The sequence below is a fragment of the Castor canadensis genome, chromosome 4 (assembly GCF_047511655.1).
Source record: "Castor canadensis chromosome 4, mCasCan1.hap1v2, whole genome shotgun sequence".
Classification (NCBI taxonomy): Eukaryota; Metazoa; Chordata; class Mammalia; order Rodentia; family Castoridae; genus Castor; species Castor canadensis.
In genome coordinates, this window is record NC_133389.1 from 166,239,704 (window position 1) to 166,803,546 (window position 563,843).

Genomic DNA, 563,843 nt, shown 5'->3' on the forward strand with positions numbered 1-563,843 from the left:
TTAGCTCTTAATACGTCTCCAGCTGTCCATCTTGCAGCACTTTTCCTGAATTCAGTTTACCTATAATACACTAATCTACTTGCACTTTCCAGATGTCATGTGCTGTTGCCTACAGGTCTTCATACAGACTTCTCTAACTGCCTGGCTAATTCTTATTTGAAAAAACAATCAGAGTCAGGCCATGGTGGCTCATGCCTGTTAATGCTGGCAATTTGGGAGGCTGATTGAGATTCAAGGCCAGCCTGGGCAAAAAGTTTAAGAGACCCCCATCTCAATGGAAAAAAGCTGGGCATGGAGGCACACACCTGTCACCCCAACGATAGGCTCATGGTCCAGACAGCCTGGACAAAAAGCAAGACCCTACCTCAAAACAAAACAAAAAAACAGAGCAAAAAGGGCTGGAGGCTTGGCTCAAACAGTAGAGCACCTGCCTCACAAGCACAAAACCCTGAGTTCAAACCCCAATACTGTCAAAAAAAAAAAATCAGGTGATTTTCACATCATCCATTCAAAAATCTAACACTATGAAATGCTGGCAAGGATAGGGAGCTAGGGAGTAATGAGAACACTTCCGTGCTGCTAGTGGGAGTATAAATTAGTACAACTACTTGGAGAGCAATTTGGCCACAACAAGTCTAGTTGAACATGTCTATGGCCTGTATGTCCCATATGTCAGTAGTCACAGTCCTAGTTACACACCTTATACACGGGAAATAGATACGAGAACATTCAAAGCTGCCCTGCTTCTAACAGCAAAAACACTGGAAAGACTGCCAGTGTCCCTCAACGGGGCAATGGCTAGAAACCTTTGTAATCACAATGAATGTATACTTCTATACTACAACACTACATCACAGTTAAAATTGCTGACATAGGTGACTCTCAAAAAGCACATTGTTGACTAAAAGAAATAATTTCAAACAGAGAGATACGGCATGATGTTATTAGCAAAAAGCTTAAAATCATAAGAAATATACTATACACTGTTAATGGAATAAAAGTATGGAGTAAAAAATGGCTGGAAAAGACAAACATCAAATGCAGAGGAAGAAAAGGGGGCAGAGCAAGGGATATAAATGGGTGGGGGGTCCCAGGAGTGTTCAACTACATTTCATTTTTTTTGAAAGATCTATAGCAAATTTAATTATAAATTTTAAATGTCAAGAAAGCTGGGTGGTGGGTTCAAAGATATCCGTTCTATTAATCATAAGTATAAATAGACCAGCAGCAAAGTAAGGCAAATGGGAGGGTTGCAAATTCATATCAAAGGGCTTTAGAATTCTAGGTCCCTGAGCAATCAAGTGAGTAAGTATGCCCTTTCCTTCTCCACCCATTCCATCCACACCCCTTCCTCCATCACCACTGCAGTTTAATTTTCTATAGACTGTAGCCTGGTAGAAAGCAGTGGGAAGCATAGGCTGATAACAGGAATACGTGGAAGTCAATGGGATTCAAGAAATGCTTTCCTGCACAGGGAACACTTGCAATCAAGTTTATAAGCTCCAAGGAGTTCTCTGGAGAGAACTCCCAATGCCGACATTTGATATGTGGTATTTATCTGTGTACTGCATAGTGTGCACGTCTCAAAATGTAATGTGCTATTATACACAGGTTTCTTTATTCTTTCATACGTGTGTGTGTGTGTGTGTGTGTGTGTGTGTGTGTGTGTGATACTAGGGATTGAACTCAGGGCCTCACACTTGCTAGAAAAGCACTGTACCTCTTGAGCCATACCCCCAGTCCATTTACTTTCAGTTAGTTTTTCAGATAGGGTCTCCTGTACTTTTGCCCAGGCCATCCTCCAACCTGAATTCTCCTATTTCCACCTCCAAAGTAGCTGAGATTGCAGATGTGAGCCACCATGCCCACCTTATTCTCAGATTTCTTAAATAAGTCAAAGATATACTACTGGAAGTAATACCAGCAGCATTCAATGCCTTTAACTGCTGAATGCTTGGGCTGGGGGTATGACTCAAGTGAAAGAATGCTGGCCTAGCAAATGTAAGGCCCTGAGTTCAAACCCCAGTACTACTAAAAAAAAATAAATATTATTAAAAGACAAGAAAGTGAAAAATTAATTGAAGTTTTCAGTTTTTATATCCTCTGCTTTTACATTCTTTTTAATTTATTTTATTAGCATATATTAATTGCACAAAGAGATTTCATTGTGATATTCGCATATATGCATATAATGTTCTTTGATCAAATTCACCTCCATTTTTCTTACCCTCCTCCCTCTTTTTTTTAAATAATTTTTAATGGATTTCATTATTCTATTTTCATACATGCATATAAAGTACTTTGATCATATTCTCCCTGCTTTACATTCTTTAATTAAATAATCTTGGAAAGGTTTTTCTATTTGACCATAGAGTAGAAAGTAAAATATTTCAACAATTTTAATAGAAATGTAAGCAAGTATAAAAACTGCAAAAGGACTTTTTTAGCTAAAAAAAAAATGTAACATGCATTGGAATCATCTGGTGATCTTATTCCAGTGTAGATTGTAAATCTGTACGCTAGTTGCCAAGGCTACAGCTCAATGGTAGAGTGTGTACTTAGCACGTGTGGAGCCCTGGATTCAATCCCCAGCATATGAATGAATGAATGAATGAATGACTTCTGTAGGCTATAGGGGCCTGAGATTCCACTTTCCCACTAGGCTTCCAGATAATGTCAATGTTGTTCCTTTGGAGTGGCAAAGCAGCAAGTCAACTCATTTTACCACACTCAAAAGTCCTCATTCTAGAGTCTCGTTATTAAATGTAAACAGACGTTAAAGTAACCTCATTTTTGAGGCTGGCCGTTAACATGAAAGAGAGACCCAAACAAATTAATGCTTTAAAAAGACCCAAGCCAGGCACCAATGGCTCACACCTGTAAACCTAGCTCCCTGGGAGGTTAAGATTTGGAAGATCATGGTTCAAGGCTAGCCCAGGCAAACAGTTCAAGAGACTCCATCTCCAAACTAACCAGAGCAAAATGGGGTTGGGTAACAATGTGAATGTTGCTACCAGTACTGAATTGTATACGTTGATGATATATTTTACCACAATTAAAAATAAAAATCAGAGCTGTCAAAATGGCACAAGCCTATAATCCTACTACTCAGGAGGTGAAGCAAGAAAATCAATAATTCGAGGTCAGCCTGGTCTACTTAGTTTAAGACCAGCTTGGGCTACACAGTGAGATCTATCTCAAAAATAAATAAATTAAAAATTTTAAATTAAAATATTAACAAAAAACTTAAAAGAAAATTAAAGAATCAATCCAGAAAACCTAACTTCCGAATGATAGGCATTCCAGAAAAAAAAGGAAATAAATGAGATAAATAAATAACAAAGAAAAAATTCTAATAAAACTGAAGCACCAGTTTCCACTCTGAAAAAAAATAAGAACGGGTTAGAGCAAGACACATCATTATAACACTCCCAACCAACAGGAAGAGAAAATCCTAATGCTTCCTGAGCTGGTATAACAGGTACTTCACAACTACTTTGGCTAAACAGCACTGACTCCTCACTTGAGCCCACAAGTTAACTAAAAGCAGGATAAAAGGTATCCCTGCCTTCATTCTGCATCTGACTCCTTTGTCATAAAACTTTGGGTCAGACTCCTGCTTAGCTCTGCACGTAGCTGTGTTATTCACTCAAAGAGAAACCAGTGATACATAACCCTATGTCATCTGCCTCAAGGCAGATCAGAATAACTCAGGCATCTTACTGCCAGCTTTCACAATGCCTCTGTGGTATTTCCTAAAAAAGGCACAGGAAACAGTTTTCTGACCCTGTCTGTCAAGGCTTCCATTCCAAGATTCCTACATCACCCCCTATCGGGAGAAAGCTGGTACTGAAGAAAATGATCATGAACCGTCATTACCCTGTCCTCCCAAGATATGGAATGGTAACAGTGGGATTTGAAGGAGGACACTGGTCACTGGAGTGTCTCGCTCCATTTTGTCCCTCTCTGGCTCTATTTTTGCCTCTCTAAATTTTTCCTCCTGAGTCACTCCTTCTGTAGTCACCTTGGATTTTTGGAAGGACAGAACTGATTGATAAACATCTTCATGATAAGGACCAAAGCTAATCTAAGCAACAGTGAGACTAGCAGGGCAGATCACTCCCCAAACGGTGGCAAGTATCTATGATAGTGACACTGCACCCTGCAGCAGCAGCAATCATCACATGGGAACTGCTTGTTCCCTCAAGCAATAAGGACTTCTTCAAACCACCTTGCAGAACCAGAACTGACAATGATCGCCAGACAACACTACTTACAGACTGCTTAATTATGCAGACCTCTCACCCTGTCCCAGTTCTTTCTCCATTTAAACTTAACGCTCATATTAGTACCTGAGGATGGGCTGAAATGCTTATTTTCCTTCCTCCCAACATTGCTATGTGGGTTAAATTTTCCTGCCTTTCACCATTACTTCTATTTGCTCTTTTTGTGACAGTGGCCGGACCGGACATGTTGGAGGTCTCAGAGTCACAACAAGAGAGATATAACATCCAAAGGATCAGGAAAGGCTGGGAATATAGTTCAGTGGTAGAGTCCTTGTTCTGAAGAAAATGACTGCGGACTTTCACACACACACACACACACACACACACATACACACACACACACACACACATACACACATACACACACACACATACACACACACACACATACACACACATACACACACATACACACACACACATACACACACACACACACACACATACACATACACACACACACACACACACACACACACACACACACACACACAGCAGCATGCATAAGGCCCTGGTTCAATCCTCAGCACCATAAGAAAAAAAATCATGTAATTTTTTTCCAAAGGATCAGAAATAGTGTTACAATCAAACTTTTTTCTTTTTTTTTTTTTTTTTTCGGTACTGTGGTTTGAATTCAGGGCTTTGTGCTTGCTAGACAGGCACTCTACCACTTGAGCCACACTGCTAGTCCAGGAGTCAAACTTTTTAATATAACCTTGGCAGGGGGAATATATATATATGAAATAGTATCTTCAAAATGAAAAGGGAAATTTTCAAATTTGAACATCTAGAACAATTACAAATTAAGTGTCAGAATATAATTAAGACATTTTCAAATATGCAAAGATTCTTTAGGGGGGAGTTGTTTTGTGTTGTTTTGTTTTGTTTTGTTGAGACAGGGTCTCACTGTGTAGCCCAGGTTGGCCTAGAACTCTCAATCCTCCTACTCTAACTCTTTAGTGCAAGAATTACAGGCAAGCACTGCCACACCTAGGGTTTTTTCTTTAATTTTTTTTTTGAGTCAGGGTTTTACTATGCAGCCCTAGTTTTGAACTCATGATCCTCTTGCCTCATTCTCCTGAGTGCTGAGATTACAGCAGTGAACCACCACACTCCACTAAATATGGTAAGATTCTAACAACATATCCCAGATTTTTGTTTCTTAGGAAGTTACTACAGGAGGTGCTTAAACAAAGCTGTAGCAAAATAAACCAAGAGAGAGGAAGACATGAGATCCTGGAAATGCACAAAACCAGCCCCAAACCAGTGAAGGAAAATGCCAGAATGACAATTGTATAGCAAGTCTAGAGAGCAGTCAGTCAGTCAGATTGAAACAAGAGAAAAGAAGGCTCTGGGACAAAGACTTGAGAGAAAAATATGACACATATATTTACACGTATGGAAAATATTGCTAGGCTTCTTGACAGTCGTAGAGCACATAGGAATAGAGAACCACCTGCAAATATATAGAAAATCAGATAAATAAGAGGAAAAAGCAATTGTTAACCCTAAGCAAAATGAAGAGCTGCATCAATTAGAAAGCACAATTGTTGCTCATTTTGGCTCATTAGTAAACAGTATTTGTATATATAATCAGCTAAATTCTGGTTACAGGTTGAATCAAAAATTGTTACATAATTATGTGTAAGAAGTCATAGATTCAAGTTTATATACCATGGCATGAAGGCAGCAGATAATGCTTAAGAGTAACAAATCAAGAATGAGTGATGCAAGCATTTCTTTAGAAATAAGAATGTACGTCTGGGATATAGCTCAGTGGTACAGTGTTTGCCTAGCATGTGAGAGGCCCTGGGTTGCAACCCAGCACCAAAAAAGAAAAGACCAAAAAAAAAAAAAAAAAAAGAAAGAAAGAAGACTGTAAATGTCAGGATTCATATGTAAAAGACTTGAGGATATTGCTCTGTGAAGAGAAAGCCAGGGAACCGCTTTTTTTCTCGTTACAAGTCTTTGAATGTTATATGTATACATTAACACTAATAGTTAAAAACTATTTATATGCATTATTTTAGTTCAAACACATTGATGTTAAAATGTTAGCATGTAACTTGGGAGGAATCTAAAATGTCCTAAAGGTTATCCATAGTCTGTAAGTAAAGAAATCTGTTTTCCCTGGGGCAGACAAGGAGGAGGAGCAGAGATAGGGCCAGTGGATGAAGGTCAAGGGTTCTGTCACACACACACACACACACACACACACACACACACACACAGCTTTTCTTCCAATTTCCCGTCACTTTGAAAGTAACCTCTGGAAAAACATGAAGGTATTTTTTTTATTCTAAACAATTTTGCTGTGGAATGGGATGCTTGCTTGCTGAGGTGATATATGCAAAGTTTACAGTTGTTGGGACCAAATCAGCCCTTTGCCCCTGGGACAGTAGACCAATCACTAAAATGACCATTTTGCAAAAGAATTTATTCCCTGGGCAACCCAGCATGGAGACCAGAGAACAAATCTCAAATCCATCTCCCTGAGCATAGGATCCAGGGGCATTTATGAGATGAAGAAGGTTTAAGGGGTGGGAAAAGGCAATGGGAGTAAGGAAAAGAGAATACTCAATGGTGTACACGTGCGAAACCAAACGTCATAGTTCTCCAGAACTGGACACAGGTTTGGGAAATAGTGGCATAAGTATCCTCTCAAAATGGAGTTTTGAGCACCATTGTTCACCCCTAAGTGAAAGGGGTCTGTGGCTTGCCACCTTGGGCTAGACAAAGGCTGCCTCCAAGTTCCTGAAAAACAACCTGGAAAGTCATTATCAGGACCCTTCCTCAGAGGTATCATTTGTAGCAAAGCTAGTGAAGTCTTAGTTACAAGACCTCTAAAATTGGTGGTTTTTTTTTTTTTTTTGGTGGTAGTGGGGTTTCACCTCAGGGCCTCACGCTTGCTAACATGTGCTCTACCACTTGAGCTATTCTGCCAACCTAAAATTGTGATTTTTAAAGTCAATTAAAAGTATGTAAAAGAGAGTGAGGCAGCTTAGGTTTGATGGTCATAGTCAGATTTGCTCCTGGGAGTCATATGTCAAGGCCTAGATTAATTTCTTATTGCTAAAAATTAAAGAAAGTGTACCTCACCATGATGCTGGCTTTCTTTACATAAAGCTTGTCTTATGTAAACATGTCGCAACTTAAAGAGCTGTCTAGACCTTAATGATAAGACTAGATCTTTTTTAGCAGTTCAAGTTTGAACTCAGGGCCTCATGCTTGCTAGGCAGGTGCTCTACCAATTGAGCCACACTAACAGCCCATACATTTTTTTGTTCAGTTTTCTTTTGCATATACTCCCAACACTAAGCAGAAAATAAATCATTTCATTACATACAGAAGGCACTCGACGATGTTTATTGAACTCTTTCTGGAAGAGTGGAAAAGGAAACAAGGCACACAGGCAGAAGGTGCAGGCAGGGCACAACGTGTGTCTTCAGCAGAGGTACTGGAAGGTGAGAGAGCCTCACATTCGGAAGCAGGTGAGGGAGCTCCCCAGGCACAGAAATGGAGGCAAGACAGGAATCCAGGGAGGTCCATCTAGGTTGCCTATTAATGTAGGTGACCACTCATTGTCTCAAAAAAAGGAAAAAAAAAAAAGTTAGGTGCGGTGGTAATCCCAACTCTAGGGAGGCTCGTTAGTTCAAGGGCTTAGGTTGTATAGGGAGACACTGCCTCAACCCTCCACAAAAAAAAAAAATATATAGCATAGTTATATAACAGAGAATTTATTGTGTTTCCTTCACCAGACTATAAACTCTAAGAGGGCAGGTCCTTGTCTGTTTCATTCACTACTGTATCCCCCGTTCAGAGCAAGAGCCTACTAAACATTTATTGACGAAATGAATACATGATGGTGCCGCCGGACACCATCATGAATCAGAATCCCGCTGAGGGGTGACAGGGCATGGTAACCCTAGCCAGTTACATGCTTTTAGCGGGGTCTCTGAAATGACAACACCGGAAGGGTGGAGTCCAGCCTCTGGGACAAGCGGGAAGGAGCAGCTGGACAGTGAGACAAACCTTAGGGAATGACAGGCGGATGGAGGAAGTACTTCCGGCTGCTGGAGGAGGAGTGTGGGAGGAATCTGTGGGAAAGTAGAGGCGGGGCGGTGGCAACACGCATGCGCAGGTGCGCTCTGCTCCCTCTCCCCTCGCCAGCACGCGCTTACGTGCGTGTTCACGTGAGGTCGCAGCGGAAATGGCGCCGCGGGGCCGCGCGTCCGGGCGGCGAGCGGAAGTGGGTGTGAGAGCGGAAGTGGCCGGCTAGAGCCGGGGGTTGGGCGGGGACCCGGTTTGTCGGTGAGGCGGCGGCGGCGGCGGCGGCTCGGCAGGCGGGTTCAGGCTTCAGGGGCCAGGTCGGTCGGGTGGGCGGGTGTCTCCACAGTCAGTGCGTGCTCGGGCCAGCGCTCCCGTCTTCTCCTCCCCACCCTAGTCCCTTTCCCCTTCTCCCCCAATCTCTTATCCCACCCAGCCCCCCTCGTAAGGGGGCAGCCGGGCCGCTCCCTCAGTCCTTCCCTTACCCATCCTTACCCGCCCTTGTTTCTCCTTTCCCTGCCCGGGGCAGCCGCCGCCATGATCCTGCTGGAGGTGAACAACCGCATCATCGAGGAGACGCTCGCGCTCAAGTTCGAGAACGCGGCCGCCGGGTGAGCGCGCGCCCAGGGCCGGGGGTAGTGGGGGAGGCAGAGGTGACCCCAGCTAATCCCCAGTGCAGTCCAGTCTCCTAGACCTGGGGCGGGGGGGAGGGGGGGTCTGGCAGGGTGCAGGGGCTGCCCCGGCATGGTGGACGTGGGAGGAGATTGGGCGCGGTAGGGTGAGGGGCAGAGATGCGTGGTGAGAGGCTCCGAGCAGGGATGCGGAAGCAGCGAGTGGACAGTAGCGTGCCTGCCAAAGGGCAGGAGACCTGTAGGACGTGAGGGCCGCTGAGATAGGAGCTCGCGCCCGAGGGACCACTGTTCTCTGCTCCCCGTCATTGTTCCGAACCCAGAGAGCTCCTTTTTGGGATTTGGTTGGAAGGAGTTTTTAGGGATTCCCAAGACAAGGTGGGAGGAAGATGCAGGCCTACGTTATCACCGACGTTCTCGTTCCCCACCCCCACCTCCTCTGTAAGGAGCATGAGGGAAAGACTGAAAGCAGACCCAGTCTTGCAGCCGGAAAAAAAAGCGATCTCTAGCTTCCCTTCGCCTGTGAGAGACACTGGCCATTTTGTTATAGATTTCTCAAGCAAAGCTAATATAGTCTCTCCATCCACACCCTCCTTATCTCTCTTCTGAGGTTCTAATGCTTTTTTCTATCCACTAGCCTTTATCTGATTGTCTGTCTTTTAAATTCTTACTCGAGACCCCCGGTCTGTGATTTCTTCTGTGATAATCCTGGCCCCATTACATGCTTCAGCCTCCAGAATCTATGAAGTTTTTTAGGTAGCCTTTTAAAAAAATAAATAAATAAAAACAAAACTCTGGCCTTTTTTAAAGATGGGCTTGGAACATAGTCTGTCAAACACACAAAGCAACCTTTGATCTGTTTGCCTTTCTAATTTAATATGTAAAAGATGACCAAAGGAATTGAGTTTTAGCTTTTAATGTTCATTCTCTCATTTCCCCATCCGTGAGGCTGGGGCTTCACATCTTGGTTTCACAGTTAGGAAATACGTGCATACTGTTTCTGATGAACTGGGAACTAGAAATAGAAAAGTAAGTACTTGGAGATCCACAGAAGGAAGAGGATTGGTAGAGGGGAAATTCTAACTGGTCATAATGAACTTGTGGTTTACAGACATTTTTAAAAAGTAATAGCCCACCACTTAAATTGAATATATTGTGTGTCCTGTCTCTTTTATAAGATGACAGATTTTATCTCTAAAACAAAGCACTACTTTTCTTGAAGAAATTGATGCAGTGGAAATGCACTGTTTCCTGCCAGGGGCTGCAGTTGCTTGTGTGTTTGACTGACTCTCTTACCAGTTCTTTGCATTTTAAGTATTCAAGTGAATCATCCCAGGGTCTTATTTTGGGTAATTTCTGTGTACTTTTTTTTTGAGCAGTGTAGCACATAGGAGGAAGTTGAAATACTTCTACATTTTCACAGCTGATCTTAATACACTCTCAAGTCTGGACTAGCAAAGAAAGACCTGGGTGGTTAGAAGCTGATCTACAAGATAAATGGCTGTATATTTTCAAGTAGAAGCATGCCTTTTAATGTAGGAATACTTTTGCATTTATTTGTATATTAATAACTTGTGATTCCAAAGTATGAAATATTATTCATAACTTTGTTGAGCTATTTTTCTTTTAGAAAACTTTTTTTTTTTTCGGTAATGGGGCTTGAACTTAGGGCCTTCACTTTGAGCCACTCTGCCAGCCCTTTTTGTGATTGGTAGTTTGCAGATAGGGTCTCATGAACTATTTGCCTGGGTTGGCTTCTAACCTCGATCCTCCTGATCTTTACCTCCAGAATAGCTAGGATTATAGGCCTGAGCCACCAGGGCCCAGCTAGAAAACTTATTAAAAAGAGTGCTGGGTATAGTGGCATGTGTCTGTAATTCCAGCACTTAGGAGGCTGAGGCCAGAAGATCATGAGTTCCAGGCCAGCCTGAGCTGCATAATGATAACTTTTCTCAGTCAAACAAACAAAAACGGCTAACATTTCAGAGGGATTAAAAGAAGGCTCTCAAATCTGGAAGGCATGAATTGGAATTTCCAGGACTTTTTTTTTTTTTTAAACAAAGATACAAAGAGCTGAATATAAGCAGGGTTAGTAAATACTGTCTTTTATTCTGGCCTATCTCCCCTTTGAGGTGTGGTTTTCAATTAATGGACTCAAACATTCTGAGAATTACTTTGAAAATCTTTGAAAACAGACTGTGATACCATGCTTAGTAAGTAGGACTTTCCTGGAATTGCCAATATAACTCCCAGCAGAAACATGCTTCCAGCATGCCAGTAAGGTGAGGCACTGAAGCAGTTAAGTGTTTATCCAGAAGCATACCTACACCAGAACTTCTAGCAAAAATGACTGTGTGCTAATAACATTTATGGGATTCTACCAGTGCTCAGCACCAGACATCAGTTGAAAGAAGGAGCCTTTCTGAGGGAGCCTGTTAGCAAAGTAATGCAGGAGCTAAGGAAAGAGCTGTGTTGGGGTAGGATCCAAGAAAGACTTTATTTAAAGAAAGGGTGTAGCTAGAAGGAGAAACTCTGGGATTTGACAGACGTCACCAGTGTGGGAACCTGCTGGGAGAGGTCAGCTCCACCCTGCTTTTTATACTTCTTAGAGTAACCCAATTGGGTAAATTATGGTTCATTGCAGCCTTTTCCAGAGTGCATGATCCAGCTCTTCAACGTCCAACACTACAGCTACTCCCTCCATGTGGCTGGTTAAATTTAAATAAAAATCAAACTTGAAGTAAAGCTAAAATTTATTTCCTCAGCCCACTAGATACATTTCCAGGGTTCATTGCTACATGTGGCTAGAAACTGCTCTATTTGGACAGTGCACATGTAGGACATTTCCATTATTACAGAAAGTTCTGTTGGACAGCACTGATCCAGATCCTGGAAATAAAAGCATGAGGTAGTTAGTTTTGTTTTGTTCCCCAGTGCTAGGGATTGAATCCAGGCAATCGCTCTACCATTGAGCTATATTGCCAGCTCTCATGAGATAGTCTTAAAAATAGTTTTGTGACATAGTTCAGGGTAAAGCAGTTCTGTCATCTAAATCATTTAAGGATTCATTTAGTCATAATAACCTTTTAATTTTGAGGCAGTTCTAACAAGGTTCGTTCCAAACTGCTTATTACATTTTCCTACCTTTTTTCTTAACTTTTTCAAACTATCCATGTAGGCATCCTCACAAAGGGATAATTATTAGTAAATTGTCTTCTAACAACCTGCAAAGTAAGAGCATGTGACTGAATAAAACTTAAACCCAGCACTGCAAATAACATGCACAGGTCTTACCAACACATTGCCTTTTCACTTAGGAATTCTTACCCAGTCCCATAGTTAAAGCAGAAGTAATCTGGCAAATTAATCACATTCTTTTGTTACTATATACACACCAAGAATCTTTTCAGCCTCAAAATCAAGGCCTGTCAACTTAGCTAGAGTGTGCAGTCCAGAACTGGGGAAATGCTGTCAAATGCAAATTACTGTTGATTTTAAGTGCCTGCTGGCTCCTTGCCACAGCATGTACATATTGTAGGGAGCTGTGGTTCTGTGAGAGGGAGTGAAGCTCAGTAAGCAAGCAGTGCCAGTTGGGGTGGGCGAAGACTGTGGGAGGAAAAATTTGAGAAAGGAATAAATTAAATCTTGCTGATACCTTGTTCTCATTCCCAGATACGTTGCATATGTCCTCAGAGAGACAGACTGATTTGAAGTGACTCAGAATTGGGACACAGTTTAAGCATATAGAAGTGGAATGTAGTGTCTGATTCGCTGAGATCTCACTGGTCTTTTTACATGGCATTATAGTTTACACACTACTCCCTGTCTTCTGGCCTCCTTAGGACCACTTGGTCCATGAAGCCCCAGAGCTATACTCAGCCAAACTTATTATAACCTGGGCCTGTAATTTCAATCATCTTTGTTTCCCCAGCATCCTTAGTGTATATACAGGCATCTCATTCAATGTGTTTTTAAAGGAATAAATGAAGCTAGGTAGCGTGATTTCCGGTTTCTTTAGAAGCTTTTCTGACAGTGTGAGTCAGCTATTAGAACTTTTTATTCTCCATATTTTAACATGGCTTAACAGAGAGGAGGGCACCTCTCTTACCTAATATGATCTACTTTGTAGACTTCTCTCAGAAAGAACGATGGTAGTCTTACAGAGGATTTAAAGAGAGTAATCAGAAACCTAAAGAGTAAGCAGAACTCAGTAAGTCCTCTAATTCTAACTATAGTATCCCCATTGAGGAATTGAATCCTAGTATGCATTCAGGAGTAAAAACTACAAAGTCCTTAGTGAAGAAAGACAATTATGTGATACTGCAACTGCCTGTAATCCTTTTTTGACTGATTATTGACACTCCAGAAGTTCCTTAGGAAAAGGACAGAGGAAGTTTTTTCTAAGGGATTTTAAGAGTATCTCTTGAAGCCTATCTGAGTGAATTGAGTATGTCTTAGTGTCTTGGGCTGTCCAGTCTGTAACCCTGAGGACCATCCAGCTGGCTCGTTCTGGGATTCCAAGCATTACAGCAGTCTGATGCCAATAGGAGTCCTATTTCTCCTTGTACTACTGCTAAACAGTTCCTGATTCTGAGAGCTACCACAATGCCAAAACCTCTCCTAACCACAGCTTCAAAATCTGGTCCCTTCTGACTCCATCTGGGAGGAGAGAAACTGATTTATTGATCATCTGGGAAGCAGACACTGTACTATATACTTTAATACAGTTTCATTTAGTTTCAAAATGTGCTAGATCTCATTCACTGTTGAGAAAACTAAGGGTTTTAGGGGCTAGGAAGGGTGTAGACATTGAGAAACTACTGTGTATTAGGGACTGTACTAGGCTTCCAACACTGTGACTCTTGACCTTCTTTATCATATGGCGAAAACAGAACCTGATCATATTAGTATGGCATAATCTGGGTAAGTGGTCTGACCTAAGATCCTGCTCTAAGAAATGTTGGGGTCCTTAGCATATCTGTAATTTAGTCATGAGACGCTGATTGGGAACTTTGCTATGTAGACATCATCTCAGGCTTCATGACAGCCTTGTGAGGTTCATGTTTTTATAGAAGAGAAACTTTGAGGTGCAGCCACATTAAAGTTAACTTGCCTCCAGTCACATAGACAGTAAGTGATAAAACTTGAACAGTCAATTCTAAAGGACTTGCTTTTCTATAAACTTAACCCCTGCATCTAAAGCTTTAGCAGATGGTAGAATAGTATGTATTTTATCTTTTTTTTTTTTGCCTTTTAAATAGTACCCTTTACCCCAAGACCAGCCTTATCTCTGCCTTCATGATTGTAACACAAAAGGTACAATAATACCTGGTTTTAGGATTGAGAAATGACCCTGTGATTGTATGTTTCACACTGAGCACCCTCCTTGTTGGGGCATGGAGATCTTGGACCTCTACCTCGCAGATAACTTCTTGCAAGGTCTCCTTTGGCTAAGTGTTGTCCTTAGCATCCTTTCTCCTCTAAAGCTTTTGTGCAGCCACAAATAGTAAACTAAAATATTAATGGCAGAGATTTGATAGATAGTCCCAATAGTCCCAAGTCATGCAGCAAACCACTTAGGATCGATCTTAGCAACTTTTCCCAGTGGAGGTCTGTTCTCAGGATATTTTATGCCTAGAGAAATTCAAAACTTCGGAGTCAGATGTTTATAGCTTAGAATCCTAAGGTTCTTTATAGTTGATTTTTCTCAGGTCTGTTGAGTGAGAAACGCAACCCTTCCTTGACTGAGTTAAAGCCTAAAGATTAGGAAAACAATGCACCTACCTGGTAAGTCATGCAATATGGACTTTTTTAAACTCCCTGACTGCAGCACAGCAACATTTCCCGAGGAAAATATGCTCCTGTGCTTCCTCCCCTTAGACATCTCTTCAAATGGACCATAGTTTAATGTTTCCATTTCTTTGCTGTCTGCTCTTGTTTTCTAGAGGTGATGAATGGTTGCTGCTCATTCATTGCCTTTGTTACCTGGCTACAGTTTCAAGGTGAAAGCTCAGATGCAATTTAAATTTTTATTTAGCTCTTTCCTCATATTCTGAACTCACTGCTTCTCCATAAATCTACTTGCTGTTTCCATTCATAGAGACAGACACCTTGCATGCATTTCCTAAGTCACACATGACTTGCTTAAAGAAGCAGGGAGGAACTTTGTGCATGATTCATGTAGGTTGATTTTTTTCAACATATGCTTAATTGAAGCTAGTTTCCTTAAAAGCTGTTGTTTAGCCTTTGCATCCGCTTTTTAACAGTCATAAAGCATGTTAAATATCCATTATTTCCCAGCAACGCTGGAGGGCAACTTGGTCTTGGTTGCTTTCACAAGTGAGAGTGCACAGGGATAGCGTAAAAGATAAGTACTTTGCCAGATGCAGGTGGCTCACACCTGTAACCCTATCTACCTACTCAGGAGGCAGAGATAGGAGCCTGGCAAGGCAAATAGTTTGAGAGACCCCATCTCAAAAAAACCCATCACAATAAAGGATGGTGGAGTGGCTCAAGGTGTGGGCCCTGAGTTCAAACCCCAGCACTGCAAAAAAAAAAAAGTACTTGAGAGGTCTTGAGCAAGTTGAGTAAAATAAATTGTGGGAGTGTGATCTTGCCTATTAGCCCATAAAACAAAGTAGGATCATTTGAGTTACAGGTAGCTGGCTACAGCAACACATTTGAGAAGGAGGAGGAAAGATGTAAAGCAGCTTTTCATTGGGGGTTAATTGACTATTACTACTTACAGGTAGGATGTATGTCGGGCTTTCTAGGAAATAATTTAGCAGCAGTTGTCAAACAGTACATGTGCCAGACTAAGCCAGGAATCACACGGCAACCATTTGCCTTCCAGGTCCATATGTAACAGTTCCGTGAAATTGGTAAGATCACTTGTATTTTTCCATTTTATAGATGAGGATATGAGAAAACAAAGGTGCAAGAATGTTCATTTGTTCCCAAACATAAGCCTAATGAAAAAACTAAAGTTGGAAACCAGATGTCTTGACTACTTTCAGTAATTTCATGTTTTTGGTTTATGCTACACTTTGTACCTATATAGCTACAGAGATGGGATAACAACTAAGGTAGAATCAGAGAGGGCTTGAAGGAGATTGAGGGGGTGCTTTGGTGATGTGAGGAGGAGGTAAAGATGTGTAGAAGGACTTGCAAATAGTCTTTGAAATGGAACAGAGCTTGCTGTTTTGTTTTATGTCCCAAAAGCACCCTTTCACATTAAGCAAATTAAAACCATTCTACATTATGCTTAGCCATTTTCCTGCCAAATGTGTTACCACCATCACCAAACTGTCCCTTGGGGGAGGCATTAACCAAAGATGGCATTTTGTATTTCACATATATAAATGTGTATCATGTTCTCAGGGAATTCAGAATTGAAAGTAAGCACCAGCCATGGCAGGGGATTCAACAGCAGGTAAAAAAACAAAGCTGTAGCTGTCCTTTTTCTTATCTTCCATTTTAAGCAAGTCCAAAGTCTTAGGCTCATGAGAAAATGAACTGTGTACTTTCTTCTGCAGTAAGCTTAATTTATAGAATGATCAGGTGTGTACCAGTAGCTCATGTCTATAATCCTAGCTACACAGGAGGCAGAGACCAAGAGGATTAAGGTTTGAAGCCAGCCTGGCCAAGTAGTTTCTAAGACCCTATCCTGAAAATACCCAACACTAAAAAGGGCTGGTGGAGTGGCTCAAGTGGTAGAGTGCCTAACTAGCAAGCATGAGGCACTGAGTTCAAATCCCAGTACCAAAAAAAAAAAAAGATCTAAAGTAAAGCTCAGGAGCCTTCCCAAGTCCCCTTGAAAGCAAGTGACAATGCAGTTATCTTAACTAAGGGATTTTTTTTTTTTTTTTGTGGTTTCACAGAAACAAACCAGAAGCAGTAGAAGTAACATTTGCAGGTAAGTGTCTTTATCGCACCTCTCTTAAGAATAGGCACAACATTTAAAAAAAAAAAAAGGCATGTTTTAAGTGATAGAATCCTTACTTAGCAAGCACAAAGCCCTGAGTTCGAACTCCAGTGTCACCCCCCCCCGCAAAATACAGTGTGTGTATGCATAAAATAGAAAATAAAATTTTTGATTATCAAGTCTTTTTGGGGTCTTAGATAATTATTTTGTGTATTTACTCTACTTACAACTTTGGAGTTAGGTAAACTATGTAATATTACTTGCTGGCATCTTAGAAGTTTGAGTTTCATTATACAAAGTGTAGTCTTTTTACTTTGGAAGTCCTGGAGTAGTATCTTTCTACAGCCATTGTCTTAAGTTTGTCTAGCACTAGAGTAGAAGGGGAAACAGGGATATGATAAAGCCCTGTTTGTCAAGACAGTGAGATGGTGCTGGTCTTCATTCCCTATACAGAATTGGATAGATACAGTTTAACTTGATATAAAATCTAGATTGTCTTGGAAAACTTCTAAGCTGAAGTGCCATTTTTGACTCTGAGGGCAGGCACCATCCCTTTCCTCTCCTACTAACTAGTAATGCCACAGTTCTCATGATTCCTGTGGTTCTCATGCCAGCTCCCTGTGTGATAACACTTAAGCATCTACCTTCAGGAATAAAACAGACTGAATCAGTCCACTGTATGGTGCAGGAAGAGAGAACCTGTAAAGGGTAGAGGCCTATAGATTAGAAGAGACTTAAAAGATAACTATAGGTATCATATTGATCTTGTTTGGATCCTAATTCAAATAAGACAAAGTGTTTAAAATTTTATTAAGGAAAACGTGAGTTTTGTTTTGTTTTGTTTTGTTTTAATTTAGGCATGACAGTGATACTGTGGTTGTGCTCTTTTAAAATAGTCTTCTTTATCTTCCAAAGGCAGAGTCTAAAGTGTATATGGATCAAACAGCATGATGTCTGGGATTTGCTTCAAAATAAGTCATTGGTGTGGAGTGTATAAATGAAACAAGATTGGCCACGTGTTGTTAAAGCTGCATGATGGAGATAGGAGTTCATTGATACTATTCTTTCTACTTTTGTGCAGGTTTACAATGCATTACAATAAAAGTTTTATTATAAAAGTTATTTTAACATCAAGTTGTGATAAAGATAAAAATAGCTTTGTAATTTTAGGCAAGACTAAATAGAGGGACACCGAGCAATTCTATCCCAGTATGTCTGCTGACTTCCCATGTGAATTTAAAATAGACATCATTTTATGAATATGACTTCTTAACAGAGGTCTTCCTTGTAGCCTGCTCTAGCCTAAGTGATTAATGAGATTCTTTCCTGTTCCCAAGTTAAGCAATCTTACTGCTTTCCTCACAGATTTTGATGGGGTCCTCTATCATATTTCAAATCCTAATGGAGACAAAACAAAAGTGATGGTCAGTATTTCTTTGAAATTCTACAAGGAACTTCAGGCACATGGTGCTGATGAGGTAAGTTCCCCATCATTTTCCTTAGACCTCTTGTTCTCACCTTTTGTTGGCAGCTTGCCATTCACAGAAGATCCATGGCACTAAATTACCCCCACAGGCTCCAGCCACTCAGCACAACTTTCTTACTTAACCAAGGGCTCTTCATTTCCCATAATGATGTAAAGAAATGTTTCCAAAAAAAGGTTTTGGCTCTTTGCCTGCTTGCTTTTTATCTCGAATAAATAAACCAGTTTAATAACTTAATATCTTAAAGGGATTTGCCTTTTTTCAAATTATATAGGGTTCCTAGATTTTATAAAACAATGGAAACAAAACAGCAGAGAACATTTTGTTGGCCAGGACAAAAATAGCTATAAGCTGTAAGACTAGTCAAAATTCTATTCTATGTTTAGAACATTATTGAGGCAGATATGTATGTTAGGGCCTACTTAGATTTTATAATCTTAGTTTTTCAGTCTGGAAATGTAGGCACACATAAACTGCCCTTAAAATTTTTATAAATTAATGTTCTTCACAGCTGTCCTCTTTGCATACCTCTTCCTCCTTATAACTAACTACTTTGGGGAAGTAGGGGATGCAAAGCCTTATGAAACTCTTGATGGCTGAGCCCTGTGCACTGGCTTCTTTCGATAGCTAAAGTAGCAGGTTTGGTTCCTGTTGAACTGTATTTGCTCTGGGGCGAGCCATTTATGGAAGAAAGAAAATGCTCTTACACTAGTGTGCTCACATTGTGGTTGGGTCTCAAAGCAGGAAGTATGACTCAGTTCCTGAATCAGTTTTCAAATATCTTAGTTTTTAACAAACTAGACTGTCCTTAATCTGTTGAATGAAGATACAGCCATTTCTGTTTCTTTGTAAAAAGTAGTAGTTTGAATAATTTAAAAATTATGTAATGGAAGACTGTTTATAAAGGAGTATGGTCAAAAGCTTTGATAATCTTTTGTTATAAAAACTAAAATAGGACTTAACAGGATACTGAGAGACATAGGGAATCACTTCCTCAGTTTTTGACATGTAGTTGATTTGTCCCTTAATCTCAAGGAAAGAAGAAATACTTAGAGAATTTGGATTGGGGATGTTTTTACCTGAAAAAGAAAAGCTTCAAGAGGAAGATCTAGTTTTTTTGTAAACCTTATGAAAGATTACTATATAACAATAGTTGCTGTATCTTCTCTATCAGATAAAGCACACAAGGAAACAACAGCTGTGAAGGAACTCCTGCTTTGGATTAGCTTTCAAAAACATTTCTGAAAATAAGTGGTAAACATTTGAATGTACAACTACAAAGTTGTATAATTATTCTTACTAGACAGTCATCTCTCTTTAAGATCTAGGTAACAGTGATAATCCTGGAAAGGGAAGAAAATTATATTGGACTAAGTTTCTTTCTTTTTTTTTTCCCTCTCCTTCTTGTCTCTCTCGTCTTTCTTTTTTGAGACAGATCCTCACTATTTAGCCTGCGCTGATATCAAACTCCTTCTTCTGCCTCAGTCTCCCAAGTGCTAGGATTATACACATGTACCACTACACCTGTCTTGGATTTCTTAAACCTTTCCATTCTGCGTTTAGCTTACAGTGAAACTCCAGAGCATAATACAGTTTTTATATCTACCACATAGGTCAAAGAGCTAACCTACCTCCTCAAGTGGGTGGAGTAAGTAACATTCATAGTGTAGGAGCAGAGTGTGCAGTAAATGGCTCTCTGGGTTGGTTAAATAGTGACCAGCCTGTGATAACCACAGGAAACTTATTACTTTGTCACGGGCCCTTTTTAAAGACAGAATGCCTATGCTTGCTGGAGTGGGCAGATTTAATAGTTATGAGTGCATAGACCGCCTCCACTCATCTCCTGGTGTCAGGTTAAGAGAAGTAGCATAATTTTAAAAGTGAATCATGATTAAAAGTGCAAGTGAATAGGTGGGCATGGAGAGGCTGAAGCAGAATTGTGAGTTCAAGGGTAGCTTAGTCTATATAGCAGACCTTGTCTCAGGAAAAAAAAGCAAGTAAAATAACAGAGAAGTGTAGTGTTGGCTGGTTATGCCAAGAAGAGAGAGCAGAGGAGTTGAATGTGATATAAATTTGTCTTTAAGTCCCTCATAGATCTCAAAATATTAACAGTAAACTGAGAATTAAACTAAGTTGAAGGGGCTATGGTTTCTCCCACATCTGATTTCCCTTTTTTTTCAAGTGTCAATACAGGAAGTACAGAATTGTAGCTCAGAGGTAGCATGCAAGTCAAAATTCTTGTGAATATACATGTTACTTTTTTTTTCCCCATAAAGTGTTTAGGAGGAATGGTATATGGGATACTTGAAGGTCAAATCTCTGTGTGCCACTAACTCTGTAACCTTGAACCCCTCCCTTCTGTTCCTCTTCTGTACAAGATTCTTCACAGTGGTTATATGATCACCAGCGAGGAACTACACATGGCATTACTTACTTACCTTTTGTCTCTATGTAAACAAAGTGTGATTATGGATTCACACTTTGAGGTCCATGCTATTTACCAAGTTTTGCAGATCGGGAATGTTTTCCAGCCACAGGAAAATGATTAAATAAGTACGTGGAATATTATGAATTGTTGTTCAGTGAACTATCTGCAGGCCATTACTTAAGGTGTTTCCAAAGAATATTTAAGAATGGGTGCACTGTAGCTCACCTAATATGCGCAAAGCCCTGGATTTGCCCCACAGCACTGCCAAAAAAAAAAAAAAAAAAAAATGGGTTGGGGATGAAGGACCTCACCACTTGATGATTTTCTTTCCTAAACTGAAACATAAAATGGTTTATTCCTATTCCTATTTGTTTGTTTTTAATGCTGTCTAGAGAGTTCATTGAACAAGAGATAAGAAAAACACTGATACTCCTTTGAATGGTTATTGCATCTCCCTGTATGCAGGTGTCACTCTGGCACTGAAAACACAGTGGTGAACCAAACAGGACCTGCTTGTATGGAACTGGACCCTAGAGCTGCCTTTTTCTGGCTTCTGAAATTCTTAAATTCTTTTAAATAATCATGTGTAACGCCTATGATTAAATCACGAAAAGCTTATGTTTTTCATTTTTAATTTGATAACTTGGCACAGATTAAATATTCTTTGTAATATCTCAAAATACTAAAGTATTATTTGTGGTAAGAGAGTGTTAGAGATTGCCTGGATATAGACAAAATCCTGCATGCTATTATACTACTGAGTTTTAGTATATTGACCTCAAGTTTTACCTTTTGTGGAATAATGATGTCATAAGTTTTGTGTTTTGTTTTTTTTTTTTTAATTCTACATTCAGAATAAGTCAAACTTTTTTTATATATAGGTTTTGGTGTTTGAACTCAGGGCCTACACCTTTAGCTACTCCACCAGCCCTTTTTTGTGATAGTCTCTCAAACTAGTTACCCAGGGCTGGCTTCAAACCTTGATCCTCCTGATCTCCTAAGTAGCTAGGATTATAGGTATGAGCCACCAGCACCAGCTTACATAGGTTTTTTTAATGAGTTAATAAATATGGCATGTCTGTGGTTTTTGTTTTGTTTTATTTGGGGGGAGGCTAGACAAGGTCTCGTTATGTAGCACAGACTGGACTTGTACTAGCCATCCTAAGTGATCTCCAGTGTCTGATATTATAGGCATGTCCCACCTGCACCATGCCCAGTACCATGTCTACTTTTTTGACTCTTTTTTTTCTTTGTCAGTTTTGGTTTTTGACTCCTAAACATACAAAGACTGCTAAACCTGGAAAAGCTCATTAGATTGTTAGTGACTTTAACACTTTATTTCTATCTCAAAATAACTGCCTTTCCACTGACTGTGTCCCTTACAACATTTAAGACAGATGTATGGTTTTCAGAGGAAAGTCTGTTTTGTAATTCATGTCAGTTTAACAGATCCCACCTGGTGAATCAGTGACATAGCAGAGACAAAGTAGGAAGGTATAACTGGGCTCTTGTTTTAACGTCTACTTCAAAATCTGGAAAGTAGCTAGCAGTACCAATTTGGGAAAACACTCTTAAGTAGAGTGTGCAACTTTGGTGGATCCACCAGTATCAAAAGCTGACTGAGTCAGTGCTAGTGGCTCAGAACTGTAATCCTAGTTACTCTGGAGGCATTGATTAAGAGGATTGCAGTTTGAAGTCAGCCCAGGCAAATAGTTCTTGAGACCCTATCTAGAAAAAGCCCATCACAAAAAACAACTGGAGAAGTGGCTCAAGGTGTAGGCCCTAAACACCAGCACCACAAAAAAAAAAAAAGACTTGAGAATTGTCCTTTGCCTTAAAAGTTGATTATGAGCTAATTTTTTTTTAAAACCTACAAGATTAGCAGACTAACAGAAATCCATTCCCAGCAATACTGTTTTTATTTCTTTATTCACCTGGATAAGTGGCAGAATAGCCTGTATTTAGTTGATAACTAATCTATTCTCTCACTTGCGTTTGTCATGCCTTGATTCTCTCGAAAACGAAAGATGATTGAGGATCTGAAGGAGAATAGAAAACATCTGAGGGGTGTGGTCAAGTCTTAAAAGCTCCTAACCTTTTGGAGTTTAACCCAGTTCTATGAAGGAACAGTTTAGTGACTTAAATAAGTTCACTTCCCCCTCTAGTTTCCTACCCACCAAAGAAAAGTTAAGAAAATGCTAGCCTAAGAAGAGCTTGGAGAGTATTGTGTGCTTCAAAAATAGTGAAATTAGCCAGGCACAGTAGCTCACACCTATAATTCTAGCTACTTGGAAGGCAGAAATTGAGAGAACCACAGTTCAAGGCCAGCCTGGGCAAAAAAGTTAACGAGATGCCATCTCAACTGATAGCACATAACCTGTCATCCCTCATAAGGGAAGCATATAATAGCAGGATCCTGGTCCAGGCCAGCCTGGACATAAACAAGCAACCCTATCCCCAAATTACCAAAGCAAAAAGGAGTGGGGGTGTGACTTAAGTGGTGGAACACCTGGTTAGCAGGCATGAAGCTCTGAGTTTAACCTCCAGTACTACCCCCCCAAAAAAAAAGAAAAGAAAGATATTATCATGGACTTTGGATTAACTTTTTTTTCTTTAATTTTCTAGTTATTAAAGAGGGTGTATGGAAATTTCTTGGTAAACCCAGAATCAGGTATGTAGTAATGTGGCAACTGTGAAATGACGTGGGAAGAAACATGTACTGTTCATTCTATTCCTGTTTTTTCCAAATGATTTTGTATAAGTATTACTCATTTTCCAAATAGTTCTGCAGAAGCCCAGTTCCCAGTTCACCTCCCTCTGTAAATACAGCCTTTAAGGGGCTCTGCTTTGTCTTTTGTGGTACACAGTGGGATGTACAGAATAAATGTATGTCATTATTAACCTTTACTTGATGTGGCCAGAATTATTTCCTTAAATCTTTCAGCCAGAGGTCTCCTTTGTTTGATCATGGTGATTCAAAAGCTCTTGAGAAGACTAAACAAATATTAATTCCCACCCAAAACTCATAGTAACACCTTTTTTCTGTACATTGTATATTTGGAGAAGGAATATTACAGCTCTAGTCTTACATTTTCATGTAACAAAATGTCATCTTCCTCTTTAATCCATTCTTCTAATAAATGGTCTGCATTCATGGCTAAAAGAATTGAAAGGCACTGCTGCAGCCTTGAGTAGCATAGCTATATGATGCTGCTTTAAACAGATTTAAAGCAGAAAGATTGAGTATTTTTACCCCTATGGTACAGTGGCATGTGTCAGCTCCTGGGGCATTTAACAGGACCTCAAAAGTGAGAGTGAGCTAGTAAGACCATTTGAACATAGTATTTGTTACTTAAATATTATTTCTTTGGTACCTTGACTAGCAAACTGTTCTGAAAAGGAAGGTCTCTCTTATTCTCTTACCAGAAGTTTTAACATTCACAACGTAACACTGCCTCACCACCTGCGTTAAAATTCTTCGTATCTAGGCCCTGAGTTCAAACCCCAGTACCTCCAAAAAAAAATGAATTTTTCACATCTCCATATTTCTGCTTTTTTTCTAACAAAGAAAGATGTCTTTTATTTCGCCATATTACTAGGATTATTTGTAGATGGAAGCTTTGACAACAGTTCATAAAGAATATTGAAATGAATCCCCAAATTGATGGAACAACTATATCATAAAAGTAAAATCATAGACTTTAATAGGAATCAAGGAATTTAAAGAGAGTAAAGAAACATATCTAGAACAGATGTTGGAACTCTTGTGCATACTTGTCACAGCTGAGATCCTGACATTTGGAGCTTATGTTTCTGCCCCTGGGTCTTCCTTCTTCTACCTTCTATGAAATCATGCACAAACAAGATTGCAGACTCTAAGTTCATACAGGTGTAAAGAATGACCATGTGAAAGTAGCATCTCTTCTCTTAGTTTCTGGGTTTACATACAAAGTTTGGAAAACTCAGCCAGCTATACTAGATTGCTACTTTTCTTCATCCTCAGTGTATTCTGTTCATATCAGAAGTCTTACTTAAGGTCAGCCATTAGCTGTAGTTTTACTTTACTTGGCTTCTTACACCCAGCAATCCTCAACTCTTAAGTAATTTTTTAATCTAATCTTACTGTTAACCTATTTGCCTATCTGGCTTTAGGTACCCAAAATGGAATGGTGATTATTTAATATTAGAGCACCAAAATGTGCTAATCATTAATTAGAACAAAGATTTAAACAGCCCATGTTCCCAAAGAGGGTAGGTCAGCAAAAAACATAGATCTTAAGAATGTTCATGTGGAAAAAATAAAATAGTGTAAGGATTTGAGATCATTCAGAAGTGTAAGATCATTGCAGTTCTAATAAAATTATTGTTGCCCAGAATGTGAAATAATCCTCAGGGGTGTCCCAGTATTCTAGCAAAAACATTTATAGGCTTTGGGGCATTATTAATCACTTGATTATATAATCAAATGTTCCCAGCCCTGTTTTCTGGAATTCATAGGCAGCATGCCTTAAAAGAAGCAGAGTGGTCTGGTGATAAGCAGACTTGGATTTCAGTCCCTATTCTGCCCTATTTATTGATAACCTTCTATGTTCTAGGCACTTTAAATATTGTACTTTTTTTTTGAGACAGTCTTGGTAACAGCTCACACTGGCCTGGAACTCAGGATCCTCCTGCCTCAGCCTCCCCAGTGCTGGTATTATAGGCATGTGTGAACATGCCCAGCTTAAATATTGTACTCTCTTTTAATGCCCACAACAGTCTTTCCCATCTGCCTACCCCTTTTTTTTTTTTAACAGAGAAGGGAATTGTAGAGGTTAAGCAATTTTCCACAGTTACATATAGTGAGACTAGAATTTGGACCCAGTTTTGTTCAACTCAAAATAAGAGTGTCCTCCACCTGTACATCATGCTGCATTTAGAGTCACTGCTTCTTTGACCCTCTTTTTCTCTTCTGGAATGAGGATAGCCTTATTATTTAGCCTACCTTCTTCAGAGAAAGACATAGATAACACATAAAGTAAAATGTTTTAAAAAACACTGTGAAAATTTTACAGTGTTTACAAATAAAAGCTGTTGGGAGGTTGGGGGTGTAGATCAAGTGGTAAGAGTGCCTGCCTAGCAAGTGTCAGGCCCTGAGTTCAAACCCCAGTACCACCAATACATAAAAATAATTAAAAAAAAAAAAAACTGGAAGGGTTTGTGATAGCATGTAAGGGACTTTTATCAGGAAGCTACCTAGCTGCTGACTATGTTGGTACACTAAACCATCACAGAAAAAAAAAAATGTGAGTTATAGTTTCAAGTCAGATATAAGCCTCTTTCACAAATATCTCTGAAACTAAATTTCTAATCAAAGTTCCCAGATTATGACGTCTCAGTCCACATTTGTAATTCATTGTCTTTGATATTGATTCATATTTTTGCTTACTATCATTTGATTAGCTATAGACTTTTGTAAGGACTTTATAAGAATTAAGATTTTGTTTTGTGGGCTGGCAGAGTGGCTCAAGTGGTGGAGTGCCTGCCTAGCAAGTGTGAGGCCCTGTGTTCAAACCCCAGTACCACCAACAAAGAAACAAAAAGATTTTATTTTTGCCTCATTTTGCCCTATGATACATATGGAAATGAACAGTATTCTACATGGGTAGAAACCATGGGCAGTGAAACAAAATGAAATGCCATTAGAACCTGAAAAGTTAGGGTTTTTTCTTTCTTTTTTGGGGGGGTTGGTTTTGGGCTTTTTTTAAATTGCCAATAGTCACTGTTTCCTTAAGAGAGATTACTTTTGATTTGTTTTGGATTTTGTTGTTTTTAATATATTGTGGGTGATTTCCCCCCCCCTTCCAGGATACAATGTTTCTTTGCTATATGACCTTGAAAATCTGCCTGCATCTAAGGATTCTATTGTGCATCAGGCTGGCATGTTGAAACGAAATTGTTTTGCCTCTGTCTTTGAGAAATACTTCCAATTCCAAGAAGAAGGCAAGGAAGGCGAGAATAGGGCAGTTATCCATTATAGGGATGATGAGACCATGTGAGTATGAAATGTGCTTCTAAAGCCTGAGGGTGGCTATCACACTGAGAGGGCACTTAGTCAAAGAAAGAGTGTGGTTGAACCTTCAACTCCCTGTGGGCTGGGGTTGTAGCTTTAGTGGTAGAGTGCCTGCCAAATAAGCGCGAAGCCCTAAGTTCAAACCCCGTACTACAAAAAAGAAAAAGAAATCCCTTGTGTGGATCCCTTCAGCATGTTTTTCTCATAAAAGGATGCAAACAATAGCAGTGTCTCCAGAATTGAAAAAAGATGAGAAAAAAATCCTGTACTTTAAGATACCTCTATTCACAGTCCTCTTTAAGAGAATAGTGTGGATAATCAGGCAGCAGAAGCTGAACAAATGTTCTCTGTTATTGCAACTCTTTTTTTTTTTTTTTTTTTTTTTGCCATATGGGGGCTGAACTCAAGGCCTCACACCATATTATTGCAACTCTTAAGTTATCTCCATATTATGAATCTTCATTGCATGTAAAACAGTAAAAATTTTTACACAAAACTGAGTTCAAACTCCAATACCACCAAAAAAATTATAAGTGGCATTCTTGAGAACTAACTCTAGATTCCAAGTCATACCTTAAAAAAAAATTAATAAGATCCACTTTGGGGCTTGAGACCCTAAGTTGAAACCCCCAGTACTACCAAAAAGAAAAAGGAAGAAAGAAAAATCCACTTTTGGTAATTTCCACTTCCTACTTCTTGGAGGTGTCTTATGATGCTAATTATGTTGGCTATGAATACTAGTCTTGTCTTGACACACCTTTGTATTTTGGATTCAGAAATTTAGGATTTAACCTTCTACTTCACTTGTAGATGAAGTTACTGACAAAATCCCATTCTAATTCTGTACCTACTCTCCTGGGTTTTGTTCCTTTCAGGTATGTTGAATCTAAAAAGGACAGAGTCACGGTAGTCTTCAGCACAGTGTTTAAAGATGACGACGATGTGGTCATTGGAAAGGTATTCATGCAGGTATGGAACAGATAACCTTGGGGGAAAGTCATGGTATGGTAATTCATGTCTTTGCACCAGAACACACCACAAGCATAGAAAAGAGAACTAAGCCAGGTATGGTGGTACACACCTGTAATCCCAGCAACTTGGGGGGCAGAAGAAGGAGGATCAAGAGTTCAAGGCCGGTCTCAGCTATATAATGAGACTCTTCAAAAGAAAAAGAACCAGAATAGCTGTGTTGACGTTGAAGCACCCCACTCCCCACCCACCATCACCACCACCAGACTAACTGCATGTTCTATTTTTCTTAGTGGTTCTGGCCTTTCACAGGACAGGACAAGAGGGTAAATTGGGTATTAAACATACTAAATACTGACTGAGTATTCTTTCTACTATTGGCTCTTTTGGTCGCATTTCCTGACCGCTTGTGTTTTCTCAAGTTTATGGCAAGGTTTGTTCTTGGCTTAGTTTAGTCCTGAGATCTTTTCAGAATGGTCTACGGCAAATTCTGAAGTAGGAGGTAACGCGTTCGTAGATGACAGAGGAGAGCCTTGGCCTGAGTTTGAATAGAGTCATCATAGAGTGCTTCCTTCAGAAGAAGCTCGGTTCTGAGGGAGAACAATGTCAGACATTTCATCATTGGATTTTTGGTGCAGTTGGATTCAGCTCCTCTTGTTTGCTGGCTACTTGCTGGCTCTAAGACATGAGGGCTGTTGATCAGATGGTATCTAGGGTGGTTTCTTCTAGATGAATCCGCAAAGTCTAATACATTGTTAATTTTTTTAAACTTTATTATATTCATTCTTAAATTCTTAAGTTCTGAAAGAGAATCTTTTGCCAAATAGAATTGAAAGATAACTATGCTTAACATAGCGAGGATATGTATATGCAGCCTTCTAAGTGGTTAGGGAAATTTCCAAAATGATATCCTGAATTTGATCCATCTCTAGTGGTGACTTTGTGTTTTGGCTACTTAATCAGAAACTCTATATAGAGAAAACTGAAATATTGGCACTTTACGTATGTATTCTCTCTCTCTCTCTCTCTCTCTCTCTCTCTCTCTCTCCTTCTGTCCCTCTCCTCTCCTCTCCCCTCCCCTCCCCTCCCCTCCTCAGTCCTAAAAGTAAACCTCTTAAGATAAGAATTGACAGGGGAATTAAATGCAGTAGCTCAGAAATTGGGCTAAATCCAAACTGACAAACTAATTTTAAAAGCTATGAAGTTTATATTTAGATTTGGCTGGGTTTATTGCCAATCTTGTTCCTTTTTATTCCAAAAAATCTCTTAACTTATTTTTAAATTTTAAATAGATCTTATTGTAGAGTTTACTGGAAATTTATTCCATAGAAGAATTTCTGTAGTTTTTTGCATATGAAATTTAAACTTCACTCTCATAATAAATGCTAAGGACAAAAGGGAAAACAAAGCTAGTCCCTGGTGGCTCCTGCCTAGCTACTTGGGAGGCTGAGATTGGGAGGGCCATGGTTCAAGGCCAGCCTGGGCAAATAGTTCATGTGACCCCATCACCAAAAAATAAACCAAGCAAAATGGACTGGAGGTGTGGCTCAAGTGGAAACCATGAGGTCAAACCACATTCCAACCAAAACAAAGGGGTGGGGAGACAAAGCCTCTTTTGCCTTTTTTTTTGCATTGTCAATATTTCCAGTTAGTGACTGTCCTAGCAGAGTTCTGCAAGGCATATAGTGTCTGGGAATGTAAAGAGGTCAGATAGCCATCTGCCTGCCACCCTTCCAGATCCAGAGGCTGGGTATTCGTTGGAAATGACCATAGAAATTGGGCTTTTGCTGAATTTTGCCCCAAAATAACTGATCTGAGATTTTTCTTGAGTTAGAGTTTAATGTTTCTTTCCCTTTTTTCTTTCTTTTGGAAGTACTGGGGTTTGAACTCAGGGATTTGTCCTTGCTAGGCAGGCCCTCTACCACTTAAGCCACACCTCTAGCCCCTCCAAGCTTCCTTATTGAGATAGGGTCTTGCTGTGTAGCCCAGGCCTCACAGTCCTCCCACTCCAACCTCCCCAAGTATTAAGATTACAGGTGTGCACCAACATGCCTGGCTTCAAATTTTAAGTTTCTAGGAGAAAGGAGGATAGATGCCAGCACAGGTGTGACCTGCAAGCACAGTTTAAAGTTCCTTGTAGTCACTAACCTGTTTATTGTGGAACATTTTTTTACTTTCTCCTGCCAGTTTGTACGTGCAACCTGATGAGAGCACAAGACACAGTCTAAGTAGTTTTGGTAGATAACTGCCTAACTCTTCTGCATGGACAGGCGGCTCCACTGTTTATCTGTTGTTCTCTCGCCAACAGTGAATGAGTGCCCATTCGTAAAAGTGTGCATTTCCATCCAAAAGTCTGCTGCTCTGCTGGTTAAAAATGGTGACTGTGTCTTCTTTTTGTTGAGTTCAAAACATCTTAGGTTAAAGTCTACTTGTTTTTCTTCTATGACATGTCTCTTTATGTCTGCTATCCAGTATCCTATTGAGTCATTAATCTTCTCAATTTCTTTATTCACTAAGGAGCTGAATTATTTTTCACTTACGATAAGAGCTGAAATTATTTTTTCCAGTTAGGGTATGTTTTGTGAGCTTTTTTCTCCATGTGGATGTTTATTTTTACATAAACAAATTGACCACTTTTCTCTTTCATGGATTCCAGATTTTGAGTCATAGAAACCCCTTCCTAATCCAAGGTCATAAAGAAATTGCCTGTGTTATTTTCTAGTATTTGTATAGTTTTATGTTGCACATATCAGTCTTTTTATCTATGGAGTTTCTCCTGGTATATGGTATGAAAGATGGGTCCATCTTTTTTTTGAATGGCTACGCATCTTTTTCTGAATTGAGATCTGAACTTCCTGAGGTAAATTATACTTTGGAAAAAAGAAATAGTGTTGTGATAGTTAAAAGCTTAGTGTAACAAAGACACTAATGAAGATGAGGGGCTGTTTGGGTGGACTGTTTTTTTTGTTTGGTTTTGTTTGTTTTTTTTTTTTTGCGGGGGGGTGGTTTCTTTTGGCAGTACTGGGGTTTGAACTCAGGGCCTCATGCTTCCTAGACAGGCACTCTACCACTTGTTGGGTAATTTCAAGCTAGGGTCTCACAAACTGCATGCCTGGGGTGGCTTTGAACCTCCATCCTCCTGGTCTCTGCCTCCTGAGTAGCTAGAATTAAGGCATGAACCACCAGTGTTCAATGGTGCATTGATTTTTTTTTTTTAAAGTATAATTTAAGAGAGAAAACCAAGAAGAAGCAAACACCTCAGATTATCTGAAAGATACAGTCAAACCAAAAGCATATTATGGACCAGGTTTTTTTTTTGGCGGCACTGGGGTTTGAACTCAGCCTTATGCTTATTAGGCAGGTGCTCTACCACTTGAGCCATTCTGCCAGCCCCATATACCGGTTCTTAAGTGTATTATTTTCTATATATAGACTGATGAAATGGTATTGTCACTACAGGTTTATAAATGCCCCCATCTGTTATGAATACCACATGTGCCTGTGATTGAAGATTTTGAGACACTAGACACTGAATAAACACAAGAAAATACAGGCATTTATTTGTTCTGTTGGATACCCTAAGGCTAAAGAGTAGAACCAACAGAAGTTAGAAAACCTTTCTGAAAAATGAAAGGTGTTTTCTAAAGAAGAGCAATTTTAGGACCTTTGCTGTAGGGATTTCCATTTGGGATGATCTTAACTCCTTCCCTGCCTTCCCAAACAGTTTTTCCCTTGGGGAACAAAATTTGTTCAGAAAGGAGCTAACCTGTCCAACTTACGGCCATTTCTTTTCTGCAACCCATCAGCAGCTGGGCAAGGCTGGCCCAGAAGTAGTATGTAAAACAGGTGTGATCCTACCCAGACAGAGGGACTCCTCCTACTATCCCCCTAGCATTATCTTTCCTTTGCTGAGGGCTTCTTACCTGTAAGTGGAAACATAGTCCCTGTCCTTCCTTCCAAGTGTATCAACTGTATCAGCTGGTGCAGAAGCATCTTTACTAAGCAGGCCTATGCTAGACAGGTTCTTGGAAGAACAGAGAGATACAAACAAAGGTGGATAAACTTTGGCTTAAGGAACTCAGCATACTAAGGAAGCCATATGCAATAGCAAGTAGTGAAATATCACAAAAAAGAGAGAGAGATGGTAGCTCCAACAAGAGCAGCGAACTGTCCTTGGCTCTTAGGGGTGGAATACATGAGCCGCAGACAAGTTGTGCATCTCGTACAGCTGTGTGACTATGCTTTTAAACCTAAGAGACCTAGATAAGCTTTTGGTTTCATGCTTCTGCCGTGTCTTTGAAGGCCTACTCAGTCTTTTTTTTTTTTTTTTAAGTGGTAGTGCTGGAGATTGAACCCAAGGCCTTGTACCTGCTAGGCAAGCACTCTATTGTACAGCTATACCCACTGCCCACTCAGTGAATTTGAATCATCCTGTTACTGGCATTGCTGAAACGTTTAACTCTGTTCTTAGGGGCCCACATTGAGAGAAGGGTGCCTCTTAGCATCACACTTGTCCTGTGTAAGAATGCATGGATTATGAAAACCTAAGGTCTGGGGAGTTAAAACATAGGAGGAATGGCCTGATTTTTACATCCCCAGTCATTTTTCTGTAATCTAATGAGGATAGATAGGTTTTTGTTAAAGGTGGTGAGCTCATATACAGAATGCTGGTATTTAATTGAGGGTCATTCAAGAATCAGAATTAAAAATCAGACTGTCCTGACTGACTCTCTTTATGAACACTAAGACAACTCAGCTTCTTTAACTCCATTGTCTTCTTAAACCCAAGAAGGGCTTAAATTTGCTCTAGAGTTTTTACTGATGAATTCTAAACAATAACAGAATCTAAGATATCTCAGTGAAATAAGACTTGGGCAAAGGACCAGCACCCAGAAAAGGCATGAAACTACAAGTGGTGGTGGGAGCCAGGGGAGTGATGGAAAATTGGTGAACTCGTAAGGGTCTTTCTATGCAAAAATTGGACATAAGACTTCAGCCAAAGCCTGGGTGCCATTCACCATGAGATTTTAAATATTTCCTTAAAAATAGAACCTTTTTCACATTAAATCACAAGCCAATAATAAGAAACCATGCTTATCTTAAATTTAGCCAGTGCTTTGCAATTTGTTGTCTGTTTAGTCTTAGATACAATTCTAACACCTGGATTGTCCAAAATAAGAGAAAGGAAAAAATGGTTAACAACACTTTGCATCACATTCTGAAGCTCTGACTTGTTAAGTACTCTAGTGTCTCCTTTTTGAATCTGAAATGCACTGATAGCAGCTAGCACTTAACAGTAGTTAAGGTTTGGTGTAGTTTATTTTTAGCCATATGGTGGTCCAGAGAGTTTACAAAGGTCACTGGGTACAGGACAAACCCCATAGCATAAGTTGCCACTTATCTTACATCTGCTCTTGCTTTGTCTCTACAGGAATTCAAAGAAGGACGCAGAGCCAGCCACACAGCCCCCCAGGTCCTTTTTAGCCACAGGGAACCTCCTCTGGAACTAAAAGACACAGATGCTGCTGTGGGCGACAACATTGGCTACATCACCTTTGGTGAGCAGAGTGCAGTTGCCACCCATTTGGGCTTAATGAATTCACACAGCAGAAGACCTAAATCTGAACCACCTTTGTTAATGTTTTAAAGCATGCCAGCTTCTTCCCATTGCTATTGCTGTGACTGTGGAAGGAGTGTCATAGGGTACTTAATACAGAGCAAGCCAGGTGCTATTTTTGTAGAGTAGCCATTTTCTTTTTCTTTCTTCTGTTTCTTTTAAATCTTAAGGAAAAAGGAGTAGCTTCTGATGTCAGGAATTAGGGATAGGCCGATGTCAGCACTGCTAAGCATTGTTTAGAATTCTCTCATTTGGCATTGCTTAGTGTTTTTTGGGTTGTTGTTTTTTTTTTTTTTTCTTCTTCTTCTTCTTTTGCTAATTAACCCTGAGCTCAGCCATGATTTGCTGATTCTCCTTTTCCGTTGGAGAACTGAACTACCCGCTTTTCATTTGCGTCAGCCTCATGAGCTGGCTGATCATGATAGCTGACAATTTATTCCCACCCTAAACCTAATGCTGCTGAAACATGTCCTTTTGTGAAGTTTTATATAATTCATCTTTGAGCTGAAGATATGCTTGTTTGTTGGTGATGAATAAGGTGATTTCACATATTGCATTAAAGCTATAAGCTGTATACTCTTCCCCCACTTATTATCCTTGAAGTTGAGGTACATCTTATAGTTCATGGCATGTCACAGTTTAATGAATAGAATTTCTTTATGGTACAGAAAATCATGGTTAAACTTACAATCATCTGCCTCATAGATTCTCTGAAATCTTCATCCTGACGTTAATTTCTTTTCAGGCCAGGGAAAACTAACAGAAGTTCCACCCTTTCTTACTCATTTTCATTTCAGTGAAGTTTCACAGAACTCAGGGGTCTTGCTGATAGAGCAATGAGTAGATGCAAATGATGGAGAAGACCCAAAAAAGGCCCGGGGAAAGGGAAGATGCAGGTTTGCCTCAGTGCCTAAGACTGAGCAGTGGCTGCACAGGTCTGCAGGTGGCTGGAGTACAGCCCCAGGCAAAGCAGATGTCCTGTCCAGTCTGTCAAGAGAGCTCTGATCCTTACACTGCAGTGTTTGCTTTTCACAGCAAGTATATGGAGTGTTCTCCAGAGTCTAGTTTCTCTGAAGGCTTACTCTGTACATCAGCACCAAGGACAGCTTTGTTTCCTGAGCCTAATTTCTTAAGTTCATCTATTTCCCAGATAACCAATTAGTGTCATGTTGGGTCTACAGAGCTGATAGGTGTGTGGAAAACAGGGAATAGATTTCTGCATGCCCAGCCACAGAATTCAGACCTGTAAGAGTGCCCAGAGCCATGCCCTGTATTCCTACCATTTGCTCCTCTGTCTTGCACTCACTGGCACCACCCCTGACTATGCCATCACCCCTGTCCTTGTCTCAAGTACAAAACCCTGAGAAAGACTGGGAATGCTGAAGCAAGGGTGTTATCCTTATGCAGGGAGAGAGCAGAGTTAACATAGGTGCTGTTCTTCTAGTCCTTTGGCATTCATTTCTGCCCCTGATGCCTTGTTTGTTCCCCCACCCTCAGTGCTGTTCCCTCGCCACACCAATGCCAATGCTCGAGACAACACCATCAACCTGATCCACACATTCCGGGACTATCTGCACTACCACATCAAGTGCTCTAAGGTAAGGGGACTGCCAGCATCTCCGTCCAGGCTATTGATTTACACAAATAATCCTAGAGACTTCAAGAATCATAGATCAGGACTGTAGCTCAGCGGTTAAGCACTTGCCTAGTATACTCTAGGCCCTGGGTTCAATTCCCAGCACTGAGGGAAACAAAAAAAAAATAGAAAAGTCATCTCTCCCCCCTCCTCCCACCCAACTGTCTCTAGAATTTCTCCCCTTCCTGCTTCCCTATTTGGCCTGGGTCCATCCCCAAGTATGTTCCAAAACTTGCCCAGTGGCTTTTGATGAGAACCTAGATATGACTCTGCTGTGTTTGCTCCCAGGCCTATATTCACACACGTATGCGGGCAAAAACATCGGACTTCCTTAAGGTGCTCAACCGTGCACGCCCAGATGCTGAGAGAAAAGAAATGAAAACAATCACGTAAGTAGGACAGGACCACCTTCCTCTCCTGAGCCCAGCAAGAAGAAAGTAGCAGGTGTTGGTGGTTTGGCCCTCCAGGAGTCTGGGTATTGCCACGCATGAGGCCAGCAGGACTGGGCCTGTAGCTACCAAACAGAGTGTAGATGGGATTTACGGGGTTTCGCTACTGAATGGCCCAGGAGGAGTTTCCTGTTTCTGCTTTTTGTGAACTACAAGAATGGCAGCTAGGAAAAACAAAGGGCTCTTTTTACCAAGGAATTGTTCCCTTTGGATTTGAATTGAAAAGTCAGTTCTATCCTTCTGGTATTCTTAGAGAAATGGAGTAAATCACTTAAGAATGTTAGTTGTGTAAAGAGGCCTGAAACCACCCCCTAAGTGTTCTTTCTCCTGGTCCGCTTCTCAAAAAGAAACTCGTATGGGGAGGCTGCCTTTGTCAGGAATGAAAATGCTGAGCAGAGCTGTAAGCATTGTGGCTCTGCATGCAGGAGAGACCAACATGGTGTAGGGCCTAGAAAGTTCAGTCTTTGCTGGATGTGAGCAGGGGGCTTCAAGCTCCTTAACGTAGCATATGAGGCCCCTTTTACCAAGTTAGCTTCTGTTGCTGTTTGAAAGAGAGAAATGTCTGACTGGATGCTGAGAATTAGGTAAGGTTTTCTTCTCAGTCACAGGAACGTCAAGTAGAAGTCACCCCTGACTTTGAGCAGAGACCTTTCTATATTCTGTCCTGTCACCCAGAGCCTATGGACTAGAGTGTTAAGCTTGTAGCTAGATCCTCTGCTTAGAGATAGGCATCCGTGTGCCATGCAGTGTCAACTTCATAGGATATCCTGAAATGGCAAAGATGAAGCAAGGTGGGAGTATGCCTGGGACTTACATGCTCTTGCTGCCCCTTCAAAAACCTTGTCTCTATCCTGGCATCTGCAGTTTCCTTTCCTTACTTGCTCTCCACCCAAGTGCTCTTTTCATCAGGCACCACTTGGTGACCTCCAGTGGAAGGCAGCCAATTTCATGCTGTTTTCAGGGCCCAGCAGATAAGACAGGCAGTCTAGTAATGGCCAGAAAGAGAACTGGCAGCTTGGTACAGCCAAAGAAAAGCTTGCTCTGGACAGCCTGTCAAAACCAGGCAGAGAAGCCAAGCATAGTTGCCCTCGCCTTTAGTCCAGCTACTTAGGAGGCCGAGGCAGGAGGATCACTTGATCCCATGAGTTCTAGGCCAGCCTGGGTAATATTAGGGAGACCATGTCTCAAGAAAACATAAAACCAGACAGAAGCCGGGTGCCAGTGGCTCATACCTGTCCAAGCTACTCAGGAGGCAGAGATCAAGAGGATTGTAGTTCAAAGCCAGCCTGGGCAAATAGTTCACATGACCCAATCTAAAAAAAAAAACTCTTCACAAAAAAAGGCTGGTGCAGTGGCTCGAGGTGTAGACCCCTGAGTTCAGACCCCAGTACCACAAAAAACAACAACAAAAATACAGAAAACCTGGTTGTTGAAATAGCCCCAGAACTACCTGCCTATGCCTGACAGCTGTTTGTCCATTCAGGAAGTGTGCCACTCTGTTCCATGGCCAGCACATGGTCTTGGTGGTCACTGCCAACTGAGTGCAGTTGGGAAGGAGACAGGAATAGCTCTCTGTCCTGTTGGGGATCTTAGGAAGGATGAGTCCTTGAAATGAGCAAATTGTCATAAACCTCTGTCCTGAGACTTAAAGAGCACCTTTGTCTTCTGTTCTGTGACCTCTGTGGCAGAGTTGAGCCCCAGAAAGGAAAAAAGGGAGGCAAACAACTGTATTCACCTTGAAAACCAGGCCAAGCTACTAATGATGGGTAGGAGATGCCATGGAAAAGCCAGGGGTGCCACACCAGAGCAGGAGTCTGCAGAGCTGTGGACAGGTGAAATAAGGTGGTGGGCCTGCTGTGAGAAGCACACCCCTGGATCAGAAGTTAACCAAGAATCAACACCCTCAGTACTCTGCTTTTCATCTGGGGGAAAGGTCATCACGTGGTTTTATTTGGGAGTGGGTAAGATATTGAAGGCAGGAAAAATTGAGAGCCCTTGTTTTTGCTCTCCTTTCCCATAGTTTTCAGTTCTTGCTTCCATACTGCTTTACCAAAATAAAGCTAGCAGTACCAGTACAGCAGTACTTAGGTACCAGTTATAGGCTCCGTCTTTGGGAACAAACTGGCCCTTCTGAGGAAATTCTAGGTGGATCAGGATATCACAGCTCATGAGCCCAGAACCAGGGAAGTGTTTTCTAAGCTAGAGTATAGTCACTACCTGACACCAGAAATGTCTTTCACCTTGGAAGTTTTGAAGATTTCTTTGGACCTTCTGTCTCATGGTGGAAGGTTAAAGGGTCTGCTATCTAAAAAGGGATTGGCTGGGTAGGGGAGCCTGAACTGACTAATTTTAATTAAAACTAAATTTTAGTCCCTGTGCGACATCTAGAAATTACAGAGAAGTGATTCTCCTATTCATTTGGTACACTTAATGTCCTTATGGGCTTACTAACACAGGTATTACCTGCTATCCCAAAGTACTGAATAGGAAGATACATGGTGAAAACATTTGCAAAAGTTGGGTCTTAGTTATGCCTTTTGCTTCTGGTACCTCTGCCTGAGGAATATCCCTTTCCTCCTTGTTTGTGTCCCTTTTGGGTCCCACCCCAAGTACAAGAGTGGTGGGAGGAAGAAGAGGACAGCTGGAAGCCAGCCTTCACTCTTTCTCTGCTTTTGAAGGGGGAAGACGTTTTCATCCCGCTAACTCTTGGGAACGGAGGAGGAAGTGTTGGCGATGGAAGGCTGGAACGCTTGCTACTGGATAATCGTAGCCCTTCATGTTGCACCTCTCCAGGTTCTTAAGGGAGTCTCCGTTTGGGTTCCATTTTGTACGCATTTGGAAAATAATCTGCAGAAACGAGCTGTGCTTGCAAGGACTTCATAGTTCCCAAGAATTAAAAAAAAAATCCACTTGATCAACTTAATTCCTTTTCTTTTATCTTCCCTCCCTCACTTCTCTTCCCTCCCACTCTCTTTTCCAAGCCGTTTTGCTTTGCAATATGTTACTGGTAATGAGTTGCAGGATAATGCAGTCTTAACTTGTTTTCTTCTAAGTATTTGAGTTCAAAACTCCTGTATCTAAAGAAATACGGTTGGGGTCATTAATAAAGAAAATCTTTCTATCTTAAATGAGAGTTTTCTGGGTTTTTGGACTGTGAGTCCTAAAGAAAGAAGAAGAGAAGAAGGGTGGACCTGTAGTGCCCTTGAACCTGCTGGCCTGAACTGGACAATCTGAGATTCAAGAGTCCATTGGGTCTGCCTTTTCATTCCCCTACACTAGAGAATGGCTGGCTAGTGAGCTATAAACTTTTTCCTTTCTTTACCTTTCCATTAGGTCTTGCTATATAGCCCAGGTTGTTGCGTCTACCCAGCTAGTCCTCAGTGGCCAAAAAACTCCCTGATGGTGATAGGCAGTTAAAAGTGTTTTACTCTCTTATTGTGAATAATACATGGCATTTCCCAAAGTGTATTCCATAGTGCGTGTTCTGCAAAACAATAGTGGGTATTCAGGTGTGGCTCTAATGCAAACTAACTGGCCACGGTTCCTCTTTTCTCACACAACATCCCAACAGATTATATTCCACAAAGCTCACTTTGGGAGATGACCACCTAATAAATAGTAGGGAGCCTACCAGAGCATGTTATCCCCTAACAGGACACTGATCACTGAAATAAAATTGGTTCTGAAAATTTGCTTGGTAAGATATTTATCCAGAGAATTTTAGGGTCATCTTACAGTTTCTGCCTTCCTGCTTTTCTTTGTGTCTCCATCTTGGGTGGTTTGTTCAAACTGGTTTAAAACCCACTGATGAATTATGAGATCACCCAACTATATAACAACCAACATTTTTATTTCCTAAACTTTTGATTTTTGAGATAACTATAGATTCCTTCACATGCTTGTCAGAAATACAGAGACATCCTATGTATCCTTCATTTGAGTTCCTCAGTGGGGACATCGTGACTGACTATATAGTACAGTGTCACAACCTAGAAGTGGCACTGGTGTGGTCCATCCACTTTCCACACTTTACCACCTTTACTCACACTTTATCTGTGTTGTGTCTGTGCATTTTTCTCAGATGTGTGACTCGTGACAACAGTAATAAGAGTGGAAAAGCCAGTACATCACACCTATTTAGTGTTTCCTGGAGATGGGCTTTTGTTGCAAGTACACCAGATAGGACTGGAGAACAATAGTTACAGTACAGTTTTACCGAGTCACAGTCAAGAAATTTGAAAGCCTCAGGTTTCAGGTTCAGTCATCAGACTTCATTGGAATGGATTCCTAGGGCACTCCAGGTTCTCTTGTCACTTCTGAAAGGTGGAGAACTGAACTAACTATAAGTATATTGAAAGATGGTAACTCTGAGTTGGTTACTTCAGAGAGGTTCAAGGGTATTCTTGCCTAGCAACAGCTTTTGCTTTCTTGCAGACTTCAGAGCATCACTCCGTGGTACTTTGGAACCCCCTGTGCTCTTGTCAGTAGCTGAAATCAGAGTTCTAAAAAGTACTGTAGATGACAAAACCCTGGAATATGAAGTTAGGAGGTAAAAAGGCATTAAATACTTTTTATAGTAGTAAACCCTAAGGAAATAATTTTAAGAAACATTATCAGCATCAAAAATCCATGCTGGTGCCAGGTGCTGGTGGCTCACGCCTATAATCCTAGCTACTCGAGGCAGAAATCAGGAGGATCATCACAATTGGAAGCCAGCCCGGGCAAATAGTTCATGAGACCCTATCTCAAAAAAACCCTTCACAAAAAAGGTTTGGTTGAGTGGCTCAAGGTGTAGGCCCCAAGTTCAAACCCCAGTACTACCAAAAAAAAAAAGCTGGAAGTGGCAAAGAGGCCCTGGGTTTTGGAGGGAAAAGAAAAAAAACAGATGTAAATCTCCCATACAGATTTGTCCTTCTCCTCACCTGTTTCCAGGACACACTTGACTTGCATAACTCTAGTCTCAAGACCCTCACTCCTGAGGGCAGAGGCCAGCTGTGACTCCAGTGAATGTCCATAGGTGGGTCAGCTCAATATGGGAGCCAACCACACAGACATGGGCTGGAAAAAGTGATCTAGTCTCCATTACTATCTGGCTTACGTGCCCCAAGGGTTTACACCTGGGGGAGATAGATGTCTTTGTATTTGAACTATAAGGATACAAAACGGTTTCAGAGAAATCTGGAATTGAGTCCAGGTTCTACTACTAAAGAGCTCTGTGGCAGCAGGTTGCTTTTTCTGAGCCCTAAAATAGTCTCATCTGTATTTAGACATACCACCACCTACCACAGGGTTTTTAAAAAGAATAGGACTAGTGGAATAGCTCAAGTGGTAGAGCAGCTGCCTAGCAAGCATGAGGCCCTGAATTCAAACCCCAGTTCCACAAAAAAAAAAAATCAGGGTGCCCATGGCTCACACCTCTAATCCTAACAATTTGGGAGGCAGAGATCAGGAGGATCAAGGTTTGAAGCCCGCCTGGCCAAATAGACCCTATCTCGAAAAAACCCATCACAAAAAAGGGGCTGGTGGAGTGGCTCAAATGGTAAGAGTGTCTGCCTAGCAAATGTGAGGCCCTGAGTTCAAGCCCAGTACCACCAAGAAAAAGCAAAAAGGAAAAAAAAAAAACTAAAGGCATGTTGTAGCCCACATAGACATCCATAATCCATGTGTTTATATTTGCGATGCTAGGGATGGAACCCAGGACTTTGTGCATGCTAGGCAAGGACTCTACCACTGAGCTACGTCCCCTGTCCTGTAATTTACAATGCCGTCTAATAAATCCTTAGTTTTGTTTATGTACTCTAGGGGATCTGAAGAACTATTATAGAAGCTGTATCTAATAGATGGCAAGCCTCATTCTGTCTTGGGGGGCTTTCCAAGCCTTTTCCAAGATAGTTGTATGTCCCCCTGAGTGAATGACCTTTATTGCAGGGGGGAAGACAGCAGAGCAGGAGGAATCTCCTCATCTGGTTAGGGAGGCCATGGACAAGCTAAGAACAAGGACTTTGACAGGAAAGGAAAAGAGAGATTACAACAGGATGTGGAAGGGGAAGTTTTCAGGGGGTGAGGGGAGTGTGAAGCCAGGAAAGGAAATAGCCCTAGCTTCTGCATCAGGCTTCTTGTCGGAGTTGATATATGGCAGTTGCCATCCTGTTGCCTTCAATCAAGGGTCCCTAGTGTTGGGCTTAGGTGGTGGTGAACTGGAGTTCAAGCAATGCTGCCCCCTTCTGGGGATTGCTGAAAGCACCACAATTTCTGTGGCTCCTAGGGTCAGCATTGCCCAGACAGCTGTCCCAGACCTAGAGAGTCTGGCCTTGTGGATTGTTTGCTGTGCCAGAAACCATCACCCTCACACAGGCTAGACTAGCACTGTACCACTGATCCCATTCTGGCCAATTAGACCTCATGAAAGGACAGCTCAAACAGCTGGATAGTTTCCTGGCCAGTCTCTGACTCAAGATCTGAAGGAGCTTGCCTTGGATGAGTAAAGAGAATTGAGCAGCCAGGTTCAGTGGCCTATACTTGTAATCCTAGCATGTTGGAGGTGGAGGCAGGAAGATAGCAAGTTCTAGGCCAGCCTGGGCTACATAAGACCAAAGCATGTATTAAAAAACAAACAATATTCTTGAAATACTTAATTTCAAGAAACATTATCAGCATCAAAAATCCATGCTGGAGCCGGGTGCCAGTGGCTCACACCTGTAATCCTAGATACTCAGGAGGCAGAGAACAGGAGGATTGCAGTTCAAGGCCAGCCCAGGCAAATAGTTCGTGAGACCCTATATCAAAAACTCCCTTCACAAAAAAGGGCTGGTGGAGTGGCCCAAGGTGTAGGCTCTGAGTTGAAACCCCAGTATGGGGTGGGGGGGAAAACGAACACTGAACAGCAGCAGCTTAGGGAGGTCACCAAGGGTCCAGGAAACACTACTCCCACTGCCTCCCTGGTTCCAGAGAGAATGACTTCCCTCAGATCTCAAGTACCACACCTGCCCAGGCCCAGATGCAGCAGAGAAATTTAAATACATAAGTGAATGACAGTGGACTCAGAGACTCAGAAGGCTTTTGGGCCAGAGTTCATTTCACCCCAAGACACGCTGTGTCGGGAAGAGGAAGAGAGAGCAGGTCCAGGGCACCGCCAAATGCAGCATCTGAAAACTTGCACCAGAGCCCCATGTGGGCGAAGTGGAGAGGCTGGGGATGAGTCAGTCCCAGGCTTGATAGAGGAACAGAGAGGAACCAGACGTTCTGGTAAAGAAGAAGAGGCTGAGGGGAACGGAGCCCCATCTCCCTGGCTCCCACCCTTCACACGTCATGCCACACACAGTGTTTAGACAGAACAGTGAAGAAGAAACACAGACATCCTGGATGCCTTGGGGAGGAGGCCAGGGCTGGATACAGAAGGCCGTCTGTTTATTCCTGACAGTCTGATATCCAAGAGGCCCCGCACCATTTCTGTCCAAACCCAGGCTGAACTCTCCCAGAGCCTCTGACTTCTGCCCTTCCAGATAGTGTGAGTCAGGGCTGTGTGCTGGCTCCCTGGAAGATGGGTTTGAGGTTGAGCACTCTCCTCTTCCCACTTTCTGTCCTTATTCCAGGATGCCAAATGGTATAGGACTGGCAGTGCCAGAGCCCTGAGGTTTCCAACCCTTTGGTCCAGGTCTCCCCAAGAGCACACAAGTTCCCTTGCTTTCTGTGAAGTGTTTCTCACGTCTCACGTCCAGCTTTCTTGCTGTGGCTTCAGCCTGCTTCTCCCTGCTTCAGGCATTAAGGGAATGTGGCTGGCCTCCTCCCTCACCCTAAAGCTTGCACTTGTTACATGGTGGAAATCGGGGTCCTGTACCTTGATTCCCATGCCTTGAATTTGCCCTTCCCTCTTACTGTACCTAGTTCCCTCTTTCCTTGTGGAGCAAAAGTGGCATTCCCTTGCTTTTCATAGGTCCCCATCTGCCTTTCTTAACAGTTTTTGCTTGGAGGGGGGCAGCTGCAGAAAAGGGCAGAATCTCTAATGATTCTAACAATCCTAATAGCTATCTTTCATGGAGTGCCATGTGCTGATCTAATTCATGGTACTTAGTTGCGATAGTAGCCAGTACAATTTTCAGCTCCATTTTGCAGATGAGGAAACTAAAGCAAGAGAACTGTAGCAAGTTGCCCAAGTTCACACAGCTGTCTTTCCAACACCGGAGGGAGGAGGGAGTCATTTGTTGAGATGACCTTACTTCATTAATTCCCACCACTGCAGTATCCACAGTTGCCTGTGTGTCCCATGATAGTCCCCATCATCACCACCCCAAGAGGTGGGAAAACAGACCCAACAGTATAGTAGCTAGCAAAGGTCACATCCTCAACCATTTGTACCTTGACTCAGAAACCAGTTGAGAAAAGTGCACACGACCCCCACATCCAAGGCAAGGCTGCCCTTATAAGCTGAAAGGCCCATCAGGAGAGGGATAAGACAGGGAAGATCAGTGCTCAGGTCCCCGACCCCCGACCACTGCCATCATCTTATTTTTATTTATTTATTTATTTATTTGCGGTAGTGGGATTTGAACTCAGGGCCTACACCTTGAGCCACTCCACCAGCCCTTTTTTGGTGATAGGTATTTTCGAGATAGGGTCTCTCGAACTATTTTCCAGGGCTGCCTTCAAACTGCAATCCTGATCTCTGCCTCCTGAATAACTAGGATTACAGGCATGAGCCACCAGCACACCTGGCTTTTTTTTTTTTGGTGGCACTGGGGTGTGAACTCAGGACTTCTCACTCGCTAGGCACATGCTCTACCACTCGAGCCACTCCACCAGCCCTTTTTTTGTGTTGGGTATTTTTGAGATAGGGTCTCACAAACAATTTCCCTGGACTGGCTTTGAACCTCGATCCTCCTGATCTCTGCCTCCCGAGTAGCTAGGATTATAGGCATGAGCCAGCTCACTCCAGGGTTTAAGGTTCATAAAATTTGACTGTATTAGCTGAGGTTGGAGGGGTAGAGTCAATCATTTTCATTCATTAACCAAAATGCTTTTCCCAGATTAGCTGGGCAGTGGCAGGTGAGCAGACTTCCAGAGGTAAGGGAACCATCACCTAGGTGGCTCAGTGTGGCTGGCAGCTGGGAAGGGAGTCACTAATACAGGAGGATAAGGAGGCCTTCTCAGCATCTACAGCTCAGGATGTGCCGGCCCCACCCCCAGAGGCGGAGCCAGGGCTGAGCCCCACCAGCCTGGCTCCTCCATCCCTCTGGGAACCCAGGCTGGGGCAGAGCCTGAGCAGGCGAGCCCTGCTGTTCCCAGAGTGAAGCACCATGCACTCACCTGACAGGACACCAGACATGGTCTGAAGCCCTACAAGCCTGACTGCTGTGACTCCCTGACATTCAGAGGAACCTGGGCTGACACCTGTCCCCAACAACCATGTGAGTAGCTAGCTACTCTGCTTTCCCTTTCCTCCCAGCCTGCTGTGGAGATCTTGGACCCAGATCCTGAAGAGCTCACTACACTGGTTCAAGACACCAGAGTGTTTGGGTGACTTGGCTCGCACCATCAGGATATCACCCGTGGGAGCTGATCCCTGCCTTTTTTTTTTTTTTTGCTACTCTGAGAGAGGGGTGGGGGACCCACTCCAGGGTAGGATTAGGAATCCCCAGCTCAGACCAGGTTTGGGATAACAGACTTAAGTCTTGTGGGGCTTAACAAAGTTGGTGACAGGAAGGAAGGGAGAAGACAAACTTGGGGCTGCTGAAAGGGGAAGATGTCCTGGGTAGAAGGCCCTCGGGGAGATTTGAGGAACAGGAAATGGGCTGAGGGGAGGAGAAAAGAGGCAGGGTCCTAAGGGTAGCATTGGAGGAAAGGGGAGCATCTCCCCTCACTCAGAGTGAGCTGATCCTCTGACCCAGGGAGGGGAAGGAAGAATATCTTCCTTATTGACTCTGATCCTAGCAACAGCAGCTGCTCCCCTGTTGACAGAGGCAGTAGCTCCCACAAGAACCAGGACCCCTCCCCCTGACACCAGCATGTGACTTTGGGGCTGAGACCAGGGAACCAAGTGAAGGGAACAGGAAGATCAGAGCCAGAGACCAGGCCCTGCCTACCAGCAACTCCTCCCTGTCCTCTGGACCCAACCTCAGTGCCTAGAAGTATGGGGGTCCCTTCCTTGCTGCTGGTATCCCCAGTTCACTGCCAAGCATCATTCTCTACCCCCAACCCCCTTCCCTCTATTCCCTCTAGTTCCCAGGAAGGGCCTGTTGCCAGTGTGGAACGGACGAGTCAAGTTTATGGGCTGGAAGTCCTACCCGGAGGCTGTTCACTGAGCTGTAAAGGCTCCAAGTGTGGAGGGGGTAGGGGTGCAGGCATAAGACACCCTGCTTGTGCTCCAAGTGTGGGAGCCTCTCACCTGATGTCTGGCTGGGGAGACCACACCAGCTAGACCCTGTCCTCTCTTTTGACTCATTGAATGAGACCTCGCCAGCTGCGGCAGGGGTAAACAAGATTCTTTGGGTGGGTTCACCTTTCAGTCAAAAAAACAGGCATAAACACAGCTACCCAGAGGCCAGGCAGACAGGAATAGTGAAGCTGCCTGTTGGGGAACAGCCACGGCTTAGCTACCATATAGAACATGTTGGGTTGCCAGACCTTATTTTCCAAGAGAAACCAAAACTATGACTTCGGATAACTTTTTAATGGGCAACTAATTGGAAAAACATATGTATGTATCAGCACACAGGCTATGGCCCAAAATCCGTGGGTCTGCAACCTCTGGATTAATGCGTGGTCGGTCAGTACAGTGGCCCACAGCCCCATACTAACCTTGGCCACCCCACTCCATCCAGGCATGCCAGCTGCAGCTCCAAGCCTCCCCCAGCCCAAGGCTCAAGATGACACCCAACAGCACCGGGGAGGTGTCCAGCCTCATTCCCGTGGGGACCGTGGGGCTCTCCCTGGCCCTGGCAAGCCTCATTGTTGCTGCCAACCTACTCCTGGCCCTGGGTATCGCCCGGGACCGCCATCTGCGTAGCCCACCTGCTGGCTGCTTCTTCCTGAGCCTGCTGCTGGCCGGGCTACTCACAGGACTGGCACTGCCCATGCTGCCGGTGCTGTGGCGCCAGAGCCGCCGGGGCTACTGGTCCTGCCTCTTCCTCTACTTGGCTCCCAACTTCTCCTTCCTTTCTCTGCTCGCCAATTTGCTGCTGGTGCACGGGGAGCGCTACGTGGCAGTACTGTGGCCACTCCGGCCCCACGGGAGCACACGGCTGGCCCTGCTCCTCACCTGGGCCAGCCCCCTGCTCTTTGCCAGCCTGCCCGCCCTGGGGTGGAATCACTGGAGCCCTACTGCCAACTGCAGCTCCCAGACTGTCATACCAGCCCCCTACCTCTACCTCGAAGTTTATGGCCTCCTGCTGCCCGCTGTGGGGGCTGCCACTCTTCTCTCTGCCCGAGTGTTGGTTACCGCCCACCGCCAGCTGCAGGACATATGCCGGCTGGAGCGGGCAGTGTGCCGTGATGCGCCTTCCACCCTGGCCCGGGCCCTTACCTGGAGACAGGCCAGGGCACAGGCTGGAGCCACGTTGCTCTTCGTGCTGTGTTGGGGGCCCTACGTGGCCACAGTGCTCCTATCAGTCCTGGCCTATGAGCAGCGTCCACCACTTGGGCCTGGAACTCTGTTGTCCCTCATCTCATTAGGCAGTGCCAGTGCAGCGGTTGTGCCTGTGGCTATGGGTCTAGGTGATCAACGTTACATGGCCCCATGGAGGGCAGCTGCCCAAAGATGGCTGCGGGTGCTGCGAGGAATAGCCTCCAGGGACAGTCCTGGCCCTAGCACTGCCTACCACACCAACAGCCAAAGTAATGGTGACCTGGACTTGAACTAGAAGAAGGGCCACTGCTGACTCCAAGAAGCGTCCATCTATCTTAGCCACCAAGCTGTTTCCACATGCCCTGCTTCTCTGGATCAGAGACCCTGCCCCTATTTGAGCCCACCCTGACCAAATAAAGCTCCTCTGGCCGTTTGCAGTTTAGTCTATATCTCAGGAAAGGAAGCAGGTGGAAGCCCGTGGAAAGAACCTAAAGACAAACTGCGTACCAAAGGAGATTCCACCTCCAAAGAAGCAAGTCATTGTCAGCAGGAACAAGCACTGCTTGAGACAGTAGACTGATGCATCTCGACATCCGGCAGTGTGAGAGAGCCTCACCCTGACATGGCCTTCGCTAGTTCCTCCTTGTGTCCAGCCGCCACAAAATCCACACAGACACTGCCTCTGGGAAGTATATTTTATTTACATTTTTAAAATCTGTAACTAGTATCTCTTCCTCCTTTCCACCCCCAGAGACTTGGGAAGGGAAAGAATGGGAACCTCAAAGACCTACTCCCCACATACAAATACGCACCCCATGGCTCACACCAGCAAAGGAAAGTGAAAGAGAAAGAGGTCTGCCCTCCCTCTGAAGGGCCCTGACAGCTGGGCGATGGGGAGGGAGGAAGGGAAGGAGGCCCCAGGATGAGGGCAGGTCTCAAGAGAAGAAAGGACAGAGATGGGGGCAAGTCAATCAAAGGGGTTGGAAAGTCGTCCAAGCCCCCTCCCCTCTCTCCTCTGTACCCTGTGCCTCTGCTGGTGGGGGGGAGAGGAGTCCTCCATTCATCCCCCTCAACACCAGACACCCAGCCAGAGGCTGCAGCCATTAACGGTCAGGTCTCTGGACACAAAACACTTTTGCTCTGTGGTCTCCTGATGTGGTCACCACCAGGGAAGCATCTCTGCGGACAGAAAGCACAGGGTCAAAGGGACTGAAAAACCTGGGGCCCACCCCATTCCCCAGGGGACACAGGGCAGCCCCTCTAGCACTCCTTCAATTCTAGGTCCCTAGTGCCTAATGCTGTGCGGGCACATCCATGCAACAAGCATGGGGGTTAGAAGTGGGAAGCCCAACACTGGAGATCCTAGACATCTACTCGATGACAAGGGACTAGATCAGAAGTGAAGACTCACAGGGCTGTGAAGACTCAGACTTCTCAGTATTCCTGTCTCACGGGCTGCAACCAGGCCTTGAAATTCTGCCACCCTGAAGAATTCCCTTCCATACCCAAAGACACCATGCTGTCGCATTCTGGGCCCACTTCCAAATGCCCACTTTGCTTACTTGCTGAGGGCAAAGTCCAGGATCTCGGCCGTGTGGCCTCGGTAGTCAGTGAGCAGGCGGCCAGTCCGGGCATCCCAGAGGCGCACAATGCCATCCAGGCTGCAGGTGTAAACCACAGCAGTGCCGGCTTCCCACAGCAGCTGCACAATGCCTGACTGTAGGACAGGGGCAGGGCAGAAATCAGAGAAGATCTCTCAGGGAGGGACGGTCACAGAGAAGGACTCAATAGGAGAAAGATGTGGGACAGATGCTCCCAGAAGCCTGGGTTTCAGCCACAGGCCTCTGCCACAACCATAGCTCACTAGGAACCCAACTGCTGCCCTACCTGGTGCTGACACTGGTGCCTGAGCGTCTGCGTGGACAGGTCATAGATGGCCAGGGTTCCATCCAGGTAGCCAACAGCAGCCAGAGGCATCCTGGGCAACAGGCAGCATTAGAAAGGTTTGTGAGGCCCTAGACTCAAGCAACTTCCCTCCTGCCTGGTACCCCAGGCCAGATCCCTCCCACAAGCCTCTTCCTCCCCCAGCCTCTCCGATCTCTAGGCCAAGGCCCTGGCTCACTCACACACTGCAGAAGCCCAAGGACTCCACCGAGTTGGACTCACTCTCCTCCCCTTCTCCCAGGTTGGGCTGGGAGGCCACAGTCTCAGGTCTGAACACACCCACCACCTATCAGCAAGAGGACAGGATCAGCCAGGTGCCGGTGGTTCACACCTGTAGTCCTACCTACTCAGAAGCAGAGATCAGGAGGATGGCAGTTCAAAGCCAGCCTAGGCAAGTAGTTCACGAGACCCTATCTCAGAAAAAGGGCTAGTGGAGTGGCTTCAAGATGTTCAAACCCCAGAACCACACACACACACACACACACACACACACACACACACACACACACAACACACACACACACAACACACACACACAACACACACACACACACACACACACAACACACACACACACACCAAAAAATGAGAGAGAGAAGAGAATCAAAGGAGATCTGGGCTCCCAGTCCCCAGACAGAGAGGAAAAGCATCAGGGATGGGAGGCAAGGGGGAAATAAACAGCTGTGAGGCTGGAGATGTAACTCAGTGGTAAAGCACTTGCCTAGCATGGAGGGTTTCATCCCAAGCACCGCAAGAAAAAAAAAAAGGGTTGAGGTAGGAAGATCAAGAGTTTCAAGAGTTCAATGCCAGCCTGAGCTACATAGTGAGTTCCAGGTCAGCTTGTACTACATCGTGAGACCCTGTCTCAAAAATCCACCAAAAAAAAAAAAAAGAAAGAAAAAAGGCCAGGCCAGATGTGGTGACACAAGTGTGTAATTCCAGCTACTTGAGAGGTGGAGATCAGAAGTTCTGCAGTTCAAGGCTAGCCTGGGCAAAAAATTAGTGAGATCCCATTTTAACGAACAAGCCAGGTGTGGTGGCATATACCTGTGATCCCAGTTAAGAGGGAGACATAGATAAGAGGATCACATTTTTGTTTGGCACGAGCAAAAACTCAAGTCCCTATGTGAAAGATACCTAAAGCAAAAGCCTGGGGGCGTAGCTCGAGTGGTGGAGTGCATATCTAATGAGTGCGAGCCCCGGAGTGCAAACTCCAGTACCACCCTAAAAAGGAAGGGAATGAGGGAGGGAGGGAAGGAGGTAGGAGGCTCAGGCAAGTGGAGGCCTCCAGCCAGGCCCAGGTCCACTCACCTTGCCAGTAGTGGCACTGACCAGCTTGGCCTGGCAATCCACAGAACCAGTTAGGATCAGGCTGCCATCCTGATTGGTGGCAACACAGGTCAGAGGGCCCTGGTGACCCTCAGTCCCTAGGATGAAGCAGGAGGACACGACAGGCTCTGAGTCGTATACATGGTTCTCGGGCCCCTCCCTAAAATCCCAGATGAACACTTCCCCAACCTGCAATACCTTTCAACACATGGATGGGGTTTCCCTGCTTCAGGTCCCAAATCCTGATGGTACCATCTTCATAGCCTACCACAGCTCTCTTCCCTAAGGGCCAGAGGCACCAACGACAAAAGGACAGAGGGCACACTCAGACACACCAAGCAGGGAAGGGGGATGGGAAGAAAAGCAGAAGGTACCCATACTCCCCCAGGGGAATCAGGCAGGAGGTGGTAGTGGCTTAGGGTCTGAGAGCAGGTCTGAGCCTGCTGGCCATGACTCAGGGAGGTGAGAACCCTAGATCTACCTTTGCACCTAGGAAGGAAACTCAAAGCAGCTGCTCTCACCATCAGGGAGAACACGGCCACAGGTAGCTGGACAGTTGGGGCCCTGGAAAGTCTTGCAGTCACCATTTGGGACCTTCCACATCCAGGTGTTGCCATCAGCCGTGCCTGCCAGCAGGACAGGTGCCCGGGGGTGCCACTCCATCCACTGGGCAGGGAGGAAGGGTCAGCAATGAGGAGCCGCCCATGAGCCGCATCCACAGTTTCCCTGCTTATGGGGTCAGCAGGAACTTTCCAGGTAACAGGTACAGACATTCTTGATACACCTTGGGGTATATTGGCTCAGAGTAGGCTTGTCCGGTAGAGGTAGGACTGCTCCCCCCAAAGCTCTTACCCCTACCTGAGGTCAGGATTGAATCCCACTCTGAAGACCTCACCTCCAGGTCTCCTGCTTCAAAGGACCAGACCTCCTCCTTGGTGTCCACCTGCCATACTTTCAAGAGACCACTCATGTCCCCTGTGGCCACTAGGGTGGAGTCATGACTGAAACCAGCACAAGTCACAGAGTCTTTATGGCCTACAAAGACAAGTGGGCAGACCAAGAGTTCAAAGCCAGCCTGGGTAACATAGTGAGACCTTGTCTCAAAAAATATATATAAAAATAAAAACACAGGGAAGAGAATAGAAAGCAACAAGGTAACTAGTGGTGGGGACTTATGACCCAGGTACCTGGCCTCCTAAAAGGCCCAGCTAAGAAAAAAAGAGGTAGGCAGGCCCCAGTAGAATAGCTGACTAAACTCACTGCAACTCTAGGAACCAACACTCCCAGGTCTCCCCAGGAGAGACACTCTTGGCCCCCTACTCAACCGACCAGAGTGCAGGCCTCCTATGCCATACCCGTCTGTCCCTGAGCCTCTGCCTGAAATCCCCATGTCCTTCCCTCCACCTACTTACTCCTACTCCAGTGTCACCTCCTCTCAGCCTTTCTAGACTCCCACAGCCCATTCCCACCTCCTGCTCCTGAAAGAGTAACAATGTTACTCTTTTTTGTGTCCCTGACGCTCAGCCCAGAGCTGGCACAGAACAGGTCAATAAACAGCTGCAAGAACCTCAAACACTTCAGGCTACCCCCTGAGATGTCCAGAGGCACACACCCCCCTCACCTGCACACTCAAAGAGCAGCTCCCCATCGCTCAGCCGCCACACAAAGGCTTTGTCATCTTCACCCCCTGTCACTGCCAAGGTGTTGGTCTTAGGATCCAGGCTCACACAAAACACAGATGCTGTCCCAAGAGATATTCCACAGGTGAGGAGAAGGGGCTCCCACCTACAGTTCTGTCCCTCAGAACCTTCGTAAAACCCACCCCCTTTCCTCCTGGAAAACAAGAGTGCAAGCAAGTTCTTCTATGTTTCAAGCAGCAAGTTATTGAAAAAAATCCTTCCCCAAGCCTGCCAATCTCCAAGTCCCTCTCCAGTACAGATTCCCCTAATCTTCTGTCCCCCTCACCACCCAACTCTACCATCACAGACAAGACTGGTTACAAAGTGCAGGGCTTACAGTTCTCAGGATACCCCCAAGCTGGGTGTGAATAGTGAGGAAACTTTCATGTTATTAGAGTCTTATTAAGAGCTATTACTTATGAAGACTGTATAAAATACGCTCAAAAAAGTACATTTTTGTGATGTAGTGACACATACCTGTAATCCCAGAACTAGGGAGGCTGAGGCAAAAGGGTTGCTGAGTTCCAGGCCAGCCTAGACTACACAGCAAGGCCCTTTCTCCAAAAAAATCAACCAAACAAAAAAAAAGGCACTTTTTTAAAAGTATAAATTAACTATAATTTCCACTCAGGTTACTCCCAGCAACTCCCATCAAGGATAACTTTTTAAAAAGAAAACTAAGACCCAGAAAGGTTAACACGGTGGCAAATTGGTGAGCAGCAGAGGCAGGATTTGAACCAACTGTCACACTGACCCCAGTGCCAAGCCTCATCCATTTGGCCACACTGCTCCCCACCCATGAGCTCCTGCCAACAGGACAAGACCAGCAGCTTTCCCACCTCCATCTCCCATGAGGCTCTGTACCCGTGAAAGTGCAATGCTCGAATGCCCACCCTGGAGGGCTTAAGGTGGCTCTCCTCAGAGGCCTACCTGAGTGCAATGCAAAGGTGACCTCGCTATCATCAGGGCCCTCCATGCTGCCAACCACCCCTTCCTGGGGTTCCAGGACCCAGCCCTCCTCATTGCCCTCTTCCTCTTCTTCCTCTTCTTCAAAGTCCACATCTTCCATCTCCTGGGCCAGATCATCTGCTTTGAGGAGAGCGTCAAAAGATGGAGCTCAGAAGACTCAGTTCAGAGGGATGTGGAGAAGCGTAGGGAGGCCGAGGCTGGGATGGGTCATGTGGCCAGGGGCAGGCGGACTCGCACAGATGGGGTGCAGTGGGGCGAGAAGGGAAGGGGAGATGCCGGGGTAAGGGCTGAAGACCTGGGGGTGGCCGGCGGCCGTGTGGAAGCGAGGACCGAGGGCATGATGGGAAGGGGGTGTGTGAGGGGAAGGGCCAGGGGAGGCGTCAGGGAACCCCCACCCCGCCAGGCCCGAAAACTGAGTGTGGGGGTAGGGGAGGAAGACAGGGGAGTAATGCCGGTAGGAATGAGCGGTGGAGTATGGAGGGGAGGGGGAGAAGCAGGGGTCAGAGGCCAGGGGTGAGTGCCTCCTGTCCAGGTCTGAGCAGCGGCCGTTCTCACCCGGGTCCGGCGGGCCAGGATCCAGCTCTACCACTTCGATAATCTCTTCATCACCATGGAAGCTTAGGGTCTCCAGCGGGGGGGTGTCAGCGGCGGCCCCGCTTTCCGATTCGGACTCCATGCGGCGCAAGCGGCCGATCCACTTCTCTGGGCCCAAACGCCTCCCAGAGTCAGCTCTGCGCGACGACGCGGAACTCGAGCCCCTCCTCCCGGGAGGAAGTAGGCGTAGGCGACTCCCCGGCAGAAAGAGCGATAGCCGCCCGGCCAATAGCGATGGCGCTAGTCTGACTGACTCGCCAATCAGAGGGCAAAGTTGGGAGAAGGGACCGGGGCGTGGCGGGAGAGCCCAAGCTCCGCCCCACCTGACTCCTCCCCCAACAGGAGGGAAACAAGCGAGCGTGCGCGCCTCCGGGTTCTCCTGGGAAGAGTAGTCCTCCTGGGCCCAGTGCTTAGGCTTCTGGGAGTTGTAGTTTCCGGTCTGTAGGCAGGACGGAAGGAGCGGGGGAGGCCCCTTACGCAAACTACAATTCCCGGCGGGGAGCGCGGTGAAGGGGGGTGGGATCTGAACATGGCGGCGGTGGTAGCTGCTACGGCGCTGAAGGGCCGGGGGGCAAGAAATGCCCGCGTCCTCCGGGGTAAGGAGAGGGAACCCGGGGAGGGCAGGACTGTAGGAGATCTCTTTTCTCTCACACCACTCCCCACCATAGCAGGAAGTCAGAGCTGTCAGTACCTGCTCAAACCCCTCTGCAGGTTTGTAAGAGTCTGGGGGCGAAAAGATGCTCTGTAGAGGTCACCCAGTCCACTCCCAGCCTTTGAGTTAGACGACATCCCTGGGGTCTTGCTGCGAGAAGGGGCCCAAAGGAAGCGTGTAGACTCCCGCGCTCCAGGTGTTTCACACCGCAGTGCAGAGGAAAGAGCCCTGGGCTTCTGGAGGCTTGGGTTCTAGCCCTGGGTAATTATCAGTTTGACCTTGGGCGAAGCAGTTCGTCTTTCAGGGCTTCAGTTTCTTCTAAAGAATGAGGGGATGGAGATCTGTAAGCTCCTTTCCACTGCTAACATCCTGCAGTTTTAAAACCTTTTTCCGATTTCCTTCATACGTCTTGTGAGCCCTTCTGCAGTCCTTCCCATCCTGTCGTCTGAAATGAACAGCGAAGCTTGCTCTCCTGGCAAGAGGGTGATGAGCCCGCAGTGACGTAGAAGTGGCTTCCAAAGGTGTCACCTCGATGGCGACTTTCCCATTTCTCTTTGGATTCTTCCTAGCACTTGTTACTCCAAACTGAAGTCACCACTCCCCTTCCTCAGATCTCAACTGCTGCTCCCCAGTCCGTACCCACCCTTGCCCCACCAGCTTTCTGCTCATCCCGCATACTGACCTTCCTTACCTCCACCCACAGGGATCCTCTCAGGAGCCACAGCTAACAAGGCTTCCCAGAACAGGACCAGGGCACTGCAGAGCCACAGCAAGGAGGAACCTGAGCCTCTATCCCCTGAGCTGGAATACATTCCCAGAAAGAGGGGGAAGAACCCCATGAAAGCTGTGGGATTAGCCTGGTGAGTTTTAACTACCCCTTTGTCAACCAATGGGAAGTGCATCCAGGGGAGGGCAAGACCTGGAAACTTGTCTACGTTTCAGGTGGTGAGCTGAATCCAACGGAACAGGATTGCTGGGTTCCACAAATGGAATCTCAGAGGAGTGGGACAGGAGAGGTGGGAAAGTTTGTGAATTGGAGGGGGGGAAGGAGGTCAGTGGGTTTTTTTGTAGAGTAAGCTGAACTGATGTGATTCCCATTTGAGTCCCTGGCCTCATCCTCTCTTTTGAGAGCTTAGAGTGAGACCCAAGCCCCAGTAATTAATTAACTGAGATCATGTAGATTATGTTAATTGTACAGTAGTTACAAGTTGTTCTGTACATTGTTATTGACTGTTATTCTGACCTTAATACATATTACTGATCAATATTGAAGTAAAAGAGAAATTAACATTTTTTCAGCACACCTGATATGTAACAATACTTTGCCATGTAATATTTTAATCTTTCTGGGATAACTAATACACCCCCATTCCACAGAGAGGCTGGAATTGAGGCTCAGCTGAGATTCTCACCAGGTCTTGTGACTGTGCTCTTTGTCCCACACCAAAGCACCCCTTAGTAGCTGTTACTCAGATTAAGAAAGAGAGGGGCTGGTGGTGTAGCTCATTGGTAGAACACATGCTTAGCATGCTTGAAGCCCTGGGTTCAATCCACAGCAGAAAGAGAGAGAGGAGTCGAATCTGGGAAGGGATGAGGGGCCCTTTAGACAGAGGGGACCTTTGTTAAGTCTCCAAAGGAAAGAGGCTGGGCTGCCTAGAGAATTATGCACAGGTACTCAGCAGAACCACACTGAGCCTTTGTGCCATGCCTAAGAATTTGGACTTGGGTAGGAAGTGATGGAGAGCTGTTATGGGGTCTTAAGCAGGTAGCAAAAGGACCTGATTTGCGTGGGTTCCTCTAGCAACCAGCCTGGAGGATTAGTAGACACAAGAGGTTTCACAGAATTCATGCAATTGACAAAGCTGGACTGATCCACCCCAGTTCCTCTGGCTCAGGCTCAGCCCCTGCCCAAACCCGGTGCACATCTCCCCACCCCTAGGGCCATCGGCTTCCCCTGTGGTATCCTCCTCTTCATCCTCACCAAGCGGGAAGTGGACAAGGACCGTTTGAAGCAGATGAAGGCTCGGCAGAACATGCGGGCGTCCAACACGGGCGAGTATGAGAGCCAGAGATTCAGGGCCTCCTCCCAACATGCCCAGTCCTCTGAAGTTGGGTCTGGCGTACAGGCCTGAGGAGCACTGCAGCCCTCTCCTAGACTATTTTAACTGTGAAGTCTTCCAGTTGGCAGGTTCTGGTCCTTGCCTCTGAGGTCCACCAGAGGGCGTATGAAACCCAAGCTGCTGCCAGCCCTTGCCCCTCCCATACAGAGAAACCAGCCAAAGGCAAATAAAGTTATTGAGTGTTGGACTGGAGAGGAAGCAGGTCTGGGTTTGTAAGTCCCCTGGGAGGGGAGGTACTGTGGGTGGAGCTGGTTACTCATATGTGCTCCCTCTCACAGAAGAGCTGTGTTCCTGGCTGGGTGGTGGGGCAACCACAGGCTTAAATGCAACAAGCCTAGGCACAGACCCTGAGGACCAACCCCTCAGAGCTTCTGGCCAGCAGGGTGGGGTCCCACTCAGCCTTGAAACAAATAGTAAAATCAAAGGCATCATGCAAGTTGTGGAAGCAAAACGCACAATGTCACAACCTCTTGGGGGCCTCACTTTCCTCCTTTGTGAAAGACTGGACTAGAGATTTTGTAATAGATTCTGAGTCCGTTGTTGTTCCCCTCCCCCACCTATAGAAGTGTGGATATACACACGGCTTTGTGAGGAAAAGTTAATAGCTCTTGAGAACTTTTGTAAAGGGTCCATGACACAAAAACAGTAAGCATGATGACTCTTAAGAGGATGATAAAATGGGTGTGGTTACCTAGGAATAGGTGCCAGAGACAGATCCACTAGAGTTCAGACAGAGGGAGGAAGTGGATGCAGTGGCAGAGCCACCACCTTCCAGTGAAGAAAACCAGAGCCACACAGGGTTTAACTTCCAAACATAAGACTTTATTACACTTCTAGTTTATGTCCCTTTGTGTGATATATTTAGGTCAAGAACTCAATAGAGACATTCTAATAATGTCCTTGGGCTGATGTGGTTTCCACCCCACCCAATAGATGACCCTGTCCCCCACCCACCATTCCAGCTTGAGGCATTTGTATTACAAAGAAAGCAGTAGCTGGCAGGAGAGATGGGGCTCCAGTCTAAGAACCAACACAGGGAATTCAAAATACATGGAGAAAGGAAGTCACCTTCCACTTGGGGCCCTCCCTGGGTTAGCAGAGAAAAGCACACAGAAGTCTTCTTGGGTACCACAGTGGGCTTCAATATTTCTCAGATCAGGTAGTGGACCCTCGGGCATTTTTCCTGCTCTCTCCCCATTGTCTCCTCACCCTGGATGCTTTGAGAGCCTACAAACTACCCCATTTGCTGACCTTCATCCATCACGTTTTCCTCTTAAGTGCCAGGTAGCTCCTGTGACCTACTCTCTCCACCACCATCCAAGCCTAGAGGAAGCCCAGGGTGGATACTGCTGTATGTTGGGCCCTCTACTTTGCTCACTCTTCTTCCCCCATCCCAGCCCAGATAAACAATATATACACATTACTGAAACAAGGTGCCGGTGGAGCATAAAGACCCCTGGGCACAGATCTCTTCTACCTTCCCCAGCTAAGAGGTGCCAAACCTAAGGAGTACAGGATGGTGGCCTATGAATCCAGGGGCTGGTAACAAAGCTGTCTGGCTTTTTTGGGTTTAGGAGGGGAAGCAGCACCAGCTACCTGGCCTAGGAGCCTGTGGCAAAGGTGGGAAGGGAATCTCTTCACCTTGAAGCCCCTTCCATGTTCATATTCCCTTTCTACTATAGAATAGGCTTCTCACACACCCACCCACATAGCTGCTAAGAGTTCGGTGCCATGTAGAGGGCAGGACACACCTTCAGCCTAGTCCTTACCAGGCCCACCAAGGGCAAGAGTTCTCAGCTCCTCTAGCCCTCCAGGTTTCCACACATCCAGCCAGAGAGGCCACCCATCCCCAGGACAGAAAGGAAACTGGCATATTACTTGAGGGGAAGGATCTGAGGCCCAGCCTTCTAGGGAAGGGAAAGCCCAGGGTGGGGGGAATGGGTGGTCCTCAGTTGCGATCCCCCATCAACTGTAGCACAAAGGTGAAGATGTAGACAATGTCTGTGTAGATCTGCAGGGCACCTGTGATGTAGTCCTCTGGGCTGATGGTATGTTTCCGATTCCCCAGGACCAACTGTGTATCATAAGCCAGGAACTGCAGGGACAGGGAAACCAGAAGTGAGCAACCAGGGGCTCAGTGTCCAGAGCTCATTTCTGCTCAACAGAGTTGTCCTGTTAGCCTATGTGCCATGAAGAGTGCTTTGGAGACTCATTAATGAACAGTATGACACATGGTCTCTACCCACAAGCAGTTCACTATCTTTAAAAGGACACAGACACATGCCCGACTGATACAGCCTGCTGAGCAATTTAACAGCCAGCAGTATGAATGAGACAGCAGGATGCTCAGAAAATCACAGAAACCTCTTTGACAGTGGGGAGAGGAACAACCACCCACAACCCTGTTCCTGCTTCCCAAGATGCCTAAATTCTATTTCCATCCCCTCAGTTCCCATCTCCATAGAGCCAGGGACTCACCAGGGTGAAGCAAATGGCCCCCAGAGCAGCATAGACCATGTGGAGCCAGTAAATCTAGGAAAGAGACACAGGGAATGGTGTTAGAAATCTGAGCAAAGACAATCACGTTAGGCTCTCAGGACTCAAGCACCCAGGAAGTTAGCTCTCCAGGGTAAAAGATCAAGTCTTTCTAGATCCTGGGAGAAATTAAGAATGGTGATATATTTGGGGGGGAAAGCAGAGGCCATCCTGCAATGGCCATATAAAACTAGTCTCAGCATTGTTTGGCAAACCGATCTCCAGAGCTAGCCAGTGTACAGAAGTGTCCACTATACTTCTAGAAAAAAGAAGGCAACTGAGTTACAGCTCTGGAAGGGCAGACCCAGCATGCACCAGTTGAAGAGTCCCATCGCCTTTGCCCTGGTCATGGTCAGCACCCAATAGACCATGTGGAGCAGTTTCCAGCTCCTACAGCCTATCCTAGGGGGGCAGACAGAGAGTTGAGAAAAGCACCTCACCTATCTTGAGAATTGGAATTGGGGGTCCTCCTGTGGGCAGGTGCCTATGCACAGAAAGGCACTAGCAGAGCTACTAGCCCATGGTGAGGAAGGCAGCTATCCTCATCTTTCCCCTTCAGCACTGTTCTCCCCACAGCTATTACCCATGCCATCCTTCGGCCAGCTGGAATCAAAGTAGGAATGGGAATCAAGGAACCCCTTCCACCCAGACTCATCTTCTAGACCTTTGGGTTCCACTCCCGCTCTGCCTCCCAGAACCTAGTCTCAGCTGTCAGAACTAACCTACTACTTCCTATAGGAATTCAGTGATGCTGTCCAGGTACCATGGCTCCCAGGGCTATCTGTCTCCAAAGAGAGATGAATTATACCCTAATCAAAAAGGCACTGTGTATTGGGACCTTTGCTAGCCAGGCTCTGGATGTCACATCCTGCCCCAGGGGCCATGGGCCCAGGAGGGACCTTGCTGCACCTTCTTATATAGGAAGTCTGCAATCTGTAATGAGCACTGGGTTCACTGGTTCCAAGCTTCATGGGACACTCACATATTTGAAGTACAGCACAATGCTAGTGACAATCCCAGTCACCATCAGCACAATTCCCAGGACACAGAATAGGCCTGTACACGAGGTGAAGTCCACCTACCAGGAAGGGAGAAGGAGGCACCTGTCAGATGACTGCCTTAACTGGCAGCCCAGCCACACTGGCCCTGCCCCTCACCAGGAAGACCCAGAGCTGCCTCCTGGGGTCATGGCAGTGGCCATAACATGCTAAAGACAGACACAGGAAGCAGCTTTGCAAGTACAGATAAGGATTAAGTCTCCCAGGGAAAGCCCTGGTTTTCAGGGGTCTGGGCTCTCCCAGGCCTGCTCAAGTGCCAAACCCAAAGGGCCAGATGTGTATAAGAAAGGGAGTGGGTGGTCAGGGAAGGACCCTCCATATCCTCACCTTCGTCTGAAAGCAGAAGATGGTGACAGAAATGGACACCACAGCAGTGATGATCATTGCAAGGATGACAGCTTTGGTTTGATACATACTGGGGGAGAAAGAGTTGAGAGAAGCCAGAGACAAAAGCCACATAAAAATGACTTCAAATATCACTTCCTGCCCAGAATCCACTCCCATAGATGACTGCCAGGCCAGGAACAGCCCACTGCCTCTCAACACACCCTCCCAAGTGTGTGGTGGATTGTCCCTGAATATACCTGGAAATGGTGCCTGTCATGAAGCCCATGGCAAAAGTCTGAGGGAAAGAGAAACAAGAAAACACTTAAGAACTGCAGGGCTAGGTGGTAAAGTGCTTGGCCAGCATGCACCAGGCCCTGGGTTCCATCCCCAGGACCACAAATAAAAATAAAAAATAAAACAAGAACGGCAGGGCCGTGGGGACGGCTACAGTAGCCTGCCAGAGCAAGGGGTAAATAAGACTGCATTGAAAAGAGCAGCCACAGAGGAGACCAAGAGCAGGGGGCAGGTTAGGTAGGGCAACACCAGAGACATCCTTCCACAATGATGTCCCTAGCCCTTCCCTGGACAGCCCTCCCATTAACCTTGTAGACTTACAAAAAGAGTCAACAGGATGATGTTCCATGGGAACCGGCGTCTGAGGGGAAAGAGAAACCTTGGTTACGTGCCTTAGGGTGGTGGCCAGGTATTAGGCGCCTATGCCTGTAAGAATAAGCCTTACTCTTGGGGAAGGGACACTCACATGGCTTTTGGCACCTGCTCAGATGTTTACACAAGGACAACATGAGACAGACCTGCTCCGTGGTGCCAGAAACACCTGGACTTATTTGTAGCTCTTATACTGACTATCTGTGAGAAAGTTGTTCAATCTCTTTGAGCCTTGAGTTCTTCCTGTTTGGCTATTTTTTTTTTCTTCTCCCCCTCCCTCCTTTTTTTAAACCTTTTTTCTTTTTTCTTTTCTATCTGTTAAATGGTTAAAATGTTACATATCTTACTGGGTTGCTATAAGAAAGATAGATTAGATAGATAGATAGATAGATAGATAGATAGATAGATAGATAGATAGATAAAGATAGATTAGATAGACAAATAGATCTCACACTCAGTACTTTGTACATACCTGAACAGAAGCCATCATTGTTGTTGTCACCATCCTTACAAGTATTTTTTTGTAAGTCTCCATTCAACCACTATAAGGAGTCCCTTTCTTCCCAAAATAGTTGGTCCCTATCTCTCCCCCTGCCCTCCTCATGGTCTGAGACTCACCTGGGTCCCTGGCAGCAGGCAAGGGTCAAGTAGGTGACAATGAAGACAGCACTGGAGGGAGAGAGATGGGACAAAGCGTACAGACTCAGAGCTGCCCTCAGTCCCTTCTGGCCAGCCTGGCAACTCCCAGCAGCCTGGGACTAGAGCCCCAGTGGCTGCTCAGAAGTCTGGGGGCAAGCTCCACAGTAGGATGCAAGGATACTCTTCATCTCTCCCCCATTCCCCCAGCCTGAGGACTCCAGTCCACCCACCTCCCACTCTTCAGCCATGGACCCTGAGAAACTCTGTAATGCAAGGGTTTAGCCAGGTTAGGGAGGTTGCAGAGATCGACTAAGAGGATCCAGGAAATGCCATTCATTGACATCCACCCCGCCCAGCATTCTGTGATCCTGTGATCCTGTTACTCCTCATCTGGGTACATCTCCCATACTTCCCAGCCCAGGAGCCTGGCACCAGCCACTGGGAAGGCCTCTCAGAGAGCATGCATGTTGATCCCCACCCTGAGCAAAGCTGGTCAGCTGGACACTGGGACTGCCAGCCTTTCTTGTCCTCTCCTCCCTCCTTCACCCCCAGCAAAGACGGCACACACTTACTAGGACACATAGTACACAGCCACGTTCCTCCTCACAAATGCGCTGACTGGTTCCCTGTGGAGTAAGGGAAGACAAGAGAGGAGTCACACCATGGTTACTCTGCCCCGTGGCCAAGGCCTTCCAAACAGCCCAGTAAGTAACCCAGAGATCCCAGGTCTGGGAAGAGTGGTCAGGAGCCCCAGAGACTCACACAAAGGTAAAGATAGCGATAATGGCCACTGTGATGAGCAGCTGGACAGAGATGATGGTGTAGACCTGGAACACAGATGGGCAGGAGCACAGGTCACATCCTCACATCCCAAATGCTGGCCTCTCCCTAGAAAGCAGCCAGCCCAAGACCAAGGAGCCTAAAGGACATAGGACTCCTACCGATCCCTGTCTTTTCAGTGATAGAAGGGGGGCTTATTTTTCATTTTGAAGGTTCTACTCTTTGAATCCTCAAAGATTTCTCCCAGGCTGCAGCCTGGCCTAGAAGTGACCCCACTCAGGAGCCTTGATCACTGCTTCCTCCATTCCCCTCCAACTGCTCCTTGGCATCTACCCTGCTGTCCAGCATACAGCCTCAGTTTATCTCCACCTCATCCTGCCTGGTTGTCCCTGAACCTCCAATGATGGCTGTGTACCTCCAGCAGTTCAGTGTGATACGACTGAGTATCTATCCGTCCTGAGTGGGGTACCAAGCACACAGGAGAGGGGTAGAGCAGGTTAGGAGTGAGGATTACCATTTCCAGCTCCCAGCTGCTTCCTGTCTTGCAGGAGAACAATGTCTGGGAAGGGCCCTGCACTGGGCAAAGTCTAGGCAGACTAGACTAGGTTAAGAAAGAAAGTATGGAAAGGAGTGGGGCGCTGGAGATAAAGGAGCTGGGGAATCCCATGGAGGATGCAGAGCTAGAGGGAACATAGACAACCAGTGTACTTACATGGGACTGTGTCCCCATGTTAGGACCAATATGGCCAGCCCTCTCCCATTCCCCCCGCAACTAGAGGACTCCAGTCCATCTGCCTCCCACCCATCTCACCTTTCGGATGAAGGTGTGTCGGACTTTCCGGTCATCCCACTCTCCAGGCCCAAAGGTGTCACTCACTGCTCTCTCCTCTCCATCATAGCCTTGGCCTGGGCCTAGAGACATATCACATAAGAACAACTGGGGACCTGGGACACATCCCAAAGCCTCAATGACACTGCCTCATGGGCTCAGGTATCTCCAGCCCAAAGACAAGTATTACAGCACAAGGACTCCTCTCCAAGCTCCTCTCTAGACGCTCTCAGAGTGAGCCCAGCTGGCCTGGCACAAGAGGGCATAGATAAGAGTCATCCCATCAGCATGCATCTGCTGAGAACTCTGAGTGCTAGGTGGCGGTGTCACCATCTAAAGAGGAAGCCAGGCAGCAGTGAGGATGGCTGGCAGACCAGAGGGTTCCACGACGGAGGGCAGAGGAAAGGAGGGGGGAACTGCACAGTGCAGGTGTGTGCAGGGGGCACAGGGTAAGGGCTGGGGTCTACTACAGGCCTGCCAGGGCATGCACAACTGTCACCTGTGAATGATATGTTATGATCTGCACCAGAACATGCATGTCCAGGTGAGAGCTGGCCATACATATATTCCAGAATGCTAGAGCTACTGCAGACCTCCCACATCCCACAGATGCCTCTTTGGGAACTGCCTTCAAAATCTACCCAGGAGGGACTGGGCTGCAACTCAGAAGTAGAACATGCGCTTAGCATGTACAGTCCTAGGTTCCATCCCCCGGAAAAGAGGCTCACTGCATCCCCATCTCACCTATTTCTGACCTGCCATGGTGTTTACCAAAGGTCATTCCAAATAACTTTGGGATATTTGCAAAAATCATACTTTACCTAAAGGATGATAATGTGCCAGCCCTAAGATAATAAAAACAACAACAAAGTGCTTAGGAATCAAGGGAGTTCCTAAGCAAGACATGGGCCTGGGCAGGGTGGCAGTGGCCTTATGCAGAAACAGAAACAGTTCTTTGGGTATCCACTTGAAAGCCTCAGTCTCCTTGCTGAATACAGAGGCTAGCAAGTGGCTGGAGAGGCCAGGAACTAAGAGAAGCAGAGAGGAGTGAGGGAAAAGGAAGGGGAGAGCTAAAACAAGAAGAGGAAAAAGGACCAGAGAAGAAAGGGAAGGAAAGGAGGTAACTTCATCAACCCTAAGCACTGTCGCCTCCCACCTACCCCCCTTTCCAGTACTCACCATAGTTCATGGGCATCGGGTGGATGGGGGGCATAGGCTGTGGGTAGCCAGCAGGGTGACCGTAACCAGGCTGTGGGTAGGCAGGGTAGGCAGGGTACCCACCAGGATGGACAGATGGCTGTCCATAGCCCCCAGGGGGCGGAGGGCCAGGGTACAGGGGGTTGCGGTCCTCATATGGAGGGGGGGCAGTGGGGTTGGACATGGCCTCTCAAAGGCTGAGGGGAAACCCCAGCTGCTGGGACCTGCAATGGGAGATAAGCAAAGCAGTCATGAATGCTCATCCCTTACCCTCTTTCAGGCTGTCTGTCTCCAAGGAGGGGAGGCCCTCCCAGTTTCTCTCTAGATCATGCATGTCACTCACTGCCCACAGGCCATCCCCAGCAGCCTAGTTACTGGCCCTCCTGCCTTCACAGCAGCTTTTTGTCCATGGCCTTCTCCTCCCTGTGCAATTTCTTGGCCATAAGAAAGGAGGCGGATTAGTTAGATACCCAAAGTCACTGCTGAGCATCAGTGGTATGACAGAGCAGCCTAGGAACTCCCTGTTCTCATCTAAGAAAACTTTCTAGTGTTGGTGGCTTGATAGTAGAAGCAGGGAAAAAGCCAGATGGACCCAGCAGAACCCCCGGTGAGTCATGGGGCCAGCTGGGATCCTCTGGAAGGGTCAGCCCAGCCCCCCCGACAGCAGCTGGCTAGAGCACCAATCCGAAGAGCCAGAGCTGGGGTGGAGCCAAGGCTTCAAAGTGGAGAACAGGGAGGAGGAGGAGGTGGAGACCATGCCAATCCATGCCAGAGCTGCCAGGCCCCAGAGGGGAGGAGCTGGCTGAACTGGGAGGCCTCAAAAAGAGGGCCGGCCTGAGACAGGACTTTCTGGTTCCCTCAGACAATAGTTGTGGCTTGTCAGATAGACTTGGGGCAGCCTGTGTGCCACTGTTTTCTTCACTGGCCTTGATAGGGAGTACACAGTGAGCACAGGGCCCAGAAGCCCCCTGGGAAGGGGGTCTTTGGAGTCTCCCCTAGGGGTAGTGCCCTGCCACGATAAAAACAAGCTGAGGCCACAAGATGAAGGCAGTGCCTTCTGTGGTAAGAAGAGCTCTGCAGCTGGAAGCCCACAAATGGCAGGTAGAGGGGACCTCCAGGTTGTATAGCCCCAAATGCTCATTTCGGGTGAGAATCAAGGCCCAGAACAGTGAAGTGACAGCTGGGATCTAGCAGGTTAGTAGCACAACCAGAATGGAACCCTTTAGGATCCTAGGTACATGTCCTTTGTGGTATGCTGTACTCCTTATACCTCTTCTGCCAAGTACATGTCCCCCAGCCTGGTGTTCCCCCTCTGAGGTGGCATTTGGGGTCTGAGAAAGAAGATCCTTGTGTCCTTGTAAGGAACAAGCCCTGTCAGAGTCTACACCCCTTGACAGCCCCCCCCCCCCCAGCCCACAGTATCACCTGGGAAAGACCTTGAGGATCCCACAGGAAGAACACTAAGATCCAGGTTAGCAGCCACCCTCAGAGCACTGCTGGAAGCAGGAGTGCCCTGGCTTCTCTTTTTAGGGGACCCAGTGCAGTTGAGAGATCAGATAAAGGACTGTCTTATGTCTTCTCTCAGGACAACCAGAGTGATTCAGAGAGGGAAGACAGCCAGGATCAAGTAACAGGCCAGGTCTCTGAATAGGTTATTTTGAGGAAAGCTGTCCTTTACCTCCCCAGAGTAGATAGGATAGAACCAGAGCAAAAATATGTCAGGTGAAGGAGAAGAAAGCCTTCCTGACAGAAAGGGAATGAGGGGCAAACCAGGCCAGCAGGCCCTGGGAAAATGGTGTCAGAGTGCCTAGGAAGAGCCAGGGACTGGTTTGGGAGATGTCTGAGGCTATGTAAGGGCAGGAAGATAATCACAAGTAGTTTTAATATGTAGATCCCTTGAATAGGATAAAAGAAAGGAAAAAAGCTGGGTCCCTCCTTTCCCCTGAAGCAAAGGGCTCCTTCTCTCTGAACACCCCCACCCCTTCCAGTACACCCTTTACTCCACTAAAATGATGGTGTCCTATGGTAAGAGAGGGCGCAGGGAAAGTCACCCTTGGAGTGTGTGTGTCACTGTGGCTCTCATCTCAGCACCCTAAGTCCATCTGACCCCCCATCAGGATGATGGCATTCACCCCTGGTTAAACAGACCCAAGAGGCACTGGCAAGAAAGACCCTGTGAACAAGAGCCCAGCTGTGCCACCAAACCATGCTGTCACCATCACCTGGCCCTTCACTTTCTCTTGCTTGTTCATAGGGTACACCTCTGTGAAATGAAATGCGCTGGGCCAGATCTCTGAACTCTCTGACAGCTTTAAAAGCTGACTGTGATCCTGGGAATTGGGGCTGCATAGAACCTGCCCTTTTCCCTTTGCCCTTTGCCATAGACAGCTGTCCTTCCTTTTTCACAGACAGAGGGGCTGCGGCCACAGGAGGAAGTGTGACTCACAGACAGGAGGGTCAGGCTGAGATGGGGCTCCAGGGTCTACTCCAGTTCAGCAGCTGCTGACTCATGAGCCTTCCTCCTGTACTCTCTGGCCCCACCCTGTGACACTTCTGGTTTCAGAGAAAACCACCAAGAAGGTCCCAGACCAGCTCTCTAGGGCCTCAGCCACCAGCCCATCTATACCAGAGACAACCACTGAGCACTTTATTTTACTATGCCTCAATGTCTTCATCTAGAAAATGGGTTTGACCCTAGTATGTATCACCCAGAGAGTTGTAAAAATTAGAGGAGAAAATGTACACAGTGCACTTAGAATGATGCCTAATGCCAGATAATAGGGATTACATTTTGGTTATGTTCAGTTATTATTTCATTAACTCCTTACAGTAGCCCAACAAGGTGAATACTGTTGTTCCTATCCCTATTCACAACAACTGAAGACACTGAGGCTTAAAAGAATGAAGTCCAGCAGGGTGCTTGTGGCTCACACCTATAATCCTAGCTACTCAGGAAGCAGGGATCAGGAGGATCGTGGTTCAAAGCCAACCTCAGCAAACAGTTCGCAAGACCCTATCTCAAAAAAACCCATCAAAAAAAAAAAAAGGGCTGGTGGAGAGGTTCAAGCGCCCGCCTAGCAAGTGTGAGGCCCTGAATTGAAACCCCATGCTGACACACAAAAAAAAAAAATGAACTCCAGGGATATCTTGGTATGGCAGATGAAGTCAAGACTTGGGCCCCAAGACTGACTTTGGAGTTCCTCTGAGTCCCTCTGCTTGAGTCCATTTATACAGCCTATCTGAACTTCTCATCCTTTCTACCATGGCTTCCAGCCTAAGACCCTGTCGTGACAACAGGCTTACACAGAAGTGGATACCTGAACAGTCAGCCTGTCCTCAGAAGGCTCCAGCCCATTCAGAGGCATGAGGGAGAGACTGTCCAGAAACAGAGATTCAAAAGGTCATAATCAAAAGGACACACACTCACCTAGGGCCAGCCAGCCTGCCCCTCTCTTTTCCCACCAGACAGCCACAAGGCAAGAGGCAGTGACCCATCCTTGTCACAGAGCTGATCTGGGTGCCAGGACATAATTCAAAATATTTGGCCCTAAGTGCAAGAGGGGAAAGCCCTCATGTTTGTGCCAGTCATGTAGGTGCCAGCTTCTGCCAGATTCACCTGAGTCATGCCAAGCACAAAACTATCAGACCAGCAGTAGCCTCTGGGGGCCCAGGATCATTGGGTAGCAGCTTCCACACATGCTTCAGCTCCCACCCAGTATGCATGAGGGCCGTGCCACTTCACATTGGCAAATCCTTCTCTAGTAATCCTTGCTGAGATGACTTGTACCCAAGGAGGAAGTCAGCTACTTTCCTAGCAATGCCTCATGGGGAGAACTAGACATGAATGGAGAGTAGGGGGAAGGCAGGAAAAGGTGAAACAGAGAAACAGAGTAGGATAAGGCCCAAAGCCTAGCAGTTGGGTCTTCTGGGTTCCACTGGTGGCTATGAAGGCCTGTGAGGCCCAACTGGAAACCTGAGTTTTCCTAAAGCAGGAAGCATTCAGCTTCTATTTGAGCAAACATCAGCAACAGGGAGATTGTCTGCCAGCCCCCAGTGTCTACAAGCAGCTTGAATCATTATAACGTTCTTCACCTCCCAACACCTGTGATCAAGGTGTTTGGGCTCTGCCCTATACTGGCAATTACGTATTTTGTTTGCTCCTCTCTCTCCAGCAATCAATCCCCCTCAAAGAAACCAGAAGCTCCCCTTGGCCCAGTCATGGTGGCAGCAGAAGTGGGTGGGCTCTGGGTCCAAACAGCAGGATTTGCTGGTGGCCAGGATTTTTATATGCAGAATTGGGAAAGCAGCTCCCCACCTACCCCCAGGCATCTTAGTAGGGCGGGTGACCCTGCTTCCAGCCTGCTGAGGTCATGCTCTCCTGGGGCATGTGAAGAGTTAAGGCTCTGGAATCCACAGAGCTACTGGGGTAACATCAAGAGGTTTGTGTGTCGGAGGGAGGGGCAGAAGGAGCAGCTGACTGATCCAGGCATCCTGCCCTTCTGCCTGCCAGGAACGGATGCCCAGAGCAGAATGGAAAGAATAGCTCAAAGTGTGCATCGAAGGAAGCCCCACCCAGCAGGCAATGCAGCACACCCTGCCCACTGTGCACAGGTCCCCATGACCAGCTCCTTCCCTCCTTTTCCTTTGTTTTCCCCCTCGCCCAGAAAAACAGCCCTCCCATTCCAGCGCATAGCCACCAGGACAGAGAAGTAAAAAATACACCCCAGAGTGTCTGAGTCAGTCACTAGGCCTGATTCTGGACCAAGAAGCCCAGAATCAACTTCATACGCTTTGGTTATCCTGGCCTCTGGATTAAGAGTTGAAGGGGAGGGAGTCTTAAAAACTGAAGTATCAGCGCTGGAGTGGACTTTAGAAATCATGTGGTCATTTCATAGAACAGACAACCTCAGAGCCAGGAAAGTTCCTGCTCCAGCCCAGGACAGGTCCTCTTGGATACCAGTTTGGAACTTCCTTTCCCAGCCCCGCCCACTCTGGAAACTCAATAAGACAAAGCAAGCACACACACCCCTGAGGAGGAGCCAGAACAAGCCACCCATTCCCCCAGTTCCTTCATGATCTCTGCCTCAGACTGCTAACACTTACTTCCTCCCTAGTTCCAAGTCATCCCGCCCCTTAGAGACATGGCTAGAGACGGGCTTCTCTCAGATCCAGAGGGCTGGCTCTAGTCTCCAAGAGAAGACCAGCCACCCTGAGAAGCATGGGAAAACCCAGGCATGCAGTTTTCTGTTATCCTGTCTCTGTGGGCAGAATTGTGTCATCTGGGCAGTAATCTCAGAAATCCCAGTCATGTCAGCACCCAAGATGGCCGGGTTGTGCAGATAAGGAAAGAGGAAACCATTAGCAGGGCTGATGCCATTTCTGAAAACAGCCCCTACCCACCTCCTTAGTGCTTAACTCTTCTATCCTTCAGTTGAGCTTCCAAGTTAGAGGGGGAGGCAGAGAAACAGAGCGGATGATTGACAAGCCACGGTGGGCAGGGATGGAAGCCAAGCACTTAAAGATAGTGAGGTGGGCTGGTGGAGCGGCTCAAGTGGTAGAGTACCTGCCTGGCAAGTGTGAGGCCCTGAGTTCAAACCCCAGTACCACCACCAACAAAAAAAAAGGTAGTGAGTACTGTCAGTATTTAGTACTTATAAGCAACTTAGGTGCCTCTGATGCTTACAAAAGATCCCATTCTGCCAACAGGAAAACAAATTCAAGAGGACAAGCAGATCTAAGGCCTACTGCAGGCAAATAGCAGCAATGGGTTTGATGTCTTATTTTGAAGTTCACAGCCTGTGCCTTTACACCTGCCTAGAGCAGGAGCCCCTGAGGCATATCACCTGATGAACACGCCAGTACAGGAGATGAGGGTGAGGTAGTAAAGAGGGAAAAGGGGACTGGAGGCGTGGCTCAAGTTGTAGAGTGCCTGCTTTGCAAGCTTGAAATCCTGAGTTCAAACCCCAGTCCCACAAAAAAAAAAAAAAAAGAGCAAAAGACCAGGAAGAAGCTGAGTAAGTGTGTTATTGCTTCCCACTCCTTGTCCCAGGGAAAAATCATCTGACACCTGAGTCTGGCCTTAATAGGCAGGGATCCTGACTTTGATACTGACTCCACTGCATGAGTCAGGGTAGGCCACTTCACATCTCCAGATTCAGTTTTTACATCTGTAAGATGAGTTTCCTGAACTGAAAAAACAAAGTCCACTCCAACCCTGCCAGTTTCTGGCTCTGAATAAGTAGCCTAGCAGAACAGAAGGCTTCAGGTCAAAATGACATGGCCCCCACTAAGGATCTACCCTAGGGGCATTACTTATATGCCACTGTTCCAGGACATCTGCAGAGGCGCATGGTGTGTTGTTGGTGTGAGGGTGGCCATAACTTTCCTTCCAGACTGTTCCCTCAGGCCAGCCCTCCTGGTGCTCACCCCCAAAACCTGCAGAGACAGCTTAACACCATAGGAAAGAAAGAGCAGGGCAGGAATCAAGAGGCTGGGCTCATGTGCTAGCTGTGGGAATCCAGGCAGATGGCCTCCCTGGTCTCCAGTACCCCTAAACGCCCACATGAGGGGAGGAGCAGAAGCTAATTTATCAGAACCTGAAGTGGAAAGAGGATCACCTGGTCAGGCACTTCCCAGAAGATGTGAGTGGAAAAATAAGGAAACAGAAACAATCTATGTCCCCTTGGAAATTCTCAAAGCACAGTGGTATATCAGCTCCCATGAAGTCCTGCCCTAGCCAGCCCTGTTCAACCCACATTCCTCCATACTTCCTCGAGCCTGAAACACTTTATCCAGAGACACCTGTTCATAGCCTGTGCAAAACCGCCACCTGTGTTTTAACAGATAGACCCTACCCCAAGAAAAATGCATGTCCTAACTCCTCATGTCATAAAACCCTGTTCTTCCTCCCAGCTGCCTCTCAGAAGCAGGCATGCACCCTCACTCTCAGTAACTCAGAGCCAGGATCCTCCACAGGGTTCTCCCCACCCCCCAGTTCCAGCTGCCACAGTAACCCCCCTGATGGGATTTGCTGCCATGGAGTTGGAAAAGGACAGATCATTCTGAGTGAGGACCAGTAACCTTCCTCTGACCAGTGGACTCCTGGATGTCATTCCTCCTTCAAAATAGACCCAGGTTTTGGCCTAGAATCTCAGACTTTTACTTAGAGTTGGAAGATTCTGTCATGGTCATCCCTCCCATAGCATTCCCAGGAAAATCCAAAGGCCCCTGCCATGGTTAGCCATATTTTGTTGCCATGTTGGTAGCAGAACTCCTTCCCAGAAACTTGATCATCCCAGTTTAGTGCTCTGAAGACACACAGCAACGTGTGTCCCTTCACTAGGGCTTCAGTTCTTTTTCCTTTTTTTTTTTTTTTTTTAGGGGTTTTTTGGTTTTTGGTTTTTGACACAGAGCCAAAAACTGTAGGCCGTCCTGGAACTCACTATATAGCCCAGGCTGGCTTCGAATTCTCCATCCTCTTGCCTCAGATTCCTGAGTGCTGGGATTACAGGTGTGCACCACCACACCTGGCGCTTCTGCTTTCAGAAAGGCCTGGGGTGAAAGTTTTGGGGTTGGAGGTGCTCAGAGGTAGACAGGTTCTCTCTGCCGGGAAGGAGGAGACTGCCAAGGTGGCTATTACCCCAGCTCATGACATAAGTTTCTCCCTGACGCTTACACTGTAACCCGTCATTACGCGTTCATTTTTTACAAGTGAGGCCATGAGGTCATGGCATAAGAAGTCAGGGCCCTTGACACAGTGGTCTTACCACTTCCTCTAAACTTTTATAAAGTGAACTGGGTCTTCATGACTGGAGAGGCAGGGAAAGCAGGCAGCTGAGGAGCAAAGTATACTTTGCTCCAGACAAAGCAGCCTCACAAAGGACCTGGCTCCCCCTGCCACACTGGCCAGGCCAAGGGCACCAGCTTTGAAACCAAAGCTCACCAATGAGATGAATATTTCAGAGCCTCAGAGAACCCGACACCTGATGGACCTTCCATGACATCTGGCTCTGTCCCTGGTTTCCCAGCTTTCCCCACTTATCCCACGTCCAGGATGCCCAGGTCGAGTTCCAACGCCATGGATGGCACCCACAGGCTGCAGTGGAGTGGCTGGGGATGAAACCCCAATAGGACAGGAACTTGTGAAGAACAAGCTCAGGGCCCAGCCTCCCAGCAGCCTTCCTCTCCTTCCCTCTGCTGTTCCCGGCTCCTTCCCAGTCTTCCCCACTTACTTTCCCTTTTCCCATTTCCTTTTTGTTTTTACTCTGACCCAAAGTGATCATGAGGAGGACGGTACTTCCCCACAGTTCCTGAAGCAGCCACGGGGCAGTAGCTGGAAGCAGCACAGGGTGAAGGCAAAGTTACGATGAAGGTGGGCCACTCCCCCAGGCGGAAGCCATGGGCTGCCCACCGACTTCCTCCCCATCTCTGAGCTACAGCCTCCTCCCCACCACCTGGGTACTCATTCACCTGTCTACATCAAGACTGGCGGCGCCATTTCACACCGGGGCAATCTGAGGCTCTAGGCTGGCCGAGCCTCCTTTTCCTACCAGCTGAGGACCATAACAGCCCCCACCCAACTCACAGCTGGCCACTCCGGGGCTGGCGTGGTGAAAAGCCCTGTGAGAGACGAGCCGCTCGTGCCAGTAAGAAGGGGTCACCCCCCAGACCCTGGCCAGCTCGCCGGTGCCCAGGACGCGTTGCCCGTCTCGCCAGGCTATCTGGGTGCCACGTGCCCTTCCGAGGCGCCCCGGGATAGTGAAACTCCAACAGCCATGGCGAGCGATCCCCATGGTGGCGCCTGCTCCTAGGGCCGAAGCAGGCCAGCCCCAAGCTAACTCCGGAGCCAGCCCCGCCACCGCTGCGAGAAAGTTTGGGCGCCCGGCGCAGCGCCGCCCCACTCTTGTCCCAGTGCCCACCCGCCCGCAATCCCACCTCCGCCGCCCTGACCCCCGGCCTTGCCTTGGCGGATCCGACCGTGCTTTCGGGCCTCCGAGACCTGCCGGCTCTGGGCTGGGCTGGGCTGGCCTGGGCTCCGCGCCCCTCCCCGTCGCGCGGGACAGCGCCGTGGGGCGGGGCCTCGGGGCGCCGCCAGGAGGCGCTGGGGTCCGCGGGGTGACCCACCCACGACTGAGCACCTTCGTGGGTATTTCACTTTTACAGGAAACTGCCCAGTGATGGAAATTTAGAAAACACAAGCACAGGAAGAAAGGAACTTCTCTTCACCCCTCCAGACTCCCGGAAGGGTGCTTCTTTGCCTTATCTCTGTGTTTTACTTAGTTTTCTAGACGAGTCATATTGTACAGTAAGTTTTGCTTATTGCTCTTATGTGTGGTTTGTTTCTGTTTTTGTTTTTGTTGAGACGGGGCCTTGCTATGTACCACAGGCTATTCTGGAACTCGGTGCCTCAGCCTCCCGAGGGATAGGAGGCGTGTGCCACCATGCCTGGCTTGCCTTTTACCTAACATTTATCGTGAACATTTTTCTTTTCACTAACTAGTTTTCAAAAGCACAACTTTAAGGCTGGGGATGTAGCTCAGTAGTAGATCATTTGCCTAGCATGTGTGCTGCACCAGGTTTGATCCTCAGCACATCATAAACAACAACAACAAAAACACATAGTATGAACACTGCAAAGTATTCCATCACTTGATTATGCTGATTTTTATAATCAGTTTTATCCTAGACGACATTTATTTTCCATTTGTGCATTTGCTTTCCATTTTCCATTTTTCCATCATTGCATTCTTATGCAAATCCATGATGAGCAGCCTTCACAATTCCATGCTTTTAAGATAAATGCACTTTTCAAGTTTAAAACTTCAAGTATGCTGTGGTAGACATAGGACCTATAATCGCTACCTGGAACTAGTCATGCGTGACTTGACAACGGGGACACATTAGGTTAGGGGATTAGATCATTGTCATACATCGCATACACACGAACTAAGATGAATGTGATGTCACAAGACCGTGAAAATCTTATGGAACCCCCACCCCATACAGAGCCCCTCTTTAGCCACTGTACTTCAGTCTGAAAAGTAGATGCTAAATCTTAAATCCTGCATTGCAGTGTAGATTACCACTACAGTGCATGACTTTGGAGTTCACCCCCATTGTCCCACTCCTCATAGTCACTCATGAAGAATGCAGCAGAAGCCGGGCGTGGTAGCACACACCTATAATCCCAGCACTCGAGAGGCTGAGTCAGGAGCATAGTTCAGAGAGGTCAGCTTGGTCTGTGTAGTAAGACCCTGTCTCAAAAAAACAAGGCCAGGTACAGTAGCTCACACATGTGATACCTACCCTGGAAGTATAGGTAGGAGGATTACAGTCTTAGGCCAGCTGGGACATCTAGCCCCTATCTAAAAATAACTAAAGCAAAAAACCAAAAGACTGAGGTATGGTTCAAACGGTAAAGCCAATGCCTATCTAGCAAGCATAAGGCCCCAAGTTCAATCCCCAATACCACAAAGGGGAAAAAAAAAAAAAAAAAGCTGGAGGCAGAGGAAAGGAGGATCTGGAATTCAAGACCAGACCTAACAAAGTTATCTCAAAAAAAGAAAAAAAAGCTATCTTGAAAACAGATGGAGGGCGTGGCTCAAGCAGTAGAGCACTTGCAGTGGGAAGCCCTGAGTTCAATCCCAGTAGGAGAAGGCTGGAGGGAAGAGGAATTTAGGGGCAAGTGGGTAGCTCCAGTGGTAGAGCTTTTCAGCTTCCCAGGAGTCAGACATTCTGGGCAACGCATAAGTCAGGAGGATGAGGGGAGGCTTTGGCCCTGCCCCTAGGGCAGGGCTGCCAGCTTTGGAAGATAAAGGATTCTTAGTCATGAGCTTTAGGAAATAAACAAGCAAATAATTCTTTTGTATAAGTATGCCTCATTATCCCATGCAATTATCTGGGAATACTGACGCTAAAAAAAAAGTATTCATTGTTTATCTGAAATTGAAATTCAACTGGGCCTCTGGTATTCCTCCTATCCGGAGGAAGGTCAAGTCAAGTCAGTGGCAGCAGGAAGGGGTGGGGGAGTGAAAGCCACCAGGCTGAAGTTTATTTTAGGAACATGACTGGAAGGGAAGGTAGGAAGGGTCCTGGTGGAGCCTGAGGGAAGGTAAGGCACATTTCATGGAGCTGCTGCTATGCCCCCTCCAGCCCAGCCCCGGGCTCCACAAATTTCTCCCCGTTGATGCCCAGTTATCTAGCATTCATGGGTTTCTCCACCCAAATGAGATCACTGTGTTTATCACTATCAAAAAGGTACCGTTTTGTTTATTTTTATTTCAGCAGCACTTAACTCCCGGCCTCATGCTTGCTAGGCAGGCACTCTTCTGCCAGCCCTTTTTTTGTGATGGGTTTTTTCGAGATAGGGTCTCAGGAACTATTTGCTCCAGTCTGACTTCAGACCATGATCCTTTTTTCAGAGGATTTTGTATTTACTAAACTGAGGCATTTAACCCAGCCTAGGTAAGTAAGTATGCCACTTTCTCCCCACTGACCCAGGGTGAGTGGGGACCCATTCACCTCCAGGCCTCAGCACCTCATGGCCCAGGACCTGTCATCTGTATAACTGATGGACCTCTGCTGCTCTCAGGTGGGGGAGGGAGGCTTGTGGGCATGAGTGACAGATGTGTAGAGGAGGGGAGCCCATGGAGGCTCTTCCTCCTACAGATTAGCCTTATTGTTCATAAACATTACTTAGGCTTCCTTAAAGAAATAGAGTGAAAAGAATGTTGAGACGGGGTGTCCAAGGGGCTGGGCTTTTGTCCAGCGTTGACACTGAATGGCCGTAAGACCTGGGCCCATCTCTTCACTTGCAAATGGATCGAGTCATGTTTTTCACCTCCTGGTACTCAGATAAAATCATGTAAGAAGGAAGATAGACCCACCGGAACTGGACGTGGGTTACGTTCAATGTGAGGAAGCCTGGGCCACAGGACCAGGCTGGCACCCATGGAGGTGCAACTAGAGTCAGGGCCACTTTCCAAACTCCCTTGACTGTCAGAATGAGCTGATGTGCTTGTGAAAACATGCAGATTTCCAGATCTGAAAATCAGAATCTTCAGGGAGATATAAGCAAAGGCCCCCCCCAGACAAAGTATCAGCTGGGATGAATCCAAGTTCAAATCATTTGTGGCTGTGTGACCTTGGGGAGCTTACCAAACTGCTCTGAGCTTTGGTGTTCTTATTTATAAAAAGGAAGATAATGATATAGGGTGGTTGTAAGGATTAAAAATAGCAGCTGTCAAGCTTGGGGCAGAATTAAAACTTCACTATCATTTTGGAGCAAGGAGCCCAGTGATTCTCCCAGTGACAAGCACAACCTCTGGTTTGGGAGGTTAAGTGGGACCTAGTGTGGTAAATTTGCCGCAGTCTGGCTTCTCAGCTGGACCAGGCTCCTTCTGTACCACTACCCTGCCCACTACCATCTTCTACCTTGGCCTCCTGGGCCAGCCAGGTCTATTGGAGCTGTCAGGTTTTTATGTTTCAGTTTTGTTTGTTTGTTCACAAAAAATGGCTGGGGGAGTCACTCAAGGAGTAACAGCACCTGCTTAGCAAGCATGAGGCCCTGAGTTCAAACCCCAGTACCACCAAAAAAAAAAAATTAATCATCAGAGAACTGTCACCTATATTTCAGTTGCATAGCTAATAGGTGACTTCTCAAACTGCAATGTGCAAACAAATCACTTGGGGAATCTCACTGATGTGCATATTTTGCTTCATTCAGTTAAGATGGAGCCTGAGGTTTTTTTTTTGTTTTGTTTTGTTTTTTTATGGTGCTGGGGATTGAACTGAGGGCCTTGCACATGCTAGACAAACATTCTACCATTTAGCTACATCCCCAAACCTAATTCTGCATTTCTAATGAACTCCAGGTGACACAAAAGCTAATGGTCTATGGACCACACTCTAACAAGGATCCAAAACTTAATTCGTAACCCACAACCCCACTCTCACTCTAGTCTGAACATGAATTTGAACAGCTTCCATTTCCATCAGAAGGCAAAGGGGCAAGATGCACAGGAGGGGCAGGAAGGAGGAATGTGAGAGGGAACTCCAGCCTGGGAGCCCTGTCCCCTACAAATACAGCATAGGCCACATTTGGAAACTTTCCAGCAGTCATTTAAAAAACAAAACAAAAAACATGCTGACTTTGACAGCACATATACTAAAACCAGACTGATAAAGAGATTAGCTTAGCCCCTGCACAAGGATGACACGAAATTTTTGTTTGTTTCTAGGGTTTGAACTCAGGGCATTGCTATATTTTCTTTAAAAAGTAAAAAAGACACAGACCAATCAGTGTTGATAATACACACACACACACACACACACACACACACACGTAAATAATTTTTTTTGTGGTATTGGATTGAACTCAGGGCCTCACACTTGCTAGGCAAGCACTCTACCACTTGAGTCACCCTCCAGCCCAATTTTGATAAGGCATTTATTTAACCCAATATAGCCAAAAATGTTATCATCAAAAAATATTGGCTCAGTGGGGACATGGCTCAAGTGGTAGAGTGCCTGCCTGGGAAGCGCAAAGGAGCACACACCTGCAATCCTAACACTCAGGAGGTGAGATACATGGCCAGCCTGGACTATACAGGGATACCCTGTCCCCCAAAAAACACAAAAAAAAATATTACTGGGATTTTTTTCATAATAGGTCTTTGAAATCTGGTGTGAATTTTACACTTACAGCACATCTCAATTAAGATGTTAAATTTACCTCAGAAATATTTAACTTTACAGTCTAAATATTTACATCAGAAATCTAAAAAAGTGTACAAAACGTACATGCTTGAAGCTGGGTGCTGGTGGCTCACGCCTATAATCCTAGCTACTCAGGAGGCAGAGATCAGGAGGATCGAGGTTCAAAGCCAGCCTGGGCAAATAGTTCTCGAGACCCTATCTCAAAAAAACCCTTCACAAAAATAGGGCTGGTGGAGTGGCTCAAGGTGAAGGCCCTGGGTTCAAGCCCCAGTACTGCAAGTAAAAGAAAATGTACATGCTTGAGTATTTTCCAATAACTGAAGCAAGTATCATTTAATATATTTAAATGAAATTAATTAAAATTAAACAATTTAAGATTCAGTTTTACCATTGTACTAACTACATTTCAAGTCTCAGAGGCCGCAAGTGACCAGCGGCTATTGGCTATTGTGTGGTACAGAACAGTGCAGAGCAACTCTAGGGGTCAGTCTCGGTCACAGTTCATCTTGGACCTCCCCCCACACTCCCATACTCCCAAACCCTGACCGAGGTCCCTAGCCCAGGGCCTGCACTCAGTACTTTTTACTGAATTTAATTTACTTCCAAAAAGGCCAAAGGTTGATCTCTAGAAAGTGTAGGGTAAAAGTCACAATCACTTCCAGATATGACCACTAGGGGACAGGACCTTCCTGTCTCTGCTTGGCAAGAAAAATAATTCTTAACTTCCCAGAGACTGAGGCAGAAGATTCAGCCCAGTTGTTTTCCATATTGTGGCTGAAATCCATTAGTGGGGCATTACACAACCAGCACTTAAAAAAATAGACTAAGTAAAATGAGAATTTTTTCCCATAACTTGCTTTTTTCATACTGTGTATGTCTAGAAGATGGGTCTCAATGTAAAGAGGTTTTTTTTTGGTTACTGGAGCTTGAACTCAGGGCCTCCAGCTTGCTAGACAGGGGCTCTACCCCTGAGCTATGAGCCCTAGCCCTGCTTTTGCTAGTAATAGGGATTGAACACAGGGCCTTGCACTTGCTAGGCAAGCACTCTACCACTTGAGCCGCCCTCCAGTCCTTAAAACCCACTTCCATTGAGTTCCATGGTCAAAAAAGTTTGAAAATTACTGATCTCTCTTACCTGGAGGTAAAGTGTTGAAGCTAGGTAATGAGTTCATAAGAGCTTGCTATCCAATTTTCTTCCTTGTTTTTGATTGGTTTAAATTCTCCCTAATAAAAAGTTAACTTAAAAAGAAACCGTTGTCCTAAGAGAACAGCACACAGGAACCTCATCTAGACTGGAAGAAAGCTTCTCTGAGAGAGAAGGCAGTATGAAATAGCCCAGATGGGAGGAATGGGGTGTGTGTGTGTTCATGCATGTGAATATGCGGTGGCCAATTGAGGGTAAGGGAACAGAGTATGTGAAGGTAGTAGAGGCAACCCTGAATTTGAAAGACCTTGGATGGTCTAGAAACTTCAAGGACAGTGTCAGGCACTGAGATGTAGCCTAAGGAAACTGGGGAGGTGGGCAGGGCCAGGTCTACAGGACCTCCTGGGCCTCCTCAGAGATTTTGGATTGCACCCTAATGGGAAGCCATTGGATGGTTTTCAGCAGGGAGGAACATGATCTGGGGCCTGTATTAGGGACCCCTCTCCGTCACACACACACACTCTTCACCATGAGTGGGTAGTAGGACAGAGCCTGAGCGCAGGAAGGCCAGGAGCTGTCTCAGCCATGGAATGAAAGGTGGTAGCAGCCAGTGCCTACTCTGAAGAGTCAAAGCAGCCCCACTGCCTCTACAAGCCACATCTTCCAACAGGCTGCCTGCCTTTCCTTTGTCCCCACATCCATCCCTGCTCTTTTCTACTATGTTTGGAGCTTATCCACATGGACACTTTGGTGGGCTCTTGGTCCTCCACCTTCAACTGGGCATAGCCAATGGAGAGCTCCAGTAGGAGATGGGAGTAGGGTCAGAGTATTTTTTCTCCTCCCTCCTGAAAGGGTCACCACAGACTAGCTTATCCCCCATCCAAAGATCACAGCTCCTTTCAGGTGGCCCTCTCCTCATTCCCTGTCTCTGTTTTATTTCTGTTCCCTCCCCTCATCCTTCAGACCTAGGAGTGGTGACAGAGCCCTACTGTCACTAGCTCTGGAAAACTACACCTTCTCTTGTCTTCTCATCTTGCTTATACCCTGCCCAGTAGCTTCATAGACTTGTAGAATACACTAGACCCTCCTTGTCCTTGGTTTCAGTTACCTACAATCAACCGCAGTCCAAAAATATCATATGCCACCTTTTTTTTTTTTTGGTGGGACTGGGGTTGAACTCAGGGCTTTGTAATTGCAAAGCAGACTCTCTACTACTTGAGCCACACCTCCAATCCAGCAGTCCAGAAATATTAAATGGAAAATTCCAGAAATAAACATAAGTTTTTTATTTCATCTTTTGTTTGTTTTGTTTTATTTTTTGCTTTTCCTTTGTGCTGCGGATCAAATGCAGAGCCTTGTTCATGCTAAGCATGTGTTCCAACACTGAGCTATGCCACCATTACCAATTCAGAACTTTTAAATAACTTTTTACCCTATATTGTCATAGTTGTTCTGTAGTATTATTAGCTATTGCTAGTCTCTTACTGTGCCTGACTTTTAAACTTTATGGTGGATTTGTATTTCTAGGAAGGAATAGAGCATATATAGAGTTTGGTACTATCCACCTTTCAGGCACCCACTGGGTGGGTCTTAGAATGTACCATCTGCAGATAAGGGAAGGAGGCTCCTATAGTCCTTTTATGCAGCTCTTCTCAAATAGCCAGATTAAGTGTGCCATGTTTCTGGCACCCACCCTCTAACTGATATGTTTCCTATGCAGGCTAGCAAAATAGTATCAGCAGAGAGCAGGACTTTGAGTCCAATAAAACTAGAAATGAATTCATACTCTGTCACTTGTTAGCTATTTGATGGGAAAGTCATTTAGCCTGCTCAAGCCTCAACTTATTCATCACTACAAAGAGATGCCATTCCCTTCCTTATAGCATGTGTTTCACACATGCCTTGCCCTTAGCAGTCAGTCTACACTATTCCTTCTGTTCTTCTTCCTTTCCCCACAACTGACCATTTCTTACACAAGCAAAGTGCTACAGGCTGAGTATACAAGAGATAAAAAATGACAGCACCATTTCCTCTGTCTTCTGGGAGGTCACAGACTTGCAGGGAGATGCAGTGACTCCCTTGGGACCCCCATAACCTACAGCGGAAAGGTAGCTACTTTTCAAACCATCATTTCTGTTTGACTTTGATGTGGTACTTTTCCCAAATCTGGACATAGAGCAGTGACCAGACAATGGAGACACTTGTGATAAAAATAAATAAACAAAGCCTTCAGAGTGGAGGTTGAATTTACCATTTCTTTACTTTGCAGTGCTAAGAATGGAATCCAGCGCTGGGCATACAAGGCAAGTGCTCTACCACTGAGCCACACCCTAGCTGGTTGAATTTACTTTTAGCTGTAAAGATGCTGTACTCAAAGAAAGGCCAGATGAGCCTCCTGAAGACCAAACTCCCCTGCCCCAGCCTGCTTGACTCCCCAGATTGAGAACTTGGGCCTTAATTAGTTACAATCAATTCCCTCGGATGTGCTGGGCCAGAAGGCACCTGGTACTAAAGAATTCTGCCTTAGAGGATTTCTCCAGGCCCTGTAGGGCTAGAGGCGCAGACAGAAGCAGTGCAGGCTGTCTGAAGGGGTAAGTGAGTGCTTAACACACCAGAAAACTGGTTTGAGTTCATATTACTAAGCCAGGTGTACCGGCTTCTGACAGAGGGAGCTGATTTGGACCTGGACACCTTATGAACTACATAAGGTGGGTGGGAGCTGGAGGGGACTGCCATGGGTCCCAGGTGATGACTTAAGGGCCGAGTCTTGGGTAATGGCATTGGGGAATGGAAGGGAAGGCTCTCCCTTGGTGTTCATGTCTAATATGTTTGAGCACCGTAAGGACCAGATGTTGGTGTTGTAAGAATGGCACAAAACACATAGCATCAAGAAACGTGTGATACATGCCTGGTGAGCCAGGCCTTGTGTCCTTGACTTGTAATCATACAAGTGTAATCATACTTAATCTTCAAAGTAGCTCATACAGATTATCAGTCCCTTTTGCAGAAAGAGAATTAGACTTAAATTGATTAAGAACATTGTCCCCAAGATAGGGCACTAATAGTGGAGCCAGGACATAAGCTATCAATGTGAGTCAAGCACCCACCTTTCCCACAAGGAACTCCAATTGTTGTCAGGTGGTACCAGGAATACCCCATGGCATGCCATGTAGTGACAGAGAAACATGTGATGAAGGAGGTGTCACCACCTTGGCCTCAGGGGCACAGGGAAGGCCTCCCCCAGGAGCAGGCTGAAAATTGATTCACTTGTTATTTTACAGACATGTTTCCAAGGGCTGCTGTGTGCCAGGCATGGTCTTAGGGCTCATAGGGTACAGCTGGAAATAGACAGCGGCCCTGCCCTCACCTCTGTAAGAGACGACAGAGACCCTGCCCTCTCCTACAGGTGCCACATCCTGTCTGTGTGCCAGGCATGTTCTCAGAGCTCTGCATCATCAATTTCCTCACAACATACCCACTTTACTGATGAGGAAACTGAGGCCCAGAGAAGTTATAAATGACTTGCCCATGATGCCAGGATTGGCAAGTTGGAATTTGCTGGGGCACAGTGTGGGGAGAAGCAGCTTCCACAGAGAAGCAGTGGCAGGTCCAAAGGTAGTGGAGGACAGCCTACCCCCTCCAGGGTCAGGGAAGCTAGAGCTTCAGGCCAGGAGATGGGGAGGTCCAGGTGGCTACAATAGGAGTGGGGTGGTCATGTGGGGGAGAGACTGCAGGCTCCAGGGTTGCCAATGGGACTGCATTCCCCAGGGAACAAGGAGCCACTGCAGCATCTTTGATGGCACAGATGCGCTCAGATTCACGTTTCAGGAAGATCTTTCTAAAGAACTAGAGGGGAGGGTGCGTTGAAGGAGCCCCACTGGAGTAGGGCAGGCTGTAGCAAGGGTACAGGCTGAGAACCATGAAAACAAAGCCAGGAGTAATGGGTGGGGAACAGGAGAGCAGTTTTGGAAACAGGAAAACTGTGAGATCACCAGAAGGAAAATGATTGGCAAGTCACCTGTGACAAGAAAGGTGTGAGCTTCTTTTTGGTTAACATTTCTTGACCATCTGCATGGCAGACCTTATGCAAAGTTTGCTGAACATACTTTATCTCCTTCGATCCTCACAGAAACTTAACGTGGTAAATCCTCTTCTCATCTTGACGTACAGATGAGGAATCTGGGGCTTAGGAAAGTGAAATGACTTGCCCAAGATCACACAGATAGTGAGTGGCAGAGCTGAGTTTTAAAGACAGTATGCTCCAGTGTGTCCTCATCACTTTTTTTATGGGACAAACCAGACAGAAGTGCCATTTGACAAGATGGGGGACAGGGAAGAAGGAGAGTCAAGTGGCATGAGAATGATGAGGTCAGCTTTGGTCAAATCAAGTAGCAGAGCCCCTGAGACATCCAAGTGGAGGTGACCAGCAAAAAGATGGCATTCAGATTTGCAACTTGAGAGGGAGTTCTTGTGGACATTTCTCTGTTGAAGTGATGAGTATACAGGGAACAGCCAAAACAGGGCAAGTAGCAAATGTAGAGTGAAAAAAGGGTCAAGGAATGAAGTCCGGAGACCCCAAAGATGTGAGCACTAGTTACATCTTCACACATGGAAGAGAGAGCCACAAGAGACTGTGACAGGGTTCAGCATGTGCCCTGTCACAACTGCTGCCCAGAGGTTCAGTGACAAGGACTGAATAATGACAAATAGTCCTGACTTTCAAGGAGACAGAGCCTATTAGGATGGAGAGGTGGAGGCAGGTGCCTAGTTGATGGCCTGAGAATGGATGGGAAGTAAAAAGTAGAGGCAGCCTTGCTTTTATAAAATTATTTATTTATTTGCTTATTTTTGGTGGTACTAAGGTTTAAACTAAGGACCTCACACTTTCTAGATAGGTACTTACCACTTGAGCCACTCCACCAGCCCTTTTTTGTGTTGGGTTTTTTCAAGATAGGGTCTTGAGAACTATTTGCCAGGGCTGGCTTCAAGCCAAGATCCTCCTGATCTCTGCCTCCTGAGTAGCAAGGATTATAGACATGAGCCACCAGAGCCCAGTTCATAAATATGTTTTTATTAAAATAGTGATACAATCGCATTATAGAAGGTCATGAAATATTTTAAAAATACAAAAAAGAAAATAAGTGATACCCAATGAGCCCACTGGCAAAAGCTTATGGCTGTGCTGGAGGTGAGGCTCTAGTGGTAGAGTACCTGCCTATCAAATGCAAACTCCAATGTGTTCAAATTCCAATACCACAAAAAAAGAAGAAAAAAGGATATGACTGACTGATAGCATTGTCATCTATGCATTTTTGTTGACAGAAGTGCAATCATATCAATTATACAAAATTTATAGTTCTATATCCTGGGGTTTTTTTTCACTATTTTTGTTTTTGGAGACAGGTTCTTGATATGTAGTTCAGGCTAGCCTTAAACTCACTATGTAGTGATGGCTTGAAGTCGCCATCCTTCTATCTCCAAAGCTGGGATTACAGGCATGTATCAGTACACCTGGCATTTCCTCCACTCACTTACCCACGATAGTAGTTTGGGTTCTTTTGTCTGCAATCATCAGAAAACCCTGTTTGCTCAGCAAGCATGAAGCCCTAGGTTCAATCCCAGTACTAGGAAAGAAAGAGAGAGACAGGAAGGAAGAAGGAAGGAAGGAAGGGAAGGAAGGAAGGAAGGAAGGAAGGAAGGAAGGAAGGAAGGAAGGAAGGAAGGAAGGAAGGAAGGAAGGAAGGAAGGAGGGAAGGAGGGAAGGAAGGAGAGAAAGCCCAATTAAAATTGGCTTAAGTGATGGCAATTATTACTATCTCACATAATAAAGAAGTCCACACTGGGTGTGGTGGTAAATATCTGTAATCCCAGCACTCAGGAGACTGAAGCAGGAGGATTGTGAGTTCAAGGACAACCTGGGCTATACAGGGAGACCCTTCCTTAAAAGGAAACTCTGGGCTTGGTGAATTCAAGGCTCATTATGTCTTTAAGGACACAAGTTCAATCCTCCTTCCTGCTCTGCCATCTTCGGTGTGTTGGAATATTCTCTTAAATCCATCTTGACAGTCTCAAATGTCTGCTGCAGTTCCAGACATCAGAGGCAGATGAGAGCATCCTGGAGACAGAAAAGCTGCCTCTTTACAAAAAGAAAGGGGATATATAAGAAAGTCACAGCCAGGCATGTGTGCAGCTCAGTGGTAGAGTGCTTGCTTAGCATGTACAAGTCCTGGCTTCCATCCCTGGCACCAAGTTGTATTATATCCCTTTTAAGAATAAGGAAAAGCTTCCTGAAAGTGTGAATTGGAGCCATTGAGCAGATCTCTCAGTATTTGAGTCACAGGGTTGTGTGAGAGCTCAGAGTTAATCTACATAAAGCCCTGAGAACAGTGCCTGGCATGTGATATGTGCTGTATAAATATTTGCTGTTATCTGATGGCAAGAGTTGCATCACATTCCTGGGTGTAACCAATAGTTTGCTGGGGTGGTGAGTGTGCCAGTTGGCCTGACCCAATCAAGATCCACCTACCAGGGCTGGGGAGGGCAGCTGCACAGAGCATAGTGGTAGAATAGAAGTTAACAAGGAAAAAGTGGGGCAGTTACAGAATGAGTATTCTTCAGCCAACAGGATGTGCCACATCTGCCAGCTATTCAACATATAAACACAACTCTACTCGTGTGTGTCCTATTTTTCTTAACTTTTTATTTTGAAGCAACTTGAGATTTACAGACTATTTGTGAAAAGGTAGAAGGAAAGCCCATATGGGCCACCCAGCTTCCCTGGATGTTCACATCCTACTTAGCTACAGTATTAGGATAAAGCCCAGGAAATTAATTGTAACACAAGTCTAATAACCCATCTGCAGTCCATGAGTGTCCCCGAGCAGCTCCCCGAGTGTCCTTTTTCTGGACCAAGATCCAATCCAGAATCATACACTGCATAGGGTTCTCATTTTAAGCATCATTTATTTTATTTTTATTTTTTGTTTTTGTTTTTTGGCTTTTTATTTCTTTTTAATTTTTTGTCTTTTATTCTTTCTTCATTTCTCTTTGAAGATCACACATGTCTTTTTTTTTAATTAATCTTTTTTTTCTTTTTTTATTATATTCATATGTGCATACAATGTTTGGGTCATTTCTCCCCCCTTCCCCAGCCCCCTTACCCCGCCTAACCCCTCGCTACCAGGCAGAAACTATTTTGCCCTTATCTCTAGTTTTGTTGAAGAGAGAGTATAAACAATAATAGGAAGGACCAAGGGTTTTTGCTGGTTGAGATAAGGATAGCTATACAGGGAGTTGACTTGCATTGATTTCCTGTACATGTGTGTTACCTTCTAAGTTAATTCTTCTCGAAATAACCTTTTCTCTAGTTCCTGGTCCCCTTCTCCTATTGGCCTCAGTTGTTAAGCATCATTTTAAAGCCTCTTGCCTTGGGATCTTTGGGTTATTTATAGAATCTCATCATACCAGTGACCCTGATTGAACATCTGTGGCCTTGAACTCCAGCACCCCATACGCCCATACTAAGAATTGAACTTAGGGCCTCTCACATGCACCACAAGTACCCTACTACTGGAGCCTTGTCCCCAGCAATTTGTGTGTGTGTGTGTGTGTGTGTGCTAACTTTTGCCCACGCTAGCCTTGAACTTTCCATCCTCCTGCCTCAGCCTTCTAAGTGTGTGCCACTGTGCCCAGCTGGCTTAACAAGTTTGTTTTTTTCTTAACCCATAAAGGTTTTAAATTTTTAAAGTAGCCAAAATTGCTGGGTGCCAGTGTCTCACACCTCTAATCCTAGCTACTCAGAAGGCAGAGATCAGGAGGATCAAGGTTCGAAACTAGCCTAAGCAAATAGTTCTCAAGACCCTATCTTGAAAAAAAAAAATTACGAAGAAGGGCTGGCAGAGTAGTTCAAGGGGTAAGAGTGCCTGCCTAGCAAGCGTGAAGCCCTAAATTCAAACCCCAGTGCTACGAAGAAAAATAAATAAAGTAACCAAGAGAATAATTCCTTCCCATGTGAGGTCTTTAATTGTTTTTTGTCTAAGTTTAAGAGTCACATATGCCTATTAAAGAAAATTAAGTAGAAAATCCTAGCTACCCAGGAGACAGATATGGAGAGGATCGTGGTTCAAGGCCAGCCCAGACAGTTATTGAGATTTCATCTCCACCAATAAGCCAGGCATGGTGGCACACTCCTGTGGTCCCAGTGACCCAAGAGGGCTACACAGGAAGTCATAGGTATAGGACAGCCTCAGGCAAATACAGGAGACTCTAATCTGAAAAATAACTAATCCAAAAAGAGCCAGGGACATGGTTCAAGTGATACGAGTGCCTGCCTTGCAAGCTGGAGAAGAAAATTAAAATAACACTTCAATAACTGAGAATAAATACGTTAATAACTTTCTGAGACTAGGCTCAGAAAGCTCTCTGCTCTCCAGAGATTAGACATATATTCCATTTTCTTCTAGTTTTGTGTGGTTTAATTTTAAATCCTTAACACTTTTAGGAATTTAAAATGTTATTTAAAGTGGAATTTACTTTGGTGGATTTCATGAGGCATAGATCTCAATGAGTCTTTTGTGCTGGGTGTGTTGGCACTTGGGAGGCTGAAGCAGGAGAATTGCAAGGTCGAGGCCAGCCTGAGCTACCTAAACGGACCCTATCTCAAATAAATAAGTGAATAAATTGCTCTTTCCTACATAGCACACACTGTGTCTTTCCAGCACCATTAACAGCTAGCCCTTGTTTCCCACTGTTTGTGTCAGCTGTGTTGCAATAGTGCTGCATAACAAGCCGATCCCAGACTGAGAGGCACACAGTGATAAGCATGAGTTTCATACTCATACATCTGCAGGCTGAGCTTCAGCTGATTGAAGCTAAGCTCTTTTGGGCTTATCTGACTTCCAAGCCGAGAGTGGGATCCAAGGCAGCTCAACATGTCTTTCAACTTCCTTACAACAGCAACTCCCTGAGTGAAGTTCTCATGGCATAAAGCACAAACGCAGACCAAGTTCAGCAGTAACAGCTTGTATCATGTCTGCTAACTCTCATTGGCCAAGGCTCACCACATGACCAAGCCCAACATCAATGGGGTGGGGAAATACGTCTCACCTCTACTGAAACAATGCATGGTTCGTGGCAAAGGGTGGGTTACAGGGAGAAACAAAATGCAACCTACCACACTCACAGAAACTGTCTTTCAGGAAACCAGGTTGTATCAGACAAAGGCAGATCAGAGTTTAGAAAGGAGACAAAGGCCAAGGGAAATGTTGTTGCTGTTGTTTTAGACTGGGTCTGATCTTGAACTTGCTGAGATCCTCCTGCCTCAACCTCTTGAATGCTGGGATTACAGGCATACATCACCACACCTGGCTTTTTTAGGGAAGTGTTAGTTTGCTCATAGAGTGAGAAAAGTGGTAGCCAGGGGAAATACTGCTAAATGAGCAAGAGGGGCTAATAGCACTTCTAGAAATTCATGGGTGGGTAGCAAAATGTGTAGAGGGATGAGTGGGCACAGAACTTTCTCCTCTAAGAAGGACATTTGCTGAAGGCAAAAGAAATGAAGTTGGGGCCTGAGGTTCAGAATAACAACTATGGATAGTGAGAGGAACCCCAGAAAAATGAAAGAATTGCTCAGTACTGGTGTTGGAGTCTCAGTAAGTCCAAATCATAGCAGCCCTGATTTACAGAGGACAGCATGACCCACCCATGAGGTGGGAGCAGAGTAGTGCAGGGACAATGATCAGGTTGGTGCAGGCAGGTCTGGCAGCAGCAGGCTAAGACTGGAGGAACAAGGGGCAAGGAAGATGCTAGCTGGTAAGTGGCTCAAGGGATTGAACCCCAAGTCCAGATTGGAAGGAAGGGCTGGTGGTAGAGCACTTGCCTAGCATGCTCAACATGACCCTTTGTACTGGGGATGAAGGGGCAAGGGAAAAGGACATTGGAGTTTAGGTTTTCAGAGGCTGAGAAGTTCCAGGTCAATGTAGGTGTGACCATGTGAGCATGCTGCTGTTGAAGTGCATTGAAGGCCTTGGAATTGAAGTTAGGAACTGAGGCCAAGGCTGAGCTCAGAATTACATAGGCAAAATGCAGACTGTTAGGCCAGCCAGAACCATTGAATGTCAGAAGGGCCCAAGAGTCTGTATTTCACAAGCTACCTGAGTGAATCTGAGGTTCCCTAAAGCTTGAGAACTGCTAAGGCAGCTTGAATGAGACAGGCTTGTTGGAGTTACCTGGTGGCAGAAATAGGACAAGCAGAGCAGAAACAGGTGTCTAAGCCCTCACAGGCTGGGCTGGGTCAGTGGACTGACTGACTGATGGGGAGGGTGGAGAGTTTTTACATGAGGCAGGAAGAGCAGCAGTCTTTATCTGCAGTAGAACTAGTGCAGCTCTTCCCAGGCTGGAGCCGTGACAAGGCAGAACATGAAGGTTCCCCTGGAGAAGGCAGGAAGGGCATAGAAGACACAAGCCAGATTCAGTCAAGATGGGACGGGTGGCTCTCTGTGAGAAGTCAGAGGGTGTGGGGGGATTTGCCTCAATCAAAGAAGGGATCCAGAATATACATCATGATGGCTCAAAGGAAAGTCCACGATGGGATGGTGGGCTTGGGTGACAACAGAAGAGGGATGGGCTGAAGCGAATGGGTGAACCAGTGCAGCGTCACTTCTGCATTAGGTTAACTTTTCTAAACTTTGCTCCAACAAGATGTCTTTTTTCTCTAACATTCAAACAGCTCCATCCATCAAAACTCCTTCATGATTGTGTCCTCGTAATCGTCATCGTCATCATCCCCATCATCATCACCAATGGTTTCCTGCATGCCAGCCAAGCACCAGGCATCCAGCTTGAGCCATGCGAAGCTGAAATCAGGCTGTCCTTTGACAGCTTAGGCTGACAGGTGCAACACTGGGGCAGACACAAGAGCATTCACTCACCCCAGGAACCTGGAAAGGAGCTTACTCTTTATGATCCAATCTCTAAAACCACCACTTCACAGATCAAACCTGCATGGCTGCCATTCACCTTGCCTCTGGTTATTTACTTATTTATTTAGACAGGGTCTGCTATGTAGCCCAGATCCTCCTGCCTCAGCCTCCCAAGTGTGGGGATCACAGGTGCGTACCACCATGCTCAGCTGTGCCTCAGGTTAGTAATGGACCTCTCCTAAGAGAGTCACAAAGGTAAACCTTAGCCTGAGCAGTGTCCCCAAGCTCCCCCAGAGAGGAAGTCATGGCAAAGATCCCAAGGGTGTGTGCCTCAGACTTGGCTCTCCCGTGGCGTGCCCGATGTAGCTTGTTCTGACTTGTTCTCCTGCATGGGGTTTGGCTTCCACACAACTCTCTTTCAGGCACTAGCCCACTGGTCAGAACAAGAGGGTTCCAGTCTTCTGACAGTCACAATGCTCAGCAGCAATACATAGTCTCATTTTCCATTCTTTGCTTCAACCATTCCTTCATTCATTCAGCAAACATTTAACTGAATGCCTGTTCTGGGCCAGGCAGTACTTACACCAGTGACTTCTTCATAGGACTTGCATTCTGATAGGGGTGACAGAGAAGAATCACAGAATAATGTCCAATTGTGAAAAGTGCCTTGAAGGTGAAGGAAGTATTAAGAGTATTTAAGGAATAAGGTGGAGAGTGATGGGGTAGTCAGCAAAGGCCTCTCAGAGGAGATAACATTTTTAATTTGATGAATGTCTTACACATGGTGTAAGACACAAATCTTCAGGGTACAACTTGGTGAGCTTCTACATTTGCATATGCAGATCTGTCAGCCTGTGCACTGCAGACATTTAGGTTCAGATAATTCTTTGTTGTGGGAACCTGTCTTGGCATTGTACTTTTAGCTGCCTTCCTGGTTTCTGCCTACTAGATGCCCTGGCATCCTCTCCACCCACGTGTAATTGAAAGCCCCAGTTATGTGCCATGTAACCACAACTTGGATCGAGATATGGGTTATGTCTCATCTGTTGGCATTTGAGCTGGTTAAAGAACCAGAGGCGCTGGGGATGTAGCTTAGTAGTCGAGCATTTGCCTAGCATGCATGAGGCCCTGGGTTCAATCTCTGGTACAAAAACTAGAGGAGCAGGGTTCCAAGAGGAGGGACCCTCCTTTGCTCATGCAACAAAGGCCCTGAGGTAGGAAAAACTGTGGCACATTTGAGGAACCACATGTCTGACACATGGTGACAAGGGAAGAATGGCAGCTTTTAAGGAAGTCGAGGAGACAGCCTGGTCTTATCAAGCAGAAGCCTCGTGGGCTATGGATAGGAGTCTGACATTTCAAAGAACATTTGTGAGTAGTTAATATGTATCTGGCATGATGCCAGACACTACAGTGCTAGACATAAATGCATTATAGTTCCTGCTCTAAATAAAGACAATAAAGCCTTCGAGACTTTGGGCTCTGAGATAAACGTGTAAGTGAAAAGACATGCCACAGGTATTACATTGAAGGACAGCGTATGTACCAGACCCAGAGCTGGCATAGGGAGGCCATGCTTAAGCCCATGCTAGGGGTGGAGGGTTCAAGAAAATATTTCTTGAGGAGAGCACAGGAGGTCTGAGTCTTTGGGGAACAAAGAATGAATGACACTCCAAGCAAAAAGCACAGCCTGTGCAAAGACATGGTTATGTGAAACAGCACGGAAGGTTCCAGAGATTGTAAGTATTACAGGGTAGAAAGTGCAGGAAAGGGATAAATAATGAGGCATCAATCTGCCTGGGACAGAAGATCCTTATGGGAGAGGAGGTGAAACTAACACAGATTTGGAGCAAACATGGGAAGTCTTCCAGAACAGTCTTCTCCCAAAACACCCACCCTCACTCCTTATCTCTCCCCAGCCCTGCCTTGATGCCATGTATTCCATAGAATGCATCTGGGATTTATTGTCTGTAATCTTGTCAATGTGTGCATGTGCGTTGAGATTTAGGATTCAGTTGTCTGTGTTCTTTGCAGGCTCACACCTGAGCCTGCATTTCCTGTTTTAGATGACAAGGGCTGGGTTTTAATTTCTCCATATAATGCCTGCCTGGCACAGCCTTACCTGCAGCAAGGTGTGCTCACAATGCTCCACAAGTCCTCACTTTGTATGTAGGGATTCAGACAGAGACACAAGCTCCCCTGTGCTGGACAAGCCTATGAATTCGCTTATAGGTCTCCTCTCACCAGGCCTCTTCTGCAGCACCAGCCCTTCCTGTGCTGGGCACTGAGAAGCTGACTGCAGGCAAGGGGCAAGGAGGGAGCAGGCCATGTGCTCTGTCCCTAAAATGTATCCCCAGAAAAGAAACAAATTGGGCTTTCTGGATTAAATTCCGAATTAGGTGAATTACAATTCAGTTTGGGGACAATGTAACCCATCCCTTGGCTTTTTATTGGAGGGGGAGTGGGCAGAGGAGGGTGAAGCCTCCAGTCACTGTATACAATGACCCTGCAGATGTGTACTCTGCACACCAGGGACTCAGCCTTTAGATCCAAGTATCTAATCCCATGCTACAGAGGGAAAGAGAAAATGTAAGGCAGGGTTCTGGTTATCTGGTCTCTGACTGGAGCACAGGAAGCTGGGAAGAAAACAAGAGGGTTGCCTCAACTGCTTTCCTCCCCCATCTCCCAGCAGGAGCCATGGTGAGCTTGACTGCAGCATTTCCTTCCCTTCCTGTACTGGGCCAAGGCAAGACCAGATCTAAAGGAGTTCAGCCCTTGTTCCTGTGTGCCTAAATACGTAGGTTTCGCCATACCCTCATGTCTACTTCTATCCTCTGACCTGAACTTCTAGAACCAATCAGGAAGGCAGCAGTAAGGGCTGGGTGGAGAGTGATGTGGAAATCGCACTGGGTATGGGAGTGAGGATGCTTAACTGGGCTCTGCCACCCATCTCTGCATAACCTTGGTCAAATCACTCCTCCTGAGTCCATGAACCTCTGTGGCCCCTTCTTCTTCTTCTTCTTCTTCTTCTTCTTTTCTTCTTCTTCTTCTTCTTCTTCTTCTTCTTCTTCTTCTTCTTCTTCTTCTTTCTTCTTCTTCTTCCTTTGTAAACAAAATGCATACCATATTTATTGTTTTCAATCTATATTCTTGTTTCTTTTGTGGGGGCAGTACTGGAGTTTGAACTCAGGGCCTCACACTTGCTAGACAGGCACTCTACTGCAGCCCCTTCTTATCCTTTAGGGCATGGGTTAAATGTCACCTGTCCAGAAAGGCCCTCCTCCATCTAAGCAGGTCCTCTCTGTGCACCATGTCATTGCCCCCTTTGCTTCCTTTATAGCACCACAATTTGTCTTCACACATAAATGTATGTGTGTATGTGTGTGTATATATATACATATATATTCATATAGTTAGGTTTGTTTATTTTCTTGGTTTGTCTCCCCACTACATTCTAGATTGGAGGCAAAGAACACAAAGAGTGTCTTTGACTCTTTATCCTCAGAGCTTGGCATAATGCCTGGCACTTGGGAGCTAGAAAAGTAATTTAGTACCTGGCACTGGTGGCTCACGCCTATAATCCTAGCTACTCAGGAGGCAGAGATCAGACGGTTTGAAACCAGCCTAGGAAAATAGTTTGCTATACTCTTATCTCGAAAATACCCAACACAAAATAGGGCTGGTGGAGTGAGTCAAGTGGTACAAAGTCTGCCTAGCAAGTGTGAGGCCCTTAATTCAAACCCCATTATAGCCAAAAATAAATAAATAAGCAATTTAGTGAATGAATGAATGACAGCTGATCCAGATGAATTCCCAGCTTCCTTCCAGCAGAAAGTCTGCTTCTAAGGTTTCCCGCCTCGAGGATCACTCCAGGGTCTCTCCCGAAGTGCCCTACACGGGACGGAGGAGGTGCGAGCTACACAGTCTTGCGTCCTTTCCACGGATTCAGGGACTGTGGACCAGAATCAGCGCAGGTCCAAAGCCCGCTCCGGCCCCGCCTCCGACGAAGGTGGGGGTGGTGGTGCCAGGTCGCCTACCAGCCAGGGGGCATTCGGTGCGAGCGTCCGGCAGGGACTGGCGAGGGGGCGGGTCCCAACGCGGCCTATGGACGAGGCGGGGCCAGAACGCCCCGCGCCCCCCAGCGCGCCCGCGCACGGAGGGCGGCCGTTGCCTAGCAATGCCTAGCCCCGCCCGGCCCCCAGCATGGCTTGGCAGGGTTGGCCGGCGCCTTGGCTGTGGGTCTCCGGTTGCGGGCTGCTACTCGTCGCCTTCGTCCTGCTCGTGAGTCCCCGCTGTTGCCGTGCGCGGCGGGGCCTCCGCGGCCTGCTCATGACGCGCAGCCAGCGGCTGCTTTTCCGAATCGGGTTAGTGCCCAGACTCCAGCCTATGTGGGCTCGGGAAGGCGCGCGCTGGGAAAGGTGACGGGGAGGCGGGGACTGGAGGTTCTAGGGGCCAGAGCGGAGGGATCGAAAGACCGACTGGGGAAGACACTGAATTTGTGGGGATTGAGGAAGGCAAGGAGTTGGAGGGCTGGAGAATTGGGATGGGCTGGGGAAGGAGGAATAGGGGATGGAGGTCAGAGCAGACAGGGAAGGGGTGTGAGAGGACCGCTGGAGAAAAGCGCCAGATAAGGGACTGGAGCCCAGAGGGGTGGGAAACGGTGATAGTGCGGGAGCCCTGACCGGGAAGACCGTGCCTAGCAGTCAGCAGATCCTGGCAGGTGCAAGACCATCTAACCGACATTGAAACCTCCTCTCCTTCCAAGCGTTCCTGTCCCTCTGCCTAACTTCCCTCAGAGCCAGCACTCTAGGTAGGTTCTAGGTTCTTGTCCAAAGCAGAAGTTCCAATCCTGTAGGTTCCTTTCTTTCTACCCACCACCTTGGCATGCAGAGCCCCAGGATATGAAATCTGACCCTACCCCCAGCTGAGTCGTTGAGGTTCACTGACCACCAATGACTTTTCTCTAGCAGACCTTCCCCTCCCTCTGCTTCCTCCTTCCAGAAGCCCAGGCAAGAGTAGTAGCCAGTACTGTTCTGCCACAGAGATAGGGAGAGGCAGGGAAGGAGTCAGAAGATGAGCTTCTGAGGGTCCTGTCCCCTTTCTACTTCCAGCGGAGTTATGGGCCAGGACTTCAGGCCCCAGTGTAGGGACAATGATGTTGGCAATGAGAATTGTGGAAGCCCTGGCCATAGGCCAGGTTACCGGGATGACCAGGCCTGGGAATTTCCTGAACTTCAGAGAAAACATTGTGCAATTCACCCCCCTCTTCCCTCTCCAGACCACCCCAGATACTCCCCGAAGTTTCAGGCCTAGGATTCCACTCACACTCTGTCTACAAAATAAATATATAAAGGCCCAGTGGGCCAAAAAATTAATTCTAGTTGATGCTCCAAGTAAGGCCATTGCTTTGCAAAAAGCATTAAAATAATGAGATTTATTAATATCTTCATGTTTTAGATTTTTTTTCTGGCACTGAGAATTGCACCAGAAAGACCTCATGCATGCTACGCGTTCATGATCAGCCCCTAGATTGGGGATTTTTTTTTTTTTTAATTTCTTCTCACAAAATGTCTGAGAACTTTACAGCTCTATTTGAGGAAGGGGATTTTTAATCTACTTCTAGTCTTAGGAAGTTTGAAGTCATGTGGATGGCCTGAGGAAGTGGAAAATAGGAGTTACCATGAGGGCTCGGGTATTCCTGGAACTTGGAATTTGGAAGTCTCCAAATCACCAAACCCAAGATTCTCAAGAGCTTCTTCAGAAGTTAGTATTTCTTGCAAGCGTGAGGCCCTGAGTTCAAACCCCAGAGCCACAAATAAATAAATAAATAAATATGGGCTTTCCTTTGTCTGAATTTCAAGGTTGCCTTGGAATGAACTTCCCAAATTTGCCTAGCAGAAGGGTGTGCCTGGAACCAGAATTCCAGACCCTGCCCTGCAGTGGTCTGGGAAACAATCAGTTCAGTCCCTTGGGGGAGGGGCTGCGGGTCACTGGCCGGGAGAGGGGATACCAGCAGGAAACGGGTGGGGTGTATGCAGGTGTTGATTCTGTGGGGCGCCTCCAGGCCTGCAGGAAGGATGGACAGGGTGGGGAGCACATGGACACCTCCACCCTAAAGGTGTGGCTGGGAGGACCATAAATGGAGGATTTCTGTTGGGGGCTGCAAAGCAGGTAATAGAAACCCTCAGCAGTGGCTAGGAGAGGAGCAGTTTATGTTACCATTACTAGTGATGATCATCTTACAAAGGCTTTCCTCAAACACAACCACTGTTATTTTGGATGGGAATAACTGGGCTCAAGGGAGCGTGGAACCAGGCTAGGCTAAGGTTAGATACATGTGTTTGGAGCTCTGAGGGGACCTCGGAGACGGTGTGTGCAGTGGCTAAGTGCATAGTATGGGGATCACTGGACAAATCAGCTTTTGAATCCTGGCTTTGTTGCATTATGGACACATAACTTTCTGTACCCTCATTGTCCGCACCTGTAAAATGGGGCTGGTGATAATGCCTGCCCACAGGGTCCTGTAAGGATAAAACAAAGCTACATGTGTAAATGCACAGGACCTGGCTCACAGTAAGTGCTTAGGTCATGTTGACAATTGCTCATACTGTGGCCTGGCATGGCAGGGAGGAAGGAAGGGGACAGGGCATGGCAAACTCCTGGAGCTTCCTTACACACTGCCACAACTGGCTGGGAATGTGGTGATGAGCTGAGGTAGCCAGCAGCCAGCCAGCCTTTGGGGATGGAGAATCCTAGATGACCAAGGCCCCATGTGTTCCTATGCCGGGGGGAATCTTTCTGACATCCTGCACCCCAACTGAGTAACCAACTGTCCCTGGGATGGGCTTCATTTGCACCACTTCTGCAAAAGGAAACCCCTTATCTGGAGCCAGTGGGCACCCTGGTTCAATGTCATGAGGCAGAAATCCTGATGTGAAGGGATCCCTGAGTGAAGGACCCCTTGCTCGTGGCCTGACTGGAAGGGCCAAGTGCAAGCAGACCTGGACTATCTATGACATAGACTGGCAAGGAGGGAAGCAGGGTCTTTTCCTTTCTCCCAGGCCTTTGGGTCCTTGGAGCACTGCATCCTAAGGACTCACAATAACCTCTCAGCCTCCCTCCTCTCCCCACTACCCTGTCTTCCCCTCTGAAGCCTGGTTGGTATCCAAAGCCTGGCTCTGGCCAGGTGTCTGGCCTATAAGAACAGAGCCTGCACCCTCATCCAGGCTTTTGCGGATCTTATTACCGCCACCCCTGCCTGCCCAATTATCTCCCAAGGCCCTCGACTCTGTACTATTATCAGACGTGTCAGCCCTTCCTTCCTGTGTGTCTACGGGTCAAATTCTATTGCATCTTCTAAGCTCACCTTCAAAATATATCACTTCTTCCCATCCTACTGCAGCTGTACTGGACCAGCCAGGTCTTCTCTTGCCCAGCCTCCAACACTGACTGCTTCCTTCTACTTTCATGCCCCTAAGTATCCTCAATGTGCAACCAGAATGAAACTGGTCAGATTTAAGTGAATGAGTGAATGGCTCTTTTCAGATGTGCCATCATCCATAAAGCCAACCCAGCTTCCTCAGTTCAATTTCATCTCTGCCTCCACTGGTCCTAGCCACCATCTTTCCTCTTAGGACTCTCAGTGTATGTGTCTTCTTGCCTGTTCTGGGGTCATAAGTCATAAGTCTGGCTCCGCTGCTAGACTCCCACAGGACTGCCCAGGGATCAGGGTTGAATCAAGAGGGTGGGAGATCAGGATGGGGGAGCGAAGGGGAAAGCCAAAAGAAACAAACAAATCTCAGAGGCTTTGGCTGGGTAGGTAGCTTAGGAGCGCAGGCAAGGAGTCAACTTGCCCAAACCTGCAGGCTTGAATGAGGCTCAGAGCCACCAACTCTTTCTATGTTTCCTGTCCCTGTTGAGAGCCCAGAGACCACTCCTCCTCCCTCTGTGAAAGATGGGTGTCTTTTGTAGAGGGCTGCAAAGACTGAGGAAGAGCTGTCCTGGAGAGGCTAGAAATGGAGGCCTATGTTCTGATCTTGTGCTCACTGGCCTCTTGTGGGCATAGGGAAGTGACCCCTAGGCATGCTAGCAGCTGCAGGAAACCCTCACCCCCTAGGGCCTGTTTAGCTGTCTCATCTTGTTTCCTCAGTGCCACAGGAGCTAAGGGGCCCTCTGTTGCGAAGGGGCCTTAAAGAGACTCTACTTCAGTAGAACTGTTTGTACTGGTGGCACTCCCCGCCCCTCAGCCCTCAGATATCCATTCCAAGTTTGGTGTCATTAAGAATGTCCTGTCAGTCAGGCATGGTGGTGCAGTCCTGTAATCCCAGTACTCAGGAGTCTGAGGCAGGAGAATCACAAGTTTGATGTCAGTTTGGGCTACATAGCAAGTTCCAGTCTCAAAAAAAAAGTGCCTTGTTACTGGTCAGATGCAAAGCCTGCAAGCTGGGTCCTGGCCAGAAGCACCCCCTGATCAGAGGCCTCATCAACCTGATCTCATTTGTTGGGGTACAGTAGTGCCCCACTGGGGTTAGGACACGTTTAGGGAGGAGGTGAGGGAGGTAACTCGGAAATAGGGCTTTCCAGGCGTTCTGTTGGATGCAGATCTCCCTTAAGCCCCCTTTCTGCTCTCCCCTCACCCAGTTGGCCTGAGGTGGGCCCTGGGCCCAGAGGGGCTGGAATCCCTCCAGCCTCTCTCAGGGCTGCCCAGATGGTAACACTGGCCAAGAGAGGAGGGGAAGGGGAAGAAGAGCTCCATTGTGTGTTTTTCTACTGTGGGCCAGAGGAGGGGGGCCGGGGGGGGGACTCTCTCTGTCCCCAGCTGTCCCATATGCCTCCAGTGGGGCTGGAGGTTTAAATACCAGAGAAGCCACACTTGGCTTAGGCTCAGTGAGGCCAGGAGTAGGAGGCACCCTGTGGCCCTGTGGGGGAGGGGGGATTGCAGGCACTCTGCCCACTGTCCTAACCTCACAGGGAGGGTCCCCAGGGCCCACTGTAGCTGTCAACTCAGGCTGCAGCTCCCACACCAGCCCTATCCTGCAGGGTGGTTTTTTTTCTGTCTCCCACGTGGGTCCCAGAGGACCAATTAGGAAACTTGATTTCCTTTTTGGTGAGCAATGGTGGGTAGTTCCAAGCCCCAGAACTGCTGAATAGAATCCAGGGCAGGGGTGCAGTTTAGTGGTGAAGACTTACCCAGCATGCTTTGGGCCAGGGGTTCCATTCCCTGCACTGCAGAGTCCCAGAAGCGGGAGGGAGAGAAGGTCAGAGTCTTCTTGTTTATGGACCCCTGAATGGATCGTTCTGATGCAGGTGGGCAAGGCTCACCTTTGAGAAGCACCTGTTGACTATGCCTCGGGACCCCATGGCAGAATGTGAACCCATCTCTGGCTCGGGGTGTCAGTGCCACCTTGTGAGTCACATGAACTCTTAGAGGAGTCTAATACTCAGTTTTACAGAAAGGAATACAGGCTTGGGGAGTGAGTTCCTACCTCTTGAGTCCAGCAACAGAAGAAAGGAAGCTGTGTATCTGGTAATCGCTTAAGAAACCAGGGGCAAAGGGCTGGGGTATGGCTCAGTGGTACAGTGCTGGCCTGGCATGTGCCAGGCCCTGGGTTCCAGCCTCAGCCCTGCAAAAAACAGGAAGGAAGGAAGGGAGGGAGGGAGAGAGGAAGGAATGAACCAGGGGCTATTACATGGGGCAGTGGCAACCCACCTATGTGGAATGGGGGTCAGCAATAGGACCATTTTTCCCTTCCAGGCTCCATACCCAGCAATAATCCAGAATGAGAAATCACAGAGCCTGGATTTGAAAGGGGCCTTCAAGAGTCCTTGAGTCAAGGGTCTTAGCCTGAAACCCCTGGGGTCCTTTGCGTTCTGCAAAATGCTGTCTGTGTCATGAGATGGTCTAGGGAAGGATTCAGAGTGATTTCCAAACTCTGGAGCTCCCAGAGGCCATGCCTGAGCTGAATGTTCTTGTCACTTATCATTTTTCACAGAAAAGTCCCCCAAAGGAGTTGAGGTGGCCCCAAAATAGCTCAGGCCCACTCATCTCATCCTACCTGGATGGGGTTGGAGTTTGGGGAGGATTTTAGTGGTTGATTGGACTCCAGGTCAGGCTCCCAGGCATGAATCTACCCTACCTCTCAGTGCTCTGTGATCCTGAACAAGGCCCTTCCCGCTCATGGGCTATTTCCTCATCTGTACTATAGTACCTGCTTGTTTTGAGGATGATCTGAGATGGATTGATTAATTGATGACACTTGGCTGACAGGCAGAGGAAAGAAAAGCTGCAGCACTGGTGATTGTTGTTAAAGATGAGACAGCACGTTCCAGAGAGGTGCGGTGATCCTGGAGGCACAGCAAGGACTGGGGACTCCAGACACCTCCTCACTCTCCGGGCTTTTCTCCTTCTCCCCACTCCTGGCTTTAGGGCCCTGGCTGCAGACCATAAGGCAGGGAATATTAGGATTTTGTGCCCCAGTGACACAGCCCACCCATGCCTTGGAAGGTCACCCAAGGTGACCTTCTTGGCAGAGCACCTTGCTTGCACAGGTCTGTGGGGGGGGCAGCAGAGAGAGGGGAGGGACATGGGAAGTAGGTGGGTGAGGAAGGGAGGAGGGAGCAAGGTGGAGAGTGCTTCAATTGGGCAAGATGCCTCCTGGGGTCTGCTGGCCACTTTTTGGCTTCTGTGCCACCTGCATGCCTGACCCCTCCCCAGCCTTTCCTAGTCCCTAGCCAGTCTTTCTCATGTGCTACTTGCTGTGCTGTGCCAGTGCTGGGAACTTGGGTGGGGGGGGAACACAAGGAAGCCACATAAGAAGCAAATGGGAATCTGCCTGCTTTAGGCCAAGCACTGCTCAGTGCTGAAGAAGACATAGGCACAGGCTGGGGGCAGGGGCTGCGTGCTCCATGTGGCATAGGGAAAGGTTTTCTCCAAGAAAACAGGTGTAAACTAAGCCTTAAAAGTGGTTAGGATTCCAGTAAGTAGAGAAGCTCAGAGGCAGAAGGAAGGGTGTTCCAGGCAGGGATCACTGCCAGCACAGAGGCTATACAAAAAAAGAGAATGGTTTTGAATTTTTTTTTTTCCAGTGCTGGGAATTGAACCCAGGGCCTCACATATGCTAGGCAAGTGCCCTACAGTTGAGCTATGTCCCCAGCCCTGAAATTTTAATAAGTTAGTTCAAGTATTAAAAAACAAAAACACTAACTATAGCAATCCTATGCCCCATCCCCTTTAAGAAATAAAACATTACAGACAATGCCAAAGTCCCCCTCCCTAGTCACTCCACTTTTCTGCTGCTGGGCAGTACTGCTGACTTGAATGGTGACTGTCCCAACTGCCCTTGTTATTTTGCCACATTGGTGTCCGGAAATGGTAGATGTGATGGTTTCTGCACCCATTGGCATTTCTAGCAAACATCAGCTTGTTTTCTCAGCAGTATGTCTTTTAGCTTAATGATATGTGTTTGCCTTTGAGCCTGTTGAGACCTGTTGTTCTACATCATTTGTTTTGCTGGCAGTGTAGTTTTCCCCAGTCTACGTATAGCACGGTTTGTTTATGTACTTGCTCTTTAGGGGGTTTCCATCTTTTCACTCTGGGGAGCACAAGGTTTTCATTGGGCTGAACAGGAAAACAAGAACTTTGGTGTCTGTTTACAAAAGTCCTGACTGGGAGTCAGACTCTCATAAGCACTGGGAGGCATGGCAGGCTTTTGAGCAGAAGCAGGTGTCAATCAAATGTGGCGCTTTGAGGTAATTTCTACCAGTGGTAAACAGTTTGTATTGGAAGCAGAGAGCTTTTATAAGGTATAGGGGCAAGGTCCAAGGGCCTGTCCCCTGGGTGAACCCAACGGGTATGGGTACAAGGTAGAATTGAGAGGGATCTTGTTTTGGTCTTCAGGGAGAGAGAGGGTTAAAGGGGAGCTCCCAGACCTTTCCCAGTAGAAAGAGAGCTGACCCTGTGATTGTGACATAGTCAAGGCCAACCCATTCAGGCAGATGAAGGAGTTGAACACAACCACAGAGAGTCATATGGAAGTCATGGTCGGGGGGTCAGCAGGCCTCTGGAGAGTGGCTAGCACAGTTAGGTCCTCAGGCCCCTCCCTCCTTCCTCCTTCAGCCCTGCCTTCCCCTGCTCTGTGGGAGGATACAGACCTTAGACCACATCCAAACTGACACAGGTCTTGGGGTCGCCACCACCTCACCTTCTCCTCCAGCACCCGCTGGAGCCCAATACCCACCTGGATAACCTGGCACCATGGCCTCTTTCCATTCTGGCTGCCTTTTGGGGCATCCTCTACACAGCAGCCCAAGAGCCCTCAAAAAGCAAAGGAAGACCATGTGTTTCCCTGCTGAGGGCCCATCGCAGCCTTCTACCCTTCTCTCACATGTGGCCTGACCCCTGCCTGCCTTACTGGGCCTGCTGTGGCACCCTCTGCCTTCTCCCCAAGACTCCAAGACCTCCTAGAATGGGCCACACTCCTTCCTGTCTGGCCCTTGGTAATGTACCACCCAGAACAGTGCACGCAGCAGGCTCCATCTGTTTCCAGCTTGTGTCACCTCTGAGAGAAGAAGCCTTCCCTGGCACCCAGTCTGTCTATAGTCAGACCCCTTCCCTTCTGGCTACTCTCATCCACCCCAGCTTGAGTTGGGTAACACTCCAACAAGGAAAGCAGGGACATTTCTCAGATTCTCCCAGATGTGGGTGACCATATTCTAGCAGCTGTGTGAGTGGCTGGCCAAATTCAGGCAGGAAATGGCAGTTGTGAAACCCCTCTGCATCCAGCTCTGACTGGGTGATTTACACGCCTTATCTTGCTTCATGTCATTTAACCTTCACATGGTCCCAAGTCAGGACATCGCCATTCTGTACATGACAAACCTTATCTGTGAGCACAGAGCAAGAGGGGCCTGGTTGTGCCTGGAGCCCAGATCTTTCTCCAGCCAGAGCCCCTGGGCTTCCATGAGCTGATGAAGAAAGAAATGAGGGTAGAACAGGGGCTCAGGCATGAGTACAAGGTGGTATCAAGGACAGAGCAGAGCGTGACTTTATTTCATTATATTGTTAAGCTTTTCATCTTGAAATTTTTTGGGTTTTGGCAGTATTAGAGTTTGAACTCAGGGCCTCACACTTACTAGGTAGGCACTCTACCACATGAGTCACTCCGCCAGCCCTTTTTTGGTAGATAGGGTCTCCTAAACTATTTGCCTGGGTTGGCTTCAAACCTCCATTCTCCTGATCTCTGCCTTTTGAGTAGCTAGGATTATAGCATGAACCACTGGTGTCCAACTTGAAGTAATTTTAGATTTGCCAAAATAACACAAAGAATTCTTATGTACCCCTGGCCCAGCCCCTCTAAATGTTAACATTTTTCATAACCACAGTACAATTATCAAAATCAACAAATTAACATCAGTACAAGACTATTAACTACTCTCAGACCTTATTCAGATTTCACCAACTGTCCCACTAATGTCCTTTTTCTGGTCTCAAATCCAACCCAGGATCCTTTAATCACCTAATCTCCTGTAGCCTGGGGCGGGTCCTCAGTCTGTCTGTCATGATGTAGACACGTTTGGAGCACTAGCCAGATGTTGTGTAGCGTGGTCCTCACCTGGGTTTGTCTGAGGTTTTCTCATGCATAAATTATGCTTGCTCATTTCTGGCATGAAAACCACAGAAGTGAAGTTGTGCCCTCCTCCATGCATCACGTCAGGAGGCAAATGATATCTATATATTGTTACTGCTGAGTACTCATGCATGCTGGGCAAGCGCCCTACCACTGAGCTATATCCCAGGTCTGAGATTAACTTTGATCACTGGTTTCAGGTGGAGTCAGCCAGATTTCTCCACTGCTGACTAATTAGTATCTTGTGACGGAGACACTTTGAGACTATGCAAATGTCTCTTTCTCATGGCACTTGGGTGACTTGCCCAGCGTCCAGGTGTTCGATTAAGTGCTACGTGTTAGAAACTCTAGTGTTTGTGTGTTCAGACCAAGGAGAGAGAAGAGCTCAGATGGTCCAGGAAGGCTTCTTGGAGTCAGGGGGTTGGGCCTGGAGCAGAACCTAGAGCAGCAGAGGGAAGAGCATCGCAGGTAAGGGACCTGCCCAAGAGAAAGCATGTAGGCCAGCATGCCTCTCACTGTAGCTCCAGATCCCCTAGCTCCCTCTTCCCCCTTTTAGGAACCATTTGGCTTTGGCATTGAGCGACTGACACATGGCACACCTGAGCTCAATCTCTCCAGCCCAGGAACGAAGGGTGTTTGCTGAGCAATCTTTAGAGACGACTCACAACCTCTCAGTTGCCCACTCCAGTAGAACCAATGCCAGGAGGGCAGCAACCTTGTCTATTTCAGTCCCCACTCTCCAGAACTACATATGCAGGCTTCAGTAAATACATGCTTGTTGAGAGAATGAATGAGGAAGAAAGAAACCCTGGTCTGGAGATGGTAGAAATGTCTCTTGTCTGACACCTGCCTCTCCCACCCACCTCAATCTGCTATAGTCTGCCTTCTCCAAGAAAACTGCAAAGAGTGTTGCACAAATGGATACTTTGGGTACATTTTGGAACAGTTTCACAACCTTAATATGTCTTTAAGATTATGTGTCTATTTGTTCATATATTTTTTAAAAATCAGTTTCCTCCCTTTTTGCATTTACATTTTCAGATAATAATTTTTATGCTGGTTGAAAAAAAAAAAAAGTAAAACCAACCTAAGTGTCCAACAATATGGGATGAGGAGATGTTGGGGAGGATACTCTTATTCTTGAACCACAGAATTTTTTTAGACTGAGTCTCTCTCTCTCTCTCTCTCTCTCTCTCTCTCTCTCTCTCTCCCTACCTCCCTCCCTCAAATGCATTGCCTGTTCACTACCAAATAAGAAAATACAGACATGCAAAAGAACCATTAAGGATCCACTGAGGACTGGAGATGTACCTCTGTGGTAGAGTGTTCGCCTAGTGTGCCATCACCAGCACCAAAAAAAAAAAAAACACAAGAAAACAAAAAAAGAGTCCACTGGTATTTTCACCATTGGGAGCCACTTTCAAGAATTTAGTATCTTTTCCATGTAGCTGCATACAAATATTTCCCCATTTTTCTTTTTAAAAAAGGTCTATGCACTATTCGGAAATCTACTACAATTTATCTCTGCAATCTGTTTGTGGGCATTTAGCAGTCCCCTCTCACTGGACACCTCTATTGCGCCATCTCCTTGTATTACAACACAGCACATGAGGAATTTGTACACTCTTACTGCCTCGCTGGTGGGAGCTCAACTTCATTTCTTCTCCTTGTTTGGTCTTCCCCTTCACTCTCACACAGCCTGCCCCCTACTTCTTTGACACACCCCCTCCTCAGAGAGGCCTTGTCTACTGTATCTAAATATCAGCTCTGTCATCATTCTCTACCCTTTTTCTTGCTTTTCATTTGTTCTCTTCACTTGTTTATTGTCCTGCCTCTCCTACTTAGAATGTAAGCTTCAAGGGAGTGGTGAGTCTGCCTTGCACAATAGGCACAAGGCCTGGCCAGTAGCCAGGCTCAACAAACGTTACTGGAGAAATGAAAGTATGAGGGGCTAAAACTGAGTTGGAAATGAAACCAAAAATAGAGGACCTATGAAAACTGGACAGAAAGACATGCAAAGGCTGGCAGAGGTCCTCCTTAGTGGACAGCATTACTGATGCAAGTGCAGGAACACATGGAGCCGAGGGCAGTGGTTAAACTTTAGCTAAGTCATTACTACCAAATTGTTATGGAAAATATTGAACTTAAGTTGGAAGGGGCAGGTCCAGTCTCAAAACTGCTTCCCAGTACCCCCAGCTTGACTCCAGTGGGGGTGGGCAAGAAGGTAGGTGGCAGGAGATACCAGACATGATCCAAAGGAACCAGTGCAGTGAGGAAGCTGTTTATTGGTAGGCTAAGCTTTGAAACTACTGATGATATTTAAGAGAACATTTTGATAAGTGGGCACACTCATAGACTGTATGATAACGAGAGCTCCTCAAACAAAATGTTCCAGGAACTTTGGAGTTTTTTGTTTTTTGGCAGTGCTGGGGTTTGAACTCAGGGCCTTGCACTTGCTAGCCAGGTGCAGTACCACTTGAGCCACTCCGCCAGCCCAGGGCTTTGGTATTGTGACTTCCTCTTGTGCTCAGTCACACAGTTGATGGGCACATAGTGGAACCAAAGAGACCTGTTTCTAGAGGGGATTCTGTAAAGCCTGTGCCCATCTAGTAGTGAGGGAAAATTTTGGTGGTGTTATTCAAGAAGATAAGAAGAATATAATTTGAGAGACTACTTTAAGAAGTATGGCAAGATTGGAACCATAGATGTTATGGAAGCCAGGCAGAGTGAAACAAAGAAAGGATTTGTTTTTGTAGCTTTTGATGATCATGACACAGTTGGTAAAACTGATGAGGAATACCACACTATTAATAGACATAACTATGAAGTGAGAAAGGCCCTTTTGAAACAGGAGATGCGCTCAGCTAAATCACAAAGAGGTCACAGAGGTAGATCATGGAGGGTCATGGGTCATGGAGGAAACCTTGGAGGTGGTGGAGGTAATTTTGGCCATGGTGGAAACTGATGGGGGAGGAGGCTGTGGTGGTGGAGGTGGTGGCGGCAGAGGTAGTTATGGAGGAGGTGATGGTGGATATAATGGATTTGGAAGTGATGGTGGCAACTATGGTGGTAGTTCTGTTTACAGTGGTAGAGGAGGCTATGTTGATGGTAGACCAGGATACGAGAACCATGGTGGTGGTGGAGGACATTATGATGGTTATAATGAAGGAAGGAATTTTGGTGGCTGTAACTATGGTGCTTGTGGGAACTGTAAAGATTTTGTAAATTATAATAGATAACAGCAAATTATGGACCCATGAAGGGGGACAGTTTTGGTGGAAGAAGCCCTGGCAATCCCTATAGTGGTGGTTATGGATCTGGTAGTGGAAGTGGTAAATATGGTAACAGAAGAAAAAGGGCTACTGTTCTTAGCAGGAAAGAGAGCAAGGAGTTGTCAAGAAAGCTGTAGGTTATTTTGAATACACATTTATTTTGGTGGTACTGAAGTTTTGAACTCAGGGCCTTGTGCTTGCTAGGCAGGCGCTCTACCACTTGAGCTACACCCCCGGTCCACTGCAGGTTACTTTGAGACAGTCTTCCCAAATGCATTAGAGGAAGTGTAAAAATCTGCCACAGAAGCAACAGTGATCCATAGCCAGAAAAGTTACTGCAGCTCACCCAGGAAGCCCTTCTTGCTCAGGACCAGCATAGCAAGAAGTGCTGCTTTGGTCAGTGCTATGTACTGTCAGTTAGATGCACAAGCCTGGGGTCTTTCATCTGCTGGAGCTTTGTCTGTTTCTTTTTGTTTTCATTACACTATGTAGATTGCCCTGTAAATTCTGTAGTAGCACCAGGAATAAAAAATTAGGGGATTTTTGACTTTTCAAAAAGAAAGATGTCATAGAAACCTATTTGGTTTGAGCCAAACTGTTTGCCGACAAATCATCTAGACCCGAAAAGAGGCCACCCCGCCACAACACACACTCTTCCTTCTGCTTCCACATAGAAAGTCCTATAGATTAACTTCTTTGTCTCAGGATGCCTGTCATTTTCTGCCTGGTTTGACATATAACCCTATGCACTGATTGCCCCCTCACCTTATCCGTGCCCCAGCCTCAGTTTCTCTTCTGTGAGGCAAAGTCCCAAGACAGCTCCTTCCTTGTAAGGATCCTGTTCAAACAGCAGGAAAAAGTAACTTTTTTGTATGTGTGTGGCACTGGAGATGGAACTCAGTGCCCCACACTTGTTTTACCACTTGAGCCATGCTCCGAGTTCTTTTTGCTTTTGTTTGTTTTTAGATAAGGTCTCACACTTTTGCCCAGGCTGACCTTACACCGTGATTCTGCTACCTCCACTTCTGTATTTGGGATTACAGGTGTGTACCGCCATGCCTGGGTTGTTTTTGAGACAGTGTCTTAGTAACTTTTGCCTAGGCTGGCCTCAAACCAAGATCCTCTTATCTTTATCTCCCAAGTAGCTGGAATTACAGGCCTGAATCACCACTCTCAGTGAGAAAATTACCTTTAATATTATTAAAATAAGCAGGATGTGGAGGTGCACAGTGTAATCTCAGCACTTGGGAAGCTGAGGTAAGAGAATCACAGTTTTGAAGCCAGGTTGGGCTACATAGTCAGACCCTGTCTCAAAAAGAAAAAAAAGAAAGCAAAAAAAAAAAATAGGTACTAAATATTTCCTTTCTTCTATGGTCACTTTTTGACGTGTGATGTTTTTAACTTGCTATTTAATGCCATTCTAAATAAAGTAGAACTAAAAATTAAAACAATTACAGGAGGGCTGGAGTGTGGCTCAAGTGGTATAACACTTGCCTAGGAAATAGAAGGTCCAGTGTTTAAAGGCCAGTCCTGCCCAAAAAAATTAGCAAAAATTTTATCACTCATTTTTATATTGTGTGATGCCAGGTTTGTTTTGTTTTAGCTGTACTGGGGGTTGAACTCAGAGCCTACACCTTGAGCCACTCTGCCAGTCCTTTTCTGTGATGGGTTTTTTTGAGATGTGGTCTTGCAGACTATTTGCTTGCAAATAGTCTTTGAGTGAGAAAATTACCTTTAATATTATTAAAATAAGCAGGATGTGGAGGTGCACAGTGTAATCTCAGCACTTGGGAAGCTGAGGTAAGAGAATCACAGTTTTGAAGCCAGGTTGGGCTACATAGTCAGATCCTGTCTCAAAAAGAAAAAAAAGAAAGCAAAAAAAAAAAATAGGTACTAAATATTTCCTTTCTTCTATGGTCACTTTTTGACGTGTGATGTTTTTAACTTGCTATTTAATGCCATTCTAAATAAAGTAGAACTAAAAATTAAAACAATTACAGGAGGGCTGGAGTGTGGCTCAAGTGGTATAACACTTGCCTAGGAAATAGAAGGTCCAGTGTTTAAAGGCCAGTCCTGCCCAAAAAAATTAGCAAAAATTTTATCACTCATTTTTATATTGTGTGATGCCAGGTTTGTTTTGTTTTAGCTGTACTGGGGGTTGAACTCAGAGCCTACACCTTGAGCCACTCTGCCAGTCCTTTTCTGTGATGGGTTTTTTTGAGATGTGGTCTTGCAGACTATTTGCTTGCAAATAGTCTTTGAACCACAATCTTTGAACCACAATCTTCCTGATCTCTGCCTCCTGAGTAGCTAGGACTACAGGCGTGAGCCACTGGTGCCCAGCTTAATGCCAGGTTTTTTGTTTGTTTGTTTGTTTTTAAGACAGGTTCTTACTATGTTGCCCAGGATGGCCTCAAACTCCTGGGCTCAAGCCATCCTTCTGCCTCAGTTTCCCTAGTAACTGGGTCTATAGGCACAGGCTACCACACCTAGCACAAAAGCCAGTTTTAAATACAAACATAAGAACATTTAATCCTTACACAGAATCACTGAGCCTATATAACCCATTTCTTAGCTTGTACATGGATATATATTCTGTTCCCACCAGAACAGTGAAAATGCCACACGCAGCAACTTGCCTGGGAATGGAACCCAGAGCCTCACGCAAGCTAGGTAATTGCCTGCCACTGAGCAACATCAAAGTTCCCTTTTCACTTCTTCTTCTTCTTCTTTTGGAGATGGGGTCTCATGAAGTATTTGTTCTGGCTGACCTTGAATCATGATCCTCCCAATTTCAACCTCCCAGTAGCTAGGACTACAGGTGTGGGCTCCCGGGACCTAGCCCCTTTGCACTCTTTACTACACACATTCTACCAGCAGGGGTGACTTTCCGAAGAGTAATAAAGGACTTCATGGAATAGGACAAACTGGTCACCTCGTCTATCCCTCCCCTTCTCTAGCTTCATCTGCAGTGCAGATGGGTAGATGATACCAGGAAGTAACAAGAGCAGGAAGGGATATGGTAGGGCTCCTTGGTCATTTGTGTTTCTTAAATTGCCATTGTTTTCTCGGTGCTTTTGAAGCAAATTCTAGTTTGACTAAAAGCTTAGCCTCTCTGGTCAGTCAGCTCCCTAGTCCTTACTCATCGTGGGTGCACAATTTACCTTATGTCCACTCTGGTCCTGTCGAATTCCCACGTATAGAGGGTCCCCCAGAATTCTGTGCTCACAGACATCTTGAACACTGGTGTGTGGGCAGCAAGGATCAGATGCATATGTCATGTGCATCTCATTCCATTGTCCCCTCAGACTCCACTTACAAGACACAAGTTCAAAGGTAAAAGCCTGAAGAATTTCAAGAGAGTGACAGCAGAGCATAAGTCAAGTAGAGCTATTTTAAAATGGGCCCTAGGTGACTGCACAGATCACACACTGCATCCTGGCATTCTGTGTTTGGAGGACTCTAGCTCGTTGATCCCCTCTGTTTCCAGGGCCACCTTTTCACCATGTAGCCTGGATGGGCTGGGATGATGGCCGGGGAGCCTATTCAGCCTTACTCTTTGTGCTTCCTCTATCTGCTAAACAGCCAAACAGAACCTTCTAGTTTACCCAAACAAGCCCCGTTGTCTGCTGCCCCTGGGCCTCTGCCTATTGTGTCCTCTATCCCAGTGGCTCTCAACATTGTGGTCCCTGGACCAACAGCAGTAGCAGGATCTAGACATTGTTAGAAATCCAAAATCCTAGGCCCCAGTCAGGATCTACTGAGTGGGAAACTCTAGGGATAGAGCCCAGGGATTGCCTAACAGGTCCCGGGGCAATTTTGATCGTACTAGACTTTGGCCACCACTGCTGCTCCTGCAGTGTTTGTCCTACCTCGCATCAGCCTCCTAACTCTTCTCTGCCCTCACCATAAACACCACTTCTTCAAGGGCTCAGCTCTGGATAAGGTCCTCACTCCTGAGTCTGTCCTGACAGACTGCGAGCTCTGGGCCTGTCTCTCATCTATCTTGTCCTGAGTACTGAGCAGGCAAACAGTAAGCATACAATAAGTGATGGTGGAAGTGCATTGACTTGGGGTGGGGGGTGCGAGGGAGTGGAGAGGTGGGACCTGCAGGCATCATGAAGGAGTATCGGGGAGCCAGAGGTGGAGCTGACTCCAGACCATCTGCCCTCCAGGTACAGCCTGTACACCCGCACCTGGCTCGGATACCTCTTCTACCGACAGCAGTTACGCAGGGCTCGGAATCGCTACCCCAAAGGCCACTCCAAGACCCAGCCCCGCCTCTTCAATGGTGAGCTCTGCTATCCCTGGCCAGCACTCCGAACTAGACCCTCACTCCCTGCCCACTCCCCTTCACTACCCCGCCTGCTGGGCACCCTAACAGCACCCCAGATCCCCCCTCTCTGCCTGTGTCTGCAGGAGTGAAGGTGCTTCCGATCCCCGTCCTCTCAGACAACTACAGCTACCTCATCATCGACACCCAGGCCCGGCTGGCTGTGGCTGTGGACCCTTCAGACCCTCGAGCTGTGCAGGTGAAGGGAGATGGGGAAGGGAACACCTGGAGTTACCTCTGGGGACTGGAAGCTTCCCTTGACAGAGAGGATCTGACACTGGTTCCTCTGACTGTGGGATGTGCACCTCCATGTGTGTGTGCACTCGTGGAATCCCCCAAACGTGGCATGAGGGAGGAGTGAGTGTCCCAGGCATGGTTAGAAGTGGGGGGGTACGGAGCCTGTGGAGGAGAGTGCTGCCCAGGACTGTGAGTCTAGTCAATTTCCAGGGTGTCTCTCACTCTCCTTGATCCCCTGTTTGGACCTTCTTTCTTTTTTGATCTCTGTCAGTACCTGGGTCTCTCTATCTTTCCCTCTCATTCTTTTTTTTCCATGCAGTGCTGGGGTTAGAACCTAGGACCTTGAGCATGATAGGCAAGCACTTACCACTGAGCTACACCTATACCTCCCCAGATCCCTCTCATTCTTTATTTCTCTGTGTGTGTGTGTGTGTGTGTGTGTGTGTACACGTCAGCCCTCCTCTGAGCTTCCTTCTCCCTCTCTCTTCTCCCTCCTTTCCACCCTCTTTCCATGTGCCCCACGCTGGGTGTCTGCTCTGCCCCCACTTCCTTCCCCAGCTGTCTCATTCTTTAGCACTATCCCTCCCTCTCCTTTCTTCCTCCCTGCCCTCTCCGGCCCACCCCCCACCCCAGCCCACAACCCTCTCTTTCTGCTTCTGTCTCCTGCATCCAGCTCCCAGGCTCAGTGCCTCCTCTCTCCCCAGGCTTCCATTGAAAAGGAGGGAGTTACCTTGGTCGCCATACTCTGCACCCACAAACACTGGTAAGAGGCTGGCGTGGGGGACTCTGGGGGCCAACAGTCTTCCCTGGTCCACTGAGCCCTAGGATCATCCCAGGCAGTCAGGAAGTCAAGATGGGCAGGCTCTGTCTTCCTTTTGAAATTTCTAGGGCACCAGCAGAGGTGGAAGAGAAGGGGTGGGTCCCCTACCACCACATTTACTCTACTTGGAAGTCTCAGAGGAGGGCTTCCATTCATGGGCATGTAGTAGATACCTGCTGTGTGCTGGGCACGGGCAAACTTTGATCTCAGCCATCAAGGCAACTGTAAGCCTAATAGGGGAAACAGCTCTTCATAAAAGGATCTAAGTATTTATAAGCATTAGGTGGCAGGTGACACAGGTATAGGGGATGTGGAGTACCAGGTGAGAGTACTTCTCCCATCTGTGGGAGAATTCCAGGATGATGACTGGAGCTGAGTCTGGAAGCATCAGTCAGCATCAGCCAGGCGGGGTAGGAAGTTGAGGAGGGTGACGTTCTGAGTAGGGAAACAGCTCGAACAATGGCCTGGAGATGTTCTGTGAAAGGTCCAGGTACAGTTGCCACTCAAAGCCCTCTGCTGTCCTGCAGGGACCACAGTGGAGGGAACCGTGATCTCAGCCGGCGGCACCGGGACTGTCGTGTGTACGGGAGCCCTCAGGACGGCATCCCCTACCTCACCCAGTAAGTCCCTCACCCAGGAATGGGTGGTCCTCCCGTGGGCCCTTTGCTAGGGTTTGTTTGGTCTTTAGTTAAATGCTTCAGGAAATCAGCAGCAGGTGTTTGCTGACTCCGAGAGAACAGATTCAAGCCTACATGAAGACTGGCACTGCCTGCCCCCAGCTGGCTGGTCCTGGTCCCCAGAGGAAGAAGAGGGAGGCTTTGGATATGAGACCTCGGCACTGGTGCCTTCTCCCTGGTGTGGAAGCAAGTCACCAGCCAGTTGGAGGAGGACCAGTGAGGCACAAGCTCTAGTCCCCTCTCCCCCTTGTTGCTTTGCTCCCAGCCCCCTGTGTCATCAAGATGTAGTCAGCGTGGGACGGCTTCAGATACGGGCCCTGGCCACCCCTGGCCATACACAAGGCCATCTGGTCTACCTGCTTGATGGGGAGCCCTACAAGGGTCCCTCCTGCCTCTTCTCAGGGGACCTCCTCTTCCTCTCTGGCTGCGGTAAGTTCCCCCAAAAGAGTGGGGAGTTGGGGAGAGGAGAGAGGGATAGAGGCCAAGGCAGACACAGTCCTGCATTTGCATGAAAACATTGGTTTTAGCACAGAGAGCACCTCGGCAGTCACTCCCATCTGTGTCACCTGCTTGTGTTTTTATGTCTTTAGGACTTCCCAAAGAAAAGACCACCCCTAACCCTGCCCAGGGCACTTGTTTCTTGGTGGGGCCTGATTCTCCAAGAGAGTGACTGGTGGGACTAGGTCATGGAAAGTTGGAGAACCCTAAGTGAAAGGGAGACCCCAGGAGTGGGCGAGGACCCCAAGTCCAGGCTGCATAACCCCAAAAGGCAACATTCCTTGGAAAAGAGCAGCCTTACCTCCCAAGCCTAGACCATGGGAGCTCAGCCTAAAGGCTCCACAGCCCCTGTGCATAGAGCCTCACTCAGTTGGTGGGAATGACTGATTGGGCCCAGCTTCCCATGGGAAGGAAGGAACAGATGCCTGAGGATGGACAGGCAGGGCATGGTTGAAGGCCAAAGATGACCATGCTGTTCCCCACCTGTCTCTGTTTACTATTTATCATACTGTGTCCTCTTTGCATCCCCAACCCCCACCTAGGACGGACCTTTGAGGGCACTGCAGAAACCATGCTGAGCTCGCTGGACACTGTGCTGGGTCTGGGGGATGATACTCTTCTGTGGCCTGGTGAGTCAACCATCCCCCTTCTCCCCAGCTCCGGGCTCTGCCTGGCACCAGGGTCTCCCAACACCTCAGAGACCAGGCCAACCCAGTTCCTGGTCCAGAAGTGACATGGCTTCACCTCTAGGGTGGGAGCTGGCTCCAGCCTCTCTTCCTCTGGAGTACATGTTGTCTCTATGACACCTCTGCCACTCAGTCCACTATTCCCACCAGCCAGCCCTCGGAATGTCCCAGAGAGATGTCTAATTGTTCATCACCAGAGCCCAAAACAGAATATAGCTTTTGCTTGTCTGAGAAGATAGTCAATCTCTTCTCCATATATCCATCACTTTATATTTGATTTTTAAAAATCCACATATCTCAGTTAACTCTCAGAACATATATTCATTCATTTGACAAACACTTTACCTAACACCAGGCTCAGTCCTAGACACTGGGAACACAGCAGAGACATCTGTGTCCCATGGTATTATTATTTTCTCCACTTACCATGTGAGAAAACTGTGGGTCAGAGAGGTGCAAGGACTTTACTGAGGTCACATGTTTGGCAGTTGCAGAGTTGGGAATACATGGTGGCCTCCTGGCTCCAAGTCTAGTGGTTTTCCCCCTGAACCACCTCTGCTTCTTCCACGCTGCCTGATTTGTGCACACAGCTGAGAAGCAGCTCTGAGTGGTTGGGGTTTTGCTGGGAGCCCTGTCCTCCTCCCTGGTAGTGGGGAACCTATAGGCCTGGGGTGGGTACCTCTTCTGACCACACCACTCATCTCTCTCTGCTCTGCCCCACCCTGATCCCCCTGGCTGTGGCTAGGTCACGAGTATGCAGAGGAGAACCTGGGCTTCGCAGGCGTGGTGGAGCCAGAGAACTTGGCCCGAGAGAGGAAGATGCAGTGGGTGCAGAGGCAGCGGCTGGAGCGCAAAAGCACGGTATGGACACAGGGTTGGGGCCAGGCACCCAGCCCGGCAATTTGGTCTCCCAAGCCTTGGCCTGTGGGTGCCTCCCAGAGCTCTGGCCTGTTCAAGTCAGAACTCTTAGAACCCAAGAGGGTGGGTGGCTGGGCAGGCTTCCCTGTGTTGGGTCCCTTTTCCAGCTTCTGTTCACCCAGCCAGTGCCTCTCACCTCGCAGTGCCCGTCCACCCTGGGAGAGGAGCGCTCCTACAACCCATTCCTGAGGACCCATTGCCTGGCACTCCAGGAAGCACTGGGGCCAGGCCCAGGTCTCACCGGGGATGATGGCTGCTCCCGGGCCCAGCTCCTAGAGGAGCTCCGTCGGCTAAAAGACACACACAAGAGCAAGTGACGTCCCCAGTCCCCACCCACCCCAGCCCAGCCCTCCCCCCACGGTGGAAGCCACCCACTGCCCACACCTTGCTATCCTTCTCATCACTAACAGCACCGCGCCCACTGGTCAAGGAGAGGGACAAAACTATGAGACAGAGAGGAGGAGGAGATAGAAGGCTTGGAGACATCCCACCCCCGCCCCAGAGTGCAGGAAAGGAACATTTCTGACCCTGCTAACTGCGGGGTGGGGGGGTCTCCCTCCCTTCCCCTCTCCTGGGACAGCAATAAGGACATGAAGGTTGCTGTTAGCTCCCCCTCAGAAGGCCTCCCTCCTACCATAGCCCTGGAACCCAGGGCAACAAGAGCCATGACCAGGTGGAGCCCATCTTCCACCTTCCCTGACCCAGAGTTGGGGGGAAAACTCACCCCCTAAAGTGGCCTAAGGTATGGTGCCTTAGGAAAGTGGTCACCAACAGGGTAGCCAGACTCTGGGTGACTGAGACTCTGCTCCCCTCCCCAAGCTCTCTTGTCCCTCTCTCCTTCCCAAGGCCTCCACCCTACCCCCCCACCCCCAAAGCCTCTCCAGGCAGAGCCATTCTTAAGAACACCCAAGGGCTGGAGGTTTGGCTCTGGCCAATCCCTGCCTGAGTGTCTTCCCTGCAGCCTAGAAGGGGGAGGGTCCTGGTTGCCAAGGAAGCCTCTGCCCCAGGCTGAGGAAAACCCAGATGCTGGGACAGAGCCTGACAGTCTTGAAAACCACATCTGCCCAGGGCCTGCACACTGTCCTCTGCCTCTGGGCTGGGCCTCAAGGACCGCCTTCCCAGGGGAGAGAGAGCCACAGTCCACCTCAGCCAGTGCAGTGTCTCCTTTTGGGCCTTGTTCTTAGGAGTTTCTGCCTGCCTTCCTCTAACTTAATCTGTCTTGCTTTATCCTCAATCTCTTTCCTCTTTGGGTTACTAAAGATTTATTGTTGTTCACCCTGACATTCATCTGGCTCTTTGCAGTTTGCCAAGAACATTCATTGCCATGTGCTTTTCCAACTGAATCCAGGGCCCCGTCCTGGCCAGGAGAGGGGCCCTGGAAGCAGAGCACAGAAATCAGAAGTCAAGTCTGAACGAGTTGCAGCTTCCAGAAGCCCAGGCCCGGGCACTCCCCCTCTGCTCATCCCTCGTCCAGCTCTGCCTCTCCTCTGGCCTTGGGTCCCTTAGGGGCCACAGTGAGGAACCCTGTGATCCTCAAGCAGGCATACCTGGGGTCAGCCGGAAACCTTGTCTTCCTATTGTCAGAGCCTTCCCTCGGGCTCTGCTCATGTCTGGTGACCCTCTAAGATGCCCCTGCCCTCAGTTTCCCTCCTCATCTGGCCTCTGCTGCCTTCTCCAGCTCCAGCCTCTGGAACCCACACTAGCAATACTTCCAGACTAGTAGTGTGCCCTGCCCCCAGACAATGCAGTTTCACGCCTCTGTGCCTTTGCTCATGCTGTCTCTTCAGGCCAGAATGCCTTCCCACTCCTGCCTCCTCTGCCTGGCAAACACCTGTTCATCTCTCCCAGGCCCCTCCCCCAGGAAAGCACCCCATGCCCCTCCCCTCTGGGCTACCTCTGCACTTTGTAAATGCTTCTCTCTTGTGCCACTTACCACACCGTATTTTACTTGTTTACATGTTTGTCTCCCCTTCTAGACTGTGAATCCTTAAGGGCATGGACTGTATCTTATGCATCTCTGTATTTCTGCGCCTAGCACGGTGCCTGGCACACAGTAGGCGCTCAATAAATGTTTAATGAATGAATGATTTAACCAAGGTCTGATCACTCAGTGGCTTATCTTTACTGCTGCATGAGTGAAAACAGCAGAGGCCTTCTCACTGTTTTTCTGACTTCACTCCAGGGCCCATAACTTGGGGTCACTGCTCTTTTTTTTTTTTTTTTTTATTCATATGTTCATACAAGGCTTGGTTCATTTCTCCCCCCTGCCCCCACCCCCTCCCTTACCAGGGGTCACTGCTCTTTAAGAGCTTCGGTCAGCCTCGCATGCACAAAGCCCTGGGTTCAATCTGTAGTACCACCACACCCCACCAAAAAAGAATAGCTTTGGTCAAAACAGACGCCCTAAACATGTTCCTTCCATGACCCCCACGAATTGGTTCAGTTTACAACGCGCTTATTTCGTTGTTTTCCAAAGCTTGAGGTGCACAGTCTATCACTGGCCAAGGGCAGTGGGAGGAGGGGCCGTACATCGTCACAGCCCAGCAGTGACGGGCATGACCTTGACACTAGCCTATTTTTACTTGCACACTCCAGGTCCATGCCTTAGTTGAGTATCTGTCTCTAGTTAAACTTTAACAATACTGTTTTGATTTTTTGGTATTTATCTTTGGGGGTCAATGTTTATTTTCCACAAGTGAGACTGCTTTTTAGTTCCTGAAAGTAACTAAAGACATTTATTGAAATGGGAAAATATAAAGTGAAGGTGACACTTGGCTGTGGCAAAACTAAAGATGGCCCTGGTACGGCTGAAGTCCAGGAAGCACTGTCTCAATGGCAGTCTCAATGGCAGTCTCAGTGGCATACTTTCTCAGGCCAGCCTAGGAAGGTTTTCCCTCCTGGCCACAGTTTAGCCTCCCCTCTTAGGTATGGCAGATAGACCATGGTCTCCACCTACCTGAGGAAGGGAGGTTCTGTGCTCTGATGTCTGGGTCACTGCTGTCTTGGTGGATGAGCCTCAGGACCAGGTCACTCTAGGAATGATCAGCTTCAAGAAGGAGAATTGTAGCCGGGCATCGGTGGCTCATACCTATAATCCTAACTCAGGAGGACTGCAGTTGGAAACCAGCCTGGGCAAATAGTTCAAGAGACCCTATCTCGAAAAACTCTTCACGAAAATAGGGCTGGTGGAGTGGCTCAAGGTGAAGGCCCTGAGTTCAAGCCCCAGTACCATACACACAAAAAAGGAGAATTGTAGGTTCAAGGCTAGCCTAAGGCACATAGATAGCAAGAGCCTGTCTCAAAATAACGAGGAAGAGGAGAAGCATTGGTGAGGAATTTTCCCAGACCTTGGATGATCCAGCTATGCCATCTGTTCTGAACAATGGATGAAAATGTGTATTTCCTAGAGCGCCATGGCACTGCCCAGTCACAACTAGACCATTTGTTTTTGCTTGCAGGACAGCAGGTGTCAATGGCCCTTGGTACTACAGAGATTGAACTAGGGCCTCACACAGGTGCAGTACCATTTGAGCCATGCTTCCAGCCCTTTTGGTATTGGTTATTTTTTAGATAGGGTCTCACTTTATGCCCCAGCCAGCCTGGGCCAGCCTCCTATTTATGCCTTCTCTTGTAGCTGGGATGACAGTTGCACCCCACACACTGAACCATTGGCTGAGATGAGGTATCTGTAACTTTTTGCCCTGGCTGGCCTTGAACAATGATCTTTCTGAACTCCACCTCCCAAGTAGCTAGGATAACAAGTTTGAACCACCATACCTAACTCAGAATCCTTTTAGGTACATGTGACAAATACTCAACACAAAGTAACTTAAAACAAAAGGAGAGCCTGTGAGATGAACAGCATCCTGTTTGGGTAGCACCCATGAAATTGAAAAGTACAGAGTTACATCATGGTGGCTTCAGGCAGGGATGGATCCAGGGATTCAAAGAGGATCTTCGTTGAGCTCTGTTTTTGTTGTTTTGTTTTGTTGTTTGTGTGTGTATGGTATTATTCTTTGACAGATTTTCCCACTGCAGTGGCAAGATGGTCTCTAGAAGTTGCAGCCTAATAGGCTACTAGTGCACTAGACCTAACAGAACTTCCTGCAGTTCAGGGATGGAGTTTCTTTGGTCTACCTTGGGTCATGTGCCCAACCCTGAACCAATCATAGGGGTTAGGGGAATGGGGTTCTCTAATTGGTCTGGTCAGGTCATATGACCACACCTGGACGAGCTGTATGAATCCCAACTGAACCACACCGAACTGAAAGGGGTGGGGGGTGGTCCCTAAAGGAACAGGGGTCCTGAAATGATGCCACACAGCAAAATCATAAATCTTCACCAAGCAGGGAAGAGGCATATGAAGCCACTTTGAAAAATGCTACATCACATTTCTGGCACTATGATTAATTACACGGAAGAAATGGAGGTGGACATGGCCTCAGAGGGGTTTGAATAATACGTAGTTTAAAAAATAACCAGCAAACAGTGCATTTTTGGTTTGCTTTTTTTTTCCTGGTTTACAGGCTATTTGTCTTTGAGAATAGAAAAGGAGAAGGGAGCAGGGAAAGTAGGCAGCCTTAAGCATTCCAGAGCAGAACAGAGAGGGGAAGGTGTAGAAAAGGTGAAAGCCCTGTGTGGCATGTGTGCTCAGGATAGGTTAGGCCTCCAGAGCCCTGCCACTGATGGAGGCTTTGAAAGCAGGTAGGAGCCTCATACTGATGGCTCATAAGCCCCAGCCTCAGGGCAACTGTGGGACCAAGTGGGAAAAAGAGGACTTGAAGTTGGACGATCCAGATACAAAGTTAGGTTCTGCCTGGCCTCCTGCAACACTGGACGGGTGACTCTTTGTCACTGAACCTCATTCTGGAGTGGCAGGAACTAAATGAGATGCACAGAGGCATTCACTTGAAAAGTAGTGTCCTCTTCCTCTGACTTATTAATCACAGGACAGCCCACCAGGGCAATAGAAAGTATTTAAGATCAGGGACTTTGGAGGCCCCATCTGGGCTAGGGCCCACACTTTCTGTGTATGGACTGGGAAGGTCACTTCATCTTTCTGCACCTGAGTTTCTCATCTGTCAAATGAGGATGATAATGGTACCTACCTTACAAGCTTATTGTGAGACTCAATATGTTAATACCTATAGCATTCAGCATGTAATCCCAGTGCTGGGATTATAGTTGGGTACACCATGCCTGATTCCCCACTATGTGAACACTCACTAGGTTGGTAGTTGTTGGTGAGTAGGTGCCAGATGGCAGCAGCCAGAGCCTGTCTGTCACACAGCAGAGAGAGGCCAACCCACCCAGCTCCATCCCGCTAGCCTTCTCCAGCATGTGCTTGCCCTGGCCTAAGGAGCACTGCCTGCGCTCCTTAATAGAGCTCACAAGACATTTCAGAAAGAGCAAACTATGACCCAGCATGCTTGAGGCCCCGGGTTCCATCCCAGCACCACAACCACCACCACACACACACACACACACACACACACACAAACTAGCAAACTGTATGTCAGTCCTTCTGCAAGCTACTTGGACAAACTCTTTCTGACACTAGCAGCCAGGAAACAGCCAGAATCAAGGAGAAAAAAATTTGGGGTGAGGAGAGATAAGAGAGTAGAAAACATGGGCCCTGGAATGTGAGGAGCCTGTGAGGACAGGCGGGTGTGGGGGAGTGGAGGCCCTATGCAGCTAGAGGGGCCTGCCCAACCAGCAGCAGAAGAGGAGGGGAGAAAGTGCAAAGGGCAGAGGACCAGGAAAGTCAATTTCCCACAGGCCAGGAGTCCTGGAAAACAGCAGGGGAGGAGAAGGTGAAAGAATAGGACATGTGTGCATCTGTGCATCTCTCCCTCTCCCCATCCTCCGCCTCCCACCCCCCCCCCGCCCCATGTGTGTGTGTGTGTGTGTGTGTGTGTGTGTGTGTGTGTGTGTGTATGTGTGTGGTGCTGGGGATGGAACCCAGGAAGGGTGCACCACTAAGCTACATCCCCACATCCCCAGCCCTTGTGTTTTATTTTTTGCTTTCAGTTTAATCCTGTATTTTTTTATGAATAGTTTTATTGAGCTATAATTCACTCAACACAAACTTCACCCTTTTATACAACTCCGTAGTTTTTAGTATATACAGTTTTATGACCATCACCACAATCTAATTTTAGAACATTTTCCTTATTCCAGAAAGAAACCCTGAGGCTATTTGACATCACTCCTTGCCTCCACGCCCCACGCACCCCGACACCAGGCAACCACTAATTACTTTGTCTCCACAGATTTGCCTGTTTCGGACATTGCATACAGATGGAATCATATGTGGTCTTTGTGACTAGTTTCTTTTGCTCAATGTTTTCAAGTCTCATTCATGTAGTCATTACTATTTCATTTCTAGCTGGGCACAGTGGCACAAGCTGGGAGTCAGCAACTCAGGAGTTGGAGGCCAGCCTGGACAACATAGCAGGACTTCATCTCAAGAAAAAGAAAAAAAGCAAAACTACTGTTATCCTTTGTGTAGTCAAACAATTTCCATTGTATGGAAATTACTGGTCAGTTAGGTTGTTTCTATTCTTTGGCTGTTATAAACAATGCTATGATTATTTGTGTGCAAGTTTTTGGGTGGACCTGTGTATTCAGTTCTCTTGGGTATCTACCTAGGAGTGGAATTGTTTAGCATATAGTAACTCCACATTTAACTTTTTAAATTTTGAAACAGGGTCTTGCTGTGTAGCCCAGGATGGCTTCGAACTCACAATCTTCCTACCTCAGTCTTTCGAGTGCTAGGATTACAGGCATTTGCCACCATACCCAGCTGCTGTACATTTGATGTTTTGAGGAAACACCAAACTACTTTCCAAAGCATCTTCGAGTTTTCTTAATCCACTCACAGTGACTTATGTACAGAGAAAGGGTGACTGAGAATTCACATTGGCTTTAAAAATTAATTTTCATGGCTGGGTGTAACACAGCAGTAGAGTACTTGCCTAGCATGTATGAGGTGCTGGGTTCAGTCCCCAGCACCGCAAAATAAAAATTTTTAATAAAAAAAAAAATGAAGTTGGTTACCAGTGGCTCACTCCTGTATTCCTAGCTATTTGAGAGGCAGAGAGCGGATGTGGTATGAAGCCATCCTGGGTAAATAGTTCACGAGACCCTATCTCAAAAAAGCCCTTCACAAAAGAGATGGTGGAGTAGCTCAAGTGGTAGAGTGCCTGCCTAACAAGAGTGAGGCCCTGGGTTCAAACCCCAGTACTAACAAAACAAAATTAATAAACGTAAATATAGTAAATCTTCAGGTCTTTGAATGTTTTTGTTTTCTTTTCTTTTTCTTTCATTTGGGGTCTTGCTTGAGCTCAGACTGGCCTCGAACTTGGTTTGCTATGTAGCTGAAGCTGGTCTTGAACTCTTTTTTTTTTTTTGGTAGGACTCATGGCTTCACACTTCTTAGACCATCACTCTACCATTTGAGCCATGCCTCCAGCCTGGCCTTGACTTTTGTTCCTTCCACGTGAACCTCCTGAGTGCTGGAACTACAGATGTATACCAGTACACTCAACTCCTTGTTTCTTATCTTTAATGTTATAATTACAATCCCACATGGCATTAACAAAATTATAAGTCAAAACCAACTGCCCGATTTAAATTAGAATCTCACCAGGTGTAGTGGTATATAACTGTAATCCTAGCACTTAGGAGGCTAAGGCAAGAGAATCAAAAGTTCAAGGTCAGCCTTGGATTCATAATAGCAACACACTGTCTCAAAAAACAATAAATAGAATCAAAACAAAATAACAACATCGTAAGACCAACGTTTTGGCCAGGTGAGGTGGCCAAACAGGATCACACCCGTAATCCTAACTATCAGGAGGTGGAGATCAGAGGATGTTGGACATCTCCGACAAAAACTTCTGGAGACTCATCTCATCCAATAAAAGCTGGCATGGCAGGGCATGCCTGTCATCCCAGCTACCTGGGAAGTGTGACTAGGAGGATGCCGGTCCAGGCTGGCCCCAGGCATAAAAGTGAGACCCTATTTGAAAAATAACTAAAGCAAAAAGGGCTACAGGCATACCTCAAGGGGTAGAGTGGCTGCCTAACAAGTAGGAGGCCCTGAGTTCAAACTCAGTACCATAAAAAAGAAAAAAAAACAAAAACAAAAACAATGCTCTAAGGGTTTGTTATGACTATAATTGCTGTCACTATTATTGTTGCTTGCGGTGGGGTTACATTCCAATAAACCCATCCTAAATTGACAATTGTAAGTTGAAAATGCACACCTAACCTATCAAGCATCACAGCTGAGCAGCACAGTCCTCTGTAGAGTATAAGTCGTTCCTCCTGCACAGTCACTGGGCTGACTAGGAGCTGTGGCTGGCTGCAGATGGTCACATGCTGCATCACTGGCCCAGGAACTGCGATATGCTTTCCTCTGGATGCACATGGCTTTGCCACCATCATAAAGTCAAACATGGCAAGTTGAGCCATTGTAAACTGGGGACCATCCATTTTAGTACTCCAGCTGGCAACATCAAGTTGGATTCTATGCCTGTGAGGTTATGCGTGACCCTGGACCAGGGCTTTTTTTTTTTCTTTCCTTTTCTAAGACAGGGTCTTGATAGATAGCCGAGGCTAGCCTCAAACTCATGACCCTTCTGCCTTAGCCTCCCAAGTTTTGAGATTACAGGTGTGACCACCATGCCAAGCATAAGCTGTGAGTTCTAGGGTCATTCTAATGACTCAGTTCTTCCCCAGCCTCTTAAGAATGGCAAATGCGCTCCCTGCTGGACAACATCTCAGGCTTGGGCTGAGACCCAGAACCTGCTGTCAGGATTTAGCTCCAAGGTCTGGGTGAAGTGAAGTGGGTTGATAGCCCTTTAAGAGGCAGTGGCTAGCTTCCTGTCGTCATGGAGACAGCTGGATACAGACTGCCTAGCTGAAGACATGTCTTCCAAAAGTTACTCCACAGGTGGGAAAGGGGGCTACTGTTCTGGAAAGGGGTGGGGAGCTCTTCTCCCTCATAACCTACTTGGTGGGTGGGGTGGTCTTGGCAGATTGAACTCTTCGGAATTGGCCAGGACTGGAGTGCTCCTGCCCCCATCCCCTGCCTTCTCCCCAGGGTCTGTTGTCTTAGCCTCTCCTCTCTCTGTAGGCCTCAAAGCCAAGGACCAACAGTCCCCAGTCCGGGAGCTTCAGCCACTCCCAAAGGCCAATGCTGAGGCCATTGACTTCCTCAACTCCCTCAGTGAGTCCAGACAGCATGGAGAGGAAAGTGCAGGCCTAGGGAGGAAACAAAACAGAAAGCCTAGACTGGCCCATATCTGTTGATGTTCTTTGAAGGGATAGGGAAGAGGGTCGGTCCTTATTTGCTAATTCCAAGGAGGGGGAGGCAGAGCCAGCTTAGAGATGCAAGTCATGGGAGGGCGGCTGGTGTCCGGTTCAGAGTGCTGGGCCTGGAGCCGGGGCTGATCCAGCTTCCTTGCCCTACCCCAGCTGAGGAGGAGCTGCAAATGCTGTTCTTCTCTGAGACCCTGGCCATTGTCTCGGACTCCGGGGAGCCTCAGGGAGAGTTGACCATTGAGGTGCAGACAGGGAAGTATAAGGATGAACTGGGTATCATGTCTCACTGCCTCATTGTGCACGCCTTTAGCCGAGGCTTCCTGGACAAAACGCTCAGCGGAAACTCCCTCCTGGGTAGAGTCCCTGCTGCCTGCTGCCCACTGCCTGTCACAGTGTTCCTCTCCCCTCCTCCCTGCCCCGCCCTCCCCCTCCCCCCGATCATTACTCAGGACCTAGCCCTTCACTTGTCTTGGGCCAGTATGAGGCACAGGGAAGGGGACCAGGGAGGTCACTCATGGCCACAGACAAGGACAAGTATAGCTCTGACCCACTGTGTAGTTTTTCAGTGGCCATATCACACCTAGTCTTCAAGCCTGGGTCACTACCCTCCCTTCCTTCCATGTCAGACCTGTGTCTCCTGTGACATCAGTGTTTGCCTCCCTGTACGCCAGGCTATGTCTCCAGAAAATTGGAGCTCATGGAACAACACAGTCAAGAATTCATCAAGGTACCTGCTATGGGTCTGCCACCCCCACCCACATACAACTCCAGAACACTCCATCCAGGACACCTGGCCTACCCGGTCCTCCAGCCTGAGAGCCAGGGGACTCCCTGGGGCCATGTGGGCTAGCCTTTGCCCTTGACCTGTCACCATTTGGCCTCCAAACTCTTCTGTGTCCCTCGCCCCAGTCCCAGCCACTTCACTAACTTCACGGTCATGTGGCTGTGAACTGTCAACACATTGGAAATGGTTTGTGCTTACAGCCTTCCCATAGAGTCTGTTCCCAAGTTTCAGTGGCTGTTTTTGTTTTCTGGGGTTTTGTTTGTTTGTCTTGAGACAAGGTAATACTGTATAGACCAGGCTGGCCTCTGGCCTCCTGCCTCAGCCTCCTGAGTGCTGGGATCACAGACATGCACCACCATACCCAGCTCATTCCCAAGTTTTAAACCCATGCTGTGAAGCGCACAGCTTAGCCTTATTGTCCTCCACACCACAACAGCTAATCCTGAGCTTGTCTACATATGAAGGCTTTCTTCATCCGTTTTAACATCAAAAAGTTAAGCCTCAGTTTTTCCTTTATGAAGAAGAATGAGCAGGTGACCTGGTAGCAGTGTAGGGAACAAGTCCCTGATCCCCGATTCATGCGCTGGCCCTTAGTTCTTCGTCCTCCCCATGGAACGGAAGACAAGCTTGCTGAAGAAGGACGAGCAGCTGGTCGTGACCAGGAGCGTCAGGGAGGGTGAGGTAAGGCCGAGAACTGAGTTTGAACCATTCTCCACAACCTCCTCAGAACCATAAGCAGGGCCAGGAGCCTAGACCAAGGACTGCCCAAGGACCCATGTCCCACACCCTGCTTGCCCACCCTCTAGGCCCCTTCCTGGCTCCAGGTCCCTGACTCTCATCTGTCCTGAACAGGAAATGAAGACTAGCACGTCTGTATTCTCCTGGCACTCAACTGCGGGCTTCCTCTCTGAAGCTGCCAACCTGGTGCTGCTGAGAGTGATGGCCTGGCGCCGGACAGTACCCAGTGATGCCCGCTTCCTGGCCTTCGACATTGAGGGCAAACTCGGCTATTGCACCTACGTGAGGGGTCTCCCTGTGCAGGGGACGTGGTCTGGGGACAAACTGGAGGGGACACGAAGGGTACTGAGATGGGAGAGAAGATAGCTTTGGAGTGGAAGCGCGAATAAGGTGGGGATAAATCAGGAGGATGACAGTGAGACAGCCTAGGACAGGAGAAAGCAAGAACTGGATGGTCAGAGAAAGGATTAAATGTGTCCAGGTGAAATTAGTGAGAGGGATCAAAAGGTGGGGGCAGTAAAGGGAGACAACGCATTTAGCATCAGTCAGTCCATGAAAAATGTAGTGGGAAGAAAATACAGTGAATGGCTGTCTTAAAGACACATTATCCGGGGCCTTGCACATGCTAAGCAAGTGCTCTGCCACTGAGCTACATACCCAGCCCAAAGATGTATCATCGTTTCACTATGGGAAATTCAAATGCCACTCCTGAAGGGAGTTCATTTTTGTTTATTTTGGATAAAATGTGGTACCATTCCTAGGATCTCCTGCACCATGTGCTTCAGAGATTTACCTTTGAACACTCAATAATCCCAGTAAGACACGTGGGGGCTGATTCATCTTTGACTTTGTAACCTACATTCTAGACTTGTCCTTCACAAACACAATAAGCTGCACAGCCAGCTCCCTCTTTCTTCAGACACCTGTTGAATATTAGCTCTGTGTGGCGACAGCCATGAACAGGGGTTAAATTTTCACTGCAACAATGGCACGAGCCTGAGACCACCACAAATCTCAGTTGAGTCTCACCCCTCAGACTCTTGCTACCTCCCACAACTGGGCCCAGTAGCCCCCGTCCCCAGTTGTCTCCCCATACTAGTCCCTATAATGGAATCTGCCCACTAGAAGCACTGGTTGTTAGGATGGCTTGGGGGTGGACAGGGACAAGCTGTAGCTGGCTCTCTATAAGGGGCCCCAACTGAACGTGGGGGTGCAGCTCAAATTTTATGGCTCCTGAGGGACTGAACAGTCAAGGATTGCTTATCACTGATGAACAAGGGATGAAGGTGTGAGGACAGGGCCAGAGGGAGGGGGCCGAGACCTTGGTGGACATGCAGCTTAGCACCCTCTGTCCGATTTGGCTTCTACAGCAAGCCCTGGGCTTCCAGACGATCCAGGTGGGCCACCAGGAGGCCGAAGTGTTCATCGTGGAGCAGGCTGTACAGTCGGATGAGGGCATCCCCTCGTCCTGGCAGTTCTACTTGCTCTCTGATGGGTGAGCACTGATGGGCAGGGGGTGGGGGGAGTGTCACGTCCACGGATCGTGCTCAACGATAGGGTGGGACAAAGTGGAGTCAAGCTGGTCTTGGCCACAAAGAGTTGATATTTGCTTTTATTTATTTATTTTGAAGGAAGGGTTTCACCATGTAGCCCAAATGGCCCCAAACTTACAATCCTCCTGCCTCTCCGCCTGAGTGCTGGGATTGCAGGCATTTTTTTTTTTTTAATTTTTTCTAAGCAGGGGCCTGCTACTTGTCAAGCCCTGTGCCATTATGTGGAATATGACCCAGGAACTCAAAAGATGAGAGGCAAATAAACAGAGGTTCCCAGGGTGGCTCTCAAAAGGGACAACTAAGGTTGTTATATCTTAGTCAGCTCAGCTACCATAACAAAATACTACAGGCTGGGTGGCTTAAATAACAAAAGCAAACAGAAGTTTGCTTCTTCACAATTGTGGAGGCTAGAAAGCCAAGGTCAAGGTGCCAGCAGGGTTTTTGTTTTGTTTTGCAGTGCCGGGATTTGAACTCAGGGCCTACACCTTTAGCCACTCCACCAACCCTTTTTGGTGATGGGTTTTTTTGAGATACTCTGGCTGGCTTTGAATCGTGATCCTCTTGATCTCTGCCTTCTGAGTAACTAGGATTACAGGTGTGAGCCACCAGCACCCAGCACAGGGTTGGTTTCTGATGAGGCCTCTCATCCTGGCTTATAGATGGCCCCTTTTGGCTATGCCCTTTTTTCTATATGCAAGTAGATTTCGACAGCTCTCTGGCCTATCTTCCCATAAGGAAGGACACCAATCTAACTAATTAGGGCCCCACCCTTATGACCTCATTTAACCTTAATCACATTCTTGAAATTTTTGTTTTCTTTTGCAGCATTTGCTAGGCAGGTGCTCTACCACTTAATCACCTTAATCCACCAGCCCTTTAATCACCTTCTTAAAGGCCCTATCTCCCAAATCCCATCAACAACAGGGGTTTGAGGTACAACTCATTGTGCTTGGCACAATTCAGTTCCTACCAGGGAGTCTGGAAAGACTCACTCTCCCTTCTGCATTGCACTCCAGGCACCTGGCTAAGAGAATCCAGGTGGGCTCCTCAGGGTGCTGTATTATCACCAAAATGCCAGTCTTGAGGGAAAAGGGTGAGTCAGCCCAAGCCTGAGGCCCAGCTGGTGGGAGAGGAAAGGGGAAGTGGGTGAAACCTGGGGCCTTCCGGGGTTTGCACAGGACCCACTGTGCTACAAATGGGTCAGGAGCCTGGAATCAGATGGGAAACTGCCTTCCTGCACCTGACCCACGGCAGTTGGGTCAGACCTCTTGCGAGGACCCCTTGAGGCAACTCTCCACCTTGGGCAAAATCCGGGGGGTCTGAACTCAACCTTCTCCTTGGCTGTCCCGGGATCCCACGGAGAAAGATCGTGGGGTGGGGGAAGATCGTGGGGTGGGGGAAGACCGTGGGGTGGGGTAAGCGGCCTGACTCCCTTCACCCAGATGAGACTGAGCCTCCACCCACGTTTGAGAAGAAGCCCCTGCTGTGGGAGGAGGACATGGAGCTCTACTCCAGGTTCCTGGAGCGGAAGGTGAGACGCGGCTGCAGCCGGCCTGGGGCGCCCATTATTTCCCGGTTACTGCTGTCTCTGTGCCCGACTGAAATGCGCACCCCTGGGGACCTCGGGGTCCCCGGCGAGGGCTCAGGACCACCCCGTGCCCCGCCAGGAGGAGTACCGCCTCAGCCACACCCGCTACCTGCGGCAGCACCCCGAGGCCCAGGCGCTGGTGTCGGACTTCCTGCTCTTCCTGCTGCTGCGCCAGCCCCAAGACGTGGTCACCTTCGCCGCCGAGTATTTCGGTTCCTTCGCCGCGCACCGCTCGCCGTCCCCCGCCCTGCGCTCCTCCCACCGGCCCAGTCCTTTCCGCTCGCTGGACCCGGAGGAGAACGGCGGCGACGACGACGACGACGACGACGACGACGACTATACCTATGACTACGAGTTCGGAGCGGATTAGGCGGGCCGGGCAGGAAGCGGGGGCGTCGGGGCTGAGCCACCCCGAGACCAGACGCGGACCGGACGCACCGGGGGCGGACGCGCGTTCCGGCTGCGGCTCTTGTGGGAATAAACGGGGTCTTCCCGCGGCCCTTCTGTACCAGCAGGGACTGTCCCGGGCCCTCGTCTTGTGCCTTGAGTCAAAAATAGGAACCGTTAACTTCGTTTATGGAGCGAGCCTTTCTTCCTAGACGCTAGTTTCACCATTATCCCCATTTTACAGATAGGAAAATAAAGGCCAAGTAACTCTTAGAGTAGGGAAGATGAATTCGAACCTGGACTTTCGAGCCCACAGTCTGAGTCACTAGGTAGCAGGGATGCAGGGCTTGACACTCAGAATCGTTACAGATTACACTAAGCATAACCCTCCTCCCCATCCCCAGAAAAGGAACGTAGGAGGAGGGTGTGGGAGGCACGTGGTCCACTCCAGGCCTTGCTCAGCATTCTTGGGCTCCAGGTCCTCTGTGTTCCAACGACACGCAGGGGTGTGCACGGGGTTTCCCCAGTCACCCACTCTGGAGGGAAAAAAAAAAAAAAGGACGGGGGATGTCTCCTTCTTTAGGCTCCTTGCTTACTGTCCGTTCTGGCCAGTGGCTTGAATCTGCGGGCGGTGGGCTATTAAGCAAGCTCCCTTGAGGCTGCTGGTAACGAGGGTGCAGGCTCTGTGCTCCATCCATGCTTCCAGTTGGGCCTGAAGCTGGGAGAGGAGGGTCTCTGAGCAGCTCTGGACCCCGGCGCATCCTAGGAGCTGTAGCTACAAGGCTGAGTGAGGAGTGTGGCTGGCTAGCTGGCTAACTGACTGTCCAGGACCAAGGAATCACCAAAAACGACTGCAGGGAGAACCAGCACTTGAGGTGACCTTGAAGAGTTCTCTCTGGCCAGGCCTCTCACACTCAGCTTTCATTGGTTGAAACGGGGTGCCATGAACTTCCCCAGACAGGCCCCAAACCTCAATCCTCCTGATTGTTGCCTCCTGAGTAGCTAGGATTACTGGCGTGTGCCAGTAACCCAGCCCTACTGCTTCTGACAAGGGTCTTCTTGCTAAGTCAACCCATGGTAGAAGAAGGGGAGGGAGGGAGAGAGGGAGAGAGATGAAACTTGCAGCCTCAAGCCCTTTTATAATCGGTATTAATCCATTCATGATGGTGGGGCCGCATAGCCTAAACACTTCCAACACCTACTTTTGGGGGGACGTATTCAAACCCTAGCAAAAGCTCTATAAGAGGGTCTTACTGGGGATTGAACTCAGGGCAGGACTGGAGGCTTCCTGTAAATGAAGTTATACAATTGGTGGTCATCTGTGTCTGGCTATTCCAGGTTAGTCTACATTGCAGAATGTGTCTGAACTTTGTTTCTTGTTGAGGCTGAATAGTAATCCATTGCATGTACATTCCATGTTGAGTTCACGTCCACTCGGGTCATTTCTGCCTTTGGCCACTGTAAATAATGCTGCTTTGGACACTGGGGTTCAGATGTCTGTTGCCATCCCTGTTTTGCTACAACCAGGATATTGACATTGACACAATCTCATTGATCATTTTCAGGTGTCATACTTTTTTTTTGGTGGAACTAGGGTTTGAACTCAGAGCTTCACACTTGCAAAGCAGTCACTCTACCACTTGAGCCACTCCAGTCCATTTTGCTCTAGTTATTTTGGAGATGAGGGTCTCATGAACTGTTTGCCCAGAATGGTCTTGAACTGCAATCCTCCTGATCTCAGTTTCCCAAGTAACTAGGATTACAGGTATGAGCCAACACTGACCGGCTCCCACCTTTTCTTATGCCCATTTGTGGGTACATTGATTTCTGTTCAAATTTGTCATACCTGGTTTCTGCATCCACCACAATGCTCAAGAAACTGAACAGTCTTAACACTGAAAGAATCCGCAAGTCATCTGCATCCTCACCCATCTCTAACCCCCAGCCGCCCTGATCTGATCTTCAGCTCCAAAACTTTATCACTGCAAGACATGTTACTTAAATATAGTAATACAGTTTGTATCCTTTTTGTATATGTGCCTCCAGCCCATCTATCCTTTTAGTGGGAGGCTGGGGTTTGAACTCAGGACTTTATGCTTACATAGCAGAAGCTCTACTTCTGAGTCACTCCACCAGCCCTTTTTTGTGTTGAGTATTTTGAGATAGGTTCTCGAAGACTATTTGCCTGGGCTGGCCTCAAACCTTGATCCTCCTGATCTCTGCCTCCTGAGTAGCTAGGATTACAGGCATGAGTTTGTGCCCAGTTTATCCTTTTGTTGTTGTTGTTGTTTGTTTGTTTTAAACACAGATTATTTCATAGTTTCTGTGTGTCCAGGCAGGGTTAGCTGTATTTTCTGCTTCAGGGTCTCTCGTGAGGTGACATCAGTGCTGGCAAGGACTGAGGTCTCACCTGTGCCCAGTGGTGTGTGACTGTCACCCCAGCTAGGCAGGAAGCAGGAGGATTCCAAACCAGGCTGGCCCCAGCATAGACCAGAGACCCTATTTGAAAAATAACTAAAAGCAAAAAGGGCTGGGGGAGTACCTCAAGTGGTAGAAGTGAGTTCAAACCTCAGTACCTCAAGAACTGGGCTCTCCACAGGTAACCTTCGAGACTGACTTTTTCATTCAGCATAATTCCCTAACGATTTGTCCAAGATAGCATATGTGTCAATACTTTGTTCTTTCTATTTTTCCCCTTCTTTCTTTTTGGGGGACTTGGGTTTTTTGAACTCATGGCTTTGTGCTTGCAAAGCAGGTGTTCTATTGCTTGAGCCACACCTCCAATCTATTTTGCTCTGGATTTTTTTTTTTTTTTTTTGGTGGTACTGGGGTTTGAACTCATGGCTTCATGTTTGCTAGGCAGGTGCTCTTACCATTTGAGTCACTCTGTCAGCTCTTTTTTTGTGATTTATATATATATATATATATATATATAAATTTATATATATATATATATATATATGGTATCTAGAACTATTTGCCCAGGGCTGGGCTCAAATCATGATCCTCCGGATCTGAGCCTCCCAAGTAGCTAGGATTACAGGGGTGAGCCACCTGCACCCCAGCACTAGCTGAGCAGCAATCCTGATATGTATGTACCACGGCGTGTTAGGCAGCCACCTGTTGATGGATATCTGGAATGGTTCCAGTTTGAAGTTATTACAAATAATGCTGCCGTAAACATTCGCACAGGTTTTATGTGGACATGAGTTTTCATTTTTCTGGGATAAACACGGAGGCGTATTTTCTGTGGTGTGGATGTATCACGGGTTGATTAACCACTCATCTGTTGAAAGACATCTGTGTTGTGTCCAGTTTGGGCTGTTGTAAATAAAGCTGCTATAAAAATTGGTGTACAGATTTGTATGTGAGCATAAGTCATTCTCCAGGGAAGGTGCCCAGCAGTGCTGTTACTGGGTGTTGCATGTTTAGTTTTTTTTAATCTATGCTGGAGGTGGAACCCAGGGTATGCCAAGCACTCTACGAGTAAGCTATCCTTAGCCCCACATGCTTAGTTTTTAAAGAAATTTGCAGCCGGGTGCTAGTGGCTCACACCTTAACCCTAGCTACTCAGAAGGCAGAGATCGGGAGGATCGAGGTTCGAAGCCAGCTTGGGAAATAGTTCTTGAGACCCTGTCTCAAAAATACCCAGCACGCACGCACACACACACACACACACACACACACACACACACACACACAAAAGCTGGGGAGTGGTTCAAACAGTAAGAGCGCCTGCCTAGCAAGCATGAGGTCCTGAGTTCAAACCGCAGTGCTGCCAAAAAAAGAAATTTGCAAACTGTTTTCCAGAGTTCAAATCAGCAACAGAGTTCTGTTAGGATTTTAATTTGCATATTCCTAAAAGGTAATGACTGTGAATACCTCATGCATTTATTTCCATCTGGACATCCTTCTTGATGAATTGACTGTTCGTGATTTTTGTCCATTTTAGTTGGCTTTTTTTATACTGATGAGTTTAAGAGACATATTTTAAATACTTTGCCATATATGTGATTTGAAAACATTTTATTGAAGCCCGTGTCTCAATTTTTCATCATCTTCATGGGGACTTTCATAAAGTAAACATTTTTTATTTGGACTTTTTTTGGTGGAACTGGGGTTTGAACTCAGTGCAAAGCAGGCACTCTTCCAATTGAGCCAATCTCCAGCCCCTTTTGCTCTGGTTAGTTTGGAGATGGGATCTCGAGAACTATTTGCCTGGGCTGGCAGCTTCCCATCATCTAAAGTTTTTGGTTCAAAAGTCCTGCCTAGCAAGCATGAGGCCCTGAGTTCAAACCTCAGTACCACAAAAAAAAAAAATTGGGGGGGTAGGTGCCGGTAGCTCACACCTGCCTAGCAGTGTGAGACCCTGAGTTCAAGCCCCAGGATCCCCCAAAATAAAAGTTTTGTTTTTATTGTTGCACTGGGTGGGGTACACTGTAGCATTTTCAAAGTTCTTACAATGTATCAAATATATCATACTTGAATTCAAGCCCTCCACAGCTCTCCTTCATCTCCCCTCCCCCTGGTTCCTGGAACAGTTTCAACAGGTATCATTTTTGCTTTTACATACATGTATACACACTATTTGCACTGTATTCATCCTCCTACCTCTTTCCCCACCACCTACCACCCACCACCGGTGCCAAACCGCTCCCCCTCCAAAAAATAAAAGTTTTAATTCAACATGGGAACATCCCAGCTGTGATTTGACGGCTGAGAACCTGCCTAAGACAAATCCTGTCTCCTTACCCTCAGTACTCTGACACCACATGGGTGGGTTTCCCACAACAAACAACTCTCCATTTCTCTGTGGAAATCAGAGCCATCTCTCTCTCGATGTCTGAAATGCTTCAATTTGGTTTCTCAACTTGATTTTTTTTTTTTTTTTTTTTTGTAGACTGGGGTTTGAACTCAGGGTCTTCACCTTGGGCCACTCCACCAGCCCTTTCTTTGTGATAGGTATTTTCGAGATAGAGTCTCTTGAACTATTTGCCCTGGCTGGCTTTAAACCACAATCCTCCTGATCTCTGCCTCCTGAGTAGCTAGGATTACAGGTGTGAGCCACAACAACCTGCCTCAACTTAATTAGATTGAGAGTTGCCTAGGAGATTAGGAAAGCATTGCTCTGGGGCGTTTTCAGAGGGGAGTAAAAAAAGGCGGAGACCTGCCCTGAATGTGGGAGATGTCATCCCAGAAGATGGGGGCCCAGATGGAACAAAAGGGGAAAGCTCAGAGTGTAGACTCTCCCCCCAGCCCCTGTATGCACGTGCACGAGCATCTGTCTGTATGTCTGTATGTCTCTCTCTGCCTCTTGGTCACCAAGATGTGAGCCTCTCTACATCTCCACACTTTCCCCTCTCCATGGGGGACTGAAACCTCTGAAACCATGAGGCAAAATAAATCCTAAGAGAATGACAGAGTGTCACAATATCACAAAACAGCATCTGTGAAGGTAGAGGATATAAGGATATGTATTGAAAGCAGTGGAAAAATGGGGGTGGGAGGTAAGGGAGAGTAATGGAAGGGGGTGAATGGACCAAAATAAAGTATACTCACAGGGGGGTACATTGAGAACATCACCTCTTTGAACATCACCTTAAATATTAATAACAAAAGACAGGACTGTAAAATAGGGGAGGGTGAATGAAGGAGATGAAGGTGAGGGAATATGGTTGGTGGACTTCATAAACTTATATGAAATAGAACACAGAAGCCTCTTGCAGTTGCTTTGAATGGGATGAGGGCCAGTGATCTAGTCAATGTACAACATAAGCCTATTTGGAATTGTACAATGACTCCCCCTCTACCACAAGTACATCCTAATAAATTAAAAAGAAAAAATGAATTCTTCCTCCCTTAAGTTGTTTCTGTCAGCTTTTTTTTCAGACTGATGGAAAAACTTAACATGCTATCCTGTGATGTAACTCAATTCCAACTCTTAACTTCCTGGAGTTAGCACTGAGTAAAGGACTCAGTACCACAAGACTCCACCACCGCCACCATCCCCTGACCCCTCCACGCCACCATTTCCGAGGCCAGTTCCAAGTAGTGGGTCCCTAAGTTACACACCCTTCTGTCTAATTTGGCTAATAATTGGAGGTTCTCAGGGTCAGTGATTCGTGACTCACAGAACTCAGAGAAACGCTTTATTTACGGTTACTGGTTTATTATAAAGGATACAACTTGGGAACACCCAGCAGGAGTACACAGGGCCAGGCACCATGTGGCATAGAAGGGAGCGTCAGTGCCTCTTACCACTCAATGTGTCATCAACCTAGAAGCTCCCAGAAACCCGACATGATGAGGTCCCATCCTATAGGAATTGTTGATTAAATCAATCTCCAGCCCTTCTCCCCTCTTTGCAGGTGGAGGACAGGCTACAGATTTCAGTCTTCCAATCACAGATTTGGTTTCTCTGGCAACCAGCCCTCAGCCTCTGAAAGTTGTTACTGACCCAGGCCTCTTTTCCCCTGCACAGTATGCCAATCACCTAAAGGACAAGTTTTTTTGTTTTTTTGGTTTTTTTAATTTGTAATTTTGTTTTTTGAAAGGGAAAGTTTTGGGCACTCTCTCTTGGGGGGGCTCTACTCTTCCACTTTATGTTTTTCTATCTCAATAAACTCTCCTGCTTTACGAAGGAAGGAAGGAAGGAAGGAAGGAAGGAAGGAAGGAAGGAAGGAAGGAAGGAGGAGGGAGGGAGGGAAGGAAGGAAAGGAAGGAAGGAAGGAGGGAGAAAGGTAGAAAAAGACAGAAAGAAAGAGAAAGAAAAATAAAAAGAAAGATGTATATTTGGTCTCTCATACTGTGATGTTCAGGGGACAGAGCTACTAAAAATCTGTGACTTTCAAGGTGGCAAGAGGCAAGGGAGTCTTTTCTAATTACTCGTCTGTCCCTTTCAACCACACCTGGGTTTATGTTAACGAGGTGACTGTGAACCAGGTTGCGAGGAGCATGCATCAATCTTCCAGCTTCACTTGCTTTCAGCTGACCTTAATATTCTCTAATTTGGGAGGTCACAGAGCTGAGCCATAGATCGTTGGTCTCTCATTAGCTCTACCGTAGAGGACACCAGTGGCAAAAGGGTCACGAGGGTAACAGTTGCCTAGGTTACTTTCCGGGGGACTCAAGGCTGTTTTATGATTATGACTACGGATGCACGGCTTCACCTCCCATGTCCTGAGTCACCAGGCTTTCTTTAGTCCAGAAATATTCCTAAGCCAGCAGAGTGCTAGTGGCTCATGCCTGTAAGCCTAGCTGCTCAGAAGGCAGAGATCAGGAGGATCATGGTTCGAAGCCAACCCCAGCAAATAGTTCACAAGACTCTGTCTCGAAAATACCCAACACAAAAAAGGGCTGACAGGGTGGCTCAAGGGATAGAGCACTTATCTAGCAAGTGTAAGGTCCTGAGTTCAAACCCCAGTGCCACCAAATATATATATATATATAAAACCTCTTGCTTATCAGGCAGGCATTTTACCATTTGAGCCATGCCCCCAGCATATCTTTTGGTTTTTGAGTCAAAGTCTTTGTAGCCCAGTCTGGCCTTGAACTCAATCCTCCTGCCTCTGCCTCCCAAGTGCTGGGATATCAGCGAAACTTTTTCTTTTCTTTCTCTTTTTCTTTCTTTCTCTCTTTCTTTCTCTCTCTCTCCCTTCCTTCCTTCCTTCCTTCCTTCCTTTCTTCCTTCCTTCCTTTCTTCCTTCCTTCCTCCATCCCTCCCTCCCTTCCTTCCTTCCTTCCTTCCTCTCTCTCTTTCTTTCTTTCTTGCTGTTTGCAGTTCGGGGATTAAACTCAGGGCCTTGTGCTTCTTACACAAGCATTCTGCCACTTGAGCTGTGCCCCAGTCCTTATGCTTCTGGCTTATTTCTCAGGTAAGATCTCATTAACTTTGCCTAAGGTTGGCCTAAGACTGTGATCCCTCTGTCTCTATTTCCTGTGTAACTGGAATTACAGGAGTGTACCACCTTGCCTGTCTCAAGTGCACACATTTCTTACATCACACTCCCCTTATTTTCTGAGTCCTGAGATCTCAGACTTTGAAGTTGGAAGCTGCATGACAATTCAGGCTTTGACTCTTTGTTTTGTTTTGTTTTGCAGGACTGGGGTTTGAACTCAGAGCTTTGCACTTGAAATGCAGGCACTCTATCCCTTGAGCCACTCCTCCAGTCCATTTTGCTCTGATTATTTTGGAGAGGGGTCTTTTGAACTATTTGCCCAGACTGTCCTCAAACCTTCATTCTCCTGATCTCAGCCTCCTGAGTAGCTAGGATTACAGGCGTGAGCCATCGGTGCCTGGCTAGGGCTTTGACTCTTCTTCTTTGACAATAGTATAAGGCTTGAATGGGTGTGAGCAAAGGAAGTAGGCAAAACTGGCAAGGAGAATTTGGTCTCTCCCTTATTTACCCAGAGGCAACAGACTGATAACCCTCAAGCTGAATCTAGCCCACTGTGTGTTTTTCTTGGATTACAGAGCATTTTCAGTTTTTTGAGCCTAATATTCAAAGACATATACAAGCTGAGTGTGGGAGTGCACACCTGTAATCCCAGCACTTGAGAGGCAGGAGCAGGAGCATCATTTGTTTCAGGCTACATAGATAGACCCTGTCTCAAAAAAAAAAAATTAGGTAAAGTGTGTGGGGGGGAGGGTACTGGTGGGGGGGAGGGTGAAGGAAGGAGGTTAGGTGACGGTATATGGTGGATGGACTCCATATACCTACATGAAATAGAACAAAGAAACCTCTTGCAATTGTTTAAGTGGGTCAGAGAGGGTTGAGGAGGAAGAGAGGATGGGGGTGATCTAACAAATGTACAATATAAGCCTAATCAACATTGTCACTATGAATCCCCCTGTATAATGAATTCCAATTTTCCAGTATTCTTGACAAATCAGAAGCCATGAAATAGTGTGCCAGCATTCCTGCATGACAGTTGGCTGGAATGCTTCAGCTACCTCCCTCATCAGTCAGAATACATGACCTGTGTTTTGCCATAGTCTCCACCACTCCTTATTACACCTTCAGTGCTGAGGAGAAGTCATTTGTCATTCAACACTGGTCTGGCACCATTTTTTTTTTTACTTCCAACCTGTCTCCTAGCTTACCTTAGCTCCCTGGCCTCTTTGTACAACCATATCTTCAATCTCTTAGTCTCAGCCTTTCCCTGTAACAGAAGAAACAAGCCCCGGGAGGGATATGGTCTGGTAACACTCTCAAGTGAGCCATTGACAGAGTCCCAGTGCCCCTTCCTTCCGATGACACCTTGGCCTGAATAGCTAATGTATGTCCTTGTGGCAGGGTCTAGAAAGTTTTAGGACTCCCACCCTCCCGTTAGAACAGCCAGAGGCCTGGGCACTACAGTCTGGAGATGTGCATATGCGTGGGTGTGTGCAGCAGTGGGTGGGGAACCCACTGCTAGGATGTAGACATGAATGCCCAAGTGGCAGGAAGTGCCTGAAGTCAGAGCTAATGTAGAAGGCCCAAAACACGGGGTGCCTGGAAGGAGGCCAAAGGTATTATGGGGCAGGCACAGGGCCGCCGGGAGTGGAACAGAGGTCCATGGTGTGGGTGACCAGACCCTTCCGCTAGAGCTGGCCACTTCTTCTTTAGAGAGGATGTCGCAATGTCCCGGCGTGTGAACGTGTGAGCGATGCAGAGACTGGAGCCTAGTGAGGATGGGTGAGGGTGTGGGCTCCCCACTCACTCACACCAGCACCCAGAGGAGTCAGGCTGAGGAGCTGCAGATCCAGCACTCACACACAAAGATACCTGACACCTGTCCTCATGACTCGTGAGTCGTGGCCTCTGGGGACAAAGCCTGAATGGGGGGCAAGATGAAGGAGGAGACTAAATCTAGGGGGAGATTTGAAGAGTCAAGGAAGCCCCCGACCCTCATGGGGGTCCTGGTTTAGACCACGATGCTAGCACCAGACACTTTGGCGTTCGGTGGTTGGGTTCCTCCCCTGGGTGGGGGGGAGGGGAACACAGCAGTTTGTGAGGGGCAAACATGGTGGTCTCAACTCGCCCTTCTTAGAGCTCTGGGTCTCTCATCCTCAGAGGCAGGAGGTCTGGATTTGGGAATCTCACGTGGGAGGAAAATAATTCTGAAGCCTCCATGTATCACACATCTAGAATGGTTGATGACCTAAGAGAGGGACCAGGGACCTTCATTTCTCCACTTTGACAAGAGACGGCAAAGGAGGCAGGTGGGCTTGAGCCCTGGACTCTAGAAAGAAGCAGGACACTCATCAAGCCACCTAATGGCTCTCACAGGTGACAGGAGCCCCCAGAGGCTGAGCAGGTCCAGCTATGGTTCCATCTCCAGCCCATCTGGCCCAGGGCCACAGCAAGCGCCTCCCAAGAAGACCTACCTGAGCGAGAAGATCCCTATCCCCGACACGGAACAGGTGGGAATGCTGGGCGCCTCCTGGGGGCTTTGGGGGCTGACAGGATCCTCTGGGATCTTGCAAGCTGAGGGAGGGGGTCCTTCCCTCTCCACAAAGCAGTGATGGACAGTGACATCGGGCCCCCTTGCTGCTCCTGTCCCCGGCACTTAGCAAGAGTACTCCATAGTTGTTGGAAAATGAGAGAGTGGCTTTTCTGATGAATTCATTTTCTATGATGGGAAGGGGCCTGGGGTGAATTCGGGTTGCCACTCTGAGATTATTTCAGCATACAAGAAAAGCCTCGGGCCAGGGCACAGAGAGAGAAGTGGAGGAGGCTGCAGGCTGGCAACCAGGACTCGAATTATATGCATGGCCAGAATCACTAGAAGGTTCCTCGGCTGATGGGCCATGGCCAAGAATGGGGCAGGGGAGCTGCACCCTCTGTGGACCTCACAGAGGAGTCCCTATGGTCTGCGAAAGGAGGAGTGGTACCAGGAAAGCTTGGACCCCTAACAAAGCCCCCTGTGAGGGCTATGAGGATCCTTGAGTTGAGCCTAAGATGTTGAACCTTGAGTGGTCAGGTGCAGGTGGCTGCTGAACGTGACTCAGTACACCATGATTCAGCAATCACATTGGTTCCTCCACCCAGTGCCCTCTCCAGCCCCAAGGGTGGGGACAGGTCAGGACAGGGCTGGCCAGCATGGACTGAGGGGCCTGCTGAGGCTCAGCTGAGGGCTGACCAAGGCCGGCTATGACCAGTCCTGGACCCAGGACCCCCCTCCTTCTGCTCGCACCCCCAGGGCACATTCAGCCTGCGGAAACTGTGGGCCTTCACAGGACCTGGCTTCCTCATGAGCATCGCTTTCCTGGACCCAGGGAACATTGAGTCGGACTTACAGGCTGGCGCTGTGGCCGGATTCAAAGTGCTGAGTTGGGGCTTGAGGGCTGTGGGGAGGGAGGTGACCAGACTGAGAGGGTGGAGACCCCAGCTTGCCTGTTTCCCCAGGGTAGCTTCATGGATGGTTGTCCTGGGAGCAGATGTCAAGTTCAAATGGGCCAGAAGAGGGTCCCCAGGGAAGCTCTGTCAGAGCCTAGGCTATAGGGGGGTCAACCATGCACTCCAGCAACCACTCTCTACCCACGAAGTGTCCGCAGTTTGAGGGTGCCATCAGCTCGGGGCCTTTTTGGATGGGACGCCCCCCTTTCCCCCCAGCTGGCTGAAGGCCTCCTGTGACTCTTACAGCTGCTCTGGGTGCTGCTGTGGGCCACCGTGCTGGGCTTGCTCTGTCAGCGGCTGGCTGCCCGGCTAGGCGTGGTGACAGGCAAGGACTTGGGTGAGGTCTGCTATGTCTACTACCCTAAGGTGAGTGGGGCCGGGGGACCTGACAGGAAGCTCCTACAGATCACAAATCCCGAGCAACCATTTTCAGTTTCCATGATCCAATAAAAACATCACCTCAGGAGTCCAGTTGACAGGTGAAAGACTGAGGCTCAAAGTAATGGCACTTAGACTGATGTCCCTATCAGAGAGCAGACGAAGCATTCTACATGAGGGAAAATCGTACTAGGGAGGCTGAGGTGGGGGATCTGAGAGTTTGAGATGAGCCTGGGTTACACAGTGAGTTTAAGGCTAGTCTGGGCTACACAGTGAGACTCTGTCTCAAGAAACAATCCCCACCAAAAAGAAGACGATGAGGAGGAGGAGGAGGAGAAGAAGGAAAAGAAAAAGAAGAAGACCAAAATGAAGACGAAGACGAAGAAGAAGAAGAGGAAGAAGAAGAAGAAGAAGGAGAAGAAGAAGGAGGAGAAGAAGGAGGAGAAGGAGGAGAGGACGAAGGAGAAGGGGAAATTAAAATCTGAGGAAGTGTCTTGCCCAAGGTAGACCCACAAAGGCGTCAGCTCATGGATAGTCACTGCTGGACCCTGGGGACTTGGCTATCATCAGTGTCCAGTCAGGAACACGGAAATTACAACACATGATATTTCTAAAGGGTTTCATGCACAGATTCAGCCAGTTTCAGTATCGTGTAAAGAGCAAAAGGAGTCATCAGCCTCAGAAAGCTGCTATACCACTGGCACAGGCCCAAGAGCCCTCATTTGTTGCCAAATTTCTAGGAGCATTGCAGCCACATTTAAATGACAGCCAGTGCTGCTAGAACTCAGGTTATCTGATGTCTTCACTGATGCCACTGCCAGAAACAGTGCTAGAAGTAGAGGAAATGGTTTCTCTTCACATCCAATCTCTGAATCAGTCCCTTTTCTGTTGCTATAACAAACTACCTGAGGGTGGGTAGTTTGTAAAGAAAAGAAGTTTAAGAGGAGCACTGGTGGCTCACACCTGTAATTCTAGCTACTCAGGAGGCAGAGATCAGGAGGATTGCAGTTTAAAGCTAGCCGGGGCAAATAGTTCACAAGATACTATCTCAAAAAAAAAAAAAAAAAAAAAACCATCACAAGAAAGGGCTGGTGGAATGGTTTCAAGGTGTAGGTCCTAAGTTCAAGCCCTAGTTCCACAAGAGAAAATAAAAAAAAGAAAGAAAAGAAATTACTAGCCCACTTCTAAGGAAGCAATATCTCCTCCCCATAGGTGCCTCGAACCCTGCTCTGGCTGACCATTGAGCTAGCCATTGTGGGCTCAGACATGCAGGAGGTCATTGGCACAGCTATCGCCTTCAATCTGCTCTCAGCTGGACGGTATCACCCCAGTTGGGCACCCACTCTTCAGTCCAGGGCCAGAAAGAGCTGCTACTCCTTCCCCAGCCCATGTACCTCCCTGAGTCCATTTTATCCTGCTGTCCCTCTGATACAGGTCTGCTGCTCTGTTTCCCAGAACGTGACTTGGAAAGTCACAGATCTAAATCATGCAGCCTGCAGGATTGCAGCCCTGCTACACCTGGTCCCCCACCTGGCTTTGCCCTTCCTGGAATGTTCCATGCCATTTTCAGCACACCCCCTCCTACCCTGCCCTAGCTCTCCAGGTCGCTTGGGTGGGAATTCCAGACCCTGGGTCAGGCTGGGCTGACTCAAGACACTGTGGTTTCAGAATTCCACTCTGGGGTGGCGTCCTGATCACCATCGTGGACACCTTCTTCTTCCTCTTCCTGGACAACTATGGTGAGGAATCCCCCACTTCACAGGGGATGGGAGGGGGCCCCCACAAGCTGAGCCTGTGGATGGCTGCCTGCCTCACTGGAAGGCGCCTTGACTCCTTCACTGTAGCTATGTGGATTGAGCAAATCCTCGGCTGTTTCTTCATCTGTAAGGAGGGGCGGAGGGATAAGGACAGCAGGGACGTCAAGGGGCTGTGAGAAGCCTTGGGGAGGTAATGTATGTTAAGCTCCTGGCTCAGTGCCTGGAACAAAGTACTCCAAATATTAGGCATTAATAATTGTTTATGTTACAGGGGGTTGGGATTTGTTTGTTCTGCCCCTTTGCTCTGCCCCTAGGCTTGCGGAAGCTGGAAGCTTTTTTCGGATTCCTTATTACCATTATGGCCTTGACCTTTGGCTATGAGGTGGGAAGTCAGAGTTGCATCCCCCCCATCACTCCTCTCCCTTCCCGTTGCATTGCTCAATGAATGGGGGGAGCAGCCCTGAGCCAAGCCCCCAGGCTTCTGGGATGGGGCGGAGGGTGTAGCAGCTTTAGAGAGCTGACCAAGTTCATCCCCACAGTATGTGGTGGCCCGTCCTGCCCAGGGAGCTCTTCTGCAAGGTCTATTCCTGCCCTCATGCTCTGACTGTGGCCAGCCTGAGCTACTGCAGGCTGTGGGCATCGTCGGTGCCATCATCATGCCCCATAACATCTACCTGCACTCGTCCTTGGTCAAGGTGAGCAGGCGGGAGAAGAGGAAGAAACACCTCCTCCCTTACAGCCAGGCTGCTCCACCTCCCAGCCTGGAGGGCCCCCTCCCCAGATCTGTCTTTTGGGATTTCAGCTGGGAAACGAGTCATTCTGCATTTATTGAACCCATAATAATGGCGTGTCTGCTATGTGCTGGAAGTTGGGGTCAGTAATGAAAACACAGTCAAGGACCCCTGCCTCCTAGAGCTTGCATTCTAGAGATGGGCGATGGGCGGGAACCAAGTAAACAGAGGAAGGAATTGCAGATTGTGAAAGGCACACTTGCTGTTGCAAGTGCAGAGGAAGCAGCAAGTGCAAAGGCCCTGAGGCAGAAACAAACCGGGCATGTTTGAGGATGGAGCATGGTGAATGAAGGGTAGCATGTCGGAGCTGAGTTACAGAGGGACCTCAAAGGCCAGTCTTCCTTCATTCACACAGAATTTGTCACTGTAGACCAAGCTTCTGACAAAGGCAGAGATGTAGACGGAGAGTGGTTGACCACAAAGCCTGACCCAGACTGTCACATGGGAGACTCTGGAAGGAACTGGAGTTTGTGTAAGGGTAGGGAACACTGGAGTCCCTCTGAGGAATTTTGACCTTTCCCTCTCCCTTTGAACTTCATAGTCTAGAGAGGTGGACCGAGCCCGCCGGGTGGACATCCGAGAAGCCAACATGTACTTTCTGATTGAGGCCACCATTGCTCTATCCGTCTCCTTCATCATCAACCTCTTTGTCATGGCTGTTTTTGGGCAGGCCTTCTACCAGAAAACCAACGAGGATGCGGTGAGACGCTGTACTGGTCATGCCCTGTTACCTCTCTCCCGCCCCCCAACTTTGCTGGACTTCAGGCAAATGCAGCTCCCCCTTGGGCTGGACTCTGGGGTCCCCTCTCTACATAATCTGTGCTGTCAGAAGAGCGATGTTGAGATGTCATTCTGCAAATACTCACTAATCATTGCTAGGCATTGATCAATGTTCTGGACATTGTCCAAGATCTTGGGTAAAAGAACTGGTCAGACCCTCCCTCCTGCGGCTTCCTGGGGAGGGGTGAAGAGACAGGAAAATAAGCACACAGGGAGGTAAACTGAGGCAGCAGGATTGGGGGTGTGGGGTCAGTTCCTCTGGCTGTCTAGGCTCTGGACTTGTGCCTGGCACCCTGTCAGAGTGGGTTTCCCTCCTGAAGCCACAGTGGCAACTGCTGATGCCTGGCGCTTGCTGGATGCTCAGCCCTGTGGGGAGAGGGGCGACCAGGACTCCCAGGACCTGGGCACTGCACGCCTTGCTTTGTGACTTGTGACCGGAGGGGAGTTTGCCTCCCTCTCTCCTCTCAGTCTGCTCCTCCTCATCAAGAGAGGAGCAGTAAATAAGGATTGCAAACCTTTGAATTTAAAAAGGCCATGTGTCCCAGGGCTGTAGGAAGTGGGTGAGCTGTGAGGAAGAGGGGGCTGCAGGGATCAGAGTCGTCCTCTCTGTGGCAGTGCCAGCTCTTACTAATCTGAGAGACTGGAAACCGAGTTCCCATGTCAGTTCTTCGCTGTAAATGTCAGCAACAAATTCATATTAAAGAAAAAGACCGACTGCTGGCGGAGTGGCGTCTGCTTAGCAAGCAGGAGGCCCTGAGTTCAAACCCCAGCACCACCAAAAAAGAAAGAAAGAAAGAAAGACCTCCTGTTAGCCAGTTGTGTCGGACCAGATTCACCAGTTTTTGGTCCTGGTCAAGGCCAGGGGGTCTGAGTGTCCAAGACTGAGTGTGCTTCCATCTCCCTCCCGCCGGCCGGCGCCCGCAGTTCGGCATCTGTGCCAACAGCAGCCTCCACGACTACGCCAAGATCTTCCCCAGGAACAATCACACGGTGGCAGTGGACATTTACCAAGGAGTAAGCGCCGCAGGAGGGGGCGTGGTCCATCCCGGGGGCGGGGCCATGGCGTGACCACACCCCCTCCCTCCAGGGCGTGATCCTGGGCTGTCTCTTCGGCCCCGCGGCCCTCTACATCTGGGCTGTGGGGCTCCTGGCCGCAGGGCAGAGCTCCACCATGACCGGCACCTACGCGGGACAGTTCGTGATGGAGGTGGGCGGGGAGGGCCTACGGGCCAAGGACAACAGGCGCATTGCTGGGGGCTCACACCCCTGCCCTTGCAGATCCAAAGCAGCCCCACTTTAGAGGGGAGCAAACTGAGTGAGGCGACTCGCCAGAAGGTGCAGATGTGGGAGAAGCAGAAGCCCGGCCCCACAGCAACTTGTGGGAGGAATCGCCCCCATTTCTCCCACCCATCCCTTCTCCAGCAACTAGAGCTGCCCCCATTCCAGAGATGGAAAAAGTGTGCTCCCAGGGATGAGGTGGGCTGAGACGACACAGGTCCCTTCTCTGGAGCCCTCATCCTGCGCCACCCCACCCCCACCCCTGTCCCCAACTCCAGGGTTTCCTGAGGCTGCGCTGGTCCCGCTTCGCCCGCGTCCTCCTCACCCGCTCCTGCGCCATCCTGCCCACCGTTCTCGTGGCTGTCTTCCGCGACCTGAGGGACCTGTCGGGCCTAAACGACCTGCTCAACGTGCTGCAGAGCCTGCTGGTGAGACGGGTGCTCCAGAGAGGAACACAGCAGCCCCCACACGGAGCCTACTTGGGTCTGCCTGGTTCCAAACTAAACGCATCTCCTTCTACAAGGATCACAGGATCCCTGCAGCCACCTCGGGGAGTAGGAATCACCATTGCTCCCATTTTACAGATGGGAATACTGAAGCGTGAAGTTAGGGACTGAGGCAGAGCTGGGATTCAAACTCAGACACCAGGCAGGAGACTGCTTGTGTCTTCCTGCTTGGAAGAGATGAGGAGACAGGCTCAGAGTGCTTAGGGAACAGCAAAGACTCACTGCCAGGCACATGAGGCTATCCCCTGTCTTCCTCCCCTGCTTGCTGCATCAGAGGCAGGGTCCCTCAGTCTTAGGCTCCCCACTGTCCTCAGCTTCCCTTTGCAGTACTGCCCATCCTGACCTTCACCAGTATGCCAGCCGTCATGCAGGAGTTTGCCAATGGCCTGTGAGTACCAACGCCCCAAGCACTGGGATGCTATCCATCCTCACAACCCCCCCCCACCGAGGGAGGAGTATTATCCCCACTATCCAGAGTGACCAGCTCAGGCTCAAAGACATTAAGGAACTTGCCCAGGGCCACACAGCTACCAAGTGGGGGAGCCAGGACTCGAATTTAGGAGTGGGGGCTCTCTCTAAAGCCTGAGCTCGCCCTCACCTCACCTCTTGCCAAATCCTGCCAGTGTAAAGCCTGGAGGGGAGGAAATGGGTCTCACAGACTAGAGAAGAGGGTTTTGTGTATCCCTATCCCTGACTCTGGGCTGGCTGGGGATACTGGAGGAGGAGGGGGAGAAGAGGATGCAGGTGGCCCAAAAGCATCCCGCTAGTCCTGAGCCTAACCTCCTGTGCCCCAGGCTGAGCAAGGCTGTCACCTCCTGCATCATGGCCCTGGTCTGCGCCATCAACCTCTACTTTGTGATCAGCTACCTGCCCAGCCTCCCACACCCTGCCTACTTTGGCCTGGTGGCTGTGCTGGCTGCAGTCTACCTGGGCCTTACTGTCTATCTGGTATGGTAGGGTCCAGGAGTGCCTTTGGGGTGGGAGGAGCGAGGTGAGGGGGCAGCAGTCAGAAGGGAGAGGCAACAGCAGCTAGCCTGTCCCCACTCCTTGCCCAGAGGTCTCACCTCCCCCTCCCTCTTGGCTGCCCCTTCCCCAGGCCTGGACCTGTTGCATCGCCCACGGAGCCGTTTTTCTGACCCACAGCTCCCACCAGCACTTTCTGTATGGGCTCCTGGAAGAGGACCAGGTGGATGGGAAGGGCTCACCATGAGCTCCACTTAGGTGGAATGAGGGTGGCAGACTGGCCTCCAGGACGCAGCAGGATGTGGAGACAGCAAGATGGCACAAGACACTTGGCCAACTTGAACAACGACCAAGCAGGACTTACTGGACTTAATGTTTCCTGCTGTAGACAAGTGCTTACCTCAGGTTCTCAGTGCCCTCATCTGTAAAAGGGAGGACTACTGGGACATTACTATGGATGTAAAACACTTTAACACAATCGTGGCACTTGGTACTTTAAAATCATTCAAGGAGTATTTATTTGTGCACACCTTTAACCCCACCAGCAGGAGGCTGAGGCAGGAAGGTCCAGGCCAGCCTGGGCTCCAACTAGCACTTAATAGAGTCTAATGAATGCTAAGGAAATTCTAGCCCCTTTTCTCTTCCAAAGAGCTGTGAACATAAACCCAGAAGGCCAGAAATCTAAATGATCAAGAGGATGCTAGCTACTTGGGAGGCTGAAATCAGAAAGTGTCGTTGTTCAAGGCCAGTCTGGGCAAATAGTTCTTGAGATCCCCATCTCTAAAAATTACCAGAACAAAATGGACTTGGAGGTGCGGCTCACGCAGTAGAGTGCCTGCTCTGCAAGCGCGAAGCCTTGGGTTCAAACCCAACTTCCACCAAAAAAAAAAAAAAAATTCCTTCAAACCCACTATCTATTTCGTTCCTATTCTCTGCAGCCTGCAACCCATTTTCCAGGCAGAAAAGCCGAGGTGCGGTTCTCTCCCCTTCAGGCGCCAGGTCATAAGGCACCCAGGAGTCCATGCCTTCGAGGCCCAATTCTTTTGCCATCTTAGGGGACCGGGCGGACAGGACTCCCACGCCACACTGTTAAAGCTCTCGCAGCTCTGACTCCCAGCTCCCCCTAGGGGCAAGGACAGTGCAGAGCGCCTTGGCGTCACCCCTTCCAGCCAAGCGAACGAAGAGGGAAGGCGGGTGCTGGAGTCTTTCGCCCCGGGCAGCAGAATCCACCTCCGCGAGGAAGTCGAGGGTAGCTCTTTGGGAGAGGAACCCCCCCCCCCAACTGCAGGGAGCTGCAGGGCACGCCTTCGCCCCTCGCGCAGCCAGCACTTTACAGACGCTCCCTGGACTGTTTCTAGGCTCCCCAAGTCCCTCCTCCGGACTCCTCCAGTTGCTCGAACCCCAGTGTAAAAGCGGCTAAAGAGCCACAGCAAAGAGGGGCCTCCGAGTTTTCCCCAGAGTTGAGACTGGGGCAGGTGCGGTGATTGAAAGCTACCCCGATTTCCCGAGGATGCCCCAGGGCCCTCGGCCCGGCCCAGCGCTCAGGTTGGGGCGCTTGTTTATGAGAAGAATTTCCTCTTTCTTAAAAGGGCAACGAGAAGAGTGGGGCCCTCAAGGGAGAAAAGGGAATAGGACAGGTCTGGCCCAACAAGAGCAGCTGCTAGAGGGTGTCTGGGCAAGAAGGCCTCCCATCCACCCTCCTCTGGGCTTGCCCCTGGAGAAGATGGGGCCCAGGAGGGCTGAAGAAGGGGAAGGAGGCAGGGCGGTAGTGAGGGAAGGCATCTCCCAGATTCTTCTCCAGCTGCGTAGAGCGCCTGCCTAGAAAGCATGAAGCCCCGAGTTCAAACCCCAGTACCACCAAAAACAAACCAAAACAGAAAAGTGCTTCAGCTATACCCGCTGCACACATCTCTAGTCAATTCGCTTGGCATAATTGGATGCCAGTCCTTTGTGGCAGAGGGGAAGAGGAAGACAAAGTCCCGATTTAAAGAGGATGTCAGCTGTCAAGGGACTGGGGGAGGGGAGAGAGATGAGGAAAGGGGTGTGGCAGCTAAGTAAACAAGAAAAGTCACTGAGATGAAGGGCAAGTGACCCAGGAAGGCCAGGGGAGGAGAATGCGACTCCAGCACAAGGTTTTGAAAACTATAGCACAGGGGCAGTGTGGAGAGGGAATGTACCAGGAGCAGGTCTGGTGTGTGCAGTACAGGGACAGGAAACCCTCTGGGAAGTCCTCAGATCTCGTGGAGCAGTTAAGCCTGGGACTTAGAACTTGGGCCAGCTAAGGGGGCTACCCTGGGCCAAGGTCAGTCATTTCCCACCAGAGAAGCTATGCCTTGGGGGCTGCCCGCGCTGCTATAGTAGCTCTGATTCCCCAGTCTCTGATGGAACTTGAGCGAGGAAGGCGACTGTAGTTTCCCTCCAGTGTCCCCATCCAGGCCCTCATGGTCCTGTTTGGCAGGTGGAACGCTGAGGTGCTAGACGATGCTTGTCCTCAGTTGTCAGGCAGGGGAGTCCTGAGTCCTGTTCCCTGCCTACCCACCCCCACCCCCGCAGCCCCCAGGACTGTTCTTCCTGGGGATGCAAGCCCATTAAAAAAAAAAAAGTAAGAATAGATTGTGTGGTAAAGCGACCCCCACCCCCATCCCCTCACCCCCCCAACCCTCCGCTGCTGGGGTAGAAGAGAACAGCAACTACTGGGGAGGCAGAGATGATTTGAGGCTAACTCTATCTCGAAAATTCAACACAAAAACAGGACTAGTGGCTCAAGTGGTAGAGCACCTGCCTGGGAAGAGTTGAGGCCCTGAGTTCAAACCCCAGTAACCACCCAAAAAAGTGGGATGGGGGGCTACTAGCAGAAGTTTCAGCCTGCCTTGGTTGTCTCCTCTGGGAAGACACTTCTTCAGCGACGCCTAGAAGACAGCAATGGGATCCTCAGGAATCCTGTGAGCTTAGGGTGGCCAGATGTGAATGGCGTGGTGGGGGACAGCGGCCCTGCCAGTGGAGTTTGTGTGGCCACTGGGGCAGCTAGCTCGATTCCAGCCCCCTTCGAAGAGGGAGAGAAAGGCGACCATCCTACCAAGGCTGGGCTTCCATTCCGTTCCTGGTTTACTTCCTTTTGGGGTCAGTGCAGACAGGGCATCCGGACACCCGGCAGAGGCGCCATCCCTGGGCGGGGCGAGGAGGGGCGCCTCGAGTCTGGCTGGAGGCCTGGGCCCAACGCTTCTTTTCTCGCAGCTCAGTTTCCCTATCTGTCAAATGGGATACGGGGCGGGAGGGACGTTCTGCGGAATGCACGAGATTGGGGCGGGGGACGCAGAGAACGACCCAGACCAGGCTGGCAACACGTTGGCTGTGAAGCCGATGAAATGCAATGATGGCGGCCCTGTGGGCGCCCGAAGAGCAGAGAGAAGACCCGGGTCTAGCCCGGGACGTGCATCAAGTTTTCCCCCCTTCCCCGCCCGCCCAGTGCGCGAAGCGCGCGCATGCGGCGCCGCCCCTCCCGCCCCGCGCGGGCCTCCCCCGCCGGGCCCCTAGCGGTTCCCCCTCGGCGGGGCCCGGCGGACGTGCACCGCGCTCGCACCCCGAGGCTGGACGGGACCGGACGCGCCTGGTGCGCCCCGCCCGGCAGCGGAGGCCCGATGGGAGGGAGGAAGTGCAAGGGAGTGTTTGCCAGGGCTTGGTGGTGTTATTATTTTTTAATTTGTTAACACAAAATAGTAACGGCAAATGGAAGGAACTCCGTAAATCGGTAAAACGATCCGCTGCCCTCCTGGTGCGCACAACACCGGGGTTTCCTGCGGAAAGGGCCTGTGTGCAAACGCAGAGCCCTCGTCGGCTGGGATGTGTCGCCACAGACCCAGGTGACACGAGTGATTGCAATCCTCTGAACAGTTGCTGTGTGAGAGACCCCACGGTCGGGCGCCGTGCCCACTGTGGCGCCGTGCTGGGCACTTGGGAACAGAGCCAATCCAAAGAATTCGCACCCTCCAATAATCAGAGTGGCCCTTGCTCCGGGGAGGGGGGAGGAGGTTGGGAAGACCTCTGAACAAGGTTGCATTTCTTTAGGTAAAAGAATTTGGTTCCGCCAAAGAGGAGGAAAGTGAGGTCCTAGCGGAGGGAACAGGGCGTTCTAAAATTTTAAGCCCAGGACATTTGGCTTCTGGCGGGAACGTGAGGTGGCAACAGGTGAGGCAGTCCGTAAAGATAAACAGGGTGAGTCCCGGGACAGGGAGGTGGAGTTCTCACACCCTGTAGACCTAGATTACCTCGCCCCGAGACTTGCGGTGGGTGGTAGCAGTCACAGTCAGATCAAGAACATACTTTTGCGGGTTTGCACAGCTGTCTGGAGCTAGCAAAGAGCCTTTGCTCGCTCTCTACGTCCCTGTGATCAGACAAGACCCACTTTACACATAAGTTATCATTATTCCTCTTTCCAGATAAGCAAACTGAGAAGCGGCTAGAGTCCGGCCCTCGGAATGTGCCGAGGTGGAGCAGCGCCGCCCTGGGGCACTCCTGGGCGCTGGCGCTCCTGGCGGGCGGGGCGGGCCTTGGCCCCCAGCGCTGGGCGGCTTGGAACAGTGGGCCGGGTGCCTGCCCTGCCACGCAGCCGCAGAAGGCCTGCAAGTGGCAGGAAGGGAGGCGACGCCCCCTGGATCGCGGCAGGAACCCAACCCGGCCCGCCTCCCCGCCAGCCGGGCCGCGCGGGCCCCAGAAGTGATGAAAGCCGCGGCTGAGTCCAGGTCACGCCGAAGCCGTTGCCCTTTTAAGGGGGAGCCTTGAAACGGCGCCCGGGTTCCATGTTTGCATCCGCCTCGCGGGGAGGAAACTCCATGTTGTAACAAAGTTTCCTCCGCGCCCCCTCCCTCCCCCTCCCCCTTAGAACCTGGCTCCCCTCCCCTCCGAAGCTCGCGGGGATCCCTCCCTCCCACCCTTCCCCCTCCCCCCCGCGCCCCGATTCCGGCCCGAGCCGGGGGGGAGGCCGGGCGCCGGGGCCAGAGTCCGGCCGGAGCGGAGCGTGCCCGGCCCCATGGACAGCTCGGCCGTCATTACTCAGATCAGCAAGGAGGAGGCGCGGGGCCCGCTGCGGGGCAAAGGTACGGGGGCAGCGGGGAGGGGGCCGTAGCCCGCGCGCGGCGGGAGGGGAGGAGGCAGGGACCGGGATCTTTCCCCGCGCAGCAGCTGCTGCCACCGCCCGGGGCGCCCGCCTTGACCGGGCCGGAGCTCCAGCCCGAAGAAACTGAGAGTTTGAACTCTTGCAGTCTCAGGGACGTTGGGCGGGGCCTGGTGCTTATAGAGCGCCCCGTTCTGCTTTTGGTGGAGAAACTGAGGCAGGGGCAACAAGAGGGACTCCCGTGGGGGATCCTGGCGCGGCGGTGCCCGGGCGTCGCCCCCTCCCCCCGGGTTGGCGCCAATGGGGCTGGAGGATGGGGGGGCAAGTCAGCCGCCTTCAGGCCACCCGCTGAGACTCCGCCCACTTTAGGCTGTGGTCGGGTCGGGGTCTTGGGAGGGGGCGCCGAGATGACAGCGGGCTGGGGAAGCTTGGAGGGATCTCCCGCCAACACACAGCTGCGTTCCCACAAACGCACGTCACGCGTGGAGGCGCAGAGACTTTCGGAGGCACAGAGGGGGGGCCGGCACTTTCAAGAGTCGCCTGCCCGCCTGTGGGGAGAGCCTTGGGTAGGGCTGGGCACGCCGCGCCCGGGCTGCAGGCCCGTGGGCGCCGGGCCTATGCACACACGCACCCGGGAAGCCCGACCCGGGAAGCCGCGCCGCGCGTTGAGGCTGCGCCCCTGCGCCTGGCCTGGGCGCGGGGGCGGGGGGGGGTCTCTCCTCCCCTTCTCCGTGTGGCCTTCATGGCCTGGAAGTCCTCCCAGGTCTGCCCACCTCCTGCCAGGGCCTAGCTCCGCCCTGGGCAGGGGGCGGAGGTGCAGTGGGGCGGGTGGGTCTGTCAGTCTGCCCGCCGCAGGTCGGAGGTCTGGTCTGGGCGGGGCGGGGACGGAGTAGGCGGAGCCGACAAATGGCCCTGGGACACTGGCCCCAGGTCTCGGGACTACACCCCCTGCTTCAGGGCCCAGCCTCCTTGAGGACTTTGGACCCTCGGGGTAGACAGGATGGAGGGAGAGTGGGAGTGGACGACGGGACCCCAGGCCCTGGCTGTCCTGAGCAGGAGCTGCTCAGGTAAGGCGGGTCAGGTGATGGAGGCTCGCAGAAAAAGCGAAAGCACTCGTGTCCCTCGTTCCAAGCGGCCCACTCCGGCTGCATTTTATTCTCAATAGAACTCCTTGTCAGAGAGCTGCCTGGAAGGCCCCTGCAGGGGCATCTCAGAGAGGACCAAAGGTGCCTTAGTGTGTCCCCTTGATAAGGGAGCATGCTCAGATTTTCCCTGCTCAAAGAGTTGGCACCGGGGAACGTGTGCATGCCTCTGCAGGCCCATGTGCCCACGTCCCCAACCTGAACCTCCTTGCATTAGGTGACCAGAAGTCAGCCTCTTCCCAGAAGCCCCGAAACCGGGGCTTCCTCCACTCTCTCTTCTGCTGTGTCTGCCGAGATGATGGGGAAGCCTTGCCTGCCCACAGTGGGGCTCCCCTGCTCGTGGAGGAGAATGGCGCCATCCCCAAGGTGCGTGTTGCCAGGAGGGGGCTTCAGGGGGACCTGAACTCAGTGGGGAGGGAACTTAGAAAAGGGGCTTCAGGGTGAGCTTTCCTGACACACCTGCAGACTCAGGGAAGCCTCACCTGCCAAGAATTGCAGCCTCCCCATTGGCTTTGTCTGCCCCCAACTGCCCCCCTGCAGAACTCTTGAGTGTTCCCTCCTAGGTGTGAGCTTTCCCAGGTCGGGAAGAGAGCCAGGTGGCCTGTCCCTGACCCAGAGTTGGCAGGGTCAAATGGAAGGGTGTGGAATGTCCCACTATCCCAATGGGTCCCCAGGTGGAGGGCCAGGGGTGGGAAGTCTGAGTAGGAGGTGCCCCACCCAGCCCCACCCCTCCCCACAGCAGACCCCTGTCCAGTACCTGCTTCCCGAGGCCAAGGCCCAAGACTCAGACAAGATCTGCGTGGTCATCGACCTGGACGAGACCCTGGTGCACAGCTCCTTCAAGGTGGGCCCTGCCCAGCATCCCTCAGCCCCAAGTCTCTGAGGGAGCCTTCCCTACCTGGGGGGAACTCTCCCCTGTGCCCTGGCCCCTGGGGCTCCCCACCCCAATTCCAGCAGCTCTTTTCCCCCCACAGCCAGTGAACAACGCTGACTTCATCATCCCCGTGGAGATTGATGGGGTGGTCCACCAGGTGAGGGGTAGGGGGAGGAGGAGGAGGAGGAGGAGGAGGTGGGCTTGGCATCTGCGCTCCAGACCCCAGGTTCTTCCCACCAATCTGAAGAAAGCCCCCAGATGGGACTTAGAGAGATGTGGAATGGCCGGAGGTTCTCAGAGAGGGTGTGAAACTTGCCCAAGGCCACACAAAGCCCCAAAGCCATGGCTGATTCCAACCTGCAGACAGTGGGTTCCTTTTCCCAGCCCTGGTTTGCTAAGCCCTCTTGCCCCCCCTGCCCGGGACCCAGTTCAAGTAATTCAGGATAGGTTGTGTGCTGTCCAGCCTGTTCTCCATTACTTGGCTCGGGGGCCGGTGCTCTGCGGCCTTGGGGTGAGGGGGCTGACCCAGACTCCTGCATTTGGCTCAAGTTAAGGTGGGGGGAAAGACTGGGAATTAGTGATCCCCCCTACAAGATGAGACCTGCAGAAGGTGGAACTAGAAGCTTATTTTGATTCTTCAGGGAGAGTGGGTGGTTAGGGTGGCTGTGGGGAACCCACAGAGTCTGGGATTTGCTTCCCTGGGCTCCTCTGCCCCTCCACCGTGCCCTTCCAGCCTTCACACCCCTCCCTCCCTGCTTGTGGGTCAGCAGCCCCCTCACTGGCTCAACCCCCAGGTCTATGTGCTGAAGCGGCCTCATGTGGACGAATTCTTACAGCGAATGGGCGAGCTGTTTGAGTGTGTGCTGTTCACCGCCAGCCTTGCCAAGGTAAGCCCCCAGCCAGGGGTCTGGGACAGATGCAGCCCTGGGTCACTCCCTGCCCTGGGACGACCTTCTTTCTACCTCCAGTACGCAGACCCAGTAGCTGACCTGCTGGACAAGTGGGGGGCTTTCCGGGCCCGGCTGTTTCGGGAGTCCTGCGTCTTCCACCGGGGGAACTATGTGAAAGACCTGAGCAGGCTGGGCCGAGACCTCCGGCGAGTGCTCATTCTGGACAATTCACCCGCCTCCTATGTCTTCCATCCCGACAACGCAGTGAGCGCACCCTGGACCCAGGGAGGGTTAAGACCCAAGGCTCCATTTAGTCTGTCTGGGTCTCCAGAACCCCATAGCGGGCAATGTTGGGGGCTGGTGCCTTCCCAGGTGTTTTTCCTGCCCTTGACATCTGTACTTTCTTAATCGCTCCATTCCGCCTGTGGGTGGGGTGCCCAGCTAGGGTCCCCACCAGGCAATGGGGTACTTTACACCTTTCAAACTGCCAGTTTTGACCTATTAACGGGACAATCCTGATTGGGGTTTTTAACAGAGTAGAATAGCAAATATTGGTGTTCTTTTGCACACTGTAAGATCAAGTGTTGTTTTGTGAAAGTGTGCTTTATTGTGTGTGTAAACGTTTTCACTGACAGTTGCATTCAAAGAGTGTGAGTGTGAGGGAATGTGGTTAGAGCTGGCCTGAACATATGGCACCCTGGGCCATCTGCCACCCTCACCTTCCTCTTCCCATCTCCCCAGGTACCTGTGGCCTCATGGTTTGACAACATGAGTGACACTGAGCTCCATGACCTCCTACCCTTCTTCGAGCAACTAAGCCGTGTGGACGACGTATACTCAGTGCTCAGGCAGCCAAGGCCTGGGAGCTAGTGAGCCCCATGGGGCCAGGACCTGTCCCTGACTGAGGCCACACCTCCTTCCACGCAGACTGTGGGCGCCTGCCTGTGCTCTTTTAAGAAAACCCATCTGTGGGCCGCTCCACATTCACAGCCCTGGGGGAGCAGGTGTCTCCCCCACCAACCCCACCAGGCTGCACCAAGGACAATGAGCCCCTGGGCCCCTGTGTCAGTGCCTTCAAACCTCCTCCCCCCTTTTCAGGGGACCTGGAGGGCCCTGCCTGCTGCTCCCCTCTCTTCCTCTTCTCTCATGCTGCCAAATGGGACCCCTCAGCTCCAGTTCTGCTCTGGGGATAGGGGCAGGGTTTCTGTTGCCCCATGCCTTGGACCCCCATCCTGGGAACTATGGTCACCAAGTGCCTTGCATAGAACTCCTTTCACCTTTGCCCAGTGAGCTTTCCAAGGGCATCTTCCCCCCTGGAACAGCCTGCAGGTGGCTGCAGTCTAGGCTGATCTGGGAGGAACCAGGTTCTTCCCTCCTAATCTCTTCGCTTGGGACTGTCAGAGCCCTTACCAGTTTCTGCTTAGGAGGTGGGGGAAGAAGGTCTGTTACCACTTGTGAAGGGAGCAGGGGTCCTTCCTTCAGGACCCCAAAGTCCAACTTCTTTAAGCTGATAGCTATGGCTGCTTCTCATCAAGCCTGGACCTCTTCTGCCATAACCAACCTAAGGCCTGGGGCTTGGCCCCTCCAGCAATGCCTCAGGAGGGCCTAGGCAGGACCGTCTGTGGTGCCATATAAATATGTATATGTGTATATAGATTTTTAAGGGAAGGAGAGAGGAAAGGGTCCCCGTAGAGAGGGCTCTCCCTCTCCCCTTTCTGGGCCCAGAAATTGGGGGGGGGAGGATTTTTACATTTTTTAAACTGCTATTTTCTGAGAGGAACAAGCTGGGCCCAGGGGCTGCAGGCCTTGTCCTCTGTCCCTCAGCTTCTTTGCTCCATTCATTCAAAAAAACATTTATTGAGCACCTTCTGTGCCCAGCAACGAGCTAGGTCCACCAGCTAAGTGAAGGGGGATCTTCACCCTCTAATTGGTGCCTCCCCCACTCCAGATTTCACCGGTGCCTTTAGGGTATCTGCAGGAGATGGAACCTTCTGTGGGGCTTGGGGTAGGGGGGTCTCCAGGAAGCCTGGCCACACTGTCCTCCCCTGTGCCAACCCACCCCTGCAGCCTCCTCCCTCGCCCCCCGCTGGCTGGGGGCTGCTCCCAAGACATCCTGCCTTCCAACTCCGAATTCTGTTTCTGAAACCCCTCCGCACACATCTGGAGTCCGGAGGTCAAGGCCTTGAGCTCTCCCCGGGGTCTAACGGTTAAGTGGACCCACAAACTAGTGCCAAGGGAGTTGGGGGAGGGAAGATAGGGTTGTCTTGAATCAGTGATCGTCCCATTTAAGTGCCTTCTCAGAGCCTCACGATGTGATAAGAACTAAAGAGAAAGCCAGACCCCCTATATTGGTTCTGTGGTTCTTGGAGAGGGGGTTGATGCGAGATAAGTGCCTCACCTGTGACTGCAACGGACCCTGTTTCAACAAACTGGTTGGAAGGGGGTGGTAGAAGGAAGGGCACTGTCCAGGTCGCTGGACTTTCAATGGGAACAGGGCAGGGGGGAGAGCACAGTTCTGGGGCTCTGATCTGTGCAACCGGGTGCATGCTGGTCAGCTCTTTTTGCCTTGGTGACTTCATCTGCAAAATGGAGACCGACCCTTTTTGCAGACTTGATTAAATGCCTGGACGCTGACGACTTGAAACTATTAACTATAAAGCAAAACTACAATGCCTTCCGTCCCTGGAATGCGGTGCAGGGCGGGGCCGGCGGGGCGCCTGGAGGCCGGGTTCTGCGGAGACGGAAGGACTCGCTAGCCAGGCTGACGTGGGCCGCCCTGCGAGGCCGTTGGCCGGGGCAGCGCCGGCTGTACACAGGATCCGCCCCCTCCATCCCGAGACGGGGTGTGGCCGGCGCCAGGGCGCCCGCAGCCTCCCGCCCATTGGCCGCGCCCTGGCCCGGGCCCCGCCCCGCCTCCTGCCCCCGCCCCTCGGGCGCGCAGCGCTTCCTTTGCGGACCCTGCGGCCGGGGCCAGCAGGAAGTGCCCTCTCGCCCTGCCAGGCCGTGCCCGCCCGCCCGCTGCCCGCGCTGGCGCACCCCACGCCGCACTGACACCATCTCCTGCAGTTCCCCTCCAGGATCCTGGGGACCGGCCTACCCAGCTCCTGGCACACACCATGCCCGGATATGGGAAGAAGGGGGCCCGCCCCATCCACCTCTAAAAATGGGGAGCTTCTGGGCCCTCCCTCCCAGTGCTCTCTGAATGTTACTCCCTGTTCCCCTCCATCCCCACCTCCCCCTCATCATCGCCTTACTAGTGAAATCTAGTCCCAAGCTCCTTGTGTCTAGATGTTGATCAGCTCTAATTTTGTGTGCGGGGCTAAGCCCAATCCTTATCCCACCCTGCCCACCCCCACTACTTCTGGATTGAAAAGAACCAGAAAGCACCCACCTGAGAAAAGAAGCCTGTGTACCTGGACTGGCGTCAGCCTCTACTCTGGGCTGGACCAGGAGAGCCTTCGGCAAGATAAACAGCCAGGCCCTGATCTCGTCCCGCCTTCCTAGGGTCCTGCTCTATTTCCTGGTCTCCATGCAAACATCGCCCCAAATTTGCATCCTAGAGGTCAGACAGGGTGCCCAGCTTCAGTGAGACCACAGTCAGGTTTCACCACCACCACTACGCACATGCCCTTGCACCCACACAGAGTTCAAGCTAACCACACATGTGAGTGCTTCCCTGTGCCAGGCACCGTGCCAGGAGCAGGCCGGTACTTCTGCTTTCAAAGAATCCAAAGAACTCTCACACCCTAGTGTAACAAACCAATTAATTTGGTTTATCCTCTTAAATGTAAGTATTACTCTTTAGGATGAGTTACTGACCTTTCTTCTGGACCATTTCTGTTTCTTAAGTTTCTTTTCCTCCAGAGGCCTCCAAGTGGCCTCTGAAGATGAAACCCTAGGGAGATGATTCTGAACGTTTCCCTAATTGAAGCCTGCTTTTTTCCTTTAATTAACTATTAAAGGAAAGACTCAAAAGTAGAAAAGGAAGATTTAGCAATAATGAGCACAAATATGACTGCTACCTATCATTTAAGAAGCAGGGTGTGAAGCCAGGCAGTGGTCTGTAATCTAATTAATAGGATTGCAGTTCAAAGCTAGCCCCAGCAAACAGTTCGCAGGACTGTATCTTGAAAAAACTCATCACAAAAAAGGGCTGGTGGAGTGACTCAAGGTGTAGGCCCCAAGTTCAAACCCCAATATTGCCAAAAAAGAAGCAGCGGGTGTGGTGACCCAAACCTATGGTCCCAGCTACTCGGGAGGTTGGAGGTTGGAAGCAAAGTTAGCCCAGACCCTATCTGAAAAATAGACTAAAATAAAAGGATGAGGGGTGTGGCTCAAGCAGTAGAGCATGCTTGCCTTGAAGGCCGAGTCCAATCCATAGTATTACCAGAAAAAAAAGGTAAGATAGAGCCAGGTGGCAGTGGCTCAAGCCTGTAATTCTGGCTACTTAAAAGCCTGAGATGGGGAGAATCAAAGTTTGGGCCAGCCCAGGCAAATAGTTTCAAGACCTTATTTCCAAAATAACTAGAAGAAGGTGAACTGGAGGTGTGGCTCAAGCAGTTGAGCGCCTGCCTTGCAAGATCAAGGCCCTGAGTTCACAACCCAGCACCACCAAAAAATAAATGGTAAGATAAAGTTTCTATAGTATAGCCACAAGCATTTATGTCTTAGCTTATTATTTTTTTGGTGGTACTGGGACTTGAACTCAGGCCCTCACATTTGCTAGGCAGGTGCTTTGCCACTTGAGCCACTCTACCAGCCCTTTTTTTGAGTTGGGTATTTTTTGGGATTGGGTCTCATAAACTACTGCCCCAGCTGGCTTCAAACCAAGATCCTCCTGATCAGCTAGGATTACAGGCTTGAGCCACTAGCATCTGACTTTTTTTTTAAGAAATAATTTATTCTGTTTTTGTTGTTTGTTTTTTGAGGCAGACTTCCAACTTGCAATCCTCCTGCCCACACTTCCTACATGCTGGGATTATAAGCATGAGACATCATACCTGACTTCTTGGTGTGTCTTTGATAGCTTCTGTTAAAATCCCCAATAGTAGGGGTTGAGGTGTAGTTGAATAGTAAAGCATTTGCCTAGTATGCCTGAGTCCTGGGGTTTGACCCCTAGCGCTGAAAAAAATCTGATAGTATTTTATACAGAAGTGTCATGAATTGCTTGTTCTCATAGTAAAATTCCTCATTTCCTGCTGTGATTCCCTCAGTGAGGTGATGTTCTTCATGCTTCTGCCTCCAATAAATTGAGATCTCCAGAACTTCAGTATGATCCCTCAATGGAGACCATGTCCCCATCAATAGGGCAGGCAATGAGAAGTAAACATTACACAGATGAATGACCTGAGTACTGAGAGGTAGTACTGAGAGGTAGTACTGGGGGTGAGGAGTACTGAACCCTGAGGAGCTGCCACTGCTGATTGCTTCACCCTTGAAGAGTTCATAAAGAGCACTTAGTGACTTTCTGATCAGAGTCTAAAATTCTGCTTGTCCCAATTCAGATTTAAGCAAAATACTCTGTTTATAGTGCTAATTTGTCATGTTGAAGGTGTTCCAATTCCCCAAAACTGGCAAAAATTTAACCTCAAGAATCACAATTCCTCCAAGAGGGGCAAACTCTCAATCAAATGACACACTGATTGGCACCAGTGGCTCATGCCTGTGATCCTAGCTACTTGGGAGGCTGAGATTGTGAGAATCAGGGTTTAAGGCCAGTCCAGGCAAATAGTTCAAGAGATCCTATCTCCAAAATAAGCAGAGCAAAATGAACTGGAGTGCTTGCTTTGCAAGTGCAAAGCTCTTGAGTTCAAATCCCAATCCTGTCAGAAAAAAAAAAAAAAAGACATGCCAAACAAAACAAGGTTGGTTCCAGAATTAATTGGCTTATTGCAATGCACACAGAAACAATGAGAAAAATAAGCAAAAGAAGTATATGAATATACAGGCAAAAATAAGTAAAAGGAGGGGAGAGGGAGGGGAGCAGGGGGAAGAAATGACCCAAACAATGTATGTACGTATGAATATATGAATAAAGAGAAAAAAAAGTAAAAGAAAATCACTCAAAAACAGAGTACAAGTAATGAACTAAATTTCGTGTGCCCATGGAAGAAATTGTCCAAATGCAGATCATTTCTTTCAAACTGACAGTGACACTAAAGGGCCCAGAATGCCATCAAGTCACCAGCAATGAAGCAAGGACTTTTCACTGGGCAGAGTTGACTCACAGTGAGATTTCTCTCAAATGACAGCCTGAAGGCATTAGCATTTATAATCCCAGAAAGTGTATCATCCCAACTTCCGGATGTTAATTTTGGAGAGAAAAATTCTGGTCACCAAGTATCTCATTTGCATATTAGCACTCTGTTGTCCACAAGGTAGCTCTCAGCCTGCCCTTTGACTCAGTTACAGCATGTTACAGCCAAAGCTCAAAATGGAGTTAGTGCTGTGAAAGCATAGGTACATCTATCACAATTCAAATACCTGCTTACTTCCGCTCACAAGAATCAGATCCCTGCAAAACGCATCACAACACCTCAAGTGGAGAAAGAAAGGGGAATGGATGGAGGGTTTCCACCCTGGCATGCCGACGCGGTGTGAGAGATCTTGGAAGGCAGGAAAGTGTGCAGGGAACACTCAGCCCTACAGGGCAGTCCCAGGGGGATTGGGCCCCTACTGAAGTGAAGCTCAGAAGCTTTTGGAAAAAAAGGAATCTGGAAGGCAGCCTGCGTGAGAACCTCCCAGACTCACTGGGAGAGCTGGCCACAGCAGCTGGCCACAGCAGGCAGTGTGGGAAGGGACAAAAGGGGTGGAATGGCTCCCAAGTAGGGTGGGATTGGGGGGGGGAGTTTGGGAAATGAGGCTATGGAAAGCAGGAGGAGGTAGTTAATGCAGATCCGAAACCGGACCAGGGGTTTTTCTTTTAGGAATTTGACCCTGAGGGACTCTGAGCAAGACCTGGTGATTGCATGTTGGAAACTAAATGATACTCACAGCCCTCAAGACGGAAGATGAAGGCCTGAACTGGGCACAGGCAGAGTGAGGAGAGGAGAAAGAAGGATGGATTCAAGAGAGGAGATAAACTTGGCAGGAAGCCTGGTTCATCTGCTTTGGGGGAGGGTGAAGGAGAGGAAAGACAACGACCTCAGTCTGCCTTTGGAGATATCAGCTGTGAGAATGTCTCTGAGCCCCATATGGGAGTGATATTCGTTGTTGCTTGGTACACACACACACACACACACACACACACACACGAATGCAATGAAGAGACACCCAATACAATGCTGCTGGCAGGAGTGTACAGCCTTGTGATTTGAAAATATCCATCAAAAATGATTTTTAAAATGCTGGTGACTCATTCCTGTAATCCTAGCTACTCAGGAGGTTGAGATCAGGAGCATCAGGGTTCGAAGAAGCCAGCCCAGACAAACAGTCCTAGAGACCCTACCTCAGAAAAGCCTATCACAGAAAAAGGCAGGTGGAGTGGCTCAAGGTGTAAGCCCTAAGTTCAAGTCCCAGTACCACAAAAAAAAAAAAATCAATAAAAATAAAATACACATACCTTTTTTTTTTTTCTTTGTGGTACTGGGTCTTGAACTCGGGGCCTTCACTTTGAGCCACTCCACCACTCAGCCCTATTTTGGGGGAGGGTTTTTTGAGATAGGAGCTCACAAACTATTTGCCTGGGCTGGCTTTGAACAGCAATCCTCCTGATCTCTGCCTCCTGAGTAGCTAGGATTACAGGCCTGAGACACAGTGCCTGGCTAGAGACACCTTTTGATCCAAGCAATTTCGCTTTTAGGAACTTACCCTGTAGATGAAATGTATACCACATATAACTAGGTGTATATAAGGGTATTAATCATTGCATCATTGTTTATAACATCAAAACACTTGAAATAAACTATTTCCCAGTAAGGGACTAGTGAGATAAATTGTACTCTCTCTACACCAGAGACTACTATGTAGTCATAAAAACGATGAGATAGGAATAGACGAGCTGATATAGAGTGAGCCCCAAGGTACACTATAGAGTACACATATAGAGTGAGTCCCAAGTAGAACAGAGTAAGATTCACCTCAGTGGCAACAGGGTATTCCCACTCGGGGAAATATAAAAGTAGACATAAAAATATAATATACGTGGCTAACCCTGGGGAGGGGTTGGGGACTGAGTCATCTACAATAGAACGGACATGTATTTCAAATCATTTTATGAGGTATATTTATTATTTTTTTAAATAAAAATAATTTGAAGAACACTTAGCCTCCTAAATACTATCATTAACATTGAAATCATAAATTCCATTTCTTTCCATCAAACATTCACTACATGCTGACAACACATCAGGTCCTTGAATAGAGCAGTGAACGAAACACAGGGGAAAAACAAACTTTAGAAAAGTAATTACAATGAGGCTGAGCTTGAAATCCTGAGTTCAAGCCCCAGTACCACCAAGAAAAAAATTGGTGCCGGGCTCTGAAGGATCACATCTGCAATCCTACTTGACATGGGAAGGACTGCAGTTCGAGACCAGCCTGGGCAAATAGTTCATAAGACGCCCCCCCCCACCCCCTCCAAAATGTACTGGAGGTGTGGCTCAAGCAGTACAGCGCCTGCTTTGCAAGTGTGAAGCAAAGCCCTGAGTTCAAACCCCCAGACCCCCGGACAGACACAAAAAAAAAAAAAAAGAAAGAAAGAAAGAAAATTTGGGCTAGGGATGTGGCTTAAGTGGTAGAACACTGCCTAGCAAGCACGAGGTCCTGAGTTCAAATTCTAGTACTCCACACACAAAAGTAAATTAGATCCGGGTATAGTGGTTCATGACTGTAATTCCAGCAACTCCAGAGTTAGAGGTAGGAGAATCTCAGTCCAAGGCCAGATTGAGTAAAAGCTAGAGACCCTATCTGAAAAACAAACTAAAAGCAAAAGGATTGGAGACATGGGTCAAGTGGACCTGAGTTCAATCCCCAGTACAGCCAAAACAAACAAAAAGCGATAACTGTGCTGGAAATGTAGCTCAGTGGTTGAGCCTGCCATGTATGAGGCCCTAGATTTATCCCCACCACCATCAAAATTTTTTTAATTAATTATAAAGTGACTATTACAAAAGAAGTAAAAAGTGGCAGAAGTGGCAAATCAAAAATTTTGTGCTGTCAGTGCCAAACTGACGCAAGATGGCTTCCTTTATATTTGTTATTGTTAGTGTTTTAATATTTATTTATTTACTTATATATTTTTGAGACTGGGTCTCACTAGATTGCCCAAGCTGGCCTTGAACTCCTGGGCTCAAGCAATTCTTCTGCCTCAGTCTCCCAAATAGCTGGGACTACAGGTGCACCATGCAGGCTCTAAGATGACTTCTAATGATAGAGAGGAAAATGTACCTTCAAATAGCTGGCAGTTGCCACTGTAACCAGCGAATCAAACTTCACATCACTCATGCTGGGACAACTAAGTTGACATTACGTGTGTGCGCCCTGATGCAGAGCAAGTGATCGCCTTTAAGCACACTACTGAAAGAATGGAATGGTCCAAGGAGGCACATCAGCCTCCTCTGGGAGCGTCTTAGTAATTATCAGTAATGCAGCATTGCAGGCTGCACCCCAGACCTACGGAATTAGAACCTGCACTTTACAAATGTTCCCAGGTGATGGTGCAGTTTGAAATACAGATGATAGATAGATGAACTTTAGGCTTGTGAGAAATGCAGGTGGAAGGGCTGGCAGAGTGGCTCAAGAGGTCAGAGCACCTGCCTTGCAAATGTGAGGCCCTGAGTTCAAATTCCAGGACCACCAAGAAAAAAATAGAAAAGAGGAGCAAACTAAATAATACCATAAGAAAGACTGGGACAGATCCACAATGTGAACATTCTACCAGACATTAGTAAACTAATGTCATGGGGGGAATAAAGGGAAGGGACTCTTCAACATTAAAAAAATACTGAAGAGGTCAGCACCATTGGTGCATACTTGTAATCGTAATCAGGAGGCAGAGAACAGAAGAATCTTGGTTTAAAGACAGCTCCGGGGAAAATCATTGGTGAGATTCTATCTCAAAAAAGTCCACCAAACAAAAAAATAATCCATCTCAAAAAAAGGCTGGTGGAGTGGGTCAGGTGGTAGAGCACTTGGCTTGCATGTATGAGGCCCTGAGTTCAAACCCCAGTACTGCCAAAAAGAAAAATATACTGAAGAGATATGACTGACAAAGCAAATGGGTTGATCTTGATTTGATCCTTCATCAGTAAAACCAGCTGGTAAAGTCCTTGTGGAGATAATTGGAGTAATTTGACTATGGACTGGATAGCAGCTGATATTAGAAGCAATTGTCCAGATTCTCAGGTATGACAATTATATCACAGGACATGAGTGGTAAGTGTTTGGCTGAATAATCACGATGTCTGAAACTTACTTTCAAGTGTATGTACACACGTGGCACATATTAACTCTTGAATCCATGGATGTTTAGTATTGATTGGGTTGATTGTTTTACTTTTCTATATGGTTGATATTTATCATAATGAGAAACTGGGGATAAAATTTTCTCTTCATTTGGTATTGCGGATGGAGCCCAGGGCCTGTGCATTCTAAGCTGTGCTCTACCACTGAGCTATGTCTCCAGCCCTTTGAAAAAAAAATTTTAAAACATATTCTTGATTCTTAGGGTGGGACTGTAGCTTAGTGGTAGAGCTTTTGCCTAACATGCATGAGATCCTGGCTTTGACCTCCAGTACCACCACCACCACACAAAAAAAGTGTCTTTAGACCTGGCGGGATGGTGTGGTTCATGCCTGTAATCCCAGCACTCTGGAAGCTGAGGCAGGAGGATGGGAATTTCAAGGTCAGCCTGCATTACTTAGCAAGACTCTGTCTCAAAAACACAAACAACTAAAGAGGAAATAGGAAAGACTAATAGAGGGGTGATACATTGTATGCATGTGTGAAAATATCACAATAAATACCAATACACAAAAATGAAAATACAAATCTGGTCATGTTTAAAAAAATAATAATGCATGTGATCTGGCAGCAAGTATTTAGTAACTAGAATACTGTCTGCAGCCTTCTTTGTGATAGGCAAGAGTTGGATACAATTTGTAGGTCCAATAACGAGATTGATTACACAAACCGAGTGGATTACAAGACTAAGGGCAGGGAAACACTCACAGATCACGCAATGATTTGAACACAGCTGACAGTAATTTGGGACCGCCTGACAGCTCCTCTGCATCCATGGAGCTAGCTGCCTGATGCACATGTGAGAATTGAAAATTTTTGTTTTTGAAATTTCTTTTGATTTAAAAACATTTTGGGGTCATTATTGTTTTATCATGACCCAAACAATGTATGCACGTGAATAAATGAATAAAAAAAATAAAATTTATTTTTTGACTGTACTTGGTCAAAACCACTTGTAATAAATCCGAGAATAAGGCAGAAATACAGTATTTTCTCCCAACCTGTGGGGTTGCATTTTTACTGTGTTGACAGTGTCTTTTAATGCACAGTTTAATGAAAACTCTGAAAATGAAGTTGCAAAAAAGCGTAGGACAGTGCTGGTGAAAGCATACATGCAGATAGATACTGTATACACATAGCGCTCATACAGAGCATAGGCACTGGAAATGATTTAGATACTCTATAATAAATCACTAGCAATGATTCATGGGTAGATCACCTCTCGTGGAGTTAGAGATGAGTTTTTTTGTTGTTGTTCCTTTTTGCTTATCCATGTAATTGAGTGAATATATATTCCTTTTTATTCATAAGAGTGTTACCTTATTTTAAAAACAAAATAGCACCTGCAGTGTGTGTACTTCTCCGAGTAGACTACACGTGTGCATGTGTGCACACTCATGCACACAGCCCACAGGTAGGTGATGCACACACACTCACATATATTCCCTTTTGATCTCCAAGACCCTTGAGAGGGTGTGGTCAGGAGGAGGCCTGCCCTTCCCCAGCCCACTTCATCTCACCTTCCTAAGAACTAGGGTTCAGAAGTGACAGTTTCTGGAGGGTAGCTGCTCCTGGTGCTGAGTTTGTGCTCAAAGTGGGTCTCCAAGCACGGCCCACACCATCGAGGACTGCACTCCTTCCTGTCCTCAATGAGATGGACCCCCAGGTCTGGGTGTGGGAGATGGAAGCCTTGGCTCCTGGGAGAGGGCGGCGGAGCAGAGTCCAAAGGCACGGGTTTATGGCAACTCATAAAAACTCCAGGTGGAGACTGTGTCCCTGAGGAGGAGGACAGGAAGAACACTTGCTCTCAGTGACGAGGGTCATGCTGAGTATGAGAAATGTCTAGGGGTGCCAGGGGCTCCTCCTGTCCTTAAAGGGCCCCAAGGTTGAAGCCCTGGCCCTGCCTCCCAGGATTGGATTTTTGGCTCCCAGACACTGGGACTCTGGGAGTCCTGTCCTTCCTCCTCCCCATGCACTGTCCCCGCAGGGCAGGAGGGAGGTGGGCAGGAGGAAAGATGCAGGTGCCCGTGCCCCTCTCTGCTGGGTCCTGACCACCTGCAGGGAGGACCTAGGCCTTGGGCAGAAAAATGCCCCACCTCTGGTGCCTGCTCTGTAGCTAAGGGTGGGGCACATCAGTTCTGGCTGTCAGGCTGTCACTGGGATCTGGGCTCCCAGGGACCTGGCGGCACCTGCCTCCCTGCCCCCCCCCCCCACCCATTCGCCATTCGCGCGATCTCTCTCTCTCTCTCTCTCTCTCTCTGGGGCCCTATCTTCCCTTATATGGTGAAGGCAGTTCCTAGAAGGGGGGGGGTGAGGACAAAGGTCGCTCTCCTGCAGCCAGCTTGCCACAACTCCCTGAGATCTCCCAGGTGGCAGCTGCCTCCTCCAGACAGGTAAGGAAACTTGGTAGGGACACATGGGGACCATTGGTGGTGGGAAGGGAAAGGGTCCTTGCTTATTGCTGGTCACCTGGGGCCTCCTGTAGTACATTGGTATGGGCTAGGGTGTGAGGCAGGGCACTCTGAGATTCCGGAAGGAAAAAGGAGCCTCGCCTGTTGTCCTGGGCCTCCAAGGAGAGTTTATGGGCACCTCACCTGGGACTAGCCCCCACCCTGCGTTGGGTGTCAAATCAGGATTTCCTGGGAGTCAGGTGGATCCTGGATCTCAGAATTTCTTCATTTAAACCCACACAAGTCACAGGCAAACTGAGACTATTGGTCACCCTGACCTCACTTTGTCTCTTTCCCTCTCATCCCTTTGCCCATTTCTTTCTCATCTGAAAAGGATTCTTTCTTTGTGTCACCCTTCCCAACAGTCCTGGGACATCAGGGACTTGTCTTCTGGATTCCAGGGTATGACAACAGCCATCAGGAATTAAGTAGGTAAAGACAGAGGCAGGGAAGAGACAGGAGCTGGTGGGGACAGAGCCTTAGGCCCCTGTCATGCCTGGCCATCTCCCCTCCACCAGGACCTGTCCCTCTGTCTCCCTAGCCACTGTGGCCCCATTCAGTTGAACTGGAGTGGGAGCCAAGCCCTGGCCAGGGTCCTGCTCACCATCTTGCCAGGATCATCCTCCTGTCACTGAGGGGCAAAGCCTTGGGGCTAGCCGGGCACCAGTGGCTCACACCTGTAATCCTAGCTACTCAGGAGGCAAAGATCTTGAAGATTGCAGTTCAAAGCCAGCCAGGGCACATAGTTCATGACACCCTATCTTAAAAAACCCTTCACAAAAATAGGGCTGGTGGAGTGGCTTAAGGTGAAGGCCCTGAGTTCAAGCTCTAGTACTGCAAAAGAAAAAAAGCCTTGAGGCTAAACTGGCTGGTGGGTGTTGGGTGTCCCCTCCCCATGCCCTCATTGGCCTGGGAAAACTGGGGAGGGGGACCTTACCTCACTGTTTCACCATATCCTTCTCCAGCTCAGAGCAGCATGCAGGGAACTAAGACTTGTGGCAGGACCCAGGGCTCCCCAAAAATGCACCCTGAGAAGGATAGGGCAGCAGATAAGAAAAGAAAGACAACCAGAGAGAGTAGGGCCCCACCTTCTTCGAGGCCCTAAGAAGGTCCTCCTTCCATTCTGCACTCCAGTCTTTCAGCTTCACAAGTGTTAAACACCTGCTAAGGGTCAGGAGCTAGGAGCTATAGACACGATGACGCTGTGGAGCCTGGGACCTCAGACTTACAAACAGGTCTCCTCATCACCATGTGGTCTGGAGCCCAGAAAGGCATCAAGCCAGAACAAACCCCAGGAGGTCCAGCCTGAGGATTCTGGGAAGGCATCTGGAAGAATCGAAACCTAAATCAAGTCTGGAAGAGCTTGAAAGTGTCGGGCAAGGGAAGACAGGTGGGGAGGACATTAAGTAGGACAGAAAGCAGGCAGCCTGGGAGCCAGGGCCAGCAAGCAGGCAAGCATTCTAGAAAGCAAAGTGCCAGCAGAGAGGAGGAGGGGGATGTCAGGGGACAAGGAGTTTGGTTGGATAGAAGGGCAAGCGGGAAAGGAGTCCAGGATGCTGCACAGATGGCAGGCTTTGGGGTCTCAGGGTAACACCCTTTCCCAGGTTAGAGACATAGAAGAGAGGGGACCAGGAGTGAGGGCAAGACAGTTGAGGGAGAAAAGAGCACATGTCCAGAGCAGAGCCCTTGCCAGCCAGTGAGGGGGGGTGGGGAAGAGGAGGGTTTGAGGGCCCCATAGTCCTTGCTGCAGTTTAGAGGTGGCAGGAGAGCTGGGGAGGTTCTGCCAGGGTAAGGGGAGAGGAGCCTGCTCTGACTAATATGGGTAGAGGACATGGGGTGGGGCTGACCACCTATCAGACCAGTCCTCCGGAGTCTCTTCACCCAGCCTTGGCCTAAGGAGGCTGGTCCCCTCCATGGTCAGGTTGCTGCAGACTCAATTCTGGTTTCTCTCCAGGGAGGGACGTCAAAGCTGAATTCCCTCTCTGACTCTATGATGGGCAAGAAAACCCCCCTCAAGTCCACTGTTATTGCCTTTTTTTTTTTTTTTGTGGTACTGGGATTTGAACTTAGGACCTTGCACTTGCTAAGCAAGCACACTACCACTTGAGCCACTCTGCCAGCCCTTTTTTGGGTTGAGTATTTTCGAGATAGGATCTGGGAAACTGTTTGTCTGGACTGGCCTCAAACTTCGATCCACCTGATCTCTGCCTCCTGAGTAGCTAGGATTACAGTTGTGAGCCTGGCTCCATTACTTTCTTTTGCTGCTGTTCACTGGGTGGTACTTCTGAGATCATCTATCTTGTCAACCCTGCTCCCAAATGAAGAACAGGGCCCATGTTCTACAGTTAGGGAGTGTCTTGGAGAAAGGGGAATGGTGACAAAGGTGGAGATTTATGATAAAACAGAAAAAAAAAATCCTCCTTTGTACCCAAATTGTTCCTGCTGAACCAGGAGGCCTCTGCATGCTGGGGACTCTCCCTTTGAGGACTACCTGATGAAAGAGGTCATGGCCAACAGGAACATCAGGTAGCAACCAGGCCCAAGGAACTTCCAGAAACAAACAGAAAGCCGCCTGTGACAGACAGGCTGCCTTCATCACCAGGGCAATGATGAGACTAGGCAGGGGCGTTTCCCCAAATTCCAGAACACCAGTGAGAAAGGCCACCCCCGAGGGCACAGAAGAGGGAGTCTCCCAGTGGTGAAAGGCCAGGCCATTTATTTTTTCAAGTTGTGACTCAAAGTCAAAGTGCAAGGAGGGATTGAACAGATCCCAGGGTGTCACTGCACAGAGGTATGATCTGTGGGGGCCTCATGACCTTCATTCATTAGTCACCAGTTCAAGGAGCAGTCATGGCTGGCAACTCCCCCCAGACTGGGGCAGGCTCATGGAGTATGCAGTGACCTCCAGCCTAGCAAGGAGGGTCAAGAAACAAGGGATGAGAATAACCAGGGACAAGTGGTTCTCCACCACAGCTCATGGCAGAATCCCTGGGGGGGTTTTCAAAGCACCTATGCCCCACCTCTCATCAGCAGAAAATAAGTACCCAGGGCTAGGGCCCTGCCCTGTCCTAATTAAATCAGGACTCCTGGGGATGTGGCCTGAGCACAGAAGCATCAGTGTTTTGAAAACCTTCCCAGGTGGTTCCGATCAGCAGCTGGAGCAAAGAACACAGCTACAAGTCAAAACAGCCAGGGCCAGGGTGCTAAGAGAATGAGTGTGTGTGGGGTCCTTCTTCCAGTTCAGTGTGTGGACGGCAGTTCACAGGAAGGGAGGTTCTCTCTCCATCTGTCCATCCCTCCCTACCTCCCTCCGTCCCCCCCACCCCCCCTCACCCACCCATCCATCCATCCATCCTTTCATCCTTCCACCCACCCATCCATCCATCCATCCTTCTACCCACCCACCCACCCATCCATCCATCCATCCTTCTACCCACCCACCCACCCATCCATCCATCCATCCATCCTTCCACCCATCCATCCATCCATCCATCCTTCTACCCACCCACCCACCCACCCATCCATCCATCCTTTCATCCTTCTACCCACCCACCCACCCATCCATCCATCCATCCTTCTACCCACCCACCCACCCATCCATCCATCCATCCATTCTTCCACCCATCCATCCATCCATCCATCCTTCTACCCACCCACCCACCCACCCATCCATCCATCCTTTCATCCTTCTACCCACCTACCCACCCATTCATCCATCCATCCTTTCACCCACCCACCCACCCACTCATCCATCCATCCATCCTTCCACCCATCCATCCATCCATCCATCCAATCCTCTACTCTTTCTCCTTCCCTTCCCCATCCATCCACCCAGCAGAGCTCTGGCGCTGTGCTAGATGCTGGGGATTGAGTACTGAACAAGTATGGTTCTTGCCTTGTGGCATCTACATCTTGTGGTTCTAAAGAGTGTTTGTGAGAGTAGCTAGTGAGAAGCAGGGAATTGTTGTATCCTTTTTTATTTTTGGCAGCACTGGGGTTTGAACTCCTCATGCTTAGCTAGGCAGGCGCTCTACTACTTGAGCCACTCCACCAACCCTTTTTTTGTGTTGGGTATTTTTCGAGGTAGGATCTCACGAACTATTTGTCTGGGCTGGCTTCAAACCACAATCCTCCTGATCTCTGTCTCCCAAGTAGCTAGTATTATAGATGTGAGCCACCGGTGCCCAACTACCTTCCCCACCTCCTTTTTTAAATTGTGGTAAAATACACTTAAGATTTACCATTTTAGTGGGACACTATCCCTACCAATTGTTTATCCATTATAAACAATTCGGTGTCATTCTCTATACTCATGACATTGTGTGGCCATTGCCACTGTCTAGTTCCAGAACTCTTCCATCATCCCACTTGGAAGCTCTGCACCCATTAGCAGTCACTCCTCTCCCCTCTCCAGCCCCTGGCAACCACAGCCTCTGTGTTCACAGATGGGTCTGTCCTGGGTACTTCATGTAAATGAGGTTGTTCAGTGTGGTCTTTTGTATCAGGCTTCTTCCACTTAGCATAAGGTTCGCCCATTTGGTGGCACGTGCAGTACTCTGCTCTTTTTTATGACTGAATAGTATTCCATTGTGTAGATGTGCCACATCTAGTCATTTGTTAACGGACATTTGGGTTGCTTTCACTTTTGGGCTATTGTGACTAGAGCTTCTATGAATTTCAAATACAACTTTTCTGTTGTAACACCTGTTTTGTTTTTTTTTTTAAATTCTATTGAGTGTATATGGTTTTAAACTGTTATTCTTTTTCTTTCCTATTTTTTAAGAAACTGATTTTTTTAAAAACAAGCATGGCTTGGTTAATTTTTTTTTTTCAAAAACAGAAATTGTTACCAGCGAATCGAGAGACAGAGATCAGAAGGATCATGGTTTGAAGTCAGCCCAGACAAATAGTTCATGAGACCCTGTCTCAAAAATACTCAACACAAAAAAAAGTTGGTGGAGTGGCTCAAGTGGTAAAGTGCCTGCCTAGGCCCTGAGTTCAAACTCGAGTACCACTGAAAGAAAAATAAAATTGTTTAGGGCTAGATAAAGGAGGATCTTGAGCTAGGTGTGGTGGCACATGATCTGCCTGGGCTCCATAGCAAAACCCTGTTTCAAAAAATGGGGGTGGTTACTGAGTTCAAATCCCAGTACCACCACCACCAAAAAAAAATGAAGGTGGGTCTTGAGCACCAGGCTAAAGAGTGGGGGCTTTAGGCAGTAGGTGTTAGGGAGCCAAGGTAGGCATCTGAGTGAAGAGTGTCACAATCAGGAAAGGGTGGGGAAACTGGAGACTGGACTGGACCTCAGCAATTAGCATTCCTCCAGGCCCACACTGTTGGCTGCCCTCAATGGCTGGGCTGCAAGGGCAGCACCTGAACCCTAGGGCCTCCCAGCAACTCGGCCCTGGCTTCCATGTACCTTCTTTCCAGGTTCATCCACGATGACCCAACTAAGCACCCAAGTCAAAGGCTCTCTCAATATCACCACTCCAGGGTTGCAGATATGGAGGATCGAGGTGAGCCCTACCAGGAGGGGAGGAGGAGGCTTGGTATTGCTCTTATTTCCTCCAGCCCTGCCCTAGGCTGCCAGGAGCACCTGCAAGCCAGCTCCACATCTCACTTCCTGTGTCATCTACCCGCCCTCCGCCCCCGTTCCTGTCCTCCTTTGCCACATTGCTCCCACTTCCCTTTCCCCTTTCCTCCATTTCTTCTGCATCTGTCTTTCCATCTTTTTCTCCATTTCCTTGTCCTCCTCTCTTCCTTCCTTTCCTTCTATTTCCCTCCTTTCATCCTGGGGCTCTGCTTTTTTTGGTTTGTTGGTATTTGCATTATTGGGGAGGAACCCAGGGTGTCACTCAGCACTGAGCACATCCTCACACCTGTTGGACCTTGCTCTTTTTCGCTGTCCCCTTCTCCTATGCACACCCCCTGGTCAGCTTCCCACAGCCCTCCTCTCCATCCCCTTGTGCCTCAGGCCTGGTGGTCCAGGCAGCCCTCTGACTCCTTTCTCTCCTTAGGCCATGCAGATGGTACCCGTTCCTTCCAGCACCTTTGGGAGCTTCTTTGATGGTGACTGCTACATAGTCTTGGCTGTGAGTGGGTTGGGTAGGGAGGGGACTGAGCAAAGCCCACCATGCCATCAGGGAGGAAAGTGGAGGCTGGGGTCAGTGGGGAGAGCTGGCCAGGCTTTGCTGGAGACAGTGTTTCCAGGTGTGCCCAGGTACCAGCTCATGGAGCTCCGTAGGGCTAAGACACATGTGTAAGAGGTTCCTTCTGCCCCAGATCAAGCCCTCAACCAAGGCAACTTCTGTGCATTCTCATCTTGGCGGACCTTCTGAGTTAGTGTCATCGTGTCACCCTTCTTGTAGTCCACATTTCTGACATCCACAGTCATCTTCTTATGGCCTTCTTGATTTTCACCACCCTGGTACCACCTGCACTATTAAGGCATTTGTATTTTTCTTTATGTTGACTCACTTTTTTTTTTTTTGTGGGATGGGGTTTGAATTCAGGCCTTTGCACCTACAAAGTAGGTACTCCACTGCTTGAGCCATACCTCTTGTCCATTTTGTTTTGGTTATTTTTAAAAATTTTTATTATCATATTGCTCCCCTGTGTCAACCTCATCTGTGGCCCAGGTCCCAAGTGTGTGGGAGATCATGCAGAGAGGGAGGCAGGACAACGGGAGTCCAAGGCCTTGGGTACACAGCTGCCCCATCTCCTTAGATCCACAAGACTGGCAGCAACCTCTCTTATGACATCCACTTCTGGATTGGCAATGACTCGTCCCAGGATGAGCAGGGGGCAGCTGCCATCTATACCACACAGATGGACGACTACCTGAAAGGCCGGGCTGTCCAGCACCGGGAGGTCCAGGGCAACGAGAGTGAGACCTTCCGAAGCTACTTCAAGCAGGGCCTTGTGTACGGAGGGATGGGCGGCTGGGGAGGAGGCTGCAACTGGGGATCAGAGGTGGGGATGGAAGGGGGGAACTGACACGAAGAGGCAGGGACACTGGAGCCTATGGTGGTGAGAAGACCCTGAGCTGTGGGAGGTGATCTGGAAAGGAAAGCTGGGGGTGAGGGAGTTGGGTGGGAATGGAAGTAGTTCACGATGACTTGCCGATTTTTCTTCACAATTCCCATTCCCCACCCTATTTCTTCTGTTGCCCTGACCTTGGCCCTGTCTCTGAGTGTATCTTGGACTGTCACCCTTGCCCCCAGGCCATTCTGAAATCTTGTGACTACAGCCTGTAAATTTCTGGATATTTCCAGAGACCCTGAGGGCATCACCCCAAGCCCTACTCCCTCTGGTTAATGGCAGATGGCTGCTCCCTCTTTCTTCTCTTAGCAAACCTTTCACTGAAACCCCAGAGTGCTGACTTTTCTAGAAAAGTCTAAGCTCTGTGTTCCTGTCTTTCCCCATGTAAACTCAGCTTTGGAGCTGAGTTGCCACTCACTTGTAGGACAGACAGGGAGTTCTTCAGTTAGCTGTAGTCCCCACCTCTCCCTTCTGTCTTGCTCTCCTTCCTACACTGCAGTTGCAGGCCACTCTTCGGGCATTTGACCAGTACCTCTCCCTTCTTTTCTTCTTCAATCCCCTGCCCGTAGAGTCCTGGACATATCCACATTTCCTAGCTTCTGAATTACAGGGACCAGGGTGAGGTGAGTGGGAGGATCTGGGGTGCAGATTTTAAGGAGGGTCACACTGTCAGGATGACATGCAAAGGCAAGTTACAGGCTGACCTGGCACTTGCAGGAAGCTGACAGTGAGTGCCTCCTTAGCGTCTGCACCCCCTCCATTCCAGGTGGGTCCTCAGATGGCCCCCAAGGTGCCAGACACCCTGAGAAGGCAGGGTCTTGTTGCATCTACCAGCCTGACTCCTTTGGGTCAGTTCTCCTCTTTTCCCAGGATCAAGAAAGGGGGAGTGGCTTCTGGCATGAAGCAGGTGGAGACCAATGCCAGCAATGTCCAGCGGCTGCTCCACGTCAAGGGCAAGAGGAACGTCGTGGCCGGAGAGGTGGGCAGGCCCTGCTGGGATACTGGCTGGCCTGGGACTGAGGAGGGTTGAGGGTAGGGAGAGGTGGCCAGAGATGATGTGTTGGGTGGGCTCTGAGCTGGGTCTGGACTTCCCTGTGCTCGGTAGGTGGAGATGTCCTGGAAGAGTTTCAACCGAGGGGACGTTTTCTTGCTGGACCTCGGGAAGCTGATTGTCCAGTGGAATGGGCCTGAGAGCAACCGCATGGAGAGGCTTAGGGTAACCCCACCTGGACTCACTTCCTGGAAATCCCAGCCTGCCCCACCCATTCCTGCAGTCCAGGGCCACCCCCTGGTCAAACTGGCCAGAACTCCAACAGACTCTGACCAGCTTCCATTCCCCCAGGCATTTCTCCACTGATTTGGGGACAGGACAGTGTGTATGGAGGTGGACTCAAGTCTCCATGTGCATGGCGATGGTTGGTGGAGTTGTGTGTGTTCTTGTGGCTAAACCCCAAGGTAGAACGAGTCCCTGAAGTGTGGCCAAGCTTTGGGGATCCAGGAGTGAATTAAACAGGCAGAGCTTCGTCCTGGCTCTAGCCTTCAGCTGACCATCCGGTGGGGTAACCAGATAGGAAGAACAGAACAGGAGAAGTGATTCTGGGAAGAGGGCTGCACTGAATGTCTAGGAAGACTTCTGAATCACAGTGAGGGCGAGAAGAAGTCCCTGGGGCAGGAAAGAGGTGGCTGGTGAAGGTTATCATTGCAGAGCAGGTAACAGGTCTCACAGGGCAGGTTGTGTAGCCAGGGATGGGTTTTCTGCTCAGTACATCCAGCCATTAACAGTCATCTGTGTTCTGAGTGGAGAAGGGGTAAGGGAGAGGCCAAGGCCTGCAGAAAAAGCAAGAGGTGCCCGTGGAATCTGGGGTGAAGAGAGGAAGGAGTACTGTTGATTCAGTGCATTCTGTTCTGTTCTCCACAACTGTGGGGATGAATGGAGGCCCATTTGCTGAGATGGAGAAGAAAATAGCAGTTTGAGACATCCTGAAGTGCAAGCTGAATAAATATGACGAGAGCAGAGAGCTGGGCTGGCGATAGGAGTGTGGGCCTTGCTGTCCACACAGGCACTGGGATTCCAGAGGAGGGAGTGCAGAGGTAAGGAGGAAGGGGGCCTGGGACTAAAAGAGGGTAAGCCACAGTGTGTGTGTGTGTGTGTGTGTGTGTGTGTGTGTACGCACACAGGAGACTGTGCCCCAGGGGGCTGTGTGAGAGTGTGCCCATGTTTGTGTGGGTCTGTTTGAGACTGTGCTATCTGTGGCATATGTGAATGTGTTTGTGCAGATGTGTGTGAGTGTGTGTGAAGCTGTGTGTGCAAATTTGCTTTGGGGCAAAGAGACTGAGTATAGTATGATGATCTTCAGGACTCAGCTCTTGTGTAAAACCATGAAGTGAAATCACAAATTTCAAGCCATGTCAGAACTAAAGGCTCAGGTTGTCCCCTCCTACCTGTGAGGAGACCTGCTTTCCCACAGCCTCTCTCACCTGGCTTCCTGGCACACACCTGAAAAACCTGGCTCCCACCCCTTGTGGCTATTGTAGGCTGGGCTGGGACTCATGCAGTAGGGCTGGGGTGGCCTTGTCCCCAGTCATCCTTCATGGGTCACCTGGGCCATTCCTGCAGGGCATGACCCTGGCCAAGGAGATCCGAGACCAGGAGCGAGGTGGGCGCACCTACGTGGGTGTGGTAGACGGGGAGAAGGAGAAGGAGTCCCCAGAGCTGATGGCGGTGATGAATCACGTGCTTGGCGAGCGCAGGGAACTGAAGGCAGCAGTGCCTGATACGGTCGTGGAGCCTGCACTCAAGGCTTCCCTCAAGTTGTATCAGTGAGCATTTGGCTGGGATCTTCCTGGGTGCTGGGGTCTTCTGGGGGACAGGGTGCCCTGGCTGAGGGGCTTGACATCTCCCTGTCTATTGCCTTGCTTTGTTCCACAGTGTGTCTGACTCGGAGGGAAAACTGGTGGTTAGGGAAGTCGCCACACGACCACTCACACAGGACCTACTCAGCCATGAGGTGAGAGGGTCTGGAGGACCCCCACCCCAAGCAGGGAAAACTCCACGGTACTGGGGCCCATGTGGGAGGTAAATCTGGCCCTGCCCAGCACACCTGTACCATGAGGCTCACCTGGCTCTTTCTCTCCTGGCTCTAGGACTGTTACATCCTGGACCAGGGGGGCCTGAAGATCTACGTGTGGAAAGGGAAGAAGGCCAACGAGCAGGAGAAGAAGGGAGCCATGAGCCAGGCCCTGGTAGGGACAGGGGTTAGGAAGGAGGATCAGAGCAATGAGGCCCTGGCTCAGACCAGGGCACAACACAGGAAGAGACCAGGGAAGATTCTGGGAGGGCTGGCTGGGAGCCAGCCTGACCCAGTTGTGGGGAGCTTGAGGGGCCATTCTGTTAGCCCCCGTGAGGGTTCTCTACTGCCAGAGAACCTAACACCAGGCAACCCTGGGCCTCTTTGGGATGTGGGCTGTCACCTCCCCATGCTCCAGCTTAGTTTAGAAAAGGGAGGTGGACATGGAGGCTGGTCTTTCTACAAAAGGGGATTGGGTTAGCTCTTGGCCAAGGTCAAGTCAGAAATTGGGGTCATATTTGGGGCTGATGACTGGCTTGGAGTCACTGTTGGATTGGAGGTGGGGTCAGGGTTGTGGTAAGGGACTGGGCATAGGGTTACAAATGAAGTGTGGCCAAGCTAGGAGTCAGAGTTAGGTCTGGGATCAGTATCAGATTCAGGATTGAGGTCAGAGTGAGGCCTGAAGCCATAGTTCCGGTTTGAGGTGGTGTCAAGTTTCACCTTGAAGTTAGGTTCAGAGCAGGTTAGGTTTGGGGTCAGCATTGGGACTGGGGCTTAAACCAGGGGTATGTTTGAAGTTGGATGTTGTTGAGATTAGGGCGAGGCTTTGGTTTGCATGGTGGATGGGACTGGGGGAGGGGCATGCTCCAGCCCAGCCTCTTCTCTTCACAGAACTTCATCAAAGCCAAACAGTACCCACCAAGCACACAGGTGGAGGTGCAGAATGATGGGGCTGAGTCAGCCATCTTCCAGCAGCTCTTCCAGAAGTGGACAGTGCCCAACCAGTCTTCAGGCCTGGGCAAAACCCACACCGTGGGCTCTGTGGGTGAGGGCCTGGCCAGGGCAGTGTGGGATCCAGGATCCAGGAGCAAGGAGACAGCAGAGCAACTTGGCCTGCCTCTTACCCTCTTTTGCTAATTGGCCTCTTCCATGCACACTTTTATCCCGAGCTTAGGGCTCCCTCAGATGGGTGAGGTCCCCAAGGGACATGGATAAACTCAAGAGTTATCACAAAAAGGGAACTAAGAATTACTTGTCTTTCATTTGGAACGAGCTTAGGCTTCCCTGGGAACCAAACAGCTTCTCCCCAGACAATCTTTCCTAGGGGGATGGGAGAAGGTTGAAGGGACAGTGTACAGTCTCCATTGTCATGGGGGCTGTTGAGCTGCAAGGTAAGTGCTTGAAGTCTGTTGCAGGGGGTCAGGATAGGGTGGACTGACAAAGCTCTTGTCCCTTGTGGCTTCTCTGGGAGGCACTGATGAAGCAGGTGTCTTAGGGGCATGGAGATGTGATTCTGTATTATACCTCTGCTTTGCTCTATCTATGAGACCTTGGGTAAGCTACTGATTTCTCTAGCCTCAGTTTTCTTTTCTATAAAGTGGGTCTAAGAATTGCAGCCACCACTCAGGGCCATTGTGAGGACCTGGGGGCCTCAGCTGATGGTTGGTATCATGATCCCCCCACTCCCAACAGCCAAGGTGGAGCAGGTGAAGTTTGATGCCATGTCTATGCATGTACAGCCTCAGGTGGCCGCCCAGCAGAAGATCGTGGATGATGGGAGTGGAGAGGTGCAGGTGTGTGAGGAATGGAGGCCTATGCTGGGTGGAGAAGGGGTGGTGAAGACCAGCCTGGATCTCACACTCACCTGATACTGGGTCCCAGGTGTGGCGTATTGAGGACCTAGAATTGGTGCCTGTGGATTCCAAGTGGCTGGGCCACTTCTTCGGGGGTGACTGCTACCTGCTGCTCTATACCTATCTCATTGGCGAGAAGCAGCACTACCTACTCTACGTCTGGCAGGTCAGGCCCCACCCCATCCCACGTGGAGTACCACTGGCTCAGCCCACTCCCCTCCATGCCCCTGCCATCACCCATAAGATGAATACCCTTGGTGATGAGGGGCTCACTCCCTTTGGAGGTGGCCTGTTCTATCCCAGGGCACTTTGGCTGTCAGATCACTCCCACAAAGTGCCTTCCTTTGGGTTCTCTTTGAGTCTTTGCCAAATCCCATCACCAGCTTTGCTTGGGGTTTCTGTGTCAGATGCTGAGGAGTAGGAAGGAAGTTGTGTGGTGGTTCCCTAAGGATGAGAGGAAGGAAGAGTGCAGGTTGAGGTCAAGCTGGGGTGAGGTGGGTCAAGGCTGTCCTGGGGCTGGGAAAGGATCAGGTTTGGGGCTGGAGTAAGAATCGAGGTCTATCCAGGTTGGGCCTTGGCTGTGGGCAGGGTGGGGTTTGGTGGGAAGGCAGCTAAGTTGGGGCTGAGACCATGGCTGGGATCAGAGTCAGGGGCCCCATCTCTCCTTCTTGCTCATCCCCAGGGCAGCCAGGCCAGTCAGGATGAAATCGCAGCCTCGGCCTATCAAGCTGTCATCCTGGACCAGAAGTACAATGATGAACCCGTCCAGATCCGGGTCCCGATGGGCAAGGAGCCACCCCACCTCATGTCTATCTTCAAGGGACGCATGGTGGTCTACCAGGTGTGGCTGCTAGACTGAGGCGGGTGGGCATCCAGGAGATTGGGAAGGGGATATGGGGTGGGGCTGGGCTGGGGGTGAAGCCCTTTCCTCATAGGAAAGGATGGTTTGAGCCCCTATCACCTGTGTGGAACTGATAACAGAAACAACCACTGAGTTACTTTAGAAATACAGGAAATAAGCCCTCACCCAGTCTTGTCTGCCCTCCATGCCCAACCCCTGACTCCTCTACACAAAAAAGATTTTTTGGCTATGAATGCTGCATCTGGCCAAATTGCACTGGTGTCTTCCAACAAAATGAAACAGATGTTTAAGCAATAATCTGGTTATTGAGCACCTTAAGTACATAGTCCTTTGCAATTCACCAAGCAAGGAGAGGAATGGCAGGCTAATACAGCTTACAGAGGCTGATTCTGTGGTTGTGTCTGAGCAGTGAACTCACAGCCCACTGTGTGTGTATTTAAAATGCCAGAAATAAAAGTTGAGTTCAAAGGGGAGCAGGGATACTTTGTAGGGATGGGCCCAGAGTCCATGGTGGGAAGGGAATTTGGAGGGGGTCTTGACATTTTGGTAAAGTGAGGGCTTACAATGCACGGGTACAGCAAGGTCAAAGGTTAGAGGAAAGGCCAAGCCAGATAGGAGGGTTTGGAGAGAGAGAAAGTCCACAGAGGTTTTCATCTACATGCAGTAGGGAGTCACTGAAAGATTTTGAGCAGAGGATCAACAGCCAGGATCGAAGCCATTTTGAGGGTGATTATTCTGGTGATGGTATCTCAGAGGACTTGGAGGGGTGGACAGACTCTGCTCCTCCCTCTCTAGTACTTTTTCTGTCATTGTCTTCTCTACTAAGTTACCCTTGCCCTCTCTCCTGCTTTCTGCCCACACCTGCAGGGAGGTACCTCTCGAGCTAACAACACAGAGCCTGTGCCTTCCACAAGGCTGTTCCAGGTCCAGGGAACGAATGCCAACAACACTAAGGCCTTTGAGGTCAAACCCCGGGCCACATGCCTCAACTCTAATGATGTCTTCATCCTCAAGACCCAGTCCTGCTGCTACCTGTGGTGTGGAAAGGTGAGCAGAGCTTTAAGGCCTCCCATGTCTAAGTGGGTCCCGTAGAGCAGACCAGATCAGGGTGGGACCCCAGTCCTACTTGCTGTGTCCCCAGCTGCCTCCTGTAGCTCAGGATCCCCCTCTGCAGCTCTGGTCTTTTTGCTGTGCCGCTGAGCTCCCTCAAGTTATCTGTTTGTTTCTGGGTCAGAATCAATCATTCTTGTTCTGTTCATCTCTGGGCACCCTGGCTGTCCCAGTGTTGGTCTGTCCCTGTGTCTTGGACTTTCTTCTTGCTCTGTGGCTGTTACCACCTTTCCCTTTATCTCTGCCATGAGCACGTGCAGCCTCCTGGAGTCCTTCTTTTGCCCTCTGAGCAGGGTGCATTCTCTCAATTCCTCAACTATTCTTTAGAGTGACAACGACAAGAGAAGAGGACAGTGAACTGTCCTTGTATGGGCTGTGTGCATGGGGTCTTAACCCAGGAGAGCCCTCACAGATCCTGGAGCTCTGAGAAGAATATGGCAGAAGGGTGTGCTGTGGGGTGGTGGCACAGGGATGGTCTATCCAGCAAGTCCAAACTCCCTCTTCTTAGGGCTGCAGCGGGGATGAACGGGAGATGGCCAAGATGGTTGCAGATACCATCTCTCGGACAGAGAAGCAAGTGGTGGTGGAGGGGCAGGAGCCAGCCAACTTCTGGGTGGCCCTAGGTGGAAAGGCCCCCTACGCTAACACCAAAAGGTAACTATCAGGTCCTCTGCCTCCAGCTCGCGTTCCAAGGCTGGACAGTGTCCGGCATTGCCACCCCCACTCCCAGGGCCTGCAGCAGGCATGGACTAAGGACTCTGTGTGCCTGGTCCCCAGAGCTACAGGACGAATAAGGGAAATCCCAGCCTCTGAGACACAGGGGTGTGCCCATACTGCTTATCATGGGACGTCCAGGGCTGGGCGGAAGTGTTTTCCCTGGCAGAGAGAGACAGTCCACAACCACAGGAGGCAGCTCAGAGAGTGGCCAGGGCTATTCATTTGCCCTTCAGGAAGAAGGTGCCAGAGTCCAACCCTTTCTCTTAGTGGCTGACTCGGGCCCAGGATGGTGAGGAACAGTACCACAAACCCTCTTTCTGAGGGTTTTCTTAAGAATACTCATGAAAAAAAAGAATATTCGTAATCTACTTCGCTTCAGTTCAAAAGCAGAAGGATAGGTACAGCAGTAGCAACAGGAGGGATAGAGGGAAGATAGCAGAAAGAACTTCCTATCTTTGGAATGCATGTCCAGAGAAGCATTCTCTCAGAGCACTCTTGGGATGAGAGGGAACCCTTTGGTCAGTCATAAGAAGGGGATTTTGCATAGAGATGGCCTTTCCATGTTACAGTTCCTCAGAATTCTGAGTCCTCGAGTCTCTGTCCCCTAAACCTCCCTTCTCCAGTGCAATTTTCTGTCCTCCCTGCAGACTACAGGAGGAAAACCTCGCCATTAGCCCCCGGCTCTTTGAATGCTCCAACCAGACTGGGCGCTTCCTGGCCACAGAGATCCCTGACTTCAATCAGGATGATTTGGAAGAGGATGATGTGTTCCTGCTGGATGTCTGGGACCAGGTAGAACTGAGGGCTCGGGGGCCATCTTCTCACCCATCTCAATCCCCAGTGCCAACAAGCCCCAGTGGCTTCAGGGTTAAGGGAAACATCAACATTTTGGGGCCCATGTTTTTCTTCCCTGAGAATTGTATCATGAACACCAGGAACTGGAGAAAGAAGAGGAAGAAGAGGGTCTACCCAGAGGGGCTGCTGGGTAGTTTGAAGCCAGCTCTCCCAAATCCTCTTTATCCAAAGGCAGCAGGAGAACCTTGGGCTTTGGGGAGGCCGGAAGTCACATTTACAGACCGTCCAAGTACAGGAATCTGTTCTGTCCAACCTCCTCATCTCCCAGATGGAAAACAAAGGCCCAATGGGGCCCTCTCAAGGTCATATATAGGTAGTAGCAGGGTCGGGCTCTACACTCAGGCATTGGGGATGAACTGAGGCAGAGATCTATGGGCAGGGGAGGACAGGAGGGACTGACTGAGCTGTGGGGCTCTTGGCAGGTTTTCTTCTGGATAGGGAAGAACGCCAATGAGGAGGAGAAGAAGGCTGCAGCCACCACTGTGCAGGAATACCTCAAGACCCACCCCAGCGGCCGCGACCCTGAGACCCCCATCATCGTGGTGAAGCAGGGACATGAGCCTCCCACCTTCACGGGCTGGTTCTTTGCTTGGGATCCCTTCAAGTGGAGTGTGAGTGCCCCGCCCCTACCTGGTGCTCACAGCTCAGCACATTCTTCTTCAGGTGGGAGGGAGGACTCCCATAGACCTTTCTGTCCCTTTAGAGTGTATGACTTGGTTATTTATAAAAGGGCTAGAGGGGCTTAAAATAAAAACTAAGGCCAATAAGCCCCCTGGTGAGGGAGAGGGAAGTCTGTAAAAACTAAGGCTAGGCTGGGTGTGGTGATACAAGCTGTAACCCTAGCACTCAGGACACTAATGTAGGAGGATTAAGAGTCTGAGGTCAGCCTGGGCTGACCTGAGACCCTGTCAAAAACAAATAAATAAAAACCAAAACAAAACAAGACAAGAAAACAAGGGCTAGAGATGTATCTCAGTGGTAGAGTGCTTGCTCAAGGCCCTGAGTGTTAATACTTAGCCTGAAACACACACACACACACACACACACACAACCCTCAAAACAATCAAGTCTAACTACAGTGTCTTCTTATGTACTATGCACACTTACGGATATTGATCAGAATTAAACAAAATTCAAAATTCAATTCCTTGCTAGCCACAATTTAAGGACTCAACAGCAACACATGGCCTGGCCTGGTGGTTCTAGGTGTTCTGAATTGGCACAACAGATGAGTTTAGGAACAACCTAATTTCTTCAAATCTGTTTTTTTTTTTTATTTTTTATGGTGGTACTAGGATATTTTGAACTCAGGGCCTAGTACTTGAACCACAAGCCAGCCCTTTTTGCTTTATTTTTCAGATAGAGTCTTGCATTTTTGCCTGAGCAGGCTGGACCACGATCCTTACCTCCCTCAAAACTGGGATGACAGGCACATACTACCATGCCCAGCTTATTGGTTGAGATGGGGGTCTTGCTAACTTTTTGCCCTCATTTTTTGCCTGGGATGGCTTTGAACTGCAATACTTCTGATCTCTGCTTCCCAAGTAGCTGCGGTTACAGAAGTGAGCCATTATACCTATCCTCTACCCCTTTTATTAATTTTTTTTTTAAAGAAAAAAAACCTCTGCAATTGATGGGTTTAGTTTCTTTTTTGAGACAAGGTCTCAGGCCTCTGGGGGGTAGGGCAGTTGCAAAGGTCATGTTCCTTTCCATTCACACATCAGACTAAGCAGGGACAGATAAACAGCTTGCCCTGTCCTTTTCTTATCTGCCAGCCCCTTTGGTCACATCCTCACCATCCAATCTTTTTCAGGAACCTCCTTGCTCATTCTGTACTTCTGTTCCTTCTCACCACCAGGCCCTTGACCAGCCTTCTTTTAACTGTTGAAGGAAAATGGCTTTTTGTCTCACCTGCTGAGATCTAGGTCTGATCTGTTATTTACTTTTCACACAGAACACCAAATCCTATGAAGACCTGAAGGCAGAGCTTGGAAACTCTGGGAACTGGGGCCAGATCGCTGCTGTGAGTATGGGGCAAAGTGGCTGGGCCAAGTGGCCTGGTAGTAGTCAGACCCATGGGAACCAACAAGATTTGAGAAGATGCCAGAGTCTTGTGTTTTCCCTGACATTTCCTCCCACATCTTATGGAAGTTCTTGGTTTGACACCAAAGCCTCTAGCTATGTTCGCTCTCAACTTCCTAGTGAAATGGCTCCCGATTTTCAGTGAGCATCAGTCTGGGTGATGGGAACAATACATTAAAATTAAGATTTGGCCCGGTGCAGTGGTGCATATCTGCAATCTCAGCACTCAGCAGGCTGAATTAGGAGGATCGAGTTCAAGGCTAGCCTGGACTCTATGCCAAGACCCTGACTCAAAAAGCAAAATTGTAGAAACCACAAAAATGCAAATCTCAAGGCCCCATTCCCAAATATTCTGTTTATAGACTTTGAGTCAGCACCTGGGATCTGAATATTTTAAATAAAGAGTCCAGGTAATTTAATAATTATCCCAATGGAATGCACTTTGGGAAATAATGACGTCAGTATGCACCACCATCCTTGGGATCCCTTTTCCAGACAGAATAGCTGACTCCTTTGATCTTTCCATTAGTTAACTGAAATATATTTAGCCTGTAGTCCTGGGATATGGGGATATGAAATCTAGCCTTTCCTTCAGGAAGTTCAGACTCACATGGGAAGCAAGATGGCTAACTCTGCAGAAATGCACCCAGAACCTGACAGCAATTTCCCAAGTGCACTGGGCTGATCATAATGATACTTACTCATGGCTCCTCTACCCACAAGTTGAGAACCTGGTGGCACCACTCAGTCCTGGTAGACTGACAGTGCAGACTGGAAAGTAGAGAGAAGTCAAGGCTGAGTGAATTTATGGATGACAATTCCACCACAGATAAAAGAGAGGGTTATAAATGTTCATGGTAGATCTTGAACTCTGGGGGAAGACATGGGCAAGTTAATAAGGCATTGATTAAAACAGTCATCCTCACCCAAGTGACTTTGATCAGATACAGACCATTAGGCTATCAGCTCCTGGGTGCAATCCAGGTATGTTCAAAGAGTGTGTGTGCACGTGCGTGTATGGTGCAGGGTGGGGTGGAGTGAGACATGGAGACTTCTTTTTTATTTTGTGGTACTGGGGTTTGAACTTAGGGCCTCACGTTAGCTAGGCAGTGCTCTACAACTTGAGCCACTCCACCAACCCCCATGGAAGGCTTCTTCAAAGTGGTGGTGTAGAATCAATGTTGACTTTGGAGAGAAAGACAGCCTGGGAGGGAATCATACAGCAGCTCAAATGACCAGTGGTTTCCTTCTTTCCCTAGGATATCACAAGCCCCAAGGCGGATGTATTCACTGCCAGCACCAACCTCAGTTCTGGGCCTCTGCCCATCTTCCCTCTGGAGCAGCTGGTGAACAAGTCTGTGGAGGAGCTTCCCGAAGGTGTGGACCCTAGCAGAAAAGAGGTAGGTCAGGCACCACAAGGTGCTGAGTGGTACCCTGGTAAATAAGACAGGCCTGGTGTCATCTTCTGACCAGCTTCTATCCCTGGGGATAGGACCAAGCCCATTATACTGTTCATTTCATGTATGATAAGGTGAAGCCTGATTTATCAGACATTTCTTTCTGAAAAGTAAATAGGAATTACCTATGGAGGCAAAGCAAGTTCTTCCTGGAGAAAGAATAGCAGGCAGGAAGGCCAGAGGCAGGGAATGAGCACAAGTTGCTGGGGAGGGGCAGCTAGTGAGGGAGGCAGGAGCTGATCTAGGAAGGCCTTCTGCCCTATGAAGGACTGTGTGTGAAGTGAGCCATTGTAGACTTACGTTTTCAAAAGATCAAAGACAAGCAATGGGCAACAGCTGCCAGACGCAGACCCTTTAAGTGAACATTACTTTAATCAGATGGGGGAGGCAGGAGCAATCTAGAGTAGGAGGTGGACAGAAGATGGTTTAGGGAAAGTCAGTGATACTTGGAAATTACTGGATTAGTAGTGTGAGAGAGGGAAAATTGTGTCATTCTGTGTGACATGAAACTGTGAGTCAGACTGAGCTTAGAGGAGAACCATCAGTTTAGCAGCAGCCTTGTATTTGAGGCACCTGGGAGTCATCCGGGTTGAGGTGTATGGCCAGTGGGCAGGCAATTCAGAGGGCATGAAGGCAGAGATGCAAATCCAAGACTCCTTACTTAGTATGCAGTCTGTCAGGCAATAGCAGTGATAGGCCTGCATGGGTTGCTTGAGGGAAAAGCAGAGCAAGATAAGCTCCAAAAACACTTCTTTTTTGTCCATGTACTGTGATCTGAACTCAGGGCCTTGTGCTTGCAAAAGCACATTTCTAATACTCCCACTTCATTAAGATCTGAAATGGACTGCAAATCTAGCTTTAGGGGTGTTGAGGGGACAGAAATATGCTGCATGTGAGAAAAATCATGAAGAAGTCTGACAAATGACTGAAGGAATTTACAGAAGACAGGATTCTCCCAGAACATCAAAGTCTGTGAAGACTATATATGTATGGTTCCAAAGCACTTCCGTCATGCCTTTAACTTGGGAAGATACTGTCTTGTGTTCTCTCCTGGATTCTTCCATCTGGGAAGCTAAGACGTATGTGTGTCCTTGCTGCAGCATTGGGATGTTCTGAATAGTGATGAGCTTAGCTCAGCTCCTGTATCTAGGAAAGCTATTACTACCACTCCCTGTTGCACATCCAAGAAAACTGAGGACCAGAGATAAGAAGTGACTTGCCTGATGTCAAATAGCTAATTGCAAAGACAGAGCAAGAAGGTCTTTTGAGTGCCCCTGTTGTCATCACATCATGTGACAAAAGGAGTACTACCAAAGGGAAGAGCAGCCAATGTTATTGAACAGAGAATTAGTATAAGCCTGAAATGAACAGCTAATGTCAGCAATGGGATAGAATCATCAGTTCATCATGCTAGGAGCAAAGAAGACTCAGATGTATTGAAAATCAGTTGTCTGATGCTGAGTTTTAAATTTATCATGGAAGTAGAGTATACCCTTTTTGGGAGAGCTAAGTTTCAATGCCAAGAGGGGAGGATAGTAATTTTCAGATTTCCCTGGCTGCTCTGAACTCTGAAGTTGAGCTAGTTACAGAGTAGGATGGTGGGTTTGGCTGCAGGCAGTAGCCTAAGTAATTTAAGCATTGAGTCCCAAGGAGGAAACCTCAGGGAGGTGGATGTGGGCATAGGTGAGATTGATAACCAGCTGGCAGGCCTGCAGAGTTCAAGATCCATGGAAAGATACAAGTTCACTGGGATGGGCAGCTTTAGCTATCCGGCCTGGGGTGCGGGTGTGTGTGTGTGTGTGGTGTGGTCAGAGTCCAGTAGTCTTGACATAGCTGAGGAGCCAACCTGGCTGTGCCAGAGCTGGCACCATGGAGCCACTTGCAGACCTAGGCCACTGCAGCCACAGCTGTGCAGAACCTGGGGACAGGGGTGCGGCAAGTGTGGGTCTGGCTGTTCTTCCCCACCTACCTGCTGATACCCAAATTGTTCACATTTACTCTCTTCCAAAACAAGGTACTATCCTACCTGGGAATGGGGAGGTTCATGGGAGCCTTGAGGAGAGCCCAGGAGTGGAAGGCCAACCTAATGGCAGCTACAGATAGAACTGGGACAGCAGGCTCTCTGAGCTCGAAATCCAACTACAGGTGTTTACCAAAAGTTGGTCAATGCAGGACTCTCTGGAGCCAATGACAATCCAACAGCTCAAGATTTAAAGGAAACCCACCCTACTCATCCCTGCCCTGTCTACCTCTTCATACCTGGGGGCACAGAGATGAAGGCTGAGAGATGCTGCTTTATAGTTACTTTAATTTGGGCCCTAATGCGTGTGGTTGGAGGGTAAACAGTGCAGTCATCTTATACTCTTATAGCTGGGGACAAATGTCATTTCCATCAATTTCCTGTCTTATCCCTGAAGATACCCAAAGCTTAGATATGTAGTGATTCACAGCCCTGATTCCCAAGCCAGGAGTGTAAAGGTAAAATTGTGTTAATCTTTGGGTTCATTCACAGGATGACAGGAGTTGGTGCAAGTCATTTATCCAAATATTTTGTTCTCTACTCAAAATAGCCAGGCAAAATTTGACTCTGAATTTGTTCTTTGGCTTTCCTACCTTCTGCTAGAACCCTTCCTTCCTGTTACACTTTCTACAGCTGCTCTCCCACTACTTCTAAGCCAAACCAGCGCCTACAAAATTACCAATTGATACATTCAACACAGACTCTAAGACTGATGGGCTTAGTATGTTGCCTTTCAGCCAGGGACAAACCTGAAAGTCAAGAGGGAAGACCCGTCTGCAATGGCAAAGATCCAGTCTTTATCAAGATCCAGTGGTACTTGCAGGTCCAGGAGGGAAAGATGACAAGGCCCAAACCACCCAAGGCAGGAAGAGTCAGGGTGGTTCAGTGGAGTATGTACTGGAATCAGATGACCTTACTTAGCTTCAATATCTGAAAACACGAGTTCGTTAGTATCTGGCAAGGGTCTGGTTCCAGGAATCCCCAAGATACCAAAATTCCATATACTTTAAATCACCTCAATGACTATTTAAGTAGCCTCACACAATGCAAATGGCTCTGCAAATGGCTGTTACACTGTACTGCTTAGGTAATAATTATAAGCAAACATATATACATGTTTAGTACAGACTGAAGAATGTTTTCAATTGGTGGTTGGATGAACCCATGGATGGAGAACCCAATACAGAGGGCTGACTATTGAAATCAGTCTCAGTGTCTTTGTAAGTGCTACATGCAGCAGTACATTAGATTGTTGCTTGCTCTAAAAAGACCAGAGCAGGCCCTACTTCCTTTGTGGTCAGCCTGCTAACTTGGTCCAAAGCAAGGTAGAGCTAGGAAGGAGACCCCCTCTTAAGGAGGATGGGAGAAGAGGAATGTGTGCTGACATAGCAGTGGAATCTTATTTTCCATGCTGGGGCAGACTCTGCTTGGTCTGTAGGTCAAGCCTGAGTTTGATAAGCAAAGGTAGATGAACCAGATACCTTTTTCAATACCCTTTCCTATGTAGTACTATTTTCAGTCTTATAAAAGTAAAGCTTAGCCATTAAGAAATGTCTCCCATTTTACAGAGGAAAGCTAAGGCCTGAAGAGCACAGCAATTCTTTAAGCTAAATCAAAGATTATTTCAAAGCTGACATGTATTTGACCCTGTCAGAAAGACAAGTCACTCAATTTGCCACATTATCATCATGCTGTAAACTCAGGGATCTTCTGAACTCCAAAAGCCATCCCTACCCTCTGCACCTCTCCATCCCTTTCCTGGGTTCATGACAGTGCTGACTCTTGCTCTTCACTTGATTATATGCCACACCTGTATGACTCATCTGTGCAAACCCTGGGTAAGACTGTGACCTTTGCCCTCTGGTCCTCTCTTCTCTTAGGAGCACCTGTCTGTTGAAGATTTTACTAAGGCCTTGGGGATGACTCCAGCTGCCTTCTCTGCCCTGCCTAGATGGAAGCAACAAAACCTCAAGAAAGAAAAAGGACTATTTTGAAAAGCAATAATACTTGTGGCTGTAAAGCAGCATCTCTCTTGTGTGTGGTCATTATTATTGGTTTTAGTCCCATTGAACAGAAAATGTCCAGTTGTACCTGTGAGCAACAGTGTGGCAATACCACTTCTGTCTAGTAATCTGCCCATTTTTTCAGAAAGATGCCACCTCCCCAAGAAACTGGGGAGGTGGTGTCTTTCTGAATCACTACATCACTTTTAATCATCTTGTTCTAGAGCTTTCCCTCTATAGAGGAGCAACCAAACATTCCACCCAATCTTAAGAGTTCTGAGGCAGGTTTTTCTCCAGCATCACACTTTTATCTACAGCAGGTAGCAGGACAGGGGCATTACATTTTTGGTTTTACATCATTCCCATGGTAATGACTTCTGTTCACATATACCTTCCTCACTGCCTTATCAGGTGGTGAGTTAAGGGGATCCCTTATTTGAAGCAGAGTTGAATGGCCTAGGAGACTGCCCTCTTAGGAGGCTTCACAACAGTCATTAAATCCTAAAGGAAAGTATGAAATGCAAATGACATTTCATCCTCTAACCCCAGAGGACTCTATAAGGCAAAGGAAGGGATCAGCTAAGGCCAATGTTATAGGTTTACAAGCTGTTACCAAGAAGCCTCTGCAAAGCTTCACAGGCTCTTCAGATGAAAACATCAGGAACTCGGCGATGACTACAGCTAAATGTCAGTTTGCTGTGTTGAAGTCCAATCAGAAAGCCAACACAAGGCAATTTCCGTTTCAAACAGCTGGTTGTGAACAGTGTCTGAAAGAATGTGTCTTTCTTAGAAATAAGTCAAGCCAACATAAGGTTAATAAAGGCTTTAATTTCACACACACAAAAAACCTCTATGTATAATTTAAAAAGGAAACAAAAACAAGGAAAAACTATAAAGGATACAGAGGAACAGTTCTGCTAAAACACAGATAAAGTGCCGTTCCATACAAAACATCAAGAAAGAGAATCAAAAGTCACTCTGAACACAAAGGAAGAAAAAAAAAAAAACCACCTCACAAATAATGTGGCCAAAGCTGCCAGCAAACCTGGGAGTGGCTCAATTAGGCAAAGTGCAGGAACCTCACTTCTGTTTTCCTCTTTCTATGAAATGCCACCAACAGGCCAGGGAAGTTGGGGAGGAAGGGAAATACTCAGAGAGGGAAACCTGGGACAGAGTAGTGCACACAGCATGTAGTCTCCCTCTTTGCCCACTGTTTTTGAAATAAGCCAGTTAATTGCTCTTCTTTGTTTTGGCATTTGCACCTGATCCAGACTCTCATCCTCTATTGTTCCTAAACCAGTGGACATACCTATACTTTGAATCTGTACTTTAACAAAAGCCCAATGTTACTAAAATGCTTATTCACACTGGCATACTTTCAATTAAAACTTCAAAACCTCAGACACATAGCACATAGAAAGGAAACAATTTACTAATTGTGTCTAAATATGATACAACAAAAGAGACTGCCTGAAGTCTAGTAATCAAAGCATGCCATAGGGAGTCAATGATTGTGGTCAAACAGAAAAATAATCCTGTCACAAAACTCTCAAGGCCTAACAAACTATGGTTTTCCAGTAAAATATATATTTCTTCAGGTGTTAATAAGACATATCAAGAGACAAAATTAGAAATTTGAAGTAATGCATTAGACAGATGTTAAGAGGACAGAAATCTGTTATTTTTTGTACACACTTGCAAGAGAGCATTACTCAGTGGAAGGCAAGATGGGGAGGAAAAGGACATAGCCATTTTACTGGGATGCTTCTATGTGACTTGCTGGGGTTTTTTCTAAAAATCTCCCTATATATACAAGATCCATATGTACTTGGAGATCTAGTTCTGTTTCCCTAATTTAAAGCAAAAGTCCACCTCAGGGAGTCAATTCAACAGCACTTCCCCTGAAGTTGGTTGACTAAGAGCACCCACTGTAGTCATTTCAGAGGACAGACAAGAGGGAGAAAGAACATTTTGCTTCTGTGGATCATGAGTTTACAAACTATCTTTTTTTCTTTTTAATTTAGGTGTCTATAGATGATTTTCATTACAACTGTATCTGTAGTTACATGTAGCTACCTAACAGTAACTTCAGTATGGAAGAAAAAAATTCATAACATTTTGCTGAGGATTTAAGTCTTAAAGTTTCTCTCAAAAGAATTTTATATTTGATCAAAAGGGAAAATAAAGAAAATGTGTAGTTTAATATTTGCATCCAGCATTAATTGACTTGAAATTATTAATACATACTTCTCAAAATGTAAACACATTTACATTTGCTGTTGCTACCAAGCCATTTAAGTTAGGCCTGGAATTAAAAGACCATAGCAAGTAAACAAACAAGTTTTGGAATCAAAATAAACAGATGGCCAATTCATGGATTTGCTTCCTGGCCTGTCCTTCTGAGACAAAACTTATGAGTGTGTATACACACATATATCCCTACGAAACAAGAGTCTTATCTTCTCATAGGCCTAAAGTAGTCTTGGCTACTAAAAGGGTAACAGCATCTAGCCACATGCAGCTTTCCAACCTCCACAATAATAGAGAACAAAAATCAGCATGGTTTAGTTTATTCTTCCCTTCTGAAAAATTTCAACTAAGATCAAAAGCTTACATTCTAGAACTAATTGCTATCAAGTTCCAATTCAATGTCATTTATAAAGTAATATAACCACATACTTAGTCCTATTTGAATAGAGGGTTACTTACTTATTATGCAGACTGCCTGGAACTGAAGCACTCTTGTCCCTATCTAATTTGTCCCTTCCTGGCCCCCAACATGCTAACTGCCCATCCCCCAACTCTAGGCAAACTGATCACTCTGTGCAAAAAAAGAAAAAAATATATATTATTTATTTATAATTTAAAAATATACACAGCCAGCTCAAAACAACAACCACTCCATCAACATAGTCTAGCTGAAATCTCCATTTGCAGTCAAATGAGTAAGTTAAAGGAGTGAAGGGAGAAGGGGAAGGCTGACAAGGCCACAAAGATGGACAGATAGTAAAATTCAAGCTCCACATTTGCAAGTATGAGCAGCAAGATAACTCATATACTCTAGTCACCTATTTTCAAATAACAAGTCCTGCCCAAGACATGAAGGTCAAACCAAATCAGGTTTCTTCTCCAAGTATACTTCTAAGCCTCACACACACATGCAAGCGATGAAAGCAATTCAAATGAGGCTATTTCACAAGGCAATCTGGGCTTATGGCATTATTTCTATTTTTCTCTATGTCTTAATGCAGACCTCACTTCAAATTGTTTCCAATCATTTTAAAAAGCTCAAAGCTCTCAAAAAGAAACAGGAAGAGAATAACTACCTAAGTAATTTGATCACCACTTTACTCATTTGTGAGAAAACCAGTTGTTTTCAAGCAAAATGAGTCTCCTGGAAGAAATAAAACAAAATTTTAAATGTTAGTTTTTAAAACAAGTATTTTCCTACATTCTAGACTACTCCTGTGTATTTTACCACTAGTACCCTCGTGGAACATTCACTACAGTAATGTGTGCTGGAAGATGATAGGAGGCAAAGCATTTATCAGTAAACAAAAGTGCTGAAGCCATTTATGATTCAAAGATCCAAAAGTTCAGAATAGGTGACTATGTCAGAACACACCCAGGTTCCAAGAATGGGGCTGGAGCTCTCTGAAAGCAAACATCCAGAAAAAGTGTTGCATCTTCAGTGATGATGGATTTTACTGTTTCTTTCCTCTTAAAACCTGATATGGTTTCATCCCCACTTCAGAACTAGAGTAATCCTCTCATTTCTAATAAAAGCAAGAAAAAACAGGAAAGAAAACAATGGAAGGTTTCACTTTGCTATACTTAAACTCTGTATGCTCCTAATGACATCTGAGCTCGAAGAAGTCTTCAAATTCACTCTATATGGTTTCATAAGCTGCTTAACCCAGATGGTTATGTTGGCTAAGGAGCACTTGATATTGCAATCCCACTCAGCCTCAACTCAGAGCACCTGAAAAGTACGTAAGTATACTGTGCACCTTTGTTATTTGTTAGTTCTTGGGATTACCTAAACCAATCACATTTAAATTCTCACCCTGCTATAAGGCAAAGCCAGACAATAAATGATTAAACACTCAAGTCTTGTCCTACAGCTCATGAACTTAACTTCACCCTCAGGACAGTGCTTTTAGCTTTAGTGGCCCAGAAGATGCTAGCATCTTCCTTATCCTAAGTATCCCGTACTGGTGAGTCCCCGTTGGAGCAGTATTAGTTTTCCACCTTTTAAAATTTGGTCACAACCCATTAGGGTTATGCCTGCTCCATCAAAGAATGATACAGAAGAAAATATAAGTTCTGTCTTCATGATCACAATAATATAGATGAGTACAATGAACAAATTGTGTAAAGAAATCTCTTTAGACAAAATGTGAAGTGTACAATGGATATTATAGAACATGGGACCACAACACATTCCAAAGCATCAACAATCTACTTCTTGGGAACTGCATGTAAACAGCAAAGGCATGACAGATTCATGAAATTAAGAAAAAGAAAAAAATCTCATCAGGTGACAGAAATGCCTCTTGCAAGAACAAACTGTCATTAGTGTAATATGGAGAGCTGGCTTTCTAGTGAACTTTACTGAAGAAACACAAAGAAAAGGTCACAGACTTGAGTGAAACTACTCAAGGAACACAAAAGCTAAAAGCCAACAGATATGTGTATCTTTGCACATTTCTCAGGTGAATGAACTCTCTGGCACCACTTTCATTTCTCCCTCAAACTGCTGTGCTATTGTGGCGAACAGGCATGTTTTTGTGGCTCATCCTAACTCTTTAAGGCTCCATTCATTCCACATATATAAGTGTGTATGTGTGTGTGTGTATGTACACATATATATATATTTACAACATGTACTTATAAGACAAAAGGAAGCGCTGCTCTTGTAGGAGAAAAAGAGGATAATCAGCTACAGATGAGACCAAAGTTTCCATAAAATAGCATGGAGGAGCATTTTGCATAACTGCAATTTTGTCTTTTGGTTTGGCCCTGAGCTGTCTGTTGCTCCTGCGTCAAAAAGAATTCCAAATTCTCTTCTGGCAAAGGAAAGGTGAGGTGGGTGGCAATGAGAGAGAAAATGCAGTATACACTGCCAACCCAGAGTTTGCTCTTCATGAGGCCTGACGAGCAGTCTTCCCCACTTCCATGCTGAGTGCCTGAGAGTTCTTTTCTGTTTCCAACAGCTCATCAAAGATCTCCCTTAAAATAAATAAAAAATAGAACATGGAATGCAGTGAGTAGAACAAAAACACAGACAGGAGAAATAGCAACAGGAAATGAATACTGATAAAGCCTGCACAATCCCATTTCCCCCCAAAATTTTATTAAATAAGCAGCTTACTTGTTGGGTCCCTACCTTAGCCCCCTGGGTGCTGATTTTTGAGAAAGAGGGAAACTGACAACAGTTAGGTTTAATAAAAATGCCATGTAGCTCCTATTTACATAAATCAGATCTCGCTGATAAAACTGGAAGACCTAAAATGTTTAAGGTCTTCTTTTTTTTTGGGGGGGTGATACTGGGTTTGAACTCAGGGCCTCATGCTTGCTAGACAGATGCTCTCTACATGAGCCACTCCCCTAGCCAAAGATCATCTCCCCTCCCAACTCCTTCCCTCCCCTCCCCTCCCCTCTCCTCTCCTCCTCTCCCTTCCCTTCCCTTCCATCTATCTACTAAACCTAGAACCTAATGTTTGCTAGGCAGGCATTCTACCACTTGAGCTATGCCTCCAGCCCACAATAGGATAGTTTCTATCAGGAAACAAAGTTTTGTAAGTTCTATACCTGGATACTACTATGCAATGAGTAATTAATGCTGAGTTAAGAAGAAAATATTCTGGATGTTAAAGGAAATATCCACAGATGAGGCCTAAGCAAAGACAAAAAACCCTGAAACTGTCAACCAATGAGGTGACAGGAACATTTTATTCCTAAAGGAAGAAGAATTTGGGTAATTTTTGGCCTGTTACTTCCATTCTAACAAAGTTTCTTACTTGTGCATGTAAAAGAAGATGTAACCACTCCGATCTCGATCACTCTGCACAGCAGCCTCTTGGATTTTGGATACCTCCAGGTCATTGTACGTAAACCATGCCTGCTTCTTAATGTCATACACATCACTAATGTAATGGCCTGAAACAAATATAATCTTAAAATTGAGGTTTTCTAAAACACAACAAGTTTGAGACAGAGAAAGAAGTCACCTCATCTACCTTCCCCCTCAACAATGTTTCTAAAACACACTCAAGAATCATTTATAATTAAGGGACAACTTTCCTTTTTGAGATAGGATCCCACTATGTAGCCCAGGCTGATCTTAAACTCAATCCTCCTGCTTCAGCTTCCAAGTGCTGGGATTTAAGTGTAAACCCAGCTTAAGGGATTTTTTTTGGGTGGTACTGGGGTTTTTACTCAGGGCTTTGTGCTTGTTAGGTAGGAGCTGTACTGCTTCAGCTACATACCCAGCTCTAGGGGGCAATTTTTAAATTAAGGTATTTTTTTCCTCATCAGAATTTAGGTCATTAATGAACAGAAAAATAAAAACAGCTATATCCATTAACATAATCCACAGTGAGTTTGATCAAAGAAAATATTTTAAAGTTTTTATTGATGCACTAAACTTACACCTCACAAAGGTAGGCAAAATACAACATAATAAGGGACAAATACTGGCTACTTATCTATAAAATATTGAAAACATGATGTTCATTTACCTGAAGAAGAGGTGCTACCAATGTGACTGACAACACTGATGAGCCGATAGGAATGAGGGAGATTTCCTGTCTGGAAAACAGAAGTGGAAAACAGATTCTTCATTTGAATAAAAGCAAAACACTGAATTTAAACATACTATCAAAGCCGAGATAGCTAAACTTCAGTGCATGGTGTCACTAGACTCAGTAAAAAAATTTCAGTTACATTGTTCATACCCTTTGGTCTAAGAATTCCACCCACTAGGGAAATAATTCAAAGAAAAGAGTTTATGTTATGTATCAAATTATTATCTCTAATAATGAAAAGGGAGAACAATATACCCAATAAATTCAACATTATTTAGTTATATAAAAAAGGTATGTGGATAAACAACTTGTTAAGTTATTTTTCAAGCCCACATGAATGGACATACTGTTCGGTATTAGACAACAGAACTAAAAAAACAAAAAGAGCTAATGTGTTACTGTAGGGATGATGGATGGATTTTTTATTTAAAATATTTTAAAAACAAAAATGAAGTGATATTCATGCACTGTTGGCAGAACTGTAAGGTAAAACTGAGGGAAGGAATACAAGTATTTATAAATAAAAAACTATAAAAATGGTCCTAAATTTTGATATAGTAACTTACTTCTGGAGATTTATGTTAAAGAGAAAGCCTAAAATATGGAAAGCTGTACAATCACAATTTCTGAATGCATTATTTATTTATTTAATAATTACATTTTTCCTTTGATTTATCATAAATTGATAATACTAAGGGATTTCATTGTGATAATTCTGTACATGCATAAAATGTACTTTGAACAAGTTTATTTCCTCCTGAATGCATTATTTATTATAATGAAAAAAACTGAATCTACATTTGGTAGTGCCACCTGTAATCCCAGTATTCAGGAGGCTGAGGCAGAAGGATCATAAATTAGAGACTACCATAGGCTACAATGTAAGATCCTGTTTTACAAAAAAAAAAGAAAGAAAAGAAACAAGCAGGGCTGGAGGTATAGCTCAAGTATTAGAGTGCTCACCCTGGGTCCAGTATTTAAAAAAAGAAAAGAAAAAGACACAAACAAAAAACTTTAAAGAGACGTTTGATGTTAGTTAAAAATTAAATTTGTATGTCTACTGAAGGTAATGTAGGATAACCATTAAAAATGAAATACTTACTGTAAAGGGTCTTAATGTGTCAAGTGATCAGGCTAATAATTATGACATATTTTTAATGCCTTTGTCATCAGATTTCCTGACCCAGTTCCCCTTTGCACAGCCCTGTTTTGAACTCAGATGTGGTGACCTAGGTATCTGTGCATAGAAGAGGAAAAAAATTTTTTTTTCTTCTTGTGGTATCAAATCGAAGTTTCAGTATTTTTAATGTGGACATTTCCAGGTGTTTCACTGTTTATCTGGGGAGGAGTCTGTCCAGGAACAGCTGAAGAGAGATGAGCAAGAGTACCAAGGCAGAGACCCTTGAGCAATTCTGGTGCTCCAAGTGCATGCAGCTCAACTGATCAAAACCTGGTATCTAGAATACAGTTATTTTTCTGTAGGCTATTAAGAGGAGACATCAGATGTCAATTTTGATTAACAGTTCTTAATCAAAACCTGAAATCAATATTCTGGAATTACAGTGTTCTTGGATTTTTAAAGTAAGTGTCCTAAAGATTGGTGCCATTAACTGCACTGTAGTGAGCACATTTAAAAATGGTGTGTATATCTGAGAAGTTGGGTGGGAAATACAAAATAGATTCTTTACATTTAAAAAAAGAAGAAATACTTAGCCATGTGTCAGCGAAGACTGGGAGGATCATGACCTAGAGCCAGCCTAGGAAAGAAGTTCTCAAGACCCCTATCAGCCAATGGCTGTCATCCTAGCTACTTTGGAGGCTGAGACTGGGAGGATTGTGGTTCCAGGCCAGCCTGGGCAAAAAGTTCACAAGACTCCAATCAACAGAAAAAGCTGGGTGTGGTGATGCACATCTATCATCCCTTCTGAGGTGGAAGGCATGAACAGGAAGATTGTGGTCCAGGCAGCTTTGGACAAAAGCAAACTCCTATCCCCAAAATAACCAGAGCAAAAAGTGCAGGAAAGCAGGGCTCAAGTGGTAGAATGTCTGCCTAGCAAGTGCAGTCCTGAGTGCAATCCCCAGTACTGCAAAAAAAGGAAATAAAGAAATAGAAAAAGAAATACATGTCAATAATTACTCTTTAATAAGCAGCATAAAAAGTTTACTTACACTGACATTTTTAAGGATATATCCAGATGGAGATGACAAAAGAATATGTCAAATACAAACAATAGTTGTGCCAGGATACTGAAATCCTGGTTATTAAAATTTTTGGGAAAAAGACAATTATTTAAGGAAAGAGAAGAGTAAAAGGGATCGATGTGCTCTTGTTAATATTACTAATTCAGCAGTTTTCACTATTTAGCTATAAAGATAATATAGTATGTGGGGAAGTAAAGGTAATTTAATATACACATACCTTTACTCATAAGTATATTCAGTATATGTTCTTATTTAACATGCACACAAGATAGGCAGGACATATTTCTGTTTCCTTCTGCATCTTTTTTCTTTTTTTCCTTCAGTACTAGGGATTGAACTCAGGGTCTTGTATCTCCTAGGCAAGTGCTCTACCATCTTAGCAATGTGCCCCCTAGTCCTTTTGCTTTTAGTTTTGCAGGTAGGATTTTGTGCTTTTGTCTAGGCCAGCCTCAGACTGTGATCCCCCTACCTCCACCTCTTGAGTAGCTGGGATTATAGGCATGCACCACTATGCTTGACATGTTCTGAATCTTGTATGTAAGAAAAAAAAAAAAGATCAAAAGACAAGAGAAAATGAAGACCTTCTGATGGCTGCTCAAAGGGCAGAAATGAACCTGTGGTGGACACTGAAAGTGGAGTCTCTGAAGCTAAAGAGCAGTTGGAGTGACACAGACAATCTGCACAGTTCTACTCAGGGTAAAACAATACCTCGGCATTTCTTTTTAGTTCCTCGGCTTCCGCTTCTGTGTACTCCATATCAAAAACATCCTCATTTCCAGAATCCTCATCTGAGCCCAGTGCATCCAGAAAAGAGTTGTTAAACTCTGAAGAACAGGAAGACAAAATCTTACAAAAGTTGTCAGACTAGACATGGCATGAGATGTAACTGGGAAGGTAAAACAGATTGATGTACACATTTTATCATCCTAAGAAAACATAAAACATAATATATTATCAGGGTTTGGATTAACTCAGTCCACTCTGGGGAATAACAGTGCAGACCTGGGTATCTGTAAAAGAAGTGTTCTGTTTCCTTTTAAATATATTTATATGGGGGCTGGGTGCTGATGGCTCCCTCCTGTAATCCTAGCTGTTCAGGAGGCAGATATCAGGAGGATCGCTGTTTGTAGACAGCTCCTGGTAAATAGTTCAAGAGGCCCTATCTTGAAAAACCCATCACAAAAAAGGGCTGGTGGAGTGACTCAAGCAACGAGTGGCTGCCTACCAGGCATGAGGCCCTGAGTTCAAACTTCAGTACTCCAAATCAAACTCTCATAAGAAAGAAGGAAAACTAATGAAGTACATATAATTTTACACATAATGCAAGTTCACTAAATTCCACACTATTAAAAACTGTACATTAGATTGAAGTACTTGGTGAATGATGCAGGTGCCACTAGCAAAAGTGCTATTCTTACAGTAAATAGAGCAGAAAAAAGCCAATATCCTTCTATTTTCTTTAATATTAAAGTATTTCTTGATTTCCTGAAATATAACAAAAAAATGTGGAAAATTCAACTTTAACTCTTTTTTTTTTTTTTTGGGTGGTGCTGGGGGAATTGAACTCAGGGCCTTGCCTAGGCAGGTGCCCTACTACTACTTGAACCACCCTGCGAGCCCTTTTTATGTGGGCTGTTTTTTGAGATAGGATCTTGTTTTATGCCTGAGCTGTCCTGGACTGCAATCATCTTATTTGTGCTTCACTATGTAGCTGGGATGACAGGCGTGTGACATTTCACCCAGCCGTGAGTTGAGATGGGGGCGGGGGTCTCATGAAATTTTTTCTCCAGGCTGGTCAAGAACCATAATGCTTCAAAACTCTGTCTCCCAAGCAGCTAGTATTACAGGCTTGAACTGCTATGCCTGGCCAACATTTTTTTTTTTCTTTTTTAGTGTACTAAAGTACACTGAACACACACGCAAATTAAGGATACAATTTTTTTTTAATAATGTGTTTACACTGGAAGGATCCATCTCTACTAAGGTAGTTACTTGGGTTTCTTTTTGGTAGTACTAGAGTTTGAATTCAGGGCCTTATGCTTGCTATAGGCAGGTGCTCTACAACCTGAGCCACTCTGCCAGCCCACTAATGCCTTTAATTAATGAATCTCAGGAGCATTTATACATAAGCAGCTATTGCTTTAAAATATAACTAACTTCACTAAAATCACAACAAAGGGTTGTTTAAAAGACATGAACACCACGGGAACAGGTGGGTCACATCTATAGTCCTAGCTACTCAGGAAGCAGAGATCAGGAGGATCTTGGTTCACAGCCAGCTGGGGCAGATAGTTCACGAGACCCTGTCTCAAAAATATCTAACACAAAAAGGTCTGGTAGAGTAGCTTAAGGTGTAGGCCCCCAGTTCAATCCTCTGTACCACTTTAAAAAAAAAAAAAAGACATGAACACCTAAGAATAGGAAGAACTGGAAAAGAGAATATAGCATCAAAATTCTGGAATCTAGAAATACATGGGTAACTGACTCCTCAGACGTAAGAAAGCCAAAGCTATATCCAAGGCAATGGAAAGCTGAAAACCAATACAATTTATATCACTGAATCTTCAAAAGACAGAAGACATGGATATGCCAGGTGCCTCTGAAACTGGAGACTAACAAGGAGAGAACATAAAGACTGGGTGAAAGATGTTTGAGGAACAGATTCTTACATCTACTATTTCCCAACATCTACTAGATAATGACAGAATTCTATCTTTATTTTCATTCTCTCTTTCTTTTTTTTTGGTCAGACTGGGGTTTGAACTCAGGGCTTCACACATCAAAGTGTGTATTCTACCCCTTGAGCCACTCTTCCAGTCCATTTTGCTGGTTATTTTGGAAATAAGGTCTTGTGAACTGTTTGCCTGAGCTGGCCTTGAACCATGATCTTCCTGATTACAACATCCAAAATAGACAGAATTAGAGGTGTGAGCCACCAGTGCCCAGCTTCTCTCTCTTTCTCGGTACTGGGGTTTGAATTCAGGGCCTTTTGCTTGCTAGATAGGTGATCTACTACTTGAGCCACACCCCCAGCCCATATACCTTTATTCTCTAAAGGTTAAACAATCTCTAAATTGGACAAAGCTAGTCACAGGTTAAGGTCATGGGTACCACACTGAAAACAGGGGGGCAGGTAATAGCTTGCATATTGATAAGAATAAAAGACCCCCACCTCCATTACTTCAGCTCCTTTATTATCTACCCTTGGCTCCCAGAACTCTGGCAGCCAGTTTGTTCACCTTTATGCAAAGGCCAAGAGTCGTTCTCTTCTTCTCACTCTTGAGATGACCTGCTTTCAACCTACTGAAAGTGTTATTTCTTTCCTAATAAACTCTATTGCTTTAACTTAAAAAAAAGCAAGAGACTGAAAAAATTTTCTTTAGGAATTTGATTAATCCAAGACAAAGGTCCAGAATACTAACATTATAAGTCACCCGCCCGCCCAAAGTCTGTGCTACCCTACAAAACTCAAAGTTGACAAGTCCAAGCTATTGTGCTTAGAGATTCCAGTCATTTCTTTATTCCTCTGTTCTTAATTATGAGCTGACAGCCAAGGATTACTGGATATATACAGAAAGCCTTTAACAAGGAATATAATAAAGACCATAATAAACATATGAAGTAGAGCAACTAGTATGTACTTAGGGAGATGAAAATGTCAAACAAATAAACTATATTTAATCTCTTCACTGAATTCAGATATATTACTACAATGATATAACAAAAAAGGTATAAAAGAGAACATTCACAAAAAAAGAATTTCTTGAAAATTAGAGATGATAGTAAAATAAAAAACTCTGTGGAGGGTTTAGAGTTAGACTATTAAGGTTGGAGAAATTTCTCAGACAGTGCAGCAAAATGACAAAAAGACTGAAACTTAGAAGATGTAAGGATAGTAACAGGACTAGCCCAAGAAGTTTGAATAGGAAGTTTGAAAAACAGAAAAGAAAGTGGAAGGGAGGAAATCAGCAAAAATTTCTAAACATTTAAAGATACAAGTTTTATAAAGAAGGATTTCCAAGTGTCCAACAAAATGGATGACACAGACCCACACTGGGCTCAGTGGTAAAGCACTTGCCTAGCATGTACAAAGCCCTAAGTTTGCACTCCAACACCACAAAACCCCATAAAAACAAGACCCACATCAAGGCACACCACTGTGAAACTTCATTGCAACAGAAACAAAGAGAAACCTCCAAGTTTCCAGAAAAAACCCCACGTCACATCAAGATAAAGAAAAGCTCTGGATTTTTCAGATAGCAACTCTCAAAATAAAACTTCTCCACTGCACAATGGCCTGAAGTTGGGGGCGGTGTGGGGGGAGATGGAGGGGACAGAAATGCTTTCATAATGACTGCAAACCAGGAATTCTATACACAGACAAACTATCAAATACTATGGCAGAACAAAATCTACATATGTCTCCAAAATATTCATGTCATATCCTCTTTTCCTAGATAGGTACTCTGCCACTTGAGCCACTCTGCCAGCCCTTTTGCAATGGTTACTCTTGATATAGGGTCTCAATTTATGCCTGGGTCACCTGGACTGGGATCCTGTTTGTGTTTCCCTGTGTAGCAGGAATAACAGGTGTACACCATCATGCTGAGCTGCTGGCTGATATAAGGTCTTAAAGAACTTTCTCCTTGGATTGGCCTCAAACCACAATCCTCCTGATCTCTGACTCCAGAGTAGCTAGGAATGTAAGCTTAAGCCAACACTCCTGGCCAGTGCCCTCTTTCTTAAGAAAACTACTGGAGGATGTTCTCCATCAAAACACAAGTAGACAAAAAATGAGAAGAATGAGATATATGAAATTAGAGATTCAAACAAGAATGGTTAGGGAGATCTCAAGAGTATCTGTGCATGAATAGAGAGGGCAACCAGATCAGACTGGAGCAATGTGACTTGAGAAAGCCATCACTGCCATCAATGTACTACTTTTTAACCTGAAAGAAGAATGCCTGGATGAATCTCGCTTGCATCCTTATTTGTAACTTTGTCTCAACCACACACCAGTGAAATTCCTTTTTTTGGTACTGGGATTTGAACAGAGGGCCTTGGACTTGCTAGGCAGACACACTACCACTTAAACCACTCCATCAGCCCTCCAGTGAAATTCTTACTCTTTTTTCCATACTCTGCTGACTAGATCAGCTAGGCACTCAATTTGTACTACCAAAGAGTTCTACTTTGATCTATTTCTGAGAGCTGGAGAAAACCAAAGTGATTTTAGAAACAGGAAATAGGGAATTAGCCCAGTCTGTGGATTTCTAGTATCTGTTCCACATACTAATTCTGTCAAATGCTGTGACCATGTGAATCTTATGTTACTGAATACTTGCTCCTTACTTTTGCCTACTGCTTTCCTCAGACTGAGCTCTTAAAAATTCATGGAGAACTGAAGCCACATTACATTCTCCTAGGGGTCTTAGCAGGGGTAAATATTCTTGCATTAAACAGATAGATTGTTTTTGATGCTTGATATTTCAAACTTTTAAAAAAAATTTAAAAATTTTAAAGATAAGGATATACATGGTAAAATATAAAGAAGCAAGCTGAAGGTGAATAGAAATAACACAGTAGTGATTCCCAGAGAGGGATGGAAAGGGAGAGATAGATGGAAAGGGAGAGATAGATGCACAGGTAACTTTCAAAGTTCTACTTCTGTACCTAGAAGATATTAAAATTTTTTTGCTGGAAAACGTATTTTAGCTGGGTGCTGGTGGCTCACACCTGTAATCCTAGCCACTTGGGAGGTTAAGATCAGGAGGATCATGGTTTGAGGACAGCCTGGGGAAACAGTTCATGAGACTCCATCTCCAAAATAACCACAGCAAAATGGACTGTAGGGTTGGCTCAAGCAGTAGAGTACCCGCTTTGCAAGTATAAAGCCCAGAGTTCAAACCCCAGTCAGTCTCACCAAAAAAAACAAAAACCAAAACAAAACATATTTTATATGTTCTTGTATGTGTAATAAATACATCTTACCATTTAGAGAAATGTAATTAAAATGAACTCCATACCTTGAAGACTTAACTCTGTAGCTCTTTTGAGGTCATCATCTTCTTTCTGTTCCCAAGCCTCCTAAAGGAGTAAGAATAAAAACTAAGATATTTAAAGAGGAATTGATTAGATGTATTTAATGAGGATAAAAATCATCTTCTCTGGAAGTATTTGTTAATAATGATTTCTATAGCCTTATGGATATTTGGCTATAGAAAAAAACCCATTCAATGTGACATTGTAATGTAATTATCTTTCTTCTTATGTGTATTAAATGCCTCTGGCACATAGTAGATAATTAGCAAATTGCTTTTTCTTTTCCCTGTATTTACAGCATTTACCAATTTCCGTGATATAAATATTCCCTCTATGCCAATTTCAAGCTACCCACTTGACAGGGAATGCAGAGTTGGGAAGAGGAGTGTACAACTGGCTCTTCTGAGCTGATGATAAGCTTCTTCTATCTGCATACCAATCACCCTGAGTATTGCAGCAAGATGAACAGCATTTCCAGAGACATTATTCATATATTTCTATTTTCACTCTTGCTAAAGAAACCAGATATGTAGCAGATGCTTGCTAGCAATACTAAATGAATGCCCTTTACTATAACTTTTCTGAAATATCTGAGGTTCTCTTAGAAAAAAAATAATACACCTGAAGGTGTGGCAAGTAAACCTTCAGGAAGTAAACAAACCTAGCATATCTGATGCTCTGGATTTGATCCCCACCTAGAGAGGTGGAAGGAGGAGGGGGTGGCGAGAAGTACCTGTAACTTTTGAAAATGTCTCAAACTAGATGACAAATTTAAAAAAGAATAGGAAAATACTGACTATGAATAAACACTTCTCTATTAATCTTAAGAGAAAAGGTAATTATCAAAAAATGAACAATTATTAAGGTAACACACACACAGAGGAAATTAATGTGAGTCAACTCCCTGTATAGCTATCCTTATCTCAACTAGCAAAAACCCTTGGTCCTTCCTATACTTACACTCTCTCTACAGCAAAATTAGAAACAAGGGCAAAATAGTTTCTGCTGTGTATTGAGGGGGTGGGGGAGACAGGGAGGGGGCGGAGTGGGTGGTAAGGGAGGGGGTGGGGGCAGGGGGGAAAAATGACCCAAGCCTTGTATGCACATATGAATAATAAAATAAAAATTAAAGAAAAAGAACAATCAAAGAAAAACACACAATTTTAACTAAGTTATTTTATACTTTAAAAATTTTATTTTTAAATTTTATTTCATACTTTTTCGGGAATAATTCTATTCTGAAACCAAAAGGTAAAAAAAAAGATTCCCTTTTAATCATTAGTGCCTTTTTTTGCTTTTTCCTTTTAGTTATTAATTATAGGATGCAGGCATACTAAACTAAATACTTCCCCGCCCCCCCCCCCCCCCATCGCCACTAATGGGGCTTGGGCCTCGTGCTTGCTAGGTAAGTGCTCTACCACAAATGCTTTATCTTACAAACCTATCCTCCCATCTGAGAAAAATAGGCTAGTTTTGACTGGGTAAGATGACAGCAAATATGACAGCAAATATGATACCGGTCTTTCATCTATGCAAATGTTCACAGTTTTTGCACTGTAAGGAACTTTTCCTAAGAAATTAGACTTTAGTCTTTTACATTAGAAGTAATGTTTCTAAGGAGCCAGGGCCATAGCTCAGTGGTAGAGTGCTTCCCTGGCATTCTCAGATCCCCGGGACACCCACGCGCGCACACACTTTTCTGCCAGGTGCTGGTGGCTCACACCTGTAATCCTAGTTACTCAGGAGTCAAGAGATTAGGAGGATCTCAAAAAACCCATCACAAAAAGGGCTGCAGAGTGGCTTAAGTGGTAAGAGCACCTGCCTAGCATGTGTAAGGCCCTGAGTCCAAACACCAGTACTGCCAAAAAAGGGAAAAAAAGAAAAAGCCATTTTTCTAAAATAACTGCTCTGTACTATTTGACATAGTGACTAGAATAGTACTCTTTATAAATAAAAGAATAGAACAGCTGGTTCAGAAATGATTTTAAAGCACTAGTTCTCAACCTTGCCTGCCTATGAGAATCACTGAAAGAGGCTAAGTCCAAATGCCTAAACTATACTCCAAGATCCATTAAATCAGAACTTCTGAAGGGTAGAATAATTGAGGCATCAGTATTTTTTTGGAATATGAAATTTTTTTCTTTGTTGTTGTGCTCAGTGGGGGTACACTGTGGCATTTACAAAGGTTCTTATAATGTATCAAATATATCATACTTGAATTCACCCCCTCCACAGCTCTGCTTTATTCCCCTCCTCCAATTCCTGGAATAGTTTCAACAGGTATCAATTTTGCATTTACATACATGTGTACACATTATTTGCACCATACAAATACATGGAATTTTATTCCTGTGTTTCCATCATCAAAATTTATGATCTTGGTCTTTCCTTCTTGCCTTTGTAAAGGTCCAAAAGAGACATACTGGCTACTTTAACAATCTTAAAGTGGTCTCCAGGAATGTCACCAACAGATGACCTTTTGGACCAAATCCAGCAACCAGAACTTCACTGTTTCCAAGAAAATCACGTGGCTCAGAAACATGGTCCAATGAAGTGGAATTTCATTGCTACTCAGGCATCAGTATTTTTTAAAGCTCCTCACATATATCTATATCTACATCTCTCTATATATGTATCTATGTCTATATCTATATCTATATATATATTTTTGGTGATGCTGGGGATCAAACCCAGGCCTTGACAATGGTATGAAACTGCTCTACCACTGATCTATATCCACAGCACTAATATGATTGGGATTGTATTTAGGATTAGACAGACAACCATGAAAATACTACCCATAAATCAGGTATATTAGTTGATGCAACTACACAAACCAATTAGCTTAAAGTAGTAAAAATTTGGGGATACTACAAAAAAAGCTAAAATTGATGTACAGATGACTGCGAGGAAAAGATCTGTAATGTGGGAAAATGGTTAAAACAAATAAATATTGATGATAAAATCACGGTGGTATATTGGCTGTTTCTCTTTTTTTTTTTTTTTTTTTGTGAAATTGGAATGGGAACTCAGGGCCTCACACTTGCTACCACTTGAACCATACTCTCAACTCTTTATTTATTTATTTTTTTTGGTTTGTTTGTTTTGAAGTGGTCTCTACTAGATAGCCCAGGCTGGCCTCAATCTTTCTCTGTAGCCCAGGCTGTCCTGGAACTCATGATCCTTAAACCTCAGCCACCCAGTGCTGGGATACAGTTGTATACTACCATGCCCAGTTTATACTGGCTGTTTCTGTAATAAAGTTAGACTGGGAATATTCTCTAATATCTCATTTTTGTTTAGCATGTAATGGAACATAACCAGTAAGACATTTTGTTGCATTTGGATTAAAAAAAAAATCCTAAAAGTACCCTTTTCAAACCCAAAGCAAATCCCAAACAATTTTTCCCCCCTGTGGATCAATATCTTACTATATGATAAATCACCTGGAACAATGCCTTACACATAGTAAGTGCTCAACACATTCACTATTATTATTCTATGGAAGAGGTAATAACAGAAAATCTCTTACTTGCTCTTGAAGGCTCTGAGCCAATGCTTGCTGAAGCTCTTGTTCTTCCCTTTCACGCTCCATATCATACTGCTGGAGCCAATCAACCTCTCCCTGAGATCCTTCTGGAGTTTTGTTTTCTTTATTTTCATCACAGTCTTTTGTTATCTCAGTAAAACTAGCAGGATCTGAGGAAGTAGAACACAGCATTATTTTGGAAAATCTTCTCTAATAAAATGAAATTTCTAAGCTATAGTGATGTCTACTGTTCAGATCTAATTTCATCTGACAATTCCATCTTACTATATCTACAACACGGTTTCTCAACCATAGCACACAGTGGGTGGGTTTTTTTTTTTTTTTTGTGGTGGGGGATGGTGTGAGAAGGAGTCTGTCCTGTGCATTCTAGAATTTTAGCAGCACCTCCTCTGGCCTCTAATTGGATGATGCCAATGGCACTTATCCTCTCACTTATGACAACCAAAAATGAAAGACACTGCTAAATTTCCCCCAGGAAGAAGGGGACAGTTGCAAAACTGACATTGGTTTGGAACCACTGACCTATGCAATGGTTCTGAAACTTAACCGATCATCAAGTACACTATAGTTAAGAAGGAGGAACAACAAATATCCATATTCATAATTCACAATGTCACATGACCAAATACTAGAAATGAAGCATTGTTCAGAGCAGATAAAATAAGAATTAGGCTTAAATGATTAAGATTTTCCTTTTTATTACACTGTATATGTCAACCGAGTGTGTATTTTCACATTAACTGTCAAACAAAAGTGGGTTTGAAGTGTAGCTCAGTGGTACACACAAGCTTAGCATGCATGAAGCCCTGGAATCCAATCCTCAACATGCATACACCAAACAAACAAAAAACCGAAGCCTCTGTACATACTGTAAATCAAGAGAGCTAGGTAGAAAATAAATTTATGCTACAGGTCTATGATACCATACATGTTTAAAACATTCATCCAGGGAGGTAAGAAAAAAATACTACTTTTTAAAAAAATTCCTTCTCAGTCCCTAGACTTGGAAAGATGAGATACACAGGACAATTGTGGTGATGTTCTGATTATTTAAATTGTATTAACAATGACATTTTGTTATAATTTTTAAAAAGAGGTAATGAGAAAGAAAGATTTAAAAAAAAAAAATCACTTTACCACAATAAAAAATCTCATCCTAACAAGTTAAAGCAATTCTCAAACAAAGAATTTTATGTCAGTGAGAATTACCTTTACATATTCATTTTATCCAACTGTTTATAAGTTAGTATATGTTCTTTATTTGCCTAATACTGCATTATAAATAGAGTTTTCTATCATACCGATCACTCTGAACCTGAAGTCACAACTAGCTATTTTGAACTGTACTGAGTTGCTGAGTATTTATTATTACAATAAATGATGACTGAGCAAGTGCAAGGCCCTGAGTTCAATCTCCAGTACTGGGTGGGGATGAGAAAAGAATGTTGACTGTTCAACAGAAGAGGAAAAAAAGAGTTTATTAGGTACAGTTCTTTTTTGTTTTTTTTTTTAAGACAAGGTCTTGCTGTGTAGCCCAGGTTGGCCTGGATTCTCCTTGCCTCTGCCTTCCAAATGCTGAGATTATAGTTGCATACCACCACGACTGGCTCTAAATGTTTTCTAAAAAACTTAATCCTACCTACTTGGGAGCCAGAGATTGGGAGGATCATGGTTCACGGCCAGCCTTGACAAAAAGTTAGAGATCCCTCATCTCAGCAAAACAAGGTGGGTATGGTGGTTAATGCCTGTAATCCTGGCTACATAGGGGGTGTAGGCAGGATTGAGGTCTGAGGCCAGCCCAGGTAAAAGGTGCAAGACTATCTGAAAAATAACTAAGCAAAAAAAGGCCTTGTGATTGCTGGGTAGGTGCTCTACCTCTTTAACTTCACCTCCAGCAGAGACCACTCTCCTGTTTTTTAGATTTTTTTTTTTTTTGAGATAGGGTCTCACTATATATCCCAGGTTGGCCTTGAATTTGAAATCCTTTTGCCTCTTGAGTGCTGGGATTACATGTATGAGTCACCACTGCAGCTCTCAAAATAATTCTTCTTAACCAATAATTTTTAGTATTCAATATACCAATGTACTTCAGAAAATTCTGAATTACACTAATAATTAATCCATTGAAAGAAAGCAGATGAAGAAAGTTTATTTTGAGATGCTAAGATCAATATCCATTTGTCTTTAGGACAAGACTATCATATAGATACAGACTATTATTGAAACAAATACAACCAGAGAATAACGCACTATCAAGGAACTTATACAATGGATAAAAAGGTACCCACATGTTAAACTTAATATTCTTTTTTTTCCTTTTTTTGGTGGTGGTACTGGGGTTTGAACTCAGGGCCTCATGCTTGCTAGGTAGGTGCTCTGCTGTTGAGCCACTGTCAGCCCAGGCAGATGAGTGGAGTGGATGGAGCAAACTCCTATTTTATAGTTCCAAAACTCCACTTACTATATTGTCTTTGGATAGATTACGTATCAGATATTAAACTGGTAAGAACAGATACTACACTCGATCTTAGCTAAAAGGCTGAGAGTTGATTAAGCTTAACACTCTTATACTGAATATACATATATTATCTCTTCCCCATCTCAACTGAAACCCGCTCCCTTTCCTATGATCTGTATTTCAGTGAATAAGATAGCTGTCTACAGTTTTGTTTTAGACAAAACTGAGGATTTTTTTTTTTTGGTGGTATTGGGGTTTGAACTCAGAGCCTCTCATTTGCTAGACAGGTGCTCTACCACACGAGCCATTCTAACAGCCCTTTTTTGTGTTAGGTATTTTTTGAGGGTCTTGCAAACTATTTGTCTGGGGTTTCAAACCATAGTACTCCTGATTTCTGCCTCCTGAGCAGCTAGGATTACAGGTGTGAGCCACCAGCACCTGGCTTATAGTAACTTCTTAATACAAGTTATAACATACAAGTTAAGAAAAAATTATGTGCTATACTGAAGCCACAATGATTTTTTTTTTCAAACATCAATCTTTATCAAACACTTTTTTGCTTAAAATACCCTATAACTCTAATCTCAGCTTCTGTTTTCCCCTCTTAGCACGATGCTTTAAGTCATGCAGATCATTCTGAACTTTTTTTTTTTTTAATGGTATTGGGGGAGAAATGACCCAAGCCTTGTATGCACATATGAATAATAAAACAATAAAAAAAAAAAAAAAGAAAAAAAAGGGATAAATTGGGCTTCGCCAAATTGAAAAAAATGTATGCTTCAAAATACTGAGAAAAGAGATAAATAAGGGGCTGAGAGAAAATATGTAAAAATCACTTATTTGATAAAGGATTTGTACCAGAATTGTGTAAAGAACTCTTTCAACTTAATAATGAGAGGACCAACAACTTGATTTCTAAAAATTCAGGTTGTGGTGGAGCATGCCTCTAGTCCCAGCTACTTGGGAGGTGGAGGCAGGCGGATCTTATGTTTGCAGCCAGACCAGACCAAGTTAGCAGTGAGATTATGTCTCAAAAATAAAATACAAACAAAAGGGCTGGGGATATGGAAGTGAAGAGCACTTGCCTTATATGCTAAAGGCCCTAGGTTCAATCCCCAGCAATGATAAATAAAACAAACAAACAAACAAAAAAAATGGTATTGGGGTTTGAACTCTGGGCCTATACCTTGAACAACTACCAGTTCTATTTTTGTGATGGGTTTTTTTTTGAGATATTTGCCTGGACTGGCTTTGAACCATGATCCTCCTGATCTCTGCCTCCTGAGCAGCTAGGATTACAGGTGTGAGCCACCAGCGCCTGGCTATTCTGAACTTTTTTTTAAGATTCATTAACTGTGATAGCCTTTATCCTGTTTGAGTCTTTGTACACACTATTCCTTCTGGCTATTGTCTGGAGACTGAAACCTTACTTAGCCAGTCTTCCACCCCTTCTCATGTGATTTACCACATAGCCGATTTATTAGGCCACAAATACTTATTGAGAATCTACTGTGTTAGGCATTATTGTAAGCTAGGGATATAGTGGTAATTAAGTCAAAAAGGCCCTTGCTCAGGGAGCTGAAGTGCAAAGACTCTGAGATGGGAATGAATTTAGTGCATCTGAGGGACACACAGTGGGTGAACAGTGTGGCTAAGATACTAGAATGGAAGTGGAGAGAGTGCAGGCAGGCTATGAGAATCAGCTTAAGATTGTATATTAAATGTGTTGAGAAGTCACAAGAGTGACATGGTGTGATTTCTGCTTTAAAAAGATTATTTTGGTTGCTTTGTTTATGAAAGAAGGTTTGAAGGGAACAATAGTAAAATTCATTATTTAAGAATTCAGTGGTTCAGAACAGATACGGAGGGCTAGAATTGTCATGAAGATGCTGTAAGTGGCTAATCTGGGACATACCTTGGCAGCACAACTGACTAGATTTATTGATGGACTGAACACAAGATGTGAAGTAAAACAAAAACTCAAAGGAGACCTGGTTTTGGTCTGAGCAACTGGATTACTGATATGGGGAAGGCTTAACTGGTGGGGGGAGGGGATTATGGCATAATCAAAATTAGTCAAGCAAGTGGAGATTTCAAATAGGTACCTTGATCTATAAGTCTAAAGCTCACAGAGATATATTGTTACAGAAGTAAACTTCCTATTTCATCAGAACATGACGCTCCAGTAGTATCTGAGATCACTTAAGAGAGAGCTTAAGTAAAGAAGAGCCTGAGGACAGTGTCCTGGGAACACATCAACGGTTAGGTTCTGAGGAAATTCAAACAAACAAGAGAAAAAACTCCAAGTGACCCAAGTGAGGTGTCATGGAAGTTCAGTGAATCAAGTTTATAATGTCTCAATGTTAGGGAGGGAGTGGTAGGCATAAAGCATACTTGGAGAGGACTGGTGAGAGAATGGGAGTTAACAAAGTAGGTAGAACAAATAAAGCAAAATTTTCAAAGAATTTTGCTGTAAGGTGCAAATTTTACACAACTTTACATTTCAATTTTTTTTAAAAGGAGTGATTTGTGTACAGAAAACTAAATGCTTTTATAGACAAGGAAAAAACTGCATTAGAACCAACTTTTTCATCATTATCCTCTCCTCATCCTGCTCTTCTTCCTCTTTTTCTTGCAGTTCTTTTCAGCCTTGACAACTCCTTTTTTTTGTTGGTACTGGGGCTTGAACTCAGGGCCTAAACCTTGAGATGCTCCCCCAGCCCTTTTTTTTGTAAAAGGTTTTTCAATATAGGGTGTCTCAAACTATTTGCCTGAGCTGGCTTCGAACAGCAATCCTCCTAACCTCTGCCTCCTGACTTTCATACATGAGTATATAATACTTCTACCATATTTGCCCTTTTCTTATGTCCTCCCCTCTCCCACTGTTACCAACCCTTAGATAGTACCTGTTTTACCATCCTGTCCTTCATTTTTGAAAAAAGACATTTTTGTTTGGTTAAGATAGTTATAAAGGGAGTTTCATTATGACATTTCTAAGTATATATGTGTTGTATCTCAAATTGGTTCATCTCCCCCATTTTTCTCCTTTCTACCTTAGTTTCTTTCTCCCGTTTTTTTTTTTTGAGAGGGTCTTGCTATGTAGCTATCAAACCTATGATCCTCCTGCCTTCTGAATGCTAGGATTACAAGCATGTGCCATTACATCTGTTTCAAGTGGGCTTTTGTTTTTCGTGGTACAGGAGTTTGAGCTCAGGACCTCCTTTAGAGAAAAATACTGGATTTTTCCAAGAACTAAATTTATATGAATTTCTTTGTAACCTTGGGGAATTTTAACACTAGGTAAAGAACTAAAAGGAAGAACTTAAAGCAGGAAATAAGCAAGGAAGGGACAAAGGCACTAATGTTAACCACTGGTATTTACAGGCAATGGTCAAATTTAGTAAGAGAAGGAGAATGCATAGGGGTATTTGCATTAAGAGGGAGAAAAGCAATGCCCCCACAAACCCATTTGCTTTTCACTCAAATAGTGTATATGTTAATTCTTATTTTATTTGCATACAAAAGAATTTAAAATTGAAGAAGTCCCGACCCCATAAATGTATAAAATAATTTTGTGATGTCAGTACCATTCTTAAATCTTAGTGTATTTAGAAGCCATTTTTTCAACGTAAGGCTTGGCACACAGTTATGCTATGTGCAACAGATGTTTATCTTCATGAAACTTACCTGGCTCTATGAACGTTTTGGGCTTCTCAGTCTCCACAGTGTCTGGATTCTCAGGCATTTCTTGAACATCATCTTCTGCAAATCCAGTGTCTGGGCTGCTGGTTGGTTTGTCATCATCTTCATGACTGAGTGTAGGTGAAGCTTCTCTCTTACTGATCTCTAAGACAGCTGCTAGTAGCTCTTCTTCACTCATTTTGTCAAATCCTGAGTTTTCGGATTCTGATTTATCAGACTCTGTTCTGCATGATTTTGAATCCTGAAGAACAGATTACTTTTAGAGGAAATAGGAATGTCTACAAATGTAGCAATCTCAGAGTTTAAAATGGAAACCTTATTTCTAAAAATTCCTCTTCTTTAATACTTTGGTTAACAACAAATAATCACTGGCAAACCTAATTTTTAAAATAGCTATAAACTGGGTGCTGCTAACTCATGCCTATAATCCTAACTACTCAGGAGGCAGATATTAGGAGGTTTGAGGTTCAAAGCCAGCCTGAGCAAGTACTTTGTGAAAACCTGTCTCAAATACCCAACACACACACACACATACACAAGTTACATAAGAACACATGATAATTTTATTGATTATAACAGATGCTAAGTGTATACTCTGTAGAACTTGGAAAATAACATAAAAATCGATAAAACACTCAAAATAGCTTTTTTATTTTTTTCAGTATGGAGTTTGAACTCAGTGCAGCCCTGTTTTATGTTGGATGTTTTCAAGATAAGGTCTTGTGAATTATTTTCCTGGGCTGGCTTTGAATAGACATCCTCCTGATCTCTGCCTTCCAAGTAGCTAGGATTACAGGCATGAGCCTCTGGCACCCAGCTCAAAATAGATTTCTTATAGATAATATTATACAGATATACATGAATTATACTGTAATACTCTGCCCATTACAGCTAATACTCTATTTTAAATGCTGGCTGGTCTTAAATGAGAAAAATAAAAACCATATAAGTTATATATACATTAGGAGGTTATTTTATGAATAACTTTCATTTCTAGGAGAATTTCTGACTTTCATTTCCCAAAGTGAGCAACCATAAACTACTTCTAGCTTTAAAGTAAGATGGGGAACAACTCAGAACAACAAACAGTTACTATTATTTTACCAAAAGGGAAGTGCAAATTAAAACACAATAGCATGCAATGATGCAAACACCTAAAAATGCTTAAATCTTTGAAGTATTAACTATCATTAAGTGTTATGGTCATGTTTTCACACTCACAATCTAAACAAAAGTGCTTAAATTTTTGAAGTATTAACTATCATTGCTGGGCACCAGCAATTATAGGTTCCTGCCTATAATTCTAGTTATTCAGGAAGCAGAGATCAGGAAGATTGCAGTTTAAGGCCAACACAGGCAAAAAGAGAAACCCTCTTGGGTCTCAAAAAATAACCAACACAAAAAAAGTTTGGCAGGGTGGCTCAAGTGGTAAAGGGACAGTCTGCCTAGCAAATGTGAGGCCTTGAGTCCAAACCCCAGTAACCACCAAAATAAAAAAAACCCAAAATCAAACTATCATTGAGTGTTATGGTAGAAGATGATATGGTCATATCTTTACAACTCACAATTTAATAATTAGATTACTTGGTTGTTCTGATGTAAAATGTTTATTGTGGTTTCCTAACATAAACATTTGCTATCAAAATAATTATTTGAGGACCAATATATAAAAGTAGCATCAAAAATTAACAAGAGAAAGTAATTTGTCTACAACAATTTTAATTTCTTAAAAGCAGACTACTTTGCAGCTAGAGAAGGCACATTTAAAAAAACTAGTGTCTGAAGACAGCATGTTTGTGATCTCTCTGTGTCTTCCTTCCCCTCTTCTCTTCCTCCCTCCCCCACTTCCTTCCTTCCTTCTTCTCTTTTCTCATCCTTTTTTCCCCCCATTTTTAAAGACAGGATCTTGCTATGTAGCCCAGCCTGGCTTTGAAGTTGTGATCCTCCTGCCTTTGCATCCTGAGTGCTAGGATTACAAGTGTGTACCATCAGGTCTGGCTTATCTTGTGTATTTCTTAAATTTGCTGGTGCTAGTTATAAAAGGCATTTGTTGGATAGTAAGAGCTACCCAAATTTTTGTCAGATGTTTTCATGAAAAATTACTTACTTTTTCCAGATCTTCCTGTTGCTGTTCATTGCCTGATATTTCACAAAGCCTCTGGCCAAGGGCCACAGAGCGTTTTAGTTCATCTTCACTGTCTGAATCAAGGCACAAAGCCAAGGAGCTCTTGGATTTGAAGGTGAATTTCCTGGGATTAAAAAAAAAGGGGGGGGGGAACAATAAACAAAAAGATTTTCAATAATGAAAAATTATCTAACAGAGAAAAAAACTTATTGAAAGAATATTTAAGCATTACCTTTGACCCACTCCTAAAGAGCCATACTTTGAAAACTCGGTAACTCTTATGCTGTATCATCAGTAGGCTAGTCACTGTTCCTTTTGCTTTTTAAAGATCACGTCCACTGAAGCTTACTATTGTCTTCATAAAGTACTCTACTGAGTTCATGCAGGCATAACAACGAAGAAATGTTTTTGACAATAAAGTGCATAAGGACTAATTTTTGATTTTTTAAAATTACGATCCATGCGCTTTAATATTTCACTCATCTAATTATCTGCAGGTTAGACTTCTGGCAACTTCTACCTTTCAAAACAGATTCCAAAGTAAGAAACAGGCTTCTGAGGAAAGCAGTTCCAAAGCCCATGCACTTACAGGAGCCCTTTCTTTCCCAGGATATGGTGTATAAATTAGTGTAGCAAGTTAAGAAATGAGAGCTAAGAAATGAGAGAATAACCACAAAAAGAGGGCAAAAGAACTATGAAGTCACTTAGTGTAAGGGTAAACTGTTGAATTAAGAACTTCTGAAGGCAACATCACATTAAAACATAGTATAGCCAGGCAAACTGGCACATGTCTGCAATCCTAGCACCTGGGAGCCTGAGGAAGGAGGATTGCAAGTTGGAGGCCAGCCTGGGCTACACAGCATGACCCTGTCTCAAAACAAACAAACAAACAAACACACCCACAGTGCAGTAACTCATACTCATAATGCTGACTCTAAATCATAAGATATATAAATATCTTAATATACTTAAGAATGTAATAACATTTTAGAAAACCTGTCATACAAAATGGCTAAAACTTTTAAAGATAAATACTTTTTAAAAAGGCAAATTTCATTACATAAAAATTTACTTATATGGCTGGGCACTGGTGGCTCATCATTACTACTCAGGAGGTAGAGATCAGGAGGATCAGGGTTCGAAGAAGCCAGCCCTGGCAAATAGTTGGAGAGACCCTACCTTGGAAAAGCCCATCACAAAAAAAGGCTGGTGGAGTGGCTCAAGTGTGAGGCTCTGAGTTCAAACCCCAGTGCTACCAACCCCAAAAAAGCCAAAAGTCTTTATTTATATGGAATACCTGATATCATTCTTCAATGATACCAGATAAGGAAGTTGTTACTTTGTTATCTTCTAGTTGAGCTGAAAATAAACTGAAGAAAAAAGTGATGAAGGTCCAAGAGCAAGAATTTTCTTTGACTGAGGTTAAAATAATTCATATACCATTCCAAAAATAAGTGTGAAATGGAAATCTGAAAAATGCAATTAATCTAAATGTGAAAAATTGTACACAACTATTTATAATGACGGTACCAAGAAATAAGAGGGCACAATGGATCTCAGGAAGACTGTGTAGCAATATAGATCAAAGAAAGAGGTAAGCGGCCAGTGATAAGCCCACAAGTAGGTCTCTTGCTGAGAGTAGCCAGGATATCACTGTACTCCAGCCTAAACACCTTGAATAACCTACCATTATGTGTTCAAAAAAAGTTCTTAGTATAACTTAGAAATAGCCAATTAGCCATTTAATTCCTCATTCTCACTTTATCAAACAAACCCGAACACTTGTTTATCTAGGTAATTACTTTGCTGATGGAGAATAATATCTGGTTAACATTTCATCAGGGTCAAATGTGATAAAGGACATAGAAGAACTAATTCTGGCTCATAATAGCCTCGACATGACAGGGCGTCTAAGCCTATCTATCACCTTTTAGTGTCCAACTCTCAAATTCTCATACCAGTAGACATTGGAGAACAAATGACCATGCCAAGGTACAATGATGCCCAACAGATCCATCTGTTTCTTGCCAACTATAGAGGTTTGGTACATAAAGAGTGCATTCCTGGGCTGGGGATGTAGTTCAGTGGTTGAACACTTGCCTAGCATGTACAAGGCTCTGCATTCAATTTCCAGCACCACATACACAACACACACACACACACACACACACACACACACACACACACACACACACACACACACAAAGAATAAAAAAAGAAAGAGTGCATTCCATTAACAATTACTATATTTATAGAAGGCAACTTGCTTGCAGCAATGAAAAATATTCATCCTGTAAATGCATCATTTGCTTACTTTTTAAGAACCCAGGTGGTAAGGCTTATTTGTGTCTAGACTATGGGCAAGAGTATTCGTATCAGTACCATTTCAGATTTCTAGTCAAGTTAGTCATCTGAAAAATAATCAACAGGAGGAAAAGAGAACAGCAGTTTCCAAATGTCATTTTATCTTTATATAAGTTCCTGAAAGGCTTTAAACAATAAACCTAAAAGGTACTTTGGGACATCAAGTTTTTAGAAAAGTGAAATTCAAAGGCAAATAACAACAAAGTCACTAATCAGGAGCTGGAGTTTTAGAAAAGTCTTAAAGGAGGTATAATTAAAAGAAGAAAAAGGACTGGGCTGGTAGAGCGGCTCAAGTGATAGAGCACCTGCCTAACAAGCGTGAAGCACTGAGTTCAAACCCCAGTACCATTTTTAAAAAAGAACAAGTTGGGTACCAGAGGGTCATGCTTAGGTCTACTCAGGAGGCAGAGATCAGGAGGATCGAAGTCCAAAGCCAACCTGGGCAAATAATTCACGAGACCCTATCTTGAAAAACCCTTCTCTCTCTCTCTCTCTCTTTCTCTCTCTCTCACACACACACACACACACACACACACACACACACACACACACAGAGGCTGGCAGAGTGGCTCAACCCCAGTACCACACACACACACAAAAAAAAAAAAAAGCATTTTTTTTTCCTTCCTTGGATAAACTTTTTGTCATAAGCAAAAAACATAAAGCATTTATAGATGAGCAACATCCCAGTGAATGTTTGTTTTTCTATTTCCTTTCAGGATTCTTCCTATTCAGTGTCAAAGAGAAAGTCCTAGACCGGTTAGCAAAAGGCAAAGGATGCTTTGGATCCTGTGTCTACCTCTGAGGAAGGTAATTTAGACCAAAAAAGGTTTCCCTTGTTGGTCGATTTTTAGAGTTTTAGGGTGTGAATATTACATATTAAATATATAAATTTCAAGAAGTTAGAAAACGAAACAGAGGACCCTCTGAACTTGTTTTACTGTTAAAAACTTGTTATAACCTAGTCTAAATTCTAAATCAGATTTAGGAAAATTCAAAGTATGAGCAATACAGGGCAATTACCATGCAAAAGAAGAAACAATAAAGAAAGGGTGGATGGGCGATCTTAGAGATTAGGGTAAGCCAAATCCTTAAAAATACAAATTTTGGGTACACAAGAAATACAACTCACTTTGAAGGTGTAGAAGGGCTGGTGAGGCAGGAATTCACCATTTGAGAGGCTTTCAATGGTCTAGAACTATCAGAAAATTAGAAAATATATAATGTATACAATTATATTATGGAAGATACATTTAACTTATAAAGTGAATTATTTTGTACTATAATCTTTTATATATCCTCTTGAAAAGCAAACCATTATAATACTTTAAAAATAACTAGAAATAGAGGCCAAGAGAGAAAACCAAATATTATCTCTGGGATCTCCCTATCTAATAAGTGAAATAAACAGCTTTGAAAATGAAGTCAAGTGTAATGCATATGCAAAGAACAACCTGAGAGAAAACATCTTGTCTCAGTTTACTTTTGAGCAATAAAAACAATATCTCATTGTTTGAGGACTTTCTAGACGCCAAGTACTATACTGAGAAGTCAATGTTTATTATCTCAATGTTCACAACAACCCTATTATTTTCCCCACAGACAAGTCAAGAAATTTTTCCAAGGTCTTAAAGCTAGTAAATTGTAGAGTCAGATCGTATGGTTTCAGGTCTGTGATCATAAAGATCCTCCACTGATGGTATGATAAAGTACTACTGACAGAAGGAGTAACAGATCTACCAGCAGAGGGCAGCTTATACCAAGCAAAATATTCACTCCACATAAAAGTCAAGAGAAAAAACTAAAAGTACTAAGACTTCCTAGTCACATGCTTTTATGAGTAGACCCTTGAGGACTTCAGAGTAAATTTATGTGATGTAACTTATAAATCCAAAGGGAAACACATTTTACAAAACTGCATCAATTCATGTTGATAAATGTTTATTCACTTTCTGAAACACAACGTTGAATACTCCACTTTAGCCAAGAGACCTGGTTTTAACTTTAACCAAGAGACTTTTTTTTTTTTTTTTTTAAGATAGAGTCTGACTATGTAGCTTGGAACCTGGAACTCACTATATAGCTCAAGCTGGCCCCAAACTTTGATTCTCCTCCCTCAGCCTCCAAAGTGCTAGGATTACAAGCGTGCATCACCACATCCAGCAAGACCAGGCCTTTCTAGTTACTAATTAAAAAAACCTTAGGAAAATTAATCTCCTTGGATCTCCTCTGAAAAATAAGGATTTAAACATCTCAAATTCTTTCATCTTTATAAACTTCTAGACCTTTATGACTCTTATCATACTAATGTTCAAGTAGAAAAGAACTACAGCATATGGCTCTAAAGCAATGCAAGTATGCAGAAAAGAGTGCAACACTCAGAGAAATCCTAAGGTTGTCCTAGCATACATGATGAAACAAAATCTAAAGTAAACATTACTTCTTTTTTTTTTTTGAAAAATTTCTAGAAATCACTGAAGTTATTTATACTGGTGTTAATTTACATTTATGAGGGAACAATTCAGTTCTGGGGCTTCAGCAGGACATGTATTTTCTCAAATTTGCTTATCTCAAAGAGTTAGCTGAGGTATTTGTTAAAAATAGTGATTCTCAAACAAGCCCTATCAAAGATCTACTGAAGTAGAATTTGTAGGGAAAGAACATAGAAATCAGTATTTTAGTGTCCAGGTGACTCTTCTGCTTACCTCAGTTTATTTTCCTAAAGTGTATCAAGTGGTCTCCCAGTAGTCTAAATGAATAGGATAGCACTCCCTTAATAAGTACCTCAATATGAACGGCAGCTAATAAACTTGGAAAAATTTAAGAATTTTCTTCAATTACTTCAGTAATTTAACACTAAAGTTTCAAAATAAAGCAAAATTAAAATCTCTTTCTTGATCTGATTTTACCTGGGAGTTTTGTTAGCTAGCTTGGCCATTCTTTGGGAAGGATCTCTTATGGACTTACACTGCCATATGTGCACTCCAACCAAGAGTAAAAGGTGGTTTTGTATTTTCAGTGCAATGAGATGACAGGGTTAGGTATCTTGGAATGATGACTTGCTGTCCAATCTTGTTGTTAAGTGAGAGAGCCACATTGAAGCTGTATCGTTTCAAATGAAGAATGAGGATCCTGAAAAATAGGAGATGATGAGTCTGCCAATTCATACATAATTATAGATTGAAGGAGATCATCTAATCAATCACAGTAAACAAAGTTTGATTTAATGAATACACCTAGCAAAACCAAACATACTTTAAAGAACATTTATTAAACACCTGCCATGTGATAGGTATTGGGCTAGGTACAAATAAAAACAAAACTTGGACACTGGTGGATTAAAGGTTTGAGCAAAATACTTCTAATGCTCCTAGAAAAAAAAAATAAAGAACAAATATAATGAAGCAGACAAGAGCTAAAATTTTAAATGTGGCTAGTGATACTGGGTTAAATCCTTAAATCACTAGTTCACTGTTACATGATCTAAAAGGATATTAGGTGCTACATGGTAAAACAATGTGTTTGATGGTGAACATTTCAACATGAATTTTTTTTTTTCAGCTTCTTGAGCAATTTTTTTTTTCATTTTTCTTTTATTATTCATATGTGCATACAAGGCTTGGGTCATTTCTCCCCCCTGCCCCCACCCTCTCCCTTACCACCCACTCCGCCCTCTCCCCCTCCCCCCCCTCAATACCCAGCAGAAACTATTTTGCCCTTATTTCTAATTTTTCAACATGAATTTTGATAAGAATTATTCTCTCTCTTTCACTTCTATTTTTCTAGTGAAAAATAAACTCAGGGCCTCAAGCTTGTTAGGCCTACCACTTGAGCCATGACGCCAGCCCGTTGTTTTCTCACATTTTTGCCTGTGGTGGTCTTGGAACCATGAGCTCCCTACCTTTGCCTCCCCATAGCTGAGATCATAGGCATGCAACACTATGTCCAGCTTATTGATTTAGATGGACTCTCACTAACTTTTTGACCAGGCTGGCTCCCAAGTAGCTGGAATTACAGGCATGAGCCACTGTACCTGGTCCCTATTCTCTTATTTCAGAAGTACTTTCTCTGGAGAAAGGTAAGAGAAAAACAGAAAAATTTACACACACACACACACACACAAATTGCTTGGCAGCAATATATAAAATATTTGCATGCCAATGTGGGTTTTTAAGTTTGAAAAGGTTTTTTTTTTTTTTTTTTTTTGGTGGGACTAGGGTTTGAACTCAAGGCTTTCTACTTGCAAACCAGGTGCTCTACATCTCTAGCTATTTTGGAGATGGGGGGTCTCACAACTCTTTACCTGAGCTGGCTTCAAACCTCAACTCTTCCAATCTCAGCCTGCCAAGAAGCTAGGATTATAGGCAGGCATAAGCCACTGGCTCCCAGCCAAGACTTTCAGCTCTGTAGAAACAGAACTAAATTTAAATTCTTTTTGGTTACTATTATTGTAACCTTTTCACCTCTCATGAAGAACATAATCTTTGTCTGATGTATTAGATATATTTCATAGCACACAAGAACTTTATAAATTGAATTTCAAAGATCTTATGGGAACAAACTTCAGTTCTAGGCAAAAAAATTGTCTATCCTATGGAAAATTGTGCCTTTTCTTGCTGTATAAGCCTTCATCACAAGTTAAAGTTACTGGTTGTACTGCTCTTTAAGAAAGCTGCTAGAATTCATGACCTTCAAATTCACAATGTGAAAGAACACAAAGGTTCCAATTCATGTGAAGAGACTAAAACTGATGTCAAAAAACTCAATCATCATGGCTCAAGTGGCAGGCAGAGTGCCTGCCCAGCAAGTCCACAATCCTGAGTTCAAACCCCAGTACCACAAGAACAAACAACTAAAATTTCAAGTAATCCTAACCAAATCAAAAGGTAATATGAAATAGGAAATGATAGTTGAAATCACTGATATGTGAAGATGAGGCAGACTAAAAGTAGACAATACCTAGCACTACAAGAAAACAAAACAGAGTAAGAATAGAGTGATTCTGAATAGCAAAATGAACAGAAATAGAACAAGACTAATTAGGGTTTAAGATACAGAGCCTTCTATTTCTATTTGCTTGGAATAAATTAACATTTAATACAAACAACCAACCAGAAAAGAAAGGAAGAGGAGGGAGGGAGGGAAGGAGGGAGAGAGGGAGACAGGGAGAGAGAGAGAGAGAGAGAGAGAGAGAGAGAGAGAGAGAGAGAGAGAGAGAGAGAGAGAGATTGATTGATTTCTCCTAAGTATTTGTCTTTTCTCCATTTGAAAAACCACAAAGATTGAGCATGGGAAGGGAAGAGACATTTAGCTTGTGAGGTTAAAGAAGTCCTTTTAATTGCACATTGGCTTCCCCAGTTAGCGATAGGTGGTAATAATTCTTTGCCTTCCTATTTCTTCCACCCCCACTCCTGTTGTGTAACAAATACAAATAAAAGTCTTAAGTAAAAAACACAGATAACAATACTCGATGCTTTGTAAAGTGTTTCTTTAAAAAGCTTATTTCCTAGAAAGAAATAGATTATGGAATACAAAAAAAAACTAGCCTCTAAAGATCAGGTTCCAGAAACTCTACACTTACAGAAAACTGAAACTAATAAAATAAATAAATAAATAAAGCACTTTGGAGGCAAAGTGCCATAGAAATACTTAATGTTAATATTAATCTTGTTTGTAGTTGAGATCTATTCTTGGAAAGAACTAAAAGCTGTTCTACAAAGCTCATATTTTTCTATAACTAGTTTCATTTTAGGTTTCTTTATATAGTACTAATATAAATTAATTTCATTTCCAAGCCAGAAAATTTATCTTATGACTACAGAAAATCTACTAACTTATAAGGATCCTCTGAAAAAAGGAATACACAAAATGTAAAAAATTGCTGTTTTATTTTCACATACACATGTATATGCAGCAGATTTTTACTCATGGTATGGAATAAGAGAGAGATTACAGTAAAACAGAACAAATTTAAGCTGAGCAGCCCTAATGTGAAATGCTCTAAAATATGATTCCACAGTGGAAAATTCATTACACCTGATCTCATGTGACAAAATGCTGTCAAAAATGTAGGCATATTAAAAAATGTTGCTTAAAATTACCTTCAGGCCATGTGTGTAAGGTAGGCAAGAAATGCAAAGCTTAGACTTTAGGTCTCAGCACCAAGAATCTCATTATGTATGTGCAAACATTCCAAAATCTGAGACCCTTCTGGTTCTAAGCACTTCAGATAAGGATATTCAAGCTATGTATGACTGTTACTACTAGTGAATTTAAAACTTACTAGCTAGTTCCAACCAGCATTTGAAAGTCTCATCAGCTGCATTCTCTCCTCTTATTGCTATCTTTTTTGGGGGGGGGAGCAGTACTGTTTTTTGAACTCATGGCCTTATACTCTACCACTTGAGTCATACCCCCAGCCCTTTTTTGCTTTAATCATTTTTCAGATATGGCCTTGTGCTTTTGGCCCTGGACCAGCCTTGGACCACAATTCTACTACACTACTCTTTGCCTCCACATTGCTGGGATGACAGGATATACCATTATACCTAACTCGTTCTTTGAGATAGGGTCTTCACTAACTTTTTGCCTGGACTGGTCTTGACCTACAATTTTTCTACCTCTACCTCCCATGTAGTTGGGATTATAGGTGTGAGCCACTGTGTCCAGCCCTCCACTTACTGCCATCTTCTTGGGACTTCCAAGGCCACTTTCCACTTCAATAACCTAAACCTTTCTCCTTTTTTTTTGTGGTACTAGGGTTTGAATTCAGGGCCTACATCTTGAGTCACTCCACCAGTCCTTTTTTGTGATGAGTTTTTTGAGATAGGGTCTTGAGAACTATTTGCCTGGGCTGGCTTGGAACCGTGATCCTCCTGATCTCTGCCTCCCGAGTAGCTAGAATTAGACATGAGCCACCAGTGCCTGGCCCTTCCTCCTTATGTAAAGCATTCTAGTTCTCCACTCTTTATAATCCACATCTTAGTGTTCCTGACCTCCTTTATGTATTCCTTGTGTTAGGCCCAACTTGCTATGTTTATCTGTCTGCCTGCTTACCTACCAACTTATGTATGTATGTATCTATCCATCCACCCACCCACCCACCTATATATCTACCGATCTACCTGTAGGGATCAAACCCAGGGTCTTAAACAAGCTAGGCAAATGGTCTACCATTAAGCTATATTCCCAGCCCAGTATATTCTTTTAAAAAGGCAATTAAATTTACCTGGGAAGTCTGTTAAACTTGTGCCTGACAAGAGCACATTTTCCACCACACTTTTCACAACAATACTCAAGTTCTTCTGCCTATAAAAAGACAATAGGGAAAATAAGGATGAAGCTGAATTAAGAGTTAACCCATTAAATACAAATAATCTTCTCTAGTCTTACTAGTTCAGTGACAATTCTGAATCAGTTTAAACTTTGTGTCTTCTGCCACAAGAATTACCAAATTAAAACCTAATCTTAAAATATATATCATGTCCTTCTTCTGAATTCCTAATTCCTTTTTTACCAAGGAAGCATCTCGATTTATAATAATAACTAGACTCTAAAGTAGTAGATTGTCAGCAATCTGTTGCAACTCATTGGATACACATTAATCACTGCCAAGAATAAATGTATCCAGATGTTAACTCTGGCTATAGCAGACATAAAATCACCTTCAGGTTAGGTAGAGTTCTTGATCTGGTAGGTGTAACTCTACCCCTTATAATAGAACTCAATCTTCACTAAGAACAACTGTTTTAAAATGATCAAAGCTGGGGGTGGATATCATTACCCAGAGAAAACTGAAAGAAGAAATCCTTAAAAAACAGGGATGAAAATACATAGGAAAATAGTATAGAATGATTAACTGTCCCAAAGCATTTGTCTTTGGGTGGAGCTGAACAGTCACTTAAAGAACAGAATTAAAAACAAACAAAAAAACCTTAGAAGACAATTCTACCAATTTGCTACAACAAAACAAAGACCATTACTATAGAAACAAAGGGGGATTTTGGCAAATTTCTATCAGTTAAGGTCTGCTACATAACAGGGCTGATTGTACTCCAGAAATGTTCTGAGTATCTGTGGCAGTGTATCACAGACACAAATATTTATCTACAGCTTCAGGTAAACACGACTCTTTCTTTCCTATCAGGGTACACTGAACCTAAGGAAAAACAGAGGATTTTTCATTCCTCAGCTGTTAGTTTACTAACCTATATAGCAGCCCATTTTTAATTCATCACCAAATTTTAGAATATCATGCTTTAAATTAATATTTGTTTACAAGTAATGACTGCTTCTAAGGTTGTCTAAAATACTTGCTACTGAGTTAATATTTATGCAATTAATTTTCTTCTTCAATGAGTTCTATGCAAGTTTCTCAAGGCTTATAAAATAAGTATTACTTATAAATATTTTAAATTTGTCTTCTCTGCAAATAATATGGTTGAAATTCTGCCTTGAAGAAGCTAGCTTCTGCAATATGTAATATTTAGTTATGTGAATATATAAACGACATTACATACCCTAAAGAAAAGATCAAGAGAATCTTGAATTGAGCGAGGAGGGAGTGGTTTTTTCCTACGGGGAAGGTCAATGGAGAGATCATTAAACTGTTCTCTTTTGGGAATAGTTTCTCCACATCTATAAGAATAAGAGGAAATAAATGTAAAGTATCATAAAAACACTTGAAATGGAAATATTATAAAAACATTTGAAACACTGTTTCTCTTTAGAACTTATGGTGCCAACACAATGAGTAGGTATAAGAAACATTTAAGACTATTCTCATGCTAACTCTTAACACTTACAAAATTGATACAGATAAAATGTCAATCACAAGACTTAAGTGATTTCTTCAAATACTAAATTTTAAATTTATGTATCTTCACAATCCCCTGAACTTTAAAAATCCTAAAGTATAACACATGTTATAGAGAAGTAAACTGGTCACACTTGTACAGCCTGATGAATTACCAAAGTTAACACACCTATGTAAATCACCACTCAAATCAGGAAAGAGAACACTGTGAACTATCTAGAAGCAATCTTACATACCCTTTTTCCCAATAATTAACCCTCTTCCTTTTCACAAAAGACAACTATTATTTTGATTTCTAACACTATGGCCTGAGTGTATTTCTATGTGTTCTTAGTGCATATGAATAGGCACCTCTATTAAGGTAGCAGAATCATTTGGTTATTGGATATATTTTTATAATTTAAAAAAAAAATGGGCTCAGAGATCAAAATGTTATATTTAATTTACCTGGAAACAAAAGAAGTTTTAGCTGATGGTGTTTCATCTGTCCTCTTGTAAATATTCAATTTTTGGCCCCAGTTCCTTAATGCCACAGGAAAGGGTGGGGGATGGGTGGCAGCAGTAACAAGAACATTTTTTTGGGCAGCATTCACGTTTGAACTCAGGCCTTGTAGCCTTGTACTTGCTAGGCAGGTGTTCTATTACTTGGGCCACATTCTTAGCTCAGAAGAACGTATTTTTTAGCCAAAAATATTTATTGAGTAACCCCTCTAACAGAGTTCTAAGGTGAATTTATATAATTCCATATCCTTTGAGTATGGGTAGAACCTGTGATTATAAGGTTCACTATCACTCCTATGAATGATGTTACTTTAATTGGCTATAATAATTTTGCAGATATAATTAAGGCTACTAATTGTAAGTTCATTGAAAAGCAGAATATCTGTGTGGGTTAGATCGAGTCACAGAAGCCCTTTAAATACAAAGTCTAGAGGGCAGAAACAAGATATTTGGGACTGGAAGTCAGAAAGATGTTTTCCTGACAGTCTGAAAGCAAACAGCACTATTGTGAACTGCCTTTTGGGGCCATATGGCAAGGGAACTGAAACAGCCTTTAGGAAATAAGCTGACAGCTAGCCAACAGCTAACATTCTGGCTATAGCCTTAGAGAATTTAGAAGAGGATCTGGACTCCAGATAAGAACAAAAGTAGCAAGACACTGACTTCAGCTTTGTAATACTCTGAGCTGAGAACTAAGACACACTATACCCAGAATTCTGACTTAAAAGCACTGAGTTAATAAGTATATATAGTGTTAAGCCAGTAAGTTTGAGGGAGTTTGTAATACAGCTCTGAAAAACTAATTTAGTTTCCTAAATACCAGAAACTGGTACTGGTTGGAATTTCAAATAGGGTGGAACAATGCACACCAAGCAAATAGGATTTTTTTTTTTTTCTTAATGTGCTAGGGATTGAAACCAGGCTTTGTATATGCTAAGCACAAACTCTACCCTGTTGAATTATACTCTCAATCCCAGTAAATGGCCTTTACACAAAGACCTGGAGTGAGGACACTAGCTCTGAGAAAGAGAAACTGAAATGGAAGAAATACTAAGTGCACCAGGATCCTGGCACTTTCGAACAAAAGCAAGGAAGCAATTTGGTTGAGCCAGAATGAGTGGGAAGTTTAGCAGGATGGGTTAGGGATATAACTCAGTGGTAGAGTGCCTGCCTAACATGCTTGAGGCTTGGGTCCCATTCCTAGCACAGGAAAAAACAAAACAAAACAAACAAATGAAAGATCCAAAACAAAACAAAAATAATGGGAAAGGGGGAAAGAGAGGAAGAAGATGGTGTCAGAGAGTCAATGGAGGGGTGAAGGGGGTTGCCGAGAGACTGGTTATGTAGTTTTTTTTTTTTTTTCCCTTCTGTTTTTTGGTACCAATCATTGAAACTAGGACTCATGCTTACTAAATACACACTCCATCACTGAGCTATACCCTCAGTCCAGATTACATAGGGTTTTATAGGTCAAAAACTTTTAAATATTGTAAGCAGAGGGCTGACATAAACTAACTTTAGTTTCAAAAGGGTCACTTTGGGTTTAAAACAGACAGCACAGAAAAACATGGACAGAAGAACAGAGACTAATTTATAAGCTGTTGTAATAATTCAGGCAAGAGATGACAAGAGGTCCATGGGGGTGGCACTGGAGGTGATAAAGAGAAGCCAAACTCTGGATGCATTCTCAAAACACCTGAAAGATTTGCTCATCCACAGATGGGAGTGTGTGAGAGAAAGGTTAAGAAATATGCCTCATTTTTAGACTGATAAACTCTTAAGTATAGAGCTGACACCAATGAGACAGGGAAGACTGCAAAATTAAGTTTTGAAGGGAATATTAGGTATTTAGTTTTAGATACTTCAAGTTTTCGGAATGGAAAGTTAGTGAGAATTCTTCATATTCAAGAATATATTATTAAAATACTGATCTGCCCAATAACTGAAAGTCAATTTAAATTATAACAGTATAAATAGTGATGCACATTTACCAAACTGGCCAAACAAACCAATAGCCAGATAGGGAATGGCATGTGAAATTACAATTCAAAGCATAAAGTATGTGATATATTCTTTTAGCCAGAAACTGTTTTGTGTTTCAAGAACTGTACTAAAGAAAATCACAAATAAAAAACCAAAGCAAGGCCTTCAGAGAGGTATACTGTTGCTCCTGTAACCCCAAGAAAGCTTCTCTCTCCCCACTGACCCACCAGTTGCACTGTTCAGGCCTAGCCTCCTGGTGTGCCTAAATTCTATGACCCTACACCACTTACTGCACTGGTGCACACATCTCAGTCATACACCTAACATGTGGGTGCTGCACAATTAAGAGTGCCAGATTAATGCTGCTGGCACAGTGCAGCAACTAAAATTTTCCTATCAAAAGAAATTTGAATAACAAAAATTTAAACTCAGTGGAATAATGACAATTTAAAACTTAGCTTCCACTTCTTGATTTGTACCAATTTTGATTGAAGGGTACATTAGGATGGTTGACTCTCATATTATTAACCGCTCTTGGGCTCTCCAGAGCTTGTAAGTAGGAGATGAGCCATATTTGGAAGATCCAGACTTTTTCTTTAGAAATCATTTATACAGTAGGGGAAAAAGTGAGGAAATCATGAAAGAGCAAGAACTGTCAGACTTGTGATGCAAAACAATTAATTGTCTTTATAAGTAACCAAATGAACATTTAAAACTGTATTAAAAAATGCTAGGATGTTATGCCTGGCAGAGACCTCAGTGAAATTATCATTTTGAGCAGACTGATATGAAAGATACAGAATTAGAGAACCAACATATGGATATTGAATAATTCTGGTGGAATGTCCAGAACAAACGGAAAAAAGCAGCAGTTTTATTGAACTAAAGAAAAAAATGAATCTTGAGGTGAAAAGTATCATGTTAAAGGAAAAATTAACAAAAAGTGTGAATACCTTGATGTAAACTAGTGAAACTGAGAACTTAAAAAATAAAGACTGTCACAAAATTTTAAGAAGAAAAAGAAAAGATAACCACAAAAGTTTGTTATGAGTATCACAGTGTTAACAGAGATGATAGGGTAGCAGAGATAAAATATGCATATGTAAAGACTGTGTCTGACATCATAACTCTGTAGCAAGTCATGTGTGAAAGACACAGATGTAATTCTCATTTATATAGAGGCTCTGAAGAATTCTATTCTCAAAAAACACAATTCCATTCTCTCTGAAAAATAATTTACTTAGAGATACTCGAAGGATGATTGGGAAATTAATCAAAACAAAACTTTTGAAGAGAACTGTATGGCAGAGAAGTTCTGATGATGAATAGGGAAATTCATTAAATGTAGAAAGTTTGACTAATTATTATAAACATGGCTGAAAAGAATTGCAAAAGTTAGTAATTCAAAATTTGAATCTAGAAGAGAACACCCACAGAGTGGGAGAAAATATTTGCCAACTATACATCAGACAAATGACTGATAACCAGAATATATAGGGAACTTAAAAAACTAAATTCTCCCAAAACTAATGAACCAATAAAGAAATGGGCAAGTGAACTAAACAGAACTTTCTCAAAAGAAGAAATTCAAATGGCCAAAAAACACATGAAAAAATGCTCACCATCTCTAGCAATAAAGGAAATGCAAATTAAAACCACACTAAGATTCCACCTCACCCCTGTTAGAATAGCCATCATCAGCACCACCACCAACAACAGGTGTTGGCGAGGATGCAGGGAAAAAGGAACCCTCTTACACTGTTGGTGGGGATGTAGACTAGTACAACCACTCTGGAAAAAAATCTGGAGGCTACTTAAAAAGCTAGACATCGATCTACCATTTGATCCAGCAATACCACTCTTGGGGATATACCCAAAAGACAGTGACACAGGTTACTCCAGAGGCACCTGCACACCCATGTTTATTGCGGCACTATTCACAACAGCCAAGTTATGGAAACAGCCAAGATGCCCCACCACTGACGAATGGATTAAGGAAATGTGGTATCTATACACAATGGAATTTTATGCAGCCATGAAGAAGAACGAAATGTTATCATTCGCTGGTAAATGGATGGAATTGGAGAACATCATTCTGAGTGAGGTTAGCCTGGCCCAAAAGACCAAAAATCGTATGTTCTCCCTCATATGTGGACATTAGCTCAAGGGCAAACACAACAATGGGATTAGACTATGAGCACATGATAAAAGCGAGAGCACACAAGGGAGGGGTGAGGATAGGTAAGACACCTAAAAAATTAGCTAGCATTATCTCAACCAGCAAAAACCCTTGTCCCTTCCTGTTATTGCTTATACTCTCTCTACAACAAAATTAGAAATAAGGGCAAAATAGTTTCTGCTGGGTATTGAGGGGGTGGAGGGAAGAGGGAGGGGGTGGAGTGGGTGGTAAGGGAGGGGGGCAGGGGGGAGAAATGAACCAAGCTTTGTATGCACATATAAATAATAAAAGAGAAAAAAAAATTGAATCTATTTTGTAAAAAGAATATTTTTATTTGAAAAGAAACATCTGTCCACATTAGCAAATATTAATGGAAACTCAACTGTAACTCTAGATAGATAGAGTGCTTTCCTGGAGGAAGGTTGGTAGCCTGAATGCATAGTTGGGAAAAGAACAATTTTATTGAAACTAATTTGGTTCAACAAAATAAGCAGGTATCTTTTTAGTGGAAAAGAAAAAGAAAAGTAAGTATTCCCAGATAGCCTGACACCACTTCTTCCATGCAGCAATGAAAAGACAAAATGAAATGCTAGTAATTACAGCACTTGAGAGGAAAGGAGGAAAATCAAGAGCTCAAGGCCAGCCTGGGCTACTAGCGAGTTCCAGGCCAACTTGGCAACACAGCAAGGCTCTGTCTCAAAAAAGAAAAAACAACAACAAAATACCCAATAGATTAAAAGAAAATTAACTATTAGAACAATTATAAACCACAAACTATGTAAATTCTCCTTGGTTCTCATCTAAATAAGCATTTTTATAGGAAGATAAAGACTGAAAAGAAGAGGTTTGGTATAACCTATGGGTTACACTTTCCCCTGGACATAGGAAAGAAAGTGAAATAATAATGCATACCATTTAAGCCTATGATTCTGGCTACTTGGGAGGTGAAAGTAGGAGGATCATGGTTTGAGGCCAGCCTAGGCAAAAGTAAAGCAAGTGACGAGGTCCTGAGTTTAATCTGCAGTTCTGCCAAAACAAACAAATACCAAAGAATTCACAGCACTTGTTATGTCCTAAAAAAGTTTTAATCATCTGCCATAAAGGATTGAAGAGGGGAAAAAAGTTTGCTTAGTGACTACTTACGCTTTACAAATGATGGAGTGCTGAACCTCAAACTCCAAGTTAGTAATAACAGGGCAAGTGTATACTCTGGTAGCTGAAATATCTGGTGAATTTTCTTCTCCAAAAACAGGTTCAGACTTCCACGTTTTATTTAATTTTTCCATATCTTCTTTCAGTTGGTCTAGGCACTGACTTAAAAATTCATGAGCATCCTAAGAAGTAATATGACCTGTCATCAGCTCAAAATATTTCTTGCTATAGTAATAGCTTATTAAATCATAACTTATGTAACTAAAGCACTATGAAATCAAGAGAGATAAGTAAACAAAGTTGGATTTATTCAAGTAAGGATTCTGTGGTACATATTTTATGAACAAAAGCAAATGACAAGGGCCAGAGGTGCAGCTCAGTGGTAGAGCACACTTGTCAAGGATATATAAGGCCCTGGGTTCAACCCCCAGTGCTGCCAAAAAACCAACTAATCAACCAAACAAACAAAACACCACCCATATGGTCTCTACCCATATGGAAAACAAAACTAAACAACCCAAGAAAATCTGAAAGTAAAAACTAAGGTTTTATATTCTTAACTATTCAGTTGTACTAGCATGAATAAACAGTTATATTTCATTTTGCTTAAAAAAAAGCCTATTTCTCACTGGCAAGTTACATTTATTATTAAGATATGATAGAAGAAACCTGGGCATTGATGGCACACACATGAAAATTCCATTACTCAGAAAGCTGAGTTGTAGAATTGAGCGTTCGAAGCCAACCTGGGATACACAGTGAAACTGTCTCAAAAAAAAAAAAAAAAAAAAAAAAGATAAACACTGAATCTCATCATAACTCCTCCTCAGTTTTTAAAATTCATGATAACCACACTACAAAAATCACATTTTGAAATAAAAACCAGGTTATACACTAAATTTCAATTTCCCATCTCTAAAACACTTAAAAAATAACTAGTACTCACATTCTGCATATAACCAGAGAATCTCTCTGCTGTAGCTGAAATGGCATTTTTAACCTTCTTAAGTAATTCTTTTTTGGTCTCTGAATTACAGATATCTTTTTTAACAAGTAAGTGTGCAAACCGTCTGGTAAAATAAGAGACAAGGTTAACATGTTTTAAAAAACACTGGATGGCATAATATTTTAAAGATTAATTACTAATAATCGCATGAAAAAAAATTTTCTTTTCCTTTTGTTTTTTTTCTTTATTCATATGTGCATACAATGTTTGGGTCATTTCTCCCCCCTCCTCCCACACCCTCCCTTACCACCCACCCCGCCCCCTCCATCTGCCTCCCACCCCCTTGATACCCGGCAGAAACTATTTTGCCCATATTTCTAATTTTGTTGTAGAGAGAGTATAAGCAATAATAGGAAGGAACAAGGGTTTTTGCTGGTTGAGATAAGGATAGCTATACAGGGAGTTGACTCACATTGATTTCCTATGCATGTGTGTTACCTTCTAGGTTAATTCTTCTTGATCTAACCTTTTCTCTAGTTCCTGGTCCTCTTTCCTATTGGCCTCAGTTGCTTTTAAGGTATCTGCTTTAGTTTCTCTGCGTTGAGGGCAACAAATGCTATCTAGTTTTTTAGGTGTCTTACCTATCCTCACCCCTCCCTTGTGTGCTCTCGCTTTTATCTTGTGATCAAAGTCCAATCACTTTGTTGTGTTTTCCCTTGAGCTAATGTCCGCATATGAGGGAGAACATACGATTTTTGGTCTTTTGGGCCAGGCTAACCTCATTCAGAATGATGTTCTCCAATTCCATCCATTTACCAGCGAATGATAACATTTCGTTCTTCTTCATCGCATGAAAAATTTTAAGGGACTAAGATCCCATTACCTAAAATCGATAAGGTAAATGGCCAACCAGTAAGTAAGTACTGAACAGTTACCTGATAAGTGCATTAAGTGGAATTTTCTTCCATGGGATACCCTGCTTAAGCAAGTCATTTGCAAATGACTGGAGTGAAAACAGAGACTGTAAAATAGCATTCATATAGCATGTATTTCCCAAGTTGGAGAATCTGAAATTGAAAGAAATAGTGCTTGAAGTACATTCAGTATAGCAGAGCTAGGTAGGTTCCTAGCTCTAGTACAACTCCTAGTACAGCAGTATAAAGGGGTTCTCCACTTTAGTATGTATCAGAATCACCTTGAGGGCTTGTTAAACTACATATTACTGAACCCTAACCTCAGAGTTTCTGATTCAGTAGTCTAAACAGAGTAGGTGCAAAAATGTGCATTTCTAACAAGTTATCAGATGATGTTGAAGCTGATCTGGAAAGAACTACTCTAAGAACCACTACACTGTAACATTATAACCCAAACTTAATCTCATCAAAAGGAAAAGTGGGCATTTTCCATTAGGCTAAGTTATTACCTTCCTCTCCTCTCACTTGAAAATGCACTTGAGCCCAATCTATTTTGCTATGGTTATTTGGGAGGTGAGGTCTTGCAAATTTTTTGCTGGGCTGGCCTAGTACCCCAATCCTCCCAATCTCAGCCTTCCAATTAGCAGGATTACAGGTGTGAGCCATGAGCACCCAGCTATAATGTTCTTTCTATGTAAGAAATACCAACTTTGAGCTGGGTGTGAAGGTCGCTCACCTATAATCCCAGCTACTAGGGAGGTGGAGGAAGAATGGTTCCAGGCCAGCCTGGGCAAAGTTATTGGGAGACTCTATTTGAAAAACAAACTAAAAGCAAAAGAGGCTGAAGTGGCAGAACGCCTGCCTAGCAATCACAGGGCTCTCAGTTCAATCCCTACCACAACAAAACAAAACAAATTCCAAAAAGCTCAGCCCTTTATTTATGGTATATGTAGGAAATATTAGCTCCCAACTTATAATTTCTCTTATGTTTTGATCCATGCAAAATATAATTTTTATAGTTAAATTTATCATTTTCTTTTACATATGGATACTTGACTTTTATTTTTATTTTTTGATGGTACTGGGTTTTGAATTCAGAGCCTTGTGCTCGTTAGGTAGAGGCTCTACCACTTCGGCCACACGCCCAGTACCTTGAATCTTGATTTTAAATCAAATTTACAAAGCCTTTTCCTACACCACGGTTATAGAGAAATTCACACATATTTCTGCCTGCCCTTCAGAGTTTTCAGTTTCTACACTTAGGACTATGATCATTTGGAATTTATTCTTGTGTGCAGTTGAAAGGTGAATTTGTACCTTTTTCAAAATGGCTATACAGTTATTCTAATGTAGTTTATTAAAAAGTTCTGACCCACATGGTGGCTCATGTCTGTAAACCTAGCTACTTGGAAGGTGGTGATCAGGAGGATTACGGTTTGAGGCCGGCCCAGATAAAAGGTTCAGGAGAACTCACAGCAACCAATAAAAGCTGGGTGCAGTGGAGCATGCCTGTCATCTCAGCTATGTGAGAAGCATAAATAGTAAGGTGGGTATATTAGAAAAATACATAAAGCAAAAAAGGTGTGGAAACATGGCTCAAGTGATAGAACACCTGCATAGCAAGCACAAGCCCTGAATTCAAACCCCAGTACCACCAAAAAAAAAAAAAAAAAAGTTCTTTCTTTTTATAACCAGGATTTTCTATTCTATTCAACTGATTTGTGTACTTATGCATCACTGGTATAGGGATTTGAACCAGGGCCTCTAGCTTGTTAAGTGGGCACTCTACCACTTGAGCCATCTTCCCAGGTGAGGGGGGGGTCTCATATATGTCCAGGTTGACTTGGACTTCAACCTTCCTATTTACTCCTCTTCTGTAGCTGGGATGACAGATGCTCACTTTCATATGCTGCTTGTTGAGATGGGGGTCTTACTAGCTTTTTGCTTGGGCTGGTCTTGAACCTTGATCCACCTAATCTCTGCCTCCCGAGTAGCTAGGATTATAGCCGTAAGCCACTGTACCTGGCCTTCTCCTAGCTATATCTGTTCAGTATTTTAATAGCTATTCTTCTATGTGTTTATTTTTCTGTATTAATTTATTTACCTCCACAAAAAAGTTTATTGTATTTTCCTGGGCCACATTCAACTTACAAATTATTTGAGAGAAATCTGGACACATGCCACTGCACGTGGCTTCTGTATTATTTCCTTTCTCCCTTCCTTCCTTCTCTCCTTCCCTTCCTTCCTTTGTAGTACTGATGTTTGAACTCAGGGCCTCGTGCTTGCTGGGCAGGCACTCTGCCACTTGAGCCATACCCAAGTCCTCCTGTATTATTTTCTTAATGGATACTGGAGTCTGTTCATATTTTTGAACTACTTAAACAAGTTTATAGTTGCGTTGATAAAAGTAAATATTCATTCATTTTCTATGTTCTGAAACCATTTACATAGCTTTGGGATTCTCTAAAGATAAAGAATTTAGGTCAAGTGGTTTTTTGTGTAGGAGCTCCTTACTACATTTTTTTTTTTTTCTTAGAAACTGGTCTAAGTTTTTGACCTTTAACCAATCAAATTTGGGTAAAAAATACTTGACTGAAGTCTTTAAATTCTTTTTGAGAAGTACAAAATAGTCTCAAATGATTTAAAATATTTCATCTTTATCAGCCAGATATGGTGCCACAAACCTGTAATTCCAGCACTTGGGAAGCTAAGGGAGGAGGATCCCAAATTTGAGACCAGCCTGGGTTAGAAGATGAAACCCTGTCTCAAACAAATAAACAAAATCCCCAAACAACAAAAACCCAAAACCAAAAAAACTTTTTCAATAACTATTGCCCCCTTATCATTTCTTATACTGTAATACGTGCCTTCTTCCTTCTTGTCAGCAATGAAAAAAATCTAGTGACTTATCTATTTCATTATTTTTTTTCAAGTTACTACTACAGATGCTTTTTGAGTTATGATGGGCTTGTCATATCCTGATAAACCCACTGTAGGTTGCAAATATCATTAAGTCACAAATGTACTAAGTATACCTACCCTGTCAAAAATTAAAGCTCAGCAACTAAGTCACTGTAGAGTGTGAGGTGTTTGTCCTGTTGTTGCATGGCTGACTGGGACTGTGGCTTGCTGCACTGCTGTTGCCTGTTACATGACAGTATAGTACCAGATTGCTAACCCAGTAAAAGACCAAAATTCAAAACTTTAAGTATAGTTTCCACTGGATATGTATCATTTTCACACCACACCAAAGTAAAAAAGACCCTAAATTGAACCATCCTAAATTGAGGACTGTTTGGACTTTGTTAATATAACCCACTGTTTTTCAATTAATACAGTTCTTTTTTTATCATCATTTCCTTGCTTGTGCTCTTTTAGTTTATTTATTTATTTTTCCATTTGGAGTTTGAAATTGCGTGCTGGGATTACAGAAGTATACCACCATGTCTCTGTACTGATAACAATATTTCTCTAGTTTTTAAACTATATATTTATATATGTATACACACCATTTTTTCTAATCACTGTTTTAAATACATCTCATAGATACTGATATAAAGTCTATTATTTATTTTTAGAACATCTGTAATTTGTGTTGATCCAACAGTCATTTAATAAAGTTTTGAGCTTCTAGATAGAAGGTACCTTTTTGATATTTAGTTTCATTTCACTATGATCAAAAGATGTTGACTTTACTACTACTTTATGGGGTCTACTGATTTTTCCTTTATGCTCTCTATATTATTAATTTTTGTGAATATTTTCTCTCTCTCTCTTTTTTTTTTCTTTTTCTTTTTAAGGCAGGGTATCCCTATATAGTCCAGACTGACCTAGAACTCATTAAGTAGGTCAGGCTGGCCTTGAACTTGCAATCCTACCTCAGTCTTCCAAGTGCTGGGATTATAGATGTACACAACTGTGCTCAGATAAGGAAATTCTTATGAAAGTATAGCATTTAATATGTATTCCTCAGAGCTAACAAACTGACTACAGTGTTTAGATGTTTTATAATCTTACTTATTCTCCTACCTAAATCACCATTCTAAGAAAGGTATGTTCAAGTTTCCTATTCTTACAAGTGTGTTTCTATCTGACTTCTCATTGTATCTCCTGTAGTTTTCACTGTATACACGAGACTGCAGTGTTATATGTATATATTCAGGACTATCACATATTCATTGTGAATTTTGGCTTTTAATGTAAAGTGTCCTTCTTTATTTAATGTAATGGTTTACAGCCCAAGTTCTACTTTATTATGCACTAGGACTGAAACCCCTGCTTTCTTTCCTTTTTTTTTAGACAGAGCCTACTCTCTGTAGTGTTGGCTTGGCTCTACCTCGAAATCCTCCTGCTTCTTCTACCTCCTGTGTAACAGGCATGCACTACTATGCCAGCAATCCCTGCTTTTTTATTGCTTCCATTAGCCTGTTAAATAGTTCCTTTCCTTTTATTATAGAACTTTCTGTAGTATCTCTAGCATACAGCATAGAGTTGGGCTTTGCTTTATGAGACAATCTCCCATGTAGTAGGGATGACAAGTGCACCATACCTGGCTTACTTTGTTGAGACAGGGTCTTGCCAACTGTTTTGTCTGTGCTGCCCTAGAACCACAATCCGCCTGATCTCTGCCTCCAGAGTAGCTCAGCATCTGTGCCTTGACAGATTATTTCTTCTTCTGTTTTGGTTTGGCAGTACTGGGGTTTGAACTCAGGTCCTTACACTTGGTAGGCTGCCACTCTAGCACTTAAGCCACTCCACCAGCCCCAGATTATTAATATATCTCTCTTACAGAGATTTTGCAAGTGTTTAAAGAAAAAAAATTGTTTCAACACTTAGCTCCCAGTATCTGGCATATAATAAACACTTTAGGTATTACTTGCATTATCATTATTATAGTTTTGCTGTCATTTCATTTTTGTGTTTAATAAAAGCGTAATTATAAAGGCACTGGGGAGAATATATTTAAAAAGTTGGGCTGGGCGCTAGTGGCTCACACCTGTAATCCTAGCTCCTCAGGAGGCAGAGATCAGAAGGATCGTAGTTCAAAGACAGCCGGGCAAATAGTTTGCAAGACCCTATCTTGAAAAACCCTTCACAAAAATAAGTTTGGTGGAAGGCTCAAGGTGAAGGCCCTGTGTTCAGGCACCAGTACCACAAAAAAAAAAAAAAAAAAAGTTGAAAGTATCCCAGTAGTAGGATGAAGTGTTATAGAGCTAGAGAATACCCATTTTCTCCTATAAAATGAGTATGATATATATGATTTCAAAGTCTGAAAATTGGTTGAAGACCAGAAAATGGACTAACATTACTTATATATGTGGTAAATCTTTAATAAGTGACCTAATTTTTAAATATTTTAGAATGATTGACATGACTCTTTTTGTTTTTATTTTTGTTTAGGTGAACTGGGTTTGAACTCGGGGCTTTGCACTTGCAAAACAGGAGGTCTACCACCTGAGCCACCCTTCCAGTTTTCTTTAAACAACAAACAAAGCGTAATTCATATCACTTTATAAAAAATGAGAAAGACTTTACCAACCCTTGCAATTGTTGCTGTTGATGAGAGGAGAAGGGCACTCTTGGTTTGTTCCAGCCAGTGTAATCCTGGTTACACCTCAGTTTTTTAACAGAAAGAGGAGCTGGCTGAGGAAGAAATCCCAAACTTCTTTTGGCAGAGGGAGTTTGACTTGAAATATTAGTCCTACTAAAAAAAATGAAGAAAGAACATAAAAGTTATGAATACTACCTTTTTCCCCTCATATATTCAGAGAAATCCATGTCTAGGGAAAAAATTTTTTTCCTTTTCTTTGGATAATTATGGTGACTTGAGGGGAAATACTCATAATAAGTAAGTGTGATGATAAGAAAGCTGGTTTATATATGTAATATACAATCAAAACACTCAAATTAATAGATTGAGAGAAATGAAAGTTAACTCTTTAATTCATTTTTATTCACTTTATGGGTATCAAACATTAGTTTACCTAGTCTTAAGACAGATTTAGGTAGTCAACTTTTTCCACTATTACAAGTAACACAATAAACATTTTTTACTCAATCTCCTTGAGAAAGTCTTCCAATTTATATGCTTGGAAGCGGAAATATTAATATTTTTAATTTTCCTAGACATTGTGATTGTTTTCCAAAAAAGGTAGTATCAATTTATACTTCCCTGAATAGTGTATTTTCATTTTCTACATCTTCCATCACTTATAAAAAGTTTTAATTTTTACCAGTATGGTGACATTTGATCTCACCGTTATTTCATTTTGAATTTTCCTGATTACTACTGAAGTGGAACATATTTTTATAATTGTTTATTTTCCTCTAAACTGCTTTTTGATATCCTTAATTCTATACTGGGTTCTCTTTTTTTTTTTTTTCCGATACTGGGGGTTGAACTCAGAGCCTACACCTTGAGCCACTCCATCAGCCCACTTTTGTGTTGGGTATTTTTGAGATACTGTCTTGTGAACTATTTGCCCAGGATGACTTTGAACCACGATCCTCCCGATCTCTGTCTCCTGTGTAGCTAGGATTACAGGTGTGAGCACTGTGCCCAGCTATATGGGGTTCTTAATGATTTGTAGTTCTTTATATATTCTGTAATTAATCCTCTTCTATTATACAAACTAAGTTTAAAATTCTTAGGTAGTTAAATGTATCAATCTTCCTTCTCTTCCTTTCCCTCCCTCCCTTCTCTTTCTTTCCCTTTCTTTGTTTTTTGATGGGATTGGGATTTGAACTCAGGGCTTCACAGTGGCAAAGCAGGTACTCTACCACTTGAGTCATGCCTCCAGTCCATTTTGCTCTGGTTATTTTGGAGATGGGGGTCTCTCAAACCATTTGCCTGGCCTGGCTTTGAATGGCAATCCTTCTAAGTTCAGCCTCCCAAGTAGCTAGAATTACAAGTGTGAGCCATTGGTGCCTAGTCAAATCTTTTTATTTTATCACTTTGATTTGTGTCTTGTTTTAAGAAATCACGTGGAGCCAAGTGTGGTACTGTAATCCCAGTAATCCCAGTACTTGGAATACTGAGGCCTTCAAGAGGCTTTGTTGGTTGACATGGGCTCTTGCTACGGGCTCTTTTAGTTTCTTTTAGAATAGTGGTCTCACACCGCCATTCTTCTGACTGCAGCCTCCCAAGTACTTGGAATTATAAGTATGTGCCATCACACATGGCCTTGATGCTTTTTTTAAGACAATCTCTTAGTTTTTTTAAGGCAGATCAATGCATACATAGAAAACAAAGGCAATGTGAAAATACCTCAGAAGAGAGATCTTTTTTTTTTTTGGTGGTACTGGGGTTTGAACTCAGAGCCCCATGCTTGCTAAGCAGGTGCTCTACCACTTGAGCCAAATGCTCATCATTTGGAAAGATGGAAAAGATACTAGTTCAGAATTTGAACAAACTGCCAGTCACAACCTATAGCCTCAGAAAAAAAATTTTCCTGTATGGCTCAAGTGGCACAGTGCCTACCTATCAAGCACAAGGCCAAGTTCAAACCCCATTACCACAAAAAAAAAAAAAAAAAAATGTAATCACATAACAAATCTCCCTAGATCTCAGTTTACTCACTTGCTGGAAAACTTTTTAAAAAGAGAAATTAAAATATTTCTAGAGAGTAGTTTCTAACTAAAATGTCATGATTCTATGATTCTCATTAATTTTGGTATTTTTAAATTAGGGAATTGATTTGCAGCATAATGCATAACAGCCTATTTCATCATTCAATATCCTGAAAAAGGAAAGCTCTCCCAACTTCTCACAAGACATATAAAGAATGCATTACCTATCTAGGTTAGTGCCACCAGAAGAGTAGTCCTTGGATCCAGATCTGCTACCATAAAATGATGATGACTGCAAAGGTAAAAGCCCTATAAAACAAATGAACAAAGAAAAATTTAATACATAAACCAACCATTCGAGTTCACTTTATAATAAATTTACACACTGAACCTGTTTATATTTAATTCTTTTTTGCTCTTCTTTTCTTCAAAGTAAAATATATGCATGTAAAGGGTTCAAGTATTACAGGAAAAGTTACAACAGCAAAGCAACATTCCCCTGCCCTGAAACTCTAGGAGTTCCACTTTGAGTCTTCAGCACTTTTTTTTCTTTTTGGTGGTACTGGGATTTGGACTCAGGGCTTAGCCCCTTGCTAGGCAGGTACTCTACTGCCTGAGCCATACCTCCATAGCACTCTAGTCATTTTTTAAAACTTAGGTTTTTTTCTATTTTTTCATAATGTTAGACAATATGTTTCTATTATTTCTTGATTTGTTTTAAACAACATTAGTTGACTCCTTATTATAGGAAATTAAAAGTTTCTCATTTATATCATCCCACACTGAGGTTCAGGAAGATTTTTACTAAGGCTATCATGTACTACTCTATTCTCCTCTTTCCAACCAATTAGCAGTTGTGTTACTTTAATTCTTCTACTGATTAACTCTGTAGCTTTAACACATCTAAAATTTCTACACTGTTTCATGAACCCTCCTATAATTTTCTCATTCACTTCTTTTCTCTTTTTTTCTACATCCTTTTGTGATATGAACTTTAACTTCAACATTGCTAAGACTCATTATGTATTTACGCTTTCTGTTTTCTAACTATTGGTTGATTATAAAAGCTGAAAACCAACAAATGGACTTTATATATTGTATTAATAGTTCAGAGGTAAGACTTATATTAGAGATACTTCTTTCTGTTGGACTCAAAGTCACAATCCCAAACCATTAAAAGGAGAACATTCCTAGAGGCCTGATCAAGTGAATTCTCTTAAACTATTTATTAAGATCATGATATATTTTAGTTTGCACTAATTTAACTCTAAGTTGACATAATATTCAAATTAATACCAAGTATATGAGCCTCCAAGGATTTTTGGATAAGACAGATAGGTAAATGTAGCAAACATCTGACAAAAATTATGGTCAGGCTGGCAAAATGGCTCAAGTGGTAGAGCACCTGCTTATCAAGCATGAGGCCTGAGTTCAAACCCCAGTGCTGCCAAAAAAAAAAAAAAAAATCTAAATAAAATATTTGTAAAATTGTTTCTTAAGAAACTTGATTTAAAAAAAAAAATCATGGTCAGTTTAATTTTTAAAAAAAACAGGGTACAGGGAAAGCTTAAACAATAGCTCTAATTTGAAGATTCTCTAAAAAAGATTTTCTAATAAATAGCAATACAGATGACTTGGATCACTTAACTCCTCTGATTCAGTCTATGGTGTAGATACACTTTGATAATGAATGAGCTTAATTCTAGATAGACAAATATATAGAAAAGACAGTAAAATCTGGATTCCTTATGAACAGAATACAAATTTCCTTATATTTCTAATACTTTAAAATATTTTAATCAATTACTGCACACAAATTAGTGTCCAATAACTAGTACTGGATTATACACTATTCCTGAAGGCTATAGATATATGTCCCAGTTTGAGTTTTTATTTAAATGAGTTCTTAAAGACCAAAACTTACCTGATGTCCGATTTTCTTCTGACTGTTTCAAACTCAGCTGCTTTTCTCTACTGCTGGTTAAATATTTTCTTGAGGGATCTGTCATAGCTTTGTTGTTCCTATAGTTAATAATTTTAAATCAACACAGCATGAGTATATAAAGATACTAGTCTTAATTCTAAATAGCTGTCATTAAAGAAATTACATTTCAAGTGCTAAATTCATTGATATGCTTAAAAGTTAGGGTACAAGTTAAACCATCAAGAGGTTAGTGAATTAAGTAAGAATTATGAAAATAATCTTGTATTGCCAAGTCAAGAGCCAATCTGATCTATGACTCTAGTAATTAAGCAAAAATATGGACTGGAGGTGTGGCCCAAGAGGTATAGTACCTTCATAGCAAGTCTCAGGCCCTGAGTTCAAACCCCAGTACCACAAAAATAACAATAATAATTAATTAATGAGCATTTTCTTTAGACAAAATTTCAGAGACAGTGAGATTATATAGATTTTTCTTGGCCAAAGCAAGACCAGATGAAATGATTCAGCTAGTAAGACCAAAAGAAATGGCACAAAAACAAAAAGTATAGAGAATATCCTTGAAGAAAATAGATGCAAAAATTCTCAATTAAATACTAATAAATTAAATTCAACAACACATAAAAATATCATATATCATGATCAAGTTGGTTTCATAGGGATGCAAGGGTGGTTCAATACATGAAAATTAATGAAGGCTAAATCACAAATCACATAAACAGAATGAAGGCTAAAAAACAGTATCATTATCTCAATAGATACAGAAAAGATCTTTGCTGAAATTTAATATCCTTTCATGATAAAAGCCCCAAACAAATTAGTGACAGACTCTCAATGTAAAAAAGACAATATATGGCAAAACTGTAACTAACATAAGCATTTCCTCTAAGATCAGGAACAAGACAAGGGGGTCTGCATTCAATGCTCTTATTCAATATAGTACTAAAAATTTTAGCCAGAGTAAATAGGCAGGAGAAATAAAGACACACAAACTGGAAAAGAGGAAGTTAAATTATCCTATTTGCTTATGATATGCTTCTATACATAAAATAATCTGAAGACTCCACCTGAAGATTATTAGAGCTGATGAGTTCAATAAAAGTCAACATACAAAACTTGGTAGATTTTTCTATAATCCAATAATGAATTTTCTGAGAAAGAAATTATTAAAACAATCCCATTCACAAGAGCCTAGGAATAAACTTAGTTAAGGAAGTGAATGACCTCTACAATGAAAATTACAAATTTATGAAGAAACTGAAGACAGTAAAATGTGGGAAGATCTCCCATATTCATGAATTAGAAAAATTAATATAGATAAAAGGTCTATACCATCCAAAGCAATTGTTATGGTTTGAATATGAAGTGTCCCCCCCTCAAAGCTCATGTATTAAAAACTTGGTCGCCAGCTGGTAGCACTATTGCGTGATTGGATTATAAAGGTGTGGACTTCTACAATGGGTTAATTCACTAAAAATTCATACTGAATATGCTCTCAGGAGGTGGGGCTTGGTTGGAGGAAGCAGGTCACGGGGGGCATGTCTCTGAAGGGTATATCTTGTCTTGGACCCTTCCTGTCTCTTCCTCTGCTTTCTGGTGGCCATAAGGTAAGTGTCTTTGCACACCCTTCTGCCTTGATGTCCTACCCTGCCACAGGCCACAACAATGGGACCAGCCAACCATGGACTGAGCCTTTGAAAACATAAGTCAAAATAAATCTTATTCCCTTAAGATATTTTCTCAGGTATTTTGTCATTGCAATTTAAAAGTAACACAGCAATCTACAAATTCAGTGCAATCTACTCAAAATACCAATGATTCTTCTTCATAGAAACAGAAAAAAAAAAAATCCTAAAATTCATATGAAAGCACAAAAGATTCAGAATAGCCAAAGCAATCCTAAGGAAAAAGAGCAAAATAGAGGCAGCACTACACCTATTTCAAGACACACTACACAACCATACTAACAAAAATGCCACAATGTTAGCATAAAAATAAGACACACAGACCAATGGAACAGAACAGAAAACGCAGAAATAAACATATATCTACAGAGAACTCATTACTGACAAAGTTTCAAAAACATTCATTACAGAACGGACAGCTCTTTAACAGAAGGCACTAGGAAAACTGAATATCCACATCCAGAAGACTGAAACTTGATCCCCATCTTACACCCTGTACAAAATCAACTCAAAATGGGGCAAAGGTCTAAATAAAAGACCTGAAATTCTAAAACTACTAGAGGAAAACATAGGGAAACACTCCAAGATAATGGTACAGGCAATGAATTTCTTGATAGGATTCCAAAAGCACATAGTGACAAACGGGATCACATCAAACTAAAAAGCTTCTATAGAGTCAGTTCTCTCTCCCAGTCTCTAGTAATCACTCTTCTGCAAAAGACTAATGAGACAACCTATATATATACACATATACATATATATACACATAATGTATACATATATATAAAATATTAAAATAACAATATAGAAACAAAAAGATCCCTTATGCAAAATGCTTGGGATTAGAGTGTTTCAGATTTTTTTTTTTCAGATTTTGGAATATTTCTATACACACACTAACACATATTGGGGATAGGACACAAGTTTAAGCAGAAAATTCACAAATGTTTCACATATACTTTACTTTATATATATAGTCTAGAGGTATTTTTTTAACAATATTTTTAATGCACTTGTGACTGCAACCTGTCATGAGGTCAGATGCAAAAGTTTCCACTTGTGGCATGATGTCGGGACTCAAAGTTTCAGATTTTGAAGTATTTCTAATTTTAGAGTTTTGGATCAGGGATGATCAACCTATATCTTAAGTTAACAAACCATTATGTTTATAGAAAATGCATGGGTCCAGAAACGGGGATAGAAGAAGTGGTTCCATTCACCATTATTTTCAATACATCACTTGGAGAGTTTGTGCTTCCTATCTACCCAATTAAGATGTTGTGGGTCCCGTTTCCCAAATAAGGAACTTTTTACTCAGGAGACACTGTAAGAGAACAATTAAACCTAAAGTTATTGCTTCTACCTAATCACTTGAGCAACAGGCAAAGAAAGGAGCTATACTAGCATAGTAGTAAATGGTTTTCATTATTATAAGCAGGAAGGGCTGCTGCTATATAATAAGATCAGGAAGTAATATGTTTGGAGCAAACAGGATTCACGTCTTAGTGCTCTGACACTCAGTGGCAGCATGGCTCTCATGTCACTGTAATGGGCAATTACAGCAACAATGGCTCAGATCCTAATCTTAGTCATGACACAAGACAAACCATCAATACCAGAAATGTTAACAGATACCTTAAAGCAACTGAGGCCAATAGGAAAAGGGGACCAGGAACTAGAGAAAAGGTTAGATCAAAAAGAATTAACCTAGAAGGTAACACCCACGCACAGGAAATCAATGTGAGTCAATGCCCTGTATAGCTATCCTTATCTCAACCAGCAAAACCCCTTGTTCCTTCCTATTATTGCTTATACTCTCTCTACAACAAAATTAGAGATAAGGGCAAAATAGTTTCTGCTGGGTATTGAGGGGGGGAGCGGGAGGGGATGGAGTGGGTGGTAAGGGAGGGGGTGGGGGCAGGGGGGAGAAATGACCCAAGCCTTGTATGCACATATGAATAATAAAAGAAAAATGAAAAAAAAAAAAGACCAACTTGGGCTATGTAGCAATACTCTGTCTCAAAACAATTAAAGCATTTAAAAAAAATTTGTTTAAAAAAAAAAAAAAAAAAAGAAATGTTAACAGAAGATACAGCAAACGTAGAATAAACATTAAAAGAGGATGACAGTGTCATTTACAACTGTAGCTCATTCCACTAAGCATTTTGTAAAACTCACCCCCAGAATTTGGGAAGCATCAATGTGAAGAATCAGTGACAAGATGGAATGAGTTTATTATGAGACATGAGGGGAGCTAAAAAGTACAAGAGGGGGCTGAAAAGATTGTAATACCATCTCTCCATCACCCCACTCCTTTTTTCTGTAGTGCAGGGAATCAAACCTAGAGCCTCACACATACTAGGCACACACTCTACCACTGAGATACACATCCAGCCCAAAAGTTTTTTGTTGTGTTTTGGGGTACTTTTGCAGTTGTGGGGATTGAACTTAGTACCTTATGTATGCTAAGCATATCTTCTAGCAAAGCTACATTCCCTATAGTACCAACTCTTGCAGCTGACAATGGTGATGCTCCCTCAGAGGCCTTCAAATCCTTTTTTTTACCATTGGCACACTGCTGGACTGTTTATTTTCACTGTATTTCAAGATGATCACCACCCGCAGTTCTTCAAAGGATCATATCTGATCTATTTAAAAATTTTTCCCACTTGGACAGAGCCAAAAACCCCAGGGCAGCTGATAACTAAAGAGTGTCTAGTACGGAAATATGAATGCCTGAAGTGGGAAATTCTAGAGTCTCCTGCTGGATCAAGAGGAAGTCTACTGTCTGTAGGATTTTTGCCCTGAAATGATCACAACCTTGAGTGGCTTTCTTCTTTTCCCTTTCAACACTGGCAGTAGCAATATGGTTCAGATGTTGGCAGAAGTATCTCTGATGGTCTGGGCTCTCAAAATCATTTCTGAAAATTTAAGAGCCTATCTTTTCAGCTTTCTTTTTTGGTGGTACTGGGGTGTGAACTCAGGGCCTCACTAGGCAGGCACTCTACCAATTTGAGCACTTGGCCAGCCTTTCAGCTTTCTTAACAAAGCCATTTAATAAACATTGTGTGCAAACATCTTTGTGCTTAAATTAGCTAAAGAGAATTTTGTGTCCCACACCTGGACCTCGAAACATAAATTTTTTTTCTAAAAGTTGGATGCTATACTAACAAAGTGGCACTGCCTTAGTAGTAGAATAGGGGGTAAGGGGACATGGATATTACAGACTGGAAAGCTGGTAACTATTGCTATGCCTCAGCAAAATATTTGATAAAAACAACTGTTATCTATAATGTCTTAGAAGGTAGACCTCATGCTCATTGAACTTACAGCTCTAAAGGTAAAAATCAAGACAAGAATGCTTGTCTGTTAGTGCTTCTCATTGGTTCCAACAAGATCCTATTCAGGACAGATAAATTCAGACAAAAGCTTTGCAAAGAGATGAAAAAGAGGACTGGTGAAGTGGCTCAAGTGGTAGCGTGCCTGCCTAGCAAGTGAGGCTCTGAGTTCAAAAGCCAGTACCACATAGGGAGAGAGGGAACACGAGAGAGGGAGAGAGAGAGAGAAAGAAATGAAAACAGATCTCTGTGCCAATGTTCTAGAGTCAAAATGGATAATTTGAGATCATATGAGATCAAAAAATCCAATTGCTTCTGATACTCAAACTGGGGCAATGATTCTTTCCTAAGCCTATAAAAACCTACTTATTTTACCTTTAAAGAAATCTCTGGACTTCTAAAACCTCTGGACACTTCTAAACTTTGAGACCTACACCAGCATGAATCAGGCTACAAAACTATATGGCCTGAAGAAAAACACAGTCCTCAAAATCTATTTAGTTATGCTTCCAAATAATAAAGACAAGGAAAATCTACCAAAAGGCAAAGCCAAGAGTTGAATGGAACAGAACAAGCGAGTTCCTTTCAGAGGACAGAATTCCACCACTAGATGGCCTAATAGGACCTGATTCTACTGTCTTCAATGTTCTTGCAGTTTCTGTCTAGAAAAAATTTATCACTGCTGTAGACTAGATTCCTACAGTTTCCTATTCTTGTCTTCTACAAACAGAAGTTTTCATTGTGGTTAACTGAGCAATGCACAATGACATGTAAATGAAAATGAGAGTGGAAAACGTAGATTAACTTGCCTTTTAGTTTTTAGATATCAGACCATGAGGGGCACAGTCCTAAGCATAGATCAGATTTTATGAAGAAAACTACACATTGCCCAGAGATTCTAGTTTCTGAGTTGGACACAATGTTTACATGAGACTTGGAGTGTGTCTCCATTAGGATGGGATAGGAAATTCTATATATGGAAAGAATGATAAATAGGAGTATTTCGGCCAGAAGGGTAAACTATGGCAGACTATTATACTCTGATACTATAACAGTCGAATTTTGGTGATGCATATTCCCCAGACTTTCTCATAACTTAATGTAATCACATGACTAAGTTCTAGGTAATGTGATGTTCAAAAAAGTGGTGTGTATAATTTCCAATTGAAAGGAAAGCTATATGTCCTCCCTTTGCTCTTTTCCTCCTTTCTATTAATGGAAAAGGAGACATGAAAATAGATACTGAAGCAGTTTATCTAGGTAAAAAACAAAACAAAACAAAAGTTATTTGCTAAGGATGGTAGGTCAACACAAGATACAAGGAATCTGAGTCCATGGTGATTGCACTTTCAAATTCCAGTTCTATCAAACCTACATGTGTTATAGAAGAACCAATTAATATACCAAGTTTCTATGGCTTCCTCCCAACTCTTTCTGGTGATACCTTGACCTCAAATACCAGTTAACTATTGACTGATTAAGAGTTTTCACCGAGGGGAAGGGAAGGGGAGGAGAGACAGAGAGAGACACAGAGAAACAGACAGAGACAGAGAAACAGAAGGAAGGAAAAAAGAATACTCCTAACATTATAAAGAAGTGTGTTATAAGCTGGTATCAGCCCTGCTACAGATCTACTCCCTCTTGTTCAACCCAGAAAGTTCCCTTGAAAGATGACTACTCTTTTTCTAGAACTTATGGAGGGCTCACATACGTTTATCCCCAAGCTAATTATTTATACCAGTAAAGAGCAATTAAGGATAAAGGGAAGAAGGAGGGCTCATATTAAAACAGTAGCATAATAAGAAACACTAGAGTTCTTCAGCTCTATTGTTCATTTAAGTATGGCAGATTTTAAAATGGCAGGATAGGAGTAGTGCAATGAAATGACAAAAGCATTAGCAACAGCCAATTGTCTCTCTATGGAGCCTGTCTACTGTCACCAACATACTTTAATTTCTGTTCTTTGTCTTTGGAATTCCAACAAATTAGACATTCTACCAAACTTCCCTAGTAGTTATAACTCAGAAAACCACTGACCAAGTGCCCTAATGGCTCTTAAAGCAACTTACGATGAAGAATCATTTTCCTTAGGGTAATCTTCATTTAGCTCTGAGCCAGATGATAACATTCTTTTTCTCTTTTCAGAGCTATCAAGAACAGAGAAAAAAGTTTTATTTTTTACAAAGTCATAATTCTTACCATCAAAATTTATAAACTAATATATTCAAGGATAGGAAGTGTGACTATTGTTACCTAATTCTCTACACATTTAAATTAATATACTATAGAACTGCATACTCAGTACAAGTCACTGACATAAATTACCTAAAACAAATACTTGTAAGTATCTAACAAAATATGCTCTATACTTTCTCCTTTTCTTCTCAAATTTCTTTCTTTTTTTTGGTGTGCTGGGGTTTGAACTTAGGGTTTTGCGCTTGCTAGGCAGGTACTGTATCATTTGACTCATGCCTCTAGATCTCTTCTCAAATTTCTAAAAGGCCCAAAAAAGACATTTATAAACAAATATGCCAAATGAGAAAGTAAGTCTTTCCTACCGGTTTTCTAATAATCCTGATCTAAGAGGTGCTGATGTAGGCGACAAAGAAGGAATTGTCCGAGTAACAGCTATTCCACTTCCTGCTGCAGTCTTAATTGATCCTCTACCTGGATTACCAAGAACTTTTCGAAATGGAGTATCATCTTTAGTTTCCAAACTTCCTCTTTTTGAAGAAGCCTGTAAGAACGAAGTTTGACATAGTGAAATCTTTGAATTGCAAATTTAAAGACCTGTGATTCTCATGTGGGGAGCTTATAAAAATATAATTGGAGACTCATTTCTAGTTTAACTGGGCTGTGAGACTCATTTATCAATCTAGATAGACAGACAGACAATTCCTTTCATTTTGCAGTGGTGGGGATCAAACCCAGGGCCTTGCACATTGTAGGTAAGTACTCTGTCACTGAACTATATCCCTAACTCCCTATAAATATATTTCTAAAAGCACTCCAGGAGATTCTAATGTATAGTTAAGTGTAAGAAATATAGCTGGTTTGTTTTCCAGAAACACTGTTAATTTTTTTGATAAGGTCTTGCTGTGTAGCCCAAACTGGCCATCCTCCCACCTCATCCTCCTGAGTGCTGGAATCACACTTGGCTCTCCTATAGTAATTCTTATAAATTTAAGAATTCCAAAGCACACCTGGAGGCAGAAGGTAAGAACCCTACTTTTAATTATTAATTTAAAAAAAGACAGCTCTAGTGGCAACATTAAAGCTGATCTTTGGAATATACACATATATGTATGTGTATATGTTTATGATAAAAGGACGACATGGGCTGGAGGTAGCTCAGTGGAAGAGAATATACGTAGCATGCACAAGACCCTGCATTTGAACCCCAACAACACCAAAAAAAAAAAAAAAAAAAAAGAAGGAACAACAATGACATTTGTACTCAATGAAAACAACTGATATGACTCTTGAAGGAGTTCAAGTTTGGAGAAATAAAACAAATATATGAAACACTGGGGAGAAGGAGGAGAGCAAAAAGTCCACTGATGGAAGATGAATCAAAGAATCTATTCTACTGATGGCAAGATCATTTAGAGAGAGAATGTGTAGTACTGTGAGCATATTGCTTGGGAAATAGTGCTTTAGGTGAACATTCTACTAGTTACGTTTTACATCTCCACATTAAGAGCAATCCAAATACTTTCTTTTTGTTTTTTTTTTTTTGCTTTTTGGTTGGTACTGGGCTTTGAACCTAGGGACTGCTTTGAACTGCTTGTTAGGCAGGCACTCTACTACTTTAGCTATATCTCTAGCCCAATTTTTTTTTATAGAATTATAATGTTAGGACAGGAAATTTAAAAATGGTCAAGGTCACTTGGATGAATGGCTCAAAAAGTTAAATTTACTTTCAATTATGTAACAAATTTTCAAAGTTCAGGGCTAGGGATGCAGCTCAGTGGCACTTGTCTAGACGTAAAAGGTCTGGGTTTGAGCACAAACACCACACACACAAAAAACTCAAGACTCATAAATCAGAGTAAAATTCAAAGATATAGATTGAGAAGCCTATTGCTCTATTTCCATCTACTCAATTCTTCTACTCCCCATCCTCCCACTTCTATGTTCTTTTCTATTTTCTCTATGCAAACACAAGTATTTTATTCTATCTACACATTATTCAATTAAAAAAAATTTTTTTTGGTGGGACTAGGGTTTGAACTCAGGGCTTCGCACTTGCAGAGCAAGTACTCTAACACTGGAGCCAACACCTCAGTTCATTTTTCTCTGGTTATTTTGGAGACAGGGGTCTGTCAAACTATTTTCCTGGGACGGCCTCAAACCACGATCCTCCCAATCTCAGCCTCCCAAGTAGCTAGGATTACAGGTTGTGAGTCACCCATGCCCAGCTTCCTTAAAATTTCTTTTTTGATGGTCCAGGGGTTTGAATTCAGGATTTCATCCTTGCTAGGCAGGTACTCTACCACTTGAGCCACTCTGCCAGCTCTTTTTAGTGTTGGGTGTTCAAGGGATAGAGTCTAGAGAACTATTTGCCTGGACTGGCTTTGAATGGTGATCCTCCTGATTTTTGCCTTCTGAGTAGCTAGGATTATAGGCATGAGCCACTTTCAAAATTTTGATCATGACCTCAAAAAACTCTTTTACGTCCAAGTCTAATATACACAATATAAAAATAAGTTTTAGAAATCAGTATTTGTCCTATAAGATCTTCCATTATTTTTTATTTTACTTTTTATTTAATGCTAGTCATAATCTACAAAACCAATTTTATAATCCCACTGAGAATACTTGTAGAAGTATAAATATTTGCATTTACTATACATAGTAACATTTAAGCATTTAAATAATAGAAAACTCTAACAATGTAAATTCTACCTACAAATGTGTGAATCTGAAAATAACTGTGCTGAAAGGTAGACCCTCCTCCTACCATTCCCGCAAAATATGAGTCCACCTACATAAAATTCTAAAAAAATACAATTTATAGTGACAGGAAGTAAATCAGTAGTTGTTTCCAGATAAGGACTAGAGAGAAAAAAGAGGGAAGATTTCAAAGGGGGATGAGGAAACTTTTGGATCATGGCTATCTTCACCATGTTGATTATGGAAATGATTATAAGGATGAATATATGTGAAAACATATTTATACTTTAACTATATATAATTTATAGCATGTCAATTTTAGCTCAATAAAAATGTTTCTTAAAACCTTACCCATAATGGCTGGCAGAGTGGCTCAAGTGGTACAGTCCCTGCCTACCAAGTTCAAGGCCCTGAGTTCAACCTCCAGTACCATAAAACCAAACCAAAACAAAACTCTAACCCATGAAAGAATCTTAAAAAAGGTTAAATCTTATCTATTGTTTAGTCCAATAAGTGGACTATCATCTCTCTGCACAGACCTATAGAACTCATACATTTACCTACAGAAGATCTTTAAAATTTCTGACTTTATGTCTGACTTTCCATAAAATTACCAAGCCTCATAACTGGCTGAATAATATATGAAAGAAAAACTTTCTAACTAGCAAAGAGAAGATCTCAACAAAACAGTATGCTGTAAAGACAAAGTTCATAACAGAACAGATGCAAAGAGCAGCACAGAAACAGTAGCAAACATTTGTTTGTAGTGGTATGGAATACAGTGAACTTGATCACCTTCTTGTGCATTTTGTCTTTGTAATCCTATTACTCTTTCAACTTTATAGACAGACAATGAGGCTCAGGATACTTAAAGAACTTTCCCAATGACCCATATTAGTAAGTGGCAGCACCAAGTCTTAAATCCATATCTAACTCCAAAGCCATGATTTTTAAAACTATACCGTGGTTCACCCTGATGACCTTGAGACATCAAGCAAAGGTTAAGTTATGTTCAATAAAACTACATGTAAGAAGGGAAGAATGTGGTAAGTCCCAGAAAGATTTTCATAAAAATAGTTAAAGAGACAGATGATCAAAATGATAAAGGTCAGTTATGTGGAAAATACCACTGCGACAATGCCATAAATATTAGACATTTCCATCTAAATTCCATTTCCTGCAACTATTTAGTATGTCTATGGCTATCGTTTTCTTTAAAAAGCTCAAAAGATTAAAATGAACATACCTGATTGTCTGAGTAAGACAGCTGCCTATTGGTTTCCTTCTGTGAGGCCCTGCTGCCCAGAATGGCTCCAAAACTACCAGATCCCTGAGAAGGTTTCATGGCTGGTGACCACAAAAAAAACAACAATAACAACAACAAAAAAACCCCATCACTTTATTTAATAAAAAGATTAATCATTATTACTGTAATACAGTATCAAGGAAATGGAAGAAACTGAAGGAGAAAGATAAAACAATCAATTCTTTGTGACAGAATATACCTATAAGATATATAATTATTAAAATTTAAGGCTAAAATCTCAAGCAAAAGAAAAAAAAACCTGGAAGTTTGAGATAAAATTTGCAAGACAAAAAGAAATGCTATAAATTCTGTAATATAATATTGGTCATTACAACTATGGAAAAATCATTCCATTTCTAAGGCATGAATACTGACACTGGATGTCAAAGAAACATCAGAAATGACAGGTATTTTTTCAATAATAGATACTCCAAAGCATTCTCTCCAAGTAAAAGTTAATCAATTGCAATGTATTCATGTATCAAAACAGCACATGCCACCCCATAAATGTGTAAGATTTTTTTCTTTTGGTGGGATTGGAATTTGAACTCAGGGCTTTGTGCTTGCAAAGAAGGTGTTCTACTGCTTGACCACACCTGCAGTCCATTTTGCCTTGGTTATTCTGGAGATGGGGGTCTTTCAAACTATTTGCCCAGGCTGGCCTCGAACCATGATCCTCCTGATCTCAGTCCCACAAGTAGCTAGGATTATAGGCATGAGTCAGTAGTACCCAACAACATTTTTCATGTATTAGTTTTAAAATTAATTTAATTTAAATTTTAAAAGGTTTATCAAGCAGAATATATGGCTTCAATTCCAAAGAAATCCACGCTAGTTTAAAAAACCCATAGGAATTTATGTGTGCTTTTTAAAGCATTTTATATTTTAATTTGGTTTCCTTATTTCCTACTAATGATTATTCGGAATGTTTTAATTTTTCAAAATTGCAAGTAACACAACATTCTTTCACACTATCTTGTCTTACTAATGGAATGATTTTGTACAATAAAGTCCTTAAGAATAAGAATTTCTGGGTTAATGGATATAAAATTTTAAGCTAAATTTACATTACTACATTCTTCTAAGTTCTGACCAAATATGAGTTATCTTGCTTCCCCTCACACTGCTGACAACGCGACAGTAACAATTTGAGTTTAATTACTAAAGCTGATGACTTTGTCATGTTTACAGGCTACCTATTGTTCTTCCTAAATTCCCTTATTTGCAGTTTTTGTCCATTTCTTTTTTTAAAAAAGACTGAGCTTTTTCTTACTGATTTGCATAATAGGTCTTCCCTTTGTATAAGAAAGGAAGAATGTGATAAATTTTAGATTTTCATAAAAACAATCAAAGAGACCAAGATGGCCAAAATAATAAATATCATCTTATGGACAACTCTCTCTGTTGTCTCTATGTTTTGAGACATGGTCTTGCTATGTAGCCCAGGCAGATCTCAACTGGTGATCCTCCAGTCTCAGTCTCTAAGTGCTAGGATTATAGGTATGTACCACCATGCCTGGTGTGTGTTCAATTTAATACTATAATTTTTTACAATGCAGAAAATTAAATTAGACAATACCATCTAAATCCCACTTCCTACAACTACTTAGTATGTCTATGACTATCATTTTTTAAAAAGCTAAAAAGCTACATTTTTATAGTCTCATTAATTGATATTAACATATCATTCTGGGGCCAGATGTATAGCTCAGTGATAGACATTTGACTAGCATGTGTGAGGCGTTGGGCTCCATCTCTAGCACCATGAAAAAGAAAAAAAAAAAAAATCAGTGTGACATCACTTTATTTCTATGGCTAATATTTTCCTCCTTGCCGCAGAGATTGTCTAAGATTTTTATAGTTTGAGTCTATAGATTCTTGTTTTTATGTAATAGCAAGGTATTTTCTACCCAGAGATTATGATAGAATCCACTACACCCTTTTAATAATACTTTTATCATTTTAAATTTTTGAATCCGAATTTTTGTGGTTTTGACAGTACTAGGGATTGAACTCAGGACCTTACCCCTACAAGGCAAGCACTCTGCCACTTGAGGCACACCTCCTCTCTCTTATCATTTAAATTTTTTACACACAACTCTTTAATCTGAAATCTATCTAGATGAAAGGAGTGAGAAGAGGGTCTAGTTTTACTACCTTAAGTGGTTAGCTAAATGACTTATTTATAGATAACAACTATCAAATGTTAGTCTTTTTCCTCACTGATTTGAATCCCACACTTACATATTAAATACTTTCCATTTGTCAAAGTATTTTATATTCACTATTTAACACTAGTCCCTGCAATGTATATAATATCATATTTGGACACTAAGGCTACTAAACCTAAAGAATTAAGTGACTTGCGTAAATCAGAGTAAGTAGAGTTAAGCCACAGTTGCCACTCTAACAACAGTGACTTCCTAAGTGCCTATCATGTGGCAGATGTGCTTTATGTTTATGAGCACTTACTCTTCACAAAACCCTGAAATTAGCCAGTCATACAGGGGCACGCCTGTAGTCCCAGCTACTCAGGAGGCTGAGGTAGAAGGATCACAAGTTCCAGGCCAGCCTAGACAACTTAGTGAGAGCATGTCTCAAAAATTCAAAAAGGCTGGGGATGCGTACCTCTGTGGCAGAGCACTTGCCTAGCATAAACAAGACCTTGGGTTCAATCCCCATTAACAACAACACACACATAAAAAGCCCTGATATTAAGGTGATATAACCTTCATTTCAGAGATGAGGAAACTGGGAGTGACTTTCCCAAAACCACACAGGAAATAACAAACAGAGCTAGGAAAGGGATGCAAGTCTGTTTAGGCTCCACGTACATGGTTTTCAATTAGGCCATGCTGTTCAAGCATGGTTCCCCAGTCAGTATACCGTGCTTCCTACTGCAACTTGACATTCTTTCATTACACACATCCACATTGACTCTTACTACAATGACTCAACTAATATAATGGATATGGTAGAATAAAACAAAAACAGAAATGTATACACAGTTCCTGACATATTTCTAAGAATTTTAAATAGTACTGTTCTCAATTTTTTGAGACAGAGTTTCGCTGTGTAGCCCAAGCTGGTCTTGAACTCACCATCCTCCTGCCTCAGCCTCCTGAGTGCCGGGATTACAGGCATGCAACACCACTTTACTCTCAATTTTCTTCCTCCCTTCTTTTCCTCTCTCTGTTGTCTCTATGTTTTGAGACATGGTCTTGCTATGTAGCCCAGGCTGATCTCAACTGGCGATCTTCCAGTCTCAGTCTCTAAGTGCTGGGATTATAGGTATGCACCACCACGCCTGGCTTGTTTCAATTTCTTAATACTAAAATTGTTTAGTAAATAGACATAGCTCAGATTTGGGGGCATGAACACATAATTAGTAGATAATAAATAGCAAATAACCACAAAATTCTTTTTACTTTACCAATACATTGACATAAATATAAGCAAAGTAGTACAGCTCCATCTTCTGTGTGTGGGTCTTTTGTTGTTGTTATGTTGGTGCTTTGAACTAAACCGACCGCCTGTGCATGCTAAGCACACGCTCTACTACTAAGTTATACCTCTCGCCTGTTTTTAATATATCTAACTTGAAAAAACTCAGATAAATATATCGACTATAAATTAGTTACGACAAAGCAATGATGACACAACTGGAGACTAACAACAATAGTGGAAAATATACTTTATGCAAAAGATCATTCCTACAAAGATTTGGAATCTTTTCCAAATGACCTGGTCATATTGTGTGACTTTCTAAAGAACTCAAGTTTTCCCAGCAAGTATAAAACTTGGAATAAGTTTCAGATAGACAGGAAAAGTCCTTAAGATCTATTTAACAAGGTAACCTTTCCCAACTATAACTTAAATCCTCCCCCAGCTGTTCTAGTTGTATTTCTTGCAGAATCTTCAGGATTTTCTTCATATCAGATCAAGTCATATGTGAACAGAGATAATTTAACTTCCTTTTCAATTTGGATTTTTTTTTTGAAGTATTGCTCATGTGCTCTGGCAAAGACTTTTAGTGCTACTGAATAGAACTGGCAAGAGCAGAAGCCTTGTCTTAAAGAAAAAGCTTCCAGTTTTTCACTGCTGAGTATGACATTAGTTGTGGGTTTTACACATATGGCCTTTATTACGTTGAAGTAATTTCCCTCTCTACTCGAGTGTTTTTATCATGAAAGCATGTTAAATTTGGTCAAATGCTTTTTCTGTATCAACTGAGATGATCATGTGGCTTTTATCCACATCCTTAATGTAGTGCATTGTACAGACTGACTTTCTTATGCTGAACCGTCTTTACATTCCGAAAAATATTTTTTTCCTTCTTTTTTCCCTTTTCTTCCTTCCTCTCTCCTCTCTTCCTCTTTCTTTCTTTGTTGTAGTACTGGGATTTTGAACTGAGGGCCTCTTCCTTGATAGGCAAGCATGTTATGACTTAAATCATGTCCCCCCCATCCCCGGCCAAAAAAACCTTTTTTGCTGTTAGATTTTCAGGGAGGGTCTTGCTTTTACCTGGGAACAGTCTTGGACCCCCATTCTCCTACCTCCTACTCCTGACTAACTGGAAGTACAGGCAGGTATCACCACCACACCCAGCTTGTTTGTTGAGATGATGATCTTGCTAAATTTTTGCCTGGGTTGACCTGAAACCACAATGTTTCCTATCTTTGCCCCCCAGTATCTGGGATTACAGGCATGCACCACCATGCCTAGTCAAATAAATCCTACTTGGTCATGGATAATAATTCTTTTAATGTACTACTGAATTCAGCTAAACACTTTGTTAAGGATTTCTGCATCATTATTCACCAGTATTTTTCCATGGGTATCATATTCTTTTAAAAACTATATTATTAGTACTCACCTGCATGAAGTCTATTCTGATGGACTGCATCTAAGAATAACCTCATTTCCTCTGCATCCTTACTTGGTACTTTGTCAATAGACAAGAAGCTGTTATCTTGTAGAGTTAACATTAGGCGGCTTTGTTTTGCTCCACTGGGTCGAAGCACCACATTTTTAATGTTATGACTTAGCTGATAAAAGGAAAATTATCTTACTATCAAAAATAAACATACAAGGTATATACCGAATACTAAACTTTATGCTTTCCAAATTACACTTCTCCTTCTTCCTCATAGTAATTCAATTGATTCTCAACCAAAAGGAGTTCCCATTTATTGGTATGTTGAAATCAAAGATTAAACTTTTAGCAAATACCAATATACACTACTAAAACTCATTTTGCAGAGTGATCCCAGATTTCTTCATCCTATGAACAGACAATTCCATATTTTCAGATATAGTTATAAAGGTATATAGAGGATAAAATCTGAGTTAACAATTTTCAGAGCCTGGATGGTTATACTATTACCAGTATAGAACACCAAATTGAGTTAGTCTTTTTTTTTTTTTTTTTAACAAAAGCATGTAAGATATTTGGCAAATCATTTAAGTGTAAAAGGATACATTAATCCAAGCTACAATCCTTAAAAGAATTCTGAACTCTCAAAAACACACTAAAAATAAACTTTACTAACACTAAGAATATATCTTTTCTAACCATCCAAGGAGATTCAACTTTCGTTCAATCACAATGGTCATGAACACCCTAGAACTCTCTTAGCTTACTGATTCACTTCCCCAGACCAGGTTTAGTAATTTGTCTTGAAAATTCACTTAGCCTTGGAAAAATGTGTTAATGAAGCAACACCTGTTATTTTCTATTGAATGAAAATTTTCCAAGGCTAAGTGAATAAATCTTGAAGCCTCTTTATTACCTACATAACTTCTACCCATCAGGCAGTCTATTCTCTAATATTCTCCTTGAACAGGCATACACTTCTAAGCTGCCTTTTGCTAGGCATATCCTTTAAGCAGGACAGAGAAAGAATTAGAGAATTGACTTTTGTCAATTTTTAGATAAGAATAAAAAATTTTACCAGATTATATATATATTCAAATTTTAAACATGTATATGTATACATATATATATATTTGTGCATATGTGTGTGTATATACCTATATATATTAAAGTTTCAAAGTAGGCCTTAAATTCATGTCATTGAGTAGAAATTTTCCAGTAAAACAGAAAAATGGATAACAAAAAGGCATTATTTTTCAGTCAACCTACCATTTAAAAAAATTAAAGTTAAATATAAATAGGAAAGTTTGTTCATCATCAAATGAGAATAATCTTGTACTCGGTCACTTCAATAAATGAAAAACCATCTAGCCCCCAAATTTTAGTAACTGACCATATACTAAGGACTCCCAACTCTTTCTCTATTTGAAGTTCAGACCTCTTTGTTGAAGTCCCAGATCTGTTTATCTATGGGATGCCTGACTCCTCAGACAATTCATGTTTCTCAATCCTTACACCCCAATTTTTCCTTCTGTTTCCTACCAAGGAAAGCACGAAAGAGACTGCCACTCATTCAGAAATGGGAATCTTTCCACTTTTTTCTCCCCCAGCTTCTAAATCGAACGTGTTAAGTCTCCTTGACTATCCTTTCCTTCTTGTTTCTTCTAGTACCCTTTCCTAGGACTTTCATTCCTCATCTAATTGTAACACCCTACATTTCTCCTTAATTTCTCATTACCTTGTCTAGATCCTAAAGGATCTGAATTTGAGATTCCTAACTCCTTAGAACCTGAGCTCCCATTACAACAAATAGAAAATATCAAGATCTGGTTCCTATCTAACTCTTCAGCCTCTACTTCTGCCACTCACTCCCCATTATCCTCCCCTCGCCCTAGGTTTTTAAATAGGGTTTCACACTTTTGTCCAGGCTGCCCTCCAATCCTGATCCTCCCCACTCTGACTCCTACATAGTTGGTATTATAGGAGTATACCACCACATCCATCTTGTTTTTTGGGATAGGGTCTTGCTAACTTTTTGCTCAGGCTGGCCTCAAATCTTAATCCTATTTCCACCTCCCAAGTAGCTGGGATTATGGGTATGCATCACCACACCCGGCCCCTGTCCATTAATTAATGTAAATTCACACTTGCATATTTAGATGATTTAACCTCTAAATGCTCAAAGCACAAACCACTTGCTCTTTGGTGTTACCTTAGAATTTCTGAAATAGTTTTACAGGTGAATATGCATTAGGTTACTCTAACTTGGAGGAGAATGGTGTCCATTCAGCTCTGTATTCTTAGCCCTTAGCACAATAACTACAATTTGTAGGTGGTTAACAAATGAATGCTGATCTGAAGCTGGAATTGTTAAGTATAATCATCATGGTCCTAATGATCTGTGTTTTCTTAAATATCTGAATATTCAGATATCTGACACCTTAGCTTAAGACTGAAAAAATGGGTCTCTATTTGAAAATACCTTTAATTGCTGAAATAAGCAATTGGATAAAAATGTATGTGACAAACTACTACTCTTTTTTTGCGGTAGTGGGGCTTGAACTCAGGGCCTACACCTTAAGCCACTCCACTAGCCCTTTCTGTGTTAGGTATTTTCAAGATAGGGTCTCGCTTTGAACCACAACCTTCCTGATCTCTGCTGTCAAACTACTACTCTATTACCTGTCACCACCCCTAACTTATTTAAGAATATATTTGATACACAAAAAAATTAAGCAATTCACACAGTTCAAAAGTAGCAACAAATAGCAATCAATTTTATCTTCATCAGGTTCTCAAGTATAAAGCTATTAAGTTGTTCAATAACTTAACCAAACATTTTAGCTTAGAACAAGTATTATACTTCAGTGTAATATTTTTAAAGTACACAGAAATAGGCTCCTATGAAGGGTTGTTTTTGGTTTTGGTTTGTGTTTTCCAGACACAGTTTCACTCTAGAACCCAGGCTGGCCTCAAATTCATGATCTTCCTCCCTCAGCTTCCCAAACGCTGGGATTACTGGTATGATACATTCTTAAATCCAATTCATATGAAGATGAATTACTCTAGACTGAATAAGAGAAGCTATAAAATACTACTTTAAAGAAAACAAAATTAATGATTTTTGTAGTGATAAATTAGGATTCTTCAGGCTTGGGGTGTCCCAGCATTGCAAAATTAAGAGAAAAAAAAAAAAGGTATCCTTCAAAATTTTACAGATAGAAGAAAACAGCTATAAAGATGACCTTGAACAAGCATCCTTGAAGGTCCATATCATGACTTTTGCCAGGGTTATTAAGTAGCAGACAATGGCTTTCAGAAGACACTAATAAATCCTCTTACTCACAAAAGAGCTTACTAATACCAAATAGTGATGAGTCTATCAACTATGTTAAGGAAAAAAAGGAATAACCAGGACTGTCCTGATGTGTTTTTTTGTTGTTGTTTTTGTTTTACTTTTTTCTGCTGCACTGGGTTTCAACTCACGGCCTCATACTTGTTAGACGATGCTCTCTTACGGTTTGAGCCTCTCTGCCACCCCTTTTTTTGTGATGGGTTTTTTTGAGATAGGGTCTCACAAACTATTTGCCCAGGGCTGGCTTCAAATGACCATCCTCCTGATCTGTGCCTCCTGGGTAGCTAGGATTATAAGTGTGAGCCACCATAGCTTGTTTTTGTTTTTTACAGCATTGCGAATTGAATTCAGGCTTGCACAAGCTAGGCAAGTGCTCTAGCACTGAGCTACGTCTCCACCCCACTCCCCTTTTTTTAAAGTTCAGGATAATCTTGATCTTGCTATGTAGCCTAGGCTAGCCTCAAACTTTTGATCCTCCTGCCCCACCTCTCAAGTGCTGGGATTACGGGTATGTGCTACCACAGCTAGCCTAATGTAGTTTTTAAAATAGCTTAGATATACAGTACCCAAACCCATGTAAGTTCCTTCCCACTAGCTTTCTTTTTTTATAATGGTGACTACTTCCTGCTCTTTATTATACACAGACAACAATGCTGTTGAATAATTTATAAAACAGGTACACAAAAGTTTTAGTGCCCTGGAAATAAGAAGCAAGAAAGGCTATTGTGATGCTTATTTTGGCACAAACAGCTATTTACCAAAGGTTCTGATTTAAGAACCCTCCCAAATCAAAATCTGCTTAATACCTGAAATATCCTTGGAATTCCTCCAGTATTGTAGTGAACTACTAGGCTGACTTTATTGTCTTTTTCCACAATTTCAAAGGATCCTTCTTTCCACTTTGTAATCCCAGTCTGCATACTTCGAATTCTGATAGGCCCATGTATCTTTAGAGGAGACATACCTTCTTTAAAAATAAATTGCTTCTAGCCAAATTAAAAGGCAAAAATATACATTCACCTGACAGGTTCTGAGGAAGAAAAAGAAGATAGCAAGTTACAAGTCACTAGTGATTAAAATAACACTTTTAAAGGAAATGCTTAATGAGCCATCTCCTATCCCTTTCTCCCATTTCAATAAGCCACTTTCATGAAGCATCCTTAAAGGCCCTGAATAGTCATAGAGCACATGTAAGAAAGACAACAAAAGCAGCACTGATATTCAGTGCTTTTAATTTCTTCTATACCTAACCACATTTAATTTCCTTTTTTTGCCATGTGTCCAACACATGTGTTCATTAGTACGTATGTTTTACATTTTGTACCATTCATAAATTGGGTGGTATGTTGACATGTCAAATAAGATAAGAAAGATTCCATTCTTAATGTAGTGTCTTCACCATTAAAGTGCTGATTCTTTTCTTCCTTTATGAATGTTAGTAGGTCTTGAATCTCAAATGTAATAAAACAAAGTTTTAGTCATCTGACTCCATTTCTTAGAATGGAGTTTCCCCTGAAATACCAAAGTATTCAATCAATAGTTTAAGCATATCTACGTTTACAGAAGACACAAAGTAAAAAAACTTACTAATAATAAAGTTGGTTCAAACTCCATAATTACATTAGAGAAAATAATCTCTAAAGAAAAAAAACAAAAAACCCTACTTCTCCTAAGAATCATGTAATATTTAACATTACCTTTCCTAAAAGAGAATCTTTAGCAATTGACAAATAACTCAAATTTCCTAAATGAACAATTTTTTTTTTTTTTTTTGGCAGTACTGGAATTTGAACTTAGGACTTCATGCTTGCTAGGCAAGTGCTCTAGGGCTTGAGCCAGGCATCCAGCCCTCTACATGAATTTTTAATACTTAAAAATACCATAGCCAAATGGAATATACAAGAATGTTCAGCCAGGTGCTGGTGGCTCACGCCTGTAATCCTAGTTACTCAGAAGGCAGAGATTAGGAGGATAGACGTTCAAAACCAGTACAGGGAAATACTTCAAGAGACCCTATCTCAAAAAAAACCAACACAAACAAGGATGGTGGAGTGGCTCAAGTGGTAGGAGTGCCTGACTAGTAAGTGTGATGCCCTGAGTTCAAACCCCAGTACAACCAAAAAAAAAAAAAGAATCTTCAACTAGCTTTGCCAAAAGTCAGCAAGAAAATAAAATTATAGTGACAGCACAGAATATTACAAAAGTGTGCTATATACATAAAAATGCAATCATCTAATATTGCTAAACCAAATTTTATTTATATTCTTGTTTTTGTGGTTGTTTTGGTGGTACTGGGGGACTGAACTGAGGACCTGCATGCGCACTTCCACTTCAGCTAGGCCCCCAGATCTATTTATATTGTTTTTCAAACGTCTAAAAACACTGCCTCTAAAATGGATTCTTCCTTATAATTAATAAATCACAAATAATTAAATATTGCCTAAATAGCTCAACTAGAAAATCAAGAAAAGGTAATACACAAAGGAAAAGGATGTTAGGTCTAGAAATTAGGAGCCCGGTCTGTCAATTTACTGACTTGTAACTTAACTTTTCTAACTGTTAGTTTTCTAAGCCATAAAATAGGAATATCAAACACTATAATGCTGGGGAATGAAATAACACATATTAGGCACACAACTGTTAGGTTTAATAATATTTATGAAATCAGTGTCCATTTTCTGCAGGTATTCCTTCTCTAAATATTTCCTTTCTCTAACCACCTAAATAAATGTTAACAGAAGTCATTAATAAACTGCCTGTAGGGGCCAGCTAGGTAACAGAAATGCCTTAGGCAGGTAAAATATAAACAACTGCTACCAAAACATAGCTAGTTATCAGCATGTAGAAACAGTGAACCTAGCATTGCCACATCACCTTCTTTATTAAAGGTTTATGTTTAAATTGTGAGCAATGAATTAAAATTTGTTTTGAAAGCTACAAATCAAACAAAACCTACCTGTAGGTAGGATACAGACTGGGGGCCCCTAGTTCAAGGCCTGTAGTTACTGTATAGCAAATAATTGGGAATAAAAGAAGAGATATAAAAACACTTTGAAGAGTATGCATTATACGTTCTCTGTTATTTTTCACTTGTCTCATCCAAGTTTTCTTAATGCTCATTGTGGCCAGATTTAGCTATTAGTAACTTGTTGGATATATGACTTCATCAAAGTAATAAAGTCCATTACTACTTATAGACCTATTAGTATGATATTTTGCTGAAACTAGTAACTACAGAAATTTGAACAAGTAATGTGCATTTGTAATACAATTTTGCAATTATTTGTAGCTTCACTGTTTGTGTATGTCCTTGAGATTTTTTTCCACTTGCCTCTCAGCACTACAAAGAATATGTGGTTCTTCTCTTACCCCAGCTTTCCATGCCAGATGCATGACAGATGTCTTTGACTTCTTACTTTATGATTGTTAGTACTGGATTGGGGATGGAAAAATCAAAGGGTTCGATGAATTCTACCTCCATACACTTTTTCAGACAGTTTATAAAAGAACTTCAGATTAAATCACACCATTCTCCTTAGTATCATTCAATGACTCACCAACATTCTCACAATAAAATCTAAACTCATTAACATGATATAAAGGCCCATGATCCAGGCCCTGCTTGCCCTTCTATTCCCAATAAGCCCTCACCTCAATCCAGCAATCTGAACTACTTATAATTTTCACCAAAAAGCAATACTAAACCTAGCTATTACTCTCTTTAAGAAGTTTTCCTAACTACTCTTCACTTGTTCTCTCCCCCATATCTATAAGTGAGAGTATTTAAATCCTTCTCTACCTTCTCTACCTTCTTCTTGTACTCTACTGACTGACGTCTACTAGCATATTTATCACACAGTATTCTAAACTGTCCTTACCTCTTTGTCTATCTAGACTTTGCTATTTTAAGATAGGGAATATTCTCTTTAATCTTGACATTCCCACTAAGACAGTGTCTGACATACAGGAAATGGAAATTCACTGTTCAAGAACAATGAATAAATTAGCATCATACATTCAACCTAAATATCCAATTTGTTGTTAAAATACACAAGATACTGGAATCATGTATCTTTTTTATATGGCCAATACAGAATTTATTTACTAAGCTCTTTGTAAGAGTATTACCATATACTCATTATACATAACTTTTTTTTTTTTTTGGGGGGGGGATACCTGGGGTATGAACTCAGGGCCTATACCTTGAATCACTCCACCAGCCCTTTGTGTAATGGGTTTTTTCCAAGAAAGCATCTTGCAAACTATTTGCCTGGGGCTGGCCTCGAACCACGATCCTCCTGATCTGTGCCTCCTTAGTAGTTAAGATTGTAGGCATGAGCAACCAGTGCCCAGCCACATAACTCATCTTTTGAAGACTACATCTAAGCTTTTTCTATGTGAATCTGGACTGCTCCACTAAATGCAAAGTTGTCCTCAAGTCATGTTGAGAATTTAATAGAAGAAAAACTACTTATGAATAAAAACTAATATGCATTTATAGAGTACATTTTTAAAAATTGGTAAATTTGCCTAAACTGGGATTCATATTATTCATTGCTTAATGAAGAAACTCCATATAGAGTCGTATTCCATGTCAAACTCCCTCATCTTTTCTGATATGTCAAAATAAAAAGGAAGTACAAAAAACCCATTAAGTGTTTACCTTATTAAAATTGTCACAATTAAGCTTTACTTAATTGTCTACTTGAAGTTTTTGAACTTCATTAAAGTATATGATAAATAAATACTATTGGCTACTTCAAATTCTATCTAATGCTCAACGCCTCGAAGACATTTTGGTGCAGAATTTTGGTTATCTGATAAAATTTTACTTTAGATATTGAACATTTTCTTAACCATTTCTACTAGCAACTTTGCTTTCTTCTAAGAAATAAAACTAAAAGATGCAGAACATAAAATAAACAGAACCAATACAATGAAACTTTCTTAATGCTTCAATTTAGTCTATTGCTTGCTTTTACACTAAATGAATTAACAATAACTACTTTTGTACATTCACCACATTATCAGGGCTTGCCCTACTTGGTTAAGAGAAAAAAACTAAGTTTCTTTTTTCAGTATGAAGTATGATCTAGTAACAGTTAAGCTTTTTATGAACCTAAAACAAAGCTTCCTTGAACTCTAATGCTAATTCTTTTTATCAAAGCAGTATTAGGAAGACAAAGGACAATAAAATATGAATTAAGAGTGTCCTTTCCCTAAACTTCACAATTAATATTCTGCCTATCTGAGCACTCCATGAAAACTCAGTACTACTCTAAAAATGTAGCTATATCCAGTTGATTTAAATGTTCACATTTAAGGCACTGCTTTGAAAGCGTCTTTATTCACAGAGTATTTAGTGACAAAGCAAGTGTGCCAAAACATAAAATTATGACTACAAAATACAGAATATATCAATTCTTGTCTACTTATATACTTCTGGAAATTTATATCCAAAATGGAAACATTACTTACTTTTCAGTGACTTTACTGAAAAACCCCATGCAATAACAATTCACCTTTATTCTGCTTCTTGTGCCAAAGGCCATTCATTCTTCTTGGAAAACTACTCATATTCTGCAGCTATGCCAGTTCTCCACAAGCCATCAATTCAGCTAAAGAAAATATAAGTAGGTCTTTTTTTTATAAGAGTTCAAATATAAAATTAAACTTAAAAAAAGGAAAGTGATCATTTATATAATAAAGATTAACCCCTCAGTTGTTTAAAAACCACAATCATTAACTGAAAATATTGAAAATGAGCAACACACACATATCATCATCAACAGAACTTTAGGAATGTGGAATATATCTGCTGTGGAAAATGAGGGACTATAGAAGGATTCTGCAACTTTAGTCAACTTTTCTCTTTGTTTATTCTTGCTACATTTTGAAACTAAGAAGTCAGTGAAAAAGTAGATCCTTTGTTGAGTTTATAAACATTGTTACACGATGACAGTTTAAGTTTTAAAACACAACTCCATGATGTGTTGATACAAATTTCCAAAAGTTGGAAAACTTGTTTTTACTTGTCTTTCCAAACTTTAAAGAAACACAAAAAAACTGTTTCTCAATTTCAAGTCTAAGCCTGAAAGTTCTCTAAAATTTAACACATTTAATATCAACTTTAAACTCATCTGCTCACTTAGTACCAAAAAAAAAAAAATCATCTATTGAGTTAATGCTAGTGGGAAGGCTCTGCGGTGAGAGATACAAATGTGAAGATGATAGTCTGTGACTTTATTTGGTTTCCTAGACTTTCCTACTTTTGTCCTTCCATCATTATTCAGGCCAAGAAATCTTACCATGAGCTTTAAGCTCATTCTCTTCTATCCAACACCCAATCTTTTCATAGCTATTTCCCTAATTCAGAAACTCATCACCTCACCATCACCCCACCCAATCTGTATTATGCAGCATTTAATAAGCACAGTGCCAAGTGTTATACATGCATTGTTTCACTAATTTTTAGAATAATGCTAAAGAATACAACTTTCATGTTTATTTCACACATCAGGAAATTGAGGCTTAAGGAGATTAAGTATATGATGAGACAGTTACATCTAAGGCTAGAACCCTTTTTGTGGTATTGGGATTTGAACTCAGGGCCTGTATTTGAGTCACTCCACCAGCCCTTTTTTTGTAAAGGGTTTTCTTGAGCTAGATCTCTTGAACTATTTGCCTGGGGTGGCTTCGAACTGTGATCCTCTTGATCTCTGCCCCCTGAGTAGCTAGGATTATAGGCAAGAGCCACTGGCACCTGGCCAGAACCCAATTTTTAATCATTATCACAGTTCATTCTCTCATCAATGAACTGTGTCAGTTACTTTTCAGTCCCTATTCTCACAGAATTTTCCTACCAATTAAGTTTTTTTTTTAAACAGTATCCCTTCTAAAGAACTGCTCTTTTTATTTCTTAGAAACCAAAGTATGTACAGCTGTTGTCTCCTTAACTTGCTCCCTATGGGGGGAGGGGCATGATATGCAGTCACAGAACTTGCATACTTTTCTTGTGTACTCCAACAAAATAATACTGAGTATGTGTTAAATACTTGCTATGGATACTACTAATTCCTTCCTAAACATTTTTTACTAGCTCCCCACTATCTAGAAAATAAGCCAAACTGCCTGTGTTTGGCATTCACACACACACACACACAGCAATACTGGGGATTAAACTCAAGGTCTCCCACTTGCTACACAGGTGCTCTACCACTGGAGCCAAAGCCTCACCCCTTTTTTCTTTAGTTATTTTTCTAGATAGGGCCTCAGACCACAATTCTCCTACCTATGTCTCCTCTGTAACTGGGATTACAGACATGAGCCACATATCCAGCTCAATTTCTAAGTTTTAGTCCCTGTATTTCAACATAGCTCCTACAAATTCTATACCCCAAAAATTAGTTTAATATTTCCTTTTTTTATCCAGAAAGAACTTAAATATGGACTTTGGTTTTATCTATTTATAGAAACCTCATCTTTGCCAGTCTCATAGTTTAACCTGTTGCTAAAATATATAAACCACTACTTTGAATTTCAAGGGCTTTCTTTCCTAATAAAAATCCATAAAATGGAGCCAGGCATGGTGGTTCAAGTTTGTAATACTAGCTACTTGGAAGGCAGAGACTGGAAGTATCATTGTTCTAGCCAGCTGGGCAAAAAGTTCATGAGACCCCATCTCAACCAATGAATGGCTAGACCCAGTGGTTCCTGTCACCCACAGCTCTGATAGAAAACACAAATGTCCAGGGTGGTCTGGGCATAAGGCAAAACCTTATCTCAAACATAACCAACTGAAAATGGGCTGACGGTATGGCTCAAGAGGTAGAGAGCCTACCTAGGGAGCATAAGGCCCTGAGTTCAACCTCCAGTACAGCCCACTCCCCACCAAAATCCATGAAACAAACATTACAAAGGAAATAGTCAGTGTTGTAACTGAAAGCAAAGAGAAAAAATTGATTTAGATAGGATTTATCTCCAATTTAAGGAGTCTAAAATCTGAATGATTTTATGTACAAAAATGGGTAAAAGTAACTAAAGCTGGGAAATCCTTTGTTTTCTTTCCCCCTCCCTTTTTTTGTTTGTTTGTTTTTGGTGATGCTAGGGTTTGCACTAACAGCCTGGAGTACGCTAAGTGCTCTGCCACTGAGCCACATCCCCAACAGTTTTCCTTTGATGTGTCCTTTAATTTTTTTTGCAGAATGAAGTGTTTGACATGATAACAAGAATATCAGGAAGCTGGTACTTTCAGAAGACATGATGGTTCTTACAGCAAGTTCCAGTTTAATTCATGTAACCGATTTTTGTGAAATAAAATACACTAGCTTATATCCTAGAAGGAGAGAAACTTCAAATAAACACAAGTATAATTACAAGTCCTGAAAAATTACATAAAGTAAAATACAGGGCGTGATAAGACTATGATTTAAGACCTTAGGGTTAAGTTAGAGAAAATCAAGAGAAGGCTTCTCTGAGAAAGCACCACTTAAGCTGAAATTGAAGAATGAGTTTACTGCGGGGGATGGTGGTGCTGGTTCAACACAGGGAAATAGAATGGTATGTGCAAAGGCCCTGAACTGGAAAACAATTTGTGTGTCTAAGGAAATCAAAAGCAAAGGAGAATGATGCAAGATAAAGCTAGTGAAGCAGGTAAGAATCAGGTTATGCAGAGTTTTGTGAATAACAGTTAGGTCTTTAAATTTTATTGCAAAAGTAATAAGCATCTAGCAAGGGAAATTTATTGAAGAATTTTAAGCAAAGAAATATGTTATTGCTAATGAATGGAGAAGTGGTGTTGTTTGTTTGTTTTGGAAAACAGGATAGAAAGAAACAAGAATGTAAAATAAAGAGTTGGCAGAGTTGCTCAAGTGGTATAGCGCCTGCCTAGTAAGCATGAGGCCCTAGTTCAAACCTTAGCACAATCAAAAAGAAGGAAAAACAACAACAAAATGTTATAAGAAAAAAACAGGATGAACAGACCAGAAAATATTGTTCAACTTATATAACAATTAATGCTTACTGTGTGCCAAGTGTGTACTATGGTTATCTCATTTAATGCTCATAACAGTCCAATAATGTGAGAACCCTTGTCGTTCCCATTTTACAGATGAGAATACTGGGGCACCAAAGAGATCAGGACCAGGTGAAAAGAGCTATGGTTTGAACTAGGAAAGTGATAATGAAAATGTATAGAAAGAGATCCAAGACATACTGGAAAACAAACAGAACTTGGAGAGGGTATGGATACATGGAGAGCAGTAGTCAAGAATGCCTGTGAAGTTTCTAATCTGTATATCAGAATAAATAAATATGTCACACAATGAAATGAAACAGTGGAGAGAAAGGAATTTGGGTATGGAAAGAAAGATCAAGACTTTAGTTTCAGGCTGGGAGAGTGGTGGCTCAAGTGGTAGAGTGCCCGTTTAACAAGCATGAGGCACTGAGTTCAAACCCCAGTACCATAAAAAAAAAAAAATCTTGATTTCAGACATGTTATATTTATATATTAAATTCCTAAGAAAAAAAATCAAGCTGAAACATCAAGAATTCAGTTCACCATTTGAATAGAGCTGAAAATAAAAATTCTTAAATCATCAATATATAGATGGAATTATACCTTAGGGAGGACCGGAAGAGCAAAAGAAGAGAACCCAGAACTGAACCCAGTATTAATTTTACCTTACAAAATATGTCTAAGACAAACTGATTACTTTTATGTCACTAGGATTTTTCAGTCCTTCAATTTTTACCTTTCAGTAGAATGCAACACTACACGTCTCTTTTCAGCTCTTGCAAGATTCATTCCTCTCCCCACTTATTAAATGTCAACAATCTCTTAATGTTCCATTCGAGGTCCCTTTCTTTTCTAGCACTATACTCTCTTCAGCAATTTCGTCCATAACCACGGCTCCAAATATTATCAACTTGGCAGATACACATCTCCCAGAACCTCTTGTAACGTGTAACCCACAATATCCAATTGCCCACTTGACATTCCCTCTTACATTTTTTCCAGTTAAGAGACACCCCCCCCCCCGTCCCCAAAAGACATGCGTACTGAGCTGAAATTTTTAAAAGGAATACCACAATTCTCCAACACACAGGTCCTTTTCATCAGTCAACATTTCCTTTCACGGATAACTAAAATTGCTAAAGCTGACAACCCGGTGCGATGGCTACAAATGGTAAGCAAGCGGATGGACGACAAAAATAAGTTCATTCTTTTTAGTGAGGGATGGTTAAGAAGAGAAAGAAGGTGCAGAACGGCCAAGAGGGCGAACGAGTACCATGTCCAAGGCCTGATAAATGTTTGGCAACGAAGTCACCTGAAAAGGCAGCAGGCCTTGTTAGGGTGCCAGGTGCAGGGTGCGACGCAGCGAGTGACAGGACAGACCAAGTCAAAGGAGAGGGAAAGTCGAGGGGTACACTCAAGTGGAGTACCTGTGAAGCCCACGGGGCGCCGAGGGTGTGGGGGCGCGCTCAGCAGCAGCGTGGCGAACTCCACAGGAGTGAACGCCGAGTGGGCGGACCGCACCGGGTGGGGGGGGGTAGGGAAAACGGCTTAATTCAGAAGCCACCCCAACTCCTTACCTGTGCCCGAAGGTCCGGAGCCCCGGGACAGGCCTGCAGGAAGAAGAGTTCGTGCGGAGGGGGAGGAGCCCGGAGTAAAGAAGGAAGGGGCACCTGGCCCGAAGGAGCGAGACCGCTCGCTCCCCCAAGACAGGGAGAGCGGCCGATGGCGGGAACTGTGACCACACGCAAACACGTACGCACGCACGCACACGCGACGCGATCAGGCCAGGCGCGTGCGCGCAAGCCTGCAAACCCCGCCCTTCCCACGCCCTCGCTCCGCCCCATCACCAAGCGACGCCTAACCTAGGAAAGCCCCGCCCCGGCCGTGGCCGTAGTACTCATGCGCACTTTCCACTTCACCCTATTTCGACCTCCCACCATTTCCCTCCTACTCGGCCCAGTCGGGCATGCGCAATTCCACTTCTCCAGAGACAGTTGGGTTTTCCCGCCCTTCCGTAGCCTTTGGAGGAAGGTCAGGGTTTCATGCTCCTCTGGAGATATCTGCTCGATGTCAGAGGAATGCGGAGACCAGTAAGTCGCCGATGTCCTTCTGGTCCTGAATCTTAAGACGCAAGGAACACACACTGGGGCTTTTAACTAGAGGCTGAGGGTCAGGAGGCGGGAAGAGGTTGTGTGGGCGGGGTCAAGGGTGAGAGGTCAGAGGACTGCGAAAGGGGCGGAGCGAGCCGGAGGCGGATGGCTGCTCTTCATCTTCGGCTGTTGAAGCTCTGAAGCTGGGACGCGGCCCCGGCGCGTCCGGCGGAGGAAGGAGAGCGGCGGCCGCTCCCATCATGCACAGCCTGGCTACCGCAGCGGTGAGTGACTGGGCCCAGATCCCTTGTCGGCCCTGCGTTTCGGCCCGGTCTCCTGGGTCTCCGTGGCGGGCCCTGAGTCCAGCAGCTTCTGCCCCCAGCTCGCGCGGCCCCGGCCCTGTCCACGCCGCGTCCTGGCCGTGGCGGAGCCCGCCGGCCGCTTCTCGAGCCGTCGGGGGCGGCAGCTTGCGTTCTTTTTAGCGCCTGGGCCTGGTGCAGCGCCCGCGCGGCGCCGGCACGCCATTCATTGATTCATTGCGCCGAGCCACAGTTTTGGGGCGCCAGTCGTGTGCTGGGCCCCGGCAGGGATGAGGGGAACATGGTCCGTCTGGCGAGGCCCGTGCTCTCGGAACTCCCGGCCTACACATCGCCGCGAGAAAGAAATGGCTTCTAGCTCAGGCCACTTGCTTTGCCCATGGAAAGCCCGAGCCTCTGAGAAGTGCGTAATTGTCGCATCTGACCTAAGGTTCGCTGGGATTAAAACCTTTTTCGCACACCACCTTGCCCAAAGTAATCCTGTGCCTCTCTGTAGAATTTAGGTAAGTCAAGATAAGTCAAGACTCTTTGCCGTGGCCTATAGGGCCCTGCAGAATGTGGTCCTAACTCATCTTTACTGCCTCGGTTTTTGTCACTTGTTCCTTATGCTCCAACCAAAAGTACACGCACTTTCCGCTCCGAGCGCACTCTCTGGCCTTACTGCATGGAATGGCCTTCTTCCCTCTCCCCACCTAAACACACAGCGTGTGATTGTGACTGGTCCTCGTCCCTCTGGTTGCCACCTAAATCTGCCTCATAGTCCCTTTCCTGACCATCCTATTCAATGTGGCTTGTAACCCCTAACTTTTCTCTCTTAAAGCACCGTGTACAACTCTGATCCCCCTGTGTAATTACTGGATTCCTTGTTGGTTGGTTGTCTCCCCATTAGGGGAAGGGACAGGGATCTTGAGGGTCCTGTTTATGTGTTTACCCAGTGCCAGGACAGTTTTTGGTACGAGGTAAGAACTTGTGCTTTTTTGACTGAAAGACTACAGGTGAAGGAAGTGACTACTTCCTGTGGCTCATATAGCCATAATGGGAAAAAAAGGATTATTTGATTTGAGCACACTTCTCTGAAGGCCAGTTCCATTTTTTGATTCTCAAGGGGAAATGATTTAAGAACAGTAATATACTGAAATTACATTGTCAGGCAAAATGACATAATTACTAAGTACGGCACGAAAAATTGCTTTAACTTAATAAAAAGTGAAAAAATCCAACTGAGTGTGACTAAGCTACAGAAAACATTGTTTCTTGAAATTTGTTCTCTGGTGTCTTGTCATTTCTAGAACCAGTAGTAGTCTGCCTCCTGTCACCATGTTTCTAAGTGTGTGTAACTATTCAAGATGGAGAGGTGTCTTTTATACAACTTAAGTAGGTGATTGTAATTTCCCTAGCTCTTCTGTTACTTCTTTCAAATTATACTTGCAATTTAAGAAACAAGTTAGGTGGTGTGGTTGCTGCAGGTGGGGGAGATGCAGACTAGGCAAGGAAAATTCTTCCACGGTTGGCTTCTTGATCTCAAAATTGATCATGTCCTCTCAGGATTCGTGGTTTTAATACCAAGCCACTCTTCCCTGTACCTCCCCAGACTCTATACCTGTTCAATTCATTTTCTGTTGCTCTTTATTGCATCTTTTGACTAGCCATTAAAATTGTGGTATGTTACTTATAATACATTCTCACTACTCATTTTTTCAGTTAAATTTATAGTGCCTTACAGAATTAAAAAATCTGGACTTCTGATGCACTTTCACTTGTTATGCTGTTTGGACCACACAGAAGGTCTGTACAAGTTCCTTTGTACCACTCACTGAGTAGGATATTTTATTTGTGATGAGACTGAAACAAAAGTTGAGCCACCTCTTCATTTCCTCATGCTTATATTATTCCTATCTGGGTCAAAGGACAGTAATGATACTATCATTCCCCAGAAATTGAAGAGAGTTAATACTTGCAACAGTGCTCACAACTTAAACTTCTTCACAAGATGCTTACTTTTTGCCTAATAATGAAAACTTGTATATGTCCCTTTATTTCTTTTTATGCAAGTTTTCCCTTCAACTAGGGAGATAAAAAGTACAATTAAAGGATAATGTTATCACATGTGAATGCAGAATATTACTCACTACAGGGGGAACAACACAGAGATAATTGAAATAATTGGTGAAGTATCTTAAATTTTGATTGGAGTAGTATTTTGTAAGAATAACAAAGTGCTTGGTGTCGGCTAAATTTACTCACTAAGTTAAATGACTAATTTATGCGTCAATACAGTAACGAATTACTTTGTTACAGGCTTGGAGGTTGCTTCAGATTAACAGAGGCATGTCATACATAGGTCTTCTGTAATGGACATTATTTTAGTGAAGCTCCCAAATGTTAACCTGTAGAGATGCATTAGATATACACTTAAAAAATTTTTAATGATTTCCACTGACAATTACAGATCTTTGAACTTTTTTTTTTCTCTCAGTGTCTACCCAGCCAGTAACATCACTATTCATTTGCTCAAGCTGTGATGGACTTTCAGTTGCTCTCCTCTTGGACAAGTAGAATTCTATGCACTCTAATTGATCTAATTCATTATCATCTCCCAAGTCTTCCATTGAAGCTTTAGGCAGATTGGCCTAACTTCTCTTTGTTTACTTTCATTTTTGAAGAATTATTTTGATGGGGTAAGGGGGGAAATAATGGAGGGGATTAACCAAACTCGGTTGTAATATATGTGCATGTGGAAATGTCACAATGAAACCTTCCTATACCTATCATATACTCATAAAAATGTCTAAAAATTAATTTAGAAAAAAATAGCTCTTAATACAAACAATTTTTTCTTAGACTATCATCATGTTGGTACTCAAAGCCACATATTGAGTTACCTCCACACTTGAGAAAATAATCTTTTTTAAAATCTAATCTCATTTTTTATTCATATCAGGAAAACAGCTATTTTGGCCCTTAAATATAAAGTCATATTGATAACTTGTCTATTTTCTGTTTAAGAAACCCATCAACATCAGTTTTGTTTTGTTGTAATTTATGCAAAGGGAACTGGATAACTTTCCAGTTTATGTTTTTGTGCTTGCTAGACAAGTGCTCTACCACTTGAGCCATGCCCCCAGCTCTAATTTTCCAACTTATATTGGTGTGTTTTGTTTAAAGTAACTTCTAAATATCTTTTTACTTTTTAAAATAAAATTTTTGGTGGGACTGGGGTTTGAACTCAGCCTCACACTTGCTAGTTGGGCACTCTCCTCCTTGAGCCAAGCCACCAACCCTTCTTTCTACTTTTCACATTAACTGTTAAGGTCTTTTAGAGATAGAGAACCAATTGTCCAGTGCCTTGTATTTATGACATTTGGAATTAGCCATTGATGACTCACTTAGATAAATGTTTTGCTTGAGGTAAACTCTTGTTGAAAGAAGCGAAGTGTTACTTGAAATATATTTTCTACGTACAATACATTGAACAGAAAAGGAAGAGCAGTTTTCTGCAAAGTTTTGATAATGTAAATATTTTAATACATCTGTTAAAAGGAAATGGCTATTGACTTTAGCAGGTGATAATAACGTACAGTAAAAAACAGCAGAGCTCTTTACTAATCTTTGGGTACGTGTTGAAGATGAAAACTAATCTAGATTAAACTTCTTATAAGTGATTTTATGTCTGGGTATGTGATTAAACTCTGTTCATCCAAATCCAACTGTTAATGAACTATGTTATAACAGAATAGAAAGTTCTGTTATATTTGTAAGAAATAATTTCTTCACCTTGGAGGAATTTTTTTTTTATTTTATTACTCATATGTGCATACAAGGCTTGGGTCATTTCTCCCCCCTGCCCCCACCCCCTCCCTTACCACCCACTCTGTCCCCTCCCTCTCCCCCCACCCCCTATCCCCTCAATACCCAGCAGAAACTATTTTGCCCTTATTTCTAATTTTGTTGTAGAGAGAGTATAAGCAATAATTGGAAGGAACAAGGGTTTTTGCTGGTTGAGATAAGGATAGCTATACAGGGAGTTGACTCACATTGATTTCCTGTGTGTGTGTGTTACCTTCTAGGTTAATTCTTTTTGATCTCACCTTTTCTCTAGTTCCTGGTCCCCTTTTCCTATTGGCCTCAGTTGCTTTTAAGGTATCTGCTTTAGTTTCTCTGCATTCAGGGCAACAAATGCTAGCTAATTTTTTAGGGGTCTTACCTATCCTCACCCCTCCCTTGTGTGCTCTCGCTTTTATCATGTGCTCAAAGTCCAACCCCATTGTTGTGTTTGCCCTTGATCTAATGTCCACATATGAGGGAGAACATACGATTTTTGGTCTTTTGGGCCAGGCTAACCTCACTCAGAATGATGTTCTCCAATTCCATCCATTTACCCAGCGAATGATAAGATTTCATTCTTCTTCATGGCTGAGTAAAATTCCATTGTGTATAAATACCACATTTTGTTGATCCATTCGTCAGTAGTGGGGCATCTTGGCTGTTTCCATAACTTGGCTATTGTGAATAGTGCTGCAATAAACATGGGTGTGCAGGTGCCTCTGGAGTAACCTGTGTCACAGTCTTTTGGGTATATCCCCAAGAGTGGTATTGCTGGATCAAATGGTAGATCAATGTGTAGCTTTTTAAGTAGTTGGAGGAATATTTGTGATTACAATCTTACAGACCAGATGTAGACACTGATTCTAGAAAGTAGACTTAGCGTACACATTAAACCTCTGTTAAGCTGTGCACCCTGTGGCTCATGCCTGTAATCCTAGCTACTCAGGAGGGATGTAGAAATCAATAGGATTGCAGTTTGAAGCCAGCCATCGGCAAATAGTTCTCGAGATCCTATGTCAGAAAAAAAAAAAAAAAAATCACAAAAAAGGGCTGGCGGAACTGCTCAAGAGGTAAAAGCACCTACCTAGCAAGTATAAGGAAGGCCCTGAGTTCAAACCCCAGTGCCACAAAAAAAAAAAAAAAGAAAGAAAGAAAAGAAAACCTTTATTAACCTGTTTTCTCGGAGTTTTGAGAACAAAGTAACGTGATCCACACATGGTGTGCTCAATAAACATTACCTTCTAATAATAATTTCTAGAAAAGGCAGACCTAATCTATAGCAGCAGAAACATCCGTGGTTACTGAAAGGGGAATTAGAGAATTTTCCAGGAGTAATAAGAGTGATGTATATCAGAATTATGGTGATGGTTACTAGGTTTTGTAAGTTCACTGACAAAATGTACACTTAAAATGTATACGCTTTATTGTGTGCAAATCATGCCTCGATAAAATTGATGTTTCTTATAACTAAAAACTAAATAATTTCTAAGATTTTAGAGCTGACTGAGACTGGTAGTTATTTAATATAGTGCCCCACTTTAACCAGGATAAAATTAGGTTAAGAAAGTTAAATGACTTATCTTAGGTCACATAATTCTAGAAATGGTTACACTAAGTTTTGAAGCCACTTCAGGCTCCCAAATCAGTATTTGTTCCATTTATGTACTTCTATAATTACTTGCAAATTAAAGTCTTTCCTGTTTTTAATCTGATAAACAGATACTTAATTTTAGATCTGTGGTTGCATTGCAAGGAGACAATTACCTAAAATTACATGTAGATTTTTGTGTATTTTTCTAAGGAAAAGATCTATACTTTTCATTTGATTCTTAAAGGGTCTAGGACTCAAAAAAATGCTCTCATGATCAGTATCCCACTATTACTGTTAATGTTTTAAGTTAGGTAATCTCCAGTATGCAAGTCATAGGTGAATTTGCTTATCTACCACTTGGCAGTGTTTGGTAATGCATTGACTTCCATATCAGTCTCTGAACTAGAAATCTTTAGTTGTAATTTTGTTGTTTTTTGGTTTTTTGGGGTTTTTTTTTTGAGCCAGGGTCTTTGCCCAAGCTGGGCTCAATCTCTTAGACTACAGTGATCTTCCTGCCTCAGCTTTCTGAGCAGCTGGGAGTAGAGATGCATGCTACTGTGCCCTACTAGGTGATTTTTAAGTGGAGAGTGGGATGAGGTGGAAATCTCCCCACCTGTAGTTTCACTGTTTGTAAAATAAGGAAACTAACCACCTTCTTGTGATCATTAACTGAAACTATCTTTAAAAAGGTAGGTACAACAAAGCCAGATGCAGTGGCTCAAGTCTGTAATCCTACCTCATGGGGAGGTGGAGGTTGGTAGGATCGTGTTTCATGGCAAGCATGGGCAAAACATTCATAAGATACCATCTCAACCAATGGCTGTACACAAATGATGCATACCTGTCATCTCAGCTGTACTACATGGGAAAGTACATATAGGAGGATCATGGTCCAGGCCAACCCACACATAAAGCAAGACTCTATTTCAAAAATAACCAAAGCAAAAAAAAGGCTAGCAGGATGGTTTTAAGTAGTAGCATCTGCTTAACAAGCAGGAGGCCCTGAGTTCAACCCCTAGTACTGGAGGCGGGGGTGTATATAGATGTATTTATTTATCTAACACAATTCCCTCTCTTCCTTACCCACCTACTACTTTCACTTCCCATCTCCTTTTAAGAAGGCACTAGTTTTTAAATGTATATCTAAATAACCGTTGGAATTTAGGAGAGTAAGGTGTATTTTGAGTTATCATCAAGATCTAATGAGGGCTGATGGAGTGGCTCAAGTGGGAGAGCAACTGCCTAATAAGTGTGAGGCCCTGAGTTCAAATTCCAGTACCACCAAAAAAAAATTGAGGCACTGGAATTTTGTGCTTTTATAGATGTCTGAGGCCCAGGATTCTAATTCCCAGTAAGACAAAAAATAGCAAAAATAAATAAACCAATACATAATTCAAAATGTAGAAATATTTTTCCCTTTCATTCTCCAAAACTAAATTTCTAGGTGTGCTATAAAATTGTTTATTGGTATGCATGTGTATGTGCACATGTGTGTTTGGCAGCTGTCACTAGCTAAATTAATTCCATAATGTGATATAGGAAATTATGTCAAAACTATTTTACTGACTTTTCCATTAAAATGATATTTATTAAAAGGTTTGCAGTCTCAAAAACTGGAGAATTTCTTTTACCAGCACAATATTATTCATTGGTACTAAGTGTTCTTTCAGATTCTGTTGCGCTAAAAGCAATAACAATAATTTTTGTCTGAGGGTTTTGTTTTAATATATTCATAATCTCTGTTGTCTAGGTCAAAGGAAATCGTTCATTAGAAAGTCATCTTTAGATGAGCTAATCTTTTAGGCTTTGGAGAAGAAGAATTAACAAAAGAGGTTTAAGCATCTGAGCTCTATTGCCAGCCCACCTAGGTTCAACTTGTGTTTGTCATTTAAGTTTAAGTAACTGCTCTGTGCCTCAGTTTCCTCATCTACAAAGTGAAGATAACGATTAGTATTTACAACAGTGCCTGACAGAGTAAACGCTATATGTGTAAGTTCTCATTTTTATTTAAAAAGTAGTTGTATTCATCCCACTACCAGACTTATGAATTTAATGACTGCTATTATATTGGGGTGTGAAAATCAACAGGAATGATAAAAAGGAGGATCCCATGTAGGCCCTAACTACCCTCCCATTGCTGGAATGACTGCAAAACCCATAGCACCAAGCTACTGCCTATTAGAGCTATATTACCATGCACCTGACATGGTTCTACCTCTCTTAATCCCAAAGTTCCATGGAGACTGCAGCTTTCACAAATAGCCTCGAAGAGGGGGTATCTCTAGAGGAGGTGGCCATCATCTTTGGAAGCCAACTAGGCATGAGGTACTGCCTTCTAGAGTACCAGTGCCACTGCCAGGGGCACCAGCTCCTATGCTGGCATTAGGTCAGCTCTGGAAAAGAAATACATGGAGATTGGACCCGGTATACAGGAATCATGGTGTGTTAACTTGTGGCTACCAGGCAGAGTGGGTGCCAAATAAAAGTCACAGGTTGGCTCTTAGTGGGGTTGATGGCATTTATACATAGATAATATATATGATATAGATAATATATATGACAAGGCATTAGGGAGGATTGGTACTAGAATGGGTACTGACTAATCAAGGTAGATACTATATTGCTGGAGCAGTATTGGTGAGGCCTCCTGTAGTTACTGGATTGTGGGACTTTTCCGTCTTGAGCCACACTTCCAGTCCATTTTGCTCTGGTTATTTTGGAGATGAGCTCTTAAACTATTTGCCCAGGGTGGTCTGCAGTTCTCAACTTCCCAAGTAGCCAGGATTACAGGCATGAGCCACTGGCACCCACTTTTTCCTTTGATATTTTAAAGCAGTGTAACACTCTAAATAAATATACTCTTCTGCTAGAAATGACATCTCTAAAACTACTGTGGCTTTTAAGTTGAGGGCCTGTCTAGCAACATGGAAAGGGCAAATGCTTGAATGATACTGCTTTTGGAAGAGGAGGTAATTACCTTATTCTGTTTATCATATTGTTGCTTTAGCAGCCTTTGATTCCTGAGGAGCGTCACTGGTGGGAATTACAAAACAGCTTTTAGCAAATTACAGTAAAAGAAGGTGTAAGCTTGCATGGTATTTCAGTCCATGCGGCCAATTTGTGGTTCATTCTGTCAAGCAAGTGAATAATAAACATCAAGCTAAAAGCTTGTGATCAAGCTTCCATTTATAGAAGGCCATTATTCAGGTTGAGTAGAGTAAATTTGAGTCTACCTCGAAGTCCACCTTATACATAATTCTGTACTTCAACAAAGAGTTCTTTTTGTTTCTTGCCTTTCTACATATGCAATGGGTAGGTCATCAGTCTGTCACCCTAAGGTGTAGTGGGAATTTGTAAGTACTGTTAGAACCTATATAATACAATTGAGAAGAGCATTGAAATATGCAACACACGTGAGTAAATTGAGCAAGTTAATTCATCTGTGCATTAGTGAGCTCACCTGCAAGTGTAGATTCCCCTTCTATCTATCCACCCTTTTATTCCTCATGGTTTGCAAGAAGTTACATGAGAAAATGTTGAGTAGAGGGATAGAAATCGCCACTAGTTTGTTAAAAGTTTATAGCCTAAACTATAAATTGAGGTAGCAATTGAAGTCATTTTTCTAGTCTGCCATCTTATTTTTCAGATAAGAATAATTAAGGAACTTAGCCAAGGTTAGAAGAATATTTGACAAATATGGAAAATTGTAGAAATGCTCAGATTTATGAAGAAGGTTGTGATTCTTTACCACAGTATGAAGTTATTTGTATAGGTTCTACATGAATAAGTAATTGGTATTCCAAAAGGGGTAGAAGTAGAGTATGTACAAGAATCATGAAAAGGGAGAGCTTGCCAGGCCCCACTGCTTCACGCCTATAATCCGAGCTACTTAGGAGGCAGAGATCAGGAGGATAGCAGTTCAAAGCCAGCCTGGGCAAAATAGTCCACGAGACCCTATCTCAGGTAAAAAAAAAAAAAAAAAAACCCTTCACAAGAAAGGGTGGTAGATTGGCTCAAGGTATAGGCCTTGAGATCAAACCCCAGTACTACAAAAAATAAAAAAGAAGGGAGAGCTTTTCCTTATTATGTGGTTTTCTGTTCCATGGAGTAGATGTCAGAATTAATGGGAAGGAACCAGTAATGCATGGGGAGAGTAATTTTTTTTTCTTCTCAGAAGCTATTACAGGCATACGATTTTTAAAAAGTTTAAACTATGAAGGTTTTATTGTATATAATGAAACATAAGGCTCCGATACAGAGATCTACAACAGCCTTGGAGATAACTACTGTTAACAGTTTCTTATGTGTCCTTCTAAAAATGTGACATATAAATATATAAGAATATGTGGCCAGATGCTGGTGGCTCATGCCTGTAATCCTCACTATTTGGGAGGCTGAGATTGGGAGGATCAAGGTTCAAGGCCAGCCCAGGCAAATAGCTTCTGAAACCCCACCTTTAAAACAACTAGAGCAAAGTGTACTGGAGGTGTGGCTGAAGTGGTAGAGCACCTGCTTTGTAAGCACAAAGCCCTGAGTTACATCAGTCCCATCAAAAAAAAAAAAAAAAAGTGTGTGCGTGTATTGATGGAAGCATATTATATATTCTGTTCTGTTCCTTTTTTTACTCTTTAATATTCATACATACAGAGTTTCATTGTAATAATTCCATACATGCATCCAGTGTACTTTGAACAAGTTCATCCCCTCCATTGTATTCCCATTCTTCCCCTCACTCCTTCTCCCCAGACTGTTTTTTTTAAAAGGACCACATAGTATACCCATAGCAAAGATGTACTGAGACATATTTAACCCATCTCTTATTAGTAAATACTTTTTAGTTTTCTGCTTTAAAACAATGCAACAGTAAGCATCATGGTCTTTCTTAAGTATAGCCCAGGTTGAGTTACTTTACACCAATTTATATGTTTAGAAAAACTCCCCTGATATTTTTGACAAATATATTTCCTCTAAATCACTATTGCAGAGTAAGGCTTGGTCTGATTGTAGTAAACTCACATTTACTTTCTTTTTTTCCCCTGAAGCCTGTGCCTACCGCACTGGCACAGGTGGATAGAGAAAAGATCTATCAGTGGATCAACGAACTATCTAGTCCTGAAACAAGGGAAAACGCTTTGCTGGAGCTAAGCAAGAAGCGAGAATCTGTCCCTGATCTTGCACCAATGCTGTGGCATTCATTTGGTACTATTGCAGCACTTTTACAGGTGGGTATATGTCCATGAGTGCCAGTTCAGTCATGTTCATCACTCTTGTGTTTTTTTCTACCTTTGCTGAAGTGGTTTTGAAGACTTTAGAAATACATTTTTTTAAACATACGTTTGTAAGAACCTATTTTAGAAAAGCTTACGGTGTTTGTTAAAATGCAGATTCTTGGATCCTGCCCAAGAGATCGATTTAGTCCGTATTAAGTGGCCCTAAAATGTGTATTTTAGCAGACAAATGATTCTGGTGCAAGTGGCCTAAAAACTACACTGAGAAACATAGCTTTAGGAGTATAACAAGGTAAGTCTACATGAGAAAGGAAGTGGAAATAAGGTGTAAAGACGACAAGGTATAAATCTGGAGAAGGAAAATGTTAAGGTTAAGCTAACTATCAAATTAAAGGTGGGTATATTTATGCATTAAAGAATAACTGAGGGCCAGTGGTGGTTATGCAGCCTATAATCCTAGCTTCAGGAGTAGAGATTGGGAGGATCACAGTTCAAGGCCAGCCCAAAGTGGGAGAATAGTTGGGAGACCCCATCTCAGCTAAGAAGCCAGGCATGGTGGTTTGCCTATGTACTGCCAACTATTGGAAATGGTAGGAAAATCATTGCCCTAGGTAGGAAAATCAGTGTCTCAAAAACAGGGTATTTTTCTGACCCTATCAGAAAAATAACTAAAAGCCAAAAAAGGGACATGAGTAGTGGCTCAAGTGGTAGAACACCTGCCTAGCAAGCATGAGGCCCTGAGTTCAAACTCCAGCATCACCAAGAAAAGTAGATAATAATAATAATTAAATTTGGTTCAAGTAAGAATGGTCATTGGTGGGGAATAAATTAAAATGGTACAATCCTAAGACATTGAGATAGTGAAATTGTCATCCTTTAAAGTTTTGCCCCAAATGCCTAATAATTAGATTAACTTTTCAAATCTGTTAAGTAAATTCATGTTCCATCCCTAATGTGTGTTTAGCCAAGAAACTCAATAATATGAGAAAATTTGCATGAAGATTTTACAACTAAAATAATTGGAATTTTATTCACCAAATCATCACTTTCTGGGAGCATGTATATTGAATTCCCACTAATAGATCCATGTTCTGATTATCTTTTACATTTGCTACTCACCCAAACTCAAACTTCTTTATGACTCACTAATATTTTCTGGCCCATGATCTCATCTTTATAACTTAAAGTGGGATGCAAACAAAAGGAGAAATTACAAAAATGTAAGGGTCTCTCTAGCAAAAAACTGCATGTAGCTGCTGGGTCTAAGAGGAAGTGTTAAGTGACCACAGTTGCTTCCATAAAAATATTCCTATTCCAGTTAGTCAAGTATGTTTGCGATCAAAGGATAGCATTATTGTTTATTTCTGCTTCTTTTTGAATAGTTCATTTCTCACAGGATACATGGAATTAGGTTTTTCTCTTTCAAATTTTTGTTTTGTTTTTATGCTGTGTTTGTTTATGTTTTATGGTTATTTCTTGTTCATCTGCTGCTGATGATTTCCATTTTTCAGGAAATTGTAAATATTTATCCATCTATCAACCCACCCACCTTGACAGCACACCAATCTAACAGAGTTTGCAATGCTCTGGCATTACTGCAGTGTGTGGCATCACACCCAGAAACCAGGTAAATGCTTTGGGTGAGTTAATATGGGAGTTTTCATTGACAATGCCGAGTGGTGAGACATGTGACCATGAGTGGGGGTTGGGGGGCCCTGTGTATATCTTCAGGACTCATAGTTACTTTTTACTCACCCACAGAAATGAGCTATTTTCTCTTTCTTTACAGTTTAGTGGATGAAATGTTTGTTTACTTATTTATTTATTTTTGGTGGTACAGGAATTTGAGCTTGGCCTTGTGTTTGCTAGGCAGGTACTCTGTCACTGGAGCCATACCCCTCCATCCTAATGGATTAAACTTTTTTTTTCTTTTTTGTTTTTGTTTTTAGGGTTAAATATTTTCCATATATCTCCCTGTTTTTCCTTGATAGTTGACATACGAATTTCTACATTATTAAATTTGGAAAACAGTTTTTCATATTTGGAAAATTAGAAAAATTCTGTTTAAGAATCTGCTTTGTGGCTCTTAATGCCCCCTAAAATGCTTATTAAAATCTTTCCTCTCATTGTCAAAATTTCCTTATGAAATTTGAGTGCTTTGTTGGCATTGATCTTTCAGAGATTGAGAGATGTTATTAAGAAAAATAATTTTTTTTTGCATTTTTTAATTCATTTTTTCACGAGTGCATACATTGTTTGGGTCATTTCTCTCCCCTGAAAAAAATTTTTAACTGGGTATAGTTGCATACACTTGTAATCCCAGTGTGAGGGAGGTAGAGGCAGAAAGATCTTGAATTTGAGTGTCTCACTATGTATAACACACAGCCTTGATAGCATTTTATGAGCCTACTTTTTAAAATCACACAGTTGGCTATTTTAAGTTCATCAGTTTTTAAGATACATAGTGCTGATTACAAGGAAAATCATGTGTTGCCTTAACCACCCTGACCTGGACTAGTGTGATTCATCACTGGCATTACTGACTTTTTGGACTGGATAAGTCTTTATGGTAGGAAGGAGAAAGCAGGAGGATACTCACCTAGGTTTTGTAGAATGTTTAGTAGCATCTCTGGCCTCTGTTCACTGCATGCCAGTAGCCCTCAACATTTCTCAATTCTGACAACCAAAAATACCTCTAGATATTGCTACATGTTTCCTTAGGGACAAAATCACTGCACTTGAGAAGCAATGGTTAAGACTCATGACCATTAAAATTCTTTCCTAAGGATTCCTTGCTGGGGCAATGTTTACAGGCCTTTCAGAATTAGCTGCCTGGAAATTTGAATGTTCAGGATCCTTAGCAATCAACTCTGGGCTCTGAATATGATTACTTTTTTCTTCCAGGTCAGCTTTTCTTGCAGCACACATCCCACTTTTTTTGTACCCCTTTTTACATACTGTCAGCAAAACACGTCCTTTTGAGTATCTTCGGCTGACTAGCCTTGGAGTTATTGGTAAGTTATTAGTGTTTGTTTTGCAAGCCTGAAATTGTCATTCATAGCAGTGGTCTCTAAAGGTAAGTGTTACTTACTTGTTCATTTTTATTTTTGAAATTCTTTCATTCACTAATATATGAGTTATCAAGAGCATAATTCTTGTCAAGCACCATTCTAAATGTTGCTAATAAGGCTGTAAGGATCAATATTTAGAATTCAATTCAGGATATATATAGAAACAGTTAAAGATTTTTCTCATTTCTGTGTTTTTTACCTATAACTTTAGGGGTTTAACCATCTGTTACTTCACCTAGTTAAATTTTTTCATGCTTAATTTAATGTTTCTATATTATTAATATTCCATACTTACTATGGAAAATACACGTGAAATACTTTACTCAAGAAAATAATGTATCAGATGTTTCAGATCTCAAACCCCTGAGTAATTAAAGAACTATCTTTGAACTTACACATATAATATACTTAAGAAGGTTACTTTTCCAAATCACCCTTCCTTCCTTGATGTCTTTCTTTTTTTTTTCCCCTTGGCTCTTATTGTTTTATTATTCATATGTGCATACAAGGCTTGGGTCATTTCTCCCCCCTGCCCCCACCCCCTCCCTTACCACCCACTCTGCCCCCTCCCTCTCCCCCCCACCCCCTCAATACCCAGCAGAAACTATTTTGCCCTTATTTCTAATTTTGTTGTAGAGAGAGTATAAGCAATAATAGGAAGGAACAAGGGTTTTTGCTGGTTGAGATAAGGATAGCTATACAGGGAGTTGACTCACATTGATTTCCTGTGCGTGTGTGTTACCTTCTAGGTTAATTCTTTTTGATCTCACCTTTTCTCTAGTTCCTGGTCCCCTTTTCCTATTGGCCTCAGTTGCTTTTAAGGTATCTGCTTTAGTTTCTCTGCATTCAGGGCAACAAATGCTAGCTAATTTTTTAGGTGTCTTATCTATCCTCACCCCTCCCTTGTGTGCTCTCGCTTTTACCTTGATGTCTTTCTTGAAGTTTTTATTTAGGTACTGACCAAAAAGTAATAATATTGATTGCGCACACTTTGTTTTATTGGATTGTTCAACCTATATTCAAATCCCTATGATTATAAACCATTATAAACCATAAATCAGGAAATACAATTTTAAAATCAGGTATTTCTGAAATATAATTTATACTACTTTTTGTTGTTGTTTGTTTTGTTTTCTCAAGACTGGCCTGGAATTTACAATTTGCCTCAGCCTCCTAAGTGCTGGGATTACAGGCATGCACAATTTCAGCCATCCTTAACTTTGACTTAAATCATCCTACTTCTTCTGGTTTTTTTAACCACCACAGTAGATGGTATATTTATGAAATGTTAAAATAGAGGTTGAAAGTGAGGAGATGAAAAAATACTTCCAGAGTACCAAGCCAGTTGTTCACTCTTGCATATATTTTTTGAAACACTTTCTCCAAGTTGATTGAGAGAACAAGCAAAAGGTGAATATTTGCACTAAGATATTTTGCTTACAGTTCAAAAGTTGTCATACAAGTTTTAATATAAATGAAATGATGCATAAGAGAAATTTTAAAATATTTGGAACTAAGTAAAGATGAAAACACAAAATTCCAAAATGTATGGGATGAAATTAAAGTAACATTTAAAGGAAAATTTTATAGCATTAAATCCTTAAAACAGAAAGAAAGGGAAGTTTCCAATTAATGATTTAGACTTTCACCTTAAATTAGCTTCATGTGGTGGTACATGCCTATAATCCCGGCACTCTGTAGGCAAAGACAGGAGGTTGGTGAGGTCAAGGTCAGCCTGCCTGTATAGACTATCTGGAAAAATCAAGGTCTGAGAATGTAGCTCAAAGGTAGAATACTTGCTTAGCATGCAAAAGGCCTTGAGTTTGATCTCCATGTCTAGAATTGCACAAAAAAAGCAGCAGCAGCGCATATTGACCCAAAGTAAACAGAAGAAATAGTAAACATTTAATGAAAGTGGAGCAGAAAAACAGAATCAATGAAAGTGGCCTGGGGATGTAGTCTTGGTAGTAGAGCATTTGCCTAGTGTATGCAAAGAGGAAGGGAAGGAGACCTTACAAGAAAAGAAAAATGCAGACTAGCATCCCTCATGAACGTAAATGCAAAAAAAAAACTAGCAAATCAGATCCAACAATATATAAAAAGGACTCCAGTCAGTCTTTCTATCTTTCTCTGTCTCTCTCTGTCTCTCTCTCTCTCTCTCTCTCTCTCTCTCTCATATATGATCATTATGGCCAAGTAAGATTTATCCCAGTAATATAAATGTGGCTGAGCTTTTGAAAAATCCATTAATACAATTGATCTTATCAACAATCTAAAGAAAAAATATTAATTTAAAAATTAATTGACAGGTTAGCATCTGTTCATGATCACAAAAGTTACTCAGTACAGTGATAGAATGCTTTCCTAACATGTGAGGCTCTGGGTTCAATCCCCAGCACCTCAAAAACAAAACAAAACAAAAAACACCCTCAGCAAACCAGGAGTAGAAGTTCTCAACCTGAAAACCTACAATTAAATCAGTTAATTATGAAAAACTGAATGCTTTCCCCCTAGGAGTAGGATCAAGGCAGGGAGCTCTCACTACTCCTGATTAATATATTGGACATCCTAGTCAGTGCAGTAAAGCAAAACAAAAAAAAATTGCATTATAACTTAAGACATACAAATTTGAAAGGAAAAATAAAACTGTTCACACACAACATGATTACATAGAAAATCCCAAAGACCCTACAAAAACCTACTAGCCTGGCACTGGTGGCTCACACTAGCTACTCAGGAGGCAGAGATCAGGAGGATCAGGGTTCAAAGAAGCCAGCCCTGGGCAAATACTTTATAAAACCCTATCTCAAAAAAAAAAAAACAACCAGAAAAAAAAGAACTGGCGGACAGTGAGAGCTCCTGCCTAGCAAGAATGAGGCCTTTGGTTCAAGTTTCAGTGTTGAAGAAAAAAAAAAAAACTTAGTAAATTTAGGGAGGTTACAGGATGTAAAGTTATTGTATAAAAATCATATTTCAATGTACTAGGAATAAATAATTGAAAGTTGAAATTTTAGCAAAACTACCACTTAAAATAGCACCAAAGCATGTGAAAACTTGGATATAAATCTTGCAAAATATGTGCAAGATGTACAGAACACTGATTAAAGTAAAAAAAGAAGACCTAAATAAATGCAGAAGAATACCATGTTCATTAGTATATCAGTAATTTAATATTAGAACTTCCCTAGCGTGTTTTAGTCCTTGGGTTAAACTGTCTATAGATTCCAAGCAATTCCAACAAAATCCAATAGAATTTGGTTTTTTGTTTTCGTTTGGTTTTTGCAGAAACTGACAAGTTGACTTCTCTGGACTGAATTGTGCCCTCTTCATGTTTTTGTATGTTAAAACTTTATCCCCAAAGGGGATAGTATTTAGAAATGGGCCATTGGGGAGATAATTAGGTCTAGATGAGTACATGGGAATAGGACCCTAGTGGTGAAATTAGTATCCTTATAAGCAGAGACATTAAAGAGCTTGCTCGGGACATAGTCAAATGGTAGGTATGTGCAAACCAGGAAGACAGCTCCCAACAAAACCCTTCTGTGCAGGCATCCTCATCTCATACTTCCATCTTCCAGAACTGTTAAAACAAAATATCTATATCTGCGCACCAGTGGCTCACGGTTCAAGGCCAGCCCAGGCAAATAGTTAGCAAAACCCTATCTGGAAAATATCTAACACAAAAAAGGACTGATAAGAGTAGCTCAAGTGGTAGAGTGCCTACCTACTGGGTATGAAGACCTGAGTTCAAATCCTAGTACCTAAGTAAATCAATCAATAAAATAAACAAATTTTAGTTGTTTCTTAGTTATCTAAACTACTAGTCTGTGGTTTTTTGTTGTGGCATCCTGACTAATATGCTAATCATGGAAAGGAAAAGAAGTAGATAATCCAAACTTTTTTTTTTTTTTTTTTAAGAGCAAAGTTGGATGATGTACACTACCTCATTTCCAGACCTTCTGGAAAACTACAGTAGTGAAAACGTCATTGTAGCAAAATAGATTGTCTAGAAATAGATCCATATATACATATAGCCAAAGAAAATTTAGGGGAGAAAAGATAGTCTTCTCAATAAAGGGTGCTGGAGCAGTCGAATATATGTTAAAAAAAAAAAAAAACAGGACCACAATCCATACCATGTACTCTCTACACAAATTAACTCAGTGTAGATCATAGGCTTACATCTAAAATCTAAGAGAAATAGTAATTTGAGGCAGCTGGTAGATCGGCTGACATGGTAGTGTGCTGCCTAATAAGCACAGACCCTGAGTTTAGCCCCCAGTAATACCACTAACAAAAAAGAAAAGAAATGGTAATTTGGTTTCTACTTTAGGCCTTATTAGTAAATTATGTATGGTTCCTGTGCTGGTTGATGGGGGGTTTTGAAATGTAACATTTGTAGTATTCCCCTGTGAAATTCTCCTAATGTAACTGATTCAGTTATTACGCCAAGGCTTTTCATATAAAAACTAGTAATGCATTGGGCAGTTCAGGGATCAGTCATTTGTGTAATGTGATTCCACTTCCCTATATACAGAATGGAAAAGGTATCACTGATCTGTGTCCATCACCTAGTTAGCCTTGTCAGTTGATTGAGTCAGCGGCTAGAAATGGACAGTAACAGAATTGGGGTGAATTTTAGGAGTCATCTGTTCTAACTCCTATTTTGTAGGTAAAGAAAAAAGACCTACAAAGGGAAAGTAACTTTATCAAACAGGTAAACTAGCTGTGGAACCAAGATTAGAATCTAGGTGTGTGTTTATTTCTTGTTTGTAACTTTTTCTATTGGTTGTACCCTGCAATAGTTGTGCTTTTTGGGAAAAGAGGCAAATAAATAACCAGGGAATATTGTTTGTTTATGCTCATTGTAAGGTAGGATTCATACTGGCACCTTTCTTTGTTACCTTGGAATATGCTTTAATACTGGTGTAGCAGTCTCCTCCCTTATCTAAAATAAGTGGAGAATAGATTGGTGATAATTATTGAATTATTGATCGTCTAACAAGAATGATAGAAATATTTAGATGGCTAAACTGGTACTGGCATGATTGACCATACTTGGTACTAGATCGTCCATTGCTGATCAATAAAGTCAACTTACATATTTCTTTCTTTTACATTGGTATGTATCTGATTCCCTTACATAGATACCACAGTTTGTATGCCATGTTTTTTTTAAGTTCTGCAGCTTGCTTGCCAAGCAAATACAAAGTTAATTTAACTGGAGACCCTGACTCTAAAATAATTTTGCTTGTCTATATTTTCTGTAGGGGCCTTGGTGAAAACAGATGAGCAAGAAGTAATCAACTTTTTATTGACAACAGAAATTATCCCTTTATGTTTGCGCATAATGGAATCTGGAAGTGAGCTTTCTAAAACGGTATGTATTGTTAACTTAGAATCAACATTATTTTGTCTTTTGAGCTGCTTCTTTATGGTCTTGATCACTTTCTGCCTCTCTTCAGCATTTTGAACCTTCTATGAATTTTTTTCTTTTTTGAATAAAAATTCTTATAAAATGATCATTACAAAACCCAAATGGTATGGGGGACACTTGTGGGAGAGAGGAGAGTGAATGAAGGAGATTAAGGCAATGGTATATGGTTGATGGACTTCACATACCTATATGAAACAGAACTAAAAAACCTCTTGCAATTGCTTTAAGTGGGGTGGGGAAAAGGTTAAAGGGAGAAACAATGGGGGCAATGTAAATAATGTACAACATAAGACTAATCGGAATTGTCACTATGAATTCCTCCCTGTATAATGAATGTATCCTAATATAAATAATGTATAATTAAAAAGAAAAAACCCAAACCATGGAGGCTGAGGCGGGAGAATTGTGAGTTTGAGGCCAGCATGAACTACATAGCAAGACCCTGTCTTAGCAACAACAAAATACTCAGAAGGATATCAAACTAAACACTAAATTTCTCCCTTTTTTTGAACTCATATCTCATTCCACAAATCATAAGTATATTATTCTAGACATTTTTATGTATGTTTAAGTATATGTACTTTTGCTTACTGTATACTGACTAGGTATAAAATTTTTATCTCATTTTTCCTTCTGAGAATTCTGTTGCCATGTCCTTGTTGTCTTCTGACATCAAATGTTGCAGTTAAGTCTTAGGCCAACCTAATTTTGACCTTTGGTATCTATAAACTTCATTATTTTTGAAGTTCATTTGATAATGTATAAACTTTTACTCAGAAGAGCATATTCCTTGCATCTTTTCGTTAATTTTATATTTTACTCTTATTCTAGCCTCTTGATTCAACCACATTAGTTATTGTATTGTCTTTCATATCTTTTTTTTCTTCTAATCACTACTTTTTTTTAATCTCATATCAAGGCTACCTTTCCACATTTTGACCGTTTCTAGTAATATCCAAGCTCTGATCTAACATGTGTTAATCACAATTAAATCTGTGAATGTATTGCTCAGTTGAATGTAAACAGATGTGATGACTTTGAAATTTTCTATTTTAAATATGCAGTGCATGCATAAAGTAAAAAATTCAAGTAGTACAAACAGGTATGTGAATAAAATTAAGTCTACTCTTATTTCAGCCTCTCATTTCTTCCCAGTGATAACCACAGGTACCACCTTCCAGAAATATCTTACATGCATATATAGCAGTTAAATTTATACTCAGTTTTTTCTTAGCCTCTGTCTTCTCACAGCTCATGTCTTCAGCAATTTGAATTCTTTTTCTTTTAATATTTCTTAAAGGCCATGTCCTCTTTCAGTTTCTGTGTAGAGTATTTCTAACAAGGAGTAATGGATGAAAAGGGTTGATAGAGTGCTTACCTAGCATGTGCAAACCCAAGGTTTGATCCCCAGTACTACAAAAAGGAAAAAAGAAAGTAATAGATGAAAAAAAGAGGTGGTATGACATGAGCTTTAAGTCAAGTATTTTGCCTCCAAATACATTTCCACTCAGTCTTACCAGTTGGGAAGAAAGAGAGAGAGAGAGTGAGAGAGAGAGAGAGAGTGTTGGTTTTGTATAATTGCTACAGGAAAAAAACTTCCACATTCATGACTTTGTAAAAATGTAGGCAAAAGCATGTCTCTTAGGAAAGCATTTTCCAGATTTATTTTATTACAGAATACTGTTTGAGTAATATATTGACTGGACACCAACAGAGGACTATGAGATACAATGAAACCTTAAAGTAAGTTAAAGAAAGGTTTCAAACAAATTAGTTGCTGTAAGGTATTAGGGAAAAATGTGTTTAAAATATCAGTAACATTACATATATTAAGTAAGATCAGTGATAATTGAATGGATAGCATTTGTAATGTATGTGTTAATTAGTAATGCTCCTGAATTTGTGTGTAGATTGTATGGGTGATCTTGATACTCTTAGGCATGATGTGTTCATTTGTTTGTTTTGAGACAGCCAAGGCTGGCCTCAAATTCACATCATCTTGCCTCAACCTCCTGAGTGCTGGGATTTCAGGCATGTACCACCATACCTGGCAGTCTGTTCCCTGTTTCATAAATAGTAATTACTACACAACCAATAGCATTTATTTAAATGCCTGTTACATGCCAGTTAAGCAGTATACTTAGATTATTCTATCAGATTCTCATGCCCATCATCCTTATGTGCAGATAAGGAAACAAAGGTTTAATATGTTTAAGTAATTTTCCCAAAGGCTAGTAGAAATGATGGAGCTGAGATTTGAACCTAGACCATATAACCGTGCTCTGATCCACTGTGCTAACAAACTATATAAGTATTCGTGTTCCTATATAACAAATAGGAAAGATTTAGAAGAAAATAATGTATTCTACATGCTATCCACAACACAAGTTCAGAAATCCTCCCTACCATTTGTTTCTACTATTCCCTTTGGAATGACAGTAAGGAATTTAGGAAAGGTAGCAATGCCCTAAGTCTTACTTTCCTGAGTAACTGAGAATCACCATTTATATAAACACTACTGTACAGATGTTTAATTCAAATGTAACTTATTCTGGCTCCTACAAGTGAGTTTGTAACAAGATACAATAAGACCTCATTGTAGTTCTTATCTAACTTTATTACCTCCTAGGTCATATTTTTTATATATCAGAAAATTATATTCTACCTCTTCATTACTTACAAGTCAACAATGAAGAAATAAAACAGTATATTGCAGTTGAGAGATGTTAAATCAAATTCATATGATCAGTTTCTTTTCATGGTGATAGTAAAGACATGGTAAAACTTGTGTTGGGGCCCAGCACCCGTGGCTCACACCTATAATCCTGGCTACTTGGGAAGCAGAGATCAGGAGGATCACAGTTTGAAGCCAATCCCGGGCAAATAGTTCCTGAGACCTTATCTCGAAAAAAACCTTCACAAAAAAGGGCTGGTGGAATGGCTCAAGTTGTAGGCCCTGAGTTCAAACTGCAGTACCACAAAAAATAAATAAACTTGCTTTGGGACGTGGTAATAGAAGTTCAGGGGTTTTTGTTTTGTTTTGTTTTTTTAATGAGAATTAGATTAAAACTCATATCTGGAAAAATAGCAAAAGTTTAGAGAATGATTAGGGTAAATAAATCTTAAAATAAGCTCAGGATAAATACTAGAGTATTAAAATAGAATACTAAAATTATTACATGGCAACTAGCTATTCATTGTTCTTCAAGCACTAAATAGTTATGACCTGTCTTTGCTCAGAATCCTAATGGGGTGCTCTGTTACCTATAAAACAAAGGCTCTTAACCTGGGTTCCTTGAATGAGCTTCTTGGTTGATCTATATGTAAAACTGTTCATAGGCAATTTTCCAGAGCATTGATTTTATGGTTCTCTTCAGATTCCAAAAGGAATATATGCACCCTCTGCTCCCCAAACCCACAAAAAGTTTAAGAACCTAGCCTTCTAGATTTATCAGGCAAAAAGGCATGTGGCATTAATGCTGATCCTTTGCCCCTACATACTTCTTGCATCTGGCTTTATTATTATAGAAAGGACAGCACAGATGTATAGACACATGTATTGTACAATCTGTCTTTCAGAACTGTTCAAATTATCAAACTATACCTCAACATGACTGATAATAGTGATTCTCAAATTGCTCAGGAAAGTAAGAATGTCCTGTATCATTCTTTGTTTTCTCATCACTTTTAACTTTATTTCTTTATCCAGTGAAACTGAATGTCTCTTCCTAACAGCACTTACCACCCTCTCACTGCTTTTCCCATAACTCATGTGATGGGATTAATTATGTTGGTTGTGGGTTTTTTAAGCCTCAAAACGAAGCTCAATTTGTTTTTTGGTTTTTTTTTTTAAATCAGTCTTTTTTTTTTTCTAGTATAAAATGTTTCTCTTTTAGCAGGTCTGTATCTCAAGTAGGGAAGCTCAATTTGATTATCGCTGAAAGTTGAGTGAGCATTGAAGTAGTTTATGCTCTCAAAATAGCTTTGTTTGTGTCTAAGAATATTTACAAATTTTAAGTCTGTAAGTAAAAAAGCTTCCATCTACTAAAATTTTCTGGGGATTTGGGGACCTGGCATCCTCATGCTACTTTGAGGAATCAGAAACCTTAAAATTTTGTTCGTGCTTTTCAGAGCGTCTACTTCTAGAACTACTATGGACATAAATGCTTAAATATGGAGCCCAATATTGTATGTTGCTATCTTCTACATAATTTGGAAATAATATAAAATGAATAGCATAAGTGGTTAAATAATTCATGTTATATTCTTCATATGATGGAATACTGTATAGCTATTAAAAATATATTGTAAGCCAGGCATGGTGGTACATGTCTGTAGTCCTAGCTACTCAGGAGGTTGGGGCAGGAGGATCACTTGAGGCCAGTTCAAGGCCAGTCTTGGCAATATAGCAAGACCCTCCTCAGCTGGGCAGTGGTGGCTCAGCCTATGATCCTAGCTACTCAAGAGGCAGAGATCAGGAAGATCACGGTTCAAAGCCAGTCCTAGGCAAATAGCTCGAGACCCTTTCTAAAAAAATCTGTCAACAAAAGAGGGCTGGTGGAGTGGCTCAAGTTGTAGGCTCTGAGTTCAAACCCCAGTACCACAAAAAAAAAAAAGACCTTCCTCATCTCAAAGTGTGCGTGTGTGAAAAGATATTTAAGATAAGTTAAATGAATATATAACAATTTATAGACTATGATTAGATTTTTATGTTGAAGAAAAAATGTCTGGGTGGATTTATACCCCAGAGATTATAGTGGTCATCTTGGAGAGTGGTTAAAATAATTAACTTGAAATTATTATTGTTTTTTCCTTTGGATAAGAGTAGAGTTTGAACTCAGGACTTCATACTTGCAAAGCAGATGCTCTACTGCTTGAGTCACACCTCCAGCCCATTTTACTCTGATTATTTTAGAGATAAGAGTGTCAAGAACTATTTCTTTGGTCTGGTCTTGACCTTCATCCTCCCAATCTCAACCTCCCAAGTAGCTAGGATTACAGGTGTGAGCCACCAGTGTCTGTCTAGTTTTTGTTTGTTTTGGTGGCACTGGGGTTTGAACTGAGCACCTCACACTTGCTAGACAAGGTGCTCTACCACTTGAGTCACTCCGCCAGTCCCCTATACTTCTTTTTATAGTGAAAAGTCAGTTTCTAGGTAATCTTTCTTCCTTTGCTCCATGCAAGCAGAAACCTTACCATGTTCACTTTTTATGTGCAACACTTAGTATAACACCTTTCCCATAGAGGACACCAGTGAAACAGAGGCTCTCAACCAGAGCTGCTGTGACATCTCCTGGGAAGTGTTTTAAAATGTAGGTGTTCAGGTCCCCATCCATAACCTACTGAATCTTTCTTCAAAGTGGTAAAGTTTGGGTATTTTTTTATTTGTTTGTTTGTTTGGATTTTTTGTTTTTGTTTTGTTTTACTTAATCCCCCCTAGGTAAATATATAGTATAATCTCTTTGAAAACTGTTTGGCATTATTTATTAAAGGTAGCCATAAGTCTGCCCTTTGACTCAGCAGTCCCACTCCTGCATATATACTCAAGAGAAATGAACTCTTGTATACATCAAAACAAGCAGCTGGACGCTGGTGGCTCACACCTGTAATCCTAGCCACTCAGTCGGCTGAGATCAGGAGAATCGTGGTTCAAGGCCAACTCAGGCCTTTGCAAGTGCAAGGCCCTGAATTCAAATCCCAGTCCCACAAAAAAAAAAGTATAGTACAGTCCTAGAATAAACTACACATTAATTAAAAAGTATGAACTACTCATATATATAACACATATAATTCTCAGGCATGTTAAGCAAAAGAAACCAGACAGACATGAGTTTGTATGTCTGTTCCACTTACGTGAAGTTTGAGAGCAAGCAAAAAAGGCATAAGTCAGAATTGTGGTTTCCCCTGAGGGATGGATATTTCCTGGGAAGTGGTACAAGCAAGTGATGGCATTGTGAGTTGTTGGAAATGCTCTGTATTTTAATCTTGCTGTAGTATACAGGTGTGTACATAGGTAAAAGCTGACCAAGAAGCACTTAAGATTAGTCCATTTACACTCTTTACTGTGTATATGTCTGTATTAGTTTCCAGTTGCTCTTGTAACAAATGATCACAAGCTCAGTGGCTTAATTTGTTAATTTACACTAACAGTTCTGGAAGCCACAAATCAGTTATATTAAGCTAAAGTCAAAGTGTGGGCAGGGCCATGCTCCCTCTGTAGGCTATAGAGGAGAGACCCTTTCCTTGTCTTTTTAGCTTCTAGAATCACATTCTTTATATTCCATTGCTCCATGGCTCTCTTCTCCATCTACAAAGCTAGCAGTATAGTATGTTCAGATCTCTCTCTTGTCATATTGCCTTTGTGGTCAAATCTCTACCTCCTTTTTAGAAGGACATTTGTGGTTACATTTAGGACCTACTGGGTTAATCTACCCATCTCACATCTAAAAATTCCCTTTTTCCATAATCTCAAAGTTTGATAATTACAACTTGACTGTCTTCAGATGCCATAATTCAGCCTACCACATGTTGTACCCCAGTAAAATAGTAAAATAATCCTACAGTTAATCCTGATGAGCAGCCGAGGAAGAAAATCTTTATAGTAATTGTCTGACTTGAATTAAACTAGTGATTTTAAATCCGTTCTGGGAAAGAGTTAGTGAACTTAGGTTGAGGTAAGAATTAAGTGTAGACATAAGTTTTACAATCAGAATTTTTTACTATTGGAATAATTTTCAAAGGGGGGCTTAAAAATCTTATTTCTTTAAGATCTTTTTATCACAAGAAAGGTCTTATTTACCTCACTTGGAAGAGACATGGCAAAGCTGACTCTCTAAAATCATCTTGGCCCATGGAAAAGAGAAGAGGTTATAGTATTCAAACAAGGCTTGGATATCAGCTCTGCTGCTTAGAAGCTTTGTTACTTAAGTTTTTTATGTTGTTTTGTTTGTTTTGTTTGTTTTTTGTAGTGCTGGGGTTTGAGCTCAGGACCTTGTGCTTGCTAGGCAGGCACTCTTATCTTTGAGCCATGCCCCCAGCCCATCCTTGAGATCTTAACCTGGTATGTTAAATTGGTTAGTTATACCCAGCATGGAGAAGATGTTCTAAAACTTGAGAAGGTCTTGGAGTTTTCCTAGAACTTACCATTTTATGTAAAATGAGAATAACAGAATCTTACTGGAAAAAATAAGGTGAGGCATAAAGCCTTTAGAAAAAATCCTGACACATGGTAGTGTGTCAGTAATATTTATTATTACCTTTCGTACTGTCTTTTGTAATAAAGTATGATATATAGAGGTCTCTGCTTTCCCAGTTTTCTAATTAATGATCATGCCTGGGAAAGTGAGTAGATAATTGGGCAAAATGTCTGAGCTGCTTTTTGGACTCCTTAATTTTGTTTTACTCCAGGTTGCAACATTCATCCTCCAGAAGATCCTCTTAGATGACACTGGTTTGGCTTACATATGTCAGACATATGAGCGTTTCTCTCATGTTGCCATGATCTTGGTGAGTTCTTTAATTTACCACCTTTGCATCTTCTCATCACACACACAGCTTAGTCTCTTTGCAATCTGTACTGAACAGCTGTAGTCTTCTACCTGGAAGTAACAATTGTAGAACCTTCTGTGATTCTTGGATGATCTGATCTTTGATGTGAATTAGAATTATGTTTTTTGTGTTTTTTTCCTACACTTCCCCGTTTGGGGTGAAACAGGGTAAAATGGTCCTGCAGCTATCCAAAGAGCCTTCTGCCCGTCTGCTGAAGCATGTAGTAAGATGTTACCTTCGACTCTCAGATAATCCCAGGTAAACATTTATAGGATTTACAGGATTTTAGGGAAGTACTCTTCTGAATGGATTCCCTCAACTTATGGCATAAGTTCTAGGTCTTTAGGACAGGGAAAAGATATGACTGTATTTAGTCTGTGTGGAACAACTTAAATTCCTTTTAAAATCTAAAGTGCTGAATTTAAAAATCCATCAAGTTGTATCTTCCCATTGTAACACTCTATCCTACCCTGAAATTCCAGAGAGTCTAGACAATTCTAAGGGAAACCTTATGATGCATTACTCCCGTGGTTTGAGCTTTCTATTACTATTCTAAATGATCAGAAAGACAAGTATACTTTCAAAGATCTCATAGAAAGGACAATAGCCCAAAGGGCTCTTAAATTATATTTCCAATTCTCTGATTCCTGTAAGGTTCTTGAGCTAATTATTTTGTCTCCCTAGATTCCTAGTTTTTCTGCTAGAAATCATTCAATGTAGGTATAATGCATTTTAGAAATGTTTGACCTTTTGCTTTGTAAATTCATAATTTATGCTAAAAGCTACTTGCTCAGATTCTGCCAAACCACATGATGGAGAGGCTTCTGTGTTCCTAGGAATGAGGGTAAATTGATTTAATGTGAACTCAGTCTCCTGCCACTAAGGTTATTGGGTTATTCAAACCCTATCATTTTGTCCTCTTAAGTAGTTCCTGTTTTCATCAAAGCTTGAAATGTGTTTATTTAAAATTCTACCTAAGTACAAAAACTCTAACTTTGTTTAGATTAGACCTATACATCATTAACGTCTACCTTTTTTAGGTTTTCAAATTTGACTTTCTCTTGTTCATAATTCAAAGAAAATGAAGATGTAAAAGTTCATGTGATAATGCTACTACCATAGTTTTGTTTTTACCATTCATCTCAAGGTTTTTAAACATAAAATTGAAGCAGTTTCTGTAATGACATAGTAGTATTGAATTAAAATTCATTAATTTAGTTTATGAGGTCATAATCTACTATTGTATGTTTTTTTTTTAAATATTCCATTTACTGTAGCCTATCTATTTCTAACATGAGTGTTTTGATAGTACCTACTATAATAAATTGGAAACCAGTTTGAAGTTAAGTAAACTATTGGACTATTTTATTCCATTTTGCTTTTACATGAAATTTTACATTGGGGCATCATTCTGAAAATGTATGCAAGATACAGATCCTGGATATCTCTGAGCCTATGCCTAATTAAAAGCATTAAAATTTTACTGACTTAACATAACTTGGCAGAGCCATAGATTCTCAGGATATTATATATTTATGTCTAATAAAGGGGCTCTTACATAGCTCCAAAATGTGGATTTATTTGTTGGTCTCCCTGGTTGGTTTGTTTCTGATGTAGGGCACGAGAAGCACTCAGGCAGTGCCTCCCTGACCAGCTGAAGGACACAACCTTTGCCCAGGTGCTAAAAGATGACACCACCACGAAACGCTGGCTTGCACAACTGGTGAAGAACTTGCAAGAGGGCCAGGTCACCGATCCCCGGGGTATTCCCCTGCCCCCTCAGTGATCCTCTCCTATCCTCTCCCACTGCTCCTCCAAGTTGGGGAAGGGAAGGGGAACCTACGAGGAAGACAGCTCAGGTTTTATCGCCAACCCGGAATAGACAACCTTAATGCTGAACTGCACTGGAGAAAAGGGGCAAGGTACCCCTGCTGAGGTGTATGGGCTGCCATCAGGCTATCTTGAGGACCTGGGCTCCCTCTGCTACTCCTAGGAAATGGGCTACTTACACAGCAGTCTGCCACCATAGCCCCAGGAGGGTGTCAACACCAGCAAATGCTGTATTTGCAGCATGCCCAAGATGACCCTGATACCCCCACCTTTACCTAATCACTGGCAGAGAGGGGAGACTGTGGTGATAGCAGCAGCACTCTAGGCTTGGTGAGCACCTGGGACCAAGCCATGTGGTGTTTTTTACTTTGCCTTCCTGGAAGACTCAAGATGTGTCTCTTAATTCTCTCTCTCAGTATATGTTTACTTTTGTTGTTTTGTTTTGTTTTAATCTCAGAGAGAGGTGTGTTTAGTGGACACAAGCTGTAATTTTCAGCAAAATGTTGTCAGTTGGCACTGTTTACAAGTCTGTTAGCTGCATAAGCTCAATAAAAAGTTGGTCTGGGCATTACATCCCCTCTGGCAGGCCAAAAGATGCATTGAGCTGTTGGGAGAAATGGGAGTAATGGGGGATATGTAAAGCCAAAGTACAGCAGGAAGCCACCACCTGTTTCCCTCCTCCCATTCTTCTCCTAGTCCTGGATGCCATGAGGACCTTAACCTTGTTTCTGGCTTTAGCTGCTAGCATTTTCAGATCTCAGTGCTGTTACTTTTTTTTCACTTCCCTCCTAGTAAATCTAAAACAGATGTCTTAATTCATCCAGCTCATCCAGCTACCCTAAAAAGGGTATTTGAATTGGGACAGGAGGGGTGATGGTCTTCAAATCCACATCTTCAAAGATATTTCCCAGGCAACTTAAAGGGAAAGCAACTGGGATTAAGGTTGATAGGCTACCCAATTCCATTCTTTTGGAATGAATTTCAATAGCACCATCTCTTGTCATGATTGTACAGGAAGTATTATTTGCTGAATGAGTATATTTTATTCAGATTTAATATGGGGGGCTGGACTCTGCTTGCTCACTCAGTCTTCTTTTTGTGGTTTTTTTTTTTTTCTTTTGTCATGTTTTTCTTTCAGTCCATGGGAATTACAGGGTTGCCACCATAATATTTTTCACTTGTTTAGATTATATTGGAGAAATCTCCTTCCTTCTCTACAGGCTTGAATCTATAACCTTGTGTGAACTGTCTTGCTTTCCCCAATCCTTCCCCTTGTTAGCACTTGTTCTCTCCTCTCTCTCTCTCTCTCTCTCTCTCTCTCTCTCTCTCTCTCTCTCTCTCTCTCTCTCTCTCTCTCTCTCTCTCTCTCTCTCTCTCTCCTCTCTCTCTCTCCCCTCTCTCTCTCTCTCTCCCCTCTCTCCCCCCTCTCTCTCTCCCTTCTCTCTCTTTCCCCCCCTCTCCCTCTCTCTCTCTCATATTCCCATCTCCAGAGAGTGATTTGCTGATCCACCCTTAGAGACAGATCAAGTCTCTTCTATCCACATCTCACACAATTGAAGATGTCTCTGAACAAGTTTGAGGAGGGGCTATAAAAGGGGCATGATCAGAGAAACCTTTGCAGAGGCAGTTTTGCCAACCCAAGGGCTCTTTCAAGCCGACTTTCAAAAAGAAGCCGGCCTTGTTAGTTAGCTTGTCTCTACAACCAAGGAAGCTGTAATTAAGTAACCTAAATATGAAAAGGGTAAAATAAGCACTTATTCCCCTGCTTTCCAAAATGAGGAAAACCAAGCCAGCTCTCAGTCTTAAGCATGAAGAAGACAGATATTGGAGAAAGCAGAGAATAGCATCGATTGGATAGACATCTTGACTCCTTTCAGCCTACAGCCTGTGATCTGAAATATCAACTAGGGTAGCTCTAATTTTTGACAGCCACCTTCCTGCTGAGCCAAAGTTTCTCATCACACCTCCACGTGGGAAGCAGCTGAGGCCCAGGGCCTTGCTCCCTGGAAAATTCTCCCTCCATCTCTTGGTGCATTGGTCATGTTACTGTGCCAATAGTGTCTTAATTCTTGCCCCATCTATTTTCAGCTGGCCTTGGAATCCACTTAGGAGTTCATGGGGAGGGGGGAATGGGTATTATTCCTTATGGTTGGTTCTGATGTTATGTGTATTATATAAAGAGACCCCTGCCCCTTATTTTGTGTTTTCCATCCCTCTACTCCCTCAACAGGATTGAAATAAAACATGCTTCTGGTTTTGTAAAAATACATTTTCCCTTTTAAATGAAGATTTTATTCTGTCAGCATAGAGATATCTAGCTACTTTGATTATGTGTTACTTGTCTCCTTACACATACCATCTCCTTACACATATACACTGCCCCACCAAGAGGGCAGTGATGATTTCTTTGTGGACAGGTCTAGAAGACTGCAACTGATGTACAAAAGCTGTTTGGGAGGTTGGAGTGGTACCCCTTTAAAGTGTCTCTTATAAGCCAGGCATGGTGGCTTATGCCTGTAATCCTAGATACTAAGAAGGTTTTAGGCCAACTCAAGCAAAAAGTTGGTAAGGCTGTATCTCAAGCAATAAGAAGTTGGGTGCAGTGGTGCACACCTGTCACCCTAGCCAGGTCCAGACCTGCTCATGCATAAAAGCAAGACCCTGTCTGAAAAATAATGACAGCAAAATAAAGGTAAGGGTTCCAGGCATGTACCACCACACCCAGCTTAGCCCCAATTCACTTTTGAAGCAGCATTACTCAGCCACTAAAACTTTCAAGAACATCATAAATGACAGTAGGCACCAAATTGCCATGAATGTAGACAAAATTCCCAGGCACCAACTATTCAGAAAGCCTAACAAGTATGATGCCTTGAGTTCAATGCAATTCACATAAAAGGAGAAAAATCACACAATTACTTGCCAGAAAAGAACACAAGCTTTAAAATCTGTGATTTAGGGGAAAAAATGGGCATCAGTGGCTCACAACTGTAAACCTAGGTACTCGGGAGGCAGAGATCAGGAGGCTCAAGGTTCAAGGCAGCCCAGCCAAATAGTTCTAGAGACCCTGTCTCGAAAATACCCAACGCAAAAAAGGACTGGTGAAGTGGCTTAAGTGGTAGAGTGCCTGCCTAGCAAGCATGAGATTATGAATGCAAACCCCAGTACCATCCAAAAAGGGGGGAAAAAAAGGCTGAAGTGATAGTGGCAGAGCATGTGCTTAGCATGCAAAAGGCCCTGGGTTCTATCCTGAGCACTGTAAAAACAAAGAAAAACCCAACTTTGAAAACCAGGAACAAAAAGGCAAGTTTTTTTTTGGTGGGGGGGGTGCAGAGTTTGGGCGGAAGCATAGGTTACTGGGGTTTGAACATAGTCATGCTTTCTAGGCAGGTGATCTACCACATGAGTCATACTCCCAGTGCAAGTTCTTAATCTAATAAAAGACTATCAACAGAAACCCTACAGTAAATCTCAAAATAATTGAAATCATTCTCCATGAGATGAAGAATGAAACAAGGGTGTCCACTATCACACTTCCATTTATCATTTCCCAGCCAGTGTGGTAAGCCAAGAAAATAAAGAAGGAATAGGATCCAAAAAAAACCACTCAAATACCCCTCAGTATTGCTGACATGATTTGTGTACATAGATAGCCCAAAACAATATTCTTAGAATTAATATATGAATTTACCAATGTTACAATACAAAGACAATGCAATGGACAAATCAAGTATCAGCTCTATGGATTGAAAAAATGCCAATTATTTCAAGTGGATCTGCTAGTTAATTCTAAGTAAAATCTTAGCAGATTTATTTTTATATTTTAACAAACTGATTCTAAAATTTCACCAAAACAGTCAAGGTGATCTTGAATAAAAACAAAATTGGAGTCTTTTCACTCCCAGATATCTTCCTTTTAACTTTCAACCTTTTTATGCAGTCATGACTCTTGAAGTGGTACATACATGTATTTTGTTTTTATGATTTTTCCTGAAGTTTGTCTCTTGGAATAGACTATTACTATTTTACCTACTATTATCCTGTTCTTGTTTTTTTTTTTTTTAATACTGCCTTGTCTGCTTCCTACCCCCACTGGATGAGTGAAGTGGCAAAACAGGCTTTTAATTTGAAGTTTGCTGGAATAGAGCAGTGGCTGTATATTCTCTAGTCTTTTGAAGTTACATATCCTAACTTTCAATTCTACATAGGATTTTTAAATGGAATCTGAAATTTTGAGTTGCCTTTTTGGACACTAAGAAGATGCTTTATTTCAGAAGTTTTGGTAGTTTGGATAGACTGGGGAACTGGTCTCAGACTTTCCAGCCTCAATGTTCTGAGAAGCAGAGATGTTTAAGTGTGTTGGCATCAGGCCTGGGTGGCAGAGTGAGAGTACCATGTTTAGGTCCCCCTCTTCCAGCTGCTACTTTGTTTCAATTTCAGGTTTCTAGGCCTTTCCTGGGCATGGGTCCCAGAAAGTCCCTCTGCTGCTACTTCCCTGATCAAATTTCTGGATCTGTTAATAATAGACAGCGTTGGGGGGAGGGCCAAGATTTTTGCAGAAATAGCAATTACCAAAGCAGATGGACAGTTACTGTGCCTAGAACCCTGTTGCTCCCTCTCTGGATCTAATGAGAGTCCTGCATTCTCTCCAAGGCCATGCCTTCCAGGTACTCTTGGGAGCTATACTACTAATATTGTGAAAGTCTCCAAATTCCACCTCTTTGAATCAGCACATGAACTGGGGAGAACTATTATGTTAGCCAGAATACTAAAACAAAATATTTGAGATCTGCACTCCAAAAAAAATCCAGAATGAGCAATAACACCCCTCACAGATCACCCAAGAAGAAAGGTTGGACAGATTGAGCTGACAGTGACTCGGAAGGAGGCAAATAGTATACAATCCTGGGATTAAAAGAGAAGTGATGTAGAAAAGGGAGAGTATGAAAGTGAAGCTCAGAAAAAGGAGATGATGATGTCAGAAAAGTAAAAAGCAGGACAAACATGTGAGATGGGCTCTATTAAGTCAAATCTAAAATTGACACAATTTACATTTTGGTGCCCCCTACTTATCTTATTTCCCAAGGATGGTCTCCCTTTGTACTCCTCTTCCCTTATCAAAACCTCTCTCAGAAAGAGGTATGTTGTAAATCATTTAAAACCATTAAGGCTTCAACAATTACCAGTTGCATTCAAGCATGGTGACACAAGCCTGTAGTCCCACCTTTTCTCAGGAAGTTGAGGTGGGAAGATCACTTGAATCCACAAGTTTGAGGCCAGCTGGGCAACATAAAGAGGTCCCATCTAAAGACATTTTTTTAAGTTAAAAAATCTTTTATTGTAAAAGATAATGCAAATGTAGGAAACCACATTTTATTTATATATATATATATATATATATTTATTTATCTATCTATCTATCTTAGTAAAGTATTATAATGTGAAGCCCTCTGTTTGCCCTCAGGACTAGAAATAAAACTTGGCCAGTTTTATTTTTCCAAAAGCCAGCTTTGTGCCCTATCCCATCACAACTCCTTTCTCTCTAAAGTACCCACTACCCTGACTTTATGGTCATCACTTAGGAGGATTATATTTTAATGGGACTGAAAGATTAGCTATAAATAACCACTAATGGTAGGATATTAGGCAATTGAGGAGGTGTGTTTGGGGAAGCCATGAGAGGCAGCCAGATCTTAGCACACTTAAAATCACAATTCTTTCTGTGCCTATGATTAAAATACACCTTACTGAAAAAGGATCCCACAGAAGTTCAATACAGTACTCTGTGCCCTTATCTGTCTTACTGTCATCCATTGGTCCAAAAAAGGTTATACTCCACAGTCTTCTCAAGACAGAACAAAAGCAACTCCCAGCACCCAGTGCTTGCAAGTGTGTGAGGGGCTGGTTGTTTCCAGTAGATGTGAGTCTAGGTCAGAGCAGAAATGTTGTTGGCCTTAGTTTCTTATTGTGATGTACTGGGTCATAATAAAGCCTTTTTCCTCTCAGGATTTGGCCACCTTTCCTTAATCTTGGTTTCTGTGTTAACTACTTATTCATTCACCATTATAAGGGGTTCATTGCCTTCCTTTCCTAGTGAGGGTCTTTACAGTCTGCGCCCGGCTTTTGCTGGGTTCTTACACATCGTGAACCTGCTTCATGTCTACTCACACCTTTGTAAATAATATATGTATGTAATATATGTATCCAGGTGTGGTGATGCACACCTGGAATTCCAGCACTGGAGAGGCTGAGGCAGAAGGTTAGCTAATTCAAGGCCAGCCTGGGCTATACAGTGAAACCCTGTCTCAAAAAATATACATGTGTATCCTAGCACTGAACAAACACATAGAAAGAATGAATGTGAAGGGAGAACAAATGAATTTTTTTCATATATTCATATGTGCATTCCTTCAATATTTAGCAAGTGCCTTAAACATACATAGATACTAACCTGCCCCTACACAGTCTACAATCGTTCTCTTTCTCCTCATTTTCCCATTTTCCCATCCTATTTCTACAGAACTACACTGAGTGCAGGACACAGAAACACAGGAGCAGGCTGATGGAAACAGACACTGTGGAAAGCAGCCAGATGAAATGAGGGCAAAGGCAGCCGTATTACATGCAGAGACCGACCAGAATGAAAAGCAGTGATTCACAGAGAACTGCAATTCAGACTCTCCTTGAGTTTCACTTTGAAAGCTACTGCGGGATTGGGGTCAGTGGGGGTGGGGGGATGGGAGAGGGAATCAAGATAAAGATTAGTCAGGCTTCTCCCTGGAGATATGTTGCCTGTCAATTGGTTCCTTACTCCTTTTCTGCCACCCTGCCCCCACTATTCCTTCACACTGACCAGTGCCCTGGGCCTTTAAGAGTTGGATGGGCTGGACTCAGGAAAGTGCTCACACCTCTCCCTACCATAACGCCTTCCCTCTGGCTATAACTCTGCCAGTCACAGCTGCAAACTGCAGTAGAAGAGGAGTGAAATCAAGTGAGTGCAAAGGAGAAAAAAAGCCAGGCTGGGTTTCCTTATCCCACAGCAGAGAACAGAGCATTGCAGAGCTCACAGACACAGGACTGCTATCCTGCTCATGGTAAGGACCTGGAGGTTCTGGCTAGCCTCTTCTACCTTTGCCCTGTCCTGCCTGAGTCCCTAACTGCCTTCCAGATGCTTACCCACCTGATTAGGTTGTACCCTAGACACCTTTCTCCACCCATACAGCTCAAAGCTTCACAGGTCTTCCCTCCTGTTTCTCTCCAGCTTCTTCTCTTTGACTCACAGTTTTCCTCCTGTCTGTTTCAATCACCCATTTATAAGAGGAACTTCTTAGCTGTCCAAGGCTGGGAGTGCTGACTCCCACTCCTCTGAGATAAATCCATCCCCAAAAGAGAAGAGTAAGAATTAGAATGGACAAGCTGTAGCATAGATTATTAGCAGATTTTTTTTTCACATTAAAAAGTTTTATTACAAAATTTAAAATGACAGTATGTTACCTTGAACAGCTAGGTTATGTAAGGTCTGAAAATTCTCTTTTTGATATTATCCAATCTTCAAAACATGATTGATTGCATTTATATGCACCTTGCAGTTTCTTTAGACCTCTAACTGCAGGCTGGAGTTGAGCAAAGACATGGCTCAGTTTCCATTTTGTGGAAGCCACCATTCTGGAAAACTTCCTATGGTTAGAACTTCCTATAGTTAGCTCACCAACTCAGAAAATACCTTTCGGTCACAGTAATCAGACTGGGGCGGTAGCAGATTTTTGAGGGTTACCCCATGAAGGTTGGCCAAAACCCATCATGGGGAGTCAGAAACTCTGGGTAATAGGAAGTTATGAGACTCCCTTGGAAAGAGTCAGCATTTGAATTCTGTGCCTTTTCTTCACCTTCATACTGAGCCAGGGCAGATTCTTGGTACAGAGTGCTGTGCTATGGAACTTTTGACCACAACTTCCTGATCTGTAATTGGAGACTTTAGGGTTTCCCAGACTTGCCTTTATACTAGGTGTGCTTGTTAAAAATAAATCACCTTTTTTTTATATATATACTAGAGTTTGAACTTGGGGCTTTGCACTTGCCAGGCAGGCGCTCTACCATGTGAGCCATGCCTTTTTGCTCTGGTTGTTTTTGAGATAGGATCTCGCTTTTTGCCCAGGCCAACCTCCTACTTATGCTTCCCCGCTGTAGCTTTGACGATAGGAGCATTCCATTACACCCAGCTTTTTCTGTTGAGTCTGAGTCTCATGAAGTTTTTGCTGGGGCTGGCTGAGAACAGCGATCCCCATGATCTCTGCCTCCCAAATAGCTAGGATTATAGGTGGAGCCACCAGTACTTAGCAAAAGTAAATAATGTTGAGCCTCATTCTTGGAAATTTTAATCTAGTAAATTATAGGGTAGGCTAAGGAATTCCTGTTTTTAAGACACTCTCCTATATGTGCTATATAGAAGCTTTCAAGCTCTAACATTATATGAGGGTTATCACCTGTGGCCAGAGCCATCTGTCCTCTTTATATGAATCAGGTTAGGCATAATCCTTCTCAGAAGCAAGGTAGTAGACAAAAAGATTCTCTTCATGCCCCTCAGAGAGAACTAAGACACCCTGAGTCCTCCTGTAATGTCATTGGTGCTAATGGTGACACTCTCTAAGTCCATCTCTAGGAGATACTGAAGCCACTTGGAAATTGAGGACCAAATCTTGCTCTGCAGTGTCAAGATATTTCCTACCTTATTTTATGTGTCTGTTTTCCCATCTTTACTACAGAAATAATTATCTGTATCATCAAAGATCTCCCCATGTGTGTCTAGGAGTTAATAGTTAATACCCAATCTCTTCTTCTCTGTTTTCATCCTCCTTACCCTTACCAGTGTCCCCATCCCAAACCCTTTATTCCTTCTCACTCTACTGCACCTGCATCAGTTGTGACCATCCTTCCTTTCAGATATCAGAATAAACACAAGACCTAGAACACTTAGGTGCTAACTTGCATTCTCTGGGTACTTTGTTTGGTCAATCTCCTAGGTTACAAGGAAAAGTGAGGCTGAGCAGAGGAATATCCTATTGAGTGTCTGAACCCAACTGTCCTGTCTTCAGACTATAAGCTTAAAATCCTCAAAGGGGATGAGAATCAGCTAGTATGAATTAGTGGAGACATAGAAAGGAAACAAAAGGAAGAGGTGATGAAGAAAAGGAATGAGGAGATGAGCAGAAAGAGCCTGACCTAAGTGAGCAAAGAGGAAAGCGGAGAAGATTGGGTGAGAGAAGAGTGAGCTGGGAAGAAAGGAAAAGGATGAGATTAGGCATGGGATGGGGAAAGGAAAGAAAGTGGGAAGGATTAAAAAAGGCTATTTGGTGGAATACAGGGGCAACAGAAAATAATGGAAAGGAGAGGAAAAATGTCAGTGTTCCTCACTGATTCCTGGGCTTGCTTCATCCTGCTTCCTGGGGAAGGCCCATTCTAAGGGAAGAATCTTGGCGAGTTCTCTGAGCTCTCTGGGTTCTGGTTCCAGTTCTGTCACTCATTCAGTTACTCTGGCAGGCCAGCCAATCTTTCTAATCTTCAGTCCCCTCCTTCATGAAGTGAAGTCCAGTTCTAATAGTCTGTGGCTCCCTGGGTTGTTGCTGGTGCTCTAATGACCACATGTCACCTGGATACAGGTTTAAAATAATAATTCAGATGTGGGAGTAGGATTATTTTAAAAAACCAAAAAAACAAGTTTGGATACCAGGCCTCTGTCCTCAGGCTTCGCATTTTCAGGACATCATTGTGAGGCACCTGGACACAGGAGTAAGGGAAGGTAATGCTGTCTTCTCCAAGGCCGAAGGCCCACCCAAGTCCCTACGCCCCAGGGGTGGGAGTTGAAGTTCAAAGAGGAGTGAAAGCAGGATGCTGGCAGGATGCTGGCACAGGAGATTAGACCTAGACCCAAGCCAACCTTGCCAACCTACAGACTTGAGGGCCTAAGAAATTTAAGAGTGACCTAATGCTTTCTACTACAGTCTTCTTACAGCTTCTGTAAGCCTCAGATTCCAAACTGCATTCTTACTCAGAAAAGAAGCTTTTCTGGTTTTTGGGAAGCACTTTGGGTTCCCTCTTCCATCCAGAGTTTTCTTCTAATCTCAACCAGACACACAAATTCAACCACAACCAGTGAAATCTTTTCTTCCTGAAATTCACTGGGCTGTTTCTCTCCCAAGAGGCTGCTTCCCAACCTTCCCCTCTCATTCTGTATCCCTTTAGAAAACCTCCTCTAGATCTCAAAGTTAAGAAAGATGTATTTTCAGTGACCCTCCACATTCTTCCTGAAGAATGTGGAAGAATTAATTACTCCTAGGCGAATTTATAAGGTCTTCTCGTTAAAGAGAGATAGAGCTCTAATATGCTGTGTGACCTCAGACCTAGTTACAAAGCATTCTGGACTTCTGCTTTTTCATCTGTAAAATATAGGAGTTGAACTGCATGTTGATTTAATGAAATACTAAGTGAACAATTGCTTTTCAGATGTAATGATTGATTTACAGGTTTTTAAAGTTTTTTTTACATGTTCACCATTGTCAAAATCCTACTTTTAAGAATCACAAGGCTGAACTGGAAGTATGGCTCAAGTGGTAGAGTGCCTGCCTAGCAAATTTGAAGTCCTGAGTTCAAACCCCAGTACCACCAGAAAAAAAAATTCCTAACAAGCACAAGGTCTTGAGTTCAAAACCCTAGTACTGTCAAAAAAGATCACAACACATTGCTGTTCAAGTATAGGCCTTAGCTTGTATTCAAGAACAGAGCTTTGTTTCATGAGCTTTGCCAGTTTCAGTATGATCTGATCAAGAATTGAGTATGTTTACAGGGGCAGAACTAGACAAATGAAAGTGGCCACTTCTAGTTCTTTTTAAGGGAAGTTTGTTGTAATTTAGTATGACAACTTAACCAGATCCTAAATTGGACAGCATATATCTTAAATGAGGTATCCTTTTTCAGGAAGTATGGGAAAATTTGAAAATGCAGTCCTGAGACTTATGTGATTTATTTGGTCCATTAAAAACTGTGTGACAATAACTGTTATGAAAAAGGATATAAAATATGCTTTGCCATGTGACGGTAGAAAACTACAACTAACTGTTGTATCAGAGAGAGTCTGCTCTAGCTCTTTAGGAGCTGGGCAATCTACGTGGGAGCACAGACAGAGCTCCCAGAAAAGGGTAGCTAGGACAACCACCCCTGGAGAAGAAAATGCTAAGGTGTAGACAGATTCCAGGTTCTTATAGGGGCTAGCCAGCACGATGAAATAATGAGGAACTGGGGAGTGACCAAGGTTCGGAGATAGGTTACCTAGTAAATTGTTGGGTAGTGGATGGGAAGAGAGTGTTTGGAGAAGCTCTGGTTTAGCCCTCCTTGGAGACAGTAGAGGCTCCAGGGTCAGACATATCTGGGTTTAAATTCTAATCCATATGTGATTTGAGGCAGGTTTCTTAGCCTATCTAAGTCTTGGAGTCACCAAACTCAAAGTAGAAGGAAAAATAACTACAGACTATGTCGATGTCATACCTGACACATAGTGGGCACTAAAGGAAACGCTGATTTCTTTCTCTTGCTTCCTTGATCTCTAAGAGTCACTCAAAGCCCTTTGCTCCTACTTTGCTCTTAGTTCTTCTAGGTGACTCTGGTGCCAGCTGGTGGAGCAGTGGGTGATGGCGTCACTTCAAGACAGTGAGTACCCCTGCAGGGAAAGAGGGCTTGGGGGACAGCCCAGGAAAGAGAAGGAGGCTGGACCCTGGTTCCAGAGCTCCTTCTGAGCCCTCTACTCTCCCCACTGACTACCTAGCCCCTGCTTTTCCTGGCCCAGGGCTGTCCACTGATCAGGACCTGCTGCTGATGCAAGAAGGCATGATGATGCGCAAGGTGAGGTCCAAAAACTGGAAGAAGCTAAGACACTTCAGACTTCAGAACGATGGCATGACAGTCTGGCATGCGCGGCAGGCCGGGGGCAGAGCCAAGCCCACCTGTGAGTGACCTGGATAGCTAGGGTGAACATGCGGGTGGACAGGTTTTTGAGGAGCCTGGCAACCTGAGAGCAGAGGAGGGACCAGCATCCTACCATACTGGCCCCTTGTGCTTTCCCATTTGTGGTCTTATCTGAGCTTACGCAAGGAAATTATAGCAAGTACTGCTGTTAAAAGGATTAAATTAGTTATTGCGTGCAGAGTCCTGGCACATACTAAGGCTGAATAAATCAAAGCTATATCCTGTTGTTATTATTATAAGACTATGATCTCAGGCATCACTATCTGAATTAAAGCCCTGGCTCTGTCACTTTCTAGCTGAGTGGCTTCAGACAAATTAATTAAACTAAGCTTCAGTTTCTTGATCTATAAGACGGGGATTAAACAGTACCTTCCCAGTAGGTTACAGATATTCAATGAGTTAAAATGCAAAGAATCCAGCATTGCATCTAAAACCAGGTTGCACCTTATAAATGTTATCCATTATAATTTATTTTTAGCAGCACTAGGATTTGAACTTAAGGCCTCACCCATGGTAGGCAGGCACTCACTGTTTAAGCCACTCTGCCAGCCCTTTTTTTGTGATGGATTTTATCGAGATAGGGTCTCCTGAACTATTTGCCTGGGGCTGGCTTTAAAATGTGATCCTCCTGATCTCTGCATCCTGAGTAGCTAGGATTACAGGGGTGAGCCACCAGTGCCTGGCCCATTCTATTTCTAATATAAAAATACATAATAACAGTATGCATCCTATTGGCCCAACTCTTTGTGATACCTCTAAAAATTTGATCACAGGATACATCTAAGAGAGTCTGCTTTAGAGACATAATAAAAGCTCCTGATCCATACCACCCCCAACTGAGGTAAGGGGGTGGAAGAATTTCTCTGGCTGCTTTCTAGCCATCTAGAAAGAGGAAATTCTCAAATCTGAATGGGGGCATATACTGTTTTGTAACTGCTTTTACCTTTCAAAGGTGTTTCCATTTCTCATCCCTGCCAGTTTTTGTGGGATCACCATTGAGAGTGGCCATGGAAGGGAACTATCCATTATTTGAGATGAGGACATGGAGGGGTTGAGTTGTTTTGGTCTCCACACTGCCAGCTGGTAGCTAGAAGACAGGTCTTGCTACTTCTAGCAGAGGCCCTTTGCCATATAGCCTATGAAAACAGTAAATGACTCATGTGGATTACTGAATCCCTGGGACCTGCATCTCCCTGTCTTTTGGGATTCAGTCTGCAGAGGCTGGAGCTCCTCCTTTCTACCTCTTCATGGAGAAGAGTATGGGTTCTTTCCCCTTAGCTTCTGCAATTTGTCAGACTCTTTTCCTCAGTGCTCTCATTTGCTTTTTCTTTGGCAGTCTCAATCTCTGATGTGGAGAGAATACGTTTGGGTCATGATTCTGAGTTGCTGCGCAACCTGGCAGAAGAGTTCCCCCTGGAGCAAGGCTTCACTATTGTCTTCCATGGCCGCCGCCCTAACCTCGACTTGATAGCCAACAGTGTTGAGGAAGCCCAGAGCTGGATGCAAGGACTTCAACTGTTGGTAGACTTTGTCACCAACATGGACCAACAGGAGCGACTGGACCAGTATCAACAAGATGGAGTCAGGGTGGGGACAGAGGGTAATTGAAGGAGCCGGATGCTGTAGGATTAGGGAAGGTGGAAAGAGGAACAGAGCTAGCGAGGCCAAAGCGTCCAGGTGGTATGGACAGAGACAGCTCAGGCTGATGTGTGGCTGAGGATTCTGTATGGGAAATGAATGCTTAGAGAGCAAAAACATAGGAAGGCAGAGTTTGGGCAGGGATCAGGACCCCAAGATTGGAGGAAGGGACAGAGAGGCAGGGGAGCAAACAAGGTGTTGCTCCTGAGAGTTGAATAAAAGATCCAAGAGGCATTAACTACCATGAGAGTGGGAAGCAATTTCTTAAGGGCTCAATGATGTAGACTGACTAGAAGATTCCTGGATTGTACACCAGTTCTTTCATTCATGCCTGCATTCACTCACCCTCTATTAAACAGAATGTATAAGCCAGTATGCCAAGTGGCTAATCTTTAGGCACACAAAGATTAATGAAACACAGATACTGCTTCAGTTAGTGGAAAGTATCAAATTGTGTAAATAATCCAAGTACCAAAGAAGTGGTATGGTACTTAGATTATTTGTATGTTAAAAGGAAGGCTATTTAATTCTACCTAAGAGAGTTCTAAGAAAGTTTCAGGGAAAAATAGCAAATGAGCTAGGCCTTTTAAAGGAGTATAATTTGAACACAAAGAGAGGAGGGGGAAAGGCACTCCTGCCTGAGGGAACAGCATGAATAAAAGGTTTAGAGAGAGTAGACTGAAGAGCAGGAGAGAGGGGTAAGCATCAGAGAGCAGGAAATTGTGTCTGCCCAAAATACAAAGAGGACAGAGATACATTGAGAAGGCTGAGTTAGGCCATATCACAGTGGCAAAGGAGATCTTAACTTCTATGTTAAGAAATTTGGGCTTCTTTCTGCAGTCAAAAGGGAGGTCCTTTGCAGGCACTTGAGTCATGCAGTGACAAGTTAGATTGGTGCTTAGGAGAGATTATTCTACAAGCTGTGTGGAGTCTGGCAGCAAAGATAGGGAGAGATGTCAATGAATGAACATGTACACACTACTGCACACATAAATACACATATACAGTGCTTTTTGCCTTGACTTAGACCTAGATGGCTGAGGGATTGGTTTCAGCGTGGCGACAAAAATCAGGATGGTCGGATGAGTTTCCAAGAAGTTCAGCGGCTGCTGCATCTGATGAACGTGGAAATGGATCGAGAGTATGCCCTTAGTCTCTTTCAGGTGAATCTGCCGGGGAAGGGTTTGCAGAAGCTGCCCAGGCTGGGCTTTCACTTGTCCAGAAGGCCTCTAACCCTACTCAGCAGCATTCACTTGTGGAATCCATATTGTGTGCTCTAGAAACATGATGGCCCAGTGGGAAGTATAGGGGATGATTATTGCCATTAAATCTTGTTGGAAAGATGAAAACAATATGTTATTATGTTGGACCTCAATGATCTGCTCTTGGCTAGAATTTCACAGGTTCCTAGTACAAAATTCCAACTAGAATGTGTATAAATAGGTATCTTCTGACCTTTTAGGGACCTTTAGGAGATACAATTCTTTCTGTTGAAAATTCTCTCTAGTAGCAAATTATATGCCTCAAATTTTGCTTTTTACTTACTGAAGCAGATTTACTATAAACATGAAATGTCAGGAACTCTGTGGGAATTTCATGGAAGCATGTTTGAATCTGTCATTAAAATTTCCCACTAAGGGCTGGAGATGTGGCTCAGGTAGTAGATCCTAGCAAATGTGAGGCCATAAGTCCAATCCTCAGTACCACCAAAAAAAAAAAGAAGGAGGAGGAGGAGGAGGAGGAGGAGGAAGAGGTTTCCCATTAATGTGCTCATCCACTCTCCCTAAACTCTCTCATAGGCAGCAGATGTGTCTCAGTCTGATACCCTGGAAGGAGAAGAATTTGTGCAGTTCTATAAGGCATTGACTAAGCGTACAGAAGTGCAAGAACTGTTTGAAAACTTTTCATCTGATGGGCAGAAGCTGACCCTGCTGGAATTTGTGGATTTCCTTCGAGAAGAGCAGAAAGAACAAGACCGGGCTCCTGATCTTGCTCTGGAACTCATCAACCGCTATGAGCCATCAGACAGTGGTAAGGGGAAATAGGTAGAGAAACACTGGACATGGGGGCCATTATTGTTAAGATCCAGAGACAAACAGTCTTTTGCCTAACTTAGGGAATGTTAAGACCACCCTACCCAGGCCCCTTTCTCAGTCATAGTCATCTTATTTAACTACTACTCCTGAATGGGGGCAGTCATTCTCTGGCCAGACAAGACAGAGAGATATCTCCTCATGTCTCAGGAGGAAGAAGAATCCATGGGTCCCCTTTACATCACGATGCTCAGGTTTCATATCCTTTACTTACAGGAAGTTCTTCCTACTATCAACTTAGTCCTCAGTGGAAACAGAAAAAAACCTGTGGTCCTCTTGTTTTGGCCTCTTCTCTAATGCAAATGATTTCTTTCCCTCATGGTTCCCGTTTATTGTCCCTTTAAATGCTGGCTCTTTGCCCTTTCCTGAGATTTCTCCAAATTTTCAAGTTGTTTTTGAGTTTCTAAACCCCTGAGCCAGGAATCTAGTTAATCTGGGCCTGGGGGAATGATGAGACCTTATTTAGCATTTAACAAGAGCAGCTAAAATATGCCCTCTGTCTGTAAACTTTCCTCCACTTTGCTCCTTAGTTGACTCAGTTTCTGTGCCTCCATTCTCTTCAGGGTGTGAGAAAGTTACATTGATAGTAAATTACAAGGCACTTTCACATTCGTCACTCAATTTACAACTTTGCAAATCAATAGCAATAATCTTTATCGAACCTTTGCTAAGTATTCTTAATACATTAGTATCTCTACATACCTTTTCTCTTTTAAGCCTTCATGTTAAAATGGGTTCTGTTATTAAGTCAGTGTTACAAAATAGGAAAATTGAGATTTAGAAAGATTAAATGACTTGCTGAAAGCCAATAGCTAATGAGAATGGAACTGGAATCCAAATCCAGGTCATCTCTTAACTGATGCTTCTCTTGAAAATGAGGGTGAGATGGAATGACTGAGAGCAAGACAAGTGATCCAAGTTTCCTGGGTCTCAATTCCTACTTCCTTTCATTCATTCATTTCACTATTTCAGTTAAGCTTTATTGAGTACCCATAATGTGTCAGGATCTATGCTGAGCACCAGAGATACAGTGAAAGACACTGTCCTTCTGGAACCTAGAGGTAAAACAGAAAGTGTTGGAATATCCTGACTTGACTTGAAAGTGTTGATTCCTGACTTGTGTGGGTGTTCAAAGAATGGGGGCTCTTAAACCAATAACTTCACAAAATGAAATTGAAGAAGGTCAAGTTAAAAAAAAATAGAATCTTCTGTTCCTAGTGCAGGATCCAGTATGTATCAATTACATTTGTTATGGCTTGAAAGTGTCTCCCAAAGTAAATGTGTTAGATACTTGATCTCCAAAGCAACAATGTTGAAAGGTAGAACATTTAAGAAGTGATTAGGTCATGAGGCTCTGCCCTCATGATTGAACTGTTTTTTATCATGGAGGTGGGTTAGTTATCAATGGACGGAATTCTTGATAAAAGGGTGATTTGGCTTCCTTCCCTTCTCTTGCTCTCCCATGTGTTCTCTTGCCCTTCCACTTTCTGGCATGGGACAACATAGCAAGAAGACTCTCACCAGATGCAGACCCCTCAATTTTAGGTTTCTCAGGTTCCAGAACTGTAAGAAATAAATCCTTGTTCTTATAAATTAATAGTCCCAGTCTGGTATTCTGTTATAGCAGCATAAAACAGACTAAAACAACATTACTCTATTCTCCAACACTCTTTTTTTTTTTTGTGACTGGCTTTGAACTGTGACCGTCCTGATCTCTGCCTCCTGAGTATCTAAGATTACAGGCGTGAGCCACCAGTGCCCAGCTTCTCCACCCCTCTTGGTGTTCCTTCCCCTTGCATTTGACAATTTGATATGAGTGCAGTATTATTCAAAAGACCTGTGTTCAAGTCCCTACTCTGCTTCTTAATTGAGTAACCTTGGGTAAGTCATTTAACCTATCTGAGACTCATTTTTCTCATTTGTAAAATAATTGGTAATCAAGTGAAATGAATAAGAAATATATCTAACAAGTATGGACTTATCTGAACGATTTGAGTAATCTCTGTCAAAAATGAGACTTCATGCCCAAATTCCTGCCATTTTTCACTGTCGTCATGCTTTCTCAAACCTGGAATAGGGGAGCTGGGCATGAGTGTCAGGTCATTCTAACTCCCAAGGGAGCCTCTCTGCAGCAACATGTGCAGCCTAGTGCAAGACCTGGCTGCCTGGTTTCAGATTCCAGCCCCTCCACTTACTAAGTTATGTAACTTGGGACAAGTTATCTAACTTGTCATGGCTGATTATATTAGATTTCTTCATGCGTAAATGAGAGCATTAAATGAGATGATGGATGTAATGTCCTTCACATGGAACAAGTGCTCAATAAATGTTGCTCTTTGTTGTTATTATATGAAGCCCATACTGAGAAGAGTGAGGGCTATGGAAAGAGTAACGGGGCCCTTTCTTCAACAAGAGTATAGCCTAAGATGATGTTGACAAATGCTCCCCCAAACACCACACAGAAGCATTAACAGTGGCGAGAAATGCTCAGATAATAGGTAACACAGCTGCAGAACCTAAGGAAGAAAACATGTCACTAACATACTCTCTAGGCTCTAGTTTCCTGTCTGTACAGTTAGTCTTTTGAACTAGTACTGTGCTTATTATACTAACTGTGAGGTCCATGTGACTATTTACATTTAAATGAACTAAAATCAGATAAAATGGCAAGTTTAGTGCCTCAGTCATAGAAGCCACATTTCAACTGTTCATAGCCACGTGTGACCACAGGCTGCCATGTTCAATATTACAGATGAGAACATTTCCTTCATTGTAGAAAGCCCTTTTCTGGACAGCACTGGATTAGAAGGATTTTTTTTTCTTTGAGACAGTCTCACTATGTAACCCAGAGTAATCTCAGACTTGGTGTGTAGCCCAAGCTGATCTCAAACTCTCAATCCTCCTGCCTCTACCTCCCAAGTGCTAAGATTCAGGATTGTGCTAACACATGCACTCTTGAATGATCTTAATGGTTCCCTTTAACAGTCTGAGGGTAGGAATGATTGAAATGATAGACACTGGATGGGCAAGATTGGTATCTGGAGACTGGGAATGGGCACTATCTGAAAGGCAGGACTCTGAGCTGGGGGAGAACTGGCTGTAGTTGTGCTGGTCCATATGTTCCCACCAAGAGACTCTCACTTTAGTGTTTCCCCCTCTGTACCCCAGGCAGACTGCGGCACGTGCTGAGCGTGGATGGCTTCCTCAGCTACCTCTGCTCAAAGGATGGAAGCATCTTCAACCCAGCTTGCCTTCCCATCTACCAAGATATGACACAACCTATGAACCACTACTTCATTAACTCTTCTCACAACACATACCTCGTGGCGGATCAGCTTTGTGGCCAGAGCAGCATCGAGGGATACATACGGTGCAGTAGAGAAAGGGTTCAGTTTATGACAAGGACCACCTGTGGGAAACCGAAGGTGGCTGTCAGTGGGTCACAGGGATTGAGAAAGGTGTAGAGGGGGTTCGGGGCTGAGGGTCCCTGGGTAACTGAGACATTTGGAGAAGATATTAAAGAATAGCGGGAGAATGGTAATGGAACCTGATGGGTAAATGGAATTTCTCTCTCTTTCATGAACTATGAAACTCTCAGAACTTAGAGGCTGTGGCATATTTATTTTGAACAAGTAAACTGGATGCTAAAGGGAAGGTAGTAGATCACAGGAGTTTTTAAAAAAATGGGTTCTAGAGTCAGACCATCTGAGGTCAAATCCTGGTTTTGTCACTTGGTGTTTTGGGGCTAATTAACCTCTTTATGCCTTGGTTTCCCTATCTATGAAATAGGGAGAGTAACAATGTGTATTGTTTCAGGGTTGTTGTGAAGATTAAATAAGATAATCAGTGTATCAATAGGTAATAAGTGGCAACTGCTTTTATTGTGATTAATCATGAATTAGATTAAATAGTCAAGATATCTTTATAGTGCTAGCAACTGAACTAGTAGCTTCAAGGGATACAAAAATGGGTAGAACTTTTACTCAGAAATGAGTGAGAGCCAGGTGCTGATGGCTCACACCTGTAATCTCAGCTACTTGGGAGGCTGAGATCAGAAGAACTGCAATTCTAGGCCAGCTGGGCAAATAGTTTATAAGACCCCCATCTCCAAAAAAATAAACAAAGCAAAATGGACTGGACATGTGGCTCAAGAGGAAGAGTGCCTACTTTGCAAGCCAACACCCTGAGTTCAAACCCTAGTCCCACAAAAAAAAAAAAAAAAAGTACAAACTTCCAGGTTTCCATTGTAGGAAGACTAGTTGTGAAAATAAGGTCTGGGAGTGTAGCTCAGTGGTAGAACGTGTGCTTAGCATATGTGAGGTACCCTGGGTTCAATTCCCATTGTGTGTGTGTGTGTGTGTGTGTGTGTGTGTGTGTGTATGTGTGTAGGGAGAGAGAGAGAGAGAGAGAGAGAGAGAGAAAGAGAGAGAGAGAGAGAGAGAAAGAATAAGGTGTAAATTTACTGAGAGTTTGAATAACCCAGGAGTTGTACAGATATATACAACAGAAAACCAAGTATCATGAGGCCATGTGTGATGGGTTGCTAAGGATTGTGATCTGGGCAGAGTGAGAATGAGTGGAGACTAGTGTGTGAGCTACAGCCATTTCCCAGTGGACTGAGAAGGCTCCATGAGGATAGAACTTGAAGGGGTCTAGATGGGTAAGTGCTGGTGAACACTGTCCTCTAGAGTGAGGAGAGGGTCTTTAGTGGACGATCATACCTTGACTTCTCCTGCCTCTTGGGGGTTTGGGATTCTTGCAGGGCCTTGAAGCGGGGGTGCCGCTGCGTGGAGGTGGATGTATGGGATGGACCTAGCGGGGAACCTGTTGTTTACCACGGCCACACCCTGACTTCCCGCATCCTGTTCAAAGATGTCTTGGCCACAGTAGCACAGTATGCTTTCCAGGTAGTAGTTCCAGGTTGGGAACAGTGCTAAGGCAAGAAGGTCTGAGGGAAGAGTGACTAGTTCTGAGTCTGGGGAGTGTGGAGGGGTACAGGGAGGGTTATAACAAGTGTCATGATATGTGTAAAAGAGGTTTTAACTCTAAAGCATCAGAAAAATACTAAGGGATTAATTTATCATACGTAATTAGTAGTCATAGAAATAATTACTAGTTAATAACTACTATTTCTAACAATTTCTATTACCTATCTGGGAAAGGGTGGTAAGGAAACAAACAGAACACAGTGGTGAGCAGGAGTAGGGGACAGTAGAACTCTGGAGATAAAAGCCTGAGAGTATAATGTGAGCACATGATTAAAAGATGGCCTGACTCTCCCACTTTGAGCCTGAAAGCTCAAAGCTTTCAGAGAGAGCTGAGTCAGACTTGGCACAGGATAAGATTTGGAGCCCTGTGAGTGACCTTTACATGTGGATAGTGTGTGCCCCACATGTAAAAGCCCCAGATCCAGCAAGTCCCACTGAACCCTATAGTGTAGTTGGAGGAATTTATCAGAGTAGTACTCATTTGAGTGAGTAAATGGAAGGGGCATAGGAACCAAGGGTTAGGAGAAGGAGGTTATAGGGTTTCAGACCTCTGGATGCAGCATCCCCTCCTCACCACCAGACATCAGACTACCCACTCATCTTGTCCCTGGAGAACCACTGCACCTGGGAGCAACAGGAGACCATGGCGCGGTATCTGACTGAGATCCTGGGGGAGCAGCTGCTGAGCACCACTGTTAATGGCATGCCCTTGAATCAGCTGCCCTCGCCCGAGGTAAGGAACCTAGTGCCCCCAGCCAGGCTCTACTGTGGCTTCCATGTCCCTTCACCATTGTTCCTTCTTCCATGCTCCTCTTGTTTCTTTCTTTCTATCTTCAGATGGACCTTCTGGCTGTTTCTTTAATTTTAGAAGATCTAATTTTACTTACATTCCTCTGAGTTTTAAGTCAACTATTTGCTTTGTATTTCATTTAAAATGGAAATATCATTTTTCCTGATAGTTCATAATTTGTGTCTACCATACAAACAATATAGAGAAAGGGAAATCCTCCTCCATTATAATCCCAACCTCTTCCAAAATAATATCTGTCAATAGACTGTAAATCTCAAGGCCATATTCACGCTAAGTACATGCTCTACCACTGAACTACAACTCTAGCCCCTATCAACAGATTTTTAAAATGGGTATGTACATGTGTGTATATTCTCATTTTAAAAAACATGTCTAGGATCATCTTACATATTCTTTTTATATTTTATATATAATATATATATATCATGGGTATCATTTTTTTTTGTGGGACTGGGGTTTGAAACTCAGGGCTTTGTCCTTGCAAAGCAGGTGATCTACTGCTAGAGCCACACCTCCAGTCCATTTTGCCCTGGTTATTTTGGAGACAGGGTCGTGAGAACTATTTGCCTGGTCTGGCCCTGAACCATGATCCTCCTGATCTCAGCCTCCCAAGTAGCTAGGATTACAGGTGTGAGCCACTGGTATGGCCCAGCTATGGGAATCCTTTTCATGTATATTTTTTCCTTTTTAATAGCTCTACAATATTCCATTTTCTGTTATGGTTCATAATTTATTCAGTTTCACATTTGGTTGGCATGTAGGTTGTTCATAATTTTTAACTTGTACATATAGCTTTGTATACTTATTCTTTCTTTGAAGAAGAATTGAAATTTTGAAGAAAAATTTCTAGAAGCAAAATTGCTGGGTTAAAGACTTTGCATTCTGACAATTTTGACTGTATCGCCAAATTGCCATCTGGAAAACATACCAAATTATGAACCAACAATAGAAGAAGAGTGATCACAAGCAACTCCATGAGTAAGATGATTCATAATGGTGTACATTGAAAAAGGGTTTTATTTTGCTCTTTTGAGACTTGCTATGTAGCCCAGGGTGGTTCAGTCTCACTCATGACCCTCATGCCTCAGACTTCAAGTGCTGGGATTATATCCACACATCACTACACCTTGCACTTATTAGCATATTTTGTCTTTTGGAAGGCAAATTTTTCCATCTTTTATCTTTCTTTCTTTGTCTCTCTCTTTCTCGCTTGCTCTCTTTCTTTCTTTGGTGGGATTGGGGTTTGAACTCAGGGCTTTACTGCTTGAGCCACACCTCCAGTCCATTAAGTTGTGGTTATTTTGGAGATGGCATCTTGCAGACTATTTGCCTGGTCTGGCCTCCAACTATGATCCTCCTGATCCCAGCCTTCTAAGTAGCTAGGATTACAGGCATGAGCCACCAGTGCCTGGCTCGTCCATTTTTTTCTGTCTTCTGAATTTTCTTTGTTTTTTTTTGTGTGTGTGATAGGGTCATGCTATGTAGCCCAGGCCGACCTCAAACTCATGATCCTTCTGTCTCAGCTTCCTATGTGCTCAGATTACAGGCATGTGCTAACATGTGTGGCTTCTGAGTTTTCATATCATGTTTCTAAAAGCTCTTCCATTATAAGATTATTCACAAAGATTCTCTATTTTCTTTTCATACTCATATAGATAGATAGATATATTTAACCTAAATATATATGTAGCATGTTAAACGTGAGGTATGAGCACATACTTTTTTCCATATGGATAGAGATGTCACAAGTTTGTTTAACAGTGAGGGAATCTCTATCATATGTATTAAGCAGCCAGTCTCTTCCAAGGGAATCTGACCACTCACTTTCTTTCTCTGCCTTTGAGAGCAGTGGAACCTGATACATTCCTATGAGGGCCCCAGAGCAGACAAGTAGACAGGTTTCTTCATTTTTGTCCCCTAGCAGCTTCGAGGGAAGATCTTGTTGAAGGGAAAGAAGTTAACAACACTTGAGGAGGATATTGAGGAAGAAGAGAATGAGGAGCTACAACCTGAGCTGGAGAGAGAACAGGGGTCAGAGGTGGAGCTAGACCCCTTCTTGGAGCCTGAGCCTGAGCCTGAGCTTGAGCCTGAGCTTGAGCCTGGGCACGAGCCTGAGCCTGAGTCTGAGCCCCAGGAACCAAGTTCTCGGAGTAAGGACAAACAAGAGAAGGTATGCCAGAAATGGTCTTCTGCTGGGCATTTGGTCATCACAACCTGAGGGCTGTTTTCAGAAGAAACTAGAGCGAGCAGAGTGGAAGGCCAAGGAGAAAAATGGCCCTTCCTCCCAATAAAAGAGGCATGAGAATGCATACATAGTATTGCTATGTGTGATAAATTGCTATATATATTAATACATTGCAGTGCTTTTCCAACTTCTTTGGGCCATGAAATCTTTTTCTTTTCTTTTTTAAAAATGAAATATTACATGGAAGTTCAGTATACTAAATGGATAAATGCAGAACCATTCTAATTAAAGGCCTCATTAGACTCCCTCCTGGGTCCAAGTGAGATGGGTAGGTTCAAGCTTGATGGGCAGGCAGATTAGTCCCAAGAGAACAAGGGAGCTAGGGAGAGATGAAGGACACATCTTTGTACTTCTGTCTCCTTAAAGGCCTGTTTGAAATCCACTGGTGTGTGCGTGTGTGTGTGTGTGTGTATAGAGCTATTACATTAGCTGAACAGGGGTTACTTGAATGATCTCTGTGACCTTAACTACAGTAGGCTTAGAGAAAGCTTCTTGGAAAGGGTGATGTTTGAGTTTGAGGAAGAGCCAAAAATATCAAAAAATGAGCATGGAGGAAAGAGAAACTTGACATGGGGAAGGTTATTCCAGCATGGTCCATCTCCATGTGGGGAAGGAGGACTCTGAAAGAGAAGGGGTGCCATTGGTGGGACCTCCAAGATCTGGGTTTGAAGTCTGCATTTCTCTCTCTTGTACACTTGCTTGGCTTATTCCTGACTTCTAGTTATCCTGTTCTCTCTGGGACTGTGGTATTTAACCTACTGCCATATCTAGGGATGGAAATGAGAATTCAGGGGACAAATACAAAGATACTATTCTGGGAGCCTCACATCCTTCCAGGTGTGAATTCCATGACCAATTGCATACCTCATCATATGTCTGTATTCATATACATTTTGACCAAAGATTATTGTTCATTTGCTTTAAAAGAAGAAAGATAGAGAGGATGACACCTCTCTCTTATTGTCCAAGATGTAACACAGAGAAGACCCTCCAAACTCAGAGGCTGAAACTGATCCCAGCAGTATATGCAGACTGCTTTTATTCCTATCCCCACCCCCAGGTTGTGAAGTGCCCGCTGTCTGGTCTGCCTATTTGTTGTCAGATTATGGTCCAAACTCCTAGTTTCAATCCTGAGTCCCTTCTCTTATCCAAGCAGGTGAGACAGGAGGGAGAGTGCAGTGGGGAGGCAGTGGGTAAAGGCTTACGTGGATGGGCATTAGCTTCTTCCCTCTCAGATGCTGAGTGTTTAATTCCATCTCCCCTCTACTTTCCCCAGATAGCCAAGCCTATCTTGTGTCCAGCCCTCTCTGCCCTGGTTGTCTACTTGAAGTCTGTCTCATTCTACAGCTTCACTCATTCAAAGGAACACTACCATTTCTATGAGATATCATCCTTCTCTGAAGCCAAGGCCAAGAACCTCATCAAGGAGGCTGGTCAGGACCAAAATGGAAGGATAGGGAGGGAAGTGGGATGTGTAGATTCAGGCCTGATGGTCAGGCAGTAAATCCTAAGAAAAAAGACAAGGGAGCTAAGGAGAGAAGAAGGAGCTAAGCAACTCCTTAGCTGGAGAAAAGAATGATAGTGAGCATAAGGCTCTGCAGGGAGGAAAGTTGGGGGAGATGATCTGGATGGAGCAGAGTGGAGAGACACATTGAAGCTTTCTGGAGTCAACTTTCAGATGTCAGGGAGAAGAGTGAAGTGAGCAGGCAGGGTCTTTGAGACCAGCAAAGTGGGAGGATCTGCCTAGGATGGAGGAGACTTCTATCTCTCCCTCTTCCTTATTACAGGCAACGAGTTTGTGCAGCACAATGCCTGGCAGTTAAGCCGTGTATATCCCAGCGGTCTGAGGACAGACTCATCCAACTACAACCCCCAGGAACTCTGGATTGCAGGCTGCCAGATGGGTGAGGAGGCAGCAGGGACGGGGAGGAGCGAATGGAGGAGCAGCTGATGGGAGATAAGTTCCTTAGTGTAAGAAGGACCAGAGAATGCTTTAGGGAGCCCTAAGGTGAGAGCTGGGATGTAGCTTAGTGGTTTGATGTTTGCCTAGCATGCATGAGGCTGTGGGGTCAATCCCAGTACCACAAAAAATAAAAAACAAAACAAATTTTGAAAAAAAAAAAGTTAAAAAAAAAAAAAAGTCAGGTGCTGGTAGCTCACGCCTGTAATCCTAGCTACTCAGGAAGCAGAGATCAGGAAGATCGTGGTTTGAAGCCAGCCCAGGCAAATAGTTCTGCGAGACCCTGTCTCAAAAAGCCCTTCACAAAAATAGGGCTAGTGAAGTGGTTCAAGGTGAAGGCCCTGAGTTCACAAAAAAAAAAGGAGCGTTAAGGTGAGAAATGTACTATCTACGGAGATGTTTGCAACAGGCAGTCACTTTTTTTTTTTCTTTTTGAGAAAGGGTCTCTCTATGTAGTTCAGGCTGGCCTTGAACTCATAAGCCTCCTGCCTCAGCTTCCCAACTCCTGGGATTATAGGCATGTGCCACCACACCCAGCTCCAGCAGGCACTTTTTAAAATTATTTTATTATTCATATGTGCATACAAGGCTTGGGTCATTTCTCCCCCCTGCCCCCACCCCCTCCCTTACCACCCACTCCGCCCCCTCCCTCTCCCCTCCAGCAGGCACTTTTATACCCATTACCTGTCTTTGTGTGTGTGTGTGTGTGTGTGTGTGTGTATGACTGGGTTTGAACTCAGGGCTTTGTGCTTGAAAAAGCAGGTGTTCAGGCTAGGGGTGTGGCTCAAGTGGTTGAGCACATGCCTAGGAAGCTTGAGGCCCTGAGTTCAAACTCCAGCCCCACAAAAGAAAAAAACCAGCACCACCAACAAAAAACAAAGCAAAGCAGATGCTCTACCATTTGAGCCACACCTTCCTGTCCATTTTGCTGTAATTATTTTGGAGATGGATTCGCACAACTATTTGCCCAGGCTGACCTCAAACAGCAATCTTCCCGATCTTAGCCTCCCAAGTAGCTAGGATTACAGGTGTGAGTCACTGGCGCCTAACTTACTTGTCTTCTTAATCCCTTGAAAGAGGGGCTGGAAGGTCTCCAAGGTGAATCTTCCCCATCTTTTCTCCTGGGGTCCTCAGTGGCTATGAATATGCAGACCGCAGGACTTGCAATGGACATCTGTGATGGGCTCTTCCGTCAGAATGGTGGCTGTGGCTACGTGCTGAAGCCAGACTTCCTGCGTGATACCCAGAGCTCCTTCCACCCCCACAGGCCCATCAGTCCTTTCCAGGGCAAGAGACTCTTAGTTCAGGTATGATGGAAAGAGAAAGTACCGAACCTGGAATAGCTGGGATAGAAGTGGGGGAGGAGGTGGTTAGACTGACAGTAGTGTAATTGGTTGAAAATTCTTCATGAGAGGCAGGACAGTCTGGTTGTTAATAGTACAAACTTTGGAGCTAGCTGCCTGGTTTCAAACCCACTTCCTGGTTTGGGCAACTTTCCTTAGCCTCTCTGTACCGCAGTGTGCGCACCTGAAAAATAGGGGTACTATCATTACCTACATCACAGGGTTGTGAGAACTGCAACAGTTAAGATCATGTGCTTACAACTTCTAGGGCATAGTAAATTTAGTAGCGGTTGCTGTCATTGGCATGCCTACTTTCAAACCTTCTTGAATTTTTACTTAAATGCATTTAAAATTGTAGATACTAGAATAAAATACATTACCCTTGGAAGATTAGTTTTACAAACTAAGAAGTTATAGTGCAAGGTCCTGTGTCTTTGCCTCCCCTGGGTGTGAGAGTTGAGGGGCAGCTGGGCTGAGCAGAGGCTCATGAGGTTCCAGTGCCCTGGTTGCAGGTGATTAGTGGTCAGCAACTCCCCAAAGTGGACGACACCAAAGAGAGGTCCATTGTGGATCCACTGGTGAAAGTGGAGATCTTTGGCATTCGTGCAGATACAACCTGGAAAGAGACCAGCTATGTGGAGAACAACGGTGAGAGACTGGGTGGTGCTGGGGAAAGAGGTGGTAGGAGCATGACTGCTGTTCCCCTTCTATCCTGTCCTCAATTAGTCTGTTTTACCTTCCAACCCCATGGGGCAATGTGGAACAGTACAAAGAATCCTGCCCCTCCCTTACAAGCTTCAGTGACTTGGGAAAATTGCTTACACATTTTGCTCCTGTAAAACAGACTTCTATCTAAGTCAAATAACCCTGGGAAAGCAACTCAGTGTGAGTCTAGAGAAGATAATGTCTATTCCTTCATTTCCATTTATCCCCCCCTCAGGTTTTAATCCATACTGGGGGCAGACACTATGCTTTCATGTCCTAGTGCCCGAACTTGCTGTGTTGCGTTTTGTGGTAAAGGATTATAACTGGAGACCCCGACATGGCTTTATTGGTCAGTTCACTCTGCCATGGACCTGTATGCAACAAGGTTAGACAGTCCTTGAACCTTTGGCCAACACCCCAATTCTGGCTGTCTTCCTAATGCAGTCCTTCTACCCTTTTCTAGGTTACCGTCACATACACCTGCTCTCCAGGGATGGTATCAGCCTCCACCCAGCTTCCATCTTTGTGTACATCTGCATCCGGGAAGACCTGGGGCAGGAGAAATCTTGAGGTGGGTACTTCATAGCAAGGACAGATATGTTGGCTTTAAATGGTGAGAAAAACATGGAAGGATGCTCTGGAGAGAGCAAACAGAAGTAATGAAAACCAAGCTTTGGATTGTGCATTCTCAGACACAAAATTACCTTGCCCTTCCTAACAAGAAAGTCTGAGACCTGATTTCTCATCTTCTTTCACTTCCCTTTTTTTTCACAAGCCTTTGGTATCTTTCCTGACTTTTCCTTTTGTGTACTCTATACTGGAGTTCCCTCCTTCCTCTTGCTGTAGGCTCAGTCCCATACTCAGATCTACTAATCTCTCCCATCAACTTTGGTGTGAAGGCAGATTGCAACTAAAAACCCAGAGGGGCTTGGAGCAGAAAAACCTACAGAAGCATTATCTCCTTCACCCCTAACTTCCTCAAAACCCAGAGCAAAAAGAAGGATAAATCAAGGCTCAAGGCACCACAGGCAAAGGTTGGGGAAGGATTCCTGACACCAGGACTGTACTATGATTCTCCAGAGAACACTGCATAAGCCTCAGTCCCCACTGGACTGCTCCTCATTAGCTGGTGTAAATAGAGCTTTTCTCTTCAATTTGGCTCCAGTATGGTCTGTCATTGTTGGGCAAAAAGGGGAGGTACAAGGGAAGAGTTGGGGGGATATTTGGGTAATCAGATGGGGCACAAATGGTAGACAAAGTTTCACCAGACCTCATACATGTGCTGTATTAGAAGGAAATAGAAGAGAGGCTTCTAAGGGGCAGAGCAAACGAAGGTTGATGTGGTCCCAGCCCTTAAGAGTTACCCTGAAATAGTCCTGGTTCATGTATGTTGTCACTGCATAATTATTAATAGCATCCTCTTTAATTTCCTCAGATGATCAATTACATAGTGACGCACTATGAATTATATTGCAAGAATTCTGAATTGGAGATTTACTTCCCCAGTCCTCTGCCTTTCACAGAACTCTGCTTTCACTCTTTAGTGCAGTAGCTGAGCCAGTCTGAGCACACATGATTAAAACTGCTCCTAGGCTGCAGTGGGTGGCAATCCTCCCTCTACAAGCAGACAGGGGGTTTGGAAGTAGGAAGCAAGGCAAGGGCCAGGACAGGCTCAAGGTCAGAGAGAAGGCAGACCTTGGTCTGTTTCAAAACCTATCTCTGAGTGAAAGTGGAAGAGACAAAGGAGGAGCAGATGTCTAAGAATGGACAGAGTCTTGATATGTTAAGACAGGGATCTGGACAAGTCTCTAAACTGGTAATCATTCTCTGTTTAACATGCTTTATAGAGTATTTGGCACAACAGCACATGCAGTTAAATACAACTGTTTTGAAGATGCTGAAAGAAAATAGGACTTGATACAGTAAGAAGGAAAGAGAAGATGGAGTAGATAAAACCAAGATCTTAGCCAGGGACTCTGGTGGAGTGATGATAAACTGGAAATTCATTCACAGGTTAAAAACACAGTGCACCTCAAGAAGAAATCAATGTTTTTGTCCATGTCTCTCTTTTATATAGCCATTAATTAAAAAAAAACTATGGCCAGAGTCCCCGGGAGCATTCCAGTCACACTGACATCCAAAAGCCAGTCCTCCCTTAGGCTAGCCCCTGAGCTCCTCAGGCTAGCCCCAGTCCCAATTGGCACATCTTGGACCACATGTTCTTCCTGTCTGGAAGGTGTGGTAGGTGCTCAGCCCTCAGGTCCTGTGGTGGGAGCAGCAGGAGTGGGAGGGCTGGGATTCTCCAGCTTCACATCATGCAGGTGCACTGTGGGGGTGGTGGGATCTTTGCCCACACCCTGGTTGGGGTCAGCTTGGTCAGGGTGGTGCCTGCGCACATGCTTGACCACCTGGAACTTCTGTTTGGCCTTGTAGCTGCAGAGGCGGCAGAAGAAGGGGTGGCGGTCCGTGTGGGTAAGGGCGTGGTGGCGCAGACCTGCAGCCCAGCGGAAAGCACGGTGGCACACGTTGCACACGTAGGGTTTGGCCTCACTGTGCTTGCGCAGGTGGGTGCGCAGCAGGAAGCGTGTCTTGAAGGCCTTGCCACACTGTTCACACATGAAAGCCCGTGCGTCTCGATGCCGTGTCTCCCGGTGTACACGCAATGCATCAGCCCGATTGGTGCAATACTCACACTCGGGACACTGGTATGGCTTCAGACCTATAGGATAAGGAACAAATCACCATTAAAGAGGGGTAGAATAATATTCAGTTGGCCTCTAAGAGTCACTGATACTGGAATATAAAGAACACAAGCAGCAAGCTCTGACTAGTGACTATTTTTATGTTGCAGTCCTGTCTGACACTTCTGTGCCCTTCTCTCAACATAGCCCTTGTATACGTAGGTGCTCAATGGATGCTGATAACTAAATGGACCTCTAACCAAGTAGCCAGCTGATAGTAATGAAGACTCAAATATGATAGGGTTATCAAATGGGAAATCCCAACCCTCTTTTGGACATGGAGTACTCATAGTATTTGAAAATCCATTTAAATGCACATTAACTCAAAAAGTAAAAAGAAAATGCTTAAGAGAAAAGAGGTAAAGATGAGCTGGGTGCCAGTGGCTCACGCCTGTAATTCTAGCTACTCAGGAGGTAGAGATCAGGAGGATCGCGGTTTGAAGCCAGCCCAGGGCAAATAGTTCATGAGACCCTATTTCAAAAAACCCTTCACAAAAAACAACAAAAATAGTAGGGCTGGTGTTGTGGCTCAAGGTGAAGGCCCTAAGTTCAAGCCCCAGTACTGCAAAAAAAAAAAAAAAAAAACCAAAACAAAACAGAGAGAGAGAGAGTGTGTGTAAAGAAGATGAAAGATTCAGGGCTGGGATGTGGCTCAAGTGGTAGAGTGCCTGCCTAGTAAGTGCAAGGTCTTGAGTTCAAACCCTAGTACTGCCAAAAAAAAAAAAAAAAAGATGAAAGATGCAGAAGGCCTTGAAATGCACCTGATTAATTCTTCTATATAAGGGAGGCCATACGCAGAAATCACAGGCACAAAATCATTAACCTTTTACAGAGACTCAGTTGTACTTCCATCAGTCACTCAAATTTGAGTTGGAGGTTTTCAGTGGGCGATGGATGACCTGTACCACAATGACCTGGGAAGATTTTGCAAAGTACACATCCTCAGACTCTTCGATATACCCCTCTTTTGTTTCTATAGATCTTCAATGGGTTAGGGAGCCATTTTGGTACACATTCTCCCAGCCTATCCCCTATCTCCAGTGTGAAAATTAATGTTGGCCCTGACTTTGGATCTGAGTAAGAACATATACCAGAGAACAGTTAGGTTCTAGGTTAGGTTTGCCAGAGAACAGGGCAACCCTTTAAGCCTATCAAGATCATACCTGTATGCTTGGTCATGTGGTACTTGAGCTGGTTGACCCATTTGCACTTGTAGCCGCACTCAGGGCATAGGTACTTCCGTTCCTCCTTGTGGATCCGCATGTGGTACTGGAGAAAGAAGAGCAAAAAGCAGAAAATGTGTGCTCCTTGGTAGTCACAGAATGTGAACGTAGGGGCAAGTAGGCAGAGAAACTGTTGGTATATAACCCATCCTTTCCATACTGCCCTTACTAACTGGGTCCCCCAGAATGACACCAACCTAACCCACTTAGCCTCTCCCTAGGTTTGCCCTATCTCAGCTCTGCTTCTTACTGTGTTCTTGGGTGAGCCAATCCCTAATTCTCAGTTTATTAATCTATAAAATGGGGAATAGTGTCTATTTCTCTCTCTCTTTTTGCGAGGTAAGTGCTCTACTACTGAGCATCCCCAGCCCTCTATCTCATATTTGAAATGATTAAAATTACAGTGCTGGACACTATAAGTGCTCAACAAATGTCATCTGTTATTATTATCACAAAATTATTACATGCATTTGTCACAGGGCAAGCACGTATTATGGAATTTTATCTTCACAGCAATGCTATGAAGTTAGTTAAGTATCCCCTTTATACAGATGAGGAATCTAAGCCTTGGGAGAAGTTTAGGAACTTGTCCAATGTCACAGAGCTAATATTTGGAAGAGTTAGGATTAAAGAACCCAGGGCCTGCCCTCCTTCCATTCCTTGCTTCACTGCCCTTGACCTTACCTTAAGACGAGAGGGATCAGCACAAGCGTAAGGACAGAGGTGACAGCGGTAAGGTTTTTCCCCAGTGTGGATGCGGCTGTGCCAGGTGATTTTCTGCCGGTTCTTGGTACTGTAAGCGCAGTCAGTACACTTGTACAGACGGGTGCCCCCGTGCCCCTTCACATGGTGATCTAGCACCAGCTGATGGCGACATGCAAAGTCACAAAAAGGACAGTGCAGAGGGGGCTGGCCAGCATCTCCATCCCCATCTGAGGCTGCTGCTGAGGTCTCCTCATGCTGTTCCAAGTAGTGTTTCACAAGGCCCACCCGCTCCCGAGCAGCAAAGTCACAGAGCTGGCAGCGGTGGCTGAAATGCTGCTGCCTGCGGTGCTCATCCAGTGCTGGCCGGCTAGGGAAGGCCTCCTGGCAGGCCCCACACTCCAGCCGTGGGTGCTGTTTACGAGTGTGTCCTCGCAGGCTAGCAGGGCTGGGGCACAGCAGCCCACAGTGGGAGCAGTGCAGAGGGCCCTCACTGGTGGTCTCAGCAGAGCCAGGGGCAGGGTGTATGGGCTCAGGGTGTCGGCGGAGAGCATGCTGCTTAAGTGCTGTCTCTGAGCTGAACTGGGCCTCACACTGGGAGCAAGAAAAGGATGGGGTGCCCTGATGACAACTGTTGATGTGGCGAGTGATGTCATGGCGAAGATAGCCACTGTAGTCACAGAGTGGACAGAAGTGGGTGGGTGTTTTGTCATGTACCCGTAATCGGTGCAAGCGCAGTTTTGAGTTGGTACCAAATGTCTGGGGGCAGGAACTGCAAGGGATGCGGCCTACACCTGTGTGTCGGGACTGATGAGCCTCTAACCGGTACCGTCTAGTGGTAGAAAAGTCACAGAAAGGGCACTGATGTGGCTTCACCCCCTCATGCTTGAGCCGCCGGTGCTGCTGCAGACAACGGCTCTGCTTACAGGTGAAGCCACAGTCTGTGCACTGCAGAGGGGGTCGGGGGCCGCGGGCAGGGGCTGCAGTGGAATGCCTCCGCTTCTGGTGGAGCCTTAGGGCAGCAGCAGCAGGAGCAATGAAAGGGCAGAGGCCACAGTGCAGTTCTCCAGACTCCCTAAGCGGGCAGCCCTGGGCCTGGTGAGTCCTCAGGGCCCGTTCCTGTTGGCAGCTGAAGGGACATGTGGGGCAGGAGAAGAGGGCACTCTTCTGCTTCTGAGCCAAGGTTATATCCCCATCACTAAGGCCAGACTCTGGACTTCCATTATTCAGGATAGCAACGTCTCCATTGCTCATGGGGGACACAACAGGCTGAGTCTGGGGGGATCCTCGCTTTCCTCCCCTGCTATGTCCCCCTCGGCAGCCTTCAGTCACATGAGAGGTAATAGAGGAGAGCCGAGAACAAAGGAATGTGCATGAGTTGCAGTGAAACTTGCCCTGCTCAAAGTGGAACTTCTCAGTGGTCTCTGCAGGTGAGGAATTTCCTGTAGGCAGGACTGGGGAGCCAGAAGGTACATCTTTTGGAAGCTGCGGCTCTGCCTCTGATGGTACAGGTGGAGGCTTCCCACTTTCAGCATCCTCTGAGGCCTGGGCACATGGGAGCTGAGGGTGCAGAGGGGTGTGAGAATCTGGTCTGGGCAAGCCCTTGTTCCTTCTGAGCAAAACAGGGCATTTCTTCAACAGGTGGGTGCTGAGGCCTCGTTGTTGCTTAAAGCTAGCTCCACACTCAGGGCACAGCAGGGGCTCTCGGCGGCCCTGGCACCCTGATCTGGAGTGCAGATTCAGGGCTTTCTCCCGGCGAGTGACAAAAGGGCAGTGTGGGCAGCGGAAGGCTTGCCCCTCCCCCTGGATCACTACCATCTGCACCCGCCCCTCCAGCACCAATGCCTCTGCTTGTTCTTTGTCCTGCCTCCTCAGGGCCTTGAGTAATGACTCTGACTCAGGGAACTGGGGTGAGAGGGCTATCTCAGCAGGTGGAGTTGCCTTGAAAGTTCCCACCCAACTGTTAGGGGCCTCTTCTGAAGATGGAGGATTTCCGGGGGGCTCAGGGACTACCTTCTCCAGAATAGGCTCCTCTTCAGCACCCAAGCCAGGAGTCCCAACACCTTCAAAGCTGGGCAGCGCTGGCCCTTCCAGTCCATCTGGCCCTTCCAGTCCCAGTGGTCCTGAAGGATCCAGAGCTCTGAACTCCACAGGGGCTGGTACAGTGAGTTCCTCAAGGGGTGGCTCAACCACAGGTTCCAGCTCTACTCCTAAGGCCTCTAAATGTAGTGTACAGCCACTCTCTTCAACCTCTGCTGGGCTGCCTATCAGGTCATCCTCATGGGGAGCCTCACTGCTATCCTGTCTCCTGGTGCTGACCACATCCCTTGACTCTGTCAATGCCTGTTCCAAGCTGGAGTCCACCACAGTCCCATGTTCATGGCCTAGTCCCTCAGGCTGGGAAGACAGCTGGTTTGAAGGCTCTGAGTCTAGTGGAGGTGCCAGGCACTGCCTGGTCCCCTCTGCCTCTTGGCTGCCATCCCGGAACTGCCAAACCTGGTCTCCAGGCACATAGCCATGGGCCTTACGCTTGTGGAAGAAGAGTGTAGTGTTGCTAAAGGTGCGGTAGTCACAGAGAGCACAGTGGAACTCACGGAGGCGGGTGTGCTTGCAGTTCTCATGGCTTAGTAGGGCCTGCTTGTGGCGGCTCTGATAGCTGCAGTAACGGCAGGGGTAGAGGGGGGCTGGTGTGCCAGGGTGGTGCTGGGAAGCCATGTGTTTCTGGAGCTCATACTTCCGCTTGCAGGCAAAGGCACACACCTCACACATCAGGGACTTGCCCTGGTGTCGTAGTTTGTGGCTGCTCAGCTGATCAGCCCGATGACAGCGATAGGAGCATTGGTTGCATTGGTATCTGGCAAAAGGGAAACGGAGAGGCAATCACAATAATAAGCCAGTGGTAACAGCTAGCAGGCACCAAATAAATACTTAATATGGGCCAGACTACACTTTGTATTGTACATGCATCATTAAATTTAACCTGCCTTTCTACTACCGTATGAAACAAGTATTTCTATTTTGTAGATGAGGAGGCCAAGGCCAAAGATAATAACCTGCGTAAGGCTGGCTCCATAGGAAAAGAGGAGCAGAGCTGGTGTCCCTACCCTATAGGGCTTCCTAAAGGAAAGTAATCATGAATCAGCACCACAAACTGTGGACTGCTAAGGAACTGATATGGCTACAGTCTCATAGGGCAGGTTTCTGTGCCTTGTTTCCATTCTTCCATAGAGGTATGAAAGCTATAGACAACCCCCCCCCAGCCAATTGTGCCCACAGGCGAGAGAAGAAATTGCTTGAATTTGGAAGTGGTCATTTCATACCATAAGTAGATTCGCTCTACTTTCCCAGGACCAGACTGAGAACTCAAGTGACACCTTAGTTTCTAGGCCTATTCTCTAGGTCTGTTCTCCCTCTGGTGCCCCAGAGAATTTTCACCACACAGACTGGGCCACAGGCACAGAGGTCAGCTATAGGAGATCAAGCTGAGATAGTGGAAGAGAAGGGTGTTAGGCGGACTCTCCAGGCACTGGAAAAACAATGGGGCCAGAAGCAGGATCTGGCCCCAAGAAGAGGCTAGCTTGATGTAAGTTTCTTGGGACAGGACTAGAGGCATGTATGAGCTTGTACCTGAGGTCCCCTGCATGTTTTCGCATGTGCACGCTGAGGTAGTGTTTCCACTTGGTGACATAGCCACATTCAGTGCACATATAATCCTTGGTGTTGGAGTGGGTCAACATGTGCTTGGATAGGTAGCTCACATCTCGGCACGTGAAGTCACACAGCTCACACTTGTGAGGTTTCTCACCTTATATGGGGGTGGGATGAAAGGGGAAAGGATACCGGTCAGATATAAATCCAGTGAGTGGCCAGACTCTTTTCTCCAGCAATCTTGCCTTGATGCCAGGTAAGAGCAAAAGCTTCATGTGCTACATGAGATGTGGAAAACTTCACAATAATCAAGGCTGCTTCACAGTTCTCAGTCAACTAATCCTTCAACTCCTACACCAATGATAAGGGGAAGAAAGTAAAGACTGAGGTTTTCAAAACTAGCTCTGAAGGTCTGCCTAAGTTGTTACACATCTTGCTGACACTAATGGTTAATGGTTCCTCTAGACTAATTCCAATTTTCTAGAACAGAGAGAAAAACAAATTAGGCAATGAACATAGTGGTTAAGAACTCTAACATTGGATTCCAATATAGTAATAAGGTTTTTGAGGGAGTTGCTATTATCATCCTCATTTTATAGACAAGAAAACAGAGGCACAGAGAAGTCACAGAGCTATTAAATGGTATTTCCTACCATGTGGCTAAGTCTCAGTTCCCTTGTCTCCAAAAAGGGGGCAACAAAAGTAACTGACCTCACATGATTGGTGTGAATAATAAATGAGATATTTCAAAGTTGTTAGTTAGTGCCCAGTGAGAACTCAAGGATGAGTTATCCAAATAGTTGGTCAGGACTAAGAAGTAGAGAGCCATGTTCCTTCAAAAGTCCTCCCTGCCCATACATGTAGAAAGGCAAGTAACATGGCCTTCTGGTTTTGACAGTAGATTTGTGTGATATTAAAGTAGGTCTAAACTTAACTTTTCAGAGTTTGTCTCTTTTCTCATCTTTACCTGTCTTGCTTACAAGATTGTTATGGGTTAAATGAGATAATATGTGTGAAAGAATCTGTAAACTGTATAATACTATATAAATACAAGGTTTTAGGAAAGGCCTTGGAAACTAGACATTTTATGACAAAATGATGTACAGAAATGAATTGTTAAATGGGATCTACAATGGCTTTGCCACAAACTCTAGAAATTGTCCTCCCAAACCATAGTTTTTTATGGAAATTGTTTTAATGTTCTGTCAACCCACAGATGCTTATGTAGATCATAAAGGGGATGATATTGTAGCTTGGTTTAGTTGTCATCTAAAGCTTCAATAATGCTGGAAACTAATTAAGACTCTAAGGTAAAACAAGTACAACTTCTAGGTTATTAGAAGTAATCTTGTTTCAGCAACCTAGATGCCCCAGCTATGGAAGACCATAGTGTATATGGATGGCTGAGACTTCCCTCCTCCTGTCTCTTACAGAATATCCCAAAACTTGAATTGCAAAGGAAGTTATCTGTTCTGGTTTGGGTTTCTTCATTCTAACAGGCTGGGTATTCACACACCCATACCTGACTAGGGGTGGGTAGAACTGGACAGGAGTTAAGTAAGAGGGATACTAGCCTAATGGTTAGAGCACAGGCTTTGGAATTAGATGCCTGGATTCAGATCCTACCCTGACCACTTTATTAGCTGAATGACACTCAACTTACAGCTCATTTCTAAATTTGGGATGCTAGATGTGTTCAGAAATCCTAGGTCAAAAGAAAACACTGTATGCAAGACCCTTAGTGTGATGTCTCCTACACAGTAAAAGCTCATGTCAGCAATCATCACCACCCTCATCACTATTACATTAACATAACAACGGATGCCATCTCACCAGTATGCAACAGCATGTGTCGGATGAGCACCCTCTTGTGGGCAGTGGCAAAGTTGCATTCAGGGCACTGGTGGATCTTCTCATGAGCATGCATCTTGCCTACATGGTCCTGGTAGGCCACTGGGTTGAAAGTGGCAAAGGGGCAGAAGGTGCACTGCAGCTCTTCACTGCCTGGATGACCTTGTTTCTTATGTTTGCGGAACAAGTGCTTGTTGGAGCAGGCAAAGTCACAGTGGGGGCAGTGGAAGGCATAGTGGCTCTTGTGGTGGGCCTCCATGGCTTCAGCTGTGGCAAAGAGCATTGGACATGAGTGATGGCGGCACTCCACAGCCCGCACCCCATGGGTCTCTTTCAGGTGCTTTACAAAGGCCTTGCGGTCAGGGGCTGCATAGCTGCAGCCCTCCTGAAAGCAGTGGAGGGGCAATGGCTCTGCTGCAGCTGCTGCTGTGTGGCTCTTGAGGTGCTCCTTGAGTGCCTGGCTGAGGCGGAATTCCTCCCGGCACACAGGACAGACATAGGTATCTGAGTAGAAGTTGGAAATATCTTCATGCATGCTGGCCATGTGGCGGTTGAGAGCATTCCTCTCCACGGCACTGTAGTGGCACAGTGGGCAGCGGTGGGCCTTCTCACCCAGTTCCCGCAGCAGATGGGTCTTGAGTTTGCTCTTGCTGGTGAAGAACTTCTGGCAGTTGGGGCACTGGAGGCTGGGGTCTGGGAAGTGGAGGTGCAGGTGCTCCACCAGGTGGGTCCGCTTCTTAAAGCAGCGCTTGCACTCTGGGCACATGTGTGTCTTGAAGAGGGACTCAGTGCCAGAAGCCATATCCCCTGTGGGAAAGAATGCAGAAGGTTGAGAGTGAGATTCTTTAGTAGGTCACAGGCTGGCCAGTTAAGAGAAGAGCCATAATTTGCTCAGAAACAAATATTGTGTGGCCTTTCTTTCTAGGAAACCAAACAATAGGGTCACAAATATTGTAGTTCCAAAGAAAAACTGAGAAACTCAAGTTATTAAAGAAACTCAACCACAAGGACTTCTCAGACATTGCTCTGACTTGTTTTTAGTGCTTGTTCCAGTTACCCACTGTTCCTGAACCTCTGTTCAGAGCTGCTTAAAATAATCATCTGGATGGAGCATTCTTGTTCTTGCTGGTCTTTTTTGTGGTAATGGGGTTTGAACTCAGGGCCTCATACTTGCTTGGAAAGCTTGAGCCACACCCCCAGTCCTATTTTGCTTTACACTTTTTTTTTTTGGTGGGACTAGGGTTTGCACTCTGGGCTATGCACTTGCAAAGTAGATGCTCTACCACTTGAGGCACACCTCTAGTCCATTTTGCTCTGGTATTTTGGAGATGGGTCTTATATTTGCTTGGGTTGGCCTCAAACCATAATCCTCCAGATCTCAGTCTCCCAAGTAGCTAGGATTACTAGCATAAGCCATGGACTCAGCTTGCTTTAAATTTTGGGATAGGATCCCATGTTTATGCCTGGGCCAGCCTGGACCATGATTCTTCTACCTATACTTCCTGCTTAGTTCGGGTAACAGATGCATGCCACTATGCCCAGCTATTAGTAGAGACAGGGTCTTGAAAACTTTTTGCTGGGGGGGTGGCCTCGAACCATGACCCTACTGATTTCCACCTTCTGAGATGCTAGGATTAGAGGTGTGAGCCACTGAGCCTGGCTTTGTTCTTGCTGCTCTTGTTCTATAGGGGAAGCAGAAGGATCAGCAGGGTTGATTAGAAAGAAAAGAACACCAAAAGGATGAGTAAAAGGGAAGAAGAGTACTCTTAACTTCTAAGCATTGCCTCACTGGGCTGTAGATAATAGAGAGCCAGTAATGAACACACTCAGATCTTTCATATTCACCTGACAGTAAATATGCTTCTTGTGGAATGAGTTTCAGGTGTTCTATTGAGTCAGAAAACTGGGAAGCAGAGATTCAGAAAGTGTTAGGAAGCTCATGCCAGGCAAAACAGGCTGCTAGTTATCAATGACTTTTGATATCTTTATAATATGAACATCACCCCTCCTTCTTTGCAAAAGAACTCTCTACCTGAGGAATCCCAGGTCAGAAGAGCAAACTCTATTTATCCATACCTTGTGTTACTAAAGTCTTGATCTATTTATCATTTTCCACTTGACCTTGACTTCTGAGTCAAAGTGGAATGAAAAGAATGGAAAGATCTGAAACAAATCTCAGAAAATCAACCACAGAGCCTCAGTGCCAGGTTCTCTACTATCTACTTCTCCTACCACCAAGAGCCTCAAGCCTCATGACAGTGTTACCTTCCAACTGCTGAGCACCTTGTCCTTTATCCATAGCTTTCTGGGAGAGCTGGGTGCCACTCTCCTCCTCTTTCTCTACATCTTCCTCTGCAGCTGACTCCTGTCCAGGTAGAGGTGGACCCGCTTCCTCTGAAGGTTCTCCTTCTCGTGGAGGCAGTTTGGGAGCTTGGGACACATAAAATTTAATGAAGCTCACAGGAGCGAATGACAGCATTGTATATTTGTACCTCTCCACTTACTGGTTAGCAGAATCACCCCCTTCCCTTTCAGTAGAAGGGCATCTTGAGTGCTAAGTAAATAGATGTAGTCTCACTCAAGATGGGTGTGAAGACCAGGAGGTAGTAACAGTCCAGTTTAAAGCAAATCTTTCCTCAGATAATACCAGCCTCAGACCCCAAGAAGGGCAGAGCTTTGAGGTCACTGGAGCTGGGTAGGAACTGAGAGGTAGACGGGAGACTGCACTTCCTTCTTGGTTCGGGTCCCCAGGGATAATGGCTGGGATGGCTCAAGGTAGGTAAACATTCCTGATCACTCAACTCTTACACTGAAAAGCCCAATCCAATGATTCGGGGTCACACCTTGCACCTCAAATCTATCCATCCTATCCCCCAACAGAAACAGCTGCCTTAGTAAGGTAAAGAGGCATAACTCATTCCCAGGAAAAAGGGCTTCTCTTTAGGCCTTAGAGCACAAGTGGGTCTCAGCAAGCCAAGTTCTTATCACAATCCTGTCCTCTCCACCTGTTTTCTCTATTTCCTACTCCTCCACTCACCCCCATGTTGGTGGTTTTTGTTGTTGTTTACTTTTTTTGTAGTACTGGGGTTTGAACTCAGGGCCTCCAGCTTGCTAGGCAGGCACTTACCATTTGAGCTATGTCTCCACCTTGCCCCCCCAAAGCTGTGTTGAAAGAAAAGGAAAGACATTGCTAAAGAAAAAGCAGTGGGCCCTGGCCAGATGGCACAGAAGCCATCCAGCCTTATTTTTTTTAATACCTTAGTTATTTTTCAGATTGGGTCTCATGCTTTGTTGCCTGCACCTGCCTCAGACTGCAATACTCCTAGCTCCCTCACCCCAACCCATTCCCCAGTAACTAAGATTACAGATGTACAGAATCTCACCTGGCTTATTTGTTGAGATGGGGGGGGTCTTACTAACTTTTTTGTCTCGATTCATAATCCTCCCAGATCTCTACCTCTAGAGTGGCTGGGATTATAGCCACGAGCTATAGCACCCAGTCCCCCTGCTGGATTTTTGTTGTTGCTGTTGTTTGTTTGGTTTGATTTTTGAGATTAAGAAGAGTAGAAGTTGTTAATTTCCTTAAAGGTTTCCTTTTAAAATAACCACAAATTTACCTACCCATCCCATTTGTTCTCAAGTGAGTCTACAGGCATTCTACTAGTGACAATAGCTATTGACAGGTACTTTCACCTCTGCCCTCAGAAAGTAAGGTCTGAAACGGATCAGTAGAGAATTTTGCTTAAATAATGTCAAACTACATGTAGCCTAAGCCAAATTTCACTCAGTATCACGGATAAAGGCTTCTGCTTTCTCCTGTCTATGCTGAGTGGTTCAAGGTTTCTAGCTGCCTTTCCATATCATCCAGTAATTCTGTCCTCCCTGAGCCATTATCTAGATTTCCTTGTATACATTCATGGTACTGGAAACATGTCTTTCCTATAAGAGACTGATCACAGCTATATTCCAGGCAGGGGACTGCTGGGCCCATGGCCCCATACCTGGCAGCAGCTCCTGAGGTGGAAGGCCCTGAACAGCAGAAAGTTCTCCCTGTGTCCTGGCCCCATGGCTCCGCTGATGCTGCCGGAAGAGTTTGACGTTGGAGCCCATGAAGCTGCAATGGCTGCAGTGGAAAGGATAATGGGCCTGCCGGTGCAGCTCCATTCCCTGCTGGCTCCCAAAAAGCAGGGGGCAGCCCCGGAAAGAACAGGGCACAGGAACTGCTCTGTGGATCTGCCTCAGGTGGTGCTGCAGACCCTTGCGATCTTCAGCAGAAAACACACAGTCAGACTCTGGGCAGGAGAAGCTGTTGGGAGTGGCCCGGTGAATCTTGAAGTGCCTCTTCAGGGCCTGGGGTTGGGAAAATTCTTGCCTACACACAGGACATGGCAGGGGACTATCTGGTGGGTTGGAGCCCTGTGGAGGGCCATGGAGGGTGAGGTTGTTGAGGGGCAGCTCTACAGAGCATGGGGGGCTAGAAAGGTCCTGCACAGGCTGTATATGGGTCTCAGTGCACTGGTGCAGGGACAGCAGAGTGGGCTCTGCAAAGCTCTGTTCACAGCGCTCACAGAAGTATACCTCCACCACCTTTACCAGGACACCTGCAGGCAGAGGACCGACAGAGAAAGGCATAGAATCAGATGGAACAAGACTCATAGGAGTTAGTTATTAGTAGAAATGTAAGTGAATTTTTTCATAGTCATGGAGTCAGATGGACTTCAAGTCTGCCCTATACCTGGACTGTAAGCTCATGAGTCAAGGACAGTCTGTCTGGCATGTGTGTTTGAATTCCTAGTGTCTAGCACAATACTGGACACAAGACGTATGCTTATTTAATGTGTCAAATGAATAAACGAACATTAATCAAATCCAAAGAGCATTAAGAAAAGGCATATTTTGCCCAAATATAAATTAGAAACTTCTAAAAGAACAATGACAAACTAGGGAGAATATCTGCAATATAAATGACAAAGTATCACTTTCAAATTCTGTAAAAAACAAAGGCCTAGAAATTCACAAAACCCTTTTCAGAAGAGCCAAATCACCTCTGTGATAACTGCCACCATTTTTTTTCTTTTTTAATGCATGGCAGGGAGCTGATTCGGTGCTTCCTCCCTGCCATATGTATCTATTGGGCAGGCTCATGAGCAATCTCTGGTTTCATCTCTGTGTGGCTGGTGTTTTATATGTACCCACAGCTCTTTTTCCCTTTCCACATTTTTTTTTTAAGCACATATTAATTTTTTTTTTCCCCTTTGGAGACAGGGTCTTGCTAGGGAGCCCAGATTGGCCTCGAATTTACGCTCCTCCTTCCTCAGCCTCCTGAGTGCTAAGATTACAGGTGTGTACCACCACACCTGGGAAGCACATATTAATTATACAATGCAGGGATTTCACTATGATATTTCCATACATGCATATAATATACTTTGACTATATTTACCCTATTATGCTTTCTTATTCCCCTCTCCCACCCCCTTTATAAAATATTTCTTGCAATTTTTAAAAAAGAAGGTTTCATTATGACCTTTCAATGTTCTTTGATCACACTCTCTCTCCTCTCACTTTCTTAAAAAGTGTTACTTTGGGGTTTTTTTTGGCAGTACTGGGGTTTGAACTCAGGGTCTCACGCTTGCTATACACGCGCTCTACCATGTGAGCAATGCTACCAGCCCTTTTTGCTTCAGGTATTTTTCAAATAGTGTTGCTTTTATGCATTGGCCAGCCTGGACATTGTTCCTTCTATTTATATTTCCCACCTAGCAGGGATGACAGGCACCCAGGTTTTTATTGGTTGAGATAGCATCTCACTGTTTTCCCAAGCTGGCCTGGAACCACAATCCTCCTGATCTCTGCCCAGCTACAAATTGCTGCTATTTTTTAAGCAAAGGGCAGACTTTGATAATGCTGTCTTTTTGTCCTCTAATTGCTCTATGAGGAGGACTTAAGATTCTACAAGATTAAGGTCACCAAGCTTGTTAGTGGTAAATCCATGACTCAAGCCCAGGTTTGTCCTACATTTATTCTGCTGGTCCCTTTTCTCTTTATTATTATTATTTGTTGTTGTTTTTAAAAAGCTCAATGTGACAATTCAAATGGTAGAGAAGTTTACAAAGAATAAATGTTTCTACCATCACATACATATGATCTGGTCTATACCCTTTCAGTCCCTTTTCTGGGCCACTTTTCTTCCCCTACCCCCGCCCCCTCCTCAAAATAAAGGTTTTGGGCTTTTTGGTTGTTTTTTTGAGACAGGGTCTTTGACATGTAGCCCAGGCTGGCTATGTAAGGTACAGACTGGCCTTGAACTCTCAATACTCCTGCCTCAGCCTCCAAGTGCTAGGATTACAGGCAATGCACCACCTCGGCCAGGCCAGCTATCAGAGATTTTTTTTTTGCTGTACTGGGGTTCGAACTTAGGGCCTACACCTTGAGTCACTCCACTAGCCTTTTTTTGTGATGGTTTTTCAAGATACGGTCTCTCAAATTATTTGTCCAGGCTGGCTTTGAACTATGATCCTCCTGATCTCTGCCTCTTGAGTAGCTAGGATTATAGATGTGAGCCAACAGTGCCTGGCTCAAAGATATCTTAATATATGACTAAATTTCATATTGTTTGTCTAGAGCATGGTATATCAGAGCATTAATAAACTAAAATGAAATTCCCTAAGTGATGAACAACTGCGTTGTTTCCAAACATCACAAATAAAGTTGCCTTTACACTTCCCCATCCATATGGCGTAGGTATGTCTTTCTTTTAAGACAGTTTTCTAGAGTGAAATTACTAGGTCAGTATGTATATTGTAAAATTTGCTATGTTAATTTGGCCTGGTGATGTAGTTCATTGATAGAATGCTTGGCTAGCATGTATAAGGCCCTGGGTTTGAGCCCCATCACAATTAAAAAAAAAAAAAAGGCTGGAGGTGTGGCTCAAGCAGTAGAGTACCTACTTAGCAAGCCCAAAGCCCTAAGTATTGCCAAAAAAAAAAAAAAAAAAAACAAAACTATATTCCCCATTAAGCTCCCATACTAAGAATTATAAAAACTGTTTTTTTGGGGTTTTTTTTGATGGCACTGGGGCTTGAACTCAGGATTTCATGCTTGCTAGGCAGACATTCTTACTGCTTGAGACACTCCTCCAGCCCTTTTTTTGTGATGGGTTTTTTTCGAGATAGAGTCTCCAGTACTATTTGCCTGGGGCTGGCTTTGAACCTTGATCCTCCTGATCTCTGCTTCCTGAGTAGCTAAGATTATAGGCATGAGCCACCAGCATCCAGCAAAAAATGGCATCTCCCAGTTATTTTGGAAAATAATTTTAGGATCAGCAATGTAGCTCAGTGGTAGAGCACTTGCATAGAATGTGTGAAGTCCTGGGTTCTAATCCCCAGCATACAATTAGTAAAAATAAATGGACTTAAGCATCACTCCATGTGGTTACTGATAATTTTTATTTCCTCTTTAGTGAATTGCATGTAGATTCCCTCAACCCCCACCCCATTTTTAAAAGATACTTTCCTTATTGGGGAGCTCTTTGAATTTTAAAGATATAAATTCTTTCTTATATACTAAATACGTTTTTTCCTAGGTTCTTTGTTTTGTTTCATTTTGTTTGAGACAGGGTCTATGTAGCTCAGGCTGGTCTTGAGCTTGCTATGTAGCCCACCCAGGCCCTTGGCTTTTTTTTTTTTTTTTTTCTTTCACCACATAGAAGTTTAGAAGTGTCATATGGACAAATCTGCTAATATTTCCCAGTATTCTTTGCTACTATACTACACTGCTAGGGGAAGTGGTGAAAACTGTACCTGGAAGACACCAGCTAAAAATCAGGGAAGTTTCCTTAAAATGAGAAGTTGTAGATATGAGAATAAAGGTGATATAATTTTTTTCCTAGGGTAAGTACAAATGCTCAACTTTCCCTCTTAACAACATGTGAAGTATGTTATACACAGGAAACTAGGACAAAGAAACACAGGTTACCTCTGGAAAGCCCTGCCAAGCTCAGGTGGTGAAGCAGGCTGAGCTTTTTGCGTAATCCCTGGCTGCATTTTCTGGGTGGAAGGATCAGTATGGAGCAAAGAATCCAAGGATTGTAAGAGTAAGGACAAGTCAGAATTGGGCAGAGGAGCCAGAAAGGACTTCCCTTCTGGAGCACTGCCTAGCAGACATGAAGTCCTCATAGGGACAGACTTTGCCAAAAGCTTGGTACAAGGCTGTGTACTATCTTGCCAGCTTTCCATCAAAATGTACCAACAGCAAACAAAACACAGCACCTCAAAGTATAAAAATAGCATGCTACCTTGTGTTTTCATCCTACACATAGAAAAGGATCGGAAATAGCACAGACAAAACCTCAGGGTTGCTTGTCCCATTGGCCTGCTAGCAAACTGTGTTTGTACCTGAGGTCTCTCCAGGGGCTCCTGGGGATAGGGTTCCAGCTACTGTTTCCACAATGATCTCCATGTTCCCTGGGCCCTCTTCAGTTGCTGTGGCCTCTACCAGCAGGCAGCCTGGGTCAGGTGCTGGGTCCCCAGAAGTGCAGGTGCTCTGGACAGTCCCCAGGATTTCACGGTTAGAGAGAGGTGGGGGAATCAGCAGTAGCTCAGGACACAGTCCATCCATCTCCCCAGTGCTGTTGGCTGGCTGGGAGTCCAATACAGGGTCTGTCATCACCATTGATTTGTGTGCTGTGGCTTCTTAAATGCTGACAAGCCAAACAGGACAAAAAAAAAAAAAATACGGTTAGAACTCTTACTTTCTTCTCTGTCGGTGTGGAGCACAGTCGAATGCCCACCCATTTAGGAATTTTCTTGCATGGCAGGGTACCAAACCTTATCCTAAATAGGTTTTCCTTTTATGACAGTGTTCAGAACAAATGACAATGGGGCCAATACTAGGAGAGTGCCAACAGTATTTTGACCAGCACATTAAAGACTACAGGTTATGGTTTTGTTTTGTTTTTGGTTACTACGTTTCTTATTAGCTAAGTGACCTTGGTCACTTTATGAAGCAATTTGACTCTCAGTTTTCTTATCTGCAACAAAACTGGGTGGAGCCAAAGAATTTCAAAGTTCCCTTTCCTTCTTACTACCTTTTTTGTTTGCCTTGTTTGTTTTTTGCTGTGCTGGGGATTGAACCCAGGGCTGTGGGTATGCTATGTAAGCATTCTACCACTGAGCTACGTTAGCCCTCTCTCTTACTACTAAATCATCTCACTGTTCCTCAGTGTGGGCATAAGGCCCTTCCTTCAGTATCTAGCTCTGGTTCACCTCTCCAGACACATCTCCCACCTCTGCTCAGAATAAATCTCTGAACAAGATGATCGTCATTCTGCAGACTTATTACATTCTCTTTTGCTTACACATTCTCCCACCTTTTTGCCTGTCTCTTTGCTTGATGTGCCTTTTTCTCTCCTCAGTTTCTTGTTTGGCCAACTGATTTCTAAGTATTCTATCAGAAGCTGCACAAATGTCATTTCCATTATGAAGACTTCCTGCCATTCTTAACTTCCTCTCTTCTGGGGTCCTGATGGTACTTTGTACACAGCCCTGTCAGAAACAATATTACATTGCACTGTTGTTTACCCATCAGTCTCTCTTCATAGACAGGGAGCTTTTTGAGTTCACTGAATTATCACTGTAATGAACACAAACCACCAACAAACTATGAAAGTCAGACAAATAAGTATGCTAGCAAAGAACTGTGGACAGAGTTGCATCAAAGTAAAGGTAGGAATCTTGTACCAAGGTACCAAATCAGTGGTTCCTCACATATAAAGTAACACATCTGGAGAAACTACAAACTCATTAACTTACTAAGGCCTCAAACTGGAACATAATTGAGAAATGAATGACATGGATGGCTGAAATGAGTTTAAACTCAATACTACTTGTAATTAATAAGAATGGCAATGATCATTTCATGTAATTGAGTCACAGAGGTTGAGTAAAGACCAGGATGCAAGTGAGAACTGCTATTCCTTCTCCAGAATCCTTAGATTTAAACATAGCGATTAGGCAGATGTCGGTGGCTCATGCCTGTAATCCTAAATACTTGGGAAGTTTTAGATCCAGGAGGATCGAGGTTTGAGGTCAGCCCTGGCAAACAGTACTCAGAGATCCCATCTCCAAAATAACCAGAGCTAAATGGACTGGAGGTGTGGCTCTAGTGGTAGAGCGCCTGCATCGTGAACTTGAAGCCCTGAGTTCAAAACCCAGTCCCACCAAAAACAAAGGTCATAGGGATTCAGAAAGTGGCAGGAAACTGCAAATCCACGGTCAAAGGGATTTCACGGCAGCCTCCACTTCCTGCATATTACTACTGCTATGGGGAACGTTGCAGCTCCACGGTACACGGCCTCAGGGAAGAGCCAAGGAAGATGCAGACAACTACACTACACTGGGAACTTCACCCGCGGGAAGGCGGAGTGAGGTTGGAGACAGGCTAGCGGGAGGGAAGAAACGAGCTTATCTTTGCGGGCAGGGGACTGAGGGAGAGAAAGGGCAAGTTACGGGAGCGGGAAGATCTTTGGAAACCACGAGCCTGGCCTTGGCACCCGGGTCCCACCTGCCTCTGGGCTCTGACTCACCCACCTCCTGGCCTTTGACAGATGCAGTCTCCTCACTTCTCTGAGCCTCAGCTTTCCTTATCTGAAAAGTGGAGGCGGTGACAGTGTCCACACTGACCGGCGGGAGCTGGATCACAATAGCCAGCGAACGGGAAAAGCGTTTTGTAACCTGCAAGGCTTGGGATGGTGCATCGTCATGATTATGGTCCAGAAGAGAGGCAGCGGGTACCCGGGCGGGGTCCACGGCGGTGACGCGGCGGAGGCGCCGGGCGGCCGCGGGGACGCGCCCGGGCTCCGCTTGTCGGAGCGCCTCCTCCCCCGGGTTCCCACCGCCCGGGCCCAGTCCTACTGGGGCTCGAGAAACTTTTGCCTCCAGCTCGTTCCACCCGCACTCCCCCCAGTCCCGCCCCGCAGCCGCTCACTCACCTTCCGACCCGGGGCCGGCAGGCGTCTCATCTCTATGGTCCACGGCGGCTGGAGAGGCCTCCCAGGGCTCCTTTTGTGCGACCGCCCCCGGCCCAGCCGCCTCTAGGACATCCGGCGTACGGAGGCCACTCTTCTCTTGGTGGCCGGTGGGTACTCTATGGTTTTTCCTCCCCGTCCTTCCTCCGCCCCAGCCCTTGGAGGACCATCGAGTGTAGCGGGGCAGAGTGGCAGGGCCTTCTCGGTAGGTGTGGCGGGAAGTAGATGAAAGAACTCAGGGGCGGGGCTGAGCACCTCCTCCCCGAACGCGGAGGGGTGAAACCATCGAGACGGAGGGCCAGAGAGTCATGGCGGTAAGGGGGCGGAGTGACCGAGTACCCCAAACCTTGCTTCTGGAGGCGCGAGCTGGGGTTTGGAGGGGATTCGCGAGGGGTCTCCTGGGTGCCCAGAAGAGCTTTATCTGTGGCTTTCCATGCATAGATGTTTCGGAATTCTGGATCCCAGCTCTGAGCTTCAGCGGAGGTCACTGCTGTCAGTTCATCGCCCCGCGTGCTTGGCGCCGGGCAAAGAGCGGGGGAGGGGTGTCAGAGGAGAGGTGTGCTAGAAACAATTTGGCCCCCTAACCCCGGGATCTTATTTTCTACACAAAAGGTGTACAATTAGACCTAATCACAACTTGCTGAGGGACCTCGGGAAAGGCTCCTTGGAGGAAGTAGCCAATGGGCAGGATTTAATTGGGGAGAATGCAGGGGATAAAGAAGGGGCATTCGGAATCATTGAGTGAGCAAGAAGATGGGAGATGGTTTGCATATTTGTTGAACGGAGTGTTTGGAGCTGTCATGAAAAGTGTGCGCCCTGTTATGGAGGGCCTTGGGTACCAGCCTGAGGAGTTTGTATCTAATTCAGGGATCTCTTGGGAGCAAGGCATTGAAGATGTTGGAGTAGGAAGAATAATAGAATTGGGACTGAACTTTATGAGGAAAGCTCTGGATGCTTGTGTAGCTAGTTGAAGATGCAAAAGCTGAAGGCCCACTCAAAAGCCTTTTTTTTTTTTTTTTTGGTGAGATTGGGGTTTGAACTCAGGGTTTCACACTTGCAAGGAAGCACTCTACCACTTGAGCCACACCTCCTGTCCAGTTTTGTTCTGGTTATTTTGGAGATGTAGTCTCACAAACTATTTCCCTGGGCTGGCCTCAAACTGTGATCATCCCTATCTCAGCCTCCCAAGAAGCTAGGATTACAGGCGTGAGCCACTGGTGCCTGGCTCAAATGCCATTTTAAGAACTAAAATTTAACTCGAAAGACAACAGTTTAGGTGGGAGGTAATGAAGGTCTGAACAGGACCTTAGAAATTGGGCATAAGGAAGAGAATATCTGAAGGCCACTCCTAATGGTAAGGCATGTGGTCACTGACAGATCAATGGAAAAGCCACCACTGCTGATTCCAGCCAGTAGGCCCCTTTCTATCTTAACAGGTTCCAGGGACCACAAAAGTTCTGTCCATCCATTATTCTAATGTGAAGCCAGTTACATTGCTCTCTTGGGTTTAAGGAATCTGCAAACAATGTCCCCTCGCAGGAAACTTGACTAATGATGGGCCAAACAGGATGAAGGGCCTGGAGTGTGCACCCTTGCATTCCACCAGCACCCAAACTCCACAAAAAGAGGATACTGAAGCACACAGTACTGCCAACCCATCTTTCTCCTTCTGCCAGAGGGAGTGGAATGTGGCTGGGGATGTAGAGTGGAATCTGACTAATCTTGTGCTTTGTCCCATTTCCACTACTCCCTACCCCTAGGTTTTGATAATGCCCCAGGGCCTGTAAGCTTCCAATTCCCTTCCAGTATGCCAATTTCAGACTTTGTCCTGGCCCTGAAGGACAATCCTTACTTTGGGGCTGGATTTGGACTGGTGGGTGTGGGCACGGCCCTGGCTCTGGCCCGGAAAGGAGCCCAATTGGGCCTGGTGGCATTCCGGCGTCATTACATGATCACACTGGAAGTCCCTGCTCGAGACAGGAGCTATGCCTGGTTGCTTAGCTGGCTCACCCACCACAGTACCCGTACTCAGCACCTCAGTGTCGAGACTTCGTACCTTCAGCATGAAAGTGGCCGCATTTCCACCAAGTTTGAATTTATCCCCAGCCCTGGAAATCACTTCATCTGGTAAGACTGGGAGCCAGGGAGAGCTCTGAGAATAGAAAAGTGGAAGAAACTGGATTTGACCATTCTCCTTCACTCACCCCATTTTGACCATTTTTAAATATTCAGGTATCAGGGGAAATGGATCCGAGTAGAACGAAGACGAGATATGCAGATGGTAGACTTGCAGACAGGGACTCCTTGGGAATCTGTCACCTTCACAGCCCTGGGCGCTGATCGCAAGGTTTTCTTCAACATCCTGAAGGAAGGTGCTGAATGGTACAGGCAGGCTTCATATGGGGGTTGCAGGGATGGGAACATTGGACATCAGAGGAAGAGTAGCTTGGAGAGGATTGAGAGAACCTGAACCCTTGGGACCAAGGCACCTAGAAGCCATTTGGGCATAGTTCTACCTAATTGAACAATCAGCCATGGTGAATTCTTTCATGACAAAGTTATTAACTTTGTCTCATTTATCCCCCCTCCAAGCTCGAGATCTAGCCTTGAAACAGGAGGAAGGGAAGACAGTGATGTACACAGCTGTGGGATCTGAATGGCGTCCCTTTGGTTATCCACGCCGGCGGCGACCATTGAATTCTGTAGTTCTACAACAAGGTCTGGCAGACCGAATTGTCAGAGACATCCGGGAATTCATTGATAACCCCAAGTGGTACATTGATAGAGGTGAGAAGCAGCTGGGGCCAGGGCTAGGCTGTTTTTTTAACTGGTTGTTAGTGTAGGAGGCAGGTTGGTCTCTAGACAGATGGGGTGATATAAAGCTCTAGTCCAATTCCCAGAGGTGAAGGGGAAAGAAAAGTTGCTTGTGGGGTGATTTCTTCTGATACTAGGGCCACCAGCCCGATAGGGGGCAGAACTGGGAATGAATGTGAACACCTGGGGCAGAATATATGATTTACTTCAGGTCTTCCTTACCCTGGCTATATCCCTAGGCATTCCATACAGACGTGGCTACCTGCTTTATGGGCCCCCTGGTTGTGGAAAGAGCAGTTTTATGTGAGTAGTTAAAATCCCTCTTAACTCTGTAAAATTTAGCTTTTTGCAGAAAAACTGGACTGGTGGGCTTGGAGAGGGAAATGAGGCTGGGGACCATGAACCCAGATGAACATGTGATGTGTGGAACACCAGGTGGGTGGTGGGAGAGTTAGGCCTCTGAGACATACCTCCCAGAACTGGGAGGAGGAAAGAGCAGTTAGGTTCAAGGAAGAGTCCCCAGATTGCTCTCCACCTTCTGCCATGCCACTATCCACAGCACAGCCCTGGCTGGGGAACTGGAACACAGTATCTGCTTGCTGAGTCTCACAGACTCCAGCCTCTCTGATGACCGGCTCAACCACCTACTGAGTGTAGCCCCACAGCAAAGCCTGGTGCTCCTGGAGGACGTGGATGCTGCTTTTCTCAGTCGAGACCTGGCTATGGAGAGTAAGTGAGGGTGCTGGGGAAGGGAAGTGGTTCTAAGTGAGGGTAGTGAGATACAGGAACAAATGAGGAACGGTGGGGAAAGCGTAAATCCAGAGGGCTGATGGAGCCTACGCTGGCAACAAGAGGCATTCTTTTGAGTAGGGGTTGTGGTGGGAAGTGGAACAGGGTATCGAGTAGAACATCACCACTCGTGCTCCTGTCTTCCTCCAGACCCTGTAAAGTACCAAGGTCTAGGTCGCCTCACCTTCAGTGGACTGCTCAATGCCTTGGATGGTGTGGCTTCCACTGAAGCACGCATTGTGTTCATGACCACCAACCACGTTGACAGGTAAGGAAGAGCAAGGCAAGACTCACTCCTTCAATGCCTTAGGAGAATCAGGAGGTTGAGAGGACCATCTCTGTTGGGCTGCTGGTAGAACTGCTGCATTTCACTCTGCTTCTCCTTTTAGGCTGGACCCTGCCCTGATACGTCCTGGGCGAGTAGATTTGAAGGAGTATGTTGGCTACTGCTCACACTGGCAGCTGACCCAGATGTTCCAGAAGTTCTATCCAGGACAAGCACCTTCCTTGGCTGAGACCTTCGCAGAACATGTCCTTCAAGCTACAACCCAGATCAGTCCTGCCCAGGTGCAGGGCTACTTCATGCTGTATAAAAATGACCCTGCAGGGGCCATTCACAATGCTGAATCTCTGAGGTGATCCAGTAGGCCATACTCACATTTCCTCCTCAAGGAATTCAATAAACACCTACCACACTACTCTAGTCTCTGCCCTCCTCTACTCCCTTGCTGTGTTGGGACTTGAGCACAGAGCAGGGGCTGCAATCACAGATGCCTGTAAGAGTCAGTTAAGCCTCCATATATACAGACATTGGGCCATGGCCTAAGACAGAGGAGGAAAAAGATACTAAACAGATGATATATGTCCATACCTAAGGGCACTCAAGTAAGAAACATACATGTAAATATACGTGTATACAGTGGGTTATATATTATGGCAATTCCTAAGGATTCTGCCCTAATGTCAACCTCCCAATAGTTTTCCCTGGCAATGACCACCCTAGTGGAGAAGCCAGACTTCTTCCACCCTCATCTCTTGGAAGAATAGACTTCAGAGCAAAGATGGGGGCTCCTTTGGTACACCCAAATCTTGCTAAGAATTTAGAAAGAGCCATACCTCACAGGCTAGGTGCTGCTGAGCAAAGAAAGCCAAACAAGGCCAAATCTCTTTATTGTCCTCCTCCCACCCCCAAGTACCTGTCCCCCCACAAGTACTGCTAGGAACCTTCCTCAGATTCCAGGCTCAGGGGCTCCCTCCGAGTACTAGGTCGGTAGGTTCCCTGTCCCCGAGGTAGGTGGGTATAGGAAGAACCCGGCGTCCGGCCTTTGGAGCGCTCCCAGCGAGCACAGTCCCGAGTCCTGCGGGGTGGGGCGCCCTGCCAGCCGCCAGGCCCCTTGTCTTGGGGAGGACCTTCAACCCTTTGGTTATGGGATTCTGGCTTTAGGTTCACAGGCTCCTTGAGGGACTTCTCAGGTGATGGCAGTTCCGGGGTGTCACTGTTAGTACCTTTTAGGGCACAGCACTCCCCTCCCTTCAGGTGCCTCCGATCAGGCTGCCGCCGGGGGCCTCGACTGGGCTGGGGGGGATCTAGCATGGCTTTCTGGGTCTCACCCAACCTCTGCTGATTTGGCTCAGCCCCTGGAAGCTTCTCACACAAATACTGGGTAGCCACAGGCAGAGGAGTTGTCAGGGTAGGCTGGGCAGCTGGTAAGGTGGACTGTTCTGCAGCAAAGGCATTAGGTGGGTAGGTTCCTCTGGAGACCTCTATGCCTGACTCGGTTTCCAAAGGTGCAGGAGGCTGGAGAAAAGAGAGGATATACTTTGAGGGAGATGCAGTTCCTCAAAGCAGCAATTGGCAGGCTCCTCTCCTACTACTGGCCAACCACCATTAGCTTACAACCTCCCTGGACAGGACAAAGTATACCTACAGGCCAGGGCAGAGAGGGACTTGTAGAGATGATTGGTGGCATTGAGGGACAAAAGGGGAACCCTCCCCTCACCTGCTGAAGGCTGATGAAGTACCGGTTCCGCTCAGCCTCAAGGTCAATGATGCCACCGCGCTCCTGCTGCCTCTGGTAGAGCCGCTTGAGCTCTTCCTGCTGCCTCAAGCTCTCTGCACTGGGTTGGTACAGCTCCTGAAGGAAGGAAGCAGGATGGGAGGGAGAAAAGAACAAACAGGAGCAGGCAGCAGACTTGAACCCCTACTCTTCTAGGACTGCCAAAGGAGAGCTAGTTTTGTCCCTCAGTTAGGTTCCTGAGGCCTTAGGCTCCCAACAGGGACTGTGGTTTCATAGTGGTCCTAAGCAGGTCAAGCTCAGTTGCAGAAATCCCATTTGGGGGAGACAAGATGCCCATTCATCCTTCCTTAGAGAATACTATTATTCCTGGCTCAAATTAGAAAAGAATCCCCTTACCATGGGTTGCTGGGGTTCAGGGGCTGCTTTCAGTGAGGCCAGATCATACACAAGTGGTTCTCTGCACACAGGGCACTGCACGCCACCTGCCTCCTAAAATGAGGAAAAATCACACCCCGCTCCCCATCAGCCAGCCCAGTGGATGGGGGGCTGGGACTGAGGGGCACAGGCATACCTACTCAGCAATGAGGTACGACAGGAGGGGACTACTTAACTACAAGTCTGGGGACTTGCAATACCTAAGTATACATAAAGATGCCATTTTTTTCTGGACAGAGGTGAGATTACATTCATCTCAAAGGTATGACCCTAAAATAGGGAGAAACTGATGGAGGGCAGGTCACCAAGCCTAAGGGTGTGAGGTGAGAGAGCAGAGGCTGACACTGTTTACCTGGTTGGCGGCAGCATGCTGCCGTTCCTGCTCCCGTCCTTGTGCCTTCAGCTCTTGTTCCATGTGCTGGATGTACCGAGCAAGGCAGTGGCAATGAAAGTAGTGGTAGCAGGGTGTTTTTGTAAAAGCCTCCTTTTCCTGGAGGAGGCAGAAGTAGTATGTTGTATCAGCACTCACTTACCAGCCCTCATCTGCCTGTCCCAAACATCTCAGGTCCCAACAGAGAAACCCACCTGGAAACCATAGAGGCAGATGACACACTGGCCATGGGGGATGTTGTTATCTGTGAGAATTTCCTTCCCTTTCTGACAGGAGAGAAGATGTTGCTCAAACATGCAGACAGAGAACTATGCTCAAAGCCTGTCCACTTCTAGGAGTATCTGGCTGGAGTGGATACCCACCAAGCCAGTTTGTTTCATTGTTTATGCATTCCTGTCCTGGTGATGCTCTGCTTGCAAGCAACCTTTCTCCATGTCCCCATACCCTCCCCTAAATCTCATCTTCCTGACTTTAAAATCCAAGTTGTTTTTCTTTCATTAAGTAATTTTTAATGTTATCTTGAAAGGAAAATAATGTACCTTGGGGAGAAAAAATGTTCAATGAAAAACCATCTTCTGGGAGGTTTCTTTTCTTTTTTTGAGATAGGGTCTTGCTTTGTTGTCCAGGCTGGCCCCAACCACTTGGACTCAAGGATCTGCTTTAGCCTCTCAGGTGGACAGGACTACAGGCATGATACCACTGTGTTGGGTGTTTGGTTAACACCCCTTAAGTATAACTCCCTTACAGTATAACTCACTCTCATGTGGGACAATGAGTTTGTTCTGGATTTGGCTTTCAAAAAAAAAACAAAGGCATAGCCAACCCAAATGGACAGAGAAAAAAATGTATCAAGTTGGTCTTTGAACTATGCATCTGCATTGTTATTTGAATAATAAAGACTCTGGAATTCATAGAGGTCAAAGTTGCATTGTGGAGGTCTGACCTAGGAATGCTATAGTGGTCTAATATGCCCATTCCCTTCTTCTACACCACCCAATTTCAATCTAACAGTTTTCTTAAAAATCCCAACTACAGGAAAACAAGACTGGTCTCATGTGTTTTCATCTTAAACAGATGAAAACTTAGAACTAAACATTGTTTCATGTAGGTTGTTTCTTTAACCAGAATATAAACTCTTTGAGAAAAGGAACCATGACATTTTCTACACAGCTACAATGCAGACTAGTCTTCAAATATTCATTGGTTGCTAAGACCCCCTTAGGCAAGCGCCTGGTTTTTTTTGCCACGTTCAGCTGCACTGAAACTGAAGCCAAAAAAAAAAAAAAGCAAGCTAAAAGAGGAAAAGTACTTTTCTGTCAAGATGCTGGAACCAACCTGTGTAGTCACAGAAGTTCTTGGGAAATTTTTTGAAATATAAGCATTACACTTCTAGGGCTGGCATAGTGGCTCAAGTGGTAGAGCGCTTGCCTACTATTGTTCAAGTGGTAGAGGCCCCAAGTTTAACTCTCCATTCCCACAAAAAGCAAATAAAGTCATCTTTCTAAATTAATTTAAGTCTTACCTAAATAAGAACTAAATGAATGACTCCATATATATTTTAAGATTCTTCTGAAAAAAAACTGCTCTAGCTTGAAAGAGAGGACATTTTCCTAAGTCAGCACACCTTACCTCGATGAGTTCATAGAGCATGGCAGTACCCAGCCCTGCCTTGGCCACATGGCCCAGTGCCTGTGAGATCCTGGAAGAAGAGAATAACGCTAATATTAGACCTGCTCTCCTCCCCAGAAGCTGTATCCCAGGTTCTCCCTGCTTTGACTAGTCCAACTTACTTGTGGATCTGTTCATCTGAAAGTCCTCGGGGATTACGGATGGAGATCTGAGGCACCTCATAGGGATACTAGAGTGGGGAAGCAACAAGTTACTCTAAGTGACCTATTCCAGGGAATCTCCCCTTCTTTCCTTTGCTGCCATACAGTGGGAGTCTCACCTGCACTGGAACTTGAAGCACCAGTGTGAAGCAGACATACTGTGAATCTTGGTCCTCTGCAGTTGCAGGGTGCAGAGTAATGAAGATCTCCCATGGTGAAGTCCTACAAGTGGATGAAGTGGAGACCCAGATGTGACTGGGCAGGGGCTTAAGAGCTGGGGAGGCAGGTGAGATAAAGCAGGCAGAAGAAGTGTGCACTGGACTCTTTTTTTTGGAATTAAAGGAATAGCCTTTGTTTTTATAAGAAACATCATCTCTGAACCAAGGCTCATAATGTATTAAGGCCAGATTCTACATGGAATATTCTCTTTAATTAATAGGACTCCTGCCCATCCCAGTTGAATACGCACCTGCTGTTTCCTTTAATCACCTGTAGTTCATCCAGATAGATAGACTCTAATACTTCGACTTCAGAGGGAAGGACCCTAGAGAATCAGAGGGAGACTGAGTCACCATTACAGCTCTCCCTGCCTGGTAGCAGGCCGCCAAAGGCTGACGTTGTAGAAAAATGGCAATCTGCATGAATACATTCTCTTCCTAAACATCTAAAAATGAGGGAAATGTGTTTCTGTAAGCTGCCAGGTAGGCAGCATGAGAATCAGAATTTTAGTGATCACTTCTGCCAACATGAGGAAACAAGATTCCCAGAGAGATGAAATAACTAACTTAGGCTTAGCATAAGCAGAACTGGGAAAGCCAGGTTTCCTGACTCCCTATTCAAGTTTCATTCATCCCTCAGTGGGCCATCTCTCTGACCTAAATATATGGCATCTGCTCATTACTAACAAGGTTACCAGTACCACTCCTGCCTTTCCCTATACACCACTGTTCACTGTGGATCCCAGTGTCCTAGCTACTGCCTATGTGTACTGCCAATACCAGTCACTCTAAGCCTTCTCAAAGAAGATACCAACCTGAATGAAAGAGGTCTAGAGGGTATAACTGTTGTGTTGCAGAACAGCCATCAGCCTTGGAGTCAACAATAGGTACATATCACTTACCAGTTATGTGACCTGCATAGTCACTTACTTCTGTGAGCCAGTGTTAGAATTTACCATATAAAGATAATACCACCAACCCTATCCTCTCTAGGGCTATTAGGATTAAAGACTGATTCATTTATATAAAATATCTAACAGTGCCTGGGCCATTAGCAGCTGGTCTAAGTCCTCTTTTTTTCCTGTTTTTACATAACCTTCTCATTTACAAGGAGAGGGGAAAGGATATAGTTAGTAGAGTACTCTGGATGTTATTTATAACTCTGGCTGTCTGGTTGACCTAGATCAGCCTACCCAGGTGAGGATGCACGGTCCTGATATAAATCAGAGGACACATATGTGCAAGCATAAAAACAGCAATTATAATGACACTGAAGGTGAGTGACTAGTTTGAGTCCATAGTTCTGCTCAGGTGATACATGGAAAGATGCAAGCCTTGCTTTCTTATATATTCTTCCCTCTTCATCAAGCTAGGCTGCCCTAGTTTGATGTGGCACAGTGGTAGAGAGCCTGCTTAGCAAGCATGAGGTCCTGAGTTCAAGCCTCAGTGCTTCAAAAAGAAAAAAAAAGTTAAAATAAGAACAAGGTTGGCTGTAATCCTAGCGACTCAGGAGGCATCGATCAGAAGGATCATGGTTCAAAGCCAGCCTAGACAAATAGCTCATGAGACCCTACCTTGAAAACACCCATGACAAAAAAAAGGGCTGATGGAGTAACTCAAGGTGTAAACCCCTAAGTTCAAACCCCAGTACTGCAAAAACAAAAACCAAAACAAAAACCAAAAAACAAGACTGCCCTTGACCTTTATCAGTGATTGTCTTTTTTTAAAAAAAAAATTCTTTTAAGCAGTGATGGGAATCAAACCCAGGGCCTCAACCATGCCAGGCCTGGAAAGGCTCTACTATCACTAGTTCTCAGGGGTTCTTCTTATTATTGTTAAGCTTTAGGCAGAAGCCTAAAATATAAAGCTTTACACCTGACAGATAACAGTGGAGTTCTGATTGACATGGAATGGAAATCTTACAGAGTGCCACTGGCAGCAGTGTCACTGCTGCCCTTTCAAGGTGTCCCCTCAGAATCTTAAAACCTCGTCGTAACGGTGAAAATCACTGTCTAGATGGTCTTAGTAAAGGCCACTGGCTGAGCTCCTTGAATCAATGTAACACAGATGTAGCCCTTCAATACTTAGACCGCTGAGGTGTGACTTGAGTCCTGGATGCAAAGAACAGGACGTATGATGGTAAGATGGTGACAAAAAAAGGGTGGTGGTGGTGGTGTTCTAGCACTAAGAGTATAAAATCTGGAGTCAAACAGACCTTAGTTCGTAGTAGCCACGGTGTACCTTTTGACAAATCACTTTGCTTTCTCAGGTTTGTCTAGTCCCCTCACGTCCTACGCCTCAGAGTGATTAATGAAAAGGAGGTTATGTATGTTACAAATCCATGGTGATCCTCGCAGCTACTATATGAGGCAGATGCCACACCCACTTTTTCACAGCTGGGGACACTGACTCAAAGAAGCTAAGCATCAGCATTATCCAGCTAATAAAATATGGAGTGAACCCACATTTATCCTATGTCCAAATCCCAGAGTCCTTACAGGGTCTATTCTCTTAAGAATGCTTGAGAGAAGGACCAGGAGGGCTTTTTGTGGCGTATAAGTCTTTATTCTGACCATAGTCCTCATCAGTGTTGTTGGGGAGACGACTGAGGGAAGGTTAGGCGGAAATGGGCTGAGCCAAGCGGCAAGGGGGAAGGGAGATGGAGGACACAGGTTTTGGGAGGTGGGAGGTATGATGGGCAGGCAATCCCAGGCCCCAGAAAAAAATTCACTTCAGGAAACAATGGGAGGGTGTGTGACCGAAGGAGTGCTGGGGACAGGGGATGGAGCCGATAAGCGTGGCCTCAATTGGTCCGGGGGGCCGACCCAAACTCCTCACCGAGATCAGCGCCCCTCCCCCCTCCCGTTTCCAGTCCAGAAACTCGTCTAGGAAGAGGTGTCAGGGTCTCTGTCATCCCTCATCCCTTACTCCACCCCACAAGCCCGCCGTACGGACCGTCTGCGGCCGCCGTTAGTCCCCAGCACCAGATCCAGACGGCCAGCCAAAGCCCATGACCCAAAGTTACCAGTCTTCTTCCCCGGCAGCTGCCGACGCAGACGCCGCCATGTCTTCTCCCGCCCACAGCCGGAACCGGAAGTTCCTTAGGAAAGTCGGAGGCGGAAAACCAAGGCGGGGGCAGCTAGCGCCGTTTCTAGGCAACCGCAGACTCTGGGTCCTTAGTGTGGCCTGAGGACCAAGCGACAGCTTAAAAGTAGCTTAGGACGTGCCTATGGCCTGTCCACGTCCGTCGCACACCACTGAGAGCTTTGTCCTCTGAACTTCTGACCAGTTCTAGCGACTAAAGCTGGTAAGAGAGACTAAAGAGACTGGCAGTAGGGGCAGAGAAAAATTTTAAGTCCGGCAAAGTATACAGGCAGCCGAAAAAGGACCTGGTGGAAGCCGGGACCGGCGTCCCTCGGCCTGGGGAGCTGGGGCTCTTAGGCTTGGGGTGAGAGGGACCGTCCCTGCAGGGGTCTGACGGCGGTGCTGAGGAAGTTGGGGTGGCAAGAACTTGGACAGCGGGACCGGGTAGGCGAGGCTAGTTTGAGGGGGGCGGGGCCGAGTGGGCCAAGCTGGTGGAACGTTGGGCTCGGGTTTGGGTTGGGGACAGGAAACTTTCAGAAAAAGGGGAGAACTCCAAGGAGATGCTCTGTTTGTCCCAAACTTTTGTCATCTTTTTAAGAACTGCACGCTAGCGTGTTTTTGAGGCCTGGATAATTGTGAAAAAGGAGAAAAGACAAGGCAGCTAACCTTTACACTTCTCCCGTGTCCGCAGGCCTCCCAGATGTGTGGAACTGTCCCAGAAGCTGTAGCTCTTCGCCACCATCTTCACCTTTTTCCTTCTGAGAGATCCTGAAAGCTTTGCCATGGAAAAGTACCACGTGTTGGAGATGATTGGAGAAGGCTCTTTTGGGAGAGTGTACAAGGGTCGGAAAAAATACAGTGCTCAGGTGGTGAACAAAGAGGGATATATTTTGAGTGGGATTTGGTAACCCTAACTGTAGTGGAAAATGGAACCAGAAGGGATGCATTTATACCATCGTGTACTTTTTTTTTTGGCGGGGGAGACTGGGGTTTGAACTCAGGATCTCACGTTTGCAAAGCAGGCACTCTACCACTTGAACCACACCTCCAGTCCAACATGTATTCTTTTTTTTTTTTTTATTCATATGTGCATACAATGTTTGGGTCATTTCTCCCCCCTCCCCCCACTCCCTCCCTCACCCCCCTCCCCCCCTTCCCTCTCCCCTCCAACCCCCTCCATACCCAGCAGAAACTATCTTGCCCTTATCTCTAATTTTGTTGAAGAGAGAGTATAAGCAATAATAGGAAGGAACAAGGGGTTTTGCTGGTTGAGATAAGGATAGCTATACAGGGAGTTGACTCACATTGATTTCCTGTGTGTGTGTGTTACCTTCTAGGTTAATTCTTCTTGATCTAACCTTTTCTCTAGTTCCTGGTCCCCTTCTCCTATGGCCTCAGTTGCTTTTAAGGTATCTGCTTTAGTTTCTCTGCGTTGAGGGCAACAAATGCTATCTAGTTTTTTAGGTGTCTTACCTATCCTCATATCTCCCTTGTGTGCTCTCGCTTTTATCTTGTGATCAAAGTCCATTCACCTTGTTGTGTTTGCCCTTGATCTAATGTCCGAATATGATGGAGAACATACGATTTTTGGTCTTTTGGGCCAGGCTAACCTCACTCAGAATGATGTTCTCCAATTCCATCCATTTACCAGCGAATGATAACATTTCGTTCTTCATGGCTGCATAAAATTCCATTGTGTATAGATACCACATTTTCTTAATCCATTCATCAGTAGTGGGGCATCTTGGCTGTTTCCATAACTTGGCTATTGTGAATAGTGCCGCAATAAACATGGATGTGCAGGTGCCTCTGGAGTAACAGTCTTTTGGGTATATCCCCAAGAGTGGGATTGCTGGATCAAATGGTAGATCAATGTCTAGCTTTTTAAGTAGTCTCCAAATTTTTTTCCAGAGTGGTTGTACTAGTCTACATTCCCACCAACAGTGTAAGAGGATTCCTTTTTCCCCCGAATCTTCACCAACACCTGTTGTTGGTGGTGTTGCTAATGATGACTATTCTAACAGGGGTGAGGTGGAATCTTAGTGTGGTTTTAATTTGCATTTCCTTTATTGCTAGAGATGGTGAGCATTTTTTCACGTGTTTTTTGGCCATTTGAATTTCTTCTTTTGAGAAAGTTCTGTTTAGTTCACTTGCCCATTTCTTTATTGGCTCATTAGTTTTGGGAGAATTTAGTTTTTTAAGTTTCCTATATATTCTGGTTATCAGTCCTTTGTCTGATGTGTAGCTGTCAAATATTTTCTCACACTCTGTGGGTGTTCTCTTCAGTTTAGAGACCATTTCTTTTGTTGAGCAGAAGCCCTTTAGTTTTATGAAGTTCCATATATCTATGCTATCTCTTAGTTGCTGTGCTGCTGGGGTTCCATTGAGTAAGTTCTTTCCTATACCTACTAATTCCAGAGTATTTCCTACTCAACATGTATTCTTAAGGGACTGACTCCTTAAGACTTACGGAGTATGAGCTCTGAGGTTGAATTACTTGAATTCAAATTACAGCTCCACTATTTTCTAGCCTTAGAGTTACAAATAAACTACTTAGCCTCTCTGGCTCTGTTTCCTCATCTCTGGAATGGGTATAAGAGCAGTATCTGACTGATGGGGTTTAAGGATTAAAATATGTTGTCACACTAAATCACTTAAGAATCTGTGGTGATAGTGCATACTCATAATCCCAGCACTTGGTAGGTGAGGCAGGAGGATCACAAGTTTGAGGCCAATCTGGGCTACATAGTAAGTTCAAGAACAGCCTGAACTACATAGACTCTGTTTCAAGAAGAAGAAAGAAGAGTTAGTACAATACCTGGCACCTAGTACACAACAAATAAATATTATTCTCATCACTTGCCTCTATCGTTCTTTGCAGGAAGAAATAAACCACTTGAAGTCTATTCTTCTGTCTTCATTTTTCTTCTCTTTTCCCTAAATCTCATCTTGAGTCCTTTGGTTACATTGGAACATATTTCCCAGAAGCTATCAAAGGGATGCTTGACAGAGGCTGTTTCCTCCTGGGGCAAGGGGTGGAGGAAACCTGGGTAAGACCAGAGTACCATGGGGAAAGTAGAGGTGGGAATTTAGCAGGTACGATAACAGTTGCTCAAGCAGTATAAAATATTTTGTGTGTGTGTGTATGTGATGCTGGGGCTTGAACTCAGGGCCTACACCTTGAGCTACTTCACCAGGCGTTTTTTGCCAAGGGTTTTTTTGAGATAGGGTCTCACGAACTGTTTGTCTGGGCTGGCTTAGAACCATGATACTCCTGATCTCTGCCTCCTGAGAAGCTGGGATTATAGGCCTGAGCCACGGGTGCCAGGCCTTAAATTATGGGGCTGAGGTTAAGGTTGAATCCTAGCTCTCTTCAGTGTGTGATTAGGCCTTAACTCTCACTTTACCACTGACAGGTAGTGGCCCTGAAGTTCATCCCAAAGCTGGGGCGCTCAGAGAAAGAGCTGAGGAATCTGCAACGTGAGATCGAAATCATGCGGGGTCTGCGGCATCCCAACATTGTGCATATGCTTGACAGCTTTGAGACTGAAAAAGAGGTATGCGTTGGTGGTTTTTGGTCACCTCTGCCTAAGCACAAGGATCTTAGTATTTTCCTAACTTCAGAGTGCATGAATCTTCCATTACTGCTACTGCCTTCTCCCTGCAGGTGGTGGTGGTAACAGACTATGCTGAGGGAGAGCTCTTTCAGATCCTAGAAGATGATGGAAAACTTCCTGAAGACCAGGTATACTTCCTGGCTTAAAATTCACCCTGCTCCCTCTCCAGATGAAGGACTAGTAAGATAAGCTGAGGGCAGTGAAAGTCTCCATTTTTGAAGACTTCTGAGAAGAATGAAAGACTCTAGGTGTACCTAGGAGTAGTGTTGTGTAAAAGTAAAGTATATGAACACTGGAACCACAATATCTTGAGAAGGAAGCTTGGCTCTGCCCCTCACTAGCTGTGACTTTGGATAAGTCACTGTAATATTTGTGTTTAGTTTCCTCATTTGTAAAATGGGCATAATAATAATGTCTGCCTCATAAAGCTATTGTGGGGATTATTGAGTTCACTCACACAAACCATTTAAATCAATAGCTATTATTAACGTCGTGGTCATTGTTGTTAAGGAAGAAGGGCTAGTATGCTGGTACCAGAGAGGGCAGTAGGAGGTAAGGGTTGTGGTCAGACAGCATTTGCTACCAGGACATGGTAGTTAGCAATGGGATTTGGTTGAATAGTCTCCAGCCACATTCAATCTGGGAGTTTCTCTGCACTCTAACAAGTAACCCCTGCCCAGGAATCCTTATTGAAGCACTCTCTTTCCATCATTTTGTCATGTTTTCTTGTTTTGTCTTATTTGTCTGTGTGGCTACATGTCTTGAGAAAATGGATTTTGTCGTATGTAATTACGGCTTCTGTGTATTGAATGTTTACTGTGTGCGCATATTAAGCACCACTTTACATGCTTTAACTCATTTAACCCATACAGTAAACCCTACAAGGCAGGAGAATTACTGCCTTATAGATGATGAAATTGAGAGGCACAAAATAATTGCTAATGGTCCTACAGCTAGTAAGTGAGATTCACTAGGTTTTCCTTGAATAAATGAATGAGTAAATGAAAGAATTAACAAGGGGAACAAGTAATAAGGAAGGCATAGCGTGGTGCTCTGGAAGACAGGGAAAGAAGAAAAGATCACATTAGCAGTAGTATTAGAAGTCTTTGACTTGTTAGCCGGCTCCTTCCTCTGACCTCTCTTTTCCCTGCCTTTCTGACCTGTAGGTTCAGGCTATTGCTGCCCAGTTGGTGTCAGCCCTGTACTATCTGCATTCCCACCGCATCCTACACCGAGACATGAAGCCACAGAACATCCTTCTTGCCAAGGATGGTGGCATCAAGCTCTGTGACTTTGGGTAAGGTTTTTGAGCTTCCATCTATGCTTCCAATTCTTCAGAGAGCCCTAGAACATACATGTGACTTTCTAGGGCCTCATTTTAGAACCTGAGCTGAAGACTGGGCTTCCTGCTGGGTCCTTTGGAACTAATCAAAGGTGCTTTTTCTGTTCTGGTTCAGGATAATCTCATACGATAACACATGGTAAATGATTAGATTTAGTTTTCTAGATTTAGTTGACTAGGTGTAGAATATCTTTTCCCTTCCATTTTATCCCATCATCTGCTATAGATTTGCCCGGGCTATGAGCACCAACACGATGGTGCTGACGTCAATCAAAGGCACACCACTGTATATGTCTCCAGAACTGGTGGAAGAGCGACCATATGACCACACAGCAGATCTCTGGTCTGTGGGCTGCATCCTGTATGAGCTGGCTGTAGGCACCCCTCCCTTCTATACCACAAGCATCTTTCAGCTAGTCAGCCTCATTCTTAAGGACCCTGTGCGCTGGCCTTCTACCATCAGTCCCTGCTTCAAGGTAATGGAAATTGAAAGGGAGATTTTTTCCAAAATCCTTTTCCAGAGTTGGGGAAGGACTTTGCAGGAAGGAACTGGGCCAAGCAGTCTTGCTTTTTTACTGTAGGGGATGTTCAAAGGTCTGCTAGTGCCTGCAGGCTATACAAGCAGACTATACTTTATCACATTAGAAAGATAATTTCAAGACACTAAGAGAGAGAGCGAGAGATTGGTCTTTTACATGCCCTCTGGTCCACTTATTTCTTATCAGATGCAGTGTCTAGATGATGTCTAGATGTTGCCCACGCTGCTTTCAGTCCTCTTCAGACATCAGAACAGCTAGTGATGGGACTGGCTTGGTGATTGGGGGCAGGTAATAAAGGTGGTGCTTACTCATTGTAGCTAGTCTCAACAACAGCTGGTGCAGAAAAGGATGAAGAGGAGTTTGTACTCTTTTTATTTCTTACCTAGGGTAAGATTATGGGTCCTCAATGAAAATATGATTACAAGTTTCCTGAAAAAACACAAATTTCTTCCCAACCTGAGTAGTTAGGAGGCCCAAATAATTATCAAAAAGAATCTAAACAAAGAAATCTTAAATGGGGGACGTGTACTTAGGACAGTCATTCTTCCTCAGGCAGATATGCAGATATCATCAGCAAGAACCATGGTTATACAAATCACCTTGTTTTAGAACAGTGTTCATAGTCTGTTAGTACCTTCTATTCTTGTTTCAGGCCCAATTGAGGATTTTCCCGAGGATACCTCATAACAGATGTTCCCTTTTGAGACTCTTCCCTATCCCTCTACCATCTGAAGATGTACTGAAAGATTTGTTTTTCAGTGTCCCCCAAACATATCTTTATACCATTACTTGTGTGTGAGTGTGTTTTTAACCATAGCTGCATCTATTCCTACTTAGCCACAAACAACCCATAATGAAAGGGAGGTCAAAGGGGGAGCATTTTGTGACTCCTTTGAATGTTTGCTTTCAGAAGATGATTGTGAAGATGACATCTCCCCTTCCCCTTAGCTTCTTTTCCCTTATTCACAATGGTGACATTGAGATGTCTGTTTTTAACTTCTGGGGTTACAGAATGTCCATGGACAGGAATTGGGGCTCCCTAGAAGGGTTGAGGCAGTAGTCTGTTGGGAAAATGATGCCTTAGGAAAGGGTTTTTGAGGGTGTAGTCAAGGCTGCTGTTAGAATCGATGCAGGAGTCTTAACTTTGCCAGTTCTGCTGATAGATTAGAGAGAGGCTAGAGGGGAAGGGAAGGAAGAGCTGATGGAGTATTATTTCTTTCCACAGAACTTTCTGCAGGGGCTACTCATCAAGGACCCTCGTCAGCGTCTGTCCTGGCCAGACCTCTTACATCACCCCTTTATTGCTGGTCGTGTCACCAGTGAGTTGTCAAAGTTTCCAGGGTTCTGGCACTTCCCAGCATTTTCTCCAACCTTCTCTTTTTCCCCTGACATCTGGATCCAACATATCTTTCCTCCATCAGCTTGAACTTTCTTCCTAGATCTTTTGCCTAACTCCTCCCTTTTTGTCACTTTGTCAGTTGGCCTCTTCCACAGAAGCCTGGCCAAGTGGACGTAGTGACGATAGCCCTGGAATAATTGTATTTCCCTCTCTTCCTCCTGTAGTAATAACAGAGCCAGCAAGCTCAGATTTGGGTACCCCATTCACCTGTCACCCACCTCCAGATCTTCAGGTCCTAAAGGAAGAACAGGCCCATAGGCTGGCCCCCAAGGGTAATCAGTCTCGCATCTTGCACCAGGCCTATAAACGCATGGCTGAGGAGGCCAAGCAGAAGGTGTGTGGGGCAGAGGAAGTTATACAACATGACTAGACTAGTGACTGGAGGAGTTGGAGAAGGGTGGTAACTTTCTAGGGAATTGGGAAATGACTATGGGTAGAATCCATAATGCCCAGATAGTTCTATTGATTCTCTCTTACCCATCTCCCACAGAAACACCAGAATGCAGGACCTGCCCTTGCACCAGAGGACAGGACCAGCAAGGTGACTCCTGGCACAGCACCTCTGCCTGGACTAAAGGCCACGCCTCAGGAATCAAGCCTCTTGGCTGGGATCTTGGCCTCAGAAATGAAAAGCAACTGGGCTGAGTGGGAGGCTGGAGAAACTCTCCCTGCATCTCGGTGAGAAGGGTATAGCTAGCAATTTGGGGGAGTAAGGAGAGGGCATTATCTTGCAGATCTTTGGTTCTAGCCAAAGCAAACATGAGATAGTCTCTCACTAACCACTGCCTAAGTATACACAGGTCTTTAGAATTTGAGTCCTGGGTTCTTGTTCTAATAACAGATACTTTCTTGATCATTGAGGAAACTTGAAGATTTTTTCTTCATGTCTCAATTGTACTTTGACTGAAAAGGAAAGGATTGTTTCACTCCGAAAGGGAAGATTATTTGAGTTGAGAGTCATAGGTGAAAATTGTAAAGTAGACTTGAGAATAAGATCCAAAGTGGGAGGGCAATCAACAATATGTGTATCAGTTAACATGAGTAACTGATCACATCTCATAAACGAGATGGAAATGTCTTCTATGTGCCTGTATGACTTGTTCTTTACTCTCTTTCTGGGCCTAGAGGAGGGACAAGTTAATGAACCCTAAGCCTCACAGGTCTGAACTCATCCTGCACCCTGGCTTCCTCTGGCAGGGAAAAGCCTATTACACTGGATTGTGAACAAGCATTCCCAGAGTTGAAGCCAGAGATTGTGTGCCAGCGGAGCATTGATGCAGTGGACCTAGAAAACGAGGTAAATCCTGGGGGCTCTTGGCCTTGACCCTGTCATGGGTATTGAGTTTAGGTGAATGTTTTTCTAGAACAGAGATTCTCCAAGTATGAGCTTCCTTTGTTTAAAAATTGCTTTATCAGTTTATAGATTTTAATTACATAGTACCAGAACATGTAATTCTCAAAAATTAGAATACATAGGTAAAAATCAAGGTCCCAAGTCAGGCATGGTGGTACATGCCTGTAGTCCAAGCTACTCAGGAGGTCGAGGGAGGAGAATCACTTGAACCCAGGAGTTTGAGGTGGGCTCTGGCAACATAGTGAAATGCCCATCTTAAAAAAAAAAAATGAAGGACTAGGGACATGGTTCAAGTGGCTGAGCAACGGCTTAGCGAGTGCAAGACTGTTCAACACCTCACCCAAAAAAATGAAAGTCCCCCTTGAGCCTTACCTCAGTTTCAGAGATGACTACTGTTATTAATCTAGTCTGTCTCCTTCCAATGTTTCTATACTTTTACAAACATATAATATGCACACAGAGAAATACAGTTTCATTGTTTTTATATAATTGAGTTTTATGTATTTTGTATTATGCTTCTTTTCTCATATTATCTATTTAAAAGTGTTTTCAACACATGTTATACTCTAATTCAATATTTTGTGTTTATTTTCGGGTTATATTTTTTTGAATTTTGAAATAATTACAACTTAAAGAGTAATGGTAAGAATATTACATGGAAGTGCTGTGTATCCTTGTTTTGATTCATTCTGCCAAAACAGAATACCTGAGTCTGGATAATTTATAATGAATAGAAACATATTTCTCAAAGTTTTGAAGCTGGGAAGCGTAAGGTCAAAGTTCCAGCAGCTTAAGGCTCAGACTCTCTTCTTCTAAGATGGTGTCTTCAATGCATGTCCTCTGGAATGGAGAACGCTGTATCTGCACATTGCAGAACAGAAGCAAGTGAATGAACCCACTCCTGCAAACTGTTGTTGTTTCTGTTGTTGTTTATTTGGTTTAGTTTAGTTTAGTTTTGTGGTTCTGGGGATTGACCCCAGGGCTTTGCACTTGCCTTTTTAAAAATTTTATTTTTGAGATAGGATCTTCCTAACTTTGCCTGGTCTGGCTTTGGACTCACAATCCACTTGCCTCTACCTTCCAAATAGCTGGATTTATAGTATGCTCCACCATGCCTGGCTCTGCAAAATGTTTGTATAGCAGTATTAATCCATTTACAGGGATGGATACCTCATGACCTAAAACCCTCCCATTAGGTCCCACCTCCGAACGCCCTGTTGCATTGGGATTAACTTGCCAACAGAAGTATTTTAGAGAAGAAGAAACATTCAAACCATGGTTTCCCATTCACCCAGACTGACCAATTAAAATTTTGTCACATTTGCTTTATGGTTCTCTACATATACCTGACATACTGTCTTTTTAAAATAATTTTGGGGTACGTTACACACATGTCCTTTTACCCCTAAATACTTTAGTGCATGTTTTCTAATAGTAAAGTTATTCACTTGCATTACCACAGTACAATCATAAAGGTCAGAAATTCCACATTGATGCTGTTACTACATTAACAGTAAATAGATTAAGAAACTAATCTATAGTTCATATTCACATTCTGTCAGTTGCTCTGGTAATGTACTGTACTAAAAAATATTTCCTGGTCTAATAAGCTCATGGTTTTAGAGATTTAAGAGCAAGGCACTGGCATAGTTCTGGCTCTCGTGAGGACCTTAGGGCTGGTGGTATCACAGTGGCAAGGGGTGCACATGGGAAAAATCCTCATATCTCAAAATAGGAAGCCAAGAGATTGGTGGGCCAGGTTTCATTGTTGGTTTTGTTTGTTTGTTTGTTTACATTCACTGTCCTCAGTGCAAGTTTAAGGTTTTATAACATCCTTCTCTTTAGACCTAACCAGGGTCCCAGGAGAAATACCTAATCCTAGACTGGATATATGGCTCAGTGGTAGAGCATTTGCTTAGCATGCACAAGACTCTTGATTCAGTTCCCATTGCAGAGAAGGCAGAAGACAGGAGGAAAGAGAAGGGTCCTAATGTCTTTGTTAGTCCCACCTCTTAAAGGTCCCAATATCAATATTGGTCCTCAATATGCTGGGGACCAAACCTCCAATACATGAACCTTTTGGGAAACACACTAACCAAACTATAACCAGTTGTTTTGGAGAATATTCATCAAGTTGGTATTTCTTCATGACTAGATCCAGATTATGCATTGTTTGTAGGAATATTATATAAATAATACCTCCTTAGTACCACAGTCTTTTTAGTAATCTCATAGTTCTCATGGCCAGCGTGAGCAGGTCCCTTGACCTGACTGGGAGTGACTAGGGATTGAGAAAAAAGACACAAAGACAGACATATAGAAAAGCAAAAGCTTGGGACCGGGTGGGTCCAGCACTCCTGATGAGAGATGCCAGCGACCCCCTCCACCTACAAGCTCATTTATTTATACAGGAAGTGTGGGAAAGCAGGGTGAAGTGCAGGTTGGGTTCTCATGGTCCAGTCGAGTAGGTGGCAGCGCAGCTGTGGTATGTCGTTATTTACTGCGGACTATCCTGACTTCGTCAACATGCTCTGTTTTCCCTGCAAGGCAGCCTTGCTGAACCTTGCCTCCCCTTGGCTGGGTCCCTGCCTATCAGCCAAGGGGCCCTTTGACAGAGCCGTGCTCATGCTGAGGTCTATCTCCACTGCCTCAGTCTCCCTACTTGCAAGGCAGCCTTGCTGAGCCTTACTCACCTCCTTTGTGCTGGGACCTTGCCTTCTCAGCACAAAGGTGTTCGACACGGCCTTGCACATGTCAAAGTTCTTTCTCAGTCTATTTAGTTACTGGTCTCTCACAATAGTGTTTCTTAATAGTATTTCCATGGTTGTTATTCCCTTATTGACTAACATTATGATGTTTCCATGTTTTGTTATCAACCATGCTGCAGTGGATCTTTCCAGGTTACTCTCTGTGCACACATTGCCAGTGCTTTCCAAGAGACTTTTCCAGACACCCTCACATACTGTCTCCTGTCTCTCTTTATTTTTTCTTTAGAAATGATTTTACTTTATATACAAATAATGGACATTCTATTCATAAATTCTACTTTCCAAAATCAACTATGAGCTTTTTTTTTTTTTTTAAAGGAAACCACACTAGCCAGGCACCAGTGGTTCACATCTGTAATCCTAGCTACTCAGGAAGCAGAGATAGGAGGATCGCAGTTCGAAGCCGGCTCTGGACGAATAGTCCAAGAGACCCTATCTCGAAAAAACCCATCACTAAAAAAGAGCTGGTGGAGTGGCTCAAGGTGTAGGCCCTGAGTTGAAACCCCAGTACCACAAAAATAATAAATAAATAAATAAAGGAAACCACACTAAAATTTAAAAGGCACTGAAACTCTTCTGCCTTTAGACCCTTGTTAGGCTATGGAGGGAAAAAAAAAAGCTTGCTCTATCAGGAAGTGACTGAGAATTCTTCAAAGCACTGAGAAGTCTTCAAAGCAGAAAAAAATACAGTGCGATTTCAGGCAAAGATTATTCAGTTCTTTTCCCAGACATCCACAACTACCTGTCAAAAGTTAAACTAGGAACTGGCAGAGTGGCTCAAGTGCCTGCCTAGCAAGGTGAGGCCTAGAATTCAAACCCTAGTACTGCAAAAAAAAAAAAAAAAAAAAGAGAAGTTAAATTTGTATATGCCATTATGCTCTAAATAGATTTTCAGATGTACATATAGAAATCGTTACAGACAGATTTTTAAGAAACATCCTCCATGTCCACATCCTGTTGTAACTGCTGTACCATTTTTTCTTCCAATTACTTGCCTGCAAGAAGGGCCCAGATAAGGTAAATGTTTTGCTTGACTTCTTTGATGTCCTGAACTTTCTACAGCTCTTTATTTTTCTTCCATATGTTCATTGTAAATTTAGTTTGTTGTTTCTGTTTGATCTCTTTGACTTTCTTCATTGCATCAATAGTTTTTATTCATAGCTCTCTCTGGTGCTTTCCAGCTGCTTTCCAGAATGCTTCAGTCCACCTGACCTTTTAAGGATTGTGCTTTCTTTTTCTTAAAGTTTTTATGACATTTGAATTTATATAACCTAAACACCTTGCAAACCAATATCATGCCTGGCTGGGGTAGATGGGCCTTGAACAGATATAACACTTTTTGGGGAAGTGTTGGGAGTGAACGGGGGTTTGAACTCACCCAGTCATAAGGGAGGCACTCTACTGCTTGAGTCACACCTCCAGTCCATTTTGCTCTGGTTATTTTTGGTGATGAGGTCTCATGAACTGTTTGCCTGGCCTGGCCTTGAACCATGGTCCTCCTGATCTCAGCCTCCCAAGTAGCTAGGATTACAGGTGTTAGCCATCACACCCACAATCTGAAATAACACTTTTACTTTTACTTTTTGGTAATACTGGGGATTGAAGTCAGGGTCTCATGCTTGCTTAGGCAGGTGCTTTACCGCTTGAGCCACTCTGCCATCCCTTTTTCATGTTGGGTGTTTTCAAGATAGGTGTCTCGAATTATTTGCCCGGGCTGGCTTTGAACTGCAATCCTCCTGATCCTTTGTCTCCTGAGTAGCTAAGATTACAGGCATGAGCCAGTGGCACCTAACTTTTTAGTTTTCTTTCTTTCTTTCTTTTTTTTTTAATATTGTTGTGTGGGTGGTTCATTTATAAAAGTTCTTATATCAAATATATCATAGTTGAATTCACCCCCTCCATCATTCTCCTTTATCCCGTCTCCCCTCAAAATAACACTTCTTGATTCAAATGTTGAACCTATGTGGGATCCTACCTTCTGTCCTTCATTTTGACTATTGTTTTAAGATATAAGTCTGTGCTGAAGATATCAGTGGTTGCTTGTAGCTGCTTCATGACTTCTAAGGTTTCTAACTGCAGGTTGGAAAGTATGACCTTGAGACTCACACACTCCTCCTAACAGCTTTTGCTCTCCTGTGCCCAGGAGCCAGACAGTGATGAAGAATGGCAACACTTTCTAGAGACCACTGAGCCTGTACCTATTCAGCTAAAGGCCCCTCTCACCCTGCTGTGCAATCCTGTCTTCTGCCAGCGCATCCAGAGTCAGCTACATGAGACTGGAGGGCAGGTAATGGGCAGAGATACTGTTGATGGGATTCATACTGTTTTCAGAGATGAAGCACTAAAAAACACTCAGGGCTGGTGGAGTGACTCAAGCAGTAGAGCACCTGCCTCGCAAACAGGCCTTGAGTTCAAAGAGTTCAAACCCAAAAAAAAAAAAAAAAAAAAAAAGTAAAAGAGGAGTGATAGCTTCTCCTTTTCCAGTTCAAGAAGGAGGTTAACTAACCTCCTTTAGTAACATGGAGAGAACAGGCCTCAGACTTCTCTTTCTCAAGGGAAAATTAACTATTTAGATGAAGGCTGAACAAAATTGTTTTCACAGTAAATATTTTAGGCATTGTGGGTGGGCCAAGAGGCTAAAATGGAGTCCATTATATGAGTACTTACATAATGAGAGAAAACACATTTCCACGAAATTTTTAATGTGGAAATTAAAAACATAATTCTAACAGTTGAGCATATAATATTTTGTACTACAAGCAGACTAATGAGAAGAATGAGATTCTTTTTTGGGGGGACAACACTTTGCTTAATTAGCACTAAAAGTTAGGGTGCTCATTTCCAAAGCCGTTTTTTGCTTCTTTAAAACAGTGCTCTTCCCTCCTAGGAGCTCACAAAAAGATGTTCTTTATATTTATTTCCCTCTCTTTAAAGTTTTTTGTTTGTTTTTTGGTTTTTTTGTTTTGAGATAGGGTCTTGCCGTGTAGCCCAAGCTGACCTCAAACTCTCAATCCTTGTAACAGCCTCTGGAGTGCTGGGATTTTAGGCTTGTATCACCATGCCTTGCTCTCTTTAAAGGTTTTTAAACAGATTTTTTGAGGTATAATTATATGCCGTAATCAATAACTTTTAATAGGTGTTCCAAATTGTGGAACTATCACCAAAGTCCAAGTTTAGAACATTTTCTTCACTTCTGAAGATCCCTCATGCCTATTTCCAGCTAATAACTTTTCCCGATCCTAGCTAACTACTAGTTTACTTTCTGTCTCATAGATTTACCTTTTCTGTACATTTTATATCATTGGAATTATATGATATATGGATCATTGTGACTGGCATCTTTGAGTTATCATGATGTTTGAGGTTTATTTATTTGGTAGGCTGGTTTGAACTCAGGGCTTCACATTGAAAATAATCATCCAGGCATTCTACCACTTGACCCATGCCTCCAGCCTTAAGGTTTATTAATAATAATATGCCAGTTTTTCATTTGTTCCTTTTTTTTTTTTTTTTTTTTTTTGTGGTGCTAGGATGAACCCACTGCCTTGTATACACTAGGTAAGCGCTCCACCACTGAGCTCTATCACTAGCCCCTTTCATTTCTATTTACTGCTGATTACTGTTCCATTGAATGGGTAAATAACATTTTGTTTATCTACTCACCAGTTGATGGACATTGGGTTGTTTCTACCTTTTGATTTTTGTTAATAGTGCTGTTACAAACATTCTTAACCAAGTGACATGTTTTTATTTCTCTTGAGTAGACACTTAGCAGTGGACTTGCTGGGTCATATGGTATATTTATATTTAACATTGGGAAAAATTGTGAGCTCTTTTTCCAAAGTGGCTATACCATCTTCTATTTCTACCAGCAGTATTATCAGGGTCATGATTTCTCCATATCCTTGCTAATATTTGTTACTGTTTGACCTTTTAATTATAGCCATCCTAGTAAGTGTGAAATAGTATCTTGTTGTTTTAACTTATGTCCACTAATCATGAGTGTTGAGCATCTTTTCATGTGGTTATTGGCCATTTGTGTACCTTTGGTGAAATACCTATTCAAATGTTTTAAAATTTTTATTTTATTTTGAATTAGCATATATTATTATTATTACTATTATTATTATGTGGTACTGGGGTTTGAACTCAGGTCTTCATTGGTAGGCAGGCACTCTACCACTTGAGCCATGCCCCCAGCTCTATGCAAATATTTTGCTCATTTAAAAAACTGAATTGTTTATTTCTTTTTGAGTTGTAAGAGTTCTTTGTATATCTGGATACAAAACTTTTTATCACATAAATTATTTACAAATCTTGTCTCCCAGTTTATGGTTTGTCTTTTTATTCTCATCTCATAAGAATGTCTTCCATATTACAAATATTTTGCATTCTGATGATATAAAGTTACCATGTTTTCCTTTTGTGAATTGTGCTTTTGGTATTACAAATAAGAAATCTTTTCTTGCCAGGGTCTGGTGACTCACTCCTATAATCCTAGCTAGTTGGGAGGCTGAGATTGGGAGAATTAAGGCCAGCCTGTGTAAACAGTTTGCAAGACCCCACCTCCAAAATGACCAGAGCAAGAGGGACTGGAGGGGTAGCTCAAGTGGTAGAGTACCTGCCTAACAAGTGTGAAGCCCCAAGTTTAACCCCGAGTTCCATTAAAAAAAAAAGCAATTCTGTTTACTCCACAGATTACTATAAAGATTAAGTGAGAAAATAAAGTCCAATTTTACAACAGTGAATGGGATATTGTAAAACACCTGATGTAAATGTTATTCTGTTGAAGAATAACCATTTAAAGATTAACCATTTGAAAGTTTGATACTGTTTTTAGCATGCAGCTGGCTGTATACAAATAAATATTAGACTAGATTTTTTTTTTTTTTTTTGTGGGACTGGGGTTTGAAGTCAGGGCTTCATGATTTCAAAGCTAGAACTCTACCACTTGAGCCACACCTTCAGTCCTCAGCTCTAGATTTGAATAATGTTTATCTCTCTTGAATTAACTAGCATTGTTTTCTAGCCACTGTTTTTAATATTCAGAAGTGTGTGTGTGTGTGTGTGTCCATCTGTCTGTCTGTTTTTAAGCCAAAGAAAGGGATAAGGGAGGGAGCAGATAGGAAAGGTACTATGTCTTACAAAAAAATCCTGAGGTCCCCTGCCCTTGGTCACTAGTGTTCTGTATCAGGTAACCTGACTGCATTCTTCTTCCCTGGTACAATTCCCCTCTTTTCTCTTTTTTGGCTGGATTTTAGATTCCCAGCAAAAGGAATGCAAACATTTGGTCTGCTTTGCCTGCTTTTTGGAAACATTTTTCTATTTGTGTCTCTCCTTTTATCATACCAATTTCTGTGTCTTTCCTTTATGTCCTCCAGATACTGAAAGGCATCCTAGAGGGTGCTTCCCACATCCTCCCTGCACTCCGGGTCCTGAGCAATCTTCTGGCCAGCTGCAGTAACTCTGTTCCCTTATATTCCTTCTGCCGGGAGGCAGGACTGCCTGGGCTGCTGCTCAACCTACTCAGGCATAGCCAGGAGAGCAAAAGTATCCAGCAGGTGTGCACCAGTCCCAGAGCCTCTAGCAACCAACAGAAGGTCCTTTTCCTTGGACCTCTGTCCTTTGAACTGCCATCTCTATTTGGCCTGACAGCCCTTTTATTTTCTTTCCTCTTTTTTCTAATTACCAGACCATCATTCGATAACTTTAATGCCTCTGGCAAGATAGGTAGTGTCAAGTCAGTGAAGCAGGCTAAGTGTGCAACTATCTGAGTAGTGGAAAATAGGATGAACTAGACAGCACATGCCCACTCTAAATGGAGCATCTTTGCCCCAGCTTCCACCCATCGTTGCTGTGTAGAAATTTAAGTCAATGTGTCAGATTCTCTAGTTTTCCCAAAAGAAGGTAGAAACCCAGATTTTCACACATATCTTTCCACTAGTTAGAATATTTTGCTTAGGAATGTTGAATCGGCCTTTTGACCTGGTTTTATACGGTAGGATACCAAATTCATAGATTAGCTCCTATACAATCACTATACAGGTGTGACCTGTAAATGGTCACAGAGACAATAAGTGGAAGAACTAGGACTGAGACTCAATGTGTCTGGGGCCAAACCTTTACTTCCCCACACTGTGTCCTGCCACAGCTGAGCTCAAAGGACCCTCCGAGTCAGGGCTGAGGGGGCTTAGGTTAAGTCAGTTAGAATGCTGCACTCTATTGATGAGTATTAAGTTTGGGCAAATTCAAGGAATTAAAGTTTTTTGAAAAATAGAGCCTCCTATACTCCAAAATGATGTTCATGTGAAAAAGATTGTTTATAGTTTACTGGTGGACACTTTGTTACCTATTGATCTTTCTGCTCTTATTTCTCTTCCCTTTTACCTTTCTGTTTGGTCAACTTGACAGGCTCTCTGTACATTTTTTTTTAAAACTGCCTTTTCTACTCTTTGTCTCCATTCCTCACATTGTTTTTTTCTCTCCTCTTCCTTGGCAGCAACCTTGGTATGGGACCTTCTTAAAGGATCTGATGGCTGTGATTCAGGCCTACTTTGCCTGCACCTTCAATCTGGAGAGGAACCAGACAGGTGACAGGTGGGATAAAAGAAGCTTTTGTTCTATTGGCCAGTTTGGCTTCAGTTTCTACTGTATTTCTTTCCCTCCTCATTAGAAAGAAGCCAAGAGAGAAGTATGACAGGGTTAGTGATCAGCTGAGTTTAGCTGCTCCTCTTAAGGACATTAGGACCCCTCCAATTTCACCTCAAGACTTTCAGTTTCTAAGAGTCAGCAATACCATGAACCTAAATGGAAGAGTCAAGATGTGAAAATGGCAGAGAACGAGTTAGATGGGTGTGTGTGTGTGTGTGTGTGTGTTTAGTTTTAGTAAGGGAGATGTGTTCCTTTGCAAGATTCTCCTACCTACCCAGACTGAACCATTCACCATATCTAGGCTTTTAGTATAAAGATGAGAAGAAACCATGGCCCATTTTCCCCCAGCCTACAGGTGTTTCAGGAGGCTGCCAACCTCTTTCTGGACCTGCTGGGGAAACTGTTGACCCAACCAGATGACACTGAGCAGACACTGCGAAGGGACAGCCTTATGGTAATCTACTCCCACCTCCAGATTTCTGTCTTTTCTGTTTTTCTCTATCCCCTTTTTGTTTTGTTTTGTTTTTTTAGTGGTTACTGGGTTTGAACTCAGGGCCTACACCTTGAACCACTCTACCAGCTCTTTTTTTGTGTGTGTGTGATGGGTGTTTTCGAGATAGCATCTCACAAACTATTTGCATGGATTGGCTTCAAACTGCGATACTCCTAATCTCTGCCTCCTGAGTAGCTAGGATTACAGCTGTGAGCCACTGGTACCCAGTCTTGGTTCTTACACTAAGCCCAGTCAGTTTTCTGATTCCCTGATGCTACCTCTACCCTTGTTTCCTTTAGTGCTTTGCTGTTCTGTGTGAAGCCATGGACGGGAACAGCCGAGCCATCTCCAAAGCCTTTTACTCCAGCCTGTTGACCACACAGCGTGCTGTGTTGGATGGTCTCCTTCATGGCTTGACAGTTCCACAGCTCCCTTTCCACACACCCCCAGGTGATCAGGGTGGGAAGGGGAGGTTCTCTTGATTACTTGTTGAGTAAGTCTGACTCTAATCTTCCTTCTTCCATCATTTAGAATGGTGCCTGGCATTTAATGAGTGCTCAGTAAATGTGAACTGAAAGAATGAATGAGGATGTGAAAGAAAACTAGATCTCACCCTGCATTCCTTGCCTTTCTCCATAGGAGCCCCACAAGTGAGCCAGCCACAACGGGAACAGAGTGATGACCTGCCTACAGCCATTTCCTGTGCCCTGGCAGCCATGTGCACTGCCCCTGTGGGACTGCCTAGCTGTTGGGATGCTAAGGAGCAGGTCTGAGCTGCAAGTTCTTGTTCCTGTCTTCCTGGCTGACAGGGGAGTTGGGGAGGCTGAGTTTTTCAGAGGGACAGAAAAAATAAACTTGGGATTCTTCTTGCTCAGTATTTCCAGAAACAGTTGTGGAACACAGTGTAGCCAGAATCCCAGAACCCAGCTGGTAAGGAAGAGGGCTTGATAACTACCCAGAGTCAGGGCAGCTAATTAGAAGCCACCATGCTTTCCCAAGAGCTCAAGATTTAGCTTTCCTGCTCCATGTTGCCCAGTAACACTTTCCTTTGTACCTGTATACACTGAGGCCAAGACTTAGCTCTCCATTGACCATGAAAACTGGGAATAGAATGGGGTCTGAAGTTCCTGGTGAACCTGAGAAGAAGATTAAGGGTCCTGGTCAATTGGGCATATGTGAGAAATAGGATTGGAATAAGGTGAATGGGATGGAGTCGTTGGATATGTCTCCATAGGTCTCTTGGCATTTGGCAAATCAGCTAACAGAGGACAACAGCCAACTGAGGCCGTCCCTAATCTCTGGCCTGCGGCATCCTATCCTGTGCCTCCACCTTCTCAAGGTACTTCATTTCTATAGCTCCCACAATCTTAGATTTCCCCTAGTTAATCCTCTTTAGAATTGCCCTCACAAAGGTGTGTTTTACTAATCTCCTAGGCACTTCTCAGTTCAATAAAGTTGACAATCAGGATTAATCATCACAACCCCCCAAGTTTGGACACCAGCTTTGTTGAGAGGCTCATCTGCTTTTCAGCTGAGTCTTGCAATTTAGGAACTAGGGACTGCTCTGCCCACTAACCCTCTTTCCACTAGGTTCTCTACTCCTGCTGCCATGTGAGTGAGCGTCTGTGCCATATTATAGGACAAGAGCCCCTGGCCTTGGAGTCACTGTTGATGTTGGTCCAGAGCAAGGTAGGCCAGTAACATGGGTGATTATCTCACAGTAGTCCCCCGTTTCGCCCAGAGGTTGTTTTGTTAGCTCAGGTTTCCTTTATAGGCAAAAGTAGTGGATTGGGAAGAATCCACTGAAGTAGCACTACACCTTCTCTCCCTTCTTGTCTTTCGGTTCCAAGATCTGCCTTTGGGGTGAGTCATAAAGTCAAGTTTCTTCAATGAAGTCTTCTACCTGTGAAGCTAACCCTGACACAGAATATGGGGAATGACATCCTTTAGTCTTTGCTTAGGGGGTACTGGGACAGAGACAGTAAAAGCTTATCTGGAAAGAACAGACCTGGATTCCCAACAACTTTGGGCCTTGGAAGTGGATATATAGCCTAAATGAAGAATTCAGTCCAAGGGAGAAGGGAGGGCCCCTTACTGGCCTCCTTTAACATGCTTGCATCTGTTGATGTGTCTCCCTATTCCAGAATGGAGAAGCTAGGCAGTGAGGTTGCTACTCTCTTTACCCACTCACACGTCGTCTCTCTTGTGGTGAGTTTTTAACTTTCTCCCTCCTTCTCCTTTCACCCTGGCATCCAGCCCTCCTGGGAGCCAGCAGTCACTCTCCATTTGCAGCTGTTTCTGCAGACATTCATTCTTCTGGACCAGGACAGAGACGTAAATCCTCTCTGCCTGTCCTAAACACCATTCAGATTCAGATGGTCCTCCTCTGCCTCTCCCACAGAATGCAGCAGCTTGTCTCTTGGGACAACTTGGTCAGCAAGGGGTGACCTTTGACCTACAGCCCAAGGAATGGATTGCCGCAGCTGCACATGCCCTGTCTGCCTCTGCAGAGGTAAGGCCTACCAGAGAAGGCCCAGACACATTTTCTCTGCTGCACATTAGGGCAGCACTCCAGGGAAAAAGACCAAAATTCTAGCAAGTCTGGAGGAAACTAAAGAATGGAAAAGGAATCAAGGAGTCCTTCTTTCTTTTTCCTTTGCCTTCAGATAGTAAGCCCCTCTGAGCCCTCTGGTCAGGACTTCAGATTTTTCTTGTGGAGCTTTTAAAGGCAGGGAGAAGGAAGAGGAAAGGAAGCTGCCTGGTAATCTGAGGTGTGAGGTTTCCCTGCTGCTTCAGTTTCTTCCAGGAGCTCATGCTCTATGGTTAAAAGTGTTGTCTTCTCCTACCACAAAGTCCATTCTACTTTTCTCATTTTTTCTCCATAACTGAGCGGGAGAAGGAACTTACACTTTATGCATTTTTCAGGAATTCAGACCATTTTGTAGCCTTCTTTCCAGGACTTTCTCTCTTTCCTTTTTAGATCCTATGGAACTCATATTTCCCTCGTTTTGTAAAAATAGACTTCATGTGCACATTATGGTCATCCTTATGTAGGTAGAATTCCTTATAAGTTAAAAATTGTACATTCACATATGTTATCCCACAACACACTTGGAAGATAGACACAAAATGTGGTAATATTCATCTGCTTTTTCTTGATGAAGTTTACTTTCAGAGAGACCGTATCACTGGTGAAAACACTAACATTCATTCAGGAGCTCCTTCTTCCCCATTATTCCTTCCCCAGCTGATTCCCCTAGGTGCTATATATTCTACCTTCCAGTTGACTCTCAGGTCTTTTCCCTCCATCACTAACCTGCCCTAGTTTATGTATGCGTCATCTATCTTCTGGTTTTTGGCTCTTGCATACTCTAGGATCTTTCTTCTCCGGCCTATTCACCAAAGTGAGCCTTCCTGAGAGTTAATACGGTCATTCATTCAACCAGTATTTATTCAACACATAAGTATGTGTTGAGTGCTCTGCATTATTCCAGTGTCTGAGGATATAGTAGGGAATAAAAGAGATAAAAAATATTACTGATGCAGAATACAAGTTGTCTGAATAATACTTCAGTGACTTCCTGCTACTTCTGGGATAAAGTGCAGACTCTAGTCTGCACTTAATGCTCATTTGTTGCCCGTGGGCTCTGTGATCCTTCCACCAGAAGGGTTACCTTTTCCGAAATTCACTATGGCCTTTTACGCCTATCTGTTTTTACATATACTATGGCTTTTTCTTAAAATGTTCTCCTTTTCTACTGCCACCCTTTTGTCTGTTATTTATTTATTTATTTATGTAGTGGTGCTGGAGATCAAATGCTGTCTCACTGAGCAACATCCCAAACACTGTCATTAATTTTTTTTCTTTTAAAGCTATCTCATTCTGTTTTCATCACCTTTAATTTAGTTTAATTTTTTTTTAATTATTATTCGTGATACTGGGTGAGGATTGAACCCAAGGCCTCAAGCATACTAGGCAAGTGCTCTAATACTTAAACCATGTCCCCAGTCCTTTGTCTGTAAGATTTTTAATGAATCAGTTTCCTACCACCAGGAGGTGATGTTAGGTACTCTCAACTGTGCCCCAACCTCTTGTTTAGCAACCTTAATTGTTTTTATATCTGCTTATTCTACCAGACTGTGTCATTAGGACACATGCTGGAAGAGTAGGCAGGAACCAAGACTCCTAAATCCAGAAGAACTCTTACCACTCTTCCAGGCCAAGGAAGAGATTTTCTACCCAATTAAGAGTTGGGTCACAGGCCTGGATGGCCACCTTGTCCCTCTCTCAGTGGTCTGTATTCTTCTTGAGTCTCTCCAACAGATCCGGCTGACTCCACCAGGTAGCTGTGGGTTCTATGATGGTGTCCTCATCCTTCTGCTGCAGCTCCTTACCCAGGTATAGGTGTATCTTGGGATAAACAAGAAGAAAGGAGAGAGAAACTGGGCATTTTTTGGAGCCACTGGGTAATAGGAATGAAGAAGCAACCCATACTCACCTCTCAACCTCCTAGCATAGGCTAGCCTCAGAATTGCCCCACCTGCCCTTAGTAAGACCCTTTAAAGGAAATTGTTCAGCTGCATCCCTTGGGGAATCCAGTGGGGAAAAAACATGTTTTAATTTTTCTTTTATAGGCCCTGCTAACAAGATGGCCTTGCTACAAGCTTACCCCAACAGGGCAATTCCCTGATTTTCAGCAGGCACACCCAAGGGTGGAGAGATCAGCGGTTTAAGTTGTGACAGGAAGGAGAATAAGCTGGGTGTTGGGATGCATGTCAGTACTCAGGAAGCTGAAGCAGGAGGATCATAAGTTTGAGGCTAGCCTGGGCAACTTAGTAAAACTCTGTCTCAAAAAAACAAAACCAGGTGTCAAATGACTCACACCTATAATCCTAGCTATTTGGGAGGCTGAGATTGGGAGAATCGAGGTTTGAAGCCAGCCTGGGCAAACAGTTTGTGAGACTCTGTCTCCAAAATAGCAAGAACAAAATGGACTGGAGGTGTGGCTCAAGTGGTAGAGCACCTCTTTTGCAAGGGTGAAGCCCTGAGTTCAACCCCTAGTCCTACCAAAACCAAAAAATAGAAAGGAAGATAATATGGAAATACTAGATGGAAAGACAGAAGGAATTATTTCTAGGGCTCCTTTGTGGGTAAGGGACAGAAATGAAAACACATTTGGACTCTTGACTTCTGTCTCCCCACCCACCCTCTTTCACTTTGGTCTCCAGCAGCGGAAGGCCAGCCTAATCAGAGATGTGGCTAGCTCAGATGTGTGGACCATTTTGTGGCACCGTTTCTCTATGGCCCTGAAGCTACCTGAGAAGGCATCTACACAGGAAGAGGGGATGTCACTATCTAGTTCACCCAACCCAGAGCCAGACTGGACACTAATCTCACCCCAAGGTATCTTTGTATTAGCATAGCCTCCTTTGTGAGGCCAGTATATGGATCCCTCTTCAAGAGGAAGCAGCATAGAACTGGGGTAACATACAGAGATGTCTGCTGCTGCTGCCTGTGAAAAGGATGTCAGAGTCTACAATGATGCTATTCAAGGATAGGAAAGAGACTGGATAGTTATGGGCCTTGGAGCCATGGGGAAGCAGGGGCATCTGGGCCTCTGCTTTCCTAGGTCTCTATTCTTGGTGTTTTCAGGCATGGTGGCCCTGCTAAGCCTTGCCATGGCTACCTTCACCCAGGAACCCCAGTTATACCTGAGCTACCTGTCCCAGCGTGGAAGTATCCTCATGTCCAACCTGAAGCACCTGCTTTCCCCCAGCTTCCTGCATCACCTGAGTCGGGCGTGAGTCTGAGCTAGAGGAAGGAGAATGGAAGATCAGAGTCAGCAATGGAGGGATGGGGGAGAGGGGCCAGGAGAGAAGTAGCTGATAGCTTGAGTTATGAGGCTAGAAATGGGATAAGGATTAGGCTGGGAACCTAAGGAGTTGCTGAGATTAGGGAAGGGTTGCTAAGGAAGGAAATTACAGGAGAGAGAGGAAACAAAGTGTAGGTGAGCAAGACCCAAGTTTGTTCTGCATACCCCTCCATAGGCCTCACGGGCCTGAGTTTCTTCCTGTTGTGGTGCTCTCCGTGTGCCAGCTCCTCTGCTTCCCCTTTGCCCTGGATGTGGATGCTGACCTCCTTGTAGGTATCTTGGCTGACCTCAGGGACTCAGAAGTTGCAGCCCACCTGCTTCAGGTACTTGGGAAGCTACTGGGCATGGAGGGGGGAGGAAGATGTCTAGTGTCTTGTCCTCTAATTCATTTCCCAACAACTCCAGGGCTTTCCTGGCCCCTGTAAGAGTGGAGCATCTGGCTTGATCTAAGAGTTGGAGTAAAGACAGCACTCATGCCTGAAAAGAGGCATGTGGTCAGAGTTGGGCTAATCCCTCTCTCTCTATCAGTCTTTCATCTGGTTCTGTTGGAGCTCACTGAAGAGGACATCCTAATCCAGACACTGAAGGCTGAGCTCCTTAGTCAGGAATAACTTTCCTGACAGTCCTTGGCATTATGCTATGGGTCTTTGAAAGCAGAGATTTTGAGCCCTTGCAGTACTAGGGGTGAACTTGGAAAGATGCTCCACATGCGATTCATGTGGTTTCTGAACTGTACAGGCATTTCTTCCTTTAGGCTTCAAAGGACATTGGCTTTTCTTTATCCCAGATTTTAGGTTTCTGCCTAGATGCAGTGTTCTTCTCCCTCTTCCTGAACTCCTTTTACCTGTACCCCCTGTTCTCCTAGGTCTGCTGCCACCATCTTCCATTGTCCCAAGTCGAGCTGCCCATCAGCCTCCTCACCCGCCTGGCCCTCACGGATCTCACTTCTCTCAACCAGTTTGTGAACACAGTGGCTTCCTCTCCTAGAATCATCATCTCATTCCTCTCTGTTGCTCTCTTGAGTGATCAGCCACTAACAATTTCTGACCTTCTCTCCCTGCTGGCCCACACAGCCCGGGTACTGTCTCCTAGCCATTTGTCCTTTATCCAAGAGCTCCTGGCTGGCTCTGATGAATCCTATCGGCCCCTACGCAGCCTCTTGGGCCACCCAGAGAACTCTGTGCGGGCCCGTACTTACAGGCTCCTGGGACACTTGCTCCAATACAGCATGGCCCTGCGTGGGGCATTACAAAGCCAGGCTGGACTGCTCAGCCTTCTGCTGTTGGGACTTGGAGACAAGGACCCTGCTGTGCGGCTCAGTGCCAGCTTTGCTGTGGGCAATGCAGCTTACCAGGCTGGTCCTCTGGGACCTGCCCTGGCATCTGCGGTGCCCAGTATGGCCCAGCTCCTTGGAGATTCTCAGGCTGGTATCCGGCGCAATGCTGCATCAGCTCTTGGCAACTTGGGGCCTGAGGGATTGGGAGAGGAACTATTACAGTGCCAAGTACCCCAGCGGCTCCTAGAGATGGCATGTGGAGATCCTCAGCCAAATGTGAAGGAGGCTGCTCTCATTGCCCTCCGGAGCCTCCGACAGGAGCCCTGTATCCATCAGGTATGTCCCAGAGGACTTTGAGCCATGATGATTGGGGCCCCTAGAGTTGACAGCATTTTTCTGAGATAGTCTGTAAAGGATCGGGACATTGAGAAAGCCAAGGTATGTTTCTGCCTGGGTGCAGGAAACTTGGGGACAATGTGTTAGAGATGATTTTTCCATTTGCCATCTTCCATCCTAGAGAAGGGGGAAGGGTGCTGGAAGGGAGCTAGAAGGGGGCTCCATTGGGATAGGACATGCCTGAATTCTCAGGGACTACAGGTTACCTCTTCTTAAGGCAGGGCAGGAAAGAGATGAAGGAAGACCAGAAGATGTTGAGCCCATGAAGGTGCCAGTTGTCTTTTAGTTCCATGCTAAGCATTTGACCTTTATTATTATCTGGTTTAAGCTATTATTACCTTCATCTTGCAGGTGAGGAAACTGAGGCACAAATAGTTTCATAACTTATCCAAGTTACAAAACTAGCAGATGGTATTGGGCTTTTGAACTCAGAAGTCTAGGTCCAGAGCCTATACTCTTAACCACTGTCTTATTCTGCCTCTTCTATAGAAACCACTCATGTGTGATAACACAAATTATAATAACCCCATGTGGTAGCGCTGGGTAGTTCATGCAAGACAAAATTTGAGAGGATAGTGGTGATATTATAGGAGTTTCTAGCAATCCCTGTGGCGACAATAAGTGATTCTTGATTGGAAGTGAGGGATCGGGTTTGGACCCATTGGGAAGTCCTAGTCTGGGAATGAGACCTTTTGGCTGACTGTCAGTCACTGCTGCTTTCTTTCATTCTTCCTGAGAATAAGTAGGTGGGTCCTCTGGTGCTTTGGCTTTATGGTTCACAGCCAAAGTGAATGGAAGTAAACCTCTGATCTGACAATTCCTATTTCCGAGGTTTTTCTTCTCCCATTGAATCTATTCCAGGTCCCTCAAAGTCCATTTCCCTTTGCTTCCTTTTCTGGAGTGGGCATTGCTGGGCTAAATGAGAGTCTTCTGCCTGTGCCCTGAACACCACCATTTCTGAGCCTCACATCCTTTTCTGTCATCTCCCTGTCCCACAGGTGCTTGTGTCTTTGGGTGCCAGTGAGAAATTAGCCTTGCTCTCTCTGGGGAATCAATTGCTGCCTCATGGCAACCCCAGGCCTGCCTCTGCCAGACACTGCAGAAAACTCATCCACCTCCTGAGGCCAACCCACAGCACGTGATCCCGGATTCCTGGGGTCCATCCTCCAGCCTTCATTGCCCTACTATTGCCAAGTCCTCCTTATTCTCCTGTACAAGCCACTAACTCAACTGAGAGCTGAAGAGTGAAAAAGAATGATAAGCTGCCAACTCACCTGAGAGCGAGAAACTAGAACAGATTAATGTATAAAGCCCCTTTCTTCCCTCAGATTCAGGATGATTTCAGCCAGTAAACTTCATTGTTGTTGGTGCCAGAGATTTCTTCCTTCTCTACATCCTGGGGTCTTTCTCCAATAATGTGCCTTTAAGCGCAGGAAGGAACATGTCTCTGGGACCTTAGGGAAACACCTCCAGCTGACAGATCTCTTCTTTTCTGGTGTTCCTGTAATCCTCCCAGTGGTTTTTGCCTTAAGATACACTAGCCTCTGCCTCAGCAGTAGGCTATGGGGATAAATGCCATCACCTCAGTTGTTAAGAGGTTCCCCAGCCCTTAGCCCACATTCTTTCCATCGGTAGGGGATAGGGAGTATATCATTTTTATTTTTTTGTAAACCTATTTGTAAACTTTAATAAAAAATGTGCCTTACCCTACTTGGAGCTACCAAGGTAAGGGACTGGGAGACAGCCCCAATTTGAGCTTCTATGTGGTGCTGGAAGCTCTGCAGTCCTGTTCACACAAGATCCTGATTTGGAGGCTTATTTGCATCTTTAAGCCAAGACCAGTGGAACCAAAATGGAAGGGTTAAGTAGAGAAATAAACTGGATTGCTTTGAGATCTCAGACACCGGTTTTAATATTTAATACAATTTCAATGTATATGGAGTACTGGCTGCATTAGAAGGGGAGCTATTTATGGAGCTTATTGAGTTTACCAGAAACGGATGTTTGGCACTCATTGGTTAGAATCATAGACTTAGGAAGCTTAAACCTTGTCTTATCAGATTGCTTAGGACAAGCTTCCTCCATCCATAAAATGGGGAGACTCCTTTCCTTAAATTCCATTTTTTTCTAAGAAGTGAAAGATGAGTACAGTGTCCTAATTCTTACTAAGGAACTTTATGTGGTCCTCATCATCATTGTCCAGTGTGTTTACACTTCAGCAAAAGTAGAATTTTCTAGGGACCACCCTAATTTCCTGCTATCCATATTATTTCAATTCAGTTAAATATCTACTGTGTCCTTTTTATATGCTACATACTGTTCAAGGCACTCTGTATGTCAGAGAGTTTCCATTCTGGTGGGGAAAGCAGTGAATTTAATAAAATCAGCAAATTAAAGTTGAGTACAGTATGCACACCTGTAATTCCCAGCTACTCAGGAGGCTGAGGCAGGACGATCACTTGAGCTCAGGAGTCCAAGACCAGCTTGGGCAACATAGCAATACCCTGTCTCACAAAATAAGTGAATCAGATAAGCTATGTGATAAGGTGATAAAAGCTCTAGAGAAAAAGCAGGGAAAGGGGGTTTTGAGGAGTGCTGAGTTGAATGGTCAGGGTTGGCCTCACCACAAGATGAATTTGAGTAAATTTGAATGAGTGAGCAGTGAAGCTATCTGAGGGAAATACCTAGGTAGAGAGAATGATTACTTCAAAGGTCCCGAGATGGAAACATGCCTACCATAATTGAGAAGCTACAAGGGAGTCAGTTTGGATGAAGCAGAGTAAAAGAGAAGGCTGGTAGGGAGTCAGTTTGGATGAAGCAGAGTAAAAGAGAAGGCTGGTATAGACCTGTTGTGATCCAGCACTTGAGAGAGCTGAAGCAGGGAAAGTATGAGTTCAAAGCCAGCCTGGGCTACATGATGAGATCTTGTCTCTAAAAGAGGGTAGGGAGAAAAAAGGCAAGAATAGAAAATGAGGGCAGGAAGGTAATGGTGAGGCTGATAGGAGTGGTAGACCCTTGTCTTCCTTGATGAAGACTTAAGGGTTTCCTCTGAGTGCAATGAGGATTTATTGGAGGGTTTTGCTTAGAGGAGCAATATGCGCTCCCTTACATTCTAAAAGGATCACATTGGACGGCAGCATGTCTGTTACTTGGCATGGCTCAAGCGGTAGGGCACCTGCCTAGCAAGTACAAGACCCTGAGTTCAAATCTCAGTTCTCCCCCAAAATAAAAAGGATTATTTTGCTTTGGCATTGTGAATGGACTGTGGGGAGTGAGGGAAGGTAGGACTCAGGGAGAACAGTTAGGAGGCTATTGTAATAAGCCAGGTGAAAGAGAATGGTGTCTTGGACTGGGGATACCATTGAAGTGATAAAAAGTAGATTTTTAGCCAGGCACTTGTAATTCTAGCTACTTGGGAGAGAAATCAGGAGGATTGAGGTTCAGCCTAGGCAAATAGTTTTTGAGACCCCATCTCCAAAATAACCAGAGCAAAATGGACTGAAGGTGTGGCTCAAGCAGTAGAGGGCTTGAGCCACATCCTCTACTTTGCAAGTGCAAAGCCCTGAGTTCAAGCTCCAGTCCCAAAAACAACAACAAAATAAGATTTTTTAAAATATATTTTGAACATGGGGCAAATTGGATTTCTTGGCTAATTGCATGTTAGGATTGTGACCAAAGGTTAAGCAGACAAAAGATGATTCCAAGGTTTTTGGCCTGAGTTATTGGAAAGGTGAAATTGCTATTTTAGTTGGAAAATTTCAAACACAATATGTTAGATCAGTGAAATTCATCACCACTTGGACAGATACTGTATTTATTCTTTTGCTACTTGGGTATTTTAAAACAAATGATGGATTGGCGGGAGTGGCTCAAGTGGTAGAATGCTTCTCTAATTCGAAGCCAGCCTGGCCAAATATTTTGTGAGACCCTATCTCAAAAACACCCATCACAAAAAAGGTCTGGTGGAGTGGCTCAAGGTGTAGGCCCTGAGTTCAAACCCCAGTACCACAAAAATAAATAAAACAAATGACAACAGCATTACCCATAAATACTTGCATATATATCTAATAGATCAAAATTTCCCACATTAGGGCCGGGCACTGATGGCTCATGCCTGTAATCCTAGGTACTCAGGAGGCAGAGATCAGGATGATTGCAGTTCAAAGCCAGCCTGGGCAAATAGTTTGTGAGACCCTATCTTGAAAAAACCCTCACAAAAAAGGGCTGATGGAGTGGTTTCATGATGTAGGCCCTGAGTTCAACCCCAGTACTGCAAAAAAAAAAAATTTCCCACATTAGGCTTTATATATATGTATATCACGTATATATGTGTGTGTGTGTGTGTGTGTGTGTGTGTGTGTGTATATAATCAATTACTCTATTCCAATATCCTACATATTTTAAGTATGGAAATACATTGGTTGTTGAATTTTAAAAATATTTATTTAGACAGGTGTCCAGGCTGGCCTGGAACTTTTGTGTGTGTGTATGTGTAGGACAGTACTGGGGTTTGAACTCAGGTCCTTGCACTTGCTAGGCAGGCTTTCTACCACTCGAGCCACTCTACCACCCCTTGGCCTCTTGATCTCATACCTCAGCCTCTGAAGTGCTGTGATCACAAAGCGTGTGCCACCACACACAATTGATTGTTGGAAATTGGGCATTGAATCTACACAGATGATGACATTAGAAGCACTTTTCCTTTTGAAAAACTGAGCTGTTCACATCTGCAGTGTCTATTCCCTGATAAGGAGCCAGGCAAGTCAGCCACACTCAACTTCACTGTATTTAGGCAAAACATAGTATTTTTTTTTCAAAACATAGTATTTTAAAAATCTATTTTTCACAAAAAGATGAAGGGGAAATTATGAAATATTTTTTCAAATAATTAAATACTAGCTTGAAATATTATGCTTATGGCAATAAGCAATTTGATGTAGAGAAATTAAATTTAAACCCAAACTTTTTAGGCTATCACATAAAGCAATAGTTAATTATTTTATGAGGAAGCATGAGAAAACATGATTAAGCCAGGCACTGATGGCTCACACCTATAATCTTTGCTACTTGGGAGGCTGAGATCTGGAGGACTGCAGTTCCAGGCCAGACCAGGCAAAAAAATCTGTGAGACCTCATCTCAATAGGAAATAAGCAGGGTGTGTTGATGTGTGTGCCTGTCATCCCAGCAATGGTGGGAAGCCGTAAATACAAAGATTGTGGTCCAAGCCAGCCTGGGCAAAAAGTGAGACCGTATCTCCTTAATAGAGCAAGAGCAAATAGTGGGGAGGCCTGGCTCAGGTGGTAGAGCTCCTGCCTAGTGAGCATATGAACTATGAGTTCAGACTCCATACCTCCAAGAAAGAATGAAAACCATGTTCAACATCTTTGAGAGCATATAGTCTAAGTGATTAGAAATATGTCAGTTTTCTTTCTGGCAAGTACTGTACAACGTGCTAAGTGGGTTTGGAGTGAATAGTCTGAGCAGTGCCTGGTATTTAGAGAATGTCTGAAAGTGTTGAGGATTGGGGCCTGTGCTGGTTTTCTGTGTAGGAGTGTTTTAACTTTTTTAGGGGTGGGAAGAAGCTTAAAGTTTTCAAATATATAAAACTAGAGAGAATGGAATAATAACCCCCTTACCTCTGAACCCACAGATTCACCTATCATAAACATTTTACCATACTGGCTTGTTCTGTATATATATATTCCTTTTTTTTTTTTTCATTTTTCTTTTATTATTCATATGTGCATACAAGGCTTGGTTCATTTCTCCCCCCTGCCCCCACCCCCTCCCTTACCACCCACTCCACCCCTCCCGCTCCCCCCCTCAATACCCAGCAGAAACTATTTTGCCCTTATCTCTAATTTTGTTGTAGAGAGAGTATAAGCAATAATAGGAAGGAACAAGGGGTTTTGCTGGTTGAGATAAGGATAGCTATACAGGGCATTGACTCACATTGATTTCCTGTGCGTGTGTGTTACCTTCTAGGTTAATTCTTTTTTATATATTCTTTTTTAAAAATTTGTCATTGCTGTAGTTTAAAATTTTCTATTTGCTAGCCAGGCATTGTGGTTCACAAGTAATCCAAGTACCCAGGAGGCTGAGGCAAGAGGATTGACAGTTCGAGGCCAGTCTATACTATATAGTGAGACCTCGTCTCTAAAAACAAAACAAAACAATCTATTTGAAATAATTTAAAACTTAAAGAAAACTTAAGGACAGAATAACTCCCTTGTGTGTACCCTTTGCCCAGATTCACTGGTAACATTTTGCCACATTTAGTTTTATCATACTTTTATGAACTATTTCAGTTAGTTTTATATATCATGATCTTTTAACTTTATGTGTGCATTTTTTAAGATCAAGGATATTCTCTTACGTAATGATGTGTCCCTTCTTAGAACATCATATCATGTTGCTTTTTGCCATGATTTGTATTGATAAAGTTACTTCTGATCTGTTGATTAAGATGGGTTTGGAAGATTTCAGTTGCTGTATTTTTTCACATTTATACTCTATTTTTAGAATAGTTTTCAATTTACAAAACAAATTGAGCAGATGGTGTAGCGTTCACACACTACACACACACAGTTTCCTCTATTGTTAGTATCTTATTATTAGTACGATTCATTGTTATTAAGGCTATAGTTTACTGGGACTTCCTTATTTATTTATTTACTTATGGTACTGGGGATCAACCCAGGATCTTGTGCATGCTAGGCAAACACTCAACCACTGAACTACATCCCCAGCCCGGGGACTACCTTATTTTTATCTGATGCCCTTGTTGTTTTTCCTCCAGGATCTCTTCATTAGTCAGGCTTTTGTGTTGCTGTGGTCAAATACCCTAGGAAAACAACTTATATGACAAAAGTTTATTTTGGCTTGCAGTCTCAGGGGGTTCAGTCCAGTATGGCTGGAAGGGGTGGCAAAGCAGAGCAGTTCTAATCATGGGAGCCAGGAAGCTGAGAAAAAAATACAGGGGGGAGCTAGGGCAAGATACAGCCCTCAGGACACACCTCTAGTTACTTACTTCCTCTTCCTTTTCACCACCTAATTATAATGTCATACTATTATAAACCTCATTAAGTGATTCATTCATTAGTTGTAAACTTATTAAGGAGTTAATCCATTGATTAGGTCAGAGTCCTCAAGATCTATAATTGTCTCTCTGGAAATGCTCTCACAGACTCACCCAGAGGTGTGTGCTTTACTAATGTTTTAGGCATCTCAATCCAATCAAGTTGACAATATTAACCATCACAATCTCATTATATATTATACATTCCATTTAGTTGTCTCCTTAGACTCCTCTTGGCTGGAAAGTTTTCAGACTTTCCTTGTTTTTGATGACCTTAAATGTCATCAAAACCCAAAATAACTATATATTTCTTGCCCAAGTCTTACAGTTAGCCTTTTCTCCAGAGGATAAGTCAGATATTTTATAGGATGCTATTCTGTGTTTGCTATTTTTCTCATGATTAAACTGGGCTTTAGAGTTTGGGAAGGAAGAGTACCAAAGTAAAGTGTATTTTTTTTTTGAGTTGGGGCCTCAAACTTCTGGGCTCAAGCAGACTACAAGGGTGTGTCACCATGCCCAATTTAAAGTGTTATTTTTATCACATCAGTTCCAGGGTACATACTACCAACATGATTCATGACTAGATGTTGGCCTAGATAACTGGATGATGTCAGATTTCTCCATTGTGAATTACTGCTTTTGCCCCTGCACTAGGCACAGAGTGGAGAGTTATGTTCTCCGTCCTGTAGGACAGAATGTCTATATCATGTATTTAAAATTATTCTGTATAGGGCTTGTCTCCTCTGCACTTATTAGTTTATTAAATTATTCCAAGGATTCATGGATGTTTAAACTTTGAATTATAAATTAATACAACTTATTTGTTTTGTTGCTCAAAAGCCATATGCTTTTGCTACTGGGAGACTTTTAATTAGCTCCTATGACATACTCTCACCAGTGTTAGAGTGTGTGTGTGTGTGTGTGTGTGTGTGTGTGTGTGTGTGTATCATTTCCTTTCTGATTTTAAGAAGTGCCAGGCTCATCTTGTGTATTTCTTGTTCCAGTTCTAGAATCAACCTTTTCTCCAAGGAGACCTGGTTCCTTTTCATGGAGGAGTTAGAAACTAAAACCTAGATGCTAGTTGTGCTGCTTGCTACTAAGATGTCTCCTGTGGTATATCAAAGCAAAAGTAAACCTCTGGCATCATGCCATTTAAACTCTACAAGCTAGCAAGTACAAGGCCCTGAGTTCAAACCCCAATACCACAAAAACAAAACTAAACTATACTAAACACTTCTGTGGTTCTTTAAAAAAAAGTAAGAATATTTTCTATATAACCAAAATCAAAACACTTCTTTTGATTTTCTGTAGCTGCTACAAGAAATTACCACAAACTAGCTGGTAACATGCCCGTAATCTTAGCTACTTGAGATGCTGAGATCAGGTGGATCAAGGTCCAAGGCCAGCCCAGGCAAATAGTTCTGAGACCCCATCTCCAAAATAACCAGAGCAAAATGGACTAGAGATGTGGCTCAAACGGCAGAGTGCTTGATTTGCAAGCACAAAGCCCTAGTTCAAACCCCAGTCCCACCAAACAAAAATTACCACAAACTTGGTGGTTTAACACAACCAAATTTATTATCTTGAAGTTCTGGAGGCTACAAGTCTGAACTCAGGCTATGAATAGGCCTAATTACCTCAGGAGGCCCTAGAGAGGAATCTCTTTGCCTTTTCCAGCTTCTGGTGGTTCCACATTGTTCCAATCTTTACCTCCAGGGTCACATTGCGTCCTCTTTTCTGCGTCTTCTATGTCTCAAATCTCCTTCAGTCTCACTTTTTTTTTTTCTGCAACAGTTTTAGGGTTTGAATTCAGGGTTCTGAGCTTGCTAGAAAGAGCTGCCACTTAGGTGATACCTCCAGTCCCCTCTGCCTTACAAGAGTAAGGCACTTGTCTTTGGATTTAGTGCCCACAAAGATAATCTAGGATAAACTCACTCAAAATTCTTAATCCCATCTTTTGCTATAGGTGATAATATTCACTCTTTCTACATAATGCAGTATATTCAGGTTCCTGGAGTAGAACATGAGTATGTCTTGGGGAGGGGGCTATCATTCAGTTCACCCTAAGTGACAAGATTAATAGTGACTGCCCTTCCTCCCTCCCCCCTCCTTCCATACCCTTCGTCCCCTCTTTCCTTCCTTTCCCTTCCCATACCCTCCCTTCCTTCCTTCCTTCCATTTTTCTTTCTGTTTAGCTATTTTGCCCAGACTGGCCTGGAAATCCCGGGCTCAAGTGATCCTCTTGCCTTAGCTTCCTGAGTAGCCATATTTTAAAAATCCCATTATTAATATTTATGACTGGTAGAATTTTGGTTCAATCTATCTCTTAGGTATACTTTTATTTTTCAGTACTGGAGTCTGGACCAAGGGCCTCAAGTTTGCTAAGTGCTTTACTACTTGAGCCACACCCTCAACCCTTTTTGCTTTAGCTCTTTCTCCATAGAGTTTTCTGCTTTTTGCCTGGGCCGGCCTTAGACCATGATCTTTCCATCTTCCTCCTGAGTATGTGTGTGTATATATATATATGTATGTGTATATATATATTTCTGATTCCTCTGTATTTGCACTATATTAAGCCCCAATTCTCTCCCATTATCTATTTTATTCATCCTAATTCATATTAATAAAGCTTTCTTTTTTCCTTTCTCTTTCTTCCCTCTTTCCCTCCCTTCCTACCTTCCTTATTTTGTTTTTTTTTTTGAGATAGGTTCTTACTATGGAGCCCAGACTGGCCTGGCACTACCTGTGTTTCCCAGGTTGGCCTCAACCTCTCAATCCTCTTGCCTATGCCTCCCATATGCTGGGATTATAGGCACCCCCCCACACCAGCTAATAGTAATAAAAGTTGATTTTTTTGGTGGGACTGGGATGTGAATACAGAGGTTTGTGCTTGTAAAGCAGGTGCTCTACCACTTGAACCACACCTCCAGTCTATCTTGCTCTGATTATTTTGGGGGATCTCATGAACTCTTTTGCCTGGGCTGGCCTCAAACTTCAATCTTCCATATCTCAGCCTCCAAGTAGCTAGGATCATAGGCATGAGCCACCATTTTCTTTCTTTTTTTTTTTTTGCAGTAGTGAGGATTGAACCCAGGGCCTCTGACATGCTTGGCAAGCACTCTACCACTTGTGTCATACCCCCAATCCTTCTTTTCGTATTTTGCTTTTGAGTTAAGGTCTTAATAACTTTGCCCAGGCTGACCTAAAACTCCAGATCCTCCTGCCTTTGCCTCCCAATTAGCTATAAAGTTTTCTTAACATTGATTACATTCTTGATGTTTATAGTTCAAATTCAGATTTCTGTATTGTCTCAAAACTTTTTTTAACCAGGATCCAAACAAGGTGCACTCATTGCATTTGACTATATCTCTTAAATTTCATAATCTAAAACATATCTCCCTTTTTGTTGAGGAAAGTAGATGTCACTCATCCCATACATTGGCCCAAATTCTAGAGCTGTCTGAATTTTTTTTTTTTCAGTTATTGGGGTTTGAACTTAGGGCCTGACACTTGCTAGGCAGGCACTATACCATTTGAGCCACTCTACTAGCCCTGTGTGTGTGTGTGTGTGTGTGTGTGTGTGTTGGGTATTTTCGAGATAGGGTCTCTCAAACTCTTTGCCTGGGCTGGCCTCTAACTGTGATCCTCCTGATCTCTGCTTCTCCAGTAGAGTAGCTAGGATTACAGGCGTAAGTCACCAGTTCCCAGCTAGATTGGTCTGATTGCTTCCCATCTGGAGACATAATGTTTTATGATGTAAGATTGGTTAATACACAGTATACAGGTGATGGCAGACATTTTTCCAGTGTAAAATTCTCCCATTAATCGTTTTAGTTCAACATTCATCAATGACTGCTGCCTAAATCAATTATTTATTGAGATCCTTGCTCTGGTCCACATGTTAGTTTCATCGTAGATTGTTTTCTTTATTTCTGTAGTCTATGCCCTAGAAAAGATTCTTTCGCCCTCCAGCTCTCTTTATAGTTCTTCAAATCTACCAGGTTCAGAGACATCTGAGATAGGTGGCATGATCTATTTTATGTGAGGAGATAATGGGCTAAAAGTTCACATTTGAAGCCCATAAAGCAGGTGGTTGTAGTTTGCCCAGCTGTGTGGATTGAGTTTGAGGGAAGGTGCATTGGAAGGCGGCAGAGTGGATTGAACTATCTCCCCTTTTTACTGGGCTCAAGCTCATAGGCAGGCTCGTAGTGGAAATTCTTTAACAGAGAATGTGCTCTTTTGATTTCAGAAGAGCGGGTTAGGCACGGCTAACGAAAGAATCCTTAGGGAGTAGATGGAAGCAGGGCAGAAAACAAGCGTCCTGGATTCGCGGAACAGTGCCTTTAACTAAGGAACTGCAGCTCCCAGAATTCCACTCGCCCTGAGGGACTGCGCGTGCGCGCGGACGGCGCGTCCCGCCCCTAAGTCCCACAAGCCCCGGGATTCCGCGCACTGCCTCTCTCCCATCCCCGCCCTCCCCTTCCCGGCCCTTGGTCTGTCCGCTGGGGGCGCGCGCAGTGCGTGGCAGGCGGCCGGCGGCGTCGGTGACTTAGTGCGCGGGTCGCGTGGCGGTGCGTGGTTGCTAGGGGCGCCTGAGGTCGCCCGCTCGCCCAGCAGGCCGAGCGAGGAAGCAACGCGGAGCCGGTGCCGAGCCTGGCGAAGCTGGGTCCTCTAGGTGAGTGTGGCTACGGAGCCGGGGGACCGACCCCGGACCCTCCGCCGGCGCGTCGCTTCCGCCCCTCCCTCTGCTCGGGTGCCTTCGCACGGGTCCCCCAGCCCTCCGGCCGCTCCCACCAGGCCCCCCTTCCGGCCCGCTACCTCCCCCATCCTCCCGTGGGCTAGGGTGCACGGCCTCCTGCCTGGCAAGCCCTTCGCCGCCGCCACGTCCGGTGAGCTTAGTTGGCCTCTCCTCTTGGGTGCCTGAGCCCCTCAGCATCCCCTTCGTCCTGTCTCTCGTGCTTTCTCTTTCCCGCCACGCTGCTGTTTAAATTCTTCTCGCTTAGGTGGGAGCCCAAGCTCTTCTCAGGCTTCAGGGTCGAATTTAACATGGATATCTACTTTTTTTTTTTAAACACGTCCCCACTCTTATCGATAGAGAAACTCTGGAGTCTAACAGGAGCTGAGATCATGTGGAATTTAACTTCATTTATTCATCCAGTTTTCCATTTAATCATTTATAAACATTTTTAATAAACATCAACAAATATTTAATGAGACCGGCTACTATGAAAAGTGCAGAGGGTGGGTACAGCGAAAGCCTGTTTTCACGGAATTTATAAATAGGGGAGATTTTTAATCAAGTAAACATTTGCCGTTCTGTGGTGTGTGCTGTGATAGAACACAAGAGAGACACTTAAAACAAGCTGGCTTAGAAAAGTATTTTATCCCCGTTCCCTCTGGTCTTCATATTGCCATTCTGGATCTTTAATCCAGAATGTTTTAATCGTTTATGGAGCCATCTCAGATACTCCAAATAGCAATTTCCTTAATTCCAGCACCTGTTGAGTCAGCCAATCATAGGTAATCTGGAGGACCCTTTGAGAGAATGTTCCATCCCAACCCTCCGTTTCTTGCAGTAAATACTGAGACAATATTTGCATAAAACCTAATCCTTTGTTGTCCAGAAAGTTACCAGCTATTTATTGATTGGACTAAAGTTAGCTTTGAAAAGTTAGTTAAGTGTTTTCTGGGTATAAAGAGATAGAGGGCATTCCAGATACAAAGTGTCATTTACAAAAGCTATAGAAAGACCTAAATTGAGAACAGATATGAAACAGACCTGGGCTGGGTTTGTTGGGAGTCTTTCTTTGTTAAATAGCAAGAGGAAAGTTGGAACTTTAATAGGGGTTAGATTACAAAGGGGTTTAGATGTTTTGCTGAATTTGAATTACAACTGTAACCCTTGGAGTAGTGGTTCTGTAGGTCCTTGACTTCCAAGGGATGCACCTGTCCATTTAGTTTTAGATGAATAGATTTTCAGACCTGCAGCTTCCGATGAACTCTTCTAAACTTCCCTAAAAGGGGAAGGAGAGCATATCCCTCACATATCCAAGTCTTTCTTTCTTTTTCTTTCTTTCTTCCTTTCCTTTTCATTTTCCCTTTCCCTTTCCTCTTTCCTTTCCTTTCCTTTCCTTCTTCCCTCTCTCCCTCCCTCCTTCCTTTCCTTCCCTCCTTTGAACTTGGGGCCTCAGTTTGCTAAGCAGGCACTCTATACCACTTGAAACACATGCCCCCCCACCCAGCCCCAGCCCCATTTCAGATTTCATGAGGAGATTAAAAAAAACCTCTTTAGATGTTAAACTAGGCATACTTTGGAAATACTGATTACAGGGAAGCTGCCTTTTGTGATTAAGTTAGCGCTAGACCCAGATGGCTTCCTGTCTTTCCCTGTCTAATACACACTGTTAAAGGGGAACTTATTCCTTATTGGAATATTCTGAATTCAGAATATAGCCATTAAGCAAATATAACTGGAATTTCTTTTTTGGAGGGGGCACAGGTTTTTTAAGCTATAGTGGATTATACACCTAAAAATTTGAAGAGATTTAGAATTCAGTAAGATAATAAAAACCTGTTTTATTAAATCAAATGATGAAATGTTTATTCTAATTACAATTTATCTTAGGTTCTTTCTTTTCTTTTTTTGTAAAATTTTAAATATTTTCTTCCTCCTCTTAACCAAAACATTGTCTTTAAATCTGTGATGAGAAATTGTAGATGTTAGGGCTGGGGATGTAGCTTAGTATGCATGAGCCTTTTTTCAGTGCCCAGTACTGCTCCCCCACCCCAATTTTTTTTTTAAGATACCAACTTTAAGATATGTAATGAATACATGGTTTTAAAAATTCTTTTGGGAATATAGTAATAAAATCATTTGAAGAGTATGTTCCAGCAAAACCACAAAAAAATAATTAGCAGGACAATAACATCAGATTTGTGTCTGGGATTACTGTAACGCCAATGTGTGAATTGACTAGGAAGTGTTTTAGACTGGAGCCTGGGAGCCAGTGAGAAACCTAGTAGTGATCCAGGCTAGAGCTGATGATGAGTTTTTATAGTTGCTGCAGTGGGAATGGAGAAGTTTGCCAGTTCTAGAAGAACTGGCAAAATCTGGTGACAGAGTAGCTGTGGAGAGAGTTACAAGGAGTGCTGAGGACTGATCTAGGTTTCTGACTCTAGCAACCACATGCGTGGTGATGGAAGAAGGATTAGAAAGAGGGGCAGCTTTGGAGTAGGAAGATACAGGAGTTACATTTTGGACCAGCTGGGTTGAGGTCTCTATAACACACCAATATAGAAAGCTCCAGGAAGTTGTTCTGTAGGTCTGGTGCTCAGGATAGGGGTCTGGGTGATGACAGGGAGTGAGAATGTAGGTGGTTGAAGTCATGACACAGAAGAGGTTGCATTGAAAGAATATAATAACAGCAGCTGCTATTGTGTGCTCACTGTGTTCATGGAAAGTGAGAATGAGCTCAGAGGAACACCAACATTCAAAAGATAGGGAAAGGGGTGGGAGAGGACAGAGAATGCATAACCAAATACAAAAATGAATATGTGAATGGAAAGTTGTCACTTGTGGTAAAACTCTAAATGAAGCCTTAGCTTCATGGTCTAGAATTGGGTTTAGTTTTCCTACCACCTTCTTTCTGTGAAAGAAGGGGTTGTCTGGTCATAGTCTCTCTGGATTTTAGCATGGGATCAAGAGCCGTGGTCATCTGGTGAAAAGCAGAGAAACAATTTTTGCTTTAATACCTGAACTTCTCATTTGCTCTTCTGGTAGAGCTGGGAAACAATACTGACAGTGCTAATTTCTCCTGGGCCTTGAAATACAAAGGCCCCTATCCTTCCAGGTCCTTATACATGTCCTAGACAGGCAGTGCTTCTCCGGACCAGACCAGCTGTGCTCTGATTCATTTGTTTATTTATTTATTTTGACTCACAACTCCTTACCTCACTTCAAAAAGTTCTTTGAGATCTTTGATTTTTTTTTTTTTTTTTTTTGGGAGACAGGATCTTGCTGTGTTGTCCAGGTTGGCTCAAACTCAAGATATTCCTGCCTCTGAGTGCTGCCACCATGCCCAGTTCGATTTTATTTATTTATTTTCTTGGTGGTACTAGAGTTTGAACTCAGGGCCTTGTGCTTGCTATAAGTATTCTTACTATTTGGACCACACCTCCAGCCCTTTTTGCTTTAGTTTTTATTTTAGATAGGGTCTTGAGCTTTAGGCCCAGGTGCACCCTTGGATTTGCAATCCTCTATTTCCACTTCCCCCGAGTTAGGATAACAGGTACACCACCACACTAGGCTTTTTTTTGGGTGGCTCTGGAGTTTGAACTCAGGGCTGTTACCTCTTGAGCCACGCTTCCAGCCATTTTTTCTGATTTTTTTTTTTTTTTTTTCAAGATAGGTTCTTGCAAACTATTTGCCCCATGCTGGCTTTGAACCTCTGTCCTCCTGATTCCTGCCTCCTGAGTAGCTAGGATTACAGGCTTGAGCCACCAGTGCCCACTTAGGTTTGTTTTTTTGTGATAAGGTCTCACTAACTTGTCTAGGCTGATCTTGAACTGTGGATCATCCTATTTCTGCCTCCCACATAGCTGGGATTATAGATGTGTACCACCACACCCAGCTTTGATTTTTTTTTTTAATGTGGGGTATATATCAATATTTGCCATGTTAGAAACTGAGATGTTAATTAATTCATTTGGGAAAAAAGTAAGTCCACTCTTCAAATGTTATAAGCTATGAACTTACCATATAAGTTAACATAAGTTGCATTTTTACATGAAGAATGTTATTGTCTCACAAAAGATTATTGAGAAGAATGACATTGTTTTTGCAAATTAATAGACGACAGCTAGATTTTCATATTTATTTCTGCAATCTGTTGTGATATATTGTTTGGTTGAATTATGAAGACACTCCACCTTTACACAGATAGTTGGAAAAAGTATTTCAGTGGTCTTATCAGAATTTGTGGGTATTCTTTGGCACTACACAAAACAAGGGTTGGTTTTTTAAAGATTAATTGCAATTTGGAGTCAGAAATGGTATGAATGAATTTTGCATACTTTGTCACATTGGAAATCCATTGGTCTATCTCTCATTTTGACTGGATCTTACACCCCTACATGACTCTCACATCATACTACAGATAGTTAAACATAGTGGTTGATTGAGTCATGCAGAGCTTTCAAATGTTGCCACATTTTACTATATAGTATCAAAAAATTTTTTTTTGATGCTGGCCATGCTTGTAATTCTAAGACTTGGAAGGCTGTGAGGTAGAAGGCCTGGGCTACATAGTGAGATGCTGCTCAAAATAAAACTAGATAGGGCTGGATACATGGCTCAAGTAATAAACTTGAGACCTTGAGTTCAAACCTCAGTACTGCCTCCCCCCCGCAAAAAAAAAAAAATACACCTAAATAAATAAAATTCACATTGTATTATCACCAAATTTTTTCAGAAAAGCAGTCAAGTATTAGAACGTTGTCGAGCTACTAGTGGCAGATAGAATTTTGCCAAAATTCTAATTTTCTCTTGGAGTTCAAATTACTGGCAACAAGTACTGTCAGCTGTTTCCTTGAAGTGATAGGCTTGTTTTCATTTTCCAAAACATATCTGCCAAATACCAAAAGTACCAAAGTTAGAAGAATTATTGTTTGTGTCATTCATTCTCTTTTTGTGTGTCATTCATACTTTCAAATAAACATAGTATTCCACAGAAAAATCTGGCAATTCAGACAATGACCCCAAGCGCTTTACTTAGAGACACCCTTCATCTGTATGTGGCTTAAGTGTTTTATATGAATTTTTACCCCATGGAAGCCAAGGCCTCAGGCATGCTAGGCAAGTGCTCTTCATCCCAGCCTTTACTTTTCATTATGCCACACAGAATTTGTAAAAGTGTATATTGAAGGGTTGAGATTTAATAGGAGTTTTACTGTGCCACGCAGTAAAGCTGGCATTCTTTTACTGTGTTGACAAGTAAGTGCTGAAGGATCTGAGCTGCCATTGCCTTGATTCATGCTAAGACGCAGCAGTTTTTATTGTACCGTCAGTAGGAAGGTCAGCATAGTAAAAAATGCAAATAACATTTTTTTCTGTTATGAAGATGCTTTTGACCTAGCAGAACCACTGACAGAGTCTCAAGGCCTCTTCTGGGTGGGGAACCAGGCTTTGAGGACCACTGCTCCAGTGGCTCACCTGAGGAGGAAGGAGGTTCCTTTCAGAAGCTGATAAAGATCAAGGCTTCCGGAGAGCTAGTCACCTAGTTATATAAAGTCTTCAACTGGTTTTACTTGGCAGTAATTTGTAGATTTGCCTCCCTCAGTGCTAACTTCTGTAACCTGTATCTTTTCTTTGGGTTTACTTACTCATTTTGCCCAAAGCTACCTGTGACTTCCCTTATCTTCACTTGTGATGTTGACTCTTCCTTTCATTACAGCCAGAGTTTGACCTTCCTCAGTATGGCTTTAAGAAGTTCATTGATGACTCTCCAACTTTCTTTAGGGAGATGTAGCTTGGAATTTATCTCATAAGAGAAAGTGGGTCTGATTCCTACACTACTCCTGTTTGATACCAGGTGAGTCTGGTATCTAATACAGCTGTTGGGCAATTGGAGTTATCTCATCAGAGATCTTATGGATTGGTAGACTAAAACATATTTTTTTCGTGGACTGAGGTTTGGATTCTGTGCTACATAAGTGCCCTACTACTTGAGCCACCCACCAGCCCTTGTTTAGTTTTTTTGTTTCTTTTTTCCAGATAGGGTCTTGTGCTTTTTGCCCAGGACTGGACTCAGACCATGTTTTCTCTTACCTCTGCCTCCCACCTAGTTGTGATTACTGGAGTGACTACCACATCCAGTCCTCTAAATCATTTCATATCTCCTGAGTTCCCCTGGTGACCCAGGAAAACACCTAGGTGGGGGAGGAAAAGGAAACTGCAGATCCCAAGTGCCACACACCCTCTTATAATCTAGGAGAGTGATTTAATCAGTGAATAATGAATAATTGCTTGCTGCAGAAATAGATACTTGTCCAAGTTGATCTGGGCCTGGACCCTAGAGACAATGGTTTGAAACAACTGCAGTAGATTTTTTTTTTGACACAGGCTACAATTATTCATGCTCGCTTGATGAAACTTGAGGTAAAAAATACCCCACAGAAATTGGACAGAACTGGATAGGCAACTTCTGAATGCTATGAATATTCAGATTCTCAGCACTGAATACTTTAGAAGGGGAGAATCTGGAGCCAGGGACTTCCACAGGGATGCTGCTGCAACAGTCCTGCAGGGAGCAGGGGCTGAGCTGAGTTAGCCACGAAAGTTGAAAGATGTTTGATGCCATTTTGCTGTTCTAGAGAAAACGCTGTAGTTCTTTACCCTCTTTAGTCAGATTTTATTTATTTATTTATTTTTGAGTGGCTTTGTAGATGTATAGTTGATGTTGAACATGTCCATCACCCTGAGGTCAATTGTTTTTAAACTATTCAAGAAGCCTTAACTGTTCCATGAAGCTGTTGGGGAAGGAAGCTTGGGCAGTACTGCTGAAGAGGAGGCCATTTGGAGGCAGGCCCCTTCCCACACTCCCTTCTACCAGAACAGCTCTGCATCAGGCTGTTGTAGATACACAGGGATTTCCTATAAAAACTCTAATGGCATTTATGAGGCACAGCCATGTAGAAGGTGAACAGTGTTGTGAGATGGCCTTGGCAGAAGTATCAAATAGGAATACACAACAGGTACTGATGGAGGGGATGGGGCTAGAGCTGGTAAGGATTTAGAAGAAAGGGGATTTGTGGAGTAAAGCTCTGCAAACATTTGAAAGGTTTATTCCAGGAATCTAGTATAATACCAGCATTACTTCATATTGCAGAGGTCAAGGTGGGAGGAAATAGAAATAAGCCTTTAAAAAAAAAAAAAAGGTTTAAGAACAGACTGTTAGGTCTTTCAGCCCAAGCTAAGAAATGTGGATTTTATTTATTGATGTACATGACAGTCATCTGGGATGCTTGTTAAAATTGCAGATTCCTGGCCCCACTCCAGATGACGAACTGAATCTCTGGAGGTGGGGGGGCTCAGGGATCAGTACTGCTGGTTGTTTTCTGTTGTACTTTTTTTTTTTTTTTTTTTTGATGGAACTGGGGTTTGAACTCAGGACTTCATGCTGGCAAAACAGGTACTCTATCACTTGAGCCACACCTCCTGTCTGACACTCTACTGCTTGAGCCACTCTGCCAACCCACCACTGGTTATTTAGATTCAGGCAGTGAGCCTTCATATGTTTGTTGAAAACTCATGAGTAGGCTTTGGAAAAGGAATGACTTGATCAAGCAATATTTGAGCAAAGTTAATCTGGAGGTTCCTTGCAGGATGGAATATTTGGAAGAGCAAAACCTGGAGGTTCAAGTTTCATTCTGGATTTTTTTTTTTTTTTTTTTTTTGGTGAGACTGGGATTTGGACTCGGGGCTTCAAACTTGCAAAGCAGGTGCTGTGCAACACCTTCAGTCCATTTTGCTCTGGTTATTTTGGAGAGGGGATCTTTAGAAACTATTTGCTGGAGGATCTTGATCCTTCCCATCTCAGCTTCCCAAGTATCTAGGATTACAGGCAAGAGCCATCTGTGCCCGGCTCACTCTGGACATTTTTATATGTTAATGAGATGACTAATGAAGACTCCCAAGATAGCTGCTGGATGGGAGTCTGGTTACCAGGGGAACCATCAGTGATTAGCAGGTTGGAACTTTCAGTCTCACTTCCCAACTGCAGGAAGGGTAGTGGAGCCAAACTTGAGTTGATCACCAGTAGTAATTTATTCAGTCATGCCTACAAAATGAAACCTTCATTAAAAAAAACAAAGGGACAGGGTCTGGAGAGCTTCCACATGGCTGAACATGTGCATGTACGTGGAAGGTGGCCTGGAAAGGGCATGGAAGCACCAAGAGCCCTTCTACTTACTTTGCCCTGTGTGTCTCTTTCAACTGACTGTTCATTTCTATCCTTTGTAATAAATGGATAGAGGTAAATAAAGTTCCTCTGAGGTTCTTGAGGTGCTCAAAGTCGAGGATGGGGCATGGGAACTCCGATTTATGGTTGATGGGTCAAAAGCACAGGTCACAACCTGGAGTTTGCAATTAACATATGAAGTGGAGGCAGTCTTATGGGAGTGAGTGCTTAGCCTGTGCAATCAGCTCTCTTAAGGTAGTGTCAGAATTGAATTGAACTGGTGGTGAATCCCTTGATGTGGCCCCATATACCCCATATACACATTTTAATGCCAGAAGTGAAGAATTCTGTGCTGGGTTGTGAGTACCTATGTTAGAAACTAGAAGAACTGTGTTCTTTAGCTGGTCATAACTGTTGTAGATGCAGTTGTTATTCAGCAAATTTTTAATGTGCTTACATTATGTTTCTGGAGTTGGGCATATACTGTGCGAATAAGGTTCCTCTTTTCAGGAGTTTTCATTCTGAAAGAATGATAGGCAAATGCAAGGAAATGCATAAATAATTGAAGTTTTCATTTTATAGCATAATTAATACGATTTTTTATTAGGTGATTCATTTACATAGCCCAGTAATTAAAACCGGAGAAAAGGTATTCATAGGGAAGTCTCTCATCTGTGTTTCCAATCTCATTAGTAATCTTTAGTAAAAGTCAGTTTATTTTTCTGTTGTTTTAAAAGGATGTATTAATATGTAATATTAAATAATGGAGGAATGAAATGGAGTACAAAAAGGTGATATGAGAGGGTATGATTGTGAGTGGGGCACTATTAGGGTTGACAGGGAGGCCTCTAATTAAATACTGAGTGAGAGAACTGAGTTGGCTTTTCAGAGCTCTGAGTGTTTCATATGCCTGGTCATGGGGAGAGCTGCTTTGGATATGGTCAGATAGAAGTCGGGTCTTACAGGCCTTGGAGCATCAGGTGGCTTTAAGCTACAATTTAAAGAGTACCATGGCCACTGTCTGGAAGAGAGATTATAAGGAGGGGTAAGAGTGGAAGCAGAGAAATCATCAGGTGAGAAATGAAGATCGTTTGACTGAAGTAATGACTATGGAAATGGGGAAGAATGGACAGATTCAAGGACATATACATATTTAAAGCTAGAAGGACTTGTTAATGGATTGAGTAGAAATGAAAATACACCACAGTCAGTGTGAAATCCTTATTACCTCAAGTATGTCGGAAGTTTCTGTGACATGGCCCTACTATTCTGCTAAGTTGTCCAGACTGGCGTTGGAACTTGTGATCCTCCTAGCTCAGCTTCCTGAGTGCTGGGATTATAGGTGTGCACCACCTTGCCCGTTTGAAGCTAGCTAGATAGAAAGGAATACTGGGGTTTGAACTCAGAGCTTCACGCTTGCTAGGCAGGTACATGTGTGTGTAAGTATATACATACATATAAATATTTATATTTTTTTAAATTGAAGTTCTCTTTGTGCAGTTGTAGCCAATTACCTGCCCCTGACTCTAAACAATTAATTGGGCATGGGAGGAACAGAATTGATTCATTGATTGATTCATTCTTATCTCATTAATCCTCCTACCACATGCCCTAGCATGACTTTACTAAGATCTGACATTCCCATCTAATTTCAAGGAGGCTGGAAGATAACATGTTCTTTCTTGAATAACAGTGGTGATAGAAACCCTTGAGAGTTCCACAGTGCTTACTTGTTTCCTTCTCTGTAGCCCTTGAGCCCTTATCTCAGCTTCTCAGATTCCTGACTCAGCTGGGTGCTGACAGCACCTGCTTTCTCTTTTGAGGGCAAGACAAGGACTTGTGTTTTCTTGGGCAGTGAGGTTTTATGGAGAATCATGTTATATTCACTTGACATATCTTTTTAATATTTTAATCTGAAATAGTTATTCAGCCTTTTCTTTAATGAGCTTGACACTTTTAAAGAATTATAGACCTTTTAAAGAAGACTGAGGGTCTTCTGTACAAAGACCCTCAGTTTGGTTTTGGGATTTCCTCATGCATTCAAAGTGATGTATATTTGCCTGGAAATTGAGTCACATCTTGAGGCACAATGTCTATAATGATAACTGATCACTTGATTAAAGTGATATCTGCCAGACTCTTCTACCATACACTTACACTTTTTCCCATTGTAATTAATAAATATCTTGTGAGGAGATAATTTAAGACAATGTAATTATTCAGTTTCTCAGTTATTTTTCACCAGCTAGTTTTAGGATCTGCTGACCAGTCTTGCCTGAAGCAATTATTATTGTGCTGGTTGCCAGTGGTGATGTTCTACATTTATTAGTTGGAATCCTTTTATAAAGAAGAGTTGTTCCTTTTCCTTCACTTACTCATTTATTCTTTTATTTGTTAACAGTTTGGATTAGTAGATTTTTGTTTTATTTAATCTGATATCATTTATTTTACTGCTCAGTTTCCAGATTTGGTCAGAGAGAATCTCTTTAATCTAGTTCCTTTGTCCCATTTTTCCCTTTTTCCACTGTTAGCAGCTTTATTGAGCTTTAATTTAGATACCATAAAATTGCTTCATCCACTATAATAGTGTAGTTCAATGGCTTTGAGTAATTGTGTGGTTTTGCAGCCATCATCACAATCCAATTTTAGAACACTTTAATCACCCCAGAAAGTTCCTTTGTGTCCATTTGCAGTCATCCCTGTTGATACCCAGAGCTCCAGGAAATTACTGATCTACTTTTTCTCTCTATTTTGTCTTTTCTAGAAATTTTATAAAAATGGAATCATACAATATATAGTCTTTGTGTCTGGTTTCTTTTAATTGAGTAATGTTTTTGAGGTTGATCCATGATGTAGTAGTTCGTTTCTTTCATTGCTGAGTGGCATTCTGTGATATGATGATATATGCTATTTTGTTTTTCCCTTTACCAGTTGATGAACATTTGGACTGTTTCTAATTTGGAACTATTATGAAAAATGTTATGTAGGAGTGGAATTACTGGATCATTATAATATGAAACTTTTAAAGAGAGTGCCAAACTTTTTCAAAAAAAAAAAAAAGTTGTATTTTCACCAGCAGTGTATAAAATTCTAGTTTCTCCACATCTTGGCCAATACTTAGTAGTATTAATCTGTTTGGGTATGGTCCTTCTAGTGGGCATGTAGTAATATCTATTATGTGTGTATGGTGTTGGGGATCACACACAGGGCCTCACAGGTGCTAGGCAAGTGCTCTTACCCCTGAGCCACATCCCCACTCCAGTAATAACTTATTATGATTTCAGTTTTCATTTCCCTAGTGACTGTTGATACTGAATCTTTTTCATTTTTATCAGCCATTGTAGTTCTTCTTTAGTGAGATTTTTATTTAAATGTTTTGCCTGATTTAAAAACTAGATCAGGCTGGGTGCTGGTAGCTCACTAGCTTCCCCTAGCTACTTGGAAGGCTGAGATTGGAAAGATTGCAGTTCTAGGCCAGCTCAGGCAAATAGCTTATGAGACCCCCATCTCTAAACCAATCAGAGCAAAATAGGCTAGAAGTATGACTTGAGTGCTAGAGTACCTGCTTTGCAAGTGTGAAGTCCTGAGATCAAACCCTAGTCCCACCAAAAAGAGGAAGAAAAAAAAAGCAAGCAAAACAAACTAGATCAGATGTCTTATTAGTTATGAGAGCTCTATGTATTCTGGTTATGTGCCCTTTATTTATATTTGCAAGTCTTTCTCCTTGCTTGTGCATTTTTCTTTTCATCTCTCAGTAATGTTTTTCTTAGTTCTCTGTTGGTTTTGGTGCTGGGGATTGAACACAGGGCCTTTCTCATGTTAAGCATGTACTTTATAACTAAACCACCTCTCACCCCGCATTTCTAAGTCTTTAGTGGCAATAACATTCACCTGTTGCCAAATTTTTCTCCTATTGATGATGCTTTTAGGGTTGTAGCTAATAAATCTTTGCCTTGTTCAAGGTCATACAATTTTTCTTCTGTGTTTTCTTGTAGGAGTTTTATCATTTCAGTTCTCACATTTAGCTTTGATCCATTTTGAATTAACTTATGGTATATAATAATGACGCTAATTGCATTTATTTGCACATGAGCATCCACTTGTTATAGCATGATTTGTTAAGAAGATGATCCTTTTCTTCATTAAATTGCTTCAGTAGATCTTCAATTAAAAATTAATTAACCATAGACATGAGTTTATTTCTGGACTCTGCTCCATTGATCTGTGTGTCTATTCTTATGCTAGCGCCATTTCCTATACTCAGTTCTGAATCAAATAGTGTAAGTCTCCTGGTTGTTACTGTTTTTGTTTTGTTGGTTTTGCTATTCTAGGTCTTTCACATTTGCATACAAATCTTAGGATCACCTTGTCAACTTCTTCAGAAAAGACTGGTGGGATTTGGATAAGAACTGCATTTACTCTATATATCAATTTGGGAAAAACTGCCACCTTAATATTGAGGCTTTCAGTTCATGAACGTAATCTCTTCATTTGCTTAGGTCCTTAATTTCTCTGAGTGGTGTTTTATAGTTTTCAATATACAGGCTTTATACTTCCTTTGTTAAATTTATTCCCAAGACTGGGTACAGTGACACTCACCCATACTCCCGTTTACTTGGGAGGCTGAGGCAGTAGAATTGCTTGGGCCCAGGAGTTCAAAGGCAGCCTGAGTCACACAGTGAAACCCTATGTGTAAATAAATAAACAAATAAAGCCTAGGTAAATTTAATTTTTTAAATGCTTTTATAAATAGGGTTGGTTGTTTATAGTACTGGCAATTGTACCCAGGGCCCTGTGCATCCTGGGTAAGTGCTATAGCACTGAACTTTACTGCCAGCCCCATTTTATTTCTTTGTTGTTGTTGTTGCTATTATGTAGAAATAAGGGTTTTTTTTGTTTTGTTTTGTTTTTTTAAAGTAGGATTGGGGTTTGAACTCATGGTTTTGTGCTCACAAAGAAGGCCCTCTAATGCTTGAGCCACACCTCCAGTCTGTTTTGCTCTGATTATTTTGGAGATAGGGTTTCATGAACTGTTTGCCAGGGCTGGTGTCAAACTTTGATCCTCCCAATCTCAACCTCCCAAGTAGCTGGGATTATAGGCGTGAGCCATTGGTGCCCAGCTAAAGTTTTTTGTACATTGCTCTTGTATACTACTAAACTTGTTCTAGTAGGGTCTTTTTGTAGATTTGTTAGGATTTTCTGTGTATAAGATCTTGTATACTAAAAATTGTTTTACTTCTCCCTTTTCTATTTGAGTGTCTTTGATGTCTTTTTTTTTTTTTGCCTTATTGCACTGATTGGAATTTCTAGTACAGTGTTGAATAGAAATGCAATAATTAGCTATTCTTGGCTTGTTCCCAATCTTAGAAGAAAGGATTTAGTGTTTCATTAAGTGTGCAATATTAACTCTTTCTGTGATCTTTGATGTCCCTATCAGATTTTGAGTACTTCCTTACTTTTGGGCAGCACAAGATGTTCTGAGCCCTTCTATTGCTTTTCCTGCCTCAGTCCTTGAATCATTTTTTTTCAGGGAGCTGTGGCTCCTAATATTAATGATTGTATTTAGAAACCGGGGTCTAGAGAGTAGTTGAGTAACTGTCACTTTTTAACTATGTTCAGAAATCCCAACCATCTAATTATAAAAACCATAAGAAGACCCAGAAGCAAGGGAATAGAAAAAGGTTTTGCTTATCACATACCTTCTTCACCTGATAGGTCCCAAAGCACTTTTGAGTTGCCCTTTAGTGTCAACTCACACCTACAATGGAGGAATCTAGCTACTGGTAGTAAAATAAATTTCGCAAAATCTCCCAAATGACAAGATAATTCTACCTGTTGTAAAAGAACAGTGCTGCCCTAGCTGAAATGTTGTTGTGGAATAATTAGTGCCTACTCCTTGTATTTTTTTCCCTTCATGGCAGCTTGTGAAAGGACTGAGGGGAAGAGATGAGGTCATTGAGTACCAGTAGGAATGAGAGCGGTAACTACCATGTTGCCAAGGTTTATTGTGGGCCAGATACTGTGGGTTTTGTTGTTGTTTACTTTGAGACAGGGTCTCCCTATGTAGCCCAGCTGGCCTTAAACTCACCATCCTTACCAATCCTGCTGGTACTGTACATTTATATGCTTTATGTGAATTTTCTAATTTTGTCTGTCTTACAACTACTCACTCAGGGTTATGGTGCTTCCTCTCTCCTGTATGGGTTCAGTATTGAATGTGATTCCCTGCTGATCGGTGCTCTGCTTGGCAGGAGTCACCAGGAAGTAGTAGTAGCTGCTGAAGCAGCGTGGTTGGGAGAAGGAATAGTGCCCTGGAGATTTTTGGGAAATGTCACAAAATTAATATGTGTTTTCATTTTCAAGATCAAACAATGCAGATGCCTTGAAATAAACTAATATCCCGTTCACCTTTCCTGCCCAGTCCTTCTTCCCATCCCCCTCCCCTAGGTAACCATTAACAGTAGAGGGTATATTCTTCCAGGTCTTTGGAAGACATGCTCAGTTGTTCTGAGAGCTGTCCAGAGGGACTTTTCTTTCCAAGAACTCTGTCCTGAGATATTCTGCTCCCCACTGATCTTTACTTGCCTTTCAGCTCAGCAGTTTTCCTTTTGGACCTAGTTGAGGAACTTAGCCGTAGAAACAGACTTATTTTCTTCTAAACTTGAACTCTGTAGACTGTAGCTCAGTGTTCCTGTTCAACCTCTTGTTCCCAAGGGATCATGTGTAGAAACAAGAAACACATGAGTCTGCTGGCTCTGTAAAATGTTAGATTGTTCAAAGTGTTACTTTCCAGGTGAGGCCAGTTTATTTTCGTTCCTTGCATCCTTTGTACATTAGACAGAGACAGTAAGTACAATGCCTTTGCTTACCTTTAAGTAGTATGTACAGATGGCTAAAAAATATGTGTAAACTCATGAAGATAATGGAACTTATGGCATACTCTTTGTAATTCACATAATCACCAATTCCTCTTTATGAGTTTAGATTTAAGTTGGTATTTGTGAAGCAAGAGCATCAATGGCCTGGGCATGGCCTTCTATATAATACAGATATCTTTTCTCCCTGCTCTCTTTCCTTTGAGTCTCGTCCTAAAATTTTGCCTGGGAGATGGGCAGTCTATGTCTTGGATCCTAATTGCACAGACACATAAGAGTATATTATCACAGTGCACTTAGAAATTGTTTATTTTTTGGCAGAACTGGAGTTTGAACTCATGCTTGCTATGCAGGTGCTTTACCTCTTAAGGCTCATCCCCAACCTTTTTGCTTTAGTTTTTGTGTGTGTGTGCTGGGATTTGAACTCAGGGCCTACAGCCCTTTTTTTGTGATAGGTTTTTTCGAGATAGGGTCTTGTACACTATTTGTTCAAACTGAGATCCTCCTGATCTCTGCTTCCTGAGTAGCTAGGATTACACGCGTAAGCCACCAGTGCCCAGCTTTAGTTATTTTTTGGGTAGGGTCTCATGAGAGCCTCCTATCTGTGCCTCCCACGTAGCTGGGATTATAGACATATACCACCATACCTGGCTTGTTGGCTGAGATGGGATGGCAATAACCTTTTTTTTTTTGGTGAAACTCAGGGCCTCACACATGGTAAGCAGGCACTCTTACCGCTTGAGCCACTCTGCCAGCCCAAAGAAATGAAGTAGATCTTTTTGGAGGTGGGGGGAATACAGGGGATTGAATCCAGGATCTTGTATATGCTAGGCAAGTACTCTACCACTCATCACATCCCCCAGCAAATGGATTTTTTCTTTCTTTCTTTTTTGGCAGTACTTGGGGGTTTGAACTCGGCCTTACGCTTGCTGGGCAGGTACTCTACCACTTGAGCCATTCTGCCGGCCCTCAATAACTTTTTAACCAGGATAATCCTGAATGTCATTCCTCTGGATCTTCACCTCCTGAGTAGCTGGGGTTTCAGATGCATGCCACCATGCCCAACTCTTACATTTAAGAAATTTAGGAAGGCTGGGAGAAAGGTCTCCCATACATTGTCTCAGCTATCAGGAATCTACCACAGAGGATGGACTTGCTGACACTGCGTAGGACTGCCTTGTGAGTGTGTGTGGCCCTGGGGCCTGCTGCCAGACATCATTTGCTCACATAGACTTTAACTTTATGGCAGAATTGCTGTTCTCAGTGTGTTAGCTGCGAAACTATTTTCTTGATTCCTCAGCTTCTTAGATTTTTGGACCTTCTTAGGCCTTTTTAAGTTTGTCACTCACATTCCCTTAGGTTTTGGGAAGCATACAGGAAAAGGTGACCCGTGGCAGCAGTCAGGGGTCTGAATGTTCTAGCCATATCTCTGTGTCTTATCACATGGTGCTTTGATTTCATTAGGAAGTTCTACATGGAGAAAGAAGGAAGTTGTTTTTAGCAACTTTCACTTTCTTGTCTTAAGCTAGATAATACTTATGAACCCAAAACACTGAAACCAGGTTGGAGCACTTATATGTGCTCCAGGAGGAGGGGATCTCTTCACCCAGACCTGAGGCTTTATGCAGTGGGTACTGATAACTCAAGGAAGGTAGGACTGTGTGTGGTGTTGATGGACAGTGAGTAAGCTACTCTTACACAGTTCACCCATGAAGGCCTGCACTAGCACTTACAAAGGCATGAAGATTTGAGAGAGCATGATGGTCTTGGGGAGCCACTGGTGATGCTGTTTTTCAGGGGATGCCAGCCTGTGTTTTCATTTCCTTTGCCCTTTTCTCCTGTCACTTTGGTGTGTCTGTTGTGTTGCATTGCTGAGGTAAGGCTTGAGTTCCTGAAAGGTACTAAGTGAGTTGAGACTGTGAATCTCTTGAGTATACATAAGATACACATACATGCACACATGCAGTCTTGTAAAGTTATTGACAGGTTTGTCTTTTTCCATTGTGTGTGCGTCTCTACTGTGTGAGCACAGGGTAATTATCCCCTGCACACTATTTCTGAGGTTTGAACTTGTATGGTGGTTCATTTTATGTCACCTCATTTTGAGGTTATTGGCCTCAAAATCTAGTTTTATCATTTATGCTATTTTTAGCCCATCATTTTAAATATGGACAGTGATGCAGTATGCCTTTTTGTTTTCTCCTTGAGAAAGAATCCATGTATGTCAGTGTTTGTAGGAAAAGAGGGTGACATCACATTGCTTCTGTAGGCTCTTTGTTGGTGAAATCCCTTTTGGTAGTCATAGACAGGAATCTTGGATCTTCCTTGGCCATTACTCTTTGATCAAAATACAAAGTCTTCTTCCTGGTTTTGTGTTATAAAATTAACTTGAGCAGAAATCTCTCTGCTAGTTCCTTCCCTGCAGTTGTGAAAACTGGAGAATATTTTGTGAATTTGATTAGAGAGTGACCATGTTGAAGAGATTGTTTAAGACCCATAACTACAAGGCTGGTTCAGATATTCCAATTAGAGAGAATGTTGAGTGAGAAAGGCATATAAGACAGGCTCTCTGTTCCTAAGAGCAGCACAAACCAAACTGGGTCTGCAGTACAGAAAACTTAACTCTTCCCCTTCCCTTCTCTCTCCCCTTCTCTTCCTCTCTCCCCTGCCCCTTCCCCTGTCCTCTTCCTTGCCTCTCTCTTCTGCTACCTAAACACTGTCCCATTGTGGCTGCTGGGAATAAAGTCACTAAGTAAAATAATGTTGGTGTTTAGTTCCATTTTCTTTTCTCTCTTTCCCTACCAACTTGTGGGTTAGAATTTAAATCTGTATGGTTGGAAGAATTCTTGAAGAGATGACATTTTCATCCCAGCTTCAGAATCAAGTCCAGGGTTAGCAGGGACATTCTCTGCTCTTGTCTGAACTTGTCATGCTTAATTCTGAACAGCAGAGCAAACTAAAGGTAGCTGTGAGTTGGATTAGGGAGCAATAGATGTACAGTACATTCTCAGATAGTCTTTGAGCTTTCAGAATTCTTAGAGTAAGATGCTGGCCTGTCTCTGCCACTTCCAGGTGTGCCTTATTACTAGTCACACTGGTTTTAGGTGAAGGAAAGTAAAGTTGTGGCTGGTGAGACAGACATATACTTTTCTTTGGAGAGAGAGACAAGCTTTCACACAAGCAGTGTTAGAACCTTAAAGTCCTAGTCCTTGGTGAGGTCAGTTTTGGTTTTTGGTCATACAAGGTCAACAGGAAGACCCTTTGAAATTCCCTGGAAATCTAAGTTTCTCTTCTAGGGCCCCAAATGACAAACAAGATTGTATGCCCAAGAAATGCTGAAGCAGAACCTTACTGCTTACCCAAGGACCGTAGTATAGTATTCATCCTCCCTGGACTGCAGTGTTCCTGATCATTTCTCTCCTCTGTAGGCTGACAGACTTCAAGGATGCAGCTGGTGCTCCTGGAGGTGTGTGGCACCTTACCTGAGGCAGGCCATACCATGTGGCCATGATGTGGGCGCCTCATGGCCTCAGCAGGAATAGAGCACTACAGTATTGGCCTCCCCCGGGGAACCAGGTTCAAGCGAGGCAATCCCTCAGGCACAGTGCCTGCCCCATCACCTGAGAAACCCTCGGAGGGCAAAGTCTGGTCTCAGGCCCATCAGCAGGTGAAGCCAGTCTGGAAGCTGGAGAAGAAGCACGTGGCCACACTGTCAGCAGGGCTGGGCCCAGGCCTGGTGGGGGTCCCACCTCAGCCAGCCTATTTCTTTTGCCCCAGCAGTTTATGTAGCTCTGGGAGCACAGCTGTCATTGCAGGCCACGCCAACCCGTGTTACCTGCACACTCTTCCGGACTTGTTCAGCAGTACCCTGCTGTACCGTCGCTCCAACGATAGGCACAAACCATACCAGCAACTGGAGTCTTTCTGCATGCGTTCAAGCCCATCAGAAAAAAGACCTTTTTCTCTCCCTCAGAAGGGCCTCCCTGTCAGTCTTACTGCCAATAGAGCTACTTCTTCCAGGGTCTTCCCCATGGCCCAGCCCATGGCATCCTCATCCACAGATCCATACCTCTCACTGGCAGCAGCTGGCGAGAACCCTTCAAGGAAGAGCCTGGCCTCTGCCACCTCAGGGAAGATCCCATCTCCACCATCGTCCTCCTACAAGCCCATGCTGAACAACAACTCCTTCATGCGGCCAAATAGCACTAAAGTGCCTTTATCACAGACCACAGAGGGCCTCAAGCCAGTATCCTCATCCAAGATCCAGTCTGTCTCCTGGCATCATTCGGGGGGTACTGGAGACTGTGCACCCCAGCCTGGTGACCATAAGGTGCCCAAAAGCATTAGCACTGTCCTAGATGTTGCCACTCCTCATATCGCCCCATCTGCCCCTAGTGGCCTCAGCACATCCACCACCAGTGTTGCCTCTTCCCAGTACAACCGGAGTAATAGCCTGGCCTTGAGGGCAGAGCCATATCCCTGTGGCGTGGATGACAACTTGGATTCCCAGACTCTAACTAAAGAGGTTCGATTCACAGAGGCTGTGAGGAAATTGACTACAAAAGGCTTTGAGAAGATGCCACATCAGGGTTACCAATTTGAACAGTCTTCTGTTGTGAACCCCAGCTTTCAGTGGAGCCTCCTCAGCAGGAGCAGGCGGTGGAAACCTCCTGTGGGAGGCCAGCGGTTTCCTCAGGAGGATGCTGGAACCAACAGTAGGAACCTCCCTGGTGCCTCAGACACCATGGGGTTGGACAGTACAGTTTTCTGTACCAAAAGGATCAGCATTCACCTCCTTGCCTCACATGCCAATGGGGTCAACCCCAGCCCTGCCTGTGGGGCTGCAATTGACCCCCCACCACTTGGAGAAGACATAGATCCCATTCCCTCTTCTCCCCTTCAGCTCCCTGAAGTAGCTGAAGTGGCCACCCGAGTCTCTTCCATCCATCTGGGCCAGCCTGGGAAGGAGCTTGAGGAAGCTGGGGAGCTGGATTTACCTACTAGGGGTAGTGGGTAAGTTGGAGAACTTTCTGTTCATTTAGAGCCATACAATGCATACACCATAATTTGGTGACACTGACCCTGTTCCTCTGATGGTTGGTTTTATTTTTTAGCAGTTCTAGAATTTTTGCTTTTCACTTTATGGCATAGATCAGGAAACTGCAGCCTGCAGGCCAAATCCTACAGTAAGGTTTTATTGGAGTAGAGCATTGCACTGCTTTCTTGTTACAACAATAAGGATGAGTAGTTATGATGGGCTGAGTGACTTGCAAAACAGAAAATACTGCTGGTCCTCTAGAGAAAGAGTTTGCTGACTTCTGTTTTAGGTTATAACCTGGGAAGAAATAAAAATTCCAGGGCTGCCTCACACCTGTAATCCTAGCTACTCAGGAGGCAGAGGTCAGGAGGATTGAGGTTTGAAGTCAGCCCAGGCAAATAGTTCTTGAGACCCTATCGAGAAAACCCATCACAAAAAAGAGCTGGTAGAGTGACAAAGTGTAGGCCCTGAGTTCAAACCCCCAGTATTGCAAAAAAGAATTCCAGACACCAAGTTTTGAGGTCTGGCTTTCTTTCTTGTTCTAAACTAAATCAGTTTCCCAAGCATTCCTGGCATGACAGCAATTCAGAGTTAAGGCATACACATTGTTGGCTACTTCTTTTGTGCCTTGTTACTTTTTTGAGACTTTGTTCTACAAAGGCCTTCTCTGGGTTCCCCATGAACAGCCTAGAGACATTTGAAGTCAATTGCTAGATATATTCATGGATGACTTTTTTGTATGAAGAGTTTCGTACTCATGTATTATGAGGGACTTAAAGAAAATGGAAGGCATAATATCTGTATGCAGATGAAGGATGTAAGGTTGAGGAACTATGGCTATACCTAAACTTTAAGGCTAGAGAAATGAGTGAGGTCCAGATAAGAAATAGCAAATTGGCAGGGCATGATGTTGCATGTGTATAATTCCATCTACTCAGGAGGCAAAGTCAGGAGAATTGAGGTACAAGGCCAGCCAGGGCCCAAAATAGCTAGACCCTATCTCAAAAACAAGCTGAGACTGGAGGCATGGCTCAAGTGGTAGAGTGTCTGCCATCTGCCTTGCAAATGTGAAGGCCTGAATTCAAACCTCAGGGGGAAAAAAATTAAAAGCTGGTATAGTGGTGCATGCTTATAATCCAAAGGATAAGGAGGTGGAAATTAGAGGTCCAAGGCCAGCCCAGGCAAGGTTAATGTGAGAACCTATCTGAAAAACACTAAAAGCAAAAGAACTGGGAGCATAGCTCAGGTGGTGGAGCACTTGTGAGGCCCTGAGTTCAATCCCCAGTATTGAAAAAAAAAAAAAGAGAGTGAGCAAACAGATTAGTGACAGGGAAAAATAAATACTGGGAGATGAAGAAGGAATGAGAATCTAACTGTAACTTCTCTTATGGAGTTGGTGTGACTGGAGGCATGATTCTTTCTTTTAGTTCAACTACTGACCTCCAGCCAGACCAGGCTGAGGCTGAAGATACAGAAGAAGAACTAGTAGATGGTATAGAAGACTGCTGTAGCCCTGAAGAGAATGAAGAGGAGGAGGGTAAGAAAACCTTTCATCCCCAGTGGGGGTTTGGTCACATCCTTCAAGAAGGGAACTAATTAATCATTTTCTTTGGGGGTCTAAAGGGAGGATTTCTTGGGGACTTTGGTCTCTAGTTCTTCTGTCCTACCAGTCTTGCTTCCTCTCTGCTGCTGTGAGCTCAAGGAAGGCAGTGCAAGGCAAATGAGTGATGCTCATGGCTCCCCAAGAAGCGCTGAGCCCAGGATGTTCCAGGAAGAGCACTCTGGGCTTACTGAGTATGTGTGGCAGCTGCTGCCAGTTGGTTCTTCTCTGCATTTCTCCCTCAGGAAACTCTGAGTGCTCCTCAGTAAGTGGCATCTCCCGCAGTGAATCAGTAGCATTGATCTCTCGGTGAGTGTTGGTTGTGTAGATCATTGGCAGATGCTCATTTTCAATCCTTTCAAGATTGTGAAGAGGTACTGGCCCTGAGAATCCTAACTCATTTTCACCAGATTTTTGTGTTTGTGACTTTCAGCTTTTGAGGAGGGAGCAATGGGGAACCAGAAGCACACTCATCAGCTGGGTTTAAAAACAGTACCATGGACCTTAGGTTGTAAGTTGGTCATTAGGCTCCAAAAAATTGATCAACAAGAAGACAAATAATTTCAAGAAGTATTTTAAAAAAATGCATGACCAGGGCTGGGGATGTAGCTCACTGGTACAGTGCTAGCTTAGCATGCATGGTGCCCTGTGTTTAATCCCCAGCATCTCAAAAACGAAACAAACAAGCTTAAAAAATCTATAACCAATTAATGAGGAAACATATTTGAGGTAAATTCTTAGTCCCTTCAGCAATCTACATGAGGATAATTGGACCTTTTACCATAAATGCACCCTATTGTCAGAAATACTTCTTTTTTTTGCTGGCACTGAGTTTGAACTCAGGGCCTCATGCTTGCTAGGCAGGTGCTTGTATGTTCAGTAAAATGTTCTGTAGCTCTCTTCTGAAGTTTTTTTTGTATTAGGAAATATGGCTAATATTAACCTTTTTAATAAGAAATGAAATTTAAAATTCTTTAGCTTTCATCCAGGTTATGTTATTGACTGCCTTTGGTAGCATCTGAGTGGTGTTCATTTCTAACTAGGGAACCAATAAAGTCAGCTTCTCTCTCTGTCTCTCTTTTTTCTTTCTTTTTCCTGGTACTAAGGATTGAGGATTAAACCCAGGGCTTCATGCATGCTAGGCAAGTGCTCTACGGTACCAACCAAGTCAGTCTCCTACTATAAGTTCTTTTGTAGGACAACTAGTTATAGGATGCTATATAGCTGAGAAGAGGAGTTGGGAAGGAAGCAAGAATACAGGACTAAGAAGATGTGGAACCTTGTTAGAGTTTGCTAAAGGGTCATTTAAACTATAATTAACATTCTCCAACATAATCTCTTTTGTTCTCATCATATCCAGCCTTGTCTCAGAATGAGGCTATTTTCATTAATCATATTGTTCTATTAAATATTGAAAAGAACCCCCCCGAGTACCAAACATTAAAGTTTTTTTAATTTAAAAAATAATTTCTACTAAATATTCAAAATAAATGAAATCTGAGAATGGAAAATTGGTATTTTATTTTTAGTACAAAATTTCTATTCATTTATTTTATTTATTTATTTTTTTGGTGGGATTGGGGTTTAAACTCAGGGCTTCATGCTTATAAAGAAGGCGCTCTACTGCTTGAGCCACACCTGTGGTCTGTTTTGCTCTAGTTATTTTGGAAATGGGGTCTCACAAGCTATTTGCCCAGGCTGGCCATGATCCTTCCAATCTCAGCCTCCCAAGTAGCTAGGATTATAGGTGTGAGCCACCAGCATCCAGTCTCTATTCTCTTTTTTAATTAAAATTTAGCCATATCTGTCAAGGCTTACCCAATATATAGAGCATCCAAAGTGGCTACTTTTCTTTGTATCAACTCTGACATAGATGCAGCTGTGAAGAAAAGAGTTTTTTGTTCATTAGTTAGCATGAACAAGGCTAGCTGCATCTCCTTTTATATCATGGTGTAGCAGCAGCTTTATCAACTTTAGAGCCCCAAGCCAGCAAAGTAGCAGAGATGTCTCAAAAGTGGGAGAGATAATGGCCAAGCACAGTGGCTCAAGCCTGTAATCTTAGCTGTTCAGGAGACTGAAATTAGGAGGATCACTATTCGAGACCAGCCTAGGCAAAAAGTCCACAAAAACGCTTATCAACCAATAAAAGCTGGATGTGGTGACAGGTGCCTGTCATCCTAGTTTCTCGGGAAGCAGAGGATCATGGTCCAGGCTGGTCCAGGCTGGCCCAGGCATAAATGCAGGACTCTATTTAAAAAATAACAAAAGCAAAAAGGGCTGGGGTTATGTGGCTCAGTGGTAGAGGGGCCCTGAGTTCAAACCCCAGTATTGCAAAAAAAAAAAGGTGGGGTAGAGATAGAATTGAGACTTTCTGTGAAAGTGGAGAGAAATCCTCTCACAGACCCTGAGTCTGGTGTATAAACTGTCCCTTTAAGCTTAACCTATCCTCCTTTAAGAAAAGCAAAGCTACTTCTGGTTGTAGACACTGGATGCTATTAAGTACTTCTACTCCATAAGAAACAGATAACATGTAATTGATTTGGACTCCCACCTTTTCCATACTTAACAGTGGTCTGTATTTATCTATAGGGCTGCTTCAGGAGAGCTATACAGCCATTTATCTAGCCTTCCTAATACATAAGATAAAATTCATTGACCGGGATGTAGCTCAGTTTAGGTTTACTCTCCAGTACCCTGCCCCACCCCTCAAAAAAAGAATAGAGTTCACAAAAGGTATTTGTTAGTCATTTGCTCATTAACTTACTGGTACAAATAACACACATATAAACATACATATATATAAATATGAGACTTAAAACATGGTTTTCAAGAAAATAGTAATTGATGAATTCCAAATCACTTTGCATTTTAAAGATGGCTAAAATCAGAAATACTGATTTTTCAGTGAATTAAAAGCCTTTGAAGAAAATATTGGGGGAAAGTAAGACTAGAATTGTTTAATTGGGGATTAGTATTTAAATTGGCTTAAGAAATCTAAAAAAAAGTCGCTAATATTTGAAGAGTTTGGTGGCATGTAGCTGAATTCCCAACACTCAAGAAGCTGAGGCAGGAGGATCATGAATTCCAGTCTAGCTTAAGCTACTTATCAAGAGCCTGTCTCAAAATAGCAGTAACAGTAACAAAAAACATTTGAAGCACTGAAATGATTCGAATACAGTGCCTATTTCTGTTGGACTGAAAATAACAGGTAAAGTGACTTTTGTAGTGCTGGGGATTGAACCCAGGGCCTTATATGGTAGGCAAGGGCTCTACCACTGACTTATACTCCCAGCTCTAAAAGTGATTTTCTATAATCTGAAAATTAATATCATGATAATATTTGTGGATCCTGTCAACGTAGAGGGGGAATAACTGTTCTTTTCACTTTTAAATGCTATTTTATTAAATGTTCTGGGCCAATTGGCTTGTTCTGACAAATGGCTGAGGTGTTTGCTATGCTGACACCCCTTGATTGTGCTGGCTGAGCCATTGCTGGATCAGCAGTAGGCACCCCTATAACCACTGGCACATCTGTCTGTGAGTTCCAGACTTGTGTTGCCATTCTTTTTGTGGAAATCCAGTAACATGAGTCATATCCAAAATGGAGAAGAGTTCATTCACATGAACCTGAATATAGATTTAGAATTTTCTTTCTGTTGCTTTTTTCCCTTTTTCAAAATTTCTGTACCTCTTCTAAGGTCTTTGTGCTTTCCCCCCTTTTTTTATTATCTGTGTCCTTTTTTTTTTTCTTCTTCTTCCTATCTATTTCTCTTAGTTTAGACTAAGTCATAGGAAATGTTGGAGATGTATTGTCAAAAGAAAAACGTGACTCTAGGTGACATTTAATGGTGTGACTATATAGCTTACGTCTAGCACTTTATAGATTCATATTTACAAAATGATTAGAGCATTTGTCTTTACAGAACTATTATATATAATACTGTCACTCCTCAGGATTGTTGCTGTCCTTTTCTCTGCCACCTGTTTGTTTTTTTCATCTTAGGAATTGCATGGAGATTCTGACCAAACCCCTTGCCAATCATGAGAAAGTTGTCCGACCAGCCCTCATCTACAGTCTCTTTCCCAACGTGCCCCCTACCATCTATTTTAGCACTCGGGATGAGAGAGGTAAATGTGTTCTGTAACAAGGCCCACGAGGGCCTCAGGAGACGAATGCTGGGGCCATGGAGTGGGAGAGTGGCTTTGAAGGCCGTTACCACACTTGAGTTTCACCTGATTGTAGGTCTAATATGGGGACCTTTTCTTCTTCATTAGTTATTTATTTGTGTAGTTTTGAGCCAGAGTCTCACCGTGTATCCCAGACTGGCCTTGAACTCATAATCTTCCTACCTCAGCTTCCTGAGTGCTGGGGTTACAGGTGTGTGCCACCACACCTGACACTTGTTTGTCCTTTAGCTGGTCCCATAATCTCTGATTTAGCTCATGACCTCTAACCTTGTTTTTTTCCCATTCCAACCTTCCTTTCTTTGCTTCTCATTCCCTCACAACCCCCTATTTCTCCCAAAGTGTGCTTCTCTGAAACTCTGATTGAAGCAGTTTGCAGTGACTGCCTGCTCAGGGAAGGATGGGCATCAATACCATTTTTTTTCCCTTTTTTCATTTCCTCACCATGACTCCCCTGCTTTTCTCCACCCCCTACCTCTACCTTTCCCCAGTGGAGAAGCTTCCCTGGGAACAGAGAAAGCTGCTCCGGTGGAAGATGAGTACAGTAACCCCCAATATTGTCAAGCAGACCATCGGGCGATCCCACTTCAAAATCAGCAAGAGTGAGTCACTCACCCTATTGTGAGCCTATCCTCTTTGTCCCACCAAATGGGCTTTTGGTAGGAGAACCCTAGGTATGCTTATTGTGTGGTTACAGCTGGGGACCCTGTCTTGAAACTTCTAACCTCATAAAGGGCTCTGAAAGCCCTCTGGGTTGAGCCTGTTGCTTAGAATTGGGAGACAGAGGGTCTTTGTTCTGTTCCTGACCCCAGGGCCTCATGTAGGACAGTTCCATGGCAACTCTTTGAAAGTGCGTCTGGGAGCTGTGCACAGGCCCAGTGCTTTTTCTGAGGCCTCTGGGCCTCTCTCTCCCAGGGCCTGAGCCGCTAGTAGGACTGACTCTCTGATTGTGTTCTGCAGGAAATGATGACTGGCTGGGCTGCTGGGGTCACCACATGAAGTCTCCCAGTTTCCGATCAATTCGAGAGTATCAGAAGGTAAGGGTCCTTTCGTGGAAGCTGTTCCTCTGGTCTTTGAGCTAGACGAGGAGGACGGTGCTGTTGGAGTGGTAAAGGGTCATGGGAAAAGAAGAGTGACCACAGAAGTAGGAAGGTTTGTAGAGGACAGAGTCCAGGAGAAGGGTGTGGTAGGGAAACCCTAACAGCCCGTGCCCATTTCCAGTTCTGCATTGTCTCAGGCAGCCACCACCTGTCAGTGGCACTTTCTGCTCTGAGGTATCTTGAGAAGCATTGTCTGTTTTTAGTTGGTTATGCTTCCGGTATAACCACTGTACTTTGCCTCCATTCCTCCAAGCTGAGTGTTTGTAAAGATTTTTCGTCTCCTTTTGGAACAAAAGAGTTCCTTGCCCCCAGACTTCCTAAAGGCCAGGTGCTTTCCTGTCTTGTCCCATACATAGGCTGTCATGGAAAAAGTTATAATAGCTTTTTCTTTGCACTCAAGGTGAATATCATGTCAGTCTTAATCACTGTTGTGTTTTGTTTGTGTTTTAATGACCTTTTGGTGAGTGCTCAGAAGTTGGGTATGTTGGGATATGGTAGGTGATGGCAGTAAGGTGGAGTAGGCATGTGGATTGTTGCTAAGGAAGTTGAAATGGTGTAGTGGGACTTGTCATCTCTCCCTGCTCTCACCTTTTGTCCCTGGCATAGCTAAACCACTTCCCAGGCTCCTTCCAGATCGGGAGAAAGGACCGGCTGTGGAGGAACCTGTCCCGCATGCAGAGCCGCTTTGGCAAGAAGGAATTCAGTTTCTTCCCTCAGTCCTTCATCCTGCCTCAGGACGCCAAGCTCCTACGAAAAGCCTGGGAGAGCAATGGTCGCCAAAAGTGGATTGTAAAGCCAGTGAGTGGGCCACAGTGGGCAGTAGATGATGGTCTGAGATGGAGAAAACAGAGTTTGGGGCCTAGCACAAACCTTGTCTTCTGTGCAATTGCAGCCTGCATCAGCGCGAGGCATTGGCATTCAGGTCATTCACAAGTGGAGTCAGCTCCCCAAGCGCAGGCCCCTGCTGGTACAGAGGTGAGCCCTCCTCCAGCTTGCGTCGCTCTCTCCGTCCTCGTCTCCGCGGTCTCCAGGTCTCCTAATTATAACGTTCTTTTGCCCCTAGACCTCCCAGCCAAAGCCCTTCCATAGCCAGCTGTTTAAGGGTCTTTGCCGTGGGAGCTGTGCTGGTTTTCACTGGGGTTCAGTTACCCACTAAGCCTCATCCCATCTGGCTGGATGTGAAGCAGGCCTTTCTCTATGTAGGTATCTACACAAACCCTACCTCATCAGCGGCAGCAAGTTTGATCTGCGGATCTATGTTTACGTCACTTCCTACGATCCTCTACGGATTTACCTCTTCTCAGATGGGCTTGTCCGCTTTGCCAGTTGCAAGTATGTGATAGTGGTGAGGTGTCACCCTGACAGTTTGGGGAATTTATTTTCCTCAGAAGAGAACACCGAACAGAAAAGTAACATGTTTTGGTGACTTTTGTTAGCCCAGGGGAAAACAAGAGGAAATGGGAATTAAGAAGGTTTTGTACTTCACTGAATTTGAGGAGGCTCTTCCTGTAGAACTGAGGTGGGACAAAGAAGAGGATAGCTGTGGTTTTCTAGAACCTTGAACACTGGCACTTCTCAGGCTTTTGAGGATCTGAAAAGATCAGTGCACTTGGTCTTTGCCTTCTCTGGATTTCGGGAAATATTTGCCTCAATTTCCATTTACCTTCTCATCATGTTATCTCTGCCATTCTTCTTACTTCCAGGTATTCCCCTTCCATGAAGAGCCTTAGCAACAAGTTCATGCACCTAACCAACTACAGTGTCAATAAAAAGAATGCTGAATATCAGGCCAATGCGGATGAAACGGCCTGTCAGGGCCACAAATGGTACTGAGGGCAGAGTGTACCAGTCAAGTGCAGGAGACTGGGGGGTTTGGGGCTATGACAGTGGAAGATTAATATAACCCTTGAAGATTACATACACACTTTTCAATTCGGAATTGGTCTGTTTATATCCAACTTCATATCTTAATTTAAAATGTCAAAGGAACTGGGCACCTGTGGCTCATGCCTATAATCCTAGCTACTCAGGAGGCAGAAATCAGGAGGATTTCGGCTAGAGGCCACCCCGGGCAAGAGGTTTACAAGACCCTATCTCAAAAATACCCAAAACAAAAAGAGATTGGTGCAATGGCTCCAGTGGTAGAGCACCTCCCTAGCAAGCGTAAGGCCCTGAGTTCAAACCCCAGTACTGCCCCCCCCCAAAAAAAAAGGTATGAAGAAAATATCTTTGGCCTCTGATAGACTCTTATTCCTTGCTCTTTTTCTTTATCACTCATTCCCTGAATATAACCCCAAATACTCCCTTACCTCTACAGGGCACTGAAGGCTTTGTGGAACTACCTAAGCCAGAAGGGAGTCAATAGCGATGCCATCTGGGAGAAGATAAAGGATGTTGTTGTTAAAACCATCATCTCGTGAGTCACACTGCCATTCCGGGTGTGGAGCCCCCTTTTTTTTCATTGGCCTCATACTGCTGTGCTCTGGGCTCTGAAGTTCAGTTTTGAGGATAGGGAATAGGAAGGAGTAGATAAGAGTTAAATTCTCATTTGTGGGCTAGCAGAATGGCTCAAGTGGTAGAGCACCTGCCTAGCAAGTGTGAGGCCCTGAGTTTAAACCCAGTGCTGAAAAAAAAAAAATTCTGTTCGTTTACTGAACTTCACCCAGGGGCTGGCCTAGATCAGACACATCTCTTAAGAGCCCTTTTCAAGAAAAGGTTGCTTCTGTCCATCTAACTCTGGGCCACTCCATTGGCAGGGCAGCTCTGGGAGGAGCTGGGCTGAATACTTCCTCATCTTCCTGACTAGGTCAGAGCCCTACGTAACCAACCTACTCAAGATGTATGTGCGGCGGCCCTACAGCTGCCATGAGCTCTTCGGTTTTGACATCATGCTGGATGAGAACCTTAAACCCTGGGTCCTGGAAGTCAACATTTCCCCAAGGTAGATGGTGGTTCAGTATTCTCGCAGTAGAATCCTTCCTGTATCCTCAGAACCCCATTGTCACTCTAGTCTGATTTGGGGAAGATCTTTCCTTCACTAGAATTTTTCTTCCCTACATGGTCTATGTTAGCTCACTCACTCATTCTTTCCCATTAACTTAATGTTCTTCGAGAATGAAAAGAGATTGCTAAAAGTTACTCATTTCGAGTTGATCCCTATCACATGCTTTCCCCTAGCAAACCAAGGTCATGGGCAGGTTTACTATCCTGAGTAAGGTGTGTGCGTATGTTTGAGTATTAGAGCCCCTTCTGCCAAGGAGTAATGGGGCTAGCCCTGACTTGGATGTAGAGCCAGAAGTTGTTTGGAGTGCCATTTTAACCTCACTTTGCATCCTTCCCTGAAGCCTTCACTCCAATTCTCCACTGGACATCAGCATCAAAGGCCAGATGATCCGTGACCTTCTGAATCTGGCAGGTTTTGTTCTGCCCAATGCAGAGGATATTGTTTCCAGCTCCAGCAGCTCCAGCACCTCCAGCAGCTCCAGCACCAGGTCAGCTCCCAGGCTTCCCTGAGGTTTGGCTGACAGCATGAGCAGCCCAGTAGGATTCTGGGAGGGAATAAGTTCTGGACATTCTCTCCTGCTTGGTCTCCCTTATGGTCAGTGTGCCTCTAGTGTCCATCCAGACACCACTCCCACATCAGTACCCCTAAAAGTAAGTTTGGTTATTTTGCTCCCTTGCTTAGGAGTCTCTACGGGACCTGGAAATCAAACTTAAGCTCCTTATCTGGACATTCCAGGCCCACCTCCTTTTCCTGAGTACATCTCTCTCTCTACTCCTCTTCCTGGCTCCTGTTCCCTGGCAGATTCTTAAGGATCAGTTAGTCCAGTATCCTCTTTTTATGGCTTCTTGCTGTTCCCCCATAGTGTATTTTCCTCTACTCACGGAGTGTCTCCTTCTGAAAATGCCCCTCACCCAGACCCCTAGCCATCAAAACCTAGTTTCAGGCAACATGATGAAGCCATCTCAGTGTCGGCTTTTTCCTCCATACCCTAAAAGCACTTGGGACCCACTCTTGAAGAGAGGAAGCTAATGTTTAGTAAGTACTTGTGATGAGTAAGGAAATAACTACAATTTTATCCTCCCAACAACCTTACAGGATTAATACTAGTATTGCAGTTTATAGATAAGGAAACTGAAGATCTCTTAAGATACAGTAACCCTTCCAAGGTCTTTCAGCTAGGGAGTAGTAGGAGCGTGAAATTAAAATCCTGATTTGTCTGGTGACAAAAGTTTGTTATATACCTTGTACATGCATATTTAGTTCTGTTTTCCAGTTATTTGTCATTTGACTTATTCCACTTGCTAGACCATAAGCTACTTGGAGGCAGGAGCTGCTGTTAAATCATCTTTGTGTTCCTTTCAACAGTGATTAGTAATTGTATTAACATGGATGATAAAACCAAAGTGCCAGAAATTAAGTCACTTGCCAGTAGGGCATAACTGGCCAGTATAGTAATGTTCTCTATATTAAACTGAAATGTCTAGTGATTAGACTTACTCCAGCACACACACACCCCGCCTTTTTTCTTTTTCTTTTTTTTTTTTTGTCAATTTCAGCATATGGTGTCTTGCATGCTTTCTGTTCTTTCATAGTACTTGGTATTGGATGACTCTTAGACCCGCTACTTGAATGGACTGCATTTTAGTGTGATCCACTTATATGGATCTGTACGTTTCTGTCTTCTCTTGAGAAAGGTCTTTCTGGGCTGGACCTTCTCTTCGTATTTCCTCAGGACATGAAGCTGCTGACCCTGCCCTTTGCTCTTTGTCCACCCCCTGCCTTAGTCTGCCCAGTTCTCCCAAGGATAAATGTCGAATGGCTCCAGAGCATTTCACTGCACAGAAGATGAAGAAAGCTTATTATCTGACCCAGAAAATTCCTGACCAGGTAGGAAATTGATCGTGCTGGTGCCAACAGAAAGCTTCCTTGGTCATTCTCCAGTGCAACCAGCTTCCCCTCTCTTTATTGCAGAGTTTCTTAGCTCAGGTCTAGGCTCCCATGATGTACAGAGATTCGTTGTTATGTTCATCACTTCAGGAGAGAATCAGTGGTCTTTATCACATTATCAGGAACATTCAGCACAGTGCTATACTGGCACATTCTTTTTTCGTTTTCATTTTTTTTGATGTACTGGAGTTTGAACTCAAGGCCTTGTGCTTGCTAGGCAAGTGCTATACCACTTGAGGCATCCTCTCAGTCCTTTTTTACTTTAGTTTATTTTTCAGATACTTACTTTTGCCCTAAGGCAGGACTTAGACCAAGATCTCTGACCATGTACTCCCATGTAGCTGGAATTACATGTGTGCACCACCACACCCGGCTTGGGTTTTTGGTTGGGTTTTTTTGGTGGGATTGGAGTTTTAAACTCAAAGCTTTATGCTTGCAAAGCAGGCATTCTATCACTTGAGCCACACCTCCAGTCCATTTTGCCCTAGTTATTTTGGAGATGGGGTCTTGTGAACTATTTTTCCAGAGCTAGGATTGCAGGTGTGAGCCAGGGTTGCCTAGCCTGGCTTGTTTTTTGAGACACAGTCTCACTAACTTTTTTCTAGCTGGGCTGAGCTTGAATTGCTATCCTCCTATCTTTACCTCTTGTTTAGCTGAAATTACAGGCACGCCCCACTGCACTTGACCCCTGTACTGAGCCATTCTTGACAGAACTGTCAACTTAACTTTAAGGTTTCTTTCCCTGAGAGGCACAGTAAGACCCTGGGAGACTCGACCTTCTCAGAGTAGAAATGGGAGCTATATGTCAGAGTTGTAGGATAAGAATGCCAAATCTGAGTTGCTGGACCCTGACCTCAATTTAATGAACCACTTCACAAAACCCAGTGGTTCCCTTCATCCAGCCAAGGTGTCTTCTTTTACCAGCTAAGGTCAGTGGACTTAGGAATAGATGAGGTAAGGTGCTGGCTCACTAGGTGGTGTTGGTGGTCCTATGAGAGTCCTGGAGCCCTAGAGCTCTTCTCCCCGTCCTCAGGTTCTAGCTTATGCTTTCAGCACACCCTCTTCCTCTCTCTTCCTCTGGCCGTAGGACTTCTATGCATCTGTGCTGGATATCCTGACACCAGATGATGTTCGGATTTTGGTTGAGATGGAGGATGAGTTTTCTCGTCGTGGTCAATTTGAAAGAATTTTTCCTTCTCGAATCTCCTCTCGCTATCTCCGGTTTTTTGAACAGCCACGATATTTCAACATCCTTGCTACTCAGTGGGAACAGAAGTACCATGGCAACAAACTCAAAGGTGATGTGCCCTCCCTGTCTGCAGGAGAACCTGTTTAATAAGAGATTAAATCTCATTAGACCAACAAACAGGCCTCTCTGGGAAGAAAATGGATCACTTGATCCCTCCCTATTAAGTCCCAACCCCTACTCATCTTGTCCTAGGAGTAGATCTGCTTCGGAGTTGGTGCTACAAAGGGTTCCACACGGGCATCATCCCTGATTCTGCTCCACTGGTGAGTAATGTCAGTGCGGGGGTAACAGTTCCTTCTTAGGCTCCTCTGTCTGCCATAAATGAAGTGTGGTTGCGTTGTAGGTACCCACTTGCCTCTCCCCTCTGCTCTAGGCCCTTCCTCTTGGGTCTCATGACCCTTTCCTTTCAAGGAAGCAATTACTTCCAGGATTGCCTGGATGCCTTTCTTTCAAAGACCAAATGGTGTTCCAGGGTTGGACGTGTGGCTTAAGCAGTAGAGTGCCTGACTAGCAAGGGTGAAACCTTGAGTTCAAACCCCAGTACCACCTAATTAATTAAATAGCTAATTAAATTTTAATTTTAGAAAAGTAGACCTTAGCATTTTGTCTGATTCAGGAGAGAACCAAGACTTTTACCCACATGAGCTTCTGCCTTAAGGGCAGTGCCCTATGATCACCTAGAGGTAGAGCTTGAAAAAGAGACGCAAAACCCTGCACACTCCTGCCTGACTTCTACCTGCTTTTGCCTCATTACTTCCTTCGTTCTTAGTGGACTCTGCCAGCATCACTTGTAACTGTCCCAAAGACTGACGGAACGCTCAATGCCTTTAGCAAACCGGAGCCAGGCAGGCTAGGGTAAGTGCATTTCTGCAGGAGAAGGACTGTGCAATGAGGTGAGCATTCTCCATCTGAATATTCAGCCACAGTATCCTCTTCCTGATGGCTCTTGGGATGCCTTCCAAAGCTGAACTAGAGACCAGAGTCACCTATGGAAGTGGCCACTTTCAGCCATACATAAACAAAATATATTTTGTGGCTATTAATATTTCCATAGAATTATGGTCACCATAATCTCTTGATTGCCTAACTCAGACTCTGAAAGCAGATTATAGGTTAGTCTCCATTGCTCGGTGTCTCAGCCATTTTTTTCCCTTCCATTTCTTTTCACAGCTCCTCCAAGGAAAACCTACAGCCCTCTGAAGATAGGACCATGTGCAAGCCCAAAAAGACTCAAGCTGACCTTTCACCTTCCCCCAGGAAACCTACCTCCTCAAAGGACAGTGAGGACACCAGCAAAGAGCCCAGCCTTTCTGCCCAGACAATACCTGTGATCAAGTACTCTGGGCGGACTTCAAGACTTTCTGCTTCCTCCACTTCCCAGTCAACCAGTGACTCCCTCCTGACTGCTGTGAGCCCGTGACTGGCCTCCTCCACATGCCCCTGCCTAGGAGCACCAGTGTCAGCTACCTCATGGGAGCCAGCCTGCTGACCAGCCTGAGCCCTACCTCCTCCGCATGCCCCTCATCAGAGTATTTTTTGAAGTGGTTCTATTGCAGAGAAGGGTATCTGGAGGGCTGGAGGGGTGGGGTGGTGATGGGGAGAAGGTGAGGAAGGCTCACTCTCTGTCACCTGTCTGCCTGGCTGGCACCTCATATCTCAGTAGAGATGCTAGTGACAGCCAGGCAGCCTTATAAAGCAGGGTTTGGTTTCTACTTTCAGAGAGCCATGTGTGATTTGTTGTAGACCTTGGTGCAGTGGTTGAACTGTAGCTCAAGAAGAGAAAGAAAACATGCTGAACATACTTGGGCCAAGAAGTCTCTTGTTATGTAATTGAGGTTCCCATGTCATACTCGGCACCCCCACCTCCCCCAACACACACATACTGCCCTGGGAGCCACTTTCAGCAACCTTCAGAATTCTTTAGTAAATAGGCAGGAGAGCCCATGATGTGCTGGACCCATTTCCTGCCATCTTAGTCTTAGGGGCTTCACCACCTCCAGACCATTTCTCCTTTCATATTCCCACCCAGCCAGTAGGACTTGGTCTTGCTGTTTGGACCTTACATCAGTCCTTGTCCAGCCTTCTAGATGTCCCTCTGATAGATGTTCAGCTGTTGACGTTCTGTGAGATTCTAGGAACTTTGTGGATTTCCCATGACTCCAGTGGTGGAGCCCAAATAATTCCAGTTGCCATTATCTAGGTTCAGAGATCAAAGAACCCAATTTAGAGGGAGCGTGGAGGGAGCTGTGGTTTCCCCTCAACATGTAGGAAGTCTCGTGCTCTGTTTTATAGCAAGCAGGGTATGGTGATTTGGCAGCTGGTTTCAGGACAGTCACTGTTGTAGGATGGGATTCTGGTCAAATCTCTGGCTAAACTCACTCAACTGAATTTACTCTTCTCCCCAGACTCAGTAAACAGAGAGTGCTGAATAAATGTTGACTGAGTGAACTATGAACACACAGATCTCCAAGAACATGAGCACCCAAACCAGAAGCTCTGTTTCTCTATCCTGGGGAAGAGTGACACCCAGGGCCAGGGAAGCCCAAGGTGGGAGAGTTTAGATCAGAAGGGTTGTTTTCATTTTAACTGTGTTTCTCCCTAACCCAGCACTCCCTGGATACTTCTCTCCTCCGCAGTCCCTACATCCTTTAGTTTTCCTAGCAGTGGGGCATATCAGCCAGTTGGCCCCATGTCTCTAATGAGTGAGTTTGGCCCTTTGCATATCAGGCAGGATGCTCAGCTACCGAGTCTCACCCTGGTCTTTAGCTGTCTTCATTCCTTTGAGCTTTGAAAAGATAGAGACTCCCCTCCATGACTCCTAGAGTTCTGTGGCAAGTTGGGGTAGAGCCCTGGAAAGATCACTGAAAGGCCTGATTGGGTTCAAGGCCACAGGGCAGGTGGATGTGCTGCCCAGTCCTAAGGCCATGTTGACAGTTGTGTAGAAAGCTCAGTGGCAAAGCCTTGGGCAGCACTACTGCTCAATAATAAGGACTTCAAAGTCGGGCCTCACTGAAGAGGTTCTTGGCAGCTCTGGAAAATCTATTCTGATATTGTCAATGTTAACTCCCTCTTGACCTTCCTGGATGCAGTTTGCTAGTGTGTATGTGACAAGGGAAGTAAGCAGTCTTCCTTAGGGAAAATTCACCCGTGCTAGCAGCTTTGTTGTGGCTGGTCCTCTGGTATAAGTCTTAGGTGTGGAGGTCCTCTTGAGCTGGTCTAGTCCTTGGAAATCAACTTCTGTTCTTAGACCTGTCCTCTGAGGGTCCCTGTGCATCAAAAACATTCTTTTCCACCCCTAAGACTAGAGAGGGTACCAGCATTGCAGCATGATGGAAATGAGTGAAGAAGGAAGGATTTAGGAAATGAGTGCTGAATATACAGTGCTCTTACTAGTTTAAAACACATTTATACATACACTGTTCTTTGTTTTGTTTTTTTGAGACAGGGACTCACTTTGTATCCCAGGCTGGCCTAGAGCTGTTAGTCCTTCTGCTTCTGCCTCTGGAGTGCTGGAATTATAGGCATGACCATTACACCCATACAGTATTTTTAATTTTCATGACATTTGAATATCTGACGGGTGTTTTGCTGGGCTTATATATCACATTTACATTTCACTTGAGAGAAAGTAAAATCTTGCATATTAAACATTCAACAAACACACTTCAGAACTGAATAGACACAATATATGGCATTTAGGTAAGTAAGGAATTTTTAGAAAGTAATGATGCTCTTTTTTGAAAGTTTAAATTTGGGAGCCTAGTTGAATAAATATTTGTCAGAATGTCATTTGTTTTCCCAGGTTGATAATTTACCTAGACCCTATTTGGAAGAAATAGAGTGAGTGCTCCTGAGACAAGGAATGAGATACAGGGTATTTCTAGAGCAGCAGAGTAAGGATTTGGGACGGCAGATGGAGAGAATGGTCACTAGTCACTTTCACTTTCACTTGGTTCCTTAGAATGAATACTAATGAAGAAGTGGCACTGTGCTGGCAAACTATCATGGGCCTCAGAGGCTGATTTTGGGTTCAAATCCAGTTCTGCCACTTATTTTGTGACTGTGGGTTTACCATCTAACATTTTAAAGTCTCTTTCTTTGTCCTATGAGCATGATACCTACATTTCAGGGTTGTAAAAATGGAAGCCAAGCATAAAGGTACTTAGTACATAGAGGTGCCTACTTTCTTGGTTTGTTATCCAAGTCCTGTTCTTTACTAAAGAAAAGGAAGGAAGGGAGACAGGGATAGAGGAAGGAAGGAAAGAAGGAAAGGAAGGAGGAAAGTAAAGTAAAACTCTTTCCTTGAAAGAAGTAGAGCAACCACAGGGACATTTTAGAAGCAAAGAGGCCAGAATAGGATCTAGGTACCTCCTCACTTCACACATCCATAGTGTACACAGAAACATGACTTTCATTATTCCTTTTAATATTACATTATCACTGTGGGGATTTATTTCTTTGGTTAGATACTTACAGAATGCAAATTCCCTGGGGAGTGCATTAAACATTGGAATCGTATATGCAGTGTGTGAATTGATTTGATTATCCCAAGAGCAGCTTAGATTGGAAAGGAAGAGAAAGGGTGCCTGGTGTTGAGAGAGGGAGAAGCAAGGTACAGAAGACAGAGACCGTGACTGGAGCAGGAGTCAAAGGATGATGCATAGACCAAGCAGCTATACCAAGAAACAGTTATCACAGGGTGGCTGGCTATTTTGTTGAGGCTGACTTTCCATTATCACTAGAGATTAGTGACAAGTTCTTGGTCTCACCGGAAAAAGAGTTTAGGAGTGGACATGCAGGGGAGTCTTTTAACAGCAAGATTTATTAAAGCAAACATGAAAATGAGATTTATTGGAGAAAAGCAAAAGCATACCCTCAAAGAAGATTGGGAGTGGGCAGCCTGACCAACAATCAAGTGTCCTAAACTCCAGGTCTTTGCACTTTTATAGATAGGGTTTAATGATTATGCTATGGATATGTACATAATTGTGAAGGTTCTATTCCAGTGCCCCTCTGCTTTGAGACTTAGAAACGGATGGTTTTCAGAGATGTGTGGCATAGAGAGCCATATCTTCCCAGTTAGGATTCTGATCCATCCTCTCAGAAAAGCCTTGGCCTTGTAGATTCCTCTGTAGCAGAGTTAGCACACTTACAATATCCAGATTGACTTGCCCATCATCAGCTTTGGGTCCATGAAAGCTTAAGAACTTGTATGTTGGTCTTAGCAGATTTCTTACATAGATGAAAGAACACCAGAAGGGTCAATAGCAGGGTGGTGATTTTCTAAATCCCATTTGTGCCTTCATTATTAGAATGGACTGATACATGAAATGTCAGATACTGTCACAAAAAATTAGGACACCAAAGACTACCTCATAAGTAGTTACAGGGATTTAACCTGGGTGAGGGGAGAGGTGATTAAATTGGGTGTAAAGCACCTAAGAAAGTGCCTCACGCATGGTGCAGATTAAAAATAGACTCTAAAATACACTAAGAAACTACTACCAAGCTGTTTCTTCCTTGGGCTGGCAGAGTGGCTCAAGTGGTAGAGTGTCTGCCTAGAGTCATGAATTCCTGAGTTCAAACCCAATATCACCCCACCCCCAAAAAAAAACCAGACCCCTATTTTTTCCTTGAAGTGATAGTAATAGCATGCATTACAATACTGCTACTGTAGCATATCACAGTTGCTAACTGTGATACGATGCGCAATGGACCCTGTGGATCAAAGGGTTCCTTATGTGTGGACTCAGCCAACTATGGGTCAAAAATGTATGTAGGCCTATAATGGTTCTGGACATGAACAGACTTGGTTTTTTTGGTCATTGTTGCCTCGACAATACAATATAACAGCTATTTACATTGTTTTATGTATTGGAGGACATGGGCAGGTTATACATAGAAAACACCATGCTATTTTATGTAAGGGACTGTGTGTCTGTGGGAGGTCCCGGAACCAATCCCCAACAAATACTGAGGGGCTTTGATTCTATCCTTGGGAGATTAAAGTTGAAAAGTTAACTAAGATAATTAACTTTAGAAAGATTAGAACTGTAATCAGTTATCAGAGAAGTGCAATTAAAAGTACAATGAGGTACCACTTACACACTAAAATGGCTCAAAAAAAAAAAAAGGCAAAATACCAAGTGTCAGATATGGAGCATGTGGCAGGAACTTATATCGCTGGTGGGGACAAAAAAATGGAATGTTGGAAACAGCTTGGTAGTTTCTTATGAAGTGAAGCAGGCCCTTAATAATGACCTAGCAGTTCCCATTCCGACAAGCAAATGTTTACAGCAGCTTTATTCACAGTAACAAAAACTTGAAAACAACCCAAATGTCTAGCAATCAGTCAATAAACTTGTGAGATATCTGTAGGGTGGAATACTACTTAGGATAAACTGATTCATGCAGTGACATGGATGAATCTTAAGAATATCATACTAAAACCACGCTAAGATTCCACCTCGCCCCTGTTAGAATAGCCATCATTAGCAACACCACCAACAACAGGTGTTGGGGAGGATGCAGGGGAAAAAGGAACCCTCTTACACTGTTGGTGGGAATGTAGACTAGTACAACCACTCTGGAAAAAAATTTGGAGGCTACTTAAAAAGCTGGACATCGATCTACCATTTGATCCAGCAATACCACTCTTGGGGATATACCCAAAAGACTGTTACTCCAGAGGCAGCTGCACATCCATGTTTATTGCGGCACTATTCACAATAGCCAAGTTATGGAAACAGCCAAGATGCCCCAGCACTGACGAATGGATTAAGAAAATGTGGTATCTATACACAATGGAATTTTATGCAGCCATGAAGAAGAACGAAATGTTATCATTCGCTGGTAAATGGATGGAATTGGAGAACATCATTCTGAGTGAGGTTAGCCTGGCCCAAAAGACCAAAAATCGTATGTTCTCCCTCATATGTGGACATTAGATCAAGGGCAAACACAACAAGGGGATTGGACTATGAGCACATGATAAAAGTGAGAGCACACAAGGAAGGGGTGAGGATAGGTAAGACACCTAAAAAACTAGCTAGCATTTGTTGCCCTTAACGCAGAGAAACTAAAGCAGATACCTTAAAGCAACTGAGGCCAATAGGAAAAGGGGAACAGGTACTAGAGAAAAGGTTAGTTCAAGAAGAATTAACCTAGAAGGTAACACCCACGCACAGGAAATCAATGTGAGTCAATGCCCTGTATAGCTATCCTTATCTCAACTAGCAAAAACCCTTGTTTCTTCCTATTATTGCTTATACTCTCTCTACAACAAAATTAGAAATAAGGGCAAAATAGTTTCTGCTGGGTATTGGGGGGGGTAGAGGGAGGGGACAGAGTGGGTGGTAAGGGAGGGGGTGGGGGCAGGGGGGAGAAATGACCCAAGCCTTGTATGCACATATGAATAATAAAAGAAAAATGAAAAAAAAAATATCATACTAAATAAGAGAAGTCAGAATCAATATTCTGGTTTCTGATTCCTTAACATTCTAGAAAAGGCAAGCTAGTTACAGAAGGCAGATCAGGGATTGTCAGGGACTAGATGAGGGATTGATTGTAAGGCGGCACGTTAGAAATATTCTGTATCTTAAATGGTTGTAGTTATCCAAATGTTCACAATTGCTGAGGCTCACTGAATTGTACACAAAGTGAATATTATTGTGTGTAAATGTTTTTTGTTTTCACCTTGCTTGGATCTCACCCAAGACCTTGTACATGATGGGCAGGTGCTCTATGACTGAGCTATAACTCCCAATCCAAAGCTGATTTTTTTTTTTTTTTTTTGGTGTTGCTGGGGTTTGAACTCAGGGCTTATGTTAACTAGGCAAGCGCTCTACCACTAGAGCCACACCTCCAGCCCACAAACCTGATTTTTTTTAAAGCACAAGAAGGTACTATTTTGCTGGGCTCTGGTGTCTCACACTTATAATCCTAGTTACTCAGGAGGCAGAGATCAGGAGGATTGTGGTTTGAAGCCAGTCTGGGCAAATTGTTTGTGGAACCCTAGTTCAAAAAAAACCTATCACAAAAAGGCTGGTAGAGTGGCTCAAGGTGTAGCCCCAAGAACTACAAAAAAAAAAAAACTATTTCATGAGACAATGAGATATATCAAAATTAATACCACAATGAGATGACACTAGAATAATTGAGATTAAAAGGACAGCCAAGACCAAATGAAGGTACATACAGCGAGTGAATGGAGCTTGTGTACATGACTGGTGCTGATCATCACTGGACATTAACAATTTTTGTAAAATTAACATCCATCTAACTATGGCTCTGTGACTCCACCATTGGTTAGTCTCTCCCTCAAAATGGGGAAAAATGAAATCACATGTCTACCAACATGTTTATTGTAGTGTTGTTTGTAGTAACAAAAATTGGGAACAATCTAAAGGGCTCTCAACAGATCAAATAAACTGGTATAGAGCACTACTCAGCAATAAAGTGGAAAAAACTACTGACTTATACAACAACATGGATGGATGAATCTCAAAAGCATCAAGTTCAGTGAAAGAAACCAGAAACGGGAATACATGTTGTGCAGTTTTGTGCAGTTCGAAACAGGGAAGGCCAGCCTATGGGTAAACAGAACAAGGTTGGCTCTGGAAATTTGGGATAATAAAAAGGAACTTTGTGGATTGATGGCAGTGCTCCATTCTTGGGTATTGAAGACAAGGTGATGGCACTTGTTAAAACTCACCAAATTGTGTATTTAAGACCTGTGCATTTTAAGGATAGCATTTTTTAAAAAATTGAGGTGAAATTAACATGCATTAAACAAAACAGGTTTTCATTATGTTCACAGTATTGTGCAACTGCCATGTCTACCTAGGTCTAGAACATTTTCATCAACCTAAAGGAAACATTGCCCACTAAGCAGTTGCTCCCTGCTTCCCCGTTCTCCTTCCCCTACAGCCACCAATCTTCCTGTTTCTATACATTTACCCCCTCTGGGTATGTCATATAAATGGAATAATACTTTGTGACCTTTTGTGTCTGGCTTATTTCCACTTAGCTTGAATTTGGGGCTCATTCATTTTGTAGCATGTATCAGTACTACATTCCTGTCTTGGATGGGGAGATTTTGAGACAGGATCTCACTATGTAGCCCAGGCTGGCCTTGAACTCAAAATTCTGCCTCAGCCTCAAGAGTGCTTGGGATTATAGGCATTTGCTACCATGCCTGTCTTGTTTTCCTTTGTTTCTTGAGACAGGGTCTCAGTTTGTACCCGAGGTTGGCCTGAAACTCAATGATCCTCCTGCCTCCACACTTCCGCAGTGTACCCCCATACCCAGCACATCATTCCTTTTTAATGGATGAATATTTCCATTGCATGCATATATATATTTATGCACTACAGTTTGTTTATCCGTTAATAGGCATTTGGGCAGGTTCCACCTTTTTTGTTTTTTTTTAAACTAGGGTCTCACTATGTTGCCCAGATTGACCTTGAACTTCTGGGCTGAAATGGTTCTCCTGCCTCAGCCCTCTGAGTACTTAGGACGACAGGTGTGCACCACTACACCTGGCTGGTTCCACCTTCTGCAGTGGTGAATAAGGCTGCTGTGAACCTGTGTGCACATATATTTGTCCATCTGACTTCAATTCTTTTAGGTATTGTTTGTTTGCTAGGACTACAACAAACAGTATCACAAACTGAGTGGCTTAGAACAATAGAAAACTTTACTGACTCTGATCTGGAAACCCAAAATCTAGGTGTGAGCAAAATCTGTACCATGCCTCATTCCAAATTCCTGGTGGCTTCTGGTCATCTTTGGCACTCCCTGGGCTATAGAAACAACGTCCTGATTTCCTCCTCATGGCATCTTCCCTGTGCATTAAGTCTCTGTACAGATGTCCCATTTTAATAAAGGCATAGTCATAGGAGATTAAGGGCCCACCCTACTTCAGTATTAACTCATGGTAACTAATTGCATCTCCAGTGATCTTATTCCCATAAAAAGTCACATCATGAGGTACTGGGGGACCAGCACTCCCACGTGGACTGGGGTGGGAGATGGGGATGGACAATCCAATCCATCACAGATGTATACATAGAAGTGGAGCTCCCAGATCAGGTCAGCTATCACCAATGCTGTGACAATGGCATCAGTCATGGTGTGCAGCGCTGACGCCATGATGACCACTGGATTGGTGGTGTACTTAGCATTTGACTATTCAGCATACCAAATCCAGATGCTCTTTGTCAGAGGAAAGTAAAATTTAAGACACATGTTTGTTGTTGGGGAAACATTGAAAATCAGGTTCCATGGGCCTGGTGAGTACCAAGAATCTCAGCAACCATGCCTGAGACTGCGGCTAAGGTCAGCGTCACCAGATATTCTTGCCGCATTGCCTCTCGCAGAAGGAAGAAGGCCCGAATCCCCAGATACAGAAGAACTTTTTTCTATGATCTGTCTACCTTAGACAAATGATCTTTCTAATGAGCTATGCTATTCCAGAGCAGGATCTTTGGCATTAGGAATTGCATCATGGTGGTGATATTTCATGGTGGTCGCTGGAGGAGATTATACATAGGTTATTGTAGAAGTGTAATTCTTTATAGTGAGTGCTCAAGCAAAACAAGTAACAGCTGTCATGTATAAGTTTCAGTTCAGATTGAGCCATGGTCCTCAGTGTAGACACACTCATTCTTCAAAAAAAAAAAAATGCTTCCAATGACATTATTTTCCCGATATAAAAATGAGGTTCAAAGAGGTGACTTGTTGCTGTTAGGTGACATGCCATTTATTTCCTAGTACTGTGTAGAAGTTTCGGTTTCAGAAAGAAAAGAAGCCAAAACAGGCAAGAACAGTAAGAAGGCTGAAAAATGTGACACTGAGTTAACCATTTGACCAAAGACATGATGATTCATAACAACCCAACTCCACAATTATAAAGTAGTAATTAGAAAACATAATTTTGCATTATTATTGACATACATTTTAATTCTATATAAACTGCAATGCTACTAAAAGCTCCATTCTGCTTTTTGGAGGCTCTTAGATTTTCAGTCTGTCATTCTGCACTCACAGAATTTGGGCAAATGTCCTGAGGGGACAGTTTGGCTGTGTACTTGTCTTCCATATTTCTTCTAGTTCCTTTGTCCACTCAAGAGTAAAGCCTGGATTTGCCCCTCCTGCACATTCCCAGGTTACCAAACACTCCCAGCATGAAAACACCCCCAGCGGCCCACTGCAGTTCTTTCTCCGCAGTGTCTTTGCCTTTCTAGACCCTTGCTAGCCCAAATGTGGCTCATGAGCCAGATATCTTGTCACGACCTGGAAGCTTACTAGGAATGCAGCATTTGCTGGGCACCAGTGGCTCACGCCTGTAGTCCTAGCCATTTGGGAGGTAAAGATTAGGAGGATCATGGTTTGAAGCCAGCCTGAGGGAATAGTTCACAAGACCCTATCTCTATAGCAAGTGTGAGGCCCTGAGTTCAAACCCCAGTCCTACGAAAAGAGAGAGAAAGAGAAAAGAAAGAAAGAAAAAAATGCAAAATTTCAGATCCTACTCCAGGCTTCATGAATCATCAAAAACAAAGAACTGGTTATAGATTAAATAAGAGAGAGAGACCATGGTGAATTCACAATGACTGTTTATTAAGTGAGGAACTCTTATGTTGTCTTTCATTCTCACAGCAGCCAGTAAAGCTGGACTGCATTATTGTTTTTGTAATGGTTGAGAACTGAAGCTTATTCAAGATACCTTGCCCAAAGTCTCACAGGAAGAAAGGAGAAAAGCCAGGCTTAGAAACTACGTCTTATATATCCACACAGCCTAGATGCTTTACTGTTGGGGACATTTTTTCTTTTTTCTTTTTTTTTTTTTGTTTTCTGAATTTTTTTTCTTTTATTATTCATATGTGCATACAAGGCTTGGGTCATTTCTCCCCCCTGCCCCCACCCCCTCCCTTACCAGACATTTTTTCTTATCCTAAAGAAATTCATTTTAAAACTTTAGGACAACACATAAAGAAGAAAAATCGCACATAATTTATTAACCATTATTAATTTTTATGTGTGTCCTTCCAATCATATGTGTGTGAAAGAGAGAGAGAGAAACTGTTGAAAGGGTTTTATTACTTGCTTTTTCCTTCCTAATGTCAACATTTTAATGAAAACCCGTTCTTTTCCCCCTACATCTTGTTCCAAAAGCCCCATCCAAGTGCTCAGAGTATAGCAGCCCCCCACTCACCCCCACACACGTTCCCTGTCCGCCCACAGGCCTGGCCCACAATGAATGCAGTAGGTGGAATTTCATATCGCTCCTTTTAGGGAAGTGATGACAGCAGATAACAAAAATAGCCAAATATTTGCTTTGTAAAACAAAGTTCAGGTGTGATGAAATTTATTTAAGAGAAATCATTCCATGATTGAGAGCCAGTTTTCCCTGCTCTGAAGAGTGGAAGAGTCACCTCACATAGAGGAAAGGGAAGTAGTAGGGCTGATACCTGCTGAAAGTCAGTGTAAGACCACCCATAACCGCAGGGACTCCCAGCATCCCACTTCTGTCTCTGATCTTACTAGCTGTATGACTTGGGCAAATGATTTTTCATCTCTGCTACTATGTCAGGCACAAAACCCTGAGTTCAAATGCCAGTACTGCCAAATAAATAAGTAAAAATTAGGACAATAACAGTATTTATTAACACTTAAGAGTTGCTGTAGGAATTAAATGAGTTAATGTTAAGAAAGTGCTCAGAACAGTGCCTGGCACATAGTAGGTCCTCAAATGTTACTTATTCCTCGCCCCCCCCCCCGCCCCTGCTTTTTGTTTCTTTCTCCTTCCTTCCCTTTTGTGGTGGGGATTGAACAAACAGCCTCTACCATTCTACCACTGAGCTCTACTCCAGCCCCCCCTTCTGTTCCTCCTTTTCTTTCTTCTAGACTTCTGTGTGTCCCTAAGACAGGGTCCTGTGTCTTGCACTTGGCTTCCTCCTGTGATTTTGAGGTTCTGAGAACAGCCTCAGAGGCTTCTTCATGCCCAGTATAGGACATGTTAGCCATCTAGGCAAGTAGGCCTGAGGTGACCTCAACGTTCTCCACTAGGTTCTTCCAGGATGGGGAAATGAGGGAAAGAAGAAGGGAGAGAGAGAAGGGAAAGGAGGAAGGGAGGGAGGCAGGAAGGGAGAAAGAGACAGAAGAGAAGGGAAGGGGAGGGTTTGAGAGCATGTTTCTATTAAATGGCAGCACTGGCCAATAGCAACCAAGAACCAGGCTATGTCCTCACATCCACTGGGCACAATGTGATCCATCGAAATTACACCTAATCACAAGGAAAGGAAAGGGCAGGTGAAATACTCAATTCTGACACTAACCACCTGAAGTTAGTGGAGTCCACAGGGTAAGGGCAGAGTCCTCAGCAAGACTGTCTCACGTCATATGCCAACCCCAAATCTGGGGAACTCTACACCATTCATACCTTCAACCAACTGGCTAAAAATGATACTCGTAAACCCCTCAGGTTTGATAGTAATGGAATGGTTCTCAACTTCAGAAAAGCTCTGTAATTACTGCTGTGATTTGAATGTGGCTTGTCCCCCAAAGTTTCATGTATTGGAAACTTGGTCCCCTGTGTGGCAGTATTGAGAGGTTGTAGAACCTTTAAGATCTAGAGCTTAAAGGTGCTGGTGGCTTACGCCTATAATCCTAGCTACTTGGGAGGCAAACAGGAGGATTGTGGTTCTAGACCAACCCAAGCAAGTAGTTCAAGAGACCCTATCTCGAAAATACCCATCATAAAAAAGGACTGGTGGAGTGACTCAAGTGGTAGAGTGCCTGCCTAACAAGTATGAGACCCTGAGTTCAAAGCCCAGTACTAAAAAAAGAAAAAAAGATATGGGGCTTAGTGTAAGGTAATTAAGTCATGGGGTGCTGTCCTCAGAAGAGACTGATATGGGTCTCGCAGAGTGAGTCAGTTATTCTCATGTGAACAACTTAGAGAAAAAATGGCTTCTGAATTGCTTTCTAATTTCCTGCCTCACCGTGGCATCTCTCCTCCTCACATGTGCCCCTGCCATGAGGCCATTTCCCATGATGTGATGTGGCCAAGGGTCATAGCAGATATGCCTGCATACCCTTGGACTTTGAGTCTCCAAAACTGTGAGCTAAATAAACCTCTTTTCTTTATAAAGTACCCAGCATCAGGGATTTTGTAGCAATAGAAATGAGCAAATACATTATTAATTACCATTTTATTAGGAAGGATACAAATCAGGACCAGCCAAATAAAAAGGCCAATAGGGCAAGAACTAGAAGAGTCCCAAGTGTGTAGCTCACGTTCTCTTCCGATGGAATCAGGGCATATCACCCTCTAGGCACTTCCAAGTGTCCACCAACCAGGTAGTTCAACTGAGCTTTGGTGTCCAGTGTGTTTATTGGAGTTTCATTATGTAGACATAATTGAACTCAGTCTTCCCAGAGGTTGGGCTGGTTACCTCCCAGCTTGATGCCTCCCCCCTCAGATCATGTGGGTGGTCTTTTAAGTTTGACAAGCCTTCATTCAGAAACTACCTAGTGACTCCTCCATCCCCCACCATGAATAAGAAAGACACTTCCATCAGTCAGGAAATCCCAAGAGTTTAGAAGCTTCATCTCAGGAACCCAAGATACAGACCAAGCAAATCTTTGTTATACACAGCAGGTATCCCTAAATTTGCCAAGAAAACTTTTTGATACAAAATGGAATTCTGGACTCAGAAGGCCAGCCTATACCCTTGAGATTATGTCTAGAGACTTTGGCACAGCATCCCTGGTTGGGAAATAGTAAGCTGCCACCCCAGAGATGCTCAGGTCACATTGTTGAAGGATCTGGCTTTGCTTCAGGTGATGCTATCATGCAGGCTCAGGCAATAGTGGGCCCCTCTCTCTCTCTCAGCATCCCACTTCTGCAGTAGAAATGTTCACGTTGTCTACTCCTTCCCCTTCCAGCTCAGGTCCAGTGGAAAGAGCACTAAAGTCGCTCCCGGAAGACCTGGGTTCAGAATCTGGCCATTTTCTTACTGCTCTATGAGCCTAATTTTTCTTATCTAACAATTCAGGGAGAGTCTAGTATTCAAATGAGCAAATGTAAGGAGGGAGTTCTTCCATAACGGGGGTCAGACGTTGGTCTTGGCACAGGTATGGGCATAAAGAAAGTGGAACAGAATAAAGCAGAGGGTGAAATAATCTGTATTTTATTAGACCATGATGGAATAAAACTAGAACTCACTAGCAAAAGAAACTATAGAGAACATTGAAGCATGTGGAGACTGAACACACTGTTAAATAATCAAAGAAATAAGGGGGAAATTTTTAAAAATTCCTAGAATGAAATGAAAATGAAAGCACAATTTACCAGAACCTTTGAGGCACAGCAAAAACAGTACTAAGAAGAAAGTTTATAGCCATGAGTGACTACATTAAAAAATCAGAGATCTCAAATAAATAACTTAGTGATGTACCTCCGTCTTTTAGGTAAATAAGAGCAAGCCAAACACAAAATTAGTAGCTGGAAAAAAAAAAAAGATCAGGACAGAATTAATGAAATGGAGACTAAAGAGATAATACAGAGAATCAATGAACTGAAGAGTTTTCCCTACACTTGCCTTTCTTTAAAAAATAGGAGAGAGAGAGAGAGAGAGAGAGAGAGAGAGAGAGAGAGAGAGAGATGCTGTATGTATATAAGGATTTCTTTCTTTTGCAGTACTACTGGGAACTGAATTCAGAGCCTTCCACATGCCAGGTAAGCCCTCTACCACTGAGCTACACCACCAGTCTATGTTAAAATTTAATTATTTTAATACATTATCATTGGTTTTTGCCAAAGATCTTAGTTCTGGTGAGGACCCAAGTGGCGAACTCAATTGAAAGTGTCATTAACAAACCAGATCAAGCAGAACAAGGAATATCAGAGCCTGAAGAGAAGTCTAATGAATTACCGTGTTCAGACAGGAATAAAGAAGAAGTAAAAATAAGAAAGAATGAACAGAACATAATCTCTAGGGCACCATCAAAATACCAAAATAGATATATCATGAGGGAGAAAAGCTGCAGACTGAAGGCATAGAAAACCGATTCAATGAAATAATAGAAAAACATTTCCAAATCTTGGGAAGGACATGGATGACCAGAGAGTACAGGAGACAGAGTCCCAAAAAGGCAGGACCAGAAAAGAAAGTATTCACAAAGTATTGTAGTTAAAACAATAATATAGTGAAAGCATTACTAAGAGGGAAGTTTAGAGCTATAAACTTTTTGTGTACATCAAAAAAACTAAAAATAGGGCTGGGGGTATGGCTCAAGTGGTAGAGCCCTTATCTAGCAAGCTTGAGGCTCTGAGTTTAAATCCCAGTACCTCCAAAAAAATAGGAAAGTCTTAAATAAGTAACTTAATGTTACATCTTAAGGACCCAAAATTAGAAAAAAAGATATCATAAAGATCAGAGCAGAAATAAATGAAACAGAGTCTAAAAGATCCTACTGCTCCCCAAAGAAACAAAGAGTTGGTTCATTGAAGAGATAAACAAGCTGGGCATGGTGGCACAGGCAAAAGGATCACAAGTTCAAGGTCAGGCTGAACCACATAGTGAGATCCTGCCTCAAAACCCAGAAACAACAACAAAAAAGTAAAACAAAAACAAAATTGACAAACTTTTAGCTAAACTAGCAAAAGAAAAAATATGAAAAGGGAGACCTTACAACACATAGCACTACTGAAATCCAAAGGATCATTAGGGAATATTTTGAAAAACTGTATGTCAATGAATTGGAAAATCTAGAAGAAACAATTTCTGGTCACATATAACACACCAAAATTAAAAAAAAAAAAAAAAAGAACTGGAAGAAGACATGTCCAGAAGTAAATTAGACATTTGTGACCACTTTCCTATTTTCAAGAGAGAAAGCTGAGAAGCTGAGTGGTTGAACCTCTCAGATGGGGTGAAAAGGGCTGGTGGAGTAGCTCATGTGGTAAGAGTGCCTAGCAAGCATGGAGACCTGAGTTCAAACCCCAGTACTGCCAAATAAAACAAAACATTTGAATCAGATGGGGTGACGAAATGATCAAAAGAAACAAAAAGGAATTTGATGGATATATATTTCAGAAAGCTAGACTTATGAATGCTTTCATCATAAAGAAATGATAAGCATTTGAGGAGAGTATGTTTTTCCTCATTTGAACATCACAGAATGTATATGTGTGTGCTCACAGTGTATTATGTGGTCCTCACTCAATGTATACAATTTTTATGGTTTGCTTTTTTGTGGTACTGCTTTTTTGTTTGTCTGTTTGCTTATTTTGCAATACTGGTGTTTCAACTCAGGGCTTCATGCCTGCTAGGCAAGGTGCTCTACTGCTTGAGTCACACTTTGAACCCTTGATACTAGGATTTGACCTTATGGCCTTGAGCTTGCTAGGCAAATACTTTGCCACTTAAGCCATGCCTGCAGCCCTTTTTCCTTTAGGTTAGTTTAAGATAGGGTCTTGCTTTTTTGCCAAGCCATCCTGAGTCCATGATTTTCCTGTCTCCCTTGTAACTAGGATGAGAAGAGTATGCGACCATAACTTTTTCCCTGAGCTGGCCTTGAACTACTAGTCTCCTGATCTCTGCTTCCTGAGTAGCTGGAATGACAGGAGTGTACCACTGCACCTACACTCCAATTTTTGTTTTTAATGAATCAGTTAAAAATAAATTTAAATCAAAAATAATTTAACTGATAGATTTAACAGCATTTTAGATACAGCTGAGGTAGAGAATTAATGAACAAAAGAAAAGAAAAGGGGCTAGAGGAGTGGCTTTAGTGGTAGGGCGCCTGCCTAGCAAGTGTGAAGCCCTGAGTTTAAACCCCAGTACTGCCAGTAAATAAATAAATAAGGGCTGGTTTGCCGCTCAGTGGTAGAGCACATGGAAAATGTTTTAATCCCTATCACTGCAACAGAAAGAGAAGAAAGAGCGAGTGAGCAAGAGAGAATATAAAAGATGGAAGGATACAGTGAAAAGATATAACATAAGTATAGGTTAAAGTCCTAGATGTGTTACAAAAAAGCCATCTGGGGTCCTGCTCCCCAGGTAGAAATCATGAGTAGACAAGAAGCTTTTCCAGTTATTCCAGGCCCTTGGCAGGTATTTGCAGGCAGCAGTAGAGCATAAGCATTTGACAGCTAGAGTGCTGCTTGGGACTCCAAGCCTCAGAGTTCCTGCCATGGCCCTTGACAGCTAGGGTGGAGGTAATGATTCTGGGCCTTGGGGGTTGGGCATGAGGCCCAAAATTCCCCAGGCAGGGACCTGCAGCTGGAGGGGTCTCTCTGGGGGCCTATCTGACCTGTTGCTGTCAGTTGACTTTCACCACCTCTGCTGCCATGTCACTTTTGTTCTTTTGCCCCTACTGTTTTCCCTGGTTGCTCCTGTCAGTTTGGCTCCTGGATGGCCCATCAGCTGTGCTGGCCTGAGGCTGCACCCGCAGAGATGCCCTGCTATTATGGCAGAGTTGCCACAGGAACCCTTTGCCTGCCTCAGTGTTGCTCTATGGGGTAGCAGTGCTACCTCAGCTGCCATTCCTGCTGTGCTGCTGTCTCTCTCACCACCACTCTTCTTCTCTTTCTTTGTGTTACCAGCTCATCAAAGGTAGGCTAGACCACTCAAGAAAAAGTTTTTATTGGGACCTAATGTTGCAACACCAGGAGAGCAGCACAGAAGTTGAGCAGCCTGCTTATATGTAAGTCAGAAAAGGGGTGTGTGTGAAAGGGGTCTGCACCAATAATGACAGTCCCCTCCTGCAAATGAAGGATTATATTTGTACCAATCATGGCAAAGTCCCAGTCACCAGTCTTCTGGGCTACCTGGAGAAGTGAGTGTTCCCCCTCTGGCCTGGGTAGAAGTGGCTGCTGTGGTGGCAAAAGTCTGGTACAAGCAGCTTTTTGGGCAGGCCTGTTGCAACCAGAGTCATGCTTTGGGTGCCGGCACAAGGCAGTCTACCTGTCTGGCTGGCAGTCCTTTGCTCAAGGCAGCTGGGGCCCTAGGGAAGGGTCTAGCAGCTGTCAGTTAGGGAGTTAAGTCTCCCAGCCCCAGTATTCCAGTACAATTAAGGAAAGAAACTTTCAGAGGGGTGCTTACAACAAAAGCTGCCAGTAACAGTGTCTTAACAGTGCTCCAACGATGCTTCACTGTAGTCAAGTTCTGGTGCCCTGGCAGAGGTGGGTCCCTACCATCTTTTAGAAGAAAAGAATAAGGAGAAGCAATGTTTTAACAGATAATGACTAAAAATCTCCCCAAACTGATGAGAGACATTTAGACAAATTTAAGGCGTTAGCCAAAATTTCCAAGTCATTCTGACCTTCTCTCTCTCTCATACTGGATTTGGACTCAGAGCTTTGCACTTGATAGGCAGGCAATCTACCACTTGAGCCACCCCTCCGGTCCTTTTTGCTCTGGTTCTTTCGGAGGTAAGGTCTCACTTTTTGCCCAGGCTGGCCTGGATGGTGATCCTCCTACTTATGCTTCCTGCTGTTGCTGAGAGAACAGGTGCACCACCATACCCAGCTTTTTTCCATTGAAATTGGGTCTTACCATTTGTCCAGGCTAACCTGGAACTGCAATCCTCCCCATCTCAGCCTCCCACATAGCTTGGATGACCGGGACACACCAGCATATCCAACTATTGGTTGAGATGAGGTCTTCCCTTGATCTGCTATCTCAGCCTCTCAGGGAGCTACGATCACAGACATGAACTACCAGCGCCTGGCTCAGGGGCCATATTTTTGAATATGTAATATATGACCTCAAACTGAGCATGCTCAACTCTATATGTGATAACTTTTTTCCTATTTATCGATGTATTTCCTCAATAAAAGCCTCTTGGTTTCTTCAGGGAAAGGACTGCTTTGAGGATAACCTCCAGTGCTCTCCACTCTTCACTCCTCGTTGTGCTTATTGGCTTTTCACTCCAAGAGGGGAACCCTTTGCCATGGATTAAAAACTATGAAGCCTAGGATTAATAAAAAGAAATCCACACCTAGCCATATCAGCTGTCAGGCTAATTGTTTGCCCTTTTCCCCTCTTCTTGCTGGCTTGTGGAACTAGTTTTATCTTCATGCTGGTACCTTTATTCACAAGTTAAACAATTTTTGTATGTATTTGTATGAGTTATGTTTATAATCTTGAAAACTATACTTTGAATGTACAAGAAACAAAGAATTTATGAAATTATGCTTTTTCTTCTTGCAATGAACTTGCTCTCTCTCTCTTTTTTGCGGTACTGGTGAACTCGGCCTCACGCTTAGCTAGGCAGGCACCCTACCACTTGAGCCACTTCACCAGCCCTTTTTTGTGTTGGGTATTTTAGAGATAGGATCTCACAAAATATTTGCTTGGGCTGGCCTTGATCCTAGATCCTCCTGATCTCTACCTTCCCAGTAATTAGGGGTGAGCCATGGGCGCCCAGTAAGCTTTCATATTTCTTTTCATTTTATTAAAAATAATTCTGAAGCCGGGTTGGTGGCACACACCCGTCTTCCAAATCTGGGAAGGTTGAGGCAGGAGGATTGGGAATTCCAGAGCAGCCTGGGCTACATAGCCAGACCCTGTCTCAAAAGACCATCATCAAAAGATCACAACAACAGTAACAACAACATCTGGTCACAATCCGCTTAATCTGGTCTCAATCTGCAGTTTGAATCATCCTACCCTAGTGGATTTGGGGCCTGGCGGCGTTTTGTGGAGAGACTTGTATTTTAAAAACTCCACTAATATTTAAATTTGTTTGCTGGGCTTCAGGCTTCCAGGGGTCAGATGACCTTGGCTGAGGTGGTTCGGCTCTGGCTCAGCACTCACGGGTCACTTTGGGAAACTTGCGAAAAGCCAGCAGCGGGCCGTTTGGCCTCAGCCGCGGGTTCCAGGTCCCTCCAGGGAGAGCCCCTGGGGCGAAGGCACCGATGTCGCTGGGTGGGGCCTGCCGGCCTAGGAAGCCAGCGCTGCGCTCCCGCCCACAGTTCAGAGAGAGAGAAAAGTTCCTGGGAGTCGGTGGAGGAGGCAGCCAGTGCCAGAGCGCTGTGGGTCTCCCTAAGCCACTTTGTCGCCTTCTGCCACGCCGGGGCCAGAGTGCTTCTAGCCGGAGAAGATGGCTTCTGTGTCGTCGCTACGTCCTTCTTTGGAAGGGTGAGGACTGCGACGAAAAGTGAGCAGAAAGGAGCCTGGCTGGCCTTCTCTCAGCCCGCCCCCAGACACCCCGGCCTTTGAGCCCGCCCCTCCAGTTCTGCCTCCCCGGCTGGTCTAGGTGCCCCGACTCGGATCCCAAGGCTCGGAGGTGTGGGCAGGACCCATGGCTGCGCTGGGCTGCGTGAGGCTGCGGTGGGCGCTGCTGGGCACGCGGGTGGCCAGCCGGGGCCTCTGCCCACATGGGGCCAGGGCCAAGGCCGCGATCCCCGCCGCTCTCCGCGAAGACGAGGCAGCCGCGGGGCCTCGAGCCGGTCCTGGCAACCCGCGGCGGCAGCTGCGGAGCCTGGAGGAGCTGCCCAGGATAGGGCGGCTGCGCTTCTTTTTCCAGCTGTTCGTGCGAGGCTATATTCTGCGCCTGCACGAGTACCAGGTAACCCCGAGGGGCCTTGGGACCTGGGGATCGGGGTGGGTACTGGCGCGCAGAAGCCGGATTGGAGGCGAGGGAGATGTGGGACAAAAAGTAAAGGATGCAGGAACTTAGCTCGGGGCGACTGAAGCTATGGTCGTTATTATTATTGGTGGCACTGGAGTTTGAACTCAGGGCCTCAGGCTTGCTAGGCAGGCGCTCTTACCACTTTCAGCCCTGTGGTCATACTTGGAAGACTGTAGGGAGAATGTGTAAAGTGCAGGCAGAGGGCTTTGAGCTGAAATAAGTAAGCTGGTGAGTGGTGAATCAGGAGGACACAGGGTGACTTGGAGGCTGGACTTGAGTGGACAGAGAGATCGGGCTGTTTTGGGAAGAGAAAAGCAGATGCAGATGCAGATGAACAGACTGACAACGGACATGGGAATCGCTATTCGGTTCCATGGTGAAACTGACTACCAGAGGAAACAACTTCAGGCTTCTTATTTGCAAGGTAAATTTCCCCTAGGAGAAGAAAAAAAAAAAAAAAAGTTTCCTGAGAAAGTGAAAGCAAAATCCTGGGGTCGCTCCAGGGGTGGGAGCATCCAGGATGGAGAGGCAGATCCAAGCCACATTGCACAGAGCCAAGTTGGGAGTAAAGGATGCATCCTTTGCACTGGGAGCTGCCTGCTCTCTCTGTTTGGAATCTGTTTCCAAGACTTGGGGGGGGCAAGTCAGGAGGTACTGAGGTACTTAAGAAATCACTCCCTAGCAGAGGCCCAGTTAATATCCTCTGCTGAGGTTGCTCAGGATTAGCTCTATTGAGGTAACTAACCAAAGAAATTCTAGTTGGGTTTAGGAGGAGGAAGAGGAAGCAGGAGAAAGCCTGTGTGTGTGTAGCCAGGATGTGTGGGGGTGGCGGAGTTGTTTGTTTTTTTTGAGAGAAGGTCTTGCTATATAGTGTTAGGCTGGCCTCAAATTCACCATCCTCTTGCCTCCAAAATGCAGGCGTGGTGCATGCCACCACGCCTGGTGAATGTGTGGTCTTTTAAGTGTGAACCCAAGGGCTGAGATTTAGGAGAACCTCCAAAGATCTTGGGTGATAAAAACGTGAGCTGTCCCACGGGAAATAGCATAGACCTCTCCGCTACACATGGCTGGTAGGAATTTAAAAAGAACAGTGTTGTACATTTATTAAGCCCAGTACATAGTCCTTTTGAGGAACACCATGTGTTTCAGTGGCCCACTTTGTATCAGTTAGTATTTGTTTGGTTGGCATTCAAACTGGCTAAAATGCTGAAAGCAGCTTTAGTTTCTCATTGAATGGAAAAACTCCATTAGTCAAATGTTCTTCAGGTGTAATTTGCTCTAGAGATTTGTCTTAGTCTTTGTATTGCTATGACAAAGTACCTGACACTGGATACTTTATAAAGAAAAGAAGTTGTTTAGCTCACAGGTTTTTTTGTCAGTTAATATTTGATTTTTATAATACCTGCTATGTTTGAAGAGTCAGCGATGCACACAGAATCTTCTATGAATGTGTATACCCAGTGTAAACACATGTTTTAAATATGTAGTGAAGAAGGAGGAGTGAATTCAATTACCAAAGCTTAAAAAAAAAACCCTGTTACTAGTTACACAAAGCATATAAAATATTTCTCTGAATGCATAGATGAAGATGTTAAACTCACCTACCAGCAACTGTGCAGTCTCATCCCAGTGCCAGAGGCAATGACCACACAGGATTTTATGAAGGACAAGAGGGACTAGAACAGGGCAGAGCCCTGTGGGACCCACCTCCCACCTGGGAGCCTGTGAAATGTCCTGGAGCACTCCTCTGTAGGCCACTTCCAAGCCAGGGGCCTCCACTACTTCTGAAAGCCTCTAGTTAATTGTGGTGGCTGAAAGTTTTAAATCCCAGTTATTTAAACATGAATTAATACTGAATTTATTCCTTCTAGGGTAGGATCACACTTAATTGTATCAGTAAATTCAACTTTGTTTTTTCAAAGTAAAGGAAAAAAAAGGCTAGAACATCTGGATAGTTTCTGATAGGTTGAAATGCAAGGGAGGTTTCGTCTTTTTTTTATTGTTTTATTATTCATATGTGCATACAAGGCTTGGGTCATTTCTTCCCCCCTGCCCCTACCCCCTCCCTTACCACCCACTCCACCCCCTCCCTCTCCCCCCTACCCCCTCAATACCCGGCAGAAACTATTTTGCCCTTATCTCTAATTTTGTTGAAGAGAGAGTATAGGCGATAATAGGCAGGAACAAGGGTTCCTGGTTGAGAGAGCTTTCTTCTTTAAGGCACTTGAGAGAAAGGGGGGTGATACCCAGCCTTCACTCTGCTATGCAAACACTCTGCAAGAGTGAGTAACTCACCAGCTGTAATGTGGGGGATAACTAAGTCACCAAGCAGAGTGACTCCATGAACCTGGCCTTGACAAACACTCATTTCAGCATTCAGGCAGCAGCAAGTGACCGTGATCTTAGCACAGCACTTTCTTCCACTGATGTTTTCCGCGCCTTCTCACTCAGTTGTGTTCTAATAAAATTAACACAGCCAGGAAGCCAGGGGCCATGGGAGAAAGCTTCTTAAGACAGCAGGGGTGCTCTTCAAACCCACTCTCCTGTTGGTCTACACGGGCTAGTTCTTGTTTCTAACGCTGAGCCGTTTCAACAATGACTTTTCTTTTAACAGTAATGACGCTGAGGAAAAGGCAAAGAATCCTTGGATGCATTCTTGAAAAATACTTATTCCACGCTCAAGAGTTTAATCAGGTGTTCTGTTTTTGTTTAATTCTGGTAGACTTGCTACTCACTGCTGTTAGTTCACAGTTTTGGAGGCTGAAAGCCCAAGAGCAATGGCTCTATCTAATCAGCCACGACCTTTTAATACTTTTAATGGGGGACCAAGCCTCTAGCACATATACCTTTGAAGGGACAGACCATACCCATACCATAGTATTCCACTCCTGGCCTCAAAAGTTTGGGTCCTTCCCACAAGGCAGAACACATTCATTCCATGACAATAATCTTAAAAGTCTTGTTTGAGCAACAACTCAAAATCCAAAGTCTCACCTAAGACTACTTCCAGTGTGACTTCCAGCTTTATAAAAAAGGTATTATCCTCAGTATAACAATAATTAAAAAACAGTTATTTATTTCCAAGACACAATGGCAGGAAAGGAATAGGCTAAACATTCTTATCCCACAAGGGAGAGATGGGCCAAAAGAAAGGGTCACATCCCCAGCAAGACTGAAACCCAAGCCGGGTATGGTGGTACATGCCTGTAATTCCAGCACTCAGGAAGCAGAGACAGGAGCATTGTGAGTTCAAGACTAGCCTGGGCTACATAGTGAATTTAAGTTGAGCCTGAGCTTGTCTTGAGTATAGTGAGACCCTGTCTCAAGAAACCACTCAGTGGTAGAGCGCTTGCCTCACATGCACAAGGCCTTGGGTTTAATCCCAGCACCATTAAAAAACAAAAACTGAAATCCAGTAGGACAGACGTTAAATCCTAAAAGTTCTAATCTTGCATCGTGTGCACACTGGGGTGGTCTCTGGCAGCCCTTCCCCGGGCTTTGCTGGTGGCAGTCCATGCTGGTGCCTGCACCCTTCTCAGATGTGTGCCGCACAACACTGTTTGCTGTAACTTTGGGGGTCCTGTCTGTGGCTACCCTTTCATGGCTCCCCTAGGCATTTAATGGAGACTCTCCAGGGTGGTTCTTGTCCCTGTGGCAAACTTCTGCCTGGCCACGCAGGCTTTTTTTTAAATCTCGGTGACTCCACAGCCCTGCATTCTGTGATGCAGAATTAGCACCATGTGCACCGTGCCAAGGCCTTCAGCTTGCGCCACTCAGAGCAGCTGTGCACAGGCCACACCTGGGCCCATTGAGCAGTGGCTGGGGCAGCTGACAGCTGCACTGGGACAGGATGAACGGAGTCCACAGGTGGCCCTGGGCAGCAGCTGTTCCCTGAAACCATTCTGCCCTCCAAACCTCTGGGCCTGTGGTGAGAAGGACAACCTGGAAGATTTCTGGGTCACCCTCAGGGATGCTCTCCCAGTCTCTGATGCTTGGCATCTGCTCCCTCTGTCTGTAATGATATCCCAACCCTAACCCTAACCCCAGCTGCCCCTCACACACTTCCTTTGCTTTGTCTGTGAGCAAGCTGTGACTCTCCCGAATGTTTGCGCTCTGCTCTGCTTAAGTATAAATTCCACTTTTGGTCACTGCTATTGCTCTGGGATCTTACTGTATGCAGTTTAAAAAGTACTCATGCTGCAGTTTCTATGTATTGCTTATAAATTTTATTCACCAGACGCCCTAAGTCACCACCCTTAAATTTGGCCTTCTACCAAGTCCTAGGGCATGGAAACAATTCAGCGAAGTTCTTTGCTGCTTCATAACAAGGATGACCTATTCCTCATTTCCACATGAGAGCTTGCCAACCTGGCCTTTGCTGTGTGCCTTTCTATCAGCATCCTGGTCACTACACTTAGTCAGTCTCTAGGAGATCTAGTTCCTTCCCAGTGTCCTGAGCCTTCACTAGAATTGCCCATAATGCTTTCTTTACAGCAACACAGACCTTTCCTCCACTCATTACCTAATTCCAAAGCCACTTCCACATTCTCAGATATCATTATTGCAACAACACAACTCATTGGTAGTAATATTCTTAGTTTGTTTTGTGTTGCTATGACAAAATATCTGAGACTGGATGACTTATAAAGAAATGAGGTTAAGGGGGTGGGGGCGGGGGGAGAAATGACCCAAGCCTTGTATGCACATATGAATAATAAAAGAAAAAAAAAAAAGAAACAGGAAAAGAAAAAAAAAAAAAAAAAAAGGAAATGAGGTTAGCCAGGCACCACTGGTGGCTCATGTCTGTAATCCTAGCTACTCGGAAGGCAGAAATCAGGGGGATCTTGGTTTGAGGCCAGCCTGGGCAAATAGTTTGCAAGACCTTATCTTGAAAATACCTAACACAAAGAAGGGCTGGTGGAGTGACTCAAGTGGTAGAGTTCCTGCTAACAAGCGTGAGGCTCTGAGTTCAAACCCCAGTACCACTGGAAAAAAAAAAAAGAAATAAGATTTATTTGGATCCTGATTCTAAAGGCTGGGAAGGTCAAACAGCATGTATCATAACGTAGTGGAGAAATAGAAGAAAAGCAGGTGTGTGCAAAAGAGAGCTCATAACACAGCCAGAGAGCAGTCAAGAGACCAGGGTGGGGCCAGGCTGGCTCTTTATAACAAGCCCTTTCATAGGGCTATATTAATCCTTCCATGACCATGGTGACCCAGTCACATCCCATTAGGTGCCAGCTGTTAAAGTTACTGTCTACCGCCTCTTTATACATTACATTGGGGCACAGGCTTCCATAGTAAGATGCATGAGGTCATCAAAAGCACTCTTTTGTTTTTCTGCAGGTTTTTTTTTCTTTTTCCTCTTCTGTCTTGCAGAAATTAGTTGAATGGTTTGGCCTGGGTTAATTTGCCCCTTCCTGAAACATCCTAATAGCCGGGCAGAGATAGACAGACTCCAGCCAGTTTAGCCTTACCCCTAAAGCTGGGGTTGGGGTGCAACTAGGTGGCTACCACACAAGGGGAGAGGAGTGGAATGGGTATGGGTAGCCAATAGTGTCCTCTACACCCTCAGTTGTCAGAAAATTGGGGGCTGAGAGCATAGCTCAGTGGTAGAGCACTTGCCTGGTATGCCCTAGGCCCTGGGTTCCATCTCCAGCACTGCAAAATATAAATAAATGAATTTAAAAGACCTGCATTATCACACATAAAAATAATAAAAATCAGTGTAGGGAAGCATTGTGGGGACAAGGGAACAGGGGAAGAGTTGGGCAATTCACAAGCTGTACTACTCCAGCACCCTTCTCTTTTCTTTCTTTTTTTTTTTTTTTTGTGGTACTGAGGCTTGAACTCAGGGCCTTCACCTTGAGACACTCCACCGGCCCTATTTTTGTGAATGGTTTTTCGAGATGGGGGTCTCGTGAACTATTTGCCTGGGCTGGCTTCGAACCACAATCCTCCTGATCTCTGCCTCCTAGTAGCTAGGATTACAGGTGTGAGCCACCAGTGCCTGGCTAACCTTCTCTTTTCCTAACAAAAATCATGTCAGGAATGCTGGAAGAAATGAAATATGAACATATGTTAAATTTATATGTAAATTTCTCTTAAATTTTTATCTTTCAAAGCTGTTGTTCTGAGAACAATGAGAAGTTATCCAGGCCGTAGCCCGGGCTCACCCCCAGGCCCCCAGTACCCCACGCACGTATTTGTCATTTCATGTGTCCTGTCTCTTATCCTTAGGATACAACTGGAGGGCTGTGCCTATGTCTTTCCTACTCTGTCCCCCAAGGACAGCACAGTCTTAGGCACAGGGGTGGTGTGGGAGTGCTGGTGAACAGACACCTGGTGGTCTCCTTTGACGCAGTCTTCTTCCCAGCATCCTGAGTTGGCTTGTTTGATGGGGAAGGGAGAGAGTGAGGGAGGTGGCAGATTGGTCAAGTCTGGTCTTTCATGCCTCAGCATTTCTAGTGCAAAACTAAATTTTGTCAGCAGGGGCAGATTATTGGGGACTAACCCCATTAACCAAACCCACAGAAAAACTGTGTGGACTGGAGTGTCCGAGTGTGTCCACCCTCCCAGGACGTCCCATGCTCCATCACACAGAAGCATCCTCTTCTACTTAGCTATTGCTGCATAATTAACCATCCCAAAACTCGGTGGCTTAAAACAATATTTTGTTACAGCTGCCAACTTGTGGGTCAGGAATTTGAACAGGGCACTGTGGCTCAGATGGCCAAGGATGGCTGAGGTTGCTCAGATAGAGCCATATGTCTGGGCCTCAGGTCTGGCTTTTGATTGGCATGTCACATCTATTGGGGCTGGAATGGCCAAGATGGCTTCTTCAGAGGCATGATTGATGCCTGGGTCTCCCTCCCTCCCTCCCTCCCTCCCTCCCTCCCTTCCTTCCTGCCTTCCTTCTTTTCTTCCTTCCTTGCCCCCTCTCTCCCTTCCTTCTTTTCTCTTCCTTCCTTCCTTTTGTTGCGGAAAACGGTGAGGGAAACAAAGTCACCAAGACCACTCTGTAGGAAGCAGGAATTTTATGATGCTGGCAGACTCAGGGGAGATAAGTTCTCAAAGCCCTGAGCCCCGATCAGTCAGGAGACGGGTTACACAACCTGGGAGGTTTATGCAACCAGGGGGGTTTTGCAGTATATGAGGTTTTTGCCAGTTACAGGAAAACAAGTTGGTTACAGGATTTGCCACCCCCACCCCTTATAGAATATGGGTTCAGTTATAGGAAACCTTGCAGGGCTAGCTGGGGGCTGTAATATTGCAGTCCTAGCAGAAAGCTGCTTGCAGATTCAGTGTGGGAAAACCAAGGTAAATCCCAGAAAATGGCCAAGATGGCTCCAACATTCCCCTCTTTGACTCTTTGACATTTTATTTGTCAAAATGCATCCTCTCTTTCATCCTTAGGGATGGGATTTACTCTTTGGTAACCTTGTAGCAGATATAATTGTGCACTGTTTTCTGGTCCACCATGGCGTCCAGCAGAGTGGATATGGATGGCATGATCCGTGGCAGCACTCATGGGAGTGTAAGACACCCCAACACTGTAATTACTACAGTCCCAAACATTGTTTTAAATCCTCCTATTGTAGAGAGCCAGCCTCCAAGCAAGTCATCAGGATTCCATCCTTTCCGGTCTGAACTGGATCATGATCAGTCTTTCTCATTCTATATGTGATCTCTTCTAGTACCTTTCCTTTGTCATCAATCTGAAGACAGCAGTTACTCAAATTGAATTTGCCACACACTTCTCCTTCTGAGGCTAAGAGATAGTCTATCTAGAGCAAGCGCTTTCCATAAATTGTGTTGCGCATTTTGGTGCTCTGCTTAGCTAGGATATTAAGGGCTTTTGTAGTTTTATTGGTTATGATCTCCACCACTACTTGGAGCCATATGATACAGTTGAACATATATTTTGGAGCCCGGTGGCCCCAAGAGCCATCCTCAGTCCATGTGGCTGGCCCATGATACTGAATTATGCGTTCCGGGGGCCATTCATCATCTTTTCAGTTTCCAATCTGAATACTCTTTTGTGTAGCCCTCTGACTCCTTGGGTGCCCTCTTTCCTCACAGACTGGAATTCCCAGCTGTTCACCTTGAGGTAAGGGGAGGAGGAAAAAGGAGGGAGGTATTGCCCCTAATACACAGGCCCCGCCCAGTACCGGGGCAGCCTGGTATAGGCGGCCCTTCCACACAGCCAGCACAATCCTCGTGGGGCCCACCTTTTATGTTTGTGTCAACCTTGTTCCATGCCTGTTGGAGGTGGTAGAAACTGGACAAGGGGTGAGGGTTTGGCTCAGAATGTTTTGGTGACCCCCACCACTGGGTTTCTTGGGCAGTGGCATTATAAAATCTTTGACCCAGGCATGTCAAGCTCCCGACAGGGTTGTTGAACTTCCCTGCCCACCAGGCAAGACAGTTTTCACCAATAATGGAAATTTTTAGGAGCCAGGTTCCTTCCTTGAGATGAAGCCGTTCTGTCCCACTGGGGGGTTTTTGGGGATCTAACTCTTTGGCCTCCCAGGGCCATTGATCTTCCATATTCCCCCTGCCCACCCCCGCCACACACATAGCAAGAAGTAACATTAAGAGACTGAGAGCATTGTCTCTGCTAAAGACAGGAACAAATTTCTGGTAATGGAGGAAATGGGAGGAGGGCCTTTTTCCATCTCCTCATGGAAGGAATGAAAGACCTGGTAGGTCTTGCGTGAGACTTCGACCGTCTTAAAAACTAGTTTTGCTCTTGGGTTGTTCCATAGGCCACCTATGTGGATGCCTATCACATGGCCCCTTCCCCAGTTCCACCTGGGATCTGTGAAGTTAAGGATGGTGAAATTGACAGGATTGCAGGCTTCCCAGGAACAGTCAGTGGGGCAATTCTCTTTTGGAGAATGGCAGACTTACTGTTTTCACAGGCTTCAGCCCATGGGCCCATGTTACACACTTCCAAAAAGGGCACATGGGTGTGTTCCCATAACAACCATATTTATATCCAGTTGGCTGTTCTTCACATATGTACTTGTTTTCTTTAGTGTAGCTCCTTACCCACGAGAGGGTTGAACACCCAGAGATATCGACATCAAAATTATAGCTAGCTGCCACACAAGCATCAAAATAGACGGATACTGGCCAATGGGGGTTAAAGATCCGGGTCCAGGTAATGAGGGGCCCTCTCGTGTGTCAGACCTCTAACCATTCTTTCCAGGGAGCATATGCAGGGTCAAAGCAGGTGTGCTGACTGCCGTGAGAGCACACTGAGTAAGTAGTACCATTGTGAAAGCATGACCCAGAAACAGTACCTGCACAGAAGTCATAGTTATGGAACAGCAGGTTTCTGGTAATGGATCCCTAGTCCGAGTAGTACATAAGCACAACTCTCAAGATGAAGGGTTTAGGTTTGCAGAAGGAACTCAGGACAGAAACAACCAAAACCAATACCACATCCTGTCAGCAGGAGGGGAAAGATTGCCAGAAAGAGCCTTTTGATTCAGCTCCATCCTGCAGGGACAGTTGCTGTTATTGCTACTGACCAAAACAAGGTTACAAAACCAAAAAGAGAGATGGGTAAGGGATGGCAGAACTCAAGCATCACCACAGAACACGTCTATGAGAAACAACAGTCCATTTACTATCTGTCCAGTTGACTCCTTAAGCTTCTGTCGTGCTTAGACTAGTCAGCTTCCGGTTTGTGACTAGGGCAAGGCTGAAGGTCCCCTCCTCAGGTCAGTTTGAGTGGATCACTGCAGTCCAGTTGACTCTTCCACTCAGGAGCTGCCTTCTTCACTCAGGTGTGGTAGATCCACGGGGTGATCTCTGCCACCTTGATTGCTGTGGGAGTAGTCAGGATCATCGAATAGGGCCCTCTCCACCGAGGCTGGAGAGGCTGAAGATTCCACTTCTTTATCCAAACCTGGTCACCTGGCTTAAAGGAATGTACATCAGTGGTTAAGCTAATAGGGAGTCTCTCACATGGTGGTGTAGGTCATTGAGCACTTTTCCCAAACCGTGCATCTGTTGGAGCAAGGTTAGATTTCCTATCTCTTTTAAATCTCCCTTAATGTCCTTAATTAGTGGGGGTGGCCCAGAGACTGCTGCACGAGCTTCTTGATCTTCTCTCCAATTTCCCAATGCCACTGGAGTCTTGCCCTTCTGATGCCCTGGACAATGCATAATGGCGACCTTCTTAGAGGCCCACACTGCCTCCAGGAGCTCAAGAATCTTTGACACATACTTTATGTCTTTTCCTCCTGAGGATAATTAGTCCTCTTTCTTTGTATATAGCCCCATGTACATGCCCCATGTATAGCACATTAACTATAAAGGCATATTTAGAGTCTGTATATGTTAACGGTCTTTTCCGCTGCCAGTTGGAGGGCACGCGTCAGTGCAATGAATTCAGCTTTTTTGCGCTGACTTGCCTGGAGCCAGTGCCTGAGCTTCCAGGACTGAGTCCACTGCATAACCTGCATATCTTCTTCCTTCTTTAATGAAGCTGCTCCCGCTTGTGAACAGCTCAAGGTCAGACTGAGCTAGGGGCTGGTCACTGGGGTCAGGGTGGCTTGAGAAGACCTCATTAATCACCTCAACACAGTCATGGTCTGGAGGCCCTGCAGCTGATGGGAGGAGGGTCACCAGGTTTAAAGTCTGGACAACTTCTAGCTTCACTTGGGGATTTTCACAGAGCACACTCTGGTATCTGACCATCCTGGCATTTGTCAGCCAATACTGTCCTTTGTATTCTATTAGAGTCACTACAGAATGTGGGACCCTGAGAGTTGTTTCCCCTTCTGGTGTTAACTTTTCTGTCTCTGATACCAGGAAGGTTGTGGCTGTTAGAGCTCGCAAGCAGGGAGGCCATCCCTTTGCTATTGAATCCAACTGCTTGGAGAGATAAGCCACTGGCCGATGCCATGAGCCCAGGAATTGGGTCAGGACTCCAATTGCCCTGCCACTTCTGTCATGCACATAGAGGAAGAAAGGCTTTCTCGCATCTGGGGGTCCCAGAGCAGGGGCACTGCCTAATGCCTCCTTGATGGCACAAAAAGTCTATTGCTGTTCAGATTCTTATATTAGGGCCTCTCTTTCACCGCCCCCCCCTTTGTGACTTCATACAAAGGCTTTGCTAGCAATGAGAAATTAGGTCTCCAAATCCAGCAGAACCCAGTCGCTCCCAAGAACTCACAGATCTGTCTTCTTGTAGTCGGAGTCAGGATTGAACAGACAGCTGGTTTTCTTTCTGCACCGAGGTTCTGCTGGCCTTGGGAGATGTGAAACCCCAAATATTTGACTTGGTCTTGACAGATCTGAGCCTTCTCTTAAGATACTTTGTATCCAGCTTCCCATAAGAGACGAGTAAGAGCTCTGTCCCTTTAAGATAGACCTGGTGGTTAGCTGCTGAGAGAAGGAGGCTATCCACATATTCTAAGAGTGTGCAGCCAGCCTCCTCTGCTTGGGTATGCTCGCAAATCTGATGCCAGAGCAGTTCCAAAGGTGGTTGGGGAGTTCTTGAAACCCTGTGGGAGATGAGTCCAGATTAACTGCTGTTGTCTCCCTGACTGGGGGTCCTCCCATTGGAAAGCAAAGATGGGTTGGCTCACAGGTGCCAACTGGATGCAGAAGAATGCATCTTTTAAGTCCAAACATGAGAAGCAGCTTGCTTCTGCTGGTATCAGGGCCAGCAAGGTGTATGGGTTAGGAACCACCAGGTGCAGAGTCACTGCTGCTTGATTGACTGCCCAGAAATCTTGCACTGGGCGGTAATCATTGGTGCCTGGCTTCTGAACTGGCAGCAAGAGATTGTTCCAGGCAGATTGACAAGGTTTCAGTTTACAAGTGTCTGGAGGTGAAGAGATATCCCTTCTCGTGCCCTCATCAGGATTGGGTATTGTCTCACTCTTACTCCTGGCTTTTTCTCTGTTACCACTGGAGGAACATTGATGGCTAGCCCCAGAAGATTATCTTCTGCCCATACTCCCAGGACCTTAAAGGGCATCTCTGACCCCTTTAAGGTAGTTGCTACTGAATGTAATCTCCTTTCTTCCCAGGGGCGTGATGAGGGCTAAGACCCCAGGGGGCCCTGAGCCAAAGCTCAAAGCCGCTTTTCCATCCGTCTGAAAACTGATTTGGGCCTGCAGCTTGCTTAGCAGATCTCGGCCCATCAGTGCCACTGGACACTCTGGTATATAGAGAAACTCATGCGTCACAAAATACCCTCCCAGAGTACATTTTCAGGGCTAGAGAAAATGGCGGCAGGTCTGAGTCTCTGTAGCCCCACAATTGTCTGGTGTCTTTTTGAAATTGGTGTCACCCGTCGGGTCACCACCGAATGCTCAGTGCCAGTGTCCAACATGAAATCTACAGTTTGGACCCCTACTGACATACAGACCATGGGCTTTTGGGGGCCAAGGAGCAAAGAGCCCAGTCAGCCCTAATCCTCAGCCCGCTCAATGCCTGCAAGCCCCACAAAGTCCTCTTTCTCTTTTGTCTCTCTGCACCTGGGCTGGAGCTGTGGGCACTCATTTCTCCAGTGTCCCTCTTGGTGACAGAAGGCACATTGATTCTTTTTTAGGGGCTCTGATCCCTGGGGCCGTGTTTGTGGGGAGTTTTCTTGAGGCCGTCCTTCACCTCTTCCTTGGCCTCTGCCCCGACTGGAACATGCCCTCCCTGACCATTCAGTGCTGCTGCCAGGAGATCTACTTTCTTTTTCATCTTTCGTTCTGCCTCCTTTTGGGCTTCCTGGTTTCAGTTGACAGACACCTTAGTTGCCACTTTCAGGAGCTGGGATGCATTCATGCCTGCAAATCCTTCTAATTTTTGTAACTTTCTTCTAATGTCCCCCTGGGCTTGCCCCACCAAGGCAGCACTGACCATTCGCTGATTTTCAGGGGCCTCAGGACTGAAGGAGGAATATAGATGGTATGCTTCATATAGTCTCTCATAGAACTGTGCTGGGCTCCTCTCAGACTTCTGTAAGATCTCTGAGACTTTGTTCATGCTTATGGCCTTTCTTCCCCCTTCTCTTAGACCTGCCGTCAGAGCCTCTCTGAATCTGTGTAAATTGTCTTGGCCTTCTGCTTCATTTGGGTCCCATGCAGGTTCTGCTTCTGGAAAGGCCGTCTGGGCATAGGCTCATACATCGTTTGTTCCCACTGGGGGCATGAGCCTCAAACCAATGAAGGGCTGCCTGGACAACTCATCTCCATTCCTCTTTGCTGAGGAGGGTTTGGAGCAATTGTCTACAGTCCTGCCAGGTTGGATTGTGTTTGGATGATGGATTAAATCAAGTCAACCATGACCTATGGTTTCTCGATGTACAAGGAGGTACGATTTTTCCAGTTTAGAAGGTCCGTGGTGGTGAAGGGCTGATAAATGAACAAGGGTTCACCTCCCTGCAGCTTGCTATTTTGATTATATCACATGGGCCCTCTAGTCTCCCTGAGGGGCATCTGGAATGCTACCTGTGCTGTTGAGTGGGTTTTTGGGCGAGCTTCCAGCTGTGCAGGGGGGCTGGTTGAAACTCCTGAAAAGGGAGGAGAAGAGGGATCTCCTGAGTCCTCAGGTTCTGAGTCTGTTGTGGGATCCACTGGAGATGGGGGCGGCCAAGGAACAGTGGATGAACTGGGGCATATGGTAGTGGGAACAGGTCAGGATCGGCCTGGAGCACTGGGGGAGGAGCCTTTTCTTTCTTTTCCTTTCTTTTAAGAGTCCCAGTATTTGTAGCCCTTGCCATCATAATCTTATAATTGTCTTCAAAGCATTTTTTAAGTCAAGGAGGTTGAGCTGCCAACGTTTTACATATGTCTATGTAGGGGAACTGGTCAGGATGACCTGGTGTCCCTATGAATGGTTTCTTGATCTAGAGATCCCTCAGAAGGCCATCCAACCTTAGAGGACACCCAGTCTATTTGACAGAATCTCCACAGTTTCTGGGGTGTGAGCTCCACACTATAATCACCTGTACCCTCTCTTGCAAAGGAGTCTTTTTACTTTGGCTCTCACCCCTATGGAGACAAGGTACAAAAGGATCAGGGAGTTTGGAAATGAGGTACGGGTCTCAATTTTCCGACACAAAGGGAAGACAGACAACTTTTGCTTCATCAGTCCCTAGCGTTCTCCTTATGAAGATATTTCAGATGTCTCATAGCTATGGTGAGTCCATAATAACCCTGGACCAGTGCCCCAAGGTGTGGGGGGGGTCACCCTAGACCAAATGAGAGCATCTCTGGCTTCTGGAAATGGACTGCACACACCATGTGGTGACCTAAGTCACAGTCCTTTCATGCTCTCAGTTGTATATCACACATTCATCCAACCCAACAAACCTAGTCTGGAAGGTTTCCCAGCTTCCCTTTGAATAATCACAAAAACAAAAACAAAAAAACAGATTCAAGGGTACTGGTGGGAACCTTAGGGGTTGATCATGCCCCTCTTCCATGCTTTCATGGACTGGCCTATTCTGATGGAGCTGGGTCCTACCTGTTCCAGACAGGCACCGCTCCAAATTTTCCTGGTTCCTGAGGTCTCTACCCAAGTTCCATTGGCGTGTACAGACCTGAGGCCTCAGACTCTGTGGGAGGCTTCCTTAGCTGTCTGGACTAAGTGTTCAGTGGCACCTCGGCTGGCTTGCATCCCCAGGAGTTAGGCCATAGCCCGACAGCCAGGGAGACAAAAATGCCAACTTTGGTCTCTCCCGTTCCTAGCCAATGCACCAGAAATGGTGAGGGAAACAAAGTCACCAAGACCACTCTGTAGGAAGCAGGAATTTTATGATGCTAGCAGACTCAGGGGAGATAAGTTCGCAAAGCCCTGAGCCCCGATCAGTCAGGAGACGGGTTACACAACCTGGGAGGTTTATGCAACCAGGGGGGTTTTGCAGTATATGAGGTTTTTGCCAGTTACAGGAAAACAAGTTGGTTACAGGATTTGCCACTCCCACCCCCTTATAGAATATGGGTTCAGTTATAGGAAACCTTGCAGGGCTAGCTGGGGGCTGCAATATTGCAGAGTAGCAGAAAGCTGTTTGCAGATTCAGTGTGGGGAAACCAAGGTAAATTCCAGACATATAGTAAATCCCAGAAAATGGCCAAGATGGCTCCAACACTTTCCCTTCCTTCCTTCCTCCTTCCTTCCTTCCTTCCTTCCTTCCTTCCTCTCAATCTGTCTCTTGCTCTGTCTTCCTCACAGCCGGGAAGTGCTACCTCTTGTATCATGCTGACTTCCATCAAAATGAATGTTTAAGAAACAGAAAGTAGAAGTTGTCATCTTCTTGAATTGTTTATCTTGGTGGTACTGGGGTTTGAACTCAGGGCCTCACACTTGCTAGGCACGCACTGTACCACTAGAGCCACTTGACCAGCCAGACTATCTCTTAAGTAGAAAAATGTCAAAGATCTGTAGCCATGGATAATCTACCACACCTTCTGCTGAAGCTCTAGGTACCTAGAGAGAGAAATTAGTAAATACAGGTGCGGACTGCTTGGTGTGCAAGGATCTGGAACTAAAGGAGTGGAGTTGTGTGAAGGACATTTCATCTAGGCCTTGGAGAGACCTGGCTGAGTGAGCTCTCTGACTCCCTTCCTTAGGTTGGCTCTCTCTCTCTTGTAGCGAGAGACTGATGCTGCCAAAGTCTTGCTGTCTGTCTCCCCTCTTCCGAGTTTTGGAGAGACCATCCCCATTCTGTGAACACGTTCTTTCTCGGGTTCATTGGATCAGTTTTCTTCCGCAGCACTCACGTTGCTGTTACACCTTCCAGAGATTATCCTCCAGTTACCTTGACTGGATGAGAGTGTTTCTCAGTGTAGCCTGGCAGATGTATTCGGTTGCCTGTGAGCCTGTGACAGAACTGGGTGTACTGCCTTAAACCTCAGGGGTGGGAAATTTGAAGCTAAGAATTCAGGTTTAAAAAAAAATGTGTGGATCATACAACTTAGCATTTGCACTCCCGGGATTTTATCTTACAAATAAACTACCATGGTGAAAAGGTATCGACGTACACTCAAGGTAAAATAGAAAGATTGGAATGACTTCAGTTTCCACAGGAGGAGACCATGTTTTGGTATATTCATACCATGGATTTTTAGGCACCCATTAAAAAGGGTAGGAGTGTTCCAGTAATATGGATTATTTGCTAAGACTTTGGGAGAAGGTAAGGCACCAAACTATATAATGCACCATAATTTATGGGTTGACTGGGCGCTGATGGCTCACACCTGTAATCCTAACTCCTCAGGGAGGCAGAGATCAGGAGGATCATGGTTCAAAGCCAGCCTGGGGAAATAGTTCTCAAGATCTTATATCAAAAATACCCAACACAAAAAAAAGGGCTGGCAGAGTGGCTCAAGTGGTAGAGTTCCTACCTTGCAAGCATTAGGCCCTGAGTTCAAACCCAGGTACCACCAAAATAATAATAATAATAATAATAATAATAATAATTTATGGATAAAGAGAGAATGTGAGGTATATGTATATAGAGATTTGTTTGTATATGCATAAACTATTTCTGTAGAACTGGGAGTGGAGCTCAGTGATACAGCACTTCCCTAGCATGCTCTATGACCTGGTTTCAATCCCCATCACCAAGACAAACAAACAACAACAAAAATAACCAGAACCATGTTAAATGCCCATCCACTAGATAATAAATAGTGATATATTCAAATAATGGAATTCCACACAACAGTCATAATAAATAATGAATGCGTGAGCTCTGGTTTTTTTTAGACAGAGTTTCTCTATGTTGCTTAATCTGGTCTTGAACTGAGCTCAAGTGCTCCTTCTGCCTCAGCCTCCTGAGTGCTAAGACTATAGGTGTGTGCCACCATGCCAGCTGAGAGCATAAACTCTTACATATTACTACAGATGATATAGAAGCCTAAGTACAGAATGATATGTACAGTAGAATATCATGTCTACAAATTATAAATCACACAAAAATACTATAGGTCACTAGTGGATCTGTACATGCATATATGTGCATATATTCCTATAGGTTAATATGTATAGGTATGTGTATAGATATATAAATGTATATATATAAATTATATGAACAACAACAGGCAGGATACAGTTCAACTTGAAGGTACTGTTTCCTCTGGGGAGGGAGGACAAAGGAACTAGAGGCTAACAAGGGAACTTTGTATCTGTAATTTTTCATTTTAAAAATATTTGAGCCAGGCACCGGTGGTTTATGCCTGTAATCCTAGCTACTCAGGAGGCAGAAATTAAGAGGACTGCAGTTCCAAGCCAGTCCTGTACAAAGACCCTTCACAAGACCCTGTCTCAAAGATACACAACACAAGAAAGAGCTGGAGGAATGGCTCAAGTGGTAGAGTGCCTGCTTAGCAAATATGAGGCCTTGGGTTTAAGCCCCAGTGTCACCAGAAGAAGTTTAGGGGAGGCTACTTGTGTAGCTTGAGGGTACTTGACTGGCAGGTGTGAGGCTCTGGGTTTGATCCCTAGCACTGTGGAATAGGCTATATATAAAAGTATATGTGTACAAGATTACTGTTTACATATATACTTCTTTAGTTCAGAAACTCATTTTTAATTTAAAACAATGTTTTAAATTATTTATTTTACTGGTGGCACAGAGGTTTGAACTCAGGGCCTCACGCTTGCTAGGCAGGTGCTCTGCCTCTTGAGCCATACCTGTAGTCCTCAAAAATTCATGTTAATAGTTTGAAGCAAAATACATAAACATTGAAAAAATATTTGAATCAAATATGAGAAATGCAAACAGTTCTTAGTTCTGGAGGACTGGGTTCACGGGTATTATGTTACTTGCTTGAATTTTCATACTAAAATATGTTTAGTGGTGTAGGAAGATGAATATGGTGCAAATATTGTGTACACATGTATGAAAATGGAAAAATGAGGCCTGTGGAAACTATTCCAGGAATAGGGGGGAGGGGATAAAGGAGAATGCTGGAGGGGGTGAATTACTATGACATGTTGTAAGAATTTATGTAAATGTCACAATGCACCCCTAGCACAATAATAACAAAAAAAGATTAAGGACATAATTAGGAGCACACACACATACACAAAATATTCGTAATAAAAAATGCAAGTAATCCTTTTTATCGTGCGTCCAAATGCCACTGGCTTGATCTTATTTTGGAGGACATCACTCAAAGCAAGGTGCAGAGCAAGGAGAAGCCGGGAACGCTGCGAATCACTTAGCACCTCCTGTCACTTGGAGATGTGGATTCCACTTGTGTGAGGGGTTGGGTTAACTCCTGATGACACTTTGACAGCACTGACGTGGGGCTGCCCCAGCTGCACTGGCCTGCCTGTGACCCAGGATGGACCTTCTTTCTGACATGTCAGCCAGCTGAGGCAAAAGAGTGACCTGTGCCTGAAGCTAGGTCACTGCTGTTTATCCAACTGACGGCTGCCAACGTTCAGGCCTGGTTAGTTGACATGGCCTTTGTGAGTTTACTTTGTCAGGGGTATCGGTTTATTGTTTTAGTATTGTTTTGCTGTGCTGAGAGCTTCCCTAAGGGGCCTCTAACTAGGAGACTTCAAAATACAGTTGTCAATTTTTTGGTGGGAGGTGGGATGGATTTTGGGTGATTTTAATGTTCCTTTTCTTTTATTTTTTCGAGATGTTAGGGATCAAACCCAGAGCCTCATGCATGCTAAGCATTCAGTGGTAGAGTTACCAGTGAACTACACTCCCGGCCTGGTTAATGGCTTTACTGAGATATGATTATATATTATGCAGTTCAGTCATTCATCACTTAAATGATTTTTAGTATATTCAAAGACTCGTGCAATCCTCACCCTTTAGCAGCCATCCCTCATGTCTTCATCTGCCTAAGACACTGATTAGTACCAGGCACCATCCCTATAATTGAGTTAATAGCATCCAGGGCCTGCCTTATATTAGCCACCCTTAACTTATGGGCTAGCCACCGTGCCCCGGTGGGATCAATGAGTAGTATAATTCCTGTTTAATTGACAAGGAAAGAAATGCTAAGCTCATATATACAAGTGAAGGCCAAGGCCTGGCATATTCAACCAGTGAAGATACAGAGACACTTTCAGATTTAGATAGTTTGTTACATAGGTGCTGAAGTCAAAGGTGCTGAAGAAATCACACAAATACCAGAGGACAGACGAGCACAATGTGAGTTGCAGAATGCCCTAGTTGCTGGGAAGCCCCTTCTAGACTGCCGCTATGGGATTTATATTTTGCAGCTCCTTCCTGAGATTAGCAGGGTAGAAAGTCTTGAGCCTCATCAGAACCCAGGAAAGAGACAATGAGATGTCTCATGACTGCCTCCCCATGAGACACAGACATGAGTAGATGACCTAATATAGTAGCTCCAAACAGACTTCTCATTCGGTCATGTTCCAGGAGAATCATAGTGTTCTGCCAAAACTCACAGACTGAGGGGTCAAGGCTTTGTATCATGGGTACTTGCAAGGTAGACAAGTTGGAGACATTCCTCTATAATTCCACCTATAACCTTTTACCTGTTCTGCCTAAGATCTCCCTAATTCATTTTACTGATAGGACTTGTACCAAATCTGTTCTGTTTGTCTTTGGCAACATCAGACAAAAGTGTGCATAACCACAACTCAGTGAAGGTTGGTGTGCCCTCCCTGCATTGGGGGACAGAGTACTGCTCAGCACCCATTTGGAGTACAACTAGAGCTGTCACCAACCACACCTACCTCCCCTCAGCAGGCCTGCAGGTACCAGCTGATAACTTTGGACAGCCTGTGACACGCATACCAAAATGGAATGAGACTAAAGAGACCAAATCAGAAAGTTAATCTCATTCTGTTGTCTTTTGGGGAGGCTGATCTTTTCTGAAGTCAGGGACTGTTGGGAAGTTAGTGAGTTCTTAGATTCAGATTCTTTATTGGCCATCAGTCAAGTTCAGGGTGGTGGCAGCATCTGGGTTAGAAGTTCTGTGGACAAGAGTTGAGAGAGAAGGATCAAGAGTCCCTTCCTTCACTCACCCTTGACCTTTGGGGTTGGCTCCTGATGTCCTCGAAGCAGAGTTGTTGTTCCCCTTCCACAGTCATGTGATCAGTGTGACAATTTCTCTATGGCAGCCATTCCCTCTTCCCTCAACCCTCTCTGTGTCTACCTACACCGAGCTCCCTGTTTTGTCCCAAGGTGATTCAGTAGTTCCTTCCCTGTTTGCCTTCTACCATCTTAGAACATCTCCCACCCTCTATGTGTGGACCACTGGAAGACCATCTTAGGAGCTGTCATCTTATGGACATGATCATTATAGTCCCTAGCCATGATTTTCCACGAGCAGTAAGCAGAGCTGGTGGCAAAAGAAGCACTAAGTTTGAATCATTCACTTTCTTACTTTTTGCCACCTACAAATTCTAGTAGCTTGGCTTCCCAAGGAGTATAAGTGGCAAGAAACATAGTAGAATGAGGAAACAGCTATTCTCTTTCCCTAACCTCATAATCTAAAAATGGGCTAAATGGAGATACCCTTGTGATGAATTGCTACATTCAGAGTTCAAACTGACCTCCTTAAGCATGCAATCCACGGGGGAACCCCATTGCCCAATTAATTTTTTTATTTCTCCTTTTAAAGGACTATTTCATTTGGGATGATACAGGACATGTAAGATCCAGATGATGTCTCAGATAACTTCCCACTGTTACGTAGTTTTTGCTGTCAGGGTGGCACCATTGTCTGATTGGGTGCTTTGGTTGAATCCCAATATGTAGCATAGTCCACTTAAGGTACTTCAACTGATTGGATGAGTCCCACTCAAATTATGAAAGGTGAGCTTTACTCTGCTGTGTGGATGAAGTTGGTTGTGCCATACCTGTCACAGGTGTCTACTGTAGTCAATGCCCAGTGGTCTCGTGAGAGGATGGCAAAGGTGAGTATGATACCCTTCACTGTGTCCCAAGATTTCCTTACTCCAGCCTGCATGGCTCACAGTCTGGTGTTGTGATGTCGGACAAGCTTCATGTCCACAACCCTAGAGGGCTTTTTGTCCAGTGGCTGTGTATTTTTGTCAGAGGCTCCAGCCCATAGAACCGTTATTCACTGACACATTGGAGCACAACATGTTCCTAAGGACAGGAAAGTTCCCCAAGGCCTGATGCCTGTACTAGTTCTCTAATCAAGGTGGTATTCCTTTCCCCTGGCATCCTGTACACTTTACTTATACATCATGGTTGCACTGAGAGAGCTAGATGGTCTCCTACCAGTGTTTTGTGACATCTTCACATTAGGAACATCCTTTACAATCAAGAAAAGTATTCCATTACCACAATGATATTATTACATCCTAATAAATTTTTTAAAAAGAAAAGTATTCTATGTACTTAATACATCTATTCCTATAATAGATTATATTGACTTAAAAAGATTCATTGACTGTGGTCATTGATTTTATGTGTCCACTTGGCTAGGCCATGGTACCCAGTTGTTTGGTCAAACACCAGTCTAAGTATACTTGTGAAATATTTTAGATGTGATTAACATTTAAATCAGTAGACTTTGAGTAAAGCTCACCTTTCATAATGTGAATGGTACTCATCCAATCAGTTGAAGGCCTTAAGTGAAAACACCAAAGTCCCAGAAGAGGAAGGAATTCTGCCTCCAGACTACAGACTCGACATTGACTTCTGCTGGAATTTCCAGCCTGCTGGCCTGTCCTACGGATTTCAGACTTGCCAGTCTCCACAGTTGTGTGAGCTACTTCCTTAAAATAAATCTTTGTGTACATACGTACATCTTATTTCTATTTCTCTGGAGAAGCCTAACTAATACACCCACAAAATTATACCAGTCCATTGTCCAATGTGAGACAAATCTAGTTAAAGTAATTTTTGACATTACTCATTATGGGACTTTCTTGGCACCACAGTGACTTGTGCCCTAGTGTCTGAAAAGGCTGAAAAAGTTTGGCAACCTTGGTTGCCATCAAGTCCCTAATACATTTCGACCAGTGCATGAGGCCTGGGGGTACTTCTTAGGGGAAGGAGGGACCTGGCCCTCTGTCCTAGTGCTGTTTATCTTAAAGGGTGTAAAACCTGGGCAGAGAGGTGGTATGAAGGGTTGGATCAATACCAGTTCTAATAACCTCACGAAGGGGCATGGGTCCTCTGAGACCCCTTCCTGTTTGCTCACAGTAAATGTCAGCGCTGACTGCGGATTCTTCCTGTCACAACCTGAAGCTTTACATTTTGGTACCTCTCATGGCCTGATAGTGAAAGAGAAGTTCCCTCATGGGCAAACCATCCGTCCTGGCATTATAACCAGGTCCACACGGTCCTAAGTTTTGCTAATAGATTGAATAAAATTTGTATGTTGAAACTTAATCCTCTAGGTGATGATATTTGGAGATGAACCTTTGGAAGGTGATTAGATCATGTAGCGTCCTTATAAAAGAGATCTCAGAAAGACAGAAGATGTGCTAGAAGATCCATCCATGGACCAGGAAGTAAGCTCTCACGAGGCACTGAATCTGCTGGCCCCTTGGACTTCCCCATTTCCAGAAGTGTGAGGAATAAATTTCTGTTGTTAATAAAACATCCTGTCTGTAATATTTTTATAGCAGCTTAAACAGACTAAGACAAATCTGGACCTTCAGTTGGTATCCTTTTCTCTATTTAGTCAGGCTTCCACAACAAAGTACCAAAAACTGAATGGCTTGAACAACAGAAATTTATTGTGTCACAGTTCTGGAGACGAGAAGTCCAAAACTAAGGTATCGGTAGTGTTGGTTCCTTCTGAGAGCTGTGAGTAGAGAATCTCTTCTTGGCTTGCATGACTATCTTCCTATTCCCAAAATAATTGAGCAAATCAACTTAAAGAAGGAAAGATTTACTTTAGCTCATGGTTCAGAGGGTTTAGTCCATGATCAGTGGGCACCATTGCTTTTTGGGACCAAGGTGAGCCTGTACATCACTATGGAAGGGTATGGCAGAACAAAGCTGTTCGTCTCATGGCAACCAAGAAGCAGGAAGGGGCCAAGGCGAGACATATCCTCCAAAACCACGCCCCTCCCCCCGAGTGGCCTACTTCCCACAGTCAGGCACCTCCTGATAGTCCATTCAGTTATGAATTCATCACAGACAAATCTGTCTATGAGCTTAGCATCTCATGACCTAATCACCTTTCAAAAACACCACCAGCTGGGTATCGAACCCATGAGCCTTTTAGCCATTTTATATACAAGCCAAAATACCACAACATTCTGTCCGTATGCATGTGTTCCCCTTTTTATGAGGGTACCCGTCATACCGGGTTAAGGCCTACCACATTTTAACTTGCTACTTCTATAAAGGTTCTGTCTCCAAGAAAGGTCACATTCTTAGGTTCTGGGGGTCAGGACTTCCACATAGGAATTAGAGGGGACCACAGTTCAGCTCACAACACCTTTCTTAGTCTCAAACGTATTCACCTTGGCCTGTGTTTCCCAGGGCCTGTGTCTGGAGTATAACAGATTCAACTGTTCCCACTATATCTGCTGAACAAATCTGCCAATCTTGTTCATCATTTGTGTCTTCGTGTTTTACATTACAAATCTACACCGGGGTCATGTGTTCCTAAGAGTTATAGTTTCTGTCTTGCCATTCATAGGTACTTAGCACTAGGACCAGTGAGGGTCCAAGGAGGTCCCTGAAAATGAAAGGATCTCAACTCAGTCCTTAGGTTCTTGACTCAGTTTCAAAAAATAATTTCAAGACAAATTCAGGTAAGAGACCAGCAGAGTTTATTAGCAGAACTAGACAAAGGATAGCATACATCCAGAGGCAGGGATATGGACGTATAGGAAGAGGTGCATTAAGTCTTATTACTGGAGCATATATGTATATTACCTATGACAGGGTGTCTTACGCTAAAGACCCTTACCTTTTCTATCTCCTAACCTGGTCCTCTTAGCCCTGTGTCTGTGAAAAGGGCATTATAAACTTTACCATTCCCCTGTGGGGCACCAAATGTGTCAAATTCACAGACAAACCAAAGCCAAGACCACAAGCCACCGTGAGATTCAGAGTTTATTATTTACATATGCAACAACAACAAAAGCCAAAGGTGCCAGCTTCTCAAAAAATCCTTGTCCAATACACCCTGAAGAAAACTACCAAAACAAGTGGGAGGGGGGCAGAGGGTTGCAATGTGAGTTGCAGGGTATGCCTTTGGTGGAAACCCCCTTCTAGACTGCAGGTAAAGTGTTTTATGTTCTGTAGCCCTTTTGAGGGGCAGGCAGGGCAGAAAGCCCACATCCCATCAGAACCCACGAGGAAGGCGATGAGGTATGGCCTCCCAGCCTCCCAGGGGCCATGGCCAGAGAGTGGGAGGCAGCCTTCCTGCTGCTCCTTCAGACCTCCCATTGTCTCAGGTTCCAGAAGGATCACAGGGCCCTCAGTCAACAAGGCTCGGGGAGGACTGGATCTGAGCCTTTGTGTACATGAACACCTGCAGGGTCCTAAGTTAAGGGTGCCACGGCAAAGTCACGCAGCCTGGTAGTGTTAAACCACAACTAGAATAAAATCTTATGCCAGGCACTTTCTGGCTCTTCATCTGATATGCCAGCTGTGGATGACTGAGCTGATGAGACAGGCACATTTTTTTCTTCCTATAAAAATTAGTCTTGGCTCAGGGCATAGCTCAGTGGAGGAGCACTTGCCTAGCACGTGTGAGCCCTGGATTTGATCCACAGCAATCCTAAAATACATCAAAAATAAATTAACTTTCATCTCCAATATTGGACAAAATTACTCTGTTTCTCAATGGAAGAATATATATAGATATATTCTTACACACATATTTTATGTATATATAGATATACATATATACATACATATACATATATATATATATATATATGGCTGATGGAGTGGCTCAAGTGGTAGGACATCTGCCTAGCAAGCACAGGCCTAAATTCAACCCCCAGTACTACCAAAAATAAAGAAAAACTAAAAAAAAAAAGATATGTATATTATATTTCATGTCTTACGGTTCTTGTCATCAAAACACATGTTAATTTTTTTTATTTGTTACACATAGAATTATTTATGTTAATTAGAATTTTTAACTCTTAATAACTTACTTTTTAGCAATGATCCATGAAGAAAGCAACCTTGGAGTTTTTCCATATGCCAACAATTTATGAAAACTTACTAATAGACCCAAATATATCCTTTTCTATAGAACTTAACTACTGGAGTTTGTATTTGGTGATTGATATTTCAGTTTGGGGTTTTTGGGCAGTACTGAATTTTGAACCCAGGGTCTTGTTCTTGGTAGGCAGGCACTGTACCTCTTGAGCCATGAGCCCAGCCCTTTTTACTTTGGTTATTTTTGAGATCGAGTCTCACTGCTCCAGCTGGCCTGGACCTCGGTCCTCCCAGTTATGTTTCCTACATGGCTGGGATGACAAGTGTGCACCACTACACCCAGCTTGAAATGGTTGAGATGGGGGTCTCAAGAACTGTTTGCCTGGGCTGGCCTTGAGCCTCGATCCTCCTCATCTCTACCTCCTGAGTAGCTGGGATTACAGGTGTGAGTCACTGCATCTAGCCAATATTTCAGGATTTTAATTAATTTAAAGACCTTAATAACTTGAAGACCTTAAGTTACATGAAAAGTGTATTTATAAATATTTACCCCACTGACATTCACTTAATTTTTTTACCTGTTATATCTAGATTCTTTATGAAAACAGTTAGTATACAAACATAGTCATTATTTTTATTTATCATACATTAATAATATGGGGATGCTGGCAGTGTGGCTGCCTAGTAAGGCCCTGAGTTCAAATCCAAATACCACTAAAAAAAAAACCACACATACATGCATAAAACAGTGTACCTTAAAAACCTTGTCATTATTTTAAGTTATTTCCTGCTCAAAGTTAAAATTCCGTACTTGATGACACAGGCTGCAATGACACTGCAGCGTACTTTATCATTTGCATATTTGTTCAGAGATCAAACTTACACTCTGTGATCTTAAATATTATTTTGTGCTAGACACTCTACCACTTGAACCATGCCCCAGCCCTTTTGCTTCATTTATTTTTCAGATAGTGTTTCTCATTTTTGTCCAGGTTGGCCTTGAACCACAATCCTCCTGCCTATATCTCCCATGTAGCTAGGATTAATAGACATGCCATCACATCCAGCCTATCTGTTGAGATGGGGTCTTTATAACTTTTTGCTTAGGCTGGCCTTGAACCATGATCCTCCTGACTTCCGCCTCCCAAGTAGCTGGGATCACAGGCACCAGCTATTGGGCCAAGAGTATGATTTTGATGTGTAGTATAAAGTTGTATGTCTGCAACATATTGAATGCTGACAACTTGGGAGATATGTTCATTTTCATTAAATCAGCAATTTTACTTTAGTCTTATTTATCGAAGAGTTTATTTATCACGGAGATCATTTTGTTCTTAGACTGGATTTATACTTGCATGACCTTTGTGTCAAACCCTGACCTGGTAAGACAACCAGCAGAGACAAATATAACCTTATCTGGCCCAAACAACCAGGGACAGAAGTATGTTAATCATACTGAAAACATTTTTGCATTTAGTTTACCGACAAATGTAGACTAGCTTATTTATGAAAATCTTGTTATATGAACACAGACATTTGGATTAATTTAACAGTTTTAGTTTGTTATCTCTCATTTATCCACAAGCCAATTTGACTAGAACTCCTTAGTGGATTTTATCACGAAGATACAACATATAACTTGTACAAACAAGTAACACACATAAACACATATGTACAAAGATCCTATACCTTTTATTTCAGAATTTTAACCAGAGTAATATAATAATATAAATTTGCCAGTTTATAAAATGACAGTTGATCCACATGATACATATGACAGAAAGCTAGCTAAAATTGACGTTTTTGTTTTTTGAGGCAGGGGTCTTGCTATATAGTCCAGGCTGGCCTAGAGCCCAAGATCTTCCTGCTTCGGACTCTTGAGGGCTGGGATTACAGAAGAGCCATGTTACCAGTTTCCTGTCTGTTCTCTTTCCCAGTTCCTGACTGTCTCATCTATTCTTTATATTTAACTGGAGTTTGTTTTTTTCCACTTAGTTCTTTGACAACTGCTAACTATTTATTGAATATCTACAATGTGCACAATGCTAGAATTGTGTCAAACAAAATGGGATGTAGTGAAAAAGTACGACACGGTTCCTGAGGATTTTCAATCTTGTCGAAGAGACAAAATAATTAGAAAATAATTTCTAATTGTATGTAACTTACTTCTCAATCATGGGTCTGATGCACCAGGATACAAGCGCTCTTAGGATAGGTCTCTTCTGGGCTTACTGCTGTACCCCGACCCCCCAGGATGGGAAGGGAGGAACAGGTTAGAAGCTTAATAATGTTGAATGAATTCAGCACTCTCATCTTTGGAGTTTCACCAGGTGAGGGCTAGTTCTCTCATTCATCCTGAAAAATGATCTCTGTTCTGCAGAGTGACTCTTAGCTGGCATCTGCGAACTTTGGGGCTGTGTAACTGGCTCAGGTTACTAATGGTAGGCTCCCAGGCACGGCACACATCTCTCAGCAAGTACCCTGGTATCTTTCTAAAATAACTTCTTACATAAATAGGTCCTTGTTAAGTTCCACCAAGCAAACTAACAGAGAGGAATATGAAGGAAGAAGGAACATGTGGCCTAGACAAAGGTAGAAATGCCCCAGAAACCTCCACACATAGCCAGGAAATGGTGTCAAAGGCTTTGGATTCCAGGGAAGAAGATTGTACCCAAAGAAATGGTCATTTAGGTAGTCTTCTAAAATACATTTCTTTCTCACTCCAAGATCAAGGTAGAAATTTTGAAAAATAAATTATAGTATAAAGAAGAAAGTAAATTTGTCTGTAAACTCCTCAAGTCACCACTGTTCACAGTATTTTTGAGATAGGGTCTTGCTAGGAAGGCCAGGCTGGTCTTGAACTCACCATTCTACTGCCTCAGCGTCCTGAGTGTTGGTATTACAGGTGTGTACCATCATGCCTGGCTTCTTTTCGCATTTTTACAATACTGTTCCATGTAATTTTACTTGAACTTACAGGAAAAGAAACCATACTTACAAATCTTCCTTCAAAAAGATGTATTATTTCTTGCCAGAGGTATGGCTCAATCAGTACAGCACGTGACTCGCAAGCAAGTGCAAGGCCCTGGTTTCAAACCCCGGTACTGCCAAAAAGGAGTTCCATAAAAGTAGTTGGGCACTGGTGCCTCACACCTGCAAGCCTAGCTACTCAGGAGGCAGGTATCAGGAGAATCACAGTTCAGTTAGACTGGGCAAATGGTTTGTGAAAACCTATCTTGAAAATACTCAACACAAAAAAGGGATGGCAAAGTAGTTCAAGTGAGCGTCCCTGCCTATCAAGCATGAGGCCCTGAGTTTAAACTCCAGTATTGAGAGAGAGAGAGAGAAAGAGAGAGAGAGAGATCACTAAAAAATGAAGGAATTAAGGCACATATTAAGAGGTTAGGTTTGAGAGTTGGGGGTGCAGCTCAGGAGCAAATTGCTTACCTAACCATGCACTGGGTTCAATCCTCAGTACTACAAAAAGAAAAAGTAAAAGAGGTTGAGTTTGTTGCAGTGTGTCTCAATCTGGAGGGATTTTGCCCCACAGGGGACATTTGGCAATGTCTAGGGACATTTTTGATCATCACAACTTGGAGTCTGCTACTAAATGGAGTCTGCAGATATAGCTAAACATAAGAACATAGAATATAGAAATATCCAGCCTCATTGTTCCTTGCAAGTACTAACCAGGCCTGGCCAGTGAGATCGGGCATGTTCAGGGTGGTATGCCCAACTGTGAGGAGTGCCACTGTGAAGGACCCTGGGGTGTTGTACAATTGTGAGGGGTTACAATACCACACATTTTCAATGCCTAAGTTGGCTTCCAGCAGGTGGACACAGCTGTCTCAGGGACCAGTGGAGTGAGTGGTTGAGAGAGTGGCCTCCAGCCAAGTGGTCTGAATTTGAACTCTACCTCTGCCACTTAGCAGTAAAGTGACTTTGAGCAGCTTCTTTGGGCCTCAGTTGCCTTATTTACAAATTGTGGTAATATGAAATTGGCCTGGTAGAACTGTAGTGAAGATTAAATGAGCTAAGGTAAGTAAAGTTCTTGGAACAGTGTCTGGTTGATAGTGAGGTCGATAGAAATATGTGTAATTATTATTAATATCTTTTTTCTCATGTTAGATGGGTGATGTGCTGACGTCATAACAGGATTTGAGGGAGGCACCTGCCATGCATTGGTGTGAGCACCCAATCACCACACTTGTGAATCAGAAAAGGATTTGTTATTAATATCTTAAAACTGGAAATACAAATTAACCCTACTTTAAGCTAAGTGACCTAAGGAATATAATAGAAAAAACTAGACTTGATTGTAAAATATTTTTAAAAAATAGAAACTTCAAGACCAGGTGCAGTGGCTCATTCCAGTAATTCTAGCTACTGGGGAGGTGGAGATTGGGAGGATCATGGTTCGAGGCCAACTAAGGGAAAAAATTGAGACCACCCCCCCCATCTCAACCAACAAACAGCTGGGCCTGGTGGCATGCACCTGTTACCCCAGCTACACAGTAAGTAGTGCAAATAGGAGGACCCTGGTCTAGGCATAAATGTGAGACCCTATTTGAATAATAATGAAAGTAAAAAGGGCTGGTGGTGTGGCTCAGGTGGTAGAACACCTGCCTAGCAAGCACAAGATCCTGAGTTCAAAACCCTAGTCCTACAAACAAAAAAAAAAAGGAAACTTTAAGAAAAATAAACAAAACTCATTTATAGGAAAATGAATATGGCTAGGACCCACTTGTAAGTTTGAGGAGTGTATGAGTGAATTCTGAGACTCAACAAGGTTTTCCTGCCTTCTGGAATCATCTGATCCATAGTGGATGACTTATTGTTTTAGAAAACATTAGGTTTTTTTTTCCGTGTTAGATTTAAATTTTTGAATAGTAATATATCAGACATGACACACGTAAAGTAGTCTTCATCCCACTGCTGTGTTCCCAGATGCATAATCACTTTAGTTTCTTATGTATCTATCCTCACATTTCTTTCTGGAAAGGCACATATTCTTATTTAGCTCCCCATCTCTTAGACAAAAGCTATTTTTGCTTTCTCACTTAGTAATCTGTCTTTGGAGTCTGGAGGCTCTAGAGGTAGAACACCTGTCTAACCAGTGCAAAGCCCTGAGATCAAACTCACTACCACAAAAACAAAACAAAATTAAAAAAAAAATGTCTGTGATATCTTTCTATATCAGTACACAAGGAGCTTCTTTGTTCCATGTTCAGCTGTTACAGGATTCCATTGTGTGGATGTCCTGTACTTTGTTTATAAATCTGTTTGTGGTTTTTATAAGTATTAATTGTCCTCTGGACAGGAATGTGTTGTTTTAGAGTCACATTGCACCAGCAATGTATGATGTACTTTCCTTCCTGAGGGGAAATAGGCATGTTCACTGGAGTTTACAATCAACTCTTCAGAATCATACCTTACTGGCAGCTGTGACTGCGAGGCAGAACTAAGAAACAAGCCTAAATGGGCTGGGGGGTGGGAAGGGGATGTGGGGTCGTTGAGACCATCTTCCTGGAATGGGTAGGATTAGCCATTACTACTTCAGGGTAGATTCTGGATGGCTGGGTGATCAGGAGCAATTTTGTGGCAGTAGTCTTAGAAGAATCCAGTTTGGAAGTCAATAGTAAGATCCAGTCAGATTGACATTTTTCCGGATCGTAAATTGAGTGGCCTTTTCTTCTGTAGTCTAAATGATGGATTTTTTTTATTCATTTTTGTTGTGCTGGGGATGAACCCCAAACAGATCTCTTCTTTATAACTTTAGTCACTCTTTTACAGAAGCCCTTTGCCTAATTTCTGTACTGGAGCAGCCACTGATCTCTTAAAATCTCTTCAGTAACTGTTCTGAAAAAGAAGGTGCCTAGCAAGCCGCTGCATTTTGTTTGTGCATGAGTGTAACTTAGCCAGTAAGTTTTCTTTCAGATTTATGGATTTTTTTTTTTAGGTCTTATTAAACCTGTTAACACAAAAGTATATTTCTTTTCTCTCATTTTTTGCGACTATAAATACAAGGTAGTAATGTTAATTCCACAGATTCTGTGAGTATTAATTATTAAGAATCTTAGAAATTCTAAGATAATTTTTTGGGGGAGCTATTAGGGTCAAACCCAGAACCTTGTGCATGCTAGGCAAGCCTTCTACTATTGAGCTATGTCCCTAGTCTAAAAACAAAATATTTGAGAATTACATAACATAGCCAATAACCTCTTTGTTTACAAAAATACATACCACATGACTTACTTCAGCTTCTTGCTTTTCTTGGAATTGCTTATATGTTTCTTTTTTCTTTTCTTTTCCTTTTTTCTTTTTTTGGCAGTACTGGCCTTTGAACTCAGGGCCTTATGTTTCCCCTTGAGCCCTTCCACCAGTCCTTTTTTATGTTGAGTATTTTTGAGATAGGGTCTTGCTTTTTTTTGCCTAGGCAGTGTCGAACCTCAATCCTCCCGACCTCTGCCTCCCAAGTAGCTGGGATTACAGACGTGAGCCACTGGCACCCAGCTACATTGCTTTTTTTTCTTACTGATTACACAAGACATTTATTTTTATCTCAATGAAGCTACAGGCTGCAGGAGATTCAAATGCTAAGAAGGAATCAGGCTTTCTAGTTCACCTCAAATTCCCTAAAACCTAGGGGCCCAAATATCTCTACCTCATACACCCCAATTTCCCACATCGCCTCATTCCTCCAGTGACCTCAGATCCTCCTGTTACTCCAGACACCCACTGCTTTCAATATTCTTGCTCCTGTGTGGCCATGTTTTCAGCATCCTGTTTCCAGAACTACTGACCATCCCAGGCTCTGCCTCTTGCACAATGTACTTTTGCATAGCACACTTGCTCTGGTGTGGCCATCAGACCTTCTCCTACCCCATCTCCTCTCTCAGAAATGCCTGCCCACCTGGGCCCCAGTTATTTAGCTTTGGTTGACCCCTCCCCCACAGATGCTGAACAAGGACTTGTATGGCCCCATATGGATATCCAGTCTTGGGCCTCACACTTTGGTGAACCTGGCCAGTCCCCTATTCATGGAGCAAGTGATGCGGCAGGAGGACAAGTACCCTGTGAGGGACAGCATGGAGCTATGGAAGGAGCACCGGGACCATCAAGGCCTGACCTATGGGCCTTTCACCACGTGAGCTGGGGCCTGAAGGGACTGGAATAGGACCCCAGAGGACCAGGTCAAAAGACAGAGCACAGAGCAGCCAGCTGGATGAAGGGCGGTGTGGGACTCCCTGCATCCTCTGAACTTGGTGCTCAGTCTAGAAACAGGTGTTGGGTGGCTGAAAACCCAGGACCATTCATTGGCTTTTCCACATTGTGTGACTTGGGGTTAGCAGATAATTTCTCACTCTTTGGATTTATGTTTCTGATTTGTAAAGTAGAAGGTTTGGACTAGAATTTCTCTAAGGTATCCCTAAGACCTTTACAGATTCATTTTTCTACATTATAGCTGAAAACATGTTAATTCATAGTTGGGAACACATCATTACTGTCTTGGTTGGGAGGGCTCCAGTTAGTTTTTAAAAATATTTCCCAAATTGTGTTGTATTGTACACAAAGAATTGGCTATAACTTTCACAGATGCCCTCCACATGAAAAGATAGACGTATATTTCAGTTATGCCTAGAAAAGTTAAGATTCTTTTGGCATGACAAATTGAAAGGATGGGTTGAGTGTGCTATTTACTCACAGTTGGAGTAGACGATAATGGCAATCAGTGGTGATAAACAATTCCCAGTGTCACGGTTGTAATGAGTATGTCACAGGCTTCTTTTTGCTATAGTATGTACAGAACTCTCGGTGAATGGCTGGCCCCATTCAAGATCAAGTTGACAGCCATGGTTTACTCCGTTTTTAAGGGATTAAAGTTGATATTGGTGTAGCAGTCACTGCTGCCACAATGATAATAACTAGGGGTGTATGACTTTCCAGGCACCAGGCTAGTCTCTTTACATTCATTACTTCATTTTATTCTCACAACAGGCCCCATTTTATGGATAAAGACACTGAGGCCCAGAGAAGTTTTACATCACGTGTTGGAGAAAACATAGCTAGGCAGTGGTGGGCTAGATCTCTGATTCTGGAACTTGAGAACTTATGGCCTTGACACTTTGGGAAAGAAAATGAACTGGTTGGAGGGTTCATTTCACCTCTTTCTTATTCCCTGGCATGTTTTTCTTCCTTTTTTCCTGGTTCCCTAACAGGTATACAGTTTCAGAAGTAAAATAGCGGTTCTTAGGTCCTTCATCCAAAGTTCGGGAACAGAGAGGAGATGGTCTTTATGACCTCTTTACCTTGACATCTGGCCCTGAGGGCAAGAATTTTGTCCCAGAGGCTTATAAGGCCAGGCCACCTCTCACTTAATAGCTCAGTCAGTTTTAAAACTGGTGCTAAGCATTATGTAGGCTCCTTTGTGACTTTTTTTTTTTTAACTACATAGCTAATTTCCTAAATCTAGTCCATGTCTGCATTTCAAGAGCTATTTTCCTAACCCATGATGCTTGGTTTTTCTTGTTTTAGCATATGTGTTTTTGAAATTTCATTTTTACGAAGCACCATTGCCCCAAGAAGTGGATTAACCACCACCCATTGCTCTCGTTTAAGTTCTGCAAATCTCTTTCCTCCTGTGAGTGGGAAGAGTTTTAGTCTGGGTACAGTGCCTATAATCCCAAGTTCCAGTACACAGGTCTGCACAGGTCTGGTTTGTTTTCATTTCTTTTTTTTTTTTTGGCTGTACTGGGGTTTGAATTCAGGGCCTCACACTTGCCAGGCAGGCAAGTGCTCTATCACTTGAGCCAATCTGTCAGTCATGTTTGTTTTTGTGTTGGATATTTTTGAGATAGAGTTTCTTGAACTACTTTCCTGAACTGACCTCAAACTGTGTTCTTTCTGAGTAGCTAGGATAACAGGCATGAGCCACTGGTGCCCAGCATTAAATAATTTTTAATAAATTTTTTTTTCTTTTTAAAACTTCATTGGTTTTTAAAATTCAGTAGTAAGTACTCATGGTAAAACATTCAATAATAACATATTAAGCCTCCCAATCTCTCCTATCTTGTCCTCCTAAGCTATCAGTACTGGCAGTCTGCATACTTCACCTAGAAGCATGCAAACATACATGCATATATGTAGGATTTACTCCCTTCTCTTAAAACTGGATCACCTTATATTTATTACCCTGCAATTCTCTTTTTAAAAATAGACTTGTACCCAGCTTGCTTAGGGAAGATAATAGGTTTTGGGGGCAGTTAAGGGTAGGACAGTGTCCACACATTAAGTCCCTTATGGGATACATGCTCCCACCCATCTGAGCATCCCTGCCTCCCACAGTGGGAGCCTGACCATCTGCTGCATGGCTGGGGTGCAGCGGCTGGGGGTCTTTGTCTGGTGGGTCTCTCTGACCCACTGAGCCAAGCAGAGCATGAAGGCCCAGAACCTGGCAACCCGGGAACTCTAATTTGCTTACATTTTATTCCTCAGCCTCCTCACAGAAGGACCAGACCATGGCAGCTCTCTGTCATTTCACATATAGAAGATTCTGGAGTTGTATAACTCTAAGATACAATGTTCATTAGGCATTCACTGTGGGGGCAGACACTGATCTAAATGCTGTTATGATCTGAACAACTCCACTAAGACAATTTACAGATGGGGAAACTGAGGAATATAGGAATTAAGTTACTTGCCTGAGGTCACTCAATTTGCAGTAGTCAGACCTGTGAGTCTGACTCACAGGTTTGGTTTGGTTCGTTTGATTTTTTGAGAAAGGATCTCACTATGTAACCCAGGCTGACTCCAAACTCACCGTGTAATCCACATTAGCCTTGAACTTGGAATCTCCTGCCTCTGCCTACAAAGCACTGGGAATACAGGGGTGTTTCACCATACCTACCTAGACCTAGTTTGATCCTTAGCAGCGTGGTTCTAGATAACCATGTCCTTACCCACATCCTCTGGCTGTATGAGATTCTGAGGTTTTGCGGTTCTTAGATTCTGTCATTTAACCAGACCCTGCCAGAGGCTCACGGTTGTGCTGCTCCTCCGCAGGGAAGGACATCACTGGTACCAGCTGCGCCAGGTTCTAAGCCGGAGGTTGGTGAAGCCAGCTGACGCTGTGCTCTACACAGATGCCATAAATGAAGTAATTGATGACTTTATGGTTCGACTGGACCAGGTGCAGGCAGAGAGTGCTTCTGGCGACCAGGTGCCTGACATGGCTCACCTCTTCTACCACTTTGCACTGGAAGGTACTCTTGTTGGGAGAGAGACTTGGGGGAGGGGAAGGATCAGGGGTAGGTCATGCTCTAGCTCCTCAAGGTCCCTGAATTCTGTCCTCTGGTTCTGCTGCCTGTGACGGCCTCTGCACTTTCCAGTTATTTGCTACATCCTGTTTGAGAAACGGATTGGCTGCCTAGAACCCTCCATCCCTGAGGACACAGCAACCTTCATCAGCTCTGTTGGGCTCATGTTCCAGAACTCACTCTATGCCACCTTCCTTCCCAAGTGGACCCGTCCCCTGCTGCCCTTCTGGAGGCGATACCTGGATGGCTGGAACGCCATCTTCTCTTTTGGTGAGGAGTTCCGACTGAGGTCAGGGGAGGACCTTCTCCCTCCTGCCACCAGCTCTCAGAGTGCCTTGACCTCACCACCTCCCTTCTCTGTTGCTCCTTCAGGGAAAAAGCTGATTGATCAGAAACTCAAGGAGGTGGAAGCCCAACTACAGGAAGCTGGGCCAGATGGGGTCCAGGTGTCTGGCTACCTACATTTCCTGCTGACCAACCAACTGCTCAGTCCTCATGAGGCCACAGGCAGCCTACCTGAGCTGCTCCTGGCTGGAGTGGACACTGTGAGTGAAGGGGGCTGGTGAGGAGACCAAGGGCTCCTAACTCCTGTCTTGACCCAATTCACCATTATCCTCAACCCGATCCTGACCTTCACCTCTTGTCACAGCTTCTCTTTCTGTACCAGGGGTGGTTGTTTAGCCCAGCTGAGGGGAGCAGGGCTGTTAAGGGGAATCCTATTACCTCTTGGGCCCCCTTGCTTCCTCTGACAGCTGGGAAATTTCCTCTTACATCTATTCAACTCTCTCGCTGCAATTTGAGTGGAGAGTTGGAAGTTTGTCTGTGAACACCTTCTGTCTGTATGGGAGCCATTTCCAGCCCTTTTGTCTTGTAGGGTTTCTCTTTGTTACAGTCTCCTCTGTTGTTAAAGTACAGTTCTCCATTGCATTGGTCCTTGACCCACTGTGGACTCATGTTTAGCATGGAGGTCCTCATGAATCCTCACCTCTTTTCTTTTTTCATTTTCCCTCATCTCTTTTCTTTCTTTTTCTTTTTCCCTCATCTTCCTTTCTTTTTCTTTTTCCCTCATCTCTTTTCTTGCCATACTTATGGCGAGTTAATTTTCTCCCATATTTTGCAAATACTTACTCCTATGTCCTGTCACTGTTTGGCTGGCCTCCAGCCTAGAAATCTCTCTCACTCCATCTCCTATTCTGTCTTCTAGACATCCAACACTCTGACGTGGGCCCTGTACCACCTTTCAAAGGACCTGGAGATCCAGGAGGCCTTGCACGAGGAGGTGGTGGGTGTGGTGCCCAGAGGGAAGGCACCCCAGCACAAGGACCTTGTCCACATGCCCCTGCTCAAAGCTGTCATTAAGGAGACGCTGCGGTAGGATGCCATTCCTGGGAGCATAGGGTTTATGTGGGGGGGACATAATAGAGACAGGAATGGGAAGTGGGGATTGGGCTGCCCTTGGCTAGGTCTAGGAACAAGAGTGAGAAGGAAAGAAGGGCCAGGGACTGGAAAGGTAGGGAAGAGGGAGTGAGCACTCTGGCCCACCCTTGAAGCTAGAGGCAGACCCTAGACTTTCTTTTTCCTGTAGCCTCTACCCTGTGGTTCCTACAAACTCCAGGATCGTCATGGAAAAGGAAGTTGACATCAATGGCTTCCTGTTCCCCAAGAATGTGAGTAGGGCTAGAGAAGTCCACGTACCCAGGAGCGCCTGCAGTGCCATGCTGAGGGATTTATGCTCGTATTTTTCCTCTGTAGACGCAGTTTGTGTTCTGCCACTATGTGACATCCCGGGACCCCAGTGTCTTCTCAGAGCCTGAGAGCTTTCAGCCTCATCGCTGGCTGAGGAAGTGCCAGCCGGATGCTTCCAGGATCCACCACCCATTTGGCTCTGTGCCCTTTGGCTATGGGGTCAGGTCCTGCCTGGGCCGCAGGATTGCAGAGCTGGAGATGCAGCTGGTGCTGTCGAGGGTGAGCTGGGACAGGTGGGAAGGTGTGTGGGTCAGGGAGTCTGTGGGGAGGAGAGGCAGGGCGGTTCAGAGGCAGTGTTGTGGAGGGGTACAGTGGATGAAGATCACCCATCCAGCCATCCCTGTGCTCTTTCCCTAACAGCTGATGCAACGGTATGAGGTGGTTCTGGCTCCCGAGACAGGGGAACTGAAGACTGTGGCCCGCATCGTCCTGGTTCCCAATAAGAAGGTGGGCCTACGTTTCCTGCCGAGACAGTGCTGAGCTGGGCCCCTGCCTTCCTGGTGCTTGTCCCACAGGCACCATCCTGGCACAGTAGTCCCTGGACACTTTCTTGTCTCAGATGAGGAGGGAAAGAAGGGATCTGCCAGACTCAACAGGCTGGAGGGACTCAGTGCCCTTCCCTCAGAACCCTCAGCTTGGTCACACTTGTCATTCGAGCAGCTCTTGCTCAGATAAAAGGCAAATCCTTATCACAATATAAAATAAAAGGACTCCTAGTAATCATTGGGGATTTTTGTTGTTCTTTTTGATTACCTGGTATATGAATCCTTTTCTGGAGTTGGAGAACACCCTTCTGCACCTAGCAATCATGGTGGGGACCCTGCCACCTCCCTTCTTGGAGCCTGTGCTTCCCTATACCTCAACCAGAAGTTGGGGTCATGCTGAGGTGGCAGTGGCACTGATAATGGGCACTGAAGGAGGCACTGCAACAGTCCTGCTTCAATTGTAGATAGTAGAAGCCACTAGCAGGGCACAGTGGTACGAACCTGTAGCCCTAGCTACGTGGGCGGCTGAGACAGGAGGATCACTTGAGTCCAAGAGTTCAAGACAATTCTGAGTGTCATATTGAGATGCCATCTCAAAAGAAGGAATAGAGTGCTGGCAGAGTGATTTAAGCAGTAGGACCACCTGCCTAGCAGGTGAGTTCAAATCCCAGGGCCATCAAAATAAATAAATAAAAAATAAGGACTAGACTAGAATAGAATAGAAGATACCCTCTTTTGAGAGAAAGTGCAGAGACAGGCAATGGGCTGCCACAAAATTTGTTTGAAGAGCTTTATTGGCCTCAGAGACCTCTAGCAGGCACCGACAGGCTTGAGTAGCTGGTCCAGCCTGCTGGCCACAATCATAAGAAGGAGAGTCGAGAAGTGGGCATTACAGTTTTTAGCTTTCCAGTCTCTCTCGGTGAGTTCCAGCCTTGGGTATAAAATTAATTCTGCTGAGTCACAGAAAACAATTAACTTTCTCGTGCAACTGTGGGATTAGGATCAAATCCATTTTAAAAGTCCTGTCGTTGCTCTGATTCAAAATTCTTCCGTGTCCCCCCAGTTCCACCCCTCCTCCCTCGCCCCAGTCCTCAGGCCAAGTCCAAGTCCTTCCTGTGGCTTATAACACTTGTGCTTTGGCACCATCTGGTTCACCCTTTCCATAGCTGAGCCTGACTCACCTGCATCTCTCCAAGCACATTAAGCTCCTTTCTGTCTCAGAACTTTGTACTTACTGTTCTGTCCCTGGGAACAGCACCTTCCTGACCAACTGTCATGTTGTCTTAAGAACTTGCTCTCCTAGGTACTCAGTTCAAATGTCCTGGCCTCCCTGACACCCCTGCCTCTGTGCCTTTCTTGTGCCCCACCCACCCACCCACTTATAGAGTATGTCCACTTTTGTTGGGGACCTGGCTCTCTGGCCAGCTGTGAACCCCCTGGAGGGCACAAATCCAGCTCCTTTCACTTTGGATCTCAGTCTCAGTGGCTCCTAGGAGGTGTAAAATAAAGACAGGAACAGCAGGAAGGGAGGACAATAGGGAGGAACGGCACAGAACTTTTCACATTGAGAAGAGGAACCTAGTCTACGGCCATACCACCCTGAACGCGCCCGATCTCGTCTGATCTCGGAAGCTAAGCAGGGCCGGGCCTGGTTAGTACTTGGATGGGAGAAGAGGAACCTAGGAGACTGGGAGGAGTTCTTGATTACAAGGTCATGGCTTTGACCCCACCTGGACAGGGGTTCACCTGCTAAGAGCTCTTCACAAATGCAGAGGACAGGGGCTGGGCTCAGAGGGTGCCAAGATCTTGGTCACAATGTCAACCAGAGAAGACTTCTGCCTCCCACAGTGTACTGCTCCTTCAAACCAGCAGGCCCAAGCTGTAGAAGCCACTGGAAGCCCTCCACGCTGGTGCTTGGGGGTCCTGGAAAGGTAGGGGGACAAGTCTGTGTGATGTGATTTAGGACTGGGGCTTCACAGCAGCTGAGCAAGAGAATGTCAGTGTTCATGGTCCACAGTCCAGTTGATGAACTTATAAAGGCTAATCTCAAATAAAATCCATGAAGATAAAGCCATAATGGAAAACAGTGTGAAGTTCCTCAAAAAATCTGAAAGGACTATCATTTGATCTAGCAATTCCAGAGCATATACTGGGTGCATGGTCAAAGAAAATGAAGTCAGCGCTAGTCACAATAGCTAAGGACGGAATAAGCTAAATGTCCATCCAAGGAAAAATAAAGAAAATGCAATAATCATGCACAATGGGATTCCAGTCAGGCTTTAAAATAGAAGGAAATCCTGTCACTCGGATGACATCAAAGAACCTGAAGGACATTATGTTAATTGAAATTATAGCTCTATAACTGAAATTCTATAACTGATGTTTTTTTTTTTTTTTGCAGAACTAGGGTTTGAACTCAGGGCTTTGTGCTTACTAGGCAGGCGTTCTACCACTTGAGCCACTCCCTCAGTCATTTTTGCTTTTATTTTTTGAATAGGTTCTCTCTTTTTTATCCTTTGGGGTTACCTGGACTGCAATCCTCCTACTTACGCTTTCTGAGTAGTTGGGATAACAGGTGTGCACCACTGGGACCAGCTTTTTATTGCTTGAGATGGGGTCTTGTGAACTTTTTGCCTTGGTAATCCCAAGGCACATCCAGGGTTGAGAACCACTGAGAGGTTGTGAGAAGAGAGAAAGGAAAACAAAGGAGGCCACAGCAAGTCAGAGAGACTTTGAAGGTCAGAAGAGGGAACAGGGGCAGCAGGGAGGCAACATTGCCAGTTAAGCCAGCCCAGCCCTGGGTTCATAGGCAGAACGAGGGGACAGAACGTAGGTTGCACATGTGAAGCTTTTATTTTTTCCTTTTCTGGGACTTGAACTCAGGGCGTCATGCTTGCTAGGTAGGTGCTGTACCACTGGAGCCACTCCACCAGCCCAGGACATTTCTTTTATTCTAAACCAGGGTAGAAGCAGTTGCAGCCCCCATGGCAACTTGCTACCTCTTTTCTGGCAGCCAGGAGGGTTGCAAGGCTGGGCCGGGAGCCAAGGGCTGAGAGGAGAGGTCTGAGATGGTGAGGTGGGATGGGCCCTCACAGAAGGACAAAGGGGGAGATCTTTTGGGTCTCAGGACAGTGGGTCCAGGCAGGTGGAGTGCTCTTAGGAAGGTGCAAGGGGAGTCAGAGGGACCAAGCACCTTCCTTAGCCTTACAGTTACTGCTGAAAGTCCCGGAGGCACAGCATCAAGGGACTGATTTACACTTTCCCAGAGCCAGCCAGAACTGGAGGCAGCCTGCCCTAGGCTCCTCAAGGATATTGTCACTAGAGAGTTCCTTCCTTGGCCCAGACCCAGTGGTCACCCCCATCCCATCTTCCCACTTGAGCCTGAGCCCCTGGGTAGGACTGGGCAGAGCTAACACTGACTCTTGGGTTTTGGCAAAGTGTCTTGTGAGGAAGTACCTTCCTTCACTGCCTGATCAGGAACAAGTGCCTCTGCTCTGTAGCTCTGGGAGGTCTGAGGGGTGGGATCGCATTTAGAAAGATTAACCTATCCTTCCTGGACAGCTGGGCCTGCAGTGGCCATCGCCAGAGGGGAGGGTGGCAGTACAAACTGAGCATTGGCTTTGGAATTTTAAAAGCCTGATCCCCAGTGTGGGTGACAAGAACTCAGGACATATAGTGGATTTGGAAGAATATATGATGGGTCAGAAAATAAAAGCTCCCTCACCCCACTGGCAAAGATTCCATGGGCTGGGTGGGTTGGGGAATGAAGAGACTATACACACTTCTTGGGTCCCCAAGAAAAACCCTAGGCCCCCTGTTCCTGGATAGAGTATGGGAAAATAGTGAGATACAGAGGAGGACAGGCCGCTGGCTGTGTATGTCAGCAGATGGTCCTGAAACAGCCTCACTGAGGTTCCGGAAGCCCAGAGGGGTGCAAGCCCAGGAGCTGGAATACAGGCATGCCAAAATGCAGGCAGGTCTGAAAAGACTTTTTGAATGGAGAAGCACATGACAGTGACTGTGCACACTAATGGCCAACCAACTGACAACCATTTGTTTTGGCAATGGATAGATGTGGAGTCAAGGGACAAAGCCTTGTACTAGTAAAAATCTTCCCCTACTCACCAAACAGCCCCAGGAAAAGGTGAGGAAGAGACCCCAAATTGACTGAGATTGTGTTCTACCACCTGGTGAAGTGGGGTTCATGATAGAAGTTACATTTAGTATTGCAAACAAAAATGTTTCTTCCAGATAAGAATCTGTAGACTGGGTTTTACCTACTATATAAGTAATTAATTAAATAAATATCTTCTTTTATGGTTTTGCTATAAATAAAAGAGTTTTAAAAGTCAGTGGAATAACATTCTATGCACAAAACAAATGCCACTTGCAGCTTTTGTCAATTGCAGACTTTCCTTTGAGTCTTTGAATTCAGAAAGAATCAGGGATCTTGTCACAAGTTCAGGTTCAGTGATTGTAGCATTTCGAGCGAAACCTATAAAATCCAAGTTCATGGCTTTTTCTTTTTGGTTTTTCAATTGTTCATTCTCAAGGATCTGAATACAAGGCCACCCATCCCTGGGGACTGAGAACACTATTCACTGGTGAGAGCTGTTTTCTGGACAACAATGGAGGACAGACCTCACTCCAACAGGCAGCTCTAGAATTAAGTGCTGCTCCATGGTGAACCCCAGCAGCTCTTAAATGACAATGCCAGGAGAGTCCAAAGGCAGTGGCAAAGTTGTGGGGAACCACTAGCATGATTTCCACAGGGAAAAGAACAGCTGGAGTTCCCAAAAGTTTGAGGCATGAGCCTGCCATGGTCCAGAAGCCGAGGAATCCAGAGCTCCTGACTAAATCCATGGGCTGTGTGCTCCCTGCCCCCTTGGGGCCAATCCTGACCCAAATGGGGGAAAGGAATCTAAGTGCGCATGGAGCACAGACGGCCCTGGTTACTCCCAGTGCCTGTGGTTAAAGACCTGCAGGCTTGACTCAGCTGTTTTAATTTCATCATCCTGATGCACCGGGCTTGCCAAGGAGCCTTGGGAATATATGCAGGGCAAGGACAATTCGGAAGGACTGGAGAAGCCTGTGAGAAAAAGAGAAGGGAAGACAGTGACCAAACAGGGTGGGGGGCGGGGGTGCAGGGGAGTGCCGTCCACTGCCAACTGGGTAGAATTTGTGCCCTATCCTTTGGCAAAACCTCATCAAACATGCTACCAGGAATCTGCCATCATGTCAAATTTACTGAGATGAGCAATAAGTAGGTAGAAGCTCCTGCCTTAAACTCTTGGTTCTGAGGATGGAGATGTCATTCCACAAAGACTTATTAGCCTTCTTCCTTCCAACGCAGTTCCCAGCAGCTGGGAACTGAATGGCGCGATAACCTTTAAATCCTCCCAGCATCAGTCCACTCCACCTAGGAGGGCCTCCATGACCTCAACTGGAAATGGGTCAAATTGATGGCCTCATACTTTCCGTTTTTATGGGACTTCTCAGCTGTGAGTGAGGCCACTGCCATCTGCAGGGTACCCTAATCTGAGTTCTGGGGGCCCAGAAAGACAGAGGGGCTGCTCCAATGGCCAAGGGTGGAGCCTACCTGAATCAGAGCTGAACCAGTGAATGAGGGTGGGAGAAGATGAAGGCGGAGTCCCCCAGCCCCCTTCATTGGCTTCTGGGTGTGGAAGGTGGCCTGGGAGTGAGGACTTGGGTGTTCTCAGGCACTGAGGGCATCAATGCCGGCAGGGCTGAGCACCAGCGCCTGAAGGATGTCAGAGAGGGAAACCACGCCCAGGAGATGCTGGGTCTCATCCACTAGTACCAGCCGGTGCACCTGTGGGCCCACAATGTTCAATGAGGGGCAGAGCCTCAGGTTACTTCAGCTAAAGAGGCCTACCTCATGAAGCAGGAGAAATTTTGACATAGCTGGGGGAGCATGACCCAGTTGGTCATGGCTTTGACCACTCAGCTGGCTGTGGCCCTTGGCATGAGTGCATCATGGACAGGACCAGGTGCATACCAGTGTGGATGCCAAAAGTTGGTCATGAAATGTGATGACAGGTCAGGTGCCCCATGGACAGGGATGGCTGGAGCTGTTCATGGAAGAACCAGGCCACCTGTGTTGGGGGCATGCCCGGAGGGGCACCATATACCTGTTCCCGTGCAATCCTGTCAATGACGTCCCCCAAGCTCTCGTGGGGCTGGCAGGAGAGGACTCCCTCCAGACACAGTGTCCTCTGCCGCAAAGCTTCTCCCACACTCATGTCTAGGTGGTTGTAGGTTTGCTGGGCAGCCAGGTGCTAGGGCAGGGAGAGAGGAAGAGCTCTGAGTCACCTGGTCGCCCAGGCTGCAGCCCCACAGATAGCATCCCCTACACACTTGTAAAGTGTGTCCACAAAACTCCCCGTAGTCCTCACAGCCCAGCCTCCCTGCACACCCCATCCCCACAGACACTCACAATCACATCAAAGCGGGAGTAGAGGCCCACGACCTGACCTGCAGGAGGCAGGAGGAAAAAGAGAGGGCAGAAACCCATGTTAGAATTAGGGTGCTGCACAGGGGCCTGAGGCAGGCTTTTGAATGAGCTCCTGGAAATTCCCCCAGGCTGCTGGTTTTGTAATGGGACATTAGGCTGCCCTTACCTAAATCAAGGATCAACTTAGCATGACAGAGAGTGGGACAGCTGGCCTTGGGTCTCCTGATGAGATGTAATATGAGAACATGACACTACTTATAAAATACTCTATACTCAAATGTAGTCTCAGCTCATCAAGTCTAGATCTCATTTCTGGTTCACAGGAAACAGAAAGAGAGGGAGTGAACAGAAAAATCTAGAGGTGGGAGGTTCTACAGAACAACTGATCCAGGGTTTTCAACTGACCCGTGTCATGATGTAACAGGTTTATACTGAACAGACTTAAGGTACAAGAGACAGAAATGGAAAATGTGGACTTAAATTGAATCCTGGTTTGAGCAAATTAGCTTTAAAATAAGTTATTCTTTGGGGAAATGAGAATAAGGAGCACAAAAAAAAAAAAAGAGATAAACTGAATATGGCAATATGTTAATGGTTGTTAATCCAGACAATGGATATATTGGGTTCATTACAAATTTTTTTCCACCATTTTTACTCATTTGAAAATTTTCATAATTAAATATAAACTAAAGGTATTCATGACATCTAGCTTCATTATAATGAATAGAACTTTACATTTTTTTCAGTGCTAGGGATTGAACTCAGGGCCTTGTGCACGCTAGGCAAGTGCTCTACCAGTGAGCTATACCTCCAGGCTCTCTTTGAAATAGTTTATAGCCATAATCTAACCAAAGAAATATTCTTTATGTCTTGCTGACCCTTTCCAGGACAGAAAATTGAGATCTGGCCTGGAGTCCAAGATCCCATGACCCATTTGGGGATGAATAAAAACAAAAACAAAAGATCTGAGATCCTGCTGTCTCCTCTCACTATGCTTATTTGATTGCACATGATCTTACAAATCCTCCGGTGAAGTCAGAAAGATGGATGTCATTAAGATTCCCGTTTCACAGAAGAGGACACTGAGGCACAGAGAGACTAAGTAAATGGCCCAAGCATCAAAGCAGGCAGAGGCTTCTAACCCTAGTCCACCCTGGTCTCCTAATCTGTTGCCCCATAGGCTTCTGCACCCCTCCCCCATGTTCTCCCAACCAGGCCTCTTGCCCTGGGTGCAGGTACCAGATTCATTGAGCACAGGCAGCGCAGACACACGCCGGTCCACAAAGATGTCCAGTGCAGTCAGGACAGGTGCCGTCTCCAGCACCACAGCCAAATCTCGGAATGTGCCAATGCCTAAATCTTGGATAGTGCGGTAGAGGAAGGAGGGCCTGGGCAGAAGAGCACCCTGATGGGGTGGGGACAGGGTGATGATCAAGGTTAAGCAACCCCCAGAGGGCTCCCAGATCTTGCCCCCCCTCCCCCCCGACCTCCATCCCTAGGCTGGAAGACTTAGCCTCTTTGGCCATCTCCATGTCCCCTTCTTCCCGCTAGGCCTGGGCTCACAAAGATATGCAGGAACTTCAGCAGCCGCTTGTGTGTAAGGATATAGAGCACTGTGCCTGAGACCGGGTCCAGGACTGGCAGGCGATGGATCCGGTTCTTGATGAGGGCATAGACAGCTTCGAACAGGCTGTGGAGGTAGGAGCAGTGAGCCTGGGAGAGGTGTTGGGGAGACACCCTTCATCCCTGCCTCCTAGGACAGAGCACCAAGGTCTCCTTATCTGTCTGCTTCCTAGGATGAGGAGTGAGTTCAGGGCTGAGTGGGACAGAAGAAGGGCACGGCACAAGGGACTCAGGTGGATAGGTGATGCTTACCTGTCATTGGGAGAGATGGAGACCAGAGGCTTGAAGCAGCCTTGAAGGTAGATTTCTGCAGGAAAAGCCAGTGTCAGGCCAAGATTGCTGCCACCGGCCTCACCCTGCTTTCCTTCCACAGTACTCGAGGCTCCCTATTGCCTTGTGCCCGCCAGGAAATTCCCACTGCCCACCCTCTCCCTCAGACCCTAGGCCCCACACTCAACCCCACAGCCCCACTCCCCACTTACCCCTCCAGGTCTCAATCTTATGTTCTTCAATTTCATAGATCTGGACCTAGAGGCATTGCAGAACTCTGGCAGTCAGATGAGGGCACTGCCGGCACCAGGCTCCCTTAAGACTCCCCTGTGCCCCAGCCGACCTGGGCACCCCAGGACTCACCAGGGGGGACCTGTAGTAACGGTGCAGCACCAGGATGAAGTCTGTGATAGTCAGCATCCCTGGGGGGCAGAAGAAGGCAGAGGGGAGAAGGTCAGCCTATGACTTTTGTGCAAGGCAGGTTAAGGGACCCGCCCCCCCGACAGTGTCCTTGCACAGTCTGAGGTTCCCCCTTGTCATTCCCATCACGCCACCATCTCCCAGTCTCACCCACAAATCTCTGTTTCTTGCTGTCCCACAGAGGGGCTGCCCGCACACCATTGGCCACCAGGGCAAAGAAGGCTTTCTTAATCTAAGGGGCAGAAAAGAACGGGGGAGGGGGTGGGTGAATCTCAAGAGGCCCTCATCCTCCTATCACTGTCCTCAGTGATCCTCATCTGCCCCTCTGTTCCTTCTGCTGTCCCCATCAGGGTCCTTCCATGCGATCTTCTCACAGGTCCTCCACACGATTCTGCCTGTCTTTCCCTCATGATGACATACACTAGACAGGAGCTCTGTTGGGCACATTTGCTTGTGACTAGAGGCCTGAGGGACCTTCAGCCACACCAGGGCATGAGACACTCTCAGTGTTTCCACTTGGAGGTCAAGTATGTACAGACACCGCTTAAGTTTTGCTAATCCAAATACTAGCAGTGTAATTATTTTCATAGGATTTCTCTAGCTACATAGGTTTTTTTTTCCTCTAAATAAATTTTTTACGTGGACTTTAGGTTTAATCTAAATAAATTTTATATTGCCTTATGAGCCTCATCCTCAGCAATACTATTTATCCAGTCTGGCTGTATTTTTCTAACGCACATTAAATACAAAGTTATTGAAATAAGTGTATCTGTCACATATGAAGGGTGACACATACACCATGCTTTTGGCTTTAATAACCATCTGCTCCGCTATAATGGTAAGAATCGAGCCGGAGAGCTGGGTTGTATGCTGTTGTGCCGTTGCACGCTGGTTACCCCAGGACTTGGGAGGTGGAGGCAAGAGGACAGCAAGTTCAAGGATAACCCAAGCTACACAGTGAGTTCAAGGCAAATCTGAGCTACCTAATGAGACCCCATCTCAAACAAACGAATGAACAAGCAAACCAACCAAAAAGAATAGAACCAGAGACATTTGGTAGCTTCGCCTAATGGAAGAGCGGGTACCAGAGCACACACTATTCTTCTGTTATCAAGAGCACCCTACTCTTTTTCCTAAGCAATGTCTTACACTTAGCACTCTGTCCCAAACTCTTCTGAAGCACAGGCGAGCAAGCTTTCTGATCTCCATTTCAGAGGTGATGGAGGCAAAGTGACCAACCCAAGGTTTTGCAGAGCTGTGAGTGACTAAGGGGATGCTCAAAAAAGATCAGAGTCCCTCCCTCTCCCCACTGGTCTCCTTGAAGGGGACTTGCAGTGGGACAAGACACATCTTGGAGGGAATGAGTGGTGGCTGCAGAGCCATAGGAATGAAGGCTGAGCTCAGGTGGGGCAGAGCAGGGGCCTCACCTCCAGCATGGTGTCAAAGATGACTAGCTTGGAGCTGGTTGCCATGGCATCGTAGCAGGTGTGCTCCTGCATGAAGTGCATGTAGACCTGGGCCCCAGGCTTCTGCAGCTCATCATCCCAGCCCAGGCTGAGTAGTGGGGCCTGTGGGGATGGGGACGGAGCAGGCCTGCCCTCCTCAAGACCTTCCAGCTCACAGTCCCAGGCTTCCCTGGCTGGGAACTCTACAGCCAGCTCCAGATCACCTGTGCTGGAGCCCACAGCTGAGGCTGCACAGTCAGGCAGAAGGAGGTCCCACCCTTTGGGTGGGGTCTCTTCCATAGCCAAGGGAGCAGCTTGGGCCAAGGGCGTGGCCTTGGGGAATGTGGTCTCCAGCCTGATAGACTCAGCAGCTGGCCTGGACTGGGCACCTGTGGAGGGGTGGAGGAGAGAAGAAAGTGACTCCATCTTCCAAAGCACTTTCTCGCACGGCAGCGTTGGGGAGCCTGGGTGCTCTGGCCTCATTTGTAGAGGAGGAGTCAAACTTCAGAGTCACAGCAGACAGTGGTCTGGCCCATCTGTCTGAGTTGGCCACACTGGGCCCCTGGTTCTGCAGTACAGCTGCTCCCCGCCATGTGAGGAGACTGAGGCTACAAGATGAGGGTTTGGCCTGACTTGTGTTACGGAGTGGGGCTCCAAGGCAGTCTCCCAACCTGGGGTGTGGGATTTCCCACTGCCCTACTCCCACCTCCCCAGAACTGGCCTTGGCTTCACCTTCCCCCAAACCTGGAGGCTCCCCTTCCTCCACAGTCTTCTGCCTCATCCACCTGGATGCATTGGCCCCTTGTTCCCCACAGAGTCTTTCTGAGCTGGTGGTCCTGGTCAGTGATGGCCACGAGGCACTATCTCCTTGCTGTAGGAAGTTCATCTCTGGAAGGGAGTAGGGGGGAGGCTGTTCAGTTAATAAGGAGTAGTGTGACAGAAGCAATTACAATGCTATGAATTATAATATTTGCAAACTTCAAAGAGCTTTTCCTCCAACATATTTCTCATTTCATATACATAACAGTCATATAAAGGATGCATTATTATCATCCCTATTCTTCTAGTGAGGGACCAGAAACTCAGAGAGGTTAGGCAATTTGCCACAAATCACACAGCTAGGAAGTAATAAAGTCAGAACTGGCGTCCATGTCTTCAGTAAAGAGGAAAGGGAGGTGAGGGTCACACACTGGGGAAAAGGAGGGAGAAGGAGTGAGGGAGAGGGAAGAGAAAGGACCTCTCCTGACAAAAACCAGGCAAGGGAGTAGGGATTGGGGTCCCAGAAAGGTGGGGGACAAAGGCACTATGAGAGAAGAGGCTAGGTCCAGAGGGAGGAGCAGTCTACTTACCTTGATGCTCAGGCCCCCCAAAACTGCTCCAGGACGGGGTCTATGGGGAGAGGAACATCTGAAGGGCTGAGAAAATGCTTCCATCCCCAAACCCCAGATCGTCCCTGGGTGCGAGCGCACACACACAGACACGCAGACACCCACAGCCATATACCCACAGCGTAAACCCACCCTCAAACACACACACGCATATACACAGGCTCATGTACACAGAGAAAACGCAGACCAAACAGACATCAGCAGACACACACGCATTCACACGCCTGCTGGGGATCCTGGGGCCCAGCTGCCCCCGGCAGGCCCCTTGGGACCCCCATACCCCGCGCACCGCGTGTTCCAGCTTGGGCCAGCCCAACCAGCGAGCGAGTGCGCGACAGGCCAGCACTATTCTGGGCCGGCCCTGGCGCCTGGCCCGCCGGGATCGGATTCGCTGTCGCTGGGTGTCAGGCCGCAGGGAGGGAGAGGTGCCCGTGCAGCTGCTCCAGTGCCGCAGCCTAGGGGTGACTGGGGAGAGAAAGGGAGCATCTGGGAATCCTGGTGCCTGGTCCCCGGCTGCCTGCAGGGTGTCTCAGGACAAGCTAGAAGGACCCTGCTGTGGGGGAGGTGGCTTGGGACCTTGTGGGGACAAGGACACCGGGAGAAGTCCGGGTCTGAGAGCTACAGCCGGTCTTTGGCGCCAAAGCAGAAGTGGAGGCGATGGACCTCAATTTCCTTCCCTGTGCAAACTTCAGTACTGGGTGGCAAGGACAAGGTGCCCAGGTCAGAAGCTGGGGATAAAGTGAGGGGTTTGTGGGTGGTCCCCAGGGAGCAGCCAGTAGTATATCATACTCAGATATCTCCATCTGAGTCCCAGGAGCCTGTTCCTCTCTCAAGTGGGGGAGATGGAGTGGGAAGCTCTGGCAGATGAGAGGTGCGCAAATCCCCTCAAAGTTGTGATATGGGCTTGAGGAATCTGGAGGGACACCTGTTCCTACCCCTGGCTGGGCGATGGCTGGAGCTGCAGGAGCCTCAGCCCCTGTTACTCTTGTGTGTGCCGTCCCTGCATTCTCCATGCTAACGGATCCCAGCCTGGCTCTGGTGGCTGCTGCACTCCCTTCCTGAGCATTCCTGGGGCTTGAGTCAGTGTCCAAATGGAGAGTGCATATCCAGCTCACTGCCCTCCCTTCATCTTCTCCCCGGCCTCTTCCATCCCAGCCCTACAGTGGACTCTCAGGAACAGGATGACTGGATTTCTTGCTGAAATTATGGAACGCACTTCCCTTTCTCCTGAAAAGCACCTGCACTGCATACAGGAAGGGTGGAGGACAGAGCAGGGAAACTCTGCCTTTTCCTGTGTGTCTTGGATCACACAGGATCCCGATAGCTTGTATGTAGTCCCAGAAAGTGGAACTTCCAAAGCACAGCTAATGGGGACACCTCAAATGGTGATAAGACCATCAGCATGCAGTCTACCTTCAAGGGATCACAGACAGCACACCCCTGTATTTTGCTGAAACAGCAATGGTCCACAGCTGCAATATTTTCCTTGCTACCTACCGTTCAATCTCTAAACCACTTATTTAGGTTTGTTAAACCACTCATTTAGTACTTGTTAAGGTGGTGCTTTTGATCAGCACCACTTCCAAATGTCAAATTCTGCATTAGCAGAAAACATTGTTGGTTGCTGTAATAAATACATGTTAAGAATTCCTTCATCAGCCGGGTGCTGGTGGCTCATACCTGAAATACTAGCTGCTTGGGAGGCAGAGATCAGGAGGATCATGGTTTGAAGCCAGTTGGAGAAAAAAAAAAAGAAAGAAAGAAAGAAAAAAGTGAGACACTATCTCTCGAAAATATCTAACACAAAAAAAAGACTGGTGAAGTGGCTAAAGTGGTAGAGAGCACACCTAGGAAGTGTGAGACCATGAGTTCAAACCCCAGTACCAACACACACACACACACACACACACACACACACGAGTTCCTTAAACAAGAAAGTTTCTTTTTCTCTTTTATAATAGTCTGTAGATAGTCTAAAGATGAGGTGATTCTGAAACCCTCCAAAGTGTCTTCTCTCTTGGGTATAAGGTGGCTGCTGTAGCTTATGCCATCATATCAGCATTTCAGGCCAAAGAAGAGAAAAAAGGAAAGGGCAGCTCATGCCTCTTTCTTCTAAAGCCTGACCTGGAAGTTGCTCACATTGCATTGGCAAATTGTCACAGGCCGTATTTGTTTCAGGTAGAGTTGGTGGCACTGGGGTTTGAACTCAGGGCCCCTTGCTTGCTAGGCAGGTGCTCCACCACTGGAGCCATTCCCCTGCCTTTTTTTGCTTTGGCTATTTTTCAGATATGGGCTCATGCATTTTGGCCAGGCTGGCCTCAAACCTTGATCCTCCGAATCTTAGCCTTCCATGCATCTGGGATTACTGACATGAGCTACCACACCCATCTAGGAACCTCAGTCTTACAGGCAGTCATTTTAGTTAAAATTCACATGATTCTAAGCCAGGGGCTGGTGGCTTACACCTGTAATCCTAGCTACTTGGGAGGCTGAGATCAGGAGGATCACAGTTTGAGGTCAGCCTAGGCAAATAGTTTGTGAGACCTCATCTCCAAAATAATCAGAGCAAAATGAACTAGAGGTATCACTCAAGTGGTAGAGCCCCTGCTTTGTGAGCACAAAGCCCTGAGTCCTCAAACCCCAGCCACACCAAAAAAAAGGAAAAAAATTCCTATGATTTTATTACTAAGGGAAGAAGAGGGGCAACTTGCCATCTCTGTGACAGAATGTTTTGTGTTGCTTGTTTTTGAGGAACGAGGGTTTGAACTCAGGGCCTCACACTTATTAGGCAGGCATTTTACCACTTGAGCCACACCTCCAGTCCAGTCCCACAATGTTTTCATCCTCTTCTTATATGCATGGAAACTTCCTCAGAGAAAACAACCAATACTTTCCAAGGCCATTTGGCAAGCGCACAACTGAGCATAAACTTTATTCAGGTCTTTCTGACCGCAAAACAGACTTTTCATCATGTCCAGCCAAAATATTTTGTCTGTCCAGGGAACCATGGTCAAGCTGGAGCTGAAAGATATTAGTATGTGAAACAGTTGTATACGTGGCAGCCTGGCCCTGAACTGCAATGGACACACAGGACACATGCTATGGAGAGATCAGTGTAATGTGTGGGATACAGTCCCGGAAGACTTCCTGGAAGAGGAGGCCCTGCAGGGAGGAATGTGAAGACTGGATCATTGCAGGGGAAGGCAGTGGTGTGAGCTGAGCTTGTTCTGTGCAGGTGACTCAGGAATAAAGGGTGGAAGGGGAGTTAATGCTGGCCGTTGAGGTGCACTGCCTCACATGTCTTTGGGAATGGCCCACAGAGCCTGGAAGTCACAGAAACCAGTTGGAAACACTCAAAGCGCTGGTGTGTCTGTTGGCTGCAAAGTCCTACAAAAGGGAGGCACTCAGGCTAGCTCGGTGGTTTGGAAGAAGTTTTAGCAAAGGCTCTGCCCAACCCTTGCCCACACACATGCTGTCCAGCAGACAGTAGGAGAGGCTGTGGGCAGACAGCAGAATAAGGGGTTTCTGGGCTGGGGACACAAGTCAGTGGCAAAGCACTTGTGCGTGTATGTGAGGCCCGGGTTCCATGCCCAGCACTGCAAAAAGAAAAAGGAAAAGAGGAACAGGAAGAGGGGGAGGGGAAAGAGGAAGAGGAGAAGAAGAAGCCGGGAGTTCCCTTTGCAGCCAGACCTGTTTTCTCTGAGAGCCTCAAGAGACTTGGCACCAGTTTTCCAGTGGAGAAAAGTATACCAAGCCCAGAGAATTCCATCAGACAAGTTTACATGTACATGAGACCTTTGGCTGTGTCTACTCAACGTGGAACTAACCAGAAGTCTTCTAAGATTTCAAGGGTGTGGTATTGGCAAAGAAGCCAAAAACCTGATCAGCAAGGCCTGACTTGACCCTCCTCTCCAATTATCCTTCATCCCAATCTACACCAGCCAGAAGAGGGCTGGGAAAACAGTAAGGTCTGTGAGAAGGCCATGTGCCCCTGAGTCACAGTGGATATTGGATAAGGAACAACCTCCCTGGGAGCAAAGCTGCTCACATGGGGGAGCAGAAAGGGAGAGCCTCCCAGCGGGCATGCCCAGAAGCAGACAGATGCATCCAGCTGGACTTAGTGGCTGCTAAGATTCTGACACCACTGGGTGTTGTACCAGTCTTTTCTATTTGGACAGGAGGCTTTGGTTGGCTTTACCCTTTTCCTCCTGCAGTGCTGTCTAAGGAGTGTGAAGGGCAGGTTACCTGCCTGTTACCTTATAGGCCATCAGAGTGGGGGACCTCAGCGATCCCAGGTCCTACACCCGGATGGAACTGACTTGCCTCCCTTGCAGGGGGTGGAAAATGTCTTCTTTCTGTGGGGTGGTCAGAGGGGTGAGCTTTCTCCCTTTCTCCCTCTTCTAGTAAATACCCTCAATTTTAACTGAGTGTAAGATTGCATTTCCTAGCTTCCTTTGCCACATGACTCAGTTTGGCCAAAGAGACTTGAGCAGCAGCCTTGAATGAGACTTCTAAGGGTGCTCTTGGAAGGAAGGAGGCTGCTTCCTTGCTACTGATTGGGATTGGGATATGACGGTGGGAGGTGAAGCTGCCATTGAACATAGCGGTAGAAGATGCAGGTTGGAAATGACAGAACCTTTTCCACCCCCATCCTGGTCTGCCACACTCTTCACCTGTTTTTTTTTTGTTTGTTTGCTGTTGTTGTTTGGTGGTACTGGAGTTTGAACTCAGGGCCTCAATCTTGAGTCACTCTACCAGCAGTCTTCTGCTGTTCTGTGTTGCAATAACAGAATAGCACAGAGTGGGTAATTTCCAAAGAAGAGAAATTTATTACTCACAATCTTGGAGACTGAAGAAGTGGAAGATCAAGGGCTTGCATCTGGCAGGGTCTCCATGCTACACCACTCCTTGGTAGGAGGAGGAAGGACAAGGAAGTGAGAGAACAAGAGAGGCTGAACTCATTTTATAACAAAACCACTCTTGAGAGAATGAACCCAGTCCCGTGATAACACCATTAATCCTTCATTAGGACATGGCCCTCATGACCTTTTTTTTGTTTGGTGGGACTGGAATTTGAACTAAGAGCTTTGTGCTTGCAAATCAGGCAAGATTGAGCCACACCTCCAGTCCATTTTGCTCTGGTTACATTTTGGAGATGGGATCTTTGCCCATCGATCCTTTGGCGTTTTCCTATTTCAGCTTCCAGGGTAGCTTGGGTTGCAGACATGAGCCACCCTGCCTGGCACCCTTCTGACCTTTCAATCATCTCTTAGAGACCTCGTGTCTCAACACTGTTGTATTTGAGGATAAACTTCCAACATATGAATGCTGATGGATGCATTTAGACCACAGCACTTCCCTGTCCCCATGCTGGTCTGCCTACCTCTGGACTGTTTCATTAGAGAGAAATAAACTGTCTTGTTTAAGCCACTGACAACCTGAACCTTTGCCATAGCAGCCAAGTCTCTCTCTAATGAATACAGGTACATTGTGGGATTGGGGTGGGATTAGCAATCCCAAGTGATGTTAACGACTTGCTGTTTGTGTCGTGTTTACTATCTACAGACACCGTGCAAAACACAGCAGGGGTGGTGTTGCATACAATCCCTGGCAACCCTGTGAGATAAATACTTTTATCGCTGCAGTCTTACAGATGGGAAAACAGAAGCATAAATAGAAGAAGTAACTTGATCAAAATATCAAAGCCAGTGTGATGGAGCCACGTGTAAACCCCAGGGTTTCTGCACCCCTACAGATGAGACTTGTGCACCAAACTTTATGGGAAACACAGGCCTGGTGTGTACTAAACTCTCAGTAAATTTCAGACCTCCAGTTCTGAGACTCCGAAGGCAGGCAAGGGAGGACTCTGACTTCATGCTGCCCTCAAGATTGGAGGTGGACGCCAGCTGGGGGCAGACATCATGGCTGTTCAACACTGAATCCACAGTGATTTTCTGGTTTTAAAGGAGTCCTCTGCCCTGCCCTGCCCTAAGCTGCCTTTGCCCCTGGCTTATCCCAGTCTTTCCCCTGCCCTGCCCCACCTGCTATTTGCCTGTCTCAGCTCCCACATCTGCCCTTGCTGCCAGCCCAACCTCCGCCTAGGCAAGGCGAATCAGAAGAAGGTACGGGCCATGGCTGAGTAATGTATACTGTTTGGGTGTTTGATTTTAGCCTGTGGCCATGGTGTCATATTTCCTGAAACCCTACTTCTTGGCTCCCTTGCAGTCTGGGTGTAAAATAAGGACCTCGCACCCTGACCTAGGGTGAATTTAACTGCCATCTCTAGAGTGCTGAGTCGTCTAGTACAAGGGGTTGGGGATCCTGTTTAAGTGTTATTTTTATATCTGAGGGAGAAAAACAGCTTGAGGAGGCCAGGGGAGTATCATGGATGAGATCTGTTACTGATAAATCACAAATTGTGTCCCCGGCCAGAGTGGATGAGAGGCTGTGGGAGCAGCCTTCGTTCTGACACATCACTCCCATCTTGCCTGTGTGTGTGGATCTGGACAGAACCAGCACCTTAGCAATGCAATCAAGTTGGCCTCATGACCTCTTAGCCTCTTGCTAAACTTTTGGGGATGGAGGCTGGCAGATGGTGCTTTGCCTACCTGGTACTCTTTGTCACTCTTTGAACTCAGGTCCTAGTGCTTGCTAGGCAGGTGCTCTACCACTTGAGCCATGCCCTCATCCTTCCCATAAGTGCTTTTACGAAAGTGCTCACTGTATTTTTAGCCACACAATTTTCTTAATCTCAAAGCAGGGGGCTCAATGGCAGGTGGGTTCCAGGAAGTATACCTCTGATTCAGACTTAGCCAACCATATACCAAATACCTCTGGCCACAGTGAGGGGGTAGAAGAGGGGCTTTGTGTAATTCGTCCAATAAGGCTGAATCCTGGGATTTTGCTGGAGTTGACAGGAACTCTTTCCCACTGGACTCAGAGCTGTGAGGATATAATGTTGAGATTCTGAGGTCTACAATGTAGAATGAAGCCAAATCACAGGGGAAAAGAGCCCTGACCTGATGAAAAAGACGGGTTCTACTGATAGCCATTGCAACCCTGGATCAAACTGTACCTGAAGACCTACCACTGTGTTTTTCAGTTATGTCATTCAATAGAATCTTTTTTGGTTTGGTTGATTAATTCTGTTTGAATTGAGTCTTCTGTCACCTGCAGCTGAAGGAGTTCTGAAACCAGGGTTTCAAAGGCTTGGGCGGGGGTGGGGGGGGGCAGTGACTGTCCGTCCAGTCACTGAATTTTCCCACACTGGAAAAAAAGCAATTCAAGTAAATCAGCAGAGTGTCAACAGGGGTACAAGAAAAAGTACTTGAGACAATAGAATAAAAGGACGTTGGAATGGGACAAGGTTATTGAAGGAAGTCTTCCTGAGAAGGTGAGTTTGGATATAGAAATAATGGCCGTGGTAATAGAACTAATTACTGAGCTCTAACTATGTGCTGATCACCAAGTAAGCATTTTATATGTGATGGAAAGACACTGTAAATAACAAAACTGGGAGGAGCGCTTCCTTCTACCCTGCTGCCCCTTTCTCATTCAAAAGTGGAATTTCTTGCTTTATTGCCTGGGAAGAAAATTCATTCAGAGGAGCATTTCTGGCTATCAGTTTCAAAAGTGAGATCTTGCAGCTGGGGGCATGGCTCAAATGCTAGAATGCCTGCCTACCAAACATGAGGTCCTGAATTCAAATTCCAGTACTGCCAAAAAATATTTCCACAAAAGTGAGGTCTTGTGGGAGAAAAGGGAATACCCTTGGCTTAAACAGAAGATTTGGCAGTTTGGGGAGGCTAGGTTATTCAGAAAACATCTTCTGCTAAAAATGCTGGATAAAATATACAGAGCACTCAGAAGGCAGAGATCAGGAGGATTGTGGTTCAAAGCCAGCCTGAGCAAATAGTTTGCAAAACTCTATCTTGAAAAATATCTAACCAAAAAAAGGCTGATGGAGTGGCTCAAGTGGTAGAGTGCCTGCCTAAGCAAGTTCAAACCCCAGTAGTGCCAAAAAAGAATGGGGTAAATAGAAAAGTATAAAGAGAATCATCACAGGGGTGGGGGATGTAACTCAATGGTAGAGTACTTTCCCAGCACGGGTGAGGCTCTGAAGAAAAGTGACTAGAACTTCTAGAAATGAAAAATATAAGTGAAAGTAAAAACTTAACAGAAAATCACTAAAAAATAGAAATAGGGTTAGTAAATAAAAGAAGGTGAGAAATTAGAGGAAAAAAAAAAAACCCACCAGAACAGGGGGGGATCTGTGGAAAATGCAAAAGATTTAGGAGAATAAACTGAATTAGGGTGAGACCTCCCTGGTCCCAGGAGGAGAGAAAGGTCCTCTTCGTTTGGCAGTCGAGAGAAAAGTCAGTTGGAAGCAAGAGGGAGTGGGTGCGAGTCCCTGAAGGATGGTGCTCAGGCCCCTCCCCAGCTCTATGTGGGATCTGAGAGCAGAGCAGAGGTGGTGGTTTGTGCTCTGCTTCCCAGATCCAGAGCAGAAAAAGCTACGTGGTAAATTTGGAGAGACAGGCCCTTAGGAGGCTTCCAGAATTTTCCCAAGCCCAGCATAGTATGAGGATAGCAGAATGATCCTAGTACAGAGAGCAGTGCAGGAAGACACCACCTTTTGAAATTCTTAAGAAGTTTCCCATGACCTAGCATAGCACCCAGGCACAAAGAATGTGTATGATGTGCTCCAGTGTGAGACAGATGTAGAGAAAGCAAGCTGATGGGAATGAAGAACAACACGACAGCTATCTGTGTGCTTGTCACCTGAGGATCCGATGAGTGATAGATGGGTGATGAATACCTGTGTACTCAGAAGAGTACTGAGGACTAAATACCTACCCTCATGCTCAAACCTCAGCAGGACAAGGCACGTGGGAACTTGGACACACTCTCAGGGAAGCTGAAGAGTCCCTGAATTCGTTGGGATTGTTTCTCAGAAGACAGACTGTATTCGACAGTTTGATTTCGGCCACATGTACTAGAAAAGTCAATTCAACTTGGCTTAATAATTTGGGAATACATTGGTTCACCAGGACATCGAGGCGAGGCTGGGCTTCTGCTCGATTTAATGCAGGGGCTTTGTTATGTTTGATCTGCTTAGCAGTAGTGGCTCTGGGCCACTTGTCCATGGCTGATGACGTCCACAAGGAAAGAGGCCCTTGTTTCCTCACTTTTTTCTAGCCAAAATGACTAGACTTTTGTTTGTTTGTTTGTTTTGCAGTAGTGGGGTTTGAGCTCAGTGTCTTGAGCAGAGGTTGTACCACTTGAGCCACACTCCCAGTCAAACAAAGCTTTTGTACAGCCCAGGCTCGCCTTGTGATCCAACTGCCTCATCTTCCTGAGTGCTAAGAATGTAGGTATGCTAGATGTGCGTCACCACTCCCAACCAGATGTCACCTTCTCTTCTAAGAGGCTATGTCTTCCAAAACCCTCTTTTTTGTTTTTTTGTGGTACTGGGATTTGAACTCAGGGCCTACACCTTGAGCCACTCTCCACCAACCCTTTTTTATGATGGGTTTTTTTTTTTTTTCCAAGATAGGGTCTCTTGAACTATTTGCCCAGGTTGGCTTTGAACTATGATCCTCCTGATCGCTGCCTCCCGAGCAGCTAGGATTATATGCATGAGCCCCCGGTGCCCAGCTCAAAACCCTCATTTGTAATGAAATTCTCAATAGCCCAAACTAAGCCATATGCTCATTCCAGAACAAGTTCCCAGGGCTGGGCGAATATCATGCTTGACGCAGACTGGTCAGGGCTCATTCTTTTTGTTTTTTTTGAGACAGCAATTTATTGTGCACATTACATGGCATGGTGGGGGAGGGGGTGCAGAGGCTGCTCCACAGGGCATCACTTCTCAGCACCACCCTGGACAACTGATGCTCAAAGGTGATGACCACAGCACTGCATCCACGAGTCTACACATGGATTCATATAAGGTTATGCACAAGACACATGAAAAATAAGGCCTAAGAGCCTGTGTTTTAAAGAGGAAAAACCTTGGGCCCCAGTCAGGGCTCACTCTTGACTGGACTCAACTCTCCTAACTGCAGAGATAGTAGAAAATAAGGAAGAACGGAAGGAATGTTAAAAGGACAATGACAGTCTTTCACTTTTTTCTTTTTTTTTTGTGGTACTGGGGTTTGAACTCAGGGCCTACATCTTGAACCACTCTATCAGCTATTTTTTGTGATGGGTTTTTTTGAGATAGGGTCTCAAGAACTATTTGCCTGGGCTGGCTTCAAGCCATGATCCTCCTAATCTCTGCCTCCTGAGTAGCAAGGATTATAGGTGTGAGCCACCAATGCCCAACTCACAGCCCATTCTTGCTAGAGTCTTAGGGTGTGTGTGTTAGATAGTGGTAGTGGGGTGGGGGGAGTAAAAGGTTACAGTGATGGTCAAGTGCATTCTTGTTTCCCACCTGGATTCACAGGAAGCATCCTCCACATCCTAGCTCAGCTCTGCTGCCCAGTTCAACCTCCCCTTCTACATTTCTTTCATGCGCAGGGACTGCCTCAGAGACTCCCCATCATAAATTTTTTTTCTCTCTCTCTCTGTCTCTCTTTCTCTGTCCCCCTCTCTTCCTCTTTCCTCTCTCTCAGACCTTCTTCAAGAAATCCCAGTCCACCAGCTGCACATGTTGAAATGCCAATACTAGGCATTTCAAGTTCTCTCCCACAGAGCTCCTGGGTAGCATGCAAACTGAAGTGGACATCTGTCCTAAACAGTCCTAGTTCACCTACAGCAAGAGAATCTTCAGAAAGAGTGTTGCCTCATTTTATCAAGGTTTCAACAGAGCTCCTGTTCTGTTCAGCCAACAGACATTGCTGTACCAGCCACGTAACTTTCAGTAAATCACATGCATTGTGCCTTGATTGCTACATTCTGAAAGTGGGAATATTAACATCTCCCTGGCAGAGATGACATTATCAGAAGATCCCAAAGAATGTAGATACATGTAAAATTGTAAACAATCCCTCCTTATTTCCATAAATCCAAGACAGCCCCCAGTAACAGTGTCTTGTGTTTTCTTCCAGAAATGTACCCATTTATAGGATTTATTCTTGCATATGCTGTTGCTGTTTTCTTCATTAAAAGTGTGTGACAGAGCTATGGGCAGCATGGCTCAAGTGCTGGGAGCCCCTACCTAGAAAGTGCAAGATCCTGAGTTCAAACCCAGAACCACCAAAAAAAAAAAAAAAAAAAAAAAGATGGAAGTATGACTTGACCCCGTCAGAATGTGTCGAGTCTACATTTTATGTTATTTGCTATAATATATGTAATTATTTTCTTGTTGATGAACATTAAGGTTGTTTTTAAGTCTTGTTTTTGTATTTTTAAAAAAATATTATCAATAATGCCCTAACAATCTATTTTGTTTGAACACCTTGAAATTATAAATTCACTTTGAACTTTGGAGGTAAAAATGATACAGTTGAGTCTTCTGTAGAATTCAATAGTTTTCTGGAATGCTAGACTTCTTTTCTCCAGAGAGCATTTTTTGGTAAGCAAAAAGAAGGAGAACGAAAGAAAGGAAGCCTCATCTTCAGTGTGGAGGTGTCCAGGGAAGATGGTGCTGGAACAGAAAGTTACTCTTGAAGGCTGAGGTCTCGCAATGCTACTAGCTGAGAGAGAAAATGCCTTGCCTGGAACCACACCTGGGACCCCGCTGGCTCCCCCCCCGTCCCTTTTCTTTGTCCTGAGCAGTGTCCCTCCAATCAGCCCTTTGTGGGGCTCTCAATCTGATGCCCTGATGCTAAGCCACTTTTCCTGGCTCTTTGTAGTTTTTCCAATTAACTCTCTTGGGTTGGGGCTGGAGCGCCTCAGATCTGCTCCTTAGGGTCTGGTGCCCTCTACTGGCTTCTAGGATTCACCACAATTCTTAGAGAATTACCGGACATACTGAACTTATGCCTAAGAACACAAAGCAAAGGCTCAGCTCCTAGAATCACGGCTTGGGCCTCCTAGCTTTCTTCCAGTACACCATCATTGAAAGGAATGCAGAAGACACAGGGTTCCAGACTGTGTCCTACCCCCAGCCTGGGAGAAGCCTTCCAACGTGTCCCAAGGAACTTCAGTCACACAGGGGTTCCCTGGGTGGGAGAGGGAAACTCAACTGACACTTGTGATTTAGGAAGAGTACACCTTCTAGACTCTGAGTCTCTCCAAATTTGGATTTTTGAACGGTGTTCAGAGGCATCCCAAAGCCTTCTTTAAATATAGGAAGAAGGTTCCCCCAACCATGTCTCAGCTAGATCAATTCCATTTTTATCTAAGCCATATGTTAGACGAGATATAAGAATTGTTTCTTATATCCAGCAGCTGGGGTCGTCTGCGGGGCTAAGGACCACTGTGACATGCTGCCCTCCCTGGGAGGACTCAGCTCTCTTCTCAGAGCACGAATGTGTTTAACAATGCCTAGACACAGACCACGTTAGACTAAATGCAACCACTTCAGCCCTTTCACGTATTTTGCCATAATCAAGTACCACCTGGTATTGGTAATTAACATTTCTGCTTAAATTGTCCCATTTTAGACTTAAAGTTCCAAAGAAATGCAGCATCCTTCCCCTGGGTGATGATCTAGAGGGCATGGGGTTCTCGAGGAGTGGTCTTTGAATTCTCATCACCCACATTTAGTGCAAGAAAACGTGATCCTCATTCTAAACTCATCACCTTAAAAATAGCCATTTTTGCCAGACATCAATGGCTCAAATGTGTCATCCTAGACATCATGAGAATGGCAGAATCAAGATTGGAGGTCAGCCAGGGTAAATAGTTCAAGAGGCCCCATCTCCAAAATAACCAGAATGAAGTGGACTGGAAGCATGGTTCAAGAGGTAGAGCTCATGCTTTGCAAGTACAAAGTCCTGAGTTCAAACCCCAGTTTCACCAAAAAAAATTAATAAAACTAACCATTTTTCATGAGTCTACATGGTATCTTTCAGTAATGACCTTGCTCGATGCCTTCGCGATGCTCTCTCGTCCTCCTCTAGCCCGAGGTGGGCTTCATGGGAAGCTGAGGCACAGGCAGACTAATACCTTGCCTAAATACCTGGAGCTGGTGAGTGGTTGAGCTGAATTTGATTGCAACCTGACTATTTCCAAAGCAAACTGATATGAGCATGCTTGACCTCTGAAATTAAAAGGAAAATGATGTAAAGCGATAGTTAAATAACGGTGGGATAGTATCTGACATGGAGGGGGGAGGCAGACTCTAGTGGGTATGTGAGTGCAGCAGGTGGATCATGCTATGATAAGGGATGTGACAAAGTGTAGGATCCAGACACAGGAGACTCCAGAAATGTGTGGGCCATAAGTCCTAGAGGTGAGGTGGGAGTGGGTAAGAAGGAGCGTTCTAGGTCCCGCCTTTGACATTGTTGACTCTGCTGGGTATTCTGTGGCTCCATTTGATCATTGGCAGGTCAGTGTAACACATTCTCTTAGGAAGGAGGCAGAAATCAGGAAGATTGCAGTTCAAGGCCAGCCTAAGCAAATAGTTTGTGAGACCTCATCTCCAAAATTACCAGAGCAAAATGGACTGGAGGCTTGGCTTTAAGCAGTAGAGCACCTGCTTTACAAGCATGAAGCCGTGAGTTCAAACTCTAGCCGAATCACAAAAAAACTATTAATAGTTACATTTTCATGTATAAATAAGCCTTACTCTCTTAAATAACTTCCTTGGGTCTCCAACTAGCAGTGAAACCCTACAAAGTATCTGATCAGTCTTGGCAGAATGCTCTCCAGAAAGTAGCATTAAATTTAGAACTTCACCAAAAATACCCAAGTGATTCTCCACACCTCTGCCAGTTTTTGGTTTTGTATCTTCTGAAAGTTTGCTCAGTTGGATGTGGTGGTACACACCTGTAATCCCAGCATTTGGGAAGCTAAGGCAGAAGGATCATAAGTTCAAGCCCAATCTGGGGTACATCATGAGACCCTGTCTCAGAAATAAATGTTGTTGTTCATTTTACAAATTGGAGGTCATCTTAGGTCTAGTTTTAATTTTGCATTTCTCTCTGTCTTGGAGATAAGCTTTTTCTCTTGACGAACAGTGTGCCATTGTGCCAGGAGGTGGCGCTGTGGCCCCATGCTTAGACTCCCTGAGAAGGTGCGGGCAGTTGCGGGCTGTGTAAGCACAAGGTGAGGGCATGCCAAGAAATGCAATGCTCCCCCCTGCCCCTTAAATTCCCCCCATTTCTCACCTGAGTTCAGAAAACCTGATTTGGGTGAGGAGGCACCCCTGTTTTCTGAGTTGCCCTGGCCTGCCTCATCTTGCGGGGATATCTTTCAACAAGAGCCCACGTTTGTGAAGTGTCCCCTGAAAGCCAGACTTAGTTCACGTCCTCCAAAACACTCAGAAGCAATGGGGAGAAATAAACAGACAAAAGGCACTCTAGATGCTGTGCTTCCTATAAAGCAGTTTCAAAGCGCTGTGAGCTGGGAATTAGAGGAATTCTCGCCAGCCTCAGGAATTGAGATCTCGGGGTGGGGGGGGGGCGGGGGGGGCAGTGCAGACAGAATGCAAAGAGGAGGAGATGAAGACAAGGCTTTGTGTCTGACCAAGAGCCACTGTGAGCCTGGGGCTGTCCTGGAGACAAAATGCAAGATAAGGATGAGAAGACAAGCAAGAGCCAAACCATGGTAGGACCTCAACACCAAGCTAAGTGTGGACTTTGTTTTGCAAGCAAAGGGTAATGAAAGTTTGACAGGAAGAAAATGGTGGAATGGTGTCTGTGCCTTGGCAAAATTGGCCCCACCTTTAGCTAATTCAGTCATTTTCTTCCTGAGTTCTAGCACATGTTTCCCTTTCATCACTGATCTCTCCGGGGCTTGATAAGGTTGACCAGTTCCCACCTTTCAAAGTGGCCTCTTGCCTTGGCTTCTGTGAAGCCACAAGCTCTTTGTCCGCTGCCTCTGTGGCCTCCCTCTGTCTCCTCTGCAGCCATTAAACACCCTCTGTCCAGCCATTAAACACCGTCCTTCATCAAGGTTCCTCTCAGCCTATGCTCTCCCTTGGGCGATCCCGCATAATTACACCCTACATGGAGATGACTCAGCCCAGGCCTCCCCTCTCAGCTCCAGACCCATATATCCAACTGTCTGCTTGACAGATCTTCTTGAATGCTTCGGAAGTGTCTCAAATTCATGCCCTAAACTCCCCCACCCAATCTCGCCCAATGCTGGTCCTCTTCCCGTGTTCCTTGCTGTGTGGACGACACCAGCATCCATCCTGTTAACCTGTTAAACAGGTTTACATTCTCAGAGGCATCCTCAGAGACACCCCACACACTTTCCAGATGTCCTTGAATCTACTCTACCCCACTTCCTTGACACTAGTCACACTGTCTGCTTCTCCCATCCCCTCTGCCATTTGCCCAGGTCAAAGCCAGGCTGTTTGCACCTGGAAGGCCACAGAATTTCCTAGCTGGGTTTTCTGCCTCCACTTTGGCTCCTCTTCAATTCTGTCTCCACACAGTGAGGGACCTGAGCCATCTGAAAGCACAGAACTGACTGTGTCACATACTGTACCAGTGAACTCTTCACAGTGGCTTCCCACTGTGTGTGTGTGTGTGTGTGTGTGTGTGTGTGTGTGTGTATGTAATGTTCTGTTAGCAGGCGGCTCGGGTGGGTCACACCTGTATTCATAGTTACCTGGAAGGCTGAGGTCAAGAGGATCGTGAGTTGAGGCCAGCTCAGGTAAATAGTTCAAGAGATCCCATCTCCAAAATAACCAGAGCAAAATGGACTGGAGGTATGGCTCAAATGGTAGAGTGCCTGCTTTTCAAGCATGAAATCCTGAATTCAAAGTCCAGTCCCTCACACACACAAAAATATTGTTAAAACAACGAATACAGAAAAGAGCATGAAATAAATGCATAATTGAACGCCTGTGAAACAAACTGCCATGAAGAGTCAGCATTTTGCCAGTCATTCCTTTCCATGTGCCCCTCCAAATAGAACATATTCGTGCCACCCCCAGAACAATGGTCCCAACTTTTATGTGGTAAGTAGCTACTTACACATTGCTCCTGCCTCACTGGACTTATGACTGTTTGACGTCACAATGGCGCAAAAGCCATAAGCATTCAGTAGAATCCAAACTTTGAACTTTGATCTTTTCCTGGATTAGTGATATGCAGTAAAATACTTCTGAAATCCCAGGCAACAGCAGGAAGTCAGAGCTCCCAGTTAAGTTACACGAAGAAACAATCAGCACTTCGCAGTGTGCCACGTTGCCAGTGTTTTATGAATATTGTGTTTCCTTTCATATCCCTTCGTGTCCATAAAATGCCCATCTGTGTCTGCTGTACCTATTCATTCATTCTGATTTCTCATTTCAGTACAGTATAAATGGCATGAGATATTCAGCTCTTTGTTATAAAACAGGTTTTGTGTCCGAGGCTAATGTAAGTGTCCTGAGCTAAGTGTTCAAACTAAGCTGGTCTACGTGACGATGGATGTTCAGTAGGTTGGGTATTAAGTGCATTTTCCATTTAAGTTATTTTTGATTTGTGGTGGGTTTATCTGTAGCTTCATGGTAAATTGAGGAGCATCTGTAATGTGTCTCTGTCATCCAGATATGCATCCCTAAATACTGTAGTTCAGTTGTTAGGATTCTCTTGATTTGGCGATCCCCTTCCATCCCTTTTTGTTTCCTCTTGCAATGGATTTGATCTATTCCCATTGCTTTTAAAATAAGAAAGAAAAAATTCCCTTCCATTCTTGTAAAACCTTTCTTGGTCTGATCACCTGAAATCCCTCCAGCCTAATCTCCCCATCAGACTCTTCTTTACATTCTTTTCAACCTCCTGCCAACCTTGTTTCACTACACCTCCATGACCCCCACCTGCCCCCCTCCATGCTCCAGGCAGGACTTTTCCTGTGTCTCCCAGTTAACCCCTTCCATCTCAGAGAAGCCTTTCTGCTTCCTGACCTGGCCAGTCCCCCCTGGAGGCTCTCTCAGGCTCCTCCTTTTCCCCAGTGTGGTCAAGGCGGTGGTTTTCCTTGTGTTTGGGAATTGATGTGATTAATGATTGTCAATCCCATCAGGTTAGGAAGTGAATCTGCTTTTGCTCACAGTTGTCTCCCCACTATCTAGCTGGGTGCCCAGCACATAGTAGGTGTTTGGTTACAAACTATCTCACCGTTGCCAGTGAGAGAGCCAGCAACACAACCAAGACAGAGGCTGGCCTTTGAGAACTCAGCTCAGGAGCTTGAATTGCTGGAGCAGTGAACAGTGGGGAACAGTAGAAAGTGGGAACAGAAGAGTGTGGAGGTTCCTCCCCAGCTTGCTGGGCCATCCAGGGCCCTTCTGTCCACCCTGCAGTCAAAACTGTCAAAACTGGGCTGGAGATGTAACTTAGTGGTAGTGTGCTTGCATATCAAGGGTGAGGCCCTGAGTTTGATCCCCAGCACAGCACCATAAAACAAAAACCAAAAGTTCCTTCAGGAACCAGCCTGGGTGGGGATGGCTGCAGAGGATCCTGGGACCAATCACTCCTACTCAGTCCCCTTGGGACTAAGCTAAGTGAAAGCCAGTCCTAGTGGGCAGCAGCAGCCCCTTTCTCCTCAGTCCTGCCCTCTGTGCCCTGTCCCCTCTTTCAAGAGTGCCCCTTGAAGAAGGAACTTTTGAGTTCCTTCTTTCTCTCAACTGAGGGGGCAATTGGAGATGTAGAAGATGTGACTCAGATGGGCTCTACTGGGAACTTTTTTCCCTTGGACAAAGTCCCAAAGCAGGTCTCTGGGAACTGGGTCTGCAAGACAGGGTAAGGCTCTGGCTAAAGGTGGGATCCTTCTGCTAGAAAGGCACATCCTAGGACTTCAGGTGGGCCTGGGGCAGCTGGAATCAGGGTTGTCTGGGATATCAAAGGGAGAGGAAATGAGTCTTTCCTCTCTCTTTTTCTTTTTCCTTCCTTCCATCTCTCTAAGGGGTTAGCCTTTCCTCTCTCTGTTCTCTTGGGACCCATACACCCAGAGCTCTTAGGAATTCTCAAGCCCTGTCACCTCCCTGGAAACAAGAATTAGATACCATTGCTGGAGAAGGAGGGAGGGCTGGAGAGAGGGAGGGAGGGAAAGAGGGAGGTTATTGGAAGGGGAAGGGTCACAGGCCCAAATTCCTGGGCTCCTGCAGCTTCAGAGAGTCTGAGAAACAAACAAACAAACAAACAAACAGAGAAAGTGATTTAGAGAGAGACACAAATAGAGACTGAATTCTGGACATGGGACAGACATGAAGACACCTAGAAAGGCAGTGAGAGAGAATCCAACAGAGACAGAGGGCTCTGCTTACACCCTGCAGCAATTCTGATGTTATCTGTCTCCAGCTGCCTCTCTCCCCTTCCACAGTCCCCACCTCTGCCCCTCCTTCCTCTTCAACCCCACAGCCAGACACCCAAGTCTCTCTTTCCCGGGTCTCTCTTTTGTACCAGGGCCTAGAAGTGGAGTTTCCAGAGTGGAGAAATGGAGAAAGAGGTGAAGTGTCCAATGTCTAGAGACTAGAGGCAGGACTCAGGCTGGCACCTCCCCACTCAGGCCGTCAATTTCTGGGCTTCTATCTTCCCTTTCTGGTCTCTCATGAACATTTCTCTGCATTCATATATGTGTAGAGGTGGCTTTGTGTGTGTGTGTGTGTGTGTGTGTGTGTGTGTGTGTGTGCGCGCACACACATGTTGTGTTTCCAGGGAGGATAGTGTGTATCTCAGCCCAAGCCTTCCCATCTCTAGCCTTCCCTATCCTTTGGGTGAAAGTTTCCCAGCATTTTCTCAGAGAGAGGAGGCTGTGGTGTCTGGGGAGCTCTGTGTCCAGTAGTGTGAGTGTGCATGTGTGTGCACACATCTTGATCTATCTTTGTGTGTCTCAGTCAGTGTTTCCCAGTCCTCAACCCTGCTCCTTGGAAAACCTATTAAGGTGACAGGGTGGGGTGGGTGTTAAAGTCTCAGAAACATCTGAACTTATGTCACTGAAGGTTTGTGGGGGGCATAAGGACAGAAGTCATTGTTTTGGCTCTACCCACATGCCAGATAGCTCCTAGATGGGGATGCAGAGAAGGCAAAGGGGAGTGGGTAGAGGCAAGGTTGCCTTGGAATGGAAGCAGTAGAAATGAGGGCTTCAGGAGTACTGCCCATCAGATACACCTCCCTGTGCCTGATGCCAGCACTATACAGTATTGCCACCTGATTCTGGAATGAGACTCTGCGAGTGAAGGATGAAGGCTTGAGAAGTCCAGGGATGGCTAAAGATTCTGCAAGGTCTGGCTGGAACTCGCGCTGCTGGAGGGGTGGGGCGGACTATGTCTGTTTGTAGGAAAGGTGGGGGGTGGGGGCAGAAAGGCCGCCTGCGGGGGAGCAGGCTTCTTGGCAAACGCCCCAGTTTCCTGAGCTGATCCCTGCTCCCTGCCACTGCTCCCAATTCTGTTGTTTCAATAACATCATTTTTATCCACCCCACAGAGAGACTATGTCTTAGGAGGGGGAGGCAAGGGGCAGGGCTAGGGCATGGAGGGGGAGGGGTGGTCATGGAGAGAACCCAGGATTTGGTGCAGCAAGGACTAGATTTGGGGCGCTCCCTCCTCAGGCAGAGGCAGGGCGATCCCAGAGCCCAGGTCCCCTGATGACAAAGACAAATACATTAAAATTCTTGCTTTGGAGAAGAATGCAGGATAGAGAGAGCATTTCATAATCTACAATAACAGTAGCAGGGTGGGGGCAGGGGTGGGCAGGGGGTTTGGAACCCAGGCAGTGGCTCCCAAAGGGCTGGTCATTGGCCACCTGAGGCCACCAGAGACCTCCAAAGCCCTCTAGTTGCCTATTTGGTGCCATCTGGCCTGAGTGTGAGCCCAACCTGTCTTTGAATGTGCAGTGTCCAGCGTTGTCTATTGGGCAATGCCAACTGTGTACAAAATTACTAGGCGCCGGAGCTGCGTGTGCAGTGGGGATGTTGTCAAAGGCTAAAATGGGAGGTGCAATCGGGTGCCTGCAATCCTAGCTACTTGGGAGGCTGAGAGCAGGAGGATTGAGATTTGAGGCCAGTCCCGGCAAACAGTTCATGAGATCCTACCTCTAAATAACCAGAGTAAAAATGGACTGGAAGGGTGCCTCAAGCGGTAGAGCACCTGCTTTGCAAGCATGAGGCCCTGAGTTCAATCCCTAGTCCCACTATAAATAAATAAATAAATAAATAAATGCCCAGGACTTGGGTCACTATCTGAGCCATTGCCTCCTCCCTTCTCTTTCCCCTTCAACTCTCCTTATTCCACAAAGGAACTGCACTGACACTCCCTGGAGATCAGGAGCCTGCCTGAAGCATCCAGAAAACCCAGGTTCTTTCCCACATGTCTAGACCAAGGTTTCTCCGTTTCTTCTCCTCTTTAGGTACTCATCTTCTTCTCCCAGATGTGCCTTCTCTCCCTGGGTAGGCATCTGTGGTCTCTGTTGCCTCCCCTTAACCCCAGCGTTTTCATCCACTTGCCCCTACTCTCTGGGTGACTCAGGATCTCGTCTTCCCTCTACTCACCAGGGGTGTTTGTCTTTCTTGGCAGTGGTCTGAGTCCCCACTTCCAGATTCCCCCCTCCCCCTGACCCATGCCTGAAACTTCTGCCACATGGGATTGAGGTCCTCTATCTGTCTTCCCTTTAAGAAAAACCCTTAAAGCTAATGGCCAATCTAGATGGTGGTGGCAGGGAAACTGGCCTCTGCTGGGGAATGTCCGCACCACCTGTCCCTCCGCACTCCTGGGGCAATGTGTGTGTGTGTGTGTGTGTGTATGGGGGGCTCTGGCCCCGGGCTGAAGAAGCAGGGGCTGCCGCCCGCTGCCAGCCGCTTGGCGTGATGAATGGAGCTGTCCCTCCTCCCCACGGGGCCTTTGATCTCCCCCCACCCCGTGGGGAGGGGGCCAGGGGCATCAAAGACATTTTTGTGGCATTAGAGAATCTGATAAACGCCATCTCACCTGCAGCTGGCTCTCCCACCCCTTCTGCCCGGGCCAAGTTGGGGGAGGAACTCGAGGCAGGGACCCGCGGACATGCGGGGCTCGGCTGCAGCGAGTTCTGGACCCGTCATCTCTTGGAAATCCTCAGCCTCCGCTCTCTTGTTCTCTTGCACGTGCGAGCTCTTGAGTGCAGGCCCTGGAGAGGCTCCTCTTGCTGTCTAATCTACTCCCTCCACAGACACACACACACACACCCACTATCCGCCCCCGAACGCGGGCTTGAAGAGGCGGGATGGCCAGGGAACCAGAACTGAGGCCTAGGGCTTCCTCCAGGGAGAGGTTGAGGAAGGGGCGTGCGGTGCGAAGGCAGCACCGGTTAAAAGGTAACCCTCCGAGTTCCGCTGGGCGGGCAAGGAGTTCAAACCCCCTTCATCCCGCGCCCCAGGCCAACTTCCTTTCCCTGTTCCCCGCCTGCATCTAGCTCCGCACTGCTCCCTGCCTACCCCCCCCCCAAAAAAAAACCTCCCTCATTCCTGGGAAGTTTTCTCTCTTTACAGTCAACAAACCTGTCAAACGTCTCCCTTCAGCAAGTCCCCCCTCCCTCAGCTCTTCTTCCTCCCTCCTCCCTCACCCATCTCCACTCTTCTTCCCCGCCCCTCCATGCCCCAGACTCCTGACAGCCAGGGGCGGCAGGGGGGCACTCCGCAGAGGGGGGATGAAGGGGCAAGGCGGGCGGGTCCCGCAACCAGGAGCGCGCGCGGGCCCCGCCCAAGCACCCGACTCCCGCCCTCCGCCCCACTCTGCTCCTGCCGCCTCGGGGCGCCCTGCTCTCTCCCCAGAGTACCGCCGCCTGACTGTCGCAACTGCTATCCTCATAGCCCCCCTGTCCCCCATCCCCCGCCCACGCCCGGCCTCGCTCCCCTCCCACCCCCGCCCCCGGCTCTGATTTCTTCTCCCGAGCGAGCTCCGCTGGAGACACAGGCGCTGGCTGCCCCGTCCGCTCTCCGCCTCCGCCGCGCCCTCCTCGCCCGGGATGGGCCCCCCCGCCGCCCGCAGAGCCCTCGCCTCCCGGCCGCCGCCTCCGTCGCCGCGCTTGCCCTGAAGCCCGGGGCCGCCGCGCGCACCGGCTCACTCCGCAGCCTCACCTCCTGCCCGCGCCCGCCGCCGGTGGTGGAGAGGTCACTATGCTGCCACCCGTGCCCTCCCGCCTCGGGCTGCTGTTGCTGCTGCTCCTGTGTCCGGCGCACGTCGGTGGACTGTGGTGGTGAGTGCATGCAGAATGAGTGCTCAGGGCGGTTCCGAACGCCAGAGGGTGGGGACCGTGGAGCCAGCTGGGGGGCTCTGCACCAAGCTCCGGCTGCCTTCGGGCTCTGCTTGCTGCTGGGCGCCGGGTGAATTGGAGTCTCCTTTGGCCTCTGCCCGAGCACTTCTGAAGTGCCACCTTGAAGTCCCCAACTCCTGGGCACATTCTATTGTGTTTCCTCCTCCCGTGTTCTCCTCTCCCCATGAGCAATGTACTCAATTCAGTTCATCAAGGAATTAGCGTTTAGGTAGGAAAGAACTGCTGGGGAGACCGGGAGAAGATCTGTAAAAAGAGATTCCAAGGGAAAAATGAGTGAGGGGGGCTCTGGGATTAGGAGATGGCTGGGCTGGATTTGGGGGAAAGAGGAAAAAGGTGCGAAGCTATAAGGCAGAGAGGGTCAAACAGCTGCCGGTTCCCCGCCCCTCTGCCCTACCAATCCACCAGTTTCTCTCCTTGCTCTTTCAGCGTGGATCGTAGTGGCAAGAAAGGAACAGTCAAGGGGGAAACCGAGGCAAGACTGACTTTCTCTATCCCTTCCCCCCTTAACTAGGAAGAAAGACAGGAAAGGGACCCTAGCGCTTGGCCCTTTAGGACATAGGGGCCAAGGATGAAAAAAAAAAAAGTGCAATCCAGGAGATGTGTGAACCGGGCATGGGAAGCCTGGCCAGTCAAAGGATGGGTCGTCTTAACCAGACCCAGACTCTGGACTTGCCTCAAGCTAGGGCAGGTATCTATACTGTGAAGATTGAGGGAGCTTTGAGCCTTAAGGGGTAGTGTAGGGACCAGGAAGGTGAATGCCCGGCCGGGACAACTCAGAGATCGAAATCCTGAAGACTTTTCCCCTTAGTTTTCAGAGCCACAAACACCCGCCTGGAATAGCTCAGTGTTTAGAGAGAGGAGGGATTTGGACAATATGCTGATGGAGCAGCCAATCCTAAGAAGGCAGGGGCTCGTTCATTTGCATATCACCAGTTCATTGGCTGAATTCTTACCCTCCAGTCCTTTTCCATCCCCTGGGTTTGGAACAAGGGGTGGGGCCGGCAGATCCCTTTCTTCTTGGGAGATGAGTAGGATGCCCACACAGGGAGCTGCTGGCGGCTATCCTTCCGTGATGTGGGAGAGACATACCTCGTGGGTGACAGTGAGAGGGCAAATCGAGGATGACCCGAGTCTCAGGGAACCTACCTCTGTAGATCCTGGCTTAACATAATGCAGTAACAGTTTTGACATAGATAGACCAGAAATCTAATCTCAGCCATTAAATCCGTGATTTGGGTTAACACTTTCCCTCCCTGCCCCGCAGGGTCTCAATTGTAAAGTAGAAACAACCTACCTGGCAGGCTGGCTGGGAAGATTAGGTGGGAAGATCTATAAAATGAACTGACATCAGGAGGTGCTCTGGCCAAGTCCCTCCTGCCCACAAAGGGGGATTACTGTAATTTCAAAATCTAGATCCCAAGACTTAGGGATCTCTCTCTCTGGTTCCCCTAACCTACCTTTCCTAATGTTTCCTTTTCTTAAGGTGCAGGGACAGGATTCCTCCCTGATGGCAGTTGCTGTCCCTCACCTCCCTCCTTATCTGTCTAAATGTTTCTCATCCTTAAAGTATCACTTCCTCCATGTAGCTATTCCTCTATCCTACCTCTGTTACCTTCTCCATGCTCCCAGTGTACCCCACACATTGGGCAACTATGGAGTACTGCTTTTTACTGGCAACCTTCTCTCTGGGGTCTCTTTTCCCTTCTCCTGGAAGGCAGAGCCTTTGTCTTAAGGGTCCCATAGTCCTAAATAGTGTAGATGCCTGAGATGGGTTTGTGGAGTGTTGTTCAACAGTTGATTTACCTTTCCTGGGTTTGCATCTGTGGGGATTCCTTTGTTCAGGAGGGACTGTTGGGTGGGAGCCAAGCCAACAGGAGAGGGGCCTGGTCCCTTTGGAGACTGACCCTGAAGCTGGGAAGCAGGGAGTGGGGGAGGAGGTGAGGAGGGCAGGTGTGGGAGAACACAGAGGCCTTCATGGCCACAGCTGCAGGGTGAGCCGGGTGAAGAGTGAGGGGCCTGGGTGATAAGGTGGCCAGCGAATGCTTTTCTCAGATGTGTCTCAGAGAGAACCTGCCCCTCCCACCTGCTTTGGCCCCTCCTTCTCCTCTGTCTATTTCTGACACTTCATTCCTTTGGTCTGAGCCCAGGCTCCTGTTCGAATGATCTTTGACTCTTCTTACACTCTTGTCCCCACCCCACCCCACCACTGCCTTCCAAGGTCAGGTTTGAGCTGGTGGGTGGGATCTTGTTGGGTTGTTGGCCTGAGGCTCTTGTCACTTCTCACCCCTGTCTCCCCAGCCTCAAGTCAGCTGGGAACTTCCAGGCTGCTCTGTGATGTCGAGGACCTGCTTTGCTGACCCTCCTCCCTGCTTCCAGAGGATGCTGGCCAGGCCTGAACTCCAGAAGTGGCAGGAAAGCAGTGGGACCTGCAGCAGCCATTCTGATATTCTTGCTCTAGCCAGACTGGGAGTAGAGAGGTCTCCTGGACCTCTGACTTCACTGTCCTAGTCAGGAAAGAAGGGTCCATAAGGGGGGAGAGGAGGGTGACCCAGGGCCTGGAATCAGTTCAGGGACCTGACTCCAGGTTCAAGACAACTTTTTCTTCGACCTTCCTTTCCTCTCCACCTCCCCCCAGTGCAATGCACGCTTTCTATTTTTAAAATTTTTTGAGGCAGGTCTCACTATGTAGCAATGCATGCTTTCTGAACTCTGTCTCTCTCCATCTGTAACCATATCTTTGTGAATCACAGAATACCAGATTCCAGGACATAGACCAGGCTCTCTTGAGGTCACTTTGTCCAGCCCACTGCCTCCAGTCCATCAGCCTATGCTCTGGCCTCAACAGTCCCCTGTCCCTGAGAGTAGAACAGGGGAGAGGCTCTGGATCCCTGGTCACCAGCTCCCTCCTCCCACTCTGCTCCCTGCTTGCCTCCTGCCCTCTACTAGGAAGTTCCTTGTAATGTCTGATCCATCTTTATTTATACCTTCAATCAGTGGATGTAGAAAATAGCTCACTGTCATAGAAGAAACAAATCAACCTCCCTTCTTTCTTCCTCTTTCCTCTTTCTGTTCTATATTTTCTATGAAAGAAACTAACCCTCCCCTTGTTCCAGTAGGAAAAACACCACCCAGTGTCTCTCCCTCCCCCATCCCATCTTGTCTGTGCCCCCCTCCCTTTATGGAAAGGAAATGGGAGCCAGAGGCCTAGGACAGCCTCACTGCTGGTCCCAAAGGAAGGCAGGGAGAGGACTTAGGACTCTCCTGACACCTAGGTCTTCCAACTGCCATCTTCACCCCAGGTTAGGCCTGGTCACCCTTTCCATCCTGTCCTTATCTAGGGCCCCAGACCCTTTGTGGGCAGTCCTGTTGCTGGCTTCCACCAAGCTCCAGGGTGGGGTGGGGTGGGGGTGGGGTGGCCATCCATTCCCCCCTCCAGGCCTCCCGCCTTGGCAGCTTCCCCTGAAGGGAGACAATGGGGCTGTGAGCAGAAAAGGGCAGGGGCAAAAGGAGGCTGGCTTGATCCGGGCCAGAGCATGCCCTGGGCCCACCAGAGTCCTGGCACTGTGACATTTCCTGGGGGGTGCAGCCCCCTCCTGCCCCTTTCCAATTAGAAGCCAGGAGTTGGTGGGGGGAGGTCAGTGGGAGGCTGCATCACCAGGGCCCTGTGAGGGGGATTCCAGAATGTGCACTTTGATAGGGAAGTGCAGCTGTGAAGGGATGAGACAGGGCAGGGCAGGAAGCACAGCCAGGCCTTGGCTTGCGGGAGCAGGAGGCGCTCAGGGAACCAGATGCCTGTCCTCTTGCAGGCTCACGAGAGTGCCCCTATCCTGGGACCTCTTTCATGGCTTCCTGAGAATAGCCTGAAGAGGAGTTGAGGGAGAGAAATGTTGCCTGGAGGCTTCTTTGGCTGGTTCCACCAGCTCTGAGCCCTCTGTTTAATTTAGAATTTGATCTAGAAAGGATTTTCTGGTCCAATACTCTCACAAGTGAGGTTAGAAGGTTCAGGGACAGAAGGTGACTTGCCCAGTGCCATCCTGAATGCTGGCAGCTGAGAGTGGGGCTAAGTCCACCTCCTGTTCAGCTCTTCACTCTTGCATGCAGTGTGGGGCAGAAAAGGGGGACAAAGCCTTTCACAGACCACTCCATTTCCCCATCCTACCCTCAGATAGGTGCTCTCCACCCCACATGGGAGAGCAGAAGGCATGAGACAACAGTCTTTCAGGTATTCGAACCATCTGCCTGATGCTTTGCCTCCCAGGGTCCTGGCCAATAGAAAGCCCTTTGTACAGTGAGGTCTGGAGGGAAGAAAAAGCTCCTGCCTCTCCCATGACTGATGAGGAGAGAAGTGTGAAGAAAGACTGAGAGAACCAAATTGGGTCTGGTGGGGAGGGGTGGAATGGGGGTGGCAGGTGGATAGTGGGGAGGCAGGGGTTAATGGAGCTAGGGCATCACTGGCTTTGATGTGGTGTTTGGGGTGGGGGTAGGGACTGGGGGAGGGGGAGCAGTAATTACCGAGTTAGGAGTTAGACAGAGCAGGACAGGACAGGCGGGCGGGCACAGGCCCGGCAGCCTCAGCAGCCGTCAGGCAACATTTTTCTGCCCCTTCTCCACCACCCACCTCCCCCACCCCTATACAGCCCCCACCCACAGCCCCAGGGCTCAGGGCTCCCTCTGCTGGCTCCTGGTAAGTGGGGTCAGTGGAGGGACCTTGGAGGTGGGGGTGGGGAAATTGAGGGAGGTGGGCTGTGAGACTTTTCAGAGTAGGCTGGGCACTCAAATGGTCCATGGTTCCTTTGACCTCAGTGATCCAGCAGGAGTGTCTACTGGAGAAGTTGAGGGGTCCTGGAGGGTGCTACTGGTCCTGGGCCAGTCTGGGTGATGGAGGAGACCCTGCGCTAGGCTGGGAAGTGAGGACAGTGAGCTGGAGGAAAGTGCCTTCTGGGCAATGCTGCCTGTACCCCTACTGTTTGCCTTGCATGATGAAAGGGGTGTAAATGGGAATCCAATACTCTCTGGACAGGGCCTTTGCACAGGTAACCAGGGCATCAGGCAGGTATTGTTATTTCCACTTCCCAGCTGAAGACGTGGAGGCTTAGAAGGTTAAGCTTCACATGCTGGGGACGCACTGAACATCATACAAAGAAATGGCAGAGCCTGGATCCAACCCCAATCTTAAGGGTTCCCAAAAGCCCTGAGTAGCCTCACTAATGACATCATACCCTCCTGTGGGATGCTTGTACTTAATGAGGTTTCTGCCTAATTGGGTAGATAAGATAAGCACACCGAGTGGGTGACACCTGGGAGGATGCAAGGGGAAGGTAGGTAAGGGCTGGGTTCAGGGGACTCCTTAGGACCAGTGGACAAGCTCTGATGAGCTTGGAGAGATGCTGGCTAAGAGAATTTTGATGCCTTAGGGGTCAGAGGTAGTGGCATGGCCTGCAATGGATCCAGCAACCTGCTAGGAAGAAGATACTGTGTGGAGGATGCTGGGAGGAGGCTACCTGAGGTCTTCACCTGCCTCAAGCAGCCATTTTTCTCGAGCCCTGTTTGTTTTTAAAAATTGCCTAGCTTCTCTTGCAGTAGGGATCCCTCCTCCAAGCTGCTAGCACCTGTCATCTGTGTGACAGGGATGAGGTGGGTGGGTTGACAAGATGGTCTTTGGCGTTCTCTTAAGCCCTCTGAATCCAGAGATGGAAAGGTAGGTTGGCACAGAACCCAGGACCACAAGGGCTCAGACTACAGGTGCTGCAAGTATGAACTGGTTGGCCCCTGATGCCATCTCACTGGACCATTGATCCTTCCAACCATGGTCCTTGGAAGGGACCTCTCAGGGCAGGCCAAACCAATTAGGATGGCCAGCCCTAGGCTTGTCCCTTCTTGTCTGCACACTGTTCTTTTAGGGCTAGCCTCATTTTTTCCTATGCCCAGGAGTGGCAGCTTAATTAGAATTGCAGATCTTATAATATATTCCTTATCACCAACGCACTGCAAGCTCTAAAATATGTAACTCTTCCCAAAAGAACACATCATGTCTGGGCTGATCCCAGGTCAGTGTTGACCCAGAGACTCCCAAACAGAATTCATTTCCCAAGAAAGGAAGGTAAAGTAGAGGGGATGAGGGGGTCCAGGGGAGTCAAATGGAGCCAAAGTCAAATGTCACAGTGGGGAGGGTATATACCTCTCCCACCAACTCCTCATTTTTCTGAAGCCCAGAGAGGGAAATGTCTTGTTTGGTGTTGCTCAGCCCACCCAGAGCTTGAGGAAAACCAGGCTCAGAAGTGTGGTGGGGTGTTTTGCTCAATGTCCCCTGCCATGTCCTTTCTGGAGTTTCATTTCCTATGTATTTAGGATGGGAGTGAGAACAGAAGGACAGGGAGCAAACTGGTCCCTTGGGATTCTAGCTGCTACCACTGCCCATCCCTCCTCCCAACCAGCTTATAAACAAGCCTAGTTCCCAGGAAGCCAGCCAGCCTGGGAGAACTGGCTCTGTAGCAGCCCCTCAACCCTTTGAAGGACCAGCCCCACCTCCTGGGGGCCCTTCCCTTCATGTATCCATGATTCTTCCCCTATCTTAGCCCCTGGGAAGCCAACAAGGTCAAGAGGTTTTTGCCTTTCTCCCTTGCTTATCCCCACTCCTTCCTGCTTTCCTAGGGGAGGAGGAGGGAGAGGAGAGGGATGGGGCAGAGTGACCTTGGAAAGATAAGTCCAGTCAACCTTGGGAAAGTAGGGAGTTAGCAGAGGGCAGGGATAGGGTGGGAGCAGGGCTTCGGAACCTTGCAGGCGCACTAGGGATGGGGCAGATGAGTTTGCAGACTCTCAGACAGCCAGGAAGAGTCCAAACACACAGGTGGTAGCTGGGGAGCTGGACAGCTGCACAAGGCCTGCTTTCCTGCCTTCAGATTCCAGGGGGGAAAGAAAATGTTTGAGGAAATGAATTAGGAGTCATGAAATAGCATATTGATGGGGTCCTGGGCCTGAGAGAGGAACTTCTCAGATGGCTCATTTTTTCCTACAGAAACATGTATTAATGGTGTTGGTTGTCATATTACATACCACATACATTATTCATATGTGACAGAGAGCTCATATTATGCAAATTTGCATAGTTAACATTGTAGGAACTCTGAATTAGGCACCTAAAAATCTGCCAGAGAAGATTAAGGATAATAAGATAGTTTTAACTCTGAAGAAACTCATAGTCTTATCTACCTATCATGAATAGCCATGCTGGAAACCACTGAAATCCTTTTGGTAATGAGGTGGAATAAATGGATGGAGGGGGATAGGTGAATGGATAGCTGGATAGAAGATAGAGTCTGATAACTCTCCAAGGTCACTAGGCCATTGGGAATCAGCTTGAACTCTCCTAGCCTTGGCCTACTGACCAAAGCCATTTACCCTTTCTTTAGTGTTGGGAAAAGGGTTGGGGCTAGTGTTGGGCAGGTCCCAAGTTCAGTTGGAAGGAAGATCTGCTGTATGTCTGTCCACTGAGAAGAGATGCCTGGTTCCTGAACTATGTGGATAGGGATGATGACAGCCACCTGACCACAGGTGTCTGTGTGTGTCAGGAGTCCTTAAAGGAACGGAGTTTCCACATCTTCCTGCAAATACCCCTCCAAGCACCTCATCCCTAGTGTTGAGAGTTTTACCTGAAGATCTAAATTCCTCTTGCTGCTATTTAAGACCATTACATTTCAGAACATGCCTGGGCAGCCTGCACTTGTGGAGCAAATGGGGACAGTGGGTGAATATGCACTGAAGCAAAGCTGAAAAGTAGGCCACTTTGACCTTTCACACCCATCTGCCAAGATTTTCCTGTATATTTTCTCCTCCCCCTCCCATACCCCCTCTTCCCACCCAGAGTTTTCTTTGCCTTCTACTGAGGGTTCTGGGGTGGTCTCAAATTACTCTCCAAGTGCTCTGCCCACATATTCCTCCAAGACAGGGATCCAGCTGTGTTCAGATACAGCCATCTGATTCAAGTGGTTTCCGCCAGGTGTGAATTCCTGGCAGGTAACCTACCTACAGAAACCAAACAGCAGCTCTCTCCTCAGGTAGAAAGAAGTCTGGGGTAGAGAGGTTTCTGACAGTGTGTGGAACTTCCCATGAGGTCTCTACCTACCAAACCAAACATTGTACCCTTCCCCCATTGCCCAGTTATATCACTTCAGTCCAGTTGCTGCCATCTTGCTCTGGGAAAGTCACAGACCCTGGAGCTGGAGAAGGGTCAATGTCACCTACTACCCAACAATGCTGTAGAGGTTCAGTTCCCAGATCCTCCCTCTGCTCTCCAGTTCAGGGAAATGTGTGGGTGAGAAGGCTCAACTTAGAGATGTAAGACTAATTCTCCCATTTTTCAGAAAGAGAAACTTGGACTAGAGAGGGATGTGACTTTCCTTAGAGGTTCCACTCCCTAGCCATTCTAATAGCTCATGGCTGTTTCTGTCCCTGGGATGGCCCTCCTTTTCAGTAGGGCTGGCCAGCTGACATTAACTAGCAATTTGTGGTCCACTAAGACCAAATACTCCCTTGATGTTGCCTACTTTTGTTTATGCTTAGTCCTGGGGTTTGAACTCAGGGCCTCATGCTTGCTAGGCAGGTGCTTTACCACTTGAGCCACACCCACCAGCCCTATTGCTACTTTTCTTCCGCATCCCTTTATGACAAATGCTTTCTTTTCTTTGACAGCCTTCTTGATTGTTCTTCTGCTAATTTCTTCCTTGCCTCCCTTTTGGGCTAGGCCTGTTGAATATTAACCTTGGCCTACCTCTCCTTCACCCAAGCTATCCTCTCCTTCAGCCAAGTTCCTTTAAGGATTTATTAATGAAGGGGCAGAGTGGGTGGTAAGGGAGGGGATGGGGGCAGGGGGGAGAAATGACCCAAGCCTTGTATGCACATATGAATAATAAAATAAAAAAAAGGATTTATTAATGAAGATGTACACAGAAGGATAAGACTGAAAATTCTTGCCGTGTAACACTTTTCAGTCTAGACTCTAGTTAAGAGGGGACACAGGCATGGAATGGTAAGAGAACCAGACAGGATAACCTCAATCTCACGGAGTGGGGGTGTGTTAGGATGGGGAGGCTTGTCAGTTCTTGGCTGTGGGTTGAGTGGCGCTGGTCTCCCTCTCCTCCATCCACTCCCATCCCACCTCCACCCTTTTTGAGTTACACCCTGACCTGCTGTTCTGCTCCCCAGGGCCGTGGGAAGCCCCTTGGTCATGGACCCTACCAGCATCTGCAGGAAGGCCCGGAGGCTGGCAGGGCGGCAGGCCGAATTGTGCCAGGCTGAGCCAGAAGTGGTGGCAGAGCTAGCCCGAGGCGCTCGGCTAGGGGTGCGAGAATGCCAGTTCCAGTTCCGCTTTCGCCGCTGGAACTGCTCCAGCCACAGCAGGGCCTTTGGGCGCATCCTGCAGCAGGGTCAGTGTGGGGGATCGGAATCACAGGTGGATCTATGGGCACCCTGGGCCACTTCGCCCCTCAGCACACTGCTTGTCAACCCTGTTGACTAGTGGCTCCTACTCAAAAGCCACCCACCCCGCCGTCCCGCCCCACCCAGTCCCCAGGCCCCAGGACCCATCTATCAGCCAGAGCTCTCACTACCCCTCGCTCCCTCCACAGACATTCGGGAGACAGCCTTCGTGTTTGCAATCACTGCGGCCGGCGCCAGTCACGCGGTCACGCAGGCCTGTTCCATGGGTGAGCTGCTGCAGTGCGGTTGTCAGGCACCCCAAGGATGGGTTCTGCCTAGGCCCTCTAGCCTGCCGGGTACTCCCGGACCCCCTGGCTCAGCAGGATCCCCAGATGCCAACGCCGCCTGGGAGTGGGGAGGCTGCGGCGACGACGTGGACTTCGGGGACGAGAAGTCAAGGCTCTTTATGGACGCGCAGCACAAGCGGGGTCGCGGAGACATCCGTGCGTTGGTGCAACTGCACAACAACGAGGCAGGCCGACTGGTGCGTATGGGCGGGAAGCGCAGACGCGTGAGTGTGGAAATGTGAGAGTGTGCAGGTGAATGTGGGAGTGTGGTGTGTGTGGCAGTGTGCTTGTGGAAGTGTGGTACGAGTGTTGAGTGAGGTGTGTAAGTGTAGGAGAGGGTTGATGTGCCTGGGAGTGAGCAGGGCAGGGGGGGACTTGGGAAGATTGGGAGGGGACATGGATGCATGTGGCAGGGGAGGTGTCCAGCATAGAATTACATGTAACTTGGTGGGGGGGGTAACCTGAAGCTGGGTGGTATAGTATGCAGAGTGGGGAGGGGACACTCAGCGGACAGGACTGAGGAACTCAAGGTAAGGAGGACATAGCCCTGAGACATGACAGGCTAGGCCAAGCCTCAGATTGAGGTTGGAAGCTACAGCAGGGACATGGGAGAGGCAGACACTGGAGATGAAAGAAAGGATAGACCCAAAGATATGGGATCTGGATTTAGGGGAATCGGGACAGAGATGGGGGCTAGAAGGAGGCTAAGACAGACCTGAGGACCTGAGGGGAAGTGGACTTGAAAAGAACTGAAAGACCAGGAGCCTGTTCTAGTGGAGGTAGGAGGGGATCAGGCAGAGACCAGAAAAGATGTCACTGATTCTGGTCACTCGTCAACGAGGCTACCCAGCAACCCCAGACCAAGTGTCACATGTCCAGAGCCTTGGCAGTTTCCCTGTCCCCTTTGCAATGAGGAGGGCCCAAGGAGCTCTTGTTTAGGGACAAGAAGCCTGCCTGGGGCTGATGGTTCTAGAAAGGGAGCAAGGAAGAGTCAGGGAGTGAGACAGGGTGACAACAAATCTGTGTGTTAAGTTGGCCCCAGCCTCTGAATTTCCACTGATAATTTTCCCTGACCTGTTAATGGCACTGTGAATCATAGATCCAGCCTCAGAAAGGAATAGCAAACTGGAGGGAAGGCTCCTGGATTCCCTTCTCAGTCCTGTATTCATGGCAGTCCCTTCTGTGCCTATTGCCTTAATTCTAGAGTGCTCAAGGGACACCGCCTCCCAATTCTGTATCCTTTAGGGTTCAGCCTTAGGCAGGCAGGGAGGAGGGGGCCGGGAGAGTAATGTCCGGACAGGCCCACATACCTGTCGAGAGTGTTGGGGAGGGGTTGGCGGAGACAGACGTCCAGGCGGCTGGCTCTGTGTCTGCTCAGCCCCGCCTGGGGCCGCCAGGGGCAGGAATAAGGAGCCGGGTTGGCAGGAGCGCTAGGCTGCGACAGCTGCCACCTCTCCCCCGCCCTCCAAGGAGAATCTCACCCCATGCGTTCATTCTGTTCTCCCCTACTCCCTGGCTTTGGATCCTGGAATCTCTACGGTTCCCCCCACTTCCTCTCTTACTCCTCCATCCTTGCATTCCTCCTTCTTTCTGAGCTGTCCCTTCCTTGACTTCTGCCTCCTCGCCTTGCACTCTCCTCTTTTTTCTTTGCCTTCTCCCTTCGGTCTTCCCGTCCTCCCACCCCCAATCTTATCTTCTGTTCATTCTCGGTTTCTCACTCTGCCCAGCACATCGTCCTAATCTATCTGCTCCTTTGCTTTCCGCAGGCCGTGCGGAGCCATTCGCGCACCGAGTGCAAGTGCCATGGGCTGTCGGGATCATGCGCTGTGCGCACCTGCTGGCAGAAGCTGCCCCCGTTCCGCGAGGTGGGTGCGCGGCTGCTGGAGCGCTTCCACGGCGCCTCGAGGGTCATGGGCACGAACGATGGCAAAGCCCTGCTGCCAGCGGTCCACACGCTCAAGCCGCCAGGCCGCGCCGACCTTCTCTACGTGGCCGACTCGCCTGATTTCTGCACCCCCAATCGGCGCACCGGCTCGCCCGGCACGCGTGGTCGTGCCTGCAATAGCAGTGCCCCAGATCTCAGCGGCTGTGACCTGTTGTGCTGTGGCCGTGGCCACCGCCAGGAGAGCGTGCAGCTCGAGGAGAACTGCCAGTGCCGCTTCCACTGGTGCTGCGTAGTGCAGTGTCACCGCTGCCGCGTGAGCAAGGAGCTCAGCCTCTGCCTTTGACCCTCCACGGGGCTCTTGGAACTGTCCGCCTTTCGGCCCCTGCAGGACCCCTGAGCTCCAACAGGGGGCGTTTCCCGGGCCCAGAGCTCCCTGTGAACGCCGTTCTCCCAGGCCTCCACAAACTGACGCCCGAGGACTTGAAGTTTGCGCCCTATCAGGACCTAAAAAAACCCCCAGGGTGCTGGACAGGAGATTATACAGACCCTCCCTCCCTGTGGCCTCCTGGTGGAAGCCCAAAAGCCAGTCTCTAGGCCTGGCGGGGCTCCTCTGAACTGCTGGCCATGGGATGGGTGGGTGAATTTAGTATCAATAAAGATATTTAAACATAGAGGACTGGACCTACAGTTTGGGAGGAGGACTGATCTGCCAGATGCTGGAGGGCCAGGCTCAGGGAGGAGTATGTAAAGGGAGATGTGTGTGTGTGTGTGTGTTACTGGGGTTTGAACTCAGAACTTTTTTCAAGATAGGGTCTCAGGAACTATTCCCCCTGGCTGGCTTCCAACTGCTATCCTCCAAATCTCTGCCTCCTAGTAGCTAGATGATTTTGATAGAATTAGCATTTTTGGGGTCATCACCCTGATACCCTATCCTCTGCCACACCACAGAGGTGTCCTGTCTTGGAAACCCTCTATGTCACCCTTAGTACCCTTTTTGTTCATTCTTGTCCCATGTCAAGGGCCTGGGACTGGGAACTAGTGATTCCTTTTTAAAGGGACAGAGAAAGAAGGTTCCAGGAAAAGAGGATCAGAAGCCTTTGATGGGGTGCTCAACTCTCAGGCCAACCCTTGCCTTCATTTGAAGGGCATTGGTGTTCTGTGACTCCTGGGGAATTCAAGAGTACACTTTGGGGCTATCCGAGTCGATGGGATTAGGGCTCTTTATAAACTGTCAAATATGATGAAACTAGGTGATTAGCAATACCAGCTTTCAGTACCATCAAAACTAACTTCACCTCCAAGAGCACTGAAAAGACTGTCCAGCACAGCATTTCTAACACCCCTTAGAGAATTCTGAAGTTAGGTTGTCCCAAGCTTTCTCTTGTACCCAATCACATGGCCTTTGTTCTGGTGCCTCTCAGGAATTTGGTGGCTAGAATGAAGCGGCAAAGGGGCAATTCTGGGTTCTGCAGAGTAGAAGCCCAGGGCCCCATCTTCCTCTAGAGAGAATGGGAGGGAGGATGTAGCCAAAATGCAGGGGTTTACAGCCCCCACATCCCTCCAGTGCAAATAAAGAATGGAGAATCACCAGCTCAGAGTACGCAGTGCGGGACAACGCCTGAGCTTTGGATTCAGGCCTCTGGGTTTATAGCTGATCCTGCTGCTTAGATGTTTGCAGTCATCTTAATCCATCCCATACCTTTTTGGTATAATAATTTATGCCAAACTTCTGTTTAATAAATGGTAGCAGGCTGGGGGCGTGGCTTAAGTGGGAGAGAGCACCTGCCTAGCAAGTGAGACCCTGAGTTCAAACCCTAGTACTGCCCCCCAAAAATAAAAATATAAGAGAGAGAGAGAGAGAGAGAGAGAGAGAGAGAGAGAGAGAGAGAGTCAGAGAAAGAGAAAGAAAAACAGAAGTGGTAATTACTATGAGAATGGGAATAGAGAGCTGACACTTTGTAGGTTCTGGGCAGGACCTGATTACAAACAAAGATCCCCGACTTTTAGATGAGGCCAAAGTGGGTTAAAAAGTGGGAAGTCCATTCATTCAGTCTGAACTCAGGTTTGGCTGAACCCAAGGGCTTGAATGTTATCATAGGTCTCTCTCTTCCTCATCTCCTTCCTTAGTCTTCCACTTTCCCCCATCTATTGTTTCTGCTTACCTGGCTCTTTTTGGCATACTGTGTTCATTCTTTCCTCTTGCATATTTTCTCTATGTGACATTGGCTCTCTCTTAGAACCAATGATCCCCTAAAAAGCGGCCTTCCCAGTTATCTCCAGCAGCAGTCCCAAGAAAGACCCTGACTAGTTCAGCCTGGCCATTTGCTCATCCCTGGACCAGTTACATTATCCAGGGAGATGCACTACAAGGGCTGGGATTGGCAGCCTCCTAGGACCACTAGGAAATGTGGCTCAGGGAGGGAGCAGAGTTCTTCAAATGGAACAGAAGGAGAGGACTTCATCCTGGATGTGACAGAACATCACCATGGCTTCCAGCACATCTGTCCTCCCACAGTGCCCCCCATTGGCAACTTTATGAGGCAGCCAGGCTCACAGTGGTTAGTGGGGGTCAGCTGCAGTGATAGAAAGGGGCATTTGGTGTTTCTTTCCTGCCTCCTCCTGGCTCCCTTGGATCAAATGCTTGGGCTTCATGGAAAGATCATGGAGAGTTTGGATCAGAACTCCTCAGCCAAAGTAGACTCTTAACTTTCCAAGGGGGAGAGTGGAACTGGCATGATGGCGTGGATTTTCTCCACACAGGAGAAATGAAGCTCCCCGAGGGACATGATTTGTATTCACAGATTTGCCTTCCCCAGAGTTCTGTGTACACTTCTTTTTTTCTTTCCTTTTCTTCCTCTTCTTTTCCATGTGCTGGGGATGGGACTCAGGGCCTTGATCATGCTATGCAGGAGCTCTGCAGACACTGAGATGTATACCAGCCTCCTGCTGCGCTCTAAAAAATCTCCCGTACTTTTCTCAACGACCACCAGAGGGCGTGCTGAGCCCAGCTTCACTATTAACTGGGAGCGAGGTGGAGGAGCAGGACATCTGCAGAACTCAGAGCAGTGGGAAGGCAAGAGTAGGACTGAAAGGAAGCAGAGAGACCCAGGGATAGCTAGGATTCCAGGCTGTTGGGGACCCCTGGGCTAGTGGGTCCTAGGGCTGGGATGCCAGTCTCCTGTCTACTACTATGCCCAGTCCTGGTTGATGGTGCTGAGATTCGTGGGCTGGCTAGCTATCTTCCTCTGCATTGCAAAAGAAAGAAACTGGGGCAGTGGCACGAACCATTACCACCCCAAGCAGGTTGAAAGAAAGTCAGATGAAGTAGTATGGTTCAGTGAAAAAGGTCTAGTTTGCATGCATGGTCAAGCCAGTTAACCTGAGCCTCAGTCTTCCCATCACAGAATAGGCTAATAACTTCTTACACAATGTGAGAGTGTACTACAGCCTTTAAATTTCTAGTCATATGGCAGTGATCTGCTCTCTGTGACCAAGCCCTGCAGAGGTCTGGGAACTGCCTTCTGTGAAGGGTGACAGTGATGACCCAGGAGGCATCCTTGGGACCCTTACAGCTTAGTCCTCTTTAAGCCCAGAGATGGCTCTGTGTTCTTGTACTGCTGCCTGGGAAAGGGGTTGGAAGTAGAGCTCAGAAGTGCCCCCCGACCCCCTCCTTGCTCACCCAGCTGCTCAGCCCCAGGCGTAGGCAAGGTCCCCTGCTGGCTGAGTGGCAAGGGACATGTGGAACTGGGGAGGTGGCGGGGGGGGGGAGGAAGAGCATAGAGGCACCCCAGATGTGTGCATGACCACACCAGGAAAAGGCAGAATGCAGGCAGATGGGTGAGGAGGCCAGTGGAAGGCCTAGGATCAGCCTAAGGCCAAGAGCTCAGAATACATCTTTTCCCTTCAATAACCAAACATTAGGTGTTTGGGGACAGGAAAGTAGCAAGAGATTCCCCCTTACCTTGCTGAGGCCTGGACAACCAACAGAAAGCCCCCTCATTAGTCTGGGGCTCCTTTCCTCTCTTCCTCACCAGGACAAACTTCTCCAGTAGAACATCAGGACCAAGCCCTGACTGGGCTGGGTTAGGCTAGGACTGTGAGGGTCCCACCTGTTCTCACCCTGGTGCCTCCCCAAGCCCTCCTTCCCTGTGACCTACACCAGAGCTGCCACAGCTGGAACCATTCTCCAAACTGCCTTTCATCCTCTTTGCTCCCCCCCACCCCCAGTGGCCCCTGTAATTGTGGTCTCAGGCAGCAGCTGCGGGGGTTGGGGCTGGGCTGAAGGCCAGAGCCCAGGGCAGGGCTGGGGTGGGGATTGGGGGCTGCCAATAGGGGCTTGGCTATGGCGTGGGTCATATGGGGTTGGGTCCCCAGCTGCACACTCTCTGGGCCTCATCTGTACACATACCAAGGCCCTGTGCTTATGAAAACTTCCTCTCCCTATACTGAGGAGAGATGCCCCCAGACTTGGGCACTCTTAGCCCCTCATGACATCAGGCTGGGAGCTTGGGGATTGTATTTGCCTCCTGGAGTTTTCAAAGGAAAGGTCTCTCTCTCCTTTCACCTCTATATTTCATGAACAGTAGAGCAAAGAGCCCCCCCCCCTTGTTGAAGAGAGACCAAAAGAAAAAAAAAATCAGCTGCTCAGCCAGCAGCATTTCCCAAAGGTGGTCCCCACCAAAACACCTGAGAGATGGTTAGAAATGCAGACCCCGGCGGCCTTCTGCCTAGAAAGACTGGAATCAGTATTTTCCACCCCAGGGGATACATATGGTGTATCAAGCATGGGGAAGAGTGTGAGCACCAAACAGGCAGCCAGGAGCTGCAACCTGAGTATGACCTCATTGCCCTTGTTGAATTGGATCTCTTCCTAAACCATTGGGGCCTCAGTTCCCCAATGGGAGCTTGGCTCTCCAGTTTGCTGATGCCCTCTTCCATCCTGGGCTCCTGCCTTCTTTCCGTGTTGAGTCTGGTCCCACCCTGTCCCTATCCACATCCCAAACTCTACTCCCAAGCTGCTGTCCCTGTCCCTGCAGCATAGTAGGGGAGAGTGGGGAAGGCAGGGGGTGGCTGGGGTCACACAAGGCTCTGGCTGACGCACTCTGCTTCCTGCCCCCGGCTGTTTTCCTGCTGTCCAGCCAGACTGCTCCCCCATTGCCCCACCCCCACCCCCAGCAGCCTCAAGCCCTTAATTCCTGACAGCTGCGGTGGCTGCCGGCAGAGATGGGGGGAAAGGAGGGGGAGTATGCCGTCAGCCTGCTGTTGCTGAGGCCACCCCCACCACCTGACAGTCTAGGGACAAGGAAGGCCCCTCCTCTCTCCTCCAATTCCCCAAGGATGGGCAATTCCAGGAATGGGGGCCCCTTTTGTTTCTGAGCCCAGAGGCTTGGGTAGTTCTGTCCCTAGGCCAGGAGGGGCTCTCTTCAGAGAGAGGGAACAGCAGGGTGGGAGGGATGTGTGTATAGAGTAGGAGGCTTGTGCCCATTTTCCAGAGGAAGATGCTGAAGACACAGCAAGAGTAGGATTCATATCAGGGCCAAGGTTAAAACCAGAAACAGAAGCCAGAGAGCCTCTTGCCCCCAAACCCTCTGGTTGTCAGGCCTTGCCTGGACCAAACACACTTGCCCCATTTTGAGGAGGAGTCCAGTGTTCAGCTGGGGTGGGGGGAAGAAGGGATCCCAGAGGATCATGTGCAGACAGGGCAAGGGCAGGGCCAGGGCAGGACTCAGAGCATCCCTGGGCAGAGGTAAACAGCACTCAGTGTTGGGGCCATAGCTGCTGTGCTGGGAGTCAGGAGAACTGGGTTCAGTTCCAGTTCTTCCACTAATTGGCTGTGTGACATTAAGTCAGTATTTTCTTGTGAAAGAAAAAGGGGCTAGGTAGGCTCCCGTGGCTCACGCCTGTAATCCTAGCTACTCAGGAGGAAGAGAGCAGGAGGATTGTGGTTCGAAGCCAGCCCAGGCAAATCTTTTGCTAGACCCTATCTCGCAAGTACCCTTCACGAAAAAGGACTGGTGGAGTGATTTATGGTGTAAGGCCCTGAGTTCAAACCCCAGTACCGGAAAAAAAAATGAATGAATGAAAGAAAAGGGGGCTAAATAAAAATATCTCAAAGTCCATTCCTAGGATCAAAAGGCTTTCAAGTCCCTCCTCTCAGAGGCTTGGCTCCCAAGCAAGCATTTACTGGAGCCTTTAGTGGCTCACCGACTAGATGAGGTGGCCCCCAATCTCATTTCATAAAGGGACAGAGGGTGTCTATCGAGCAGGAGACACCTGTTTAAGGTCACACAGCAAAGGACAGGACAAGCCAGAGGCTGTCAAATTTCTTCTTAGGACCCCACACCTGCCTCCGAAGCCAGGCTGGGGGAAGTCCCTCTTGAAGTAGGGGTGGCGACACGGAGGGGCCAGCCCCTCCCCTCCAGTCCCCGCAGGTGTGCAGACTGGGGTGGGGCGGGGCGCTCCCCCGCAGCCGCGTCTCAGCCGGGCACACACGCTTCCCGGTAACACGCACCTTCCTCATACAAACCAGCGGGGCTTCCGCGCACAGACCCCAACACCTCTCCTTCCTCCGCCCTCTGCATGCCGGCTCCCACCTCCAGTCCTGAGCGGATGCAGTGGCCTCGAGACGCTTACACGCCTCCACTCCCCCCGTGACGTCACGTGGGGTAGAGCCCTAAGACACTACATGGCGGGGGTGGGGGAAGGAGGCGGCAGAGCTCCCCGAGCCTGGGAGCGGGGACAGTCACTCACTCTGCAGGCTGTGGGGCTGGGCCCAGTCAGCACCGCCCCCCACACCCCCTGCGCCCGCCTTGCACACCCTCGGAAGCGCAGGCTCTTGGCGCTGCGCTGGGGGGTGGGGGGGAGCCCCAGCACCCAGGCCTCGAGTCCCCAGCCTGCTGCACCTCCGGGGCCCCCCTTACCCTGAGAGGCACCAGGAGTTGTCGCAAGGGGGCCTCGGGAAATTCCCTGGACCCCTGTGCCAGGAGGTGCCCGCTTCGCCCACTCCCTACCCACCCCCCCGAGGGCGGTGCCCGGGGGCGCTGCCCCATGGTGCGGGGAGGCGGGCGCCGTCTGCTCCAGGAGCCGTGACCCGAGTCGGAGCTGTGTGTCGCAGCCGCCCCGACCCCTGCCGATCATGCGCCGCCGCCCCTGGCTCGCCAGTCCTACCGGGCTGTGAGCCCCCCCCCCACTCCCTGCCCGTCACGGCCCGCGCGCCATGGGCAGCGCCCACCCTCGCCCCTGGCTGCGGCTCCGACCCCGGCCCCAGCCGCGGCCCGAGTTTTGGGCGCTCCTGTTCTTCCTACTGCTGCTGGCTGCCGCCGTGCCCAGGTGAGCCCTCACCTTATGCTCCGCCCTCCAGAGGAGCTGGGACCCTCGGGGCAGGGGCGTCTGGCGCTCCTGCTGGGGCAGGGACCCTGAAATGGAAGGAAGGACAGGGTCACAGCATAGTGCTGGTACCCAAGAAAGACTGAGCTCCAAGAGGAGGGCATTGGACTGGTGACAGGATATGGGCAGTCCAGGGAGCCAGGGCAGTGCCCAGGGGAGTGATGGCAACTAGGAGGGGAGGTGGATGTAGGGAAGAGTGAGCACCAGCCTGGGGTCCCTGCCACCCAGGGGGAAGGTCCCCCTACCTCAAGAGTAAGCCCAAATTGCCTAGTTCCAGCTTACAGATCACCCCTAGGCAAGAGCAGGAGTTGGGGGGAGGGTGCTGAAAAGGGGTATCTCATCCCAGGTGGGGTCAGTGAGAGACTGCAGTTACTCATGTGTGTGTGTGTCCAGTGAGCCTGGCAAGCTGCGTTGGTAAACAGCAGTTTGCACGTATACGTGTGTGAATGTGAGTACTCATGTTAAGACAAACACATGTGTGAACATGAGTGTCTTTATGTGTGTCTATAACTATGTCTGAAGAAGTGGGTGTGTTCCTGGGTCTGTATTACCCACTACGATGTGTGCAGAAGTATGTCTGAGTAAATGTGACTGAGTGAAACATGACTTTGGGAGGGGGCTCCTGGGTGCACCCTGGGGTGTCAGGCATCTGTGCCTGGAGATGTACTTCTGAAATACATTTGCACATTTACCTGTGTGGTGGTGGTGGAAGGAAAAGGAGGTCAAGGAAAGGAGACTGTTTAGGAGTGTAGATAGGTTCAACCTTACAAGTGAAGAGTGATTTTGGCTTTTGGGACAAAATGTATGTTATTAAATGGGTCTTCATGGTTCCCCCAAAATGCTTACCCCACCCCACATGCCTGCAGGTCAGCACCCAACGACATCTTGGGCCTCCGCCTTCCCCCGGAGCCTGTGCTCAACGCCAACACGGTGTGCCTGACATTGCCCGGCCTGAGCCGGCGGCAGATGGAAGTGTGTGTGCGTCACCCTGACGTGGCTGCCTCAGCCATCCAGGGCATCCAGATCGCCATCCATGAGTGTCAACACCAGTTCCGGGACCAGCGCTGGAACTGCTCTAGCCTGGAGACTCGAAACAAGATCCCCTATGAGAGTCCCATCTTCAGCAGAGGTAGCTGCTCCTGCCTGCTTTGGGTCCACCCAGCACCTCTACCCCAGAGCCTGTCTGCCAGCCATCCCTAACCGACTCTGTCAAGCTGGCAGTACCTCGAACTCCCGCATCTGCCAGCCATGTTGCTTTCTTGCTCTTTCTGATCTCAGAAAAGGGTGTGTGTGTGGGGGCAGACAAATGGGACAGAAGTGGCTTTACCTAGTAAACCACACTTAGGATGGAGAGCCTGTGAAAAGGCACTCACCATCTTCCAAGACAGGGTGGGGACTTTCTACAGGTAAATGGTCTGTACTCTGCTCTACCAGTGCGGGGTCCAGCACCTGCCTCTGTGTCATCCTCACCACCCTCGAACCTTCTCTGAATCAGAGCACTGGGTGTGTGTGGCTTGTGGATAGTGGCTCTGGCCCAGCAGGCCTGACAGCCCTGTCAACTCCTGTCCCCCTCACAGCTCAGAGGAGCTGCGGCCCACTCCCTTGTCCTATCTCCCTGACTTCTGACTTCTGGGTGACCTATGGTCCATCCAGACAATCCCTAGAGTGGTTGGACTGGAGATGGCAGGTAGTTTTTGTTATTCACCTGCTCTCATGCCCATCTGCCAGCCTTGTATCTTAGGCCTTGAAAATCAGGTCTTTGGAGCAAGATGGGTGCCTTGCTTCTTGGATTTGTCTAGCTGGGTATCTACCTTTCCTCCTCTGAGCTGCTTGGTTGGGACAGGGTGGGGACCCGTGTCCCTGGATCCTTGGGACTTGTCCCCAATCCTAGTTGATAGATGAGGAGGAGGAGGAGGAGGAGGAGGAGGAGGGATGCCACCCATATACCAAGTAGCCCCAGGGCCTGAGGCTCCTGGAGTCAGACTCCTGTGTACCCCAACTGCAGAAAGAACCAAGCCAAGGCCCTTCCCTTTTCTCTAGGACCCCAGATGCATCCCTTGGGTCCCCAAGTTAAGGGCCATCCCAGCCTACTTGCAGCCCAGCCCCAGGCCGCCGCCCCGCCCCCGCGCGCTCCCTTCTCCCTCCCCCGCGCGCCCGGGGCGCTGTTTCTACCCGGCCGAGCCCAGCCCGACACGTGTGGCGGCATGCAGCCGCGAACTAATCCCCGCGGGCCGCGGCAGACGGCTCCCGGCCCCAGCCGCGTCGTGCTCGGAGAGGGCACCCCACTGCCCCGCGCTCCCGCCCCTCCCGCCCCGCGCAGCCTGAGCCCTTCCAACCGTACCGGGGTGGCTGCCCGAGACCCCCAGCCCGCAGGCCGGCCGGGCTCCCAATGCGTGCCCCGCCCCGCCCCGCCCGGCCGCCCGCGCTCGCTGACACCAAGTGGCAGGCCTCCGCATCTTCCAGGCCCCGACCCGGCTGGGCCGGCGCTCACCACCGCCGAGCGCCCGTTTCCACCCTCGGGTTTCTGGGTCACCCGCGCTCCCCGCAGCCGCATTTCTCTGCGACCCTCGGGTCCCCGATAAGGGCTCCGTGGTCCTTGCTTCTGTTTCTGTTCACTGGGGCCTCGGGCGGGCGCTGAGGTTCTCACCCCGGCCGCTTCGGGTGAGGCGAGGCAGGGCAAGCTCTTCGGCCCTCTCCCTGGCCTCGGTGTCCCCTCTGGTGTTCCTGTTCCCTCTAGATTGAGCGAACCCAGGCATCCCGGTTGGCGCCGGGTCAGGCCCGTGCAGCCTGGTGAAGGACCTGGGGTCTTTGAAGCTTGGGGGCGAGTTTGGGGCAGTGGAACCGCGCGGGTTTGGCGCTGCGCCAGGTGCTCCCGGGTTCACCTGCAGTTTAATAAGCGGGAGGTGAGCTGGGGGGACGGCAGGGGGAGAGTTTTAGGAGCGGAGGGGAGGCAGAGACTTGCCGGGGCTAGCCGGGCGGGGCGGTGCCCTGCGCGGGGAGGGGGCGGGACTGCAACTCCCGAGCTCCGCCAGGGGGGCTGGGCTCCTTCTCTAGGCCCCGGAACACCGCCCCACCTCCGTGACTTCTGCTCCCCTCACCCTCCATTGCAACACCTCATTTCTACCTCTCCCTCTTCGGAGGGGATGACTTCTGGGCTCTGGAAAGAAAACTGCCACTCCCCTCACCTCCGCCTCTACACCGCTGTGCTCTTGCCTCCTTCCGTATCTGGATCTGTCTTGATCCTCTCCTTCAGTACTGGCTAAATTTGAACTCCATGAACCTGCTCTTGGTGACAGCCAGCCCCTGGTTGTCTGGTTCCTTCTCCAAGTTTCCCACCTGACCATTGTGGGGTCGAGTGACCTAGCTTCCCACCCCCACCCCGCCCCCAAGTGGAATAGCAGGGTGTTGACCCTTCTGACCTAGGCTGCCAAAGGCCTTCTCTTTAAAAGGATTCTGTCATGTTTAAATTTCTGAGACTGCTGGGGAGGTGGGTGGTAGGGAGGTTGTTCCTTGGGCTTTCCTTACTGCTGTCACTGTCATCTGATAATCCAGACGACTTCTCTGAGATGGGTTGAGCGGGAGGATGGGTCTGAAGAAGGAAGAATGCTTGGGCACCTGGCTTGAACCACCCTGGGAACATAATTAGGCTTTGGCTAGCTGAAGACTAGGTGTTGTAGCCCCAAGAGAGGGTGAGGACAGGAACAGGGGTCTCCAGGGAGATGGTGAGGGTCAGGTAAAAGCTGAAGGTGGTCCCTAAATCTATCCTGGTCGCTTTGCCCAGCCCAAGGGCAGCAACAGCCTAAATGGTATGGGGAGAGTGGGGGAGGGTGATTTCTGAGGTCTGAGGCACTGATAGCCCCAGTTTTTTGCCCTAAGACCCACACAGGTTGCTGACTTGGGCTGGGTGCTGGACAGAACATCTGTTATGTGAGAAACAGAGAACCCCTCCATCTCTCACTCAGAAAGGAGATTTGATGAAGGAGCTGCTGGGGGCTGAGCTCAGCACTGGTGTGGGCAGGAATGGGAAATTAGGAGAGGCCTGGAGGAGAGGAGTATGGTAGGTTTACAAAGCAGGTCCTGGGAGCTCCTGCATTTTAGGCACTGGCTTTCCTCAGGCCCATACCTACCTAGAATGGATGGAAAGAGAAGTCTGAGCCCTGCAGCAATCCAGCCCAGGGAAAACAGATTCTCCAAGCTCTGGCTTTTTCTTTTCTCACCTACCTCTTGTACCCATCTTCTCAGGAGTCATGGTTTTATGACCAGATATCCAGGGCTTAGGGGTAGTGTTGGCACTCAGATGGGGAAACTGAGGCACAATCATATCTCAGAACCATCTGGGGCCCTATTGTTCTATTGACTCTCAATGAATCAGCAACCATTAAGTACTTGATGTGTGTTGGGCATTGTTCTAAAAACACTTTATCCATGCTTTAGGGTCCTCAAACAGTCCCCCTGTGGTAGGTCCTGTTATTATCCTTATATTACAAATGAAGCTCAGAGGGGTTTTTTGCCATTAGTCACATAGCTTATAAGTGAGCAATGGAGCCAGCACTCCATGCAGACCACCTGACTTTAGAACTGTGATGCACCCAACCCCTTGCTAGACTACCTCCCAAGCTGCAAGGCCCACCATGTACCCAGAGGTGAGCCAGTGCAGCAGGAGTGTAATCCAAGAAATGAAACTGACATGCATGCACCCCCACACACCTACTCATGTTTGTGCAAACATGTAGTCCCAGTCAGTGTCACGCCTAAGTATTCCCACATGCACAAAATTCTTCTCTCTTTTTCTGACCAGGCACACGAGTGCACAAGCTATTTGCATAGAAGGAATTGAGACCAGACCTCTCTCCTTTCCTCACTCTTTGACTTGAATGAGCAGGGCTCAAGCTTCTCTAACCCTTCCTAGTTCTTTCTGGTGCTTGAATCTTCCTTCTTCAATACTCCCCTGCCCTCTGAGCCTCCTTCCCCAGCCCCTTTCTGGCCGTTGGCTGGGGCCTGTAGCAGCAGCTGACTCCACTTAGATGCTGGCAGTCCCTGTCCCAGATCAAAGGCAGGGCGGCTAATTGTGCGTCTTAACAAGCCCCCCCCCCAACCCTGCTCCGGGCAACCCAGCTGGCCATAGCCCCACCCCTCTCCCTCTCCAGCTGGCCAGATGGCACAGTGCCTGTCTGCCCCAGACAGTCGGGGCCAGGACCGAAACTGGGGCCCTAAACAGGAGCTGGGGCAGACTCGATGGGCTGGACTTCTCTGAAGCTTGGATGCTTGAAGCAGGGCCACACAGGCCCTGCCTGGCCTGGTCACCTCTACATGTGGCTGTGGCAGCTGTCTGAGGTCATGGGGTGGTGTAGGGGAAGGCATCTTGAGCGCATGGGGTAGGGTGTTCCCTGCAAGCTGTGGGTTACAGTTCTCCATATCCCTCCAGAACTGTCCTTGAATGTGACAGAGCCTAGTAGATGGTAGGTGATCCTGTACATCTCCCTGGACCAGCTTCTTGCTCTTTCCTGGTGCCAAGTATGGACAGGGCCATAGGAACTGGGTTACCTGGGTTTCTTTCTCAGCAGCAAGGCTCTCTGGTCCTTCAGCAGAAACTGATTGTCATCTGATTGTCCCAGTCCTAGGAGCTGAGAAAGCTGGGTGTGGGTCCAGCTTCATAACCCTGAGATCCTGGGTTCTCCATTTTGCATGGGGCATGCATGTGTGTTTGGCGGTGGCTGTGGTGTGTGTGTGTGAGAGGGGTGATTTCTGAGGTCTGAGTATTGCCATGTGTCCTACAGCAGGCTGATGACTCCCGCAGCAATAAGAGAAGCAGTCAGAATTCCAAAGATAAAAGGCAAGGGATAAATGCAGGGTGTGCTTCCCAGGGACTTGGGTCTACCCTCCTTCCCCTTAGGCCCCACCACCCCATAGCAGTTTCTGCTCCCTTGCAGTTCCGGCCAATTCCCAGCATCCCTTTTGAAGGCTCCAGCTCAATCCTCTTCCCCTCCTGTCTGCTTTGTACTGGGCTCCTTATGCAAAAAGGTACCAAAATGCAATGAGCTGGAAAGAGAAGATAGAGAGGGAGAATCTGCTTCATAGGCTTCCAGTTAACCCAACAGATTTTAGAAATGGGTCATGAGCTGCTGGGCTCTGTCTTTCATCATGGTGAAACAAACAACAACAAAAACCAGTGACCTGAAAAATGCAACAGGAGTGAGTGAGGTCAGACAGCAGGAAGAGCTGATGTTTATGCAGTATTTGCTAAGGGTAAGACACTATTCTAAGCACTTAACTTTAATAACTCATTTAATTCTTGGAATTATAGTGAGACATAATAAGAACACTGACAGATTAGGAAACTGAGGTCCAGGGAGGTTAAGTCATTTGGCCAAAAGGACATATAACTATTAACAACTATTAAGTGGAAAAGCAGAATTTGAACCCAGGATCCTTTAGCAGCAGACCATCTCCTCTTAACCTTCCTGCCCACTGGCATCTTCTGGGGGCCTGGAATTCCATCACTGGTAATTTATTCTTTAGGCTAAACTTTGCCTTCATTCTCCAGGCTATTTTTAAATTGCAGATATCACCTTGAAAGGCAATAGATGAAATCCCTGATCTTAAAAGGAATGTGTTTACCTGGCACTTTCTGCCCTAAAGGAGAGATCTAGACACACAGATTTTGAGCTTGCTAAGGGTGATGTTAGCGAACAAGGGTGTGGGGTGGGGAAGAAGAGTGCCATGGGGAGACCTTCCCGCCGCCCAGTGTGAAGAACACCTGGATTTGGGCATGATTTCTGCCCTTTTATTTTTAAAATCTGTGCCCTAATACTAGACCCTCGCCCACACTGGGCTTCAGTTTTTCCTCGTGTGACGAGGGTGGGCAGGGTGGACAGGGGTATGGGATGTAGAAGCTCCTCTAGCGACCATGTTTTCTGGGTCTCTAACCACAGGTTTCCGAGAGAGCGCTTTCGCCTATGCCATCGCTGCAGCTGGGGTGGTGCACGCGGTGTCCAACGCCTGCGCCCTGGGCAAACTGCGGGCCTGCGGTTGCGACGCCTCCAGACGCGGGGACGAGGAGGCTTTCCGTCGGAAGCTGCACCGCCTGCAGCTGGACGCGCTGCAGCGCGGTAAAGGCTTGAGCCATGGAGTCCCGGAACACCCTGCTCTACCCCCGGCCAGCCCCGGCCTACAGGACTCCTGGGAATGGGGCGGCTGCAGCCCGGACGTGGGCTTCGGGGAACGTTTCTCTAAGGACTTTCTGGACTCCCGGGAACCTCACAAAGACATCCACGCGCGCATGAGGCTCCACAACAACCGAGTCGGGAGGCAGGTGAGAGCCCCGCCCCCTAGTTCCGAGGCACATTCCTCTGCCTAGGGCCTGTATCCCCTCCCCACCCCCCCTTGTCTTCTGGGGACCACGTGGTTCCCCCAACTCTACAGTCCTCTCATTGCCCTCTTCTAATTCAGTCAGGGATCAAGCCTTGATGACCTGCGGTGTGCCAGGCCACAGGGTTAAGGCACACCCGCCCCCATCAGCACACACCCTGCTGAGCAGCCTGCTCCTCCCATTTCCTTGGATGTTCATAGGACCCAGCTGGCTGTCACTACCTCAAGGGTCTAGTCCTGGAGTGCCAGGTTGTCTCCTCCCCTGTAGAGCAGGAAGGTTGAAGTAGAGTATGGTGAAGTCCCAGGCTGTAATGTTCAGTGGTTCCCTGTGGCTGTGATCCAGGTTTTCTGTGCAGTCCAGCATGAAGGCTAAATGAGATTTCTAAGGGCCACTGTGGTCCTGTATTATGACTACCTTCCTCCTTTCTCTTCTGCCCTTGCATGCTCCTATTACCTCAGAGCTCATTCATGCAAAATAAATGAAAGAAATACATACATAAAAAGATAAAAGGAAGGAAGGAAAAGAATAATAGACTGTATGCATTAAGTGCTTACTATGTGTTAGACACCTTCCTGACCAACCTATCTAATCCTTTCAACTACCTATGAGGTGACCACTACTATTAACCACATGCTCAGGTATGGAAACTGAGACACAGATTGACCAATAAACTTGCTGAGGTGATGCAACTATTGAGAAGGTGGTAGAGGTGGGCTCCATCCCTGGGAAGTGGAACTCTGAGACTGTACTCATTTGCTCTGTGAAGTGGAGTCTATACTGTGCACACATACAGATAGGTTCAGGCTACACTGTGATGCCCTCATTGGCACTTGGGTAGCTCAGCTCTCTTCTTTCCTAGCTGTTCCATCCCCATCCCTCCTCTTGACCCTGCCCAGCCTGAATAGGCCTCCTTGGCTTCCTTGCTCTCCTTTCTCTTGGCCTCCTAGCCCATTCCAATTCATCTTCCTCCACAAAGACTCCTAGCTGATTCAGCAATTCGCATCTTGACTTAGATGTGGGGTAAACTGAGGCACGCCCACCTTCAGGTCTTGTCTAGCTTCCACCTAGCCCTGCCCTATGCATGGCTGTTTTCCCAAGCTTCGATACCACCCCAGCCCATACCAACAGTGCCTCCTCCTCATCCTCGTTAAACTGGTTAATTAATGGCTGCTGCTTGTGGGAAGCAGATGTTCTAGAGCTGTTGACCTGGGGAGGCATCGGGCTGGTTCCCACGTGGTGCTGACAACGCAGACTACACATGCAATCTGTGCAGCCCTCCAAGACCCTGAGCAGTCCAGTTTTGAGGTCCTCAGATCCTTGCTTTCCTTGTCAGAAAGTGTTTTGGGGGTGCAGTGGGAGAAAAGGAGGGTGTGACCAACTTCCTGTGGGATGTCTGCTGAGGATAATGCTAAGTGGTTCTTTAGGAGGAGACTTGGAGCAGGTTGAGTGCTAGGTGGGGGACAGGAAGGTTGTGTTTCCATAACCACCTTCCTTAGAGGCCTGGGAACTCCTCTTCTCTTTCCTGGGGCTGACAGCCTGGCTCTCTGGGTTCTGTTCTGTGTTCAGGTAGAACTGTGCTCTGGTTGCCACTCTGAATAGGGCAGAATAAGCCCCAGTCAGCCGAAAGGGAGGAGGACAACTGCTTGGTCTCTGTGGCCCCCTTTAGCTCCCTTTAAACTGCTGCAGGTCTAGGGGTGGTGTGCACGGTGATGGTGGAATGGGACTTTCTCAGACTCACTGAGAGACTTAACTCCTGCTCACAGCCTGGAGTGAGGCCAGAGGCTTTGGGGCTGGGATGTAGTGAGTGGGGTAGTGGAAGGAGAGGGAATTTCCCTGAATATCTGGGATCCCCCACGGAGGGGGGCTCAGGAAGCAGGAGCCCCCAGCCACGAGGGCCCCCTGCAGCTGCTGGAGAGGGCGGTAGAAGAGGAGGGGAACAGGAAGGAGGGAATTCCCCTGAGGCCTAGCCTGGTGGGAGGTGGATGGGAGCCCAGCAAAACAGCCGCTGGAGGAGTTCTGATTTCCTGACTCAGGACCTGTGAGGCCCTAATGCTGGGCCTCGGTGTTTCCTTCTGTAAAATGGGAGCTGGTTTCAAAAGCCTCTGAGATTCTCCCATTTCAAGCCTTAGCCGGGAAGGAGGGCCAGGGGACTGGCGGTCGCGTCAGGCCTCACAGCGCCTCTCTCCGCAGGCGGTGATGGAGAACATGCGGCGAAAGTGCAAGTGCCACGGCACGTCAGGCAGCTGCCAGCTCAAGACGTGCTGGCAGGTGACGCCCGAGTTTCGCGCGGTGGGGGCGCTGTTGCGCAGCCGCTTCCACCGCGCCACGCTCATCAGGCCGCACAACCGCAACGGCGGCCAGCTGGAACCCGGCCCCGCGGGGGCACCCTCGCCTGCCCCGGGCACTCCCGGGCCGCGCCGCCGGGCTAGCCCCGCCGACCTGGTTTACTTCGAGAAGTCGCCCGACTTCTGCGAGCGCGAGCCGCGCCTGGACTCTGCGGGTACCGTCGGCCGCCTGTGCAACAAGAGCAGCGCGGGGCCGGATGGCTGCGGTAGCATGTGTTGCGGCCGCGGTCACAACATCCTGCGTCAGACGCGCAGCGAACGCTGCCACTGCCGCTTCCACTGGTGCTGCTTCGTTGTCTGCGAAGAGTGTCGCATCACCGAGTGGGTCAGTGTCTGCAAGTGATGGGAGACACCCCTGGGCCCCCGAGAAAGGTTCCCGAGCTGGAGCCTGGCAGCATCGCCCTTGGCTCCTGGAGAGGAGATTGGACCACAAACTCTTATAGGGAGATCTACCAGTTTAAGGGTCTGCAATCAGCTGACAGTCCTGGCCTGTCTGCCTCCCACCGCTCACTTCGGTGGGCTCTGGATTGATTGCTCCCTCTTCCTGCCCCAAGCTCAGACAGCTCAAGTGGAGAAGAGACTGATCTACGCTCTAGCACAACTGACAGCCAGGCAGCCAAGTCATTCAGGCCTGTCTCCTGTCGTCCTTTCTACCCTTCTCCTGGAGTGGGAGGGAATGAACAGAAGCTGATGGGCAGGGGGAGGAAGATTAAAAAGAAGAAATGGACATTGAGCTGAAGTGATTCTGTACTGGCCCCAGCTATCTTTCCCCCACAGGCGCCTGCCCCCAATCATTCCTCTAGTTCATTTAATGCATATTTATTTTGCACTCTCTTTGTGGCACTCTCTGAGGGAAAGGAGAGGCCCTCTTGGAGTTTACAGGCTTTCTGCTGGAGATGGACAATAAAACAGTAAAAACACAAACAAGGTCATTTCAGGCAATGCTATGGGCTATAAGGAAACAGAGCGAGGTGCAGGGTGTAGCGTATTTGTGGGGAGTGGGATCCTTACTGGTAAAATCAATGTCAGGGAGGGAAAGCCTCTTTCAGTTGTGATACTCATGCTGTGTGAGAAAGAGATTGAGGGGAAGGGCTTTTTAGGGGGAACCCCGGTGGGGGGGGTGCAAAAAAGTCTTCAGTGAGAAAGACCATTGCCTGTAAGAAGAACAGCAAAGAGGCCATTGTGACTGAAAAGGATAAATCAAGGGCTGATCAGCAGGAGAGGAGTTTAGAAGGTGGGCAAAGATTACACCATGTGTCTTTTTAGGCCTAGCTAAGAAGCTGGGATTTTATTTAGGAGAAGTGGGATCTGCAGAGTCTTATGCAGAGTAGTGTCCTGATCTGATTCCCAGATGGATGACTATATGGGGAACTGACTGAAGGGGGGACAGACAACAGATGGAAGGTCAGTTAGGGGGCTACAACCATCTCCTAAACCATAGATGAGGCCTGGATTGAATGGCAGCAGTGGAGATTTTAGAGAAGGGGATGGACCCCAGGGATCCAGAGCCCTCGCTGCAGTGCCAGAGCTCTAACCGCCTACTTTGTGCCTGAGCCCTCTGCCACAAGCCAGGACGAGTGGCCATGCCCAGCAGCAACTGTCGGCAGAGACAGGAGGCACTCTGAGAGGAGTAATCCTGGGCAAGACCCAGCTCAGCCTAGCCCAGCGCCCCAGGGAGCAGGTGGGGCCAGGAGGTGCGGCTGGGAAGAGGATGGTGGGGGAGGGCTGCAGACTCACTGTCTGGAGCCGGCTCTGGAGTCCAGGCAAGGGAGACAAGGTATGTAAGTTAAGACTCATGGGGACTAGCCTTCCTGGGCCTTTTGTGCCCCCAGAGCTCCAACTTGGGGTGCTTTTTAGCAAGTTGATAATCACCCCCTGCCCTCCTGCCCTCACCAGGACACTGCTGAGCTGCAAGTGTGGGTCCAGGGTGCCATTCTCTCTGGCCTTGGTCTCATGATTTTCTGGAAGAGACTCTCAAGATCTCTTGGAAAGAACACATCACTTACTTCATCCAGGCCTCCTGCTGCTCACAGCTGGGGACCCTGCTTGTTTGCCTCAGTTTATCTCAGAATGGCATTCCTCTTCATCAACCAGACACCACAAATCCCCCATATTTCACTATCCAGTGCCAGTCTTCCTACCTCTGGTTAGGGGTGAGAAGGAGAGGAGAGTCTCAGGGTGATGCACCCCTGTAGGACCTCCAACTGGGAGATCCCCCCAACTAGCTTGCCGTCAGGTCTCTGCCCTCCAGCTGGCTGCATCCCAGCAGCTTCCAGGCACGCCTAAGGCAGCAAGCCCTGCCAAAAACTCAGTTGTGCCACCCCTGTGGAGAAGAGGGTTCTCTCCCCATCCCCCGAAAGAGAGCACTGGCAGGCTGGTGAGGAGTCCCCGGGGAGGAGGGGTGCTCAGGAACAGCCAGACACACCTGCCTCATTCCTTTCCTCTTGTTCACACTGGAGAGCAGTGGGGGCTGGGTTCCCTGCCCCTTCTTCCCTCCCATCCCCAGGAGGTGGCAAGATGGGTTGGGGGAACTAGAAGGCTGCGGGGGGGGGGGCAGGATTTTACTACCACCTCCAGTGGTGTCCACTACAGCATTAGCCTTGGCGTCACCCTCCTTTGCCTTCCAGGTTTCCAGCAGACAGAGCTGGAGGAGGGAAGACTAGAAGTGAGAGCTCAAAAACCAAGTTGGGGGAATAAGGTAGAAACAGCCACACTTCAAAGCACACCTTTGGAGGGAAGGGTTTGTGACAGGTGGGGTGGGGAGCTGGACACTGAGTGACCGTTATAGTGAGTCAACTCATAGTGATCTGATGTATGCTAGTAGCATGGTCCGTAAAGAAGAGGAAAAGTTGGGAAAGGGATAAATAGGGTGTTGCTCACCACCCATCCTCTCCCAGGGCCAGAAGCTGAGTTCTGGGACCAAAGCTGGATTCCACAATGGGAAAAGGGTGTGGGGGACTTGGGAAGGTCTCTAAAAGGAGATGTGGGGGTGATAAAGGGTGGAGAAATGGGGCCCAAGAGGCCCTGGGCTTATGCAAACTGGCTGAAGGATGCAGCAGGAATCAATGTGCTGACTGGAAATAGGGGAAGTGGGATGAAATTAAGTGGGAGTTGAGATGGGGAGAAGAAACAGAAAGTGGCCAGAGATTATGCAGAAGAGGAGAGTCCTCCTTGCCGCCAACACTTTTACCTGATGGACACTACTTCCTTGCAGACAGGAGTAGTAGTGGAGTCTAATGGAGCCTAGATTGTCCCAAAAGGAGAGAGGGAGGGAAATAACAGAATGAGGGTGGTGGACAGATAAGCAGGCAGCGGTGGGGTTAAGGGTCGGGGAGAAGGAGCCAGGCTGGAGTGGAAACCCAGCATCCGGCTGTTTAGTCCGCTCAAGGAAAGGGGGGAGAGGAGGGGGAAAAGAGGCATTCAAAGATAGATTAGGGAGCCGCAAGACTGCCCCAGTGAGAAGCAAGGTCAGGGCCATCCAGGCACTCCCCCTCGTTCCCCCGAATTAATAAGCCCCCAGTTAGCCCCCGGCAGGGGGCCTTCCACGTTGGAGAGTGGCCAGACCCTAGTCCTGGCCCCCCTCCTCCCCTCCCACCCCCCTTTCTCATGTGGTTGCCGGCAGCTGCCTGCGGTCGCCCCAGCCCCTGCGCTCAAGGCACGGGGACTTTCCAACAAGGGAAAAAATGACTTAATGAGGGTGGGAGCCGGGGGCGGGAGGGACAGGTCCCTGTAATCACCGCTCCGCTGTGGGGCCTGCGCGCCTCCGGGTCCTTCCCCGGCTTCCTGCTGCCAGCGCCCCTCTTGCGTTCTGCTGGGGGAGGAGGACAGGCTGGCGACAGGGAGATCCCTTTCCAGGTTCCAGGCTCTCTGGGGGCCCTCGGGCTGCCTTTTCTTCCTTGGCTCCCCTTATATGGAAGATGGGACACCCCAATATCCCTCTCTGGAAACTGTTCATGAATTTGGGGGAGGGGAGTCCTCCCTGGAGTCAGGGCCCTTTGGTGGTGGGTTAGAGTGTTAAGAGGTAGTGTCCTTTGCCACTTTGCGACTGCGTAGTTCCAGTCGCTATGGTAACCAGGGCAGCCGAGGTGTGTCCCCGGGGCTGGGAGGCGTCCGCCCTTACCCCCACCTTTTCTCGCAGCCCGCAGGGCCAGGCTCGGCCGCTGTGGTGCGCGGGGGTGGGGGTGTGCCGTTACCATGGCAAGGGTGCGCTAGAAGGGCACATTCTTCCCCAGGGTGGGAGCGCCCTGGGGACACGAGAAGGGGGGTAACGGGGGCGGCAGAAAGGAGAGCAGGAGGTGGTCAGAACTAGGGAGGAGTCTCGAACAAGATGAACCAGGGCTTCTGATGTTGGGGTGGGGAGTCTGGAATCTGTACCCCCACCCCTTCTGCAGCTCTCCCGCACCCTTGCTGAGGTTCAACGCCCCAAATCCATATTTTCCGGGGAAGGGACCCCCAACTACCGACCCAAAGGCCTTTTGGCTTCTTTCAAGGCCAGACCTGCGGAAC

The 563,843-nt window shown here is 45.0% G+C and overlaps 21 protein-coding genes, 1 long non-coding RNA gene, 4 other non-coding genes and 1 pseudogene across 77 annotated transcripts; 16 read left to right on the plus strand and 11 right to left on the minus strand.

The window, feature by feature from the left end:
* Nucleotides 1-7,629: 7,629 nt before the first annotated feature.
* Nucleotides 7,630-9,376, minus strand: LOC141422638 (uncharacterized). Its single transcript, XR_012447382.1, has 3 exons — nucleotides 8,829-9,376; nucleotides 8,319-8,383; nucleotides 7,630-7,871 (listed from the first exon to the last, which is right to left on the minus strand). It is a non-coding gene; the product is annotated as an uncharacterized lncRNA (long non-coding RNA).
* On the plus strand, nucleotides 8,498-38,649 carry Arpc2 (actin related protein 2/3 complex subunit 2). Its single transcript, XM_074071713.1, has 11 exons — nucleotides 8,498-8,653; nucleotides 8,863-8,944; nucleotides 16,843-16,877; nucleotides 18,252-18,364; nucleotides 23,424-23,469; nucleotides 26,646-26,832; nucleotides 27,726-27,819; nucleotides 33,251-33,377; nucleotides 34,934-35,034; nucleotides 35,361-35,461; nucleotides 38,200-38,649. Exons 2-11 carry the CDS (start codon nucleotides 8,871-8,873, stop codon nucleotides 38,222-38,224), a joined length of 903 nt encoding a protein of 300 aa, XP_073927814.1. The 5' UTR covers nucleotides 8,498-8,653; nucleotides 8,863-8,870; the 3' UTR covers nucleotides 38,225-38,649.
* Nucleotides 38,650-44,259: 5,610 nt separating this feature from the next.
* Gpbar1 (G protein-coupled bile acid receptor 1) lies at nucleotides 44,260-48,184 on the plus strand. Of its 2 annotated transcripts, none has more exons than XM_074071709.1 (2): nucleotides 44,260-44,925; nucleotides 45,737-48,184. In XM_074071709.1, exon 2 carries the CDS (start codon nucleotides 46,384-46,386, stop codon nucleotides 47,374-47,376), a length of 993 nt encoding a protein of 330 aa, XP_073927810.1. In that variant the 5' UTR covers nucleotides 44,260-44,925; nucleotides 45,737-46,383; the 3' UTR covers nucleotides 47,377-48,184. The 2 variants fall into 2 exon arrangements, with proteins under 2 accessions (XP_073927810.1, XP_020030498.1); XM_020174909.2 differs by having other exon boundaries at nucleotides 46,339-48,184.
* Nucleotides 47,763-53,764, minus strand: Aamp (angio associated migratory cell protein). Of its 2 annotated transcripts, none has more exons than XM_020174906.2 (11): nucleotides 53,558-53,764; nucleotides 52,964-53,122; nucleotides 51,976-52,095; nucleotides 51,250-51,389; nucleotides 50,876-51,020; nucleotides 50,553-50,636; nucleotides 50,337-50,452; nucleotides 49,208-49,311; nucleotides 48,969-49,059; nucleotides 48,644-48,798; nucleotides 47,763-48,260 (listed from the first exon to the last, which is right to left on the minus strand). In XM_020174906.2, the coding sequence occupies exons 1-11, from the start codon at nucleotides 53,676-53,678 to the stop codon at nucleotides 48,185-48,187; spliced, it is 1,311 nt and encodes a 436-aa protein (XP_020030495.1). In that variant the 5' UTR covers nucleotides 53,679-53,764; the 3' UTR covers nucleotides 47,763-48,184. The 2 variants fall into 2 exon arrangements, with proteins under 2 accessions (XP_020030495.1, XP_020030497.1); XM_020174908.2 differs by having other exon boundaries at nucleotides 52,964-53,119; nucleotides 53,558-53,762.
* Nucleotides 53,765-54,039: 275 nt separating this feature from the next.
* On the plus strand, nucleotides 54,040-122,177 carry Pnkd (PNKD metallo-beta-lactamase domain containing). 5 transcript variants are annotated; one of them, XM_074071708.1, is made up of 10 exons: nucleotides 54,040-54,192; nucleotides 54,952-55,108; nucleotides 111,251-111,366; nucleotides 111,495-111,607; nucleotides 112,350-112,408; nucleotides 112,993-113,085; nucleotides 113,408-113,571; nucleotides 114,183-114,269; nucleotides 115,072-115,187; nucleotides 121,633-122,177. In XM_074071708.1, exons 1-10 carry the CDS (start codon nucleotides 54,126-54,128, stop codon nucleotides 121,696-121,698), a joined length of 1,038 nt encoding a protein of 345 aa, XP_073927809.1. In that variant the 5' UTR covers nucleotides 54,040-54,125; the 3' UTR covers nucleotides 121,699-122,177. The 5 variants fall into 5 exon arrangements, with proteins under 5 accessions (XP_073927809.1, XP_073927807.1, XP_020030500.1 ...); XM_074071706.1 differs by lacking the exon at nucleotides 121,633-122,177 and adding an exon at nucleotides 115,388-117,336; XM_074071707.1 differs by lacking the exons at nucleotides 54,040-54,192; nucleotides 54,952-55,108; nucleotides 121,633-122,177 and adding exons at nucleotides 94,352-94,596; nucleotides 115,388-117,336.
* On the minus strand, nucleotides 57,169-73,472 carry Tmbim1 (transmembrane BAX inhibitor motif containing 1). Of its 2 annotated transcripts, none has more exons than XM_074071711.1 (12): nucleotides 73,361-73,472; nucleotides 64,382-64,623; nucleotides 63,185-63,285; nucleotides 62,356-62,420; nucleotides 62,166-62,219; nucleotides 61,573-61,623; nucleotides 60,904-60,943; nucleotides 60,546-60,583; nucleotides 60,289-60,376; nucleotides 59,886-59,981; nucleotides 58,847-58,900; nucleotides 57,169-58,463 (listed from the first exon to the last, which is right to left on the minus strand). In XM_074071711.1, exons 2-12 carry the CDS (start codon nucleotides 64,581-64,583, stop codon nucleotides 58,317-58,319), a joined length of 936 nt encoding a protein of 311 aa, XP_073927812.1. In that variant the 5' UTR covers nucleotides 64,584-64,623; nucleotides 73,361-73,472; the 3' UTR covers nucleotides 57,169-58,316. The 2 variants fall into 2 exon arrangements, with proteins under 2 accessions (XP_073927812.1, XP_073927813.1); XM_074071712.1 differs by lacking the exon at nucleotides 73,361-73,472 and adding an exon at nucleotides 64,870-65,024.
* A 1,802-nt stretch (nucleotides 122,178-123,979) lies between the features above and the next one.
* Catip (ciliogenesis associated TTC17 interacting protein) lies at nucleotides 123,980-132,949 on the plus strand. 2 transcript variants are annotated; one of them, XM_020173365.2, is made up of 10 exons: nucleotides 123,980-124,203; nucleotides 124,387-124,479; nucleotides 124,728-124,928; nucleotides 125,246-125,301; nucleotides 125,953-126,039; nucleotides 126,211-126,378; nucleotides 127,467-127,591; nucleotides 128,666-128,742; nucleotides 129,092-129,180; nucleotides 129,317-132,949. In XM_020173365.2, exons 1-10 carry the CDS (start codon nucleotides 124,179-124,181, stop codon nucleotides 129,605-129,607), a joined length of 1,212 nt encoding a protein of 403 aa, XP_020028954.2. In that variant the 5' UTR covers nucleotides 123,980-124,178; the 3' UTR covers nucleotides 129,608-132,949. The 2 variants fall into 2 exon arrangements, with proteins under 2 accessions (XP_020028954.2, XP_073927815.1); XM_074071714.1 differs by having other exon boundaries at nucleotides 129,092-132,949.
* A 6,260-nt stretch (nucleotides 132,950-139,209) lies between these two features.
* On the plus strand, nucleotides 139,210-147,959 carry Slc11a1 (solute carrier family 11 member 1). The gene is made up of 15 exons (XM_020183360.2): nucleotides 139,210-139,413; nucleotides 139,896-140,029; nucleotides 140,809-140,931; nucleotides 141,252-141,371; nucleotides 142,596-142,702; nucleotides 143,052-143,122; nucleotides 143,455-143,522; nucleotides 143,680-143,835; nucleotides 144,473-144,631; nucleotides 145,636-145,725; nucleotides 145,799-145,918; nucleotides 146,268-146,417; nucleotides 146,810-146,883; nucleotides 147,290-147,443; nucleotides 147,592-147,959. The coding sequence occupies exons 1-15, from the start codon at nucleotides 139,407-139,409 to the stop codon at nucleotides 147,703-147,705; spliced, it is 1,647 nt and encodes a 548-aa protein (XP_020038949.2). The 5' UTR covers nucleotides 139,210-139,406; the 3' UTR covers nucleotides 147,706-147,959.
* A 4,425-nt stretch (nucleotides 147,960-152,384) lies between these two features.
* Ctdsp1 (CTD small phosphatase 1) lies at nucleotides 152,385-157,820 on the plus strand. Of its 3 annotated transcripts, none has more exons than XM_020181448.2 (7): nucleotides 152,385-152,551; nucleotides 153,928-154,076; nucleotides 154,450-154,554; nucleotides 154,685-154,741; nucleotides 155,379-155,471; nucleotides 155,553-155,738; nucleotides 156,216-157,820. In XM_020181448.2, exons 1-7 carry the CDS (start codon nucleotides 152,485-152,487, stop codon nucleotides 156,342-156,344), a joined length of 786 nt encoding a protein of 261 aa, XP_020037037.1. In that variant the 5' UTR covers nucleotides 152,385-152,484; the 3' UTR covers nucleotides 156,345-157,820. The 3 variants fall into 3 exon arrangements, with proteins under 3 accessions (XP_020037037.1, XP_020037778.1, XP_073927817.1); XM_020182189.2 differs by having other exon boundaries at nucleotides 152,386-152,551; nucleotides 154,453-154,554; XM_074071716.1 differs by lacking the exon at nucleotides 152,385-152,551 and adding an exon at nucleotides 153,434-153,635.
* A 10,406-nt stretch (nucleotides 157,821-168,226) lies between these two features.
* On the plus strand, nucleotides 168,227-191,474 carry Vil1 (villin 1). The gene is made up of 20 exons (XM_020171401.2): nucleotides 168,227-168,328; nucleotides 173,817-173,902; nucleotides 174,404-174,478; nucleotides 175,113-175,309; nucleotides 176,298-176,406; nucleotides 176,533-176,643; nucleotides 178,045-178,247; nucleotides 178,357-178,435; nucleotides 178,572-178,670; nucleotides 179,387-179,540; nucleotides 180,188-180,288; nucleotides 180,377-180,514; nucleotides 181,031-181,189; nucleotides 182,078-182,257; nucleotides 182,829-182,974; nucleotides 183,685-183,829; nucleotides 184,315-184,503; nucleotides 185,847-185,915; nucleotides 187,234-187,374; nucleotides 191,332-191,474. The coding sequence occupies exons 2-20, from the start codon at nucleotides 173,828-173,830 to the stop codon at nucleotides 191,443-191,445; spliced, it is 2,484 nt and encodes an 827-aa protein (XP_020026990.1). The 5' UTR covers nucleotides 168,227-168,328; nucleotides 173,817-173,827; the 3' UTR covers nucleotides 191,446-191,474.
* Nucleotides 191,475-192,262: 788 nt separating this feature from the next.
* Nucleotides 192,263-277,270, minus strand: Usp37 (ubiquitin specific peptidase 37). 8 transcript variants are annotated; one of them, XM_074071728.1, is made up of 26 exons: nucleotides 276,757-276,951; nucleotides 271,642-271,781; nucleotides 269,533-269,595; nucleotides 266,970-267,193; nucleotides 262,809-262,980; nucleotides 257,873-257,973; nucleotides 254,289-254,467; nucleotides 253,800-253,877; nucleotides 246,690-246,787; nucleotides 244,990-245,074; nucleotides 242,736-242,900; nucleotides 237,218-237,349; nucleotides 236,283-236,406; nucleotides 235,328-235,518; nucleotides 229,226-229,343; nucleotides 227,935-228,014; nucleotides 223,674-223,838; nucleotides 221,839-221,904; nucleotides 218,325-218,466; nucleotides 216,203-216,458; nucleotides 210,040-210,206; nucleotides 206,492-206,552; nucleotides 201,174-201,289; nucleotides 198,198-198,267; nucleotides 197,478-197,616; nucleotides 192,263-196,686 (listed from the first exon to the last, which is right to left on the minus strand). In XM_074071728.1, exons 4-26 carry the CDS (start codon nucleotides 267,123-267,125, stop codon nucleotides 196,599-196,601), a joined length of 2,949 nt encoding a protein of 982 aa, XP_073927829.1. In that variant the 5' UTR covers nucleotides 267,126-267,193; nucleotides 269,533-269,595; nucleotides 271,642-271,781; nucleotides 276,757-276,951; the 3' UTR covers nucleotides 192,263-196,598. The 8 variants fall into 8 exon arrangements, with proteins under 8 accessions (XP_073927829.1, XP_073927828.1, XP_073927831.1 ...); XM_074071727.1 differs by lacking the exons at nucleotides 269,533-269,595; nucleotides 276,757-276,951 and adding an exon at nucleotides 277,131-277,270; XM_074071730.1 differs by lacking the exon at nucleotides 269,533-269,595 and having other exon boundaries at nucleotides 242,736-242,897; nucleotides 276,757-276,952.
* Nucleotides 212,425-212,608, minus strand: LOC141422765 (U2 spliceosomal RNA). The gene has a single exon (XR_012447504.1). It is a non-coding gene; the product is annotated as a U2 spliceosomal RNA (small nuclear RNA).
* Nucleotides 246,144-246,215, plus strand: Trnad-auc (transfer RNA aspartic acid (anticodon AUC)). Its single transcript has one exon. It is a non-coding gene; the product is annotated as a tRNA-Asp (tRNA).
* Nucleotides 277,132-308,383, plus strand: Cnot9 (CCR4-NOT transcription complex subunit 9). Of its 2 annotated transcripts, none has more exons than XM_074071749.1 (8): nucleotides 277,132-277,269; nucleotides 288,045-288,224; nucleotides 289,742-289,857; nucleotides 291,135-291,244; nucleotides 296,572-296,681; nucleotides 304,146-304,244; nucleotides 304,453-304,544; nucleotides 305,904-308,383. In XM_074071749.1, exons 1-8 carry the CDS (start codon nucleotides 277,222-277,224, stop codon nucleotides 306,070-306,072), a joined length of 924 nt encoding a protein of 307 aa, XP_073927850.1. In that variant the 5' UTR covers nucleotides 277,132-277,221; the 3' UTR covers nucleotides 306,073-308,383. The 2 variants fall into 2 exon arrangements, with proteins under 2 accessions (XP_073927850.1, XP_020011912.1); XM_020156323.2 differs by lacking the exon at nucleotides 277,132-277,269 and adding an exon at nucleotides 277,380-277,553.
* A 135-nt stretch (nucleotides 308,384-308,518) lies between these two features.
* On the plus strand, nucleotides 308,519-335,640 carry Plcd4 (phospholipase C delta 4). Of its 12 annotated transcripts, none has more exons than XM_074071733.1 (18): nucleotides 308,519-313,210; nucleotides 317,755-317,816; nucleotides 317,932-318,111; nucleotides 319,468-319,696; nucleotides 320,803-320,932; nucleotides 321,569-321,800; nucleotides 325,031-325,232; nucleotides 326,625-326,772; nucleotides 327,431-327,583; nucleotides 329,583-329,831; nucleotides 330,967-331,062; nucleotides 331,183-331,339; nucleotides 331,694-331,810; nucleotides 333,001-333,173; nucleotides 333,722-333,857; nucleotides 334,150-334,299; nucleotides 334,378-334,485; nucleotides 334,761-334,956. In XM_074071733.1, exons 2-17 carry the CDS (start codon nucleotides 317,798-317,800, stop codon nucleotides 334,482-334,484), a joined length of 2,478 nt encoding a protein of 825 aa, XP_073927834.1. In that variant the 5' UTR covers nucleotides 308,519-313,210; nucleotides 317,755-317,797; the 3' UTR covers nucleotide 334,485; nucleotides 334,761-334,956. The 12 variants fall into 12 exon arrangements, with proteins under 12 accessions (XP_073927834.1, XP_073927840.1, XP_073927838.1 ...); XM_074071739.1 differs by having other exon boundaries at nucleotides 334,150-334,263; XM_074071737.1 differs by having other exon boundaries at nucleotides 329,586-329,831.
* On the minus strand, nucleotides 313,823-313,884 carry LOC141422892 (small nucleolar RNA SNORD31). The gene has a single exon (XR_012447594.1). It is a non-coding gene; the product is annotated as a small nucleolar RNA SNORD31 (small nucleolar RNA).
* Nucleotides 335,641-335,723: 83 nt separating the features above from the next.
* Nucleotides 335,724-355,235, minus strand: Znf142 (zinc finger protein 142). Of its 7 annotated transcripts, XM_074071717.1 has the most exons (10): nucleotides 354,669-354,794; nucleotides 353,450-353,624; nucleotides 352,476-352,780; nucleotides 348,081-348,680; nucleotides 346,345-346,509; nucleotides 344,062-344,886; nucleotides 342,208-342,385; nucleotides 338,563-341,434; nucleotides 337,819-337,924; nucleotides 335,724-336,633 (listed from the first exon to the last, which is right to left on the minus strand). In XM_074071717.1, the coding sequence occupies exons 3-10, from the start codon at nucleotides 352,750-352,752 to the stop codon at nucleotides 336,164-336,166; spliced, it is 5,493 nt and encodes a 1,830-aa protein (XP_073927818.1). In that variant the 5' UTR covers nucleotides 352,753-352,780; nucleotides 353,450-353,624; nucleotides 354,669-354,794; the 3' UTR covers nucleotides 335,724-336,163. The 7 variants fall into 7 exon arrangements, with proteins under 7 accessions (XP_073927818.1, XP_020043149.1, XP_020041193.1 ...); XM_020187560.2 differs by lacking the exons at nucleotides 353,450-353,624; nucleotides 354,669-354,794 and adding an exon at nucleotides 355,070-355,235; XM_020185604.2 differs by lacking the exon at nucleotides 353,450-353,624 and having other exon boundaries at nucleotides 354,669-354,807.
* Nucleotides 355,197-359,406, plus strand: Bcs1l (BCS1 homolog, ubiquinol-cytochrome c reductase complex chaperone). 4 transcript variants are annotated; one of them, XM_074071747.1, is made up of 8 exons: nucleotides 355,197-355,215; nucleotides 356,866-357,232; nucleotides 357,338-357,477; nucleotides 357,698-357,892; nucleotides 358,159-358,222; nucleotides 358,479-358,648; nucleotides 358,859-358,976; nucleotides 359,098-359,406. In XM_074071747.1, the coding sequence occupies exons 2-8, from the start codon at nucleotides 356,913-356,915 to the stop codon at nucleotides 359,345-359,347; spliced, it is 1,257 nt and encodes a 418-aa protein (XP_073927848.1). In that variant the 5' UTR covers nucleotides 355,197-355,215; nucleotides 356,866-356,912; the 3' UTR covers nucleotides 359,348-359,406. The 4 variants fall into 4 exon arrangements, with proteins under 4 accessions (XP_073927848.1, XP_020011807.1, XP_020011731.1 ...); XM_020156218.2 differs by lacking the exon at nucleotides 355,197-355,215 and adding an exon at nucleotides 355,298-355,419; XM_020156142.2 differs by lacking the exon at nucleotides 355,197-355,215 and adding an exon at nucleotides 355,353-355,419 and having other exon boundaries at nucleotides 356,645-357,232.
* On the minus strand, nucleotides 358,479-366,706 carry Rnf25 (ring finger protein 25). The gene is made up of 10 exons (XM_020156021.2): nucleotides 366,625-366,706; nucleotides 363,851-363,925; nucleotides 363,501-363,603; nucleotides 363,343-363,410; nucleotides 363,182-363,251; nucleotides 361,747-361,818; nucleotides 361,514-361,651; nucleotides 361,123-361,215; nucleotides 360,709-360,843; nucleotides 358,479-360,506 (listed from the first exon to the last, which is right to left on the minus strand). The coding sequence occupies exons 1-10, from the start codon at nucleotides 366,663-366,665 to the stop codon at nucleotides 359,925-359,927; spliced, it is 1,377 nt and encodes a 458-aa protein (XP_020011610.1). The 5' UTR covers nucleotides 366,666-366,706; the 3' UTR covers nucleotides 358,479-359,924.
* Nucleotides 366,707-366,714: 8 nt separating this feature from the next.
* Nucleotides 366,715-394,290, plus strand: Stk36 (serine/threonine kinase 36). Of its 5 annotated transcripts, none has more exons than XM_074071720.1 (27): nucleotides 366,715-366,906; nucleotides 367,375-367,549; nucleotides 370,100-370,240; nucleotides 370,351-370,428; nucleotides 371,467-371,597; nucleotides 371,869-372,118; nucleotides 373,407-373,500; nucleotides 373,745-373,914; nucleotides 374,071-374,258; nucleotides 374,778-374,877; nucleotides 379,846-379,989; nucleotides 383,084-383,263; nucleotides 384,202-384,299; nucleotides 384,702-384,807; nucleotides 385,146-385,296; nucleotides 385,486-385,613; nucleotides 386,081-386,185; nucleotides 386,437-386,535; nucleotides 386,621-386,709; nucleotides 386,991-387,054; nucleotides 387,248-387,358; nucleotides 389,159-389,245; nucleotides 390,076-390,250; nucleotides 390,500-390,647; nucleotides 390,895-391,042; nucleotides 391,585-392,331; nucleotides 393,390-394,290. In XM_074071720.1, exons 2-27 carry the CDS (start codon nucleotides 367,466-367,468, stop codon nucleotides 393,531-393,533), a joined length of 3,960 nt encoding a protein of 1,319 aa, XP_073927821.1. In that variant the 5' UTR covers nucleotides 366,715-366,906; nucleotides 367,375-367,465; the 3' UTR covers nucleotides 393,534-394,290. The 5 variants fall into 5 exon arrangements, with proteins under 5 accessions (XP_073927821.1, XP_073927823.1, XP_073927824.1 ...); XM_074071722.1 differs by having other exon boundaries at nucleotides 390,079-390,250; XM_074071723.1 differs by having other exon boundaries at nucleotides 389,171-389,245; nucleotides 390,079-390,250.
* LOC109690473 (probable ribosome biogenesis protein RLP24 pseudogene) lies at nucleotides 378,630-379,757 on the minus strand (annotated as a pseudogene).
* On the plus strand, nucleotides 392,198-443,590 carry Ttll4 (tubulin tyrosine ligase like 4). 3 transcript variants are annotated; one of them, XM_074071724.1, is made up of 19 exons: nucleotides 392,198-392,331; nucleotides 422,730-424,314; nucleotides 425,767-425,876; nucleotides 426,185-426,248; nucleotides 429,943-430,067; nucleotides 430,616-430,726; nucleotides 431,085-431,161; nucleotides 431,831-432,022; nucleotides 432,117-432,199; nucleotides 432,428-432,556; nucleotides 432,928-433,050; nucleotides 433,542-433,640; nucleotides 434,031-434,165; nucleotides 434,569-434,715; nucleotides 436,013-436,115; nucleotides 437,263-437,473; nucleotides 437,617-437,687; nucleotides 438,194-438,279; nucleotides 438,595-443,590. In XM_074071724.1, exons 2-19 carry the CDS (start codon nucleotides 422,825-422,827, stop codon nucleotides 438,842-438,844), a joined length of 3,606 nt encoding a protein of 1,201 aa, XP_073927825.1. In that variant the 5' UTR covers nucleotides 392,198-392,331; nucleotides 422,730-422,824; the 3' UTR covers nucleotides 438,845-443,590. The 3 variants fall into 3 exon arrangements, with proteins under 3 accessions (XP_073927825.1, XP_020009114.2, XP_020007872.2); XM_020152283.2 differs by lacking the exon at nucleotides 392,198-392,331 and adding an exon at nucleotides 403,957-404,145; XM_020153525.2 differs by lacking the exons at nucleotides 392,198-392,331; nucleotides 437,263-437,473; nucleotides 437,617-437,687; nucleotides 438,194-438,279; nucleotides 438,595-443,590 and adding an exon at nucleotides 403,952-404,145 and having other exon boundaries at nucleotides 435,961-436,096.
* Nucleotides 443,591-458,262: 14,672 nt separating this feature from the next.
* On the plus strand, nucleotides 458,263-496,923 carry Cyp27a1 (cytochrome P450 family 27 subfamily A member 1). 2 transcript variants are annotated; one of them, XM_020154812.2, is made up of 9 exons: nucleotides 458,263-459,006; nucleotides 491,095-491,285; nucleotides 494,201-494,400; nucleotides 494,527-494,724; nucleotides 494,827-494,999; nucleotides 495,659-495,825; nucleotides 496,040-496,121; nucleotides 496,207-496,419; nucleotides 496,561-496,923. In XM_020154812.2, exons 1-9 carry the CDS (start codon nucleotides 458,740-458,742, stop codon nucleotides 496,678-496,680), a joined length of 1,611 nt encoding a protein of 536 aa, XP_020010401.2. In that variant the 5' UTR covers nucleotides 458,263-458,739; the 3' UTR covers nucleotides 496,681-496,923. The 2 variants fall into 2 exon arrangements, with proteins under 2 accessions (XP_020010401.2, XP_073927851.1); XM_074071750.1 differs by lacking the exon at nucleotides 458,263-459,006 and adding an exon at nucleotides 459,245-459,493.
* On the minus strand, nucleotides 488,261-488,364 carry LOC141423001 (small nucleolar RNA U13). The gene has a single exon (XR_012447680.1). It is a non-coding gene; the product is annotated as a small nucleolar RNA U13 (small nucleolar RNA).
* A 2,086-nt stretch (nucleotides 496,924-499,009) lies between the features above and the next one.
* On the minus strand, nucleotides 499,010-509,657 carry Prkag3 (protein kinase AMP-activated non-catalytic subunit gamma 3). Of its 7 annotated transcripts, XM_074071755.1 has the most exons (15): nucleotides 509,242-509,656; nucleotides 508,596-508,771; nucleotides 508,268-508,307; nucleotides 507,651-507,806; nucleotides 506,901-507,307; nucleotides 505,624-505,705; nucleotides 505,417-505,475; nucleotides 505,266-505,311; nucleotides 505,036-505,090; nucleotides 504,724-504,850; nucleotides 504,400-504,565; nucleotides 503,143-503,180; nucleotides 502,838-502,984; nucleotides 502,285-502,518; nucleotides 501,637-501,774 (listed from the first exon to the last, which is right to left on the minus strand). In XM_074071755.1, exons 4-14 carry the CDS (start codon nucleotides 507,802-507,804, stop codon nucleotides 502,402-502,404), a joined length of 1,398 nt encoding a protein of 465 aa, XP_073927856.1. In that variant the 5' UTR covers nucleotides 507,805-507,806; nucleotides 508,268-508,307; nucleotides 508,596-508,771; nucleotides 509,242-509,656; the 3' UTR covers nucleotides 501,637-501,774; nucleotides 502,285-502,401. The 7 variants fall into 7 exon arrangements, with proteins under 7 accessions (XP_073927857.1, XP_073927852.1, XP_073927854.1 ...); XM_074071756.1 differs by lacking the exon at nucleotides 502,285-502,518 and having other exon boundaries at nucleotides 499,010-501,774; nucleotides 507,704-507,806; nucleotides 509,242-509,657; XM_074071751.1 differs by lacking the exon at nucleotides 502,285-502,518 and having other exon boundaries at nucleotides 499,010-501,774; nucleotides 509,242-509,657.
* A 20,657-nt stretch (nucleotides 509,658-530,314) lies between these two features.
* On the plus strand, nucleotides 530,315-542,908 carry Wnt6 (Wnt family member 6). Its single transcript, XM_020175722.2, has 4 exons — nucleotides 530,315-530,513; nucleotides 539,793-540,013; nucleotides 540,215-540,549; nucleotides 542,119-542,908. The coding sequence occupies exons 1-4, from the start codon at nucleotides 530,434-530,436 to the stop codon at nucleotides 542,578-542,580; spliced, it is 1,098 nt and encodes a 365-aa protein (XP_020031311.1). The 5' UTR covers nucleotides 530,315-530,433; the 3' UTR covers nucleotides 542,581-542,908.
* A 6,056-nt stretch (nucleotides 542,909-548,964) lies between these two features.
* Nucleotides 548,965-560,276, plus strand: Wnt10a (Wnt family member 10A). Its single transcript, XM_020174575.2, has 4 exons — nucleotides 548,965-549,566; nucleotides 550,490-550,752; nucleotides 556,556-556,935; nucleotides 559,183-560,276. Exons 1-4 carry the CDS (start codon nucleotides 549,454-549,456, stop codon nucleotides 559,678-559,680), a joined length of 1,254 nt encoding a protein of 417 aa, XP_020030164.1. The 5' UTR covers nucleotides 548,965-549,453; the 3' UTR covers nucleotides 559,681-560,276.
* Nucleotides 560,277-563,843: the final 3,567 nt, after the last annotated feature.

What these genes read in the sequence shown, in the direction of transcription:
- Ctdsp1 (XM_020181448.2), top strand. Translation starts at nt 152,485, where the DNA reads ATGGACAGCTCGGCCGTCATTACTCAGATCAGCAAGGAGGAGGCGCGG. An exon ending in AGAATGGCGCCATCCCCAAG is followed by an intron (nt 154,077 to 154,449) that starts GTGCGTGTTGCC and finishes CCCTCCCCACAG; the next exon opens with CAGACCCCTGTCCAGTACCT. An exon ending in TCACCGCCAGCCTTGCCAAG is followed by an intron (nt 155,472 to 155,552) that starts GTAAGCCCCCAG and finishes TTCTACCTCCAG; the next exon opens with TACGCAGACCCAGTAGCTGA.
- Plcd4 (XM_074071733.1), top strand. An exon ending in CAACAGGAGCGACTGGACCA is followed by an intron (nt 319,697 to 320,802) that starts GTATCAACAAGA and finishes ACTTAGACCTAG; the next exon opens with ATGGCTGAGGGATTGGTTTC. An exon ending in ATGGACCTGTATGCAACAAG is followed by an intron (nt 334,300 to 334,377) that starts GTTAGACAGTCC and finishes ACCCTTTTCTAG; the next exon opens with GTTACCGTCACATACACCTG.
- Gpbar1 (XM_074071709.1), top strand. Translation starts at nt 46,384, where the DNA reads ATGACACCCAACAGCACCGGGGAGGTGTCCAGCCTCATTCCCGTGGGG.
- Tmbim1 (XM_074071711.1), bottom strand. Translation starts at nt 64,583, where the DNA reads ATGTCCAACCCCACTGCCCCCCCTCCATATGAGGACCGCAACCCCCTG. An exon ending in GCCTGCTGCCAGGGACCCAG is followed by an intron (nt 60,944 to 61,572) that starts GTGAGTCTCAGA and finishes CTTTCCCCTCAG; the next exon opens with ACGCCGGTTCCCATGGAACA. An exon ending in ATGACAGGCACCATTTCCAG is followed by an intron (nt 60,377 to 60,545) that starts GTATATTCAGGG and finishes TTTCTCCCCCAG; the next exon opens with TATGTATCAAACCAAAGCTG.
- Cnot9 (XM_074071749.1), top strand. Translation starts at nt 277,222, where the DNA reads ATGCTCCTCTGGAGATATCTGCTCGATGTCAGAGGAATGCGGAGACCA. An exon ending in GCATCACACCCAGAAACCAG is followed by an intron (nt 289,858 to 291,134) that starts GTAAATGCTTTG and finishes TTTTTCTTCCAG; the next exon opens with GTCAGCTTTTCTTGCAGCAC. An exon ending in GACTAGCCTTGGAGTTATTG is followed by an intron (nt 291,245 to 296,571) that starts GTAAGTTATTAG and finishes TATTTTCTGTAG; the next exon opens with GGGCCTTGGTGAAAACAGAT.
- Stk36 (XM_074071720.1), top strand. Translation starts at nt 367,466, where the DNA reads ATGGAAAAGTACCACGTGTTGGAGATGATTGGAGAAGGCTCTTTTGGG. An exon ending in CTGAGGAGGCCAAGCAGAAG is followed by an intron (nt 373,915 to 374,070) that starts GTGTGTGGGGCA and finishes CATCTCCCACAG; the next exon opens with AAACACCAGAATGCAGGACC. An exon ending in AGAGCAAAAGTATCCAGCAG is followed by an intron (nt 383,264 to 384,201) that starts GTGTGCACCAGT and finishes CTTCCTTGGCAG; the next exon opens with CAACCTTGGTATGGGACCTT.
- Pnkd (XM_074071706.1), top strand. Translation starts at nt 54,126, where the DNA reads ATGGCGGCGGTGGTAGCTGCTACGGCGCTGAAGGGCCGGGGGGCAAGA. An exon ending in CCAGCCCCGCCTCTTCAATG is followed by an intron (nt 111,367 to 111,494) that starts GTGAGCTCTGCT and finishes CTGTGTCTGCAG; the next exon opens with GAGTGAAGGTGCTTCCGATC. An exon ending in GGCTGGAGCGCAAAAGCACG is followed by an intron (nt 115,188 to 115,387) that starts GTATGGACACAG and finishes CTCACCTCGCAG; the next exon opens with TGCCCGTCCACCCTGGGAGA.
- Wnt10a (XM_020174575.2), top strand. Translation starts at nt 549,454, where the DNA reads ATGGGCAGCGCCCACCCTCGCCCCTGGCTGCGGCTCCGACCCCGGCCC. An exon ending in GAGTCCCATCTTCAGCAGAG is followed by an intron (nt 550,753 to 556,555) that starts GTAGCTGCTCCT and finishes CTCTAACCACAG; the next exon opens with GTTTCCGAGAGAGCGCTTTC. An exon ending in ACAACCGAGTCGGGAGGCAG is followed by an intron (nt 556,936 to 559,182) that starts GTGAGAGCCCCG and finishes CTCTCTCCGCAG; the next exon opens with GCGGTGATGGAGAACATGCG.
- Znf142 (XM_020187560.2), bottom strand. Translation starts at nt 352,752, where the DNA reads ATGGTGATGACAGACCCTGTATTGGACTCCCAGCCAGCCAACAGCACT. An exon ending in AGCCCCTGGAGAGACCTCAG is followed by an intron (nt 348,681 to 352,475) that starts GTACAAACACAG and finishes CTCTGCCTGCAG; the next exon opens with GTGTCCTGGTAAAGGTGGTG. An exon ending in ACACATGCTGTTGCATACTG is followed by an intron (nt 342,386 to 344,061) that starts GTGAGATGGCAT and finishes CCCCCATATAAG; the next exon opens with GTGAGAAACCTCACAAGTGT.
- Slc11a1 (XM_020183360.2), top strand. An exon ending in AGAAAACCAACGAGGATGCG is followed by an intron (nt 144,632 to 145,635) that starts GTGAGACGCTGT and finishes CGGCGCCCGCAG; the next exon opens with TTCGGCATCTGTGCCAACAG. An exon ending in ACGTGCTGCAGAGCCTGCTG is followed by an intron (nt 146,418 to 146,809) that starts GTGAGACGGGTG and finishes CACTGTCCTCAG; the next exon opens with CTTCCCTTTGCAGTACTGCC.
- Ttll4 (XM_074071724.1), top strand. Translation starts at nt 422,825, where the DNA reads ATGGCCTCAGCAGGAATAGAGCACTACAGTATTGGCCTCCCCCGGGGA. An exon ending in TTACCTACTAGGGGTAGTGG is followed by an intron (nt 424,315 to 425,766) that starts GTAAGTTGGAGA and finishes TCTTTCTTTTAG; the next exon opens with TTCAACTACTGACCTCCAGC. An exon ending in CCGGAGCCAGGCAGGCTAGG is followed by an intron (nt 438,280 to 438,594) that starts GTAAGTGCATTT and finishes TTCTTTTCACAG; the next exon opens with CTCCTCCAAGGAAAACCTAC.
- Usp37 (XM_074071727.1), bottom strand. Translation starts at nt 267,125, where the DNA reads ATGTCTCCTCTAAAGATACATGGGCCTATCAGAATTCGAAGTATGCAG. An exon ending in AGAAGAAAATCGGACATCAG is followed by an intron (nt 245,075 to 246,689) that starts GTAAGTTTTGGT and finishes TTTGTTTTATAG; the next exon opens with GGCTTTTACCTTTGCAGTCA. An exon ending in CAAAACGTTCATAGAGCCAG is followed by an intron (nt 210,207 to 216,202) that starts GTAAGTTTCATG and finishes CTACTTCCTCAG; the next exon opens with ATCCTGCTAGTTTTACTGAG.
- Bcs1l (XM_074071747.1), top strand. Translation starts at nt 356,913, where the DNA reads ATGCCAATTTCAGACTTTGTCCTGGCCCTGAAGGACAATCCTTACTTT. An exon ending in CTTCAACATCCTGAAGGAAG is followed by an intron (nt 357,478 to 357,697) that starts GTGCTGAATGGT and finishes CCCCCCTCCAAG; the next exon opens with CTCGAGATCTAGCCTTGAAA. An exon ending in TGTGGAAAGAGCAGTTTTAT is followed by an intron (nt 358,223 to 358,478) that starts GTGAGTAGTTAA and finishes CACTATCCACAG; the next exon opens with CACAGCCCTGGCTGGGGAAC.
- Aamp (XM_020174906.2), bottom strand. Translation starts at nt 53,678, where the DNA reads ATGGAGTCCGAATCGGAAAGCGGGGCCGCCGCTGACACCCCCCCGCTG. An exon ending in GCTGCTCTTTGAGTGTGCAG is followed by an intron (nt 51,390 to 51,975) that starts GTGAGGGGGGTG and finishes TTGTCTTTGTAG; the next exon opens with GCCATAAAGACTCTGTGACT. An exon ending in CTGGACTTTGCCCTCAGCAA is followed by an intron (nt 48,261 to 48,643) that starts GTAAGCAAAGTG and finishes TTCTGTCCGCAG; the next exon opens with AGATGCTTCCCTGGTGGTGA.
- Cyp27a1 (XM_020154812.2), top strand. Translation starts at nt 458,740, where the DNA reads ATGGCTGCGCTGGGCTGCGTGAGGCTGCGGTGGGCGCTGCTGGGCACG. An exon ending in ACCTATGGGCCTTTCACCAC is followed by an intron (nt 491,286 to 494,200) that starts GTGAGCTGGGGC and finishes GCTCCTCCGCAG; the next exon opens with GGAAGGACATCACTGGTACC. An exon ending in GCTTCCTGTTCCCCAAGAAT is followed by an intron (nt 496,122 to 496,206) that starts GTGAGTAGGGCT and finishes TTTCCTCTGTAG; the next exon opens with ACGCAGTTTGTGTTCTGCCA.
- Catip (XM_074071714.1), top strand. Translation starts at nt 124,179, where the DNA reads ATGTCTTCCAAAAGTTACTCCACAG. An exon ending in TGACTTCCTCAACTCCCTCA is followed by an intron (nt 124,480 to 124,727) that starts GTGAGTCCAGAC and finishes GCCCTACCCCAG; the next exon opens with CTGAGGAGGAGCTGCAAATG. An exon ending in GGAGCGTCAGGGAGGGTGAG is followed by an intron (nt 126,040 to 126,210) that starts GTAAGGCCGAGA and finishes TGTCCTGAACAG; the next exon opens with GAAATGAAGACTAGCACGTC.
- Vil1 (XM_020171401.2), top strand. Translation starts at nt 173,828, where the DNA reads ATGACCCAACTAAGCACCCAAGTCAAAGGCTCTCTCAATATCACCACT. An exon ending in TACTTCAAGCAGGGCCTTGT is followed by an intron (nt 175,310 to 176,297) that starts GTACGGAGGGAT and finishes CTCTTTTCCCAG; the next exon opens with GATCAAGAAAGGGGGAGTGG. An exon ending in GGAACGTCGTGGCCGGAGAG is followed by an intron (nt 176,407 to 176,532) that starts GTGGGCAGGCCC and finishes TGTGCTCGGTAG; the next exon opens with GTGGAGATGTCCTGGAAGAG.
- Arpc2 (XM_074071713.1), top strand. Translation starts at nt 8,871, where the DNA reads ATGATCCTGCTGGAGGTGAACAACCGCATCATCGAGGAGACGCTCGCG. An exon ending in AGTAGAAGTAACATTTGCAG is followed by an intron (nt 16,878 to 18,251) that starts GTAAGTGTCTTT and finishes CTTTCCTCACAG; the next exon opens with ATTTTGATGGGGTCCTCTAT. An exon ending in TATAGGGATGATGAGACCAT is followed by an intron (nt 26,833 to 27,725) that starts GTGAGTATGAAA and finishes TGTTCCTTTCAG; the next exon opens with GTATGTTGAATCTAAAAAGG.
- Wnt6 (XM_020175722.2), top strand. Translation starts at nt 530,434, where the DNA reads ATGCTGCCACCCGTGCCCTCCCGCCTCGGGCTGCTGTTGCTGCTGCTC. An exon ending in TGGGCGCATCCTGCAGCAGG is followed by an intron (nt 540,014 to 540,214) that starts GTCAGTGTGGGG and finishes CTCCCTCCACAG; the next exon opens with ACATTCGGGAGACAGCCTTC. An exon ending in ACAACGAGGCAGGCCGACTG is followed by an intron (nt 540,550 to 542,118) that starts GTGCGTATGGGC and finishes TGCTTTCCGCAG; the next exon opens with GCCGTGCGGAGCCATTCGCG.
- Rnf25 (XM_020156021.2), bottom strand. Translation starts at nt 366,665, where the DNA reads ATGGCGGCGTCTGCGTCGGCAGCTGCCGGGGAAGAAGACTG. An exon ending in AGCATGCTGCCGCCAACCAG is followed by an intron (nt 361,216 to 361,513) that starts GTAAACAGTGTC and finishes TCCTCATTTTAG; the next exon opens with GAGGCAGGTGGCGTGCAGTG. An exon ending in ACTTCATCAGCCTTCAGCAG is followed by an intron (nt 360,507 to 360,708) that starts GTGAGGGGAGGG and finishes TCTTTTCTCCAG; the next exon opens with CCTCCTGCACCTTTGGAAAC.
- Prkag3 (XM_074071751.1), bottom strand. Translation starts at nt 507,804, where the DNA reads ATGAACTTCCTACAGCAAGGAGATAGTGCCTCGTGGCCATCACTGACC. An exon ending in TCTTTGACACCATGCTGGAG is followed by an intron (nt 505,706 to 506,900) that starts GTGAGGCCCCTG and finishes TCTGCCCCTTAG; the next exon opens with ATTAAGAAAGCCTTCTTTGC. An exon ending in TAAGATTGAGACCTGGAGGG is followed by an intron (nt 505,091 to 505,265) that starts GTAAGTGGGGAG and finishes CTTTTCCTGCAG; the next exon opens with AAATCTACCTTCAAGGCTGC.